The sequence below is a fragment of the Dama dama genome, chromosome 19 (assembly GCF_033118175.1).
Source record: "Dama dama isolate Ldn47 chromosome 19, ASM3311817v1, whole genome shotgun sequence".
Taxonomy (NCBI): Eukaryota; Metazoa; Chordata; class Mammalia; order Artiodactyla; family Cervidae; genus Dama; species Dama dama.
This window is the reverse complement of record NC_083699.1, coordinates 65,548,378-66,015,404: the sequence shown is the minus strand read 5'-3', so window position 1 is coordinate 66,015,404 and position 467,027 is coordinate 65,548,378. Positions and strand designations below refer to the sequence as shown.

The window sequence follows — 467,027 nt, the reverse complement described above, 5'->3', positions numbered from 1 at the left end:
GCATGTGGCCACGCTGCAGTGAAACGTCATTTACAAAAATAGGAGGCAAGCTGGACTTGGCTCCCAGGCTGTAGTTTGCCGACCACCAAGCTACACCCGTCAAAAGGTTCGTCTGTTCATTCATCGACTGTTTCATTCATTCGGGAACACACAGAGGGTGAGTGCCAAATGCCTGCCAGACACACTGACTGGACACAGTCCCTGCCCTCAGGACGTGTCATTAGCCTTCGTGGAAAGAGTCAAGGACCTGGAGTCAGGCAAACCTGGGCTGGAGCCCTGCTTTTGCCTCTGTCTGAACTTAAGGAAGTTATTCACACTCTCGGAGCCTTAGCTCACTTATCTATTGAGAGGATAGGGAGAAATGAACCTAGTTCATTTGTTGTGAGGATTAGAGCAGGACTTGTGGAGTTCCTGTGGAATAGGGATTGTTTCATCGATATTTTCATAGATAACTTGTATGAGGTGGAAAATTAAAAGTGGCTGACATGGGGCTGGGTATCCAGAGGGATTTACAGGAGGAAGTGCTGGATACCAGTTGGGGCAAGGGATGCAAGTGAGAAATCAGGGAAAGCTTCCTGGAAGAGGTGGTACTTGAGCTGAGCTATGAAATTGGAGAAGATCTGCTGGTACCATGATGGGAGGAGCTGGGGAGGAGAGGGCTCTGTTCGTCTCTGGGACATTCCCTCTGTCAGCAGAAACATCAGGAAATGCAGTACAGAGGGCACGCAGTTCTGAACCCCAGCCCGTGGCAGAAAGGTCATCTACGTCCCCTTTACCCAGATTTCCTGGAGGTGGGTTATGTTACTGCAGCTCTTCAGTTTTTCAAGCCTTATTTCAAACACCCTCAGAGACAGAAGTTTGGCCACTTTAAGCATCCAAAGCATTTATTTTTTACCATTCCATGTCAAACTTCTCCAAAGTTTTATACAAGGAAACCACCAGCTATACTGTTTCATTATTGTCAAAACAGAGGATCACCAAGGTCCTGTCTAGCCCTGCTGGTGTCCACATCTCTGCTCTGAACAGGCTCCCCAGGGTCTCTTTCTGTCTCTTTCCTGCCTCAGCCCCACTCTTTCTGTCTCCCTATCTCTCAGACTTTGTCTCACTCCATCTCTCCTGGCACTAACAGTTGAATTTCCTTGAGTCAAATGCCTGGAGGTGTGCTCACTACTGGACTGCCCGTCAGTCAGGTGTGCCATCCTGGGATGAGGGGTCCTGGTCTCCAGCCCCAGTGTGGACAGTAACGTGTGGCAAGGCTTTGGAAAACTCCCTTCTGTGCTTGGGGTTGGTTTTCCCATATGTAAAATGGAGTGAAACAGGAGGGAAGGGGGCAGAGCACAACCTTAAAAGAATGGCATAGCCCGAGGACTCAACATTCCATTTGATTAGAACCAAAGATGGGTCCAAGATGGCAGAAGATTTGACTTACAGTAGACCTTGAGCCTCAGTACACGCTCATTGTAACATATCCATAAGCTAAGTGATTGACTCGCCTATAGACACGAGGACATTTCTGAGGCCAGCCACCAAAGACCAAAAAGTGGGTGGTGGCCCGATTCCTGAAAATCCTCACCCCTCCCCCGAAATAGGTGGAATAATCCTCCCACTCAGTAGCCTATGAAGCTACCCAGCCCATGAAAACTGTGTCATATTTTGAACCACTCTTTCTCTGAGTCGGCACACGCCATGGAGTGTGTTTCTCTCTAAATAAATCTACTTCTTACCTATCACTTTGTCTCCCACTGAAATCTTTCTTCAATGAGGAAGAACCTGAGCTTCGTTAAATGCTGAAACCAGGTGTGCCATCTCAGCGAGAAGACAGTGTGGGTTCTGGCCTGGTTTGAGTCCTGGCCCATGGGTTTGAGTCCCAGTCTGTTAAACGGTTTCAGGAGCATTGGACCAGAGGTGCTCTAAGCCCATTCCAGCCCCAGCTTATCCCAGGGGAGGCAACTCCCAAGACACAAATGGCCCTTCATGAGGGTCCTGGGCCAGGATGGAGGGCCACGTTCCTCTCCTCTCCTCTGGAAAGCAGTTCTTGCCTTCAAGGCAGCCAGCCTGTGGCACAGCCTTTCACTGGCCCCAGCACCAGCTCACCCAGCAGAGCTGCCTGCAAAATCTAATTCATAATAAAAGTTTCCAGGGCCTTCCTGCAGCTGGTGTCAGCAGGTGTCATCTTCACAGTCTTTTGTCTTAATTTCACCTCTGGGATGTATCAGCCGGGCCAGAAGACCCTTCTGGAATACTGCCGCCCCAGGCACCAGGCCAGCGCTCCTGTCCCCACCGCTGCACGCACAGGCCTGCCTCCTGCTGAGCCACCAAAGTGAGGTCTGCTTTGCATCTCCCCCACCCCCCGTCCCCGTGTGACTCCCACCCTTGCTTCCCAGAGACACCGTGCAGCCTGGCTAACTCGGCGCCCTTCCCAAGGACCTAGGCTCCCAGAAGAGGCCAGAGGACCTGGGTTCTCCCATTTCACCACCTGACATGCTCACCTTGACCAAACTTTGGTCAGGCTCTGAACTGGGCCTCCACCCTGGGCTTCCCTGTCAGCCTGCTGAGTCCAGTTTTCACAACAATCCTCTAAGTCAGTTTTGAGAGACTCCGCACCCTTGACATTTTCTCCCCCTTGACATCTGATCAAATTCCTCATCCCCCCTCCCCCCATACCCTTGATATTTCATCATGTGTCCTGCCTTCGGCAAGAATCCTCTTAAGTGGCTTTAGCCAGATCCCCCTACCCTTGAGGTATCTCAGTAATTTTCTACATACCAACCTCCCAACCTGCTTTTCAACTATAAATCATCACATTAAACAATTCCTATTTAATGCGGAATTGAGCCCACTCTCTCCTCTCTTGGGCTTCCCTAGTGGCTCAGATGGTAGACTCTGCCTGCAATACAGCAGACCTGGGTTTGATCCCTGGGTTGGAAAGATCCCCTGGAGAAGGGAATGGCAGCCTACTCCAGTATTCTTGGAATTCCCCGGGGGCTCAGCTGATAAAGAATCCACCTGCAATTCGGGAGACCTGGGTTCAATCCCTGGGTTCAGAAGATCCCCTGGAGAAGGGAATGGCAGCCCACTCCAGTATTCTTGGGATTAAACAATTCCTGTTTAATTTGGAATTGAGCCCACTCTCTCCTCTCTTGGGATTCCCTGGGGGCTCAGCTGATAAAGACTCCACCTGCAGTGCAGGAGACCTGGGTTTGATCCCTGGGTTGGAAAGATCCCCTGGAGAAGGGCATGGCAGCCCACTCCAGTATTCTTGGGATTCCCTGGGGCCTCAGCTGATTTTAAAGAATTCACCTGCAGTGCGGGAGACCTGGGTTTGATCCCTGGGTTGGAAAGATCCCCTGGAGAAGGGCATGGCAGCCCACTCCAGTATTCTTGGGATTCCCTGGGGGCTCAGATGATAAAGAATCCATCTGCAATGCAGGAGACCTGGGTTTGATCCCTGGGTTGGAAAGATCCCCTGGAGAAGGGCATGGCAGCCCACTCCAGTATTTTTGCCTGAAGAACCCCATGCACAGAGGAGCCTGAGGGCCACAGTCCACGGGGTCGCAGAGTTGGTCACGACTGAGCGACTAACACTCGCCTGTGTGCCAAGCCCTTGCTGTGCCCCCAGGATGGAAAGGCAAACCTGCCCGCAGTCTGGCCTCTGGAGGGCGAAGGGCTTTCATCTCCTCTGCCAGCTCCAATGGCTGGTGCTGATTTCCTGGGACGCTGTGTTAAGAAGGGCTCTGAGGAAAGAGGGCCTCCCTGAGATGGGAGGAGGGAGCAGCATCTCGGCTGATGCTGGCTGGGCCTCGTTTAGCAAGATCTCCTCACGGAACAGTGATGTCACCCGACTCGGCACGTCCCATGCTTTATGACACTGAGTCCCCAGGGGACAATCATCCCCGATTTACGAAGGAGGAGCCGGGTCACTCGATCCAGAGAAGGTGGGGGGTCAGAGTTCAACAGGACTCTCATGCGGCCCTGGGAGAAGGTGGCCTCCTGGGGGTGCTCCCCAGCCCCGAGAGTGGCTCCCTGTCAGACCACCCTAACCCTCTCCGGCTCCTCTAGCTGCTCTCGCGGTGCAGGCGGCTCCCCATCTACCCTGACCTGACCCTGACCTGGCCCTTCCCTGGGGGCGGGCTCTCAATCCCCAGGTGCTGACTTGACATCCCAGGACCTCCTCCAAGTTGGGGTGGAGAAGGCTGGTACTTCCCCTTCCAAGGTGAGTTTCCCTTCCAAGGAACAGACCTGTCCCTGAGAAGCGGCAGCAATGCCCAGTGCCCCCTCAGTGAGTGGCATGTGGCCATGAGATTCTTCCCGCTGATGGTTCTGGTGATGCGAGAGCTGGGACAGAAAGGGTCTGCATCCCTGAATGCCAGCAAGGAGGCCGGCTGCCTCTGACAAGAGCCTCTGGGCTCTTGGGCAAGCAGGAAGTAAATTTTCACTAGGCAAAGTCACTGAAATGCTGGCATTTGTCACAGCATATAGCATTATCCCGAATCTGGCAAGGCACCAGCTGGGGGGACATTCGTGACTCTGCAGCACCCTTCCCTGGTCCCCACATGCTATGTGTACCCATATCATCAGCCTTGTCTCCAGACGAGCCTCAAGATCTAAGGAGGCACTTGAGGACACACAGAGCCAGTAGGTAGGTGGCCTGATCTTGAAGACATTGGTTGAGTCCAGATGTCTGACCCTGGAGATTTCTGGACGTCTGGTGACCAGCATGAACTGCTGACCCTGCTCCACACCCCCACCTGTGGGGGGGAACCAGCAGGGAGCCTCAGAAAAATGTAGCTGTGTCCCAGTCAGGCGGGCTTGGGGGCATTCACACCCAGTCTCGAGTCTCTCATGATCACTCATCTTCAGGTTCTAGTTTCCTGGTTGGTCAATGCACACGAGCAGGCAACTCACTAGTCAGTTGCCTCCCTGATTATCCCAGCTGCAGAGAGGGCACAGTCATGCATGCATTTACCTTCTCTGTGGAATAGTTTACTCTTCAAATTGGGCAAGGGATCTGCAGCTCATTTTGAAATTCATCAAAAAAAAAAAAAAAAAAAAATAAGATGGATAAACAGAGGATAAGTAAATATAGCAAAATGATAACAACTGCAGAATCTCCGTGGTGGGTGTATTTGTTTGCCAGGGCGGCCGTAGCAGAGTACCTGAGTGGCTGAAACAACAGATAATCACTTTTCACACTTTGGGAAGCTAGACAGCCAAGATGAAGGTGTCCGAAGGTTTGGTTTCTCCTGACGTTTCTCTCCTTGGCTTGCGGACGGCTACCTTGCCCTGTGTTCTCATGGGGCCTTCTTCCTCTTTTCAAACATCCCTGGTGTCTCTGTGTGCATCCAGATCTCCTCTTCTTAAAAGGACACCCATAAGTGTGGACCAGAGCCACCCACATGGCCTCGCTTAACCTTACTCACTCCTCTGAGTCACTCAGAGAATTGTAAAGTAACCTGAATCATTCCAAATACAGTCACGTGCTGAGGTGAGGGGGGCTGGGACTCCAACAGACACATCTCAGGGCAGGACGAGATGCAAGTCAGCCCATGAGAGTAGGCATCTTGGCGTTCCCTGGACAGTTCTTTCCACTTTTTTTGAATGTTGGGGATTTTCTACAATAAAATTTTTTAAATACAAGCAGACAACAGAGAACCAAGGACACCTCTACAGGGTTAGGAGTGGAGTGGGCCATCCAATGCCCTTGCTGGCAAACATCTGGGTGCTCAGGAGCCACACGTGGAGCTAGCTGGGCACCAGTGTCACCTGGAGGAGCCCCGAGTCACTCACCAGGAGACCTCGAGCAAGAAACTGGTCCTCGGGAAGGACATGAGATGACCATCCTCTTCTGCGCCCCACCCACATAAGGCTGCCCAACTTACAAGGACACAGGAAAGTCACCTCCTGGTGGTCACTGTTCTGTAGTAAGTCTTACACCAGAAGCCACGTCTGTGGTTGTGCAGAGGTTTGAGGAGACACACCTATCTCTCTTCCCATCCCCCACAAGGGGACTTCTCTGGATCTTATCTAGAGGGAGGCATCTGCTTTTTCTGAGTTCAAGCTCTAATTTGACCAAATGGCATGTGGTAAATAGAGAGGAAGGAGGAGGCAACGTTATTAGGAGGCAAAGGAACATCCAGAAACCTCCCCACGGCAGGCTGTGCCTTGGCTCTGAATTTGATTAGAGCGGCCAGGATAAATCAGCAAGTCCTATTCAATCTCCTGCTTTGTCTTGACAGGGAGGCCAAGTTTCTAGAGTGATTCGGGAGATCTGGCCACAGGTCACAGGCAAAACCCTCCAGTCACATTGGGCCCGAAGGCTGGATTGTTTGCAACTTGCCCTGACAAGTGGGACTCAGTGGAAAGACCCTAAGTTTCCACCAGCTATGTTTTCACCCCTTCATTCATCCATGGAGACATTTTAGCTCTATGGACATTTATGATTCAAAATCATGTGGCTCACACAGCCCTTTCCCTAGAACCCCCATCCCTCCTCCACCACTTCCAAGAATTGTTACCTGAGGGTCCCCCGCAGGTGGGGAGGAGGGAGCCAGGGACCCTGGGAGCCCCTGGCTGCCTGCTGGTTACCTGCCGGCAGAGGGAAAGTTTCTACCCATTGGTCTCATGAGTCACTGAAATCCCTGGATTCCAGAACATGGGGGACCTCGGCTTGACCTGCTTGAACTCAATCGAACGATAGAGTTTCTCAACTGAACAAGCTGGCAGAAAGAATCTTATAAGCAGCACTATGGTTACGTGGTTCTAGCATTCTGGAAATTCCCTGAGATCTCAATTCCCTTCTGTAATTTGTGTTTAACAGATTTTTTTTATTAAAGTTTTTTTCTTTTAATGTGCACCATTTTTTAAAGTCTTTATTGAGTTTGTTACCATATTGTTGTTTTTTTTTTTCTTTCTGTTTTTTGGCCTCAAGACATGTAGGATCTGGTCTCAGTTCCAATTGTTGACTTTCAATTAGTCTTCTGTGTACTTTTCCATGAATATTTTATGCACAGTGGAGGAAATAGGTATAGTGTTTCCCCCTCTTACTCAAAGAGTTACTTGTAAAATAATACTATATTTCTGATGCTATCTCAGTTTCTTTTTTTTTTTTCAGCTTTCTCAGTTTCTTCACAGTATTTCTAATAGTATATACCGTGCTACTGTGCTGTACAAAATGCATCCACATTCCTTTCTATGGCTTTGGAATAGTCCTTCATTTGGAAGAACCATAGTTTGTTCACCCCGCCCCATACTAATGTGCATTTGGGTGATTTGCAAACATTTTCTCATACAAACAATTATACAATGAAATAACCTTCTGGATTTCCCTGGTGGTCCAATGGATGAGACTGCCTGCCAATGCAAGGAACATGGGTTTGATCCCTGGTCTGGGAGGATTCCAGATGCCCTGGAGCAGCTAAGCTGGTGTGCCACAACAACTGACCCCAAGCTCTAGAGCTGCAACTACTGAAGCTGGTGTGCCTAGGGCCTGTGCTCTGCAAAAAGAGAAGCCATTGCCATGAGAAGCCCATGCACTGAAACTAGAGTAGCCTCTGCTTTACGTAAGAGAAAGCCCTTGTGCAACAATGAAGACCCAGCATGGCCAAAATAAATAAAATAAGTCTTCTGCATGCATCTTTGTATCATTGGTAAGCATGTCCATTTGATGAATTTCTAGAATAGAATTGCTGAGTCAAAGAGTGTGTGCATTTGTAGTTCTTACACACGATGCCTAATTCATCGCCACAAAGTCCTCGTCAAGTCACATTCCGTCCCACAAGCAGATAATGATGGTATCTGTTTCCACACACCTTCACCCACACACATGATGTCAGACCTTTGAACATCATCCATCTGACCAATGAAAAATGACACTTCGGTGTGATAATTAACATGTCTCTTAAACTGAATGGGGCTGGGGATACATTCACATGTTTTAGAGCCATTTGTATTTATTCCATTTTTCCATTAGCTTGGTGGCCTTCTGTTATAAATTTTTTGAATATATAAAAAAGTAGCACTTTATGGTACAACTTGCAAATATCTCCTCCAGATTGTTTTGGTCTTTTGATACTGTTTTTTGAATTGTTTTTCTCATACATAACTTTTTTCTTTTTATGTAGTATAATTGATTGCAGAAGCCTTTTTTATGGCTTCTGGGTCCTCCTCATTATAGGTCCTCCCCCAAATCTCCCAAGTTTTTGTCTAATAACTTTATGATTTCATATCTCATGTTATCAATCTTAATTCATTTGTGATTTATTCTGGTGTAAGATGTAAGTTTGTTTGCTTGCTTTCCCGGAGACATTTTATCTGTGACCTAATGCAGGAAACAAAAACCTTCTTTACTGAAGGTAGTCCACAGATGTCAGCTGTCACACCACCTGGGAACACGCACGGCTGGCCCAGGACTTGAACCCAGATCAGCTGTGTCCTTCCCTTCACTGCTCTGTTCATTCAAATGCCAACCACCTGTGTGCACCCCGGATCCCACCACGGTGACCCGCTTCACTTCCCATTGGTTACTTCACTTGTGTTACTTTAATGTCACAGACAGATTATGGGCTTCTCGTGTTAGTCTGTCTTGTGAATCTTCTTGTTCAGTATAGAACGGTTAACGGTTAACGGTTAAGTATACTGTTAAGTACACATGACGCACTACAGTTGTGTCCAACTCTTTGCAACCCCATGGGATCTCCAGGCCAGAACACTGGAGTGGGCAGCCTAGCCCTTCTCTAGGGGATCTTCCCAACCCAGGGATAGAACCCAGGTCTCCCATATTGCAGGCAGATTCTTTACCAACTGAGCCACAAGGGAAGCCTAAGAATACTGGAGTGAGTAGTCTATCCCTTCTCCAGCAGATCTTCCTGACCCAGGAATCGAACCAGCGTCTCCTGTATTGCAGGCAGCTTTACCAACTGAGCTATCAGGGAAGCCCACATATAGGAGGAGGTACAATAAAAAACTGGTTATTTGATTGATGGGAAGTGTATCAAAATCTGTATATATCAAGTAACAGTCATAATTTAATTTAGAGACAGATGCTATAATAATAATGATGACAATGATCTGAATCCATTCAAATGGATCTTCTTGCCTCATACAGGGAAAAAACAATAAGTGGCAGCAGATGGGTATTTGGCCCCAAAACTGAGCATCTTTGGTAAGTTAGCCCACATTTACTGGCATTCCATTTGAAATTTTTATGTTTAATAACCTGTCTCTGATTTCCCCTGAGGTCGCACGCTGGCAGGCCTGGTTGGTGACTTGGCATCACTGTCCATTTGGAAGGGGGCAAGACCGTCATTCCAGATGCTGTGTGGACAGAGGGCCGAGTTCTCCTGACTCAGATGAACTGGATACGGGAAGTGACTTGTCTACCAGCTAGGGACTACATGGGGTCACACAACTTCCCAAAGCGGGGGTCCCCTCGGGCCTGCTGTTTCCTGGGGGCCCCTAGAGTACTCACCCAGTCCAGGGAACTGAGAGCTTTCTTCTTCACAGCTCAGGGGGGTGCCTTTAGGTGGACTTTGCCCATCAGCTCAGGACTCAGCGGCTCAGGCCTCACCCTTGCTGTGAGCCTGTGTTTCCAGGTTGTGGCCTCCCATGTTTCTTCCTTTGATCCTCATGGCAACCCCTTGAATTATTCTCTGCTATGCCCCCTATTTCCAGGTGAGGGAAACTGAGGCTCTGACAGCCAAGGTCCTGTGGGGTTGAGCGTCTGAGCCCAGACCTCCGGTTCCATAGCCCACAGTCTTGTGATGGGCCCTGCTCAACCCAGGGTCTGCTGGAGACTGAAGGCTGAGACTGGACTCCAGTGCCCTGAGCAAATCCATCTTGCCACCAAATAAGAGCAGGTGGGAATAGGGCAGAAATGAAGCAACTCAGGAGGAGGCTAGTGGCCTGGATTCCAACTCTCTCGCTGCCATCTGGAATAACGGTTGCAACAAGTAACTGAGAGCTTAACTATGTTCCCCCTGGAGAAGGAAATGGCAACCCACTCCAGCATTCTTGTCTGGAAAATCCCATGGACGGAGGAGCCTGGCAGGCTACCGTTGATGGGGTTGCAGAGTTGGACACGACTGAGCAACTTTCACATACATACATACATAACTTACACACATACATAACTATGTTCCAGGTGCAGTGCAAAGCTCTGTACCTACTACACTGCCATCTGATGAGGCAGGTACTCTTCCCCCCGACCCCCATTTTTCAGTTACTGTTTACTGTGTGTTTGCTATGGGCTGGACACAGTGCTATGCACGTTCAGCATACTCTGTCATTGCTTCATTGTGATGGCTCTGAGAGATCCAAGTATCTTTTTTGTTGCTGCAGCACCACACAGCATGCGGGATATTAGTTCTCTGACCAGGGATTGAACCTGTGCCCCCTGCAATAGAAATGTGGAGCCCTAACCACTGAATCTCCAGGGAATTCCCAAGAGAAGGGAAATCAAATAAAGCAGAGATCACAGTGATAAGGCAGGAAGAGAATGCTTTGAAAAATGAACAAAATGAAAACTAGTCCCTGGACTACCAGAGAAGTCCCCCAAGTACATTTTTAACCCCTGTTTTACTCATGCGGACACTGAGGCTCAGAGATGTTTACCAACTTTCCCAAGGTCACAGAGCTGTTCTGAGTGGGGTTGAAATGGAAACACAGGTTCCTCCCACTCTGCTCAGTTCCTCTCCTCATTGTTTCACAATACAGCTGTGGTTCTCAATGAAGGGCAAAGTGGGGGAGGTATTTTGCCCCTCTCCCAGGCGACCTTCTGCAACACCTGGAGACATTTTTGTTATAATTGAGAAGGGTACTCTTGCCTTCTACAGGGCAGAAGCCAGAAACAGTGCTTATGTTAGTTCCCCAAGGTTGCCATGACAAATTGCCACAAAAAAATGGCTTAAGACCATAGAAATTTGTTGTCTCTAAATTTTGAAAGCTATTAGTCCAAAATCAAGGTGTTGCCAAGGCCAGACTCCTCCTGAAGGTTCTAGGGAAGATGCTTTCCTAGTGTCCAATGGCTCCCAGCAATCCTTGGCATTCCCTGCCCTTAGTTTTACCACTCCAGTCTCTTCCTCCATCTTCACGTGGCCTTCTTCCCTGGATCTGGTGTGGCCTCTCCTCTTTGTACAAGGACACCAGTCATTAGATTCAAGGTCAACCCTAAATCCAAGATGACTTCATCTCAAGATCCATAACTAATTGCATTTGCAAAGATCTGTGTTTCAAACAAAGTCACATTCTGAGGTTCCAGATGAATATGAATGTTCAGGGATGCTTTTCAGCCACCACACTGTTAAGTACCCTTCAAGGACAACCTCCCACAGCACATATTTATTTCAAAATATCACAGTGCTGAGGTTGGGAAATCCTGCTTCAGAGAGAGGCATTTCTTCTCTGGGAAGTAAGGAGAATGGTCTCTGCTAATCACAAAAAGGGTCTCAGAGCAGCTTCAAGGCCAGAGGCCAGAGGCAGTTACTCTTATTAATCCCATTATACAGAGGTGGAAAACTGAGACCTTCCCAAATCAAACAGGGACCACTTGGCCAAGATCATTCAGCTACTGGGGTCACGAAGCTGTCACTCCAGACCAGAGCTGTCTGAACACGGACCCCAAGGCTTTTCCTGCCACAAGAGAGCTCTCAGGTGCCAAAGTTCTGAAGAGAAACGTGGGCCAAGACCCCTTCTTTGTGGAGGAGCTAATTCTGTAAATCAGCAAGCGACTTGTGTGCCACATAGTCAGAGTAAGTCTGTGGCTTCAAGGATCCCTGGAATCTGGTCCATTCTCTCGTTTCACAGTTGAGGACACTGAGTCTCACGCAGAGCAGATGGCTGGTCCCACAGGACACGTGTCCCAGAGGCGGCAGCAGGTCAGAGAAAGAACCCGGGGTCCCCGAGTTCGACCTCAGGGTCTTGGCGCATCGCCGCAGCACCTCTCAGGTGAACTTGAGTGTAAACGGGGTGATGGCTAACTCTCCCCCCGCTGCCACCTTCTAGCTGGGCCTGGACAAGAGAAGCTGAGCTGCAGGCCCCAAGCTGGTCGGGCAGGTGCCCTGTGAGACAGAGGAGGTGAGGGCTGGGCAGTCAACTCCCATAATTAAAAAAAAGGAAAGGAAACCGGTTACTCAGATGCTCTGAGGAAAGCGCTCCCAGGACCTGCGTCTTCCCGACAGCCTCTGGGCCTCCTGGGGTTCACGTCACGAGTGGAGGCGGGGCCTGGAGGAGCACCACCCTTTACGTCACGGGTGGGGGCGGGGCGTGGGGGAGCACCACCCGGGCCCACGGCCTTTCGGCGGGACTCCCGTCACGGGCGGAGGAGGGGCTCCCATCACGGGCAGAGGAGGGGCTCCCATCACGGGCAGAGGCGGGGCGTGGGGGAGCGACACCCGACAGCCTCTGGGCCTCCTGGAGCTCCTGTCACGGACGGAGGTGGGGCGTGGGGGAGCGACACCCAGACCCAAGGCCTTCCCTCAAGATGGGCTCCCTTGGAACCTTCCCCCACCACACACACACATCCTGCACATTAACCTCGACAGCAGAGAACCTGGTTCCTCGACGACCACAGAGACTCTGGAGGCCTTTTGGTAACGGGGTCACCCTGTGAGGTCCACCCCAACACAGAGGATCTCAGAAAACCAGCCAGTTCTGTTTGGGCACAGAGGGCAGCCTGGTTTCAACTGTCAACGGTAAGGACGCACCTACAGGCCCCTCACAGAGGGGATGAGTTCAGCCCCGAGTCAGGGTAAGGTTAGAAAGCCCCAGTCTGGCAGGTAGGTCTCTACAGGTAGGACGGCCATCATCACCACATCCCCTGCCCTCTCAGTTCGCCGAGACCGGCATGCTAGGTCTGAGACCCGGAATGTCCTTCCTGGAGCATGTAGTCCCAGACAGAACTCCCAGCTGCAGCAGAAAAGCTCCAGGGCTTTCTCCAGGCTTCTCAGAAAGACACCAAGAAGGCCAGGTGAGCAGCGGCAGAATCCGTGGGGAAGCCCCGGAGGGAAGAGCCAGTCCCAGTCCCATTCCCAGTCCCTTTTCTTTCCTGTTTTCAGATCTCAGCTGGTTCGTGGTGCAAACCTCCCAGCAGCCATCAGGCCCCCCTTCAGCTGTCTCACCTCCCAGCACTCGCCTCCTGCTTGTACTTGTGCTAGTTGCCCTGGAGACCTAAGTGTGGGCTTGAATGGAGTCTAACACACCCAGTGGGGAGATGGAATAGGGCCAGGTGTATTTTTAAAGCTGGTCATCACCAGAAGAGCCTCCTTCCCTGGTCACTGGGTCCCTGCTTTAGGGACTGGTTCACATATGCAAAATGGCTAAACACTGAGCCTTTTGCATGGCCTTAACCCACTGGATAGTTTAAGCAGAAAGTTATTGTCTGTGTTGTATTTTCAACTTTTGACACCGTCATGACCTCCTGGCATGTGTAGAGTCACTGTGAGATTCTTGAAATAATGAGAGAAAGGCTGACACATCACACACTAGGTGCTTTTTAAAGTTCTTTGTGTTCATAATTAGCCCACTTAATCTTCACAACTGCTCTGTGAGTGAAATCCTACTCTGAGCCCCATTTTACAGTTAGGGACACTGAGGCACATAGAGGGCGATTGGTCTGCCCAACATCATGAAGCTAAGGAGGGAGACGCAAGATTTGAACCTAAGCAGCATGACACCAGACGCCCCACTCCTAATCAGTTGGCTCTTCTGCCTCTGCACCATTCTGCCCAGACAGTCCTGATTTAGCAATCTGGCCCTGTGCAACCTCAGGGAAGTGTCTGCACCTCTCTGAGTGGTAGTTCCCCTTTTGGTAACATGGGGTTACTAATGTCTTGTGAACTTGCAATCAGAAGTCAGGTATGTAAAGAGTCTAGCAGATAAGTAGAACTCTAGGCAAGTTAGCTTTATGAGTGTTAATGGGGCTCCCTTGGCAGCTGGACTCCAGTTCTGGTATCACAGCAGTGGGTGCTGAGCCATAACTGCTACTGTCCAGAGGGGTGGGCAGGCAGGCAACAGCACAAGGGCCATCAGGACCACGGCTGCTGCATTAATGTGTCCACGGCTGATGCTGTTGCTCCCTGCCAGAGCCCTTGGCAATCACCAGGCCTGCAGGCGTCCAGCTCCTGCCACAAGCCCCTGAGCCTATGATGGAGGGCTTCTCCAGCCATGGATGTCACCTGCAAAGCACATCCCCAAGAGCTGGTGGGTGAGCATCCAGTCCCCTGTCTCCCTGAGGGAGGTCTGAGCCTCAGCTGCCCCCAACCCAAGTCTGCTTATGACCTCCCCCAGCACCAACTGCCTTTCCTTTCCTGTCTGGATTCCCAGTGCCCTGCTGGGATCACCCCCCCAAACACACCACTTGCACCCAGATCTTTGTCTCAGGGTCAGCTCTAGAAGTGAAAGTGAAGTCGCTCAGTCGTGTCTGACTCTTTGCAACCCCCTGGACTGTAAGTCTCCTCTGTCCATGGGATTCTCCAGGCAAGAATACTGGAGTGGGTTGCCATTTCCTTCTCCAGGGGATCTTCCTGACCCAGGGATCAAACCTGGGCCTCCCGCACTGCAGGCAGACGCTTTACCCTCTGAGAGGGATCCAACTGTCGATAGTATCCATGTGCCTCTGATCCTGATGTCCTTAAAGAAAGTCCTCGGAAGACCCTTTACCCAGTGGAAAAGGCAACTGTGGGAGAAAAACCGATCACTGGCCCCCAAAGAGGTCTAGACTCTAATTCCTGGAACCTGTAAAGGTTACCTTATATGACAAAAGGAACTTTGCAGGTGGGATTAAACTAGGAAATTTAGGATAGGGAAACTACCTGAGCGGGCCATAAATGTAATCACAAGTGTCCTGATAAGAGAGAGGTCGAGGAAGACCCGCACAGAGGAGGGAGGCTGTGTGACCAGGGAGTGGCCAGAGGAAATGAATGCAGGAACACAGAGGCAAACGGGCAGCGGTCCTCAAAGCACGGCCCAGGGGCCAGCAGGATTAGCAGCACCTGGCATCTCATTAGAACTGCAAACCCACAGGCCCCACTCCCCCACATCAGAAAGTCCAGGGGTGGGCCCAGCAACCTGGCTTAACAACCCTTCCCGGTGACTCTGGTGCTGGCTGTAATGGTTAACCATGGCCAGACATTAGCATCACCCCGGGGGCACTCAACACTTTCCATGCCCGATCTTATACATTTTATATCCCAGAGAGTCTGTTGCAGCTGGTCTGTTTGGCCAGGACACTGGGTACCTGTAATGCTTCCCAGGTGAGTCTCATGTCTCTCCAGGAAAAACCAGTGCTGTAGTTTGAGAACCACTGATCCAGGACGTTAACTTTCAAACTGAGCTTTGCAGAGTTGGGAATTCTGGAAAAATGCCAAGACAGATAAAGATGGAGGGAGCAAAGTCCAAAACAGTGGGAGTAAGGAAGAAGGCAGCTCAGTCGTGAGACGGGAGTGTGTGGTGGGGACTCAAGAGCCAACAGTTGTTTCGGTACCAGGATGTGGGTCAGGACGGCCAGGCTGCCCTGGTTTCCAAGAGGTGTTTCGGTTTTTAAGAGACATCAGAAATACACTTTTAGGGGGCCTCCGGAGTTGGTGATGGACAGGGAGGCCTGGCGTGCTGCAGTCCATGGGGTCGCAAAGTGTCGGACACGACTGAGCGACTGAACTGAACTGGTGGCTTCAGTGGTAAAGAATCTCCTTCCTGCCAATGCAGGAGACATGGGTTCGATCCCTGATCCGGGAAGATCCCACATGCCATGGAGCAACTAAGTCTGTGTGCCACAACTATGGAGGCCACGTGCCGTGACCACTGAAGCTCTCGCACCCTAGAGCCTGTGCTCAGCAACAAGAGAAGCCACCGCGATGATAAACCCTCGCACTGAACTACAGAGAAGCCCTTTCTCTCCACAACCAGAGGAGAGCCCACATGCAGCAATGAGGACCCAACTCAGCTGAGAATATATAACAAAGTTACTTTTAAAAAATAATTTTTAAAAATTGTTAAATAACTTGATTTTTAAATGTTAGCAAACAAGGCAACTGAAAATTTTTTATCTCTCTCTTTTTTTTTTTTTTGGTACTGCAGCATAAAGGCGCTGGGTACAGCACCACGTGAAGACTGGCTGTGGTCCTTGGGCAGCTGGTTTGCGGCAGGGGTCTTTCATTCAGTCCTTGGGCTCAGGAGACTAGTCTTCTTAGGATGACAGCAGGAACTCCATGGGCAGAAAGTATTTTTCTGCTCACTGCTGCATCCCAGCTCCAGGTACAGAGTTGGGGGTTATTTAGTGTTTATTGAATGAATACATTTAAATTTATCATCTTGTAGCAATCCTGTGAGATCATTGTACCCACTTTACAGATGAGAAAATGGGGGCTCACACCACAATAATTATGTGAACGTCCAACAATCACATAGTATTCAAACTCAAGACCCCCCGCAGGAAGGACACCTGTGAAGAGCAAGTACACCGCAGCTGTGAAAAAGTCTGGCAAAAGAAGGGTCTGGGGGCACTTGGTACCAGTTACAAGAGCAATGAGAGTGAGCAGTAGTTACTATGTGCACCGCATTTCAGGAAGACTGGTCACCAGCCTACGTGGTGACTCATGGACGTCACAGGGATTTCTCTTCCTCCTGGGGCTGTGTTGTTTTTGTATAGTTGTGGGTCTGAGAGGACTTCCCAGGTGGCGCTAGTGGTAGAGGACCTGCGTGCCAACGCAGAAGACTTGAGAGGCGTGGGTTCCATCCCTGGGTCGGGAAGATCCCCTGGAGGAGGGCATGGCAACCCACTCTGGTATTCTTGCCTGGAGAATCTCACGGACAGAGGAGCCCAGTGGGCTGCAGTCCATGGGGTCACAAAGAGTCGGACACGACTGAAGTGACTTAGCATCCGTGCATGTGCGTGGGTCGGAGGGAAGCAGGCTTGGGTAGGGTGAGTGACAGTGTTGGGGCTTGACCCAGCTAACCTGGAGAGGAAGTCGTCATCTTTCACTCCCACTTCTCTCTGAGCTGAGAGGCATCTACTGCTTCATTAGGAGGCTTAGGGTGGGGTGAAGTGGGCAAGCTGGGACCCCTGGAGGGCCCTCTAATTTAAGAACCCTCTCTGATTATATTATCCAGAGGAAATATGGGGAGCTAAATCAGAGGAGATGGCTGAGAAGTACATTACAGAACATTAAACAACAGTCGACCAGCATCAGACACAAATAAATGGCCTGTAATCTACTGCCAAGAACACGATTGGTCCCGAGCGGTGGCCTGGCTGGCTTCCAGGCAGGGGAGTGCAGGGCTCGCCACCAGTCCTATAGGCCACGAACGCCTGCCCTGGTCCCGTCCCAGCACCCACAAGAGAAGACTGAGGCAGCCAGACATAGCTCACAAGTGTCCCCGTGACCTCACTCTTCAGGACTGGATGTGGGCCTTCTCCTCTCCATCTCATCCTGAACCCTGGACCCAAGCATCACCTGGTGAGCTCCTGCCTGCTTGAGAAATCCTGCGATGCAGAAGGGAAGCCATGTGTGTCTCTGGGCAGAGCCGCCTGGTTCACACGCTGGAGAGAATGTCTGTGAAATGCTGGTGCCCTGGCTCCAGGAAGCCTCATCCCCCACATGCCCTGGTTGACGCCCATCTGACCAAAGCACACTTTGGCTTAGAGCTCTGACTCCTCTTACAGCACAAAGGGGCTTGCCAGGGGACGGCAGTGGTAAAGAACCTTCCTGCCAATGCAGAAGATAGAAGAGACACGAGTTCGATCCCTGAGTCAGGGAAATCCCCTGGAGGAGGGCATGGCAACCCACTCCAGTGTTCTTGCCTGGAGAATTCCACGGACAGAGAAGCATGGCAGGGTACAGTCCATAGGTCGAAAAGAGATGGACATGACTGAAGTGCCTTAGCACACACACACAGGACACAAATATCTCTAAAGAAAGATAAACCTGTTCCCTGGCAAGTCATTCACACTTTAGTATGAAGTCATTGTGTCAATCCTTTGCTAAAAGCGCTGATGTCCTGAGGAGAAGGCAGGAAAGTATGGAGAATGCAGACCTGGAACTGGATTTTTGGAGGCTGGGGTATAGGACTTTAAAAGCTAGTATCACTGTTTATCCATGGCCATAGCAGATTTGGTCTATGTTGGTAAGAGCCCTGGAATTAGAGTCAGTGGGCAGGTTCCAGTCTCCAGCTCTCCCAACACCAGCTGTGCTGTCTTGGGTGGGTCACTTTACCTCTCTGAGCCTTCATTGCTCCTTCTGAAAAGCAGGAATGAGATCACACCCATCCCAGGTGCTGTGAGAGTTGCCGAGATTGAAGTGTGTGAGAGGCCTGTCCTATAAATATCACCATCCTTGGGTCTGTGCCACCACATTTGAGAAATCTACAATGATGGAGCCACGTCTGTGAATGGACCCTTGAGCTGAGTGAGTGCACGGACCACCATGATTCCAGCCTGGCCCGCCAGACCCAAGTCAGATCAGTTGACCCTTAGCTGATCCACAAACACATGAGCTTCAGCAGTAAACAACTGTTGCTCAGCCACTTGAGTGTTATGGTAGTTTATTGCCTGGCAAGGGTTGAAACAATACACCAAAAGTTAGGGCTTCTGACACTTTCTATTTTAGGGCCACGTTCAATAGAAATTAAATACATGACATGTCTCTGCCTTCTTAAGCAAAATAAAGCAAACACAATTTTGTCTTCACGAGGTCATTCACATTCATCACAGTGCCAACTAATCAATGAGCTACAAGTCGATGGTGCCTCTGCAGACAACATGCAGAACAGAGGCTCTAGAAATAATTCCAACCTGCTATCCTTATTGATCAAAGAATTATTCCCTTGGTCCCTTACCCTTCCTCTAGTGAACAGTTGTGTCAGCTGTCTCTGTTGTTTCTGTCCTCACTGTGTCTGTTTAAAGCAGCAGCCCCTGGTAGACCCTAGGCTATGGTGCTCAGCTAACTCACCACCCCCAAGAAGCCTGCTCTCCCAGCCTGTGGGGATGACGCCCTTCTAAGTGCTCACAGGCTTGCAGTGAGAGCCTGAGCTCATTTTCTGGGTATCTGACACGGGTGCTGCAGTGCTAGGATTGCTCTCATCAAGTTGTGGCTTCTTGGATGCCGTTTGCGCCCTTCCTGGGCCTCTCAGGGATCCAGCGGTGGGGCTGCTAGGCCCTGACCATCTGCTTCAGAGTGCTGTGCTGTGTCTGGGGCTGCTGGAGGCCAGTCTTTCCTGAGGAGAGTGAGGGAAAAGACCAGGCTTCCTCCATCTCGGCCTCTCTCTCGCCGGTCGGGCTCGTCTTGTGCCCTGCACGGCAGTGAGCACAGGGCCTGGCACACAGCAGGCACCCCCTGAGCTGCGGTGGGTGGAGTGAAAGGGCTTCCCAGTGGTGCCTCTCACTGTATGCACAGGGCCGGGCTTCTTCAGAAGTGTGAGCTTCTGGGTTCAGACTGTTTCACATCAGATTGCTGGAAAACTGTTTTCAGAATAAAGTTCTCCTGTGTTTAAGGAACAAGTTCCCATTTCAGGGCGTGAGTTTCTGAACTGTGCTATCTGGTGACCTGGCGACAGGGACAAGGCAGGGTGACTCCATGGGAGGGAGCAGTTTTTTTTTGCTCCGTTGAGCTGACACCTCGGTGACTCCCCCTAGAGCAATCCCCATCGCTTTACCAAATGTCCAAAGACCACCAGAAGATCTGGATTTAGCAGCTCATGATGAAGGGCTTCTGGACCGGTGGGCTGACTCTTCTTAGTTCCCAGTTCTTCACTCAACTAGGGGCTGACCCCCATGACTACATCGGGGGCCCTCTTGCCCCAGCTTCCAGTGGGGTTTGGCCCACGGGAGTCACTGCCAGTAGGTTGCAGGAGTGGGTTGGAGTGGTCTGGGGATGCTATCTGCTTTGGGTCCCTCTTTGACAAAGGCTCCTGCTCAGTAACTCCTCCTTCAACATCCCAACTCTGCCAGGATCCAGTTCCCCACCTCTCCCTCAAGCACAGGATGGGAAAGGCTCCCGGGGTGCTGGTTTCTCAGCCTGCCTTCTGGGCTCCCTGAACCCCGCCTGCACCTCTGAGAGTGGTCCCCTTGGTCCTCAGTTCCTTTCTCACCCACCGTTACCCTGACTGAACAGTCTGTACCAGGTCTCACCTAAGAGACATCTAAGCCATGCTGAGCCTCTCTTGAGGGCCAGGAGTTAAAAAAAAAGACGAAAAACACCCAAGGTTCTCTTCTCTCCAGCTTTCAGAACTCATTAGCCACTTTGGCTGCCTCTAAATTAAGTTGTGTGAAAGGATGGCAGACTCCAGTCTACAGATGAGAAAAGTTTTCACTCCCTCACTGACTCATCCAGTCACCAAATATTTATTGGACACTTCCCCGCTATTTTCTCGGGGGATTAGGAATAGTGAGGAAGACTGTGTAGTGCCTACCCACAGTTGCTCTCAGTCTAATGCCAACCACCTCCCAGAGACCAGAGAGCAACCCCCACCCCCACCCCCCACAACCCCAGATCAGGGCTGGAACCACAAGACTGAGTTTCCTAGAGTCCCGAGACTTCAGCAGATTCTCAAAGGAATCAAGCTAGGTTGAGAACCACCAAACAGACCAAAGTAACCATCGGGCTTCACTCCTGAGTTGGGGAGTAAAGACCTCCTCACTCCCAGAAGCCTGGCACTCTCTGCTTGATGGGGGGAAGGGGTGAAGACACACACCTGTGGCAGCCCGACCATCCACGTTTCCTGCCCCCCAACATTCTCCACCAGCTCCCGCCCCCTCCTCTAGCTCCCCCTGCATTTATAATTAGCCCCACACCCTTCTCTGAGCCCTTCCCTAGGGGCCCACAAACGTTGGCGGCTCCATATGTCAGCAGAGCGTTGTTATGAATGGATGGGGCTGGGCACTGGGAGGGAGCCATGCCCTGCCTCCCCGGAGCCTGCGTCCAGCAAAGCAAGGGACAGGGCGATTCCTGCCTCAACTCGGGTGTTTCTGAGATGCATTGGAGGGCTTGATGGAAACAGCTTTTGCTGCAGTCAAGGGTGACTGAGGTGAGCTGAGGGGGGCGGTGAGGGTGCAGGCTGCTAAGCCTGGGGTCTGTCTGCCCACCCCGCACACCCCCCAAGCCCTCAGGAAACTTCTGCGTTTCCTCAGAAAGGTTGACACAGGCCAGCCAGTAACCCAATACTTCCCCTGTCCGGGCTTGGGCAGGACAAGGCCACTAGCTTGGAGCCCTCAGGGGAGGTTGCCGGGCTAAGGGGCTCAGAGAGCCCCCTTGGCCACCCAGCACTTTGGGTGTCCACTCTGCAGCCCCGTCCCGCGCTCACCAAGAAGACCCCTTCAGGGAGAAAGTTCGACGGAAAAGGAGACAGTGCTGGAGAGATGGGAGACCTGGTCCCAAGGCTGCAGGGGCCCTGAGACCCCCAAGAGAACCAGCGGGGTGCCCCTCATGGGCAGGCTAGCCTGCAGCGCAGAGGGCCCCTGTGGGCCGAGCGCCCCCCGCCCCAGGGACGGGGTCAGGGGTGCATTGATGGCAACGTCTGGACTCACTTCCCTCACTTGCACGTCTGTCTCTGTGACGCTCCCCACAATTCTGACTAAAACGCCATCCTGCAGCAAGTGAAGCAGTCTGTCCAGGGTCCCGGGCTCTGAGCAGCTGCTGGGGACAAGCACCGAAGGGGCGTCCCCACAAGGACAGCCAGCCACGACCCCAGGCCACTCCCAGCCAGCCCCCCTCCAGCCCGAGACGCTGCGGCCAGGATGCCTCCCTCCCTGGCTGGGGACGACAGAGGGGAGAGGGGCGGTCGTGGTCCGGCTTTACCTGCTGAAATCGGGAGCACGCTGGTGAGGAAAGTGGGCTGGGACACGATGAAGTGGAAGAAAAGCTGAAGATAAATTCCCAGAGTCACTGGATGCAGGACAACCATGCTGGCTGCGGTGTGGAGAGTGTCAAGTTCTCAAGGCCGGGCTGCGGGGAGCCTGGCTTATCTCTGCTTTGTCTTCCTCTCGTGGTTGGCCTCTCTCTCTGCCTCTCTCTCCCTCTCTCTCTCTGCCTCTCTCTCTCTCTCCCCCGCTTTCCCTCCCCTCTCTCCTTTCCCCATGCCTTTACCAAGAAAGAATGCCAACCATTTCCCACTAAACCTCCTCCGTACTACACAGGGTTATATTTATCTTAACCCGGGATCAGATGCCCATGTTAAAATTAAGATATCTGAAATTTCTTTTCTGCAGACTGAGGAAAGAGGCCACTGAAGTGACTTTAAAAAAAAAAAAAAAAGGGCAGTGAATTCTCAAATGTCCCCTAGAAGCGGTCCTCAAGGGCAGACAGACTTCTTGATTGATCATCCACCAGTGCCTGCTCCCTCCCAACCAAGGTGTTCTGCAGATCCCAGAGTCAACTCAGACTCTCAGGATTTGAACTGAATTCCATGGAGACAAAGCCTTCTGCGGTCAGCCTGTGACACTTTGAGTCACTCGGGGACCAATGTTATGTTGACCCTGGATTTTTTTTGTTTAATCATCCAATAAAAAGTGGGGGGTGGTCGTAGTGGTGAGTTTATATTTTCCAAAACAGCTTTCTTTCTCCATTAAAAAGTGCTTATTTTCCCTCTACTATTCCTAACCTTTTTTTTTTTTTAAAGAATTTGTAACTTTTTATCTACGCAAAGCAATGAGCGAAAAATGAAGTCAGTGGATTATAATGCAAATGATTACTGATCATACTACATTAGGCAAATAACATCACTGACTTGACTTTTGGCTAGACAAAATTCTTCAAATAAAATGTCACATCTTTCAATAAATCCTCTCATGAGGTTATAGAGACTGTTAAAGAGATCTTTAGGTCTCTCTATATAAATAATTAAAATAATAATCCACAGAGATGTTCATTGTGCTTTAATCTACATAACATACTCCCAACCCCTCATGGGCATTAATTCATACCCTGAGCAAACCATAATACAAAAAGACACACACACAGCAATGTTCTTTGCAGCACTATTTACAATAGCCAACACATGGAAACAAACTAAATGTCCATTGACAGATGCATGTATAAAGTTGTGGTACAGATATACAACGGAATATTACTCAGTCATAAAGAGGAACAAAACTGGGTCACTTGTAGAGATGTGGAGAAACCTAGTCTGTCATACAGAGTGAAGCAAGTCAGAGAAAAGCAAATACCGTATATTAATGCATATATGTGGAATCTAGAAAAACGGTATGGATGAACCTATCTGCAAGGCAGGAATAGAGGCGCTGACGTAGGGAACACACACGTGGACCCAGAAGGGGAAGGGGGTGGCAGGACAAATTGAGAGAGTAGCATTGACATGTACACACTGCCAAGTGTAAGACAGACAGAGGGTGGGAAGCGGCCGTGCCACAGAGGGTGCTCAGCCTGGGGCCCTGTGCTGACCTGGGGGGGCTGAAGTGGGGTGGGAGGCTCAGGAGGGACGGGATGAGCTTTGCACAGAGCTGATTCACATTGAGGTGCAGCCAAAACTAGCATGACGTTGTACAGTGATTATACTCCAATAGAAAAAGAAAAACTAAAACAAATGGTGTGACTCCTGTCTCCGGGGTGCGGGAGCCGAGCTCCAGAAGAGCAGGACACGGAGAGGCGATGCCCTCAGCTCCAGGTCCAGGGGCTGGAGCTCTGCTGTGACTGGGGACAAACTGCCTGATGGCTCCGAGCCTCAGTTTTCTCCTTAACGACCTGTTGGAAAGGTTACATGAGGTAGCACGGGATGACTCATGCACGAATTAAAGATTATGTATAGAGACAACAGAAATGAAGCCTGCGGAGCCGCGGTGGACAGGCGGCTGAGCTGGCCACCCGCAGTCTCCCGCATCCCTGCGGATGCACAATGCTCTTCCCCACAGGAGGTGGGGGTCTGTTTCCCCTCCTGTCGAGTCTGGGCCGGCCTTGTGGCAAGCTCTGACCCCCAGAATGTGGCTGAACTGATGCTGCCATTTCTGGGCCTGGCCTCAACAGGCCTGGGAGCTTTGGCTTTTGCCTCTTCTTAGGAAATAGCTGCCACGTTCAAAAGTCTGGACTACTGACTAGACCACAAGGAGAGGGAAGCGGCTGAGACTGGCCATCTGGCCGTCTCGGACAAGGCCCTCAACAGGAGAGTGAGGTCAGTTTGGATCATCTAGCTTCATTCAGGTCCCCAGATGATGGTAGTCAACGAAGGGACCAGGTGAACCTGTAAAGAACTACACAGGTGAACCCAGCCCAGAAGACAGAGTCACGAGCAAGCAAGTTGCCTGTTGATTTGCCTTCAGTGTCCCGAAGCCACTGGGTTTTCAGATGATTTGTTACAGCAGCAATAGCTAACTAATACACGATTTAGGAGAAAACTATGAAGAATATACTCGAGTTACATTCAAAATTAACAATAGGACAGCTTAAAGAAAGGGGTACCCCATGTCGCTGTTCCCACAATATTTAGCAGAAGGAAGGATGATGATTTTTGGCCAAGTCCAGCCAGGAAATTCTCAGGCTTGTTTGCACAGCTCTGGAAGCCTCCAGCCCCAGCAATGGGCTTTGGGTGCCTTGCAGAAGGTGTAGGCTATGTGAGGGGAAGGTAATTTTTCAGTAACTTGATGCCAGAACCTGGACTTTCACCATCCAGTGCTGATTTCTCCTCTGAGAAGCCAGAGGGATTGCTCCTCTCAGCACCCAGATCTCACTATTGGCCTTGTAGTTGCCACAGATTCTGTTGCTACGTCCTGCCAGTGACAACTGGTGGTATAATGTCTGAACGGCTTCCATCCCACCATGTGTTGCTGTTTAATGTATGTGAATGTCCCTGAGGGGCTTCCCTGGTGGCGCAGTGCTAAAGGATCTGCCGGCCAAGGCAGGAGACGCGGGAGATGGGGGTTTGGTCCCTAGGTTGGGAAGGTCACCTGGAGTAGGAAATGGCAACCTGCCCCATTTCCTTGCCTGGAGAATCCCGCGGACAGTGATGCCTGGAGGGCTACCGTCCGTGGGATCTCAGAGAGTCAGACACGATGGAGTGACTGAGCGCGCACGCGCGTGCACACACACACACACACACACACACCATTGTCCCTAAAGATAGGGGACTGTTTCAGAGCTCGGTGCAACCCCCTCAGACCCTCCAGGACAGTTCCCGTGTCAGTTAATATGGTCCAATCACACCACTGTAAGATGAAAAGGAAGTAGGAAAAGGGATGTAACCTTACGCTCCAGCCATGCTGAGAGGCTGGAGCCTCCCAGCAGCCCTGCCTGCGCCCATGCAGCTGTGGACCAGGGCCTGGTCCAGGGAGAGCCGGGGCCAGGGTGGGCTGCGTGGACCGCGGCCTGCACGCAGGAGGCTGAACGTGCACTCAGGCCATGCAGGGGAAGTCACTGCTCATCTAAACATGCAACTGAGACCTCCACCCTCTGGGGAGGCCCCAGCACAGAGGCATTTATAGGCCCCCCAGTACTTATTAAATCATGTTTTGTAAATTTCCACTTCCCCTGGACCAGGTATTTTATGGGCCTGTTTCATATGAGGTTATCCTAACTGACTGAGGAAGAAATTATCATCTCTCTTGAAACTCTTCTGGAAGGGCTCTGAATCTTTCAGAATCTAATAACACAGGCTATTACATTTCTCTAGAAGGAAATGATCTGAGATTTGTGAAAGGCTGACACCAATAAAGCCAATCAAAGTTAGAGCCTTCCTTCCCAGGCCCTGGAGGTCGGGGTGCACGCTGAGGAGCAATGTGAGAGTACCCGTCACTTTAACGCTGAGCAGACACGTGCCATTTCACTCAGAGATTCCACAGAAATACTCTTGCCACTGCCTAGCAGTTCAGATGCAAGGATATTCATCATAGCCTCAGATGTGAAACAGACGTTCCCTCCATTCACTGAAACATTATACAGACATCACAAGGAATAAGGTTTGCTGATGTTCAGTCACTGTGCTGACTCTTGGTGACCCCAAGGACTGTAGTGTGCCAGGCATCCCTATCCTTCCCTATCTCCTAGAATCTGCTCAAACTCATGTCCATTAAGTCAGTGATCCTATCCCACCATCTCATCCTCTGTCATCCCCTTCTCGTCCTGCCCTCAATCTTTCCCAGCATCAGGGTCTTTTCCAGTGAGTTGGCTCTTTGCATCAGGCGGCCAAAATATTGGAGCTTCAGCTTTGGCATCAGTCCTTCCAATGAATATTCAGGGTTGATTTCTTTTAGGATGGACTGACTTGATCTCCCTGTTGTTCAAGGGTCTCTCAGAGTCTTCTCCAACACCACAATTTGAAAGCATCAATTATTTGGCACTCGGCCTTTATGGTCCAACTCTCACATCCACACATGACTACTTGAAAATCCGTAGCTTTGACTATATGGACCTTTGTCAGAAATGTGATGTCTCTGCTTTTTAATATGTGTCTAGATTGGTCACAGCTTTTCTTCCAAGGAGCAAACATCTTTTAATTTCATGGCTGCAGTCACTATCCACAGTGATTTTGGAGCCCAAGAAAAGAAAATCTATCACTGCTTCCACTTGTTCCCCTTCTATTTGCCATGAAGTAATTGGAAGGACTGATGCTAAAGCTGAAACTCCAGTACTTTGGCCACCTTATGCGAAGGGTTGACTCATTGGAAAAAGCCCTGATGCTGGGAGGGATTGGGGGCAGGAGGAGAAGGGGACGACAGAGGATGAGAGGGTTGGATGGCATCACCGACTCGATCGACATGGGTTTGAATAAACTCCGGGAGTTGGCGATGGACAAGGAGGCCTGGCGTGCTGTGATTCATGGGGTTGCAAAGAGTCGGACACGACTGAGTGACTGAGCTGACTGAACTGAATGGGATCAGATGCCAAGATCTTTTTTTCTGAATGTTGAGTTTTAAGCTAGTGTTTTCATTCTTTCACTCTCATCAAGAGGCCTTTTATGTTCCTCTTCACTTTCTGCCGTTAGAGTGGTATCAACTGCATTTCTGAGGTAGTTGATATTTCTCCCGGCAATCTTGATTCCAGTTTGTGAGTCATCCAGTCCAGCATTTTGCATGATGTGCTCTGCATATAAGTTAAATAATTAGGGTGTCAATACACAGCCTTGACACACTCCTTTCCCAATTTTGTACCAGTCCGTTGCTTCATGTCCAGTTCTCACCGTTGCTTCTTGGTCTGCATACAGGTTTCTCAGGAGACAGGTAAGGTGGTCTGCTATTCCCATCTCTTGAAGAATTTACCACAGTCTGTTGTGATCCACACAGTCAAAGGTTTTGGCATAGTCAATGAAGCAGAAGTAGATGTTTTTCTGGAATTCTCTTGCTTTCTCCATGATCCAACGAATGCTGGCAATTTGATCTCTGATTCCTCTGCCTTTTCTAAATCCAGATTATACATTTGGAAGTTCTCAGTTAACATACTGCTGAAGCCTAGCTTGAAGGATTTTGATCATTACCTTGCTAGCATGTAAAATGAGGGCAATTGTGGGGTAGCTGGAACATTCTTTGGCATTATCTCTGCAACAATGATTCTGGAAAACTGGTATTCGATATGCAAAACAAACAAAAATGAATCCTAACCCTTTCATTATGTGTGTGCATGCTGAGTCTCTTCAGCCATGTCCAACTCTTTGCAACCCCATGGACTGTGGTCTGCCAGGCTCCTCTGTCCACAGAATTCTCCAGGCAAGAATACTGGAGTGGGTGGCCATGCCCTCCTCCAGGGGATCTTCCTGACCCAGAGATCAAACCCAGGTCTCCTGTGTTGCAGGCGGATTCTTTACCCACTGAGCCACCTGGGAAGCCCAACCCTTGCATTGCCCCCTACAAAAAAATTATCTCAAAGCAAACTATAGATCTAAATGAAAGAGATAAAATCATTAAACTTTCAGAAGAAAATAAAAGAAAATCTTAGTGACCTTGGGTTAGGCCAAAACTTCTTTTTTTAAATTAAAAATATTTAATAAAATTCTATATATTTAAGGAATAACAACATGATTTTTTGGATATACATTGTGAAATAATTAGTCAAGCTGATTAACACATTCATTACCTCACATGTTTGTTTGCTTGTTTTTTCCTAATGAGAACACCTGAGAAGTACTCTCTTAGGGACTTGCCTGGTGGTTCAGTGATAAGATCCTGCCCTTCACTGCAGAGGGCACAGGTTCAGTGATCCCCTGGCTGGGGAACTGGGATCCTGAAGTCATGCAGTGTGGCCAAAAAAAGAAGTACTCTGTTAGAAAAATTTAAGTATACAATACAGTATTATTAGCTATAGTCACTATGCTAAACATTAGAACCCTAGAATTTATTTATCCTACAAACTAAAACTTTGTACCCTTTGATCAACATTTTTCCATTCACCTCCTCACCTCTAGTAACCATCCGTGCTTCTATGAAAAAAAAATGTTTCTTAAAAGGACAGAAAAAGCACAGACAATAAAAGAAAAAAAAATCTTCACTGGACTCATCAAAATTGTAAAACTTCTGCTCTTCAAAAGACAATGTTAAATTGAAAAGAGAAGCCAAAAACTAGACAAAAATACTTGCAAGACACATACAAGGGACTTATATTCAAAATACACAAATAACTTTTACAACTCAATTATAATGAAGCAACCCAACTAAAATAAAAGGGCAAAAGGTGTGAGTTTGAATGGATACTTTTCCAAAGAAGATAAATGAATGGCAAACAAGTACATGAAAATACAACATCATTAGTCATTCAATTCACTTCAGTTCAGTCACTTAGTCGTGTCCAACTCTTTGCGACCCCATGAACTGCAGCACGCCAGGCCTTCCTGTCCATCACCAACTCCCAGGGTCCACCCAAACCCATGTCTATTGAGTCGATGATGCCATCCAACCATCTCATCTTCTGTTGTCCCCTTCTCCTCCTGCCTTCAACCTTTCCCAGCATCAGGATCTTTTCAAATGAGTCAGCTCTTCGCATGAGGTGGCCAAAGTATTGGAGTTTCAGCTTCACCATCAGTCCTTCCAATGAACACTCAGGACTGATCTCCTTTAGGATGGACTGGTTGGATCTCCTTGCAGTCCAAGGGACTCTCAAGAGTCTTCTCCAGCACCACAGTTCAAAAGTGTCAATTCTTCGGCTCTCAGCCTTCTTTATAGTCCAACTCTCACATCCATACGTGACCACTGGTAAAACCATAGCCTCGACTAGATGGACCTTTGTTGGCAAAGTAATGTCTCTGCTTTTTAATATGCTGTCTAGGTTGGTCATAACTTTCCTTCCAAGGAGCAAGCATCTTTTAATTTCATGGCTGCAATCACAACCCGCAGTGATTTTGGAGCCCAGAAAAATAAAGTCAGCCACTGTTTCCCCATCTATTTGCCATGAAGTGATGGGACCAGATGCCATGATCTTAGTTATTAGGGAAACGTAAATGAAAACCATAGTGAGACACCACGACCTGTTACTAGAATGGCTAAAATGAAAGAAGACTGACAATTCCAAGTGTTGGTGAGGGTGTGGAGCAACTAGAACTCTCACAGTTGCTAGTGGGAATGCAAAATGGTACAACCACTTTGGAAAGCAGTTTGGCAGTCTCTCATGAAGCTAAATATATACTTATCACACTACCCAACCACTCTCCTTTTTGATACATGTCTAAAATAAATAAAACATATTTCCACCCAAAGAGTTGTATGTGCGTGTTCATAGCCACTTTATTTGTCATAGCTGAAAGCTAGAAACAACCGGAATGACTAGCTAAACTGCGTACAAGGCAGCAGTAGTCAGTAACGTGATGAGGGGTCAACATGAGGGCCACGGCTGAATCTCAGATGCATGATGCAAAGTGGGAGGAGCCAACACAAAACCCGAATCCTGTTTAATTCCGGGTACATGGCCTTCCGGAGAAGAGAAAACTCTAGGAATGGAGAACAGATCAGTGGCTTCCAGGGGTTACGTTGTGAGGAGGAAGTTAACGGCAAAGGCAAGTTTGGGTGATGATAATAAAGTTCTCTGTCTTGACTGGAATGTTGTCTCCTATGTCAAAACTCAGCAAATTCTTCTCCTAAAAACAATGAGTTTTACTGTATGTAAATCTTCCCTCAATAGGGGACTTCCCTGCGGTCCAGTGGTTAGGACTCTGCGCTTTCACTGAAGGGGGCTCTGGCTCAATACCTGGTTGGGGGACTAAGATTCTGCAAGCCAAGTGTGTGGCCAAGAAAAAATTTCCCTCAATAAACTTGACTTTATAATAAAAAATAAGAAGAAGAAAAAGATAGTTCCCATTTACACACTGACATGGAAACTTGTCCCTTGAATATTGTTGAGAAAAACTGGAAAGATGCAATGCATCTGACCAAACACGCGAGTCTATGTATTAATCTCTTATATGTGTGAAGAGAAAGGCAAAGAGGAAGGTCTAGAGTGTGCATTACATGCTTGGGGGTGGAAGAGTGTGGGCCAAGGGAAAACAGAGGGAAACCTTCCAGTTCAGTCGTATGTAGTTCAGTTCAGTTCAGTTGCTCAACTTTTCACGTGTCCGACTCTCTGGGAACCCATGGACTGCAGCACACAAGGCCTCCCTGTCCATCACCAATTCCTAGAGTTTACTCAAACTCATGCCCATCCAGTCGATGATGCCATCCAACCATCTCATCCTCTGTCATCCCCTTCTCCTCCTGCCTTCAATCTTGCCCAGCATCAGGATCTTTTCAAATGAGTCAGCTCTTCGCATCAGGTGGCCAAAGTGTTGGAGTTTCAGCTTCAGCATAAGTCCCTTCAATGAATATTCAGGACTGATTTCCTTTAGGATGGACTGGTTGGATCTCCTTGCAGTCCAAGGGACTCTCAGGAGTCTTTTCCAATACTACAATTGTATATAAATAACACCTTAATCTTCTTATACCTGTTATACCTTTTAAACCTTATATAAATGATATTTGTATTAGTGGATTTTTTACAGTGAGCATTCTTTCATCTGTAATTTAAAAATAAGAGGACTTTTAATCTGAAATCAAATTCTCAGCCACCTTAGGAGTACAGCAGAAGGAAGAAAGGGAAGAGGTGTGTCTTTCCTGCAGGTCCGAGGTCCAACAAGTCCCTGCTGACCTGCGGAGCAGGGCAGACAGACCGTTTATTGTTTGGTCCTGGCAGAGAAGAGAGCCATGAGCCTCCTCTTTCTGGCCCAGAATGGAGGCTGATTCAGTGACACTGAGCGCTGGCTACCTCCCCACAGCCGCTGACAGCTGCGTCAGCAGGAGGCAGACAAGATTGGGCAGCTGGGAGGCTGGAGAGAGCCCCTCCTCGCAGCTCTGATGGAGCCATCGTCGGGGCAGCGGAGAGCTGGGCTGGAAAGCTCCTGGTCGTCAGTCTAAGGGGCCCAGGCCATGAGCCTGCAGGGCAGGAGGGGGCTGTCCTTGCTGTCTGGAAGGAGATTTGCCCTGGGTCACCTGGAGTGCTGTCACAACAGCGACAATAATCTCACTCAACGCAGCTTTTCCAAAACTGGGCTGGAGGTGCACTCATTCTAACCCCACTTTGTAAAAAGCAGAGGGGTTTACATAAGTCAAGACACGTGGCCTCTTGTAGGTCCCTCTTGGTAGCATACCAAAGGCCCTGGGAAGTCCTGCAGAAAAGAAACCCATTTACTTTGCTATTTCTCCTAAAAAAGCATTTGGCACAAAATCTATTTTAATTTAATTCCTATTATTTAATCCCCCCTTTTCTTTTTTTCCCCAAGCTTTAAACTTTTTATTTTGTTTTGTAGTATAGCTGATGAACAATGTGGTGGTAGTTTGAGGCGAGCAGTGGAGAGACTCAGCCATATGTACACAGGTACCCAGCTCTCCCCCGAACTCTTGTTCTTTTTTGAAAAGTATTGATTTATTTCACTGCATCAGGTCTTAGTTGCTGCATGAGAGATCTTATTCCCTGACCAGGCACTGAACCCAGACCCACTGTGCTGGGAGAGTGGAGTGTTAGCCGCTGAACCACTAGAGAAGCCCCAACCCCCTTGTTTTCTTGCATTTTATACAGCAAACATGTCATTGGTTGGTAAATAAACAATTATTATGTAGGGCTTTACTTTCTAATAAGATGTTTTTTTAACAGTTTCTTCCCCCCATTTGCAGTGCACAAGGGAGGCAGCAGGACTAGACTTATAATAATTCCCATATTACAGGTGAGAAAATTGAGGCTTATGTGAGGCCCCAGGGATGGCAGCAGAGGTTCCAGCCATGTTCCAGCAGGCAGAGCCATCACTGACAAGAATGGACCTGACCCCTCGTGCCGCCTCGAGAGCCAGAAGCCAGCTGGTGCTCCGGGGCCTCAAGTTGGCCTGCTCCCCAAGGGAGTACCAGCCAACCTCGTCTCTACCTGACGCCAGGCTCAGACGTGCTGTGGGTCCAAGAGCCGCTCAGCTGTGAAGGGAGGAAGCCTCATCCTTGATAGGGAAACAGGGAAGTCACTGTTTTAAGACAAGAAGTCAGGGAGGGTTGGAGATGCTGGAGGAGGACCCCCAGTGATCTGTGACAACCGAGGATGGATGGTTCTTGAACTGATGGCCACAGGCTGGGAAAACATCCTGACTCCTGGGCAGAGCCAGCTTCCTGACCTTAGTTATTTCAAGAATCATAGAAATAAAGAGCACAAAACAATCGCTAAGCCACCAAAGTATCTCAGCATACTCAACCCCACCCTCACAGGTGGGGTGGTGTGAGTACCCCAGGTTTCCCAGAGGTGAACCCTAGAACATAGCTGACCTTCATTTCCTTCTTTCCTAGCCAGGCCAAACTATGTTCCCCGTTTACTGTTTGTACTTGCCACGTGTTCATTCTGTATTTGTTGGGAGAACGCGTTCATTCTGTATTTGTTGGGAGAACGCGTTCATTCTGTATTTGTTGGGAGAACCGTTCATTCTGTATTTATTGGGAGAACCGTTCATTCTGTATTTGTTGGGAGAACGCGTTCATTCTGTATTTGTTGGGAGAACGCGTTCATTCTGTATTTGTTGGGAGAACGCGTTCATTCTGTATTTGTTGGGAGAACGTTTCCCCCCACCACCACCACCCCATCGCCTCTGCCTACCTCTCCCTGCCACCCTGCCCCATCATCCCCACCATCCCACCTTGGATGCCAGGAGACTGCATGAGGCGAGGAGGACGCTGCCTCACAGTTTGAGCTGGCCCAGGGTAAACCCAAGACCTCTGTCTGGAAGCTTGGATCTAGTCTCCATGCAGCTGGAGGCAGAGGTCGCTGGCCACCCCGGAGCAGGACGACTCCTAACACGCTGCTGGGCCAGGGCCAATCAGGACTCTGCAGGGAGGGTGGGGGCAGGGCCCCAGCTCTGTGTCACTACCTCACGTCTATCCTGCCATGGGAAGGGGAATCTAGGCCAACACGAGCAGTACCAGCTGCTGAGGGACGTCCTAGAACCAGGCTTCTGGTGGCTCAGAGGGAAAAGCATCTGCCTGCAATGCAGGAGACCTGGGTTCAATCCCTGGGCCAGGAAGATCCCCTGGAGAAGGAAATGGCAACCCACTCCAGTATTCTTGCCTGGGAAATCCCATGGTTGGGGGAGCCTGGTAGGCTACAGTCTATGGGGTTGCAAAAAGTCGTACATGACTGAACAACTTCACTCTCAACCTCAGGGGAGAGGACACACAAGCTCAGCAGCCCTGGGCTGTGTTCAACGAGGCCCTGTGGCCCCTGCAACCAGGCGGTTCCCCATCCTGGCGGCTGTCTGGGAACAGACTGTACAAATTCAGGATGGGCGATATTTAATCCTCTCCTTAACATCTTAAAGTGCTTTAAAAACAGCCACAGCAAAAGGACTATATCTACAAGGCCCAAATATATATCTATGGAAGCTGGGTTAAGAGAACAGGTGATTTTTCTTTTTTAAGGACTACAGAGAGCAAAGAAAAAATACTTCTTGTGGTACAATGGATTATGTAATAACCGGTTTCCTTACATACAGAGTTTTGCAAACACACATATGTTCTTAGGAAATGGATGGACAAGGCTAAGTTGGAGAAGATGGAAATGAAAAAAAAAAAAAAAAGGAAGGTAAGAGAGAGATTCATTCATTCAGCTAGTCCCTGCTGTGTCCCATACAAAAATCTAAGAGTTGGGGGTTTAGTGCAAACTGAATGTATAAAACTCCTCCCCTTCAGGAAATCACTTTCTAGTGTGAAGCTGTCAAGACAGACAAGAAGCACAGTCCAGGCATGAACCAGACATTCGGGCTAATACAGATTGGAGAGAGAGAACTAATCAGGGTGGGCCTCCCCGAGGAGGTGACAGCCTGGCAGAGAGACCTGAGGGGACATGGTGTTTGTTTCAGGAGCAGAAAGGAGGCCCTGGTGGCTGCAGGAGAGTAAGCAGGGGTGTGTGAGGGAGAAAGCGTGGGGGGAGGCATGGTGTCAGGTCATCAGAGTCTGGCTTTGTTTTAAGACGGAAGCCAGTGGAGGGTTTGAAGAGAGGAGAGACAAGCTCTGACTCATGTGGTAATGGGAGCACCCTGGCGTAGAAACGGTAAGAAACGAACTCGGAAATGGATGTGGGGTGGGGGTGCAGGGGGCCCCTGAGGAGGGTCCAGAAGGTGGAGATGATGGGGGACGTGAATACCGGCCAGGCAGGACGTGTCTCTGAGCTGGAGCGGGGCTGACTGTTCTCTGAAGGCGGCTGCGCCAATGGACACCCGTCCACCGCCACCTACCTCCTCACCACGTGCTCTGGCCGTGCTCTGCCCAGCCCGGCGCCTCGCCCCTCTGGACCTCTCTGTCTTTCTCGTGAAACACTGGCCCTGAGACGGGCCTGGGCCCCAGGACCCTTTGCTGCGGTGCTCACACCTGGACACACCTCTCCTCAAGCAACAAGACATGAAGGAACGATGTGGGACTAAACTAGCTGGGTGCATGGCACTTGGGGTGAATTCTTGACCCCAAAAGATAACAGACCGAGAAGCACAGCTGCCACCTTTGAAGAGCGGGGTACCGTGCCTGCAGACAGCACCTAAAGGCTAACAGCCCCGCTCAGGGGCCTCTTCCTCCCCTCCCACCAGCTCTTTATAAAGTCAATAGGCCCGTCGTGCTGACGTCCCCGGGGTCACAAAGACTCAGACACGACTGAGCCACTGCACAACAGAAAGGAGAAGGAAATGGCAGCCCACTCCAGGATTCTTGCCTGGAGAATTCCATGGACAGAGGAGCCTGGCGGGCTGCTGTCCATGTGGTCACACAGAGTTGGACACGACTGAAGCGACTTAGCATGCATGCATGCATTGGAGAAGGACATGGCAACCCACTCCGGTATTCTTGCCTGGAGAATCCCAGGGATGGCGGAGCCTGGTGGGCTGCTATCCATGGGGTCGCACAGAGTTGGACACGACTGAGCCACTGCACAACAGAAAGAACTGACGAAGGGCAGATGTCTCACGGGCTGGGTGGGTGTCGGACAAAGTAGAGACTGGGCAGGACAGGAAAGTCTTTCCTCGGACTCTGCGGAAGTGCTGAGGGGGCCTGGAGGGGCTAGGACTGTGGGTCCAGGGTCAGAGGCCCCTGCCCTCCAGGCTCTTGGAATTTGGCAGGAGGTGGGCCAGAGCCAATGAGGAAGGTACGAGGTGAGATTTGACCCTAGTTCCCAGGGAGGGATTCTGGGGAGACTCTGAGGTCTTTCTGACTTCAGAGGATAAAAATGCCAGTCATCCAACACCTCCTACACTGGCCCACATGTGATTTCTTGACAGTCTCACCCACAGGAGGGAACGGTCGCTCTCTCTGTGTTACAGATGGAGAAACAAAGGCCAGGGAGGCAGCTGAGGCGACCACGCCAGGGTCACAGAACCAGAACGCAAATAGCCTGGAGCCGGCATTCTCCACACCTCCAGCCCCAGTGCAGACACCACCAGGAATGGGGAGGGGGCCCTCCCGGGCACGGGTGGGCATGGACATGGCCCGTTGGGGGCCGGCGGCAGGGCCTCATGGCCAGAGGGGCCTCGGAGGAGAGACAACGGGCCAAGGTGCTGGAGGAAGGCAGGGCCTGGGGGCCTGAGATACAGAAGCCTCTTCTCAGTGTGAAAGACGGGCCCTGAGGGAGGATCCCACCCCACCCATGCACAGGGCACTGCAGTTCCCACCGTGAGCCGCCAGCAGGGAACAGCAGCCTGGCCTTTCCCTCCTATCTCCGCCTGGCCCAGAATCCCGGCTCTCTCCTCCCGGCACAGCCTCCCCTCCCTTCACGTCCAAGTCCTCTCAGTTCTCCACGTTTCAATGTTCCCTCCTCCGTGAAGACTCCGCCAGGAACTTGCCCAGCATTTTTCTGATCTTCATTCTTGCACGTGGCAGCAATAGCACTGTGGTGTCAAGTCCAGTGGTAACTGGTGGGAATCCCAGCTCGGCCATGCACCAGCTGAGGTAACCATTGAGTCCTGCCCCAGGCCACGGAAGCGGAGCCCATAACCAAGGCCACCTCTGAAGCTGACTGAACCCCTCTGTAACCGTTGCCTGAAGCCCCTGATGATCACTAACAAGCTTCCTGACTCCCAGCTAGGCAAACACACCCACTCCAGTAAACACCCTATAGCGCCCCAGCCAACAGTCACTAATGCCAACCTTTGTTTTCTTTGTCTTGAGGCTATAAAAATTGACTACTAACCCATAAAGCTGTCGGTTTTCCCTGGTCTGTCAGGAGGTCAGCCCACTGCACTTGCAGTGCCCACGTTATCTCTGCTTTGTGCCTTTAATAAACTCACTCCCTTCTGAAATGCTCTGTCTGGAAATTCTTTTCCAACTGCTCTCAGAGTGCCTCAACAAAAACTCCCTGCAGTTCCATAGAGATAATGTCCCTTATGGGCTCTAAGGGTGTGTCAGCCATGAGCCCTGAGGTTCCCTGCACTAGGGACAGCTGACCTCTGGACTCACCTCTCCCCACCCTCTATACCTGACCAGGGGGCTACGTGCAAGTCTCAGCACCCACGTGGGAACCAGGAGCACTTTATTAATTGTGGTAAGAAAAAAACAAGACAGATTCTGGTGAAGGCTGAGCTGGGGAATATGGGTCAGACCTGGAAGCCACAGAAGGTTGCTGCTTCCTCCTCAAGGAATTGAGATCACCAGGCCTTCTCCCACCTTCTGCTTACCTCCCCTCCAGAGATAAGGATGAGGCCAGAGGGCTGGAGGCCAGACCTGGTGGGTGAGCCGCCCCTGGGATTCTCAGGAGGCCACAGAGCTGATCTTTAAGGCAGAGTAAGCCCATCCATGAGCTACATGGCCCTGTGAAGGTCCTAGGTTCTGACCCATGAGACTGAGAACTCATTTTTTTGAGAGAGCGTGGACATATGGCCTTAGACAGGGCAGCCCAGGGTGTAAGTGTGAGAAGAGGGGTCTCCTCTTCCACACTATGGATTCAATGTACTACTTCTAAATGCCTTAGACAAGGCCTTGCCATGCTGTAGGAGGCCATTTAAACTATTCAAAAAGAAAATGCTTATGTATATGTATGTGTGCTAAGGTAAATGGAACTCTAGTCTGTGCTTTTGATCTTGCGATACAGGTACATGTCTTATTTCTCTGAGTAGATTATTAATTCCTGGAGGACAAGGCTCTTGACTGGCCCATCTCTTTATCCTCCCAAGTGTCAAATATGATACTAGACCTTCATAAGTGTTACATGAATTAATGAATGGATTTCCATGGTTTATGTGAGACAGATAAACCACATGGCAATATACCCAAATCCCTAAGAGTAATTCAACCTGGGTCAAGATTCCCCTTGCAACGTCTCAGAGCAGACTTGACTCTTGCCAAGAGAAACATATGTTTGCAGCTGCAGAGGCCTCAGAGGCCTTAGCTCTAAACAAAATGACACAGGGAAGGTACCTTTCACACAGTCTGGCCTATAAATGTGAGGTTCCAGGTTCCCTGTGTAAAGTGGGGGGTTGGTGAGTGCCTTTCCCCCTACCTCCCCCAGGCTCTCTCCACCATGTCTGGACACCTCCCATAACAGGCATGCACCTGGCCTGGAACAAGACTACCAGTTCTGCCCCGCTCTGGCCTCTGTGCCTTAATGCCACGTCAACAACTCCTGAAAAATAGTCTTCAGAGGAAAAGATGCTCACATATCCTCAATTACAGTCTGTGATTCTCCACAAAGTGTCTGGAAAGTGCATTAGCGGAATACATTCATTTGCTAGGGCTGCCATAGCCAAGAGACCACAGATTAGGTGATTTAAACAACAAATGTATTTCCTCACAGTTCTGGAGGCGAGAAGTCCAAAATCAAGGTGTCCGCAGGTTTGGTTTCCTCTGAGGCCTCTCTCCTTGGCTTACAGGTGGCTGCATTCTAGCTGGGTCCTCACATGGCCTTTCTCTGTGCATGGACATCCCTGAGGTCTGTGTTCAAATTTCCTCTTCTTTCAAGGAGACCAGTCAGATTGCATTCAGTCAGTCGTCCGTTCAGTCACTCAGTCATGTCTGATTCTTTGCGACCCCATGGACTGCAGACACCAGGCCTCCCTGTCCATTGCCAATTCCTGGAGTTTACTCACTCATGTCCATCGAGTCAGTGATGCCATCCAACCATCTCATCCTCTGTCGTCCCCTTCTCTTCCTGCCTTCAATCTTTCCCAGCATTGGGATCTTTTCAAATGAATCATTTCTTTGCATCAGGTGGCCAAAGTATTGGAGTTTCAGCTTCAGTAGCAGTCCTTCCAATTAATATTCAGGACTGATTTCCTTTAGGATGGATTGGTTTGTACACCTTGCAGTCCAAGGGACCCTCAAGAGTCTTCTCCAAGTCTTCACCACAGTTCAAAAGCATCAATTCTTCAGCACTCAGCTTTCTTTATAGTCCAACTCTCACATCCATACATGACTTCTGGAAAAACCATAGCTTTGACTAGATGGACCTCTGTCGGCAAAATAACGTCTCTGCTTTTTAATATGCTGTCTAGGTTGGCCGTAACTTTTCTTCCAAGGAGCAATCGTCTTTTAATTTTATGGCTGCAGTCACCATCTACAGTGATTTTAGAGCCCCCAAAAATAAAGTCTGTCACTGTTTCCATCATTTCCCCATCTATTTGCCGTGAAGCAATGGGACCAGATGAAATGATCTTAGTTTTCTGAATGTGGAGTTTTAAGCCAAATTTTTCACTCTCCCCTTTCACTTTCGTCAAGAGGTTCTTTAGTTCTTCTTCACTTTCTGCCATAAGGGTGGTGTCATCTGCATATCTGAGGTTATTCATATTTCTCCCGGCAATCTTGATTTCAGCTTATGATTCCTCCAGCCCAGCATTTCTCATGATGTACTCTGCATATAAGTTAAATAAGCAGGGTGACAATATACAGCCTTGACGTACTCCTTTCCCTATTTGAAACCAGTCTGTTGGTCCATGTCCAGTTTAACTGTTGCTTCCTGACCTGCATACAGATTTCTCAGCAAGCAGGTCAAGTGGTATGGTATTCCCATCTCTTGAAGAATTTTCCAGTTTGCTGTGATCCACACAGTCAATGGCTGTGGCATAGTCAATAAAGCAGAAGTAGATGTTTTTCTGGAACTCTCTTGCTTTTTTGATGATGCAATGTATGTTGGCAATTTGATCTCTGGTTCCTCTGCCTTTTCTTAATCCAGCTTGAGCATCTGGGAATTCATGGTTCATGTACTGTTGAAGCCTGGCATTTAGAGTTTTGAGTATTACTTTGCTAGTGTGTGAGATGAGTGCAATTGTGCAGTAGTTTGAGCATTCTTTGGGATTGCCTTTCTTTGAGATTGGAATGAAAACTGACCTTTTCCAGTCCTGTGGCCACTGCTGAGTTTTCCCAATTTGCCGGCATATTGAGTGGAGCACTTTCACAGCATCATCTTTCAGGATTTGAAATAGCTCAACTGGAATTCCATCACTTACACTAGTTTTGTTTGTAGTGATGCTTCCTAAGGCCCATTTGACTTCACGTTCCAGGATGTCTGGCTCTAGATGAGTGATCACACCATCGTGATTATCTGGGTCATGAAGATCTTTTTTGTTTCCCCCCTCAGTCAGTCTCTCCCAGTCTTGTTTTTACTAACTGTATAGAGCTTCTCCATCTTTGGCTGTAAAGAATATAATCAATCCGATTTCAGTATTGACCATCCGGTGAAGCTTATGGAAGCTTCCATAAGCCTCTTATACGTCTCCATCAGAGGGCAGACAGAATGAAAACCACAATCACAGAAAAATAACCAATCTGATCAGATGAACCACAGCCTTGTCTAACTCAATGAAACTATGATCCATGCCGTGTAGGGCCACCCAAGATGGACGGGTCATGGTGGAGAGTTCTGACAAAACATGGTCCACTGGAGAAGGGAATGGCAAACCACATCAGTATTCTTGCCTTGAGAAACCCATGAACAGTATGAAAAGGCAAAATGATAGGATACTGAAAGAGGAACTCCCCAGGTGGGTAGGTGCCCAATATGCTCCTGGAGATCAGTGGAGAAATAGCTCCAGAAAGAATGAAGGGATAGAGCCAAAGCAAAAGCAGCACCCAGTTGTGGTGGTGACTGGTGATGGAAGTAAAGTTTGATGCTATAAAGAACAATATTGCATAGGAACCTGGAATGTTAGGTCCATGAATCAAGGTAAATTGGAAGTGGTCAAACAGGAGATGGCAAGAGTGAACATTGACAGTTTAAGAATCAGCAAACTAAAATGGACTAGAATGGGTGAATTTAACTCAGATGACCATTATATCTACTACTGTGGGCAAGAATCCCTTAGAAGAAATAGAGTAGCCATCATAGTCAACAAAAGAGTCCAAAATGCAGTACTTGGATGCAGTCTCAAAAACGACAGAATGATCTCTGTTTGTTTCCAAGGCAAACCATTCACTATCACAGTAACCCACGTCTATGCCCTAACCACTAATGCCAAAGAACCTGAAGTTTGAATGGAGGTATGAAGAGCTACAAGACCTTCTAGAATTAATACCCAAAAAAGATGTCCTTTTCATTATAGGGGACTGGAATGCAAAAGTAGGAAGTCAAGAAATACCTGGAATAACAGGCAAGTTTGGCCTTGGAGTACAGAATGAAGCAGGACAAAGTCTAATAGAGTTTTGCCAAAAGAATGCATTGGTCATAGCAAACACCCTCTTCCAACAACACAAGAGAAGGCTCTACACATGAACATCACTGGATAGTCAATATCGAAATCAGATTGATTATATTCTTTGCAGCCAAAGATGGAGAAGCTCTATACAGTCAGTAAAAACAAGACTGGGAGCTGACTGTGGCTCAGATCATGAATTCCTTATTGCCAAATTCTGACTTAAATTGAGGAAAGTAGGGGAATCCACTAGACCATTCAGGTATGACCTAAATCAAATCCTTTATAATTATACAATGGAAGTGACAAGTAGATTCAAAGGATTTGATCTTATAGACAGAGTGCCTGAAGAACTCGGAAGTTTGTGACTTGTACAGGAGGCAGGGATCAAGACCATTCCTAAGAAAAAGAAACCCAAAAAAGCAAAATAGCTGTGTGAGGAGGCCTTACAAATAGCTGTGAAAAGAAGAGAAGCTAAAGGCAAAGGAGAAAAGGAAAGATATATTCATCTGAATGCAGAGTTCCAAAGAATAGCAAAGAGAGATAAGAAAGCCTTCCTCTGTGATCAGTGCAAAGAAATATAGGGAAAAAATAGAATGGGAAAGACTAGAGATCTCTTCAAGAAAATTAGAGATACCAAGGGAACATTTCATGCAAAGATGGTCACAATAAAGGACAGAAATGGTATGGACCTAAGAGAAGCAGAAGATATTAAGAAGAGGTGGCAAGAATACACAGAAGAATTATACAAAAAAAAAAAAAAAAGGATTGTATGAGAGCCCCTCTTTAAAGGCCCTAACTTCAAATAGCATTACAATTTGAAGTACTGGGGTTAGAGCTTCAGGATACAAATTTGGGAGTGGATACAGTTCAGAACTGGATTCACTTCTGTTTCCTGGCTGTGTGGTTTTAGGCAAGTTGCTAAGCCTGTTGGAGCTTTTGCTTCCTCATTTGCAAACTGGGCTCCTGGGTTTTGTGATAACAAAAGGAATTACCATGTGGTGGGGGCCTGGTACACAGTGAGTGCTCAAGGGATGCTGGTTTCCCTCTCAGCCTATGTGTGGGAATGCCTAGAGTCTTATATATACAAGATACGTTGCTTATGGGCCTGGTGGGGTGTGAGGAAAGGACTGCTCATGGCTTCTTTTAGCCCTGCCCTACCCCAGGAAGAAAGAGGGCTGCTACAGAGCAGATGCATGAAAGATGTTTCTCTGACCACAGTGTGGTGCAGGACACAGAAAACAGATCAGGTGTCAAGCATATAAAAGATTGAGCTGGACTTTCTAAAGCCTGAAATGAGAGTTGGTTTATAGCTGAAACTGACAGCAAAAGCTATGATTCCTGTTTGAACTATTGTCTGAGATTTGTGAAAAAGCAATGTGATAGAGCTTGTTTAAGAACCTAAAACTTGCAATAAACTGGTTATTAGTACTTATTATTTCTTGTATCTTTGTTGTCTTATATCCCTTAATACCCCTCAAAGCACTCCAAAATTCAGATCTTTTAATTTTTCCTGCTATACAAGGGTCAATTCAAAGCATTCTCTTAGTTGAGTTTTCCCCTTTGAATAAAATCTTACATCTCACTTGATTTTACCAATTTTCCACAGACAATTCCAAACATTTTACAAAGAACATTTTTTTGAAAAGCATGTTTAAAAAAAAAAAAGACCATATATGACAAGCCTACAGCTAACATCATACTAAATGGTGAAAAGCTAAAAATTTCACTTTGCTATCTGGAACAAGACAAGCATTCCCACTCTTATCATTTATATTCAGTATAGTACTAGAAGTCCTAGCCAGAGGAATTAGGCAAGAAAAAGAAAACACATCTAAACTGGAAAAGAAGAAACAAATCTGTCTCTGCAGATGATATGATATTGCAAAGAGAACACCTTGAAGATTCCACAAACAAGCAATTAGAGTTAATAAACACATTCAGTAAAACTGCAAGATATAATATCCAACAGAAAAATCAGTTGCCTTTTTATATGCTAACAATGAACTATGTAAAAAAGAAATTAAGAAAAAAATTCAATTTTCAATAACATGAAATAAAATAAAATGCTTAGGAATAAATTTAACCAAGGAAATGAGAGATTTGTACACTAAAAATTATAAAACATTGATGAAAGAAACTGAAGAAGACATAAAAATGGAAAGAGATTCTGTGTTGATTGATTGGAAGAATTAATATTGTTAAAATTTCCATACAACCCAAGACCATCTAAAGATTCAATGCAATCCCTATCAAGATTCCAATGGCAGTTTTAAGAGGAGAAAAAACAATCCTGAAATTTATATGAAACCACAAAAGACCCCAATAACCAAAGCTATCTTGAGCAAGAAGAACAAAGCTGGAGGTATTTCATTTCTTGATTTCAAAATATATCACAAAGTTATATTAATCAAAATAGTAAGATACTGGTGTAAAAACAGACATATAGACCAATAAAATAAAATAGAGAACCTAGAAATAAGTCCATACACTTATGGTCAATTGATCTTCAACAAAAGCGCTAATAACAACAATGGGAAAAGGATGGTCTCATCAATAAATGTTTTTGGGAAAACTGGGTAACCACATGCAGAAAAAAAAAATTGAATCCTTATTGCACACTATATACACAACTCAACTCATGAATTAAAGTCTAAAACAGGATCTGAAACCAGAAAAATACTGGAAGGAAACATAAGGGGAAAGCTTCTTGACACTAGTATGTGCAAAGCTTTTTTGGATATGGCTGGAAAAAGCACAGGCAACAGAAACAAAGATAGTTGAATGACACTGTATTACACTAAGAAGCTTCAGTACAGCAAAGGAAATAAGAAACAGTGAAGAAACAACCTATAGAATGTGGAAAATATCTGTCAACCGTACACCTCATAGGGGATTAATATCCAAAATATACAAGGAATTCAAACCATCAAGCAAGAATACAAATGACCTGATTTTAAAAGGGCAAGAGGGACTTCCCTAGTGGTCCAGGGGTTAAGAATCTGCATCTGCTTTTCAATGCAGGGGACATGGGTTCAACCTCTGGTTGGGGAACTAAGATCCCACATGTTGCAGGACAGAAGCCCGCACACTGCAACTCGGGGGAGAGCCTGCATGCCACAACCCATGCAACTCTGGAGCCCTCACGGCGTAACTAGAGAAGTCCTTGGACCGTGACAAGAAAGCTTCGCCCTGCAACAAGATAAACCCACACACCACAACAAAGAATCAGGGCAGACAAAATTTTTTAAAAACTTTAAAAATAAAAATAAAGAGTAAGAACCTGAAAAGACATTCTTCCAAAGACACCCAAATGGTCAACAAGTATGAGGAAAAAGATGTTCAACATCATCATCATCAGAGAAATGAAATCAAATCGCAACGAGATTATCATACCACACCTGTCAGAATGACTGTTATCAAATTAATAAGAGAAACATTGGCAAGAAAAGAGAAACGCTGTGCACTGTTGGTGGGAATATAAATTGGTACAGTCATTATGGAAAAGAAAAACATTCAAATCACATCAGTACAAGAACCTGGAGGACATTATACTAAATGAAATAAAATAAGCCAGGCCCAGAAAGACAAATGCTACAGGACCTCACTTACACACGGGATCTAGAAAAGTCAACTGCACAGAGACAGAGGTAGAATGCTGGTTGCCAGGGGCTGGGGGGAAGGGGTGAGGGACGTGGGGAGATGTTGGCCAAAGGGAAGGAAGCTGCAGTTACACAGGATGAGTGAGTTCTGGAGACCGAATGTACAGCATGGTGACTAATATGAATAATACCGTATTTACATCATTTGAAATTTGCTAGGAGAGTAGATATGAAGTGTTCTCCCCTCGTATGGTAACTGTATAAAGAGGTGGATATGTTAGGTAATTTGTAGTTATCACTTCACAGTGTATACATGTATCAAAACGTCATATTGTAGATCTTAAATCCGTATCATTTTTATTTGTCAATTATGCCTCAATAAGGCGAAGGAGGAAAGCATGTTAAAGGCGCCACAACGCAAGGGCAGCCCATGCCTTTGTAACACGGGTTTCCCCAGCCTCGGGGTGTGACGTGCTCATAGTGAGTTCGGCGCTTCTGTGGGGAGTTCAGGCGCTCAGTGCCCGCCCAGACTCCCCATGCAGAAAGTACTATTCAAACAGCCCTAACCTGTTTGTCCACGGGGACTGCCCTCACACGGGGCCCTCCTGCTCGCCACGGCTCTCCCAGCTTCAAACAGCCCTAACCTGTTCGTCCACGGGGACTGCCCTCACACAGGGCCCTCCTGGTCGCCACGGCTCTCCCAGCTCCAGGCACAGGCTTTTTCAGTGCCGCAGTCCAGGCAGAGGCCCCGTCGTGTTCACTCATCAGTCTACGCCCACTGCTCCTCCGTCCGCCCCCGTGGGGTGGGCTGTGGGCTAAAGAGGGGGAAGCACATGGGGAGCCCCGTGATTCAAGATCCTGCTCTCCCGAGGGCCTGGCAGCGAGTGTGCGTGATGGGAGGGGTAGAGGGCGGGAGCCAGGCTTCCCATGCTGGGGAGGAGTGTTGCGGGGGTCTGGTCTCCGCCATCATCCGAAGGTCTGGCTGGGCGAGGAGGCTCTTTGGATACCTCACTTGCTGGCCGCATAGACTTCTTCACGGGGGTTCGTGTCTTCATGACGCACCAGCAGGCTTCCCCAAGAACGAGCCATCCAAGAGTGAGAATACGGAAAAGGCCCCAAGCCCTGGGAGCGCCACACGGCCACTGGAGCCAAGTCGCTGAGTCCAGGCCACACTCCGAAGCTTGCCCTCCTTGAAGGCAGGAGCGCCCGAGAAACTGCGGCCCTTTCCACAGTTTCCGTTGGCTCTTCCTGAGTCCAGCCTGTGGTTTCCAGCCTGCTCTTTCCTCCTCCCAAGGCGTCTTGGTTCCTCACGCATCCTTGCCAGCTCTCCATCCTTAATCTGCAGGGCGCACACAGCCGGTCCTTCTCTTGAACTCAGCACTCTTTCTCCACTGGTGTGACATCGTAGCCCAGAAGCAATTCACACCCAACACTGTCTTCCCTCTCCTGACATCCTGTGCTTTGGAAATGAGACACACCTCAACAGGACAGAAATGGGCCCAGTTTTCTCCCTTGGATGCCCAGAACGTGGGGCTTCCCTGGTGGCCCAGTGGTTAAGGCTTTGCCTTCAAAGCAGGGGGTGTGGATTCACTTCCTGGTCTGGGAGATAGATCCCTCATGCCTCAGGACCAAAAACCAGAAAATAGAAGCAATATAGTAACAACTTCAATAAAGACTCTAAAAAAAAAAAAAAAAAAAAAAAACACACACACACACACAAACAAAAACATTTCTTGAATTAGGAACTATACAAACTCAATGCAACTGATAAGTGGTAGCATCCAATATTCAAATGACTTGCTAAAGTAATTTTCCATTTTTATTCCTGCCCTATTTCAGTCAGTCTGGGAGATTCCTGGAAAGAGCATGTGCTAAATGCATTTCCATTTCCATTAGTAGCAGGCTCCATAAATAGCCAATCTGTTTCATTTTTCTATGGATCATTCTCAACTCCATTTACCCAAGCTGAGTCACGCTGTCAAAGAAAGCTGAAATGGTTTATATTCAAATAGCTAAAACTTGTTTGTCCTGGTATGCGATTATATACACATTTAGAGAAAGATGAAAGAAAGCAATACCAATATATACTATTTTTCTGTCAGTGACCTCTCTCTCTCCAGTCTCTAAGTCTCTCCAGGCTTAAAATGGAGCCTGGTATTTAAAAATTAATGAGTGTAAAGTGTTTATTACATAATGATTTATAGGCAGTGTCAATATATATTTAAAGACCTGAAAAGTAAAAGTGAGTAAAAGTCACTCAGTCCTTTCGACTCTTTGTGATCCCATGGACTGTAGCCTGCCAGGCTCCTCTGTCCATGGGATTCTCAAGGCAAGAATACTAGAGTGGGTTGCCTTTCCCTTCTCCAGGGGATCTTCCCAACCCAGGGATCGAACCTGGATCTCCTGCATTGCAGGTGGATTCTTACCATCTGAGCGACCAGGGAAGCCCATTTAGAGACCTACTGGGAAGCAGTTTTCCAAGGTAAGAGCCCAAAGCCAAGGTCTCTGGAGAGCCTGAGCTTTCCTATGTCTGAGGTCTTACGGACACCTCTCGCGTTCTGGTGTGTGTCTGCAGACAGGAGCATGAGGAGCAGCCTCAGGTGCTGACACTCAGATACACTGCCGGTGTGGTTATTGCTGAAGAGCTGGCTCTAGGCTCACGTAGCTGTCGCTCAGGGCCCGGAACCTTTACATCCTTATGCCCCCTCCCTCCTGCTCCGTTTTAGCCCCTTCACTCTCTGTCTCATGAGTCAAACCTCAGCCCAAAGTCTGGCAGCCCCATTAGCTGGTCCAGGGCACGGGGTGTGTCATGCATCTTAGAAGAGAAATCCAGAGGCTCACGTCTTCCACACACAGGGTCCGCAAAGTGAGCAGTGGGGATTTGATAAATGTCAAATTAAATAGGAACTATGTGATCTATTTCTTTTTACTTAATCATGATTGTTCTCCATACTTTGCCATTGACATTCTTTAGGAATCCTGAGGTTCCCCACTACCCAATTTTTTTTTGGATAATTAATTTTGCAGTATTTTGCAAAATTTTTTTGCAGGATATTTTGCAGGATAATTTTGAAAAAAAGTCTTCATTTAAAATCACAGGCCCATTTGTTCTCTTTCAACTCTTTTTTTTTTTTTTTCTTTTAAAATGGTCCCTTCAGGTTGGATGCATGAGACAATTGCTCGGGGCTGGTGCACTGGGATGACCCAGAGGGATGGGATGGGGAGGGAGGTGGGCGGGGGGTTCAGGATGGGGAAGATTCATGGCTGATTCATGTCAATGTATGGCAAAAACCACTACAATATTGTAAAGTAATTAGCCTCCAACTAATAAAAATAAATGAAAAAAAAAGGAGGGGAAAAAATTAAATAAAATGGTCCCTTCAAGATAAAACCATTCAATATGTGACCTTGGAAAAGTCCCTTGATTTCCCTGAGCCTGCTTCCTCATCTGTAATATGGGGATTACAGATAATCTGTAATATGGGAATAATGATAACGCCTTTCAAAAGATTGCTGTGAAGATGAAATAAATTATGTGTATGAAAGTTCTTGAGTTGTGTAAACTTGATTATCATTACCTCAAATTCAGACCAAAACGACACAGATAATCAACATTAATAGCTGCCTGGTACTTCCCTGGTGGTCCAGTTGTTAGGACTCTTATGCTTCCACTGCAGGGGCCCAGTTCCTCATTGGGGAACTACGATCCCATAAGCTTCAAGATCCAGCCAAAAAATAAAATAAATAAATAAATAGACATTAATAGCTGTCTAAAACAGAACATTCATATGAATGTGAGAGTTGGACTCTAAGGAAAGCTAAGCACCGAAGAATTGATGCTTTTGAACTGTGATGTTGGAAAAGACTCTGGAGAGTCCCTTGGACTGCAAGGAGATCAAACCAGTCCATCCTAAAAGAAATCAGTCCTGAATATTCACTGGAAGGACTGATGCTGAAGCTGAAACTACAATATTTTGGCCACCTGATGTGAAGAGCTGACTCATTGAAAAAGATCCTGATGCTGGGAAAGATTGAAGGCTGGAGGAGAAGGGGAGGACAGAGGATGAGATGGTTGGATGGCATCACCGACTCGATGGATATGAGTTTGAGTAACTCCGGGAAATGGCGGTGGACAGGGAAGCCTGGCGTGCTGCAGTCCCTGTGGTCGCAAAGAGTCGGACATGACTGAGCGACTGAACTTGAACTTAAAAACAGAACAGCCATCACTACTGGAGATTTCCTAGAAAAGTTGTACTAAATATTTAGATTTTAACTATCTGCTCTTCCACATCTTTTTTGCATCTTCCCAAAGCCCCCCATTCCTTCCATCAGTGGCATGCACTACCTCAGAGGATGGGAAGGTTTACCAGGTTTGGGGAGTCCCCAGCACAAGAGGCCTGAAACCCCCCCTCCCCCCAGAGTGTGGACCCCAGCGAGAAGCCACATCCAGCGTGGCACCTGGTGGTAGCAGCTGGGCCTGAGAGAGGCCTGGGCATCTCAGCACAGTGTGGCAACGTGGCCAGATACTCCCCGTGTCCCCAGAGGAACGCGGAAGGGACTGAGCAGATGATGGCACGCCAGAATGGCTGTGGCTGTTAGCAGAGGAGATGCTATCTGCAGGTTAGCAGGGCCTGAGGTTGAAACCTAAGGCAGATGAAGCCTAAGGAGGGGAATGCCGTGAGGAGAGAGAGGACAGTGGCGGTGGCTGGCCTCCAGAGATGCCCCCGAGAGCCACAGCTCCTGAAGGTCCCCCGCCTCTGCCATCCACTCCCACGCTGAATCTGGGTTGGCCTGCAGTTCGCAGAAGGCCAGAGAAATAACATGGTAACTGCCCCACGCCCACGTCTTCAGAAAGACTAGCAGCTTTCAGTCTCTGTGGGAGTCAGCCCCCGGGTGAGGAGCCCAGGTCCCCTGTTGGAGGGGCCCATGAGGGTCAGACACTCCTGGTGGACAGAGACCACCTGCAGGATGCCAGGGTGCTCTCCACCTGTCAGCTTATGACTGTCAGGGACGTTGCAGAGAAGGATTGCACCCCAGAGGAACCGTGTGGGGGCATCACCAAACAAGAGCAGAGTAGTTAGCAAAAGGTTTGGGGGAAGGATTGGGGCTGGTGGAATACAAATGAAGCTGAGTTTTTTGTTTGCTTTTAACTGAGAAACAAGTTTATTCAATTGAGGTCATCAAAGAAACTCAGTGTAGAGTGACGCTGTTGTTGTTTAGATGCTAAGTTGTGGACTACTCTTGGCGATCTCAGGCTCCTCTGTCCATGGGATTCTCCAGGCAGGAATACTGGAGTGGGTTGCCATTTCCTTCTCCAGGGGATCTTCCCGACTCAGGGATCGAACCCCACATCTCCTGCATCGCCAGGTGGGATTCTTTACCGCTGACCCACCAGGGAAGCCAAAGTGACATTGTGTGCGTGCTAAGTCGCTTCAGTCATGTCCAACTCTTTGCAATCCTATGGAATATAGCCCACCAGGCTCCTCTATCCATGGGATTCTCCAGGCAAGAATACTGGAGTGGGTTGCCGTGCCCTTCTCCAGGGGATCTTCCTGATCCAGTTATTGAACACTTATCTCTTATGTCTCCTGCATTGGCAGCAGGGTTCTTTACCACTAGTGCCACCTGGGAAGCCCCAAAGTGATGTTAAGAGTCAACAATTTTCTGTGCCAACTACTTGTCTATCGTTTTTTAAAATTAGATGTCATATTTCACAGGCCGTAAATTCACATACCATAAAATTCACCACGTTAGAGTATACAATTCAGTGATCAGAGTATTTTTAGAAAACTTTGTATTTGGTATTGGGGTACAGCCGAGTAACAACGTAACAATGGTGTGATACTTTCAGGTGAAAAGCAAGGGACTCAGCCATAATATACACGTATCCTTTCTCCTCCAAATGCCCCTCCCATCCCAGTGCTTATAGTACTGAATCAAAGTTTTGGTAGGCTCAGAGCAAAGCAGGCTCTGTGTAGATTCCACAACAGTTCATGACTGAAATGGCTCCCAAGGTTGTGTTTCCTCAGACACTACAGGGTTATGGCAGACGGAAAATGTCATGTCCAGAAACTTGGCACCTGAGGAGTTGCATCTGAGATTTGCCCAGCAGTAAACTAAGGCTGTTTCTCTGCGGCCAAGTGATTTAGCTCCTCTGGGCAAAATCACAGCGTGTCATTCTTACTGATGAAACTTTCTGATAGTCTATGATTTTAGAAAACAAAGCTACCCAGGAATTTTTTTAAAAAAGACTGTTTTTAGGCATTTTCACTTGCAGTGAGTCTCTGGATGGACTATTTCCTTCTGTCCATTTTGCATATTGTTTGATCCATTCTTATACTCCAGCCTGAAAAAAGAATGAGCAGATGTTGACATTCTTCAGTTCAGTTCGTTCAGTTCAGTTCAGTCGCCCAGTCGTATCCGACTCTTTGAGACCCCATGAACCGCATGCAGCACGCCAGGCCTCCCTATCTATCACCAACTCCTGGAGTTTATGTCAAACTCATGTCCATTGAGTCGGTGATGCCATCCAGCCATCTCATCCTCTGTCGTCCCTTTCTCTTCCCTCCTTCAATCTTTCCCAGCATCAGGGTCTTATCCAATGAGTCAATTCTTCCCATCAGGTGGCCAAAGTACTGGAGTTTCAGCTTCAGCATCAGTCCTTCCAATGAATATTCATGGCTGATTTCCTTTCAATTGACTGGTTGGATCTCCTTGCAGTCCAAGGGACTCTCAAAATTCTTCTCCAGCATCACAGTTCAAAAGCATCAATTCTTCAGTGATGGGCCTTCTTTATGGTCCAACTCTCACATCCATACACAACTACTGGAAAAACCATAGCTTTGACTAGATGGACCTTTGTCAGCAAAGTGATGTTTCTGTTTTAATAAGCTGTCTAGGTTTGTCATAGCTTTTCTTCCAAGGAGCAAGCATCTTTTAATTTCATGGTTGCAGTCACTGTCCATAGTGATTTTGGAAACCAAGAAAATAAAGTCTGTCACTGTTTCCACTTTTCCCCATCTATTTGCCATGAACTGATGGGACTGGATGCCATGATCTTAGTTTTTTGAATGTTGAGTTTGAAGCCAGATTTTACATTCTCCTCTTTTACCTTCATCAAGAAGCTCTTTAGTTCCTCTTCACTTCCTGCCAAAAGGGTGGTGTCATCTGCATATCTAAGATTATTGATATTTCTCTCAGAAATCTTGATTCCAGCTTGTGCTTCCTCCAGCCCAGCATTTCTCATGATATACTCTGCATATAAGTTAAATAAGCAGGGTTATAATATACAATCTTGATGAACTCCTCTCCCAACTGTGAACCACACTGTTGTTCCATGTTTGGTACTAGCTGTTGCTCCTTGTCCTGCATACAGGTTTCTCAGGAGGTAGGTAAGGTGGTCTGGTATTCCCATCTCTTGAAGAATTTTCCACAGTTTGTTGTGATCCACTCAGTCATTGTAGCACTATTTACAACATCCAAGACATGGAAGCAACTTAAACGTCCATTGACAAATGGAAGGATAAAGATGTAATACCTATACTATAGAATACTATTCAGTCATAAAAAGGAATGAAATAATTCCATTTGTAGCAACATGGACGGACCCAAGTGAAGGAAGTCAGAAAGAGAAAGACAAATATCTTATGATATCACTTTTATATGGAGTCTAAAATATGACACAAATAAACTTATTTATGAGACAGAAACAGACCCAAAGACATAGAAAACAAACATACAGATACCAAAGGGGAAAGGGAGTGGGGGTGGGATACATTAGGAGTTTGGGATTAGCAGATACAAGCTACCATATATTAAAAAACAACAAGGTCCTACTGTATAGCACAGGGAGTTATAGTCAATATCCTGTAATGAACCATAACAAAAAAAAAAAAAAAAAGAAAAAAAATCACTTTGCTAAACATCAGAAAGTATGCAAGGACAGGCATAATAAAGGACAGAAATGGTATGGACCTAAGAGAAGCAGAAGATATTAAGAAGAGGTGGCAAGGGCACACAGAAAAAATATATGAAAAAGATCTTAATGACCTGGATAACCATGATGGTGTGATCACTCACTGAGATCCAGACATCCTGGAATGTGAAGTCAAGTGGGCCTTAGGAAGCATCACTATGAACAAAGCTAGTGGAGGTGATGGAATTCCACCTGAGCTATTTCAAATCTTAAAAAGATGATGCTGTCAAAATGCTGCACTCAACATGCCAGCAAATTTGGAAAACTCAGCAGTGGCCACAGGACTGGAAAAGGCCGGTTTTCATTCCAAACCCAAAGAAGTGCAATGCCTAAGAATGTTCAAACTACCACACAATTGCACTCATCTCACACGCTAGCAAGGTCATGCTCAAAATTCTCCAAGCTAGGCTTCAACAGTATGTGAACCAAGAACTTCCAGATGTTCAAGCTGGATTTAGAAAAAGCAGAGGAACCAGAGATCAAATTGCCAACATCCACTGGGTCACTGAAAAGCCAAGAGAGTTACAGAAAAACATATACTTCTGCTTCGCTGACTGTGCTAAAGCCTTTGACTGTGTGGATCACAACAAACTGTGGAACATTCTTAAAGAGCTGGGAATACCAGACCACATTTTTAACTGCCTCCTGAACAATCTGTATGCAGGTCAAGAAGCAACAGTTAGAACTGGACATGGAACAACGGGCTGGTTCCAAATTGGGGAAAGATTATGTCAAGGCAGTATATTGTCACCCTGCTTATTTAACTTATACACAGAGTACATCATGAGAAATGCTGGGCTGGATGAAGCACAAGTTGGACACAAGATAGCCGGGAGAAATATCAATAACCTCAGATATGCAGACAACACCGCACTTATGGCAGAAAGTGAAGAGAAACTAAAGCGCCTCTTGATGAAAGTGAAAAAGGAGAGTGAAAAAGTTGGCTTAAAACTCAACATTCAAAAAACTAAGATCATGGCATCTGGTCCCATCATTTCACGGCAAATAGATGGGGAAACAGTGGCAACAGTGACAGACTTTATTTTCTTGGGCTCCAAAATCACTGTAGATGGTGACTGCAAGCCATGAAATTAAAAGACGCTTGCTTCTTGGAAGAAAAGTTATGACAAACCTGGGGAGCATATTAAAAAGCAGAGACATTATTTTGCCGACAAAGGTCCATATAGTCAAGGCTACGGTTTTTCCAGTAGTCATGTATGGATGTAAGAGTTGGACCATAAAGAAAGCTGAGCACTGAAGAATTGATGCTTTTGAACTGTGGTGTTGGAGAAGACTCTTGAGAGTCCCTTGGACTGCAAGGAGATCCAACCAGTCAATCTTAAAAGAAATCAATCCTGAATACTCATTGGAGGGACTGATGCTGAGGCTGAAACTGTAATACTTTGGCCCTTGATGAAAAAAGCCGACTCATTGGAAAAGACCCTGATGCTGGGAAAGATTGAAGGCAGGAGGAGAAGAGGACAACAGAGGATGAGATGGTTGGATGGCATCACTGTCTCAATGGACATGAGTTTGAGTAAACTCCAGGAGTTAGTGAAGGCCAGGGAGGCCTGGCGTGCTGCAGTCCATGGGGTCGCAAAGAGTTGGACACGCCTGAGCGACTGAACAACAACAACGACAGGAAAGTAACACAAAGCTGTAAAATACTTCAATTTAAAAAAAGTTAAGAAAAAATAAAAGCTCCCCAGGTGATGGCAGGATGCTGCGAAGGTTGAGAACTAGGGGTCAGTTTCAACCACTTTCCACAAATGAGTACATGGAGGTCAGTGCAAACAAACGGCTGCAACATGTGCATGAATTGGCTGCAGTCGATCTTCTCCGAAGCACTCTCACAGGATGGAGCTGGGGCATGGATAATGAATAATCTAAAAATAATTTCTGTGTGGTTTGGGAAAGCAGCACGTGACTTCCCAGCCGCCGACTGGCCTGGCTAATTCAGTTTGGCTCAAATGAATGCGCCTTTTCCTAGTTTTGCACGGACAGCCCAGGTCTGTGCTGAGGTGTGGAAGGAAGCAAGCGAGTCAAACGCTGGCCGAGGCCCAGCTTCCCAAGGGGGACAGACAAGCTGTCAGAGGCACGTGAGTCACTGCACGGTGTCAGGGACATTTCTTACCGCAGTGGGGGCAGGGCTCCATGTGGGTCTGGGGGCTGGAGGCAAAAGAGGGGGTGAAGGGAGACGGGCTACTTGTGATCAGAGCGCGCCCTTGAGCGCGGCTTCCTGCGAAGCGTTTCTGTAAACACACGTGCTCCAGGCAACTCTGAGTTAGGTGTTCCATTGCCTCCCCCCATTACAGAGATGTGGAAACTGAGGCTCAGAGGGGTGTAACCGGCAACGCAGAGGAGGATGCAAACTCACACTCTACCCAAGAGGACAGTCCCGGTCCAAAGCTGAAAAAAGAGCTGCTGAGAGACCTAGGACAGATCCTTAGATTTTTAGGTCTTACTGAACGAAGCACAGAGTCGGACACGACTGAAGTGACTTAGCAGCAGCAGCAGAACAAACTCTGGCCCCCTTATTATTCAGCTCAAACAGTCTGCAGTAGAGAGACCAACAGAGGCGGCCCGTGGCGGCGGCACAGACGGAGAGTCCCTGGAGGCTTCCCAAAACCTGCACGCAGCATCCGTGCTGCTCCCCTCCCGGGTCTGTGCCCGAAGCTTCCTGGCACTGCGCGGCGGCCAGGGTGCTCCCAGCCAGCCTTGCCGCCTCTCTCCTTCCCTGGGGTCTGGTCTGCATCGCATCTGACGGCCTTCCCAGCCTTCCCAGCCCCTCCTGTTTTCTGTCACACAGACGTTTCCGTAATCAGATTCTCACATGCTTAACGCCATCTCGGCATCTCTCCCCGCTGGGGCCCCGACCAGGCACACACAGGGGGAAGGAGGCAACCAAGGAGGTCGCCTCCTGCTGACTCACCTGGGGCCCTTGGCCTGAGATTCTGAAGGCACAGATGACAGAGGCAGGACGTTGCCTGCATCCCTGGCCCTGGTGCCGTGAAGGAGGGAAGTCGAGGTAGCGAGTAACTGACCAGCACTCCCACGAGTCTAAGTCGATTGCCAAGAGGTCAGTTTTTCTCTCTGGCGACCACAAGCACAAAATACTGGGATTCTTTCCCCATCTTGTTATGTCCTTTGGGGAAAATATTCAAGCCCTCCAGCCTCAGTAACGCCTGGTGGGGAGATTTCTTGCCATCTTTTGTTCCTCCTGAAGGAAGAAAAGAAGAAAGGACATCCTGATTCTAAACACCTAGGAGGAAAGTGGTCTGTGCCAACAGTCACCAGGATCATTTAGCATTGCTCTGGAAGTACTAGCCAGTGCCACCAGATGACAGAAAGGAAGAAGGGGTTTGAGGGAATTCACTAAGGTGTGGAAATGATACGCAAAATTTGCAAACAGCAGCCAAGTATAAATAGAGTGGAAGATAAGAACTTATTTACAATAGTGACAAAACAGATTAATGTCTGTATTCTTAGTCACTCAGTCCTGTCTGACTCTTTGCGACCCCACAGACTATAGCCTGCCAGGCTTCTCCATCCATGGGAATATCCCAGGCAAGATACTGGAGTGGGCTGCCATTTCCTTCTCCAGGAAATCTTCCTGACCTAGGAATCGAACCTGGGTCTCCTGCACTGCACACAGACTCTTTACCGATTGAGCTACGAGGACGTCTAGGAACCAGTTTAACAAATGTCGCATGGTGCCAATACTATGAGAACTTTAAACTCCACTGAGGGACAGAAAAAATAATAAATTCAAAGATACCTCATTCTTGAACAGAAATAATATTTTAAGATTCACTAATCCAAACATTCATTTCAGATTTAATATTTAAAAGAATATTTAATAAGTATCCATTTACTGCCACTCTGTATTAACTTCATTGGCTTATTTTCTGTAATTCTGATGCTTTGGCATCTGGGTCTTGCTGGCCCCAGCAAGAAGGGCCTGGGAGTCCCTGGGAGGGACTGCCCCTCCCAGGTTAATGAGTTCCCCGGGAGCAAACAACTCTTTTACATGTAAATCCATCCTGAGCCATCCCCACCTCCCTCTATCGCACTCTCCATTGGGCCTCACATTCCAGGCTTCCATCCCCATCCCTAATCACCACAGGGTCCAGATGCCCGGGGCACCCTGGAGCCCATGGATATTGTTCAAACTGGCCAAGCCTAACCCTGCTTACTCTGCCTCACCTCTTTCTTCCCAAGGAAGGGACAGGAAAGGCCTCCACCGTGCGCCCCCTGTTTCTCGGAGACCACCCTCACTGCCTCCCCGCCGCCTCTCCAAAACCGTGAGCAAGAACCCAGCTTTACCTGTTGGCCTTGCTGTCATCGGCATTTCTTCTATTAATGCACTGAATTTTAAAGTGGACCCCAGTGGAAATACGAGCCTTTTGTGCTACTAGACTTAACACAGAATAATTAAATAGAGGAAAGCCTGTGAACTCCGAAGAAGAATGACGTGGGCAGGGCGGAGGGGAGAGAGGACGCAGCTGGAGCGGGGGTGGGGGTGGGGGGGGTAGGCATGGAGCTGAGCTGTGCGAGGGAGTCGGGAGTGGGGCAATGGATCAGCCCACAGGACTCACGTGTGAAAGAAGTATGTATTTCCAGGAACTCTACTTTACTTTTGACCTCCATTTTGCCAAGGTAGGAATCTGGCCCAGTTCGTCCGGGTTCTAGTGGCCCATCCCCACCCCTACACGGCTCTAAGGATGGTTCAGCTCAGTTCAGTCGCTCAGTCGCGTCTGACTCTTTGCAACCCCATGGACTGCAGCTCGCCAGGCCTCCCTATCCATCACCAACTTCTGGAGTTTACTGAAACTCATGTCCATTGAGTTGGTGATGTCCTCCAACCATCTCAGCCTCCGTTGTCCCCTTCTCCTCCCGCCTTCAATCTTTCCCAGCATCAGGGTCTTTTCCAATGAGTCAGCTCTTACCAGGTGGCCAAAGTACTGGAGTTTCAGTTTCAACATCAGTCCTTCCAATGAACACCCAGGACTGGTCTCCTTTACAATGGACAAGATGGATCTCCTTGCAGTCCAAGGGACTCTCAAGAGTCTTCTCCCACACCACAGTTCAAAAGCATCAATTCTTCAGCACTCAGCTTTCTTTATAGTCCAACTCTCACATCCATACATGACTAGAAAAAACCATAGCTTGGACTGGATGGACCTTTGTCGGCAAAGTAACGTCTCTGCTTTTTAATATGCTGTCTAGGTTGGCCATAACTTTTCTTCCAAGGAGTAAGCGTCTTTTAATTTCATGGCTGCAGTCACCATCTGCAGTGATTTTGGAGCCCCCAAAATAAAGTCTGTCACTGTTTCCACTGTTTCTCCATCTATTTGCCATGAAGTGATGGGACTGGATGCCATGATCTTAGTTTTCTGAATGTTGAGTTTTAAGCAACTTTTTCACTCTCCTTTTTCACTTTCATCGAGAGGCTCTTTAGTTCTTCACTTTCTGCCATAAGGGTGGTGTCATCTGCATATCTGAGGTTATTCATATTTCTCTTGGCAATCTTGATTCCAGCTTGTGCTTCTTCCAGCCCAGCATTTCTCATTAGGTACTCTGCATATAAGTTAAATAAGCAGGATGACAATATACAGCCTTGATGGACTCCTTTCCCTAATTGGAACCAGTCTGTTGTTCCATATCCAACTCTAACTGTTGCTTCCTGACCTGCATACAAGTTTCTCAAGAGGCAGGTCAGGTGGTCTGGTATTCCCATCTCTTTCAGAATTTTCCACAGTTTATTGTGATCCACACAGTCAAAGGCTCTGTATAGTCAATAAAGCAGAAATAGATGTTTTTCTGGAACTCTCTTGCTTTTTTGATGATTCAATGGATGTTGATCTCTGGTTCCTCTGCCTTTTCTAAAACCAGCTTGAACATCTGGAAGTTCACGGTTCATGTACTATTGAAGCCTGGCTTTTAGAATTTTGAGCATTACTTTGCTAGCGTGTGAGATGAGTGCAATTGTGCAGTAGTTTGAGCATTCTTTGGCACTGCCTTTCTTTGGGATTGGAATGAAAACTGAACTTTTTCAGTCCTGTGGCCACTGCTGAGTTTTCCCAATTTGCTGGCATATTGAGTGGAGCATTTTCACAGCATCATCTTTCAGGATTTGAAATAGTTCAACTGGAACTCCATCACCTCCACTAGCTTTGTTCGTAGTGATGCTTTCTAACGCCCACTTGACTTCACATTCCAGGATGTCTGGCTCTAGTTGAGTGACCACACTATCGTGATTAACTGGGTCATGAAGATCTTTTTTGTACAGTTCTTCTGTGTATTCTTGCCACCTCTTCTTAATATCTTCTGCTTCTGTTAAGTCCATACCATTTCTGTCCTTTATTGAGCTCATCTTTGCATGAAATATTCCCTTGGTATCTCTAATTTTCTTGAAGAGATGTCTAAGATGGGAAAGAGTCTTTCCCATTCTGTTGTTTTCCTCTATTTCTCTGCACTAATCGCTGAGGAAGGCTTTCTTTTCCTTCCTTGCTAAGGGTGGTGGGGCTTGTCTAACCCAGGCCCCAGGGCTGATCTTTGATCCCCGATGGCTCACCCTATCCACACTGCACCCTCAGAGTTGTCTGCTGCAGCTTTTGTGACATAAACCCCTCCTGGGCCTCCACCCGTGCCAGAAAACACCTGAGCCGTCCGTGATGTATATATCGCTACATGACGCGTGGGACTAGATTCTTCATGGGGCAGCCCTCAGAGGAGCTTGCCAAAGACAGCAAGCGGATGCAGGCCCTGAGAGAGGAGGGTGGGTGGCATCTGGGTGCACAGGGACTCAGTCGAGGCGGGAAGGGAGATGGGGATTCATTTCACCACGAATAACATGAGCAGTGAAGGAGGTGCTGTAGGAGGGCTGGGAGAGCGGCCGGCTTCATGGAAGAGGAGACACCACGTGGCACATGGGGCAGCACACGGAGCCCTGGAGTGGAAATGGCACGGCAGAGCTCAGGCTGCGGCGATGCCGGGTCTGATTTCCTCAGCTCTCCCTGAGCCGTGAAGCATACGCTGGGACCAGAGAGTCAGGCTCAGGACAAACCCGCTAGCTATAGAGTAACCGCAGAGCCAGCTCCAGTGACACCTGGGAAGGAGACGGTGGATGATGCCGTCTCTGGGTATTTCCAGGCCTGAGTCAAAATTTAAAGTGTTCCCTTCAAACTTTGAAACTGGAGATCCAAGTGTTTCTAGCTGGGCCTTTTTTCTCTGCTCCCTAACTGCAGGGGTAACCACACAACTGGTCCACCCCGGGTTCACTGGCCAGCTAGCCAGCCTCGATCGCGAGAGTGCATGTGTGTGTACTCAGCCACTCAGCCTTGTCTGACTCTTGGAGACTCCATGGACAGTAGCCTGAGAGGCTCCTCTGTCCATGGAACTTTTCAGTCAAGAATACTGGAGTGGGTTGCCATCTCCTGCTATGAGGGATCTTTCCCACCCAGGGATCAAACCTGCATCTCTTGCGTCTCCGGCACTGGCAGGCAGATGCCTCACTGAGCAATCTGGGTTGACCCCATTATTCAGATTAGCAGCCAACAAATGCAACCGGGAAACACCAGATGATTCAAACTGCATCTGTATACATTTCACTTTCCACAGCAGTCCACACACTCTGTTTTATTAGGCTTTCTCCGTCATAATTCCCACCTGGAATTTAACTGGGTTCCAACTTTCTTAATACATTCTAGGAAACTTCATCATAGTCTCTTTTAAATCTACGTTTAGCCATGTACCACCTCTTCATGGCAATGCAGTACTTCCCTGTTGCCTAGAGAAATGTCTTAAAAACAGTATAGGAAATTGGCGCAGCCACTATGGAAAACAATATGGAGGTTCCGCAAAAAAACTAAAAATGGACTACAATACAATCCAGCAATTCCACTTCTGGGTATTTAGCCAAAGAAAATAAAAGCATTAATTCAAAAAGATACATGCACCCGTATGGTCACCACAGCATTATTTACAATAGCCAAGATACAGAAACAACCGCCATGTCCATTCATAGATGACTGGATAAAGAAGATGTGGTATTAATATAATGCTACTCACCCATTTAAAGAATGAGGTCTTGCCATTTGCAGCAACAAGGACTGACCTGGAGGATGGCATGCTAAGTGAAATAAGTCAAACAGAGAAAGACAAGAACATGATTTCACTTACATATGGAATCTAAAAACCAAAAAACAAATGAACAAACAGACCGGGAAGACCCAGAGGAATCGGGTGGAGAGGGAGGTAGGAGGGGGGATCGGGATGGGGAATACATGTAACTCCATGGCTGATTCTTGTCAATGTATGACAAAACCCACTGCAATGTTGTGAAGTAATTAGCCTCCAACTAATAAAAATAATTGAAAAAAAATATTTTTATTCATAGTTAAAAAAAAAAACAAAAAACAAGTGAACAAACAGAATACAACAGATTCACAGGTACAGAGAACCAACTGGTGGTTGCCAGAAGAAAGTGAGGTGAAGGACAGATAAAAGAGGGGACAAAGTTTAAAAGGTAAAAACTTCCAGCTGTTGGAGAGGGTGTGGAGAAAAGGGAACCCTCTTACACTGTTGGTGGGAATGCAAACTAGTGCAGCCATTATGGAGAACAGTGTGGAGATTCCTTAAAAAACTGGAAACAGAACTGCCATACGACTCAGCAATCCCACTGCTGGGCATACACACCAACGAAACCAGAATTGAAAGAGACACGTGTACCCCAGTGTTCATAGCAGCACTGTTTACAATAGCCAGGACATGGAAGCAACCTAGATGTCCATCGGCAGACGAATGGATAAGAAAGTTGTGGTATATATACACAATGGAATATTACTCAGACATTAAAAAGAATGCATAAGCATATAACATACACACAGGCAACATAATATTGGGACAGCTTTGCATGGTGAACAATAGTAATTGATGTTACCATGGTGACCATTTCATCACGTATAAAAATACTGAATCACTATATTATACATTTGAAACTAATACAATATTGTATGGTACTTATAATTAGAGGTAATAAAAGAGCAAATATATGTCTGGAAGCAATATTATTTTTATTTTCCTTTGAGGTTCAAAATTCTATTATTTCTTTGTAATAGATTTGAGACTCTTTTCTCTACGGAAAATACACTCCAGTCACATAATAAGCTGAGCTACTCCAAAGGTGCACACGTGAAATAACCATAGAAAATATCCACTGTTTCCAAACATGATGAATTCTCAGTCAACTATCATCCAGTGAGTAGGTGGCTGTTTAAGGAAGTAAAAACACACAGCCCTGTTTTCCAGAAAATGACCCATCTGTTTGGGAAATAAGACCACTTATTTGCAAAGTGAAACCACGCTGCTAAATAGGACACAATTCCAGCCAGTGTTCACCCGTTTTCTAAAGGGGCATCTTCCTAAAACACAATGGCATTTATTGAGAGTCTTCTATATGCCAGGCACTGGGCTTCTGGCTGATTCTTTGAACCCCTAGACAACCCCATGAAACATGAAAGGTTTGGGAAAGAATACTATCAATAGCAAAAGAGTCAGACATGACTTACTGACTGAAACAACAAAATTAGTAGAGGAACTAATCTGATAAATCATTTCTGAGCCTGAATTCTGAGCTTTCCTAAATCAAGGAAACAACCATGATCTTTCAAAATTCAGTTTTTATGAGGCACTGGGGTATTCAACATGCTAAGGTCACCTAAGAATGTTCCTTATGAAACTAGGGGATATGAAAATGTTTTACCAAGTAAACTTGGACTATCGATCAACAGATTCATTTCAGAGGGGCTTGATGAGTATCGCATCCTTCTAAGGAACGATCCCAATGAGGAAACCAATTTCAAGGTCCCATTTATAAAACAGGTAGTCAGTGGACAGTGCTCCTGGACTAATCTGGTCTTTATATGTTCAGACGGACCTCCGCTGATCAGCCTATTAACCTGCCAACTTTTTTCTCTCTTGAGATAATGACTAGAAAACGCACCCCTAAATGACATTGAGTATCCCAATTTATATGGTTCAGCTCACAAACATTCTTCAAGCCCTGCACCTTTTAGGGAAACCTTGTATTGCTCGTGGCCTCCAGAGGCCAGCATCCACGGGGAGCAGGGGACACCTGGCGAGATGAATGGGGCCACCCACTTTCTGCCCGCTTTCTGCAGCCCAGGCTCTGCAGTGTGCATCACAAAACTCCATAAGAGGACCTGCCGGGGCGCCGGGGGGCGGGGGGCGCTGATCTTGGGGGCTTGTCAGGTGAAACCACATCTCCCTGCAAGTGTCTCTTCAGCTCATACCTCCAAGCTGGAGGCCACCGCTTGGCGGAGGTCACTTAGGCCCCTAACAAGCCAACAGATGGATACAAGTCCGATGTGCATGACACAGTCAAACTAGCTGAACTGAGATATAAAGTCCTATACCCCAATTCATATATGACTGCAGATAATAAACAAGAACGACTCTGAAAATAAGTGATACTTCCCATTTCTAGTATTTTCTTAAAACAGTATCTGTTTCTGAGAATACAATTATATAATTATTTTCATTTTAAAATCTTATACAAGTAGGAAAAAAAATACGAAAAATAAAAGTTACTTAAATACCATCACCAAGATATACTAAAATTTTGGTTTACTTCATACCCTTTTTTCTCTATGTAGATTATCTGTGAATGAGTAAAGATGTATATATCCTGACCTGAACCCATCCATTTTTGTAGCTGTGATTGTGCTCAGTCACATCTGACTCTTTGGGACCCCATGGACCCCTAACAGGCTCCTCTGTCCATGGGATTTTCCAGGCAAGAATACTGGAGTGGGTTGCCATTTATTTCTCCATTAATAAACATTCTCTTCAACACAATTTTTATTTTATGATGTTGAAAAATCATAACTTATGTAACTGATGTCTTATTATTAAACCTTGGGGTTGTTCCTAAATAAAACCATGCTGAATGGGTTTACAAATAAATATTTGACCAAATATTTTATTATTTCTTTAAAATACATTCTTGAAATATGCCCACTGGGTCAAAAGGTATGGGGTATGAACATTTGATGATTGTGAATACAAACACTGCTGGAATTCCTCAGTGAAATTTGTACCAATTTCGGCACAGCACTCCCCTCTTCCCTTCACCCTCACCAAATGCTGAAAACTATAATTTAAAAAGTACTTTGCCAAGGAGCTGGGGTATCAAAGAGGTTTTTAAGTTTAACTTACATACTCATTTGTATTCATACTCATACTCTGATTGATCATTTGCTTTTTTCTATTAATTATACATTCATGCCCTTTGGCCATTTTTTGACTAGTACATTAACAGTTTTCTTATCTACAAGAGTTCTTTATATATTAAGGCTGTTGATTGTTGCTCTCAATGTGGTACACATACACTAAGGCTGATAATCTAAATATACCCTGAAATTATTAGTTTGGGTGTGATGTGACTTCTCCTTTGGTTTAAGTTCTTTACAGAAAAATAAAACACACACTCAACTTATAGTGTAGAACAAGGCCCATCAAACCCTGGGCAGACTAAGGTACAAAGTGCTCAGTGGACAAACCACAAGGCAGAACTAGTCCAGGTACTCCAACTCACTGAACATGCCTCTCGGTATACAGTTCTTGAAGCTTTTTTTGTCTGAAGAGTTTCTAAAAGATATGTGACACTAAGAATGGATTTATTTAAAAGAATATTTATGTGTAATTCAACAGTTAGGCAGTCACAATACAGTGTAATTAACCCTTTCTTCCATCTGTAAATGGTTCTGTGGTAGGATATACTGCTAACTTTTTATATTTTTAATCAATTCTTGCACTATAAAATGTCATTTAGAAATGTTTTATTTAATTTTTACATGACAATTTTAACATTATAGTAATTTCGTTGTGAAAAATAAAGTTCCATCTTATAGGAAAGAGTGACTCTTCAAGTCACTCATTGGCATCTTTATTTACAGATTAGACCGGGTCAGCCAGTGAAAATCCTAGAAAAAGAAAAGAACAAATATTCAGCCAAAAGAAATAACTATGTCAAACTATATCCTACTTTGCTTGCTCTAAAATCTCAAAGTCCCATTATAATGACACTAGCCACAGTGGGGGTAAATGAAGTTTGATCTCTGATCTAGAGCTTTCCCTAAAAAGGAGCTAACAATCCATTAGTGAATCTTCTGTCTCATCCTACAAAACAACCTAATATCATTTTCTGAATCTTGCCCCATTAATAATAATCAGGGTACACACAAAAAAACTATAGAATATGAAAGAAGCAGAAATACAGGCAAAAGAAGAGAGAAATTTACAAAACAGAAATATGTAGAAAACAAACTTAGGGTTTGTCATTGTTCAGTTGCTCAGTTGTGTCCAACTTTTCGACCCCATGAACTGCAGCACACCAGGCTTCCCTGTCCATCACCATCTCCCGGAGCTTGCTCACACTCACATCCATCGATGTGATGCCATCGAGTCAGTGATGCCATCCAACCATCTCATCCTCTGTCGTCCCCTTCTCCTCCCGCCTTCAATCTTTCCCAGCATCAGGGTCTTTTCCAGTGAATGAGCTCTTTGCATCAGGTGGCCAAAGTATTGGAGCTTCAGCTTCAGCATCAGTCTTTCCAATGAATATTCAGGGTTGATTTCCTTTAGCATGGACTGGTGTGATCTCCTTGCTGTCCAAGGGACTCTCAAGAGTCTTCTCTAGCACCACAGTTTGAAAGCATCAATTCTTTGGTTCTCAGCTTTCTTTAAGGTCCAACTCTCACATCTGCACATGACTACTGGAAAAACCATAGCTTTGACTAGATGGACCTTTGTCAACAAAGTTAATGTCTCTACTTTTTAATATGCTTTTTCATAGATTTTGTTCCAAGCAGCAAGAGTCTTTTAACTTAATAGCTGTAATAACTGTCCACAGTGATTTTGGAACCCAAGAAAATAAAGTCTGTCACCGTTTCCATTGTTTCCCATCTATTTGCCATGAAGTGATGGGACTGGATGCCATGATCTTAGTTTTTTGAATGCTGAATTTTAAGCCAGCTTTTTCACTCTCCTCTTCCAACTTCATCAAGAGGCTCTTTAGTTCCTGTTTCCTTTCTGTCATGAGGGTGGTGTCATCTGCATATCTGAGGTTATTGATATTTCTCCCAGCAATCTTGATTCCAGCTTGTGGTTCATCCAGCCCAGCATTTCGCATGATGTACTCTGCATATAAGTTGAGTAAGCAGGGTGACAGTATACAGCCTCGATGTACTCCTTTCCCAATTTGGAACCAGTATTCTGTTCTTCCATGTCCAATTCTAACTGTTGCTCCTTGACCTGCATACAGGTTTCTCAAGAGGCAGGTAAGCGCGTCTGGTATTCTCATCTCTTTAAGGATGTTTCACAGTTTGTTGTGATCCTATTGCTATGAACTTCTTAGACCTGCTTTTGCTGCACCCCATAAATTTTGATATATTGTATTTCCATTTTCATTTGTCTCAGACATTAAAAAAAATTTTCTTTTTATTTCTTCTTCGACCCCTTTGCTGCTCAGTAGCATGTTGTTTCAGCTCCACATTTTCTAGTTTTCTTTTGTAATTGATTTCAAGTTTTACACTATGGTGGCTGAAAAAGATATTTTGTATGACTTTATTCTTAAATTTATGAAGATTTGTTTTGTATCCTAACATATGCTCTATCCTGGAGAATCTTTCATGTGCACTTGAAAACAATGTGTATACTGCTGTTTTTGAAAGGAATGTTCTGAATATATATGTTATTGACTGGGGAGTTTTTGCAGAAACTAACGCCTGTGGCCAATGATTTTTCATGGAAGTGTATACTGAAATGTTTTTGAATGCGTCATTTAAGGTTGATGTTTCCTAACTGATTTTGTGTTTGGATAAGCTATCACTGATGTAAGTGGATGTTAAAGTTCCCGAATATTATTATATTGATGTCTCTTTCTCTTTAGGTCTGTAAATATTTGCTTTATATCCATGTTTATGTGTGTAGTTTCCTATGTTGTTTGCATATTTACAAATGTTATGTCTTTTTGTTGGATTGACTCCTTTATCATTAAATAATGCCCTTCTTTTTCTCTTATTACAGTCTTTGTTTTGAAGTCTATTTTATCTGATGTAAGTACAGCTACTCTAGCTTTCATCTGGTTTCTATCTGCATGAATTATTTTTTTCCATCTCTTTATTTTCAGTTTGTGTGTATTCTTATAACTGAGAGTCTCTTATAGGCAGCATATAGATGTGTCTTTTATCCATTCAGCCACTCTATTTATTTTTACTCAAGAACTTAATACATTAATATTTAAAGCAATTATTGATAGGTATGTACTTATTGCCATTTTGTTCTTTTCTGGCTGTTTTACAGTTCCCCTTTATTCCTTTTACAAAAGTCCTTCATATCAGTTTTATAAAAACAGAATTTCAGTACAGTTCTATATGTTTCATAGACTCCAAATAGTTAATTCACATTTCATTTACTACCAGGTACCCACTTTGCCCATTTATTTGTCCACTGCCTTGTTCAAAACAGAGAAAAATCTAAGAGCAGATTTATAAAGAACCAAGACAAAAACTACTTGAAAAAATATACAAAACATTGAAAACAACAGCTGATATGCAAGGTGTAAGCTTGAAGGCCAGGTATATAAGAGAAAGCAAAAGCAGCTGGACCAGGATCAAAAGACAAAGCTAAGTATGACAAGCAACTTATTCTGGAATGGAACAGGAACATACTATAAACTTCATCATTTATTTTACTGCTATAGTCTATACTGCAGTTTTGCTTTAGAGGCCAAAGTAACTAACTTTGAATATAGTTGCCCAAATTACCCTGTGATATAATCTCATGTCCTATTGAGCCTATCTCCACTCTCTGCCTTCCAGCCACTGTAGCCTCCTTTCAGCTCCCTGGACTTGCCACGCCCTGTCCTGCTAAAGAGCCTGCACACAGCGTTCTTCTCGCTTCTCTGCTGAGCATGTCCTACTTCCCTGCTTATCCTTCAGCTCTCAATTTAAGCATCACTTCTGAGAAGACTTCCTCGTGACTCCAGTATAAACTGAATTCCTTTGTGGGTTTTTTTTGTTTGTTTTCAAATTTATTTTATTGAAATATACTTAGTTGATTTACAGTGCTGTGTTAATTTTTGCTGAATAGCACAGTGATTCCATTATACCTGTATACAGATAACCTTTTTCATATTCTTTTCCATTATGACTTATAACAGAGTTTTGAACATAGGTCCCTGTGTTATACAGTAGGACTCTGTTGCCTACCCATTTTATATATAACAGTTTGCACCTGCTGATCCTAAACTCCCAATCCATCCCTTCCCTCTCGCCTTTCCCCGTGGCAACCACAAATCTGCTCTCTGTATCAGTCCGCTTCTGTTTCACAGGTAAGTTCATTTGTGACAAATTTTAGATCCCACCTACAGATGATCCCATACAGCATTTGTCTTTCCCTTTCTGACTGACTTCACTTCATATGATCATCTCTAGGTCCTCCCATGATGCTGCAAATGCATAACTTTGTTCCTTTTCACAGCTGAGTAATATTTCATTGTATACAGGTACTACATTTTTATCTGTTCATTTCTTGATGGACATTTAGGTTGCTTCCACGTCTTCATTATTCCAAATAATGCTGCAGTGAACACTGGGGTGCATGTATCTTTTCAAATTATGGTTTTCATCAGATATACGTCCAGGAGCAGGATTGCTGGATCATATGGCAACTCTATTTCTATGTTTCTGAGGAACTTCCATACTGTTTTCCACAGCGGCTGCACCACTTTACACCTCCATCAATAGTGTAGGAAGGTTCCCTTGCCTCCACAACTTCTTGGATTCCTTTGTTTTATGTTTATTCAGAACTGGGTTTCTTTCCTTCAGAGGAATTGCCTCACTCTACTGTGATACATTCTAGTTGAGAGGTGACGGACTGTACTTTCTGACTGGACAATAAACTCCACGAGGTGAGAACTGAGCCTAGCTTTGCTCACTAAGCTATTCTTAGCACCTGACATACCACATCTAATACCTATCTTAACAAATACTCATTGAACAAACAGATGACAGTAACAAACTCAGAAATGGTTTACACAGAACTCTGTAAATAAGAGGGTGTTCTATTTGGTAAATATTTTTGGGGGTGGGCTGAGAGATTCATTTCTGCTTTCTGCTTAGCAACTGCGTTTACCTGGGCTTTCCGAGTGGCCTGTGGCTCAATCATGATGTTGATGAGGGAGGGATTAGTTGTGTCTGCCAGGCTCTGCCTCAGGGATTTCTGGAGTTCTTCTGGTGTTTGTACAAAATACCCTTTGCCTCCAAATGCAGTCATGACAAGCTCATAATGTGAGTGGGGCAGAAGACACATTGGAAGGGCCCTGAAAGAGAAGGTCATAGTCAACAGAAAAGATTGTCTGAAATAATTTGTGGGAAAATTTCAGCTAAACTGAAAGGCATACTTTTCTGTAAACTGAGATGCCTGTACATTAAACTTTCCATACATTTTTTATTGTCTATGTGACAATGTCTAATGAACTTTCCATGATGATGGAAATTTTTTTATCTGTTCTGTCCAATATAGTAGCTACTAGTGACCTGCTGCTCTGAGCACTTTAAATGTGACTAGTTAAAAAGAGGAACTGAATTTTCAATTTAAACTTAAGCAGCCCATATGTGGCTAGTAGCTACCTTGCTGGACAATGTAAGCTATACCATCAACTATTATGAATCCCTCTTCTCATAAAAAAGAAGAAAAAAGGAATGATTACTACAAAACAGCAAATAACAACATAACAACAAAGTCAGCAAGGCTTAAGACACATACCCATGCCCTGATCCCAGATTCACACCTCTCATATCCCACAGCCAGCCACAGTACTGTCTCAGTGTGACTCTGGCATCAGATGACCAAGATTTAGCTAAGTGGTAAAAGGAAGGAAGACCTCTGTAGCATAAACAACATGTAAACGTCTATATTCCTATATTGTATAGTAGGAATAGTAGGACTAGGAGCATTTTGCAATAAGCTTTTTTGTTAACAAGGCTTAGACATCAAACTCAGTCACCTGAGACTTCAGTGGCTCCCTGACCATAAACTATTCATTGAAGTGCCAATCAAGGATGATTGTGCAAAAAGGAACCATGCAGACAGCTTCTGCCCTGTAGAGCAGCTGACTGTGAAAAGCAGCAATATTTACATCATGCAAGCACATTCCAGTACAGTACACTTTTTAAACAGAGATTAAACTAGATGAGAAAAGTAAATATATGCTGTTCTGGGTTACTTACACTGTAGTAGCATCTCCAAATTTTAACATTTCCTTCCAACTATCTGTATCAAAACCTTGATAAATTCCATTATTATTCACCACCAAAAGTACAATTGGCAAGTTGTACCTAAAATTGAAAGCAAAATATAAAGGAAATCATTTTCCACTCTAATGCAATTTCTTTTCATTGGATTAAAATTTTAACTTGAAAATGGGCAGTTTTCCATAAGTTTTTTTGTAGTATGAGGGTAAGACTAAAAATTAAGCATTTGTTATCCTAGTGAAAGTGAAAGTTGCTCAGTTGTGTCTGACTCTTTGCGACCCCATGGACTGTAGCCTGCCGGGCTCCTCTGTCCATGGGATTCTCCAGGCAAGAATACTGGAGTGGGCTGCCATACCCTTCTCCAGGGATCTTTCCAACCCGGGGATGGAACCCCAGTCTCCTGCACTGCAGGCAGACTCTTTACCCTCTGAGCTATCAGGGAAACCTTAATAAAGATTATCAAATTATTAACAGAAATATCATGTAGCAATAGAAAGAATGAAAGGTTAGTGGTTGGCAGACTGGTCCTACAACTATGCAGCTGTGAACCTCGGGCAAATCACCGAGTTTTTCTGAACCTTGGTTTTCACAGATCTAGGGGCTAACAAGAATGACACCTTCCATATTTAATCCCCGCTGAAGCACCTAGATTACTTCAACTGTTCCTCACAACTGTCCATTAAGGTAGGAACTAGTATGATTCCTCTTCCTGTTTTAGAGGAGACTGAAGTTTGGTTAAGAGACTTATTTTGGGTCTTGGCAGTACAGCCAGCATTTAAATAATCCAGGCCATCTGACCCAGAGGCTGTGGTCTTAACTACCAAGCTCTGCTATCTCCCCAAAGAAATCAAGATTTTCTCAGACCAGAATTTCCTTTCAGTGACATAAAAACTACTCCCCTGTTTTGCATTAGGCAAGTGGGTCTTGGGTATAATTTTTCACATTTCAGAGAAAGAAATGCCCGGATTCAGGATGCTTTTTTACCTGCAGATGGTTTCTACTTCCATGCCAGAAAATCCAAATGCACTGTCTCCTTCCACACAGATGACCCGCTGCCCTGGGTTTCTATCTTTAGCCACTATAGCAGCTGCAATGGCAAATCCCAAACCGACTCCCATTGTTCCAAAAGTACCAGCATCAAGTCTGTTGGGGAACAGAGCTAAAATGAAACTCTCTGGGCATATCACAGATGGTGTGGTTGGCACAAATCTAGTCATATCCACATGGCTCATGGAACAATAAAGAACAATAAAAACATTCTCCTTAGTATTAAGACTGTGAGAAACTAATTTGTTACGGATAAGCAGAATGAATGGGAAAAATCACCTATGATTGCTTGGAAGACTACAAATATATCCTCAGAACACAGAGTACACAAATTATCATATGACCTCAGGACACATCAAGCATTGCTGTTCAGTCGCTAAGTCGTGTTTGACCCCATGGACTGCAGAATGCCAGGTTCCTCTGTTCTCTGCTATTTTCTGGAGTTTGCTCAAATTCATGTCCATCGAGTCAGTGATGCCATCCAACCATCTTATTCTCTGCCAGTCCCTTCTCCTTTTGCCTTCAATCTTTCCCAGCAGCAATGTCTTTTCCAGTGAGTTGGTTCTTCACATCAGGGGGCCAAAGTATTGGAGCTTCAGCTTCAGCATCAGTCCTTCCAATGAATATGCAGGGTTGAATTCCCCAAAGATTGACTGGTTTGATCTCCTTGCAGTCCAAGGGACTCTCGGAGTCTTCTCCAGCACCACAATTTGAAAGCATCAATTTTTTAGCACTCAGCCTTCTTTATGGTCCAACTCTCATATCCACACATAACTACTGGAAAATTCATAGCTTTGACCATACACATCTTTGTTGACAAAGTGATGTCTCTGCTTTTAATACGCTATAGGTTTGTCACAGCTTTACTTCTAAGAAGCAAATGTTTTCTAAGTTGCCTCTTTAGTGCAACAGGCAGCTCGTCAGTCTCATGTGCTTGCTCTGATCCAAGCACAGAAATGCTCCAAAATCTCACCTAAAAATACATTTATTAAGTATGTCCTTATGGGCACACAGAATTCTCAAATGTTTTTATTAATTTGTTTTTTGTCATTTCTAATTTAACACATTATATAATTCATTATAATTCCTTTTTTGGAAGCCTTACCTGTGGCGAGGAAGGTAGTTTTGAAGCACAGTGCGTCCAATATCCATAGTATTTGCTCCTTCACTCACCACAAAACAGTCTCTGGGTAGTTGTTCTTGAACATGGTGGAATACTGTGTAATAGTTCATAGGCAGAGATGTTTTGGAAGCTAATTCCTAAAATATTAGAGGGAAATATAATCAAATTAGATTAGGACACAATGAGAAAAAAAAACATCAATAAGCTACTTTTGAACTGATTTGCAACAACTATTTAGGTTGGTGCAAAAGTAACTGTGGTTTTGTACTGCTGAACTTTGCTGTTTGATATTGGAATATATTCTTAAATAAATGTGGTTATGTTATACATCATTTTCATGTGCATTTCGCACTTTATGTGTTTTTGCTTATGACATTACTTGCTGTTTATTTTATATTTATTATAGACTAGGCAAATGATGTTAAGACAAAAAGCAAATCCAAGCGATTTTCTTATTCGAGTTCAAAATGGGTCATAAAGCAGCAGAGACAACTCGCAACATCAACACTTTTGGCCCAGGAGCTGCTAACAAATGTACACTGTGGTGGTGGTGCAGGAAGTTTTGCAAAGGAGACAAGAGCCTTGAAGATGAGAAGTACAGTAGCCAGCCATCAGAAGTTGACAGTGACGAACGGAGAGCAATCATCGAAGCTGACTGTAAGCTGATCTCTTACACGAGAAGTTCAACAGCTCAATGTCGACCACGCTACAGTCGTTTGGCATTTGAAGCAAATTGGAAAGGCGAAAAACCTCAGTAAGTGGGTGCCTTTTGAGATGACCAAAAACCAAAAAAATTGTCACTTTGAAGTGTTGTCCTTTCTTATTCTATGCAACAACAACGAACCATTTTTTGATTGGACTGTGATGTGAGACAAAAAGTAGATTTTACATGACAACCGGTGATGACCAGCTCAGTGGTTGGGCCCAGAAGAAGCTCCAAAACTCTTCCCAAAGCCAAACTTGCACCAAAAAAAGGTCATGGTCACTGTCTGGTGGTCTGCTGCCCATCTGATCCACTACAGCTCTCTGAATCCCAGTGAAACCATTACATCTGAGAAGTCGGCTCAGCAAACCGATGAGATGCACTGAGAACTGCAGCACCTGCACCTGGTACTGATCAACAGAACGGGCCTAATTCTCCTCCATGACAACGCCCGACCCATGTCACATAGCCCGTGTGTCCAAAGGTGAACAAATTGGGCTAGGAAGTGTTGCTTCACCCACCATGTTCACCTGACTTCCTGCCAACCGACTACCACATCTTCAAGCATCTTGACAACTTTTTGCAGGGAAAATGCTTCCATAACCAGCAGGAGGTAGAAAATGCTTCCCAAGAGTTCACTGAATCCCAAAGCATGGATTTTTATGCTACAGGCAAAAACAAACTTATTTCTTGTTGGCAAAAATGTATTAATTGTAACAGGTCCTATTTTGATTAATAAAGATGTATTCGAGCCTAGTTATAATGATTTAAAATTTATGGTCCGAAACCACAATTACTTTTTCACCAACCTAATGTAAGCTATGAAATTCCCAAATGGTCATCAGATGACCACTCTGAGAAGCTATCTTACTTGTATACAGTCCTAGGGAACAGGCCAAGCAAAACAGGTCCTAGTCCCAATTTGGAACACAATCAAATAAGCCAGGAAATATCCCTCTTCCTGAAGATCCACTATGCACAGTAGCATATTAAGGACCAAGATGTCCCATAGTAAAGACAGCTAAAAACACTGGGTTAAGCAAAACTAAACAGTCTTATTTGAGCACTTTCAGGAAAAGACTGCCTTAGAAAAAGTGAAAATTTTATTCTAGAAGATTTTCATCTAAAATATGGCCTTATATTAAAAATAAAAAATGAAGTTGGGGTTTTAGAAAATCTGAAAATCTAGTCCTTCCCTACACACAGCACTGGGAAGGAGCTATGCTTCACCCACTACTCTGGAGGGACTCTAAATGGAGAAGAAGACAGCAAGGTCAAGGTCCTTGTCTGGCCAAATGCCTTTAAGAGTATCAGCAGCAGAGCCCCATCTCGTCCCAGCACTGCTTCTTCACCTGGACCACTTTCATTTGCTGGAGATTGTACCCAAGATGGATGAGGGACCCTCCTATACTCCTGCACCAGAGAAGACAGGCAAGATCCTTCCATCTTAAACCAAGGTGATTCCTATAGAAAAGAAGGAATTAATCACAATCTCATTCAGGAAAAAGAAGTGTGACTGGCTCTTGATAGGAGAAACAGACACTGATTAAAATTCCAAAGAAAGAAAGAATCATGTATAATCAACTCTACTTGTTTGGAAAATGCAAATTTATTCCAAGACAATCGATATATTAGGGAACAATATGGGTATAGCTGGAATTTCATATTTGCTTATGCATGATTCTATCAGTTAGAAACAGTACACAAACAGAAAACTGCACTCAGCTGAACCAAGATGCAGAGGAATACATAGAACAGTGGGGGGAAAAAATCAGGAACCACCTTTCTCACAATCAAAGAGAAAACGCTGTCCATAAGTAAAGACTTTAAACAGAAACTGAAGAATCCTGCAGAAGTGGTACATTTTGGGGCTAACTTTGGATGGTTTGGTAATTTCATACGTTACTACAATTTCCAAAGCGTTTAGCTACCAGGTAAAGCCATGAGCAAAGATGAGGAAGTTGAGAAAGAATTTCCACCAGTGACACAAAAGTTTCAGTTGGAAAAGAAGGCTACAAATGGTCTCACTGACAGAACAGAATAGATCACAGCAGCATAACATACCGTAAGGTAACATAAAAGTGAGGGGATGATGTGTTAATTAACTAGATAGGGAGAATTCTTTCACAGTGTGTATGTATACCAAAGTACCATGATATACTTTACTTTATAATTTTATACCTTAATAAAATTGAAATTAAAAAAAAAGAAAAAGGTGGCTATACATTAGATCAAATTTTCAATTTTGATGAAACACTTATTTAAATGAATGCCTTAAAGAACTTACACCTTAAAGGCAGAAAAACATGCCCCAACATGCCCCAGGATTTAAGGTTCCAAAAGATCTCCTGTGATTTGGTACCAAGGTCAAACTGAGGATTAGGAGCCACAGCCATCCACATTGACTCTTACCGCTCTGTCCAGTGTCAGATCCCCGCTTTCCACCGCTTCGCAGTAACTCACAAGATGTAACCCTTTCAGTGCTCACTTTCACAAGAAACTCAGGTGCTGTATTTATTGTAATACATATACAAATGTGTGTGTATGTATATCTTATGCATGGTGATTTTAGAAATGCATATGTGTACATGCTATGACAGAACTAACAACCATGGACCTGCAGCATTCCTGAATATCAGTGGGTCCCATATTACCTTGGATAAAGCTTCATTGCTCTTCATTTTTTCTCTCAGAACTTTCCACCACTTGCTCTCAGGAGGATACTGCCATGGTGTTTTATCAAATTCTTCTAAAAGCTAAAAAAAGAAACTTTTTCTTTCCTTTTTGAAAATAAGCTTAAATCATATTAGCATAAAAGTCTCTTCTAAAGAAGACAATACAGCTACACTATCCTACACTTCACATCACTCATATTCTGTTTTTCCTCTTTGCAGTAAACAACTGATAGAAGATAAACAGGTACCACAGAAAAGCCTCTGCTTAGTTCAGTGACAACCTCTGCCAGAAGCTGGGATTCCATAAGACAAAACAGAAGTGATGCCCCAAGCACATATCACAGGCAGGGGCGTTCATAAGTCCTCCTCTGCATTTGACACCAGAAGCAAAATCAAAGAACCTGGGCAAGAAGGTTCAGAGCCCTAATACCTAGGGATCCCCATGACAGAGATCAAATGTTCCAGAGTGTTTTAATATGTGGTTGGGGGTCACAGCCTAATTTTGTGTAATGATGACTATGATACTAATTTAAATCCAAAGCTAAGTGATAAATGTGCTATATTTTATCTCCTATCACAGTGGAATGTATAAATTATATACAAATAATAAGAATCTGGATAAGTCACTGATAACAGCTTGAAGAGTAAAAATATCTTTATTGCCAAAAGAAGCACTAAGCTAGAATTTTTTCCAGTAGGTAAAGCCATTTCTTGGCTCTAAGTTCAGTTCCTCTGGAAGCTGTATTATAATCTTTCATATAGCTGGATCAGTTTGCCAACCAAATGCCTTTAAATTTTCACTCATTTCAAAAATGCTTAACGTACTCACATGATCTATATATAAGGAGTTGGATTTACCAAGTCCTACAGTTATATTTAAGAATAGCTTTCTATCATAAATTTTATTTTAGATATTAAAAGACCTGTTACCAAGTGAAACATTTTCAAGAACTGACTTGTGTTAAGACCAAGCCACATAAACTAGAATCTGGGCAAAAGCTCTCACCTGTTTAGTGACAGCATTTATGTCTCCAAGCAAGGTCACAGCAGGCCTTACATTATTCCCCAATTCTTCTGCACAGATATCAACCTAAAAAAGAGACAAGCTAAAGAATAAGCCATGTTTATTCTTAAAAATCATTCAAGAATCAAGACTGAATAAATGGACTGTGCATGTTACACATATGCATATGATTTAGATTCAATATTCAAGAAGTTCCTTAATAAAAGTAAAAATCCATAGAACTATATGAGTATCACGGCTAGTATAGAAACCTCACTAACTTCCCTCATTTTAAAATCTACTCTGCAGAACTTCAGTATTATTCCATTATACTCACAGGAATACATTTGAGTTGATCAATTATAGTGTTGAATAATAAGGTTATACTTAATTACACTAGAATTCATATTCAGAGCAGGAGCTCTCAAGTTTGAACATGTATCAGAACAACCTGGCAGGCTTGTTAAACCAGATCTGAAAGAGACACGTGCACCCCAATGTTAATCACAGCACTGTTTATAATTGCCAGGACATGGAAGCAACCTAGATGCCCATCAGCAGACGACTGGATAAGGAAGCTATGGTACATATACACTATGGAATATTACTCAGCCATTAAAAAGAATTCATTTGAATCAGTTCTAATGAGATGGATGAAACGGGAGCCCATTATACAGAGTGAAGTAAGCCAGAAAGATAAAGAACACTACAGCATACTAACACATATATATGGAATTTAGAAAGATGGTAATGATAACCCTATATGCAGAACAGAAAAAAAGACACAGATGTACAGAACAGACTTTTGGACTCTGTGGGAGAAGGCGAGGATTGGATGTTTCAAGAGAACAGCATCCAAACATGTATATTATCTATAGTGAAACAGATCACCAGCCCAGGTTGGATGCATGAGACAAGTGCTCAGGCCTGGTGCACTGGGAAGACTCAGAGGGATTGGGTAGAGAGGGAGGTGGGAGGGGGGACTGGTATGGGGAATACATGTAAATCCATGGCTGATTCATGTCAATGCATGACAAAACCCACTACAATATTGTAAAGTAATTAGCCTCCAATTAATAAAAATAAATGAAAAAAAAAAAGAATAGCATTGCAACAAATATACTATCAAAGGTGAAACAGATCACCAGCCCAGGTTGGATGCATGAGACAAGTGCTCAGGGCTGGTACACTGCGAAGACTCAGAGGGATGGGATGGAGAAGGAGGCAGGAGGTGGGGATCAGGATGGGGAACACATGTAAATCCATGGCTGATTCATGTCAATGTATGGCAAAAACCACTACAATACTGTAAAGTAATTAGCCTCCAACTAATAAAAATAAATGAAAAAATAAATAAATAAAAATAAATCAGAGACTGCAAGAATCCACCTCAGAGTTTCTTCTCTCAAGAGGTCGAGGGTGGGGCCCCAAAATGTGCATTTCTAACAGACTTCCCAGTGGTGCTGAGACTGCTGGTCCGGGAACCACAGTTTGAGAGCCACTCATTGGGAAAGGCTGGGAGAGACTGAGGGCAGGAGGAGAAGGGGGTGACAGAGGACGAGATGGTTGGGTGGCATCACCGACTCAATGCATATGAGTTTGAGCAGATTCCAGGAGATAGTGAAGGACAGGGAAGCCTGGCGTGCTGCAGTCCAATGGAGTCACAAAGAGTCAGACACGACTGAGCGGCTGAACAACAATCCAGGAAAAGCATGATTGTGCCCTATTTACTCAGAATTCTGCTCCATTTCTGGATGGCCATGGGTCAGTGAAGACAGCTTCCTGAGGAGTAGGAACTCACGATGGACTCTATTCTGTAATAAAGAGGTGGCAGCATCTTCCAGTACAACCCAGGTCTTGTTTGTCTGTGGCTTTAGTTTTCAACGGTCCCCAAGTTGACTTAGGAAGTAAAAGGTAAACAGGGAGAAGACAGCATTGTAGCAAGGTCTTTACTTTACACAATCTATGTAGGGCAAATAGGTTTGTACACACACTAGTACTGGTTTTTCTACCAGTAGGGAAACCGGTTTATAAAGAAGGTCATAAAGATACAAAAGCTTATTCCAAACATTGTTTAATGACATAGCTGCACCATTGTTTATAGAGGTTTCTAACCAAAGGGTGTTTGATAGTTTGGGAATCTAAAGAAACAACTCAATTCCTAATAGAGCTGAATGTTTTATTCTAATCTACCTCCTACTTGAAACTCTTTTGTCTACCTTGAAATATATCGGGACTCTGAAGAAGAGGTAAATTGTGCTTTTCAAACTATTTAAAACTTGATTTTGAAAGGTTTTCTGGTTAGAAGCAAAGTGAAACATTATGTTTCACAGGCTTGAAAAGGCACTTTGAAAGTGCCACTTGAAAAGGTACTTTGGTACCTGCAATTATGGTAGACAATTTAAAAAATTCTACCTAAGTAAAAAGAGAAACAGTTCTTTATAAAAGTCAAGAAGAAAGCAGAGCTGGTAATGCTGAGAGAACAATAAAGGACACATAGCTTTGACTTTACCTGGATAAACTTCACGTCTGGCTGATACCTTGGAGGCAGTCCAAAATGCAAAATCCAATTTAATCTGGCACCAAGTAACACAATTACATCAGCAAATTGCAAAGCCCTATTAAAAAGAAAAATCTGGTATAACAAAAAGTATATCTACATTCTTATTTGAATTATTCTAAAATTAATTTCTAAAGTATTTGGAAAAGTCTAAATAATTTGGAGTTTACCCTGCTCTTCAGAATGGGCTTAAATGGTAAATTTGATCTTTCAAACTGAAATAATTTATGAAGTCATCCTATTTAAATGGTAATCTAAAAGCTGACATAAGCAGAAAATACTACCATACTCTATAGCATTTATTACTTTTTCATCATTAGAAAAATTATACAAGTCTACTGTAGATAATCAAGAAAAAACAGGAAAGTATAAGGAAAAAGTCAAAATTACCCAATATTACTATCAACTTATAAACTATTATTAAGATCCTGGCATATTTTCATTAGTCTTTAATCTGTCTACAATGCGAGAGACCTGGGTTGGGAAGATCCCCTGGAGAAGGGAAAGGCTTCCTATTCCAATGTTCTGGCCTGGAGAATCCCATGGATTGTATAGTCCATGGGGTCACAAAGAGTCGGACATGACTGAGCTACTTTTACTTTCACTTTTTTTTCTACGCGTGTATATTTTTATACAGCTGAGCTTATATACTAAATACTGTCTCATGCACTTTTGCTTACATATGCTTTCCTTTCCTATTAAGTTATTCTTAAATACAAATTTTAAAAGCTACACATTTTGTTGGACACAAATTGATTTCTCCTCTTCTCAACTGCTGAACATTTTTTTTGTTATTAATAGTCTGGGTTGCATATCTTTATTTGACCACTTCGTATTGATTCCTAGAAGCAGGTATTTTTACGATGATTGATTCACTTTCCCAAACTGCTTTCAAAAAATATTACACCAAGTGTATTTGTAATACTTTTACATATTAATATCTTAATATTTTTGTCAATTTATTTTTGCTTTGATAGCCACTCTGATAGTAAACATAGCTATCAATTCTTGCTTTCCTTTTGTTTACCTCATACATCTTTGCTTGTTTTTACACTGTATCATTTTTAGATCTGTCTCTAATGATACATATAACCATCATTATTATTGATCCAATTGAAAGGTCTCTGCCTTTTTGCAGGATAATTTTTATTATCATAATTGCCGTAGGTTTTGTTCTTTCTACTTCTTGACTGTTTCCCTTTTTTCTTATTTCTTTTGCCCAAAGAGGATCTTTTGCTTTTGTCTTCTGTAGTGGTTTATGCCATTTTTCACAGAAATTCAGCTATTATTTTAACTATATGGTAAAAAAAAAAAAAAAAAACTATTCTTATATACTGCTTTGGTCCTGTGGTCCAATTTAACAAACACATAAAAACTGGAAATGGAGCGATAGATTTGCTTATAGATACTCCAAAACCCTTAAAATTGTTGATACATTTATAGCCCCTTACAATCTTTTTTACATTATTAATGTCATTAATATTACCTTCTTAAAATTCAACAAGAATGAAGATAAACTTCAGTTCAACCCAAGTTAAAGTGTATTTTAAGAAAACAGTGTAAAAAAAAAAAAGAAAACAGTGTAATAACTAATTTGGCTACTGTTCAATGTATGAGAGTTAGTCACTCAGTCATGTTGGACTCTGTGTGACCCCACGGACCCACCAGGCTCTGCTATGCATGGAATTTTCCAGGCAAGAATACTGAAATGGATTGCCATTTCCTTCTCTAGGGGATCTTCCCAACCCAGGGATCAAACCAGGGTCTCCTGCATTACAGGCAGATTCTTTACCATCTGAGAGACCAGGGAAGCCCATACAATGTATACTATTATGAAAAAAAAGAAAAGTTACGAGCCTATTAAAATAGCATTAAATGAGTAACATTAAAGGCTGAACAGCAAACATTACATTTTAAAAATCCTCAAAGCTAACTGAGTGTGTGCATGACAACATGAAAATTACCAAGTATAGCACAACGGTGAATTGTGGAGAGGGAAGAAGAAATGGATGGGATCAGGTAAGACACACAGGGACTACAAACAAATCTGTCATTTTTTGTTTCTCAGAAATAACCTTAAGCAACAACATAATATTAGATGAAGTGGAGTGGTGGTTACATAGTGTTCACTAAATTACTCTCTCAATTGTATATTTATAGTATTTCAAAATAAAGAAATTAAAAGAAAAAAAAAAAAAAAAAAACATGGTTTATCAGAAAATGTGTTTTGGCCATAAAATCAGGAAAAGGGACCCAGAATGCCTGAAAGCATGGAGGAGAAGCTCTGTGGTTTTCTTTTTCTCTGTGTCTCTCCCCCAGCTGTGCTCTGAGGGCAGCACAGTAGCACTGCAGTAAGTCTCTCCGTTTCCTTTCTTCAGCCACACTGCACAGCATGTGTAATCTTCCCTTATCAGGGGTTGAACCCGTGCCTCCTGCTTGGAAGTACAGTCTTAACCACTGGACCACAGTCCTAAGCAGCTAAATTCCCAAGAGAAACTTCGTTTTTCAGGCCAGAGGAACTGGGAAAAGAGGCCCCTGTGCTGTAGAAAGTATGGGGGCATGCCCCTTTTTTTACATCTTTTTTTTTCTGCCACTTTGCCTCAAAGGCAGAACCTGTTGTATGGTACTATAAGGTATCAGCAAGGGGAAGGAACAGTGATTCTGGGAAATGGGAGTAGGGTTTGGGCTGTGTCCTAATAGAGAAAGGAAATCCCTCGTTCTGGACAGGAACCAGCACGTTCTCATCCAGAACAGGGGCTGCGGCTCAGCCCTGGGCTGGGCACGAATGGCCAGAGTCAAAGGAGCACAGTAGAGGCCCTGGAGATTAACTGACCCTGGGACATGCCCACAGTGAGTGAGACAGGACCTGCAGTCTGGACCCAACCAAGCAAACTGCCTGTTAAACACACAAACAAAATCAACCTTCCACAGAGGATTTCTATACGATCTAGAATATCACAACATAATATTCAAAATTATAGGGTACAACAAAAAACTACTCAACATGCACACACAAAAGATAACCAATTTCAGAAGAAAATATAAGGAATAGATACCAATTGTACTGATGACACAGATGTTAGAATTAGTAAACGTACTTTGAATCAGCTATTATGACTATGTTCCATAAGGTAAACAAAAATACTTTTCAAATAAGTGGGAAGATAAAAATTCTCTGCAGGGAGGACTTTCCTGGCGGTCCCATGGTTAAGAACCTACCTGCCAATGCAGGAGACATGGGGTCACTCCCTGGTCTGGGAGGATTCCACAGGCCATGGAACTAAGCCGTGCCCCACAGCTAGTGAGCCCAAACACCTCACCTCCTAAAGCCTGCAAGCCACACTGCCTGTGCTCCACAAGAGAAGCCCACACACCACAACCAGACAGCCCTGGCTGGTTGCAGCTAGAGAAAGCCTGTGTGCAGCAACAAAGACCCAGAACAGACAAAAACAAATCAGTCAATGAATAAATAATTTTTTAAAGTTCTCAGCAGACAAAAAGGAAATATAAAAAAGAGAAAAGGATTAAAATGAAACAGTTATTCAGGGACCTCTGGGACAATATCAACAATATTTGTGTTACTCTGGAAAAAAAGATGGGTGCAGAAAAACATATTTGAAGAAATAATGGTCAAAACTTTTCAAATTTGGTGAAGACATCAATGTATAGACTTAAGAAGATTAGAAAATCTCAAACAAGATAAATTAAAAAAAAAAAAAACCGTATCCAAACACATCATAATTAAATTGCTGAGAACCAAAGATGATAAAATATTCTGAACACAGCCACAGAAAAACAAGATAATGTTACATATAGGGGATCAGAGATTCAAATGACTACAAATTTCTCATCTGAAATCATGAGGCTCAGAAGATAGAGAACAGTGTTAAAAGTGCTGAAAAGTCTAAAAAGAAATGGGTATGCTTAAAAATACATGATTCTTTCAGAACTTCTACTAGATTCATTCAAGTCACAAGCTAATTTAAATGAGTCTGAAATCTGCCAAGCTATTGTATTTAAAATCTGGAGTTGTCCCATACCTGGATCTGGCAGCAGCTACACAGTTTGGATGGTTGTCACGGATCACACCCTTTCCCATGGGGGTGGGCAGAAACGGCAACTTACACTGCTCCACCAACTTCCTGATGCTCTCCTCTGCATGGGCATAAGCGGCACCTACAACAAATCCAAATGTATTGGACAAGGCAGTTAAACTCCAGATACTTACAAGAGTTCATGTGAGACTGCTTTTAGAACTTGTCAAAGATTCTTCTGCTCAGGGCTTAAGCTCAAAACAAATGGCGACTTGTGGTTTTTTTATCTTTGGTATTTTAAAATGTTAAAGAAGGCAATAGTTCTAATTCCTCCCTCCCCCCAGCCAAGTAATAGTATCAATTATTCTGAAGTATGTCTACCCACAAACAAAAGTTGCACCTTGCACTCTTGCTGTTCTTAATTGTCGATTCTATGCTATGTTCCTCCTGAATTACTACCACTAACAATTACCTGAACACACACAGACTGGGAGGTACAGGCGGGAAAGCAAAGACTTTGCTCTGACAGGTAAAAGCAACCTCACACATTGCTCCCCACCACCAGCCAACCAGGACTGCACATCGTCTAGTCTACGTATGGCAATTCTAACAAGGGGCCTAAGTTTCTAAAGCTCTGTAGATCACTTTGTAAGTTCCATAATCCAGTGACTGCAATAGGACCAAACTCGAGGCAGTCACACCCTTTGTTTATTTACAGTTATGTGCCTGCAGGAATAACCATGTCTTACACCCTCAATAGCACTGGAAACAACTCACTGTTTGAATACAGAAATGATTTTGTTTCTCATGTTACCAAGGCCGTCATTTTAGCTATTTAACTTTATGCTCTTTCTCAGAGTTAGTAAATATCACTCCACATCCAGAATTTATAATTCTCTGCTGAATCCAAGCAAATAGTGTAGTACATTCAGATTCAATGTAATATTCACCCCTATAAAAAAACCTTACAATCTTTTCTCACCCATGCAGGATGAAAAATATTTCCTTTTTATTTTTCAAAACACTTCCTTGTATTCTCCTTCTTGCCTCAATATCTTGGTCCATTCGGTTCCCTCTTCCTGCACTGCCTGGGTTCTCTGTGTTCACTCTGTGACCAGTTACCCATGTCTTTTTCCACTGGGCAGTTACAGCATCATCTCTTCTGAATTGTTTTTCCACATCACCACACAAAAACGTTGTTGCTACTTCCCCTGAGAACCCACCTCAGTTCTCTACACACACCACACATACTGATGATCAGGTCTGTCTACCAGCTGTTGTTGCTGAGTTGTGTCCGACTCTTGTGACCCCATGGACTGTAACCCACTAGGCTCCTCTGTCATGGGATTCTCCAGGCAAGAATACTGGAGTGGGTTGCCATTTCCTTCTCCAGGGGACCTTCCCAACCCAGGGATCGAACATGCATTGCAGGCAGATTCTTTACTGTCTGAGACGTCAGGGAAGCAAATGATGGCGTCAAGCTCTAAACAGAATCGGCATTCTTTTGAAAGCCTAGCAAGATTTAGAGTTCCATTCAGTGCTACCTTTCCCAATGATGACAAGGGGCTGCTTGGCATCCCTAATAACAGATGCTGCCGTGGATACAGCAGAGGTTTCTGCCATGCTAATAGGAGGTGGCATACAGCACTCCACATACCTGGAAATAAAGAGCTCTGTTAATTAAAGCAGGCCAATTTTTAAACTTTTTTATTGTGAAAATATCAAATACAAAAAAAGGTAGGAAAAAAACAGTATAATAAACTGCATACACCCACCCTGTAGATGCCACTACTAATATTTTACATTTCTTCATGTGTACACACATAAACACACATACACATTTCTTCCTAAGCCATTTTAAAGTAGATTATATCACCAAGACTTAAGAACTAAAAGATAAAGACTTTTTCCTATATAACCATTATATCTATAAAATCTGGCAAATCAACATTTATTCCCTAAGATGACCTAATAGCCAAATAAGCAATTCATTTACAGGAAAACAGAGCTAATGACTTTACAATGAAGTAGTAGTTATTGTGGTTGAAATAATTAAAAAATATACTAATTTAATATTTAATACTATGTGCCATGTATTTTCATTTAATTTTCAAAATAATAAGATTAGGTATTATTGTTACATCCACTTCACTACTGTGGGGGGAAAAAACAACTCCTCAGAAAGTAGGTAACTTGCCCAGGGTCCCTGGATGGCATGGGGCAACTAGGCTGAAGTAGGTTGTTCTGTCTCCAAAGTCCATGCTTCCACTTTCCTTACTATATTACCACTCACTAAGTCCACATTTTAGTACCACAATACGCATTAGTAAAAGAAATATTAAAATGGTCATCGTTATTTCTAGACACCAAATCCTCAGTGTTTTATTTCATTTACCCTAATCAATAAACATCATACTGTACAAAACTTGGGCATATAATACCAAAAAAGGGCATTCAAGTCTTTACAAAATTTGTAAACCCAATAATCTTATTTTGATCTTCATGTTCAGGAATTAAAAGAAACTGACACCCTTTCTGTCTGACCGTCCCAATGGAAACCAGTACTTGGTATCCTGAGTGAACAGAAATGCCCGCTGTCTCTCAGGAGTCACTGGAGGATCACCTAGTCCCTGACAGCAGAAATGTGCTAAATGGTACTCAGGGTGATGCATTAACCCAAGTACCCAACCTTACCAGGGGCGACTTATTTACGTTTGTTGTACTTACTGTTCACTCAGCGTTTATTTACGGAATAAGGGGACTTGGCAAATCATAGTAATATCCGGTGTTGAAATATTTTTATATCACAGAGACAGATTAAAATTTTTTATGCTGAATTATAGTGATTTTTCAATAGTCACTCCATCTCTTGATTTACACCAACCATGAAGACTCTAAATAACCATACTACATGAGGATTAAATTTTTATGGTTACTGGAAGAATAATTTCAAATGAGGAGTTTGGGAAGCTCCAAGTATTTGACTTAGTAATTAAACCCCAAGATAATTCTTAAATAATACAATTTTAAATAAGAGAATTAATCCCTTTGGCCAGGATTCAGTTTAATCACCAAATCTGCAAAAGTTAAGACAAGTGAAAATTGTAACTTATAAGGTGCTAGGTAAATTCTTTTCAAAAGGTAAGCCTTATGGTAACACAATTGAGAAAGAACTCCAATTAACTATTACTCACTTTATAGAATTCACATTCACCTGGAGGTTCACGAAATCTGCAGGTATGTCGACATAGCAAGCACCTGGACGACCATAAAGACTGCTTCTCACTGCCTAAGTTCCATTACAAATAGAAGAAAATATTTTAAAAATCTCAATCCAGTGCTCGCTACGGCAGCACATATACTAAAAATCTCAATCCTCATTATCACATCCTACTCAAAGATAATTTAAAATTGTGAAATAAATACTATTTAAAATTTTCTCGACATCCTTAGTTGATGCGACATCCTTAGAAATAAAGCAATTTTAATTAAAATTGAAGTGTACTCTATTGATTGTATATTTTTGTTTCAAAGGAGAGAGATAAGAAAGTACTCACTTAGGGCTTTAAAATTCATTTTTCACTACACTTTAGTCCTAGAAATTGTCTACTAGGTTCTGCCTGCCAAGGTTTTGTAACATGTACTTTAACCTGCTTTCTAATCTTAATGATTTGCCAAAGATTTCAGAAGTTGTGATGCTGTAACATGTGTCAAATGGTTTCTATAACACATGGCTTTTGAAACAGCTTAAATGTAACATCACACAGTTTATTAATACACTGCTTAATCAACTAAGAGATGGTCTTACATGCATTAGTACTAATTTTCAAAAATAACCTTACAGAAGTACAAGAGAAAGGGCAATCAGGGTTTCATTATATCCTTCTTTTTACTTTTCCATAATTAAAAAAATTAAAAACTAAAGTATAGGAAAAAATTCTTCTAAAAAATTTATTTTATCTAGTTCTTTAATTAAGTTAAGGACGGTGAACATTAAAATGTACATAGCTATTTATCAATATCATTGTTAACTGCCTGATATATTCCAAATGTTTACTCTCTCTATTGAGAATAAAAGTAACACAGGTATAAGCAACTGAGAAAAACCAGTGGACCTGGAGAGCTTGTAATTAACTACTGTACCTTTTCGATAATAGACGGAATAGCTTCTATGCTACTTGGCCGGGCAGAGAACTTGCTATATAATCTACAAGCTTCAACCTATAGGTGAAAAGAAAATCACTTAAAACTCAGCACATGTATCATATTACTCTTCTGAAAGAAGAAGAAATGTTAAGTCACTATTTTCTATTATGTTTAGAGGCAAGATGGAGAAAAATGCATTATCTGGATTCTTTTTTTTTTTTTTTTTTATTAGTTGGAGGCTAATTACTTCACAACATTTCAGTGGGTTTTGTCATACATTGATATGAATCAGCCATAGATTTACATGTATTCCCCATCCCGATCCCCGCTCCCACCTCCCTCTCCACCCGATTCCTCTGGGTCTTCCCAGTGCACCAGGCCTGAGCACTTGTCTCATGCATCCCACCTGGGCTGGTGATCTGTTTCACCATAGATAGTATACATGCTGTTCTTTTGAAATATCCCACCCTCACATTCTCCCACAGAGTTCAAAAGTCTGTTCTGTATTTCTGTGTCTCTTTTTCTGTTTTGCATATAGGGTTATCATTACCATCTTTCTAAATTCCATATATATGTGTTAGTATGCTGTAATGTTCTTTATCTTTCTGGCTTACTTCACTCTGTATAAGGGGCTCCAGTTTCATCCATCTCATTAGGACTGATTCAAATGAATTCTTTTTAACGGCTGAGTAATATTCCATGGTGTATATGGATTGTTTCTTAAAAGCCTATGCAAAGTACAACCAACATCTGCCTTGGTACAATTCAGGAAGAAAATCAAAACAAGGCACCACTTTCATTTCTCAGACTCTGGCAAAGGTGAAAAAGTTAGGGAGTAACTGTCATAAGCTGAGGTTTATGAGAATGTAAATGGGGAGGGAAGTTGACAATGTCTCCTAAAAATGTAAGTAAGAATATCCTTGGACCCAGAAATTCTACATCCAGGGATACACAACTTTATCTGTTATATCTCATTATAATAATAATCTATTTTTACATTTCTGCCAGTTTTCCAGTTATATGTTTTTTGCCATGCTGTTTCGCATAAATTCAGTATTGCTAATTTTTCATTGTTTGGTATACTTTGAAGCATTATATAGAAACTGTTTCTCTTAATACTTTTTGATATAAAATCTATGGAACAGTTGGTAGTTTTAGCCCTGCAGGTGTGAGCAGGATTTTTCCTTTCAACTTTTCTCTTCCTCAAAGTCTGACAATCCCAAATCATTTTTATTCCTGCATTTTCTTGATTCTTTAAAGAACTTATTTTCAGAGTTTAAATTTCTGTCAAAAGGTTATCTTTCTTGGAAGATTGCTAAGTAGATTCTAAGCTTTCTTAACACTCACATTGAGAGCTTCCTGTAGTTGAGGAAAATTACCTTTAAGCTATCTCAGGTATTTCTGTGTTTACTTTGCAGATAGTTTTAATTTCTTCTCCATAAATCTTAATAGAGTATAATTATACTACAGAGGGAAGATCTTAGAGATGGGTACCTGAGGAAATTCCTGGAAGGCTCCCATTGTTTCCTGACTTCTTTCAGAGGAACCACCAATCACAATCAAGGGCCTGAAATTTTTTAAAAGAGAATTACAAGTGCCCAGTGAATAAAAAGCACTCAGTGAATGTTAAAAAAAGAAAAAGAATTACATTTTCTCTTAAAAACTGTCAATTTAAAAAGATTTAGGAAACATCTTGGTCTGAGAAAACGCTTCCTCGATTTCAGAAAAATCTGAAATTTATAGTAAATATTTATCCTCCATACCCCTCTCTCCCTTGCCTCTTCTGGATACTGATGCTAAACTAAACCTCTGGGTGTGATGATGTAAAATGAATTGTATTGCTGTTTCTATTATTCTTGAGATTAAGAGAAGGAAAAAATTTTTTTCACACTTTCCTAACTAAGTCTATTTGGAAATGGCAGAATGATGAGAAAAATTCCTCAGCAATAAAATTCTCAGGGAGAATAAAAGATAGCAAAGCTAAAGTTACTTAAAAACTGCCAGACACTGAAGTTGATAAGAAAGTGTAGGAAGAAAGAAAAGAAGGACCTGTAAGAAACACATGGCAAGAAAGAAAATAACTTCCTTAGGAAGGGAATTTAAACAGTGTATCAACTGAACAGATTATAGCCCCCTTGGGCTTCCCTGGTGGCTCAGTGGTAAAGAATCCTCCTGCCAATGCAGGAGACACAGGTTTGATCCCTGATCTAGGAAGATCCTACATGTCACGGAGCAGCTAAGCCTGTGTGCCACAACCACTGAGCCTGTGCTCTAGAGCCCAGGAGCCCCAACTATTGAGCAGATGTGCTGCAACTACTGAATCTGCATGCCCTGGAGCCTGTACTCTCCAACAAGAGAAGCCAACACAATAAGAAGCCCACCTGTTACTACTAGAGAGTAGCCCCTGGTCACCACAACTAGAGAGAAGCCCACATAGCAACAAAGACCCAACACAGCCAAAAATAAATAAATATAAATTAAATTATTAGAAAACAAAAAGACACAGCCCCCTTTAACATGATTGTACTGGTAAAGAATCAGAGGTTAAGAACCAGGCTTAAGGGCAAGAACAACTAATCTGTTTATAAAACCAACTCAATAAATATGATTTCAACTGTCCTGCTGGTTATGCAAGACAAGGTGAAAAATTAAATACATTCTTGCATACTGAGCTGGAATCTTTAATAAACAATTCTTCACTTAAAAAGACTTATACATACATTCACATACATATATAGATATGAAATATCCCCATATATTAAGTGTTTTTCTCTAGGTAAAAGAATTATCAATGTTTTTTTATTTTCTTCCTAACACTCTTCTTAATTTTTCACTAAGTCATTTCCTCAAGCATATGACTCCCCATCTTCCCACCACAGATCAGTGGTTCTCCACTGGATAAAATCATGTGTTGTTATTTTCAAGAAAATGTTTTCAGTAATAATAAACTAATTACCAACAGTTCATGTTTGCATTTGCCATACCGCCCAAACCATGGATGAGACCTGGGCCAGAAACAACAAGGCAAACTCCTGGCCTAAAAGCAAAACAGAATTAATTATATTAAAAGCAGGTCAAATGCACTACTTGATTCATACCACTTTAGGGTGAAATGTAATCTTCTTGGACTTCAAAGGAAGGATACATAGGTCTTTACTACAGCTATAAAACAATTATTAGATTATTTTTGAATTAGTTTTTTTAAAAAAGGATCATATCAGTCTTCCTGCAAGACATAAGGTATTTACCATCCTCACACTGTATTTCACTAAACTTTTCATATTTTGCTCCTACTAAATTTGGGCTAAATCAAGGTGATTGCATACAAAAGCAAATTTTTGACTACTGAACATACTTTTGTATGGAAAAAAAGTGTGTTTTTTTTAAATTTCTTAACAAATAAATATATAACGTAAATTGGTCTTTGACAGAAAGTAATTCTAAAATGCAGAGTTCTGCCCCAATTTTTTAAGTTGAACTTGAATGCTTTACCCTAGATGACCGTCTAACCTTAAAGCACTGAAGAAAACGATATCTCCATATAATTCAGCTTACCATTTTCAATTCATAAAGTAACTTCTTAGGAACCTCTATTTAAAACAGCCTTTAAATTGGTGCAGCCACTATGAAAAACAATGTGGAGGCTCCTCAAAAAACTAAAAATAGAACTATCATACAATCCAGCAATTCCACCCTGGGTATTTATCAAAAGAAAACAAAAACACTAATTCCAAAAGATACATGTACCTAGGTTAATGCAGCACTATTTATAATAGTCAATATACAGAAGCAACATCACTGTCCATCCATGGATGAATGGATAAAGAAGATATGGTGTGTATATATATATACACACACACACAGACACACACAATGAAATATTAGCAATAAAAAAGAATGAAATCTTTGTGGCAACATGGATAAACTTGGAGGATATTATGCTTAGTGAAATAAGTCAGAGAAAATCAAATACTATTATGATTTCACTTATATGCGGACTCTCAAAAACAAAACAATGAACAAACAAAACAGAAACAGACTCATAGACACAGAGAACAAACTGGTGGCTGCTAGGGGGAAAACAGGTAGAGAAATGGATAAAATAGGTCAAAGGGATTAAGAGGTACAAACTGCCAGCTATAAAATAAGTAAGTCATTGGGATGAAATATACAGCATAGGGAACACAGGCAATAACATACATTGTATGTAACAACTTTGTATGCTAACAGATGGGAACTGGTTTTACTGTGGTGACCATTTCATAATGTATAAAAATATAAAACCACTATGTTGGACACCTAAAACTAATTTAATACTATGTGTTAATTACAACTCAAGTTTAAAAAAGAAGCTGAAATAAAACAGACTTGAGCTTACCTGCCTGTCAGATATCCAACTGCAGAGGCAGCATAGCAAGCCTGCAAAGAAAAAAAACTGGGACTTAAGCATTTTGGAACTTTTATAGTATTAAATCATATTAAGTAATAAGTATTATACATGTATAAAGTATGTATGTAATAATTTACTCTCAATAAGGGGAAAATGGAATATTTTTCATTTTAACAAGTAATCTTCTATCTGTACATTTCAGATAATCACTTAATCACTGATATTTAGTTTTTCAAGGAATTTGTATCACCTAGTTTATTCATAATATCTTATAATTGCTTAAACATCTGCAGGATCAATAGGAATACCCTCTTTTTTATTCCTAACACTGATAATTTGTGCTTTTTATGTTTTATTCTTCATCAGTCTTGCTAGAGATTTACCAAATTTATTGATCTTTTCAAAGACACAATTTTTGGATTTGTGGCTTTTTCTCTACTGTTTGTTTTCTCCTCCATTGATTTCCACTCTTGTGTTTATCATTTTACTACTTTCAGTTTGGATTTACTTTGGCTTCCTTTTTCTAGCTTCTTAAAATGCATGCTCGGAGCACTGATTTTTTATCTTCTTTACTAAGAGATTCATTTAAAACTATTTCCTCTAAGAACTGCTTAGCTGTAGCTCACATGTTTGAGATCTCATTTTCTCATCATTATTCAATTCAAAATTTTTTCCATTTTATATTGGGATTTCTTCTTCACCCCACTGGTTAGTTAGGGTCCATGGTGACATCTCCATTTTCATCCCTGATACTGGTAATTTGTATTTTTTTCTCTTTTATTCTTAATCAATCTGCTGTGAAGTTTATTGATTTTAATTAATCTTTCCAAATATTTACAATGTATTGAATTTTCAAATGTTTAGGGATTTTCCATCTTCCTGTTATTAAATTCCAGTTTATTTCCACAAGGTCCAGTCACACATACTGTATATTTTCAATCCTTGCTTGGAGATTGATTGAAATTTCCTTTATGGCCTTCATATGGTTAGTTTTTATTTTTAAACTGCGCTTCAGCTCATTACAGAAAGAAGGGGAAGGTGCTAAACACAAGATAACCTGGGAAAATGCTAAATGCCCTTTATGAAGAAATGAGACAGGGTTGACAAAATCCTAACTTCCTTTCTTGGACTTCCAAATAAGCCTCTAAGAAGAGTGGCAATGTGAGGAGGTGGAATGAGCACTGGCCTGGGTCTTGGGACATCTCTGGAGTTCAATCACGTTTGTGATTTGTGAGGCCTGTCACCTTGCAGAGCCACCTACTACACAACCTGAGACGTGACCTTTCCCCATTCATGTTGCAGGTACTATCATGGGCAGGCCCCACGGATAAACTGGGGATACAGATGTGCGAATAAGAAATATGTATTTGTGACCCCCTGGAACTCACAGACTAATAGGGAAGTCAGACGAGGCAAATAATACACAGAAACAGACACATAACAATAGCTAGTTATAGGAATGAAGCACAGGTAAGTATCAGACCAAGTAAGTGTCCCTTCCGATTCTGACACTCTAAAGACTTGGCAGAGTTCCATACTGTGTAGGACTCCAGAGCCAGAGCACCTGGGTTCAAAACGTGACTCCGCCAGCTGTTTCCTTGAGCAAGTTTCTTCACTTCTCTGTGGGGGGCGGGGGCGTCTCTCTTTTATGAATTTTACTTTACATTTATTTATTTTTAACTGGAGCCTCACTGTTCTCATCTGCAGCGACGATTAACAATCGGTCTTGCCTCCCAGGAGCGTTGTGATTGATAAGCGTAAAGTATTAGAGGAGTGAGCGGTAAGCAGCGACTGTCTGCAATGAATTATCTGTCATCACTGTTACTCATCCCCGAGAACGCGCTGGGCTCTGAGTCCATACTTACTGCCTGCTCATTCCTCATCCCGATGTATCTGATGCCCACCTCCTGCGCAGCAAGAGCGATTTCGGTAACCGGGATGCCTACGATGCCGAACATGTAATTCACGTCCTGGGGGGCGGCCAAAAGCAGAGGAATGAGGCCGGCACCCCAGCCCGCCCTTCCGAGGCGTTAAAAAAATAAAACCTCCCGCAAACCTCCCTTCTGCCCACCTCCCCACTCCCGCCGCTTTCCCGTTTCCAAGACAACGCGGCGGCCCCGTCGGCCTCCGTAGGGCTCTCTGCAGCCGACAGGCCTCACACCTGGGTTTTCAGGGCCTGGGCGATGACTCGCGCCCCGGACACCTGCCCCTCGAGTCCGTCACTGCGCGCCGCCAGGTTACTTTCCGACATCTCCCACCGCAGCGGACAGCAGGCTAGCGCGGAGTCACCCTGTCAAGCCAGCCCCTGAGGACACCAACCGTGAGGCCGCACCTCTGAGGGAGGAGGGGAACCATAGGCACCTTTAAGGAGGGGAGAGGGGCGGGGCTGCAGCCAGCCCACTGGCGCTGAGGTGACGGGTTAACACGCTCTCTCCTGTCAGGGCCGGCCCTTCTCTCCGGCCCGCCCCTCACGGAACTCGGGGAGCGTCAGGAGGAGGCGGAGGCGTCCGCAGAGCGCGTGAGAGGTGGGCCGGCGGTGGGGTCTGGGGCCTCAGCCCACGACCTAGAGCCCTTTAGGGACGCGGGAGGGGCGGGTGGCGCCTGCGCAGAGCCTGGGCGGAAGCGGGGTCAGGAGCATGGCCGCGGCAGAAGCGGGCGTGGCGCGCGCTCGCGGCCCCGCCCCACAGCCTTTTCGGAACCCGGCAGGGCTAGCGGTGTCTGCGCAGAGCTGGGCGGAAGGTGGGCCGCGGCGGGGCCGTCGCAGAAGGGGGCGTGGCTCCGGGGGCTGCGCGCGGGTTTTGCTGGGACGTGAGCGGTGGGATGGCGCCGGATGTTGGTCGAGGCGGGCCTTTTTTTGTGTTGTGTGGTTTTGTTCCCGCGTCCCGTTGCATTCTAGGCTTTGATGTACACGCTTATTTGATGGTTACGTTCGTAACTTTGCAATCCGTGAAGATAAATGCCAACTAATTAAATCCGTAAGCGGATGTGTACTCTTTACTTTAGACGAGGACGCCGTATCTCCCAGGGAGAGCTGAAGTAACTTGCCCAGAGCCATTGGACCAGAAGTCTTGTGCTCCCTTCACCCTTCCGCCCTTTGGCCACAGGGGATAAGGGCCCCTTGAGCCTAGTTACTTTCTGACGGTTTTGTTTTTCTTTTCTGTAATCCTTGCTAATAACCCTTCACCCTGCCTTTACAGTGAAGTCAGGAAGTGGTGGGGAGAGTTGTGAGTCTTAAGAGTCAGCCTCTCATCGAAACCATCTCCTGCAGCTGAGAACCTTTTTGTGAAAAAAAAAAAAAAAAAAGTATTGATGTATTTATTGATTTCTAGTGTTAATTTCTGCTGTACAGCGAAGTGATTCGGTTCTGCCTCTACGTACACACTGCTTTTTCATACTCTTTTCTATCAAAGTTTATCACAAGAAGAGAACTTTTTAAAAGACAGTTTTGAGTGAAAATGTCCTTACAGTGTGTGGTTCATGATGCCAGGGCCTCAGGAGCATTAGATCACCTGCTTAGTAGCGAACAGAACTTCTCAGATCGTAAGGAAGAGTGGAACTTTAGGTTTTTGAGGATTTGAAGTTTTAAAGCAGTAAAACTAGTAATATGTGGGAAGGAAAGAAACCAGAGAAGCTTCCCAGGTGGCACTAGTGGTAAAGAACCACCTGCCCATGCAGGAGACAGAAGAGAGGGGTTTGACCCCTGGGTGGGGAAGATCCCCTGGAGGAGGGCAGGGCAATATACACTCCAGTACTCTTGCCTGGAGAATCCCCATGGACAGAGGAGCCTGAGGGGCTACAGCCCATGGGGTCGCAAAGAGTCGGACACAACTGAGTGACTTAAAACACGCAAAGAAACCGGAAGCGAGGAGAGTGGGTCCTGGTTAGTGAAATGAAAACCTTTGGAAATGAAAGAATTCCTAAACTCATTGAGCCCTTTGAAAAAGGTTTCTCCTTGCATTTCAAGTCCTAACTCCCACTCTAAGCAAAGGAATGAGAATGGCTGCCTCTTTGGGTATGGGGACCTAGCCTAAGGTAGCCCATCTAAGAGGAAGATTTCTTTAAAGTTTTAGAGTTCATCTAAAAAATAAATGCAAATCTTGCATTGTATTCCAGAATCTATCCATATTTTAATATAAAAGTGATCTTTTAAATTGAGGTAAACATACATTTAAATGTACAGATCTTAAATGAGTTTTGACACTTGTAGCCACCAAAATACAAATGATGTTTTAAAATACCCATGAAAGCTGGCATTCCAGAAGGATGCCGACTTTGAACACAAAATATTGTTTGTCTTTGAATAATCCTTGGCACAATGTTCCCTGCCCCTGTTTGAGAAGCATAGACCCTTCATCTCTCTGTCATGTGGGATTGTTTCTGTCAGTACCTATGTGACAGTTTCTACTCCCAAGCATCAGAATCGCTTGGAAAGCCTTTTATTTTTAATTTTATTTTTAAAAAATACTTATTTATTTTTGGCTGTGTCAGGTCTTAGTTGCGGCATGAAGTCTCCCTGTGGGCGTGTGGGCTTCTCTCTAGTTACAGCAGGAGGGCTCAGTAATTGTGGCTTGAAGGCTTAGTTGCCCAGCAGCATGTGGGATCTTGGGCTTCCCAGGTGGGGCTAGTGGTAAAGAACCTGACTGCCAATGAGGGAATGTAAGAGATCTGGGTTCGATCCCTGGGTCAGGAAGATCCCCTGGAGGAGGGCATGGCAACTCACTCCAGTATTCTTGCCTGGAGAATCCCATGGACAGAGGAGTCTGGTGGGCTATAGTCCACGGGGTCACGAAGAGTGAAGTGACATAGCACACAGTCAAGCATGTGGGATCTTAGTTGCCCAACCAGGAAGTATTCTTAATCACTGGACCACCAGGGAAGTTCCTGCAAAGTTTTTTAAATATACAGTTGCTTGGACCTACCCCACATCTTCTGAATCAGCATCTTAGGACAAATTAGGCACCTGTGTTTTTTTTAAAGCTGCTATCTAAATTTGATTTGCAGGCTGACTTGAGAAGCACCAGCTCTGTACTCATGCTGGATGCATGAGTTAATAATTAAATGTGTGCTTGCCTGTTATCAAATACTTAATTTGGATTTATGGGTTCAAGGCTAGGTTGACATTACTAGCACAGACTGTGTAGGTCTGTGCTATTACTTAATTTGGATTTATGGGTTCAAGGCTAGGTTGACATTAATAGCACAGACTGTGTAGGTCGTGGTCAGTCAGTTCATGAGGACTTGGGTTCACTGATGTCCCAAAAGAATCACTGACAGAATCACTCAGTATATAGTGTGAAAACTGAACTATGAATTGGAACAAATCCCCTGAATTCAGATTAATGCATTGTGCAAAAGGATAAATTCTCAACTCACTAGACCCTGCCCTGCAGCAGGGGGAGAAGTCGATGAGACTGTTGCAACATGGTTCACCTTTACACCTTTGAGTACAGGGCGTAAGGTTCCACGGTGAACTTGGGTCTGATGATTCAGCAGAAGTACTGAGAGTCTCCCTCCAAGATTTACAGGCCCTTGGAGCAACTGCCTTCAATCCAATGGCAGTGAGCAGATTCCAGGATTCTTTAGTAACTTATCCAAGGCCTGTATGCAGACACTGTAAGCATTAACCATGTTATTTATTATTTAAATTGGTGGTAGGCATGGAATTTTATTGAAATTTTGTTTGTTTTGCCTTGTTTATTGGTGGAAGGAGGCCAAAGGAGGAGTAAGTCTAGTTTGTTTGTTTTTTAAAAGAAAAGGCTGGAGTAATGATAACATGCTCTCCAAAGAGCAGGGTCAGTCATCAGAGTTTTCATACTAGTTACTCTATTTGTGAGTTCTAGACCTGAGATTCTACACTGCAGGTGGCTTCTTTATCACTGAGCCACCGGGGAAGCCCAGTAACTTCTTAGGCCCCAGAATTATGATATTGTGTCTTAATTTCAGTAAACTAACAAGGACACTGAAAATCCATGTGATTATTGGAAAGCATAACACTAACTGAACCTGTAAGAAATATTCTTGTAGGCATATTTTGTCAAAATGTGAAGTGTTTGGTTATTGCATGAAGAAATGAATTGGGATTATTTATGATGCATTATAGAATGGCTGAAAATAAAATAAAATTGACTGAAACAGAGGAGAAACTGAAACTGAGTATCTTAAATACAAACAAAAGCAACAACAACCCAAAAGGAAGTCTATGTAGAACACTATTTTTTAAACCAAACTTGAAAACTGTACAGCAAATGGTTCTTTGAAGAAAGCAGGTTAAATTAATTTTGTTTGCTTCTCATTAAGCTTATGAACTGTACCTAATCTCAAAAATAGGTCTGAAGTGAAGCCAGTGAGAAGCAACTTCATTATTGAACCAGCAGGGCCAGATTTAATGGCTGTTACTGGCAGGCAGGGACTGGGAGTTTCTCCCAGTTACTGTGTGACCTAGAGAATGGTTGGATCCCTGCCCTTGGTCTGCAGGCTCTTCACCTTTGCTTTGCTTTTTAATGCCAGTAAGACTCAGCAAGACCCAGAACTGGAGTGGAAGCACTCTGGGGCAGAAACTGAAGGAGCTTTGTTTTCATCCGCTGTGTGCTTTTTTTGTCTTGTTTTTTAAAGCAAATATGGGGTTTGACATCAGCAATTATTAGATCACTGATAAGGTGTCTATTTTGTGGAAAATACTCCAGAAATGGTGACAACTATAGGTCATGCTGTGAGGACATAAGTGATTTATTTCAAATGGCTTAGAAGTCATCATATAGAATGTCTCCATATGCTAGAACTCCACAGTTGGGCTAGGGGTTCAGCAGCCATCACCTGTGAAACGTGGTTATCAGTGTTTAAATGTTTTCTGTTTTCATTTGTTTCTTGTTTTACCACCAGCCTTCATTTGAGCCCCTTCTTTTCACTTTTTATATTGTATCATATTTTTTAAAACTTTTATTTCATTTGTTTGTTTGGCTATGCCAGGTCTTAGGTGTGCTACATGGGATCTTTGATCTTCCTGCAGCATGTGGGGTCTGGTTCCCTGACCAGGGATTGAACCCAGGCACTCTGCATTGGGAGCACAGAGTCTTAGCCCCTGGATCATCAGGGAAGTCCCTGTATGGTTTTGTTTTGCTTCTAATCTAGTCTGTGTCAGCTCCAGGGTAAACTCTGAATGATTCCCAGGGTTTGGAGTTGAACTGAGGTATAAGCCAGGGTGAGGGACATCTTCATGATGAGGAAGGCAAGCCCTTGAACTTTTTTCTGCATCATGACCTATGAGTTTCTGTTTGGAGCTTAGCTGTGATGTATTGTTTTATTCACTTTCTTTTTTATACATTTATAATTTATATTTTTTATTTTATATGTTTTATATATTTATATATACTTAATGTCATTTATGACATCTTTCAGACACTTGAATAAGAACAGAGATTAATAGACACCCAGGTACCCAGCCCTAGTTTAAGAAATGCATTATAAATAGAACAAAGCCCCCTGTGTTCCCTCCCCCATCACATCTCCTGCCCTGTGCCATAGAGGTAACCGCTACTTTGACTTCAGTGTTTATCATTCTCACATGTCCATTCTTTAGGTAATGGCATTTGGGTTGTTTTAAGCTTTTTGGTGTCATAAGCATTTTTCTCTGAATGTTCTTGCATGTCTTCTTGTCCATATGAGTGAACTTTTATGCGTATCTATCTAGCGGTGTTATCAGAAAGTAGGTTCTTGTCTCATTGCAGAATGAATTCAGAGATGAGATAGGGAGGTCATGAAAGCAAAATGAGGATTTATTTAAGGGAAAGGATGCTCTCAAGGCAAGAGCAGGCAGTCTCAGGTGAGTAACTGCACTGAGTTTCTTTGGCAGGCTGGTTCATAGAGTGTAGAAATGAAGGGGTAGAATATTCATTGGGGAGGCAGGGTTTTGGGGATTGTTGTATTCTCTGATTTTCTTCCTAGCTCCGCCTTCCCTGGGGAGGAGGCATTTCTGTCCTTCAGTTCTGCTCAGTTCAGTCGCTCAGTCGTGTCCGACTCTTTGCGACCCCATGAACCACAGCACGCCAGGCCTCCCTGTCCATCACCAACTCCTGGAGTTTACTCAAACTCATGTCCATCGAGTCGGTGATGCCATCCAGCCATCTCATCCTCTGTCATCCCCTTCTCCTCCTGCCCACAGTCCTTCTCAGCATCAGGGTCTTTTCCAATGAGTCAACTCTTTGCATGAGGTGGCCAAAGTATTGGAGTTTCAGCTTCAACATCAGTCCTTCCAATGAACACCCAGGACTGATCTCCTTTAGGATGGACTGGTTGGGTCTCCTTGCAGTCCAAGGGACTCTCAAGAGTCTTCTCCAACACAGTTCAAAAGCATCAATTCTTCAGTGCTCAGCTTTCTTTATAGTCCAACTCTCACATCCATACATGACCACTGGTAAAACCATAGCCTTGACTAGATGGACCTTTGTTGGCAAAGTAATGTCTCTGCTCTTTAATATGCTATCTAGGTTGGTCATAACTTTCCTTCCAAGGGTCAGTGTACTAGATTTCCTCAGGAGTGGTCAGAGGATCTTCCAGCAATTCCTGGCAGGGTTTTGTCCAGTGGTCCAAGGTTTCTAGGCAAGAGTGAAAGGGGAGAGAGCCGTTGAAGGTAGGCAGGAGGGTGGCTGGGTTAAGAACCTCACAAGGGAATATAGTGAGGCCTGGATTTTCCATTAGCACTGCTTGATAATCTGAGGATTCTTTGATCAGACATCCGTAAATGGCCTCTCCCATTTAGGAGTTGTTTCACTTGGTGGCTGGTAAAAATAGTTAGTTTGGCCCCAAACTAACTTTTAAAGCATCTTCTATCAGGACTGCAATAGCTGCAAGGTTTCGAAGGCAGGGAGAGATTTCTTCCCAATAAGGGAGGAGGACAGTCAGGGACCACTGGAAACCAATGGGAAAATATTTGTCCATTCCAGCAACAAAGTGCTCAGGTGAATTTTTTTGTAATTGTTTTTCCTGTAGCACCCCAAAATGGTACAGGTTTGGGAGAGGGCTCAGTGTAGGAGGTCAGGACAGAGTAGGTAGCCCCTGTGTCAAGCAAGAAATTCTCAGGCCTACCTGCCACATCCAGTTCCAGCCTTGGCTCCAGCCCCGTGATGGTTATCTGTGACAGGTTGAGCTGGCTGGGGTGGGCCACTTCAGTCCTGTTGAACCATCAACAGGGAAGGCTTGGCACTTGACCTTGAGGCTCTTGGGTCCTAAGGTCAGAGTGCTGCCCAATGTCCCAGTTGATGGCATTTGTAGCAAGCCGTTTTAGGAGACTTGTCACGGTTTGGACACTCTTTGGCCCAATGCCCCGCCTGTCTACAGATTAGGCATTTGCCTCGTGTCTTGTCCTTCAAGGACTCGGGGTTTGCCATAGGGCTTCCCTGGAAGGTGGCCAGCATCTGGGCATGCCTCGTCTCTTTCGTTTTCTCCCTCTCCTGGGCCTTGGCCTCCTTCTCCTGTTCTCTGTTATAAAAGGTATTGGTGGCTGTCTAGACCATCTCATCTAAAGAGGCAGCAGGGTCCTGCTGCTATAGCTGTTGTAACTTTATTCTGATATCTGATGCACATTTGGTCAGGAATTTGTCCTTTAAAATCACCTGTCCTTCATAAGAGTCGAAGTCCAGATTGGTAAACTTTTGGAGGGCCTCTTTTAGCCTTTCCAGCAAGGCAATGGGGTTCTTGTTGGGCTCCTGAGTCATTGCTGAGACTGGGCACTGTCCCACAAATAATAGGCTTCCTTCTATTTCCATGGGTGGACTTCCTTAGGGGTGAAGCTTATCCTACACAGTACTGTTGCAACCTGAGAGCCAGGCATCCCCGGGCTAGGGTGCAGATCCTCAGGCAGGCTGAGGCGTGACATCCTCCTGGAGATCGAATCCCCAGGCAGGTTGAGGCAGGTCGGCCTCCTGAGAATTGGGTCCCTGGGCAGGTCAAGGCGTGACGACCTCCTGGGACCCCTGGACTGGTGGAGCCCCGAGCAGGTTGAAGTGTGACAACCTTTTGAGGACCAGATCCATAAGCAGGTCAAGGCAGGTTGACCTCTTGGGACCCCCAGATTGGAGTTGGGCATCCCCAAGGTTTATAGCATGACCAGTGTGGGTAGGATTAAGGGGTTGTAATTTTGACTTATTGCCAGTTTGTTCACCACAGATGGGAATAGATAACCTGATGTAAAGCAATCCAAGCCTATGCCCTGAGACTGGGAAACAGTGAAACAGTCATAAGTCTTATCCTCTTACTGCTCTAAGGGATTGTAAGTCACTGATTTCTTCCCTAGTCCTCCGTAAGAGCAGGTTAGGGTGTCTCCCATGGTAAACATTTCGTTGTCATAGACCCACTTTAGATAACAACAGAAGTAATGACAAAGGAGTGGGTTATCTGGTCCTGTTAGGAGCATTAAGTGAAGTGAAGTCACGCAGTCGTGTCCGACTCTTTGCGACCCCATGGCCTGTAGCCCAACAGGCTCCTCTGTCCATGGGATTCTCCAGGCAAGAATACTGGAGTGCGTTGCCATTTCCTTCTCCAGGGGATCTTCCCAACCCAGGGATTGAACCCAGGTCTCCTGCATTGCAGGCAGACGCTTTAACCTCTGAGCCACCAGGGAAGCCCAGGGGCATTAAGAAAATTGTAATAATAGGCGGTGTGGAGCAATGTTGCCTACAAGGGGGCAGGGTCCTGGTTGTAGGAGTTAGTAAGTGGCTTAAGAACACATTGGTAAGAGGCAACAGAACAGATGTCCCATAAAAGCGGAGTGGAGATTTGATCCAGGGGTATGTTTGTAACTTTAGGAGAAGGGTGGTAAGGGTTTGGGCCCAAACGGCCTGCAGGGCTAACTCCCAAAGTGGCAAGCATTATCCCTGGAAGCCCAATTGCCTCTGAAGGGATGCCCGCTGATGGACTTCTAGCAGGCACTGTGTGCCTGTCTCCCACCCTATCAGGTTCACTGAGAGATGCTGGTGTTGCACATGTTGTAGGAAACGTGGAAGATGAAGGCCTGAGTATCTAGAGGGATTGGATATTATACAGTATTTCCCTCCCGAGAGCCTGCTATTTTCTGGTTGTCCCTCCAGAAGATTGTAGAGGCAACACTGTGGGCCCGGATGGGGCTGAGGAAAAGGAGGGAAGGGGGCACGGCACAACTTTTGAAAGAATGACATAGCCCAAGGGCATAACATAAGCCAATTAAAATCAATTGGGTCCAAGATGACAAGTCAAATTCAAGTAAACTTTAATCCCCTCTGGCATCTTCTTGTTTGGCTGGTCTGTCCTGGGGGGCGGGGAGCCCAGAGCTGCAACGGCTGGATCAGTCTGTGTACAGAGCAGGGAAATTCAGGAAGACGGTGTGTCCCCCACAGCAAATATTGATCCTGTTGGTCAGCCAAAGATTTTCCTATCCTTTGCTGCTTAAATTTGTGCCTTAATATTGTATATAATAAATGGATTTTTTAAAAAAGTCCCCAATCTGTAAGCTAAATGACACACCCAGAAGTGGCAGGACAGTTCCAAGGCACTGTCAAAAGAGGGATGATCCTCCCACTCATTAGCATATGAATCCACCCCGCTTGCAAAATCTAGCCAGGCCACATTCCAAGGTGGAAATATTTGCCCTCTACCTGACACCCTGAAGAGTACTTCTCTCTGAGTCCTAACACATCCACCTCTTACCTATCACTGTGTCTCTTGCTGAATTTTTGCAATGAGACATCAGAACCTGAGCTTCATTAGGTCCTGAAGCCAGGCATCATGGGTTTTGGATGGGTTCAAGTCCCGGGAGGGAGCTGAAGGACAGGAGGAAAAAGCAGTGGGGAAAACGTGCCAAGGAATCCCCTTCATAGCCTGCCGGAAAATCTGCCAAATACCTGACCTGTGCTCACAGTTTTCATTGGCCTGATTCTTGGCACAAAGAAAATTAAGGACAGAAGAACCCCCACCGGCTTGGGTAACAGCTACTGGGGCCCAGCAGATAGTGGAGCCTTTGGGACATACTGAGGAGTAACCTCTCCAGAGTCCCTCAATTGTGCCCACTCCCGCCCGCCTGTTTGCAGGGGGTTCAAGGAAACAAGAAACAAGAGATTGTAAAGGAATTAAGATTTTGTTAGGCGTATGTCCCTCCAGTCATTGGAGCGAGGACCTCCTGCCTTCACCGGAGGTCTTCTGGAATCTGAGACTGAGCTGCGCGAGCCTTCTGCTGAGTTCGTTTTTCACTGTCCTGGTTTCCAACACGATGGGCCTCTTTGGACTTCCCCTGCACTGGGTTTTCTTTGCGTTCTGTTTCCACCGTGGGAGCTTTCGCCGAGTTGGGCTCCTGCTGTGTTTGGCCTCCTCCTTGCGGGGACCGCGCCCAGGTTGTTTCAGCCAGGTTACATCCGAGTCACAGCACCATAGATGTCAGGGGAGTGTGTGATTTCCTCGGTTCTGTCTCGTCACAACAAAAATTTGAAGTGACGGACATTAAAGCCCTTGGACAGAACGTGTTACAACTCGTTGTTACAGCTCAGCTTTATTTAGAAAATAAAGGAAAATACATCCTCGAGGTGTGAGGGCATGCCGACCCAAAAGACGTGAAGAGAAGAGCGAGCGAGCGAGAGAGAGAGACCCCCGGCCCTTTGGCTCCTCTTTTTATATGTTTTTTTCGTCCCCCTGGACCTGCCCTATGTAAATTGGGCTAGCCAGGAGTGCTGTTTGTTCTACCTGAGGTCCTCATTCCGGTCCTCGGACCTTCCTTTGTTCTATTTTCGAGGGCTTTTCCCTTCCTTGTCTTTTAGCCACCACCATTCTGGACTCCTTTTTCCTATTCTAACTACCTAACACAGTTATGTATTTGGATTTATCCTTAGGTTTTCTTTTCTGAATTACCTGTTTATATCTTTTGTCCTGTTCTTTATTGTTTATCTTTTTCTTATTTATTTTATAGATTTTTTTAACATATTCTGGATACTTATTCTTTGTCTTTTAACTTTGTTTATAGTTCCTTGTGGATAAGGATATGGCAGCCCATTCCAGTATTCTTGCCTGGAGTCTCCCATGGACAGAGAAAGCAGGCTACATTCCATGGGTTTGCAAAGAGTCAGACAGGACTGAAGCAGCTTAGCACACAGCACACAGTTACTTTTGAGGTACAGAATTCTGTGGTTTTTTGGTGTGTGGTCACAACTGATAATTCTTCTTCTTTTTTCTTTTTTTGTTTTTGGCTGAGGTGCACTGCTTATGGGGTCTTAGTTCCCTAACGAGGGATTGAACCCACGTCCCCTGCAGTGGAAGTGTGACGTCCTAACCACTGGACCACCAGGGAATTCCCACAACTGACAATTCCTTTCCTTTATGTTTTATACTCTTTGTATCTTGCTTGAGAAAAACTTTCCCTAAACTGAAGTTGTAAGGAATGTTTTTCTGAATTTTCATTAAAAAGTTTAGGTTTTATATATATATAAATGTATTTATATATATATATGTTATAAATATTATATATATATAATATATATATGTATTTAAGCTTCATGGCCTACCTGAAATTGATATTTATATATAATGACAAGTACCAATTCAGTATTTTTTCCCCAAATGATATATAATATGTCTATATCAATTAAATTTGGCAGTATCAATAACCATTCTAAAACTCAGTGACTTAAAACAACCACCACTTATTTAATTTGTAATCCTGTGAGGCTGGGCTCAGCTGGGCTGTTTCATTATCTGTGGTCAGTTGCTAGTTAGTGAGGTCACTCCACCCCTGGAGGTTGACTGCATATCCCCAGGGGTGGCAGGCTTATCCTCACTGCACATGTGTCTTTCATCATTCAGGAAGCTTCCCTGGGCTGCTTTGTTTGGCAGCAGTTTGCCAAACAGGACAAATCCCACGGTGAAAGCCTTTGCATACCTATGTTTGCTAACATCCCATTAGCCAAAGTGCATTATAGGTGGAGCTAAGACTCTGAGTGCTATGGCATTAATGTTTCCTGAAAAGGAACATGAACACAGAGAGAAGAATTTCTAGCCATTTTGTAGTCAGTTTACTAAAATACCTGTTGTCCAAGCATCTTTGATAGTGTACTTCATTCTTTTCCCAGTGATCCATAAGGGTATTTATCAAGTTGCTATGTATGTGTGGCCTGTCTCTAGACTCTCTGGTCTTTTCCTACCCCAATGCCAGTGCTATCCTATGTTAATTTCTACATTTTTGAAATAAGCCTTTATGTTGGTAGGATAAGTTCTTCTACTTTGTTGTTTTGAAACCATCTCACCTATTGTAATTCGTTTCCTACCACTGCCGTAACAAACTTAATGGCTTAAAACAACATAAATTTATTATTTTAACAGTTCTGTAGTTAAGAGATCTGACACGGGGTTCACTGGGATAACATCAAGGCGTTGGCAGGACTGCATTCCCTTCTGGAGTCTCTAGGAGAGAATCCATGCCTTTCTCCTTCCAGCCGTGCGAGGCCTCTCACATTCTTGGCTCCATCTTCGAAGTGAGCAGTATCAGGTCAAGCGCTGCTCACTCTGGTTCTCCTGCTCCTCTGTTCCTAAGGGCCGTGTGACCATGCTGAGTTTACCTGGACAATCCAGGATGATTTCCCTATCTCAGAGTCAGTTTATCAGCAAGCTTAATTCCCCTTTTCCATAACATATTCACAAGTTCTAGGGAATGGGATGTGAACACCTCTGTGGGGCCATTTTCCTGCCACTAGGTTTATTCTTGGCCTTTTTCTCTTTTTTATAAATTATGAAATCAGTTTATCGAGTTCCATGAAATACTCTGAGATTCTAATTGGAATTACATTGTTCATAAATTAACTTGGATAGAACAGTATCTTTATATTGAGTCTGTTTTCTTTTTTGTTGTTGTTGTTCTTATATCTTTTATATTTTGTATTTTTTAACATTCCTAAATTATTTTTAAGTATTTTGTAAAGGTTCTATTCCATTTATAGTTATTATAAAGTATTAGCTATGTTCCCTCTGCTGTACAATAAATCCTTGTAACTTACTTTGTACATAATAGTTTGTACCACTTAATGCCCCCTCCTTCTTCACTCTCTCCACCGGTAACCACTACTTTGTTCTCTATCTCTGTGAGTCTGCTTCTTTTTTGTTACATTTGCTAATTTTTATATTTTTTAGATTGCACATATAAGGTATTTCATTCTTTTATATGGCTGAGTAGTATTCCTTTGTGTGTGTCTTCCCTATCCATTCATCTATTGCCTGATACTTACATTGGTTCCAAATCTTAGCCATTGTAAGTAGTGCTGCTGTAAACATTAGGTTGCACGTGTCCTTGTGAATTAGCATTTTATATATATATATACACACCCAGGAGTGCAATGGCTGGATCACTTGCTAGTTTTATTTTTATTTTTTGAGGAAGCTCCCTACTGTTTTCCTCAGGGGCTGCACCAATTGACATTCCTGCCAACAGTGTGCAAGGGCTCCTTTTCTCCACATTCTCACCAGCATTTGTTACTTGCATTCTTTTTGATGCTAGCCATTCTGATAGGTATGAGGTGATATCTTATTGTGGTTTTGATTTGCATTTTCCTGATGTTTAGTAATGTTGAACATCTTTTCAGGTGCCTGTTGACCACCTGCATTTTTCCTTTGCGAATACTTCTTCTTTTTCTTATCTTATTGCACTGGCTAAGACCTCCAGTACAGTATAGATAAGAAGCACTGATATGTGACATTTTGATTTCCTTTAATGTATTAATGTGGTAAATTGAGTTGATATGCTTTCTCGTGTTAAACGATTCATCATTCTTGTGATAAATCCTACTTGGTCATGATGATTTTCTTCTCAAACATTGCTTAACTAAGTTTGCTATTATTTTTATTTAGGCTTCCTGCATTTATGTTTAAGAATGAGAGTCAACCATTATTTTCCTTTCTTGAACTATCCTTATCTGGCTTGGGTATCAAAGTTATACTGTCCTTTTAAAAGTTTTAGAATAGTTTGTATACAATATGTATGTTTAAATATGTTTGTATAAAAAAGTTACAGTATGTATCTTTAGTTGGATGTTTGGGAGAATTCCACTGAAAAATATACCAGGATTGGTGCTTTTAGAGAGAGTCTTTGATAATTTAATTTTTTCTAGGGAAATTGGTCTGCTTCATTTTCCTATCCTTTTTGAACTTGGTTTTGGCAAGTTTTATTTTCCTAAAAAAATTTCCATTATTATCCAGATATCCTTTTAACATATATTTCTTCCAGAGCATCCAGTAATCAGTTGTAAAATCTTCGTTGTAATCACAAGTACATTTTCTTTTAGGTTTTTCATGTACATGTGTGTATTTGTTACTTTTCTCCTTGATCAATCTTGGTGGAGTCTTGTTTATTTCATTAGTCCTTTCAAAGAATCTGTTTTTATACCCAAGACTTCTTGGAGAAATGGCCAGTTCCAGCTCTGAGCCAGGAAATGTACACAATAAGTTTTAGTGTTAAATTACAAAGAAGGTATCAAAAACTATTAGATTGATGTCAAGAGGAATTGAGAGCTGACTCCAAAAGGCTACTGTGAGTCAAGGATGAGTTTCTATAATGATAATAATTGCAATGGAAAAAAACCATGAAATATGTTTAAATCCTTGAATTCATAATATTTTTAAAAAATTGGTCACCTTCAGATAATAAGTTACTTATCTTAAAAACTGATTTAAAAAAAAAAAAAAAAACTGATTTTAAAAAGAATGAGCAAGAGAATCTAGCACTTATCCTGTCTTTGCTGTATGAACTGTACCATTAGATAACCAAATAATAGATAAAATGTCTCTTTATAAAAGGCACTACAATTAATGAAGGAAAATGAAATGATAGAATACCAGCATTTTGCAATTCTAAATGAATAGAAAAAAGCTTTAAGGATTAATGGTTTGTTCTAAGATCATAAAAAGAGAGTCAGACACAAGTCTCATGTTGAAAGAACATACTACCATGCATAGTCATCCCAAAAGGATAGAACCTGAGTTCAATCCAGTCTCTGGATCCAGCTGTCATATTAAAGGATTATTGTCAGTTTATTTGCCATATTTTTAAAATCACCTCTTGGTTGGCAGTTTATCCTATATGTATTTTTTCAAGAAAGACTGATAAAAATAATATTCCCTGAGTTCTTGCATTGTCCAGTCTGTTATCTCTTATTTCTATACTTCAAACACAGTTTGGCATAGAAGAAAACTCTGGGTTTATATTTTCTTCTTCAAAAGGACTCTATGTAGGGTTTACTAGCATTGATGTTATTGTGGCAAAGTCTGAGGAGCGCCTGATTTTGTGCCCTTATAAATGCCCTTGATCATTTTATTTGGCTTTCCAAGTGATTCCCACTTTGTCTTTGAAGGTCAGGAATCTTACTAGATGATGTACTTTTATTGACATTCTGTCTCTTTCTTTCTTTCCTGAGTTTTGATGTGTCCTTTCAATAAGTAAGTTCTAATCTGCTTTTCCTTCTGGAAAGTTTTCTTCAATTACATCTTTAAATAATGTTCCTCTTCCATTATCTATTATTGTATCATTATGTATTATCTATGTGTAACAAATTACCACACATTTAGTAACTTAAAACACAGCGTATTTATTATCTCACAGTTTCAGTGGTCCAGGCGTCTGAGCAAGCTTAACTGCAGCCTTTGAGCAGGACCTCCCAAGGCTACAGTGAAGGTGTCAGCTGGGTTCATAGCCTCTTCCAAGGCTGAGTCCTCTTCCGAGCCCAACTGGTATTTAGAAGAATAATTCCCTTGCAGTGGTAGAACTCCTGGTAGCTTTCTTCTTCAAGGACAGGAGAAGAGAAAGTGTCTGACTTCAGGCAAGACACCAGTTTCTTTTTTAAAATCTTTTACCTGATTAGATCAGGCCCACTCAGGATAATCTCTTAAATAACTCAGAATTAGCTGATTTGAGATTTTAATTACATGTGAAATCCATTCACCTGTGTCACATTCTATTGACTGGAAGCAAAGCATAGTTTCTACCTGCATTCAAAGGCAGGGCATCTCCACCGCACATTATTTCCCTTTTCTTTTATGGATTTCCCAATTATGTGCATGTTGGCTCTCATTCACCAGCCCTCCCTATCTGTCATTTCCTCTAGACTCCTTTTCAATTCTACATTTCCATTCATGTTGTTCAGTTTCTCATTCCTGACCCCTTGTCACTTATATTATTTACAGCATTATCAGATTCATCTGTGCTGTTCTGTACTTGCTTTCTTTTTTTTTTTCAAAAATTTAAGTTCATTTTAAAAATTGAGATGTAATTGACATGTTAAATTATGTTAGTTTCAGGTGTACAACATCACGACTTGATATTTGTGTACATTACTAACGATCACCACAGTAAGTCTGGTTAACCTTGTCACTGCACAGAGTTAAAAATATTTTTTATCATGAGAACTTTTAAGATTTACTTTCTTAGCAACTTTCAGATATACAATACAGTATTATTAACTATAGTCACCATGCTGTACATTACATCCCCAGACTTATTTTGTAACTGGAAGTGTGCCTTAATTTATTTGATGGTTTTTTTTTCCTTCTTCTCTCTTAAGTTCTCCCAAATAACATTTCATTTCCCCACTCTGCATTTTCCTTCTCCGCCTCCTCTCTCTTCTCCTTTCTCTACCCCTCCACCCCCGCCCCGTCTCTCTTTTTTCTTCCTTTTAAAAATGATTTTGTGCTTGGTCTTTTTTTATGTTTTTGTCTTATAAACCAATTGTTTGGGGCTTTTTCACTTATGGCAAGATATTTGATCACAATGTTTTTGTGCTTTGTGGCAGCTTTCTAGTGAATAATCTTAGTTTGCTTTTCTTATAGGATCTTTTTTAAAGAACTTAATTACTTTATTTATTTATTTTGGCTGCATTGCATGACTTGTGGAATCTTAATGCCTCCACGAGGGATCAAACCTGGGCCCCTCAGCAGTGAAAGCGCAAAGTCCTAACCACTGGACCACTACAGAGGTCCCAGAGCCAGGGTTTCAGATCAGATATTTTAAAGCACAAAAGCCCACATTCTTTACTTCCATAGTATGCTGTCATTTCAACTGACTTTTTTCTTATTTAAATAACTTCCTAAGATAAAATCCCGGAAGTATACTGTTTGTGATTTATAATACAAATTGTCAAACTTTTTTCCCAATAAGAAATTACTATTTATTATCACTTTACTAGTTTGTCCAAATTTAGTATTTTAAAATAGTACAAGTTAATGTTTATTTTGTACTTAAGTTCAAAGTCTTTCAGAGTGTTCATTTATGATTTGTTTTCTTCTTTAAATCTGTTCTTGTTCCTTGCCTATTTGTGTTATCTTGATGTTTAATTTTGCATGTAAACTTTAAGTTATTGATCTGTTTCTTTTACTATTTTAACTATTTCAGATTTTAGACAGTTGTTTCGTCAAATCTCTGATAGCCTAATTATAATTTATTTTAGTTTTCCTAACATTTAATATTTAACTCCTGACTTTGAGTTTGTTTTTGTATATGGTGTAAGGTGTTTAAACTTATTTCCAAATTGTTATTTAAACTTATTTCCAAATTGTTATTCATCCCAATATCACTTATTCAGTCAAACTTTTCCTCTTGTTATTCTGAGTGTGGTGGTATAAAAAGAATGTAGGCATTTGGACAGAATTAGTTTGAATTAAATTCTGGTTCTAGATACTGGTCCCTCTCAAGTTTAGGAGTAGCCTCTTTCCCACAAAGAGCCAGACTATTTCCCGCTGCCTTGCCCTGAGGAATGCAGCACCAGCGAGCTTGGGGAACTTGGACCTTCATGCTGGGAAACCTGCAGCAGTCAGTTGGACGTCTGCCCTCTGTCAGTCTGGATGGCCCAGGGCAATGGGACTTGTGTTAGTAGCCAGGATGTAGCCATGGCTGAGCTGGGACCCTTGCCAGAGGGAAAAAGGCACACAAAAAATTCCCAGTCTATCCAAAGCAGAGCATGCTCAGCGCCTCCAGGAAAACAAAAGCGGAGATGGGAACTAGCTCTCTGCCACGCCGTGAGACGGTCACACTCACCCTGGACTGTGTGCTGCCCTCTGCCTGGTGCCGGGTCACCTACATCTCGCCACCACGCTTGTGCCGAGAGCATCCTCCACCAGCACTCAGGACTGACGGCATCTGGACCCACTCACCTGCTTTCCGCTGTTCCTCTCTCGGGGAGCTTAGCTGTGCCTCTGTACTTCGTGCACCCTCCACAGGAGAAGACGGCCTTTGGCAGGTTTTGCTCTAGCCTTTGTTTTACTTTAGCTTTTATTGTTGTTTCATTTACTCTTCCTACTGGCATTCATTCCCGGTGTTTCCGGACTATCCTATTAGGGATTGTTCTTTTGACTGGGGGACCGTGGTTTCCTGGCTGTATTACGCAGTCCGTTGTTCTCCACTGTCTGCATCCAGGGCATCCTCACCATCCTGTTGGCCCTGTGATGTGGGTGTCTCCCTCCCCAGCACGGGGGTGACAAGCCTTGATGTCCTGATTTTTGGCCTATCTTGTCCTTAGGGATATTGTGTCCACCATACAGTTAATTCACAAAGAACTGTTCCATTGTGCCCACTTCTGAGCACATCTTCCCTGAATGTTTGACCTGTGGTTCTAGAGCATCGTGCTTTCTGTCCGCTGGTTGTGTTTCTCCAGGTCCGGCCTTCAGGGCCTCATTCTCTACAAGCTGCTTCTTCTGACCACTCTGATTGAAAGAAGTCCAACACAGAAATGGAGGGGGAAACGGTTCTCAAGGGCTTTGAAAGACAGTTCTTTGCTGATACCATAGAGACTTATTTCAGAGACCTTGACAATAGTTCCAGAGGGCTGGGAAGGTGAAGCCCAGCCTGAAGTCATAGATGTCCCAGAAGAGCAGGGTCACTACAAGTGCCCCCACTGTTCCGCTGTCCCAAGACCAATGGAGAGTGAGGATGCACGGCTGCCCTGAGCTCTCCCTGCTCCCTTGGCCGAAGTCTATGAACCACAGTTTAAGACTTCTCAGCAATTCATTTTTGGTTCCCAAAGATGACAGATAAGTTTTTGAAAAGAAATCTGGTACATTTTTGCAGAATATAGCTGGAAGGTTTTTCAGATTATCTATTTATTTATGAATGTATACTATTTATAGATTTTTTAATTAAAAATTAAAATTTATTTAAATTTATAAATATATCATTTATTTTATTGTATTTCTATATATTTCTTTATTCATCTTATGAGATTACCAAATGGAGTATCTATCTATTACCCCTGTTTTATTCCTTTAAAATCAGGATCTTTATGACATGTGAAAATCAGCAACAATCTGGTTCTACTGTGATGTTCCTGTTGAAGCAAATACAAGCTCTGAATCCTTTAACTGACCTGGATCAGATTGTTTTAGGGACCTCCCCGCCTCCAATTTGATTGTTTACTTTGCTGCTTATTTTCAGTTATATGGTGGAAGCACTCTGAAATCTGCCCACATTCTCTCAGCCCTGTTGGAGAGGCACCTGAGAAATAAAGGTAATGGTTCTGGCTCACATTTTTCTTTGACATGAGTGGAAGAAAGAGACAGAATGGACCTGCCTTTACCCTCCAGCCCAGTGGTTCTCCAGGTGACCCAGGCTAGGCGCGTCACCACCACCATCACCCAGGAACTTGTTAGAAAAATGCATATTTTTGGGCCGTACCCCAGACCTGCTGAGTTAAAACTCCCAGGAACAGGGCCGTGGGAGCTTCATGTTCAGGCCCTGTTGGTGTCCCAGCATCAGGCCCATATTTGAGAACCCCTGCTCTGGTCTGACCACCTAGACGCTCTCGTGGGAGGGTGCTGTGAATTTCTGTCGAATTCTGCAGATGCATTGAAGACACTGCCGTGGTCTTTGAAGTTCTGATACATTACCCTTGTCTTGAATGTGCGCTGGGAGGCTGGACCGGGAGCCAGGAGAGCTGCTTTCCCTATTGTCACCATTAACTGGTCCTGGAGGACTCCCTCACCAGGAAAGTGGAATTTTACCATCTGCCTTTCTTGCTTTGTGTGACAGGAAGATAAAATGAAACAGTGGATGTTAAAATGGTTTGAAAATGTTAGCATGCAATGTGAAATGCGAGGCGGCGTCCGTATGAAAGAGTGCCTGTAGAGCTTTGCCTCGACCAGATTTCCCTGTGAACAGTCTTGTGCATCTGCAGGGGGCCGTGTTGCTTTGCACACCCACTCACAGCTGTTAGAAATCACAGCTAACTTAGCACCTGTGAATACAGAAGAGGCAAATAGGTCCTAGGAACATGACAGAGTTAAAAAAAAATAGCTTTCATGAGACCCCAATCTTGGAAAGTCAAATGCTTTCTAGTTTTTTCACTGTAAAGGGGGTAGGTGAAATGTTAGAAATGAAAGGGAGAAGGAAAGGAGGGGTAAGAATACCCGCTTACTTCTTAAGAAGGCCCCTGTCTCGTGGGATTCGCGTCGACGGTGGTACCCAGTTTGCCCACAGGGTGGCAGCCGCCTCACGGCTCCTCACGGCTCAGCCTCACGGACCCTCTTCTCCCTCTGCAGAACAGAGTGGGGGGAAAAGAGCCTCCTTCCATTCATTCAGCACCCGCGCGTTTCAGCGGGTAGTTTTGTCTTCAGTTATAGAGATAATATCCCATGTGAGAAAAAGAGAGGTGACCCTATTTCAGTTAAAGTGATCTGTGATTGCTCATTGGGTGTTCCATGAGAAATGACTGCAGTGGACAGAAAGGGGTCCCAGTCCAAGGCCTGGCCCGTGGGTCCCTCTCTTGTTTGGTGAGAACAGCTGGACTGTTTTTTTAGGAGAAATCATGACCTACCAGTTCAGCCTCAAAGTTTCTGGTAGTTTACTCACTGTCCCATATGCATTCAGCCTTGAACCCCAGCACCACCCTCAGTGGCCCCCTGAGTCATCGGAGTCTTGGTGGTGGAAGTTTGTGGGAAACTGCTTGAGCTACAACGCTGTGGGGCTTTACACAGCTCCAGGGCCCGTCAGGGGCCAGCTCGAGAAGGGGAGGCTTTCCGGATCACGAAGTTCTCCTTGGGGTTTCTTTAAATTCAGATTATATAAATTAGATGGAGATGGGCATTCTTTTTTTTTTTAATCGAAGGATAATTGCTTTACAGAATTTTGCTGTTTTCTGTCAAACCTCAACATGAACCAGCCATAGGCATTATTTCTTTAAAAAAATTTTTTTCTTTAATTTTCTATTGGAGTATAGCTGATTAGCAATGTTGTGATGGTTTCAGGAGGACAGCAAAGGGCCTGAGCCATACACATACATGTATCCCTTCTCCCCTAAACTCCCCTCCCAGCCAGGCTGCCACATAACATGGAGCAGAGTTCCCTGTGCTGGTCAGCAGGTCCTTGTCGGTTCTCCATTTAAAATACAGCAGCGTGTCCATGTCCATCCCAAACTCCGTAACTGTTCCTTCCCTCCATCCTCCCACCCCCATTTCCCTCAAGCATAAGTTCTCATAGTTTGTATGTTTCTGTTTTGTAAATAAATTCATTTATATCATTTCTTTTTAGATTTTGCTTATAAGGGATGTCATATTTCTCCTTTGTCTGACTTACGAGATGCTCATACTTACTTATGTAAATGGACTTAGGGAAATCACAAAATTCATGAGAATGGGTTTAAAACTAGAGCTTCACAGTGTTTTTCTTGGAGTCCTGTCGGATACATGTAGAATTGTATTCTGCTCGTTCCTAATGACTTAGCTGGTCCTGCTTTGTTCCACAGGATGTAACATTTCCTCTGCCAACTCTTCCCGCCTCTTTCCCAATAAGGGGGCTGTTATTCTCCCCGGCAAGTGGAAAGTGACAAGCTCTTTTATTAAAACAATAAGGACACCTATAAATAAAATTTTAAAGGTATATACCCGCCTCTGAAATTATCTTATTAAGAATACCTTCATAATAATCCTTTCATTTTATTGCAAAAGACACTACTGTAATAGCAAGGCTAGGAAGGAAACACAGCTAATTATCAAAGTGACTCATGTACCAAGGTGGAAAATCCAAGTTCCTTGTGTGTAAAAATATCTCATGATTGACATGTTCCCAAATTTCCACAAAATCAATTTCCACGTCATGATTTAAGGCTTTGATTGCTTTCCCTCGTGGATCGCAGGAACTTTCCCGAGCAGAATGAGCACCCGGGGAGCATGCTTCCTTATGAAATGAGAAGCAGAGGCTTCTGTAGGCAGTGGGCAGATGAGGATGCTGGCGTGAAGGAGTCCGTCCATCCCAGCAGCCGTTTGCTGTCGGGACTGTGAGCGCCCTGGCTCTCCCTGTGGGGGCGCCGGGGGGGTCACCGGGGAATTCTGAGCAGAGAAGCTGCTTTGAGCGGCTCAGGCTCTACTTGGATCTCCGTGGAGAAGGGGCCGAAGGAGGCGGGACCACTGGGGGCGCTGTCCATCGCTGCCCTCTGACTTCACTTTCCACCGCCTCCCAGCCCTCTGCTCTCCTGGCTGTTTCTTGAGCCACCCCCGAACCCCAACTTGGCCCTTTTAACCAAGCATCCCTCTGCCTGGAGCCTTCTCCCCCCGGGAGTCCGCAGCCCTCCTCTCGTACCTTCTTCAGATGCCAGGGTCCCGTTGAGCCCTTCCTGGTCTAAAACCTGCCCCCACCCCCACCCCTGGGCCTTCCTGCCCTCTCCCCTGTCTTTATCTTTCCTTCCTACTTATTGCCAACTGCAGCATGAAGTGCAGTCAGCAGGCATTAGCGACGGGATTAATGTCCCGATAAACTCGTCATCAGTTGCAAAGATCTGAGGGTAGAAAGTACATGTAACACGACCAGCTCACCTGGGCCCAAAGCACTCACGTTATGCAGGAGGACAGAACCCTCTAACCCCAGGCTTAGTTTATCACGAAGGGTGGAACGTCTCCTGGGGTTTCTGGAACACGGGGCTGGAAGGGAGAAACAGGACAGTGTGGGTGCAGACGGTTGTCGGAGCGCAGGTCGTTCAGCCTCGTGATCTTGCGGCCGAGTCTGCCCTGCGCGGGGTGAGAGAGGGGGTTGCCAGGCAGGCCCCCATTCTGAATCCCCAGCACAGTTTCCGCTGAAAGCATGCGGCTTTTGCGGCATGTAAAGTCACGAGTGAGGGACCCTCTGTGTAGATTGTGGCAGATACATGGCGGGGGCGGGGGGGGGGAGGGGTCCACTCGAAAGGGCTGGCACAGGCAGGCGTGAGGCGGACGTTGAAGGGAGTGCCTGCCGGCCGTGCCATCCCCCCGCCGGCTCACGGGCACCCGACGCCGTCAGTGACGCCGCCACGCCGGGCCCTTTCCGGAGTCTCGTCTCTCGTCAGATGCCTAGGATGGAAGGAGGCTCGTAGCTCGCTCTTCAGACGGAACACGGGCCTCCAGCCACCTCCGTGTTTAGGGTCCTGGCCCTGCCCAGCTCTGCAGGAGGGTCAGCTGCTGGACGGCCAGACACCTCCGGCCTCCCAGGGCCCAGTTATTCCCGGGGAGCCCCCCGCCCCTCAGCCACGGGCATGGCTCCCGAGCCAACTCCGAGCCACCTCGCATCCTGGCCGCGCCCCAGCCCTGCCTTTCAGAGCTCCTGCCGCATGAAGAATTCGGTGAAAATGTCCGCGATGGCACCACTCCACAGCAGGGACACACCATGGTGCCTATTTTTACTCGAATGACTCACTCTCTGCCGCCTCCTTAGGCTTCCTTCCTTTGGAGCGTGACTACCTGGCTGAATCTGCCTAACCGCTCATTCCTGACTGACCTCTCTTCACGCAGAAACGATGGCCACTCACAGCCCCTCTGCCAGGCTCCTTTTGTAAAGAATCTCAATTTATTTTCTCAAAATAGAAAGAAAGGTGATACCGTGCCGGCTCCACCAGTTCCTGGCTTTGCCGGCTCGCCGTCCCTGAGACGTAAGCAGAGGTTCTGCCTCCCCGCAGCAGGGGTGGGCAGCTCTTAGCTGCAAAAGGAGGGGCCTGCAAACAGCACCCTTGCTCCGGGGCCTCCTGACCGGCCCCGACCCGGCCCCATCACGGCCTCGTTTCCCTCCCTCTTAGGGAGACACCTGGGTTCGATCCCTGGGTCGTGAAGATCCCCTGAGAAGGGGACGGCTACCCACTCCAGTGTTCTGGCCTGGAGAATTCCATGGACACTCTAGTCCATTGGGTCACAAAGAGTCCGACACGACTGAACGACTTTCACTCACTCACTCAGGGAGCCCATGGCCTTACATTGTGAATATGACTTTGAAGATGAAAGCTCCCCCGCCCCGCCCCCCCCCCCCCCGCCCCCCCCCCCCCCCCCCCCCCCCCGCCCACCCCTGCCCAAACAACTCTCCATTATCATCATTCTGAAACTACAGCTGGAATGTTAAACAGATTTTTGAGACTTTAAAAATTATTCCTTGCTGGTCTTCAGAAACAAAACTCAAATAAGAACGCTTATCAATTGCACTTCTGTTTCTGCTGAAAAGCTCCTGACCGCCCGCTCAAAGGCCCCTTGTTCTGATCTCCCGGACACTGCTCACAGGGGCCCAGACGGCGGCAGTGCGCGCGGGGCCTGGCATTCGGGTGGACCCTTTATTTCCTGGGGAAGAAGGGGCAGTTTGCGAGGGGCCGGGACAGGGCAGGGAAGGCGTGCCGCCTGGCTGGAGAAGTCTCTGAGTTCATGGGGGTTCTGACGGAACACCCGGAGGAGCCCAGGGTCCACCGCTGAAAAAGTTGCGGTTGCTTTTGTTTTTGGAACTTTTGCAAGAAAAAGAAATGTGCGGTGCCTGGAGAGTCTGGTTTTGGAATGCAAGCACGGGGGCTCTGAGTCAGACCTGGGCGGGACGTCATTTTCTCGTTAAGGAGCAGAATATGGTTTCTCGATCCGTTTCTGCCGTCTTGGTGTTTAGCTGGATTCCTGGGTGGTTGGTCAGCCTGGGCACATCTCCACGGAGCACGGGGCCCGGCCTTGGCCCACCCGGCAAATCTGTGTGCCAGGGGAGGGGCTTTGGCTGCCAGGCCAGGTCGATTTTCAAGGCAGAACTATGTGTAAAAACGCCCAGTGACACATAACTATTAAAAAGTAAAATTCCTGTTCCTGGGGGGGAAAAGGCACACACAGAAGTGTCGTTGTAAGTGATACGATTTACTTCTGATCTCTTACAGCTGGGGCTAGAAAGCTGAGTTTCCTTTCCAGAAAATTCTAGTTTATTTTCTAGAAAGTTGCATTTTATTACTGCGGAAGGATTTTAATTTCCAAATGAGTATGCTTTTCTTTTTTTTTTTTTTTAAACCAGGAGTTTTGGAAATCCCAGAGACAGAGGTAGAAAAAGTCACGGTGTATGATGGCAATTCTCAAGTTGCCATCAAGGCAAGACTCCCTCAAGGGGTGGGGGGAGTCATTGTTTTAGCCCGTCTGCAAACTGACGTTTAAGTAGAAGTGGGCCATTTCTCTGCACCAAGTTAAAGACTGTTGTGCTGGCTAAGGGGAGGCTTATATATAAGCCTTTATATAAGTATATAAATATTCACTAGTAACCAAAGAAAGGCAGGGAGAGTTACGATGCATCAGGTTTTATGTCTAGGGTAGCCAAGATGTACTTTGAGCACCACGACCATCACAGCCGGCGTGGACGGTTGACCTGCAGTGTGTGTGCGTACGGAGGGCAGGCTGTGGGGTGCGGGGTATGTCACAGAATTATGTAAAACCATTAGAATAGTTATGATTGCCTGAATCTGAAGCGTGCAGCCAGAAGAGTCCTGCTGGGGAAGCAATTACAGCGAGCACTGGGTCTGTTTTGGAAATGTTCTGAACCAGAGGGTTAACACAGTGAGCTGTTTTATTAAAGGGCCCTCGCTCCGTGTTTGGGGAGAAACACACGCCCTTTTATTAGGAGCGTGAAGCAAACCCTTTGAGCTGCAGCGTCCCAGTGGGTATGTCTAGTTGCTGGGAATAATAAATCGCAGCTATGGAAGTCCCGGTCCTGGCAGGACTCTGGACTCAGCTGTCCTCTCCTCGCCCCTTCCCCTTCTAGACTGACCAGCGGCGCCATGTCCAGAGCCGGCCAGCAGCTGGCCCTTCTCCTGTGCGGCTGGTGCGTGGCTGCGGCTGTCCCGGGGGACCCGGCCGAGGAGGGCTGTCCGGCCGAGCCCTGCCAGGCCGCCCGCTACGTGGCCGCCGTGTACGAGCACCAGTCCTTCCTGAGTCCCGACCCGCTGGCCCTCACCAGCCGCAAGCAGGCCTTGGAGCTCATGCATCAGAACCTCGACGTCTACGAGCAGCAAGTGACGACTGCAGCCCGAAAGGCAAGGCGTGCTCAACAGGGCGGGCTGGCCCCGGGTCAGTGGTCCCCCACAGCCCTTCTGGGAAATCAGACCCAGAGCGCTAAGCTGAAGGAATCAAGTGGCTCAGTTCAGTTCAGTTGCTCAGTCGTGTCCGACTCTTTGTGACCCCATAGACTGCAGCACGCCAGGCCTCCCTGTCCATCACCAATACCCGGAGTCCACCCAAACCCATGTCCATTGAGTGAGTGTTGCCATCCAACCATCTCATCCTCTGTCATCCCCTTCTCCTCCCGCCTTCATTCTTTCCCAGCATCAGGGTCTTTTCCAATGAGTCAGTTCTTCACATCAGGTCGCCAAAGTATTGGAGCTTCAGCTTCAGCATCAGTCCTTCCAGTGAATATTCAGGACTGGGCCGCATCCGGTGGCTAGAGCCCCGTTACTCAGAGGGCGGTCTGCAGACCAGAAGCATCAGCCTGCCCGCCAGAGCCCGTGAGAAATGCAGAACGCGGGGCCCGTCCTAGACCTGCAGAGTCAGAATCTATTATTTTGCAAGATCCCCAGGTGATGCTTCCCCTCCAGCCAGGGTGGGAAGTGCCGAGCCAGGCCCCTGGTTCTCACACATGGGGCTGGTAAACCAACTGGGTATCTGGCGGCTCCCATGCCCACAGAGTGGGCCGGGGTGCAGGCAGGGGCCTTGGCTTTTTTTAAGGCGCCCCCGGTAGGAAGACGGTGCAGAAACACCACAAGGTGACCCGCCTGACAGCCGCTCCTGCTCTCAGAGGCTTTCAGAGTCTAACTGAAGCAGGGAGCCGCCCTGGAGCAGGTTTGCTGCCTCCCGACGACGCAGGGGGCTTATTGCTGGTCCCCGTGCCAGACCCCTAGCAGCCTGAGGGCCCAGTCCAGACAGAGCCGAGCCCAGTGGACAGAGTGGACCAGTGCCGCCTCTGCCCGGGAAGGAGGGGGTACCAACTGGAGGGAGGGCTGGGCGGGTAGGACCAGCCGGGCTGCTGAAGGACACCCCGCTCCCGGGGACAGGCGGGGAGCACCTGGGGGTGGAGCCCCGTGCCTGTGAGGTCTGGGGCAGACCACCTGCCGAAACAGCCCCCCGCCCCTGCACAGGGTGGCCAGCCCTGCCCGGCCAGGCACTGGCCCTCACTGCTTTCTGACATGTGGCCTGTAGCACAGGTACGTGGAACACACTAATGTTGGACGGGCGCCTAAAGGCCGCGTCCAGCTGCTTCTGATGGGTGACCCTGCTCCTCTGTTCCCAACCCGACGGCCAGCCCTGGACACCACCAGGGGCCCAGGGCTCACCATCCACTTGAGGACGGTGGGAACTCCTGGCAAAGAGCTTCCTTTCCATAAGCAACTGTCAGCCTCCCTGCCACTGCCGCCCATCGCCCTGTCCTCCAAAGCCCAGCAGGACAGACTGAACCCCCTCCCACCCATGCTGCCTTCCCCAGATCGCAGCCTGGCTGTCACAGCCGGGATCTCCCCTCAGGCCCATCGGGATCTGTCCCCAGGCCCATTGAGGATCACTCCCCAGGCCCACTGGGGATTTGTCCCAAGGCCCATCGGGGATCTGTCCCAAGGCCCATCGGGACCTCTCCCCAGGCCGATCGAGATCTCTCCCCAGGCCCATCGGGATCTCCCCCAGGCCCACTGGGGATCTGCTCCCAGGCCCATCCACAGCTCCTGGAGAGAGGCAGTCCCAGCCCTTCCCCCAAGGCTTCCTGGGTTACCTCATACCCTGCACTGCCCACAGCTCTGTCGAGGGCAGGACGGAGCAGACCTGTCACCATTCTCAGTCTAAGTGTTGTCCCCAGGCAAAAAGCTTTTCACAGTTACATCTCGCTGTGGGCTCGCCAGGCTCTTGCTGTCAGTCACAGCCCCCGAGCCCTTTTCGCACAGACACACACACTGCCACGACCATGCCATCCTTGTAAGGATAATTGATTTAACCTGATAGCAAAGCCTCCCATTTATGCCATTAAACTTCATCGTTCCAGCCTGTTGGGCTATTTGGGGATCTGTACGGCCATCCTGCGTATCAGTTACCATCACGTCATTCACACCTCCCGGACACACCTTGTTTGCGTCTGCCCTGACCCAGGCCATGCCCCAAGGCCCTCTCCTGACACAGATCCATTCTCTGCACGCAGGCATAGGCTTGCACGGTGCTGAAATGTCACCCCTTTCCCTACATCCTGTCCACAAAACCACGCTGAGACATTTGGCAGATGCCACACTGAAACCCAGAGTCCGTGACTGAAGTATTCCTGCCTTTTCATCACCTGCCCCCAAACGAAACATGTAAAGTGTTTTGTTAAGTGTATGCTTCCCTCATAGCTCAGTTGGTAAATCATCTGCCTGCAATGCAGGAGACCCGGGTTCGATTCCTGGGTCGGGAAGATCCCCTGGAGAAGGAAATGGCAACCCACTCCAATATTCTTGCCTGGAGAATCCCATGGACGGAGGAGCATGGTAGGCTACAGTCCATGGGGTCACAAAGAGTCAGACACAAATCACCACCACCACACTGGCTGCAGACATCATTCCAGCTCTACTTGTGGTCCAGGAGCAGAGATGAAGCTGTTGATCTGGTCATTTTTAGGGCTTACAGACATCTTAGTTCCTCTACGTGGTTATATGTGTTAAAGTCACCTCTAAGACAGGTTGATACCAAGCGTATGTCAATGTTTTGTATCAAAAATGCTATAAGGGCAGTGGTTCCTGCAGGCCAACTGAAAGAGTTCTCTCTTGACAGAGGCATTTACAGTGAAGAAAAGGAGTCATGCTTAAAGATATCAGGCTGGGAGTTCACCTGGGTTGGCACTCAGAATTCCTCAGGAGTTCTTGGGCTCACTGGTCTATCAGAAAACTGGTCAAGCCCTTTGTCAGGCATGCAAAGTGCTTCCTAGAAGGTATCAGACCCCGAGTTCTGCCTCCGCTCCAGTCTGAGTCCTCATTCCTGGCAGACGTGTAGTTAGGGAACGCAATTTAACATTAGTAGGTATACATAACTGTTGCTTTCCACAGGTAACCATTCAGTGCTTTCAAAGCTTTGTTTTTTAATAAGGGAAAACATTTGTCCAAGTATAATTTGCAAAAAGTTAGAAACGTGACTCTTACCCATTGAGAAGAATGGACATGTGTCAAAGCTTTTGTTTAACTCATTAATAAACCAAGGAACCAGTAAAGTGGTAAAGCTGGCTCAAAAGAGAATTCGAGGAAGAGATGTGAGTGTATCCATCAGTCAGATGAATGTTGAAATGAATCTGCCAATAGATTCAAAACTGGCTACTGCTGTCTTCCGCAGCACTGTGCAGTCGTGTCCGACTCTCTGCAACCCCACGGACTGTAGCCCACAGGCTGCTCTGTCCATGGGGATTCTCCAGGCAAGGATACTGGAGTGGGTTGCCATGCCCTTCTCCAGGGGATCTTCCCGACCCAGGGATTTAGCCCAGGTTTCCCGCATTGCAGGTGGATTCTTTAGTCCTACAGGGCAATAAAACATCATGTTGAGGGTGATGTTCTGTTAAATAGCAAAGGCAAACAATGGTACATTCACTAGATAAATGATCCTTGAATGTGCTTGTCAGCCAGTACACTGCTGTATCGTGGAAAGATATACAAAGAGTGGAGACTGACATTCTTCATCCTGTTTATTTCCAAGTTTGTGATAATTTTCCTTTCTAACGTGCAGTAAGATGACCAAATGCATATTCTGCTGGAGGGAATGAATTTTGCTGTGATCTTTCTGGAAGGCTATTTGGCAACGTATGTTAAGAATTTAAAATTGTTTCCTATGTTTGACACTCAGTATTTTCACTTATAAAGCTTTAGGATTATAAAGCTTTATTTATAAAGAAATAACCAGAGTTCCAATCAAAGGTTTGTGTACCGTGCTCATCCAGAAAGTGTTTTGAGTACCCTGTATGCAGATGGTCACCACAGTTGTCTCTTTATTACAAAAAGTTGGGAGCAATTCAAATGTCCAGTAACAGAGGATAAACTGTGGTGTCTTCTTAAAGATTATTGAGCGTCTAATACAAGTGATGTTTCTGAAGGTGTCTTTGTAGCTTTTGTTTTTTTAAATAATTTTGTTTATGTCTGACTGGGCTGACTGTCACTGCTGCACACAGCCTGTCTCTCACTGTGCTGAGCAGGCCCGACTCTTTGTTGCGGGTGTGCGGGCTTCTCCTCGGGGTGGCTCCTCTCGTTGCGGAGCGTGGGCTGTAGGCACTCACGTTTCAGTGAGCACTCGGAGCTTGCAGGCTCCAGAGAGCATGGGCTCACTCATCAGGGTGCTGGGTCTCAGCTGCTCTGCAGCACGGGAAATCGTCCCAGACCAGGGGATTGAACCCCTGCATTGGCAGGCGGATTCTTACCCACTGTGCCTCCAGGAAAGTCCCAGCATCTTTGTAGTCTTGATGTTCTGTAGTGAGAGCATCAAGACAGAAAACTGTATGTTTATTATTGTCTCAATTATACACACACACACACACACATAGGCAGAGGGGGGAAAAATGAAATCAGGATGTTAGCAATTCCTATCTTCATGATACAGGCTTATGAATTCTTCCTTTATAATTTCTGTTCCAAATGTTCTACAAGTAAACTTTCATGGGTTTTATATAGCCAGGAAAAAGTATAAGGGTGTGCAGCGCATTCTGGAAATCAGTGAGTCAGATCACTTGTTATTCTCGATGACCCGTGCCTGCCCGGCTGCCCTCCGCCACCGTCCGCTGTGGCTGAGGCTCCAGGCTTGGCACCTTCAGCCCAGTAAGCGGAGAGCGCCCCCCGCCAAGGGCCCGGCCCTGTCCGCTCGGGCTGTCTCAGGTGCCTGCCGGCCCCCTGTGCCACCCCACGTGTGAAGAGGTCTGTAAGGGGCCCAGGGCTCGGACCCTCAGACCAGGGGGGCCCCTCCTTGGCTGCACGTTACAGTCACCCGGGGCCCTGTACACACACTCTTGTCTCTGGACCCTACTGACAGCCCACAGAAGCAGGCTCTTGGGATGGTCCCCCAGGTCAGCCCCAAACAGCCAGTGTGTTTTCAGAAGCTCCCCTGTCTGACGGAGAAGCACAGTGAAGGCTGAGAAGCCCTGGACTGTTGGTAGCACGTCTGTTGAGCTAGGCATTCAGGGCCTGTCGTAGTTTCCACTCCAGCCCCCAAGGCACCGCCCCCAGCTCCTAAGCCCGCTCCCTCCAGCCAGGCTCACCAGTCCCCTCCAACCCCGACCAGCCCCAGGCACATCCCTGGTTCCGGGAGGACACTGTCTCGGTTCCCTCAGAGTCAGGCCACATGAGCACCCCCACCAAGGCTCCGGTCCCTGGCCCTCCGGTCCCTGGTTCTGAGCAGCTGCGGGAGGGCTGTCGGAGGATGCGGGCTGCTTCCTGGCACCTGCTAACAAGCTGTCCTCTGATGTTCTGACTTACAGGGTGCACAGATCATAGTGTTTCCAGAAGACGGCATCCACGGATTCAACTTTACAAGGACATCCATTTACCCGTTCTTGGACTTCATGCCGTCTCCCCACTCGGTCAGGTGGAACCCGTGCCTGGAGCCCCACCGCTTCAATGACACGGAGGTAAGTGAGGGACCTGGTCTCCCTCCTAAGGGGGCAGGAGGCGTATGGAGCTAGGCCAGGCCAGGGGCTAGGAGCCAGGACGTGCGGAGTGAGACCGACCGGAGCCCTTTGGTCCCGAAAACCAAGCCCAAGCTCCCGGTGCCCGCAGTTAGAGTATGTCTGCTACTGTGAGGCCGCTACTCACCTGTGGCTCATTCTGGTTTTCAGTCACCAAGGAATGCGTGAATATGTGCTAGAACACAGATCAAACAGAAGTTAAAAAAACGGGGCTTCCGCGTGGCTCAGTGGTCAAGGGTCCAGCTGCCAAGGCAGGAGACGCAGGCTCGTTCCCCGGTCTAGGATGACCCCACATGCAGCGGAGTGGCTCCGCCCGTGGGCCTGCGCTCTCGGGCCACTGCTCCCGAGCCTGCGCTCCAGAGCCCCGGGAACCGTGGCTACCGAAGGCCAAGCCCCCTCGAGCCCCCGCTTCCCAGCAGGAGAAGCCCTCGCCCACCACGGCCAGAGAGGCCTCGCAGGAACAAAGACCTGGCACAACCAAAAATCAATAAATAAAATTATTGTAAAAACTTAATAAAATGAAAGTCCACTTCAGCACCCCCCACCCCCCCATCCTACCCTGCATTCTAGAGAAAACCATAAATGATTGGATGTACCTCCAACTATTAATATACTCTTTTCCATGCATCCAGCAGATACTGACGTCATTTTTATTTTAAAAAAGTTTTTTCCTTGATGTACAGTTGATCTCCAGTGTGTTAGTTTCTGCTGTAGAGCAAAGTGGTTCATTTACACACACATTGTTCTTTATGTTCTTTCTCATTCCCGTTTATCACAGGTCATTGATTATGGTTCCCTGTGCTATATATATAGTAGGACCTCGTTTGTCTATTTTATAGATAGTAGTTTGCATTTGCTAACCTCAAACTCCCAATCCATCTCTCCCATAGCCCACACCCCACCTCCCTAGCAGTCGCAAGTCTGCTCTTTATATCTGTGAGTCTGTTTCTATGTCATAGATAAGTTCATTTGTGTCCTATTTTACATTCCACATGTAAGTGATCCCACGTGGTATTTGTCTCTTTCTGACTTACTTCACTTGGCATGATAATCTCTAGGTCTATCCGTGTCACTGCAGATGGCATTATTCATTCTTGTTTATGGCTGAGTAACATTCCATTGTGTATGTGCACCACGTCTTTTTATCCTTTCATCTGTGGATAGACATCTAGGTGGCTTCCATGTCTTGGCTATTGTGAGTAGTGCTGCTGTGAACAGGGGAGTGTGTATCTTTGTGGATTAGTCTTCTCCAGGTGCACGCCCAGGAGTGGGCTTGCTGGGTCATCTGGCTGGGCTGGGTCTTAGTTGCTGCACGCGGGAGCTTTCCTTGTAGCTCAGAGACTCTCTAGCTGCAGCTCGCGGGCTCAGGTGTCATGGCAAACCACTGGGCTCAGTTGCTCCATGGCATGTGGAATCCTAGTTCCGCAGCAGGGATCAAACCCGCATTCCCTGCCTTGCAAGGCGTATTCTTAACCACTGAACCACCAGGGAAATCCCTTTAGTTTTTTTGAGGAAGCTCCATGCTGTTTCCCACAGAGGCCATGCCAGTTTACATTCCCCCCCAACAGTGTCGGAGAGTTCTCCTTTCTCCATACCCTCTCCAGCACGTGTTGTTTGCAGACTTTTTAATGATGGACATTCTGACCGGAATGAGGCACTGCTTCATTGTAGTTTTGATTTGCATTTCTCTAATAACTAGCAGTGTTGAACATCTTTTCATGTGCCTGTTGGCCATCTGTTATGTGTCTTCTTTGGAGAAATGTCTATTTAGGTCTTCTGGCCATTTTTCAATTGGGTTTTTTTTGTTGTTCCGTTGTATGAGCTGTTTGTATATTTTGGAAATTGAACCATCGTCTGTCACATCATTTGCACTATTTTCTCCTGGTCCGTAGGTTGACTTTTTGTACTGTGTCCTTGGCTGTAGAAAAGCTGTTTGATTAGGTCCCACTTGTTTGATTTTGCTTTTTTCCCTCAGCTTGAGAGACTGACCTAAGACAGCATGGGTACAATTCAGGTCAGAAAATGTTTTGCCTGCATTCTCTTCTAGGAGTTTTATGGTGTCATGTCTTATATTTAAGTCTTTAAGCCATTTTGAGTTATCTTTGTGTATGGTGTGAAGGTCACTGATTTATTTACATGTGGCTGTCTAACTTTCCCTGTACCACTGCTTCCCGAAGAGACTGTCTTTCCTCTGCCGTATATTTTTGCCTCCCTTATTGAAGATAAATTGACCATAGATATGTGGGTTTATTTCTGGGCTCTCTCTTCTGTTCCACTGATTCATGTTTGTTTTTGTGCTAAGACCACACTGTTTTAATTACTGTAGCTTTGTAGTCTTGTCTAAAGTGTGGGAGGGTTATGCCTCCTGCTTTATTCTTTTTCTTCAGTATTGCTTTGACAATTCTGGGGCTTTTATGGTTCTCTATAAATTTTAGGGTTATTTGTCCAAGTTCTGTGAAAAATGTCATGCATAATTTGATGGGGATGACATTAAATCTGTAGATTGCTTTGGATAGTATGGCCATTTTAACAAAATTAATTCTTCCAATCTAAGAGCATGGAATATCTTTCCATTTCTTTAAATCATCTCCAGTTTTCTTTCATAATGTTTTATAATTCTCTGTATATGAGTCTTTCCTGACCTCCTCGGTCAGGTTTGTTCCTAAGTATTTCTATTTTATTGAAACAATTTTAAGAGTTTTTTTTTACATTCCCTTTTTGATAATTTATTTTCAGTGTAGAGAAATGCAACTGATCTCTGTATGTTAATCTTGTGTCCTGCTACCAGACTGAAGTCATTTATCAGTTCTAGTAGTTTTTGTGTGGGTCTTTAGGGGTTTTTTAAATATAGTATTGGGCTTCCCTGGTGGATCAGAGGTAAAAAATCTGCCTGCAGGGCAAGAGACCTAGGTTCAATTCCTGGGTCGGGAAGATCCCTGGGAGACGAGATGGCTACCCACTCCAGTATACAGTATCATGTCATCTGCATGTAATGACAGTTTTACCTCTTACCTTCCAATTATGATGCCTTTTTTTTTTCCTTGTCATTGCTGTGACTAGGACTTTCCAATACTATGTTGAATACAAGTGGTGAGAATGGGTATTCTTGTCTTGTTCCAGATTTTAGCAGGAAGGCTTTCAGCTTTTCACCATTGAGTGTTATATTGGCTGTGGGTTTGTCATGAGTAGCTTCTATTATGTTGAGATATGTTCCCTCTCTCTCTCATCTCTACTTTGGTGAGAGTTTTTTTTTTTCATGCATGGATGTTGTATTTTATCAAAAGCTCTTTCTGCATCTGTCAAGATGATCGTGTGGTTTTTGTCTCTGGTTGGTGTGATGTATCACATGTTGATTTGCGTACATTGAACCATCCTTATGACCCTGGGTTGTGACCCTAGGATGAATAGCCCAGTTGTGGTATATGATCTTTTTTATGTGTTGTTGGATTCAGTTTGCTAATATTTTGTTGAGAATTTTTCCATCTGTATTCATCAAAGATGTTGGCCTGTACTTTTCTTTTTTGGTAGCATCTTTGGTTTTAGTATCAGGGTGACGGTGGCTTCCTAGAATGTCTTTGGGAGTGGCCCCTCCTCTTCAGTCTTTCAGAATAACTTGAGGAGGATCAGTATGTTATTTTTTGTGTGTTTGGTAGAATTCCCCAGTGAAACTATCTGGTCCTGGACTTCTGTTTGTAGGAAGTTTATTTGTTTAAATTATAGATTCTATTTCACTTGTTGTGATTGGTCTGTTCAAATTATCTATTTCTTCTAGCTTCAGTTGTGGTGGGCTGTATGTTTCTAGAAACTTGTCCATTTCATCTACGTTGTCTAAATTGTTAGCATGTAATTGTTCATAGTATTTTCTCCCGGTCTTTTATATTTCTGTGGTAGCAGTTGTGATCTCTTCTTTTCCTTCTTTTGTTTATTTGGGGTCCTCTCTCTCTTTTTTTTTTTTTTCATTGAGCCTGGCTAGAGATAGGCTGATTTTGTTCAGCCTTTCAAAAGACCAGCTCTTGGTTTAATTGATTTTTTTTCTGTTGTTGTTTTAATCTTTATTTATTTCCTCTCTCATCTTTATTGTTTCCTTCCTTCTAAATGACTTTAGGGCATATATATAATTTTATTTATTATTTTTGGCAGTGCTGGGTCCCGTTGCTGTGGGTTTTCTCTAGCTGTCATGAACAGGGGCGCCTCTCCGATTGCAGTGCACAGGCTTCTCACTGCAGTGACTTCTCTTACTGGGAGCCTGGGCTCTAGGGTGCTCAGCCTTTAGCAGCTGCAGCACATGGCTCAGTAGCTGCCATTCCCGGGCTCTGGAGTGCGGCTTGAAAGTTGTGGCCCGCAGGCCCAGTTGCCGCACGGATGTGGGATCCTCTCTGAACCGGGGGTGGAACCGTATCTCCTGCCCTGGCAGGTGAGCTCCCCGTCGCTGAGCCCCCAGAGGAGCCTCTGACTTTACGTGTGGCTTGTTCTTTTTCTCATTCTTTTAGGTGATGGGTTAGATTGTTTATTTGAGCTTTTTCTTGTTTTTTGAGGAAGGCCTGTATCACTATGAACTTCCCTCTAAGGACTGCTTTTGCTGCATCCCATAGGTTTTGTATGGTTGTGTTTTCATTGTCATTTGCTTCAAGGTATTTTTAAAATTCTTCTTTGATTTCATAATTGACTGACCCTTTGGTTTTTGATAGCATGTTGTTTAGTCTCCATGTAACCATTTTTTTTTTTTTCTCATTTCTTTTTCTGTAGTTCAGTTCTAATTTCATGCCATTGTGGTCAGAAAAGATGCTTGAAATGATTTATGGCTTCTTACATTTCTTGAGGCTTACTTTGTGCCCTAGTAATGTAGTCAATTCTAGAGAATGTTCAATGTGCACTTGAAAAGAATGTGTTTTGTTTTTTTTTTAATGTAAGGACCTGAAAATATCAATTAAGTTTAACTGTTCTATTGTATCATTTAGGATCTCTGTGCCTTATTGATTTTCTGCCTGGAAGATCTGTCATTGATGTGAGTGAGGTGTTAGTATCCTACTACTGTTGTATTCCTGTCAATTTCTCGCTTTATGTCTGCACTTGTTTTATGTATTAAACATTTGGGTGATTCTATATTGGGTGCATACATATAGACAAGTGTAATAGCCTCTTCTTGTACTGATTGTTTTATCACTATATAGTGTCCTTCTTTATCTTTCTTTATGGTCCTTGTTTTAAAATCTATTTTGTCTGCTGTGAATATTGTGACCCTCATTTTCTTGTCATTTCCATATGCATAAAATATATTTTTCCATCCCCTCAGTTTGTTTTTTTTTTTTAACTTATCTTTATTTGGCTGTGCTGGGTCTTAGTTACAGCATGCAGGATATAGTTCCCTCACCAGGAATCGAACCTGGGGCCCCTGCATTGGGAGCGAGGAGTCTTAGCCACTGGACCACCAGGCAAGTCCCCACCTCCCCCACGTTCAGTCTGTATATGTCCTTCGTCCTAAAGTGAGTCTCTAGTAGGCAGCATATTATAAGCATTTTTTTTAAACCCAATCTGCCACTCTTTCTTTTGATTGGAGCATTTAGTCCATTGACATTTAAGATAATTATTGATAGATATGTATTCATTGCCATTGTAGACTTTGTTTTCTAGTTGACTTTTTAATTTCTTTTTTGTTCCTTTTTCTTCTTCTTTTTGTAATTTGATGATTTTCTTTTTGTATTATACTTATGTTCTCTTTTTGTTTTTCTGTGAATCTGTTGTATGTTTTTGATTTGTGGTCACCCTGTTTTTCAAGTATGTTAACTCCTTCCTACATCTACTTGCATTAGACTCATAGTCACATAGGCTGAAACACATTCAGAGGAAAAAAATCTACTTTTTCTTACTCTCTTCCTCAACATTTTATGATTTTCATGTCCTCTTTTACATCTTCATGTTTATTCTTTTGCTGTTCATTGCCTTCACAAAATTTTTGATTTTTTAAAAAAATCTGTATAATAGTTTACTGAAGTGATTTACTTTCCAGTTGTGATTTGCTCTTTTCCATAGATTCTTGCTTCTTTTCTATCTAGAGAAGACCTTTCAATATTTCCTTTAGGGTAGGTTTAGTATTGCTGTATTCTCTTAGTTTTTTGCTTGTCTGAGAAATTCTTTATCTCTCTTTCTATTCTAAATGATAATCCTCCTGGGTAGGCTATCCTGTGAAAAGTGAAAGTGAAAGTCGCTCAGTCATGTCTGACTCTTTGCGACCCCATGGACTGTAGCCCACCAGGCTTCTCCATCCATCGAATTTTCCAGGCCAGAATACTGGAGTGGGTAGCCTGTCCCTTGTCCAGGAGATCTTCCCAACCCAGGGATCGAACCCCGGTGTCCTGCATTGCAGGCAGACGCTTTACCCTCTGAGCCACCAGGGAAGCCCATTTCTGTAGAGAAATCAGCTGATAGCCTTAGGGTGTTCCCTTGTAATTAATTCTGTTTTTCTCTTGCTGCCTTAAGAATCCTCTGTCTAACTTTTGTCATTTTAATTATAGAATGTCTTGGTGTAGGTCTGTTTCAGTTCACCTTGTTTGGGACTCTCTCTGCTTCCTATATCTGGATATTTGTTTCTTTCTTTCGTTTTGGGAAGTTTTCAGCCATAATTTCTTCAAAGAAATCTTTGACCCATTTTGTCTTTCTTCCCCTTCTGGAATCTCTATTATGTTCAGATTGGCACCCTTTATCCTATCCTATGTACACATGTGTGCTAAGTCGCTTCAGGCGTGTCTGACTCTTTGCAATTCTGTGGGCTCTGGCTCTCCAGGCTCCTCTGTCCATAGGATTCTCCAGGCAGGAGTACTGGAGTGGGTTGCCATGCCCTTCTCCATGGAATCTTCTCAACCAGGGATCAAACTCATGGTTCTTGTGTCTCCTGCATTGCTCTTTACCACTAATGCCGCCTGGGAAGCCCATACTATCCCATAGTCTCTAACATTGCTTTCATTTTTTTTTTCTTTTTATTTGACTTTCTGTCTGCCCTTCTGATTGAGTGACTTCCATTATTCTATCTTCCAGGTATTTATTCATTCTTCTGCATTATTTAATCTGCTATTCATTGCCTTTAGCTCAGCTTTTGTCTGGGCAAGTGAGTTTTCTAATTTTTCTTGGCTTCTCTTTGTAGTTTCTAATTCCTTTTAATGGTAATCTGCATTTTTATCAATGGTTCTTCTTAATTCCTTCAGTATTTTCATTATCTCCTTCTTGAATCCAGTGTATATTTGACTGATGAGGTCTGTTTCATCGTTTGTTCTTTCAGGGGAGTTCTCTTGATCTTTGAATTGGGAGTGGTTCCTCTGCTGTGTTTCACTTATATTTCTCTTACTCTGTGAGTTTAGGAGAAACAGTGGTCTACTGTGGTCTTGGAGGTCTAGTCTAGCTTTATGTGCTGGCATTCCTGGGTACCCTGTGTGGGTTTAGTATTTTGGTGTGAAGGCTGTCTTTAGTATAGATGTCTGCTGCTCTTTCCTCGGTCTATATTGGTCATTATCCCCTGGATAGGAGGTGTTGTGGTGACCAGAGCCTGCGCTGGATGTGGAGCAGGGCCTCCTCTTTGCTCAGTGGTTGTCACTGCCCACTGGGGGCCAGATCTGCTCCCGCACTGTTGGAGCAGAAGCCCCCAGACCCGTTTCTGAGCTGGGGTGTGAGGGAGCTGGGGAGCTGAGGTGGGGTTGGAGCACTCCTGCTGGGAGAGGAGCCACTAAGTGTTCCTCCGCCAGCGCCGTGCTCCCCCGAGCTTGCTGTCAGACAAGCGTACAGAGCCTTTGGGTCTGGGCACTGCTCTCGGTCGCTTCTCAACCACGGGAACACGGGCAGCCTGCCCTGGTTCCCTCGGGGGGCGTTCTCACAAGGCCAGCGCAGCTTCGCTGAAGTTGGGCATCCCAAGCACAGTAGTCGCACCCCTGGATCTGCGGTGGTCCCCATGTGCACGTCCCCACAGCACACAGCTAACCCTAACCCTAACCCTAAGGCCGGACCTGTCTCAGGCCCGGGAGCTGCCCCCTGGGATGTCCCAGGGCGCTGAGCTTACAGAGTGGGCAGTGGTGGGGTGACCCCGCACAGTGGCGGGGAGGGCTCGATTCCTGCCTCTGCGCGCGGGCAGCCCACGGGTGCTCCCCCAGAGCTCGCAGAGGTAGTGCTGTCATCAGCACCCATGGAGAAAGAGGCCGCTGTGGTGGACCCACCCCTCTGTTCAGGCCGTGTGTGTTAACAGTGGGGTTTTGATGGCGGTGCAAGCCCGCCATGAGCGTGCCAAGACTGAGGCTCCCACAGCAGGCCCACTGTCGCCTTGCACGCTAGCTAACAAAGGCTCCTCACTTCTGTGGCCGGTCCAGGCTTCTTCCGCATACACCCCTGCCTACTCACCGTGCTCCAGACCCTCAGGCTGTCTGCGTGCAGCCCACCGCGGCCCTGCCCCTCGGGCTGTCCTCGGAAGCCTGAGTTTCAGCACCCAGCGCCGCTGCTGCCCTTGGCGCACGCGTGTCTCTGGCCCAGGGCGGCAGCTCGGACTGTCCCTGCAGGCCTCTCTGCCCTGTCTGCCGCGGGCTAGTGGCTGGACTCCCCTCTGAGCCCCTGCAGCTCCCTTCTGTCTTGGACTGAGCTCCCCACCGGTGAAGGGGCTTCCCAGGGCGGGGGAACCTTTCCTCTTTCTCAGCTACTTCTCAGGGGTGCAAGTCCCGTCCCAATTCCCACCCCCACCCCCGCTTTTTTTTCCTTTCGTCGTACCCAGTGTGTGGCAATTTCTGTTACGATTTTGGGTGTTTGAGATGGTCTGCCAGCATGCAGCGGGTATTCTGTGAGAATTATTGCAGATGGGGGTGTGTTCTGACATGTATGGGGGAGGAGGTGAACTGCACATCCCCCTGTTCTGCCACACTGATTGGAGCCCCACCCCCCTCCCCGGGATAAACACTTTTAAAATAATTTCTTAAAGAGCACTGTGTTTTTCCTTTAAAGGATTTTATTGCAACTTTGCATCCCCAGTAATAGCACATGAGTGTCTGTTTGCCCATCCTTTGGTCAGTGAGAGATAGAATAGTCTTTTTAATTTTTGCCAGTCTTATGGAGGTGAGAAATGAGACCTCATTATCATATTAATTTGTATGTCCTTATTGCTAAAGAGACTGAGAATCTCCTCAGGTGTTTGTTGGCCATTTGTATTTGTTCATCTGTAACCCACCAGTTCATATTCTCTGCATGCTTTCGGTGGTGGTTACTTTTTTTCTTATTGATTTATGATAGCTGTTTATATATTATGGACATAATACAGGTACTATTCTAAAATTATAAGAAGAAGGCATGGTTTAAAACTGCCTTTATTTACACTTTTATTTCCCCCTGTAGGTCCTCCAGCGCCTGAGTTGCATGGCTATGAAGGGAGAGATGTTCCTGGTGGCCAATCTTGGGACAAAGCAGCCTTGTCATAGCAGTGACCCAGGGTGCCCGAGTGATGGTAGATACCAGTTTAACACGAACGTTGTGTTCAGCAGTAATGGAACCCTGGTTGACCGCTACCGCAAACATAACCTCTATTTTGAGGCAGCATTCGATACCCCTCTAGAGGTGGATCACACAGTCTTCGACACCCCCTTCGCTGGCAAGTTCGGCGTCTTCACTTGCTTTGACATACTGTTCTTTGACCCTGCTGTCAGGCTCCTCAGAGACTCAGACGTGAAGCACGTTGTGTATCCGACTGCCTGGATGAACCAGCTCCCACTCTTGGCAGCCATTCAGATTCAGAGAGGTTTCGCCATTGCCTTTGGCATCAACTTTCTGGCTGCGAACATCCACCACCCATCTCTGGGGATGACAGGAAGTGGCATACACACCCCTCTGAAGTCCTTTTGGCACCACAACATGGAAAGCCCTGAAGGTCACCTCATAATTGCCGAGGTAGCCAGAAATCCACCGGGTCTCGTCAGTACGGGGAACGCCACAGAGAAAATGGACCCATCCCATAGGAAGTTCTTGGAACTCTTGGCAGGGGATCCCTACTCTGAGAGGGATGCCCAGGACGTCCATTGTGATGGAGCCCCCAAATCAACTACCAGCGCCTCTCCCACGTTTAACTCTGAGATGATGTATGACAACTTCACCCTGGTTCCTGTGTGGGGACGGGAAGGCCACCTCCGCGTCTGTGCAAATGGCCTGTGCTGCCATTTGCTTTACCAGAGGCCCACTGTGTCCCAGGAGCTGTATGCCCTGGGGGTCTTCGATGGTCTTCACACGGTGCATGGCACCTACTATGTCCAAGTCTGTGTGCTGGTCAAGTGTGGGGGTCTTGGCTTTGACACGTGTGGGCAGGAGATCACAGAGGCCACGGGGATGTTTGAGTTTCACCTGTGGGGCAACTTCAGTACTTCTTATATCTTTCCAATGCTTCTGACCTCAGGGATGACCCTGGAAACCCCGGACCAGCTGGGCTGGGAGAGTGATCATTATTTCCTGAAGAAGAGGGGACTGTCCTCTGGGCTGGTGACGGCAGCTCTCTATGGGCGGTTGTATGAGAAGGACTAGGGGGTGTGGAAACTGCCCCCCCACACACACACACTGGCACAGGCTGAAGCTCACAGCAGTGGGACCACCTCTTTGCCCCAGAGCCCATTTGGGAGGAGGTAGGGAGATGGTGCACTAGGGTCTTTCCCTCTTAGGTGGAAATTAGTGAGATATTTTCTGGTATTTTATACTCTTGTTTCTATTTTTCAAGCCATTTCTTCCTCCAGCAGATCTTTCATCACACAATTGTTTTTAAGAGCTCAAACAAAAATAAACGCCAGTTTAAATTTTACATGTCCACAAGACGGCTACTTTTGTGTGTTGTGTGTGTTTCTTCTTCTTGTTGATCAAGTGACACCCAGGATATACGGGTATTTCACAAGCCTCAAACATTATCGAGGGTAAGAACACCCAAAGCAAAAGCCGTCTTAGAATGGCTGCAGTGGGGACTTTTCCCTGCCTGTGGCCAGAATTCGGACCAATCACGCCAGAGCCACCAGTGGCCTCAGCAGTGTGGAGCCTGAGGCAGCTTTTAAAAGCAGGAGGAAGCTTTTCTCAAATTTGCCTTTCTGCCAGTGATCGGAATGTGTCAGGCAGGCCTCAGCACAACTGGGGAGAAAGAGGGCCGTGCCCCGGAGAGAGAGAGGCTGGAAAAAGTGCCAAAGAGAGGGCAGCAGCGGGAACAGATGAGTAATAGGATTCCTGGGCACAGCATGTCTCATCCAGGGATTCCAGGCACGTCGGTAAATCACACTGGCTCTGGGCAAGCGCCTTCTGGCTTCCCGGCTCTGAGGGATGGAGTGATGCTGTGAACTCAACCCCGGTTCACGGCAGGGCCTTCTCCTTGCAGACGGGTGGCCGGAGCAGCCTGGGGCTGGCGCATGCAGACTCTATCCACTCACCGGACAGGTGTCTTTGGAGAGCCCACCACAGACGGAGCAGGACCTCCCACGGAGTGAACTGCAGATGCAAGATCGTACTCAGTGAAGAGTCTTCAGGCCCCTGGTGTCACTATTCCTTGTGTCCAACATTTCCAAGTTGTTTTGACTCTATGCCTAGTATTATCTCAGATCACTTTTAAAGCAGAAAATGGATAGCTTTTTTTTTAAAGAAAATGGATAGTTAGCTGTCTATGATTTGCCTTTTCAATGTATAGCTAGTTTCATCTCCATTATAAATTAGGTGTTTTAAAGCAGTATGTGCATATATATATATATAATATATAATTGTTATTATAATTATGCAAAGTAAAAAATGAGAATCTTTCCCCGTCTCCCACCGTGTGGCCTTCTGGACCCTTTTCTGGCTCTCAGGCAGGATAATAAAGGGCACAGATCCAGGAGTCAGGCTGACGGTTGCTTCCTTGGCCTCCAGGTTTACGCTTCCCCACGCAGACCTCGCCTATTTATTTGACCCTTGTTGCACCCGTTTTCTTATTCATGGAATGTGTGTTGAATCATTCACATGGGAAAGAAGCGAAGACCCACTGACTCACTGCCTGCTTGCAAAGGCCTGGAATGAGTCAGGCTGGCCTTCAGGGAATTTGCAGACGCAAGTCAGGATTCCTAAGGAAACCCGGGAGGTCCCCCTGGAACGGAACGGGGACCTCTCCCACCAGATGCGGGTGCAGACCCGGGAGGGGTGAGCTGGCGGTGCCACGCGGCTCCGGATGTGGCCACGGCCGCCGCCCCAGGGAAGCAGAAATCATCTCAGAAATGCACATCTTGCTTCCTGCCAAGATGATTCAGATCAGCCCGAGAGAGAGAGACCAGAGGCGTGGTGCAGCTCCTTCAACAGTAGACATTTCTGAGGCACCTGCTAAATGCACCTTCTGCTCCCGTGAGCAGAGCACCGAGAACTTTCCCCGAGCTGCTATCTGCTGAGGATTCAGAACTAACTGCAAACAGCAGAAACCAGGGGGGACTTCCACAATGAAAAGTAGTTGCCAGATGGCAGAGCAGAGTGGAGGGTAGCGGAAACGAGCAGAATAAATCATGTTCAAGATAAAAAAGAAAAAAATGCACTCATGACTCATGCCCGTGACATGCTTTTCTCAGCTGCGATCCTGAAACTCAGGAAGCAAACGGTGATCTGGACCACAGCAGAGAGGCGGGACGCCCCGTGTACTTTTGGCGGAACCGGGCTTGGGGGAAGTGGCCGGTCCGTGCGGTTTCTGATGGAGGTGCAGCTGGGCCTGTCTGCCGTTTTCCTCCAAGAGGAAGTGAGAGGCAGCAATAAGCTGAAGAAGTCCCGTTCTTAGGGAAGGCAAAGCCACGGCCTGCTGGCAGCATGTCTGTCCCAGCGCCCGCTGCGGCATCTCAAGAGGGCCTGCCCACCGTCCCACTGAGAGAGCCCCACCTGGGCCCCACAGGCAGCCCACTCAGCACTCTCACCCCCAAAAGAGACGCTGTGCCCACAAGCAGTCATGCCCAACCTCCCATGGCAGTCACTAACACACTTCCTATCTCTGCAGATTTGCCCATTCTGAACATTTTCTTTAAATGGAATCGTACACTAGGTGGCCTTTTGCTCCTGCCTTCTTCCACCTGCTGTACTGTTTTCAAGGTTTATGCTTGTGTACCACGTCCAAATTCTTCCTTCCTATGGTTGAATAACATGTCACTGTATAGACACATCACATTTGTTTATCCATTCATAACTAAGTGGACTTCAGGTTGCTTCCACCTTTGGCTGCTATGAATATTCATGTACAAGTTTATATATGCGAACATGTGTTTTCAGCTCCTTGTGTATACACCTAGGAGAGTAATTGCTGGGTCATATGGTAGTCAGTGTTTAATTATTTGAGAAACTGTCAAGACTGTTTTGGAGAAGGACATGGCAACCCACTCCAGTATTCTTGCCTGGAGAATCCTAGGGACAGGGGAGCCTGGTGGGCTGCCGTCTACGCGATCACGCATAGTCGGACATGACTGAAGCAACTTAGCAGCAGCAGCAGCAGCAAGACTGTTTTCCAAAGGGACTACATCATTTTACAGCCCTGTTAGCAATGTTCAGTTCAGTTCAGTTCAGTCGCTCAGTCATGTCTGACTCTTTGCCACCCCATGGACTGCAGTACGCCAGGCCTCCCTGTCCATCACCAACTCCCGGAGTCCACCCAAACCCATGTCCATTGAGTCGGTGATGCCATCCAACCATCTCATCCTCTGTTGTCCCCTTCTCCTCCTGCCCCCAATCCCTCCCAGCATCAGGGTCTTTTCCAGTGAGTCAGTGCTTCGCATCAGGTGGCCAAAGTATTGGAGTTTCAGCTTCAGCATCAGTCCTTCCAATGAATATTCAGGACTGATTTCCTTTAGGATGGACTGGTTGGATCTCCTTGCAGTCCAAGGGACTCTTAAGAGTCTTCTCCAACACCACAGTTCAAAGGCATCAATTCTTCGGCACTCAGCTAGCTTTATAGTCCAACTCTCACATCCATACATGACTACTGGAAAAACCATAGCCTTGACTAGATGGACCTTTGTTGGCAAAGTAATGTCCCCGCTTTTTAATATGCTGTCTAGGTTGGTCATAGCTTTCCTTTCAAGGAGTAAGCATCTTTTAATTTCATGGCTGCAATCACCATCTGCAGTGATTTTGGAGCCCAAAAAATAGTCAGCCACTGTTTCCACTGTCTCCCCATCTATTTGCCATGAAGCAATGGGACCGGATGCCATGATCTTAAGTTTTCTGAATGTTGAGCTTTAAGGCAACTTTTTCACTCTCCTCTTAAGCATTCAATTATTTTTACATTCTTGCCAGTGCTCGATATTGTCTGTTAAAATCACAGCCATCTCAATGGCTATGGTTTCTCATTGTGGTTGTGATTTCATTTCTTTCGCGGCAAGTAATGATACGTACCTTTCTCTTCTTAATGAATAATGTTATGTATTGATTTGTGGCTGTGCCAGGTCTTCGATGTTGCCTGGGCTTTTCTCCAGTTGCGGTGTGTGAGCTTCTGTTGCAGGGCCCCTCTCGTTGCAGAGCCGGAGCTCTCTGCCCTCAGGAGCTGCAGCGCGGGGCTCAGTAGCTGCCATTCCAGGTGGCACACGGGCCCCATTGCTCTGCAGCCCATGGGATCCTCCCGGACCCGGGGTCCAATGTGTGTCTCCTGCCCCAGCAGGCGGACTCTTCACCACTGAGCCACCAGGGAAGCCCTGAACGTTTTTCCAAGTGTTTATCGGCCACTTATATATCTTCTTTGAAGAAATGATTAAAATTGTATGCCTCCATTCTGCCCCAGACTCCCCTCCCATCCAGGCTGCCACGTAACACTGGGCAGAGTTCCCTGTGCTATACAGAAGGTCCTGGTGATGGTCCGTTTTAAATTCAGCAGTGTCTATATGTCCACTCAGCATTCAAAAGACTAAAATCATGGCACCCATCCGGTCCCAACACTGAAGGGACCATGGTTTTAGTATGTCACTGTTTCCATTGTTTCCCCATCCATTTGCCATGAAGTGATGGGACCAGATGCCATGATCTTAGTTTTTTTAATGTTGAGTTTTAAGCCAAATTTTTCACTCTCCTCTTTCATTTTCATCAGGAGGCTCTTTAGCTTCTCTTCACTTTCTGCCATAAGGGTGGTGTCATTTGCATATCTGAGGTTATTGCTATTTCTCCTGGCAATCTTGATTCCAGCTTGTGCTTCATCCAGCCTGGCATTTTGCATGATGTACTCTGTATATAAGTTAAATAAGCAGGGTGACAACATACAGCCTTGACGTGCTCCTTTCCTAATTTGGAACCAGTCCATTGTTTCATGTCCGGTTCTAACTGTTGCTTGACCTGCACACAGATTTCTCAGAAGGTGGTCTGGTATTCCCATCTCCTTAAGAATTTTCCACAGTTTGTCGTGATCCACACAAAGGCTTTGGCATAGTCAATAAAGCAGAAGGAGATGTTTTTCTGGAACTCTCTTGGTTTTTCTATGGTCCAACAGATGTTGGCCGTTTGATCTCTGGTTCCTCTGCTTGAACATCTGGAAGTTCTCGGTTCACATACTGTTGGGGCCTAGTTTGGAGAATTTTGAGCATTACTTTACTAGCGTGTGAGATGAGTGCAATTGTGCGGTAGTTTGAGCATTCTTTGGCATTGCCTTTCTTTAGGATTGGAATGAAAACTGACCTTTTCCAGTCCTGTGGCCACTGCTGAGTTTTCCCAATTCGCTGACATATTGAGTGCAGCACTTTCACAGCATCATCTTTTAGGGTTTGAAATAACTCAGCTGGAATTCCATCACCTCCACTAGCTTTGTTCAGAGATATGCTTCCTAAGGCCCACTTGACTTCACATTCCAGGATGTCTGGCTCTAGGTGAGTGATCACACCATCGTGATTATCTGGATCGTGAAGATCTTTTTTGTACAGTTCTTCTGTGTATTCTTGCCACCTCTTCTTAATATCTTCTGCTTCTGTTTGGTCCATACCATTTCTGTCCTTTATTGTGCCCATCTTTGGATGAAATGTTCCCTTGGTATCTCTAATTTTCTTGAAGAGATCTGTGGTCTTTCCAGTTCTATTGTTTTCCTCTATTTCTTTGCATTGATCACTGAGGAAGCCTTTCTTATCTCTCCTGGCTATTCTTTGGAACTCTGCATTCAGATGGGTATATCTTTCCTTTTCTCCTTTCCCTTTCACTTCTCTTCTTTCCTTAGCTATTTGTAAGGCCTCCTCAGACAACCATTTTGCCTTTTTGCATTTCTTTTTCTTGGGGATGACCTTGATCCCTGTCTCCTGTACAATGTCATGAACCTCCGTTCATAGTTCATCAGGCACTCTGTCTGTCAGGTCTAATCCCTTAAATCTATTTCTCACTCCACTGTATAATCATAAGGGATTCGATTTTGGTTATACCTGAATGGTCTAGTGGTTTTTCCTACTTTCTTCATTTAAGTCTGAATTTTGGAATAAAGAGTTCATGATCTGAGCCACAGTCAGCTCCCAGTCTTGTTTTTGCTAACTGTATAGAGCTTCTCCATATTTGGCTGCAAAGAATATAATCAATCTGATTTCGGTGTTGACCATATGCTGATGTCCATGTGTGGAGTTGTCTCTTGCGTTGTTGGAAGAGGGTGTTTGCTGTGACCAGTGCGTTCTCTTGGCAAAACTCTGTTAGCCTTTGTCCTACTTCATTTTGTATTTCAAGGCCAAACTTGCCTGTTACTCCATATCTCTTGATACATACTTTTGCATTCTAGTCCCCTATGATGAAAAGGACATCTTTTTTTGGTGTTGGTTCTAGAAGGTCTTGTAGGTCTTCATAGAACCACTGAACTTCAACTTCTTTGTCATTAGTGGTTGGGGCATAGACTTGGATTACTGTGATATTGAATGGTTTGCCCTGGAAACAAGCAGAGATCATTCTGTTGTGTTTGAGACTGCACCCAAGTACTGCATTTTGGACTCTTTTGTTGACTATGATGGCTACTCTATTTCTTCTAATGGGTTCTTGCCCACAGAAGTAGATACAATGGTCATCTGAATTACATTCACCGATTCCAGTCCATTTTAGTTTACTGATTCCTAAAATGTCGATGTTCACTCTTGCCATCTCCTGTTTGACTACTTCCAATTTACCTTGGTTCATGGACCTAACATTCCAGGTTCCTGTGCAATATTGTTCTTTACAGCATCAGACTGTACTCCCATCACCAGTCACATCCACAACTGGTGTTGCTTTCATTTTGGCTCCATCCCTTCATTATTTCTGGAGTTATTTCTCCACTGATCTCCAGGAGCATATTGGGCACCTACCCACCTGGGGAGTTCCTCTTTCAGTGTCCTATCTTTTTGCCTTTTCATGCTGGTCATGGGGTTCTCAAGGCAAGAATACTGAAGTGGTTTGCCATTCCCTTCTCCAATGTACCACATATTGTCAGAACTCTCTGCCATGACCCGTCCATCTTGGGTGGCCCCACATGGCATGGCTCATAGTTTCACTGAGTTAGACAAGGCTGTGGTCCATGTGATCAGATTGGTTAATTTTCTGTGATTGTGATTTTCATTCTGTCTGCCCTCTAATGGAGAAGGATAAGAGGCTTATGGAAGCTTCCTGGTGGGAGTTATAGCCATAGGAAATATATTTCTTAAATAATGTCTCGGAAGTTGAAATTACTCCTTAGTCCATGTGCTGAAGTAGGGATGTTGTGTCGGCAAGTGTGGAACAACATGAATCTCAGGGTACATTTCCCTCTGAGCTCTTGGGCAACCATGTCTACTGTCAACGAGTAGTCATCTCAAAAGGAATCTTTTCTTCTGAGCAGTGGGTTTCAACAGTTGGCTTAAAATATTCAGTAAGCCATCTTATCAACAAATGTGCTGTCATCCAGACTTTCTTGTTCTATTTATGTAGGAAAGGCAGAGTAGATAACGTATTTTTAAAGGCCCCAGGATTTTCAGAATCTGAGTATTGGCTTCAATATTAGCTCCATTCAGTCAGTTAGTTCAGTCGCTCAGTCGTGTCCGACTCTTTGCGATTCCATGGACCACAGCACGCCAGGCTTCCCTGTCCATCACCAACTTCCGGAGTTTACTCTAATTCATGTCCATCGAGTCGGTGATGCCATCCAACCATGTCATCCTCTGTCGTCCCCTTCTCCTTCTGCCCTCAATCTTTTCCCAGCATCAGGGTCTTTTCAAATGAATCAGTTCTTCTCATCAGGTGGCCAAAGTATTGGAGCTTCAGCTTCAGGATCAAGTCCTTCAAATGAACACCCAGGACTGATTTCCTTTAGGATGGACTGGTTGGATGTTCTTGCAGTCCAAGGGACTCTCAAGGGTCTTTTCCAATACCACAGTTCAAAAGCATCAATTCTTTGGCACTCAGCTTTCTTTATAGTCCAATTCTCACATCCATACATGACTACTGGAAAAACCATAGCCTTGACTAGATGAACCTTTGTTGGCAAAGTAATGTCTCTGCTTTTTAATATGCTGTCTAGGTTGGTCATATCTTTTCTTCCATGGAGTAAGCGTCTTTTTATGTCATGGCTGCATTAGCCCCTAACATTAGAGTCAGCCTGTTTATGAAGCTTTAAAGCCAGGCATTGAGTTCTTCTCTCTAGCTATGAAAGTCCTAGGTGGCATCATCTTCCAACAGAAGGCAGTCCCAGCTACACTGAAAATCTGTCCGTTAGCATAGCTGACTACATCTTAGCTAGACTGTCCGGATAACCTGCTGCAGTTTCTATGTCTGCACATGCTTTGCCATGCACTTGGGAGTCTTAGAGACGGCTTCTTTCCTTAAAACCTCAGGAAGAAATCTCTGCTGGCTTCAGCTTTTTCTTCTGCAGCTTCCTCGCCTCTCTCAGCCTTCAGAGAACTGAAGAGAGCTAGGGACTTGCTCTGGATCAGGCTTTGCCTTAAGGAAATGTGGTGGCTCGTTTCGTCTTCTATCTGGACCACTCAGACTTTGTCTGTATCAGCAATAAGGCTCTTTTGCTTTTTTACCATTCATGTGTTCACTGGGGCAGCACTTTTCATTTCCTTTGAAAACTTTCCTTTTGCATTCATTTACAACTTGGCTGTTAGGTCAATGGACCCAGCTTTGGGGCCTGTCTGGGCTATTGTTATGCCCTCCTCACTGAGAGGAATCATTTCTAGCTTTAGATTTAAAGCAAGAGATGTGTGACTCTTCCTTTCACTTGAACACTTAGAGGCCATTTTAGGGCTAGTACCTGGTCTAATTTCAATATTGTTGTGTTTCCAGGAAGAGGGAGGCCCGAGGGAAAAAAGATGAGGAAATAAGTGGTGGACAGTCAGAACATACGCATATTAAATTTGCCATCTTAAATAGGCGTGGTTTGTGGCACCCCCAAATAATTACAATAGTAACATCAATGATCACTGATCACCGTAACAAATATCATAAGAATAAAATTATAAATTTTTGCAACAATTACCAAAATGTGACAGATACAAAGTGAGGATATGTTGTTAGAAATATGCTGCCTATACTATAGACTTACCCAATTCAGGGTTGCCACAAACCTTCAATTTGTAAAAAATGCAGTATCTGTGAAGTACAATAAAGCAGATCCCAATAAAACAAGGTCTGCCTGTATTATGCAAAATCTTTTCTCCTGTGAGCTCCTTTCCCCCTATTCCTTTGTGTTATTGTCACAAATTCACATTTTCATACATTATGTGCCCATCATCAGAGATTTATAATTATAGCTTTATATAGTTGACTTTTAAATGAGAAATAAAAATTCGCAAAAAATAGATTTTTACTGTTTTTAAAGTTTAGTTTGCTGTTATCATTACTGTTGCTCTTTATGTTTTCATTTTTCTTAATAACAAATAGGTAATAATAAATAGAACATCTTAATCTGTCCTTCATTTTTGAAAGACAGTTGTGCTGGATATAATGCTCTTGATGGACAGTATTTTTCTTTCAGCACCGTGACTACCACATCCCTGCCTTCTGACTCCATCAGCTCTGATGAGAAACCAACTGTTAATGTTATTAGTTAGGATTTCTTGTACATGATGGATTGCTTCTCTCTTTCGGCTTTCAAGATTCTTGTTTTGTCTTTAGACAGTTTGATTATAATGTGTGTAGGCTGGATCTCTTTGAGTTTCTATTCTTCTTGGGGTTCTTTGAGCTTTTTGAGTTTGTAGATTGGCATTTTTGAAATTAAGTTTCAGCCATTATTTCTTCAAATATTCTGCCTCCTTTTCTTTCTCTTCTCTTTCTGGGACTTTGCTTGTGTGCATGTTGCTATGTTTATTGGGATCTCACAGGTCTCTGAGGCTATGATCACTTTTCATTTTTCCCCCCTTTCTCCTCAAGACTAGGAATTGACCTATCTTCACATTCACTGATTCTTCTGTCTATTGAAATCTAACACTGAGTCCCTCTATTCAAGTTACTGTAATTTCCAAATACAGAACTTCCATCTACTTTTAAAAATATTATCTCTATTCTCTCTTTAGTGAGGTTTTTTTTTTTTTAAACTTTCTTTTAATTCTTTAGACATGGTTTTCTCTAGCTCCTTGAACATGTTTAAAATAAATGATTTAGCTTCTTTGTCAAGTAAACCCAATGTCTCAGCTTCTTCAAGGATCATTTCTATTGATTGTTTTTCCTGTGTAGGGGTATTACATTGTTTCTTGGCATATCTCAATCTTTTGTTGAAAATTGTGCTTTTAAAATAACATGGCAATTCTGCAAGTCAGATTCACCCCCTCCCCAGAGTTTGCTGCTTGTTACAGCTGTTAGGTGACTTTTCTGGACATGTTCTGTAGAGTCTGTGTTTTTGCCATTGTGGCCAGTGAAGTCTCTACTCATTTAGCTTAGCAGTCAGCTAATAATTGGACAGAGGTTTCCTTAAACATCTGGGACCAAAAGAATTCCCTGGTCTTTGCCAAAGGGCTGTGTATATAAGGGCACATCTTCAAAACGCAGCTTGGCAGTTGAAAATTGGCTTTCCCTTCCTGTTTGTGCAGAGTCTCAAAACTAGGCACAGGTAAGAATTTAGGGTAGCCTCGGTCTCATACAAGAAGGCACACAGGTTCACGTGTGTGTGTGGCATTCTAGATTTCTTTTCAAAACTCTTAAGGACATCCTTCCCGTAGCTTTTCTTTTTAAGCTTTTGGTTATCTGTTGATTGCCTCAGCTCTTATCCACCTCCGAAGGGAAGGGCAACATTAAAACTCTTGCCTGGCGCTGGGAAAACAGGAGAGCTACGTGTAAAAGAATGAAACTAGAACATTCTCTAACTCCATACACAAAAATAAGCTCAAAACGAATTAAAGACCTAAAGGATACTATAAAACTCCTAGAGGAAAGCAGGCAGGACACTCTGACATAAATCAGAGCAAGATCTTTTTGGATCTGTCACCTACAGCAATGGAATACAAACAAAAATAAATAAATGGGACCGACCGAATTAAAAAGTTTTTACACAGCAAAGGAAACTGTAAACAAAATGAAAAGACAATCTATGGATGGGGAGAAAATATCTGCAAACAATGTAACCAACAAGGGCTTACTTTCTAAAAGGTACAGCTCATGGAGCTCAATGTCAAAAACCAACCAACCTAATAAAAATGTGCACAAGATCTAAACAGATATTTTCCCAAAGAAGACATACAGATGATCAATGGGCACATGGAAAGATGCTCGGCATCACTAATTATTAGAGAAATGCAAATCAAAACTATAATGAGGTCATTACCTCATGCCAGCCAGAATGGTCATCATTAAAAAGTCTACAGATAATAAATGCTGGAGGGGGTGTGGAGGAAAGAGAACCGTCCTGCAGTGTCGGTGGGAATGTAAATTAATGTGGCCACTACAGAGAACAACATAGAGTTTCCTTAAAAAACTAAAAATAGAGCTACCATATGATCCTGCAATCCCACTCCTGGGCATATATCCAAAGAAAACCTTAATTTGAAAAGATACATGCACTCCAAAGTTCATTGCAGCACTATTTACAATTGCCAAGACATGGGAGCAACCTATGCAACCAAGACACGGAATCAAGACATGGAAGCAACCTATCCCTTGACCAATGAACGGATAAAGATGTGGGGTGTGTGTGTGTATACACATACATACATAGACATACATACAATGGAGTTTTTACTCAGCCATAAAAATGATGAAATGATGCCACTTGCAGCAACATCAACATGGATGGACCTAGAGATTATCATAGTAAGTGAAGTAAGCCAGACAAAGAAAGAAAAATATCATACGATATCACTTATTTGGAAACTAAAAAAAAAAAAACAAGATACAAATGAATTTACAAACAGAAAGAGACTCACAGATGTAGAAAAGAAGCTTATGGTTACCAAACGGAAGAGGGGAGGGAAGGGATCAATTAGGAGCTTGAGATGAACATATACACACTAGTAAACATAAAATAGATAACCAACAAGGAGCTACGGTATAGCACAGGAAACTATACTCAATATTTGATAATAACCTGTAAGAGAAAAGAATCTGAAAAAGGGTATCTATATATGTGTGTATGTGTAACTGGTCAATTTGCTATGTGCCTGAGACTAACACAATATTGTAAATCAAATGTATTTCAATTTTAAAAAATCCCCCCAAAACTCTTTCCTATAATTGTTTTCAACAAATATCTCTTCAGGAAAACAACTTTCACAGTGGGTCAACTTTGAGCTTGCTCAGCTACAGACAACATGGTAAGTGGGATCTTCCAGGAACCATCAGGCAGGCAAAATGATGAGAGTTCTCGGGAGTGAGGCTTTGAAAGGGCTCTCGTGTTGTTGTGCTCCTTCCCGTGCCTGCCTGGCTGCACCAGGAACGTGGGCTTGATTGTCCAGGCTCCCCCAGTGCTGGAATGAGAAATGCAACTACAGCAAGTTGTAACACCACGAAGGTCACCGATCTTATCGAGACTCAGTGGTCCTTGCTGTCTTCACTGACATCACTTGGCAAAAGCTTTTGGACCATCTGCAACGTCCTAGGTCCTACTCCTGTTCCTCACCTAACTGTAGGCAGCCAGTGGCATTTCTTCCCATGCCCCTAACACTTACAAGCACCTAGAATGAGGAGACAGACAAAGCCCTTCTTCAGATGCCCCCTTTCCTTGAACGCTCTTCGTTCACATTCTGTCATTTCATACCATGAATATCAGAACCCCAAGAAACTTTGCTGTCTAGCATACTGGATCCGACCATCTTTGTGGCAGGCACAATGAGGGTTCAAAGGCTACACAAGACCATGTCGAGTGCAAATTCCCTGTGAACGTGAAAATGCGTTGTTTCTACTAGGTCCGAGGCAATGTAACTCGCAGTACTCTGCTGTTACCAGAAGTGAACCACCTTTCATTTTTGGGTTGGGGGGGGGGGGTGGTCAACATTACCGTAAAGCCTGTTAGAGCTTAGTGCTCACCTAACCTCAATCATTGGGCCACGTGCATTTCTAGCTAAAGATTTAAGCAAGTTACATGCCATGGACTAGGAGTGGTGGAGCCAACAGGCATCGAAGAAACACGTCTCTTAATCCAGATCCTGTCTCTTTAAATGACAACTGATGCTTGGGTTAAGCTATGACATGCTTTGGGCTTCCCTGGTGGCTCAGATGGCATGGAATCTGCCTGCAATGCAGGAGACCGTGGTTCAATCCCTGGGTTGGGAGCATCCCCTGGAGAAGGGAATGGCTACCCACTCCAGTATTCTTGCCTGGAGAATGGACAGAGGAGCCTGGTGGGCTACAGTACATGGGGTCATGAAGAATAAGACATGATTCAGCAACTGATACTTTCACATGATTTGGGGTTAAACCTCAGGTTTGCTTTTGGGGATTAGCTTGCCATCTTTGTCTATCCTTTTCCTGCTTTTATTAATTTCTTACTTCAACATTCTTCCACTTTCTCAGCAAAATCTTATGGCATCTCACATCAAAATTTATATGATTCTTGAGTGCATAAATGGGGGTCTTTTAAATCAAGGATTTTCCCCAACTACCAAATACCACAAATCTTTCTCTGTGGAATAATCACCGCTGGCATCCCTCTTGCTTCTCCGACTAAAATGTATGCTTCTTGATGGCAGTAAGTTTATCCCTGGCACAGCTCCAGGCTTTAAGACAGTGCGTGCTGCGCAGTATGGACTCAAAAAATGTTTGCTGAAGGTCTTAAAATCGAAAATGCGATTTTTCTTTGAGAGAAGGGCAAGGAGGAAGAAATACTTTTAAGATCAAGTCACTGCCTTTTCAAATTAAGGAAGTGCCACACCTCAGCCTTATTTCAAACCTAATCAAGAAAGAAGGCAGGTAAGACTCATAGGCAGGCAAGAGGGGTACAACACCCTCAAGGAAACGAGAAATAACCCAGACGGAGGCAGGCAGAGAAACGGGGACTTACACAAGTGCTGGAGATGAGGTGAGGACACGATCTAGCTGGTAGAGAGCTGGAGTGAATGGTCGCAATCAGACACGGGAGGGGAATGGCACTACATTGAAATCGAACACCTACCCTATCAGTTCAACACTACCAGGGAAGAATTTCCAACTCCAAATTCATTTCTGCAGCCCCCTTTTATATCTGAACCCCCTACACCAGAAGGAGAACCACAAGAAGGGAAGGAGAAGGCAGAGAGCAAAGACTGCTAGGCACGTCCACGGATAAACCTACAACGACGACAAAACACTGTGGCTCATTGCTTCAGGACTAAAGTCATTATGAACTAAACTCAAATTCTTCTTCTCCAACAAGCAGCGCCAACTGGCTCGGCAGCAGCATACCAGCCACTGTGACGCAGAGGTGTGACCTGTGTGCGCGGAGGGCGGATTTGCCTTCTTGTGCTCGGGTCACAGGAACGCGGAGGAGGCACACGGAGTCCAGTTCACAACGTGGTCAGGTCCAGCCAGGCTCCAGCTCTAGCATCACCCAGCCAAGCCCGCCAGCCACCTGCAGAGGCAGAAGTGAGGATGTTAGCTTGACAAGACCTGAAGCAGCAACAGCAGCAGAAACACGAGCAGCTGTCATTCTGAGGCTCCAACGGGAGGACAGAGTCTGGTAAACGCTCTGCCTTCTCTGCACTACGCCCAGAGCCTAGTGCAGTTCTTGGGACACGGCAGGTGTTCAATAAATATCTGGCGCGGTTACCTGTGTTTCTTCTCAAACTCGTGACCTGGGATAATAAAACTGAAAGGAACTTACCTCGTTCAGTCGTCAAGCATATGGTCCAGTTTCAAAATGGCCAATTTCAACAAGGACTAGAAAGTGTTATCAGAGGTCATCAGGTGACCGAGCACCAAAGGTGGGAACGACTGCCTGGATGTGACTCTGGGCCTCATGAATTACTGGCCAAACCGGCTCAGGCAGAAGTCAGCTCACCTTTCTGCCTCATTCCTCCTGTGTTAAATGGTGCTATGAATAGGCGCCACCTCATAGGACAGTTGTGCAGATTAAGAGATGGATTTCAAGTACTTACAACCTTGCCTGGTACATGACAAACACTGTATATGCACTTTCTGTTACTATTATCAGCATTAAGACGATTTGGCCAAGTTATTCGAGTCTTCTTGGCCTGCTCCTCCCATCACTTATTTATATCTACTTGCTCTCACTTCCATCTAATCTCTGCGCATCATACATACTTCTGTAGGCTTACACACTAAGTGCTGACATCCGCTCCACCCACCTCCCTCCACCAAGTGTTTTAAGAGCGGCAGATTCTGTTCTCAGTCAGGCTCTCCTTTGCCCCTTCTCCACCTGCTCAAATCAGATTTGTTCCTCAGTGTTCTGCCCAAATACCACCTCTTCCAAGAAGTCTTCTGATCACCGTTCCCAGAGGGATCCTGTTGTAGTCTTCACTTGCTTCAGTTAGCAGTTCATCGATTACACTTTCACTTTCCACTTTTAGGTACCTACCCTTCCCACAGGGATCTTGTTGTAGTCTTGACTTGCTTCAGTTAGCAGCTCATCAATTACACTTTCACTTTCCACTTTTAGATATGTACCTTCCCATGATGAAACTATAAGCTCCAAGAGGACAAGACCCCAGTTTGGAGGCTCACTTTCTGCCCATTCCCATTCCCAAGCATGTAACAGGCAAGCAATAAGTATCTGTTGAATAACTGTATTTAAAATGTTTGTTTAGAAAGGTTCATCTAAATTCTAAAACAGCTTTATTGAAAATTCAATAAGTTGCTAAAGAAAGGTAAAAACCAGTTACAATTCAACACCAGTCATATATTTTAAGGGAAAAGAAGGTTGCACGTGAAAAAGAAAAGACACTTGATTTATTGCATTAAAAAACTTTATTTAAAAGGTCTCATTTAAGCCAAATTAAACCCCAAATTGACAGCTCCTGACCTAAACGGTATGGTTTGAGTTGTGTGTCTTGTTAAAGGAGGTTATTTGCTATTATCACCACTGCCCTAAAAGTAGTTCCAGAGCAGAAGCTGGTACTATAATACACATCAGATACCTCAGATGCCATCTTCCAAGCAGAAGTTAAAAAAGCAAACAGGTTTTTCTATTCTGTACAAGTATAAAAACCATTACAGAATAGGGCCTGAACGCCTTTGACGCACTAGGTTTAACTATAAAGGGTGCTGTGTCCCTTCATTCAAGGAGTCTGCTGATTTCCTCCAACAATACCAGTGGTGTTCCAACACTGTTCAGGACGATACTTTGCGATTTCCCCTCATCTGGTACTAACCAAAGGAAGCAGCTGATCAAGCCAGGGGACAGCCTATCACAAAATGAGATCATAAAGCAATGGAATAGTTCCCTAGTGGGCAAGTGATCGAAGACCCACTTCACAAGTATTTCTAGTCATGGCATCATGTACGTAAAATGATGCAAGCTCTGAATTCTGGTGCGTCTGAGGATAAATTAAGAACAGCTTGTTACTTTACAGCCACACCTTGAGTTTCATCAGAGGCAGTAAATCTAACAGTGTGTCTGAGTCCTTCTGGAAATCGCTTCAGCAGATGAATCCAACAGCCTGCAAAAGAGAAGAGGGCATGTGTCATCCTGCTGAGGTTCTCCATGTTCTCTTGGAGGACGGACCCGGGGCCCAAGGGCCTAAGTTCCTAGGAGGGAGGGAGGCTTCAGCTCCACCTAAGGACGACCTTTATAACAGCTGAAGCTGCTCAGCAACTGAGTGGGCTGCCTGGTGAGGTAGAGTCACTGCAAGTGTTCAAGGTGGAAGGGTCACACTGGTAGAAGGGGCTCCTGCATTTGTTAAGAGGCTGGACTGGATGAACCTCAGGTCTCTTTCAAATCTGAGACTCTAGGAAATTCCCTCAGGGAATTCAGAAGAGAATTCCTAAAAGGAAAGAGAAAGTACACATATGTATACTTTTAGAATCCTCTTTTTTCTTTTTTTTCCAAAAGGTACAAAAGAAAATGTAGTCTGCTGTCTTTAAAATGCATATACACCTTCCTACCACTAATAATTAGGAAGGGCCCATTATGACTTCTTTATATTATAAAGAAAAGATGGACAATTACATTTATAATTTCTGTAAATATTTTAGAAAAAATGCTTAAAATCTAGTAGTCAATGCCCTAGAAACTTTATAGATTTTTAAGTAATATGCACAGATACAAATACATTATGCATTAAATACAACTCACATCTGTGTTTTATTATACTCTAAAATATACAGGAATCTTGATGTATTGAAAGAGTGCAAGTAAATACAGTATTCAAGCAGTCACTATTTCTATTTACATGCTCATTAATTCTTCAAAAACCCACAAAATTATCAAATAGATCAAAATACTGTTCTGTGTTTTCACACTTTATATTCAGAAAAACCAGCTGATAATTTACAATGTCATAAAGTTTCCAGTTTCACGATACAAAAAGAATAAAATGAAATTGGGAATCACTTTGTGAAAATTTATGGAACTCTACCCCGACTTGGAAGACCCCCTACGTAAGTGAAATCATTTTCACTGGGAAGGTGACAGTTACAGTAAAAGCAGACCCATATAAATTGTCATTTAAAAGCCTAAACATCAGCCTTCCCCCCTCTTTGTTATTTGGAAGGCAGTCTTCCAATCTAGCATGTTATAAACACGCTACTTTAAATGTGAATAAGACCTAAAGGCTTTAGTATTTTAAACCTTGCCCAGTATAGAAATGCCTTCCAAGAGACCTGATGATGTTAACTTATGAGTAGCAAGGGAGTTTTTCTTTTTGATTCTTCACTAAACAGTGACAACAAAAATACCCTAGTCCACTGTGGAGGCACAGGGGAGACACAAAGGTGACCAAAGTGTACCACCCAAAGCAGTGAGGCTGAAACGCCACTCCCCAGGACTGGACCACTGGGCTGCAACAGGGTGAAAATCATCCACTTCCTGATTTTACGAAATTTCCTTCTTTGAGGAAATTCTTTACATTTTCAAACAAAAATAGTTCAGTTTTAAACCTAAACCATTCAAAACCCGGCAACCAACAGCCTGACCCCAATCTATTACAAGTCTACATCACAAATATTTTCACCCTGACTGCACCCAGTCAGCTGGTTTTCAATTCTATTATAAAAGTTGGAATTTTAAAATTTTTATGTAAAAGAAAAAAAATGTAAAAATACATCTGCTTTCTCTCATGGTTTAATACATATTAGAAGGCTTTCAGATGTTTTCTTTTAAAAAAAAAATCAACATTGAAAACCAAATCTCAGCTTCATTTTCAGAAATACTGAAGTTTGGTTTAGATAATGTCTAGTTTCACCCGCTCCAGTTTCCGCAAAGTGGTGCTCTGTTAAAACCCGAGTTATTTGGTCCTTTGGCAATTTGCTGTGCACATCATGCCTATTGTACCAAATTTTTATTGCCCTTAAATTTAGTTGTAGTTTTATTGATAAAACTGAAATCTAGTGTCCTTATCTCTTCTTTGACGATAGTGTTGCTTGTGTGAGCAGATCAGGGTGCAGTGTCCCAGATAATTCCAGGCACTGCAAACCCAAAGTCCACAATGACGAGGCTATGTGCCATCAAGTGTTCTCCTCTGGTCAAGTCTGCTTCAAGATTCCAGCAGTTCCTTTTGTAAAACGTGCCTGTAAAACTGTTCTTCCTAATGTCATCATACTTCTGTTTGCACTCTCTTAGGTTGCGTTTGTATGTGAGTAAGAAAGTGCCTTTTTCCTGAAAAAGCACAGTTTGAAGCATCAGTGTCAGAATGCCTCCCCAGGTCTCTGGCTCAGCCTGTCAGTAGGTCTCTGAATCGGAGTCATTGAGCTCATCCACATCGGTGTATAAGTACTCCTGCTCCCCACCGATGTTGTTGAAGCTACAGTAGGAGCTGGGTTCATTTCTCATGATGGGCAAGGCTTCAAAGCTGACAGTTTTCGAGGTGTTGGTGTAGCGGTTAATGGCATTGAATGTCAGGGATGATAAAGGGCTACTTGACGAGATAGGCATCATGGTGGCCAGAATGAGCGCGAGGCAGTCCGCCACGTCCTTGTTGGGGGCACAGGCCAAAGCTGGGGTATAGCCTGGAATTAAAGACAAGGTTAAAATCACTCATCCTGAGACTCACTTCACTAAAGAAAGGTAGTAAACCTACCCTGGTCTTCAACCTTAGACATATTTTAAATTACTTGGCTTATGTAATAAGCTGGCTTAATTAAAATGATTCAGAACTTTGTAATAAATAGTAAAAGAGGAAGGTCATAGAAACCTAGGGTGGGAGGAGATCTAACAGACTACAGAGGAAACCGAGGTCCCGGATGGATGGTTCCTCCACTATCTCATAACTTATCTGCATCCATCCAAGTTCCCAGATGGTATAAGGCTAGAATAAGGGGGAAAAAAGTCTGGTAAAACTTCATTCAGAATGCTGGGGGAGTTTTACCATTAATTTGAAGTTCTGTAAGGAAGGGATTACATGCTGAGAAGCCTAAATGTGCACTAATTTGTGAATGAGGCTGAGCTGGTGCTCAAAATATGCATGTTCAATGAAAACACATGGCCACCATTTAACTTCTTTTGGGGTCAGAGTCCATTGAGAAAAACATAAACAGGTTTAAAGCTCCTAAATCAAACAAATGTTTCCTTTGCATATGTTCCCTTCTTTAGCAGAAGACTGACTTTAACTCTAAATGCTGGGCTGGATGAATCACAAGCTGGAATCAAGATTGCGTGAGAAATACCAACAACCTCAGATATGCAGATGACACCAACCTAATGGCAGAAAGTGAAGAAGAACTAAAGAGTTTCTTGATGAGAGTGAAAGAGGAGAGTGAAAAAGCTGGTTTAAAACTCGACATTCAAAAAATTAAGATCATGGCCTCCAGTCCCATCACTTCACGGCAAATAGATGGGGGAAAAGTGGGAACAGTGACAGACTCTTTTCTTGGGCTCCAAAATCACTGAGAATGGTAACGGCAGCCATGAAAGTCAAAGACGTTTGTGCCTTGGAAGGAAAGCTATGACAAACCTAGACAGTGTATTGAAAAGCAGAGACATCATTTTGCTGACAAGGTCCATCTAGTCAAAGCTATGGTTTTTCCATGTCATGTACCATAAAGACAGTTGAACCATAAAGAAGGTTGAGTGCTGAAGAATTGATGCTTTCAAACTGTGGTGCTGGAGAAGACTCTTGAGAGCCCCTTGGACAGCAAGGACATCAAACCAGTCAATCCTAAAGGAAACCAGCTCTGAATATTCATTGGATGGGCTGATGCTAAAGTTGAAGCCCCAGTACTTTGGCTACCTGATGTGAAGAGCTGATTTGCTAGAAAAGACCCTGATGCTGAGAAAGACTGAAGACAAAAGTAGAAGGGGGTGGCAGAGGATGGACATGAATTTGCGCAAACTCTGGGAGACAGTGGTGGACAGAGGAGTCTACTGTGCTGCAGTCCATGAGGTCACAAAGTGTCCTAGCAACTGAACAATACCACCGCAACAAAGTATCCGTGCAACTAACTGGGAACACTTGGTTGGGTCAGGAAAGAAGACAGTGAAAACACAGAGTCTAATTAAATCGTCAACCTCTCTTGTTACTGGAACAATTTATAATTGGATCATTAATCTGAAGGTTAGAATTGATTACAAAATAAGATGGGTACTTATTATGACTTACTAACTTTGGACCCTGATTACGATCTCATATTGCAAAGTATGTAAGAAGACATTAGGTCACAGGCGACCTTCATTGTCATCTGTTTATTATCCTTTTCATATGCAAAAGCAATATAAAACCTTGAAAATGACCAACAAAGACTGTCTACTGGCTATTTGATTTACAGCCTCACAATGTGACCAAATATCCTATACAGGTTAGCAATTTAGGCTCTTCATTTTAATCTATATTGCTTCTTATTTCCAGAAATATAATTTGCTGACAGTGAAAGTTTCTTTTAAATTAGGTGAGACTGAACTTATCTTAGTGGGTGGTACCACTCACTTCTATGGATTTCATGATTATATTAAACTAACGATTCCCAAATTTCTACGTCCAACCTAGATCCTGCTGACTTTGGGCTCCAGATCCATATGTTGATGTTCAATTAGCCACCTGGAGTTGCCAGTGAGCTTTTCTCATGTTCCTAAGTGAACCCAGCTCTTCCTCCTACATTCTCATCTTAAACAATGGCCTCCCCTCCCCTGCCCATATCGCTCCATGCCAGACTGCAGGCCATGTCTTCCCTCCCCAGGCTCCGATGAATCCCAGGATTCATCGGAGCCTGGGGAGGGAAGAAACATCAATGTCCTTTCACCTCCAACATCTCTGCCGTATTTCTGCCCACTCCCTCCTCCCACCGTGACTGTGAACTTGTTACCTAGTCTAGACTTGCTCCCTTTCAGACTAGCTTTGTTCTCCCTGACACAAAGATCCTTTGCCACTTGACCTAAGAGACTCAGGTGTGGTCTAACTCAGTACTCACACTGCCCTGCGTTGTATCTCTATTAAATATGCCACTCTCTCAGCTTCGAGTTTTCTCCTGTGTTTTTACTTGTCCTTTGGATTCTGGCTCAGAAGGCACTTCGGGGGGATACCTTCCCTGATATCTCTTGCAGCATTCCAGGTTTATTCTAACTGAACTGCTTCACGGGCCTTGGGACAGCCTGCTTATTCTCACTGCCACTCAAGGCAGTGGGCTGACCTGGACCCTACCGTGCGTCTGCGGGACTCAGCACACTGCTCACTGCATCATCACCTACACACACCCGCTGAGCCTGATGTGGCCAGGGGCTCTTCTAACCATTCAGCACAGATCTGTGAGCACAGACTCCTGCCTCGTCTGTGAGAAGATACGCTCCGTGGAAAGAAGGAAAAGGAAGGAATACAGGAGGGTAAGAAGAACTGAGAATGCGATGGGGGTGATCAGCAGGCTGTGTTACAAGGGTAGTTGGGATGGGATTCACTGAATAGATGACATTTGAGCTAAGACTGGAAACAGGTGAAGGGTTCAGCCAAAGACTATTGGGGACAGAGTGTTCGAAGCTGCAAGAGAGATCATGATGCACGTACACCATCACGTACACGGTGTGAGGAGCTGGCGTGGCAGGACAGGACAAGGCGGGACGACGAGGAGACAAGCGGGAGTGGTAACAGAAAGAGCTGACAATCGGCCCCAAGAGATCATCTAAGGACCATCGGTAAACTGAGATTCGGTCGGCCCCGAGAGATCCTCTAAGGACCATCGGTAAACTGAGATGCGGATGAGCAGCAGCTCCCCACACGTTTCTCTAGCCTCAGTGCTGGCTTCTCACTGCGGTGCTTGCTCTCACTGTGGAGCAGGGGGCCTACAGCACTCAGGCCTCAGCAGCTGCAGCACATGGGCTCAGCAGTTGTGGCTCCCAGGCTCCAGAGCACAGGCTCAGCAGTTGTGGGCACATGGGCTTCATGGCGTGTGGGATCTTCTCAGACCAGGGATGGAACCTGTGTCTCCTGCACTGGCAGGCAGGTTCTTTACCACTGAGGCACAAGGGAAGCCCCTCCCACGTATTTTAAAAGGATCCTGGCCAAGGGTGGTGGTAGAGGGGGAAAAGTGGGCATATCTGAATATACTTTGGAGGCAGATCAATAGTACATGTTGGTGGACTGTGCCCTGGGTATGAGAGGCGTCAAGGAGCAATTGCAAGGATGGGAATGGTCATCAGCTGAGCCAAGGATGGCTGTGCAGAGAGCAGGCTTGGCAGGGGGAGAGAGGGTCAGCAGTCCAGTTCTGGACCTGTGCATCAGACATTCACAGGGTATGCTATCAGTCAGGCAGCTGGAGATGTAAATTCACACATTCTCAGCACAGATGCAGTGTTTGGGACCCCAGAACTGGATGAGGTCACCCAGAGAGTGAATGTAGGCAGTGTTGCTGTTCAGTCACTAAGCTGTGGCTGACTCTTTGTGACCCCATGGACAAGCAGCACACCAGGCTCCCCACTCCTTCACTATCTCCCTGAGCATACTCAAACTCGTGTCCATTCAGTCAGTGATGCCATCCAACCATCTCACCCTCTGTCGTCCCCTTCTCCTCCCACCTTCAATCTTTCCCAGCATCAGGGTCTTTTCCAATGAGTCATCTCTTTGCATCAGGTGGCCAAAGTATTGGAACTTCAGCTTCAGCATCAGTCCTTCCAATGAATATTCAGGGTTGATTTCCCTTAGGATTGACGGGTTTGATCTCCATGCTGTCCAAGGGACTCTCAAGAATCTTTTTCAGCACCACAGTTTGAAAGTATCAGTTCTTGGGTGTTCAACCTTCTTCATGGTCTGACTCTCACATCTGTACATGATTACTGGAAAAAAACCCATAGCTTTAACTATATAGACCTTTGTTGGCAAAGTAATGTCTCTGCTTTCTAATACATTCTCCAGGTATGTCATAGCTTTCTCCTTCCAAGGAGCAAGTGTCTTTTAACTTCATAGCTGCAGTCACCATCTGCAGTGATTTTGGAGCCCAAGCAAATAAAGTCTGTCACTGTTCCCACTTTTCCCCCATCTGTTTGCCATGATCTTAAGTTTTTTGAATGTTGAGTTTTAAGCCAGCTTTTTCACTCTCCTCTTTTGCCCTCATCAAGAGGCTCTTTAGTTCCTCTTCACTTTCTGCCAATAGAGTGGTATCATCTGTGTATCTGAAGTTGTTGATTTTTCTCCTGGCAATCTTGATTCCAGCTTGTGATTCATCCAGCCCAGCATTTTGCATGACATACTCAGCACAGAAGTTAAATAAGCAGGGTGACAATACACAGCCATGATGTACTCCTTTCGCAGTTTTGAACCAGTCTGTTGTTTCATGTCTGGTTCTAACTGTTGCTTCTTGACCATGCATACAGATTTCTCAGGAAACAGGTAAGGTGGTCTAATACTCCCATCTCTTTAAAAATTTTCCAGTCTGTTGTGAACCACACAGTCAAAGGCTTTAGTGTCATCAATGAAGCAGAAGTAGATGTGTAGAGAAAGCAAAAAGAATGAAGTACTGAACTTGAGAGCCCTCCAATAGTAACAAGTTGAGGAGAAGAGAGAGAAACTTAGTGAAAGAAACTGAAGATAGTACTGTAGGAGGAAAACTAAGAAAATGTGGAGTCCAGAAAGCCATGTAAAGAAAGTTTATGCAAAAAAAAAAAAAAGGGTATACCTGAAACTAACAGAATGTTGTATGTCACTTATACTTCAATAAAAAATCAGTAAAATAAAAAATATTCAGTTCTAGTAAATATAATTATTTAACAACAAAACAAGAAGTTACAAACCCTTATCCAGTTACTAATTCAAGGAACCAGATATTTGTGAATGAAGAACATCCCTTTAAGAAGGATACTATAATAAAAATCATATGCATTCTCTCTGACCCTCCCCCTTATCCTGCCATAAGTGATCTGCATCTACTGGTCCAGGGGACAGCGTGCTGCAAATGCAAAGTATGGAGACTACTTGGGGGAATATCAGACACTAGCTATGGCAGACTGCAACCTTCCCATCTGGTATTTCATATACATTTTAAATTCCACATTAAAAGCCTATTCCTAAGGAAGGAAGGAATAATCAGTTGTGTTGAATTCTGTATGTCAAGTCAAAGCAGAGTTGATTCCTAACACCGTGGAGGTCACTGGTGGTTTTGCTGAGAACAGTGCTGTAGTGTGGTGGGGTGAAGGTCTGACCAGAGGGCACTGAAGGGAGAAGAAAGAGGAGAACTGGAGACAGAGGGAGAAACGACTCCTGAGTAACTGTGCTGCAAAGGGGGACAGAGACATATGGCCACAGCAGGAGCAGTAGGAGTAATGAGAGGTGTGTTATGATGAGAGAAATGATGTTTTTTTGCAGAGAGATCCTACAAAAGCCATTATTATAGGACACAAAGCAAAGAGAAGCTACAGAGACCGCCTCAGGCAGGCAAAGAGGATAGGCCCCGGATGGGAAGACTAGATTCTGATAAAACCTGGCATTCAAGTAAGGGTCTTGATAAATGTTTGCTGAAAGAACAAATTCTTTGAATACTAAGAAAACAAAGGTGATATCACTAAACCAAAGTTAATAAATCCTAATTCTGATTTGGGCTTCCCAGCTGGTGCAGCTGGTAAAGAGAATTTGCCTGCCAATGCAGGAGACTCAGGTTCGATCCCTGGGTTGAGGAAGATCCCCTGGAGGAGGAAATGGCAACCCCTGGAAAATCCCATGGACAGAGGAACCTGGCGGGTTACAGTCCATGGGGTCGCAAAGAGTCGGACTCGACTGAGTGCCTGAGCAGGCAAACACAACTCTGATTTAAGAGATGCGTGAAACTCGGGAGCTCACCTGTTAGATGGACTTTCCCTGTTTCTCCTGCCCTCGTTCCTTTTGCCACAAAGTGTAAGCCCTCGTCAGTATTAACTCCAGCTCTCCTCTCTGACCAGTGAAAAGTCCCCAAGTCTCCTTTCCTTCATGTATGGATCACTGAAAGGCCAACGCCTCTAGCAGGTTAGGGAAAGAGGAAGCAGACACTACTCACCGTTCTCATCGACCGCAAGCACGCTTGCCCCTTTCCCCAAGAGTTCTTGAACCACCATTGTCAGCCCGTTTCGGGCAGCAACATGCAGAGGTCTGGAGAGAAAACAATATGTGTACACGTCCATGTGTGCAGGCCCACGCATGCGTGTGCTCACTCTCTACCCTGGTTGTTGAAGACCATTTACTCTAGTCCATGGAGGCCCACAGACGCAGACCGGAGGCCGCTGGTCCCGACGGCAGTGAGGAGGGGAGAGAGGCCCGGGAGAGCCAGGACTCGGAGCGCCTGTTAGCGCTGCACCCAGCACCAGCCAGCAGCAGCTCCCACCTCCTCCAGACCCTCGTGCCAGTTTCCTTCAAGACCAACGTTTAAAAAGATTTACTAACTAAACTGCATTCTTAAGTTGTGTTAAGAAATGTGGTTGGCAAACACATGTATTAAACAATAAAACTGTAAACTGCAACAGCACAAGTTCCAATAGGTTTTTAAAACAGTTTACAGGTTCCATGACTCATTCTGGACCCTTAAGGGATGAGACTGAGACCTGAATGGGAACCATTATTGTAAGATTCTTCTCTTTACTAAGTCTCAAAGCAGAACAGCAAATGAAAATGGTAAGGAATAATGGAAGACGCTGGGCCAGGATTTAGGCAGTCACCCAGAACTGGCAGCTCATATTAAAGACCTGATTATTTCTGAAATCTCTCTAGCTACAGACATGTATAAAACTTTTTGCCTCATTGGTTGTTAAGTGTATTATTTCAGTTGGTTGCCATAAAACACACAGAATAGTATTACTTTCCACCATAAAACTGGATTGACTGACAACCTATTATTTTCAAGAATAAGGGTTTCAATTAAAAAACTTTTTAAATAATGTCTTTTAATTATGATGATTTTAGAAATGAGTTTTGTCAATTTTAAGAACTGTTTTTTATTTTTTAATTGCTTCTGTGACAGACTGATTCCAATCACAAAAGAATTCCATTAATCATTTTTATAATTAAAGGTCACAAGGTTTACACTAGACACTGGAAGTACTCACGTTTGCAAAGCTGCATTGGTTGCATTGATGAGGTTTCTATCTGTTATCTTTTCCAGTATTAACAAGGCACTAGTTTCATGACCCTAAAATTATGACAAATAACTCTTAAAAACTTTGGCACCATCAAAGATAACTTTATACACTCAATACACCCCAATCTTCGTCCATATATCACCATTCATATACTATGCATTTTCTTGGCTAATGTCTTAAATATACGTCCAAACATGAATTGGTGTAATGGGGTTACAGGAGAGGATAAGAATATTTAAGATTAGAGAGATTAGAAAAAGACAATAAGTACATTTAAGCCTGTGGTCCAAAACTTACTTGGCTTACTGGAAATTTCATATACCATGATGTTTCATACATAAGTAATCTTTTTTCCCAAGAAATCTGATGCCAGTGATTCTTAGACAGGTTTGGTCCCTAGCTCTGTTCATTTTAGTTAAGTGGAAGAACCTTAAATGCCACTGTCGATATTAACAATCAAAAAATATTGTTAAGATGTGTACCTACCTTACTGCAAGCCAAATGGAGGGCGGTGTTTTTACTGTTATCTTGTAAAGTCAGATCTGCACTAGCACTGCTAACCAGCATCTCTGGGAGGAAAAATTGTATCAACTCTTTTGTATATGAACATACACCTCAGATTACTAATAACTCACTGCAGAGAAATGAAGACAGAAAGGAAAAATATCCCTCTGGCAAAAACATAAGTGCAAAAACACATTGCAATATAAAGGTCTATATTGTATTCTCGTGTGTGTGTGTGTGTTGTATAAGGAACAGACAAGAACAGCAACTGACATTCATTCTGTGAGTGCTTACTAAACTTCAGACTGTTTTAAGTACTCTAGATTTATAGTAACTTATTTACCTCTCAAAACAACCCTATGAAGTAGGTACTGTTATTTTTGTCACTGTACAGATGGAAAGACTGAGGCATGAGGCCACTCAGTTGGCAGATCTAGGACTCACATTCAGTCTGACTCCAGAGTCAGGTTTCTTGACCATCCTAACACTGCCTGCTAACATGAGGCCAACTGAAAATACTGTGGACCTAAAAGAAAACACGAATGTAGGCAGGTAAAAGGTTTTAAATCTCAGGAATGGTGAGATAACTAATGGAAAATTCAATGAACCAGAGTCAGATGGGAGCTATATTATACACAGGCAATATTTACACTTAGAACAATGAAAGCCTCCAGCGTTTCTTTACCAACTGTGTTTGTCTGTCCGTTTTCTGCAGCCATCATGAGGGGCGTCTTCCCAGAGGAGTCCGCGGAGTTCACATGAGCATTGTGGCTGAGCAGAAGCTGCAGACACTCCACGTGGTCTGTGAAGGCGGCTGCGTGGAGAGGAGTCCTGCCCACAGAGGAATGCAAGGACGGGGCTAAGTCTGTGCGTGTGTATTCTTCATTTATCACCAGCAGCTTTCAAGGATTTACATACCAGGCTATAAAACTATTGCCTGGATACAAATAGGCTTACTAATTCCTGCCACAAAAATTTGTATTTTTGATAACTATTATTTAGGTAAACTAATATAAATAAGGGTAAATTATGAAACTGCCAAAAAAAAAAAAATGACATCATTAAAGGAAACTTTGAAAGAAACAAATCCGGCCCCAAATACTGTCATCTATTACAACTGTTAGACTCTTTGTAATTAGAAATCTGTTAACTTTAAAGAGTCTTTAGGGGGACTCCCTGGTGGTCCAGTGGTTAAGCATCCACCTTGCAATGCAGACAACACGGGTTCGATTCCTGGTTCACGAACTAAGATCCCACCTGCCGCAGGGCCTGTGTGCTGAGACCCGACACAACCAAACACATAAAAGAAAGAATCTGCCTTGCAATGCAGGGGATGAGAGTTCGACCCCTGGTGGAGGAACTAAGATCCCACTGAGCCTGTGTGCCACAATTTCTGAGTCTACACACTGCAGCAGCTGCGTACAACTAGAGTCCTTGAGCCACAATGAAAAGTCCTGTGTGCCACGATTAAGACTCAACACAGCCAAATAAAAAAATAAACAACAACAGACAGTCTTCGGGTAACAAGCACGTGCTAAGTTGCTTCAGTCGTGTCCGACTTTGCAACTCTAGGGACTGTGGCCCACCAGGCTCCGCTATCCATGGGAGTCTCCAGGCAAGAATCCTGGAGTGGGTTGCTATATTTCCTGCTCCAGGGGATCTTCCTGACCCCGAGGTTGAACCTGAGTCTTTTCCATCTCCTGCACTGGCAGGCGGGTTCTTAATCATGTGTGCCACCGGGGAAGCCCAACAAGAATGTGTGTTTTTAACAAAGGGAAATCTTTTTCCCAGTTTCCCTGGTCAAGGTAGAAAAGCCTTTTATAATGAGAATATAATTAAGATTTTGTAACAACTTGTAAATATAAAACCAACCTGTAAGTAATAAAGGAGTTTCTTTAAACTCTCCCATATTAATCTAATAACTAATAAAATTTTCTACATGGTTGAATTCCTACCTTCCTTTTGAATCTGTGGCGTTCACAATGCTGGAGCCTAAGGTATCAATTAACATCTCAGCAGCACCCTCGTTGTCATTTATTCTGTGAAGGTAACAAGGTGATCACTCTCAAAGCGATGCTTTGTTTCTTAAATACTCAAATCAAATCCGATTCATTCTGCCTTTACTTACACAGCACAATGCAACGGACTGAAAGCATTTCCTTCCGTTTTCTGGAAAACATCTTGTTCTAAAAGGAGTTCTACACATGTCTCATGACCTAGATAAGTAAATGGGAACCAGATATTAAGATCCAAAGAAGATACTGAGGTGTCCATACATATCCACATATCTCAATAGATTAAAAAAAGGGCTTGAACACGGATTACAAGTAGTCAGTTCCTTGAAGCCAATAAACATCAGTTTTAGGCACTTTGAAATCCAAAGTACAACTTCAGCAGTTTATTATTGACAAGTATTTCTTTTGTGGGGGACAAAAATTAGTCTCCCTTTTTCCATGGTGACCAATTAGAGTTATTTGGGCATTATTTCTTGAAATGATCTATTTGCATATAATAGTGTAACTTTCAAAATAATATATATTTACGTAACATTGTTGTTTTAGTAGCTAAGTCATGTCTGACTCTTTGTGAGCCCATGGATTATAGCCCACCAGGCTTCTCTGTCGTGGGATTTTCCAAGCAACAACAATACTGGCGTGGGTTGCCCTTTCCTTCTCCAGGGGATCTTACCAATCCAGGGATTGAACCTGTGCTCCTGCATTGGCAGGCAGGTTCTTTACTAGTAAGCAACCAGGGAACTCCTACTTATGCAGACTGAAATATTTTCTGGTTATAGGAATGAGCTAATGGTATTATTTTACAGAAGTGTTTAGAGGAAAAAAAGTACATGTCCCTGTCCCCATTCCCAGTACTACTCTCTAGACCTATTGCCTTATAGTTCCAGAACATTTTGAGGCATATACAACTGCATGTACAGAAACACATACTTTTTCATTTTTATGCAACTGGGACATTCTGCAACTTGTTTTTTACTTAAAAAACTATATGTCTTTTCATAATAGTATATGTAGACATCCTATTGCTGACTGGGAGAACGTCACAGTATCAGAAAGTATCATAAATGATTTAATCTCTAATTACGGACTTCAAGGTGACTGCTAGTTTTCTTTGTGATATCATCATCAATGTTGTAAATGAAATATTTCAGGTCTTAAGAGAAAAGTATTTATTTCTTTTATATTTCCAAGAACAATTTTCTGGAAATTATATTGCTGGGTTAAAGGACAATTACTGAATACTAGTAAGTATCAGGTCCACAACTTTTCTTTTTCTAAACAGTTTTATCTGTTTATTCTTGGCTGTGCTGGGTCTTCACTGCTGGGCAGGCTTTTCTCTAGCTGCAGAGACCAGGGGCTACTCTCCAGTTGTGGTGTTAAGGCTTCTCACTGCAGTGGATTCTCTTGTTGCAGAGCACGGGCTTTAGGCAGCTCCAGGCTCTAGAGCACAGGCTCGGCAGTATTTTCCACTTGGGACTGAACCCGTGTCTCCTGCACTGGCAGGCGGATTCTTCACCACTGAGCCACCAGGGAAGTCCAGGCCCACAGTTTTTAGTAGCAACTTTAAAAACAAGGGAAAACCTAAACTTCAGATTTTCTTAAACCCAATTTTCAAAGCCAGGGTTTTCGTAAAAGTATCCCCCACTGCTGTATTAATGACGGAAAATTAAATGTTGCTTCTACCTTGTTAAGTCATTTGGGATCCGCATTAGGAATAAAGTAGATTCTTAAAGAGCCTCTTGATTTATTTCCATGGCTTAATATTTGGTTAACAAGGTGATGCTATATTTCTTTTCTAATTACCCTAGAATTCTCAAACAACAGTTCAACTTAATTGTTATACTGTAATTGTTTCTACCAGGAAAAGAAAGTATGTTTTAGGAAGTCTGTGGTTATATTCCATTACCTGTGAGTTCTTTCATTTAGTGGTTCTCAACTGGAGCAATTTTAGCCCTCAGAGAACATCTGGCCACATCTAGAGACATTTCTGTTTATGACATTGGAGATGGGGTAGGGAAGTGCTGTGGCATCTAGTGGGTAAAAGGCAGGGCTGCTGCTAAACCTCTTGCAGGCACAGGACAGTCACAACAAAGGATTAAACATTATCTGGCCCCAAATGTCAACAGTGCTGAGAAACCCTGCTTTAACTCTCCCTCTCCAAATGTTAACTCATGGCCAAGAAGTAGAGAAGGACAATGGTCCAGTATTGACTTGAGGGTTTCCTATTTTCCTGGGATAGCAGTTCTCGAAGTGTGGGGATAGCAGTTCTCAAGGTGTGGTCTGGGAGCTCCAGGGTAGTACTGGCAAACTATTCTTTTCTTAAAACAAGCCATCAGAGAGACCTGCTTCTCTATTTTTTTTTTTTTTAATACTTATTTTTCATAAAAATGCTATTTTTATCAACATGAATGGATTTATTACTATTTTAAAATGAATATCCTTAAATTTCTCAGTCCTAATTTACCACACAGTAAGTATGAATAGCTAGAAGCCACAAGCCCTGAATGGGAAGATGAGAGTCATTGCCTAAGCAGACTGTAGACAGCGAAAAGGGAGTCCTGCGGCCTGCAGGCATTGCTGCGTCATCTTAAGCTGAAAAACTTCACTTTGTGTCCTGGTTTATAGAAGAAGGAGGAAACTGGTCTCTTCATGTTTTAGAGGGATATTTTGAAGATGCTTACAAGCATCAAAAAAATTTGATACATTCTTAAAAGGAACACATGAGATCATGTAAATATTTTTAGTTCTGTGACTGAATGACTCCACAAACCAAAAATCTGAACGTTAAAGCTGAGTATGTATGTATAACCAGTTCTCTTCTAAAGTGTCGCCATTATTCCATTTTAAGAGGCTGTTTTCTGTTCTGCTGGAGTGCTTCCAATTTTCTTTTCAGCTGTACAATTACTAGTCAAAGTAAAACTATTTACATATTCTACTCTCAGAAGCCCAAAATTATAAAATAGCCTTTTGGCTGTAAATATGGTATTAATTTTACAATGCCTTTACATTCTCTGTACATAGAGGAAACATACATCTAATTCCTTCCAGCTCAATTCAGAATCATTACCAATTCTACTAGAGCCTGGAAATTAGACACATCTGTTATGATCTTTAAATGGGAACCCGGCATGTAGTTTGGGCAAAATTTTGTGTCTTGCACACAATGTGCTCAGAGAGTCTAAATTCAGCAGTGATAGAGTAGGGAACTCACTTAAAGAAAACCATGTTCTCCAGAAGGACCTGGTAGGAATGTTATAATAATAAACACCAACTCTCCAAAGGACAGTTATAGCAGTATTTTCACAACTAAATGCTCTACCTGAGGAAAAATACCTTACTGTATGATGTTTCTAAGAGCTAATTCTCACTGATTTAAAAAAAAAAAAAAGCAATAAAAGTCTGCTTCAAAATAGTTTTATCTCACTGATTTCTTAAATAAATTTCACATCTCTAGACGTCTTACTACTATTTGATTTTCCCTGTACTTATAAGATGTCAAATTACATTGTAATGCAAAGGAAGAGTTGAAATCCAAAGGTTTTTATAGTTTCAAACCTGCTCTGGCTAAAGATCTGGGATAGTAAAAAAAAATGAAACTGACTAAGCTTTTGAATTAGCAATATGTTTAACTATTCAAATTTTCCATGGTGCCATCAATATAGTGATGGTGTGATCACTCACCTAGAGCCAGACATCCTGGAATGCGAAGTCGTGGGCCTTAGGAAGCATCACTACAAACATTAGTGGAGGTGTTGGAATTCCAGCTGAGCTATTTCAAATCCTAAAGATGATGCTGCCAAAGTGCTGCACTCAATATGCCAGCAAATTTGGAAAACTCAGCAGTGGCCATAGGACTGGAAAAGGTCAGTTTTCATTCCAATCCCAGAGAAAGGCAAGGCCAAAGAATGCTCAAACTACCGCACAATTGCACTCCTCTCACACACTAGCAAAATAATGCTCAAAATTCTCTAAGTAAGGCTTCAACAGTACTTGAACCGAGAAATCCCAGATGTTCAAGATAGATTTAGAAAAGGCAGAGGAACTAGAGATCTTATTGCCAACATCTGCTGGATCACAGAAAAAGCAAGATAATTCCAGAAAAACATCTACTTCTGCTTCACTGACTATGCTTCAAGCCTTTGACTGTGTGTATTACAACAAACTGTGGAAAATTCTTAAAGAGACGGGAATACCGGACCACCTTACCTCCCTCCTGAGAAACCTGTATGCAGGTCAAGAAGCAACAGTTAGAACCAGACATGGAACAAAGGCCTGGTTCAAAATTGGGAAAAGGAGTCCGTCAAGGCTGTATATATTGTCACTCTGCTTATTTAACTTCTGTGCAGAATATATCACGTGAATTGCTGGGATGAAGCTTAAGCTGGAATCAAGATTGCCAAGAGAAATATCAATAACCTCAGATATGCAAATAATACCACCCTTATCACAGAAAGCAAAGAGGAACTAAAGAGCCTCTTGATGAAGGTAAAAGAGGAGACTGAAAAAGTTGGCTTAAAACTCAGTGTTCAAAAAAGGAAGATCATGGTATCTGCTACCATCGCTTCATGGCAAATAGATGGGGAAACAATGGAAACAGTGACAGACTTTATTTTGGGGGGCTCCAAAATTACTGCTGATGGTGACTGCAGCCATGAAATTAAAAGATGCTTGCTCTGTGGAAGAAAAGCTATGACAAACCTAGATAGCGTATTTAAAAGCAGAGACATTACGCTGCCGACAAAGGTCTGTCTAGTCAGAGCTATGGTTTTTCCAGTAGTCATGTATGGATGTGAGAGTTGGACCATAAAGGCGGCTGAGCGCCAAAGAACTGATGCTTTTGAACTGTGGTGTTGGAGAAGACTCTTGAGAGTCCCTTGGGCTGCAAAGAGATCAAACCAGTTAATCCTTAAAGAAATCAATCCTGAATATTCATTGGAAGGACTGATGCTGAAGTTGAAGCTCAAATACTTTGGCCACCTGATGCGAAGAGCTGACTTACTGGAAAAGACCCTGATGCTGGGAAAGATTGAAGGCAGGAGGAGAAAGGGATGACAGAGGACAAGATGGTAGGATGGCATCACTGAATCAATGGATTCAGTACCCAGAGCCAGCTCTGGGAGATGGTGATGGACAGGGAAGCCTGATGTGCTGCCATCCATGCGGTTGCAGAGTCAGACACGACTGAGCGGCTAAACAACAACAATCAATATTCAGAGTTGCAAAATGACCAAACGTGGTCAATCCTCAAGAAGAGAGCAATGCTTTCTCAGAACAAAAGAACAGAGCTCTCAATTCTGATACAAGGACTAATATGAAAATTAAAACAGTGTATCTAGAAAATGCTCATGAAAATTTTTGATTCCATTATTAATATAACTTTGCAAGATTCATATTTCTCTTCTTTTACTACAACTCAACAATTATTTCTCAAAATGGTTCCCAATAAAAGAATCACATGAAACAGTGTATTACAAAAAAACAGAAGCCTCCTCTGCGGCAAGGCAGTTAGCTGAGGTTTAGAACAGCCACTAATTTTTTTTACGCAAGTGGATCTTATACAAAGAGGTAATTTCTATTTTCTGTACATTTTGAGGGAAAGTTGTTAGAATTGTCAGCTAGTTTTGTAGATATGTTCTTACGACTAACAATAACCTGAATGCTACATTGAAATTTGAAACAACAAATAAAAAATCCCTTATATCTTTGATAATACCCTAAGTACACACTTGGACAGAATTGATGTTTTACACTATACATAATATAGTCAACTGTTACCAAAGATGAGCAAATCTCTCAACGTGCTGTTACTTAAATTATTTTAGTGACATTTCAAAAGCCAAACCCTGTTTTTCTATCCTTTAAAAATAGCTTTATATTTCTCTCTCTGACCTTTGGTGAGATTACCTGTAAAAGGACTAATGGTGACAATTACTCTCCCGGAAGCTAAAAGTAAGTCTGTTACAACCATGCAGCCAAGTTCACTTAACTGTGAAAGTGTCCAAAAGTTTCTAGTTCCTACTTCTATGATCTATTCTACTAGCACTTCACTCTCTTAAAATGTTGAACATACATGTTACTGTTGATATAAGGATCTTAACTTGCAGAGTGCTCAGGAAACACATTTCAGTCTAGAATATGATACACTCTCAGGGAAGTCAGAACGTGTTACAGTCGCCTGTCTCTCTGTGGCATACACACAGCAGGCAGGGGATGCGGGTCTGGGTCTCTGTACTTAACCGTTGTAGCAGGCCCAGTGAAGTGCTGTGTATCCGTGATTGTCCACCATGGCTGGATTTGCATCCATAGATGCTGCTGACTGCAGAAGGGCTCCAAGAACACCGATGTGTCCACAGGCAGCTGACAAGTGTATTGGTGTCCGGCCCCTGCTATCTCGAAATAAGCAGTTAGCACCATGTTGAAGTAATGCATCCACACACTCTTCATGGCCTGTGACTGCCTGAAAAGAAAATTCCTGCATGTCACTGAACACGCTGTGTTGGGCACTACATACCAATGATAGCTAATTAGGAATTTTAAAGTCTGTATTCCCCATGTCCTCCCACCAGTCAAGGCATTTATCATATTTTGAGTATTTTTATTGAAAGTGGCTTGAGAATTTAGTTAAAGCAGTAATTTTTTCAAACAAGAGTAATATGAAAACTAGGAAAAAGGGCCTTTCAATTGAATGAAAATATTTCAAAGGTGAAAAAGTTAAGACAAAAATGTGTAAGAAAGAAAAGAAAAAATGTATAAGACTATTCAAGATTTTAGGGTTTTAAAATTTTGTTTCAATATTATCTTTCTCCGGATTAAGTTGTGCTTTGTGGTTGCTTAAAATCAGAGTTCAGAAACTGAGACAGTGAAAGAAACAGTAAAGATGATTTGGTAAAAACTTCATGAAGAAAAATATAAACACAGCCTCGTTCAGTTTTAGGTAGAACGAAGTCATAAAAACCTTCAGAAAAGAAGGCTTCTGCTCACCCCTCTGTGCAGGGCCGTCCTTCCCCATCGGTCTCTGGCGTCGACGCTTGCGCCTTTGTTGAGCAGTGAGTACACACAGTCCGTGTGCCCGTTGAGCACAGACAGCATCAGAGGAGTCCTGGGCAACAACAGGAGCAGCCCCGTCACCACCGAGACCTCACCCGGAAAGCACGCTGGGCTGGTGGCTTTCGCAACAAGCCCTTCTTTCTGTGACTCAGCTTTAAAGCACACTTAAAAAGCTGCACTGGACGTCACTCAGTTACACACTATGCCAGACTTACCAAAACAGGGGCAAAAGTATGAAGACTGAAGATCTGTCTTAGATCCCAAAACTAATTAAAGAACAGGGAAAACTTACTGTCCATTTCCATCTTGAATATCTACTGCATTCTGTGGTTCGGCATTTCCTATTAGTAGCCGTAAGCATTCCGAATGACCATTTGTTGCTGTAAGGGATATTTAAAAATTTCAGCAATTATATATACATATAAAATGATGAAACAGAAAATGTTCATCGTAAACCACATTTTCTTGATATAATTTCAGAATATTCATCGAATTTAACAAGAAAGAAACTGCTCATGGGATTCCCCTCTCTGGGGGTGGCAGTGCACTTTGGAAGGGCAGCCTGCCTCCAGCCACGCGGTCACACCGCGATTAGACAGGTCAGTCACATTCTCCTTTCCCAATGGCTGGTTTCAAGCTCTGCCACTGAGACGTTCAGAGGTCTGAAGGGCATCTGGGAAATATTTTTATCCCTGATAGTGAAAGTTATCCTCCTTTCCTGATTTTAGATGTGATCCTTGTGGATGCTTCAAGGAAATTCTGTTTAGTCCCATCTTTTTTTTTTTTTTTCTTAAACTGATTCACTGACACTCAGTACATAGCAGCGGGCTACTGATGAGTGTTTGTATAGCATACTGGGGATGAGAAAAATACCTGACTGGGACTTCTTCACCTATATCAGTCTTGAATTCGTTATTTAAAATGAACACTGCTTGTAGTAATTCCTGTAGAGAGTGGTGACTCCTTATCTGTAGTGATACACAGAGTACCGAGTCATCACAGTGGCAGGGTTATGTGGCTTTCCATTTTCACAAGTCCACAACATCACAGAACACCCCATGAAGTAGGTCTCACACAGACACTTTGTAACTCCTGTCTGATTAAATGTTTAATGTAGTACCCTGGTACAGTAAGTAAAATATTTACCAGATGTTAAATGAAAGCACGTACCAATCCAAGATAATTTCCATCAAAATGAAGTAAAAACATATTGTACTTTTTGGTGTTTCTGATAAAGTACTTCAAAGTTAGACTATTATATAAATCCAATTTCTAAAGTAGATAATATTTTTTAAAAAGTGATTATAATCTTGCTGTTGTCTTTTCCCTGAGAGTAGAATCATTAGAATTTTTACAATCAAAGTCTTTAAAACAATTACCAGGAGTATAATATACAAGAAAGTGAAAAAGAAGAGAGTATTAGATGGAAAGTGGTAAATAAAATCATTCATAGTCTTTGGCATACCTGCTGCATGTATAGGTGTTCTCTTCAAAATATAATCTTTGACTAAGATTGAGGCTCCCTGATTAATGAGAACATCCACACATTCTACATGGCCCTTAAATGCTGCAAGGTCCAAGGGTGTTCTTCCACTACTATTTCTCACGTCAAGATCTAACAAAGACTGTACTAACACTTCCAGGGCTTGATGGTGACCATGATAGGCCTAGGAACAAACAAAAATAGAAATTAAAATAATACATATGTTTAGACTGACTTCTTAGAAACCCTAGAACATAAAGGAGTAAGCAAACTTGTCTTCACGTCATTGTATTTAAGATGATCCAAAACTTCTGTACTGGTAACTCAGAAAGTTAACTATAACTTTTCTAATAATCAATTAGTAGGCTGCAGTGTTAGGGATGAGTATTCCACAAATAATACAAGTTCAAATGACAGGCAATCTTTTCACAGGTATATAATGTCTGGTTTATGGCAGACACTCTGTAATGTGTGACGCGGGTTCTAAGGAAGATTTCACTCTGAATCTGTGATTCCAAAGCCCAGGTTCTTCATCAGAGTTCAGCGTCCCGCTTCACCGACAGAATGTTACTGCGCTTCGATCACAAGAGACAGTAGCAGCTGAAGTTCAGCTGGTTCTTGTGTCCTCTGGTTTCTCAAAGTAAAATGACCACCCTATCCTACAATGTGCTGTATCTCAAAAAAAATTTCTTTTCAAAAATATTTAAACTGTGCCCTGCTGGAATAACTGCCATGCGCTAGGCACTGTCCTCGTGTACAGCAGAGCAAGGAGATTTCACGATTTGTCTGAAACCCCCTCTTTACACAATCTGATAAAGGGGCTTTCCAAAGAACTCATTTCAAAACCAACATGTCAAGTGAACATCTATTACGCTTATTGGACTGGACGCTGAGCAGGACGTAAAGGCAACAAAGACACAGTTCTTGGTGGGGAAGCAATGTCTTCTCTGTTCACTCACGTCACCCCTTTTAGATAAGGAATGAGTGATTTTCTGATACTGTTCAGACCTGCAGCTTAGCATATACAGGCAAAACTGTAAATGATCCCATGTGAACTTTTCATTTAGAACTGAAAAATATAAAATCCTACCATGCTTGTGCTAAATATCACTTGCTTCTAAAAAGAGGTATTTAGCTAGAAAGAGGGCCCCACACTGTATCAAAGGGCTGTTAAGCTACTTCTTGTGGGAAATGTCAGAAAGGACCAGCAGGAGATAAAGCTGCTCTGGGCCTTACTGATCTCTTGAGATCACTGAGCTCAACTCTCTGTCTGAAGAGAGTTGAACAAACCTCTAGGCTTGTTCTTCAGTACCAGTTCAATAAAATTATGCCACTAAAAGAAGGGCAACTAGAAGCCAGGATGATGTGCACAGGGCTCTTGTCCTCATGATGTCTCTGACTGGGTTAGGACAAGGGACTGGGCTGTCTAGCATGTGCGAAGGCAGGACCAAGGCCGGTTTCCTTAGGCCTCAGGTCAGTGTGTTTTCACTGCAGCAAGTTGTCCCGGATTGGGAGTTTGGAAGTTAAAAAAAAATCACTTAGGTAATTTCTGAAAACCATCTTGGGACAGATAGAAAACGCCAAAGTGGTGGTATAACCACATTTCACTGAACCTGATTATAAAAATCACAAAACTGTTTCCATTTCAGCTTAAAAATACTATTTGGCACACTCCTGTTCATAATAGCACTATTCACAATAGCCATGGAGTAAAAGAACTAGTTAAAAGAACTAAACTTTTCAGATAATGTATTAAAAAAGTTGACAAAGTGCTTAGTCTGGCACCTAGTAAGTGTTTAAGAGATGAGGTGCTATTATTGTAAGAGTGACGATAACGATGCAGGAAGAACTGTCTACACCCTCTCAGACATCATTTCTTGCCACCCATAGTAAAATGGCTATTTTCTCCATGCTGGCTTTGCACTTCCAGATGACTTATTTACTATGCAGGTCTGGAAGAGTACATAGTATTTCCAAAGACCCAAAGGGCAAGGAAGCAAGGAGCTTCAGCACGTCTTCTTAGTTATTTAGACCATGGTAAGAAGTACTGCTGGGGAGAAAGGGGCAGAGAGATAAGGCAGAAAATTCAGTGTACATGTGTCAGTGTCAGAATATATGCCAGAAAAATATTAAGACAAGAAATAATAGTATTTGTGAGAAGAAACAAACAGGTCACTGAACTTTTAGTGACACACATTAAGTATAGACCCTTAAAACATTTTACTGCACTTGAAACCAAAGGTCTCACAACAGTGACCATACCCAATTCTCCTGACTCTCAAAGTCCCCCCACATCCCACAACATGCTATGTTTCAAAGATAATTCTTCTTTTAGCACAGAAGGAGTGAGATTGAGCCCTGCTTGAAATCCGTAAGGTAATTCATTCCTGTATATGACTTAACTGTCACACTCTCTCCTAACCTTCTCCTCTTAGTGATGGACATTAGTGAAGCTAGAAAATCATGAAATTAAATCCTATTGCATGAGCAACCAAAGGATCAGTGAAGACACACTTACCACCCCCAAAATCACAAAGTAAGCAAACTGTTGTAGAAATGCCACAGAAATTATTGTTCTTGTATGATCTGCTTAAGAATGCAGAAGCCATTCCACTAGAGTGGGTCATTTTAAAGTTCACATCTCAGGCATATTATCTCCTTAGAGCAGGTCTGGGGGAAATTAAACCCATCCCCCCCCCCTTTCTTTTTAAAGACAAACAAACAAAAGCACATTCAAGAATTCTCTGTTAAGCAAGTTCTTACAGCTTTAATTCTATGATCATCATTATCAGGACCCAAAGTTCTCGGTCCTAGTTTGAGTCAACACAAACAGGGATGAGATATTTTCAGTAAACCAGCCATCAAGTTGGCTGTGAAGGCAGTACTTACAGCCAAGTGTAAAGGGCTTATTGTTGCTCTATTGTCTGAATCATTCAGCATGTCTGTTCCCGATGTTTCCATTAACTGAGAAGGAAAAGAATTTTAAATGTCAGAAATGGCACTTTAAGACATACCACAGCAGGTATTCCTGGTCCCCCTCCCCCTAGTTCAAATCCATTTTTAGAGTATAAGTGGATACTTGAACATGAATTTAAAAATCCCAGAACATTATATTATGAAAACTAAACTCAGAAACCTTACAGAATGGATTATCCTGAAAATCTGGAACACACTCTAAGAGTTTTGAGGGAATGGCTATAAACTCTTGACTTGGAAAGAAATGCTATTTAATTGCCACCAAGTAAGAACCTCCTCCCTCTTCCTCCCTCATAAACATGATTTCTGTCACCATCTTTGTTCCCAGGAATGTGTCAGACAGGCTCCAGTTCGACTGAAAGCAAATACTTAAATACTCTGAATAGTAACGGGAAAACCGATTAATACTTACAACATCTAAAGGAGTTTCACTTGCAATCTGAAATAAAGTTTAAAATAAAAACATTGAGTTGAAGAAGCAGTCTATGTAGTAAAGAGATAATGCAAACTACTTGTCTCTATTTACCCATGGCTTTGTTAAATTCTCTTCTGAACTTGTGCTTTCTTTGCCTCCAAAAATTTATAGTCTTTTAAGTAAACAACTGTACAGCAGACCACAAATGTATATACATGGGTCTCAGATTTTAGTCTAGAAATACTATAGTAACCTAAGAAAATAGTATTTCTGAAGCAGGGTTCTAAATGCTATATTAAGTATGACAACCTCCTTTTTCTTTTTTATACCCACCCTCCTTGAATTTTACTCCCACTTTAAAGCAAGCAATGTTAATTTATAAATAAACTTAAATGAAGAAACCTGTGACATGAGGCATGTATCACACACTTGAGAATCATTTAACTTGCCTTTTGGTTTGGCTGAGTTGGGTGAATGGTGTATACACTCAGGAATGAGACCACATTTGAAATAAAAAGCTCCACTGCAGCAGATGAGTCTCCCCTTTCAGGACAGACTGCTAGTAGACTGGGCCTTTCAGAATCCCTAAATATACAGGGGAATCTTCTCACAGGGACATGTATTTCTCACATGTGACAAAGTTACAGTTTTTTAATGCCTTCCAGAAAACCTTTCAAGAGGCAGGGGCAGTGAACGCTAGGTGGGCATGGGGGTTTCTACGGGAAGGACACAAGGAGACCTCTCCAGAGATCTGATTTCTTTCTGTGCCCTTTTGCCGTGAAAGGGAAAAGGGAACGAAAGAAAGCTTAATGAGGCAAGTGTGAATTTAAGATGGACACGGATTCTAAAGATATTACAAGGTACTTATTTCTTGATTCATTTATTCTCATTGTCACTGCATTATTAGAACATAAACTCACACTGGTCCTTCCACAAGAACTCAGGATTCTTACCAGCTGAAGACACAGACGGTGACCATATGCAGCTGAATAATGAACGGCATTGTATCCTTGCTTGTCCCGGATCCCTGGATTTGCATCATTTCTTAGTAAGTATTCCAGGCACCTATTACAGTAAGATATATTCAAAATTCTAAATCCTGCATTTTAACCAACGACAAAGACAAACTCAAAACTGGCAATTTTTCTTACACTAGAATAATGTAAAAATCATAAACACATCTACACTACATAAATTTATCATTTAAATGACACTGACTGTAAGTGTCACAAAACTACAAATTAAACGTTCATAAGAGAATCTCCTTTATCCACAGCTTGTCCATCTAAGGCGCCAGTCAGCCTGCTCCGTGTTTGATAGGATTAGACTCCTAGTGGTGGGGAGCATCTAATCTATCTGGACCACACAGTAAGTATGATATCTCATTAGGAAGCTCAAGAAAGGATGTAAAAATATCTCCCAAAACCAAGATCGGAATTCACAGATCTCTTTAGAGATCTGAGCAGTGTGTGGACAACGCACAACTGGTATACAGGTAACAAGAAAGACCTTTCCACAGGAAATACACTTTATTCCTGTGCTATTAAACGATGAAGGAAGCAGTTTTAAAAGGACTTTATGATTCACAATTTGTTATAATTGTGATAAATGTTATTGTTACTACAGCCAATAAAAGAGTACTGTTAGAAATTAAAAGATTTATCTCTAGAGTTAGTTTGATACCATCCACCTTGGACAAATAGTTTATTCACCTTTATGGTAAAATGGCTTCTGTTTATTCATCTTACAGATGGAGGTACAAATTCAACTAAATAATCTAAACACCATTCATGTTTTTTATTAAGTCTGTTTTAAAAGCACAAACATTTCACTCAAGGGCATATCTTTCCATCTTTAATCAAGTTTTCTAGATGTGAATGACAAAACAGAAATAGTTCTCCTTACCAAGACTTGAATACAAGACAGATTCTATCAGTGGAACAAACTATTTTAAGATAACTTGCTGATACATGAGTAAGGGGGGAAAAAAAAGATTTACTTAAGGAAAGCAAAACAAGTAGGTTAGTTCATGCTTACTTTGTCAAGTAGGAGGGCAAGTCTCAAAGCACTACTTACCGTGACTAGTTGCAAGTATGCAGCATTAAATGGTCTGAAATAATTCAACCATAATACATGCAGAAGTTCCTATCAATCACAGTGTTAAATAGTTTACCTTCACATTATTAGATGATTTGTCTCCTACAGCAAAACAAAGACTAAAACTTGATTTACAACTATAAAATTACTTCTATTGTCATGACTTTCAAATTTTGCTAAGCAGTATGAATTTTCATAACTAGTTTGTAAGCATTATCTTTATTTTTTTAATTTTTATTTATTTATTTTCATTTATTTTTATTAGTTGGAGGCTAATTACTTTACAATATTGTAGTGGGTTTTGTCATGCATTGACATGAATCAGCCATGGATTTACATGTATTCCCCATCCCGATTCCCCTGCCCACCTCCCTCTCTACCCAATCCCTCTGTGTCTTCCCAGTGCACCAGGCCCGAGCACTTGTCTCATGCATCCAACCTGAGCTGGTGATCTGTTTCACCCTAGATAATATACATGTTTCGATGCTGTTCTCTCGAAACATCCCACCCTTGCCTTCTCCCACAGGGTCCAAAAGTCTGTTCTGTACATCTGTGTCTCTTTTTCTGTTTTGAATATAGGGTTATCATTACCATCTTTCTAAATTCCATATATATGTGTTAGTATACTGTATTGGTCTTTATCTTTCTGGCTTACTTCACTCTGTATAATGGGCTCCAGTTTCATCCATCTCATTAAAACTGATTCAAATGAATTCTTTTTAATGGCTGAGTAATATTCCATGGCGTACCACAGCCTCCATTCGTCTGCTGATGGGCATCTAGGTTGCTTCCATGTCCTGGCTAATATAAACAGTGCTGTGATTAACATTGGGGTGCACGTGTCTCTTTCAGATCTGGTTTCCTCAGTGTGTATACCCAGCAGTGGGACTGCTGGGTCATATGGCAGTTCTATTTCCAGTTTTTTAAGAAATCTCCACACTGTTCTCCATAGCGGCTGTACTAGTTTGCATTCCCACCAACAGTGTAAGAGGGTTTCCTTTTCTCCACACCCTCTCCAGCGTTTATTGCTTGTAGACTTTTGGATAGCAGCCATCCTGACTGGCGTGTAATGGTACCTCACTGTGGTTTTGATTTGCATTTCTCTGATGATGAGTGATATTGAGCATCTTTTCATGTGTTTGTTAGCCATCTGTATGTCTTCTTTGGAGAAATGTCTGTTTAGTTCTTTGGCCCATTTTTTGATTGGGTCATTTATTTTTAACAAGTGGTGCTGGGAAAACTGGTCAAGCACTTGTAAAAGAATGAAACTAGAACACTTTCTAACACCATACACAAAAATAAACTCAAAATGGATTAAAGATCTAAATGTAAGACCAGAAACTATAAAACTCCTAGAGGAGAACATAGCCAAAACACTCTCCAACATAAATCACAGCAGGATCCTCTATGACTCACCTCCCAGAATATTGGAAATAAAAGCAAAAATAAACAAATGGGATCTAATTAAACTTAAAAGCTTTTGCACAACAAAGGAAACTATAAGCAAGGTGAAAAGACAGCCCTCAGATTGGGAGAAAATAATAGCGAACGAAGCAACAGACAGAGGATTAATCTCAAAAATATACAAGCAACTCCTGCAGCTCAATTCCAGCATTATCTTTAACAAATGAAAAAATTACTGACATTCAGGAAAATTAAATCACTTGCTCCCAATCTTTTGGTTACAATATGGAAAAGCAAGGACTAGACCTTGTATCTTTTCTTCAAGTGTTCTTTCCTTGCTAGAAATGCTTCAGCACATGGGTTAATGAGTTAGTGACACTTTAACCCGGGTATTTATAAAATACTGAACCACAAAACTTCTTAATCTTGAAAATCTAGACCTCACTTTTGACTTGCAAATGAGAAGGCAAAGAGTTGATCCTCACTTTCTTTCTCACTGTAAGTTAACACATGCTCATTTTATAAAACTCAGAAAATTAAGAAAGAAAAATTTTCTATGAAACCCTCCTTCTCCTAAAATTAACTATATATGCAAAATCTGGAGGAATATTTATGGCTAAGTAATCCAAGTATCTAAGTAATACCAAGTATCTAAGTAATAAAAGCATATTCACTGTTGAATACTTTGTTTTCTTCATCTGTTAGACAAACTAAATATCTTCATCCCAATTAAGCATGTAATTTAAACAGGGGAGATGTTCAAACTATTTAAAGTTCTCCTATTCTTCCTCCACCACCATGAACTCCCACCACTTTTTCTGGCACAAGTTCAGACTGAATGCACCCCGCGTGCTCCCTGGCTGGTCAGAGCCGTGGGAAAGGAGCACTCACCCGAGGGCAGGGAATGTGGCACTGTCACCAGAGGCCTCAGAACGCTCCCTGACCATGGGGTGCACACAGCAGTCAATTCTTACGTGAAACAGATACTATGCAGCTTAAAGACTATGGCTCATCCTCAAAGGACGATTATGACATATCAGGTACTGTTTAAGCAATTTTGATACTCTTATCTCATATGACACTCTACCTCAATATGCTACAAGAGATCAGTGGAGAAATAACTCCAGAAAGAATGAAGGGATGGAGCCAAAGCAAGACCACCAGCCAGTTGTGGATGTGACTGGTGATAGAAGTAAAATCCAATGCTGTAAAGAGCAATATTGCATAGGAACCTGGAATGTTAGGTCCATGAATCAAAGCAAATGACAAGTGGTCGAACAAGAGATGGCAAAGGTGAACATCGACACTTTAGGAATCAGCGAACTAAGATGGACTGGAATGGATGAATTTAACTCAGATGACCATTATATCTACTACAATGGGCAAGAATCCCTTAGAAGAAATGGAGTAGCCATCGTAGTTAACAAAAGAGTCCGAAATGCAGTACTTGGGTGCAATCTCAGAAATGACAGAATGATCTCTGTTCGTTTCCAAGGCAAACCATTCAATATCACAATAATCCAAGTCTATGCCCCGACCAGTAATGCTGAAGAAGCTGAAGTGGAACGGTTCTATGAAGACCTATAAGACCTTTTAGAACTAATACCCAAAAAAGATGTCCTTTTCATTATAGGGGACTGGAATGCAAAAGTAGGAAGTCAAGAAACACCTGGAGTAACAGGAAAATTTGGCCTTGGAGTACAGAATGAAGCAGGGCAAAGGCTAATAAGAGTTCTGCCAAGAGAACGCACTGGTCATAGCAAACACCCTCTTCCAACAACACAAGAGAAGACTCTACACATGGACATCACCAGATGGTCAACACTGAAACTATAATGATTATACTTTTTGTAGCCAAAGATGGAGAAACTCTATACAGTCAGCAAAGACAAGACCAAGAGATGACTATGGCTCAGATCATGAACTCCTTATTGCCAAATTCAGACTTAAATTGAAGAAACCGGGGAAAACCACTAGACCATTCAGGTATGACCTAAATCAAATCCCTTATGACTATACAGTGGAGTGACAAACAGATTCAGGGATCAGATCAGATAGACAGAGTGCCTGAAGAACTATGGACAGAGGATCGTGACACTGTACGGGAGGCAGGGATCAAGAACATCTCCAAGAAAAAGAAATGCAAAAAGGCAAAATGGTTGTCTGAGGAGGCCTTGCAAATAGCTGTGAAAAGAAGAGAAGTGAAAGGTAAAGAAGAAAAGGATAGATATTCCCATTTCAATGCATAGTTCCAAAGAATGGCAAAGAGAGATAAGGAAGCCTTCCTCAGTGATCAATGCAAAGAAGTAGAGGAAAACAACCGAATGGGAAAGACTAGAGATCTCTTCAAGAAAATTAGAGATACCAATGGAACATTTTATGCAAAGATGGCACAATAAAGGACAGAAACGGTATGGACCTAACAGCAACAGGAGATATTAAGAAGAGGTGGCAAGAATACACAGACGAACTACACAAAAAAGATCCTTCATGACCCAAATAATCATGATGGTATGATCATTCACCTAGAGCCAGACATCTTGGAATGCGAAGTCAAGTAGGCCTTAGGAAGCATCACTACAAACAATGCTCATGGAGGTGATGGAACTCCAGTTGAACTAATTTGAATCCTAAAAGATGATGCTGCGAAAGTGCTACACTCAATATGCCAGCAAATTTGGAAAACTCAGCAGCGGTCAAAGGATTGGAAAAGGTCAGGTTTCATTCCAATCCCAAAGAAAGGCAATGCTAAAGAATGCTCGAACTACCACACAATTGCACTCATGTCACACTCTAGCAAAATTCTAGCTCAAGATTCTCCAAGCCAGGCTTCAACAGTATGTGAACCGTAAACTTCCAGATGGTCAAGGTGGATTTAGAAAAGGCAGAGGAACCAGAGATCAAATTTCCAACATCTATTGGCTCACCGAAAAAGCAACAGAGTTTCAGAAAAACATGTACTTCTTCTTTACTGAGTACACCAAAGCCTTTGACTGTGCGGATCACAATAAACTGTGGAAAATTCTTCAAGAGATGGGAATATCAGACCAGCTGACCTCCCTCTTGAGAAATCTGTATGCAGGTCAGGAAGCAATAGTTAGAACTGGATATGGAACAACAGTTGTTTTTGAACAGGGGAAAGAGTCCGTCAAGGCTCTATATCGTCATCCTGCTTATTTAACTTATATGCAGAGTACATCATGAGAAACACTGGGCTGGATGAAGCACAAGCTGTAATCAAGATTGCCGGAAGAAATATCAATAACCTCAGATTTGCAAATGACACCACCCTTATGGCAGAAAGTGAAGAAGAACTAAAGAGCCTCTTGATGAAAGTGAAAGAGGAGAGTGAAAAACTTGGCTTAAAGCTCAACATTCAGAAAACTAAGATCATGGCATCTGGTCCCATCACTTCATGGCAAATAGATGGAAAAACAGTGGAAATGCTAACAGACTTTATTTTCTTGGGCTCCAAAATCACTGTAGATGGTGACTGCAACCACGAAATTAAAAGATGCTTGCTTCGTGGAAGAAAAGTTATGACCAACCTAGACAGCATATTAAAAAGCAGAGACATTACTTTGCCAACAAAGGTCTTGTCTAGTCAAAGCTACGGTTTTTCCAGCAGTCATGTATGGATGTGAGTTGGACCATAAAGAAAGCTGAGCACCGAAGAATGGACGCTTTTGAACTGTGGTGTTGGACAAGACTATTGAGAGTCCCTTGGACTGCAAGGAGATCAAACCAGTCCATCCTAAAGGAAATCAGTCCTGAATATTCATTGGAAGGACTGATTTTGACGCTGGCCACCTGATGTGAAGAACTGGCTCATTTGAAAAGACCCCGAGGCTGGGAAAGATTAAGGCGAGAGGAGAAAGGGACGACAGAGGATGAGATGGTTTGATGGCATCACTGACTCAATGAACGTGAGTTTGAGTAGACTCCGGGAGCTGGTGATGGACAGGGAGGCCTGGCGTGCTGCAGTTCACGGGGTCACAGAAGTGGACGCGACTGAGAGACTGCAGTGAGCTGAACCTCATGTGGCCATGTGTTAGGTCAGACTGTTACTCCCAGTTCACAGATGAAATGCAGAGAGTTTAAGTAACCTAACCAAGGTCTCACAGCAATGACAGTACCAGTATCAAACCTAATGCTGTCCTACAAGCATAAACAAAACAGTTAAAAAGGCTGCTGAATGCAAAGTTGTATACAATAGTCATATGTATTTCTCTATTTCATAGCACAAGGGAACTTAAAGGTAAGATTTATTTTGGCAGTAAAAATATGAAATACTTAGAAATAAACCTAAGGATTACAAAAGTTCCAAGAAGAATGTATGATTCCACTTATATAAGGCTCAAAACAGACAAAAATACACAATGCTATTAGAAGTCAAAATATGATTTCATTTTTTTGAAAATCTATCTCCACTAAAGTGTATCTTAGTGAAATGTATCTATGTATTAATAAACACATGTATCTATAACCATCTGACAGTATGAGGGACATGAAACAATCTGCATAAATTTATGGAAATACTTGTGTTAGTGGTGCCTATCACAGAAGAAAAGGCGTGAGGAGGATTTCTTCCTTATATGTAATCAGAATAAGCAACCCCAGTCCCAGGTCCTCACCCTCGTGCTCATAGCCAGCCCTATTTTTGTTCAAATGGCAAAGAGAGTTTTGTTTATAAATACTGCATACATTTAATGTTTTTGTTTACCGAGTCAGGACTGCCTACAGTGACTGCAGGCATCAGGATGACAGGGACAACAAGTAGGGTGAGTGGAAACGATGTCATGTGTTTTCCCAATATCTACGGAAACTGAAGACAGAGGGACACACGGAGAGGATGTTAGTTATATGTTAGTTATAATAAGTTAGTATCTGTCACTGTGAAAACAGAGAGCCAACGGCAGCGTGTCAGAAATCCCACAGTGTATACAGCCTTCCCTGGGGAGGGTAACAGGACATCACCAACCAACCGTTAAAGAAGGAAGCCAGCAGACACACATTACTGAGTAACAGTATTTGAAGCCAAGGGGAATTAGTTTCTCCTTTTAGAAAACATTTCACTCTGGGTTTGGCAGCAGAATGAATTATTCCAGATTCTCTTATTATTACCTAACCTATTCCTAGGATTTATAGCCTTGGAGTCCAAAAAAATAAACCAACGCTTTAATTCTACTATGTAAGTCTCCAAAACGTGCTGAGAGAATGCCTCTGGTACTCTGTGGTTACTGTGGCGTAGAGCTACCAGAGGTCCCCAGGGAACAAGTCAGAGTTAGTAAATGATAGTGTCAGACAAGACCTCAGGGATTCTGATACTTTAAAAGTAAGAAAGAGGCTCCAAAAACAGTGCTAGATTCTTTAACACGCATGACCTCAGTTTTCCCCACAATTCTGAGAATGAAGGCTACTTCTTAGAATTGTGGGGAAAACTGAGGTCACACATGTTGAAGAGTCTAGCTTCTCTGGTAGCTCAGACGGTAAAGAATCTGACTGCAATGCAGGAGACCTGCATTTGATCCCTGGGTTGGGAAGATCCCTCGGAGAAGGGAATGGCAACCCACGCCAGTATTCTTGCCTGCAGAATTCCATGGAAAGAAGAGCCTGGAGGTCTATAGTCTATGGGGTCGCAAAGAGTTGGACACAATTCAGTGACTAACACTTTCACTTTTTCAGGCTTCATTCTAATTTTATAGATAAGTAAGTTTTTGCCTAACAATTACTTGCTTAGGCTCAAAAAGGATAATATGAAGACCTCAACACTTAAACTGGGTCTTTTGGATCAAGCTCATGTTCTTTTTAGTACATCAGGCTGCTTGTAGAGATACTGAGAATTAAGTGTCTAGGTAATAAATATCTCTAGCCTACTGCTCAAAACAGCTTATATTAGTTAAGAAAACTAACAATTTAATTCACTTCACTACTAAGTACAGTTCTAAAGAAAAAGTAGACTGGCTTAAAATAAAACCACAAATCTCCAACAGTATAGATGGAGCATTGTCATGTTTATGGTTTTGTGTAGGAATTCAGGTTTAACTGTCTAAGGGCCGGAGGACAACGGGATAATCTCTGTGTCTATGTGACCTCAGTGGAATTTATGTGCATCATGCTGGGCAATATCCAATAAGCAGTTGATGGGAACAGTGGTAAAGGACTACTGACCCTTTACCTTTATCCTTTAAATGATTATATCATTTAGAATGATATAATCATTTTAGCTATAATCTATTTTAGGAAAACCTATAAATCAAATCTTGAAATTACAAAGTTTATAAAATAGAGAATAATCTACTTACCTAAGTGTACCAAAATACTTTCTGATTTGCAAAATGTTTATCACAGATTTTCTTTAAAGCTATACTATCCAAAAACATAATTCAAATAATTTATAGCTTCTCTCGAAAACTATCTATGTTTAACTATTCTGATATACATGAAACTATATAAATGATATATTTCTTCAAAGAGAAAATACAGTCATTCTTCAGTATCCAAGGGGGATTGGTCCCAAGAATGCTTGTGTGAACCTTCAAGTCCCTTATAAAAAAACGAACATAAACCTACAATGAATATAGTCGGCTCCCCAAATCTGCAGATGCAAAACCAGCAGACACAATTCGCTGATAGCATATTTACTAGAGCTTTCAAGATTAGAATTATAACCACAAATCCAACATAACAAAAGGGATTTGCAATTACAGTCACAGAATTTATAATAAATTAATATTTGTGAATAATATCATTAAATTATGCTTTTTATAAGGAAACAGATCTCTGTTAAATGCAACTTTCTTGAAGTATACTTTATAAAACCTTTCCCTCAAAACCATTATTTTTATTTTCTACCCTTCACTGACTCAGACTCATGGGGAATACCACAGATACTGAAGATATCTTCTCTGTCTCTAAAGAGCTCATTTTCTTCCATGAAGGCAATATACATTAAGGTACTGACATCTGACCAACTTCAGGTGAATATTAATTATGAAAGAATTTATAAATCTCTCATTCATTTTTATTAAGTCATCCTTGGGCAACATTTACTCACTCACTGTCTACATAATTTACTTAATATTTAGTACCAACTATGTGTCCAATTCTGCTAGTTCAGTTACTCCCTATTTAAACACTAACTTGCAGGGATCCCTTGGGAATATGAACGCTCTACCTCTGAAGGATACTGGCATTCCAATCTCTGCCCTATCTTCTGACGGCACTGTCCGTCTACCTCTTGCCTCTCCCTTTCCCTATGATACACTCAACACTGCTGCCTCTGAGAAGTCAGGTGGAAGAAGCTTGGAAGTGACAGATACTAAGATTTGCTTTTGGAAGGGAGGACAAAAAGGGACCTTTTATCTTTCTTCTACCACCTCATTAGTTCATAAGGCAGGTTGCTGAGTAGCAGCAGGCAGTTATAACTATGATTAAGAATAACTATAAAAACAACTTCTTTTCCACACTAGACACTCAGGGAAAGAAATAATAAACAGTACAAAAAGAAAATACAAATTTGCTATAAAAGTCGCCATCTGTATGGAAGATGCTGGTCTATAGAAACAATAATCCTTCATTCTCACCACGTGGTACTCACTTGCCATCTGTGTCTGACGTCGCTGCATAGTGCAGGGGTGTGCATCCTCTTTCATCAAGGTCATTCACACTTGCTCCGGAGCCCACGAGAGCGAACAGGCACTGGTAGTTGCAGTTGGCAGCAGCATAATGCAGTGGAGATCTTTTTGCCCAAATTAATTAAAAAAAAAAAAAAGTCAGGGACACAGGCCAGGAAGTATGAGCGCAGTTGATCCACCCGGTTATAAACACTGTATTTATAGTAAGTTGGAGGTTGATTTTTGCCATACACTACTAAGTCTTTCAAAGGGCCAGACAGAAAGCTAGGAGGAGAAACCAAGATGCCTGACAGCCTCTAAGAAAACAAAATAAGACAGAAACACAGTTAAAAGGAAAAGAATGTAAAATAAGACAGAAACACAGTTAAAAGTATTTCATAGCTCAGACAGTAACAATTACAGTTTCCTGAGTGAATTATGGATACACTTCATATTCTGCTCCAAAACTTGTATTTTCCTTCCTCCCTAATACCATCAGCAATCTGAGAAGAGTTTTCATTTTAAGAAAGCTTCCCCTATACTAATACAAATGTTTCACGGTACAGAGGTAGCAGCTTCTGTTACGTCTCGATAGAGGAATAAATGGTAAGAAAAATACAGAAGTATTAAAAAGAATGCTGTTATATCAACTGTAAGGGAGAGCTGCACAGTAATATCAGATTTCTCAAGCAAAAAATGCATAGTTTTGAAGATTTTTCATCACTTTGAAGAGCTAGGGTACTGTGTTAATTACTAGAGACAGAATATTTGTAGATTACTTCTTTCCAGTTACTGACATGAAAAAGAATGCTATTAAATTTAGGAGTTTCTGTATTTAGATTACAAAACTATAATGATTCATGACTTTTCATTTAAAAAAAGAGGAAGAAAGAAAGAAAACAGAAGAGTGAAGGTAAATTTAGTCCAGAGTCTTCATGGCATATTGTTTTCTAAAATATTTACCTTGTAAAATGACAGTGAAGCATTATTTTACTTTATTGGATAAAGTATAATATAGTAATAGTAGTTTTGAAAATGCAATTACTCCTGAATTATTTTCAAGCCTGTAAACTCAGAAGCTCTATCTGTAGCATACAATGCTTCATGTACTACAAACTAACTAATATAAACTGGATTAAAGTCTGCTTACACCTGCATGCCCTAGAGCCTGTGCTCCACAATGAGCCACTGCAACAAGACGCTCGCTCACTGCAACTAGAGAAGAGCCCCCGCTCACCACAACTAGATAAGAGCCTACACAGCAATGAAGATCCAGCGCAGCCAAACACATAAAATAAATAATTTTTAAAAGAAAAAAAAAAAGCACGCTTACAAAAATAAATTAGCTATAAAAATACTGCACACCAAAGACAGTGATTTTTGATTTCCTGGGTCACTGGCTCCTTCAGTCAGAAGGCTTATGAGAATACTCTGTTCCTCAAAGGAATGACGTGGTCAGACAGTTGGTTTCACTTTTCTTTCACACACTTCTGATTCCCTACCACATGTGATTCTATTGACCTCTGCACTATACCATTCCAGGCACTGATACATATCCACACATTTCCTTCCAACACATACCCTCTCTTATTGTATACTCTGATATATCTCGCAAACTGTTGACACACATTTTGCTCATATTGCCACCTTTCTTTCTCTTTTACTGAGGTTAACACTGGTTTGTAACACTGCACAAGTTGCATGCGTCCAACATTAGACTTATGTACACACTGTAACACGCTCACCTCTGTTTTTCAAACTGCCTCCCACCCTCTCCTATATGGTTCTAACAGACACTGGGTTGATTCCCACTCTAAAGTAACTTAGCAGACCCCGGCGGCTTTAATCACTGCAGTCACAGATGCAAGCAACAGTGAGGTCTGGGGCTGAACAGTGAGGATGCAGCCTGGCTGAGTGACACACAGGGACTCTGCTCTGCATTCACATTAGTAACCTGCTTCCTCCCTCCTTCTGTGCTCTGGAACCAAAACTAGGCCACAGAGTCTCTAATAAAGAATGACTTGAGGGAATGGAGAACTACCACTGCTCTTGTAAGTTTTTGTTTAGGGAGCACAGGTACCACGTGGTTTTAAATATTCACAGCTATAAAGGAAGAGGGGGGAATGACATCATAAAAGGTATGTAGTGCTTATAAAGTAAAGCTGTGGCTGGTAGGCTGGGGCTATGGCAGGGGCCCAGTTGGAAGAAGGCTGTGGGTAAGAATGAATATTCAGAAGTTATCTACCTATTGGAGTTTTTCAACAAATCATGATCACAACATAAAAGATGTGAAATTTTTTAGTTAACTCACAGAAGCCAAATAACAAGATTAAGAAAGTCATTAAGGACTTCCCTCGTGGCTCAGACAGTAAAAAATCCGCCTGCAATGCAGGAGACATGGGCTCGAGCCTCGGGTCAGGAAGATTCCCTGGAAAAGGGAATGGCAACCCTCACCAGTATTCTTGTCCGGGAAATCCCATGGACAGAGAAGCCTGGCAGCCTACAGTCCATGCAGCTGCAGAGTCGGACATGACTGAGTGACTAACACATAGAAGCCAAATTATAATATTAAGAAAGTCATTAAGTAAATAACATTAAGCAGGAGCTACAGAGGAACTGTACCACAGCTCACCTTCCAAACTTGTCTTTTTTGTTGAAGTCTGCACCAGTATTCAGCAGAAGGTTTAGGCACTCCAAATTACTACCAAGGAAAAATACAATGAGAAGATGCAACTGTCAATAATTTTATGATGCAATGGTTAGGTTTAAGTAAGTATAAAAGTACATTTTCAAATGAGGGCAGAGTGAATAAAATACTATAATTTATATTTTACAAAACAACAACAGAAAAACATGCCATGATCAGCTATCTTTTTCTTAAAAAAAGTAAAAATTTTGTTAACATACCCTCCAGCTGCAGCTGCATGTAGACAGGTCCTGCCAAAATCATCTGGGGTATCTATATCAAATCCTATAAGAATGAATACATCTTACATAATACTATATGCATGTTACTTTATATTAAAGCATTACATTAACAATTAAAAAATCACACCCCATCATACACAAAACTATGACTTACAAATAGGTACAAATTAATTTATAACAGATTAGTAATGTATTTTTTTTTAATTACCACTAAAAGCCTGGGGTTTTTAAAAAACATGCTAGAGTACTTGTTTAAAAGTCATAGGATACAATGGGATATTATTCAGCAATAGAAAGAAATGAAGTACTACTGATACATACTTATAACACTGGATGACCCTTCAGAACATTTCTAAGTGAAAAAAAAAAATCAGTCAAAAAACCACGTTAGGTGATTCCACCTCTACAACCTATCTAGGATAGGTAAATTTAGAGATAGAAAGTAGATTATTGATTACTAAGGGCTGGGGGAGGGAAGAAATGGGGAACTGATGCCAAATGAAATTTATCTGGGTGCAGGCGGTAGCGAAAATGTTCTAAAACCCAGTGTAGTCATGGTCATGTATCTCTGAGAATATACTAAATTGTAAGATACACGAACATTTTGTGGGGGGTGCAGTGTCCCACACTGCACTGCATGTGGGATCTCAGTTCCCACATGAGCACAGAAACTGCACCCCCTGCCTTGACAAGTGTGGAGTCTTAACCACTGGACTGCCAGGGAAGCCCCATGAATGGTTTCTTGGTAAAACTTTTTCTTTTGCTACCCGTGGATTACTACTAACACTGAGAAGAGAGTTTTATAATTCTCTTTCATAGATAAATGGCTATGTGGCACGCATACACTTAAACACTCAAAACACAATCACCTCACTTAAAAGGTATCACTGAGGGCTTCCCTGGTGGCTCAGTGGTAAAGAACGCACCTGCAGATGCAGAAGACGCAGGTTCGATCCCTGATCCAGGGAGATCCCACACGCCGCAGTGCAACTGAGCCCGTGCACCAAGGCTGTGCAGCCTGCTCCCTGGAGCCCGGGAGCCCTGACTCCTGAAGCCGGCACGCCTAGAGCCCGAGCTCTGCACCGACAGGCCAGTGCAATGGGAAGCTCGTCAGCACAACTACAGAGCAGCCCCTGCTCTCCCCAACTAGGAAAGAGCCCTCACCGCAGCAACGACCCAACAAAGCCAAGGGGAGGAAAAAAGGTATCGTTAAGAAAAACTCAGAAGGGTCTGTCTCACAATATGCTAATTTTTCCCAGAAACTTTCCCATAATTCTTTCAGCACTCATAAGTATTAATAATATATAAAATCTGTTCAACTTTTATAACATGCTAATAGAATATCATTTAAAGTAAAATCTTATATATTTAGTACTTCTATGCATTTTAATAAAGATATTTATAGTAATATTTATATTAACAGAAAGCTACTGATCCTGTTTTGTTTCAAACTATGTGGCATTTTAAAACAGTAATTAAATATGGTATGAATTTCAGACCTAGAAGATACTGTGAACTGGTCGCTGGCTCTCAAAAAGGAACCATGCAAAAGATATTTTGCTTCCAGACATAAAGGGACTACTTCAGAAATATTCCACATGCCATTCCCCAACTAAGAGAGAGGAAGAAATCACTAGAAGAATAAAACCTTTCCCAGAGTTGAAGAGAATATCAAATCTTAAAGGGCCCAACATCTTCTAAGAGGGGTTAATAAATGATCCATACTTGGACGTATTTGTATATAATTTTGCAAAAGCAAGATGGAGGGGAGTTTGGGGGAAGCATAAAAGAGGATAATTTGTCTGTGAAGGTTCCACTCACCAGAAGAAAGAAGTTTCCTACAGCAATCTGAAAAACCACTTAAGGCTGCCAAATGGAGGGGGAACATTCCATGTATGCCACGTCTAAAGCAAAGAGAACAGTATCTTCACCACAATGCGAGAAAAAGGCAATCACTTAAGTAAAAAGAAACTACTTAACCTCTCCAGCAACTCTCCTCTTAGAGTAGGGTTTTTCGAGCTCAGACTACTGTCCCTGTGGACTTCCTGTGGGTCTGTGTGTGTTGGGGAGACAGCAGGACATCCCCAGTGCCCCTGGGCTTGACCCACACTGGATGACATTAGCTCTCTCCCCAAATCAGGACAACCAAAAATGACTCCAGACATTTGTCTCAGGAGCAAAAATCATCCCACCTGCTTTGCCATCAAGGATCATTACCACAAGGCAAAATGTTTTGCTTAAGACTGTTCACTGCAGTAATTTTTCCCAGCAGTAAAAAACCAGAAGTTGTGTTTGTAAATGAGGAGAATGAATAAACTGTGAAATCTTTACACAAGAATTAAATTTTAGAAAACAAATCAACTAGAGTTACTTACAGAGATGAGGAAAGAAAAAAAAGCCCCAATTTATATTTACATGGCTAAATCAACAACTGCGTGTGAAAAAAAAAGTTTCATGAAGCATACAGTAGCATACCATTTTTAGAAAGCTTAAAAGAAAATTTAAAACATATTTATGAACATATAAAAGTATAATAAAAATTTAAAAATACACATAAGAATGATAAGCATCAATTTAAGTAGGGTGTGTATTTCTGCAGAGCATGCAAGAGAATCCATCTTTCAAACAAAGTTTTACACGGAAACTTTAACATATTAGTCATAATCCATAAACAATTGGGATAAAAAGCATAAAAAGACCCAACGAAGTCATATTAAACATTCTATTACATCATCAACACAAAGAGGAAAAAGCTCACGCAAGAGAGAACCACACTGAGAAAAGCCGCGCACTCCCTGGCAAGCCATCAACGCCTGGCACGCACTTACTTGGCGGTGTCGGCCCCACTCGTGATGAGGGTGTTGATGAGCAGCTCGTGGCCATACCTCGCCGCTATGTGCAGAGGAGTGTTGCCATTCTTATCTTCACAGTCGATTACAGCTCCTGCAGCAAAGGAGGAATAAAATCCATAGATTTCATCCACAGCACAGTTACTGGGTCAGGCACTGGGACTACAGATTTTATACTTAAAGCAAGTTTGTGAACTGAGCATAAGATTCTAATAGATTTAAAAATCAGAAGACAGTCTGCAATGCCTCATGAATTATTTGATCATGAGTTTATTCCTACCCTTTCCTTGCCAAATGAGAACAGCTATTGTCTTAAGTATCAATACTACTTACAAACAGTTCTTTGGAACATGGCTTGTGAAACACTGCCTTAAAGTAATGTACCCAAAAGTTCTTTTTATTTAGAAGTTTAGCTTGCCTAGTACTAATTCAAATACAAAATAATACAAGTTTAGAAAAGAAATGAAAATGCTAAAAACAGTTCAAAATATTCAAAAAGGGAAAGAGAAACCCAACTGAGTTTTGTCAATATATAATACAAACTGCAGTGGAAAGGCAGTTATTTTTCTATTTAGCATGTTTTTTAAAAGCCAGTACTAACTGCTAGTGATATTATATAAATAATCTAAGTGAAACAATACAGAAATAAATGAAAAATGACTATAAAAGATACATGTACATGGCATATAAAATTCTTCATTATCTGATTTTCATGAGATATGATATCAAATGTCAAAAATATGTATACTGCTATGACAATTCCTCAATACCATTCACTATGTGGATGCTTTTACTACACTTTAGAAAAAAAACAAACAGAAATACTTTTTACCACTCTGGATAATGGTTTGTGATCTGGAGAATCTACCATGGAGGGCAGTCATGTGCAGTGGAGTTTTTCCATCTTTGCTCTGAAATAGACACAAAGAAGATTTAAAATTCTGGTTATATTCGTAACACGTAATTGTTCATTTTATTTTGAATATCCTCTTGCAACTTTATTTTGTATGACTATTACTCAAGTGTTAGGTTTAATAAATGTCTATGGCAGTAAAACAGCTATCTGAAATTATGAACTAATGTTTTAGAATGTATACCATAAAGCACAAACACACAATGCCTACAGTTTATAGACGGTCCCGAGTGGTAGGTGTGTTATAATCTTAATATCACTCCTATTTCACAGGTGGGGGAACTGAAGAACAAGGATACTAATGATTTGACCAAGGTCACATCATTGGAAGTGGTACAGCCAGGATTTGCTGCCCAAGGTTCAAAATTTTCACATTGCTACAATTCTTTTGTCCTAAAAGAAATGCTGAATCCTTCCCTGACCAAGGGAAAGTGAATGTCAGAATTAACTTCAGCCACTATAATTCACTTTAAAACTTTATACACTATTTAGTTTATAATTACATGTCATCAACATTGTTAACTATTTTCTCAAATTACTAAAGATAATAAACCAGACTGGTCGTGCATGTGTATTCAACATAGAAATTCTGAAATTTCAGAGGAATTCCACATATGAAGAAAAACAATGCCTGAATTACGTGATATCTTTTACTGTGAGTTAGGTAAAGTCTTTTCTTCCCTCAATTATTTTGTTAATCAAAACATACATGTGATAATCACAAAGGAAGAAGTATTTGGGGTACTCTGGTTATCTAACCAAAATTTAAAGTATAGGGTGGGGGTGAGAAAAGGTATAATAGCTATCTGGCTTGACAACTGGATATGTTGCATGAAATTGTTATTTATTTATTTTTTTTTTACTTTCAACACACATACTATAGAGTTTCTATCCTCTAGAGTAACTGATTACAGAATACCACTTGAAGAATGGAGGGAAAAAAGGCAGTAAGTGACATCGTCAGTGTGGCTGGGTTCATGATAAGCAAGGTTATGAAAAACCAGACCTATATTGCTCTTTTTATAAAAACATTCACTTACATCTAAATAGTATTTTGTAGGACAATCAATTTAAAAACTTACAAATTGAATAATTACGAACCTAAATTTACATTCCAAATGTAAGTCATCCACAATTTGATCAGGTTAGAAACATTAAAATAGAGGATGAAATGGGAGGAAAAGATGAAGGAGAAAGGTGACTTGATAAGGAGGACTTGAGGGTCAGCAAGTATGATTTTCTTTCTTATAAGGCAAATAGCCTGGAAAATCCCATGGACGGAAGAGCCTAGTAGGCTACAGTTCATGCGGTCGCAAAGAGTTGGACACGACTGAGCAACTTCACTTTCACTTTTCACTTCCAAATAACCATTTGACAAATATAGGAAACACTGGTGTCAGGAATGAAGATATATTCTTGAATGAAAACACATTCTTATTACTCGAAAACTCACTACTATCAACAGTTTTTATATAATGTCAGGGTTGGACGGTACCCAGAAATCAACAACCTGGAGGGAGTGTTTCAGTAAGCTTGGTGCTAAGGTAACTAGACAGCTGCACATCAGCAGGAAGTCAGACATCCTCAGACAAGACCAAAGCAACTTTTATGAAATCAGTTTTAAATCAATGTCATGACCTGTTGTCTTCAAATCTACTTCACCACCACATCTTAACTGCTTTGCTAAAATATTCCCTTGTCATGTGTAAAATCCACCATTGAATTTTCTAAATCATTAAGGAAGTAACGTCAAATAGCACCATTGATAAGAGCCAAGTAACCCCCTTGTAGAAATAATTCTCATCTCTACATTTCAAAAGAAAACACAGACTTAAAAATAACCACAGGTAGTCAGCTACGTAGGCAATGACACATGAACCAAATAATCAATTATCTTCAAACTATAGTAACCGCTTGTCTAAATGGCACTGTATAAAATAAACAGAAAGCTTAATTTTTACTGAGCAACTGATAAACTAAAAAATGCGTAACAGTTAATGATGTAAGTAAGTCTCTCTTACTCCAAGATACTTAATATTTAACAAAGATAATTTTAACTATAGTCATTTTATCATAAACAAATCTAGACTAAAAATATCTGATGAGATCTTTTCATTTGAAAAATGGTAGATAATTTCAAATTTTTTTATTTTGAAATACTCTTCACTAAAAAAATATTACTAGGCTTTTGAGGAAACAAGTAATGAACTTTCCACTCCTGTAAGAATTTTTTTTCTGAGCACTGATTATCCAAACAGCAGGAATTCTTCAAATCAAAATAGGCAGTTCAAATTTGTTATTAGGAAATTTTTAGAAGTTATTTAAATTATTAAAAATAAAACTTCAGTAGGTGATCTGAGAACTGAAAGCTGTAAACGTCTTTTCTTAAAAGAGACACTCATACCAGATTAGTTTTTTTTTAAAAAATACATCATGCTCTTTGCTTCCATGGTTTGGTACGTGTAACTTCTGTCCTTTAGCTGGCAGGGGCAACTTAGAGCCATGACCTAAATACAGACGGGCCTGCTGCCACTACAGCTGTCAGCGTGGGTCAGCGGCATTGTTAAAGGAGGTTTCCAAGTCAGAGGTGAGAAAACAGACTCCTTTCCCGACCCTCTGAAAGACACCAGCTCATCACACCTACAAAGGGAGCTGGAATTTTATGTAACTAAGCTCTGAAAACATTCCAAGCTTAAATGTTTTACTAATCCTAAACGGTTCTATTTTTTTTTTATGGTTCCTTTTTTTCATACCACAAGCCATACCACAAGGTTTGGCAAGTGTTCAAAGAATGAATTAATAAATTAATACAGACACAATCAGTGAAAGTAACTTGGAAAATATAAATGACCACTACACATTATAAAGTAGTTATGTTCAAAATTGTGGTTACATGTGCATTTCCAAAGACTTATGCAGTAAAAGTACATTTATTGTGGCTCCAGAGCTTTTATGTATTTCTAAAACTCAAATGCTCACTCTTCGAAGCGACTGACCAAAAATCAACTATTCCTTGTATGTAAAACACAGATATTCATCTTTTAACTTTTCTAACATTGTGAAAAATTTCAAAACAGGAAAGTTGAAATAATATTACTGTGAACACCCATATGCATACCACCTAGAGTCTACTGCTAACATTTTACTATATGAACATTATCATACATTAGTCTCTCTCCACTCAACCCATGCTATTGATTTTTTTTTTTCTTTTTAACCAAGCTGTGTGGTATACAGAACAAGGGATGAAACCCATGCCAGCTCAGAATGTTAACCACTGGACTGCCAGGGAAGTCCCTAAATGATACTTTTCAAAATTAGCTACAGATAATGCTACTTATTACCTCTAAAACACTTTGGTATGTGTATCATTAACTAAGGTTCAATATTAGCTTGGTTTGTAACCTTCTAAGGGAATATTTACATGCAATGAGGCCTATGAAATCTTAAATGTACCACTTGATGAGTTTTGACTAATTTTTATTCATATAACCCAAAGCTGTCAAAATACAGGACATTACCACCATACCAGAAAGTTCCCCCATGCCTTTTTATTAATCCCTCCTCCCAGTGACAATAACTGTCCTGTTTTGTACCCACAACTATAGATAGTCTGGCACCCCATTACTATTTTGTCTGTTCTAAAATCTTATATAGGTGGGAACAGTGAACAAATTCTTGTGTAACACTTTTACTCAGCATAGTACTTTGAAGTCTTATCTGTGTATGTACCAGTAACTCATTCCTTTTTATTGCTACATGGTGTGTGCTACCAACAGTATTAATACAGTGCAACCCGAAATACTAGAAGGGATTCTGATTTGACTTCCTACCTTCATATTGACATCGGCCCCATTGCCTACTAGAAGCTCTAAACACAATGCTCCGTGTGTAGATGCAGCAGCAAAGTGCAAAGGAGTAAACCCTTTTTCATTCTTTTGATTTACATTAGCACCAGAATCTATCAGTTCATTCACGACAACATCCTGTCCATTGTAGCAGGCTACGTGAAGAGGTGTATTTCCATAGGCGTTTGGTTCATTCATCTATTGGAAGACAAAAATGTCAATGTTAATGCAGTCTTCCTAATTATTAGTGTTGTGAGCTACCTTAACAACATTATGATTGAAATCAAATTATTAAAGTGAGAAACAGGGAAAAATAATACAGATAAGACTCATAATTTTAAACTTATTTTAAAAAAATGAACATAACTACAGCATTCTGGTGTCAAATAGATTTTGTACCATCAGGAAATATAATTCATATATACAATGTCTATTTCAAGATAAAACTGAATGATTCCAAGAGATATTTTAGGAAAATAAAAACATATTTTAAAAAGCATTCTACATAATACACAATTATAGAATTAACTCTAAGAGTCATGAAAAATGAACACAAACTGAAAATTGACATATATTGAAAAACACACATATTTTCTCCTGGTTCGTTTACAGTGACCAAAGATGAAAGTTGGTTTTTAGTAGACAGCAAGATTTTTTAAAAATGAGTAATATCCTTTCCTATTTATTTAACTCATTTTTTCAACAAACTTAGGCTCTAGATATTTTCCAGCCTATATACTGATATACTGATATGTTACCAAAACGAATATGCTCTAAACAATATAATCAATACTGAGAAATAATTCATGTAATCTTTCTATTCCTTAAAAAATATATTGGATTAATATTTTCAAGTTTACACAGCTTTCCTGTAATGAAGAATTTTACCTTTGCCCCCGTGCTCTGGGAGGTAACCCATGGCACGCCTGATAGACACGTCCTTATCTAGGCTGGGAGCTGGCCACCCTGCCCCGAGAGTAGGGTTAGCACAGTGGGTGGTCTTTGGGGGCGGCGGGGTGGGGGGTGGGGTGGGGCAGGGCCACAAAGAACAGCCATGTGATTTGGGGGAAGGGCTTTGGATCGCTTGGTCTCTGTGGACTGAAATCAATCACATGAGCAATTTTGATCAACCATGCCTATGTAGTGGAATCGCAACAAAACTGATAACAAAGCTCAGGCTGGCAATACTGCGTGCATGCACCACACTCTGATGCTGGGAGATCAGAGTCCTAACTAACTGCAGGGAGAGGCCAGCGGGAGCTTTGTGTTTAGAACACTTGCGCGTCTCTTCTTTTGGCTGATCTTAATTTGTAATTTTCTGCGTAATAAATCATAACTGTGAGTATAAGAGTGCTCAGTGAGTTTCTGGAGTCCTTCTAGTGAATCATCAAAGCTGAAGGTAGTTCTGTGCCCTCTAACCTTGTGGTTGGGCCCAACTTATCACAACTTTAACATTTTTCTTTCTCAGATCTCCAGTAACAGAAATTAGAGGAACTGAAAAAGCCACATATAACTTTAGTCAAATCATCTAGATTTCATCACCAAAAGCTGGCAACCTAGAATAGATTCTCCCTTGGAGCTCCCAGAACTTTGAGAGATTACGCTTACTGCCTTCAGTCACCCACTTCATGGCCATTTGTTATGGCAGCTTTTAGAAGCTGAGTCATGCAATCAGAGGCCGTGGGTCACTAAGTGGCTCCAAGTCTGACCACTTTTTTGGAAGAACGCTCTCACCAGAGTTTATTTTGCTGCCAATAAAATATGCTTTAAAAATTGTCCCAGAACGGACTTCAAACAGTGACCAGAAGTAGGCTGTCTCATTTATCTAGATCAAGGGTCTCTTGGGCATTATAATCTCTGTGCTGAAACAGAGCTATAGAAGTGCTGAGTTGAAAAAAAAACTTTTCATCTGTTTGCACTCTACAAGATTCTACCTGTGTTTGGCTTTCTGATCCCCATCTTTCAAAAATTATGTGCTTCACATAGTCCTTAAATTAGTAAATAGTTCAACCAGATCACCAACTATCTTTCTGTCTTTCCAGCTGATCTAAACTACCTCCCTTTCTCTTGGTTGTTTTAAATCAATGGCTCAGGGGTAAAGAATCTGCCTGCCAATGCAGGAGACATGGGTTCAATCCCTGGATTGGGATGATCTCCTGGAGAAGGAAATAGCAACCCACTTCAGTAATCCTGGGAAATCCCATGGACAGAGGACCCTGGTGTTCTACAATCTATTGGGTCGTGAAAGAGTCAGACACGACTTAGCAACTAAACAACAACAAATAATCTGTGTTTTAAAGAACCAGATGAGTTTGTCAGACCTGTACCTAAAATAAGAGTAAATCTGCTAACTGAAAGTTGCTCAGTTGTGTCCAACTCTTTGCAACACCATGGACTATATATATAGTCCATGGAATTCTCCAGGCCAGAATACTGGAGTGGGTAACCATTCCCTTCTCCAGGGGATCTTCCCAACACAGGGGTTGAAGCCAGGTCTCCTGCACTGTAGGCAGGTTCTGTACCAGCTGAGCCACAGGGAAGCCCTGAATCTACTAAGGGTGGGGTGTAACATGCATGTGCCTCAAGGATGGACTGTGGGAGCTCCAGGTAGTCTTAGCTACCCCAGTTCTATTATCAAATATATTCAGATGAAGCAAGCAACCCCTCCCTAACCAATTTACAGATTCATATAGTAAGGAACACTTGCAGCTGACGGGCCAGAAGCCTCTAGTTTCCCTGCCTACTTCTGACCAATACACTGTAATATGAACAGTTATAGTCATTTAAAGGAAATGTTAGACAAACTGGGCAAATATTACTGACAATAACCAAGCCACTTAGGAAAATAATCCAAGTATGTCTGATCTGCTGGTTTCCACAGTTGAAATGAAGCTACAGGGGGCTAGAATGTGATGGAAAAGGGAAACTTCTGTCAATCATTCATCTTTGGAAAGTATTCTACCTCTTAACACATTTGACTAACTTCATGTCTTGGTCAGACATCAGCAGACTGTATATTACATAAAGGAGTATAAACACAACACTATTAAAAGACAAAAATGTTACTGTAAGAAAACATCTTTTAAATTTGAAAAAACTTCCACCGACAATGAAATCACAAACACACAAAACGCTCCATTCTTCATCCTGCTTAGTACACCTACATCAACCCCAAGATCGAGAAGGTACTTGACCACGCTGATCATCCCGCTGGAGGCTGCTGCGTGGAGAGGCGTGTAAGACTTCTTGTCCTTGCATGTCACCTCAGCTCCGTGTGCCACAAGTAACTTCACTACTTCAATGTGACCTGAAAATGTGTTTATGAAGAAAAAAACAAGCAGAGAACATATGGAAAATATGAAATACAATACGATCCTGAATATTTTTAAAGACAGGTAAAAATACATGACAAAGCTCAACAAGTCACCACTTAATCATACTATAACCAGAGAGTGGGCACAAGGAAAAAATAAGAACTCAGGATAATTTTGACAAATGTTGACAGATGACACAAAGAGCTGAAAATAATACATTTAATTTTCTTATCCGATGATGATCCTGCAATCCTCCTTTTACCTAGATCATGTTTCCAAGGTTGTTTTTAATACACTCTCAAGTTACTAAGCTAGCTTTTTATGTCTAATAAGAGACATTAGTTTATGTTTGCATGCTTTAGTGGAATCTTCTATTCAGAAATCTGGGAGTGAATTTGGCATATTTCTTAAAAATGTCAAGTCTTTGGAACACTAAGCTAAAAACTTCTCTCTCACTATTTCCAGCTGTCCTTAACAACCTTAGTTTGTTACTCACCCATGCTGATTCCCAAATCTCAGTGGTCTAAACCATTTTAGCGTTTTCTCATTAGCATTATGATAGCTTGTCAAGAGGGCTCTGCTCAGTCACTTAAGGATCCAGACACATGGAGCTGACACAGTCTTGAAGGCAGCTGGTCACTGTGCCAAGAAAGGGGACTACAGAGCTTCACACCATCAATCAAATGCTCTGGTCCAGAGGCCATGCTGCTTTCATTAGTCAGAACTAGTCTCAGGCTCCCCGCAACCATGCAAGGAGGCCAGGAAGGAGGACCTGTATCTGAAAGGTGAGAGAACCACTAGTCTCCTTTCCTCTCCTCACATCTTATCAGACTAGGTTATACAGTGCTTTCTCCTCCTCCCCAAAGCTTTCCCACCACTGTGCCTTTGTTCATGAAACTGATTTCTTCATTGTACAGAATGTTCTGCTTGGATGTTTTTTTCTAATCACTGCTATTAATCCATGAAGAAGGCCATGTCAGTTCCTATCTTCCCTAGAAGTCTTATAAATAAGCCTTCTTATAAGTCTTCCAGTTCCCTAGAATTACATGGCCAAAAGCACCCACTACCTGCAAATACGATCTAATAAGCATATAATACCTTGTGATGTTTCTTATACTTGAATCATTATTTAACTAACACTTTAATTACTTTTATGTATTAGGTTCCCAAATACAGATCTTTAAAGGAAAATGTCATAGGTTCTTAATGTTCTCCTTCACGGTATACTTCAAACAAAACAGACACCCAATAAACATTTGTTGCATTAAACAAGTTGTTCATGATGTCATTTTTAATACCCCTTTATAGGAAAGGAGTATATAAAGTTAGTAACTATGAGATTTTCAAACACAGCACCCCACTCTCCTGAAAAAAGGATACTATAGGATGTATAAAGAATCAAGTATATTTGGTTGTTAATATATGTAAATTATCAATTAAAGTGTATACTTTCAGATACTTTTTCCCATCTTAATATGAAAAATATCTACTATATTTTTAGGAAAGGAAAAATCAAAAGAATATCTATTAAATCATTAGATGTCAAAGTAAATGTGACTATCATATAAGAGCAGTAGCTGGTACAGAGATCTCTCAAGACAGACATGTTACTTCTCTGACCTACGGCTCTAGAAAAAACTACTACTTGGGTTTGTCATAATGTATTAAAAATCAGGACCTATAATACCTGGGAGGGTCACACATGAATGGAGCTTATTTAAACCAGTTAAATGCATATTATTCACTAACAGGCCAAAGAGAAACAAATTCTGATTTTTAAGACTAGAAGGCCCATAACACAAACATACTGGAAAAACTGTTCAAAATTAATATATCACTCTAAGTAAATGACGCAGATCATATTAACTGTGTAGATTCCAGGAAGTGTGAACTTTTCCTGATGTTGATAAAAAACCTATTTTTAAAAGGTGCCATGCGTAAGCAAATTTACTATCTTAAAACTGACAAATATTTATTTAAGCACATTTCTGAAATATGCATAAATTTCTTTAATGGACCACTGAAAACATTAAGAAGAGGTCTTTCCATAGCCAGTTTGGTGTGACTTATTTAAAAGAAAAAAGGCAAGAGAGTTCTAGAGTGAAATAAATATATTGTTCTAGCTAGGCAGACACTAGCCAGAATATGTATGTGTTTTCCTTATCAATATATAAAATGATGGTACCCAAGGGGACTAAATTTCATTCAATTTATCTGAGTGTATTTTCAGAAGATAGCATTCAGTAGATAAGCACGGCATACTTAATTCTGTAATCAGTAACAACATTCTTTAAAAATAATTATATCCAAGCAATGTAAGCTTGATAAATATAATCATTATCCTTCAGGAATTTGGAAAATTCTCTGTATTTTTCTTTTGTTCATGAATGTATAAATAAAACAAGCTATGTTTGTTTCTTTTTTTTTTCTTTCAATTTTACAGGAGTACAGTTGGTTTAAAATGTGTCAGTTTCTACTACACACCAAAGTGAATTAGCTACACACATACATATACCCACTCTTTTTTAGACCCCTCCCCGCACAGGTCATCACAGAATACTGAGTGGGGTTCCCTGTGCTATACAGCAGGTCTGCTTATTTTTATGGAAAGAAAAGGGGCAGAAAAAAAAAATCAAAACCAAACACCATTTCATATCAACTCCAATTATGAACTGCTTTTAGAAGAAATAATGTAATGAATTGCTTACTAAGGTAATTAACCTTTATTTAGTACCCTCTATCTCAGAGTCATCACAGCAAGGTGACTGGATTTTGTTAAAAACACTGTGCAACAGAAAAGATGAGTGAGTAAACGGGATCTTAATGAAGGTCCATAGTAGGAGCAAATACAGGGGAGGGAGGGGAAAATGATCGATTCATCTGGGGTGAAAATGGAACTGAGAACTCAAGAGTATTTAGTCACAGCATAAGGGTGAGAGGTAGAGCCTAAAGAGAAAAGCAGTCTCAGCCAGGAGACAGCAGGCAAAGAAGGAAATAAACTACAAGAATACATGGGATTCTAATGTTTCCTGGGCTAATACTGACAGAGTCTCTAGAAGTGACAGTGATCTGGACTTCAGGCCTGTCTAATAGACTAGGTAATAAATAGCTCCGTACTTTCATATATTTAGCTCCTTTTAATTCTGAACACCTAAAACAACTGAACAGCTTTTGAAATTGGGTGTAAATACTCTTCTTTCTCCAAGCTTAAAGAAAGGAAGAGACAAGGAAAGAAACAATATTAACCTCTGAATGTTTACGCTCAAAAATTAAATGGACTGTGAGGCACAAAAAATACAGAATATCTTCTACAATCCGCAATCAGCCTAAAAAAAATGACATTTAGCAGATCAAGGAAAACAAAGCCATCCAAGGACCCTGAGATACACACACACCCAATTAGAGACAACCCACAAAATTCTGTGGCCTTTAACTTTATGAAAACTGTTGTTTAGCCAAGCCTAACTCTTTAAAGATAAAAAGCCTAATGCTCTCTGCTTAATGTGTGAAAGTTTTACTATAAGTTACATAGTTTCAAATCAGAATAGTTGTTCCTAAACTGTCTTCAAGAATAAGCTATGCTAGAGTATTCAGAAAAACCCTCAAGACTTTAATAGAGAAAATCTATAGGCTGTGAGGAGACAGCAGGAGGACACCGCAGGAGACTTGCTTCTGGATGTTTTACCTTCAATTAACAGAAGAAAACTGCCCATGACATAACTAGAGGCACAAACCTTTGGTGTGAGAGAAACACCAACAACCCCAGAGTTACTTCCATGATAGGCAAAGGATCTTCCTGGACTTGGGGTTATTGACAAATTACTTTGAGTTCATTTGGTTCCTTACATTTTTCTATTTTATAATTTTATACAGTAATTTTAAATCAATAATCTTCCATCAATCTTCTAGTTTTAAGAGAGAGCTAAGAAAAGACAAAAGTGAATGCAGGAAGTAATGGGAATGGCTGCAAAAAGAGGAGTTCCTTAACTCTACTTTAAGATGTCTCCATCCACGGCTTCCTTCCTGAGGCAGAGCCAAGCCCTGCAGGACCTGCAAAGTTAGGGGCACGTTGAGGTTCACTTCAGCCTGCGTGGTTTCGGCACCCACAAGCCAGCATCTTTTCTGTTCTTTCGTAAGTATCCGAGGAAGGCTGACGCGTCTCTTCCCTGGCTGTCCAAGTCACCTCAAGAACCCATTAATGCTTGGCAGTGCTCTGCTCATGGAGTGGCACAGGTCTTAAGCAGTCTGCCCCAGGACCATTTCCCCATGAACTCTGTTTCAGACAGCAGATTTTGGAGATCCTAAGACTTCTCAAGAATTCCTCCCCCTCCCGCCTGCCCCTTTCTGGCTGTGTGGCACAGTTTATGGGACCCTAGTTCCCCGATCTGGGACTGAAAATATGCTCTTGGCAGTGAAAACGCAGTCCTAAGCACTGGACCACCACGGAATTCTTCCTCAAGAATGTTAAAAGCAGAAAAGCTGGTATCTGCACCTCAGTCTCTTTCTGTGCAATTACTGTGGCAGAAATCAAACATGATACACCCTACTTAATCCAGTGCTTGGCCCAGTAGGTTTTAAAAAAAAATTATTTGTTTATTTTGGCTGCGCTAGGTCTTCATTGCTTGCTCAGGCTTTTTTCTAGTTGCGGTGAGCAGGGGCAACTCTCGAGCTGCGGTGCCTGGGCTTCCCACTGTGGCAGCTTCTCTTGCTGCTGAGCACGGGCTCCAGGAGTCATAGCGTGCGGGCTCGGGAGCTGTGGTGCACAGGCTTAGTTGCCCTGCAAGCACGTGGGATCTTCCTGGACCAGGGCTGGAATCTACGTCCCCTGCACTGGCAGGCAGGCAGGCGCTTATCCACTGCACCACCAGGGAAGTCCAGTAACAGGCTTTCTAATACATCTTCACAACTTCTACCTTAATATCCCCATACAAAGATGTGATCAGGATGGCTATAAGAATGAGCTTTCAGTAAACACCAATCTAAACTCTGTACCCCAGGCTTCTATCTAGGATGTCTCTCCCTTCAAAGGTAAACAGAATTAATTTTAAACAGCTTTCAAGAGAACTGGGGAGAAGGCAATGGCAACCCACTCCAGTACTCTTGCCTGGAAAATCCCATGGATGGAGGAGCCTGGTAGGCTGCAGTCCATGGGGTCGCTAAGAGTCGGACACAACTGAACGACTTCACTGTCATTTTTCACTTTCATGCATTGGAGAAGGAAATGGCAACCCACTCGCAGTGTTCTTGCCTCGAGAATCCCAGGGACGGGGGAGCCTGGTGGGCTGCCGTCTATGGGGTTGCACAGAGTCGGACACGACTGACACTGGCAGCAGCGGCGGCAAGAGAACTGGACCCAAGGTACCCCTGTCCTTGCCAGCCTCCCCCACCACAAAGCTGGTTTCACTTGGGCAGCAAACTGAGATATAACTTCCCACTATCCTAAAAGACATACTATACAAATGCAAGAATGACAATGTCCAACTTTTCCTTAACACTTAATATCAAAAAATAAATAAAAAAAAATACATACCCATATATGCTGCCCAGTGGATAGCACGTCTATCTTTCTTGTCAAAAGCGTTAATATTGGCACCTCTAGACAAGAGTAATTTGACCATCTGGAATGAAAATAAACATAATTTCATCAAAATTGAGAAGGAGAACTGTTTATGAATATCTATCATGAAGACTCATCTCAAATCTCTCTGGCACTGAATTTCTGCACTTGCAGAAACACTAGATTATATACTGAATGCTTTAACATAATTTAATAAACAACAGGACAAAATACAACAAAAGGTTTTACTGTGGTTGTTATTGAAGTCAGGCATCAATATCTTTTAAAGATGCCACTCTGTGTCCTTTTATTTTATGAACAACTAAGCACAAATCTGGGAAGTATAAAGGGAGAGTATTTAACAATATGTTTTATTCCTTTTTTTATAGCTCAAATATTATTTAAATTCAAAGTGCTTTCTGATTCCAGAAATGTCTTAAATTTAATTCAAACACAAATGAAGTGTCCATAATATGATTAGACCTGAAGGCCACTGCAGTCTACTTATCTCAAAACGTACCAAGAGTAGTTATTTCCATTATATCTAAACATATTTACAATACTTTCCCTGCTGGAAAGGGCATTGCAGATGTCAAAAAGGGACTCATCTAGTGACCAGAACTGCAGTGGAGGCAAAAACTCTTTATGTGGCAAAAACCGGGAAGAAGAGTGAAAACAGCACTGCAGCAACTGGTTCTCAGCCAGTGAACCCTGGGAATGTCACTTTACTTCTCCTTTTTAAATCAAGGTATAGTTGATTTACAATGCTTCAGGTAGACAGCAAAGTGATTCAGTTAAATATACACATATATATTTTTCAAACTCTTCTCCATTATAGGTTATTATAAGATATTAAATGTAGTTCCCTCTGCTGCACAGCAGAACCATTTATATTTACTTGAGTTTCTGCGTCTGCAAAAAAAATGAAGGACTGGACAAGCTGGCCTCAAAAGGTCTTCTAACCGAGTCTCGTTCTTTCCTACGTCTTCCACGTACATACGTGAGCCCCACTCTCTGCTATAACACACCTAACATTAGTCAATGCTTGTTGTATAATATAACTACTATTTTTTAAACTATTTTCTTTTGATGGCCTCTCATTAATGAAATTTTGACAAATGTTCAAAATAAACTGTAAGAAAATGTTTTCTACATTCTAAACTCCCTCTGCAACCATCTTTCTGGGAGAACAATGAAACTGCGCTGACTCCCTAGATATTTTTTCCTTCAATGACAGAAAAAACTTTTCACATTGTTTTACAAGTTAGTAGCGTTGGTTGGGGCTGTATCTAATAAATTTCTAAATGTGAGAAAGGCAGATCATGAATTATGATGAAATAAAGTCTGAGGGTTTGAAGAAGGTAAACGTAAATAAAAAGGAGCGAGACAGCCAAGTTCATTAATAACAGGGGTGGGGGCGCAGAGAGAATCACTGAGGGAGGAGCACACCTACCTCCCCATGGCCACTGAAAGCTGCATGATGCAGTGCAGTTCTTCCTGCCCGATCGGACACGTTTACATTACTCAGAAGAGGAACTAAGGCTTCTGCGCACTTGACAGCTTTGTTAGCGGCCGCTATGTGTAACGGGGTTTGCCAGTTTTTGTCTCGAGCATTAACATCTGCAGAATGCTTCAACAGTACCTGAACTGCTTCCTGAAACACACGAAGATATAAGTTACATAAGACAAATGACTTAACAGCTTTAGAAATTGTACATGCAAGATGGAAAAACAGTTTCTTGAGGAAATAAAAAGTTTGGTAGAACCTGCTATAAACAAGCCAGAAAACAAAATACCTTGAACTAAAGGCAGTACTCAGAGCCATGCAAGATACAACTGAGGCACAGCCATCAATCTCCATCAAAATGTACAAGAAGAAATACTGACGAATATTCTTCAAAAACATTCATCACTACTCTTGCTTTTCTCGATGGTGAGATACAATTAATTTATAATTTCAAAGCTTTAAAAATTACATTTATCACTTTGCCATTAAATACAAAAAAATTTAAAACATACGATTTCTCAAGGTATTACACACGCTGTATTTTACAAAATGAAAAATCACTAGGATCTAGTTCATTACAGTGAGAGAGTAAGCGAGGCAGGGAGGGAAGAAAGGAAGTCTTTGCTGTGATTCTACCTTGTGGGAAAGTTGGTGTTAACAAGGCCAACTAACGGTTTACTATTCAAAGTGACTGGTCTCCCAGAACACAAGGAAAATGTCACAACACATCCATAAACTGGACTCAAGGCCAAATCAAAAGTAATCCAGTAAGCCATCAGTATTAAGCAATATAATCAGAACTAAACATAGCAAAAATCTCCTTGCAGGAACAATCCTATTTTTGGCAGGGGAGCAACAAACTATATACAAAATGAAAAAGACCAGAAGCAAATTATCTCAGTTCTGTCATTTACAAGGTATAACTATTCAAGTCTAGTAAAACTGACCCCTGGTCTTCTTATCAGTAAAGGGGGTAGCACCTGCCCACCACTCCTTTCAAGACTGCTATCAAGCAAAAAAAGCTAACATACACGGTGTTCAAAAGATTAGAATAACTATAACCATGCAACATAGCAAGGAACACCAAACAAAATACTATTATTCATGATTCACATATAGCCTTTGAAATAAAAAGTAATCAGGACGGTCTGAAATCTGGGAAACGGCAAAAGGCTGGAGAGATGCCCATCAATCAATCAATCTGCCAAGTAGTTAATCAAGGGCATACAGAGGCCTGCCCTGTGACCTCGCAATTCCACTCCAACTATTCTACCCAAGAGAAAATTTGAAAGATCCATCTGAAAATGTCATAGCAATCTTTTGTTTACTCATAAGTCAAAAAAGAAATGTAAATGTCCACCTATAGGAAAATAGATAAAACTGTTGCATATACATACAGGGAAACACTACTTCGCAATAAAAAGAAATGAACCACCAATGTACACAACAAAAAGGACAAATTGCAAAAGAAGTCAAGATGTAAGAGTACACATTGTATTATTCCATTCTTACAAAATTCTAGAACAGGCAAAATTACTCCATGGTGAGAGAAATTAGAACAGTGTTCACCTCTGGGGACAAGCGGGACTGACTGAAAAGGGCCATGAAGGCACCGGCTGGAGTGACGGAATCGTCAAAATCTAGACTCGGAAAAACGCTGCATAGGTGTACACATCTGCCAAAACTCAAGACTACACACTTAAAGTCTGTGCATTTTACTGTAACTCATATTTCAATTTAAAAAAGGGAACACAGGGAAAACATACATATAGAGGAATATGTACTCAGAATCATGGAGAAGAGGGTACAAGCACTGTCAGGACTCTCTATAACACTCTCATGGGAGATGATTAAAAGCAACGTGAATAATTTATAATTGGGTAAATTGGGCAAATACAGCATACTATAGATGATAGGTTTGCCTTAATTACTTCCAACTAAAATGCACAATGCATACCTGTAAGCTTCTGAAAAGTGTGTGGAATATTTATGTTCCATCAGCACAATCAAAGCTATACTTCTGTTTCACAGAAAAGCAAGAATAAACCCAGTTTACGGTTGATGGTGGGTAAGATGGCACCCACCACAATGGCTCAGACTCTAGAATCAGGACAGACTAGTCTGAATCCTGAGTCCACTGCCAGGGACTTAACGGTGTACCCCCATGTTCACACAGTGAAGTCCTGCCTCCCCCCACCAAAGTGTATTTAGGAGGGAAAGGAAGATGAGACGGTAAGGGAGAGGCCCTAAACTGATAGACTGACTGCATTCTAAGGCCAGGAAGAGAGCCTCCCCTCTCCCCCTGCCTCACCAAACATGAGGACGCAGCGAGAAGGCAGACATCGCAGGCCAGGAAGAGAGGCCTCGTTGAAACTGACCCCGCTGAACCTTCCTGTGGAACGGTTAGCCTCCAGAGTGTGAGAAAATACATTTCTGTTGTTTAAGCCACCCAGCCTGTGGTATTCTGTTATGGCAGGTGAGCTAATATTGACACCATTTACAACTCAGAACAATATAGGCCAGTGTCTTATCACAACAGCAGTGACCTTTGACAATTTAGAGAAAACTGGCTTCCCTGATGGCTCGGATGGTAAAGAATCTGCCTGCAATGCACGAGACCCTAGGGTTCGATCTCTGGGTTAGGAAGATCCCCTGGAGAAGGGAATGGGAACCTACTCCAGTATTCTTGCCTGGACAACTCCATGGACAGAGGAGCCTGGTGGGTTACATAGTCCATGGGGGTCACAAGAGTGGGACACGACTTAGCGACTAAACTACCACCAGAGGTACATATGTGTACATATGTGTAAGAAATGCTGCAGGTGGCCTTGACTTCAAACAAACAAGTTATACCCTAGAACACTGATTTAAATATGATTATGAAATATGGGGATGGGGTGATAACAAAAGTTTAAATAATATCCGAAGAGTATTTACTCATAGCTTGGGGTCAGGCACAGCGAAAAGAAGGGCTGACACATTTGCAAATAAATACAATGTTTGGGTGAACCAGTAATACTTCACATGGTGATCTATTTTAAACTCAGTTATCTTGACAGAACTAAAATGATAATTCTTGGGGTCATATTAAAAAACAATAAACACATATCCTTCAGAGGATCCAGTGTGATGTGGCTTTTTTAAAATAAATAAATAAACACACACACACAGCCCTAACATTCAGAAATCGATCTATTCAGAATACCCCTCATTTACAGAGAGCTGAATTGTATATGACACTTGAAGAAGGACAGTCACAAACCAGTGGTGGAGAAAAGATGAGGCAGCCAGGCAATAGGAGGTATGTCATGGAGGGGGAGTTGGAATGGGGGGTACTTCACTGGAAGCAGTGTTTCTCAACCCAAGTTCAGCGAGGAAATTAACCCTTAAGACATCCACTGTCCATGAAGAGTTAACTTCTATGAAAGACTAAAATTAATTTTAGGTTGAAAAGCTTAAACTTATTAGGATTAGCTTTCTAACCCACAGCTTGCCCTTAAGTTCAAGCTACATACATAATTTAAAAAAAACAGCAGTTAGGTCTCTGCAATCTGCCTCTAACGTTAATTATTTTAAGAAGTTCTAGCCTGTTATCTCTACAGATATACAAAGTGTTCTTCCTGATAATTTAATCTGGCAAAACTCCACTAAATTTAAGTCACATTCCCAAGAGTCATGCCAAAAAAATAGGTAAATATGATTAACTTACCAAAAAGTTGCAATGATGGTAATGCTTATCTTCCTTAATTGCCTTTATCGAAAGAAACTTCTTTACAAGAGGGCTAACGACAATCTCAATAGTATTACCATGAATTTCAGAGTTCAAAGTATCTTGGTGAATATGTCTTAGTTTCCAGAATTCCCAGATTTGCCTAAGATTACCCAGCTAGAATGTGGCAGGTGACACCTGAAGCCAGTTTCCCCCAGTCCAGCCCCGCAGTTCATCAGTTGCAGCCACCAAGGACACTGTTCCCTCTCCTCCTCCCAACTCAAAGGCCAAAGGCCAACAGACTGCCTCTGTCACACCACAGCATTCACAGTTCTTTCCAGTCACTCTGTCCTCCACTCCTCTTCACTTGCCCAGCGCTTGTTTTGTGTTCAAGACGTAGTTCTCGATTAGTACAGAGAATGAACAGACTTAAGAAGGACCTGGTCCCATGATGGGCAGAAGGAGCAGAAGCGACTCTCTCCATTTTTCACAATCTCAGCAACTGAAGAAAATGCTACTTTACACCGTCACACACCCTTTTATATTTTAAATTATTTTAAAAAATGTTTTCAACCAGAATCAAATATATTAAGATGGGTAAAAGGTGTGCTCTGGGCACAATGCATTCGTAAAACACACCCCATCCATTTTAGAAAGGCAGTAAAATGACAGAAAAAAAGAGGGTCCAGGTATTTATTATCATCTTTGCTACCCAACAGCTGACTGGTTTCTGGCAAGTTGTTAACTACACAGTTTCTTCGAAATATTTTTATTCTTCAAGGATTTTATGAGGGCTAGAAGATATGACAAATATAAAAACGAATTCTCACAAAATGTCAGTTATCTTGAAGATCAAACAAAGCACAGGATTATTAATAAGGAATTGTTCTTCTTCATAAGACACTTAACATATTTTAAGATTATATTTAGAACTGGCAACACAGGAGAACTAGTAATGTTTCCAAAATGAATTTTACAGTTTACCTAAACAATATTTCATTTATCCATTATACACTGCAGAGATTACTTCCTGATCACAACCAGCAGAACCTCTGAAACAAGTCTATCAGGCTATTGTGAACCAGTCAGCAAAGAAAAGCCCTGATGAGGGATTTCTAAGATAGAAAAATAACTGCTGTCCTGTAGGAAGTGCAAAAGGAGAGTTTTCTATTCTCTGCCACTTCAGACTCTCCAAGAGGTCTTCGTCACAAAAGGAAAATGGAACAATTAACTTGGTTTGTACAAATTGCAAAGTAAAGTGACCAGTCTAGGTAGTTTCAGTTGCTTGTTCCTTTTTTGAAAATACAGGATCTGCACATGGGCTCACAGGCAGGCCTACTTAAAGATTTTACACACAATATATTTACTAAGAGAAATTTCATACCTCACTACAAGACGCAACTGCTCTGTGTAAAGGTGTCAACCATTTGCTGTCTTTGGCATTAACTCTAGCTCCTGCAACAAGAAGAAAAAAATTAATTGAAATATTTTGCATAAAATAATTTAAAATAAATAACTAGTTACATACAGTCCAAACTGGATAGATAACAATTGAAAATGTAGAAGTTCATTTTTTACTTTCTGCTAATAAATTATCCTTAAATTACAAAACAAAACCTTTTTAACTGATATCCAGGAAGGTATTAGCTCTTTTTATTAAAAATCAAAGAAATATTTTATATGTAGGCTAGAAAAGCCACCTTTATACAGAGCATATCCAAAGTGAAAATCAGACCCTACTGCAGAGTGTGTTAAAAGCCTGATACTTAAATAAATAAATAAGAATACTCAGACATAAAATACAGATCATAACAAAGTCTTCATTATATTTCTTTATTAATATACATTTATAAATATATAATTATATAAAATTATAAATGTATATTTATATACATTATTATGTATATTATATACATTATACATATATATAATTTATATAATTATATAAATATAAAATATTTACAAATGTATAATTTATAAATATATAAAATATAAACATAAAATATTCCTTATATTCTTTACTAATATAAATATAAAACATACAACCATTCAATACAAAGTCTTCATTTCTTTACTAATGAAGTGTATCATGTTATAATACAATACAGTAATATCGAAATAGTTCTCCAGTGATTATTTAAAATGCTCTAATACTATAGTTATTTTATAAATGGATACAATGACTTTAAACTTAGGGGAAAAAAATTAAGAAATAAATGAACCAACCCACATGTCTTTCCAGGTTATACCTGAAGTTCTGAAGAAGTAATCATTAAAACAAATCAACTATGTATTTTTTGCTTAAAAATTATTTTGCTTAAAAATTATTAAGTCAACAGACACAAATTTTCTTTAATAGAATGGAAATACCATCGAGTAAGACAGTAAGTGTATTACATATGTGGGGAGGAAGATTTATCACCTACGTAAAACCTGCTGACTTGGTGCTTAAATGCCTCCAAAGCAGAAGCAGCACAGCAAGGGATCACTCTAAGCAGAGACAGCCTTGGCTCTCAGGAGTGCAGAGGAACTAGCGAACAGGTCCAGCACGACAAGCAATCCTAGATTTACATCTAGAATCATAACTAGCTAGTGAGAAGAGGCTTTAGGTACCTTGTCCAACCCCCAAACTTTCCAGATGATGAAACGCTGGTACAAGGAAGCGGCTCAATGCCATCGACTGCAGCAGAACCTAGGATAGAACTCAGACATCCTAAGGTTCTAACGTTTACATTCTATGTTTTGAGTGTGAGATTCTAGGTAACAATCAAGTGCAGTGACTCTAAGTTACAGACTGAATAACCTCTAGCTATAGGTCCCTAACTAGTTGAGTATGAGCTTCTAGGTAATAATCAAGTGCAGTGACTCCAAGTTACAGCCCTAACGAGTTTTGTGATCCCTCTGAACCTACATTTTCATCTATAAGACAGATCTCCTAATACCCTGTTACAGAGATTAACAAGGGGAGTTCCCTGGCGGCCCAGTGATTGGCACTCTGTGCTTCCACTGCAGAGGGCACGGTTCCAGGCCTGGTTGGGGCACTAAGATCTCACATGCCGTGTGGTGCAGCAAAAAAGTAAATAAACTGACATATAACCACTGTATCTAGTACACACAGGGCACAAATACAGTAGAGGTAGATTTTTACAAGTCTGAATGTGAAAGAAAATGAATGAAAAGCAGGTGTAGGAAGTCATCCACAAATGCAGCAGCTGAAGCTGAACTCTGTGTGGGCAGGGCCAACCAGCAGGACACTTAAAAGAATCCTGAACCAGCAGGAGAGCTTTCAAGACTGCTTAAGGCTGTGGGAGAAAGAAGGGGAGTCAGCAAAATAAAACAGCCAGAGACAGTGGTATATCCATGAAATAAACATCTGAGCAACTACCAGCCAGGTTCTTTGGAGGCCAAAATGGTGAAAACAGACTTTCCTGACAGCAATAAAGCCAGCGTTTGCTTTGGGTAAGAACACAACACCCGAAGGCGGAGCCCTAGCCAGTGAAGGGGCGCCTTCCTTCTCCCCATCCACCGCTTGGTTCTCTATAATCCCCGCACCTCTTTCTATGACTTTATATTTAAGTGCACAGGAGACGGGCAGGTCCTGGCATTTTAGGCCTGAAGGGTAGTGACACAGACACTCAGAAGACACAAATATCCTGGAAAGACAGAGGCAGAGAATTTCTAGAGGCCTGAAAATGTATGAGTCTCCACAAATGGGAAGGGTCCTAAGTCTGACTCAAGGTATTAACTGACAAAGAAACAGAAAGTGGCTGTCACAAAAAATGAGGATGACCTCTATGTGCTGATAAAGATCTGAGAAACAAAAAGTGAAAACAGCAATAAGAACTGTATAAATAATGTTCTTTGCTTTTACATAGAAAAAGGAAGATTTAAATATCTATATTTACATAAGGAAAGCCTGGAGGAAAGCTAAGCCATCAAAAACAGATAGGTGGCTGCAGATCTGTCTGTATGGGTGGTGGGGACGCTGAGAACTGGATGATGTGAGGCAAACTAGGGTGCAAAAGCAGCTGCCCTAAGCTATGTACCTTTAAAGGTGAGTCCATTTTAATTTGGAAATGAAACAGAAATACTACATATTTAGAAAGTGAAATGTACTGATGACAGAATAAAAAACACTCCAAGAATTTGACTTCAAGTACAAACAAAAAGTTGCAAAGTAGGAAAAGGTAAAAATAGTCTTTCTTTTGGAAATGGGTTATCAGATAGACAAGTGAACAAAGAAAATCTAACTTTTACGGTGCCTTTGGCAGCCCAAAGTAAAAAATCCTGCTGGCTTCATTCTTCCATTTTAAGTTACAATAATTAATTTTATCAAAAACATGAGTGATTGTAACAAATAATCCACTAGTGGCTTAATGAGGATACATCATGCTGCCATTAGCAATTAGTAGACAACCTGATAAAAAATTCGGCTTGCTCTTTTTGAAGACTCTAAAGATACTTCAGGGAAGATCAACACAATGGCATTTTAGACATCTGATCATATCCTTTCTCAAAAGACATTTATATTCCATTAAATCATATTTCTTTTAATAACACTGATTAGATATTTTAATCCCTTGCAAATTATAAGGTCAAGTATATGAGAAATGGTTGGGCTACCTCTAAGGGCACAGTACAACAAATTCCCCTGCCCACATGGGTTAATTAGCACGCACTTTATGTATTAACAGACAAACAAGGCAACGTGCATTGTAAGAGCAGCAGCTGGGTGCCCAGTGAAACATGGCTTAAGAGTAATAAACATGGCAGGGCACATCAGACGTCCAGGCTACCAGAGCTCATCTCCTGTGAGCTCTCTGAAGGTAACCAGATGTCTGTTCCACACACAGAGTGCCCAAATTAGTTACATATTCATATAGCAAATTACAAAGTAATTCCAGTAATGGAAAAGACATTTCCAAAGGAAAGCAACTAATCCAACAGCTGAAGACTAGCCACAGAGAAGATGAAGACAGGCAAAAGAGAAGCAGAGAGGAGGGAGAGGGAGCAGGAAAACAGGAGAAGGGGTGAAGGGGGGGTGGAGGAGAGGGAAGGATGGGGAGGGAGAGGGGAGGAGGGGGGAGGGGGAGGGGAAGAGGGGAGAGGAGGAGAGGGAGGGAGAGGAGGAGAGAGGGGACTGAAGGAGGGAGGCGGGAAGGGGGGAGGGGGAAGGGAGGGAAAGAGAAGGAAATCCTATCCACTTATAACACAGAACAGTCTTCCTACAGAGCAATGAAACCAAGGCTAACAGCTCTGGGGGCTCCGTCACAGGCTCTCTACCTGGCAGAGTACATAGTATCTGTGATGTAAAAGGATGACCGTAAGTCATTAAGAAAACATTCCTTTCTTTACTACTTCCCAATCACTAACATAGAACAGAACAGAACACAGCAGCACCGTCTCAATAGCTGAAATCAGGCTACTGGGAGGCCATGTGGTAGGAGGCAAGGCTCAGAAACAAGACCAGACAGCAATCTGAGGAGGCATCTTCAACGACCACTGCAAACCGACACCCACAGAAAGCCTCCTGAGCACCAGGAGCATACCTCCCTAAACCCAAGGTTATGCTCAACTGCGTAAATCAAAGATGGTCTTTACTAGAATCCCCTTTTTCCTAGTAGATCAGCTGAGCTTTCCTTTAAGAAAAATAAGCAGCCAGAACCTACACCACATAAAATATCTGAATTTGGATTTACCATTTCAGAGTAGAGATGTGATTAGATTTATGTTAAAAGCAGAAAGAAAACAAGACAGCAAAAATCAACTGCAGGGTCATGCAAACAGGTTGCCTGTATCCACTTGGTAGCACAGTTATATTAGACAGAAAAACCCACATAATCTTCCTTTCACCAATCTTTCCTTTTACTAATTCATATATATAAAATACACTCGAAAACAACAGCTTTTTAAAGATACTTAAGGTAAGAGTCCTTTCAGAATTAGATAAATGTCTACTTTATTTGGAGATAAAACAGAAATTAATTTTAAAAAATAAAAAATCTGGTTCACCTATATCAGTCTATCACAGGCTCTTGTCAGCAGTGCAGCCAAAGAGAGGTCTGCACAGATGAGGAGCCAGGCAGGTTGGTGGTTGGAGGGGCCCAGGAGGAAGACCTGTGATCTAATAATGGCTCTGTAATCAGCAGGCTGTGACCCGGGGCTGCGCCCCATTACCCCTGGAGCTTCATGTTGTGAAAAGTAATCTCCCTGTGTGTGTGTGTGTGTGTGTATACATGTGCATGTACACGCACGCACACGTCTCTGTCTCTCTCAAGGGAGGCTAGGCCCCAGGTTAAAACAACATAGGGAGCACCTGTTTCTGCAAAGTGAGTTCTATGAACTCAGGCATTCAAATCACCAGTGTCCCAGCTGACTCTAGGTCTCTCAGGGCTTCTCTGCAAGAAGACCAATTCATATGCTCTCTCCCTGATCTGTTCACTCACTAAGACCTGCCAAAATTGCTCAGTCTTGTCTGACTCCTTGCGATCATATGGACTAGAGCCTGCCAGGGTCCTCTGTCCATGGAATTTTCCAGGCAAGAATACTGGAATGGGTAAAATAAGGGCTATGGCAAATGATCTCTACGATTCATTTCCAGAGATGATATTCTATTCTACTTTGAAATATTCATAATAAATTATTTCATGCTTATTAAATACCCTACCCTACTTTAATAAGGAAGTATCATTACAATCAAAGTCAGGGATCTTCAAATTCAGCCCACAGGTTGCCAGCCACCTATTTTGTAAACAGTTTTACCACCTTACAGGAGTCCAGATAAGTAGCTGCCACTGTCTGGATGGCCCCTCACATGAAGTTATCAACCTCTGATCCAGGCAAAGAACTTGAGAGTTGATACTATTAAAGTTACTTTGCTTTTCCTACATGTCTGTAATAATTACAGTCTCACTAATATTTTCTAAAACTCCTGTTTGCAGAGCATAGTTTTCTTCTTTGCTCCTAAGCCACAGAGGAGTCAGTCCATATCCAGTGAGCTGGGCCAGGAACCAAGTATTTTAGCACTCTTCCCAAACTGGAAATAATGCTTTCCTTTGGCTGACTACCAAAGCTAGGGTCAAAGCTTCAGATTCTGTTTTGAGGTTGGGAGTAGAATGAGCAAAAATCAAGTAAATTTCCACTTTCCCACCTGTGATGCTGGACCATCACCACCCCACCACCCCAAGCTGGTGCACTTCACCATTTAAGAGGGCGTTATTGACACTAGGGGGCTTCCCTGATAGCTCAGTTGGTAAAGAATTTGCCGGCAAAGCAGAAGACCCTGATTCCTGGGTCAGGAAACCTGCTAGAAAAGAGATAGGCTACCCACTCCAGTATTCTTGGGCTTCCCTGGTGACTCAGCTGGTAAAGACTCCCCCTGCAATGTAGGAGACCTGGGTTCAATCCCTGAGTTGGAAAGAATACCCTGGAGAAGGGAATAGCTACCCACTCCAGTATTCTGGCCTGGAGAATTCCATGGACTGTACAGTCCAAGAGGTCAGACATAACCCAACGACTTTAAAGAAAATAAAGTCTGAAAAAAAAATAAAAAAAGTAAAAAAAAAAAAAGAAAATAAAGTCTGTCACTGTTCCCATTGTTTCCCCATCTATTTGCTGTAAAGTGATGGTGAAGTGATGGGGCCAGATGCCATGACCTTCCTGTTTTGAAAGTTGAGTCTTAAGCCAGCTTTTTCACTCTCTCACCTTCATCAAGAGGCTCTTTACCTCCTCTTTGCTTTCTGCCACTAGGGTGGTGTCATCTGCACATCTGAGGTTATCGGTATTTCTCCCCACATTCTTGATTCAAGCTTTAGCTTCAACCAGCATGGCATTTCACACAATGTACTTTGCATAGAAGTTAAACGGGGTGAAAATATACAGCATTGATGGACTCCTTTTCCAATTCTGAACCAGTCCTTTGTTCCATATCCGGTTCTAACTGTTGCTTCTTTACCTGCATACATGTTTCTCAGGAGGCAGGTAAAGTGGTCTGTTATTCCCATCTTTTAAGAATTTTTCACAGTTTGTTGTGATCCACATGATCAAAGGCTTTAGAATACTCAGTGAAGCAGAAGTAGATGTTTTTCTGGAATTCTCTTGCTTTTTTTGATGATCCAATGTATGTTGGCAATTTGATATCTGGTTTCTTCTACCTTTTCTAAATCCAGCTTGAACATCTGGGAGTTCTTAGTTCATGTACTATTGAAGTCTAGCTTGGAGGATTTTGAGCATTATTCTGCTAGTGTGTGAGATGAGTGCAATTGTGCAGTAGTTGAGCATTCTTTGGCACTGCCTTTCTTTGGGACTGGAACGGAAACTTCACTTCCCAGTCCTGTGGCCCCTGCTGAGCTTCCCCAACGTGCTCGCACACTGAGTGCAGCACTTTCACAGCATCGTCTTTCAGGAACTGAAATGGCTCAGCTGGAATCCCATCACCTCCGCTAGCTGTGTTCACAGTGATGGTTCCTAAGGCCCACCTGACTTCACACTCCAGGATGTCTGGCTCTAGCTGAGTGATCACACCATGGTGGCTATCCAAGTCATGAAGATCTTTTTTGTACAGTTCTTCTGTGTATTCTTGCCACCTCTTCTTAATACCTTCCGCTTCTGTCAGGTCCATACCTTTTCTCTCCTTTATGGCGTCCATCTTTGCATGAGATATTCCCTAGGTATCTCTAGTTTTCTTGAAGAGATCTCTTTTCCCATTCTATTGTTTTCCTCTATTTCTTCACACTGTTTTCTTAGGAGGCTTTCTTATCTCTCCTTGCTTTTCTCTGGAACTCTACATTCAGAGGTGTATATCTTTCCTTTTCTCCTTTGCCTTTCACTTCTCTTTTCTCAGCTATTTGTAAGGCCTCTTCAGACAACCATTTTGCATTTATTTTTCTCGGGGACGGTTTCAAAAATACAAGCACTAAATGAATAGCTCCCAAGAAAATATCTATAGTAGGAGACCAGAAAATTAAGTTCTTAAAACAGAAGTTCTTCAACAAGTCACTGCCTACACAAATTCTACTAAATGCTAAGTAGATGGGGTGGGTAGGGTGTAGAGAAGGGGAAGAGTCGTTCAGATTGTAGCAGAGTTAAGAATATAAATGCCGTAGTCACATAGCCTGGGTTTGAAAGCTGGCTCTAGCTTTTATTAGCAATATAATTTTCAGCCAGTTATTGCATCTCTAAATGCTTTCAGTTCAGTTCAGTTGCTCAGTCATGTCCAACTCTTTGCGATCCCATGGACTGCAGCACGCCAGGCTTCCCTGTCCATCAGCAACTCCCAGAGCTTGCTTACACTCGTTCATCGAGTCGGTGATGCCATCCAACCATCTCATCCTCTGTCATCCCCTTCTCCTGCTGCCTTCAATCCTTCCCATTGTCAGGGTCTTTTCAAATGAGTCAGTTCTTTGCATCAGGTGGTCAAAGTATTGGAGTTTCAGCTTCAGCATCAATCCTTACAATGAACATTCAGGAATGATTTCCTTTAGGATGGACTGGTTGGATCTCCTCACAGTCCAAGGGACTCTCAAGAGTCTTCTCCAACACCACAGTTCAAAAGCATCAATTCTTCGACACTCAAAACTCTTTATGGTCCAACTCTCACATCCATACATGACTACTGGAAAAACCATAACTTTGACTACACAGACCTTGTTGGCAAAGTAATGTCTTTGCCTTTTAATACGCTGTCTAGGTTGGTAATAGCTTTTCTTCCAAGGAGCAAGCATCTTTTAATTTCATGGCTGCAATCACCATCTGCAGTAATTTTGGAGCTCAAGGAAATATTTAAGTCTGTCACTGTTTCCACTGTTTCCCCATCTATTTGCCATGAAGTGATGGGACCAAATGCCATTATCTTAGTTTTCTGAATGTTGAGCTTTAAGCCAACTTTTTCACTCTCCTCTTTCACTTTTATCAAAAGGCCCTTTAGTTCCTGTTCCTTTTCTGCCATAAGGGTGGTATCATCTGCATATCTGAAGTTATTGATATTTCTCCCGGCAATCTTGATTCCAGCTTGTGCTCATCCAGCCTAGCGTTTCTCATGATGTACTCTGCATATAAGTTAAATAAGCAGGGTGACAATACACAGCCTTGACATACTCCTTTCCCAATTTGGAACCAGTCTTTTGTCCCATGTCTGGTTCTAACTGTTGCTAAATGCTTTAGTTTCATTTATTGATAATAATAAGAGATAAGAGCGGTATAATGAGATCATACATGAAAAAGCTAAATTTAACATAGTCCTTGAGAGTACACTCTCTGCTTCCTATTACTTCACCCCAATCAATAATAATCATAAAATTAATTCTACTAGCCTCTAGTGTTAATATAGATTCTACAGATGAATATACTTGTTTGATTACATATAACATGTCAAAAGTTATACCCCTCATTCACAAATCTTGAAGATGCATCATGTATAAATATTTGATTTCTAGTGAATTTATTCTGGACTGCAGGTTAAAGGGAGTAAGTAGTTTTACTCAGAAAAAGCAAAACAAACCTAACTGGCCAAAATATAAAAGAAAAGGGGAGGAAACACCACCTTCAATAGAAGAAAACAGTTACAATCACAGACAAAAGTATGAAGAATTTCTACCAAATACAGTGAAATATGTACCAAAATGAAGGGTGTCAGGTGAAGCTTCTTCAATTCTTGGGACAGCTACAAAGTCGTCTAAATCATACTGATGTGCATGCCCTTCTGCCCCATTCTCTCCACTGTCTGTGTCCCAGAATCCCTATCTAACACCCTTTCAGATGATCTAGAGGTCATCCACAGGAGAATCTCCCTTCATAACACAGAAGAACAAGCTAAGGACACTGCATGAGAGACCAAGCAAGCACCCTCATTATTTTTGACAGAGCTGCTGGAAATGGAGGGTAAGAATCAATCACCATCGATCACAGCCTAAGTAAGACTCTATGATGCGAGTTGCTGCCAGTCACCCCAACTATCTGTAGTACATCAAGAATAAGGGAAACTATGCTACCAGGACTAACAGAAAACACATTCCGTCTGAGAGCTAGGTAAAGAAACACACACAAGTGACACTCACTTTTCCCCCTCCTTACTCTGTTCTTTACTAACAGATGCTCTGGGAAAACATATTCCTCAGTGATATATAACAGAGGTCCAATGGTGAGGACTCTGTGCTTTCGTGTCGAGGGCTCAGGTTCAATCCCTGGTCAGGCCAAACCCCACCAACCAAAAATCTTAAAGGATTCAGCATGGGACTAGAACAAAAATATACAAAGGCAGAGAAAACGGAGCAAAAGATAGTTAATAGGTAAATACATTTGAAAGTAATCCCAGGAAGGGAGAGGAAGAATTTGTGAATCACCTGTTACACACAGGGGCTTCCCAGGTGATGACAGTAGTAAAGGACCTGCCCCCCAATGCAGGAGACACTAGAGACATGCGTTCGATCCCTGGGTTGGGAAGATCCCCTGCAGGAGAGCATGGCAACCCACTTCAGTATTAATGCCTGGAGAAGCCCATGGACAGAGAACCTGGCAGGTTACAGTCCATAGGGTTGCAAAGAGTCAGACAGCACTGAAGCGACTTAGCATGCACACTTTATACATAACTTCAGAGTGCTTTATACACTTCAGAGAAATTAAGCTCTGAACAGACAGCTCAAAGAAGAGCTCCAAGAAAGAGGTAAGACAATGCAAAAAGATGAGAGCTGGCAGACCAAGATCAAGAAAAGGATAAAAGCAATTAAAGATGAAAGCCTAGATACAACAAAAAGCAAAACAGATATGTCTTAAAACATAGTCAAGAATCTGAAGCCACAGCTAGAACGAACCCTCAAAAACCCAGGTCAGGCTCTGTTCCTCCACTGGTTTTCCACATCACTTTAAGGGCCAAAGCAAGTCTTTAATTGGAATCCTCCCATCTCTGCTTTATTCCCTACTGCTTTTTTCACTTGCCTTCATACATGTACACTTTGTGGTATCTGTTCGTGCTAATCTCTTAATTTCCACCAAGTAACTGCACCATACACAAGGCTCTCTTCCTTATTTGCTTCAGTTATCTCCTTGTATGTCCCTGAATTCTTTCCTGATAATCCAATACAAATAGCAACTGATCCCCACCCAAAATACTATTCCTTTACCTTATCCATAGCAATTATCATCACATGACAAACTATACATATTAACTTGCAATTATGTCCTCCATTAAAACATAAACTCTATAAAGGCTAGGACTTCATGTACATTATTTAGGGTTCTACCCACAGCACTTAGAATAGTACCTGCTATGTAGCTATGCTTATTAAGTATTAGTTGAATGAATGAATAGGTAAAATGAAATAACCTAAAACTAAATGTAAAAATGGGCTTCCCAGATGGCACAGTGGTAAAGAATTCCCCTGCCAACACAGAGACACAAGAGATGAGGGTTTGATCCCTGGGTTGGGAAGATCCTCCAGAGTAGGAGATGGCAACCCACTCCAGCACTCTTGCCTGGAAAATTCCATGGACAGAGGAGCCTGGTGGGCTACAGTCCAACAGGGGTTGCAAAGAGTTGGACACAAGTGAACAATTTAGCTTGCACACATGCAAACGTAAAGACAAAATTATACTCAGAGAAAAGCTGATAAAGACAGATAAAGGATATCTATTTTAGTAGCAAAACACACAATAAAAAAATTTACTGACAGAAAAACACATGGAAATAAAATATCCAAAGACGCAATGGAAGATATAAATGAAATGAAAATCTGAATTTCAGGACTAAGTGTAACTTAGGACAAAGACTCAGCAGATTTAGCCTAGGAAAGTTAGCATGAATTTCAGTAATAGAGAACTGAATCCTACAGGCATCCAGGCAGAAGAGAATGGACTATGGTGGTGCAAAGTGTGATGGGGGGATGGAATGTAAACAAAAAGAGCTTGATCCATGACTTTCATTCAACACTAGAAGACAGTGGAATAACATATATAACACTGAAAAGGAAAAGCATAAATTGAGAATTTTATAACTAGCTAATCTACCAATCAGCTAAATAAAAAAGGCAATGGTTCAAAATAAATAAGATACCAGGGAATACGATGTCCGTGAGTTCTTTGACAGAACATATAAAAACGAAAATTACTTGATGATGCTGTTCAACCAAGATACATCAAAATTTAAAACTTGGGAATAGAGAAGCTATGAACAAGGACACTGTATGTGCTGAGATAAAACAGTGGGAATTATGATTACAAAATAGAATGAAAAGTCATAATTCTTGACAATGAAAACACAAGAGTGAAAAGAAACAAATTAGAAAACATTATTTCCTAATTTTTCATCATGAGTACTCATGCGACCCCATGGACTGTAGCCCACCAGGCTCCTCTGTCCATGGATTTTTTTCAGGAAAGAATACTGGAGTGGGTTGCCATTTCCTCCTCCAGAGAATCTTCCCAACCCAGGGATCCAGTCTGTGTCTCTTGCTTAGCAGGTGGATTCTTCACCACTGAGTCACCTGGGAAGCCTGAATTTTTCATGATAGTAAATCAGAAAACAACCAAAACCTGCAACACAAACATTGGAGTCCATGTCTCTAAGGGATGATCAACTTCTTCATATTCTTCACTTTTCATTTGAGAGAAGTATTTTAGGAACAAATAACCTTACTATGCATACCAAAGTAGCTTTTATAACATGAAATTATAGGAATTTACTTTATTATGTGTTCTTATGGAATTGTACCATGACTTTTGTAAAATACATGAGCTAAATGGGGATTATTCCACATTGCTTAATTTTTTTTTTCAGATTACATCAGTTACAGTGAACCTAATTACGACTGCAATATGTCATTGGTAATTAACATGAAGGGCAATAAGAGTCTACCCTAAAGTAGAGTAACAATTTTCATTACCAATTACAAACAAATTAGCCTAATCTGGTTGTCTACTTTCCCCTTAGTGTATTTAATATTGTTCTTTATCTAAGAAATTGATAGGGCCAAACACCTAGTTTCAATTCTATTTTATAATGTATTTTAAAAACTCATTCCGTACAATTATAAGGCTGTTTTGAAATTAGGGATATGTAAATCAGTGCATTGAAAACAAATTTAAGTGGAACTCATGAAGCACCACCAGAGAATCTTGAGTCTACATACACTGTTTGAAGACCACCATTCTGGGTGATAGTTATTTGTCCTTCAGTTTTATCATAACCGACACAGAACATGATTTTAAAGCACAGAATAAAATGATCTGACATATAGAAATGATTACCACAATAAGGGTCACCTTACACAGTGACATTTCTTTTTTTCTTGTGATGAGAACTTTGAAGGTTGCATCCTCAGAACTATCTTAAAATCACCTTGTAACTAGAAGTTTATATCACTTGACCACTTTTACTCATTTCTTCTACCTTATACAGTCTATCTCTGGCAACAACCAATCTATTCTGTTTCTATCAATTTGATTTTTATAGATTCCACATATAAGTGAGATCATGAATTATTTGTCTTTTCCTATCTGACTTGTTTCATTTAGCATAATGCCCTCAAGGCCCATCTATATTGCTGCAAATGGCAGGGTTTGCTTCTTTTTTATGGCCAAATAATATTTCATCATGTGTATTACTACCTCATCTGCATTTATCCTAGGTTGTTTCCATGGTTTTGCTATTATAAATAATGCTGCAACGAACATACAAGTGTGTGTATATGTCTTTGAGATGATGACTTTGTTTCCTTCGGATATACACACAGAAGTGGCTTTGCTGGATATACTGTCATAGAAATGACAGTTCTATTTTTAATTTTTTGAGGAACCTTCATAGTGTTTTCCATCATAGTTCTACCAATTTACTTTCTGGCCAACAAGGGTTTTCCTTTTCTCCATATCCTTACCAATACTTGTTTGTGTTTTTTTTTAAAGGAAGCCATTTAAAAAGTGTGAGGAGGTATCTCATTGTAGTTTTGCTTTGCACTTCCTTGATGATTAGTGATGTTGAGCACTATTTCATGTACCTATTAGTCATATCTCTTTCGTCTTTGGAAAAATGTGTCTTCAGTTCCTCTGCTTGACTTTTAACCAGATTGGTTTGTCTGCTTTTTGCTATTGAATTGTATGATCTCTTTGGTGGCTCAGACGGTAAAGCATCTGCCTACAATGCGGGAGACCCAGGTTTGATCCCTGGGTCGGGAAGATCATCTGGAGAAGGAAATGGCAGCCCACTCCAGTACTCCTGCCTGGAAAATCCCATGGACAGAGGAGCGTGGTAGGCTGCTACAGTCCATGGGGTCACAGAGAGTCGGACATGACTGAGTGACTTCACTTTACATATTTTAGATATTAATCCTTTATTATAGGACTTGCAAATTGTGTGTGTGTGTTCAGTTGCTCAGTGGTATCCAACTCTTTGCGACCCCATGGACTGTCCATGGGATTTTCCTGACAAGAATACTGGAGTGAGTTGTGATTGGCAAATTACTTTCACCCACTCTGTAGGTTGCCTTTTCATCTTGTTGGTTTCCTTTGCCTATGCAGAAACTTTGTAGTTTGATGTAGTCTCACTTGTAACATCTGCTTTGGTTTCCTTTGTTTCTGGTGTCAAATCTAAAATATCATCACCAAGACTGACGCCAAGGATCAGTCTTACCATCTATGTATTCTTCTACGAGTATGAGTTCTATAAGTATGATTCTTATGCTCAAGTCTTTAACCCATTTTAAGTTGATTTTTGTGTACAGTGTAAGACAGTTGTCCAGTTTTCCCAAAACCATTTACTGAAGAGATGGTCCTTTCCCCATTAATTTTCCTTGCCTCTTTTGTCATAAATTAACTGACCATGATATGCACGAGTTTATTTTTGGGCTCTCTTTTTGTTCCACTGATCAATGTGCCTCCTTTTATGCCAATACTATGCTGTTTTGATTACTACAGCTCTGATCCTCTTAAAACTACACAAGGCATTACCAAAGAACTCAGTGCTGACCGTTTTATGGTTATTCGACACGTGAAGCAAACTGGAAAGGTGAGAAAGCTCGATAAACGGGTGCCTCATGCGCTGACCAAAAATAAAAAAAATAGTCATTTTGAAGTGTCGTCTTCTCTCACTCTATGCAACAATCAGCCATCTCTCGATCAGATTGTGATGTGCAACAAAAAGTGGATTTTAAACGATGAAAACCAGTGTTCATAGTTGGACCGAGAAGCTCCAAAGCACTTCCCAAAGCCAAATTTGCACCAAAAAAGGTCATGGTCACTGTTTGGTTGTCTGTTGCCCATCCACTACAGCTTTCTGAATCCTGACAAAACCTGCAAAGTCTGCTCAACAAATCAATGAGATGCACTGGAAACTGAAACGCCTGCATTCTTTTCCACAACAATGCCTGACCGCCTGTTGCACAACCAACACTTCACCAGTTGAACTGGGCTAAAAAGTCCTGCCACATCTGCCACATTCACCTGACACCTCCTGCCAACTGACCACCACTTCCTGAAGCATCTCAACAACTTTTTTCAGGGAAAACACTTCCACGACCAGCTGGAGGCAGAAAATGCTTTCCAAGAGTTTGTCAAATCCCGAAGCACAGATTTTTATGCTATAGGAATACACAAACTTATTTCTCATTGGCAAAAATGTGCTGATTATAATGGTTCATATTTTGATTAATAAAGATATGTTTGAGCCTAGTTATACTGATTTAAAATTCATGGTCTGAAACCACAATTACGTTTGCATCAACCTAATATAACTCTATACACTCATACAACTTGTTATAAAAACCACAGTAAAAAAATTTATTAATTTATAATGGCAAAAATTCTGTTCAGGCTACTATTTAGCAGGATTTTCACTCAGAATTTCTATTCAGTGCTCCTTCTCCCAAATATCAAAGGAATGATACTATCTCTCCAACTGCTTTATGCATATCTCTGTGCAATCTGAAAATACAAGCTGAATTTGAACATAAGCATCCTTTCTCAATAAATAACAGATTATTATAGAATAATCTTGGTACTACAAAAATATTTCCAAGCTCTCTTTGATTGCCCATTTTAGGTTTGCAAGAAGTCTGAGCACCATAGAAGCTATTTTATAGGAGACTGTTTTACCATTTCTTCATTTTATAAGGTTTTGAACAGTTTAGAAGAAAGTTAAAAATAAAGTACAATTTCCTAAAATAAATTTTACAGGCCCTCAAAAAGAATTAGATACACACTATTTAAAGACATAAATCTTGCTGCCATCATTTTCAAAATATACCTACTATCATATAATTTCTTATCCCTCCAATGCTATTCTAGCTCCAAGCTACCATCACTTCCTCCTTGGAGAACTGTAATCATCTTCTAGTAATTCTGTGGTCAATGAGGCCTTGTATGACTACTTCGTGTAACACCCAACCCTATATAATGCTTATCCCACTCCATTATAGCTGTTCCTCATCATTCGCAGGGAACTGGTTGGAAGACTTCCTGTGGATATCAAAATTCACAGATGCTCAAAGTTCTTATATAAAATGTCACAGTATCTGCATATTCTTCTGAATATTTAAAATTCTCTCTAGATTACTTATAATACCTAATACACTATATAAATAGCAGTAAATAGAATACAATGATATGTAAATAGCTACCAATGAATGGCAAATTCAAATTTTCCCTCTGGAACACTCTGGAATATTTTCAATCTATTTTTGACCTGTGGTTGGTTCAATACATGAATACACAACTCATGAATACAGAGGGCTGACTGCATTCTGATCTATTTTTTTCATTTTTCCATAGCATTTATCTCCTTATTCTACATACTGTAAAATTTACTTGTATTTGTAGCCTGTTTTTCTTTAGAGTTATATGCTCCACAAAGGAGGTGACTTGTTTTCCAATGTACTCTAAGTACCAGAAGAGTACATTACTTCTGGAATAAACAAATAAGTTTCAGGTTGTCTAACAAATATGAAGAAATAGTGAGGTTTAATAAATATTAATGACAAAAATATACATGATGTGCTCTTACACAGAGCTGACCATACCAGATAAAATAAGCAATTCAATGATTTCTGCATCTCCAAGATAGGCAGCAGCATGCAGTGGAGTTCTCTTTTCATTGTCCTGTGATAAGAAGGAAAGGTGGAAGATAAATTTTAATATAAAGTTAATTTTAATATACTTTAAATGAAGAAAAACCCACTATAAACTATAGCTTACTACTTCCACAACTCTAGTATGCAAGTCCCATTAACAGAGTATTTCTTTGCTAGGAAAAGAAAAGCCTAAAAAATATATCTTGGCCTTAAAATAATAGTATAAAATACAGCAAAGAATAAAAGATAAATCTAAGATGACAAAGCAATAGGTTCTTAGACTTTCTTTGAGTAAAGATGACTATATTACTTATATTTACAGGAAAATTTCCTTTACTTCATACTACTTGCCCACCTTCCCCAAATTATATTTCCACAATTTGACACAGTTTATAAAACAAACCCTAACAAACCAAAAAGGTTGCTTATCAAAATGTTTCCATAAAACTACAGTGGCAAAAGTAGAAAATATCCCTGGGGATCTGAAATTATCTCTTAAAATAATCTTAAGGTTTTTCTTAAAGTTCCTGCCAATTTCGGTTCTGGCTCTAAAAAATATTCCTACCCTATACACAGTCTTCCAAACCTTCCTCTAGAAATGGAAGCTGCGTCTAAGTGCACGGCTGTGTGTACTTCTTGCCTCAAGGAATAATGTCCTGCAGTGTGAGAAGCAAGGTCTTAATGTCACACTTAGAGACTCAGTTCAAAGTATACCTCATCTAAAGTTACAACAGTGTTGCTGAAGTCATGGCATCTGAGAAAGCTATTCATTTACAAATATTTATTCTGAAATTTACAACCAAATTTTTAGATACTGGTTTTTGAGCCAGATTATTAAGTTTTTTTCCATTACCCATTTCCCTCTTTGTCCAGAGGAATGAAGTTTTCCCTGGTTATTGACCCACCCAGCAAGAGAACAGACTCCTAGCATGCCTTGAAGCGTTGTTACCTAGTGTGGACCGATCATGTGCGAGAGGAATGAACGGTACAGCTTCGACACCTTCAGCCTAGAAGACAAACTACTCCAGAGCCAAGACCAACACTTCCCACCTCCCTCACTGGACAGCATGCGTGAACTCTGCCCGCTTTGACCACGCAGGGGTAGGCTAATATCCGACAAGACTTAAGGAAAACATACTGAATGATCTTGTAGAATGATCCTGTAGAACAAAGCTGCCCCCAAAACACACAGTTCAACCACTGACTTCTGGACGATTAAGAGAAATAAAATTATTACATAGGTATCGTGGACATCCCTGGTGGTTCAGGGGTTGGAAGTCTGCCTGCCAGTGCAGGGGACATGGGTTTGATCCCTGATCTGGGAAGATTCCACATGCCAAGGGGCACCTAAGCCTGTGTGCCACAACTCCTGAGCCTGTGCTCCACAATAAGAGAAGTCACAGCAATGCAGAAGCCCATGCACCGCAGTTAAAAGAGTGCAGCTAGAGAAAACCCACGCGGCAGCAACAAAGACCCAGTACGGCCACAAATAAGTAAGCAAATAAATAAATAAAAATTATAAAATGGGTATTTTGGGGGGTCTCTTGTGTTATGATAGATAATATTGCAACTTTCAAGACTTAAAAAATGAAAAATTTCACATCACAATAATTTCCCAGTTTGGCAATACTCCAATTATACTAAGAAAAGATTGTTAGGCCAATGGGAATAAACTAGGGGAAAAAACTGGGGTTAAAAATATTCACAGGCAGTTCTAAAAAGGTTTAGATGTATTTATATAAAATTATTAGAAAATGTGTATAATACATAATTATAACTTGCTCCATATACATTTCTTTATATAATGTTAATATATTTGTGTCCTTAAAATAGTAATAGGTAAGAAAGAAAAAGGAGATTGATATAGGGGTTGCTACTGTTTTTTATAATAAGCTAAGAGGTCTTATCTGTCTAAAGCCCAGTTAATTTCCACAAGATCATATTTTTTATCCCAATACATACCCCATTAAACAAATGGTTTGCATAGAAATTATCAGACAAATAGTCATTGAGAAAGCTAACACAGAACCACTAAAATATAAGGCTTTATTCAAAGCTGAGTCCTAAACTTAGTCACTTTAATAAAAGGATCCTTGGCTGAAGGCTTTTCAGTGTTAATCACTAACACATCAAACTTCCCTATGGTATTTCGTGGTCAGTGGTTTAGTCGATAAGTCGTGTACAACTCTCGCAACTTCATGGACTATAATCTGCCAGACTCCTCTGTCCATGGGGATTCTCCAGGCAAGAATACTGGAGTGATCTGCCATTTCCTTCTCTACCCTATGGTATTTAAATATGACTAAACCCACTCAAACTGAGGAAAACATCTCCTCCACAGGATAAACCACATACACAGCACTCACAGCACACACACACACTCACATTTATGAGTGAGAGATGTCTGGAATTCTATGACTCAATGCCTTGAATCCTATTAAAGTATTTTATGACTATGAACGTTTTTTCCCTTTGATCTGTAGAGAGGAAAAACTAAGGAACAAATTGATTAATTTTAAAAGAAAAAATTTTACCTATCATATTTAGCTGCAATTAAATACTGAAAATGATACAATAAAACACTTAAGTTCTTTTTAATAAAATTTATTAGAATGAAAAAACTACTATACTCTTACACACACTGAATTTCACTTCAAGGATTTTTTCTTTTTTTAGATAAAGATATTCCTGCTAAGTGCTGCTGCTGCTGCTAAGTCGCTTCAGTCGTGTCCGACTCTGTGCGACCCCATAGACAGCAGCCCACCAGGCTCCCCCGTCCCTGGGATTCTCCAGGCAAGAATATTGGAGTGGGTTGCCATTTCCTTCTCCAAAAGATACTGCTATGTGTGAGAAAAACTTTAAGTATATTTACTGACCATCAGTTCAGTCAGTTCAGCTCCATAGTTGGAAGCAAAATGCTGAAAACAACTTAAATGCCCATCAACAAGGAAATGGTTATTAAAAATTTATGAAACACAAGCAGTTCCTAACCAACCTTCATTTAACTGACTCACGTTAGTCCACGTTCTATTTCCTGAGTGAAACTAACGGTGACGTTGGCACAGCATGTGTTTTGAGTATCAGACCATCACAACCAAGACCCTGCATGCTCATTCCTATCATTGGGTGTATGAGTACCAAGGGTAAGATAGGTTTGCTAACACAACTGCTTGCACCAACTGGACCTGCAATCATACATGTGATTTATTTATTTATTATTTAAACTGATGAAACAGGAGTGAAGAAAAAGCAAATTGTTTGTATGATTACTAGGTGAAATACCATATAAAGACTCAATACAGGCAAGCTAAAAAAAGTACTGTTGAACTGGGTGCAGCCAAGACAACTGATACACTAAAGCAGTTAACATATACAGAGCTTGATTCTTCGGTATGTCAATTCTTACATCACCTAAAGAAACCCAAAATGGGAATTAGAGCTAATACCCTGGGGCAATGGTCTGTGCAAAGAAAGGAACACTGAACTCCTGTTAGTGGACTCCACGTTGTCAACCAAAAGCCTTGCCCCAATTTTTTAAAAACTGGCTGGAATATTACACATTATTACAGTAAAATGATTAAAGATCATTTAAAATGCTTCCTTCTGTCAGACTTTGATTAGCGTATCAACTACCAGTTATGAACATTTTTAGATGAGAGTCTTGGAGCCGTATATCCATGGAATGAAATACTATATCCAATTCCGAAGTGTAGGGGGTTTTCCCCACACATCCACACAACGCTCCAACACCAGCTAGCTGTCCTACAACTCAACACAATTCTGACACTACCTGCCAGGGGACAGCATCAGATGCCACAGGTTAAGAACTCAGTCCTACAAGAGGGGGTCCCCGCCCCACCACAGAGGTCAACAGCAAGTTCAGGTTGTTATCAGACCTCTGACTGGCTACAAATCCAGGTTCCCCTGACCTCCTTGGGTGTGATTAATTGCTGGAGCAGCTGACAGGACTTAGAAAAGCAGTTTATTAACTAATACCAGTTTATTACACAAGATACTGGAGGACAGGAATTAAAACAGTCAGATGAAGAGAAACACAGGACAAGATCCTAAACAAAGGATCTTCCGTCCTCAGAGTCTGGGGCCTGGCCCAGTGGCACATGTAAGCATTTCTGGTTCACCAGCCTGGAAACTCTCTGAACCCCTCACCTTGTGGGTTTTTATGAGCTCCCACTGACTGCTGGCAACTGAACTCAATTTCCAGCCCTTCTTTCCTCAGAGATTAGAGGGTGAGACTAAAAGTTCCAATCATGTGGTTGGCTCCATAGGCAAGGACCCTACACTTAGAGCCTTTCCAAAAGTCATCTCATTAACATAAGGCACCACGGCTTTCCTCCTAGGAAATGTCAAGGTTTTTTCTGTGCTAGAAATAGAGACTAAGACTAAATATATATATTTCCTATTATAAACCATAATATCACACTATGTTTTCAATTTAAAATAACAAGCAGACCCCAATGCTAAGACTCCAATGTTCCTTACCAATGGAACATCTCTAAAGCAAAGTGTTAAATGAAAAATGCAGCCTAGCAACAATTGTGTTAAAGGTTCTACACACTCCTAGACTCTTCTAGACTTGAATATGCATAAAACATCCTGCAAGGATACTCAAGGATATCCTGTATATTTAAGACACAGTGATTGCCTCTAGATGAAGAACACTGACCCACTAGAGTCTGAAGGGTGAGAGAGTTATTCCACACCATCCGTGGCCTTTGGTACTGTCTGGAGTTACTACCATGTACATGTTTCAAAAAGTAAAATAAAAAATTAAAAATAACATTTCAATCAGCTGAAAAGCATTTCAATAACTTCCCATACCAGGCATTTTCACAAGTCCAAGTGCCCATTAAAAAAAATGTTTCTTCATAATCAGTTTTTAAAGAAACCATACCTCCATGTTGTATTTCAAACAAATTTAACTAGAATTATTAAATACACAAAACAGACTCAAATAAAAAATTTCACTCATTTGATCACAAAGCTTTTTGATTATATCCACTGAGGTAAACATGTTTTTCTTATAGTTCTCATGTGGTGCTCTGGAAAGATATTTTGTGCATGTGATCAGGACTACAAAAATTATTTACCCTCCCCCAATAAAAGCAAAACAAAAAATAGTTTTAGCTCTTATAAGTGATTATCCTGAAGATGAAAAAGGACAGATATTAATGGAGAATAGTGACTGCTAACCACTTTGAGCTGACAGTGTAAGTTGCTCAGCTGTGACTCTCTGCAGCGCCATGAACTGCAGCCTGGCAAGCTCCTCTGCCCATGGGATTCTCCAGGCAAGAGTACTGGAGTGAGCTGCCATTCCCTTCTGCAGGGGATCGTCCCGACCCAGGGATGGAGCCCAGGTCCCCCACACTGCAGGCTGAGTCTTTAGCGTCTCAGCCACCAGGGAAGCCCCAGAGGCAAATGCTGGGCTGGTGCACCACACACCAGTGACTGGACATTGAGGAAGCTCCTTTGTGCTGGTACAACAGGTCTCCACATTGAACCTGTGGGTGGTTATACAAATCTACACATGTGACAAAATGTCCCAGAATTATATACGAAGACATTACTACTACCCCGCCTCTCCTCCCCCAAATGAGTGCATGCAAAAACTGGTGAAACCCAAGAAAGGTGTGTTGTCTAATTTAGTTGTACTGTGCCAGTATCAACTTCCTGCTTTGGGGGTTTCCCTCGTGGTCCAGTGGTTAAGACTCCATGCTTCCAATGAAGGGAGCCCGGGTACGATCCTTGGTTGGGGAACTGAGATCCCACATGCTGCAGTGCAGCAAAAAAAAAAAACCACAAAACTTCCTGCTTCTGATAATGTACTCTAAGTAACAGGAGTAGGAGGTATCTGGTAGATGGAAACACAAAACCCTCTCTGTACCATTTTTTAAAATTCTGGAGTGTCCATAAATAATTTCTCCAAAATAAGGTTTTTAAAAAGTGTTCAGAAACATCCTGAATTATACTTTAGTTTTTATGCTGTATTATGGTGAACTCTGAAATGCTCACCCAAACACAGGCAAGCAAGGTTAAACAACTTGTGAGAAAGAAGGGAATCCATGGTGCATCCAAGCACAGGCCAGGAAAAGAGTGAGATCCACTAGGAAGTGCCTTATGTCAAACCTGGGAACTCAAACTACACCTCTACATTCTCAACATTTTCTGTGGAAATTTTAACTTAAAGCAGAGTTTGGGACCTGGTTGGAATAGGAGGAAAGGTTTGTGTGAGTACTCAGTTGTATCCAACTCTTTGCGACCCCATGGACTATATAAAAATAGGTATGTGAAAGACAGAAATGATAAACAGAGAGACAGAACATCTGTATAAGGAGAAACAGAGTCTAAGAATTCACCTACTGAATGGAGTCAACCACATCCCCCACAGCAATGACTCAAGGCCGTGACTCTGCCCTGCTCCAGGTGCTCAAGCTTTCATGTATGTCAGCTGTGACCAGGAGGAACAGTAACCCTAGCATCACAGAGCTTGCTTTCCATGCTAGGACCGCTCTAAGCACTTTGCCGCAACAGGTTAAGGAAATGCATACAGAATAGGAAATCAAGTCACAGAAAAGTTTAAAGAATTTACTCATCTGAAACTGGCAGAATCAGGACAGAAGCACCGGCAGTTGGGCTCCAGGGTACATGCTGTTAACTTATTTGACCCAATGGACCCTAGCCCGCCAGGCTCCTCTGGCCACAGCATTTCCCAGGCAAGAATACTGGAGTGGGTTTGCCATGCCTTTCTCAAGGGATCTTCCCGACCAAGGGATCGAACCTGCATCTCTTACATCTCCTGCATTGATAGGAGATTTACCACTAGCACCACCTGAGAATCTCAATTTACTATACAGACTCTATAAGGCTCCATTCTATATTGAACCACTGTTTGTTTAAAACTAATCACTCTCCCTCAAAACCTGTGGCCTGACTTCACTTTTTATCAATTTCTTATCATAATTTTCTAAGTAGTTTTCTTTTCTCTGTTTTCCATTTACTTTCCTCTAATGGTCACTTTCTTGGTTGCCACTTACCATTTTTACTTTTCTTTTATTTCTACTACTATCAGTCTGAAACTTTCCTGTTGAATATCTGGGTATCATCTTTCAAGGCTCAGCTTCTGGTCCATATAACTCAGCTGGAATTACCTAGGAATGAGTCATACCTACTCTTTGTCTTCACCTCTTCATAAAGTAAGTTATGATGGCTGGTTGTCCTCAAGATCCTGCACTCAGAGAAGCCTTGTGGTTAATCTCTGCCTTGGGGATATCGTTCCATAGGGTGCTGGTGGATGTCTGAGATGCTTCAAATAAGAGAACCCTAGTTTTCTTCAGTATGGAAGTGACACTGTACACTTAAGAACCATCTGGAAAAATCCTCAGACTGCGTTGTTAGTTTTTATTTTTACGTGACAGCAGATCAAAGTTGGAAGGCAATTTCACATTCACTAAATCATAAGCTCAATCACCTTTAGTGGCACCAATCATCTCCACTCTCCCTCCTTAACCTGATGTTTGAAAGCACTAACTTATCGCTAAAACCAGTTGTTGTTAAGCCGCTCGGTCATCTCCAACTCTCTGCGACCCTGTGGACTGCAGTATGCCAGGCTTCCATCCTTCACCAGCTCCCGGAGCTTGCTCAAACTCACATCCATCGAGTTGGTGATGCCATCCAACCATCTCATCCTGTCGTCCCCTTCTCCTCCCGCCTTCAATCTTCCCCAGCATCAGGGTCTTGTCCAATGAGTCAGCTCTTCGCATCAGGTGGCCAAAGTACTGGAGCTTCAGCTTCAGAATCAGTCCTTCCAATGAATATTCAGGATTGATTTCCTTCAGGGTTGACTGGTTTGATGTCTTTGCAGTCCAAGGAACCCTCAAGAGTTTTCTCTAGCACCACAGTTCAAAAGCATCAATTCTTTAGCACTCAGCCTTCTTCATGGTCCAACTCTCACATCCGTATGTGACTACTGGAAAAACCACAGCTTTGACTATACGGACCTTTGTCAGCAAAGTAATGTGTCTGGTTTTTAACACTGTATTGAAACCAGTTAATCTCTACTAAGAGAATGAACAGTGGCACATTTTCATCTTTCACCTTTGTTTCCTTTACCAAGAATGCACTTTCCCTGCCCAAATCTTTCCTACTCTTTATGGCCCAGCTCAGTCTTCAAGACCATGTCAATTCACTGGGATCGCTCTACCCCAGGCTTCTATTATGACATTATCATTTGTACTATTCAGGTGGCATTCTTGTTATTGCTCAACTCTGGTTTATGTCATGGTTTCATAATTAGGTAATAAGTATCTGGAGGAAGCAAACTATCTAATTTTATACCCACACAGCACCTGGCTCAAAGTTACATGCCACACATGCACTAGAGAGGTTTAAACAAAGTGAAACATTAATGAAGATTCACCATGAATCAAGGACACACTAATGTGATGCAGCGTGTGAGAGGCCTGTGTGTTGATCTGGGGGTCCCAGAACACAGTGTGCTCTAGGAGAGCTTCTAACAGACAACTACCCAGATCTCTGGGAACACACAACTATAAACATGAGTTAAAAACTAGTTCTATAATGTTTGTTATGATTCTTTTCCAAGGAATACTTGGAGAACCTCTGTGGAACCTTTAAGTTTCAGATTACAACATGAAAAATCATCTGCATTTAGCAGAACGATATAACTTTAAGTAAAAAGTATTTTCAACTGTAAATAGTCTGTGTTTCTCTCACTATCCTTAAGAGCTACAATTTATTGAACACATACCTTAGATGGCATTACTGGGTGCAAGGGAAAGAAATCTAAATTGAATCTGTTTAGGTAAAATGAATCTATCAGAAGGATGCCAGAATACCTCATGGAGCTGAGCAGCAAACAAACTACAGTTTTGGTAAGGAAGGCACGCAGCAAGGCCACAAGGGAACACGAAACATTCAGGACTCTTGTCTTTTTCTGTTTTTTTCAGCATCAGCTTCTTTTCTTTGCCTTTACCAACACCACCTTCCCTCTCATTAGGAAACAAAACCAATACAGATCCTGGGATTTACTTTTAAAAATTCAGCAGCCCCAAGAGAAGTCTTTAATTTTAAACCTCAGAACAGTACTCTGATAGACTCCACTTTGGTATGTTGCTTACCTGTATACCAACAGAGTGCAGTAACCATGTGGGACAACAAGCTTCTCAGAAAAGGAGTGCAACCTGTGGATCTTTATTTTGTGGCAGGCACTGCATAAGGCATTTCACATATCTGCTTTACTTTGCAAAATGACTGTATGGTTTAGCATGCATTATTCTTAAGAGATGAGAAAACTGTTTCTAAACCCAGGCTCTTCACCCAAACACTGTTAACAACGGACCAATTAAAAGTATTTATCAAAGTTTGGCAAGCTGTGGCTTCTCCCGGGAATTGTGAAAAAAGCAAAACCGCTACAAATACACTGCTTAGCTCTTTGGGCTGGAGGTGGAACTTCCCCACACTTGGGGACAGTGAAATCTCGCTTATTCCTTCTATGCACAGAGCAGAACTATCATTAGCCTGTAAACGATGTCCCTCTAACATTCTCTTTCTATATTCACACAAGGAGGAAAAGGAATGGCTAAGGAATAATTGGGCAGGCTACTTCTCCTTCCATTTTTTTAGAAAAGTGCGCTAGCCAGAAATCCAGGATTGCCTATACATTTGACCCTTGGACAGCATGGGTTTGAACTGCGTGGGTCCATATATAAGCCAGTTTTTTTCAATAAATATATTAGGAAAAATTCTGGAGATCTATGACAATTTGGAAAACTTACAAGTGAACTATGTAGTCTACATATACTGAAAAAACTAAGAAAAAGTTAGGCATATCATGAAGGCATAAAATACATGTAGATACTAGTCTATCCTTGCTTAGGCATAAAGTGCGTGATATTTAATATATTTAATGTTAGTTTTCTTACTGTTTTATAACTTTGCTTTCAAAGGATTATATTACTATATGGTATCCCCTCCTCCTCCTCCTCCTCCCTCATCTTGTAATTGGAGAAACTGCATTACCAGCCTATCAATAACATAACTAAGTGGTTTTTGTACAGGCTAGGCTTCTGAGAAACAACTGATTACACCAGGCTACCACAGAGCAATCATATTGTTGCTGCTTCAATATCACTGCATGAATTGTTGTACTTATAAATAAACATGAGTTTCTTTTTCATATTTTCTTTTTTGATGTTTAGTGTTAGCAATACATATAACAACTAGTGATTTGTATCATTATAAGACAATATTGATGGTGGTGGTGAGAGAGATGATTCATCTTATAAACAGATGATGTAAACTTACAGTACTGATAAATACAGTCAAGTATTGTAAATGTATTTTCTCTTCCTATAATTTGTTTAATAATATTCCTTTTTTCTAGTTCACTCTAAGAATATAGTGCGTGCATGGTCAGTCATGTCTGACTCTTCGTGACCCCTACTCTCAGTAGCCCTCTGTCCTTGGGATTTTCCAGGCAAGAATAGTAGAATGGATTGCCATTTCCTCCTCCAGGGGATCTTCCTGACCCAGGGATCAAACCTACATCTCTTGAGTCTCTTGCATTAATAGGTGGATTCTTTAACACTGAGCCACCTGGGAAGCCCATAGAATACAAATAACATACCTTATCTGTGTTAATCAACTGTTTATGTTATTGGCAAGGCATCTAGTCAACAGTAAGCTATTAGTATTAAGTTTTAGGTGAGTCAAAAATCATACATGAATTTTCAGCTACACCTGCTGGGTGCAGAGTAGGGGTGGGTGCCCTTTATTCCCATGCTGTTCAAGGATCAACTGCAGTTAAGTACCAGGGATAGTACCTAGGTATGAATGTCTATACTTCCACACTTCTGAAAACACTTAACAAGAAAGTGTATATCCAACAGTTCACCAATGATACATAGTAAGTCAGCTATATTAAAAATAAATAATATAATGACCTAGTTGTGCTGGTTAAACTAAAACACAAAACCAAAAACAATTCATCTCAAATAATGTACCTTAAACACAGCAACAGATGCTTTACAAATCCTAATCTCAGTACAACGAATGCAAGCCAAACTTTAAAAACTTCAGAGCAATAAAATGGATGCTCAATAAATATCTGCTGGCTTGAATTTATCAAACTCACAGGCAAATCTCCCAAGACAGATAAAAATTAAAGTCAATGAGTAGCATAAAGCAAAACCTAAAGGAACTTGAAATGTTTAGCTTTTGACAGTAACAATCATTCTGGATAACAGAGACAAGGAGATTTTACCTGACCCTCAATCACCCTTGTAAAAGGTTACAGTTATAAAAATATTCTAGGGAAGTTGGGGAAGGGGGAAAAGAAGGCAAAGAAGAGGGTGAAAGTTATTCTCTTGGTTTAATGTGTTATTAAGGAGATTTTGAAAATAGCACCATCTTTTAGGACAGAAAATGTTTACAGTTCTTTAATTGTAACCTCTTATTTTTCAAGTACAGAAAAGCACCAATTAAAAATGGTTTTAAAATAAAAAGATCTCCTCTCAGAAGGGTAGGGACAACACTGGTTCAATCAGCAGCTCAATGACATCAATGAGGTCTCTCTTAGAAATCCTATCTGTCCACTTTGCTGCCAACCACAACTATATGTTCCAACCACAGTGTAAAGGCTCATCTCAAGCTAGTTCACCCCAGACAACATCCAGCAACCATCCAGTAGCAGAAGCCATCTACTCCCTATGTGTCTACTGTAATTAATTACTTAATGAAATTTCAAAAGCAGTTTTAGGTTTTAAACACATCAATACATGACAATCACTCAAAGTCAGAACCTTAGGGTTCACTCTTGATGCTGCAAATTCTATGGGTTTGGACAAATATTTAATGAAACTTATGTATCTATCATTATGGTATCAGAGCATTTTCATTGCCCTAGAAATCCCATGTGCCCTGCCTATTCATTCCCACCCCCTATCAACCCCTCATGTTTATACTGTCTCCACAGTTTTAACTTTTCCAGAAAGTCATACAGTTGGAATCATATAGTATGGAGCCTTTCAGACTGGTTTCTTCCACTAAGTATAGCATGCATTTAAGGTTTCTTCATGTCTTTTCATGGCTTGATAGCTCATTTGTTTTTAGTGCTGAATAATAATCTATTATTTATCCATTTACCTATTGAAGGACATCTTTGTTGTCGTTGCTGTTGAGTCGCTCAGTAGTGTCCGACTCTGCGATTCCATGAACTGCAGCACGCCAGGATTCCCTGTCCTTTACCACCTCCCAGAGTATGCTCAAGCTCATGTCCATTGGGTTGGTGATGCCATCTAACCATCCTGTCCTCTGTCGCCCCTTCTCCTCCTGCCTTCAATCTTTCCCAGCATCAGGGTCTTGTACAATGAGTTGGCTCTTCACATCAGGTGCCCAAAGTACTAGAGTTTCAGCTTTGGCACCAGTCCTTCCAATGAATATTCAGGACTGATTTCCTTTAGGATTGACTGGTTTGATCTCCTTGCTGTCCAAGGGACTCTGAAGAGTCCTCTCCAACAGCACAGTTTAAAAGCATCAATTCTTTGGCCTTCAGCCTTCTTTATGGTCCAACTCTCACATCTGTACATCACTACTGGAAAAACCATAGCTTTGAATATATGTACCTTTGTCGGCAAAGTAGTGTCTCTGCTTTCTAATACAATGAGTTTGTCACAGCTTTTTTCCCAAGGAACAAGTGTCTTTTAATTTCATGACTGCAGTCACTGTCAGCAGTGATTTTGGAGCCCAAGAAATTAAAGCCTGTCACTATTTCTGTTATTTCCCCATCTATTTGCCTTGAAGTGATGGGACTGGATGTCTTGATCCTGATTTTTGAATGCTGAGTTTTAAGCCAGCCTTTTCACTCTCCTCTCACCCTCGTCAAGAGGCTCTTTAGTTCTCTTCACTTCCTGTCAAAACGGTAGTGTCATCTGCATAGCTGAGGTTATTGATATTTCTCCAGCAATTCTCATTCCAGTCTGTGCTTCATCCAGCCTGCTTGGTTGCTTCCAAGTTTTACATCTTCCTTTTCAATTTGTATACCATTTAGTTCCTTTCCCTTGTTATTTCCACATTAGCTGGAACTTTCAGGATGATGCTGAAAAGAAGTTGTCAAAGGGAACACTCTTGTCTTACACCCAATCTTAGTGGGAAAGGTTTGAGTTTCTCACCATGAGCTGTAGATTTTTTTGTCGACATGCTTTATCAAGTTGAGGTAGTTCCCCCATTATTCCTAAGCTTAAGGAAAGACTTTATCATGAAGGTGTTGGATTTTGTCAAACACTTTTTCTGCACTATAGATACGATTTTGTGATTTTTTTAGCCTGTTGATATGACAGTTTACATGAATTAACTTTCAAAGGTTGAACCAGACTTGCATAGCTGGCATAAATCCCAACTGACCATGTTGTAGAATTCTTCTTACACATCGTTGTATTTGATTCGTTAACACTTTGTTGAGAAACTTTCACATCTATGTTCATGAAAGATACTGGTCTGTAGTTTTCTTTTCCTATACTGTTTTTGTCTCATTTTCATATTAGGGTAATGCCAGCCTCAAAGCCTGGAAAATCCCATGGACGGAGGGGCCTGGTGGGCTGCAGTCCATGGAGTTGCTAGCAGTCGGACACGACTGAGTGACTTCACTTTCATGCGTTGAGAAGGAAATGGCAACCCACTCCAGTATTCTTGCCTGGAGAATCCCAGGGACAGGGGAGCCTGGTGGGCTGCCGTCTATGGGGTCGCACAGAGTCGGACACGACTGAAGTGATTTAGCAGCAGCAGCATCAACCTCAAAGAATGAGTTAGAAAACATTCCCTCTGCTTCTAGCCTTTGAAAGAGACTGTAGAGAACTGATATAATTTCTTAAGTGTTTGGCAGAATTCATCAGTGAATCTGTCTGGGCCTGGTGCTGTTTTAGAAGGTTATTAATTATTGACTCAATTTCTTAATAGATATAGCCTATTTGGACTGTCTGTTTCTTGTGAGACTCTTAGCAAAAGAATTTTTTAAAGGAACTGTCTATTTTATCTAGGTTGCCCAATTTCCAGGCATGGAGTTGTTTGCGCTACTCCTTTATAATCCTTTTCAGGTCCACAGGCCCCACAGTGACAGCCCTTCTTTCATTTCCGATAACAGTAATCTGTGCCTCCTCTCCTTTTTTCTTAGCTGGTGGAGGCTTATCTATTTTGTCAATCTTTTTAAAGAACTAGCTTTTGGTTTCACTGAAAACAGAAAATCAATAGAGACAAATCAATTTAATTGACTTTTGCTCTAATTCTATTTCTTCTGCTTTTTTTGGATTTAACTTGCTCTTCCTTTCCTAGTTTCCTAAAAGCTTAGATTACTAATCTTCTCTTCTAATATATACATTCAATGGTGTACGTTTCCAGAAAAAGCAATGCTTTCACTGCATCCTCCAAATTTTGATAAACTGTGCTTTCATTTTCAGTACAAAATCTTTTATATTTCACTTGAGATTTATTCCATGGCACATTGTTATTTAGAAGTTTGTTACTTTAATCTGCATGTATTTGGGATTTTCCAGTTAACTTTGTTAGTGACTTCTAGTTTAATTCCATTTTGTTCTGAGAGCAGACGTTACATAATTTCTATTCTTTTGAATTTGTTAAAGTGTGTTTTATGGCCTAGAATGTGCTCTATCATGGTAAATATTTCATGTGAACTTAGAATGTATACTCTGAAGCTGTTGGATGAAGCAGTCTACAGACGTCAACTATGTCCAGCTGTTTGATAGCGCTATTGATTATGTCCTTACTCATTTTTTACTACTTGATCTATTTCTGATAGAGGAGTGTTGGAGTCTCCATCTCTAACAGTTGATTCATCTATTTTCCCCTGCAGTTCAATCAGTTTTTCTCTCACATAGTTTGATACTCTGTTCTTAGGTGCATACATATTAAGGATTGTTATGTCTTCCCAAAGAAGGGACCCTTTGATCCCTATATAAGACCCTTCTTTATCCCTGATAACTTCCCCTGCTTTGAAGTATATTGTGTCTGAAATTTATATGGCTACTCCTGCTTTGTCCTTTTTTTTAAAATTGAAATATAGTGATTTACCATGTTCTGTTAATTTCTGCTGCACATCAAAGTAAATTCAATTATATATATATATATATATATATATATATGAAGTGCAGTGTTAGTCACTCAGCTGTGTCCAACTCTTTGTGACCCCATGGACTATAGCCCGCCAGGCTCTTTTGTCCTTGGGATTCTTCAGTCTATGGGGTTGCACAGAGTCGGACATGACTAAAGCGACTTAGCAGCAGCAGCAGCACATATATATATATATATATATATATATATATATATATATATACACACACACACACACACACACACACATACGTATATATTACACACACACACACACACATATACACACACATTCTTTTCAGTTATTATTCTACATTGTGGTGTATCTCAGGACACTGAGCATAGCTCCCTGTGCTATGCAGGAGGACCTTGCTGTTCATCCATTCTATATAATAGTTTGCATCTGTTAACCCCAGACTTCCAGTCTGTCCCTCTTCCATTCACTCTCCTCCCTGACAAACACAAGTCTGTTTCTCTATGCCTGTGAGTCTGTTTATGTTTCGTGGATATGTTAATTTATGTCATGTTTCAGATTCCATATATAAGTGGTATCATATGGTATTTGTCTGACTTACTTCACTTATTATCATCATATCCAGATCCAACCATGTTGCTGTAAATGGCATTATTTCATTCTTTTTTATGGCTGAGTGGTATTCAATTGCATATTTGAGCCATATTTTCTTTATTCATTTATATGTTGATGAACAACAGGTTGTGTCCATGTCTTGGTTACTGTGACTAATGCTGCTATGAACATAGGGGTGCATGTATCTTTATGAGTTGTAGTTTTGTCTGGGTATATGCCCAGAAGTGGGATTGCTGGATCATATGAGGTTAACTGTTTTTAGTTTTTTGAGGTACCGGCATAATGTTTCCACAGTGGCTGTACCAACTTACATTCCCATACTTCTGCTTTCTTTTGATTAGGGTTAGCATGATTTTTTTTTCTTCATCCATTATTTGTATGTGTCTTTCTGTTTAAAGTGGGTTTCCTATACACAACATATTGCTGTTCTTCAATCCTCAGTCATGTCAAACTCTTTGCGACCCCACAGACTGCAGCATGCCAGGCTTCCCTGTCCTTCACTATCTCCCAGAGTTTGCTCAAACTCATGTCTGATGAATTGGTGAGGGCATCCAACCATCTCATCCTCTGTAGCCCCCTTCTCCTCCTGCCTTCAATCCTTCCCAGCATCAGGGTCTTTTCGAATGAGTTGGATCTTCGCATCAGGTGGCCAAAGTATTGGAGCTTCATCTATAGCATCAGTCCTTTCAATGAATATTCAGGGTTGATTTCCTTTAGGATTGAATGGTTTGATCTCCTTGCTATCCAAGGAACTCTCAAGAGCCTTCTCCAGTACCAGAGTTTGAAAGCAACTTTCAACTGGCTCATTTAGAGCACTGACTACTGATACACTTGGATTAATAGTTACTATATTCATTACACTTTTCTATTTGTTTCCCTCATTCTTTATTCCTATTTTTATCTTCAACTCTCTTTCTGCCTTTTGCAGTTTTACTTCAGCATAAATTTAATAAAAATCCATTTTCTCTACATTCTTAGCCTACAGTTGCACTTTAAAAAAATTTTCATGGTTGGACTACAGATTACTGTACACATTTACAGCTGATCTATCTACTTTCATAGATACTGTCAGTTTTTTTAGAAACAAAATAACCCTGATTCTTCAGTCCTGTCCCTTATTATCACTGTCACCCACACAAAATCAGACCTCTGACCATCAGAAGAAGGGGGAAAATTAATGACTACTAAGTAAGAAGCCAAAGTTTCCGCTACTTTGAGTTTGCAAGACAATGTGGTATGAGGAAAATATCAGAAGATGCAAGACACCTATTAGAGAAGAAAGTCAAAGCAATTTTATTACAACCCACTGAAAAGAAAAATGTAATGAAAGAAAAAAGAATCATTAGCTGTATTATAAGCTAAAATCTGATGAAGCATCCCCCGTCACCCCTAAAATCACTGTGAAATCACCCAGGCTTAAGTGATATATTATAATTCACAGAGCAAACAGAATAGTTTACAGAGCTGTCACCACTGTGGACAAAAATAGCCTCAGAGATCATCTAGTTCAATTGCTTTATTTTACAAATGAGAAAAACAGGGTTCAGAGAAGCTGAACCTTGGAAGGGCACACAGGCTAGAATCTGGTTTGTCTGACTTAGAAGCCAAGATTCCTCTCGCTATTACATTTTGGATCTCTTTACCTTCTTACAGTTTAATAAGTTAACAGCACCAATGTGGGAGCTAGCATTCTTTATATTCATGTGTTTAGCAGTCTTTATATTCATGTGTTTAGCTGTAAATATCTGCACATATTTGGATTTTAAAAAATAATATATTTTAAAAATCAAAGCAGTGGACTTCCCTGGTGGTACGGTAGGAAAGAATCTGCCTGTGAAGGCAGGGTACATGGGCTTGACCCCTGGTCCAGGAAGATTCCACATGACAGGGAGCAACTTAAGCCCGTGGGCCACAAGTACTGAAGCGTGAACACTTAGAGCCTGTGCTCTGAAACAAGAGAAGCCACCGCAATGAGAAGCTCATGCGCCACAACCAAGAGTAGCCCCTGCTCACCACAAGTGGAGAAAAGCCCAAATGGCAACGAAGACCCAGCGAGCCAAAAATAAATAAATATATAATTTTTTAAAGCAGTAACAAAGGACTCATCACTATCCCATAACTGTAGAAATATGGCCCCACTTTAGAAAAAATTTCCATGTAGCATGACAACCTTAACCTTCTTTTTAGAGCCCTCTATCTGTGGTAATTACAATTATGAAGTGAAACTCACAGTACAGAGTCCAGGAATAAGAGACGTTTTCAGTTCTTAGAAAACAATCACACGAAAGAGGAGACTCAATCCTAAGATTATTTAAACACAAAATATCACATTGCCTACTAGAAAATACATGTAACTGAAAGTTACATTAACATTTATTAAAATTTATTGAATTAACGTTTATTAAGACATTCATTAAAATTATTAACAGTTTTTATGGTTAGTAAACAAGGAAGGGGCTCTCCTGGCGGCTCAGTTGGTAGAAAACCCGCCTGCAATGCGGGAGACCTGGATTCGACCCCTCAGTTGGGAAGATCCCCTGGAGAAGGGGATGGCTACCCACTCCAGCATCCTGGCCTGGAGAATTTCACGGACTGTATAGTCCATGGCACGGCAAAGAGTCAGACACGACTGAGCGACTTTCACTTTCAAACATGGAAGCTACACACAACAATTCATATTTCTTGGTGAAGCTTATTTTGAACAGTTTCCATTTATAAACAAATACTTTAGATAAGGCTACTCAAATATGCCCTCACTTAACCATAAATATAAATCTTCAGCACAAGATAACATTTTATATTATCAGCAGCTTGAGAAAAAGAAATCTAGTCACAAATATATGCATATGTCCTAAGGTCATGATATTTAACTATTAAATCACATATATTCTCAATTAATAGATAATCTAATTATGCTCCACCAGCAAATTACATGTATTATATATAACCTTAAACATTAATTTAGAACAGGGCTAAAAAAATCAAGTAAGAATCAGATTTCACAACTACTATGGGGGTGGTATCTTCATCCTGATTTGAAATATACCAGTTAAAATCATTAGATACACTAGAAAGATTTGATCTTATCTCTAAAATCCTATGCTTGAACTCTAACACAGTGAGTAAATACAAATATGGCTTTCTGTGGTAGGTAGGAATCAATGTGGTTCTGTAAATATATTACACACAGAAACCTCTTTCGGGTGTGGGAAACAAAATGATCAACTTTATTAAATGGGTTTATGAAAATGTACTTTAGTCAAGTTTATGCAGCAGCATTTTACTTTTTAAGTGATTTTATGTTATTCTTTAAGTGATTTATATAATTAATATTTTTTTCCATTCAGCAGCTGAACCAAAAGGAAGACTTCCCCCAGTTACATAACAAGAGTTGTCAATACCTTTAAAGAAATTATCCTTGTATTCAGTAAGATTTTCAGCATAAATTATCTGTATTTAGTACAACATCAATTTGGGACAATATAAAAAAATTAACATTTGTGTCACTGGAGTCCTAGAAGGAGAGGAGAAAGAAACTAAGAAAAGAAAAAAATTCTGAAGAAATAACAGTTGGAGATTTTGCAATTTTTGGTAAAGACATACATTTATACATTCAATACGTTTAGTGAACAACAAATAGGATAAATGGAAAGAAAACCATGCCGAGACACATCATTATCAAACTGTTAGACCCAATGATAAAGAAAAATTGTTTTTCTCAGGCTGCTTTTAAAGACAAGTTACATATAAAAGAAATACTCAAATACTTGGATTTCTTATCAGAAACCAGGGAGGCCAGAACGCTGAAAAAAAAAAACAAAAACATAAAAAACCTGTCAAACAAGAATTCTGTATGACATGAAAGTGTCCTTTAGAAATGAAGGCAAAATAAAAACATTCTCAGATAAAAGAGAACTAAAGGAAATTAATTCCCAGCTGACTTGCTCTATAAGAAATGCTAAATGAAGTTTTTTTCAGGCTGAAGGGAAATGCTACCAGAAGGGAAACAGATCTTCAAATATGAAGGAAGCAGGATTTATTGAAAGCAAAAATTTTAATGTTATCTGGGAAGGAATTCAGTGTACTACATATATTACATGGCAAATCTAACACACAGAGTGGAGAGTAAGGACTTTTGGATTTTTTTAAACTTTAAGTGGTAAAATTGACTGTGAAAAGATATATATTTACATTACAATCCCTAGAACAACTACTAAGAAAATAATAAAGATATGGTCAAAATGCCATTAGGTATGCAAAAATAGTATATCCAAATAATCCAAAAGAAGAAAAGAGGGAACAAAGGAGCAAAAATTAAAAGGGATGGACAAAATTAACAGAATCCAGCCATATCAATAAATATATTAAATGTAATGATCTGAATACAATAGGGTCAATTCATGAAAAAACAAAACAAAAACAAAAAGCCATTGACAACATTAATGTATTTATACCTAATAACAGCTTCAAAGTACATGGAAGTGAAACTGATTTTATCAGGAAGGGAAAGACAGATAATCCACAATTAGAGAAAAACTTTAGCATGTCTCTCCCAGTATCAAAAAGGACAGGCACCAAAAAGAACAAGTAAATAGAAAAATTAGCAAAGATACAGATGACCTAAACAATGCTATTAATCAATTAAACCCAGTATTTTCAGAATGTTACAGAACATTCTACCTAAGAACAAAAGAATATACATTATTTTTAACTGCACTTAACACATTCAGCAATGTAGATCATATTCTGGGCCAAAAACCGTAACTTAACACAATAAAATAAAATGAAATCATACAAAGGATGTACTCTGGCCATGACAGAACTAAACCAGAAATCAGGAACAGAAAGACATTTGGAAAATCCACAAGTATTTGAAAATGAAAGTATATTCTCTAATAGTAAAGCATATTGAATAAAAGAAGAAAACTAATTCTAAATGTCCCATGTAAAGAGGAAATCTCAAAGGACACTAGAAAGTATTTTGAATTGAATGAAAATGAAAATATATCAAAATTGTGATATGGAAATTAAAGCAGTATTCAGAGGACAATTTAAATATTAAATGTTTCTTGCACAAAAGAAGTTCTCACAACCTATGGTTACCAAAAGGGTAAACGGAAGGAGGGACACATCAGGAGTCTGGGGTGAGCAGGTCCACGTTACCATACATAAAACAGGTAACTAACGAGGACCCACTACAGAGCACAGAGTACTACACTCAAGACTCTGTAATAACCTGTTACAGTTAAATCTGAAAAAGAATAAAATAACCACAAACAAGCTGAAGAATAGAAATTAATGAAGGTGCAAACAGAAAAATAGAGAAATTTAATGAATCCTAAAGCTGCTTCTTTGAAAAAAATCATTAAAACTGATAATCCTCTAACAAGAGTTACAAAAGAAGACAGAAGCTTGCATCAGGAGTCAAAGAGGGGATTATCAGTACCTTAAGACATCAAAAAGATCAAAGGAATATTATGAAAAATTTTATGCACAAAAATCCCACAATTTGGGAGCACCCTTGGTGGCTCAGTGGTAAAGAATCCACCTGCTAATGCAGGAGACGAGGGTTCGACCCCTGAGTGGGGACGCCCCCACATGTCACGGAGCAAGGAAGCTCGTGTGCCACAGCTGCTGACCTGCGCTCTAGAGCCTGAGAGCCACAACGCTGAAGCCCATGCACCCAGAGCCCGGCTGGCAGTAAGAGAAGCCACAGCAATGAGAAGGCCGTGGGCTGAAAGGGGGCGCTCCCCAAGTACAGAAAAGCCCACACAGCAACAGACACCTAGTACAGCCAATAATAAAGAAGTAAACTTTAAAAAAAAAAAAAATCCCACAATCTGAATAAAAGAACCACTTCCTAAGAGACATACAAATTACTCAAAGGAAAACAAATAAACAAAAAAAACAGTAACCCAAATAGTCTTACATTTATTTTAAAGAGTGGAATTCATAGGTAAAAACACATCCTAAGAAAGAAAACTTGAAACACAGACAGTTTCAATGGCAAATTCTACTAAACATTTAAGGAAGAAATGACACAAACTTGAACATCATCTAGTAAGCAGAAGAGGAGGGAACGCTTTCCAATTTATGAAGCCAATATGTTATTATCCTGATACTCAAAACAGGCAAAGATATTACAAGAAAACTACAGATTAATACCACTTATCAACATAGACCTAAGTACCCTCAACTAAAAATACAGCAGACTGAATCCTGCAGTGCGTTAGAGGAATACTACGTCACAAACAAGCGGGGTTTATTTTGGGATCACATGTCTCATTCAAACAGAACCAACATAATTCAACATATTTTAGACTAAATAAGAAAAAAAAAATCATGATTATCACATTTTTTAAAAAGTATTTTTTCATGATTTAAAAAAACCCTCAGCACACTAGGAATAAAAAGGAACTTCTATAACTTGATGAAGAGTATTGATGAAAATTACAGCTAATATCCTATTTAATGGTAAAAGACTGAAAGCTTTCCTTCTAAGATCAGGAAAAAGGCAAGTCTGTCTACTTTCATCACTTCTATTCATTCTCATACTGAAGTTCTAGTTTGCAAAATAAGTCAAGGAAAATAAATAAAAGGCATACAGATTAGGAAAGAAGAAATTAAACTGTCTCTATTCACAGATGGGAGTATTATCTATAGAGAAAATCCCAAGGAATCTTTAAAAAAAAAATCCTAGAATGAGTTTAGAAAAATTGCTGAATGCAAAGTTAACACACAAAAAGCAACTGTATTTCTAAATACCAGCAATTAACAACTACAAGTAAAAAATATTTTTAAAAAACTGTACATTTACAATATGAAAGAAGGAAAGAAAAAGAAAATACAAATGCTTAGATATGAATCTGACAAAAATTTTGCAAGATTTGTATGCTGAAAACTACAAAACATGAAAGAAATACAGACAACCTAAATAGAGAAAGAAACCACACTCGTAGACTGGAAGACTAATTATTGCTAACATATTAATTTGATCTATTGATCAATATTCAATGCAAGCTTAATCAAAATCCCAGCAGGACTTATAGTAGATATAACCACCTCAAATTTATGAGGAAAGGCAAAGACGTTAAAATAGTCAAAGCAATTTTGATAGAACAGAACATAGCTGGGAGCCTCACACTGTGTGATTTCAAGGATTACTACAAAGCTGCAATAATCAAGGCACTATGGTATCAAAAGGGAGAGCCATAAGCAGAATAAAGAGTTCAGAAATCAATTCACATGAACATTATCAACTGATTTTTGGCAAAAGTACAAAATCAATTGAATGGATATATAATCTTTTCAACAAATGCTTCTGGATATTTGTGTGCCAAAAACATTAACATCAATCTATACTTAATACCTAACACAAATATTAATTCAAAAACATCATAGACCTAACTGCCATATCCAATATTTTAAAACTTCTAGGAAAAAAGACATGAGAAAACATGTAGGTTAGGCAAAGAGTTCTTGGATATGAAAACAAAAGCACAGTCCATGACACCGATATATTAAACTTGATCAAAATGAAAAACTTTTGTTTAAAGGAAGATATCAGTTAAGAGGATAAAAGACAAGACATTCACTGGCAGAAAACATCTGTAGATCACACATCTGACAGAGAACCTGTATTTGCAATATACAAAGTACTTTCAAAATTCAAAAATAAGAAAAGAGTCCAACAAAATAGGGGTAATTAAATTGTGTTGGGACAATGTAGTATCCATTTGGAAAAGAAAAAAATCCACTAACTTAAGTTACATGCCTAATTTAACTACAAGTGAATCATAAAGCTAAATTTAAAGAGTATAATGATAAAGCTATCAGAAACAAATATGTTACCTTTGTGACTTAGGTTAAGGAAAGACTTCTTGAGTAAACAAAAACTCAAAATCATTAACAATAACGGAAAATGCTGAAAAACTTGACTACATTAAAATTAAGACCTCATGTTCAATGACACAATAAAGAATGAAAAGGCACACTGGAATGGGAGATGGTATCTGTAAAACACATGGTTCATGAAGGGTTCATATCCAGAATATATAAAGGACTACCACAGATTAGTAAGGAAAGAGAGAAGTAAAAAGAACAGCGAAGTGTTTAACAGGCACTTTATCTATGTGTGTGTGCTCCTCTGTCCATGGGATTTCCCAGGCAGGAATACCGCAGAGGGTTGCCATTTCCTTCTCCAGGCCATCTTCCTGAGCCAGGGATTGAATCTGCATCCCCTGCATAATAGGCAGGTGGGTTCTTTACCACTGAGCCACCTGGGAAGCCCCAAGAGGCTATACAAATGTCTAATGAACATATAAAAAGGTACCTGACACTAGTACTAAAAAAAAAACCCTCTCCAACTTTGTAAATAATAAGATACTACCACATACCACAGAATGGCTAAATAAGGAAGTATGGCAAAAACCAAGAACATGGTTCAACGATGTGGACCAACAAGAATTCTCACACAGTGCTGATGGGAATGTAGACTGTTTAAGAATATGGCATTCTCTACTGAGGTGAATATATGCATAGCCTTAAATATCAGGAATTCTACACCTACATATATAACCTTATAGAAATGCATGGTTATGGGCAACAGAAGACAAGCTTATGAAAGCTGCATTGTTTACAAAAGGCAAAAACTGGAAGTAACCCAACTATCCCCCAACAGGAGAATACGGATCAACTGTGGGGCAAGCACTCAGTGGGAGATATGAACAATCTTTAGCAACAAGAACACAGGCAAACTTTTATCTATTTTTTTTTTACAGGCAAACTTTTAAAATGAGACAGTTTCTGCAAAAGAACCCAGATCCAGAAGAATACATGTTGTATGACTCATTTAATTAAACATGTAAAATTAAATTATATTGCTTAGGAAAGAATAATTAGGTGGCAAAATTATAAAAGAACACTAAGAAAGAGACTATAATAAAAGTCAGGCTACTGGTTACACTGTGGTGTGGGAGGAAATAGTTCTAATCACAAAGGGGGCACAAAGGGCCCTTGTGAGGTGCCAGCATGTTCTGTTTCTTGATCTGGGTAGAGGTTACATTTAAATGACTCATCATATTCTCTACTTATTTACATGTTTTAAGTGAGCTATATTTCATAATTTTAAAAAGATAAAAAGGAGGAGAAAAATTCAGATATGAGTGCTTCAACATTCTTTCAAAATATCAATTAAAACACATTTGAACTAAGATGAAACGTACATCAAAAAATTGGCAGAAGACACAGACTCTGAAATGATATTTCAGCTTAAGAAAAGTAGCTTCCTTTGTTGGTTTGTCAAGTTTCATTCTCCTGAACTAATGTTTGAAATGAAAATGAAAGTCACCTGAGTATTGGAAAAGAAAGCTACTCACCCTTACACCCATGCCTTTCCCCCAACTATCATTTGGATCTACAAGGGAATTAAGAATAAAAATAGAAATTTTATTACCAGAAATTTGCGCAAGGCCATCTGAAAAAACTCAAATAAACGAATTAATGTAATACAGTTTCTATGTAAACAAAATCCCCAAATCCTCACTGTACATATCTATCTTCCAAACTAATGATAAAAACTTGACATACATTATTTTGTAACTGTTTTCTTATATACAAAGACAAATATAGTCTAAAATGAATAAATATTTTTTGAGCTTGTACAAGAGAACATGCTTCATTATCACTTGGGTAAGAAATATTCAAATCACTGAGTCTCTAGAAAAACTGAGGGAAAAAATGATACATTAATAAAATATTTATGTAATTTACATGTTTTCCTCAAAAAGTAATTATACTAAGATATGAAAAAATATCTCAAGGTTTTATCATTGTAATTTAATGAAAATGTGTATTTGTTTAATTGACTCAAATCACTTTCTAAATATTCTAAATATTCTAAAATTATCAGCTAAAATATTTCATTTGTGAACATGATTTGGGATGGGATGTGACATCAGAAGTTTCCTACCCCAAATCTGACTCTGGCTAGTACAGGTTCTTCGGTTTATACAACATTACCAATGTATTAGGCAGCTAGACTTGTTTTTGTGTGCTGTTCTGGCAGCATGACCTGAATGAAAACTGAACCCCATATTATCAAAAAATGGTTTTATCACACAGTTCTTGGCTTTATTAGGCAGTTCTTAACAGAGAATAACATCCCTGAATCCCCTCTTCACCTGTGGCCTTTCTATTGTTTCCTGTGCTGCTTTTAAGCTTTGCTCAGCAATCCTGCAAACTTTATTTTTATTTACTGATTATGAGTTAGACTTGTCATTCAACAGTAAAGTTTGGCTTTTGAGGATTGTCAGGGAAATGCAAATGCTAAAAACTTAATTAAATGCCTTCCTTAAGAACCAACGTCCATTCCTCAGCATTGAGGGAACAGCGGATTAAGTACCTTTGGCAGAGAACAAGGTAGAACAAGTCCACCTCCAGCCGTCCCTTTTAAAGTCAGTATTCTTGACAGACCTTTAGCAGAATGGTGCATACGATAAGATTATTTTTCATAAGAGCCTTTGCTTGCCTGCATTTCAAGTGCATGTATTTTTTGGTTTTGGTCCCAACCCCCTTTTTTTTTTAAAGAATTCACCCTTCCTATGTTAAAGTGATTTGAATTGTCTAAGCAAGAACTGACGGAAATACAAGAACTAAAGAGTGTCTTGATGATAATCAAAGAGGAGAGTAAAAGAGGAAAGTGAAAAAGCTTGCTTAAAACTCAACACTCAAAAAACAAAGATCATGGCATCTGATCCCATCACTTCATGACAAATAGAAGGTGAAAAAATGGAAACAGTGACAGATTTTATTTTCTTGGGCTCCAAAATCACTGCAGGTGGTGACTGCAGCCATGAAATTAAAAGACGCTTGCTCCTTGGAAGAAAAGCTATGAACAACCTAGACAGCATATTAAAAAGCAGAGACATTACTTTGCTGACAAAGGTCCATCTAGTCAAAGCTATGGTTTTTCCAGTAGTCATGTATGGATGTGAGAGTTGGATCATAAAGAAAGCATCAGAAAACTGATGCTTTTGAACTGTGGTGTTGGAGAAGACTCTTGAGAGTCCCTTGGACTGCAAGGATTTCAAACCAGTCAATCCTAAAGGAAATCAGTCCTTAATCTTCATCGGAAGGACTGATGCTGAAGCTGAAACTCCAATACTTTGGCCACCTGATGCAAAGAACTGACTCAACTGAAAAGACCCTGATGCTGGGAAAAACTGAAGGTGGGAGAAGGGGATGACAGGATGAGATGGTTGGATGGAATCACTGACTCGAAGGGCATGAGTCTGAGCAAGCGCCAGGACTTGGTGATGGACAGGTATGCCTGGTGTGCTGCAGTCCATGGGGTCACAAAGAGTCGGACATGACTGAGCATCTGAACAGAACTGAACTTATAGTAAGTCCTTTGTATACATGGATCATAAATACTTGAGAAAAAAAATTTCAGAAAGTTCCCCAAATCAAAATTTGAATTTGTCCCAGGCCAGCAGCTATATATAGCATTTACATTGTATTTACAACTATTTACATAGTATTTATGCTGTATTAGATATTATAAGTCATCTAGAGATGATTTAAAGTATATGGGAGGATGGGAGGATATGTATGGGTTATACAAAAGTATATTTTTGTATATATGGGTATACTGTTTCATACAAGTGTCTTGTTGAGCATCCACAGATTTTGGCTATCTGGCAGATGAGATAGGGTAACAGTGGGGAGTTCCTAGAACCAATACTCCACCGATGAGGGATGGCTATATGGGTCTAAATACAGATAATTCAAATAGGGTGTCTATCTCCAGAGAGTTACTGAACATGACACAACTGAATTAAGATGAGAGTTACAAAGAAGTTCGAAGTAATATAGCCATCTAATTAGGGTGATATAATACCACCTAGGGGACCAGGAAAGGTGCTCCATAAAAAGAGATACTTAAATCTTGTATTAATTTTGTTTAGCTGTGTAAGAAATGCCCATAAGTACAGCAGCTTAAAGCAGTAATCATCTGTTAGTTAGAGTTCTGTAGGGTAGAAGTCCAGGTATGGTGTTGGCTGGGTTCTCTGCTCAGGGTAGCTCGTAAAGCTGGAACCAAGGTGTCAGTGGGCTGTGCTCACAAAAGGAAGCCCAACTAAGGAAGAATTCCCTTCCAAGGCTCATGCAGGCAAAATCTGGTTCCTGTGGTTGTGAGACTGAAGTTCCAATATTCCTTTCTGACGATCAACTGGAAGGTTCCTTCCTTTTGCTCCCATAGACAATTGTTGACCTGTGGCCCCTCCATCTTCAAAATCAACAGCAGATAATCTGCCTCATATTCCATTCCTTACTCCCTGTGTTTCTGACTCTAGATTGAGGTTTAAACAGCTCATGTCATCAGGTCAGGCCCCCCCAGCTATTCTCACTTTTGGAAAGTGAACTGTGCTAGATGTCATAAACTCACAGGAGTGCCATCCTATCATATTTACAGTACAGGGGATTCTACAGGATATGTACACCAGGAAGTGAGGACTTTGTGGACCACTGGAAGAGCTCTGACTGCCATAAGCTGCAACTTGTAGAATGAAGAGAAATGGAAGACGAGATGAAGAGAGCTGGAAGCAATGTGGGCACAACTGATACCCAGAGTCAAGAAAGAGCATTAACGACATGGGGAAAAGTATGTATGACTGGTCTCCCCAGTGCCCAGCATAGTTAATAGCACGTTTTTGTTAAGAGAATGAACCAATATACCAAATTATATCAAGTTAGACTATCAAATATTTACTAAGGGCTTACATACTTACAGCTACAAGAGAAAAACTAAGAAATTTGTTCTAATCTAAGTCACTGGGCAGAAACAGGGGTGACAAGCCAGGGGGGACAACACAGACAGAAAACAGAACTGGACATTAAGAAAATGAGGCTCTTAAGCTATCTCTGCTAAATGGAAGTGACCACATCAAATAAACTCCAGGGGTCTCAGCTGAATGGCATAACTACTATACCTCCAAAATCCCTTTCCAGTGCTATCTATCTTACACAATGGAAGGCTTGATCCTTGCCCTGGAGCAAATTCTATTTAAGAAGTTTTGAATCCAGTTTTAATTCATGTTGTAATCTACATATTGCTCTATTAGTAATAATATTAAAACAACAAGTCCACAGAGCATCCTAATCACGGAATTGACTCTCCTCAGGTGTATGCATTTAGCAGCAATCAGATATTCCTAGGCTAAGGCTTACTTGCTTTTCATAAAAAAATAAAATAAAATAAAAACACCAAAATTCCATATCAATAAGAGTAAGAGGAAGCAAAGGTGATGCCATCTATGAATGGGCAATTTTAATTATCAGATACAACACAATTGTTTTGAAAACTAATGTAGAGAATTTCTTTTTCAAAAAGATTGCTGGACTATAATAGAAAATTGCCATTTCACAAAATATGTTAGGTGCAACTGTGAAAACATTCATTGGAATGTTAGCTGTTTCAATCAATAAAATGCTTCTTAATGGCTTTTATAAAGTTAAGTATATTTTTAATAGGCATATTTCCCTGAGCTGAAGAGACAGAGCTGGCAGTCTGGGGGAGAAAACCAGGATAAGAGTTCTCAGGGCGGAGTGTCAGAGTGGAGAGATGATACAAAGAGAGAAGCCTAGAGACCTGCAGAATATCCCTTTGTGCTAAGAACTGAGCAGCACATGTGCAAGGGAGTTTTCACGAGTGGAGACTTGTGAAAAGAACCACCCAAAATGATTAAAGCTGTGCTTTTCAATCTTTTCTTCTTTATCACTTGAACCCAAGAGACTTTTCAGACTACGCTTTCCTAATTGCCTTGAGGAAATTTTAATGACTGTGTACCTAATTTATGTTCTTTGGCTCTTGGGAGGGCCACGAATCATTGTAATATGAAAGATTTTTCACATACACACATGCATCCCAACAAAAAACACAATTTGGAGGTGATAAGGAAGTGGCAACCCACTCCAGTATTCTTGCTTAACCCCACGGACAGTGGAGGCTGGCGGGCTACAGTCCATGGGGTCAGAGTTGGACACGACGAGGTGACTTAGACAGCACTGCATATCACCACCAACGAATGCATGAATCAGAGGTAACAGTACTCAGTTCACACACAGGGAACTGTGCACTGTTCCTACCAGCTAGGCTGGAAAAGCCTACCACTCCCAGAGCCTTGGGTAAAGTACTCAGGAAAAATTATCTCAGGAGTGGGAAATAATTATCCTGTTTTGAAATTAAACATTTATAGTAGGAACAAAATGCATAAGATATGGACAAATCTGAAAAAAAAAAATGTAAAAGCGGAATTTAAAAATTTTCTGAGGGAAATTAAAAATGACCTAGAGAAATATATAACTTGCTCAAAGGTAAGGAGACTCAGTACTGCTAAAATTTTAATTTTTGCCAAGCTGATCTATAGATTAACAAAAGCCTGATTTCTTTCTTCCTCAAGAAACTGACAAGCTGATTCTAAAATTCACATAGAAATGCAATGGACCTAGACTAGCCAAAATAATTTTGAAGGAGAAAAAAGTTGGTAATTTCAAGACATATAATTCTTCTATCAGTTATAACTCTTCAAACAGTGTGGTATTGGTGTTTAGATAGACAAATACATCAATAGAACATAACAGAGTCCATAACTAGATTCACACATATAGGTACAATTGACTTTTGATAAAAATGCAAAGGCAATTCAGTGAAGAAAGCATAGAATTTTCAAGATTTTTTGGGGGAGGAGGGAATCCATGCTGTGTGGTTCCCGATGAGGGACTGAATGAACCTAGGCCATGTCAGTGAAAGTCCAGAATCCAAAACCACTAGGCCGCTAGCGAACTCCCATTTTCAACAAATATGTTAACAACTGGATATATCCATATATTAAAAAATGAACTTTGACGTATACCCTGTATCACATGCAACTCAGACTATAGATCTAAAAGTAAAATTTATCTACTTCTGCTTCACTGACTACACTAAAGACTCTGACTGTGTGGATCACAACAAACCGTGGAAAATGCTTACAGAGATGAGAATACCAGACCACCTTACCTGTCTCCTGAGAAACGTGTACGCAGGTCAAGAAGCAACAGTTACAAGCAGACACAGAACAACTGACTGGTTCAAAACTGGGAAAGGAGTACAACAAGACTGTATATTTTCACTCTGCTTATTTAACTTATATGTAGAGTACATCACACAAAATGCTGGGCTGGATGAAGCACCAACTGGAATCAAGATTGCTGGGAAAAATATCAATAACCTCAAATATGCACACGATACCACTCTCACGGCAGAAAGTGAAGAGGAACTCAAGAGCCTCTTGATGAGAGTGAAAGAGGAGATGAAAAAGCTGGCTTAAAACTCAACACTCAAAAACGAAGATCATGGCATCCAGTCCCATCACTTCATGGCAAACAGTAGGTGAAAAAATGGCAACAGTGACATTTTATTTTCTTGGGCTCCAAAATCACTGCAGATGGTGACTGCAGCCATGAAATTAAAAATGTTTGCTCCTTGGAAGGAAAGCTATGACAAAACTAGACAGCATATGAAAAAGCAAACACATTCCTTTGCCAACAAAGGTTCATAAAGTCAAGCTATGGTTTTTCCAATAGTCATGTACAGATGTTTGAGAGCTGGCCCATAAAGAAGGCTGAACGCTGAAGAATTGATGCTTTCAAACTCTGGTGCTGGAGTAGACTCTTGAGAGTCCCTTGGACTGCAAGGAGATCAACCTAGGCAATCTTAAAGGAAATCAACCCTGAATATTCATTGGAAGGACTGATGTTGAAGCTGGGGATCCAATACTCTGGTCACCTGATGCGAAGAGCTGACTCACTGGAAAAGACTTTTTGACACTAGGAAATGACTGAAGGCAAAAGGAGAAGGGGGAGACAGAGGATAAGATGGCTAGCTAGCATCACCTACTCAGTGGACAGGAACTTAAGCAAACTCTGGGAGACAGTGAAGGACAGAGGAACCTGGCATGCTACAGTTCATGGGATCACAAAGAGCCGGACAAGACTTGGTGAATGAACAACAAAACTTTTAGAAGATAGGAGAAAATCTATGTGATACTGAGATATAGATTTTTTTCGACATATCACCAAAACCAAAATCCATAAAAGAATAAATTGATAAACTGGATATCATCAAAATTTTAAACCTCTGTTCTCTAAAAACACTCATAAGAGTGAAAATAAAGCCAGAGATTGAGGATTTGTGTTCAGAACATATAAAGAGCTCTCAAAACTCAAGAGCAAGAAACTATCTAGTAAGAAAGAATATTACCAAAAACATTTGAAAAGACATTTCCCAAAGGATATAAAGACTCCCTAGGAGCAATGAAAAGATGCTCAACATCACCAGTTATCTCAGAAACATAAATCAAAGCTACAGTGAGATACTATCTATTAGAATGTTTAAGATGAGAAAACACTAATCATACCAAACACTGGTAGGATGTGGAAAAAATTGGAATTCTCAGGTCCTGTTGGTGGGAACGTATAATGGTAGAACCAGTTTGGAAACAGTTGGCAGTTTCTTAAAAAGTGAAACATACACCTACCATATGGTCCGACCATTCTGCCACCAGATATTTACCCAAGAGAAAGGAAAGCATATGTTCATACAAAGACTTGTAGACATACCTTCAAAGCAGCTTTATTTGTAACAAATAAAAAAAAATCCCTCAAACTCTATCAACAGGTGAGTGGATAAACAAATTGTGTATATCAATACAACTCAATGCTATTCGGCAACAGAAAGTAATGAACTATTAGCATATGCCTCAAGATGGATGAATCTCAGAATAGTTATGCTGAGTTAGAAGAGCTAGATAAAAGAAGGACCTACCATATAAAGCTCTGGAAAATTCAAGTTAATCTATAGTGACACAAAGTAGATCAGAGGTCAGGGGCAAATAGAATCTTTTGAGAATGATGGAAATGTTAACTATCTTGACTGTGGTGATGGTTTCACAGGCGTACACACATATCAAAACTTATAAAACTGTACACTTCAAATATATGTAACTTACTGCATGTCAATAATATCTCAATAAAATTTAAAAATACACTGAGGCACTAATTGAGACTTAGCAATTAGCAAGTTCAGCTCAGTTTGAAATTCAGGACACAATCTATGACATTTTTGTTATATAATACAATTATCATTATTTATCTACCGCCAATTTACATAAACACGTCCATTAAAATAGATTCAAATAAAGAACTTATAGGACATTTAGTCTATTTGGGAAGCTGATAATATATTTATAATAACTCATAATAAACTCCAACATTATACAAGTTTCGTTAGCACGCTCGCACCGTCTGCGTCAGCCAGTATATCTGTCTATGAAGGGTGTGTGCATGTGTGCTCAGTCGTGTCCGACTCTGCAGCCCCATGAACTGTAGCCCACGAGGCTTCTCTGCCCATGGGACTTTCTAGCCAAGAATACTGGAGTGGGTTGTCATTTCCTCCTCCAGATGATCTTCCTGACCCAGGGACTGAACCCACATCTCCTGCACTGCAGGCAGATTCTTTACCACTTAGTCATCAGGGAAGCCCCATCTATGGAGTATGTATCTCCCTAAATAAACCTTTCACTTAAAAAAAAAAATTAATTAAATAAAAATTCTGCTTGCTCATCAGAATTTTTTTTTACTTGGTGAATTTATCTTATTACCAATCAGCAAGACTAAAAATAACTCAAATGTCCTCTAAGAGGAGGACTGATTAAATAAATTCTTATAAACACATAAGTGCAGAACTATGTGAATATAAGGAATAAGGAAGCTCTCTCCAGGCTAGTATGGACGAATTCTCCAAATACACTGGGGATTAAAAAAAAAAGGAAAAATGGAGAAACATGTATGTTAAATAAAAAAGTTAGTGGAATATAGAGGTAAGTCACCATAAGTTTCTAGCTGCGAAAACAGCTGGTTTCATTGGACAAAACCTCCTTTGTTTTAGGACTATCATAATAAGACATTCACAGACAACGACATGGAACACATGCTCATTTATGGATCCTGGAGGAAAGCTGAACACTGGTAAAGAAAATGTGAAAGTCTGAGGTTGAAACCTAGAAGCACTAGCAAGAAGAGAGGAGAGGTGCACTAGTCAGGGATGGAGAAACTACAGGGCGAGCCTCTCCAGGGAGGATGCCAAGCTGGTTCTGTCTCCAGTCCTTCCCTGCTTTACCCCACGCTCAGTGGAAGCCAGCTGGGAACCGTGTGGGCACACGTGAGATGCGGCTGGGGGTCTGTGGCTCCGGTACTAACTACTGTTAAGAGCTGCAAACGACTAGGCACACAAGCATGTTGTGGGGACAGAGAGCACACACGATAACCTCCAGTAACTGAGAGAGGGGGCTGTGAACACGAACAGCCTGGTGGGCTGACAGCCAGCAGAGGCAACGGGTGCTCACCAGAAAGACGTACTAAAGATCAGGGCACTTCTGGGCAATTTCTAGGAAAGGCTAGAGAACACTGAAGAATGCGGGTGGGTGGAGTTCAGCAACTGTGTAAACTCTTGCTCACTGCTTTGTGTGAACTGCCAGCAATCTTATTACAACAACACTGAAGACAAATGATCGGCCTGTGTGACGTACATACACACATGTAGGTACATGTATGTATTTGCCGAACAACTTCACCTGATAGAGTAAAAGCAACATCATTTCCACGATCCCAGAAAGTATTTTTGAAAGCTTAACAGATGTCAGTATTTTTAAGACTACTTTGGCAAAATCAATCCCAAAAAATTTTCAATAAAAAAGTACATCTAAATTTAGAAACCAATATGCAAAATATACAAGGTAGCATTTTCAAAATTATCAAGCTTATAAGCAAGATCTACTGACTAGTTCTTAAATCAACTCTTCTGAGTTTAGAAAGGGTCACAGTCACAGAATTCATAATCTAAGACTTCCTCTGATTTAAACACTAAAAGCACTGTTGGCTGGATTTTAACTACCCCTGGTTTGAAACGACTTTGAATGACATTTTTATCTAGCCAAAAACTATGGCACTAAGGGAGGCTTGTTTATTCACTCATTTGCAATGCTAAAATCTAACAGTATTTGATTATGAAATTTAGGATCACATTTGTATACAGAATGATGACATAACTTTTAGGGGAAAAAATCCATTTTTTAAACCATCATTGTTTTATGGCACTATTTGGCAAAAGAAACAAATATCTCCAATTTACTTTTTAATTTCCCCAGGTTCTGTCAAATCTACATAGGTCCAAATTCCAGTTCTGCTAAATACTTCCTGAGTTTTTGTTTGGTCACCTATTGCTGGGATGGAAATGTCAACCTACCAACTTGACAAGATTATTGTGTGAGTTACAGCAAGTAACCATAAAAAGGTTTAGGCACATCACTGCCTCTGAATTACAAACTCTATATTTAACACGAATTTATATCACTGTGGATAGAAAAAACAATTCCTGCTTGTGGAAAATTTTCTAATAAGGCCATACCTTTTCTCTGAAATGTGTAATTAATATTTCAAATTATTTGGGCTCCATAATATGGCATTAAATTCTGCTAATACTAGGGAAAGGTATTATTATTATTGCCATATAAATCTGAAAACACAAATGAAAACTTCTGGACAAAAGCAGGAGATCATTCATCTGGAATTTTTAGAGCCTCACAAATTTGGGGTGTTTAAAAAACCATGAAGGCCATTAATGCAAACCTACACATTTTACAACAAAAGAAAAGTGAGTCCTAAAGAGTAAAATGGATTTGTGGCTCAGCTGGTAAAGACTCTGCCTGCAATGTGGGAGACCTGGGTTCGATTCCTGGGTTGGGACGATCCCCTAGAGAAGAGGAAAGGCCACACACTCCAATATTCTGGCCTGGAGAATTCCATGGACTGTATAGTTCACGAGGTCACAAAGAGTCAGACACGACTGAGAGACTTTCACTTTCACAATAAGGTTAAGAAGACAGAAGCACTTAGGCCTTTCAAATTACATTCCTGTTCAAATGATCATCCTGTAAACTGTTCTTTACATTGCTGCTGTTCAGTCACTCAGTCTTATTCAACTCTTTGCGACCCCGTGGGCGGCAGCACACCAGGCTTCCCTGTCCTTCACTGTCTCCCAGTTTGCTCAAACTTACAGCCATTGAGTCAATATGCCATCCAACTGTCTCATCCCCTGTCACCCCTTTCTCCTTCTACCCTCAATCTTTCCAGCATCAAGGTCTTTTCCAATGCATCAGCTCTTTGCATCAGCTGGCCTGGCCAGAGTACTGAAGCTTCAGCTTCAGCATAAGTCCTTCCAGTGAATATATTCAGGGTTGATTTCCTTTAGGATGGACTGGTTGGATCTACTTGCTGTCCAAGGGACTCTCAAGAGTCTCCTCCAGCACCACAGTTCAAAAGCATCAATTCTTCAGTGCTCAGCCTTCTTTATGGTCCAACTCTCACATATGTACATCACTAATGGAAGAACCATAGCTTGACTATACCGACCTTTGTCAGCAAAGTGATGACTCTGCTTTTTAATATGCTGTCTAGGTTTGCCACAGTTTTTCTTCCAAGCAGTAAGCGTCTTTTAATTACATGGCTGCAGTCACCTTCCGCAGTGATTTTAGAGCCCAAGAAAATAAAATGTGTCACTGTTTCCGTTGTTTCCTCATCTATTTGCCATGAAGGGATGGGACCAGATGCAATGATCTGCATTTTTTGAATGCTGAGTTTTAAGTCCGCTTTTCACTCTTCTCTTTCACTTTCTTCAAGAGGCTCTTTACTTTCTCTTCACTTTCTGTCTTAAGGGTACTGTCATCTGCCTATCTGAGGTTACTGGTATTTCTCCTGGTGATCTTGATTCCAGCTTGCATTTCATCCAGCCCCACACTTTGCATATAATGAGTAGGGTGACAATATACAGCCTTCATGTACTCTTTTCTGAATTTTAAACCAGTTCATTGTTCCATGACCAGTTCTAACTGTTGTTTCTTGACCTGCATACAGATTTCACAGGAGGCAGGCAAGGTGGTCTGGTATTTCCCTCTTTTAAGAAACTTTTCCACAGTTTGTTGCGATGCACACAGTCAAAGGCTTTGGCATAGCCAATGAAACAGATGTTTTTCTGGAATTCTCTTGCTTTTTCTATGATCCAGTGGATGTCGGCAATTTGATCTCTGGTTCCCTTGCCTTTTCTAAAACCAGCTGGTACATCTGGAAGTTTTTTTTTCACATACTGCTGAAACCTAGCTTGAAGGATTTTGAGCATTACCTTGCCAGCATGTGAGATAAGTGCAACTGTGTGGTAGTTTGAACATTCTTTGGCATTGCCCTTCTTTGGGATTGGAATGAAAACTGACCTTTTCCAGTTCTGTGGCCACTGCCGAGTTTTCCAAATTTGCTGGCATATTGAGTGCAGCACTTTCACAGCATCATCTTTTAGGACTGGAAATGGCTCAGCTGGAATTCCATCACCTCTACTAGCTTTGTTCGTAGATAAGCTTCCTAAGGCCCACTAGACTTCACACTCCAAGATGTTTGGCTCTAGGCAAGTGATCACACCATGTTGGTTATCCAGGTCATTAAGATCTGTTTTGTACAGTGCTTCTGTGTATTCTTGCCACCTCTTCTTAATATTTTCTGCTTCTGTTAGGTCCATACTGCTTTTGTCCTTTAGTGTACCCAATCTTTGCATGAAATGTTCCCTTGGTATCTTAAATTTTCTTGAAGAGTTCTCTAGTCTTTGCCTTTCTATTGTTTTCCTCTTTCTTTGCATTGTTCACTGCAGAACGTTCACTGAAGAAGAGACGCAAAAGGCAACATAGGCAAGGAAAGATACACCTATCTCAATGCAGAGTTCCAAAGAACAGCAAAGAGAGATAAGAAAGCCTTCTTAAATTCTTTACATTATGGATATTAACCTGCCTTTGAATTTTTTTTAACTGTTTCACCTATTTGGCAGACAGTGCTTCTTCCACATCTGAGTGACCTATTTTTCTAAAAGTTTGCTATTTCAACTGTTTTTAGGCAATCAAAAATCTTCTACTAGGTTACCTATCCAAACAACTCTTTCCCTTTATTCCTTCCTGAAAAGGCTGATTCCCTTCAGATAGAATTCAATAAATCCCTGATGATGAGCTTCCGTTATGCCACAGGACGAACCTGGTGATTAACAATGACTTATCTAAGCAAAAAGCTAATCCCATTCTACCTCTGCTGGTGGACCAGTCTACAGTGGGCTTGTAACCAAGGAATCTCGGGGAGTTTTGTAGGGATTCTGAAAAAGATCTTTTGCTTGATTAAAGAAGAAAAAAAGGAAATTTACAGAGAGTTTCCTTTCCAGTTTCTCTGGTTGTTTGTCTTGAGTGCAGGATGCAGCAGTTATCTCTTTACCAGGAAGAGAAAGCCAAGAGTCTCACAGAGAAACTCACCCAGGGCCATGATATTACTGTCTTAACCAATGCCCAAACACCCTGTTCTGGATTAAATTCCTGTATAAACAACAAACCTATATTTACTCAGATAGTCAACCACTTGTGGGCCAAAGTCTCCAAAAAGAAAACTCCCATATTTTCTAGTGAAATCATCTCAGGTACCTTCTACAATAGAAGACTTCCTTTCAGACCAAATTATATAAATAATATTTTATATCAGTTTTTTAAAAATCAATTAGATACATTACTAAGAAAGATGCTATTTAGTGGTCCACAGTATTCAGTACTTCAGGATATGACTCAAGAAGCTAACCTAAATTAATAACAATGTTTATTTAACAGTATAGAGACAAATCTGAACTCTTATACCCACTCTAAGTACAAAAACAAGTTTAAAAGATGTAAGTTTCAAAAAGATGTCATTCTCAAATACTCATTTGAATAAATTATTTTAGAAAACACTACTGTTGCACTGACATAAAGCTTAAAAATATTTTATTACCTATCTAGAATGAGTAGGTTTTATATTATAGAACAGTGTAAGTTTTATTACAAACATACACACTCGCCTCTTAAAATCCTATGCAATTCCTTATCATGGAGGATAAAAATAAGGGGAAAAAATTGCCATCCTAAGTTAGAAGAATGGCCAAAGACTTAACAAATATGATGATGACAATACTGTCAACTAGCAAGAGTCACAGGAGAAAAGGAACCATAAAAAAATTGTCAAAACCCCATGGACCATTAAAGACAAAGTCCCCCTCAAGAAGGGTCTACTGATTTGAAACACTAACCAAGCTTTTAGTTCTAAGCGTGGTTCTATGTTTCAGACAAGAAATCAAGCTAGCAGATGTTAAGAAACAAAATTTTAAAAGTAAGCAAAGAAAGGAATCTATAAGGAGAAAAGCAGAGACTAAAAGTCATAAAAGTTAAGAGGTCACATACTAGTTACAGCCACAGAACAGTTTCTAAGGACTTCACAGTGGAATAAACTGATTCTCAAAAACAATCTTTTGAGCATAAAACTTTTCAAATTTAAGATAATTTGATTATTATAACAGAAAAGCAGTTGGCTATAACGAGGCTTTATAGAGATATTAACCATGGTTAGTAGGATTATAGACCAAACTTCCTCAACAAGATGAGATTTGTTAGTTCTTAAACAGAACTAGTTTTTAAACAAACAAAAAATAGTATGTTAAATAGAACAGAATGCCTTTTTCTCCTTCTCCTAAGTCTATACCCCTACAATTATTTTGTCTTGAGTATACTCTCCAGGACACCCCAATTATATAAAGTAACCAGCACTTCATTTACAATAAATCCTGAATGAGGTAAATGTTTCCAATAAATATAAACTTAAACACAATGTTTAAAGGAAAAATGTAATGACAGCATTTTGGTTACATTTTAGAATGTGAGGATGAATCATTTTAGCTAAAGATTCAAATTTACTCAGTTAACTCAACCTTTAAATATAAGATACTTCTTATATCTACTTAACATCAAGTGGTCACGATAGCACTGTCCAAAAGAACAGGGGAAAGATGAGAGCTGGAGATGAGCTGGCAGAACACGGCTTTCTTAGAACTGGCCAATCAATTCCAGGTCATCTGTTTTGCTGTTGCTATAGGGACCTTATGAATCACGACTTCTCCCTACTCTCCATCATTTAGAGAACTGAACCACATAAGAAAAAGATACTGAAAACATTAACTTCCAGTAAAAATATACAGTAAAAAATTGACTGTATTACAGTTAATTATATATTTTCACCCACCTCAGCTTAGTAAATTAAAAAGTTTCGCCACTGGATAAACATACACAGAATTATCTACATACCCACTCTTTCCAAAACTGTCCCTCACGTCAGTCCTGAATATTAAATCCACTGTATCTTTAAAAGTCTGAAGAACTTTCAAACAATGTTTTTATTTACTGTGATACCCAAACAGATGCATCTTTGTGTATAATGTTTACCATGATTACTTACAGAAAGCAAATTTGACCTCAGAACCAAGTTAGATATATTATAAATTTAAGACATGTCTCTTATTTTAAGTTCACAAAAAAGAATCCTCATCTGAATATTTAACAGTGAAGTGTCATGATGTCTATAACTTACTTTCAAATGGGATTCAGAAAAAGAAAGGAATAAATAAATGTGTAGTATAAATATAACTTGTGTAATTATTGGAGAGAAAGCAAATATGGCAAATGTTATCAATGCTGGAGGTTATGTGGGTATTCAAAGAAGTTTTTCAACTTTTCTGTGAAAAATTTCAAAGTAAAAGGTGGGGGGAACAAAAATCCTTCACTGACTCCTAGTTGTCCTAGGTTTTAGTAATTACCCTGAATATACACGTCCAGTCCTTTCCTTTTTGCCTCAAGACCTTTCTACTTTGCTTAAAAAAACTTACAGAATTGTGTTATGTCTTTTAACAAAAATCATCAACTCTAGCAAAGTACGCTTCAAGGCTGGTATCAGTGAAACTGTTTTACCTGAAAGTTAACATCTTCTTTCTTAAATATTAGTGCTCGAACTTCATCAGGATCTCCATTAAATATAGCTTGCACCAGTGAGGGCTAAAATACAAGAGAGTAACAAAAACATTAATCACACCACATGGATGATTCTAAAGCTATTTCCACATAACTTTCAAATCTAAAATTTTTCTTCCCTATCACAACAATAATCACTTGGCTTTTGACATGAACCAAGTTTCATGAAGTCAAATCATATGAAAGTACAAGATTGCTCCTTGGAAAAAAGAGTAGGCCTAATTGAAAAAAAAAAAAAATCAATTCCTTATGACCAAAATTAGGTAGTATAATAAGCATAATTAGATTTTACATGAGTGGAAACCTTTTGTTTATACAGATGGTAAAAAGAAAGTATCTTCCAAATAAATACAAGTGAGACATCTCAACACATCCTTGCAGGACACAACTCGTCAAACCAGCAGTGTGACAAGGAGCCCAGAGGAAGGCCTCCGTGAACAGCTCCGTCTCGGGTGCCCGATTAACTCGCATGAGTTAGCATTACATGTGTAAAGATAAAAATCCAAAGGAAACCTGACAGTTGATGAAAATCACTGCTATTCAAAGACAAAAAATTACTGTAAATTGAGTAACATGAAGAGGCAGACACATGCATGTCTAAATATAACAAGTTCTTAATCAACGATGTAGCCTCGCTGATAAGGTATCACATTATACTCTAACAAAAAGTTAAATGACAAAGTTTTAAACATAAAATTAAAGATGAAGTCTGATTCTTTTTCTGTAACAGCCCTGCATGTAAATATACAAAATTCACTACAGAGAAGGCTGTGCCTCCGTGTTGCTGGCAACAGTCAACTTTGCTAAAACATACAGTTCCTCATACTTGCTACATCAGTTTCTAAAACCACAAAGTAAAAACTGAAATATGGGTGCTGTAGCCTACTATCCTCAAATTATTTTTTAAACTCATTTTAAGAGATTAAGAGATAAAGTCTGAAATGTTATCTAAACATCTGAAAAAGTGAAAATAGGAAATGTGTGTATTTATACACAAGTAATATTGCATCATACTCACACACCTATATTGCTTTCACTTGGGTTTTTAATGAAACTAGTGGAAATTAACTTGCATTTATTCTTAAAAAATAAAATTTACCCTGCTAGTTCAGTAAAAGATAGTAAACATATAAACTCTCGTATCTTACCAATACATTTCCCGAAGGTGGAGAATGTAGGGATTTATTTTCCTGTGGCAATTTAGAAATGAATGCAGGAGACTCATCTTCTACCTCCTCCAAAACAACAATACACACTCGACTCATTCGTTCTTTTAAAAAACTGAATTCTAAGCTATGTGATAAAAGTCACAGTTGGAAGAGCACAAGTAGTTTTTCCTCCTCTTCTGTACAGCACTCAGAATCATTCTTTGAAAAGCACAACTGGTTTTTTTTTTTTAAAGTTAATAAGTACTATCAGAAAAACTAAAGCTTAAAATTATAACTACATAACTTCCTTAAAAAAATAAAATAAAATCCCAAATTCTATTATTTTCTGTCTGGTTACTGTAAAACTTAAAAGAAATTTCACATCAACATGTCAAGAACTAAAACTGAGTCCGGAACAAGTTCATTTAAAAATATTTTTCTGCTACCAAAATAGTCATATTACTATTCTGTTTTACAGAAATTCACTTGCATAAAAAGATCACTGTTTGGGTGATAGCACCACACACAACAGAATAAGACGAGAAACAAGTGCTGAGACAGATGATCACAGCTATACCCACTCCTGCCTGCAAGGTCATAGTTACCAGCAGCTGGCTTGCTTATCACTGAAAATAAAATATGAAATCTCACTATTCGGTTTCCACTTCTAACTTGTCTTCACTTCTTCAGCTTCGCTGGTTTAATACAGATACTATCCAGAAAAAAGAAAAAAAAATGCAGCTAGAGCTCTCAAAATGTTGCTCAGAGGTTGACAATTCTTTCTGTGTTTGAGAAAGAAAAAAAAAAAAAAAAACACTCTGCATTAATAGCAAAGCTGCAGTACATTTACATGCAATGAGTCAGACCACAAGAGACAATAGGACTCTTGGTACTAGAATACAGCTTGATTAATCCAGATATTCCATATAAGAAAAGAAACAGTTAGCTTAATTCCCATCGACAGCACAGGAAAGGCAGAGTGTTCATTCTTCCTCCATCAGGCAGTGGTCTGTGGCTGCTCCAGCAAAAGGGCACAGGCACCAAGCAGAAATGGTGTTAGCGGAGAATCCTAATGGAACAGGCAGGCTGCGAAGGAATTAGAAGGCATTTGAGCTCAAATTACGGCTTCAGGCTTTTCATTTTTAAAAAAGAGAGGGAGAGAACTCCAGTAGTTTATCATTCCAGTGTTTTCTTTGATCTCCACATGAATGCAGCTTCCATCAAAGAGTCTTCATTCAGAGGAAAAAACAGCAGACTGTGCATCTTCTCTGAGCCAACTACTTTATTCAATCATCTGCCTCTGTGCCAATATAGTTTCCTTCCACTGTGAAAACCGCTACAGTCTTCCTTTCCAGTCGATTTCAGATGCTTTCCTGTTCCTCATATGATCTTGCAAACCGCCAGTGACACCTCCAAATGAGTAGTAGGTCCTTAAAAAACAGAGAACCTCAGGATCGGCCCCACAGAAGCACTCCAACTGAGCAACAGTCTGAAGAGCAAGGACTGCAGAACCGCAGGATGAAATGCCTAGTAATGCTCACATGTTACACTTACCAGAGAGCTGAGCTACTGCTCCGGATGTAACTTCCTCTAGCAGGAGAAAAAAATAGTGCGTTTGGACAGCCTTCACAATTAGAAGGTTCATGCCAGTTCTGTGACTAATCCAGATCAAACCAAAAAATTCTATAACTGAAAAATGAGTGCGCTTTTAACATTTTCCACTAAAAGCCACAAGGAAATCTGGTGTACTGCCTCTGCTGACTAACACTGGTTTTAGCAAGTAAACAATTCCAAACAGTTTAACTGCTTTCATATGTTACAATATAGCAAATGTTTAACCCTATAGTGACAGCTGCAGTGAGAATGTCTGCAGTGAACCCATAAAAGAGAACTAGAGATGGAGGAGTATTTTATAAGACTATAAATACCATACACCCAAGGTTTTCTTCCTATTTTCTCAAGACCATTTTTAATCTACTAGATGTATGTTATTTTCAAGAATGTAAAGTTTAAACAAAAGAAATTTAAGATTCACTAACAATTTCTGAGTTGTTAAATTTAGTCAACCAAATCATATTTTGAAAGAGAAAAATGAAAATTCCATATTGGAGAAATTCTAATTGTAAAATTCTACTAATCACTTGAATTTCACAAAAGAAACAATACTGTCTTCCCATCTGGATGTGCAACAAAGCCTTAAAATCGGTTAAACAGCTACATAAATCTATTGTTTCAAGTCCTTGGTAGTGAATTATCTACATGTCAAAAAGGTAAAGGGTTAACACAAAGTAAAGAATCTTCTGCCTCCCTATAAAAGTAATTATCCTGAAGCTACGAATAAGTGTCAAAAACAACCAATTTATAGTTGGTTTTCTCTGTTTCCTCCCCGTTTCCTGGTTTACTCAAGGATAGGGTTATTTTCCCACAGAAAAATGACAAAGAAAATACTATGATTTCTCCTCAATCTTTGTTCTTTCATCTGTCAACCAGCATTTTTATTAATAAACATAATAGCTATTCTTGAACATTTGTGATGTGCTAGATGTTACATTCTCATTTAATATTCACATTGGCCTTGCTACATTCCCATATGTAGAGAGAAAAAAAAGGCTTAGAAATTATTATATCCATAGTTGGCAAATTAGTAAAGTTGTACCTAATTGCAAACACATGCTCTTTCTAATCTACTCTGCTTCCACTGACTGTACACATACACTCTCATCTAAGAGTTATGCAATCTATAATACCAGACTACGAATGTGATATTAGAAGACAAATAATCTAAATGATTGTGAAAAGTTTAGGTAACAAAGGAACATACTATTTACGGCAATAATAGTCCCAAACAAGTTATTTTTAAATAGGTACTTCAGGGCTAGTGTTACCTCACACACTTAAGTCAGTTGACTTATCACAACATTAAAAAAAAAAAAAAGAAAAAAATCCAGCATAATATAAACAAGAAAGCCAGAATTTAACAACAAACTCCATTATCAATTTATGAAAAAACCTATAACCCTAACATAACTGTATTAAAATACTAAAATGTGCTAAAATTTCACTTAGTTATTTTAAAAAATATAAATGATTTTAAGTCAAATTAAAGACATGCAAGTATTCTGACATGCATGAAACCACTATAGTAACAATATACTGTCACTGTCAGGGGGCTTCGCCCCCCAAACAAAATCTCTTTTTATATGGACAATTTTAGCTTGGTAAAGTCTCCAGTATATAAGTTCACCTACTTAGACCTAGGCAGGTACACCCTGTTTTCTTGCTCTAGGTCAAATTCCATACTTTGGTTTTTCCCAAATGGAAAGCAAACTCCCTGAAGGCAGGGGCTATGTTACATACATATTGTTTCCTCCAATATCTTCCATCTGTAAATAATTTCACTGAAATAAATTCTATTATGTCATAAGACTCTGGAATAGAGTGGCAAAAATAGAAAAGACAAATGGGGGTAGGATTCACGTATTTTAACCAGTAAACATGGTGGTATTAAAGTGCAACACAATGAATTTTATGCCTCTAGTGGGAGAGCAACTTAAACGTGTAAGTTGACAGTATATAAAACAATGATGGTGAATCACAGTTAAAACTATGGGCTCAGCAGTCAGCCTACCTGGAGCTCAGATTCCAAAGACAAAGCTGTGTCTTTGAGCAAGCTGCTTTAGTCCTTGAGTCTAAGACTTAGACTTCTAAGAATAATAATCTCCAGAGATTTTTACCTTGGAGACACACTGTAACAGAACAGTGATTGGGAAGATAGGCTCTGTAACCAAACTAATCTAATCTGGCTTCCTACTAAGAAACATAACTGTGTGACCTTGAGCAAGTTACTTAACATTTCTGTGAATCATTTCAGTATCTGTTAAAGAGCTGAACAGAATCTATTCATGGTGTTATTAAGAGCAAAGTTTAAAATGAAGATAATAGTATTATTACAGATACTTAGGATAGGTAAAAGATATTTCTTGTGAAACCCTGGATACTGACAACCTTCCCTTACTAGGGAGGTGATTCCCTTCGGGGGTCAGAGATTCCACCGTTACTAAGTTTCCACCCTTTTCAGGCCTCTAGAGACTGCTAGAAACTTCTCTTTACACTCCAGTAACCAGACTAGTGCTTACCAAGTGTTATTGAGGGAGAGAGCAATAAACTTAGGGAAGAGGTTTTTGTATTCCTCCACATTCACTGTATTTCACAGCCTAGGGAAAGAGCAAGAATAAAAAGTATTGGCCCATAATACAGTAAGTTATTAAAAAAATACTGAAATGTTATGTTAACAGTGCCATACAGCACTGTCTCACATCTCCTACTGAATATGACAGGCCCCCTAATTTCAAGGAATTCACATCTTAAAGGAAAAGGACACAGGTAAGTGAGTACTGAAAAAACTGCAGTGGTTTAGTCGCTAAGTCCTGTCCCAACATTTAGCGACCCCATGGACTACCCCAACTAGGCTCCTCTGTCTGTACTGAACAACAATACTGGAGTGAGTTGCCATTTCCTTTTCCAGGACATCTTCCTGATTCAGGGATCGAACCCAAGTCTCCTGTATTGGCATGAGGATTCTTTATCACTGAGCCACCAAGGGAATCCACTGAAGAAATTAGGAATGGAGAAAAAAATTATGATGAAAAATTGACAATAACTATGCAAATTTAACTCAACACTGGGTTTTCTGCTATTTTCAGTTGAACAATGCAAGAAAATGTATTTTTTTTTTCTTGAGGCATTTAATTTTTAGGCCATATCAGATTAACTTTTTAATAGGCCAACAATTTCAATGACAACTTCATAATCCTTCCATTCTTTAGATTAAAACGTATCCTCTCAAAAGCTTACTCCTACTTTTCACACAGAGTCAATTCATGGAAAAGCTGGCTCAAAATTCTCATTTTACTGATAAAAGTTTAACACCTTGGAAGATTATTTTTAGGTTCCCCATTTTGTTACAACAGAATTTTTCTTGACACAAATGATTTTTCTTTTCTAAACAGCCAACCCAAAGCTCATCTTATCTCTTACAAATTCATAAACTCCAGACTGATTATTACAGAGTAAAATATTTTATTGAGGGTATGCTAAATGATTACTCTGCACCAAACTAGTCTGAGTATTAAAAAATAAAAGCTTGTGGTAAAAAATGGTGGGTTCAAACTATGTTTCAGAAACACTTCTCACAGTTCAAGGATCCTGAACAATCCTCTTGAGTTACATGCCTCCCCAGTCCATATACTTAGGAAAAAGTCTTGTGAACAGGTTTAAGAAGGAAGCAGGGTTGGGGGGGGGGGGGGGTGAGGTGCAGAGAATCAAGAAACAGTTGCTCTCTAGGCTACTGGTCAGATTTCCATGTGATTAGCACAGCCACTGCAAAAATGGCACTATATATTTTTTTAATGATGAATTCAAAATCTCTGAAAGAGATCAAATTTAATTCTCCATGTGTAATGTATTTACCAACTAGGAAAAGGTCAGTTTTCATTCCAATATCAAAGAAAGGCAATGCCAAAGAATTGCCAAAGGCAATACCACACAATTGCACTCATCTCACACGCTAGTAAAGTAATGCTCAAAATTCTCCAAGCCAGGCTTGAAATTCCAGATGTTCAAGCTGGTTTTAGAAAAGGCAAAGGAACCAGAGATCAAATTGCCAACATCTGCTGGATCATTGAAAAAGCAAGAGAGTTCCAGAAAAACATCTATTTCTGCTTTATTGACTATGCCAAAGCCTTTGATTCTGTGGATCACAATAAACTGTGGAAAATTCTGAAGGAGATGGGAATACCAGACAACCTGACCTGCCTCTTGAGAAACCTGTATGCAGGTCAGGAAGTAACAGTTAGAACTGGACATGGAACAACAGACTGGTTCCAAATAGGAAAAGGAGTACGTCAAGGCTGTATATTGTCACCCTGCTTATTTAACTTATATGCAGAGTAGATCATGAGAAACACTGGGCTGGAAGAATCACAAGCTGGAATTAAGACTGCCAGGAAAAATATCAATAACCTCAGATATGCAGATGACACCACCCTTATGGCAGAAAGTGAAGAGGAACTAAAGAGCCTCTTGATGAAAGTGAAAGAGGAGAGTGAAAAAGTTGGCTTAAAGCTCAACATTCAGAAAACCAAAATCATGGCATCTGGTCCCATCACTTCATGGCAAATAGATGGGGAAACAGTGGAAACAGTGTCAGACTTTATTTTTTTGGGCTCCAAAATCACTGCAGATGGTGACTGCAGCCATGAAATTAAAAGATGCTTACTCCTTGGAAGGAAAGTTATGACCAACCTAGACAGCGAATTAAAAAGCAGAGACATTACTTTGTCAACAAACATCTATCTAGTCAAGGCTATGGTTTTTTCCAGTAGTTATGTATGGATGTGAGAGTTGGACAATAAAGCAAGCTGAGTGCCGAAGAACTGATGTTTTTAAACAGTGGTGTTGGAGAAGACTCTTGAGAATCCCTTGGACTGCAAGGAGATCCAACCAGTCCATCCTAAAGGAGATCAGTCCTGGGTGTTCATTGGAAGGACTGATGCTGAAGCTGAAACTCCAATACTTTGGCCACCTGATGTGAAGTGCTGACTCATTTGAAAAGACCCTGATGCTAGGAAACACTGAGGGCAGGAGGAGAAGGGGACGACAGAGGATGAGATGGTTGGATGGCATCACCGACTCAATGGACATGGGTTTGGGTGAACTCCAGAGTTGGTGATGGACAGGGAGGCCTGGCGTGCTGTGGTTCATGGGGTTGCAAAGAGCTGGACATGACTGAGTGACTGAACTGAACCAATTTTCTAATGTTTACCCAATCATACTTCTAAAATAGCCAATGTTATCTGAAGACCTCAAGTGGTTTCAACTTACCAGTACTGTATAATGATAAATAATAAACTATTAACCCTTTCTTCATTAATATTACTATATACTTCATAGTGCTAACACATTTAGTTCAGTTGCTCAGTTGTGTCCAACTCTTTGCGACCCCATGGACTGTAGCCCACCAGGCTTCCCTGTCCATCACCAACTCCTGGAGCTTGCTCAAGCTCATGTCCATCAAGTCGGTGATGTCATCCAATCATCTCATCCTCTCTCGTTCCCTTTTTCTCCTACCTTCAATCTTTCCCAGAATCAGGGTCTTTTCCAATGTGTTCTTTGCAAAGACCTATATTTTGCACCCATTTTTGCCATTTTCCATTAAACTAGAACATACAAGTTTTCACACAACAAAGACGATACTTTCCAGTTTCCCTTTAGTGAGCAGCCACAGGACAAACTTCCAACCAGTATTTTAAGTAGAGGTGTCATGTGGCTTCCAGAAAACTTTCTAGAAGAACAAATGGCATATCCATCCTGTTTCCTGGAACATGAAAGATTGGCCACCATCTTAAACCAAATAAGGACCAGAGTCTAGCGTAGTAGCTGAAGGGGCTCTGGGTCCCTGAGGACTCCGTGGGACAGAACTGCCATGAAAGTCCGAGACTGCCTACTTTCTGAAAAGTAGAAGTGTTAGTCGCTCAGTCATATCCCACTCTTTGCAACCCCATGGACTGTAGTCCACCAGGCTCCTCTTTCCACAGAATTCTCCAGGCAAGAACACTGGAGTGGGTATCCAGTTCTTCTCCAGGGAATCTCCCTGATGCGGGATCACATCTGGGTGCTCTGCACTGCAGACAGATTCTTCACTGCCTGAGCCACCAGGCAAGTCCACTTGCTTCCTGACTTTTGTGTTAGAGAGAAGTAGTTCTGCCTTGTTTTGAGTCACTATGATTCTCAGTCTCTTTTCACACGGAGCTGAACCTAACTCCAAAAGAGAATCTTGTTCTTTCTTTAATCATCAATCAGTGAGCACATACCCATCCAGCCCTGTTCTTCTACCATTCACACTCTAGTACATGTTATAGCCACTTAAATTTTCAATAGATGAAATGCATTATAAACATTAGCCACAACAAATTTAATAGAAACAATCACTTATATACAATAACTTATAAACCCAAGCCACAAAAAATTGAACAGAAATAATAACTGACCAGAAAACAGCTTGAAGAACAACCCACTATATTACACTGTATAAGCAAAGGAAAATCAACAGAGGGAAAACAAAACAAGTATTTATCACACATATTCTTGTTGAATCCTCCACTACCATTGGTGGGTACTATTTTACAATTTATATATTGAATATACAATTGTATATACAATTTATATGTTGTAAATGGAGGCTCAATAACATCCAGTCAGTCAATGACTCACCCATTCATCTGTATTTATTCATCATCTACTATGTGCTGGGCTTTTTTCTGCTAGGTCGAGAAAACAAAATTATGAATAAAAAGTCAATCTGTGTTCTGATGAAGCTTACCCACAAATAAATATTACAAAACTAGAAACTATGACAAACTGTAGAAGGAAAACAATTTTGGAGAGGAAAGATCTAAAGGAGGTCCATGTGGTTGGGGCAGCGATCATGAGGGACAAGGGCAGATGCAGCTGGAGAAACAGCAAACTCAGCTTACCCAGGGCTTTGTAAACCAAGTTATAAAGTCTGTATTTTTTAAAAAATAATTTTATTTGTTTGCTCAGGCTTTTCTCCAGTTGCAGAGTATGGACTGCAGGAAGCTTGAGCTTCAGAAGCTGAGGCACAAGGGCTCAGCAGGTGCGGCTCCCAGGCCCCAGGGCACAGGCTCAATAGCTGTGGCACACCGGCTCAGGGGCTCAGAGGCATGTGGGATCTTCCCAGATCGGGATCAAGTCACGCCTCCTGCATTAGCAGGTGGATTCTTTCTATCACACTTAGCAGGTGGACTCTTTATCAAACTTTACAACTAAAGTTTGTGGTTCTGATTAAGTGACTGGAAAGTTATTAAAACTTTTACAGCAAGGTTTGCTTTAAAAAGATCATCATGGTTTGCTTGAAAAAGATTAAATGGCTTCAGTGTAGAGAATGGACTGAAGCAGAAGAAAGGAAGCCAAAGGCCCAGTTAGGAGACCCCTGCAGTAATCCAGAAGATGAGTGATCTGATCTAGGGTGCTGGGCATGTGAATGGAGAGACAGATACATTTTAGAAATGGGACTTACTGGCCATGCTAACAAACTGGATGCAAGAAGTAGGGATAAGGTGGTTTTTGACTTAGGAAACTGGTGCTTACTAGAGTTCAAGCAATTTGGGTCTTCTTCAGTTTCTAAATTTATAAAATGGGGACTATGATTTGTTTTATCTTATCCATGGTTCCTTCAAGCTCTCAGTTGGTTTCAAATGTTAATCCAAAGTCTCTATCTTAGTATACACCTTCATGATTTGAAAACGAAGTGTTAATAATCCCAAAGCTGCCTAATTCTAGGTAGGTATAAAAACATTCCTAGAGAATGCTAAGATTATAATCTAAAAATCTTTTGGCAAGAATACTTTATTCCTAATGCATTCACCAAAATAACAATACCAAATAATTCAACAAATACCTAAATATTAATATTTCCACCCCACTATGTATACCACACCAAAGGATCACAAAATGTCATATATCATCGTCACCTTCAAAGACCTCAAACCACCTAGTGATTTTTTGGATATGACACCAAAAACACAGGCAACAAAAGCAAATTAAACAAGTGGGACTGCATCAAACTAAGAAGCTATGAGACAGCAAAGGACACCACCAACAAATTGAAACGACAACCTATGTAATGGGAGAAAATATTTGCAATCCATATATCTGATAAGGGATTAATATGCAAGATATATAAGGAACTCATACAACTCAACAGCAAAACAAACAAAAAAAAACCAACAAAAAAACAAAAAACAAATAACCTGATTTTCAAAATGGGCAAAAAAACCTATGTAGGTTTTTTCTCTCTTTTTTTAAAGGAGGTATGTTTCTAAAGAAAACATACACATGACCAATGGGTACATGGTATTGTCATGTACATGACATAAGGTGCTCAACATCACTAATCACTAGGGTTTTGCCAAGCGAAACCAAAATGAGATTTCATTTCACACCGTTAGGACAGCTAGTACCATAAAGATAAGACAACAAGGGCTGGTAAGAACATGGGGAAAAGGAAACCCGTGTACACTGTTGGTGGGAATGTAGACTGCTATAGCTAGTATGAAAACCAGAGGGAGGTTCCTGAAAAAATTAAATATAAAACTACCACAAGATCCCACGATCTCACTTCTAGGTATACATTCAAAAGTTGAACAAACTGGGCTACGAAGTTTGCCTCATCTGCCACATTCACCTGACCTCTCGCCAACTAACCACCACTTCTTCCAGCATCTCAACAACTTTTTGCAGGGAAAATGCTTACACAGCCAGCAGGAGACATGTAATTCTTTCCAAGAGCTGGTTGAATCCTAAGGCATCGATTTTTAAGCTAAAGGAAAAAAAAATCATTGACAAAAATGTGTTGATTGTAGTGGTTCTTATTTTGATTAATAAAGGTGTACTTGAACCTGGTTATGATGATTTAAATTCACAGTCTGAAACAGCAATTACTTTTTTACCAACCTAAATAAATTTCATTGTTGATAATTTTTCCTCCTTTAATTTACCAGAAAGGTGCCTTCTGAAAGAAACCAACAGTCTTCTAGCTAGAACATTTAATATCAAAACTCATTCTTCATCATATTTTGGAGAAAAATGTTGAAACACTAAAACTATTTATAATGCAAGAACAGCAGTCAGCTACCCAACATGTAGATAAGTGCCACCTACTAGAAATATAAAGTGAGCCACATAGGTAAATTAAAATTTTCAAGTAAACACATTCTAAAATGGTGAGGCAGGTATTATAAAATTAATTATAATAATACTCTGTGTTATCAAATATATCCAAAATACTGCATTAACTTGTAGTCAATATAGTTATCAGATACTTTACTATTAAAACTGTCTTCAAAATTTCCTGTAGAGTTTAGAGTTAAAGCCTATCTCAATGAAAAGAGTAAATTATCACTGGAAATAACTGCTCTCTATTCAGATCACATAAGTTTACAATACATGTGCTCAAGTTGTTCCAAGCATACTTAAAAGTTTTCCAATAACTAAGACAATTAAACACAATAAGAATATAGTTCCTCACTTACAATAGCCAGCCATTTGGCTGGTGACGATCACGTACAACACTGACTTAAATCTATAAGAACCAACTTCAGTATGCTATCTACATTACTGTCTGAAGGAAAAGAACATAGTTTAGATTTTTATGGCAGTTCAGAGTCAGTAATACTAATATGCACTGTTCTACAGTAAAATAAACACCTCAGGAGATAACTGCCTTAGCTGATATTTCCTAAATATTTCTGTCTTAATTTGAATGGCTCACCAGTTCTTTCTTTGTCTCTTCTCTCAAACCATAAAAACATCTAATTTTATCACGGTACAAATCTTGGCTTGAAGGCAATAACATACTTTGTTATGAAACAAACTACATGAACTTTACAGGTGCCATTTTCTTTATTCAGAGGCCTCTTCACATACATTACTATTCCACATAGAGTTCATAAGTGTAACTTCACAAAAACTGGCTAGTCATCAGTCGGCACAGTATTTCTTCAGGTACCTTCTTTGTGGCAAAACGCTGTCCACTGGAGACGGGAATGGCAAATCACTTCAATATTTTTGCCTTGAGAATCCCGTGAAAAGTATGAAAACACAAAAAGATAGGACACTGAAACATTAACTCCCCAGGTCAGTGGGTGCCCGATATCCTACTGCAGAAGAGTGGAGAAATAGCTCAGAGGGAATGAAGAGGCTGAACTGCAGTGAAAACAACACCCAACTGTGGATGTGACTGGTGATGGAACTAAAGTTTGATTGCGTAAAGAACAATATTGCATAGGAACCAGGAATGTTAGGTCCATGAAAGCTGGGTCCATGCAATGTTAGGTAAATTGGAAGTGGTCAAACAGGAGATGGCAAGAGTAAACACTGACATTTTAGGAATCAGTGAACTAAAATGGATCAGAATGGGCAAATTTCATTCAGATGACCATTAAATCTACTACTGTGGGCAAGAATCCCTTAGAAGAAATAGAGTAGCCCTCATATGCAACAAAGGAGTTCAAAGCGCAGTACTTGGGTGTAATTTCAAAAACGACAGAATGGTCTCTGTTCGTTTCCAAGGCAAACCATTCAACTTCACAGTAATCTTAGTCTATGCCCCAACCACTAATGCCAAAGAAGCTGAAGTTGAACAGTTCTATGAAGACCTACTCTAGAACTAACACTCAAAAAAAAAAAAAAAAAAAAAAAAAAAATGTCCTTTTCTTCATAAGGGGACTGGAATGCAAAAGTAGGAAGTCAAGAGATACCTGGAATAACAGGCAAGTTTGGCCTTGGAGTACAAAATGAAGCAGATAAAAGGCTAACAGAATATTGCCAAGAGAACGCACTGGTCATAGCAAACACAAGAGACGACTCTACACATGGACATCACCAGATGGTCAATATGGAAACCAGACTGATTACATTACTTGCAGCTGAAAATGGAGAAACTCTACAGAGTCAGCAAAAACAAGACCAAGAGCTGACTGTGGCTTATCATGAACTTCTTATTGCCAAATTTAGACTTAAATTGAAAAAAGTAGGGAAAAACACTAGACCATTCAGGTATTACCTAAATCAAATCCCTTATGATTATTCAGTGGAAGTGCCAAATAGATTCAAGGGATTAGATCTGATAAACAGAGTGCCCGAAGAACTATGCATGGAGCTTGGTGACACTGTACAGGAGGCAGGGATCAAGACCATCCCCAAGAAAAAAAAAGGCAAAATAGTTGTCTGAGGAGGCCTTACAAATAGCTGAGAAAAGAAGAGAAGCAAAAGACAAAGGAGACAAGGAAAGATACATCCATTTGAATGCAGAAGAGCAAGGAGGGATAAGAAAGGCTTCTTCAGTGATCAATGCAAAAGAAATAGAGAAAAACAATAGAATGGGAAAGACTAGAGAGCTCTTCAAGAAAATCAGAGATACCAAGGGAGTATTTCATGCAAAGATGGGCACAATAAAGGAAAGAAATGGTATGGACCTAAGAGAAGCAGACAATATTAAGAAGAGGTGGCAAGAATACACAGAGAAACTATACAAAAAAGATCTTTACGACCAAGATAATCAAGATGGCATGACCACTCACCTAGAACCAGATATCCTGGAATGCAAAGTCAAGTGAGCCTGAGGAAGCATCACTACAAACAAAGCTAGTGGAGGTGATGGAATTCCAGTTGAGCCATTTCAAATCCTGAAAGATGATGCTGTGGAAGTGATGCATGCAATATGCCAGCAAATCTGGAAAACTCAATAGTGGCCACAGGACTGGAAAAGGTCAGTTTTCATTCCAATCCCAAAGAATGCTCAAATCACTGCACAATTGCATTAATGTCACACACTAGCAAAGTAATGCTCAAAATTCTCCAAGAAAGGCTTCAACAGTATATGAACCATGAACTTCCAGATGTTCAAACTGGCTTTAGAAAAGGCAGAGGAACCAGAGATCAAATTGCTAGCATCTGTTGGGTCATCCAAAAAGCAAGAGTTCCAGAAAAACATCTATTTCTGCTTTATTGACTATGCCAAAGCCTTTGAGTGGATCACCACAACAGTGGGAAATTCTTCAAGAGGTGGGAATACCGGACCACCTGATCTGCCTCCTGAGAAATCTGTATGCAGGTCAGGAAGCAACAGTTAGAACTGAACATGGAACAACAGGCTGGTTCCAAGTTGGGAAAGGAGTCCGTCAAGGCTGTATACTGTCACCCTGCTTATTTTAACTTATGTGCAGAGTACATCACGCGAAATGGATGAAGCACATGCTGGAATCAAGATTGCTGGGAGAAATATAAATAACCTCAGATATGCAGATGACACCACCGTTATGGCAGAAAGCAAAGAACTACTAAAGAGCCTCTTAATGAAAGTGAAAGAGAAGAGCGAAAAAGTTTGTTTAAAACTCAACATTCAGAAAACTAAGATCATGGCATCCAGTCCCATTCACTTCATGGCAAATAGATAGGGAAATAATGGAAAGAGTGACAGACTATTTTTCGGGGATCCAAAATCACTGCAGATAGTGACTGCAGCCATGAAATTAAAAGACGCTTGCTCCTTGGAAGGAAAGCTATGACCAACCTAGACAGCGTATTAAAAAGCAGAGACATTACTTTGCCAACAAAGGACCATCTAGTCAAAGCTATGGTTTTTGCAGTAGTCATGTATGGATATGAGAGCTGGACCATAAAAACGCTGAGTGCTGAAGAATTGATGCTTTTGAACTGTGGTGTTGGAGCAGACTCTTGAGAGTCCCATGGACTGCAAGGAAATCAAACCAGTCAGTCCTAAAGAATATCAGTCCTGAATATTCATTAGAAGGACTGATGCTGAAGCTGAAACTCCAATACTTTGGCCACCTGATGCGAAGAACTGACTCATTGGAAAAGATCCTGATGCTGGAAAAGATTGAAAGCAAGAGGAGAAGGGGACAACAGAGGATGAAATGGTTGGATGGCATCACCGACTCAATGGACATGAGTTTGAGCAGACTCTGGGAGTTGGTGATGGACAGGGAGGCCTGGTGTGCTGCAGTCAGGGTCACAGAGTCAGACATGACTGAGCAACTGAACTGAACTGAAGGGAGAAAGTAGAAATATTACTGTATTTAAGTAGCATTTTTTAAAAATAATAATGTTGGATTATTTCCTTCATAATTTTGATTACCTCAACCAGTAGTTTAAAATTAAGCAAAAGTCTTATCATTCAGACTGGATTGAAGGTCAGACTGAATTAAAGATTTTTACATTATATTATTTGGAAAAATATCCTATTATTTCTCTTATTTGTGCAAGATTTGGCTGGAATATGTTAACGAGCAGCATGTCTCGCGTATGACTTATGTTTACCAGATTCATGATAAACACATCCTCTAAAATATAATTAACATTATTTGCACAATTAATAATCTTTCAGCAACTGTGCCAAAGACAACTTTGTTGTTCAGTTGCTCGTCATGTCCGACTCTTTGTGGCCCCACGGACTGCAGCATGCCAGGCTTCCCTGTCCTTTGCCATCTCCCAGAGTTTGCTCAAACTCATGTCATATCATCTCATCCTCTGTCGAGAATATGGATCAGAAATACTGGGCCTAAAAACAACTGAGGCCCAATATTTCAAAGAAGAAGAGTATAAAATTTTTACATTAAATAGTCTGAATTTCTGCCTTTCTCAAGAAAAGACCGAAGAAAACTTATCTGCAATTCATTTTGGTTTCTACGATGTGGTGACACCGGAGTAAATGCAGTGCTAAGTTACTGTACTTTACAGTCTGAAGGAAGAAGAAATCCCAGTTTAAAAAGAAGTTGCTATGGTTACCCAATGTTTGCCTTTATAAGCAATAATTACGTGAGCCATTCAGGGATTTCCCACTAGTGTAGGAGACTCAGTAGCTGAAGTATACACTAGTCACTTCACACACAAATTGGGGCTGCATGCACCACTTCCATTTCAAAGCAGCTATCAGTGGGAAATGCTAAAGATGATTCACATCTTTCTAAACCATACAAGGGTGGAGACAAAAACACTAAAAGGAACTATTTTAAAATCCAAGTGATGACTCAGACAGTTTTCGACATTTTTCATATTCCTTCGTTTCCTTTAGTAAAGAGTGCTATCTAGAATTGCATAAAGCAGCTTGAATTGTTGAAAAGAGGAAAGGGCGTTTCTAATGTGTTTCAGTCATGGATTTTTTTTTTTTTTTTCATAAATAGACATTCATGCTCTTGATAAACCTGTAAAAAGTCATGCTTATAACTTAGTATTACTTCAGAATAAGTGTCTTTTTTTTTTTTTTAAGAATAAGTGTCAATTATTTTAGATGTAGTCAATTTTTAACTTCTTAAGTGAGAAGAAGGGCGTTCCTGTCAGAATTGATGACTAGCTCATTCTTGAATAACTGGTAGTTAAATGTACTGTCAGTTATTATATTTATAGAAGCTTTTTATCTGTCTTGTTCACAATTAGAACACTCATTAATGCAAGAATATTTATGAAACTGTGACCGCCATACAGTTGTAATGTTATCTTAAAATTATGCAGCCCATTACATCTTAATGGGCGTTCCACAAAGTATCTAGTTTTCTGCACAAGAGACTATTAAATATGCTTGTTCTTTAATATTGGGGCTATTCTAAAATAAAACAGCATCTTACACCAAACTAAACTATAGACTCTTATCACCACAACCAAAGAGAAGTCAAAGAAGGGGGCTACAGGGTCAATCACTTGGTTCCTCAATGTTATCACATAGGACACCTCGGCTCCTCCCAGTTTTTATGCCAGACTCAGCATGGACCTTAATTCCCTTCACAGCCACAAAATAATACATTGTTGTCCAGCAGGAGGGGGAGTTTTCTTCTCTGTCTCCTTTTTTAGGTACAAAGATATTCCCTGATATGGGACCAGACCTGACTCACTAGTAGGCAGAACAGGACTGCCAAGATTAGCTTACACGATTAGGGGTTTCTCCAAGTCGTGTGGGGTACAGGCGGGCAAACACACAAAACTGGGGGCCTGTAGAGAAGTAAGTGGGTAACAGTCGGTGAGGAGGCAACTAACAGCATGCTATTTACGATATAGAAAATTAAATTTTGGCATTTTATTTCAATAGTTTAGTTTTCTTCCCTTTATGAGATGCTTTGAGAGTTCTGTAAATTTATTTTTAAAGGGGGAAAATAACATTTATCAATAATTTATCTTGAGAAAGATTAAAGGTGATCATTTTATAAATGCTATTGAGAAAAGAGAATAGTATACTTTAGAGTATAGAACTGTAGAATTATACTTTACTTCTGACCAATTAAAATGAAAGTTTTATATAAAAAATGTTTCCTGTTACTCTTACTTTTCTCCTCTAGGAAAAGTAAGTCTAACTACTAGACACACGTCAAACTGCACCTAGAATAAGACAACCAGAAAACATTCAAAAAGGGCAGCCAGGATGCTAATGGATCTAAGAACCATGTCCTAGTGTCAGCGAAGCTGAGGGGTTTCATCTGAAAAGGAGTCACGGAGAATATGACAGCTTTAATCTTTGTGAAGAGTTTACACATCTCTGTCATTGAGAAGAGACACCAAATTGCACAGGTCTTGAAATAAAAACTAGCATCAGTGAATAATAACAAGCAGGAAGATAAAATCTGGTTCAATATAAGACTGTACTTTTTTTTTTAATCTAGCATTTTATCTGAAAATGGAAGAGGCTGTCTGCTCACATGGGGCAGGGATGAGCATCCCAGGTCACCCGAACACCTTCTGATGATGGTTCTAGGCACTTAATCTGTACTTAATTTGTAACAGCATGCCTGCAAAATACACTCCATTTCACAGATGAATTCTGAGCTAGACAAGTTAAAACTGGAAATCATACAGCTAAGAAGTGGAGAACACTGGATTCTTACCCAGGCCCATCTGTCTCCAAGGCCTGGCTCTTCCCACACATCACACACCTAAGAAAAGTTACATCCGCAGCTGAGGAAGCAAATGGGATTCCTCTGTTAGTGAGAACTGAGTGTCATCTGACTAAAGTCCCTTTGAAACCGAGATGCCAGAAACGACCAGAACCCCTCCCTTCCACGCGCACCAGCACTTCACACCCGTTCTCGTGTGAGTCCCTCACAGCAAAGACACAGGCTGAGGGAGCCGGGGAGGCTTTCTCTCTTGGTATTCTACTCCGAGAAGAGGACAACAAAGTTAGATTCCTTCAACGTCCTTCTGGTTTACCCCTAAGATACCTATTTTCCACTTTTTCCCCTCTTATCTTTCATGCACTTAGTAGTCATCCACTAAACACCTCTTACACGCCAGGTACCAAACCTCAATGACTTCACCATCTGAAAGGAAGAACCTGTAGGCACAAAGGTGGAAAGGGTACACTTTTTTTTCAAAAATATTTCCATCTCCTTGGCAGATTTTCCTTTATCAATTCCAAATCCTTTCTTCTATCACTTTGGTTTATTCCTCACTGCAGTCTCTTCCTTCTGCTTAGCCTACAGAAAACTCTGGCTCCCTAACAAGCTGCCACTTTTCACTTGTTTTTCCCTACTGCAACCAGACTCCGTCCCCAACCACTGCTCCAGTGATACTGCTCCAAGGTCACCAATGATAACCAATTGCTAAATCTTTATTTTTCTCAACTTATTGTACAATACTGGACACCAGTAATACTTATTAAACTCTCTTCTGGCTACTTCTGTAAGACGTTCATCCATTTTTTAAACCTCTTAAGTACCTTTCATGTGGCTTTCCCCCCTCTAGACTTAAATACCGGTTTTCCTTTTGGCCCACTTGGCTTCCTCCTGGTCCTCAATCTCTTCTTGGACAATCTCATCTACTTCTATGAGTCATCAGTTATGTGAGACTTCCAAGACTTTATTTCTAGTTCTAAGCTCCAAGGACAACTTCCAAATGCTCGATGGGCCCTTTTACCTTCATATTCTGTATTATTTCATACTTAGCATGTCAAAATTCAACTTACCATCTCCAGTCCACTCCCTCAAAGGGTTCTTTTCTGAAACTCCCAGGTGGGTTAGCAGCACTGACACTGCCATATACACAGCAGTCCAGAACACAAAAAGAATTACCTGAAAGACCTTCCTTACTTATCCCCCACTTTCAGTTAGTTGCCAAGTTCTAAGCATTCTACATAAAATCTCCCTGAACTCTCTTCACCCACAGGGACCTAGCTCAGACCCACTTCTGTCCTCTCAAAACCCACCTCCTAACTGGTCTCTCAGCTCTTGGCTCTCCATTCTCCAGTTCTATCCATCCTCATAGCAGACAAGTCCTTTCACAAGAATCTCTTGCTTTAGGGAGTGCATCTGATCCAAAGATAAACAAAAGACCCAGGACTGCTTAGAGTACCGCCTATTCCTCAGTTTAACTCAAGGATGAACACACAATCAAAGCCAGACAGGAATTTCCTCAAGATTTTAGTTTCCTGCCAAGGATATGAGGGAAAACACCCTTCTTCTTTTGGGATTGTAATGAAATATCAGCTAAACTGCCTTACAGGAGACAAGAGGACAGAGCTTTAAAAGGCAAGGGATGTGGGAACTCCACACTGTGGCCAAGTCCTGGAACTAGCTCTGTCTGACCATGCCTACTGTCTGGCTAATCAGTTTTCTTTTGCATTTAAGCCACTTTCAGTTGGGATTTCTGACATTTGTAACCAACAGTCCTGATTAACAATTTTCTATACCACTAGTCACTTCTCTAAATTACAACGTTACTTGCCTGCTTTTATTTAGTGAAATAAATTTTACTAAAACACATCACTGAAGATACCCACCACCATCGTAACTTGTAACAATTCCACTATATCACATCATTTCATGCGGCTGGGCCACCATATACTGTGTTCCCTCTGCCTAGAATGCTCCCTTTCTACCCAATTAGCCACAAAATATACACTAAGGTTGCATAAAATAAGGCTGGAAAATTAGGCAGGGGCCAAACCAGAAAGGGCCTTATATGCCACACTGACATATATACATTTTAACTGCAGAAAGGTGGGGAGACTACTAAAAAATTTTAAGTCCAAAAAAATGACATAATCGGATTTGCATGTTAGAAGCCTCACTGTGGATGTAACATGGAGGACAATTTAAAAATGAAGTGATACTAAAGGCAAAGAAAACAATAGTAGGCTGCTGCAATAGTCTAAGCCAGGGGCCACAGGAATGGAAAGAGGAATAAACTAGGACATTTCTGGGGAAATAAATTTTGCCAACTGCTGTCAAATAGCATTGATAAATCTTTCGAAGTATTTAAACTAGCATTTCTAGTTGCAAGAATGTAGACATTGGGAAGATCTCCTGGAGGAGGGCATGGCAACCCGCTCCAGTATTCTTGCCTGGAGAATCCCATGGACAGAGGAGCCTGGAGGGCTACAGCCCACAGCGCAGCGCAGAGTTGGACACAGCTGAAGCGACTGAGCAGGGGACACAGCACAGACATAAGCAAGTAATGTGAAGCCCATAAAAATGGACATATCGGGAATCTACCGAAGGATCACTGATAACAAAACATTAACAACAACCTAAGTGTTAAACAAATAAAAGTGATTTAAAATTTAGATGATATCATACAGTGAAACTGAATGGTATTTAGAAGTTGAATTTTTCTTCTGTAATTAAATTTATTTTTAATTGAAGAATAATTGCTTTATAGTATTGTGCTGGTTTCTGCCAAACATCAATATGAATCAGCCATAGGTATACCTATGCCCCTGCCCTCTTGACCCTCCTTCCCCCCTCCTGCCCCATCCCACCCCTCTAGGTTGTTACACAGCCCCGTCTGAGTTCCCTGGGTCACACGGCAAATTCCACTGTCTATCTATTATACATATAGTAATGTCTGTTTCGATGTTACTCTCTCCATACATCCCACCCGCCCCTTCCTTCACTCTGTACAGGCTACAGGCTCATCCACCTAATTAGAACTGACTCAAATGTGTTTCTTTTTATGGCTGAGTAGTATTCCACTGTATATATGTACCACAACTTCTTTATCCATGCATCTGTTGATGGGCATCTTGGTTGCCTGGGTCCTAGCTATTGCAAACAGTGCTGCAATAAAATTGGGGTACATGTGTCTTTTTCAGTTTTGGGTTCTTCAAGTATACGCCTAGTAGTGGAACTGCTGGGTCATATGACGGTTTTATTCCTAGTTTTTTAAGGAATCTCCATAGCGGCTCTATCAATTTACATTGCCACCAACAGTGCAAAAAGGTTCCCTTTTCTCCACACCCTATACAGCATTCATTGTTCATAGATTTTTTTTTGGATGGCCATTATGACTGGTGTGAGGTGATTCTCATTGTAGTTTTGATTTGCATTTCTCTAATAATGTGCGATGTTGAGCATCTTTTCATGTTTATTAGTCATCTATATGTCTTCTCTGGACAAATGTCTTAGAAACTGAATTCTTTAAAGCATGAGACAATACTCATAAAAATGTGCAACACATCACTATACACAATATGAGTCTAATTATATTAATGAAGATCAGAAGAACTCCTGATTTGGTTTTTAAAATATTTTTTTAATTTTTTGAAAAAGGACAATCAGTTCAGTCACTCAGTCGTGTCCGACTCTTTGCAACCCTATGGACCGCAGCACACCAGGCCTCCCTGTCCATTACCAACTCCCAGAGCTTGCTCAAACTCAAGTGCATCGAGTCAGTGATGCCATCCAACCATCTCATCCTCTGTCATCCCCTTCTCTTCCTGCCTTCAATCTTTCCCCGCATCAGGGTCTATTCCAGTGAGTCAGTTCTTCACATCAGGTCGCCAAAGTACTGGAGTTTCAGCTTCAGCATCAGTCCTTCCAATGAACATTAAGGACTGATTGATCTCTTTTAGGATGGACTGGTTGGATCTCCTTGCAGTCCAAGGGACTCTCAAGAGTCTTCTCCAACACCACAGTTTGAAAGCATCAATTCTTCAGCACTCAGCTTTCTTTCTGGTCCAACTCTCACATCCATACATGACTACAGGAAAAACCATAGCTTTGACTAGATGGACCTTTGTTCGCAAAGTAATGTCTCTGCTTTTTAATATGCTGTCTAGGTTGTTCATAGCTTTTCTTCCAAGGAGCAAGCATCTTTTAATTTCATGGCTGCAGTCACCATCCACAGTGACTTTGGAACCCAAGAAAACAAAGTCTGTCACTGTTTTCATTGTTGAGTGGTAGGATTATTGATAATTTGATCTTTCCTTCAAATATTCATATATTTAATTTTTTCTGAGTAACATTATTCCTTAGTCATGATTTGCTAAACTCAGTGACTAAAGAAAAATAAGTCCTAGAGGGGTTAAATGACAAAAATTCATGTCAGTAAGAGTTAGGACCAACACCTGAACGTGGTTAGAAGGCTCTCTGTTAAGCAGCAGACTCATGAAGGCACAGCCACGTACTTGCACCTCCAGAGAACCTGCAACAGCGGACCACTGGACACAGACCAAGGCTGTTGAGGCCTGAAGCTTGCCTCTAAATCCAACCTCAAAAGCATCAAATCACTAGTGAAAAGGAGACTATAAGACTTGTTTTTATAACTTTACTTCTATATATAAAAAACTTGTCAAAGAACGATAAAGGAAATAGCAATGACAAACTAGACTGGAAAAAGAAGGCATCAAGGAAAAGTGTTTGGAGGCACTGATGTTTTATTGTCTGTACTTACTTTGCTTTTTAAAACACAGGAATGCTTTTAACATGAGACTATTATTTCCTTCAAGTGAGACTTCCACAATCTTACTACAATCCCAAATAAACTCTACAGACCCAATTATTCAACTTATTCAAGTAAAATAATTATCAAAAAGTCCTTTGATAACCTTTGATTCTCAAAAAAATCTGAATATAATATTTATGAAATAAAAGGCTTCAATGAAAGAAGCTTGGATGGCTACTGGATAGTAGAAAAAGACAAAATGATCAAGGACAATTTTCAAAGTCTGAGCTATCTGAATTTTTTTAACATTACAAATTAAGAACTGTGTTTTATTTAGATGTCATTTAAATTACAGGATCACCTAGAAAATCGACATCTAAGATGGCAGACTGAAGATTATGTTAAAAAATCTAGTCAGTAGAGCTCTTAACCAGTTCATACACTTATATCTGTTTTTTAAAAAAACTAAACTGCATATCAGATCACAAATGATGGTTTTGTTTCACAAGCTTTAACTTGCCGATCCACGTGAGCAACTATGTGCTGTGCTCAGGTGCGTCCAACTCTGCGACCCCACGGACTGCAGCCCGCCAGGCTCCTCTGTCCATGGATTTCTCAGGCAAGAATACTGCAGTGGGTTGCCATTCCCTTCTCCAAGGATCTTCCCAACCTAGGGATCGAACCCGTGGCTCCTGCATTGGCAGGCAGATTCTTTACCATCTGCACCACCAGGGAAGCCATAAGCAGCCATACCACTATCTTAATTTTACCGCTCTTTATGAGGAATTTTAAAATGGTTCCTCATGTAAATTCAGAAAATTTGCAGAAACCAATGCAAAAGCACCATCCAGTGGTAGAAAATGAAAACTGCAACTTATACAGGGATCACATTTTTGTGATTCTACACTGTCCCCAGTACACATTACCAGGAAACAAAAAGATAAATGGGCTAAATGATACTGATGGTGTCTGCTATTTGTTACCATTTTCCTAAACAAATCTTATTCTTACTATCTTAAGTTTGACATTTTTCCTTTTTCTGACTTGCCCACCCGTTACCCAAAAGTTTGACTAAATTAAGGAGGAGTATTTCAAGACTTCCCTGGGCTTTTACTGAGCCAGAGGTTAGAAAAATTTATAAAAAACAGAAATAAGGTATGTGAGGGATGAATTTCCAATGAAATTTTACTCAGCAAGGGCCACTCCGGGAACAAATGAGAGGCATCCTATGTTTCACTTTTGTTTTTTAAGTGATAATCTAAAAAGCCAGGTAAAGATTCACAATTGGTTAATTCCTTCAGAATTCAGAATTCTTAAAGAGAATATGAATAATTAATGTCATCAAAATTATTTCAAGTTGACGAATACAACATAATAATGCTTGCCAACAATCTGCTCCCCATCTACCAGGGTACAGATGGATACAATTTTTCAGCTTCCATTAAGACCTCTCGATCACCCTCTTCTAAAAACTAAATAAATAAATAAATAAATAAAGTTTAACAAAGAATTAATAACAACAACAACAACCACAAAAAATACCCAAAAGCTAGTTAAGGCAGATTTGTTTTTGAAACAATGTTGCATTAAGCCTACTTAATATCAAATGGTATTACCATTTGGATCATTAACTATCAAGAAGTACAGCAGGCTGCAGCTTGGTGATGTAAAGCCAGTAACTGGGCTTCAGTTTCTTCCTTTCTACAGTCTCTCAGAAATATGCTTGAATTTCAAATAAGCAGCGTGCCAAACCAATGATCGATAGCAAACCAGCTTACACTGTGTGCACTAGAGCCTTCAGTCTGACACCTGGAGACTTCTAAGCTCTCTGCACTAACAGCAAGGGTGTCTCGCGCATGTGAGGCTGCCCAGGGATGGCTGAGTGGCTGACTTATCTACAGGGTGCATCACAAACACGGAACACAAAGGAAAAAGCGCTAGGAGCAGGAAGACACACCAGTCAGACAAAAGAAGGAAGAACACTTCCAGTACAGCATTAAGTGTTTCAGGATAAAACAAAACGAACTGCAGCATCATCATGTTTAATATTCTCTTTCCCAAACTCCAACAGCAAAAGCTTACTAGATTCTTAAGCCCCCTGCACTGAAAATCGATTTGCTATACTAGTTTTCCACAAATACAGGGACCACCACACTTATAAACAAAACACCTACAACACATGATTTGGGCTGACACCAAGTATTTATTCATATACACTCATATATAAAAGAAAAATTTAAGGTAGGAGGCATAAATAGCAACAAACTAACAAATTACAAGAGCTGCCTCTATTACTGCAGAGAGACTAGGGGAGAACTACCTACCATAACAGGAATTCCCACACTATGTCCTCTGGTGGAAGCAGTAGTGGTATTGTTTCAATTCCAATACCAGGCCTGTAGCAGAAAACAAAGATCAAAAGCAAGGATATGCTGACTCTAGAAATGAAGGGCTACATTATAAAGTAACTAGTACTTTGAACTGTTAGATAATATTAAAAAAATCTTAAGTAGTTCAGAACTTAGTTTTACCCTTCTATCAAGAAAGAAAATTATTTTTAATAAAAGAGGGAAAGAAAATTATTAATCAGTGTAACGAGACAGGAGTCTTTTAAAGGTTTCCTTTACATGTGAACCAATTCTTGCTGGATTCTCTGAAGAGACTCAAAATGTGGGGTTAGATTCTTAGGATCCTAGTGACAGGATAGTCTCATTAAATAAAGAAATTTAAAACTGTCCAATGTATTTAACATTTCTCAAATAATTTCATGGGGACATCTTAATCTAAGAAACTGTCTATAAGGTATAAAATACTCAATCTACATGTTTTCTGAATATTGAAAATATGTTCATTTTAAAAATACATCAACTTAAGAAATAACAATAATATTAACAAGGATAAATACTGATAATTGTTTTCTATATACGTACTAAAAATCTGTGATAATATACAGGCTAGGAACTTGCCTCTCTCCATCTTCTTCCACTTAACAATGTGAACATTACCCATGTTCTTGAATATTCCTCTATAACACCTTGAATAACTATATAACATTACATTCAAAAGTAATACCTTATTGTATTTAACGAATTTCCTAAGATTGAACATTTGGGTTACTCTTCTTCTTTTACTCATACATAATAATTTTTCCAGGTTCATATCTCAACAGTTATTTACAGTGAAATGGCTTGTTTTCAAATAAATAAAATTAGGCCTAAAATATTCTGGACCCTTAATTCTCAGGTGCAATGACTTAGAAAGACCAAATGTTGGTATTTAATTCTCTGTATATAAGTATTCTGTCAACCGTATTTATTATTAGTCTGAATCATCCGTGTTTATCATTGTTGTCATAGTGATTATTGCTAATGTTCTAATATGCCTTTCCAGCATGTTATGTTAGAAGGAGACAGAAACCATCCACCTGGCAGGAAAACGTTAGCTACAGTTCTAAACAGATCAACATTTGTTATGTCTCCTCTAGTCAAAAATCTTTATGAACAAATTAACTGTGTCAAAAAATATTCAAGGAGCAGTACTTTCACTATTGTGCTGGAGAAGACTCTTAAGAGTCCCGTGGACTGCAAGATCAAACCAATCAATCCTAAAGGAAATCAACCCTGTAAATTCATTAGAAGTACTGGTGCTGAAGCTGAAGCTCCAGTATTTTGGTCACCTGATGGGAAGAGATGACTCACTGGAAAAGACCGTGATGCTGGGAAAGACTGAAGGCAAAAGGAGAAGAGGGTGGCAGAGGATAAGATGGTTAGATAGTATTATCAACTCAACGGACATGAATTTGAGCAAGTTCTGGGAGACAGTGAAGGACAGGGAAGCCTGGTGTGCTGCAGTCCATGGGGTTGCAGAGAGTAGGACACAGCTTAGCAATCAAACAACCATATTATATTAATGTAACAGACAGTAATATTATTAACTTGCCATTTGGTGACAGCAAACACAAAAGGAAGTACTTTTCCTGAATACTATTTTCTATTGTATTATTACCAATTCAATTCCCAGAATCTCAAATTTTAAACAAGAATTTCAAATGAAAGATGGTGCTTTACAGGTTTTAATAGTTATGTTTGAATCTTTTTGTGTTGACAGTCAAGCTCAAAACAGTATTATAAGTGAATCTGTGATTAATATTAAGAGCCTTCTGTTACTATAGCACTTAAAAATACAATTTAATTGCCTCACAAACTATGGGAATCTTTTGATGCTTATCAAGCAACAAGTAATTGCAATCACTTTCATTTGTACTAACTAATATTTATATATCTCATGTAAAAATTACATTTTTTACTCTAACTAAATCCAGTTAGCTTCCTATCATCATACTCATCCAAATAATCACTTGTTAATAACTTCACATGTGCTAAGTACAAGGAGAAATTATTTCTGGCTTCATGAAGTTTACACAAAATCTCTCATATATTTCTTCTCCAAGACATGTGAAATGAGGTAGCAAAAGGCCAGCTTGAGAGTCTAAATCATATACAAATACACATGTGTGACTGTGTTAAGTCGCCTCAGGCATGTCCGACTCTTTGCAACCCCATGGACCACAGCATGTCAGGCTCCTGTGTCCATGGGATTCTCTAGGAAAGAATACTGGAGTGGGTTGCCATTTCCTCCTCCAGGGAATCTCCCCAACCCTGGGATCAAGCCCACGGTTCCTACGTCCGTCTCCTGCATCGGCAAGCAGGTTCTTTACCAGGAGAGCTACCGGGGAAACCCACAAATACACATAAAATAAGAAAATACTGTCTCCCCCTCCCTCTACATATATTTTAATAGTACACAAAAAAATTACAGTAAGGAAATGCAACATAGTTTTACATTTTGTATTACAATTCCCTTAATGGTTTCCTCTTCTAAAATATCAAATTATATCCAAAATGTACAGCACTCTTAATTTACTACTCTATGGACTCAACTCACAAGATGCTAAGTGATTGAAATAATTCAGTTCAGTTCAGTCGCTCAGTCATGTCCAACTCTTTGCAACCCCATGAATCACAGCACGCCAGGCCTCCCTGTCCATCAGAAACTCCTGGAGTTTACTCAAACTCATGTCCATCGAGTCGGTGATACCATCCAACCATCTCATCCTCTGTCGTCCCCTTCTCCTCCTGCCCCCAATCCCTCCCAGCATCAGGGTCTTTTCCAACGAGTCAACTCTTCGCATGAGGTGGCCAAAGTATTGGAGTTTCAGCTTCAGCATCAGTCCTTCCAATGAACACCCAGGACTGATCTCCTTTAGGATGGACTGGTTGGATCTCCTTGCAGTCCAAGGGACTCTCAAGAGTCTTTTCCAACACCACAGTTCAAAAGCATCAATTTTTCGGCACTCAGCTTTCTTCACAGTCCAACTCTCACATCCATACATGATCACTGGAAAAACCATAGCCTTGACCAGACGGACCTTTGTTGGCAAAGTAATGTCTCTGCTTTTTAATATGCTATCTAGGTTGGTCATAACAAATGAAAAATGTATGGAGAGCATCTTTTCACATAAAATTCTCACACAGCGAAGTATATCACACCTTGCATTAACTGATTTGGAGAAATCACTGCCGAAGTGTCTTACGATCCAAGACACAGAAGCACGATGCTGGAATCATGAGTGGACTCACATGAAGGCCTCATAAGGACACAGGAACCACAGTTTCATTCCCCCACCCTCACAGCACAGCAGCTCCTCCAAGGCGGGGCCGTACCCTGCTCATATGAGTATGCCCCAGCTCTTTGGCTCTGCATACAATAGCCATGACCAATTTGCTATGTATGGACATTTATCTCTCATACGGACAATTGAGTCTTGTCAGCAGAAGAGAAATTCCTTTTTTTTATTTTTCTGTTTTTGTCCCAAGCAGATGCAAGATTTTACAGGTTAAAAATGAATACTGGCGATTTCATATGGGCTAACCAATTATTCACAACAAGTTCCTTGAGGGTAGGCACCATTTCTTATGCCCCTCAAAATGCTCACCTTCTAGTAAGGGCAAGAGATAAGTAAAAAGTAAACTACACAGCAGTGCAGTAAGTGCTTTGATAGTTCAAACTTCTCTGTGAGTGTGTGTGCATGTGTGTGTGTGAAACATACATACATATTCCTAATGAATTAGGAATCACGAGACATACTAGTCAATGAAAGGTATCAGGAAAAATGGAAACCAACTGAAAAATAAAATAGGACTCCACTGCTACGTGATCACTATATTGAGCTGTACATATTTATAGAAATGTAAAAGTACTGGGGAACTACTGACTGATTTATCTCTGAGAGGGGAAGCAAGTCAGGGATGCCTGCTCTCACCACTCCTATTCAATTTATCAAAAAGAACTCCTAGCCACTATGACAGGATTATAAGAAGAAATAAAGGGCAAACAGTTCAAAAAGAAAGGAATAAAACTGTCTGTATTAGCAGACAAACTTAACTTGTCTATGCAGAAAATCCCATGAACATATCAAAAAAGTTTCCAGAACTAAGGAGTAATTGTAGTAAAGTCATAGAATACAATTATATTTCTGCATACTACAAATTAACTAGAAACTTAAAATAAACTTTAAGCAGTACCATTTATAACAGCACCTCAAACTTAAAGTACTAAGGTATAATTTAACAAGATATGTACAAAATCTGTATGCTAAAACTATAAAATACTGATGAAAGTGAAAGTCGCTCAGTCATGTCTGACTCTTTGGACCCCATGGACTATACAGTCCACGGAATTCTCCAGGCCAGAATACTGGAGTGGATAGCCTTTCCCTTCTCCAGGGGATCTTCCCAACCCAGGGATCAAACCCAGGTCTCCTGCATTGCAGGCAGATTCTTGACCAGCTGAGCCACAAGGGATAGAGGAAACCAAGTAAGTGAAGATATCACATTTGTATACAGGAAGACTCATCATTATTAAGGTGTCACTTTTTCCTTGTTTAATCTATAATTCAATCCAATCCCAACCAAAGTCCCAGTAGTATTTGTAGAAATAAATAAGCAGATTCAAAAATTTATATGTAAAGACAATGGATCTAGAAGAGCCAAAACTATTTTTAAGAAGAATGAAACTGCAATCATATAGATCTAATGTGATGGAATGGAAATGTCCAGAAATATATCCATACAATACATGGTCAACTGACTTTTGACAAAAGTGCAAAATGCAGTTCAACAGGAAAAAAAAAAAAAAAAAGTCTTTCCAACAAATGGTCTTGAATAACCAGATAATTCATTTGCCAAAACAACAACAGCAAAACCTTAGACTTCTATCTAATACTACATATAATTAACTTACAGTGCATCATAGAACTAAATGTACAATCTGAAATTATAAAGTTTTTTAAAAGAAAACAGAGGAGGAAATCTTTGTGATGATGATGAAAGCAAAGATTTCTTAGAAATGATATAAAAAATACAGCCCATAAATAAAAATGATTAAAATTCATCAAAACAAAGAATCTCTGCTCTTTGAAAGATACCATTAAAAGAATGAAAACACAGGCCACAGACTTGCAAATTAGATATATAATAAACAAATTATATCCAAAATAAATGAAGAACTTCTATAACTCAATTTTTTAAATGTAAACATTTTGACACTTCACCAAAGAAGATATATAGACATTAATAATTAGAGAACTGCGAAATAAAAACATGAAATCCTATTACACACCTACTAAAATGACTTTTCTGTGTGTGTATAAAACTGATAATACCAAATGCATTATGCTAAGTGAAAGGCTATATACTGAATGATTCTATTTCTTATGACCTTCTGCAAAAGCTAAAACCTTAAGGACAGAAAGGCTTCCCTGTTGGCTTGGTGGTAAAGAATATGCCTGTCAATGCAGGAGATACGTGTTCGATCCCTGGGTCAGGAAGATTCCCTGGAGAAGGAAACAGCAATTTCCTTCTTGCCTGGGAAACTCTTCTGGTAGTCAAGTACTCTGGCTTGGGAAATTCCATGGACAGAGGAGCCTGGTAGGCTACAGTCCATTGGTTGCAAGAGAGTCGGACATGACTTAGCAAATAAACAACAAAGTTGCTAGGAGCTGGGGACCTAGGGAAGGGACGAACACAAAGAGGCAAAAAGGCATTTTTAGCGGTGATGGACTTGTTCTATATCTTGACTGCAATGGTCATTACATGACTATGCATTTGTAGAAACTCACGAAATTGTATACTAGAAGGGTAAATTTTACTATAAATTCAACCTTAGTAAAAAATAGAAAAAACCATAAAAATACTAAAGTCACAAAACAGTTTTAAAAAGTAATCTCATAACAGGAGAAGACACAAAAATTTAGAAGACATAAAAATTTGTAAATTTAAAGTTAAAATTATTACATTTCTGCATTTAAAAATGTAACCAAAAAGGTGAAATAAATGACAAACATTGGCAGGGGGTGGTGGGGGTGGTGGGGAGAAACCACTATTAAAATAGGCAAAAAATAGGAACAATTCATAGGAAAGGAAACATAAATGTCTCAAACATACAAAGAGATGCTCAACCTCATAGAAGAAAATAAAATTAAATTATATGGCTATATCATTGTTAATCTCTCAAACTGGCAAAGATCAAGAAGCCTAAAATGATTGAGGTCCTACAGTGAAAAAAGTATTAATATAATCTCTGTAGGAAAGTGATTTATTAATAGCTAGCAAAACTCTGAACACATTCTAAACTGATATGGAAATACATTTCTAGGACGTTTTTAAGCGAAAAGAACAAGTTACACTGGGGTCTATAAAGTGTGATACCTTGTATGTAAGCGAGTGCCAACTGAAGACTGTTTTTAAGGACCGAGTCACTGCAGTCATCGACCTTTAACACACATTTAACACAATCCGAAAGGAGCTCAGGGCAGAGATGGGGGCAGGGGGTGGGGAGACACTCTGTGCTCTGGGAAAAACTGGAAGAACAGGCCTTCATATGGTTAGGTCGTTTAGGAGAAAACTCTCTGAACCCAAGCTCTTGCATCTCCCCACACACAGAAAAGCACTAAATCCATTAACTAAGACACCCGCTCCTCATGGGCAGCAGCGCCTCCTACCAAGATGTGTGTCTGACTGCACACACCCACTTGGCCAAAGCCACAAACACGCAGACCTCTCCCCTCACCTCCTTGGAACAGTTTCTCAGAGCTCTCTGGGAAGGAGTCTCCCAGTCTGAATAAACCTGACTCACAGTTTCTGCATTGTGAGTTTTTAACTCAATGAGAAAAAGATGTATCTGTATTTGCTTTTCTCTGCATACAGAAACACTAAAGATACATGGGAAGCAAACATGGCTATTCATTTAAAATGAGCTGTACAAGTTTAACATATGAGACACAAAATGGGAGAAAGTCTTCTCAAGTGTAGCTCTACCTGATTTTGATGATTATATCACATGAAGGTAGGAAAAAGAGGAGAGAGAGGAACTTGCTCCACAGCTGACATATTTGCACATGAGCAAAGTGATACATGTATGTGTTACACTGAAAATAAAAAAGAATTTGGTCTTTCTTTGTCCTGGGCACCTGAGAGCATGGGTGCCCTTGGAATTTCCCAAGTGATATTAAGTGTCTTTGTTATTCATGGGGAGCTCCAAGGACCATGCACTGGTTTATGCTAATAAAGTGATTCTAGGCAGGTCCCTAGATTGTTCCAGACTGGGGCTGATCAGGCTGAAGGAATACTGTGTGATAAAAGCACTGAGGATGTGTGTGAGTCACATGATATTAGCTTGACCTCCTGAACTCCAGGGAGAGGATGAGACTAGAGACTGAATTCAATCATGTAGCCAATGATTCAACCCATCATACCTATAAACTGAATAATCTTGACACTGAGCTATCAATATGCTAGAAGGGTGATCTGAGACAGGCTGGGACCTGGGACCCTTTGCTGCAATGCTTATACTTGGACAAACATCTCCTCAGGCAACAGAATACAAAGAAAACTATAAGGGACTAGAGTAACTGCATGCATGCACAGTTGGGGCAAATTATGAACAAAAAGACCAGAAAATCCAATTGCCACTTCGGAGATGTTCATATAAAAAAAGCAGGGTAGCATGCGTGATGCCTGTACATGGCACCACCAAAGAGGGGGGCAGACCACCTACATCACCTCTCTGTTCCTACCTACCCATCTGCCCCTACTGTTTGTGTCCAGTCGCTAAGTCCTGTCCACCTCTTTGCAACCTCAGGGGCCGCAGCACGCCAGACTCCCCGAGAGTTTGCTCAAATTCACGTCCATTGAATCAGTGTTGCTATCTAACGATCTCATCCTCAGCTGCACGCTTCTCCTTTTGCCTTCAATCTTTTCCAGGATCAGGCTCTCTTCCAATGAGTTGGATCTTGCCATCAAGTGGCTTCGGCTTCATCGTTAGTCCTGCCAATGAATACTCAAGGTTGATTTCTTTTAGGATTCACTAGTTTGCTCCCCTTGCAGTTCAAAGGACTCTCAAAGAGTCTTCTCCAGCACCACCATTCAAAAACATCAGTTTTTTGGTGCTCAGCCCTCTTTATGGTCCAACTCTCATATCTGTACATTACTGGAAAAACCACAGCTTTTGTCGGCAAAGCAATGTCTCTGCTTTTTAATAAGCTGCCCAGGTTTGTCATAGCTTTCCTTCCAAGGAGCAAGAATCTTTGAATTTCATGGCTACAGTCACTATCCGCAGTGATTTTGGAGCCCAAGAAAATAAAGTTTTACTGTTTCCACTTTTTCCCCTTCTATTTTGCCAGGAAGTGATGGGACTAGATGCCATGATCTTAGTTTTTTGAATGTTGAGTTTAAGCCAGCCTTTTCACTCTCCTCTTTCACCCTTGTCAAGAGGCTCTTTAGTTCCTCTTCACTTTCTGCCATTAGGGTGGTACCATGTGCATATCTGAAAAGTGAAAGTGTCAGTTACTTCAATCATGTTTGACTCTTTGCAACCCAGGACTGTGGCCCACCATGCTCCTCTGTCCATAGGATTTCCCAGGCAAGAATACTGGAGTGAGTTGGGATTGAACCTGGGTCTCTTGCATTGCAGGCAAATTTATTACCATCTGAGCAACTGAGCTTGTTGATGTATCTTCCAGCAATCTTGATTCCATCTTGTGATTCATCCAGTCCAACATTTCACATGATGTACTCTGCACAGACATTAAATAAGCAGAGTGACAATATAGAGTCTTGTCGTATGTACTCCTTTCCCAATTGTGAACCAGTCAGTTGTTCCATGTCTGCTGGAAACTGTTGCTTCTCAACCTGCATACAGGTTTCTCAGGGGACATGTAAGCTGGTCTGGTATTCCCGTCTCTTTAAGGATTTTCCAGTTTGCTGTGATCCAACAGCCAAAGGCTTTAGAGTAATCAATGAAGCAGAAGTAGATGTTTTTCTGGAATCCCCTTGCTTTCTGCATGATCCAATGAATGTTGGCAATTTGATCTCTGGTTCCTCCGCCTTTTCTAAATCCAGCTTAAACATCTGGAAGTTCTCGGTTCACATATTGCTGAAGCCCAGCTTGCAAGGATTTTGAGCATTACTTTGCAACATGTGAGATGAGTAGAATCGTGCTGAACATTCTTTGGCATTGCCTTTCTTTGAGACTGGAATGAAAACTGACCTTTTCCAGTCCTGTGGCCACTGCTGAGTTTTCCAAATTTGCTGGCATATTGAGTGCAGCACTTTCGCAGCACCATCTTTTAGGATTGGAAATAGCTCAGCTGGAGTTCCATAACCTCTACTAGATTTGCTTGTAGTGATGCTTCCTAAGGCCCACTTGACTTCACACTCCAAAATGTCTGGCTCTAGGTGAGTGACCATTCATTGTGGTTATCTCAGGTCATTAAGACCTTTCGTGTACAGTTCTTCTGTGTATTCTTGCCACCTCTTCTTAATATCGTCTGCTTCTGTTAGATCTTCACTGTTTCTATCCTTTATTGTGCCCATCCTTGCATGAAACGTTCCCTTGATATGTCCAATTTTATTGAAAAGATTTCTACTCTTTCCCATTTTGTTTTCCTCTATTTTTTTTTTTTTTTCTTTTTTTTGCATTGTTCATTGAAGAAGGTCCAATCTCTCCTTGCTATTCTCTGGAACTCTGCATTCAGTTGGGTATAATCTTTCCCTCTCTCCCTTGTCTTTTGCTTCTCGTCTTTCCTTAGCCATTGGTAAGGCATCCTCAGACAACCACACTGCCTTCTTGCATTTCTTTTTCTTGTGGATGATTTTGGTCACTGCTTCCTGTACAGTGTTACAAGCCTCCTTCCACAGTTCTTCAGGTTCTGTGTCTACCAAATCTAATCCCTTGAATCTATGTGCCACTTCCACTGTATAATCAATCATAAGGGATTTGATTTAGGTCATAACTGAATGGCCTAGTGGTTTTTCCCTACTTTCTTCAATTTAATTCTGAATTTTGCAATAAGGAGCTCATGATCTGAGCCACAGTCAGCTCCAGGTCTTGTTTCTGCTGACAGTGTAGAGCTTCTCTGTCTTTGGCTGCAAAGAATACAATCAATCTGATTTTGGTATTGACCATCTGGTGATGTCCACATGTAGAGTCATCCTTGTGTTGTTGGGAGAGGGGGTTTGCTGACCAGTATGTTCTTTTGACGAAACTGTTAGCCTTCTCTCTGCTTCATTGTTTACTCCAAGGCCAAACTTGCCTGCTACTCTAGGTGTGTCTTGACTTCCTACTTTTGCATTCCAATCCCCTATGATGGGGCTTCCCAGGTGGCGCTAGTGGTAAACAACCTGACTGCCAACGCAGGAGACGTAAGAGATGAGGGTTCTATCCCGGGTCAGGAAGATCCCCTGGAGGGCAAGGCAACCCACTCGAGTTGGACACAACTGAAGCGACTTAGCACAAACACCCCTATGATGAAAAGGACATCTTTCTTGGTGTTAGCTCTAGAAGGTCTTGTAGGTCATGTCTGGCTCCTTGCGGCCCTATGGACTGTAGCCCGCCAGGCTCTTCTGTCCATGGGATTTCCCAGACAAAAATACTGGAGTTGGTTGCCATTTCCTTCTCTAGGGGATCTTCACAACCCAGGGATTGAACTCATGTCTCCTCGTCTCCTGCACTGCCAAGTGGATTCTCTACCACTGCATCACCTGGGAAGCCCGAGGGCAGTCTTGCTGAGACCAAACTCTTAACCAGTGACATCTTCAGAACTGCACTGTGGCAGGCGGGTGTTCATTGCAGCCTTGTTTGCATTAGCAAAAGAACAACCTAGATATCAACAGGGAACTGGCGATACGTAGTAAGAAAATTGGCCTTCCCTGGTGGCCCAGACAGTAAAGAATCCACCTGCAATGCTGGAGACCCGAGTTTGATCCCTGGGTTGGGAAGATACCTGGGAGAAGGCAATCGTTACCCACTCCAGTATTCTGGACAGGATAATCCCATAGACAGAGGAGTTTGGCAGGCTACAGTCCATAGAATCGCAGAGTTGGACACTGCTGAAGCGACTGAGCGTGCACGCATGCAACAAGAAAATACTAAGCAGCCATGAGTATTAATAATAAAACTCTTTAAGTATTGATAGGGAATGAACTCAAGACCCTGGAGGCAGAGAGAAGAGATAAGATGTACCACAGTGTGTGATACACTATCTACCATGTAAAGGGCAGCAGTAACAGGTATTTGTTTATACAATAAAATCTCTAGGAATAAACAAGAAAATAATATTGGTTGGCTATAGTAAGAGGAAATAGACAACTTAGGGGTGAGTAGATTGAACAAGAAAATATTTTTACATTATATTCTATTTCTTTAAAATGATGAACCATACAACTGCCTGATAAAATTAAATTTTAAAAGCTTCACAGATGAATCAGATGCATACCAATGGCAAGAATTACTTAGAACAATATTTTGTTTGATACTGGAAATGCAATCTATCCTTTGAAGTAAAATTCAGATTATTTAAATATCTAAACGGCAGAACGATAAATCAACTTGATGTTATATGATGCAACCATTAAAAGTCATAATTAGGAAGATTATGTAGCAACTAGGTGAAGTGTGACACTAAAATGAGATGAAGCTGGGTGTCAACATAAATTAAATATAAAAGTCCCATAATTAATGTGTTATTGACAAAACATTTTTAATGAAATAAACAGAGCTGCCATGATATATATAGCATGTAGTGCAATGTATTTATTTAAATGAAAAGGTTGTAAAACTGCATATTCCCTCTGTTTAGAATTATGCATCACTCACTCATTCCAACAGTTCCTGAGCTGTCACTGTGTGCTAAGCGCTGATAACAAAGAGCACGGTACTGTTCTGAAGGAGTCACAGTCTAGTAAAGGGGACAAGCGCACACAATGCACTTACGACAGAAGGACACATACTGAAAACCAAGACAGCCCAGGCCTAAAGGGGGCAGGAAAAAATGCTTGTTATGTACTGAATTAATGACATACATTATACAGTCACACAGATGGTGCAACTAACCCAATCGTGAGAAGCAGGAGAACTGAGTGTGTGCACGCATGTGTCAGGTATCACTTCTGCCAGAATGACTTGGACTGTAAACAAGATGACCAAATAAAGGTAAAAAGGCATTTATAATAAAGAGGGCAGCGTGCAAAAATAGAAAGCAACATACTACAGGTAGAAACATAAATTAATGTATCCTCTGTGGAGGGCAACTAGCAAAATTATACATGTATATCCCACTGGAAAAAACTACCAAACTATATCAGCTGGGAGAAAAATGTACACAACAATCTAGTAAGCCTTTTTTTTTTTTTTTTAAGTAAGCCATCTTGTGCATTAAAAGTGAGGAAAACAAGAACAGATATGCATCGACGTGGCTTGTCTACTGTAAAATCTGCATCACTGATACCCACTTCTATAGTTTCCTCTGCCTCATAGGCAGAAGTCTGGAAGTACATTTCCCAGAACGTTTTCCTCAAATGATTCAAAGATAGCATTTCTCTGCCAATGAGGGTGATAACATGATTTTAAGAAGAGAAGGAGGAGCTATTATTGTCTGAAGGCAACTATAAGTAAACACATGGGCAGGCAACAAGCATGAGATCCGAAAGGGCCACTGCACAACAGTCATCTGTTTTTTTCCAGACTCAATATTGTACAATGTCAATTTTCTAAATTAAACCCATAATTTCAATGGAATAATTGTTAAATTCAAGTTTCCATGGCAATTTGAAACTTATAATGTACACAGAAAAAAAATCAAAGGGCAAGGAAGAGTCCATTTTGAAGAAAAGTGTGAACTTCTCAGCATATACAAAAATAAAATTCCAGATGGGTCAAAAAACTAAGTAGGCAAAGAAACTGCAAATTTTTAAAACAAACAGGCTATTTTTAAAGACCTTGACCACTTCTTAGACAAGGAAGGGAAAAAACTAGAAAAGATTGGGAAGTCTGATTACACTACAATTTAAAATGTTCATAAATAAAGTGAAAAGACTTGTAACACACTGAGATGTATATGACAAAACCAACAACAAAAAAACATAGCATGTATGCACACACACAAACTGTCTCAAAACTGCACTGTAAGGAGGATGAAAGCAACAGGCAACTCACCCAGAAGCTCCAACTGGTCAAAGCACATGAACATATATTCTACATCAGTACAATCTGGGAAATACAAATTAAAACAAGACACTACTTCACACCTATCAGATCGTAAAAGCTGAAATCAAATGAAAACAATTACCAACAGGTTTGAGAGTAAAGAGGCAACACAGCTGGTACAACCACTTTGGAGAAAAGTAAAATTACATTGTAAAAGTGAATGTGTATATATGTTATGACCCAGAGAGACTACTTCTACATGTCAACCTCAGAGAAACGTGTGCATGTACACGAAGAGACACGTCAGGATATCAACTACAGTACTATTTGTAATCGCTCAACACTAGAAACTACCTAAGTGCAGCATGTTAGGGGAATAAACTGCATTTATTTGTATGAGATATATAGCAATGTAACAAATGTGCTATGATGAATAAAATTTAAAAACAATGTTGCAAAAGATATCATTTCAAAGTTTAGAAAACACAAAAATGATAGCACATATGGTTTACAGTATTATTTATGGATGTATAAACACAGTGTCAGTGCAAAAAAACTGAAAGACGCAAGCCAACTTTCAAGGCTGGGGAGGCTGGGAACGGGGCGCTAGTTGTGTGTAACTGTTTTACTCCTTTCTAAGAGACAGCACAAACAGGGCAAAGCACTGATACCTGTTTACTCCGGGTAACGGGTGAGGAGGTTTCTATTAAATTTTATTTCATCCTCTGTGTCTGAAAATCTCAATCTGATTTTAAAATATTTTCCAAGATAGATCCTTCTGCTTCACTTCAGCACAGAAGACAAACTGAAACGGGCAAGCCTGGGGAAAGGGTGCACCGATCCCAGCAGGAGGCAGAGCAGCATAAAGACGCGTACACACGTGGCCAGGGGGAGAGATCTGCTGCTTCCACACGCTGGTCAGGACTACAGAGCTCTCCACACTCACGCGAGCCTTGGATACCTGTCAGCTATTCCCTTTTAGGCTCTCCTGTATGGCTGAAACATTTGTGCATATGTGATAATTCAAAAAACCAAAGGTCCTCCAATGTCAGCTTGATTTGGGGGCTGTCATAAAATTCAAGTTCAATTATATCACCTTCTAGATAGTGAACTTCGACTGCCTTTCCACAGAACCACTTAGCAAAAATCAAAGCTTGAGGAGCCATAAACTCTACACTACTATTATTAAATCTGATTCACAGTATTATCATCACGTCTGTATTACTAGCACAATGTCAAAGACACATCCCTGTCAATCTGCACCAAAACTTTTCACTTTCACTATTTGTGTATCACATAAAAGATGACAGCTTATAAAGTAAATCTAAAACTCATCATCTGTAATCATCACCTGTAAATAATTCTACAGACATAGGCCTCAAGAGTCATTAAGATCAGATCCCAACAGAATTATTGGCAAAGACACTGAAAATTCCAAAAAGACACATAAGAACACCTAGATAATGAGTCAGCCCCCACTGATGTCTTACTTCAAAAGTACAGTTTGAAACTAAGAGCATGCTTTGATCAACACTACTATTTCAGATAACCTCATCAGAGTGTGTATGCATGCACGTTCACACATTCATGACAGTGACACGGTGACCCAAACGGCCCAGCTCCAGTGAAGAAGAATGCATGCCCAGAGGTCCCCCAGGTCATCACTCCTATCACAAACCACTGCAGCAGGACCCTAGGACCCTTATGAAAAGTACTGTTATCAGACAACTCCCAAAAAACATGCTAAGCCCTGGAAACCATCGTGTGTCATTTTTCTTGTTTAAATATTGAGGTAATGCAACTTTTAAAACTGAACGCTAGTTTCTTTCATGGCTGTCTGCATATCAGCATGACCTGCTAAGAGAGACAGGACGGGAGATGCACTCTTTCCCTTTCACACAGCTGTTTCTCAGCTTATAACACCAAGGTCATATCACCCTTCAGGCACTCCACAGGGGTATTCTTATTACTCTTTCAAAAAGGAAAAATAATTTGTTTCTGTTAACTCAGAAGTAGACCAAAATGCCCCTGTCTTTTCAGACTCATTTTTAGAGGCAAAGATAGAAGTGCTGTAACTTGGGCTGTTTGATGCAGCACTATGCAGTGGTGTGACCGAGGTACCCTCCTGGGCACTGGGACCACGACACAGTTCACTTGGCCATTACTACTGACCTGTCATCGTTTCTGTGTTTCTTCTCCTTTTAGTCCTTTATTGAATCACTTTCTTCTTTTGTTCCTTCTCTGAACCTTTGTCCTGCCTCTTTTATTAGATGAAGTCAGATGCAACTAGCTCTGATCTTTGACCGACACACATGAACTACAGCACGCTCTCTAGCGATTACATGAAATGATGTTCTAGAGTTAGACCTGTTACCTTGAATAAAGTCACTTAAATTCTCTGAGTCTAAACCTCCCTGACTTTAATAAGAATAACGCTGCTTACCTTAAACTCAAAAAAGTACTCCGGGTTCTTCAGTGACGCAGTGAACGTAAGCCACGTGCCCATTTTCCTCCTCCTTCCCTCCATCCACCCCCGGAGCAGCCGTCCTGTCTCTGGTCTTTACAGACCCATATAGGAGACAATGTGACATGAAAGTCGCTCAGTCGTGTCCGACTCTTTGCGACCCCATGGACCATATAGTCCATGGAACTCTCCAGCCAGAATACTGAGTGGGTAGCCTTGCCCTTCTTCAGGGGATCTTCCCAACCCAGGGATCAAACCCAGGTCTCCTGCACTGCAGGTGGATTCTTTACCAGCTGAGCCACAAGGGAAGCCCTCATATAGGAGAGGAGGGGAAAAAAAATCTGTATCACATCAGGGTGCCTCAGACAGTAACTAAGAAGGAGACAGAAAGGGGGTACAAAGAAGGGGTCAGAGCTCCAAACACTACTCTGCCTTTGTCATAAGATACTGGTACATGCCACAGGCCAATTCTGTAAAATGGATCCAATGGTTTTTAAAAAACGAATTCTGAAAAATCACCCGAGTTGACAGTCCCATCTTCCCTCAGTACAAATATATACACACAAAAACTGTACCTTTCCAAGCCAATGGAGTGACTGTCTTCTTTAGGGATTCGTTTCTTCCCTGTCAGGGGGTTTGCCCAGCCTATATCTCCTCTCTCAAAAATGACCAGTACCATTCAAAGCCCATCACTTCAAGCTTCTGCCAAAAAAAGGGGAATTAAGTGAATGAAATACTGGAGCAGGATGGGGGAGGCAGTCTCACATAGGAAAGGGTAGACTAGCCAAATCGCAGCAACGGCAGGAGTGGAGCTGAGCACCAGGAGCCCCTGGAACCAGGCACTCACAGTTAGCATCACTCCTGTCAAAGCGGATCGCTTCCTTCAAGGAGTGGCAAACACAGGCAGAGCTTACATGCTGCATCCGACCACACCCACATCCACAGAGGGGTGAGTCTCCTTTCTGGTTTCACCTTAAAACATCCAGGGAACTCTGACTGGCCCATGTAAAGCAAGGCAGGCAAGTGACGAAGCAGTGAGGCCTCTGGGAAGCCCCAACAGAACCACGCGGTAAGGCACCGAGACGGACAGACAGAACCCCAAAATAAGAGGGTGCTGCCCCCAGGAGACAAAACACGGAAGGCAGGCAATGAAGGGTACTACTGCAGTGAGAAAGCAGACAGAGCAGCTTCTGGAGTTGAAGAGACCTTGGTTATAATCTACTTGATCAGATAATCAGAATAAACCTTGGGCAAGCCATATATCATCTCTGAATCAGTCTCCTTGTGTATAAAATGAGATTAAAGTAAGATTTAGAAAAAAAAATCATAAAGTTACCCAGAATTCTAGTACCTAATAGGCATAAAGACAGAAATGTTTTATTAAATCACTAATTCATTACATTTCACTTTTTTCACCAGTAAAGTTAGAAATAATCACATAAATGTTTGAATACTTGATTGTTTCTGAAAGTTAACATGTAACAGGCCTTTTCCGTCATTCAAAGTCATAGAATTTCAAGGGAATAAATGCAATGCTTGATTATTTCCAGGAAGTATACCACACCACCTCTAAACTGGCAGCTTGCTTTCACTGAGCTTAAGTCACCTCCTGTAGCTTTCATCCACCAGCCATTAGTGTGACATATGGTGAAAGTCCACTCCTGCTCTCCGATGGCAGGCATCCAAATACGAGGCAGCCACGATGCCTCCCACCCCCCTGCCCAGGTTAGTTTCCCAGCTACACATTCCTATTTGCCTCAGCCATCCACACCACACGATTTCAAATGTACCTCCCATCTGAGAATGCACCTACAGCCAGAAATGTGGTAATTTCAGGCGAGGAGTAAGACAGGATCGAGGCCCCCGTGTCATCTCCGTGCACCAACCAGACACTTCTTTGCGTCACATGTACTGATGAAGCTGGCAAGCTGCACCCCTCAGCCTTTTTCATCAAGGATTAGTTTTGGGAAGAAAGGACAGGATTTTCCACTCCTCTCTGTTCATTTTCCCTTTGTCGGATTCAGCGGATCACATTCGTCTATCAAGCTCAAACCTCTTGGGTCCTTTAACCTGTCAACCAAAGTCCTCACTATCTCAGAGTCAACACTGATGTGCAGTAACATTTCTGGGTCTCCTCCTTCCAAATTATGGAAGGATTATACTTCCCTACCCCACAAAAAACCCCGCTGGGTGTGGTCACAAAACCTGCCTTGATCAGTTAACTGTGAGCTGAAATGATGGATGGAGCCTCTGGAGGCTGATGTGCCATCCATCATGTTCTGTCTCCTGTACCACGAGTAAAATCAATATTCCAAAAGGCAGAAAACTCCAGAGGTTCCTCTGTGAGGACAACCCAAAGCAGAGAACCCTGCTACCTGAGAACAGACACGCGATATAAGCAACAAATAAATCTCCTCTCCTTGTCAGTCACCGAGATTTGAAAACTATCGCTACAGCAAAACCTAACCCATTCCACCCATCACACCACCCCTCCTGTATCTGCACCAGCTGCGAATGTGCTGAGTGATCTGTATACCTCATGCAACTCACTGAAGACAGGAGGCTGCCCCCACAAAAAGAGAAGTTAGACTGTTTTAAGTTTGTTCTTAATGAATTCAGGCTAATTCTTAATGTTAAGTACTTCACCTCCCCTGGAAACAAGTAATTCTTTTAAATAATCTACTCTAGAATCTCACCTGAGGGCCACATCAAACTCCATAATCTTGCTTCTTTCCCTTTCTAAAAAGTGGGTAAACCTTTTCTGTCTGAAATCATCAGGTGACACTCTCCTGAACCCCACCAGACCTGAAAACATAAAAAGCTATTTAAAAATTTCATTTTTCAAGTTCTTACAATCCAAAGATACAATTAATTTAAGTCAAGAACAAATAGTTGCTATCTTTAGTCATCTCTCTGGACTTCATTTCCCTCATTCTGTTAACCTCTCGCCGCTCTGCTCTAACCCAAAGACTGACCTTTTCTGAGCATGGCCAGTCAGAGGAATCTTATTTTTCAGATGTAATATTCATGTCTTCCTACATTCAGCTAGTCCCACTATCCTGTACTATTCATAAGCTCATTACTTAAAATGTATTCAACATTTACCAAATATTTACTATGTATTAGGCAACAGCTTGGTCTGGGACATATCTGTCTTCAAAGAATTTATAGTTAAAAATGTCAACTGAACACAACAGAAGTGGGTAAGAGCAACACCACAAGGAATTTTGAATGCCTTACTTAGGTAGTGTAATACAGTGCCTAGGAACATAAACTTTGAAAGCAGACAGTCCCGGGCTCAATTTCCTCACCTGTAAGACAGAGATAATTAACAGCAAAGAACTGTTCAAAGAATTAAATCAGACAACACAAGTAAGGGGCTTAGCTATATTTAATGCTAATGTTACCCTGAAGCGAAAGGCAGAGGAGAAAAGCAAAGAAATACCCATCTGAATGCAGAGTTCCAAAGAATATCAAGGAGCGATGAGAAAGGCTTCCTCAGTGATCAGTGCAAATAGAGGAAAACAACAGAATGGGAAAGACTAGAGATCTCTTCAAGAAAACTAGAGATACCAAGGGAACATTTCATGCAAAGACAGGCACAATAAAGGACAGGAAAGGTACGGATCTAACAGAAGCAAAAGATATTAAGAAAAGGTGGCAAAAATACACAGAAAAACTATACAAAAAAAGATCTTCACGCCCAGATAATCACGATGGTGTGATCACACACCTAGAGGCAGATATCCTGGAACGCAAAGTCAAGTGGGCCTTAGGAAGCACCTCCACCAAAGCTAGTGGAGGTGATGGAATTCCAGTTGAGCTATTTCAAATCCTGAGAGACAATGCTGTGAAAGTGCCGCACTAAATATGCCAGCAAATTTGGAAAACTCAGCAGTGGCCACAGGACTGGAAAAAGGTCAGTTTTCATTCCAATCCCAAAGAAAGGCAATGCCAAAGAATGCTCAAATTACCACACAATTGCACTCATCTCACACGCTAACAAAGTAATGCTCAAAATTCTCCAAGCCAGGCTTCAACAGTATGTGAACCAAGAACTTTCAGATGTACAAGCTGGATTTAGAAAAGGCGGAGGAACCAAATATCAAATTGCCAACATCCGTTGGATCACCGAAAAAGCAAGCGAGTTCCAGAAAAACATCTATTTCTGCTTTATTGACTATGTCAAAGCCTTTGACTGTGTGGATCACAACAGACTGTGGAAAATTCTTCAAGAGATGGGAATGTCAGACCACCTAACCTGCCTCCTGAGGAATCTGTATGCAGGTCAGAAAACAACAGTTAGAACCAGACATGAAAAAACAGACTGGTTACAAATCAAGAAAGGAGTCCGTCAAGGTTGTATATATATCTTGAGAAATGCCGGGCTGGATGAAACACAAGCTGGAATCAAGATTGCCAGGAGAAACATCAATAACCTCAGATATGCAGATACCACCACCATTATGTCAAAAAGCAAAGAGGACCTGAAGAGCCTCTTGATGAAAGTGAAAGAGAAGAGTGAAAAAGCTGACATAAAACTCAACATTCAGAAAACTAAGATCATGGCATCCAGTCCCATCACTTCATGGCAAATAGATGAGGAAACAATGGAAACAGTGAGAGACTTTATTTTGGGGGGTTCTAAAATCACTGCAGATGGTGACTGCAGCCATGAAATTAAAAGACGTTTGCTCCTTGGAGGAAACCTAGACAGCATATTAAAAAGCAGAGACATTACTTTGCCAACAAAGGTCCATCTAGTCAAAGCTATGGTTTTTCCAGTAGTCATGTACAGATGTGAGTGCTGGACCATAAAGAAAGCTGAGCGCCGAAGAGCTGATGTTTTTGAACTGTGGTGTTGGAGAAGACTCTTGAGAGTCCCTTGGACTGCAAGGAGATCCAAACAGTCCATCCTAAAGGAGATCAGTCCTGAATATTCATTGGAAGGACTAATGCTGAAGCTGAAACTCCAATACTTGAGCCACTTGATGCAAAGAACTGACTCATTTAAAAAGGCCCTGATGCTGGGAAAGATTGAAGGCGGGAGGAGAAGGGGACGACAGCGGATGAGATGGTTGGATGGCATCACTGACTCAATGGACATGAGTGTGAGTAAACTCTGGGAGTTGGTGATGGACAGGGAGGCCTGGCGTGCTGCAGTCCATGGGGTCGCACAGAGTCAGACACAACTGAGCGACTGAACTGAACTGAATGGTTAATAATTGAAAAAACTGACACACTGATATGACTAATCACACTCATATTTTAGAGTATTACGCTTTGGACCCAGTAGCAAGAATAGACTAAAGAGTAAGTCTAAAGTCCAGGTGAGGTGTGTGAATGCATGCTCTGTTGTGTCGGACTTTGCAACCCCACAGACTACAGCCTACTATGCTATGTCCATGGGATTTGAAGAGGGTTAAAAGGCTGTTGCAGTAATCGACAGTGCAGTTAGAGAGAAAGAACAAGAGAAAACTCAGCAAGATTTTTGGCTGATAATAACTATCATCAGCCAAGACTATCATTTAGTCTTGGCTCTGATAATAACTATGTAATCTTGCACAAGGCCTCGGTTCTCTCATTAATAGATCTGACCTATACAATCAAAGTTTATTTCCAGAGTACTACCTGTTTTTACTTCCCTCTAAAAATTTCCCTCGTGGCTCAGATAGTAAAGAATCTGCCTGCAATGTGGAGACCCAGGTTCGATCCCTGAGTCAGGAAGATCTCCTGGAGAAGGGCATGGCAACCCACTCCAGTCTTCTTGCCTAGAAAATTCCATGGACAGAGGAACCTAGTGGGCTATAGTGCATGGGGTCACAAGAGACACAAAACACTTTCACCTGTTTTTCCAACTTTTATAGTTTATATATCTGTAATGTCAGTAACAGGCATCTCTTATACAAGTATCTGTAGCAAAAACCAAAAAACTCTAAAACATAATTAAATGCTAACAATTGCCTTCAAAAGAAAGCAGAAAAAACAGAAAGCATGCACCATGTCAAGAGCTAGAAGAAAATTGTATCTGTGATTAGACTTTTTCAGAAAGGGAAAAGAAAAAAACACCAAAAAACCACCTATTATAAATCTAGAAACTGTGAGTTAGATTTTCTTTGTATGCAGACTGTCTCTATCACTTAAATTTCCCAATTCAAGGAATACCATGAAAAACTTTTAAGATAAGCTTTCCACAGTGAAGCTTCAGAAATTTCCAAATTTCCAAATCATCTAATACCATTCTTCCATCTATTAATATTAAAACTAATAGACAAGAAAAAGAAAAGACATCCAAACTGGAAAGGAAGAAATAAAAATATCCTTGTTCACAGACAACATAATCTTACATGTAGAAAACCCTAAAAAGTCCACAAACAAAAATGAATATTAGTTCATAATATTCATTAGTTCATAATAAATGAATTCAAAGTTGCAGGATACAAAATCAACACACAAAAATCAGGTTTTTTTTTTTAATATAGTTAACAAGAAACAGAAAAGGAAATTAAGAAGACAATTCCATTTACAGTAGCATAAAGAATAAAATACCTGGGAATAAACTCAACCAAGGAGGCAAAAGACTTGTACACTGAAAATTATAAAACACTGCTGAAAGAAATTTAAAAAGACAAACAAATGGAAAGATATGGAAGACTTAATAATATTAAAACATTCATACTACATAGGGTAATCTACAGATTCAATATAACTCATATCAAAATCCCAATGGCTTTTTACAGATTAAAAATTCACCCTAAAATTCATATGGAATTCTGAATAACCAAAACAATCTTTCGGGAAAAGAAACTTGGAGATTTCACATTTCTTGATTTCAAACTACAAAGTTACAGAAATCAAAACTGTGTGGAACTCATGTAAAGACAGACACATAGACCAGTGCAAAAGAACCAAGCCCAGAAACAAAGCCTTGCGTACACACGGTTCACAGACCTCAACAAGGGCACCAAGGTCATTCAGCGGGAGAAAGGACAGTCTTTTCAACAAATGGTGTTGGAAAAACTGGACATCCATGTGCAAAAAATGAAGTTGGACCCTTACCATATACCATATACAAAAATCAGCTCAAAATGGACTAAAGACCTAAATGCAAAAGCTGAAATTTATAAAACTCTCAGAAGAAAATGGGGAAAGCTTCATGGCACTGAATTTGGCAAGGACTTCTTGGATATGACCAAATCACCAGCAACAACAACAAAGAGATAAAGTGAACTTTATCAAAATTAAAAGCTTTTGTGCATAAAAAGGCAACCTACAGAATGGGAGAAAGTACTTCCAAATCATGATGAGGGATTAATATCCAGAACATATAAAGGACTACAAAACAGTAACAAATGAAAACAACTCAATTAAAAGATGACTATTTCCCCAAAGATATACAAATGGCAATACACAAATGAAAAGATACTCAATATCATTAATCACTGGGAAAATACAAATCAAAACCACAAAATACCACTTAACAAATATCAGAATGGCTATTATAAAGAAAACAGAAAATAACAAATGTAGGTGCAGTGCATAGAAATTAAAACTCCTACGCACTTCCATGAGAATGGAAAATAGTACAGCCAATGGTAGAACACAATTACAATATGCCATTTCCTCAAAAAATTAAACACAGAATTACCATATGATCCAAAGACTTCACTTCTGGTGATATATCCAGAAGAAATGAATGTAGTGACTCAAACAGGTATGTATATACCAACGTTCATAGCATCATTACTCACAAGAGCCTAAAGGACATTTCAATCCAACTGTCCATGGATGGATTAACAAAATTTTGTAATGTGGCATATACATACAATGGAATGTTAGTCAACCTTAAAAAAAATATATTGACACATGCTTCAACATGGATGAGCCTTGAAGACATTATGCTAAGTGAAATAAGTCAATTGCAAAAGGATAAATATTGTATGATACACTTAAACAAAGCAGAACGGTGTTTGTCAGAGGTTGGGGGGTGAAGGGTACAGGAAGTTAATGTATAATGGATAGAGTTTCACTGTGAAGATAAAAAAAGTCATAGAGATGGTTGGTGGTGATGGTTGTACAACAATGTGAATGTATTTAATGTCACTTAATTGCACATCTTAAGATGATTAAAGTGATAATTATGTTCATTTTACAACAAAAAACAAATAGAAAAATAATTTTTTGCTTTTATATAAATGAAGTTTAGACTAATTTGTATTTTTTGTTTAATTCATTTTAGAATGAGAATTTTTTAACATCAGAGGTAAAATAATATTCTGATGAATTCTATCACACACACAAGAAATATTTATTATGACCAATGCCCCTAAATATCTCCTGTCATTGTTCAGATAGCAGAGGGATATGTTCAAATCATTTGATCTAAATAAAAAGGAAAATAGGGACTTCCTTGGCAGTCCAGTGGTTCGAACTCTGCATTTCCACTGCGGAGTGCATGGGTTTGATCCCTGATCAGGGAATTAAGATCCCACAAGTCACGTTGTACAATGAAAAAAAAAAAGGAAAATAATATAATAAGAAAAAAATTAACATGAAATTTAAAAAGATAACTGTATCTACTTAAATGTTTCCAAAAAAAATTGGTAATCAGGAAAAAAAAAATCTTTCAAGGCAAGGTGTTAAAGACAGAAGTTCCTCACATTAAACTAGTGAAAAACATCCAAGTATATAAGTATCAATGCTAAATATTATTTGTATTCGAACTTGAGAAAAAACAAACTGTGGTCTTTTTTAATAATTTAGTTCCTAACCCCCACTATGAAATGACTGTGGGTTACTTCAAAACGTTCCAAGCCTCCTAGGGATTAAAATGGTATACATAAAAACTACATTTACAAAATCAGCTTACCCAAGATACTAATATCCAGGAGGAAAGACCAAGGCCTTTAAGTTTTTAACTCAACTCTTGACATGTTTTCCTCCCTGGTTTCTTCTGGATCTTCCACAGCTTTGCCCAGCACACAACACTTATTTATTGACCCACAGATACTGTGTTTATGTCACAGGCCAAACAACTTTTACAAAGGCTTGATCAAGACTAGGACTCCAAATCAGGGTAATGCTAATGAATTTTATATAGATAAGAAAATATCTGCAGAAAGTCTCTTTTCCTCTAAATCACTTTCACTATGGTTCTCCTAAATGCTGCCTTAAACATAGTAATGCAGTAGCAATTCACTCAAACCTACAGTTTATTTTCAGTGTTTAAGGAAACAGGAAGCCTATCATTTCTTTATGATTAGATAAAGCTCTAATCAATAATTTAAATGCTCCTACCATATTTCTTTTTTTATGGGTATGCAGTCTCTTACAAAGGTGCTTGCTAAATGTATTCATAATTTCTCTGTAAGATTCTCATAACATTTTTTCCACAATCATTTGTCCGATGTAACCTTTACAAAATAGTTTACCATTTCCTGTGATTCTTTTCGTCATTCTTTCAGATACAATTCTCCACTTACCTAATCTACAAATAATGCTTTTGTAGTTCTATGAAGTCAAAATTTAATTTTCAAAAATGTTGCTATATATTTTATACATTAAAAACGTACTCAAATCAAGATAAAAAGCCAAAACTTTACATCAAAGCCCAAGGAATTAAACCTTCTTGTCTATGGAAGCCTAACCCAGCCAGAGACAGAAATATAGGTTTAAAAGTATCTGAGGGACCAATATCAGGATACTATCTGTTCAAAAAAATTTTGGTCTCAAGACCCCTTCACACCTTAAATTACTGAAGACTCCAAAGAGTTTTATTTATTGGGGGGGGGGGCACAGGTATTTATGATGATATCTAATTATTCAAAATGAAAAACTGTTTATGTAGTTTCAAAATTTTAAGCTTCACGCTTCTTCACCCGTAGATTTCATCTCCAAAAACCACTTTTCTCTGCTCACCTATAAAAAGAAACTCCTCATCTGTTAAAGTTTTACCATGAGACTGCAGCAGTTCAGTCACATCTTGAGACTCCACTTCTAATTCTAGTTCTCTTGCTGTTTCCACCACATCTGCAGTTGTTTCCTCCACTAAAGTCTTGAACCCCCTCAAAGTCTCCATGAGGGTTGGAATTAACTTCTTCCAAACTCCTATTTATGTTAATGTTTTGACTTCTTTCCATGAATCATGAATGTTCTTAATGTCATCTAGAATAGTGAATCCTTTCCAGAAGATTTTCAATTTACTTTGCCTAGAGGCATCAGAGGAATCCTTACCTATGTCAGCTACAGCTTAACAAAATGTATTTCTTAAAAAATAAAACTTGAGGGTTTCCCTGGCAGCTCGGTGATAAAGAATCCACCTGCCAATGCAGGAGACACAGGTTCGATCCCTGGTCTGGGAAGATCCTACATGCCATGGAGCAACTAAGTCTGTGCTCCACCACTGCTGATCCCGTGCGCTGGAGCCGGGGAGCCACAACTGCCAACGCCACGTGCCGAGAGCCCGGGCCCCACAGGGCGGCCACTGCAACGAGGAGCCCGCACCACAGACAGACAGTGGCCCCCGCTCACCACAATGAGAAGCCTGCGCCACAGACAGACGGCAGCCCCCGCTCACCCCAACTGGAGAAAAGTCTGCCGAGCAATGAAGACCCAGCGCAGCAAAAAAATAAATACATAACTTGAAGTTAAAACTACTCCTTGAGCTATAGAATGGATGTTGTGTTAACAAGTTTGACAACAACCAAACGTGAATCTGTGTGTACACTTCCCTAAGCTCTTGGATGACCAGCTGCACTGTCATCCTGAAAGGAATCTTTTCTTCTGAGTAAAAGGTCTCAACAGCAGGCTTAAAATACTCATTAAGCCAAGTTTTAAAATCCAGACTTTGCTGTTCCATTTATGGAAGACAGGCAGCATAGACATAGTGTAATTCTTAAGGCCCCCAGGATTTTCAGGATCAGAGCATTGGTTTCAACTTAGTTACTAGCTGCATTAGCCTCGAACAACAAACAGCCAGCCTGTCCTTTGAAGCCAAGCACCAACTTTTCACTTTCAGTTACGAAAGTCCTAGATGGCATCTTCTTCCAACAGAATGCTGCTCATCTAAGTCAGAAATCTACTATTTAGTGTAGCCACTTTTATTATCTTAGCTAAATCTTCTGGATAATTTGTTGCAGCTTCTATATGAGCACTCATGGCTTCACCTTGCAGTTTTAGGTTTTAGAGATGGCTTCCTGCCTTAAACCTCATGAACCAACTCCGCAAGCTTCAAACTTTTCTTCTGCAGCTTCCTCGCCTCTCTCAGCCTTAACCAAATTGAACAGAATTAGGGTCTTGCTCTTGACTAGGCTTTGGTTTAAGGAAATGTGGTGGCTGGCTGGATCTATCCAGATAACTAAAACATTCTCTGTATCAAGACGAACAAACCACTATAAATAAAATAAATAGGCTACAAGGATACATTACACAACACAGAGATTATAACCATACTTTACACAACTATAAGCTGTGCTAAGTCGCTCAGTCGTGTCCCACTCTTTGTGACCCCATGGACTGTAGCCCGCCAGGCTCCTCTGTCCATGGGGCTCTCCAGGCAAGAGGACTGGAGTGGGTTGCCATGCCCTCCTCCAGGGGATCTTCCCGACCCAGGGATCGAGCCCAGGTCTCCCACTTTCCAGGAGCCCCCAGGGAAAAGCCCCAATAATAACTATAAAATGGAGTAGAAACCTGAAAAACTGTGAATCACGAATGAAGCCCATGTTCCCAAGAGCCTGTACCACCTGAAACTTACATAATATTATCAGTTACACAATTAAAAAAATTTTTCTCCATATCAGCAATAAGGCTGTTTCACTTTCTTTATCTTTCGTGTGTTCACTGCAGCAGTACTCTTAATTTCCTTTAAGAACTGCTCCTTTGCATTCGTTCAAAACTCGGCTAACTGTTTGGTTCAAAGGGTTTAGTTTTTGGCCTATCTGGGCTGGTAACATGCCTTCCTCACTAGGCTTCATCATTTCTAACTTCTGACTTAAAGTGACAGATGTATAACTCTTCATTTCAACAGGTACTTAGAGACCATATATAGGGTTATTTATGAACTGGCCAAATTTCAACATCGCTGTGCCTCAGGGAATAAGGGGGCCCAAGGGGAGAGAGAGAGAGAGATGTCAAAACACACGTTTATGGATTAGGATTAAGTCTGCCACCTGACATGGGGCATAGTTCATGGTGCCGAAAAACAACTACAGTAATAACATCAAAGACCACCGATGACAGATCACCATCACAAATAATGAAAAAGCTTGAAATATTTCAAGAATTATCAAAACATGACTCAGAGACACCAAATGATGTTGGAAAAATGGCACCAACAGACTTATCTGACACAGGGTTACCACAAATCTTCAAGTTGTAAAAAACAGAGTGTGAAGCAAAGAAAAGGACAATAAAACAAGGCTTGCCTGTACACACATACAGGTTTCCCTACATGAGACGTTCAGTTTTGCCAAGGGTTACACACACGCGTGTGCGCGTGCACACACACACACACACACAGGCTCCATGGATTATAAGTGCCAAACTCACAGTAACTACTACTGCTTTCTCCAAGTGACTTGTTTAAAGCAGGCTTTCTCAACCTCTGCAATAATGACACTGTAGAGCAGGTGATTCTTTGCTGAGGGTGGATGTCCTGTTCACCGTACAATGTTTCAGCTTCACTCCTGGACTCTATCCAATAGATGCCGGGAACATCCTTCCCCTTCCCCAGTTATGACAATCAAAAATGTCACTGGAGAGCTACCACCTCACACCAGTCAGAACAGCCATCATCAAACGAACAATAAATGCTGGAGAAGGTGTGTAGAAAAGGGAACCCTCTTGCACTGCTGGTGGGAATGTAAACTGATACAGCCACTATGGAAGACGGTATGGAGATTCCTTAAAAAATGAGGAATAAAACCGCCATACGACCCAGCAATCCCACTACTAAGCATATACCCTGAGGAAACCAGAATTGAAAAAAGACGCATGTACCCCAATGTTTACTGCAGCACTATTTACAATAGCTAGAACATGGAAGCAACTTACATGTCCATCAACAGGTGAATGGATAAAGAAGCTGTGGTACATATACACAATGGAATATTACTCAGCCATAAAAAGGAATGTGTTTGAGTCAGTTCTAATGAGGTGGATGAACCTAGAATCTGTTACACAGAGTAAAGTAAGTCAGAAAGAGAAAAATGATATTGTATACTAATGCATATATATGGAATCTGGAAAGATGGCACTGATGGATTTACTTTCAGGGCAGCAGTGGAGAAACAGACACAGAGAACAGACCTACAGACACGGAGAGCGGGAGGAGAGGGGTTGATGTGTGGGGAGAGCCACATGGAAACTTCATTACCACCTGTAAATAGACAGCCAGAGGGAATTCGCTGTATGACTCAGGGGCTCTGTGGGGCGGGATGGGGAGGGAGACGGGAGGGAGGTTCAAACGGGAGGGGGCATGGCTGATTCTTGTTGAGGTTTCACAGAAAACCACAAACTCTGTAGAGCAATTATCCTTCAGTTAAAAAAAAAAAAAAGTGGCCACAAACAAACAAAATTGTCATTGGAGAAATCCTATCCCCCACCGAGAACCACTATTTTGGAGAAAATTCATCTAGGAAGCCTGACCTCACCTTTTGTTGTTATTGTTGTTTAAAAAAGAGGAAGGGGGCAATAAATTCTCTTCTAGCTCTTTCTTCTCACCACTCCTAAATTTAATTATTTGATGGTGGAAAGCAACTGTCCATTCTGAGTCCACACACATGTATGTGTGTATCTTCTGTACCGTGAGCACATTACTGCATAAGGAGAAGACAGGCCAGTTTTTCTCAACCGTGGGAGTGCATATCAAAATAACCTTTTCAAAAAAAAGAAAAACATATATATATATATATATATACACACACACACACACACACACACACACACACACACACACACACACACACACACACCCCAGGGTCCTGTCTCAGATACACCTTTACTCATCCAGAAATATATGAATGTCCACTCTATGCAAAATATTACTGTAGGTGATGGGGATACAGCAGTAATAACAGACCTGGTCCTGGCCCTCTTAGAATTCACATTCCAAAAGAGAGAGATAGACCACAAATATAGTCAGATAAAGAGTATTATTTCAGATAGAACTACAGGGAAATAAAAGTTTATGGGACCATTTTTTGCATTCTCACCAATAATATTCAGTAGATAATATCAAAGTACTGAATGAATTTCTTGTTAAGAGTTTGGTATTGGGCAAAACTGTGGCCTTTACTCTCCGGGAAATTATAAACTCAAGACTAAATAGTTACATTCTCTCATAGTTTCAATTCTAACTTCCATGAGTTCAATGAAAACACTACATTAAACCCTTGAAAATGGTAAAGTTTAACGATTTTATAAATGGGGGGAGGGGGAAGTTCCTGCACTTCTAAAGGCAACTGTAGGCTGTAAGAGGGAGTAGTCCAGAAACAAGGCTGTCTCCAGCAGAAGTTATTCAAAGGAAAAAACATCTGCTGACAAGCTGACAATCAAGGATTGTTCACAACAAATCTGGCAAGAGTGAGGAAGAGGACTTTTTTCTCTTTCATTTTATACTTCTGTGAAAAACTGGTACCAAAAACCTGAAATAAGTAAGTTTTCTGTTCTTCAATTTTTCCTAAGAAGCAAAACAAAACAAATCACACACACCCCTCCCCCACCCGCCAAAATGAAAAAACAACAAAAAACTCTTGCATATCCTTCCTATGGTTAAAAAACAGTTGTGAGTGTGGAGAAAAGGGAGCCCTCCTACACTGTTGGTGGGAATGTAAATTGGTACAGCCACTATGGAGAACACTATGGAAGGTCCCTAAAAAACTAATAAAGCTAGTGCTGCCATATGATCCAGGAATCCCTCTCCTGGGCATATTATCTGGAGAAAACTATAAATCAAAAAGGTACATGCACTCCTAAGTTCATAGCAGCACTACTTACAATAGCCAAGACATGGAAGCAACTCAAATGTTAATCAACAGATGAAGAGATAAAGAAGATATGAAATATTACTCAGCCATAAAAATGAATGAAATAATGCCATCTATAGCAACCTGGATGGATCCAGATATTATCAGACTAAGCAGTCAGAAAAACAAACACCATATGATATTACTTACATGTACATGTAGAATCTAAAATATGACACAAATGAACTTATTTATGAAACAGAAGGGCTTCCCAGGTGGTTCAGTGGTAAAGAATCTGCTTGCCAAGCAGGAAATGTGGGTTCAATGCCTGAGTTGGGAAGATCCCCTGGAGAAAGAAATGGCAACCCACTCCAGTGCTCTTGCCTGGGAAATCCCATGGACAGAGGAGTCTGGCGGGATACAGTCCACGGGGCCACAAAGAGTCGAACACAACTTAGTGACTAAGCAACGACAACACTGAAACAGAAAGAGTCAGAGACACAGAAAATAAACTTATGGATGCCAGCTATCTTATATACGTATATATAAAGCAGACAGACAACAGGGAACAATATCCTGTAATAAAACACAATAGAAAAGAATATGAAAAAGAAAGTATATTTAGGCATAACTTAATTTGCTGTACAGCAGAAATTGACATTGTAAATCAAGTTGACTTCAATAAAATAAATTAAAAAAAAAGAAAACAAATCTATGGCTACCAAAGGAGAAAGAAGATGGCAGAGGATATATTAAGAGTTTCGTATTAACACACACACATTATTGTACATAAAATAAACAAGAAGGTCCTACTGCATAGCACAGGGAACTACACTCAATATCCTATAATAAGCTATAATGGAAAAATATGAAAAGAATATATGTGTGTGTGTATACATACATGCACAAATATGTATCACTTTGCTATATATACCAGAAAGTAACACATTGTAAGTCAACTACACGTCAAAAATAAATAAATAAATGTTGTGAGTATCAAATAAGAAATAGATCAAACACTTCTCTGTCATATCAAAACTACTTAAAAGATACCACTTAAATACACTCAGCCTTTAGGAATCAGGAAAAAAGGTCAGATGCCAGAAAATGTTAATCTAATGTTTCAATACACACTCCATTCCATACACACAAACAGCAGCAACCTGTTCACCCTCTAACAGTGATTCTCAAATGGATGTTTCACAAACTTCACAGACAGCTCCCGTGGATCCTATTCCACAAGTGTGTAACTCATGAATTTGTAAGTATTTCATGCCTGCAAGGAAGGAGCTACATTTAATAGCTTTTAATCACTCAAAGAAACAAAGAAGGAATTGCAGAGAAAAAGGCAGATTCATCTTCCTCTTAAGAGCCTGAGGTTTGTCCCTGCCACCTCTAAAACATTCAGAACAAGCTCTGTACTTTCCTCAAAGCTCTAACGTGAGGCAAGAACTCTATAAAATAAAATCTTCCAATGGCTGCTCCCCAGTTTCAAATTCCACTGTTGAGAACACGAGATAATCCAGGAATTGGCCCTTACATACTATGATAATGATGACCCAAAGAACAGAGCAGGAAATGGAGCTGTTCTGGAGTATTATTAGTATTAAACTTGAAGTAGGCTGTGATAAACTCAGATGCACAGTGTAATCCCTAAACACTAAGAAAAATATAGTTCTTAAAAATCAAACATTTTAAATGGTAAAAAGAAAATACAAAAGGTAACAAAAGAGGAACAGAGGAACAAAAAAGACATGACATATATAAAAAATGAAAAGTAAATGGGAGATGCAAATCCATTTCAAAAATAGCATTAAGTAGGAAAGGATTAAAAAACACTCCATTAAAAAGGCAGATGGCTAGACTAGATTTTAAAAAGTAATGCCCACCTATACGCCACCTACAAGAGAAACTTACAAACAGGTTGACAGGATGGAAAAAACATACAACATGCAAACAACTATCAGAGAACTGAAGTAGCTCTATTAATATCTGACAAAATATGACTACATAAAAAAGTTACTTGAGATAAAAAGATATTTTATAATATTAAAAGTACCAATGCAATAGAAGATATTAATGAATATAAACATATGCACCTAAAAAGCAGGCCCAAAATAGGGGAAGCAAGAAAATGAGAGAAATGAAAGGAAAAATAGGCAATGAGTAACAGCAACAGACTTCAATACCCTACCCTCTTAAACGTATAGAACAAGTAAACAGGAAATTAGTAAGAATAACCTGAACAATACTGCTAACTAATGTGATCTACGTGACACATACTCAAGACTCCACCCAGCAACAGAATTCACATTCTTCTCAAGTATGCATGGAGTAAACTCCAGGACAGACTGTATGACAGACAATAAAGTCAAAGTGTTAGTTACTCAGCCGTGTTCAACTCTCTGCAACCCCATGGACTGTAGCCCATCAGGCTCCTCTGTCCATGGGAATTTCCCAGGCAAGGGTACTGGAGTGAGTTGCCATTTTCTTCTCCAGGGGATCTTTCAGTCCCAGGGATAGAACCCAGGTCTCCTGCATTGCAGGTAGATTCTTTACTATCTAAGCCCAGACAATATAACAAGTCTCAAATTTAAAAGAACTGAAATGAGACAAAGAATATTAATAATATTCCCCAATCACAATGCAATTAAATTAGAAAACAAACAAAAAATTGGGGAAATCCACCTGGTGGCTCAGATGGTAAGGCATCTGCCTATAATGTGGGAGACCCGGGTTCAATCCCTGAGTTGGGAAGATCTCTTGGAGAAGAAAATGGCAACCCACTCCAGTATTCTCGCCTAGAAAATCCCATGGATGGAGGATCCTGGTAGGCTACAGTCCATGGGGTCTCAAAGGGTTGGTTGGACAAATGTTTGGATACTAAACAAGACATTTATAAAGAACACTTGGGTCAAACACAAAATCATGAGGGAATTTAGTTAGAATGTATTTTCAACTAACTGGAAACAGAATCAAAACATAGGATAGTAAACACAGAAGTATTTAAACGGAACTTTAAAGCTGTACACACCAATATGAGAAAAGGAAAAAAGTATGCTTTTTTCTGATTGCTTAAGATGGAAACCAACTAAACCCAGAGCAAGCAGAAGAAAAGAAATTATAAATCTAAGAAGGAAAATCAGTATGATGGAAAAGGGAAAAAACAGAAAAAAAATCAATAAAATCAAAAGTTTGTTCTCTGAAAAGACCAATAAAATTAACAAATCTATAGCTAGACTGACCAAGGAAAAAAAAAAAAAGAAGACAAATTATCCAGGAATGAAAAGGTGTACATCACTGACTTTGGAGAAATTAAAAGGATTATGAGGGAATATTTTAACAATGTCAAGCCAACAAGTTAGATATTATAGATAAAATGAAAAAAATTCCCTCAAAGACACAAACCAACAAAAACTGACTCAAGAGGAAACAGAAAGTCTAAACAGACCTATAGCAAGTGAAGAAACAGAATCAGTAACTTAAAATTTGACTACCACAAACAGAAGGTCTGGCCCATATAGCTTCACTGGTGAATTCTACCAAACATTTAATCCTTCACAAACTCTTCTAAAAGAGAGCAGAGAACACTTCACAGTTCATTCTATGAGGCCAGCATCACCCTTATACCAAAGAAAAAGATATCACAAGAGAAAGAGAAACAAAATATTAGCAAGCTAAACCCAGCAGCACACGAAAGGAGTTATATGTGTTTGGTTGTTCTTAAAACATTAAACATAACATTATCATGAATACAGTGTATTAAAAAGCAGAGACAACCCTTTGCTGACAAAGCTCCGATAGTCATAGCTATGTATTTTCCAGTAGTCAAGTATGGATGTGAGAACTGGACTATAAAGAAGGCTGAGCGCTGAAGAATTGATGCTATCAAATTGTGGTGCTGAACTCTTGAGAGTCCCTTGGAGAGCAAGGAAATAAAGCCAGCCAATCCTAAAGGAAATCAACCCTGAATAGATTGGAAGGACTGATAATGAAGCTGAAGCGCCAATAATTTGGCCCCCAGGTGCGAAGAGCCAACTCACTGGAAAAGACCCTGATGCTCGGAAAGACTGAAGGCAAAAGAAGAGGGAGGCAGAGGATCAGATGGTTAGATAGCATCACCAACTCAACAGACGTGAATCTGAGCAAACTCAGGGAGATAGTGAAGGACAGGGGAGACTGGTGTGCTGCAGTCCATGGGGTTTTATTTACTTTTTTTTGTCCATGGGGTTTTAAAGAGGCAGACACCACTTAGTGACCAAACAACAATCATGTAATTCAGCAACTTGACTCATATGAATCTTCTCAAGAGAAATTAAAACACACATCTACACACATTGAAGGTTTGTGGCAACCCTGCACTGTAAAATGATGGTTCACATTTTTTAGCAATAAAGTATTTTTAAATTAAGATATATATATTGTTTTTTCAGGCATAATGCTGTTGCACACTTAATACATTACAGCATGGTATAAACGTAACTTATACATGCACTGGGAAACCAACCAGTTGTGTGACTTGTTTTTTTGATATACTAGCTTTACTGCAGTGGTCTGGAGTCAAACCTGCAATATCTCCAAGATGTACCTACAAATTGTTTTTGTTGTTTTTTGTTTAGTCACCAGGTCATGTCCAACTCTCTTGCGACCCCATAGACTGTAGCCTGCCAAGCTCCTCTGTCCATGGGATTTCCCAGGCAAGGATACTGGAATGGGTTGCCATTTCCTTCTCCAGGGGATATTCCTGATCCAGGGGTTGAACCCACATCTCCTGCATTGGCAGGCAGATTCTTTACCAGTGAGTCACCAAGCAAGCTCCATACTTGCAAATTATAGCGGTTGCCTAAGGCTGAGAGGGCTTCCCACATGGCTCAGGGCTAAAGAACTACCTGTCAATGCAGGAGACGCAAGAGACAGGAGCTTGATCCCTGGGTCAGAAAGATCCCCTGGAGAAAGAAATGGCAATCCACTCCAGTATTCTTGCTGGAAAAATCCCATGGACAGAGGAGCCTGGCAGGCTAAAAAGTCCATGGGGGTCACAAAGACTCAGACATGACTGAGCACCCACACAGCGCAAAGGCTGAGAGAGGAGAGGAGGCCAGGAGAAACGCAGGTAACTGCTCGCTGGCACAAGGTTTCTTTCTGAGGTGATAAAAATGCTCCAAAATTAGACTGATAGTTGCAAAACCCAGTGAATTTACTAAAAAACAAACAAAACAACACACTGAACTATTAATTATTTAATAGGTAGATTTTCTGAATTAGATCTCAAAAAGATATTAAAAACAAACTCCAGCTTTAGTCTGTTGGCCCAAGATCATACAGTCAGAAAGCGGCAGAGCTAAGTTCCAAACTCGTCTTTTAATATAGTAGCAGTTGCCATTTACCAAGTGCCAACTATGTGCCAGGGTTTTACACACTCTCATTTAATTCAATAATTCTGGGAGGAAGACACAACTACCTTTCATTTCTAGGTGAGGAAACACAAACTTAAGTGAAATAACTTGCCCCAAGTCACAGAGCAGATAAATTAATGAGCTAGAAGTGTATGTTCCAGCATTCCAGACAGTCAGTTAAGACATCATACTTGTTCTCCATATCCATGAATGACATCTATTATTATTTACTTAGCATTTAAGTGATTTGCTCCTCTTGCCTGAGAAAGCCACGGGAAAGAATGAAGCTATAACCTGAGAGGGTAAAACCGAGGCTACAGACAGGAGTAGAAAAGGTAGCAGATGAGAACTTAAGACTGACATACTGGCACCCAGGGGAGGAACTGCACATGAAGTGCCCACTGAGAGACAAGGCCTGCTGAGAAGGGGGCACAGCCTGACGGACAGACTGCAAGAGGCAGCAGACCAAGATGAACGGGATGAGACTGAGGCATAAGTCAGGAGTTGAGCCCGAGGTGCCAAAGGACTCAGAAAGGAGACTGAGGTAGAAAACCAGAGACGAAAGCTGACCAGGCATGACTAGAACAAAAGGGTGCAATGGAAGAGCCGGGAGACCCTCAGAGACGCCATAGGAAAAGCTGTCCCATGATTCAGAAAACACAACCCTAGCGAGTACTGCTCAAGTCAGCAGGTCAAGTTTCTCAAGAGGTCTGTGTATGGCCAAATTGAACCTAGCCAACTAGGTGAAGTAGGTCCTAACACAGCAAAGCACAGGTGTGGGTGAAGAAACAGGATACCCGATGATGAAAGACATTATGGTCAGAGAAAAGGAATCCCAAGCTCAAAACTGAGGCTTCTAGGTGCTGAGGAAACTAGGTGAAGGGGAGGGAGTTTTTTTTTTTATAAATAGAACCTGGAATCTTAGTAGGTGGAACATTGCTAGTAAGGAAAGAAAACACATCGAAGTTAATTAAGCAGTATCTCAAAAGCAATAATTCAGTAGCCAAAACACAGGAGGTTCTAAACCAGTAATGCACCAGGACATTCAAAACAATCCAGATATTACTGATCATCTCTAAAAGTTAAACAATCGGAGAGCGCGGCGCGAACGTCACGCCAGCGAGCGGCCCGTGCGCCTCTTCGTGCCCTCGCGCGCCAGGGACCCGCGGTCCACAGCATGTCCTCCTCGGGCACAGCTGCGGAGGGAGAGGCAGCCCCCGCCCAGCCCGCGTCCGAAAAAGAGCCCGACATGCCCGGCCCGAGAGAGGAAAGTGAAGAGGAGGACGAGGACGACGAGGAGGAGGAGGAGGAAGAAGAGAAAGAAAAGAGCCTCATTGTGGAAGGCAAGAGGGAGAAGAAGAAAGTAGAGAGGTTGATGATGCAAGTCTCTTCCTTACAAAGAGAGCCGTTTACAATCGCACAAGGAAAAGGGCAGAAACTTTGTGAAAGTGAAAGGATACATTTCTTTTTGAGTAAGAAGAAAACAGATGAACTTAGAAATCTCCATAAACTGCTTTACAACAGACCAGGAACAGTGTCCTCATTAAAGAAGAATGTGGGTCAGTTCAGTGGCTTTCCATTTGAAAAAGGAAGTATCCAATATAAAAAGAAGGAAGAAATGTTGAAAAAATTTAGAAATGCCATGTTAAAGAGCATCTGCGAGGTTCTTGACTTGGAGAGATCGGGTGTAAATAGTGAACTGGTGAAAAGGATCTTGAATTTTTTAATGCATCCCAAGCCTTCTGGCAAACCGTTGCCAAAATCTAAGAAAAGTTCTAGCAAAGGCAACAAAAAGGAACGGAACAGTTCTGGGATGGCCAGGAAAGCTAAGCGAACCAAATGTCCTGAAATCCTGTCAGATGAATCTAGCAGTGATGAAGAGGAAAAGAAAAACAAAGAAGAGTACTCAGAGGATGAAGATAAAGAGAGTGAAGAGGAGACTTTAGAAATGATTCTTAGACATAAAGCAAATTTGAGCAATTTTTTTAATCAAGTTCAAAATGGGTTGTAAAGCAGCAGAGACAACTCAAAATCAGCAACACGTTTGGGCCAGGAACTGCCTATGAAAGTACAGTGCAGTGGTGGTTCAAGAAGTTTTGCAAAGGAGAGCAGAGCCTTGAAGATGAGGAGCGTAGTGGCCAATCATCAGAAGTTGACAATGACCAGTTGAGAGCCATCATCAAAACTGATGCTCTTAAAACTACACGAGAAGTTGCTGCAGAACTCGTTGACCATGCTGTGGTCATTAGGCATTTGAAGCAAATTGGAAAGGTGGAAGAGGTTGATAAGTGGGTGCCTTGTGATCTGACCAAAAATAAAGTTTTTCTTTTGAAGTGTTGTCCTTTCTTATTCTATACAACAACAATGAGCCGTTTCTCGATTGGATTGTGATGTGCAACAAACAGTTGATTTTACACAACTGGTAATGACCAGCTCAGTGGCTGGACCGAAAAGAAGCTCCAAAGCACTTCCCAGAGCCATACTTGCACCAGAAAAAGGTCATGGTCACTGTTGGGTGGTCCCATTTGAGCCACTACAGCTTTCTGAATCCTGGCGAAATCATATCTGAGAAGTATGCTCAGCAAATCAGTGAGATGCACCAAAAACTGCAACGCCTGCAGCCAGCAGTGGTCAACAGAAAGGGCCTAATTCTTTTCCATGACAACACGCGACTGCATGTCACACTTAACTAACACTTCAAAAGTTGAAAGTATTGGGCTACAAAGTTTTGCCGCATCCACCATATTCACCTGACCTCTTGCCGACTGACTACAACTACTTCAAGCATCTCGACAACTTTTTGCAGGGAAGACGCTTCCACAACCAGCAGGAGACAGAAAGTGCTTTCCAGGAACTCGTCGAATCCCACAGCACGGATTTTTTTACGCTGCAAGAATAAAGAAACTTATTTCTTGTTAGCAAAAATGTGTTGATTTTAATGGTTCATATTTTGATTAATAAATATGTGTTTGAGCCTAAAAAAAAAAAAAGTTAAACAATCGAGTCAGTACATCTAAATTTAAGTGAAGATGATTTACAGAAATGCAGCTTTATGATAAAAGATAAAGTGAAGGATGATTTGTTTCATTAAGGGACTATTTAAAATAAGTTTCTTTAAAATAGCAAGGTCACTCACTGTTAAATAAGTGGTTTAACCATATACACAAATTTCCAGAGCATTTCTACAGTACACCTATACAGTGTTTCATTTAGAACTCTTAACCAGTTTCTGAGTTGGGAAAGACTCCTTTTAGGTTCCCTCTCTGACCCGCTACAGTATCAGCTGAGAATGTCTGCAGGCTACAGTCCCCCAGTCTCCTCAACTGAGGTCTCTGGATTCCAGACATCTCTGTTCGAATCATTTAACCAACAGACATGCTGGTTTTTAACTTACCTGCCTATACCTTGGATTAGGCTACTTACTGGCTCTACACGAGTAATTCCACACTTGCTATTCCAATTTGCTCAACTGGCTTCAACCCCACTGCCCACCCTTCAGGCAGCAGTTTGCTCCTACATCCCTTAACAGCCAGCCTGCTAACTCTGAAGTCCAACTAACTCCATTTCTTCAGGACGTGACTGTGCCTTCCCTTGTTGTCTGAAGTTCTCCCAGAGACTCTCTTCTCATTCCTGGCGTGACCCAGTCTGACACCCTGGAACTACACACGGCCTAGCACACAAGCTTTCGAAAAGGGGGGAACCACCCACCACTCAGAGAACTAACAGAGAAGCTCTTGTTTACCATCTACATACATACACACCACATACGTATATAAAATCTTTAAAAGCTGTTTGAATGATCTGATTTTACCCTAATTAATCTACACTAATAAAAACATAATACTAAAGTAGGTCCTTTCTGACTTTCATCCTTCCTAATCCGAGAGTTTCCTCAAACGAAAAAGAGGAGGAAATGCAATCAATAAGTTATTTCTTAAAAAACAAACAAAAAAAAAACTTTAGTTAACTGCAGGAAAAGTTTCACGATTTAATCTGCATCAACACTAAGATTTGCAGTTCTCCTAAATAAAATATTTGATCCTTTTTTGGTGGCAAAGATTAAGGAAAAACATGTTCAAATGAAATATCCCCATATAACACCAATTCACCAAAAATATACTTGTAGTTTTTGCTCCTCTAAAAGGATATTTTACTCAGGCTATGTATGGCTCTTGTCCACCACCAATGATAGAAAACAATATTACAAGAGGAACATGAGTAAACAAAATCTCATTAAAATACACTTTAAGGATCCCCAACTCCACAATTGGGTTCAGTTAGCCATTTGTCCCTTTGATGGTCTCAAAGCACAAGTAGCATAACTGTTCTTATCTAATTCCAGATTTTCCCATACCAGAAAACAGGGCCCCTGTTTTATACATAGACATATCTCCATTTTCAAGGACCAGAAAGTAGCAGGCATACAGAAGTTTGTTATCTAATAATATAACCAGAATGTTAATTATAATGATTTCCATGAAAATAATTACAAGGAAAACAGCATATATAATATATGTATATATACATATATATATACACACACACATATATGGTGGTCTGGAAGTTAACAACTGAAGACTAACCCATCAAATTATTGTTGCTGTTATTTTAGTTGCTAAGTCATATCACTCTTCGGCGACCCCAAGGACTGCAGCCCACCAGGTTCCTCTGTCAATGGAATTTCCCAGGCAAGAATTCTGGAATGGGTTGCCATTTCCTTCTCCAGGGGATCTTCCTGACCCAGAGATAGAACCCACATCTCCTGCACTGGCAGGCAGATTCTTTACCACTGAGCCGCCAGGAAAGCCCAACCTACCAGATACATGAATTTAAAAATACAAATAATACAAACCAGGGCAACTGCTTCTAAATTATAACTTGGATAATAATCTAAGGAGTTATATCAATTAAAGTTACAGTGTGTGTTTTAATAAATAAATCCCCAAACTGTGGCATAATATGCGTGCTTAGTCGCTCAGTCACGTCAGACTCTCTGCAACCCCATGGACTGCAGTCCACCAGGCACCTCTGTCCATGGGGATTATCCAGGCAAGAATACTGGAGTGGGTTGCCACGCCCTCCTCCGGGGGATCTTCCTGACCTGGGGATTGAACCCAGGTCTCTGCACTGCAGATGGATTCTTTACCGTCTGATCCAGATGGCCTAACATAATAGTTAATTTTTATTTCACGTCTTTAGAGTTTACCAGGTTAAGTTCAGTTCAGTTCAGTTCACTCAGTCATGTCTGACTCTTTGTGACCCCATGAACCGCAGCACGCCAGGCCTCCCTGTCCATCACCAACTGCCGGGGTCAACCCAAACCCATGTCCATTCAGTTGGTGATGCCATCCAATCATCTCATCCTCTGTCATCTCCTTCTCCTCCTGCCCTCAATCCCTCCCAGCATCAGGGTCTTTTCCAATGAGTCAGCACTTCACATCAGGTGGCCAAAGTATTGGAGTTTCGGCTTCAACATCAGTCCTTCCAATGAACACCCAGGACTGATCTCCTTTAGGATGGACTGGTTGGATCTCCTTGCAGTCCAAGGGACTCTCAAGAGTCTTCTCCAACACCACAGTTCAAAAGCATCAATTCTCCAGCGCTCAGCCTTCTTTATAGTCCAACTCTCACATCCATACATAACTACTGGAAAAACCATAGCCTTGACTAGACGGACCTTTGTTGGCAAAGTAATGTCTCTGCTTTTTAATATGCTGTCTAGGTTGGTCATAACTTTCCTTCCGAGGAGTAAGCGTCTTTTAATTTCATGGCTGTAATCACCATCTGCAGTAATTCTGGAGCCCCAAAAAATAAAGTCAGCCACCGTTTCCACTGTTTCCCCATCTATTTGCCATGAAGTGACAAGACCAGATCTTAGTTCTCTGAATGTTGAGCTTTAAGCCAACTTTTTCACTCTCCTCTTTCACTTTCATCAAGAGGCTCTTTAGTTCTTCTTCACTTTCTGCCATAAGGGTGGTGCCATCTACATATCTAAGTTACTGATATTTTTCCCGGCAATCTTGATTCCAGCTTGTGTTTCTTCCAGCCCAGCATTTCTCATGATGTACTCTGCATATAAGCTAAATAATATATCAAGAATTCTTATCTAATGAACATTAACCAAGGAGGCAGACAAAGATGGCGCCTACACACACACACACAAATCCCAGAGTGAAAGCTATTATCCTTTAGTATTACTGCAAACAAAATTTAATTCAATATGAAACAAACTCAGAAAATGGAAACAAAAACATCCAATCCAAATTATAAATATGTACACAGAGGCAGTAAAACAGCATAAAAGTATATACTTCTTTTAAAAATTCTTAAACATATTATAAAAGTTTATGACCAAATGATTCATGCTACTACATGGATGAACCATAAAAATACTATGTTAAGTGACAGAAGTCAGACATAAAAGGACACATGCTGTATGATTCCAGTTATATGAAATATAGACAAATTTATAGAGACAGAAAGTGATTACTGACTGCTAGGGGTTAGGAGGAGGGGAAAACAAAGAGTGACTGCTAACAGCTTTTTGGAGTGATGAAATGTTCTAGAATTAGGTTATGGCTGTACAATCCTGTGAATAAAAAACTACTGAACACTTTAAAGGATGAATTTCATGGTATGCAAATTATATCTCAATTTTTTTAATATTTATGACCACTTTCACTATTTTATCTCAAAGAAAACTGTTTCTTAATAGGAATCTTATTGTATAATAGTTTTCTTCTTCAAGCTGATCTACACTAGAGGTTATAAACTGGTCCTCTCAGTTCACTTCATCACTCAGTTGTGACAGACTTTTTACGACCCCATGAACTGCAGCACACCAGGGTTCCTTGTGCTTCACCAACTCCCGGAGCTTGCTGAAACTCATGTCCAGCAGTCGGTGATACCATCCAACCATCTCATCCTCTGTCGTCCCCTTCTCATCCTGCCTTCAATCCTTCCCAGCATCAGGGTCTTTTCAAATGAGTTGGTTCTTTGCATCCCTTTGTAGGTGGCCAAAATATCGAAGCTTCAGCATCAGTCCTTCCAATGAATATTCAGGACTGATTACCTTTAGGATTGATAGGTTTGATTTTGCAGTCCAAGGGACTCTCAAGAGTCTTCTCCAACACCACAGATCAAAAACATCACTTCTTCAGCGCTCAGCTTTCTTTATGGTCCAAACTCTCACATCCATACATGACTACCAGAAAAACCATAGCTTTGACTGGACGAACCTTTGTTGCAAAGTAATGTCTCTGCTTTCTAATATGCTGCCTAGTCTGGTCATAGCTTTTCTTCCAAGGAGCAAGCATCTTTAAGTTTCATGGTTGCAGTCACCACTGCAGTGATTTGGGAGCCCAAGAAAATAAAGCCACTCACTGTTTCCATTGTTTCCCCATCTGTTTGCCATGAAGTGATGGAACTGGATGCCATCATCTTTGTTTTTTGAATATTGAGTTTTAAGCCAGGTTTTTCAGTCCTTTCACTTTCATCAACAGGCTCTTTAATTTCTCTTTGCTTTCTGCCATAAGGATGGTGTCATCTCCATAACTGAGGTTACTGATATTTCTCCCGGCAATCTTGATTGCAGCTTGTGTGTCATCCAGCCCAGCATATAGCATGATTTACTCTGTATATAAGTTCTGCATGTAAGTTAAATAAGCAGGGTGACAATATACAGCCTTGACGTACTCCTTTCCCAATTTGGAACCAGTCTGTTGTTCCATGTCCAGTTCTAACTGTTGCTTCCTGACCTGCATAGAGATTGCTCAGCAGGCAGGTCAGGTGGTGTGGTAATCCCATCTCTTGAAGAATTTTCCAGTTTGTTGTGATCCACACAGTCAAAGGCTTTGGTATGGTCAATAAAGCAGAAGTAGATGTTTTTCTGGAACTCTCTTGCTTTTTCTATGATCTGAGCAATGTTGGCAATCTGATCTCTGGTTTCTCTGCCGTTGAACAGCTTGAACATCTGGAAGTTCTTGGTTCACATACTGTTGAAGTCTGGCTTGGAGACCTTTGAGCATTATTTTGTTAGCATGTGAAATGAGTGCAATTGTGCGGTAGTTTGAACATTCTTTGGCATTGCCTTTCTTTGGGATTGGAATGAAAACTGACCTTTTCCAATCCTGTGGCCACTGCTAAGTTTTCCAAATTTGCTGGCATATTGAATGCAGCACTTTAACAGCATCATCTTTTAGGACTTGAAATAGCTTGGGTGGAATTCCATCACCTCTACTAACTTTGTTCGTAGAGATGCTTCCTAAGGCCCACTTGACTTTGCATTCCAGAATGTCTGGCTCTAAGCAAGTGATCATACCATTGTGGTTATCTGGGACAAGATCTTTTTTGTATAGTTCTGCGTATTCTTGCCACCTTTTCTTAATATCGTCTGCTTCTTTTAGGTCCATACCTTTTCTGTCCTTTATTGTGCTCATCTTTGCATGAAATGTTCCCTTGGTATCTCTAATTTTCTTGAAGAGATCTCTAGTCTTTCCCATTCTATTGTTTTCCTCTATTTCTTTGCACTGATCACAGAGAAGGCATTCTTCTCTCTCCTTGCTATTCTCTGGAACTCTGCATTCCCTACTAACCCCCTTTTACAACCACAGCTTTAAGATTTCCTCAGTGGTAACTACCAACTTGCCAACATTTATAAATAGAAATTTTTCATAAGAATCTGTATTTCTGGCTTCCTACAAAAAAACTGGAGTTTTCAACATACTAGGCACACCTGCCCGGCAACAATGGACTGGAGCTGATTAGCTGCTAACATACCTGTTATCTGCTATGATCTCCATCATTCCCTAATGTCTCCTAGATACTGAAGCCAAGTATCAGCTGCCATTCAGCTCCCTGTTTGTGAGTTTTTATCCCTTATCCAAACAAAGACCATCTACCTTTCTTATTAACATATACTATGAATCACTGCTGATAAAATAGAACCCTGTAATTGGCCTAAGGGTACAAATTTCCAGCTATAAGATGAGAAAGTTCTGGAGATCTAGTGAACAGCGCTGTGAGTATAATTTACAATGCTCTGTTGTATATACACAATTGAAAGTTGCTATAAGACATACACCTTAAATACTGAAAGTTGTTACAAGACATAGATCTTAAATATTATTTACACACAAAATGATAATTATATGAAGGGACAGATGTGACTGTAGCCATGAAATTAAAAGATGCTTGCTCCTTGGGAGGAAAGCTATGACAAACTTAGCGTATTAAAAAGCAGAGACATCACTTTGCTGACAAAGGTCCAGATAGTCAAAGGTATGGTTTTTCCAGTAGTTATGTATGGATGTGAGAGTTGGACCATAAAGAAGGCTGAGCATGGAAGAATGGATGCTTTCGAATTATGGTGGTGAATGCTTTCGAATTTGTGGTGCTGAAAAAGACTCTTGAGAGTCCCTTAGATTGCAAGGAGATCTAACCAGTCAGTCCTAAAGGAAATCAACCCTGAATATTCATTGAAAGGATTAATGCCAAAGCCAAAGCTTCGATACTTTGGCCACCAGATGCAAAGAGCTGATTCACTGGAAAAGACCCTGATGCTGGGAAAGATTGAAGGCAAAAGGAGAAGTGGGTGGCAGAGGATGAGATGGTTAAGACAGCATCACCAACTGAGTGGATGCAAGTCTGAGCAAACTCCAGAAGATAGTGAAGGACAAAGGAGCCTGGCATACTGCAGTCTGTGGGGTTGCAAAGAGTGAGACACAACTTAGCAACTGAACAACAACATGGAAGTGTTGACTAACTTACCGTAGTAACCCATTTCACAATATATTCATGTATCAGGGCAGTGTTGTACACCTCAAAGTCACATATGTTATGTATGAATAATATCTCAATAAAGTTGGAAAATGTACAAAAAAGATCTTCACGACCCAGATAATCACGATGGTATGACCACTCACACTCACCTAGAGCCAGACATCCTGGAATGTGAAGTCAAGTGGACCCTAGGAAGCATCACTAAGAACAAAGCTAGTGGAGGTGATGGAATTCCAGTTGAGCTATTTCAAATTCTAAAAGAAGATGCTGTGAAAGTGCTGCACTCAATAAGTCAGCAAATTTGGAAAACTCAGCAGTGGCCACAGGATTGGAAAAGGTCAGTTTTCATTCCAATCCCAAAGAAAGGAAATGCCAAAGAATGCTCAAACTACCACACAATTGCACCCATCTCACACGCTAGCAAAGTAATGCTCAAAATTCTCCAAGCTAGGCTTCAGTAATACGTGAACCGTGAACAATACATGAACCGTGAACTTCCAGATGTTCAAGCTGGTTTTAGAAAAGGCAGAGGAACCAGAGATCAAATTGCCAACATCTGCTGGATCATCAAAAAAGCAAGAGAGTTCCAGAAAAACATCTATTTCTGCTTTACTGACTATGCCAAAGCCTTTGACTGTGTGGATCACAACAAACTGTGGAAAATTCTGAAAGAGATGGGCATACCAGACCACCTGACCTGCCTCTTGAGAAACCTGTATGCAGGTCAGGAAGCAACAGTTAGAACTGGACATGGAACAACAGACTGGTTCCAAATAGGAAAAGGAGTACGTCAAGACTGTATATTGTCACCCTGCTTATTTAACTTATATGCAGAGTAGATCATGAGAAACACTGGGCTGGAAGAATCACAAGCTGGAATTAAGACTGCAAGGAAAAATATCAATAACCTCAGATATGCAGATGACACCACGCTTATGGCAGAAAGCGAAGAAGAACTAAAGAGCCTCTTGATGAAAGTGAAAGAGAGTGAAAAAACTGGCTTAAAGCTCAACATTCAGAAAACTAAGATCAAGGCCTTTGGTCCCATCACTTCATGGCAAACAGATGGGGAAACAGTGGAAACGGTGGCTGACTTTATTTTTGGGGGCTCAAAAATCACTGCAGATTTTGACTGCAGCCATGAGATTAAAAGATGCTTACTACTCGGAAGGAAAGTTATGACCAACCTAGACAGCATATTAAAAAGCAGAGACATTACTTTGCCAACAAAGGTCCGTCTAGTCAAGGCTATGGTTTTTCCAGTAGTTATGTATGGATGTCAGAGTTGGACTATAAAGAAAGCTGAGCGCAGAAGAATTGATGCTTTGGAACTGTGGTGTTGGAGAAGACTCTTGAGAGTCCCCTGGACTGCAAGGAGATCCAACCAGTCCATCCTAAAGGAGATCAGTCCTGGGTGTTCACTGGAAGGACCGATGTTGAAGCGGAAACTCCAATATTTTGGCCACCTGATGCAGAGTTGACTCATTGGAAAAGACCCTGATGCTGGGAGGGATTGAGGGCAGGAGGAGAAGGGGACAACAGAGGATGAGATGGTTGGATGGCATCACCAACAGGATGGATATGGCTTTGGGTTGACTCTGGCAGTTGGTGATGGATAAGGAGGCCTGGGGTGCTGCGGTTCATCGGGTCGGAAAGAGTCGGACACGACTGAGCGACTGAACTGAACTGAAAAGTTGGAAAATTAATAAATTTTAAATGCAACCATGCAAGGAGAAAAAAACTTGACAGTGACACCTGTTGAATAAAATCCTGCAACTGTTACAGATTCATGCTGTATAAACACATCAAAGTGGGAAAAAAGTCAAGAGAAAAAATTTATGTTTCCACTCCTACAAACAGCAGACATTCCTTTTATTTCATTTACAGTTATTTCACATACTAATAAAAAATAATACAATAATAACTTCTTACCCCCATACTGGGGTTGGCACAAAATGAGGGAGAGCTGTCTCATTCACTGACTGGAGAGGAAAGCAAATTACTGTGTTTATTCATGGATTCTACATTTAAATCAACTAGAACCCCCCTGATGCTTATGTATACAAAGAAAAATAACCCCTACCCATGTTTAGTTTCTATGTAACAGACTGTATTAACAATGGAAAAAAGCAAAATACAGTGTAAATATGGAAATAGCAGAGAAAAGCTCAAATGAAAATGAAGACTGAGTAAAATGCTGTCAAACACCTTCCAGCTATAAAATTCTGTGTACTTAAACAGATCTCCTTTCCTCCAAGTAAAATAATTCATCTAACTGAATGGTCTGTTCGTAAATGGAAAAGGTTAAAATGGTATTTTTGGGCTTCCCTGGGGGCTCAGTTGTTAAGAATTCACCTGCCAATGCAGGAGACAGGGGTTCAATCTCTGATCCGGGAAGATCAAAATGCCGAGGATCAACTAGGCCTGTGGGCCACAATTACTGAGCCTGCGCTCTCAAGTTTGGGAGCTGCAATTACTGAAGCCTGCGGGCCCTAGAGTCTGTGCTCCACAGCAAGAGTTACCACTGCAATGAAAAGTCTGTGCACCACAAATAGAGAGTATCAGGGTGGTCAAGAATTTGCAAGCCAATGCAGGGGACTCAAGATGGGGTTAGACTCCTGGGTGGGAAAGATCCTTGGGAGAAGGAAATGGCAATTCACTCAGGTATTCTTGCCTGAAAAATTCCATGGACAGAGGAAGCTGGTGGGCTACAGTACATGTGGGTTGCAAAGAGTTGGACACAACTAAGCATGCACCCGCTCACCTAAAGCCAGTGCGGCAACGAAGACAACCGGCACAGCCAAAAATAAATAAAATTATTTTTTAAAAATATATTTGCATTCCACTTCACTTTTACCATCACTTTCAATAGCTAATAAAATATCAACATACAAGATGACTTCTAAAAGTGGTTAACCCCTTTAAACCAGGCAAAAACAAACTCACTTGTCGAAGTCTTCCAAAAGACAGACCAAATGAGCCAACTACTAGTAGTTTAGAGGTAAACCCTAATGCTCTTTCCCCCATCTGAGCCATGCCACTTCATTAACTTGCCCAAATATCAAGTTTACAGGTGACATTTTACATATCATCCTTAGTTCAGTTCAGTCACTCAGTCATGTCCGACCCTTTGCGACCCCATGGACTGCAGCACGCCAGGCCTCCCAGTCCATCACCAACTCCCGGAGCTAGCTCAAACTCACATCCATCTCAAACTCACGTCCATTGAGTCGGTGATATCATCCAACCATCTCATCCTCTGTCTTCCCCTTCTCCTCCCGCCTTCAATCTTTTCCAGCATCAGGGTCTGTTCAAATGAAAAATCTTTATCATCCTTACCATGGAGTACTCATGGATATTATCTAAAACTGGAGTAGCATCACAAATGCTTCATAACTGCAATTCCTAAATACACAAAAACAGAAGTGCACCTGGTTTTTATGTGCAACTGAAAATACAACCGTTTCTGTAAAATGAGGTGCTCTCTTTACTAAAAGTTCACAAATTTCTAATGCACACAATGATCCAAATAACTTTCTTCAAAAGTGTAGGACCAGAAACAAAAACTGTTATCTCAACTATAAGTTATGGAAACACAAGGCGCCATTGGATCGGTAAAGATTAGTGGAGTATCTAGATTTCACACCATTAAAAGCATAACGTGAATTAACTGTACAGTAATTAGGAGGAATTGGTTTATGCTTTACCTGTTATTCTTTAATAGTGCTGCCCCATAGAACTTTGTGATGATATAGATGCTCCACATCCGTGCTGTGCAACACCAGTCAAGTGCCACACAGGGTATGGGACACTTGAAATGTGGCTAGCAGGAATGAAGAACTGAATTTATTTTATTTAAAATCAAAGTTAATTTAAATTTGTTGCTACATGGGCTACTGGCTATCATATTGGACAATGCGGTTCAACAATTTGAAATACAATGTATAAACTTGACTAAACGCTAAAGTTTTTTAAAGTATCAAGTCCTGACGACCTTAACACCGACTAAAACCTTCCTGATACCAAATGATACATACACAAGTTCAACCATCGGCCTCCACAGAAAAGTCACTAATGACATGACACTACTTAGATTCAAATTTTTAAGGTACAATATTTGCTAAGAGACAATATTGAAAAATACATCTCAAGTTTTCCCCCACCGTTTCTCAAAAGGGGAATTCACTTCTGAAACAGTTTCCCAATGCATCCAACTACCTTCCCTTTAAACCTGCTCAATACCTTCTGTTCAGAAAAACAAATGGCAAAAAAACAAATCTCAGCACGAATAAGTCTACAGCGATTCGGTGTATTTCACACGTTCATTTCCCTTTTCTTTCAGAGGAGATTTCAAATGTTTGCATTGCCTAGAGTCTTGCTACCCATCGTTCAACGTTTTAAGGTAGACAAATCATTCCGATATCGTGGCTATTTCGTCCCTAGACACAAAAGTATCTCCCCCATCAAAGAGTGTCACGACTCTTTCCCGCACTTCAGGTGTTCGTGAACCCGCTCTTCCTGAGTCAAGAAAAGTAACCAAGATGGTGCACAAAACGTCAGAAGAAAACGAGTCTGGGAACTTGCACGCTGAATAACTTAGTCCTTGAGCGAAAAAAAAAAAAAAAAATCAACCTCCTTTGACCCGGAGAGGCGGCCTCCAACTTACCCGGCGACGCCAACACGCGAGCAAGGTCGTGACCCACGGTCCCGGCCGCGGGCGGCGCCCGGGCCGGGCGGCGGGAAGCCACCTGTTAGGCCCCGGCCTCACTCACCTGGAGGAGCGAAGGCGCGGATCCGGACGCGGGCGCCCGGCGCGAGCGCGGACCCGCCCCTCAGGCGGCGGCGGCGGCGGCGGTCGGAGGCGGCGGCACGTGGGCTCCCCCGGGCCGGGCGGCTCTGACAGGCGGGCCTCCGCGACCCCCGGGGCGTCCCCGCCGGCCTCGCGCCGCCCAGCCCAGCGGGCGCCCCGCGGCCCGCCCGGCCGGCGCCCCCGCCCCGCAGCCTTTCCCTCACACGCCCGGGGCCCGCAGCTCCTCGCCTACCTGGTCGCGGAGTTTGAGGAACGCCATGGCGGTCGCCGCCGCCCGGCCGGCGCTGCCGCCTCAGGAGCCTCTCCAGCGCCCGGAGCCGGCAGGTCGGCGGCCGTGCGCTGAGGAGTCCGCGGGCAGGGGGGCGGCGCCGCCTCCCCGCCTCCAGCCGCCGCCGCCGCCGCCGAGAGGTGAGGAACCGGAGGGACCCGCCTCCTCCGCGAGGACTCCCCGCCCTCTTGCTTCCTTTCTTCCTCTCCCCCGTCCGCCGCCTCCGCAGCCGCCGCCGCCTCACGCCCTCTTCTCCCGACACAGCCGAGCGGCCCCCGCGGCCCCGCCGCTCCAGCTCGCGGCCGCCGCGGCATCCAAACTCCACTCCACAATATTACCACCACCGCCCGCCGCGATTGGCGGCCGCGCGGGGGAGAGGCCAGAGTAAGCCGGGCGCCCATTGGCCACGCCGCCGCGCTCGCCCGGGGCCCCGCCTCCCGGACGGGGCGGGGCCGGGCAGGAAGCGGCGAGGGTGGGCGCGGAGCCGCGAGCGCCGGGCGGGGGGCGGGTGTGAGAGAGCCGCGCGGAGCCGGGGGAGGGGCGGCCAGGTGCCCGGGGCGCGCGCCCGGGGGCGCGGGGGGCGGAGCCCGGCCTGGGGCGCGGGTCCCGGCTCCCTCAGTGACTGCCCCCGGGCTCGCGCGTGAGGGGAGCCGGGCAGACGCCCGCCCCCTCACAAAGCCTGAGGAGGCGGCGGGGACGGGGTGAGGGGCCGGAAAGGGCGTGAGGGGTGGAGGGGCCCCCGGGTACTGCCGCCTTCCCGGGAGCGGCGAGGGCACGGGGGCCAAGCCGGCTCTCAGGTCTTTGCGTCTGGGCTTCCTCTGGGTGCACAACCCGAGGGAGCGAGCTGAGAGGTGGTCCCCGGGAGGCGGCTGTCCCTCCTCGGGAGCCCGCGCAGGAGGGCAGAGGCCGGAGGGAAGGGGCCGAGGGAACAGGCCGAGTCTGATACGTCGAAGGAGAAGGAGCTCTCTTCTCTCCGACCCCCGGCCCTCCGCACCTGAGGAGGTTAGAAAAGGGGGCGTTCGGGGATGGCTGCCCTCCCGGGGGGCGCAGCACCCGTGGGCGGGGGAGGGAACGACGCCGCCGGCCTTCTGGGCGGAACGGCAGCATCTCTGCAGCCACGCTGGCTCTGGTCGCCCGAGTCTTTCTCTACCTCACAGTTCCAATCCGAAGCAAGGCGATGATGGTTCTCTCCCCCCAAAGCATCCTGCCTGGCTTGCATTTTTTTTTTTTTTTTCCGCCCTCTTCTTTCTCATCTGAAGGGTTTTGCCTCCCACTCGAGAGAAATCAATTAAAAAAAAAAAAAAGGAAAGATGTGCTGGATGCATCCTTGGATGGAGGAGGAGAGGAATGACTCCCTCACCCTGCCACACACGCCCCCACGCCACCCCACAGCTCTGAAACGGCTTTTCTTTCTTCGGCAGTCGCACTCTGTTGCCATTCCAGGCTTGTGTGGGAGAAGACTGCTGTGCGCCTGTGTCTGTCCGCCCGGGCGACTCCAGCCTTCGGTTAATGAAAGGTACAGATGGTTAGAACACAAATGTGTGACGTCAGGCTTGGTTTTTGAAAGTTCTCGGTTCCCTGCATCAATTGTGTCTCTTGGGACGGACTTATTTAGAGGATCGATTTTGGTCTAATGGCAATCAGGAGAAAAGGGAACCTATGCCAGGAATGTCAGTGTCTTGTTACAGAAAGCTTCTTTTAGCTCCATAAAAAACGGAAAATACCAGAGTGCAAAACGAAAAGCGCCGCTGGTGAATAGCCTGATCTTTCCAGTATTCTTTGACACACCAAAGCTTCGATTCTATACAAACAATTTCTTATCTAATGACATTTCTCATCATAAATTATATTTCCTACTTAAAATGGAGGGATTTGCACAACTGCGAGGTAACATGATGAAACCAAACAGCTCTTGCTTTGCATCCTCAGTACCTCTCCCCCTTCATCAACTCCTGCACATTAAATAGGGATACCGTTTGCCACCCAGTCTCTCCTTTCAGTTCAGTGAAGGTGAAGGAGTTAATATTGTGAAAACACTTGAGTTCTCCGAAACAGAGATGCTGTGGTAATATTACTGGAGTACTTTTGATCACAAGATGCCTTTATAAACAGTTACCCATGTGCTGTGTCCACTACAGAGTTCTTTGTCCAGGAGTGTTAAGAATTTACTCTCATTCACACACAAGCCTATTAAGACCTGTGGCTGTCTAGCCAAGAATTAATACATCACCCTCTCCCAGCAACCCACTCCCAATAATCTGTCTTCTAAGTTTAAGTTCTAGAATTTAAAAGCACAACAGGAACTTGATTAGGAGCAAGGCAAAGATTCACTTTTGGGAAAACAAATGCATTTGGAAGGTGAACATAAATCATGGGTCAAAAATGCATTTTAATAGATTTTAGGTTTGAGCTAATGAAACTTTTCAGGGCTCTTCTGAAGTTTTCTAATTAATAATAGTTAATGAAAGTATTTTATAAGTCACCATCCCTGACAGCCTTGCAAATAGAAGGATCCAAACTCTCCTTATAGATAATGTTTAATATCCAGGTCAGGTCTAACCCTCCTCCACCCTAACCACCATTTAATTTGTGTCTTAATTTCACCATTTGTAAAAACTAAGCATAACATTATCTGGCCTTCACATCTCATACAATCAAATAAGATAATGATATGAAAGGCTGTGGGAACTCTGCAGAACCATTCAAATTTAATGTTATTGTAGCAACTACATTTCCATTATCAGGACAAAGAGTAACAGTCATTCTGAAAAATAGGAATAAGAAATTATGTAATTTAGCAATAGGATTAAATAAGGGTTATATTCAAATTCTGACAGTAATTTTTATATCTTTATTATAAGGTTATTCCAGCCTATATATATAAATATATATACCTTTAATATAGTATATATACCTTCAATAGTATCTATACTATATTGAAGGTATATACTATATATAGTATATAATATATACTATATTATATATATAATATAATATATAGTATATATATAGTATATAATATATATAGGATTGAAGTATTGAAGGTATAATATATACTATATATATTGAAGGTATAAATATATACCTTCAATAGTATCTATACTATTGAAAAGTCTTCTGTAATCAAAGCTGATGAGGCCAAGAGCTGGAATGGTATCAGTAACCTCTCTCCAACTCGTGTTTCCCCATCCTTTTCTAGCTGTCACTTTCATTCTCCTTTACTGCAGCCAGCCTCTGAACTCACATCTTAAGTACTCTGCAGTCATAAAGGAAACCTCAAATTTTAAAAGTATCAAGAAATAACTAATAAGTTAGGCTAGACTCCTGTGCCTATGCTTCAGCCAGTTACTACAACAAGCAGGATCTGAGAATTGATGATAGCTTCCGTACAGTTGTTGTTCAGTTGCTCAGTTGTGACCAACTCTTTGCAACCCCATGGATTGCAGCACACCAGGCTTCCCTGTCCTTCACAGTCTCCTGGAGTTTGCTCAAATTCATGTTCATTGAGTCGGTAATGCCACCTAACCATCTCATCCTCTGTCATCCCCTTCTCCTCCTGCCTTCAATCTTTCCCAGCATAAGGATCTTTTCCAGTGAGTTGGCTCTTCCTGTCAGGTGGCCAAAGTATTGGAGCTTCAGCTTCAGCATCAGTCCTTCCAATGAATATTCAGGACTGATCTCCTTTAGTATTGGCTGGTTGGATCTCCTTGCAGCCCAAGGGACTCTTAAGAGTTTTCTCCAACACCACAGTTCAAAAGCATCATTTCTTTGGTGCTCAGCCTTGTTTATTTTATGGTCCAACTCTGACATCTATACATGACCATTGGAAAAACCATAGCTTTGACTGTGTGGACCTTTCTTGGCAAAGTAACTTCTCTTTTTTAATATGCTGTCTAAATTTGTCATAGCTTTTCTTCCAAGAAGCACGTGTCTCCTAATTTCATGGCTGCAGTCACGGTTTGGAGCCCAAGAAAATCAAGTCTGTCACTGTTTCCAATGTTTCCCCATCTATTTGCCATGAAGTGATGGGACCAGATGCCATGATTTTAGGTTTTTGAATGTTGAGTTTTAAGCCAGCTTTTTCAATATCCTCTTTCACTTTCATCTAGAGGCTCTTTAGTTCCTCTTCGCTTTCTGTGGTATCATCTGCATATCTGAGGTTATTGATATTTCTCCAGGAAATCTTGGTTCCAGTTTGCGTTTCATTCAGCCCGGCATTTCACATGATGTAATCTGCATATAAGTTAAATAAGCAAGGTAACAATATACAGCCTTAATGGACTCCTTTCCCAATTTGGAACCAGTCTGTTGTTCCATGTCCAGTTCTAACTGTTGCTTCTTGACCTGCATACAGATTTCTCAGGAGGCATGTAAGATAGTCTGATATTCCCATCTCTTTAAGGATTTCCACAGTTTGTTGTGATCCACACAATGAAAGGCTTTGGCATAGTCAATGAAGTAGAGGTAGATGGTTTTCTGGAACTCTCTTGCTTTGTCGATGATCCAGTGGATGTTGGCAATTTGATCTCCGGTTCCTCTGCCTTTTCTAAATCCAGCTTGTACATCTGGAAGTTCACGGTTCACATACTGTTGAAGCCTGGCTTGGAGAATTTTGAGCATTACTTTGCTAGTGTGTGAGATGAGTGCAATTGTCTGGTAGTTTGAACATTCTTTGGCATTGCCTTTCTTTGGGATTGGAATGAAAGCTGACCTTTTCCAATCCTATGGCCACTGCTGAGTTTTCCAAATTTGCTGGCATATTGAGTGCAGCACTTTCACAGCATTGTCTTTCAGGATTTGAAATAGCTCAACTGGAATTCCATCATCTCTACTGGCTTTGTTCGTAGTGATGCTTGCTAAGTCCCACCTGACTTCACATTCCAGGATGTCTGGCTCTAGGTGAGTGATCACACCATCATGGTTATCTGGGTTGTGAAGATCTTGTTTGTATAGTTCTTCTGTGTATTCTTGCCACCTTTTCTTACTATCTTCTGCCTCTGTTAGGTCCATGCCATTTCTGTCTTTTATTGTGTCCATCTTTGCATGAAATGTTCCCTTTGTATCTCTAATTTTCTTGAAGAGATCTCTAGTCTTCCCATTGTATTCTCTCTTTCTCTCTCTCTCTTTAGTCGCTCAGTCGTGTCCGACACTTGCGACCCCATGGATTGTAGCCCGCCAGGCTCCTCTGTCCATGGAATCCTCCAGGCAAGAATACTGGAGTGGGTTGCCATTTCCTTCTCCAGGGGATCTTCCTGACTCAGGAATCGAACTGAGCTCTCCTGCATGGCAGGCAGATTCTTTACTGACTGAGCTATGAGGGAAGCCCCTCCCATTCTATTGTTTTCCTCTATTTCTTTGCATTGATCACTGAGGAAGGCTTTCTCTCCTTGCTATTCTTTGGAACTCCACCTTCAGATGGGTATATCTTCCCTTTTCTCCTTTGCATTTAGCTTCTTTTCTTTTCTCAGCTATTTGTAAGGCCTCCTCAGACAGCCATTTTGCCTTTTTGCATTTCTTTTTCTTGGGGATGGTCTTGATCACTGCCTCTTTTACAGTGCTACAAACTTCTATCCATAGTTTTTCAGGCACTCTTGTCTACCAGATCTAATCCCTTGAATCCATTTGTCACCTTCACTGAATAAGGGATTTGATTTAGGTCATACCTGAAAGGTCTAGTGGTTTTCCCTACTTTCTTAAATTTAAGTCTGAATTTGGCAATAAGGAGTTCATGATCTGTGCCACAGTCAGCTCCTAGTCTTGTTTATACTGACTGTATAGAGCTTCTCCATCTTTGGCTGCAAAGAATATGAACAATCTGATTTCAGTATTGACCATCTGGTGGCGTCCATGTGTAGAGTTGTCTCTTTTGTTCTTGGAGGGGGGTGTTTGCTATGACCAGTATGTTCTCTTGGCAAAACTGTTAGCCTGTACCCTGCTTCATTTTGTACTCCAAGGCCAAACTTGTCTGTGTTTGACTTCCTACTTTTGCATTCCGGTCCTCTATGATGAAAAGGACATCTTTTTTGAGTTTTAGTTCTAGAAGGTCTTGTAAGTCTTTATAGAACTGTTCAATTTCAGCTTCTTCAGCATTACTGGTCAGGGCATAGACTTGGATTGCTGTAGTATTGAATGGTTTGCCTTGGAAACAAACAGATGATTCTGTCATTTTTGAGATTGCACCCAAGTACTGCATTTCAGACTCTTTTGTTGACTGTGAGGGCTACTCCATTTCTTCTACTGGATTATTTCCCACAGTAGTAGATGTAATGGTCATCTAAATTAAATTCACTCATTCTGTTCCATTTTTGTTCACTGATTCCTAATATGTCATTGTTCACTCTTGGTCACCTATTTGACCACTTCCAATTTGCATTTATTCTTGAACCTAACATTCTGGGTTCATATGCAGTATTGTTCTTTATAGCATCAGACTTTACTTCCATTACCAGTCAAATCCACAACTGGGCATTGTTTCTGCTTTGGCTTAAACTCTTCCTTCCTCCTGGAGCTAGTTCTCCACTCTTCTGCAGTAGCATATTGGGCACCTACCAGCCTAGGGAGTTTATCTTTCAGTGTCATATCTTTTTGCATTTTCATATTGTTTATGGGATTCTCAAGGCAAGAATGCTGAAGTGGTTTGCCGTTCCCTTCTCCAGTGGACCACATCCAGAAGTCATGTCTAAAATGATGGAAGGAAAGATATCATATAGATGTGACCACCTGGGTAATGGCTGTGAGCCAGGCAACCACACCCAAGTTTACTTGCTGTGCTATAGTGTGGTGGGTATTTACCAGCACTTTACATGGCTTATGTCCTTTAAATTTTTCAGTAACCTTTTAGGGTTAGGAAACTGGGGCCCAAAGATAGGGTGTGCCCTTAGCAGGGCCTGGATATACAAGGACCTGGAAAGCCAAAAGCTTCCTAGTTTATGTTGTAGGAGATAGACAACTACTGATAACTTTTGAGCAGATAATCCTTATATTATAAAAGGATTTTTATGATGAACCTGAAATATATGGAAAATGCATAAAAGAAACTGCCAAAGCAGCAAAGGTATGTTCAGGGACCTGGAGCATAGAATCAGAAGACCTCATATACATATGAAAGAGTTTCTGGAGATGGGGAAATAAAGCATGAAGGAGAAGCAGCCTCCATAGCAATAATCTGTGAGAATTTGTCAGACTTAACGAGAAATGAATTATCAGATCAAAGGAAGATGCTTAGGCTCAAGTGGCATAATTTTTTTTTTTAATTGAGACCCATACATAATAGTGAAATTAGAGAATACCAAAGACTTGGGTCTTTCTTACCAAGTAAGAAATGTGCAATGATACCACTGAGAAAAGTGAACTTATTTAAAAGGAATGACAGCCATCCTGTTAGCAAATTTATTAGCAACAATTGGCTACAGAAAACATTGAAAGTGTCTTCAGTGTATTGAGAGTCCATTACTGAGTAGCTAGAACTCTATTCCTAGCTAAACCATCTTTCTCAAGAGGAAGAACAGAATAAACACATTTTTAAAATTTAGGACTCACAGATGGTCATTGAAAAAAATACAAAAGAATACACTCCAACATGAAAAAAGCTGAACCCAAAAGGAATAAGTAAGTGAGTGGGAGAAGGAAGAATAAACAAATAAATCAGCTAATATCTTGGTTAATCTAAATCAACAGTATTTTTTTAAAAGACTAGTATTTGAGAATTTTAAAACCCTGTGAAATTAAGTTATTAGCCCTTCAAAATGTGGTGAAAAAAGTTAGTCGCACTGTGCCACTGTCTGACTCTTTGCGATCCCATGTGCTATAACCAGCCTGGCTCCTTTGTACATGGAATTCTCCAAGCAGGAACACTGGAGTGGGCTGCCATTCCCTTCTCCAGGAGATCTTCCCAACCCAGGGATTGAACCTGGGTCTCCTGTGCTGCAAGCAGATTCTTTACCAACTGAGCCACTAGAGAAGCCAAAATGTGGTAGATGATGGCAGAAAGGACTTCTGAGTTAAACATGACTTTTTTTTATTCAGAAGGAGTAAAGTAGTCTTAAATTTTAGACTTTGAGAAGCTACTACATTAGTAAAAGTTTTTTGTTTCAAACAATGAGATCCAAGCAAGAATTTCTTAAATTGACCTTCAGCAGCTCCGACTCACTGGGAGAGCTGAAAAAACAAGCTTGGGCTGAGCTTCTAGAAAAAGTGCTCTAAATCATGTAATAGGGCTGGTGTGATAAAGATATTGCTGCTGTTCCCAACAAGCACCAAATGCTAGGAGCTCAATTTCTCTTCATCTGCTGCCATCAGCATCAATGCCAGATCTGTGTCAGAAACTTAGTCTTGCAGTCACTGCCACCTCCACAAGCTGGATGTTGGCCTCTTCCTACACCAGGACAATGGGAGCCACATGCAGAGCTTATATCCTTACATCCTCCCATTTCCACTGGTGCTTCTGGTTAGCAGGTCCAGTGTCATAGGCCTGCATCCTAGCTGCAAGGGAGGCAGGGAATTTGAGTTCTCAATTTTATACTGGGGAATAGGTATCTATAACCAGGGAATCATCCCAAATATAAAAGGCTATTTAAAAGGTTATGGCAGCCTTGAATATGACAGGATCCACTAGTGATATACTTACTAAACCTAGAAGGAGATTCACCAAAATAAGAGAAATAGAATGTGTACCTTCTAAACCTATAGAGAGAGGAAAATAAAATGACCTAGAGAAAAGTCCAGGTTAGCAGACAAGAAAGAAAAAAAAGCAAACTAAAATTAATGATAAATAGGAAACTCCAATTATATTGTAGAAAAAGGTCCAAGTATATTATTAATCACAAAAAATATATATGGTTTAGGCCTGTCTTTTAAAAAGTAACAACACCAAAAAGAAAAAGTCGCTCAGTCATGTCTGACTCTGCGATCCCATGGACTATAGCTCACCAGGCTCCTCTGTCCATGGGATTTTCCAGACAGGAATACTAAAGTGGGTTGCTATTCCCTTCTCCAGAGGATCTTCCCAACCTAGGAATCAAACCCAGGTCTTCTGCATTGCAGGCAGTTTCTTTACTGTCTGTGCCAATTGGATTGCCAAAAGCAACAACAACACAACAAATCATTCAGACTGGATTTTTAAATAAAGAAACCCAACTATATGCTGTTTGCAAGATACATGGTTAGAACATAGAAGTTTGAGGAAAGGCAATTAAAGAAACCTATATACCAAGAAAGTACTAACCAAAAAATTGTTCTTCTAATAACATTAATACCAGTTATAATTTAAGCAAGAGGGTTAATTGAGATAAAGAGGTGATGTATAGGAATCATAAAAGGAACTACCCCCCATGATATATTCATAAACTCATGTGCACTTAACCACATAAAGCAAAATTTAATGGGACTTCATAGAGAAATTGGCAGATGTACCATTTAAAAACTAACAATCAGGCAAAGCATTAAAATATCATAAAATCAATAAGCTTCATACCATGTGAGATAACATAATCTACAGGAAAAAAATAGTTCATGCTACTGCTCCAAGACACTAAATATTGCCATTTTACATGTAGACTTTACCAACATACAGGAAAAAAAAGGCCTTTTGTTTGTTATGTTTCACAAAGAAACTGAGAACCAAGTATAACCAAGATTAGTGATGACCAAGTCCTTGCTCAGTCATCTTGTCTTCCAAACCAACCTTGGACCTGTCCAGTTCTTTGACAAGGGCAATTATTTCAACAACAGGGCCCTGGGAGCCATTTCATTGCATCAAAAGCTCTTCTGAGGGGGTCTCTGCTTAACTGCCTTAATTATCTCTCTGCTGGTAATTGCTCCACTATGATTGAAATACATGGAAAATGCATATAATAGACTGCCTGAGGTAAAAATATACAGTTGTATACAGTTCAGTCACTCAGTCATGTCCGGCTCTTTGCGACCCCATGGACTGCAGCACACCAGGCCTCCCTGTCCAACACCAACTCCTGGAGCCCACAGAGTTTGATATAAACTCTTAAAAACCAAGCAAGCAAATATCTGGACCAAAAAAAAAAAATGTTTTAACTCTCAAAGGAAATATTTGTTGTTGTTTAGTCACTTCGTCATATCTGACTCTTTTGTGACCCCATGAACTGTAGCCTGCCAGGCTCTTCTGTCCATTGGATTTCCCAGGCAAGAATACTGGAGTGTGTTTCCATTTCTTCTCCAGGGGATCTTCCTGACCCAGGGATCAAGCCTGCATCTCCTGCATTGTCAGGGGATTTCTTTACCACTGAGCCACCAGGGAAGACCTTAGAGGAAAGTAGACTGAAACATTAAATAAAATTTGAGTGACAGAAATATGAATCCTTTCTTCTATTTTTCTGTATTGTGCATATTTTATTTGATCAGAATTGTTTGAGTAGTTTACAGATATATTGGCGCTTCATGATTTCATTACTTCATTGGAGTAAAAAAGGCATGAGATGTAGAAAATGGCAACAGAAAGTGTGACTGCATCAATAAGCACATTAAATGCGATTGGACTGAACACACTACTGAAAAGGCAGATTTTATCAGGGTAAATAAAAAAGCAAGATCTGACTCTGTGTCAAAGGTCAGCAAGAGACACACTGAAATTCAAAAATATAAGTAGATATAAAGTAAAGGATGGAAAAGATACAACGTGTAAGAAACAGACACAAGAGAATGTAATGGGTACAGCCACAACAGAAAACAGTATGGAGGTTCCTTAGAAAGCTGAAGAGAGAATTACAGTATGATCAGCAAACCCACTCCTGCGCATATAATCAGACAAAATGGTAATTCAAAAAGATACATGCACCCCTATGTTCATAGAAGCACTCTTCACAATAGCCAAGACATGGAAGCAATCTAAATGTCCATTGAGAGATGAGTGGATAAAGAAGATGTGATACATATATACAATGGAATACTACTCAGGCATAAAAAAGAACAAATAATGCCATCTGCAGTAACATGGATAGACCTAGAGAGTCAGAAAGAGACAAATACCATGTGATATCACTTATATGTGGAATCTAATATATAACACAAATGAACCTATTTACAGAACGAAAACAGACTCATAGACATGAAAAACTGACTTATGGTTGCTAAGAGGAGGGTTTTGGAGGATGGTTGGAGTGGGAGGGTGAGTTTAGCTAGGTAAGCTATTATTTATGGAATGGATAAACAATATGATCTGACTGAATACATTTTGATAAAAGGTTGAAATATCTAGAAGATGTAGCAATTGTAAATATATATACATCTAAGAACCAACTCCCAAAATGTATGAAACAAAACCCAGCAGAACTGAAAGGAGAAATAGACAATCAATAACAGAAATTTCAACAACCTACTTTAAATAATTGATAGTACAACTTTAGAAGATTTTAACAACACTATAAACCAACTTGTATTAACTAGTATTTATAGAACACTCTACTCAATAATCACAACATACACATTTTTTTTTTTCAAGTGCACATGGAACATTATAGGATAGACCATATACTGGAGTCCAAAATAAGTTCCAATAAAGTAAAGAATATTGAACTTATACAAAGCATATCCTCTGATCACAATGAAATTAGAGATCCATAACAAATGAATCTGAGAAAACACCGCAAATTTGGAAGCAACACCCTGCTAGAAAACCAATGAGTTAAAGAAGAAATTGCAAGGGAAATTGAATAAGTTGGACTAAATGAAAACAAAAACACAACATATCAAAAGTTATGGGATGGATCTATAACAGTCCTTAGAGTGAAGTATATAGTTTTAGATTCCTATATCAGAAAAGAAAAAAAGTCTTAAAAATCTAAACTTCCCCCTAAAAAAACTAGAAAACAAAGAGCAAAAGAAACCCAAAGCAAGGAGAAGGAGTGAAATGATAACTGTTATAAAAGAAAAACAACAGACAAAAAAATTTTAATTTGGTCCTTCAAAAAGATCAACAAAATTGGCAAATCCTTAACTAGACTGACTAAGGAAACAAGAGAAAAGGCACTAATTATCAACATCAGGAATAACAAAGGGTATTGCTACCAACCCTACAGAAATTAAAAGTATTACAAGGGCATATTATCTGGAAAACGAAATGGCAACTCACTCTAGTATTCTTACCTGGGAAATCCCATGGACAGAGGAGCCTAGAGAGCTACAGTTCATGGGGTCACAAAAGAGTCAGACCTGACTGAGCAATTAAGCAAGGGAATATTATTGACAACTTGACACCAACAAATTAAAAAACTTGGATTAAGTGAACAAATTTCTAGAAGTACACAAAACCAACTCAAGAAATAGAATATTTGACTAAACATACAGGTAAAAAATTTTAATTGCTTTTGAATGTGGTGCTGGAGAAGACTTTTGAAGTCCCTTGGACAGCAAGGAGGTCAAACCAGTCAATCCTAAGGGAAATCCGACCTGACTATTCATTGGAAGGGTTGATGCTGAAGTTCCAATACTTTGCCCACCTGATGCGAAGAGCCAACTCACTGGAAAAGACCCTGATGCTGGGAAAGATTGAGGCAGGAGGAGTAGGGGGAAACAGAGGATGAGATGGTTGGATGGCATCACCGACCCAGTGGACATGGGTTTAAGTGAACTTTGAGAGATAGTGAAGGATAAGAAGGACTGGCATGCTGCAGTCCTTGGGGTTACAGAATCAGACAAGACTAATCAACTGAACAAAAACAGAAATATATTGAATTAGTGATTTAAAATCTCACAAAGAGAATCTCTCCCCTAGATGGCTTTACCAATGAATTTTATCAAATGTTTAAAGAAGGAATAGTACTCAGTTCAGTTCAGTTCAGTTCAGTCGCTCAGTCGTGTCCGACTCTTTGCGACCCCATGAATCACAGCACGCCAGGCCTCCCTGTCCATCACCAACTCCCAGAGTTTACTCTAGCCTTTCATAAACTCTTTCAGAAGACAAAAAAGAGAACACTTTCCAATTTATGAGGCCAGTGTTACTCCCAATACCATAGCCAGACAAAGACATCACAAGAAGAAAAAAAAAAGCTACAGAACAATTCTTCATGGACAAATGTTTAAAAATTCTTAACAAAATATCAAATCAAGTAAATCAAGTTCATTAAAATATATATATGTATGTATAATACATAAAAATTATATATATAATATATAATTCCATATATATATATATGGTTTCCCTAATGGCTCAGTGGGTAAAGAATCCACCTGCAATTCAGGAGACACAGGAGATGCAGGTTCGATCCCTGAGTCAGGAAGATCCCTTGGAGGAGGAAATGGCAACCCACTGTAGTATTCTTGCCTGGAAAATCCTATGGACAGGGAAGCCTGGTGGGCTACAGTCCAAAGGGTCCCAAACAGTCAGACATGACTGAGCGACTAAGCACGATATATCTATATTCATTCACCCAGTTGTGTCCAGCTCTTAGCAACCCTGTGGACCATGAACCACCCAAGATGGGTGGAGTCATGGATGGGTCATGGTGGAGAGTTCTGACAAAAATGTGGTCCCCTGGAGAAGGGAATGGCAAACCACTTCAGTATTCTTGCCTTGAGAACCCCATGAACAATATGAAAATGCAAAAAGATAGGACACTGAAAGATAAACTCCCCAGGCCAGTAGGTGCCCAATATGCTACTGCAGAAGAGTGGAGAAATAGCTCCAGAAGGAATGAAGAGGCTAAGTCAAAGCAGAAACAATGCCAATTGTGGATGTGACTGGTGATGGAAGTAAAGTTCAATGCTGTAAAGAACAGTATTGCATAGGAACCCAGAATATTAGGTCCATGAATCAAGACAAATTGTATGTGGTCAAACAGGAGATGGCAAGAGTGAACATTGACATTTTAGGAATCAGTGAACAAAAATGAACTGGAATCGGTGAATTTAGTTCAGATGACCATTATATCTACTATTGTGGGCAAGAATCCATTAGAAGAAATGGAGTAGCCCTCATAGTCAACAAAACAGTCTGAAATGCAGTACTTGGGTGCAATCTCAAAAATGACAGAATGATGTTTGTTTCCAAGGCAAACGTTCAATATTACAGTATTCCAAGTCTGTGCCCCAACCAGCAATGCTGAAGAAGCTGAACAGTTCTATGAAGACCTACAAGACATTCTAGAACTAACACTCAAGAAAGATGTCCTTTTCATCATAGGGGACTGGAATGCAAAAGTAGGAAGAGATACCAGGAGTAACAGGCAAATTTGGCCTTGGAGTACAGAATGAAGCAGGGCAAAGGCTAACAGTTTTGGCAAGAGAACGCACTGGTCATAGCAAACACCCTCTTCCAACAACACAAGAGAAGACTCTACACATGGACATCACCAGATGGCCAACACCAAAATCAGATTGATTATATTCTTTGCAGCCAAAGATGAAGAAGCTCTATACAGTCAGCAAAAACAAGACCGGGAGCTGGCTGTGGCTCAGATCATGAACTCCTTATTGCCAAATACAGACTTAAATTTAAGAAACTAGGGAAAACCACTAGACCTTTCAGGTCTAACCTAAATCAAATCCCTTACGATTATTCAATGGAAGAGACAAATAGATTCAAGGGATTAGATCTGATAGACAGATGCCTGAAGAACTATGTACAGTGGTTCATGACATTATACAGGAGGCAGTGATCAAGACCATTCCCAAGAAAAAGAAATGCAAAAAGGCAAAATGGTTGTCTGAGGAGGACTTACAAATAGCTGAGAAAATAAGAGAGGCAAAAGGCAAAGGAGAAAAGGAAAGATAAACACATTTGAATGCAGAGTTCCAAAGAATAGCAAAGAGAGATAAGAAAGCCTTCCTCGGTGATCAGTGCAAAGAAATAGAGAAAAACAATAGAATGGGAAAGACTAGAGATCTCTTCAGGAAAATTAGAGATACAAGGAAATATTTCATGCAAAGATGGACACAATAAAGGATAGAAATGCTATTGACCTAACAGAAGCAGGAGATATTTCCCAGCATCAGGGACTTTTCCAATGAGTCGTCTGTTCACATCAGATGACAGAAATACTGAGCTGCTGCTTCAGCATCAGTCCTTCCAGTGAATATTCAGGCTTGATCTCCCTTAAGATTGACTGGTTTGATCTCCTTGCTGTCCAGGGGACTTTTAGGAGTCTTCTCCAGCACCTCAGTTAGAAGGCATCAATTCCTTGGCGTTCTACCTTCTTTACTGCCTAGCTCTCACAACCATACATGACCACTGGGAAGACCGTAGCCTTGACTGTACAGACCTTTGTCAGCAGAGAAATGTCTCTGCTTTTCAACACACTGTCTAGGTTTGTCATTGCTTTCCTGCCAAGAAGCAATCATCCTCTGATGTCATGGCTGCAGTCACTAGCCACAATGATTTTGGAGCCCAAGAAAAGGAAATCTGTCACTACCTCCACCTTTTCCCCTTCTATTTGCCATGTAGTAATGGGGCTGGATGCCATGATCTTAGTTTTTTTATTATTTAGTCTTAAGCTGGCTCTTTCACTCTCCTCCTCCACCCTCAACAATAGCCTCTTCAAATCCTCTTCGCTTTCTGTCATTAGAGTGGTATCATCTGCATATCTGAGGTTATTGATGTTTGTCCCCCTGTCTTGATTCCAGCTTATAACTCATCCAGTCTGGGGTTCCTCATGATGTGCTCAGCATATAGATTAAACAAACAGCGTGACAGCAGACAGCCCTGCCATACTCATTTCTTGATCTCAAACCAATCAATTGTTCCATACAGAGTTCTAACTGTTGCTTCTAGACCCGCATACAGGTTTCTCAGGAGACAGGTAAGATGGTCTGATATTCCCATCTCTCTAAGAGCTTTCCACAGTTTGTCATGATCTCACTCAAAAGCTTTACCATAGTCGATGAAACAGAAGTAGATGTCTTTCTGAGATTCCCTTACTTTCTCTATCATCTAGCAAATGTTGGCAATTTGAGCTCTAGTTCCTGTTACTTTTCTGAACCTAACTTGGATATCTGGAAGTTCTTCATTCACATAATGCTGAAGCCTAGCATGCAAGATTTTAAGCATGACCTTACTAGTATGGGAGATGAGTGCAATTGTCCGATGGTTAGCACATTCTTTGGTACTACCCTTCTTGGGAATTGGGATGAGGATTGACCTTTTCCAGTCCTGTGGCCACTGCTGGGTCTTCCAGATTTGCTGACATAATGAATGCAAAACCTTGATGGCATCATCCTTTAGGGATTTGAATAGTTCTGCTGGAATTTCATCGCATCCACTAGCTTTATTAGCAACAGTGCTTTCTAAGGCCCACTTGACTTCGCACTCCAGAATATTTGGCTCTGGGTGACTAACCACACCATTGGAGCAATCCAGTTCGTTACAGTCTTTTTTTATCCAGTCCTTCCTTGTATTCTCTCCATCTCTTCTTGATCTCTTCGGCATCAACTAGGTCTCTACCGTATTTATCCTTTATTGTGCCCATCTTTGGGCAGAATGCTCCCTTGATGTTTCCAATTTTCCTGAAGAGATCTCTGGTATTTCCCCCTTTGTCGTTTTCTTCTCATATTAAACACTTCATTGAAGAAGGCCTTCTTATTTCTTCTAGCTATTCCTTGAAACTCTTTAGTTGAATTCCCTCTCTCCCTTGCTTTTTGCTTCTCTTTGCTCTTCCATTATTCATAAAACCTCCTCAGATAACCACTTTGCCTTCTTGCTTTTCTTTTCCCTTGGTATGGTTTTGTTCACCACCCCCTGTACAAGTATTACAGGCATCTGTCCATAGTTCTTTAGGCACACTGTTATCTAGATCTAGTCCCTTGAATCTATTCATTACCCCTACTATGAATTCATACAGGATTTGATTTAAGTCATACCTGGCTAGCCTAGTGTTTTTCCCAGATCTCTTTAGTTTAAGCCTGAATTTTGCTATAAGAAGCTGATGATCTGGGCCACAGTCGGCTCCAGGTCTTGTTTTTGCTGAGTGTATACAACTTCTCCATCTTCAGCTACAAAGAATATAATCTATCTGATTTTGGTATTGACCATTTAGTGATGTCCATGTGTAAAATTGTCTCTTGTGTTGTTGAAAAATAGTATTTGCTATGACTAGTGCATTCTCTTGGCAGAATTCAGTTAGCCTTTGCCCTGCTTCATTTTGTTAGCCAAGGCCAGACTTGCCTGTTACTCCAGAGATATCTTGATTTCCTGCTTTTGCATTCCAATCCTGGATGATGAATAGAACATCTCTTTTTTGGTGTTAGTTCTAGGAGGTCTTCTAGGTCTTCATAGAATTGATCAAGTTCAGTTTCTTCAGCATCGGTTGTAGGGTCCTAGACTCGGATTACTGTAATGTTGAATGGCTTGCCTTGGAAATGAACCAAGATCATTCTGTCCTTTTTGAGGTTGTACCCAAGTCCTGTATTTCAGACTGTTGGTTATGAGGGCTACTCCATTTCTTCTAAGGGATTCTTGCCTGCAGTAGTAGATGTAATGGTTTTCTGAATTAAATTCACCCATTCCCATCCGTTTTCGTTTGCTGATTCCTATGATGTCAGTGTTTATTCTTACGTGAACTCTCCTCTGCTCTTCCCCAGTAGCATACTGGATACCTTTAGACCTGGGGGACTCGTCTTTGAGTGTGTTATCTTTTTCACCTGTTATGTAGTTCACAGTGTTCTCACGGCAAGTATACTGGGGTGACGTGCCATTCCCTCCTGCAATGGATCACGTTTCATCAGAACTCTCTGCTATGACCCATCCATCTTGGGTGGCCCTGCAGAGCAGGGCCTCAGTGATCCACAAAGGGGATATATACCATGACCAAGTTGGATTTACTTCAGGAATACAAGGTTAGTTTAACATCTGGAAATATCAAATTACCAAATAGTTTAACATCTGAAAATATCAAATTATTTTGATAATGTCAAATAGAGTTTAACATCAACAATAAAATATACTTTATATATATATATATATACATACACACACACACACATACACACACACACCATGAGTCAGTTGGACTTATTTCAGGAATGCAGTTAGTTTAACATCTGAAAATCAATTAATGTAATATACTGTATTAATAGAATACAGGACAAAAATCACATGCACATGCACTACAAGTAAGGAAATATGAACTCAGTGGACCTGAATCTTTTCTATGGGACAGTAAACATGCCTGTGAGCTTTCTTGATGGGTCAACAGTAAAGAATCTGCCTGCAATGCAGGAGACCCAGGTTCTATCCCTGGGTCAAGAAGATCCCCTGGAGGAGGCCATGGCAACTCACTCCAGTATTTCTTCCTGGAGGATCCCATGGACAGAGGACCCTGACAGGCTACAGTCCACAAGGTCTCAGAGAGTAGGTCATGGCTGAAGTGACTGAGCACGCACGCACAAACATGCCTGTCCTTTGCTCCAGAGAGGGACTTTACCTTTATTACAGTGACCAGGAAGCTTCCCTGATGCTGGTTCCAAAGGAAGACACTGTTCCTATCCCCAAAGCTTTCCACTCTACAAAACATCCTTAATAAGATAGTCTGGAACAAAGGCAATGTGAGACACACGGAAAATGGTCTAAACAGAAAATGTAGCCATAATTAAGAGCACAGATACTTCATCCATCTTGCAGCATGGAGGTTGGGAGAGTAGAGAAGATGAGATAATTGGACAAGATGTTGTTAGCTCTCTTTTTAGTTTTTTTTCTTCACAGTGTCTCAGTAGATGAGAGTATCAGATAAGAGGGAGGACTGGGCATAGGGAGTCTGGAAGACTGAGAGGGGGTAGACAAAGGAAATACAGTTACTGGGTACTGCCCAGGGCCCTCCTGTAATTGATGGTCATAAATTTAAATAAAGTCACAGTTATGACTGTTTTAACCAGATTTGTTCCATTTCTAAAATCATGGCATCCAGTCTCATCACTTCATGGGAAATAGATGGGGAAACAGTGAGAGACTTTATTTTTGGGGGGGTTCCAAAATCACTGCAGGTGGTGATTGCAGCCATGAAATTAAAAGACACTTACTCCTTGAAAGGAAAGTTATGACCAACCTAGACAACATATTAAAAAGCAGAGACATTACTTTGTCAGCAAAGGTCCATCTAGTCAAGGCTATGGTTTTTCCAGTAGTCATGTATGGATGTGAGAGTTGGACTATAAAGAAAGCTGAGCACCAAAGAATGGATGCTTTTGAACTGTGATGTTGGAGAAGACTCTTGAGAGTCCCTTGGACTGCAAGGAGATTCAACCAGTCCATCCTAAAGGAGATCAGTCCTGAGTGTTGATTGGAAGGACTGATGCTGAAGCTGAAACTCCGATACTTTGGCCACCTGATGCAAAGAGCTGACTCATTTAAAAAGACCCTAATGCTGGGAAAGATTGAAGGCAGGAGGAGAAGGGGATGACAGAGGATGAGATGGTTGGATGGCATCACCGACTCAATGAACATGGGTTTGGGTAGACTCTGGGAGTTGGTGATGGACAGGGAGGCCTGGTGTGCTGCTGTTCATGGTGTCGCAAAGAGTCAGACACGACTGAGTGACTGAACTAAACTGAACTGTTCCACTTCTTGGGTGTAAGAACAAAGTAGGCAGAGGACTGGTGTTAACCAGGATTGTAGTTTTTCTGGGCAAGCTTGATAGACAAAAAGTAGATGCACCCAGAGAAGAGAAGACAGTGGTGGCCCAGGGAGTGGAGGCTGAATGAAGAAGAGAGTGAGGAAAGGAAGGACAGTGGAAAAAGAATGGGGCTAAAGGACCAGAGCTGCTGATGTGGCTGGACGGTGTTTGGAGTGCAGGTATTAGAATACGTGAACTAGGAGACAGGAGGTGGCGGTCAAGTAATGAAGTGCTTAAAGTCGAGGTTTCAGTTCAGTTCAACCGCTCAGTTGTGTCCGACGCTTTGCGAACCCATGAATCACAGCACGCCAGGCCTCCCTGTCCGTCACAAACTCCTGGTGTTTACTCAAACTCATGTCCATAGAGTCGGTGATGCCATCCAGCCATCTCATCCTCTGTTGTCCCCTTCTCCTCCTGCCCCCAATCCCTCCCAGCATCAGGGTCTTTTCCAATGAGTCAATTCTTCGCATGAGGTGGCCAAAGTATTGGAGTTTCAGCTTCCGCATCAGTCCTTCCAGTGAACACCCAGGACTGATCTCCTTTAGGATGGACTGGTTGGATCTCCTTGCAGTCCAAGGGACTCTCAAGAGTCTTCTCCAACATCACAGTTCAAAAGCATCCATTCTTTGGCACTCAGCTTTCTTCACAGTCCAACTCTCACATCCATACATGACCACTGGAAAAACCATAGCCTTGACTAGACAGACCTTTGTTGGCAAAGTAATGTCTCTGCTTTTTAATATGCTGTCTAGGTTGGTCATAACTTTCCTTCCAAGGAGTAAGCATCTTTTAATTTCATGGCTGCAATCACCATCTGCAGTGATTTTGGAGCCCAAAAAAATAAAGTCTGACACTACTTTCACGGTTTCCCCATCTATTTCCCATGAAGTGATGGGACCAGATGCCATGATCTTAGTTTCCTGAATGTTGAGCTTTAAGCCATTTTTTCACTCTCCTCTTTCACTTTCATCAAGAGGCTTTTTAGTTCCTCTTCACTTTGTGCCATAAGGTGGTGTCCTCTGCATATCTGAGGTTATCGATATTTCTCCTGGCAATCTTGATTCCAGCTTGTACTTCTTCTAGCCCAGCGTTTCTCATGATGTACTCTGCATATAAGTTAAATAAGCAGGGTGACAATATACAGCCTTGACATACTCCTTTTCCTATTTGGAACCAGTCTGTTGTTCCATGTCCAGTTCTAACTGTTGCTTCCTGACCTGCATATAGGTTTCTCAAGAGGTGGGTCAGGTGGCCTGGTATTCCCATCTCTTTCAGAATTTTCCACAGTTTATTGTAATCCACACAGTCAAAGGCTTTGGCATAGTCAATAATAGATGATTTTCTGGAACTCTTTTGCTTTTTCGATGATCCAGCAGATGTTGGCAATTTGATCTCTGGTTCCTCTGCCTTTTCTAAAACCAGCTTGAACATGTGGAAGTTCACAGTTCATGTATTTTTGAAGCCTGGCTTGGAGAATTTTGAGCATTACTTTTCTAGTGTGTGAGATGAGTGCAATTGTGCGGTAGTTTGAGCATTCTTTGGCATTTCCTTTCTTTGGGATTGGAATGAAAGCTGACCTTTTCCAGTCCTGTGGCCACTGCTGAGTTTTCCAAATTTGCTGGCATATTGAGTGCAGCACTTTCACAGCATCATCTTTCAGGATTTGAAATAGCTCAACTGGGATTCCATCACCTCCACTAGCTTTGTTTGTAGTGATGCTTCCTAAGGCCCACCTCAGTTCACATTCCAGGATGTCTGGCTCTAGGTGAGTGATCACACATTCATGGTTATCTGGGTCATGAAGATCTTTTTTGTACAGTCCTTCTGTGTATTCTTGCCACCTCTTCTTAATATCTACTTCTTCTGTCAGGTCCATACCATTTCTGTCCTTTATCAAACCCATCTTTGCATGAAATGTTCCCTTGGTATCTCTAATTTTCTTGAAGAGATCTCTAGTCTTTCCCATTCTGTTGTTTTCCTCTATTTCTTTGCATTGATCGCTGAAGAAGGCTTTCTGATCTTTCCTTGCTATTCTTTGGAACTCTGCATTCAAATGGGAATATCTTTCCTTTTCTCCTTTGCTTTTTGCTTCTCTTCTTTTCACAGCTATTTGTAAGGCCTCCTTAGACAGCCATATTTGCCTTTTTGCATTTCTTTTCCATGGGGATGGTCTTGATCCCTGTCTCCTGTACAATGTCATGAACCTCCATCCATAGTTCATCAGGCTCTCTGCCTATCAGATCTAGTCCCTTAAATCTATTTCTCACTTCCACTGTATAGTCATAAGGGATTTGATTTAGGTCATACATGAATGGTCTAGTGGTTTTCTCTACTTTATTCAATTTAAGTCTGAATTTGGCAATATCCTTATTCAGATCAGTTTAGATCAGTTCATGATCTGAACCCCAGTCAGCTCCTGGTCTTGCTTTTGCTGACTATGTAGACCTTCTTCATCTCTGGCTGCAAAGAATATAATCAATCTGATTTCAGTGTTGACCATCTGGTGATGTCCATGTGTAGAGTCTTCTCTTGTGTTGTTGGAAGAGGGTGTTTGCTATGACCAGTGTGTTCTCCTAGCAAAACTCTGTTAGCCTTTGCCCTGCTTCATTCCATACTCCAAGGCCAAATTTGCCTGTTACTCCAGGTGTTTCTTGACTTCCTCCTTTTGCATTCCAGTCCCCTATAATGAAAAGGACGTCTTTTTTGGGTGTTAGTTCTAAAAGGAAAGTTGAGGTTTACAGCTATGCAAACATGGGAATGGGTAGCTGAGGGTGGAGGAAAAGATCACTGGAGTAGAGGTGTTCAGGAAACTGAGTGACCAGAGTGTCAGATGGATCATTTATGAGCTTGTCGGAGTCACCAAGAGAAGCTGGAGTCTGGTGGAGAGAAAGACAGGCAGGTGCTAAACTGTTCAAGGAATGATGGGGGAGGGGTAACCGGGAAGTTACTAAGGATTAGGACAGGGAGGGTGGCAGCTGCTCTGGACTGGTGGCAGACTATTCCTTCATTCAGTAAGTATTTCTTTGTATATGACTAACTAACATTGTGGGAGAGAAACTATTTCACTGTTCTCAAGAAGTGTATGAGCTAACACAATGATAATGCATACACCTATAAGAAGCTAAACAACAGGGCAAGCGTTGCAGTATGTGGAAGTAGAAAGAACAGTGACTCAAGGCTCTGGAGATTGGAGCTCTAGTTCCAGCCCTGCCAATAATGAGCTGTGAAAGTGAAAGTGTTTGTCACTCAGTCATGTCCGACTCTTTGTGACCTCGTGAACTGTAGCCCGCCAGGCTCCTCTGTCCATACAATTCTCCAGACAAGAATACTGGAGTGGGTAGCCATTCCCTTCTCCAGGGGATCTTTCTGATCCAGGGATCGAATCGGGGTCTCCTGTATTGCAGGCAGATTCTTTATTGTCTGAGTCACCAGGGAAGCCCAATTAGCTGTGAACAGGTGTCAATCACGTGAGCTCAACCTGGCCTTGGTTTCTACACTTGGATATGGATTAAATTATTCCCAAGAGACCTCAGGGTCTAACATTCTGTGATATAAAGTAATACATCTACCCTAAGGAAGTTAGAGGAATAAGCGTGATTGTTTAGATGTCACAGGAAGAGGAAATAGAAACATGAAGAATTTGCCCGGCAGCAGGCTAAATCAGGTTCATTGTTTGTTAGTCCGTTTGGAGTGCAGAAGGGGCTTCCTGGATGGCTCAGCGGGTAAAGAATCCACCTGCAGTGCAGGAGACACAGAAGATTCAGATTCAGTTCCTGGATCGGGAAGATCCCTTGGAGGAAGCAATGGCCACCCACTCCAGTATTCTTGCCCAGAAAATCCAGTGGACAGAGGAGCCTGGGGGCTGCAGTCCATGGGGTCACAAAGAGTCAGACACGACTGAGGGGCTAAGGGCGCGCACACACACACACACACACACACACACACACACACACGGTGCAGAGAAGGTACCCTCATCCCCACTTTTTTCCCTCCACTTACACAGAGCTGTGTTTTTCTTCCCATTATGTCTATTCGGTTCTGGCTAGGTCATGATTGCTTATGTCAAAGACCAAAGAAAATACCATTAGAACCCATCACTGGAACATCTACATTTCACACAACCCTGAAGGGATACATTTTTATAGGAAGCAAAGAGGTATGTTGCCCTCTAGGAACTGTATGTCACTTTAGGGTGATTAGGCTGACATGCATTTCCCTGATGGAAAACGTAATGAACGGGTTCGATAACCCTTGACATCAGGATAACGTTGAGGCGGGATCGGAGGTCAAGGTTTAGAAGGATATAACTGAGGTGAGGGGGATAGAAACAGCTTTTCTTCTGAAACAGATTCTTCCTTTATAACTTCAGTGTGACTCCTATATTTTTTAATGCATGTAAGCACATTCACTCATACAGTTAACAGATGTTCATTGAGATCCAGTTGTATGCTAGGCCCCATTGTAAGGGCGAGAAGTATTGTAGAGAGCAAAATAGCTAAGAGCCCTGTCCTTTCTCGCTTTGCCAGTATATACTGAATGGGGGAGAGGGACATAAGAGGAAAATGAATAAGGTATTTTTCAGGGAATGATCAATATTGTGAAGCCTGTAAGCCTATGTTCATGCCTTGCTGCTGCTGCTGCTGCTGCTAAGTCACTTCAGTCGTGTCCGACTCTGTGTGACCCCACAGATGGAAGCCCACCAGGCTCCCCCGTCCCTGGGGATTCTCCAGGCAAGAACACTGGAGTGGGATGCCATTTCCTTCTCCAATGCATGAAAGTGAAATGTGAAAGTGAAGTCGTTCAGTCGTGTCCAACTCTTAGCGACCCCATGGACTGCAGCCCACCAGGCTCCTCCATCCATGGGTGCTTCCAGGCAAGAGTACTGGAGTGGGGTGCCATTGCCTTCTCCTCATGCCTTGCTAGGTTCTGGTAACTGGAGCAAAAGGGTACAATGACGAATAAAAGCCTCTTCCCCTAGTTAGTGAATTTTAACCATGGGCTCCTTTAGCTGGGGTTGTCTGGAAAGTGAGACCTCAAAAATGAATTTTCAGTCACGCAGAGATGGAGGGGAAAGAGCAATGTTCCAAGGAGGCAGCATGTTCAAGACATATAAAGAAGCCTACTGTGGCTGGAATTTTGCAAGGACAGGAGAGTGTAACAGAAGGTGAGGCTGAAGCCTGAGTCAGGGGCTTAGAATAATCCGGGCCTTGTAAGTCAGATCAGAGGGTGAAAGTTTGACTCCTTATTTCTTTACTGTGGTAAGCTATTGGAGGGTTTTAAGGAGGGACATTCTGTGACCTTACTTTTCATTTTAGAAGTTTACTCTGGCAGTTGTATATGGAGTAGACCCAGGGATGTGTGAGGGGAAGCGGGAGCTCTGTTAGAAGCTGAGAGGTTATGGAGGCTGTGTGCGCGGGAGGAGTGTGGAGAAGTTGAATTTGAGATCTGTTCTGAAGGCAGGACAACAGGGCAAGCTGATTGATGGCATATGGGGTGTTACAAAGAGAGGAGTTGAAAGACAAAAGCCCCTGCACTGGATGCGTAGAGTCCTAACCACTGGACCCCACCACCATGCTCTTGGAGCCTGAAACTGTGTTCTTGAATAAGCACAGATAGAATGAATGAATACCGTAGCTGTTGATAGGGTTAGGGTCTAGGCCTAGGTCAAGTGCCCTGCCTCAAAAGAAGGCTTTCTCCCTTTTACCTGACAGATGTTATCTCCACGTGGGGCCCGCTGGGATTTTACCACTATCCACACTGAACTGCAGCGTAAAATGGTGTTTCACTTTTCACTGCCCTAAATGGACCCTTTCCACAGAGTCAGCTGATGCTGAAGTAGGCCAGAACAGGACATGTGTCTGTGGTCTGTATAAAGCATATAATCCTGTTACGATCTGTGGTAAATTGTCTGCAAAGATGGCTGGGACGTCCCTGGTAGTCCAGTGGGTAAGAATCTGCTTTGCAATGCAAAGGAAGCAGGTTTGATCCCTGGTCAGGGAACTAAGATCCCACATGCTGGGGAGCATCTAAGCCCACGAGCCACAACTGGAGAGACTGTGCGCCACGATGAAAGGTCCTACACGACACAACAAAGTTCCTGCGTGCTACAACTGAGATCCAACCCAGCCAAATCAGTTCATTCGAAAAACAGTTTTCTTTCTTCTCTGTGCATATGTTGCCCTGCCCAACAACAGACAGCATTTGTTCCCCTTCCCCTTGAATCTGGTGGCCTTGAGACATGCTCAATAGAAGTCAAAATAACATCCTATCACTTTGGGCCCTGGGACTTAAGAGCCCTTGCAACTTCCAGTTTTAATGCCTTGGGATCTAGACACCAGGTTTAAGAAGCTTGTAATGCTGATTGATGTGAAACCACATGGAGAAAGAGAAGCCCAGCCAACGTCCAGCCATCCCAGCCTCTGCAACTGAGGTGTGAAACATGAATCAAGCCATCTTGGATTCTCCAGCCCAGCCAAGCTGTCCCAGCCAACCAAATGCAGCAGACAAAGGAACCCCACTCAAATTGCACAATCATGAGAAATAATAAATGGGACTGTTTTAGGCCACTGCTTTTGGGAGTTATTTGTTATTTAGCAACAGATAGCTAAACTAGAATCTGTTCCAGGATCCATTTTATGGTACAACTTCTAGAAACACATTGTATTTAAAAGCAGAGTGCCTTCAATTTCTCGAAAAACTACAGATGCAATTATCTCTTGTCTCAGCTGTGTCCCTTCTAGGAATCAGTTCCAAAGATATCCTAGCAAAAACACAAAGAGATATATTTGCTATTAATTTCAGCACTATTTGCAATAGCATCAAACTTCAAACACCTCAAATATCTATCAGTAGGGGACTGGATGAATAAGCTATGTAGCATCCACATGATGGAGTACTAGGCAACTGTCAAAAAGGACACTGAACCACCTCTGAAGTACTGTGCAGAAATGTGCCTGTGGTATGTTATGCTACTGTTTAATTATTTTTTTAATGGAAGGGTAAAATATAACATTTTCCAAATAAATTATTGCCTATAAGGGGAGAGAGGAGATAGGGTAAATGATACCACAGGAATATAATCTGCAAACTCCAGATTGTGGGAAACATTATGAAATAGCCAACCCAGTTTCTTCAATAACTGAAGATTTTTTTAAAGGGTGATAGAATGGGAACCTGGTGATTAAAAAGAGGAACTTAAGAGCATATGAACCAATTATAATTTATGAACCTATTTGTATTCTGATTTGAATAATTAAACTAAAAGTTTATGGAACAATGGGAAAATGAAAACATGGGTTGAATATTCAACAATAAGAATTTGTTATGTAAGTGTGATAATGAAAGTGTGGTTATCTTCTTAAAAGAGTCATCATATATTTGAGATACACATCGATATTTTGTATAGTTGAAATCATGTGACACTGGGAGTCACTTCAAAAGAATTACATGGATTGGTTAGGTGAGTGAAATTATACATTAAACCAAATTGGTTATGAGTTGAAAATTAGTGAATCTGGACAGTTGGTTCATGAATGTTCATTATGTTGTCATCTTTACTTTTGTGTATATTTGAAATTTTCCAAAATAGAAAGTTAAGAAAAAGAAGGGCCCTGAGCCCCGGTGTTTTAAGGGTGCTGAATCCATTCTCTTCATAATAGCACAGCTTACACCCATCATCCCCAAGTCACAGCACCTACATCAAATGGAAATCATGTCTGTGAACCATGATGGGTATTTAGAACTGTAAGTGATTGACACCATGTCAGTAATTTTAAAGTTACAATGAATTGAAACATGTGTATTATCTAAGGTGAAACAGATCACCAGCCCAGGTTGGATGCATGAGACAAGTGCTCGGGCCTGGTGCACTGGGAAGTCCCAGAGGGATCGGGTAGAGAGGGAGGTGGGAGGGGGGATCGGGATGGGGAATACATGTAAATCCATGGCTGATTCATGTCAATGTATGACAAAAACCACTACAATATTGTAAAGTAATTAGCCTCCAACTAATAAAAATAAATGAAAAATAAATAAATAAAAAAATAAAGTTACAATGAATTCTCAGGCGGTCCAGGTGTGTTTGTTTTTTTTTAAGAATTTCCTGTGCAACAGGGACCTACTATATAGGACAGGGAACTATAGTCAATGTTTTGTAATAACCTATAAGGGAAAAGAATCTGAAAAAGTGGTGTGTATATATTCACATATGTGAATAACTTTGCGGTACACCTGAAACTAGCATGACATTTTAAATCAACTACAGTAAACAATTTTTAATTTAATTAGAAAAAGAATTTCCTGTGTCATGTCATTTCTTACACTTAGGAGAAGGTTTAACATGTAAACAGCCCCCTTCTTCTCTTCCAGACACGTGTCTCTCATTCACTCAGTCATTCGGCGCTCCTTGGCCGAGTGACTGTGTGAGAGGCTCTGGTGCTGGGGGCAGGGCGCTGCCACCCAAAAGGCTGTCAGCATATGTGCCCAGTGCTTACTGCACCGTGGGACAGAAGAGGGCTGTGACGGAGGTCTGGGCAAGCACAGAGGAAGACCCTGGGTGCTCTCGTAGGAGTGGGGGAGGAGTTCCAAAGAGGTGGTGTCTGGGGCATGGTTCTGGAGAAGAATGGGCTTCCCTGGTGGCTCAGCTGGTAAAGAATCCGCCTGCAATGAGGGAGACCTGGGTTCGACCCCTGGGTTGGGAAGATCCCCTGGAGAAGGGAAAGGCTACCCACTCCAGTATTCTGATCTGGGGTCGCAAAGAGTTGGACACGACTGAGCGACTTTCACGTCGCTTCACTGGAGAAGAATAACTAAGAATTGGAATTAGCTTCTTTTGGAGGCAAGATGTAACCTGAAACTTTCCACTTTACAAAATTCTTTTACTTTCAAATACCAAAGTGTCCTCATCTCCTTCCTCCAATTAAATAAATGACATTGGTTGGCCAAAAGATCTGTCCAGGATCCAAATGAACTTTTTGGTCAGCCCAATATGTACCAGTCTTCCTCAAAGTGTGGTCCCTGGACCAGCAGCATTGCCATCCATTGGGAACTTTGAGCTGTGCAAACTTTGAGCCCCATCACAGACCTACTGAGTCTGAGAACCATAGATTCACTTCCATAAATGCAGCTTGAAGAAGAAGAAAGAAACCTGTCCTTTTGTCCAAGTTTTTAAAAATACATGATTATAGGGGAAATTTTGAGTGAATCCAAGATGGGAAAATAATTTAGCGTGGCTGAGAGCTTGCCCAAGCAGTGCTTGTGGAGTCCCTAGTGTTCTACAGAGAGAGCCCTGAGTGCCGGGCTGGGCAGCCGCTGTCAGCCCCCCAGGAGCAGCTGCACACTCGGGAGGTCAGGGACTCCAGGGGACCAGATTGCCAGTTTCCTCCTCTGAGATAACAGTCCTGAGGCCCAATGCTAGACTAGAAGATTATTCTCTGAGAGGGAGAGTTTGTAGGTACAATGAGTAATAAAATTGTGTGATAAATTTTTTGTGAAAACGTGTAGAAACGTTTTACTTTTTTCACATGACTACTAGAAAATGTTAAATAGCCTGTGGAGCTCTCCCTTATGGCTTGCATAATATTCCTCTTAGCACACGTGATATGTAAGGTGTATATGAAATGGAGGGTAGACAGGATACAAAATTTGACAGCAGGAGAGTGGCTGTCCGGAACCACAAATGATCATTTCTTATTCATGTGTCATTTGTGTTGGTATCATGAAGATAGCTTGATGATACCAGCCATAAAAATCCTGCAGCAAACATCTTTTATATCCATACTCAAAAGCAGTTTTTAAATTCTAGAAAATGGACTTCTCATTGGAAGATAATGCATCGATCTGTAAAAACTAGAACATACAGCAATATGTACCAAAATAGCCACCCTACTCCTCCCCCTTGACTGCTTCAGACATCGGTCATTAATCAGGACATTTTTTCCCCTTCCAATCTCAAACACAGTGTCAATGTCTGTATCAACTGAGTGGTCTGAGGAGCTCTGCAGCTGGTGAGAGGTGCAGCCATGGTACAAAGTTAGGTCAAGCTGACTCCAAAGACTGAATTTCTTCTTTATGCCATACAGAGTCCCACTTCATAACTGGTGCACACTTGTATTTCTAGTTAAAGTCAATAAATCAATGTCTTATAAATTTGGTTGGTTGGCACAAGTCCACCCCTGAGAGATCAAATACCTTTTGATGTGCTGGCAACTAAGAGCCAGGTTCTAGACCAGGAATGGCCAGTACAGAGCATGTATCCTCTCTTCTCTCTTTTCCCTGAAGTCTGACAGACCTTGCCCATCAACTGCAGCACTAGACAATAGCCTCAAAGTCCTCTTCAACGCTGTGCTCCATGAAGCTACTGTTTTTTACTTTTTGGCTACAACATTTGGGATCTTATTTCCCTGACCAGGGATCAAACCCACGCCCCCTGCATTGGAAGCTCAGTCTTAACCACTGACCACCAGGGAAGTCCTGCTGTGTCTGGTTTAGAACCCACCAGGTAGTTTTGGCAGAGAAGGCAATGGCACCCCACTCCAGTATCCTTGCCTGGAAAATCCCGTGGACAGAGGAGCCTGTGGGCTGCAGTCCATGGGGTGGGGAAGAGTTGGCCACGACTGAGCAACTTCACTTTCACTTTTCACCTTCATGCTTTGGAGAAGGAAATGGCAACCCACTCCAGTGTTCTTGCCTGGAGAATCCCAGGGACGGCGGAGCCTGGTGGGCTGCCGGCTATGGGGGTCACACAGAGTCGGACACGACTGAAGCGACTTAGCAGCAGCAGCAGGTAGTTTTGGAATGGAATTTACAACAATGATAGTAACAGTTGTTACTGTATCAGGATTATTCTGATATTATCTAATGTATTATATATCTGAAATATATCTAATATATTTCTATATTCAGAATGTTGACATTGCTGCTATTCAAGAAAGTATACCAAGATCTCACATCCCATGTGGTGCAGCCAATAAAAAGAAAGGAAGAAAGTGTACACAGCTAGAAGGCAAATTTATAAATGTAAATACAGGGTGTGGCCAAAAGGTGGTGTTCCAAAAGAAGTACACTGTAAAAATTTCACGTTAAAGGAACTCTCAAGGATATTTGACTGAAAGTGCAAAGGATAAAATATTGAAAGCTGATCTAAAGTTAGAAAGGGTGTGACATTTGCTAAGGCATAGGAAAGATGCCTTGAAGGGGAGCACTATTCAAACTACTTGATGCAGTTTTTGCGAAGAGATAAAACATTTTATCAGTGTTTCTGTTTTAAATAACAATCTATTCAATGTTAGTTTTGCCATTTTTTAAAAACTTTTATTTTATTGAAGTATAATTGATTTACAATGTTGTGTCAATTTCTGCTGTGCAGCAAAGTGATTCAGTTTTATATACACTCTTTCTTATATTCTTTTCCATCATGGTTTATTACTGTATATTGAATAGTTCCTTGCATTATACAGTAGGACCTTGTTATTTGTCCATTCTGTGTAAAATATTGGGTTGGCCTAAGTGTTCATTCAAGTTTTTCCATAAGGTTTTACATAAGATGAACGTTTTGGCCAGCTCAATAAAGTAGCATCTGCTAATCCCAAACTCCCAATCCTTCCCTCCCCCACCCCTCCTCCCCTCTATATCTGTGAGTCATATCTGTTTCGTAAGATATATTAATTTGTTTTATATTTTAGATTATCCATATAAGTGATATCATGTGGTGTTTATCTTTCTCTTTCTGACTTGCTTTACTGAGCATGATCATCTCCAGGTCCATCCATGCAGCTGCAAATGGCATTATTTCATTCTTCTTTATGACTGAGTAATATTCTATTGTGTCTACTCATTTGTTGATGGACATTTAGGTGTTGTACCTAAATGGACATTTAGGAGATGTCTTGGCTGTTGTAAATAGTGCTGCTATGAACATAAAGGTGATGTGAATTTTCTTATTTATTTTTTAAAAATTTTCAAAATTAAATTTAACATTTTTATTTTATTCTATTCTTAAAATTTTTATTATTTTAGCATGTGTATTTTTGAATTGTAGTTTTGTTTGGATATAAGCCCACTCCCAGTCCACACCTCCTTTCCCCCCACCTTGCCCTCCATGGGGGATTTCAGGATCATATGGCAACTCTATTTTTAGTGTTTTTGAGGAAACTCCATACTGTTTTGCATAATGGCTGCACCAATTTACATTCCCATCAAAAGTGTAATAGGGTTTCCTTTTCTCCACACCCTCCCCAGCACTTGTTATTTGTAGACATTTTAATGTCTGACCCGGGTGAGGTGCTACCTCATTGTAGCTTTGATATGTATTTCTCTAATATTTACCAACATTGAGCATCTTTTCATGAGCTATTGGCCATCTGTCTTCTTTGAAGAAATGTCTATATAGGTATTCTGCCCATTTTTTAATGGTGTTGTTTGTTTTTTTGTTGTTGGTTGTATGAGCTGTTTGTACATTTTATAAATTCAGCCCTTGTCAGTTGCATCATTTGCAATATTTTTTCCCAGTCCGTAAGTTGTCTTTAATTTGTTTATGGTTCCCTTTGCCATGCAAAAGCTTTTAAAAGTTTAATTAGGTCTCATTTATTTATTTTTGCTTTTTTTTTCCCCTATTGCCTTGGGAGACTGACCTAGGAAAACATTGGTATGAGTTATGTCGGAAAATGTTTTGCTTATGTTCTCTTCTAGAAGTTTTATGTTGTCATGTCTTATATTTAAGTCTATAAGCTGTCTTGAGTTTGTTTTTGTGAATGGGTTCTAACTTCATTGATTTACAGTGTTGCTGTTTTTAAACTATTCCTGTCCATCTACAAATGAAAGTAAAAGGTTTTAATATTTTGGCAAAAAAATTTAATGAAACAACTGTCGTTTGTCCTATTGATTATTAAGATTACTTTGCTCTGTTTCAGCTTGCATGGTCATTTTTATGCTCCTGAACTACCATGCAATGTGAGGACTGCCTGTATGTTGATAAAACAAGAAGAAATTCAAAATCATAGAATCGTGCTGCTAATGCTTTGGCAATGTAAGTGTATTTTAAAGTCTAATTGGAGTTAGAAAAAAGATAAAGATGCAGTAATATTGTAGTCACATCTGCCAGTGCAAGCCTATAACTCACATAGCTATTTCAGAGGTGTGTGATGTATCTGAGACACAGGTGACCTGGATAGTCCTTGCCAAAAGGGTGGGAATATGGAAAGGAAAAGATGGGGAGCAAGCGTGAATCACTGTGTAATGTCTCATCCCCAGAAAACATGGTGGTCCACGTCAAGCCATCTTTACATTTGCTTTCTAAGGAATGAGTCTGCACCAATTAATTACAAGGCCACTGGCTGCAAAATCTCAGGGCTCCAGCTCCTCTTGCTGGGCATTTCTGCCTTCTACTTGCACACTGGCTCTGTTTCAGGCTGACGGCAAGTCAGGACAGCTGTCCCAGGCACCACATCATCACAGAGGCAGAGAGAGGATGTCTCTTCCAGCGTCTCCTTCTCAGGAGTGAGGAGAAGCCGTCCAGCCTATTGGGCAGAACTGGACCACACAGCTGCTGTGTCAGTCAGGGTTCAGTTGGACAATGAAGGCCATTCTCTGCATTCTGGATAGAAAAGCTTGATACAGAGTTAGGGGCGCACATGACTGCTGGGAGAGCTGGGAACTATCCTTGATGATCAGGGAGTTTGAGCCTGCGTGATCTTAGCCTGAAGCACCACCTGAGTGTGTGATTCCTCAAGTCTGTGCCAGGAAGCTGCTGACAATCTCTCACCTGCTCACATGCATAAAGCAGCCAACCCTAGAGGATTGACACCATCCTTTTGCCCCGAATTCCTCTTGTGAGCAATCCTCTGGAACAGGCAGAGACAGTGACTCCAGGGAAGCTGCTTCCTAGACTTAGAAGGGAATGTGATGGCCACTGGCCGCAGACCATCCAGCATACCCGTCCCTGCACCAGCCCCAGCACGAGGGAATGGTCCCTGAGATTGGCTTAGGAAGGCAGGATTTCCCTTTGATCCCGGGAGTAGGGAAAAGTCACTCTCCGCTGTGTCACATGGGGGAGGCTAGACACCCATCCCCCTCCCGAACCAGTGCTCGACTAAAAAGGAAACCGGGAGGAAAAAGCTGTTGGTGAGACAACCAGCCAGGCCTGTTACATGCTGTTCACACCATAATTGTAATTTTCTTTGCAAATAAGCATATTTATTACCAAAGTAGCTAGCTATATATTTTAAAGAAATGTGCTCTGTAACATTCACCACCTTACCTGTTATTACCCACATGGTACACTTTCTTGCAAGTCGCTCAAATCCTGTGCTAAATGGTAAAATTATAGCCAGCTGATTGGTAATTTATAGTATTACTGCATTCAGTAAAAAGTTAAAGCTCCTCTTAGAAAATTCCTCCATTAGCTTTTCTTCTCCAGATCACCAGCCAGATTTATTTGTCTGCTGCTGCTTTATATGCCTTGCCAGCACCCTGAGCACATCCTTGATTTAATGAACTTATTTGTGTGGCTGAAATTTACAAGATTGGCCATGCCCCTTCCTGTGCGCCTCTTCCTGATCAACATTTGGCTGTTTTTTTTTTTAACATCCCAGTTAATGCCATCCCAGTTTCCTCAGAGACTGTGGGACCAGTTTTCCCCTGGGAGAAGGAAAGTGGATGGCTGTGAGTCTATCTCGGGGCCCGAGGGAAAAAAAAATGCACGTGGCAAGGATGCTGATTTTCTTACCAGGGCTCTTTACAGTAAATCCTTGCCATCAGTAAGCCCAGAAAACGAACCTTTTCGGTAGAGGAATCAGGAAAGTTATATATGTGCAGGTGCTAGGGAGTGGTTTCTGTTCTAGAAGGGCCTCAGCGTTTCCTCCCACGGGCCTCCTTGGGTATGCAAGCTGCATATGTATTTATAACTCTGCAATGAAAAAGTGAACTTTATTAGCAGAGATAACTGTCATAATTCAAGCAACTGCACTCTGTATAGCAACCGGAGACTCTAGGCAGCAGGATAATGTATGTTCTGTCAAACCGTGTGTAAGTATAGGCGCCTTATGAGTCACTAACTGGGCATGAACAAGGAAGAGGAAGCACTCCTGTGGGGGGCCCTGGGGGGCCTGCAGACTGTGTCCAAATGCTTCTTCCAGAGAGCTGGTTTGGCCTCGAGGTCAGTGAAGTCATCGTGAATTTTTGCATCCTAGTAGCAGCCTGCTCCAGTATTCTTGCCTGGCCTGGAAAATTCCACCGCCTGGGCAGCCCGGTGGGCTACCGTCCGCGGGGTCACAGGGAGTTGGCAAGACTGAGCACACACGCGGCAGTCTTCCATAAATGTTTGTGGAGGGAATGAACGGATGAAGTGTTGACCTAAGGACACGCCGTGGCTCCTGAACTGTCCTCTGTGTGTGTGTGCACTCCTCCCCTTCCTAGCCAAACGTTTATTCTAAATCAGCGGAGCCACAGCTGTGCCATTGAAGAGCCTCACTCGCAAACACAGCCAGCCAAGCGAGGAGGCTCTAAGCCAGCGACTCTCCATCTAGGCTGCACATGAGCCTCACTTGGCAATGTTTGGAGATCCCAGTGCTCACACTCGAACCTTAGACCAGCCGAAATCAGAACTCTCCAGAGCTGAGACCGAGGCATCGGAACCCGGCCAGTGAGAACCGTGGCTCCAGGAGGGCGTGGAGGCTGCTCTGGCTCAGGGGCTGGGGGACCCAGAAGACACCCCTCAGCCAAAACCTTTCTAAGTTTAGCTCAGCTTCCAATATTTTATCCTTTGCCCTTGCAGTCAGATATCCTTAAGAGGTCCTTTACTGTGAAACGCTTGTAGTGCTGCTTTCCCTGGAGGCTCATGGTGCAGACAGGAAGGAAGGACTTACGATGGGAATTAGCAATTTGTAAGGGGCACACGGAATACTTGAAACAACAAAACGATGCCCAAGTCAGTGCCCCACTCTCCAGCCTCCAGGTCGCGGGCATGTGAGCACTTGGGGCTCTTCCTACTACCTGGTGACTACAGTTCCTGATCACAGCTCCTCCCCACCACCACAGATCTCCCTGGGGACCTCCTAACTCTCTTGGGGAAGGCTGGGGAAAGGTAGATCGGGGTTGTTTTGGTTTGTAGCCTGTTTTGGTTTGTAGGCCTCTTCAGAGTGGGGGACGGCTGAGCCGTGACTCAGGGGAAATTCTAAGTTGCTACAAGCTACAGCAAGCGTGTGTCAGTGGGAGGTGAGAACGACAAATAGAGGGCTGAAAACCGTGCCAGGAACCTGCCTGGTGGATAATCAAAACTTGCCTATAAATAATAATGGAACGATGAACATGTTGGTGAAGTTATTTCTAAAGCAGTGCATAGGCAAAATGAGCGCTTCTCATGAGCAAAACCTCACCCTGTTCCAGAAGGCCAAGGAAAAATCCAGAATGCCTATCTGCTGGTGGTGCCTATATGAACAATTTTTCCAGACATCTGAAAGCTACCCTCATTTGATGCCAAGAAACCTGAACTTTTAATTGTGTAAGGGGACTTTTTCTCAAAGGGATTATCTTCTCCCGAGAGGAGATGAACAGAGTGCATAGTCATTTACTGGCTTGGGATCCGGGAAGCAGAACCCAGAGTTCTCTACAATCACCCTTTTCACGTGGTCTCATGCTGGGGCCCAGGAGTGGAGCATGGAACCCAGGCTGAAGGCCATCAGAGTGGCTCATTTCCCCTGGGTGCCGGCCAGGGACTCTAGTGCACGGGCTTTATGACAATTATTCTCCTTGTTTTGAGCCCTTTCTGGCTTCCAAACACTCAGGTATGTTTTGAATAGATACAATGACTGCAAATCTGGTCTTTGTATAAATACAGAATACTGAGATGAATGTACTGTTATTTTTTTTAACGTTCTTAACATTTACTTTGGTTTTTTTAACATCTTCTGTTCCTATCGCATGACTTAAGCATACACAATGGAGAAACAGCTCAAGAAAGGGATCTAAAATAATCCATACCCAACTTCAGGCTCATTTCTCAAACTATTTTGTGCACAGTCTTATTCTGCCTCGGGACCCTAGCCATGACAGCATTGACGTTATTGTTGCATAGCTAAAGTAAAATAAAGCATCATACCATTTATCCCACAATCAGCTTTTATGAGACTTGCATTGTCATAGACCTTTAAGGGGGAAAAAAAATGTGTGTTGTGGAAAATTTTGTACAAAACTCTGTGTACCTGACTCAATTTTGAAGCTCCCCCAGGCCTCATGGTTTAGAATTGTGGGTGAAATTAAACCCACTGATGGATTAAGTGCCTACACTTGGTTCATTGCCGAGTTAGTGAAGGGAGGTGGGATGCTGTCAGAAGCCGTCACATCAGGATGTGACAAGGAGGGAAGAAGCTGCCACTCACTCCCGGCGGCAGAGATGTGCCATGTGGGGAACACGCCAGCCCTGGCAGCCTCACTGGGCCCTGTTTTCAGGGCCCCATTATATTACCAGACTGACACATGCACTTCACAATTACAGTTTTGTGTCATTCAGAAAAGTCTACAATTATGGCCACATGGCTTTTTTTTTCTCCCAAGGCAGGAAAGTGCTTAATCCATTTCAGAAAACCTTACATCAAAGAATGGTTAGGTCTAGACATTTAAAATGACAAATTTGAATTATCTGGTAAGACCACTAATCTAGGTTTCCCAATTCCAACTAATAGGATAGAAAATTAAAAAGAGTCCCAGCTTTTATTTCCAGTTGTGTTATTAACTAGCTATGTGGTCTGGGAGCCTGGTTTTCATACCTTTAAACTGGAAAGGCCTAGATTTACACTGTCTAGTATAGTGCTACATACAATTATTTAAATTTAAGTTAATTAAAAATAAATAAGATGAAAAATTCAGTTCCCTTTGGGACTTCCCTGGTGGTCCAGTGGTGAAGACTCTGTGCTTCCAATGCAGAGGGCCCAGGTTCGATCCCTAGTCAAGAAACTAGATCCCACATGCCACAACTAAAGATTCCACAGGTTACAACTAAGACCCAGTGCAACCAAATAAATAAAACGTTAAAAAAAAGATTGAGTACCCCAGACACATTAAAAGTGTACCATACTAGACAGTGTAAATCTAGGCCTTTCAGTTTCAGTTCAGTTCAGTCACTCAGTCGTGTCTGACTCTTTGAAACCCAATGGACTGCAGCACGCCAGGCCTCCCTGTCCATCACCAACTCCCATAGTTTACTCAAACTCATGTCCATCAAGTCAGTGATGCCATCCAACCATCTCATCCTCTGTCGTCCCCTTTTCCTCCTGCCTTCAATCTTTCCCAGCATCAGGGTCTTTTCAAATCAGTCAGCTCTTCACATGAGGTGGTCAAAATATTGGAGTTTCAGCTTCAGCATCAGTCCTTCCAGTGAATATTCAGAACTGATCTCCTTTAGCATGGACCAGTGTGATCTCCTTGCAGTCTAAGGGACTTTCTAGTTTAAAGGTATGAAAACCGAGCTCCCAGACCACATAGCTAGTTAATAGCACAACTGGAAATAAAAGCTGGGACTCCTCTTTAGTTTTCTTTCCTATTACATGAGTTGGGTGGCCATCATATTGGAGAGTGCAGATATAGAACATTTCCATCGTCACTGAAAATTCTACTGGTCTGCCCTGCTTTAGATCCTGAAAGTAAATTATGTTTCATATCTTGTGCCCCTGCCTGTTGATGGATAATGATTAATGGAAAATGTCCCAGGCTATCTGCTGAGGTTGTGAGCCATCCTGGCTCTCTCTGAGAACTGCTCCCTGGTCCACAGGACTGGGCACAGCATAGACGCTTTGAAAGCTGTCACTTCGGTTACTCAGACCCTCTCTCTTGGGAATTTGGTGCTAAGATTCAGATATAATCTCTAAACATGAGTACATTGAGTCTGAGTACAAGATCTCAAGCAGCTAGAAATGCAGAGAAAGCCTGACTGCAGACAGAAAACAGGGAAGCATGCAAAAACCCAGAGATCAAGGACTTTCAAGTTCCTGGTTGCTCAGGCCCAGCTGCATTCTTGCACTTGAGTTTGGGGAGGTATCTTTGTATAAAATTTCTCCGTATTTGGCTCCAGTTTGGCTCAAGTTGATTTCCATTACCTGTAACTGAAGAATCTACTATCTAAATCAAGAGTTGTTTCTGAGAATTGAGAAGAACTCTAAAGCTCTATTCAGACACAGCAGAAGAATGTAGTGATTGATTGACGATGTCTGCTATGGGTACGGATTGGGGAAGCGGAAGCATCTGTGCTAAATATTTGCCAACTCTGATTAGCTAATTTCTGGAAAGCTCTTCAGCTCTCAAATTCTTTTTGTTTCTCTGGTGAATACTTATGGATTTTTCTTCTGATAACGCTGGATGAACAGAATATTTTTGCTTCACACCCTAATGTTTACTATTAACTATTTCCATTGGTGAAATAAAGTTTAATGACACTTTAAAACCTTAGAGAAATAATAAATTGGAGCTATTAAGCATCAATGTCTCCAAGCTTTACATAAAATGTGAGCTCTAAATCCAATAAAATGTTAGCAAACTTTTATTGGATTTAGAAAAACATCTGCTTCATTGACTATGCTAAAGCCTTAGACTGTGTGGATCACAACAAATTGTGGAACATTCTTAAAGAGATGGGAATACCAGACCACCTTACCTGCCTCGTGAGAAACCTATATTCAGGTCAACAAGCAACAGTTAGAACCAGACATGGAACAACAGACTGGTTCAAAATTGGGAAAGGAGTACGTCAAGGTTGTGTATTGTCACCCTGCTTATTTAACTTATGCGAGTACATCATGTGAAATGCTGGATGAAACACATGCTGGAATCAAGATTGCTAGGAGAAATACCAATAACCTCAGGTACACAGATGACACCACCCTTATGGCAGAAAGCAAAGAACAACTAAAGAGCCTCTTGATGAAAGTGAAAGAGAGAGTGAAAAAGTTGGTTTAAAACTCAACATTATAAGGAAGTAAAAATAAATTAAATTTCTTTGGAAAAAAAAAAAAAACTCAACATTAAAAAAACTAAGATCATGGCATCCAGTCCCATCACTTCATGACAAATAGATGGGGAAACAATGGAAACAGTGAAAGATTTTATTTTGGGGGGCTCCAAAATCACAGCAGATGATGACTGCAGCCATGAAATTAAAAGACACTTGCTCCCTGGAAGAAAAGCTAAGGCAAACCTAGACAAACAAGAAGCTATTAGAAAGCTTTAAAAAGGTTTGTGTATTAAAAAGCAGAGACATTACTTTGCCAACAAAGGTCTGTATAGTGAAAGCTATGGCTTTTCTAGTAGTCATGTATGGATGTGAGAATTGAACCATAAAGAAGGCTGAGCACTGAAGAATTGATGCTTTCAAACTGTGTTATTGGAGGAGACTCTTGACAGTCCCCTAAGGAGATCAAACCAGCCAATCCTAGAGGAAATAAATGCTGATGATTCATTGGAAGGACTGATGCTGAAGCTGAAGCTCCAACACTTTGGCCACCTGATTAGAAGAGCCAGCTCATTGGAAAAGACCCTGATGATGGGAAAGATTGAAGGCAGGAGGAGAAGGGAACAACAGAGGATGAGGTGGTTGGATGGCTTCATCAACTCAATAGACATGAGTCTGAGCAAGCTCCAGGAGATAGTGAGGGACAGGGAAGTGGGCATGCAGCTGTCCATGGGGTCGCAAAGAGTCAGACACAACTGAGTGACTGAACTGATTGAATTTTTTAGCAATGCCAGTCAAATTCCCTAAAACTTGTATCTTATGTTTTTTTTTTTAAGTCACACTATGAAGCCACCATCACTCTGATACCAAAACCAGACAAAGACGCTACCAAAAAGGAAATTACAGGCCAATGTCTTTGATGAATTTAGATCTGAAAGTTCTCAACAAAGTATTAGCAAACTGAATCCAACAACATATAAAAAAGATCATACACCACAATCAAGTAGGATTCATTCCAGGGTCATAAGGATGGTTCAACATATGTAAATTAATCAATATGATACACCGTATTAACAAAAGACAAAAACCACAAGATCATCTCAATAGATGCAGAGAAAGCATCTGGTAAAATTCAGCAGCCTTTCATGATAAAAGTCTCTTACCAAAGTGGATATAGAGGGGCCATATCTCAGCATAATATGGGACAAACCCACAGCCAATATAATATTCAATGGTGAAAAGCTGAAAGCCTTCATGCTAAAATCTGGAACAATCTAAGGATACTCACTCTCATCACTTCTATTCAACATAGTATTGGAAGACCTCGCTGCAGCCATCACACAAGAAAAGGAAATAAAAGGTATCCAAATTGGAAGAAAAGAGGTAAAATTGTCATTAGATGGAGATGGCATTATGCTGTAAATATAAAACTTTAAAGATGCCACACAAAAACTTCTAGAACTGGTAAGCAAATTCATCTAGGTAGCAGGATATAAGATTAACATACAGAAATGAGTTGCATTTCTTTATACTAACAATGAAATATCAGAAAGAGAATGTAAACAAACAATCCCTTTTAAAATTGCAGCAATAAATAAATAAATAAATAAATAAAATAATTAGGAATAAACCTCACCAAGGAGGTGAAAGACTTATATGCTGAAAACTACAAAACATTACTAAAGCAAACTGAAGATGATTCAAAGAAATGGAAAGATATCCTATGCTCTTGGACTGCAATAATTAATATCATTAAAATGACCATACTACCCAAAGCAGTCAACAGATTTAATGTGATCCCTATCAAATTACCCATGACATTTTTCATAGAATTAGGATAAATAATCCTAACGTTTATATATTATAAAACAATTTTTAAAAAACCAGAACTGCCAAAGCAATCCTTTGGAAAAAGAACAAAGCAGAAGGCATAACCCTCTCAGACTTTAGACAATAATGCAAAGCTACAGTAATCAAAACAGTACGGTCTTGGCACAAACACAGACATATAGATCAATGGAACAAAACAGCGAGCCCAGAAATAAACCCACACAACTATGAACAATTAATCTTCAACAAAGGAGACAAGAGTATACAATGGAGAAAAGACAATCTCTTCAGCACGTGGTGTTGGGAAAGTTGAACAGCAACATGTAAACCAATGAAGTTAGAACACAACCTCACACCATACTCAAAAAGAAACTCAAAACAGCTTAAAGACTTAAATATAAGACATGACAACATAAAACTCCTAGAAGGGGACATAGGCAAAACATTCTCTGATACAGATCGTACCAATGTTTTCTTTTGTTGAATGTGAAGGCTACTCCATTCCTTCTAAGGGATTCTTGCCCACAGTAGTAGATATAATGGTCATTTGAATTAAATTCGCCCATTCCTGTCCATTTTAGTTCACTGATTCCTAAAATGTCGATGTTCACTCTTGCCATTTCGTGTTTGACCGCACCCAATTTATCTCGATTCAGGGACCTTGCATTCCAGGCTCCTATTCAATATTGTTCTTTATAACCTTAAACTTTACTTTTTTTTTTTTTTCCGCTCAGTCATGTCCGACTCTTTGCGACCCCGCGGACTGTAGTCTACCAGGCTCCTCCATTCATGGGATTCTTCAGGCAAGAATACTGGAGTGGGTTGCCATTTCCTTCTGCATTGAACTTTACTTTCAGTGCTAGATACAACCAAAACTGAGCACATCATTTCCACTCTGGCTCATCCTCTTCCTTCTTTCTGTAGCTATTTCTCCACTCTTCCCCAGTTGTATTTTGGACACGTTCCTACCTAGGGGGAGTTCATCTTTCAGTGTCATATTTCTTGCCTTTCATACTGTTCCTGGGGCTTTCAAAGCAAGAATACTGAAGTGATTTGCCATTCTTTCTCCAGTGGGCCATGTTTTGTCAGGCCCTAACTAGCAGGGACATGCCCTTCAGCCACTCACTGTAGCTGGATGACATGCCTGGTGCCCTGGTTGTCCCACTGCTGATCCTCTTTGAGCATGTAAACCTTCACTGGCCATCGGATGTTGGTTGACCTGTGGCTGGGGGTCGAGGCAAAGGCCTGGCCTGACTGGCTGGGAAGGGGGTCCAAGGAAGGCTGGAGCCAGTATTGGAGGTGCCCAAGAGTGGAGGGCACCCTGGCCTCACTGCTGCTGCTGGCCACCCTGGAGCTGACCTGCCACCCAGGAGTTGACAACAAACTGTAGACTGTTCTTGAAGAGATGGGAATACCAGGCCACATTACCTGCCCCCTGAGAAAGCTGTATGCAGGACAAGAAGCCACAGTTAGAGCCAGACATGGAACAACAGACTGGTTCAAAATTGGGAAGGGAGTACATCAAGGCTGTATATTGTCACCCTGCTTACTTAACTTATATGCAGAGTTCAGTTCAGTCACTCAGTCATGTCCGACTCTTTGCAACCCTATGGACTGCAGCATGCCAGGCCTCCCTGTCCATCACCAACTCCCATAGCTTACTCAAACTCATGTCCATTGAGTCTGTGATGCCATCCAACCATCTCATCCTTTGTCATCTCCTTTTCCTCCTGCCTTCAATCTTTCCCAGCACTAGGATCTTTTTAAATGAGTCAGCTCTTTGCATCAGGTGGCCAAAGTATTGGTGTTTCAGCTTTAGCATCAGTCCTTCCAATGAATATTCAGGACTAATTTCCTTTAGGATGGACTGTTTGGACCTCCTTGCAGCCCTAGGGACTCTCAAGAGTCTTCTCCAACACCACAGTTCAAAAGCATCAATTCTTTGGTGCTCAGCTTTCTTTATAGTCCAACTCTCACATCCATACATGACTACTGGAAAAACCATAGCCTTGACTAGATGAACCTTTGTTGGCAAAGTAATGTCTCATATGCAGAGTACATCATATGAAATCCTGGGTTGGGTGACTCACAAAGGGATCAGACTGCCAGGAGAAATATCAATAACCTCAGATATACAGATGGTACCACTTTAATGGCAGAAAGTGAAGAGGAACTAAAGAGCCTCTTGATGAAGGTGAAAGAGGAGAATGAAAAAGCTGGCTTAAAACTCCACATTCAAAAAATGAAGATCATGGCCTCCAGTCCTATCACTTCATGGCAAATAGATGAGGAAAAAGTGGAAACTGTCAAATTTCATATTCTTGGGCTCCAAAATCAATGGGGATGGTGACTATAGCCACAAAATTAAAAGATACTTGCTCCTTAGAAGAAAAGCTATGACAAACCTGGACAGCATATTAAAAAGCAGAGACCTCAGTTTGCCAACAAAGGCAAGTATAGTCAAAGCTATGGTTTTTCCAGTAGCCATGTATGGATGTAAGAGTTGGACCATAATGAAGTCTGAGTGCCAAAGAATTGATGCTTTCAAACTGTTATGTTGGAGAAGACTCTTGAGAGTTCCTTGGACTGCAGGGAGATCAAACCAGTTGATCCTAAAGGAAATCAACCCTGAACATTCATTGGAAGGACTGATGCTGAAGCAATACTGATGACAATACTTTGGCCACCTGATGAGAAGAGCTAATTCATTGGAAAAGACCCTGATGCTGGGGAAGACTGAGGGCAAGAGGAGAAGGGGACTACAGAGGATGAGATGGTTGGATGACATCACTGACTCAATGGGCATGAGTTTGAACAAGCTCAGGGAGATAGTGAAGGGCAGAGAGGCCTGCCTTGCTGCGGTCCCTGAAGCTGCAGAGTCAGACATGACTTAGCAACTAAATAGCAACAACAATGTTTTCTTAGGCCAGTCTCCCAAGGCAATAGAAATAAAAGCAAAAATAAACAAATGAGACCTAATCACACTTATGAGCTTTTCTATTGCAAAGAAATCCATAACAAAGAAAAATGACAGCCTTACAGAATGGGGGAAAATATTTGCAAATGATGCAACTGACAAGGGCTGAATTTACAAAATATTCAAACAGCTCATACAACCAATAACAAAAAAACACACAAGCCAATCAAAAAATGGGTAGAATACCTAAATATATATTTCTGCAAAGAAGGCATACAGATGGCCAATAGGCACATGAAAAGATGTTCAACATTGCTAATTATGAGAGAAATGCAAATCAAAACTACAATGAGCTCCTACCTCACACTGGTCAGTATGACCATTATTAAGAAGTCTACAAATAACAAATGCTGGTGAGAGCATAGAGAATATGGAACCTTCCTACACTGTTGATGGGAATGTAAATTGGTGCAGCCATTATGGAAAACAGTTTGAAGACTCCTCAAAAAACTAAAAGTGGACTTGCCATATGATCCACCAGTCTCATTTCTGGGCATATATTTTGAGAAAACTATAATTTAAAAAGTTTCATGTAGCCCAATCTGCCAATAGGGGCACCATTTACAATAGCCATGACATGGAAGCAACCTAAATGGCCATTGACAGATGAATGAATGAATAAATAGGATGTGGTGTATATATGTATATATTACTCGGCCATTAAAAAAAAAATGAGGTAATGCCATTTGAGAGAACGTGTATGGGCCTAGAGATTATCATACTGAATGAGATAAGTCATAGCATATGATATCACTTATATGTGGAACCTAAAATATGACATAAATCTTCCCTGAGGAGTGTATCTGGACCAGTAATCTTATGTTCTCTCCTCAATTTGTTGTGGGCTTCCCCGATAGGTCAGTTGGTCAAGAATCTGCTTGCAATGCAGGAGAACTGGCTTCGATCCCTGGGTTGGGAAGATCCCCTGGAGAAAGGAAAGGCTACCCACTCCAATATTCTGGCCTGGAGAATTCCATGGATGGTGTAGTCCATGGGGTCACAAAGAGTCAGACATGACTGAGTGACTTTCACTTTCAATTTGTTGTGTGATTTCTAGACTGTTTTTCTGGAGAGTTTCATCGCTGGTCACCATAAATTCAGGAGAACCAGCCAGTAACCATTCCTTGCCCTCCACCCAGGTACAAATGAAACAGTTCTTTTATTTGTTTTATATATTGGGCTTCCCAAGAACATTGTCTTAGGTCAAGTTTCCTGGAAGCAGAACCTGAAACAGTTTTAGATGCATATAGTTTATTGAGGAATTCCCTGGAAAGAAGCCTATAAGGGAGTAAGGGAAGCGGGACATGACCTCAGGTAACTTCGAGCCTTGGCCTGATCCACAGGCACTCTAAAATGTAAGTTGCACTACAGAGTTGCTCTGCCTTGAAACTAGGGGACCAGGGTTTATGGCCCTGCATCCATCAGTCATTGGCTGCTTGGGGTGAGAATTGGGGGTGATGCATCTCAAAATTGTCTGGGTGGTACAGCTCATCCAATAGCAATTGTCCAAAGAGGGTATCCAGAGAAGGTCATAGGCAGATGCTTTTATCGACAGGACTTGCAGCAGGCAGGAAGTACTGCCTAGTGGAGAAGGTTGGACAGGACATTAGCCTATGAAGACCTAAGTAGAGAAGACCAGGCCAGGACCAGAGCCAATACCAAATACCATCTGGTATTTTGGCCTCAAGCATCAATGTGGAATCACAGTGAGCAGGGCTGGACCCTGAGAAGCCAGAGGGGCTCCCATGCAAAGAGGCTTGGGGTCTAGAATCCTAATAGTTCGGGCATTCTCACTGGCCCTTTCTTCCTGGGTCGACAAGCAATCTCAGCTTTCTGCATCACACTTTTGGATGATTAAGAAAAGTGAGAAAAAGGAAAAGCAAAGAGACCAAATCCACTCAAAGATATAAACCCTGATACTGTGGCTTAGTGTGAAGCAAAGCCCTGTTCTTCCTTCACTCTCCTAAGGCAGATTTAGTTAAGTGCTTATGCTGGGCCCAGCACCGAGTGCGTCTGTGAAGGCAAATACCAAGGAGCAGTTCCAAGGCCATTTTGAGCAATGGCAACGTGACTAAAAATAAGTGCTGCTGTAGGGTATTTGGTGTCCTCAAGCAAGGACAGGCCAAGAGAGGTGGGACTTGCGAAGAGTCTGGGTCAGTGGGGAGCGCTGAGAAGTATAGCAATAGCCCCCAGTGAGCCTGCCAGGGACTCCGAGGAAAGAGCTGAGGTCCATGTGGGGCATTAACCAAGTGCCAGTGTCTGAGGAAGCAAGTTAAGGTCAGTGTTCAGAAGCCTGGGCCAAGGAGAGGCAGTCGGCACAGGGGCATGGCAGGGCTAGGCGCTGGGTGAAGGAAGATGACGATAACATATTTAGCACCTACTACTTGCCAAGCACTTTGGATACGTTTAATCCTCACAATAACCTTGCAGGACAGGCATGGGTTGGCCAAAAAGTTCATTTGGATTTTTCCATAAGACGTTATTGGGAAAACCCAGACGAACTTTTAGGCCAAGCCAATGTGAGGTTCAGAAAGATGAAAACAGTGCTTCTCAAATTTCAACGAGCATAAGAATCACCTGGGATTGTGCTAAAATACAGACTCTGGTTCAGTGCGTCTGGGGTGGACTCAAGGTTCTGCATTTCTAAGCAGCTCCAGGTAACGCTGATCCTGCTGGCCCACCACCCATCCTTTGAGTTTCATCACCACAAAGTCCATGCCTTTATTATTATGAAGGGAAGGGAAGGAATGAATGGCAGGAAAACAAAAGCATTCTAGTTTGAGAGGCTAGTCTTCCAAACAGAGTCATGGCCATGGACTCTGGACTGTGGCTGTCTGCCCTCCTGGGTGTGGGCAGGAGTGGGCAGGGAGGTGTGCTGACCTGAAGAGGGGAGTGGCCTACTCTGGATGCTTGGAGGGGGGTTCCTGACAGTTCTTGGAGGTGACTTACTCATTTCAGTGCATCTGATCCGGTGTCCTGTAGTCACTGCTCATGGCTGGTTTAATGGTCAGTTAATTTGGATAAAATAATATGGTAGAAATTACTTTTCAGGAGCAACTTTCAAGTTGCTAGCCTCAGAAGGAAACAGAATCCACTTCTCAGAAGTTCTCTTGATCTTCTTTGAAAAAATGGTTTCTTCTTTATCTAAGACCTTCTCGTGGGCCTTATTATGAAATTTCCTCCTCTGTATCATTCTGAATATTGGTACAAAAGCTTTTTGAAACATTACTTAGGGCCTTCTGCTAGTTTTTAAGTTGTGATAATTATCGTTATGTATTTTTTAAAAGACCTTGCATTTGTATGATGTGCTACAGTTTTTAGAATGCTTTGACATTTTCTTCCTTATCTCCACACAGGAGATCACTGACCCAGGATGTCACTATTGTTTTCCCAGTTTATGGAGAAATGAATGGAGGCACAGAAAGGTGAAGTAAGCCATTAAGGTCCTGTGGCTACATAAGGGTAGAGACACTAACATGTTTTGAATATTTGCTGCTGTCAGGCACTGATCTAAACCTTGTATGTAGTAGGTCACTTAGTTCTTGCTCTAACTCCAGTATTTCCCCCATTTTACAGATGAGAACAACTGAGGCCTCAAGGTATTACCTATTTATTCAAGGTTACATGGCTAGCAAGAGGAAGAACCAGGGTCAGAAATGAGGCATTGGGGCTTCTAACTTCTACACCAGAAAGGACCTATTGCAATGTTTGGGGCCATGGCAGAAGCAAAGCACGTGAGTGAGGGACTCTCCACCCCTGTCCTAGAGTAAACGGCGGCCTGGCCAGCCACAGGGAAGACCTTTAGAGGCTTGGAAACATTACTCTCAAACAGGAGGAGGGATTTGCCAGGCTACCCAAATGGGTAGATGGTAAATAAAGCCTCTTAAAATCATCTGTGGAGCCCAGCCAGCTCCACGTCTGGAGGGTATCTGAGGCTGACACTTCAATTCAGGGCCAGCTGCCAAAGCAACCCACCCCAGTCGGCCCCTCGCTAGGTCTTTTGACTCCCCCTTACTCAGCCCACGTGCATCAGAAGGTACAACGAAAAGACTTTAATGAAGGAATTGCTTGTCGAGGGATGAATCGGGTCAAGGGAACAGGTGAAGGCTTAAGGCACCCGGACGCCAGCAGGAAGCTGTCCCCACCCTTCTAGGCTCGGAAGGGGCAGGGGAAGGGAGGCTGAGAAGAGGCTGTGAGCGGCAGGCGTGGAGGGACTGTGGTGTGAGGGAGCAGCGAGGAAGAGAGAGGGGAAGAGCCGCTGTTCCCGCTCTCCTCCCGCCCTGCGGTTTCCCGTCAGCGCCTCTCATGGCTGGGTCTGCTCAGAAGCCAGCTGGCCAGGGAGCCGGCTGATGCGGTGCCCTGGGATCAGCCTCCTGAGCGCAGAGCGGGCCGGAGGAGGCGGGGAGCGTGTGCAGGAGAGGAGGGCCGGACACGGAGGCACCGGCGCGGATCTCTAGCTGGTTCTCCCGCCCCCGCCCACCCCGCCTTCCAGTCCACCCGCCGGGCTGCATTCTCCGATCCTGCGTTCATGTCCTTGGCTGAGTTTTCTGACCCAAAGGACTTTTTCCAAAGAGGCTTCCCTGCTATGAGGAATACGGAAGACTGGCCAATGGCAGGGTCCCGGGATGTCTGAGATGCCAACCGTCTGGGTGTGTGAGCTGGCTTTCCAGAATGTGCGTGGCTCTGGTGTGGAGCCGGCCGGGAACCACGCTGGGTGACGGAACCTGAGAAGTTACAGACTGAGGGGGCAGTGGACGCCGGATGCGGTCTCGTGGCTGCAGGGCCTCCTTAGGAGCAGTGGGCTGTGGGCTCCGCACCCCAGACCCCTGGGTGCGAACGGCTCGTGAAGCCCCTGAGGTTGTGAGAACAGACTCGGGGGCCACACGGCTTGAATCCAAATCTAGACGCCGGCACTCTCTGGCTGGCTGACCTTGGGCAAGTTCGTCCTCTGACCTCATTTTCCTCATCTACAAAATGGGGAGAATAATGGTACCCACCTGTGAGGGTTGTTGTGAGAATTAGTGGGGTTAATCCACAAAGTGGATTTTAGAATCCCATATACAGTAATCACCATTTAAAACTAAATAACCATGAAGGGCTAGTGTCCAATCAAATACGAATTTTTACCAAAAATTGGTGGAAATACTTAAAAGTAAAAGGAGGCATAGGTAGGCAGTAGGAACTCAACATATAAAAGGGTTTGGGGAATGTATCTCTCCGCACGTATTTTGTATTTCAGTCTCACCAGGAATCAAACTGCTGTGGTGAAACTTCATGTCACTAAGTTGGGTGAATCTTTATTGAGGACCTGCTCTCTCTCTCCTAGGGAGATTGTCACCTGATTTAATGCCCCACCCAATTCCCATCGAAAGCTCTTCCCGAAGAGAACTGACTTCACTTAGCGTTTGACGAAATATTTGAGGTGTTTTAAAAAGTCAGCTTAATAAGATTTCCGAACATCTTATTTTCTCCATTGACAAAATTAGGAAACAACAGTCCTTCGTGACAGGCTTGTTCTGAAGAACAAAGTGTCTGGTGCATGATGCTCATTAAACACGAGCTCTCGGTATCATATTTTGTGATTTTACTGTTGAAAAATGTGACAGGGTTATACAAGAAAATATACTCTGTGTTTTGGCTACTTTGAGGAATTGAATTCTTTGTTTGGATAATTAAACTATAAGACCTCCAATAAATGTGAGATTCGTGTATATAAAGTAATATTATAGATGGAGATACAAAGTTCTATTATGAAATTATCTTTTATCAAAAACAATATCTTCATCTGATCAAGCATCTAGACCTAGTTACAAAGCTACCAAAAGTACAGAGGACAGAAGAATATGTTAAATGACATCATGGGGATGCAATGAACGAAATCCAGACAGTGTGTGTAGTGGACTGAATTGAGTGCCCTCCTTCCCTTCTCCCTCTGTTATCATATATTGAAGCCCTAAAGCCCAATGTGGCTGCATTTGAAGGCAGGACCATAAGGAGGTAATTTAGGCTAAATAAGATCATAAGAGTGGGGCCCTAATCCAATAGGACTGGTGTCCTTATAAGAGGAAAAGACCCCAGTGGTCTCCCCCTTCCTTTTGGCGTGCATGCACAGAGGAAAGGCCATCTGATGACCCACAACAAGGTAGCTGTCCACAAGTCTGGAAGAGTTCTCACCAGAAGCCAACCCTGCTGGCAACATGATCTGAGACTTCTGGTCCCCAGGACCATGGAAAAATAAATCTCTGTTGTGTAAGCCACCCAGTCTGGAATACTTTGTTATGGCAGCCCACGCAGATTAATATGGTAGAAAACTCAACCAGACAAGCAACCTGTTTTTTTCAATGAATGATTTCAACAAGGAGAGAGAGAGAAAGAGAGGGAGGGAAAGAGAGAGAGAGAGAGAGAAAGGGCACGTACTACATGGAGCTGGATTCTCAAATTCAAGAGATTTAAAAGACACCAATCAGGACTTCCCTGGTAGTCCAGTGGCCAAGACTCCACACTCCCAATGCAGGGGTCCCAGGTTCGATCCCTGGTCAGGGAACTAGATCCCACATGCCACAATGAAGAGTTCTCATGTCACAATTAAAACCTGGGCAATATTCCCATGCCCCCCAGCCCCCGCAAAAGACACCAGTCATTTGCCTGGTCCTTCTTTGGATATGGTTTTCAAACAAACTGGAAAAAAGAAAAAGAGATAAATTAAGCTCCATTATCTCTCAGATTTCATCATCTCCCTGTATATGAGGTATTAATATCATTTTGTAAATGAGGATACAGGTGCTTGTTGAAGCTAAGCAATTTTGCCTAAGATCATTGTAGAAAATAAACATGTAAAGTGCTTAGAATAGTATCAAGAGTCTAGGAAGCACTCTGTATATTTTATTTGCTAGCAAAAAAAAAAAAAAAGGAGGAAGGAGAGGAGGAAAAAGATAATTATATTATTTATGACATTTATGAGACAACTGGAAATTTGAACACTGGATGTTTTATGATATTAAGGAATTTTTATTGTTTGACGTCTGATGAAATTATTCAGGTTTGGGCTTTTAGTTTTAAAAAAAAGAGTATATATCCAGATACATGCTGAAATATTTACAGATGAGTTGATATCTAGGATTTATTTCAAAATAATATGCAGGGTAGCAGGTGGTAAAATGGGGCTTCGCCAGTGGCTCAGTGGTAAAAAAAAATCCTCCTGTAATGCAGGAGATGCAGGAGATGTGAATTTGATCCTTGGATCGGGAAGATCCCCTGGAGGAGGGCGTGGTAACCCACTCCAGCATTCTTGCCTGGAGAATCCCATGAACAGAGGAGCCTGGAGGGCTACAGTCCATATGGTCGCAAAGAGTCTGACATAACTGAAGTGAATGAGCACATAGGTGGTAAAATAAAAGAAACAAGACCGGCTATAAGTCATTAATTGTTAAAGTTGCTTCTGGATTTGTATAGTTGCATTATACTGTTCTATTTTGTATGTATGTTTGAAATTGTCAAGAACTCAGATACTTTTTAATCTATAACCTACATATCTTTATACTTCTGCATCTTCACCCTCCCCTTTGCAAGCAAGCAAGCAATTAAGAAAGAAAAAAAGAAAAGATAAAACAGCATTACCAGTGCTGTTTCACCAGGTATTACCAGTGACCAGGGAAAAAATCAGTCATGGCAGGCTGTATCCTTCCTCAAAAAACAGGATTTTTTTGTAAAATTCCTGTAAAAAAAAAAAATGTTTAATGATTTCAAAAGGAGAATTTTTATAGAATAGGAAGAGAGGAAAGAAAAAAATGGCCAGAAAACTCAGCCATGGTTTTATGTGAAACTGCCACTCCTTCCAGACAAAACCACCTGCAAGGGAAAATCCCTTGTCAATCTCCGTTGTCATCCCGGATCACTTCCAGGAGCTGCCACCAGTGGATTCCTCCAGGAAGATGCGGTAATATTTGTTATGTTCTCAATCACCACCCGTGTTCTGGGACCTATGGGACAGGCAGAATCGGTGGGATGTTGTGTCCAGTGTGTGCTTGTACCTGGCAGATAAAAACAGCAAGTAAGACCTGCATATGTACAAACGGAATCAGTTCCCACAATGGTTCTCGCTGTGTGCTTCGCATTCTGCGGGCTTTGTATGCGGTGCGGTTGTGGTTTTACTCCTATCCTCAAGGAACCCACAATCTAGTAGGATGGTGTGATGAATACACCCAGAATTAATGACTGAGCCAGTAGATTAGGACTTTCGAGCTTACCAAGTGTTTTCACAGGTACAGTTTCATTTGATCCTTATAACAGATCCTGGAAGCAGCACAGAGTGACTTTAGCAAAGCAAATTCCAAACTTGGAGCTACAAAGTGAGTTGTGATAAACTAGAAGGAAATCTCCCTGACTTTTTTTTTGAAGTATAGTTGATTTATAATGTTGTGTTAATTTATGGTGGACAGCAAAGTGATTCAGATATATACATAGACACACACACACACACACGTGTGTGTGTGTGTGTGTGTGTGTGTATGTGCTCTGTCATGTCTGACTCTGTGACCCTAAGGACTGTCTCTGTCTATGGCTCCTCCATCTATGGAATTTTCCAGGCAAGAATACTGGAGTGGGTTGCCATTTCCTTCTCCAGGGGATTTTCCTAACTCAGGGATCGAACCAGCATCTCTTGCAACTTCTGTATTGGCAGGTGGATTCTTTACCACGGTGCCACTTGGAAAGCCCGTATGTGTATATAAGAAGTGCTATCTGTTAATCCCAAGGCCTTTATTTATCCCTCCTCCCCACTTTTCCCCTTTGTTGACCAGAAGTTGGTTTTCTATGTCTGTGGGTCTGTTTCTGTTTCATAGATAAGTTCATTCGTATCACTTTTATAGATTCCACATATAAGAGATGTCGTATAATATTTCTTCTCTGTCTGACTTACTTCATTTGATAGGATAATCTCTAGGTTCGTCCACGTTGCTGTAAATGGTGATATTTCATTCTTTTTATGGCTAAATACTATTCCATTGTATATATACCACATCTCCCTGACTTATAATCATTCATTGGATGCTAAGAGAATATGGGCGTTATCTGAGGCAGGCAAGAGAGGGTTATGACTGTATTTAGAAGAGCTTAAATTCAACCAAGTTACGTGACATAATATGAAAAAGTTGCTTATAAAATATGTTTTTTAACTGACCCCCTTTAATATGTACTGTTTTCCCTATGAGATGTACTGATCTCAAGAAAGATTTCTGGCTGGCGGTCTGGTCTCTTATATGCCTACTGGTTATATTATAGGCTTTTCTAGAGTCAGTTAGTTGAGCTTGTTTCCAAACCTGTTTGTGCCAGTTGTGCTATTTTGTAATTACGCAGTTCAATTAAAATATATGTTAACCCATGAAATAATGAGTAAAAAAAATAATGGGTCATTGTTTTTATGAAAATGAATTTGGGTGCTATGGAAGAACTTAACAAAAGTTTTTATTAAAATAAAGTTGTGTCTCCATTGCTGCCCTGCAAATAGGTTCATCAGTACCATCTTTCTAGATTCCATGTATATGTGTTAATATACAATATTTGTCTTTCTCTTTCTGACCGACTTCACTCTGTATAATAGGCTCTAGGTTCATCCACCTCATTAGGACTGATTCAAATGCATTCTTTCTATAGCTGAGTAATATTCCAATGTATATATGTATCACAATTTCTGTGTCCATTCATCTGTTGATGGACATGTTGATGTATGGCAGAAACCAACACGATATTGTAAAGCAACTATCCTCCAATTAAAAAATATAAAGTTGCTATTGAATAACACATAAAGGGAAAACTGTGATGAAAATTATAAAAATCTCAAATTACTTTGTAGCTGTCTTTATGTCGTTGCTCTACTTTAAAGAAACTTAAACTAGAATTTATAGATGATGCCTTATGAGTAGACTTTACACAAAGGAAAGGAGGTCAGTTTTAAAGAAAAGGTATTTTTCCTATATCAAAAAATTGGCACACAAAGAAAGGCGCTTTTAAATGTTTTAGAATAAATGCTACATGCATTCTTTTTTATGATTTTCTCATTTTTTCAATGAACTTTTAAAACATATTTTCCCAACAGCATTTCTCAGTTTGGTTAGGTAAGAGGGCTTGTACTGAGCTACGTCTGCACGGAGCCTAAATAAAGAAGAGTCAAGGAGAATAAAAGTTGATGGCGTTCTCCAAGGCTGTCTGCTTGAGAAAGGAGCAGACGCAGATAACTGTCTCTATGGCCTCTTGCCGAGTGGAGGGCATGGGTGGTTGAGTTCATCTAGACTGATGTCATTGGCCACTGGGACTGTTTAACATCCCCCTTGTTCTGATTTCTTCTTCACCAAGAGATTCTCTGTTTACAATCTGGCCATTGATGTGCATTTCCTCCTGGAAGTGAAAGTGCTGATGACAGAGTTGAGTCCTGATTCCTGAAGCTGTTAATGTTTTTCATCATAAATTAGAGAATTATTACAATGATGTTTAACTTCTAGAAGACAATATCTACTGCCTCTTCTGATCCATCTTGTGAAAACTTACCTTGAAGAGGGTGGAAGTCATCCAACAGTGTCAATATGTCTGCCAATTTTAGAAATATCGACCACAGATTCAAAGTGTTTCCATAACCTGCATGATCCAAATGAAACTGCTAGTTTGTGATCCATGCTTCAGAAGCCATGATGCAGAAGAAGGAGACATTCCTTTTGTGGTTGTTGTTTTGCTATCCAGCTTAGAGTCTGAGTCTCTTTGAATCAGCAAATGTGTTTATTTGCCATGGATTGAGGACCTACTATGCATAAGAAACTGTTCCAGGTGACTTACATACATTCAAATCGTCCTCATAATCTAGCAGACTTTGCATTTTACCCATGAAGAAGCAGATAGTCAGAGAGGTTAGTTGTCATACCCAAGCACACATGCTACAGCTGATACTCGAGGTCAGGCTTCTCTTGCTTCAGCATTCTTCTTCACTAAAAATATCACATTATTAAATTTATCAATGTCCCCCCTTTCTGTGATTAAAAATTTTCTGTCATGCTAACTGGAAATCATTTTTTTTTCGCTTCATTTGGTAAACAATTATCACAAGTTAAGAATTCCAGGAGAAACACTTCATATTGTCAGGAGACATTCTGAAAGAAGACAAGGTCAGCCCCATGGCCAAATAAATGGGGCAACCTCAGTGGCGCTTGTGTGATTCCCCGAAATGCAGAGGTGCTAACACCAGGCTACACAGCAGGCAGCTGCTCCAAGGAGAGTTAAACTTGGGACGTTTCCACAGTCAACACAACGAAAATGATTATTAGTTGCTTACATTGTGTCAGGAACTGTGCTAAGCATTTGGAATGCATTTAACTCTTACAGAAAACCTATGAAGAAATTGAGGTTCAGAGATACGAGGTAACTCACTCAAGGTAACATAACTAGGAAAGCGAAGAGACCAGATTCAAGTTCAGGTTTAGTTTGGCTCCAAAGTCCATGTGTTACTATGTTGAGAGTCTATCTTCCAGTTACAATAAACTTTTATTGAATGAACGTTTTGTGCCTGGCACTCTGATCATGATGTTGTTGTTGTTACTGTTTTTGAGTCACTCAGTCATGTCCAACTCTTTGCAACTCTTTGGACTGCAGCATGCCAGGCTTCCCTGTCCTTCACCATCTCCTAGAGCTTGCTCAAACTCGTGCCCATTGAGCTGGTGATGCCATCCAACCCCATCTAATCCTCTGTCATCCCCTTCTCTTCCCACCTTCAATCTTTCCCCGTAGCAGGGCCTTGATGATATATGCACATAGTTTTACAAAACTTAATTTCTCTTTTGCATTCATTTGTTTGGGTGGCATAAGGCAGGCAGTTTATGCTACATGGCCTGGTCCCTCTTAGAAGATGTCCAAATAATTTATTTTTGACAATCTAGCTACAGTGATGCTAAAGAAATAAATTAAGGGTTACCATGATGATGATCATTACAGTTTACTAAGGGCTAACTCTGTGGCAGGTATCTTACTAAGCACATTATGTGGAATATCCTATTTGATTATTGTTGTTGTTCAGTCACCAAGTTGTGTCCTACTCTTTGTGACCCAGTGAACTGCAGCACACTAGGCTTCCCTGTCATTGACCATCTCCTGGAGTTGGCTCAGGCTCATGTGCACTGAGTCGGTCATGCCGTCCAACCATCTCATGCTTTGCTGTCCCCTGTCCTCCTGCCTTCAATCTCTCCCAGCATCAGGGTCTTTTCCAATGAGTTGGTCCTCCCCATCAGGTAGCCAAAGTATGAAACTTCAGCTTCAGCATCAGTCTTTCCTATGAATATTCAGCGTTGATTTCCTTTAGGATTGACTGGTTTGATCTCCTTGCCATCCAAGGGACTCTCAAGAGTCTTTCTAGCACCACAATTCAAAAGCATCAGTTAATTCTTTGGTGTTCAGCCTTCTTTATGGTACAGCTCTCACATCCATACATGACTACTGGAAAAACCATAGGTTGACTAGACGGATCTTTGTCGGCAAAGTGATATCTTTGCTTTTTAATACACTGTCTAGGTTTGTCATAGCTTTTCTTCCAAGGAGCAAGCATCTTTTAATTTCATGGCTGCAGTCACTGTCTTCTGTGATTTTGGAGACCAAGAAAATAAAGTCTCTCACTGTTTCCACTTTTTCCACATCTATTTGTCATGAAGTGATGGGACTGGATGTCATGATCTTAGTTTTTTAATATTGCATTTTAGCCAGCATTTTCACTTTCCTCTTTCACCTTCATCAAAAGGCTCTTTAGTTCCTCTTCACTTTCTGCCATTAAAGTGGTATTGTCTGCATATCTGAGGTTGTTGATATTTCTCCAAGAACTCTTGATTCCAGCTTGTGATTCATCCCAGCTTGGCATTCTGCATGATGTACTCTGCATGTAAGTTAAGTAAGCAGGGTGACAATATACAAGTCTTTATGTACTCCTTTCCCAATTTGTAACCAGTCCGTTGTTCCATGTCCAGTTCTAACTGTTGCTTCTTGACCTGCATACAGGTTTCTCAGGAGGCAGACAAGGTGGTTTGGAAAATTCTGTTTTCAAGAATTTTCCACAATTTATTGTGATCCATACAGTCAAAGGCATTAGCGTAGTCAATGAAGCAGAAGTAGATGTTTTTCTGGAATTCTCTTTTTCTATGATTCAACAAATGTTGGCAATTTGATCTCTGGTTCCTCTGCCTTTTCTAAATCCAGCTTGTACATCTGGAAGTTCTTGGTTCACGTACTGTTGAAGCCCAGCTTGAAGGGTTTTGAGCATTACCTTGCTAGCATGTGAAACAAGCACAATTGTACATTAGTTTGAACATTCTTTGGCATTGCCCTTCTTTATGATTGGAATAAAAACTGACCTTTTCCAGTCCTGTGGCCACTTCTGAGTTTTCCAAATTTGTTGGCATATTGAGTGCAGCACTTTCACAGCATCATTTTTTAGGATTTGAAATAGCTCAACTGGAATTCCATCACCTCCACTAGCTTTGTTCATAGTAATGCTTCCTAAGGCCAACTTGACTTTACACTCCAGGATGTCTGGCTCTAGTGACCACACCATCATAGTTATCCAGGTCATTAAGATGGTTTTTGTACAATTTTTCTGTGTATTCTTGCCATCTCTTTTTAATCTCTTCTGCTTCTGTTAGGTCCTTACCATTTCTGTCATGTATTGCGCCCATTTTGCATGAAGTGTTCCCTTGGTATCTCTGATTTTCTTGACGAGATCTCTAGTCTTTCCCATTCTTTTGATTTTGGTGTTCTCACAGGAGAAGAAGAGCAAATGTCTTTTACTCCTAACTATACTCCTATTTGATTGCTTTGCACCAATGCTATGATGAAGGTACAGAGTAACCAAATATCTCCAAGAATCCTTAGATAAGGTAAAGATAAAGGCACGACTTCCCTACACTGATTGAGGCACAGTTGGAAGGAAGCTATAGAAGAGAGGGATTTTGAGAAATGAAACCCATGGAAGATAATCAAGTCCAGAAGACGTCCCATGCATGAGTGGAAACTTCATCTACAAGAGAGCTGGCATTGCAGATTGTTGGAGAAAGTGTAGACCATTCAATAGTTGGTGTAAGGAAAATAACTGGATCCCTACCTCACACCACACACAGCAACCAGTTAAGTATGCAAAGGAAAGCTTCAAAACTTATAGCAGAAAACATAGAGAATATCGATCTGATCTCAATGTAGGAAAGAATTTTCTAAACAAGAACAAAAAGTGCAAGTCATGAAGGAAAGTATTGTCAAATTCAGTGCCATTAAAATTAAAAAATTCTGTTTATCAAAAGGGGCAAGATGAATGTGAAAGAAAGCTACGGTCTGCGAAAAGAAACATGCAGAACATATAACCAACAAATGAATTTATCCAGAAAAAATTATTTAATTGTTAATTATTTAATTATTTAATATTTTAAATATACACATTGTATGTATAAAACACAAATACGCACTTGATAGCAAACATATGTATAACACACATATCTTAGAAATTAATTTTCAAAAAGACAAAAGCTAGCTGAAAAAAAAGAAAAGGCACAGAAAGTCATTTGACAGAAGAGAACGCATAATGCCCGATAAACACATGTAAACACTCTCAATCTCATTTATAATTAGGAATGTGGGAATTAAGCCTGAAAGAGATACCATTTTACAGTCCCCAAATTGATTAAGCATTTTAGAACATGTTGGTGAGGCAACTGTGAAATATCTATACACAAATTATATCCTTATATACTATTGATGGGAATATAAATTATTCCAACCATTTTGAAAATAATCTGGCATTATCTAGTAAAGTTGAACACACACATAAAATGTTCAGTTACCTAGCAATCCCAGAGATGTGTAAACACACCACAGACACACTTACCCCCAGATCAACTCTAATGTGTGTACAACGTGAGACATGTACAAAAATGTTCATGGTAGCATCTTCTTTGTAGTCACAAAACAATAAGCGACAATATACCAAAAGAAGAATGAACCATTTCTTCCACACTTAGATAATACCTTACCATAATGAAAAGGAATGAACTTTAGCTACATGTATCAGCATGAATTGCTGGCTTTAAGTTGGCTTGTGAACTGTGGCTTTAAGTTGGCTTAAAGCTCAACATTCAGAAAACTAAGATCATGGCATCTGGTCCCATCACTTCATGGCAAACAGAGGGGAAACAGTGGCTGACTTTATTTCTTGGGGCTCCAAAATCACTGCAGATGGTGATTGCAGTCATGAAATTAAAAAACGCTTACTCCTTGGAAGGAAAGTTATGATCAACCTAGACAGCATATTCAAAGCAGAGACATTACTTTGTCAACAAAGGTCCATCTAGTCAAGGCTATGGTTTTGCCATCCATGTTTGGATGTGAGAGCTGGACTATAAAGAAAGCTGAATGCTGAAGAATTGATGCTTTTGAACTGTGGTGTTGGAGAAGACTCTTGAGAGTCCCTTGGACTGCAAGGAGATCCAACCAGTCCATCCTAAAGGAGATCAGTCCTGGGTGTTCATTAGAAGGACTGATGCTGAAGCTGAAACTCCAATACTTTGGTCACCTCATGTGAAGAGTTGACTCGTTGGGAAAGACCCTGATGCTGGGAGGGGTTGAGGGCAGGAGGAGAAGGGGACGACAGAGGATGAGATAGTTGGATGGCATCACCAACTCAATGGACATGAGTTTGGGTGGACTCCGGGAGTTTGTGATGGACAGGGAGGCCTGGCGTGCTGCGAGTCATGGGATCACAAAAAGTCAGACATGACTGAGCGACTGAACTGAACTGATCAACATGAATGCATCTTTCAAAACAAATGCCAAGTGAAAAAACTCACCTTGTAGAAGAATATATGCAATATGATAACATTTATGGAAAGTGCAGAAACAGGCAAAACTGAACTGTAGGTTGCAAAGGCATATATGGAAATCTATTTTTTTTCTGAGTGATGGAATCATATACACAGACTTTAGAGTTGTGCTTACTTTGGGAGAAGGAAGGTTAGGAGAATGGCATGAAGGTGGGGTGCAAAGGGGACTTCAACAGAACTGGTAACATCTCTTTCACGAACAGAGTGGTAAATCCATAAGAGTTCATATTATTAGTAGTAGTAATACCTTACACATATTTTTTTCATTATACATTTTTGAAAGTATGTAATAAGGTGGAATGGAGATAAAAGATGAGAAGATGGCTGGAATTGTTGGCTGTATATTTAATAACCGAAAGAAGTACTATCTCTCGGAGATACCAACCCAATATTCTCTTTTATCTTTTCCATCAACCTTCTCCATCCCTCTTACCTCCTCCTGCCAAAACAGAAAACAAAAACCAAACAAACAAATGAATAACCCATAATTTAAGTGGAATCGGTTATTTAAAAAGCAAACCAAATAAAAAACTGGTTGGTAAAATGAAGATACCTCCTAAAGTCTGAAGGATGTTCTGCCATGACATTTGGTCTTCAAACATTGTTTTATTCTGTAAACTTAAAAAGAATTGAAAAGACTATGTGCAACGCATAAGTTTTCTGTTTACATCTAAAACGTAAGTTTAAAAAGAAGGCAGTTTCTTATTATAAATACTGATATTTTGAAATAAACTTTATATAATTTAAAACATGTCTCCAGGGACTTCCCCTGTGGTCCAGTGGCTAAGACTCCACACTCCCAAAGCAGGGGTCCCAGGTTCAATCCCTGCTCAGGGAACTAGATCCCACATGCCGCAAAGAAGATTGAAGATCCTGCATGCTGCAACTAAGGCCCAGAACACCAAATAAATAAATACAAATATTTTAAAATTACTCTATAAAAAATGTTTCCAGTGAAACCCATGTGTAATCATCCATTAAAAATATACAGGAACAAGCTTTTCTTAAAATATTGGCATTTAAAGCAAGACTGTTATATAATTTTAAAAAAGTTTCCAATGGAATCTACAGACCATAGTGATTTGATATCATTTGTCTGTTCAGAAATATTTGAATGAGCTCTTCTAAATGTTGCCTCATTCTTTCCTCTCTTTGATTCATATTTTCATTCCTTTATCATGTAGAACTTTACCCCATGAAACATACTTTGCGTCATATTTTTCTACAACAAAAAATATGTATATAAACTCAGATCTCATAAGTCCCTAAGGGTTAAAACATTTCGCTGGATTGAGTCATACAATGGTGAATGGTAAACAATGGATAAAAACACAAATATATGTTTTGGTAGTTATTATTATTAAACACAATTTTTATTGGAAATGGATCTCTTTGTGATTGGATCAATTTTTTCTTTTCTTTGTTCTACTTCCTAAAAACAACTAAGTAATCGTTCTATGTTGACTGTTACTGCTAAAATGAAATATGATTCAGTAATGTTAGACAGTTCTCTGCGAAGAATAATTTGTGGTCTTAAGATCTGCAATTCAGAATGCACAGATTCTGGTAAAATCATTAACAGTGTTCTGAGGAAGAGAGTCAGGAGCTTATAAAGGCAAAAGTCACAAGGTTGTTAGTTGTCTGGCAGGAATTAAATTGAATTTGATGCAGGAAAATAAATATTTATCCATAAAGGATAGTCTGTCATAAGTTATTTGTTTTTTTGTCATGAGTTATCTTAGGGTAAGGGTCCAACAAGTAGCTTGAGTTTCTGGAACACTGGGCAGGTGTTCTGGAGGCCTGCAATAAGAAAATAAGTGGTCAAAGTTCAGATTTTATCAGGACTAAGACCTGCATAAGGCCCACTTCCTCAGTGGCCTCCCAGCTCCATTTTAGAGAGCTGTCTTAGCAATACGAACTCCAGTTTGGCTTTCCCTTCGCAGAATCAATACTCACCTTATTTTTTCTCTTTTTCAATAGAACGCTGAGAACTTTTGTTCAAATTTAAGCAGTGGGGTTGGAAGTTTTGCTATAGAGATGTCATTAAATTCTTTAAATTCTTTTTGAATAAATGCTAAAAATCACTTAGTGATTTTTTCCCTCAAAATTATCTAAAAATAACTATAAGCGAATAATTCACATCTCCTTCAGCTTTGTTGAGAGCAATGAATCAACACCATTTGACTTGCGAAAATATTTGTAACCAGTTATTAGAGTTAGTCACTTTCTCAACAGTAACACCAATATTTCAGACTGTTGCTTTGCTTGGGAATCGGTGGGTTTCTGCTCCCTGAGGCAATGCACTGTAAGCTTTGAGATGGAGGAGAGGAGGGAAGAGAAGCAGGAAGAAGTCTGTTGTGAAGAGGAGCACACAGCTTTGATCTCACTTTCTTAGATTTTAGGAAACAGTGAAAATAGGCTTTGAGGATATAGAAATCGATTCCTTTAAGACCACTGAAGACTCTACAAGGAGAGTTCTCCAGACTCTCCAACGTGGACAGGCAAGTCTGTGGACAGGGAAGTTGACATTGCTGGGAGCTTGCTAGAAGAGCATCATCTCTACCCCATTCTGAACCAAAAGAAACAGAAACTGCACTTAACAGAAATCTCATGGTTTTATCATTAACACACCGAAGTTTGCGAAGCACTGGTAGACCGTTACTATTCCCCTGTCCCCCAACCCTCAGTTCAGGCATTGGCTCTTGTGTGGCTTCCTTCAAAGTGTGGGTAATCATTTAAACCCCTCTCCAGCATCTGCGGCTCATGATTCTGACTTCAGTTCTCCCAGACGTCCCTGGTTCAGTTTCCAGCTGCCTCTGAGACTGACTGAGCTGGGCTTCTTGACTGCAGACAATTTAAAGGCTGCTTATGAAAAAGCAGATGGTCCCTAAGGGCCCCCGGTAATAAGTGGCAGCTGATGGCGCTCACTTCCTGCTCACTAATGACCAGATTTGGGAAAGACATCCGTTTTCTTCCCTGAGTGTCACTCAGACCAGCGATTTTGAATTACGGGATGTTAAGACTGGCAAGGCTTGCCTGTGTCACAGAAAGGCTTCCTCTTATCATCCTGTGAACACCGTGACCTTGTCATTAGGAGAGCTACAAATAGAACAGCTTTTTCTTTTCTTTTTTTTTAAGGAAAAGAAAAGCCTATTCAAATAGAGAGTCAAAAGCTATTGGCTCCAGCAAGAAGAAAATGGCTGTGATTGTATCTTTGAAATGTTTTTGCCTTTCCCTGTAGTATTTCTGCTGCGTTGACAGTTGTGCCGTCCAAGCTGGGCCTGGCTCTCCACCCGGCCCGGGGCTCTGCGCTCAGTTCTCATATGTGTGGGATCCCAGACCTGTAAACATGGGGGCCTGGTGCCAAGGCCTCCTTCTTGGGTGCAAACACCCAAGTGTCAGACGAGCAGCCCATGGGAGGAAGCATTTCCCTGGCATCGTTCTCGTTTTGCTCCCACAGCAGGAAAGCCTGCTTTATGCTGGATGGAGCAAGGACAGTTCAGAGTTCAAACCCCGCTCCACCGCACACTGGCTGGGTGACGTGGGCAAGTGACCTAAACTCTCTGAACTGCTGAGTCTCTATCTCGAAAATGCCATGGTTTTCAGAAGAATTAAATGAGACTCGGAATACAAGTAGGAAAGTGGATGCTCTGTAAAAGTGATTTTTCTCCTCCTCTCAAAACAAATGGACAGTGCTTCTTAAATCCATTGCTTCATAAAGTCATGGACTCTTCGGCTGGGCCAATTCTTAAAAATTTATGATTTGCACTCCCTGGTAGCTCAGCTGGTAAAGAATCTGCCTGCAATGCAGGAGACCCCGGTTCAATTCCTGGGTCGGGAAGATCCACTGGAGAAGGAATAGGCTACCCACTCCAGTATTCTTGGGCTTCCCTCGTGACTCAGCTGGTAAAGAATCTGCCCACAATGCAGGAGACCTGGGTTCGATCTCTGGGTTGGGAAGATCTCCTGGAGAAGGGGAAGGCTACCCACTTTAGTATTCTGGTCTGGAGAATTCCATGGGCTACAGTCCATGGGGTCACAAAGAGTCAGACATGATTGAGCAACTTTCACTTTCTTACTTTTTTTCACCTGAAGAAACTGGAGGGGAAAATAATCTGGATGAGCCAAGATGCAGATTTTACAAAGGAACTAACTGTGCTAATGATTACTTAAGATGACGGTGGCCAAGAAGGGACACGTTCCTCTACAGCTGACTGGTCACAGATCCATGCTACAGGTGGGCGTCCCTGGTAGCTCAGCTGGTAAAGAGTCCGCCTGCAAGGCAGGAGACTCTGGTTTGATTCCTGGGTTGGGAAGATCTGCTGGAGAAGCGATAGGCTCCTCACTCCAATATTCTTGGGTTTCTCTGGTGGCTCAGCTGGTAAAGAATCTGCCCGCAATGCAGGAGGCCTGGGGTTGATCCCTGGGTTGGAAAGATCCCCTGGAGAAAGGAAAGGCTACTGACTCCAGACTCCAGTATTCTGGCCTGGAGGATTCCACGGACTGTATAGTCCATGGGGTCACAAAGAGTCGGACATGACTGAGCGACTTTCACATCCACTTTTTATGCTACAGGTAACGAGAACCAAGTCAGAACAGGAACAGACAAGAAGAGAGAGGAGACAGGACAGCAGGAGCCCAGCCCTGAGAGTCCTTCAGTGTATTTGCTGCTTTGAACAGCATTTCAAATACTGAAAGTAGGTGTTAATATCAGTGCTTCTCAAAGCTCCATCCCCAATTGGCAGCTTCATCATCACCTGGGAACGTGTTAGAAATGCAAATTCTCAGGCCCTGGAGTCAGAAACCCTGGCAGTGGGCCCAACAATCAGTGTTTTAGCAAGCCAGACATAGGCTAGGGGCTAGAAATTACTAGTTTACATGATTAGCACCTTAACCATCTTTTCTAAAGCAAAGTAAAACGACATCATAAATGTCCTAGCATTTGAAATTGCTCACCTCCTTGACACCTGCTGTGAAAATTCCCAGATATTATTGTCTGCTGATTCTTGCACAGTCACCAGATATAACTTCCTCCACTGCCTTGGGTGGGATTTGTTTAATCAGGAAGCAGTTAAAAAACAAAGAGAGAGAGAGAATGATTTTGAAAATTAAGCAAATGAATCTGATCTCTTTTCTGTTCTCTAGAAATACTTTTTCCTCTGGTATGACAGTATATTTGTAACTTTCTTGCAAATTACACCAACCACCCCATTTTCATTTCCCCACCTTAACAATCCCAGCTCTAGAAGCAGTCACAATGAGGCCCTGTGTGGTCTGGAACGTGGCAACATCTGCAATGACGTGGTGACCTGCAGGCAGAAACTCTGGACCCTCCAAGAGCCATCATCACTCGGTCCCACCTTCTGCTTATTCTGAATTTTCTGTGTGGTGGTTAGAAGTCATGGAGAAAGCCACAAGTTAAAATCTGTAGCATATTCAGCCTCTTATTCATGTCCTCTTATCACTGGCTGGATATGTGTCTGCCTCAACCCCCCAGCTGGGGGCTCCTCAAGGGGAAATGTCACCCACTTAATCCCATCTACAGGGCAGGCGTGAAACAGACTTTTATGAACACGGCCGAAACAGACGCCCAGGGAGATCGGGAGGCTTGCCCAAGCCTGGAGACCCTTCTGAGCGCCCATGGCGCTTCCACCGCCTCTGTTTATTCTGTGGGGGTTTATTACTTATTTCATCACCACGTGGCATTCTCTAGAGACTCTGTAAATGATTGACTGCAGTCACTTCCCCCTACCCCCATCTGCAGAGACCAGGCTTTGTAAATATAAAGGCAGCCAGCGAGTCACAGCTAAAAGCTTTCTAATGAGGACAACTCCAACATGTTATTTTCAACATTCGACTCCCAAGTTTGAATAATTCATGGGGGAAGGAAAAAAAAAAATCTGTTGAGCTAGAAGTGACTGGGCTATTTTAATGAAAGCTGAGATTCGGAATATTTTAGAAATGGAAAGTCTCTGAGGGGAGCAAAGGCAGGAAGGGACTGCCTGGCACCCAGCAACCTGGGGAGCCCAGGTCTCCTCTGCCCCGCAAGCTCGCTGGCCAAGGATTCGCAGCGGTCCGAGGTCTGTCCCAAAGCTGCACTCAGACCTGAAGATGCCCATGCCCAGCGCTTGGCCTCGAGCCCCGCAGCCCGCCACCTGACACCAAAGGTCAGGTCCAAGGGCCTTCTCCCTGTCACTGCGGGCCACTGAAGACCCAGGGAGCTCAGGTTTCCTCCTCTGTCTTCAGTCCAGCCCAGTTGTCTCATAGGCTGCACATTAAACCCCCCTGGGGAGCTTTTGAAAAATTGGATGACCAGGACCGGACCCAGACCAATTACATCAGCCTCTGGGGTGGGGGTGGGGCTGGAGCCTCAATCTTTTTAAAGCCCCCCCACCCACCCCAGCTGATTCCAACCTGAAGTGGAATTTGAGAAACACAGGAGGGCAGCCCTCTCTCTCGTCTCAAATTCTCTTGAAGGCCAGCACACTTCTCTTCTTCCTCCTGTTTTCTTTTGCCAATTCTTGGGCTTGAATACTGTAAGCACAGTTTATATGATGGGTACTGCCACTCATAATGAAGCCGCTTAAGACATTGGCACAAAAGATCCCTGGGTGGGAACATCCCCTGGAAAGGAAATGGCAACCCACTCCAGTCTTCCTGCCTGCAGAATCCCATGGACAGAGGAGCCTGGTGGGCTACAGTCCATGGGGTCACAGAGAGTCAGACACGACTGGGTGCACACACACACACGGCCCTGCAGTCGTCTCCCGCCTCTGTCTCTGAGCTGGTTGTTTCTCCTCCGGGTGGCCCTCCTCCAGGCCCCCACCAGGTCTCCACGGGGCCTCACTGGCCCCTGGCAGGACGACGGGCAGCCATTGCTGCACTTTGGTCGGGAGCCCGTCTCCTCCTGGGATCCCGGCCCCATCCCCAGGGCAGGAGCGCAAGCCCCAGGGCGGCTGCCCTGCCTGCGGTGGTGGGTCCCAGAGGGAACAATCCTTGCAGCAGCTCTTCTGTTCTTGCTGGCTAAGCGTGTGGGCGTGCAGCAGGCATTTGCTGGGGAACGTCGGCAAAAAATAAAACTTTTCAAGCTTCAATCCTGTAGACAGATTGAGAGGCCTCCCAACAGTTCAGAATTGCCGAATCTGGATCCGTCCGCCCACTTCCCCCCCAGGAAGTGGTAGGTTGAGTTCGATGTGTTTGCATTTGACAGTGGCCTAGCTTATAGGGCTTGACATCATAACGAAGATGTTTTACGATGAGTAAGTCAACAGGTGGTTTTTGGACCTCACTGCATGCGGAGCACCGTGCTAGGCCCTGACAAAACCTAGGGTGAGGCCACCTCTGCTCAAGGTACCTTATGGCCCGTGGCCATGGGGAGGAATTGAGGCTCCGGGGCGGCAACAGTTGGTCTGAAGGTCAAGAAGAGCAGAGGGCTAACACTCAGCCCCAGACTCACAGGGATGAGGAAGCGAGAAAGAGCCATAAAGCGGGGAGAGCGGGGAGGGGCAAGCTGACAAGTGTGTGTTTAACTTCCCAGGATTTCAAGTCCTGCAGCTATTTGCCTAACCCATGCTCACCAACCATATTGCAGCCTCCACACTGTTTTAATCTTGCCCTTCTGACCTCCAAGCACATTTGCAGCCCGCAGAGAGCTTGGCAAACACTGTCCCAAGCCAGCTGCAGCCTCCCCCCAAGCTTCTCTCTTCCTCTGCTGCTGTGTCTCTCTCCCTAGCTGACTCCCACACGCCATCTCCCTTGCCATCTCTTAGATACAGAACTTGTTTTTTTTCATGGCTAAGTAGAGAAATCCAAGCTCTCAGCCTTTTCTCAAAGCAATAATGAACGTAACTGGTAGAAATAATCAATACAAAACAAGACTGACAACGTCTAACACTACATACAGGGGGAGAAGAATGGCTTGACTGAAAATTACCTGAAGAGTCAAACCTTGATGAAATGTGGGCCTGCAAATCCGGGAAAGGCTGGGTTTGGTAGAAATACTGGCCACAAAGGGAAAGTCACAAAGACAGATGTTATAATTGGTAAAACTTGGCCTGGACAAAAACCAGCTGGTGAATCAAATTTCATTATAAAATTTAAACAGGAAAAGAATCGATGCCAATGAAGATAATTCCAATAAACTTTAATAAAAAATGGTAAAACTGGAAACTAATTGTGCTGTAGGGGAAACTAATGAGTGTATTTCATTACTTAATGACACTTGTTCTGGAAGTTACTTTCTTGGTAGAAATCTATCAATGTAGGCATAATTCTGATTAAAACATGGAAAGGCCAAACTTCCATTGGCATTTAAATAACAATCAGTAACTATCAGGCATCCCCAGAAACAGCAAAGTGGGAGCTAAATTGCCACTCCAGGGTGGGGCCTGGGAATCTGTATTTCAAAAAGAATGTTTCAACAAGTCATCTGTTAAAAAATGTATTGGGGGGTGGTGACTAGAGAAGTTTGAACATGGAAGGATATTAAAAGTACTAGGAAATTGTTTCTGTTATTTTTAGGAATAATGGTGTTAGGATCACGTTTCTTAAACATGGACAGAATTGTCTTTCTTCCAAAATTCCTTATGTTGAAGCCCTAACGCCTAATGTGACTGTATTTGGAGACAGGGCCCTTAAAGATCAAATCAAGGTTAAATGAGGTCATAAGGGTGGGGTCCTGGTCCCACAGGACTGTAGTCTTTATGAAGAGGAGGAGACATCGTGAGTGCACGCATAGAGAAGGGGCCATGTGAGGATGCAGAAAAGCCGAGAGGAAAGGCCTCAGGAGCAACCAAACCTGCCAGGACCTTGATCTGAGATGTCCAGCCTCCAGAATTCTGAGAAAACAAATTTCCGTTGTTGAGGCCACTGAGGTTATAGCATTTTGTTTTGGCAGCGCTGGCAAACCAAGACAGGTCTTTACATAGTAGAGATCCCTACTGAATTATGTATGAGTGGAGCAGTATGATGTCTGAGATCTGCTTTAAATTACTCCAGAAATAAAAATAGAGAGTTGGTGGGGGGATAGATGAAACAAGACTGGCTAAAAATGGACAATTCCCAGAACTGAGTAACAGGTACACAGAGGTTTATCATACTCTCCTCTTCTACTGTAGAGCATGTTTAAAAATAAATAAGTTTAAAAAATCAACTTGGATCATTGTAAGGTGATTTTGATGCACATCCAAGTAGACAGTTATTGAAAGGGGCTCTCATTAACCTGTGTTCTAACCTGGGTTGGTATGACCTGGAATAAATGTGTCACTAACATTTATCTATAAATAAAGTTTTAACTAAATATAATAAGGCAGTAGGGAAAGGAATCAAAATGCCAACTGCAGGCAGTGGAACTGTGGGCGAGGGAAATCAGGCAGAGAAGAGGGAATCAACATTTATTGAGTACCTGATGAATACTGGGTGCTTTGTAGCTATTAACTTTGGATGCTCACATTGGTTTTAAATTTTAAAATCTTTTTTTAAAGCTGTAATATGAAGAAACTAAGGCCCAGAGAGGATGAGTGAATTCATAAGATCACATACTACGGAGTGACTGACTCGGCTGGGATTTGAATCCTATCTGTCTGCCTCCAAAGTGTGCATCTTTTTCCCTAGCTGTTACCTTGAAAAAGGAAGTGGCACTCCACTCCAGTACTCTTGCCTGGAAAATCCCATGGATGGAGGAGCCTGGTGGGCTACAGTCCATGGGGTCGCTAAGAGTCAGACACAACTGAGCGGCTCGACTTTCACTTTACCTTCTCCTTGGTTATTGCCAAGTGCCAGATCACAAAGGGCAGAGAAATTTTGACGAAGATGAGGTCATGAAGAGATAGGCCCAGGACAGACTAACCGAGGAATTGAGCTCGGAGGTAGGTCCTAGAGGTGGGGAGAAGGGCATCCCTGGATTGAGGAGGGACGGCAAGAGGAGGAACCTGGTAGCTCACGGAGAAGGAGAGGCCTCCGCGGCTCCTGGGGAGAGAGGCTGAGAGCAGGATGGGGGCATGGTCAGTGGGCCTGCAAGGGACGCTGTCCCAGGGCTGGGACCCGGACAAGACTGGTGAGATGAGCAGATATTAGAATAAGGAGGGAAGATGAAGCCTCCATTGACAGGTGAGGGAAGTCAGGAGGAGGTTGTTTCAGGTGGGGAGAGGAGAAAGGGGTTGATTCAGGTTAGACATGCAGAATTGGGGATGATGGCGGAACACCCGAGCGAAGAAGGCCTGATGGCAGTTGGGGTGACAGAATGTTGCATTTCACAAATCATCTGACCTGCTTCTTCATTCAAGAAATGTGAATCCTGGGAACTTCCCTAGTGGCCCAGTGGTTGAGAATCTGCCTTCCAATGCAGGATACACAGGTCCGATTCCTGGTTGCTGCACTAAGATCCCACATGTCTTCGGCAACCAGCCCATGTGCTGCAAATACGTGCATCACAACGAGAAGCCCTTAAGCCAAAACGAATAGACCCCACGTGCCGCAACTAAGACCCAATGTGGCTAAATGAGTAAACAATTTTTTTTTTAAAAGAAGAAATGAGAATCTAGGAAGTAACCAGGGAGTGCCCTGGGATACACAGAAGATTTTGGCTCCTTAATCTAGCTTACATCACGCTACAGAATGTAACCGTACGTTCTTTGCTGTATGTTCCAGCAGAGTACTGGGGATTCAGCAGTCCTGGAGGGAGGGAGATGCCTTTTGGCTGGTCTTCCTGCTTCCCCCCTGGTATCCCCTCCAATTATTTTTTTCTCAGGCAGTAGCCATTAGAGTTGCTCTGTTACCTGGAATAGTCTGTGCAAATGGGATAAATGTAAAAGGAACTTTCTGGATGCTGGTGGAATGCACACCCTGTGCAGTTATGTAAGACGCAGGCCTGGGAAAGCGATCCTATAAAAAGGATCCATCCCTCCTCTCCTGCCTGAACACCCGAGCCACACCCTAGCCTGAGAACCTGTGCGCAGGCGCGGCCCTCTCCCTAGAAAGCTCTTCTGATGTTTTTTGTGTGTGTGGTGGGGGGGGGGGTGCTTTATTATTTGTTTCTTTTTAACATAGTAGGCATTTTAACTTAAAAAAAATTGACCACCTGCTCTCATTGGAATAGAAACTCCACAAGGGCAGGGCTCAGGGTCCTGTCTGTTTACGGCTATAAAAACAGCGCCTGGCACACAGCGGGCACTCAATGAGTGAATTACAGCGTAACAGAGTGACAGGTTAAAATAAAGACGTGGACAAATTGCTGGGGAATTTAAAAGGGGCACCAATCCCACCTCCCTGAGAGTGTCAGGGCAAGTTTCCCCAAGAGGTGACCATAGAGCTGGGACTTGAAAGAGAGGTAAGTGGGTCAAGGCAGATGTGGCTGGTTGAAATAATGACCCCCAAAGATATCCAGGTCCTGATTCCTGGAGACTGTGAATGTTACTGCATAGGATAGAAATGACTTACAGATGTGATTAAGTGGTATCTTGAGACGGGACTCCTGCGTCTCCTGCATTGCAGGCGGATTGTTTATCGCTAAGCCCCCCGGGGAAAGCCCTGTTAAGGCCGAAACTGGCCAGAGCTTTCATTTGGCTCTGAAGCTTGACCATTGGCATAGAATGATGTGTTTCATGGCCCTAGGTCTGGAGTCAAAAAGAACTGGGTTTAAGTTCAGACTCTGCTCCTTACAGGCAACTTGGCCTCTTTGTCTACCCTAGTTTGCTCAGTAGTAAAATGGGGATGAAATGACAATCTACCTTATGAGGTTGTGAAAAAGCATGATACCTGACACGTAGCAAATGCTCACTAAATGGTAAATGTTATTATGGATGTTAGATGTCATTTGAATATCTCTTCAAAAAGCACTACGTGATGATATGTGCCTTCTTCAGAGGAGAAAGATAGTCTGTCCCTTAATACATGTCCCTCAGTAGTCCCCATTGAGTTGCTAGTGGATATGGACTTTGGCCTTTTTGAATTGAATGTGTGTTAAGCGTAGATATGAGGTGTGGACGTTCATTCAGGACATGTGGAAGGTGTAATCAAGGTATCCCCCAGGGCTTATTCCTGCCTACTTAGAAAAAGAAAGAATTTGCTTTCCATTTCCCAAACAGCAGGCCACCATAATAAGAAGGGATTGATTTTCTCAGCATTCCATTAGCTCGAGTCTTTAAAGAGAGCACACGCACTCCAGTGGTAAGAGGGGTTGCGTCATCCAGGAGCGGAACGGGCCCTGGAGAAGAATCTGACTGGAGTCGCAGCTTTCAAAGGGAATAATCCCACTCCTCTCCACATTCACCATGTATGTTTTCTTAAAAAGATTCTTTCAAGTCTGGCAGTTGAGACCCAAATTTCCGATCCAGACACCCGTTTCATAACCAGCTCAGCTGCTGACCCAGTTAAATAATAATGAGTGATTTTCATAAATCTAAACTTTCCCTCAGAAGAACCCAGCAGAAGAGGCTGCAGGGTGGTGCTTGGGGGTAAGTCATCAGCAGTGGTGTCAAAACCCCTTTTGATTGATGGTATTAAACATCAGCTGTCTGCACACTGTCAAACCACTGGTGGGAGAGAAAAGGAAATCTAGTCAAGCCTCTGGTGGTTTTGTCCACCTGGAATTTACACAAGTGAGTGTTATAAACTGGGAGAAGGAAATCCTGCTTTCTGCAGAATTCAGTGATATCCCCCCCCACCCTCTCCCCCACCTCCATCCTCTGTTGAAAAAAGGCTGCTTCCTGGAGGGCTTTGTGGGAAATATAACCCCTTGGCAAATGTAAAACAACAGACAGGGCAGGGGTGTTGGGCAGGGGGTTTGAGGGGAGGGGTGCCCTGATTTGTAGAAATTGCTTATTTCTGTTGTGTAAATACTTTCACAAGGTCTATTTCAAGCCACCAACTTGACATCACTGCATGTGGTCTTTTGAAGAAATGGACACACCACTTCACAGGGTTCCCATAATTCAGATACCATAGATGCAAATGAACTCAAGAGCATAGATAATAGTGAAATGTAGCAAAATAATTGGAAATTTTGAGTATTTTAAAAATATATATATTTAGATATAAATTTATATAATTTGATTTTTTAATTGAAGTATAGTTGATTTAATTTAATTGAACTATATAGTTGGGCTTCCCTGATAGCTCAGTTGGTAAAGAATCTGCCTGCAATGCAGGAGACCCCGGTTCGATTCCTGGGTCAGGAAGATCCACTGGAGAAGGAATAGGCTTCCCCACTCCAGTATTCTTGGGCTTCCCTGGTGGCTCAGCTGGTAAAGAATCCACCTGCAGTGTGAGAAATCTGGGTTTAATCCCTGGGCTGGGAAGATCCGCCGGAGAAGGGAAAGGCTACCTACTCCAGTATCCTGATCTAGAGAATTCCATGGACTGTATAGTCAACAGGGTCACAAAGATTTGGACACAACTGAGCGACTTTTACACTTTCACACATAGTTGATTTACAATGTTGTGTTAGTTTCAGGTGTACAACAAAGTGATTCAGTTTTATGTATGTATCAGTCAATTCAGTTCAGTTCAGTCACTCAGTTGTGTCTGACTCTTTGCGACCCCATGAACTGCAGCACACCAGGCCTCAATGTCCATCACCAACTCCTGGAGTCCACCCAAACCCATGTCCATCGAGTCGGTGATGCCATCCAACCATCTCATCCTCTGTCGTCTCCTTCTCCTCCTGCCCTCAATCTTTCCCAGCATCAGGGTCTTTTCCAATGAGTATGCTTTTCCATCATTATGGTTTATTACAGGATATTGAATATAGTTCCCTGTACTAAACAGTAGGTCCTTGTTGTTTATCTATTTTATATATATAGTAGTGTGTATCTGTAAATCCCAAACTTCTATTCTATACCTTCCTACCCCAGTAATTTGATTTTTAATTATGGCTCTGTTTAACAGAATTCCTGAAATTATAGCAATTACTAGTTCATATGAGCCAATACAAGTGGCTCCAGCTCACCCCTGACTTGTGGCACTTGAAAAGAAAAGAACACACACTCCTTGGGGACCAGGGATGAAGGCCTGTCAACTTCTCTCAGGTCCAGCCCTATGCCTAACCTCTCACTGACTCACTCCTTGTTTCAGATTTTTCATTTATTTATTTTTGGTTGCACGGAGTCTGCTGCTGCCCGTGGGCTGTGTCTGGTTTGGGTGAGCAGGGCTCCTCTTCCTTGAGGTGCTCGGGCTCCTCACTGCGGCGGCCCCCCTCACTGCGGAGCACAGGCTCTAGGGTGCTCAGTAGCTGCGGCCCATGGGCTTAGTTGCCTCACGGCACGTGGAATCGTCTCGGTCCAGGGATCAAATCAGCGTCCCCTGAATTGGCAGGTGGATTCTTAGCCCCTGGACCACCAGGGGAGACCCTCATCCACTTTTTGTTTATTAGACAAACATCTATTGAGCAGATGCTGGGCCCTGCAAATCCTGACGGGACCAAGAGAAGCTCAACATGGACAAGGGAGCTGACTCCAGGGGAGTGTGATGAGAAGTGGGCAGAGATGCAAACAGGCAAAGTGCCCGTCTGCTGGACTGAAGCCCGGGAGGCTGCCGGTTTGACCTCTGAGGCTTTCTGCCACAGTGGATCTTTCCCCTTCTGGATACACTCTCATCCCTCGGCTCCAGAACACGGCTCTCTCCTGCTTCTCCTCCTGCTTGCTAGCGGCTCTTCCTTAGTCTGATTTGCCGGCTTCTCGTTACCTCCACAACCTCCAAATGTCATAGCATCCCAGATCCCAGTCCTTGGACCCCTTCTCTTCCCTACCTCCCCTCCTCAGTGGTGATTTATCCAGGGTCGTGCCTGCCGATCACCCATTTCCAGCTTTGACCCCGCCTCTAAACTCCAGTCTCCTTTATCCAATTGCCTACTTGAAAACCCTACTGGATGGCTAGTAGATAAGTCAACTCACCACACTGAACCTCTGACCTTCTGTCCTCTAAAACTGGTTTCTCCTTCATCCCCCCATCCCAGGAAATACAACTCTAGCCTTCTGGTTGTTCAGAGGCTCAAAACCTATAAGGTATTCTTGAGTTCTCTCTTTTTTTCATCCCCCAGATCCAATCAATTGGCCAAGATTGTGGACTCTACCTTCAGAACACTCCACATGCAACCACGTCTTAGCTCCTCCCCTGTCTTCTCTATGGACTTAGCCATCATCTCCTCTCACCTGGATATTGCAATAGCCTCCTAGTAAGTCTCCCAGCTTTCACTATTGTTCATCCCCATCCCATCACCTGCAATCTAATCTCAACATAGCAGCCAGAGCAATCCTGTTGAAAAAACTTTAAAGCTAATTTCATTTACCTCATAGAAATTTCATGCATATTACAGTGTTTGGCATATGGCAATCATTCAATTTTTTATTAACTATTACTATTGCATTTAAAATTCACAGGCTATTTATTCCGCCATGTGATATCATGATTTCTAATACAGACATACCATGGAGATATTGTAGATTCAGTTCCAGACACTGCAGTAAAGCAAATATTGCAATAAAGTGAGTCACACAAATTTTTTTTTGTTTCCCAGTGCATATATGAATTTTCTTAACACTATACTGTAGAGTATTAAGTGTGCAACAGCATTATCTCTAAAAAAATGTACATGCCTTAATTTAAAAGTATTTTATTGCTGAAAAATGCAAACCATCATCCAAGCTTTCAGAGAGTTGTAATCTTTTTGCTGGTGGAGGATCTGGCCTCAGTGGCTGTTAACTGATCAGGACAGTGCTTGCTGAAGGCTGGAGTGGCTGTGACCACTTGTTTAATTGGCCAGCCTGTTGTTTAATTTCTTAGACAACAATTAAACAACAATAAAATTTTCCACATCAGCTGACTTTTCCTTTCATGAATGATTTCTCTGTAGCATGAAATGCTGTTTGATAGCATTGTACCTGTGTATTTAGAGAACTTCTTTCAAAATTGGAGTCGCTCTTCTCAAACCCTGCCACTGCTTTATCAACTAAGTTATGTATTACTCTAAACCCATTGTTGTGATTTCAACAAGCTTCACGGCATCTTTATCAGGAGTAGATTTCATCTCAAGAATCCACTTTCTCTGCTTATCAATAAGAAGCAACTCCTCATCCATTCAGATTTAATCATGAGACTGCAGCAATTCAGTCACATCTTCAGGCCCCACTTCTAATGCTAGCTGTCTTGCTGTTTCTACCACATCTGCAGTTGTTTCTCCCACTGAAACCTTTAACTCTTCAAAGTCTTCCAAGAGGGCTGGAATCAACTTCTTCCAAACTTCTGTTAATGTTAGTATTTTGACCTAGTCCCATGAATCATGAGTGTTCTTCATGGTATCTAGAATGGTGAATCATTTCCAGAAAGTTTTCAGTTGACTTTGCCCAGATCCTTCAGAGGGATCACTCTTTATGGTAGCTATAGCTTTATGAAACGTATTTCTTAAATAATAAGGCTTGAAAGTCAAAATTACTTCTTGGTTCATGGGCTGCAGAATGGATATTGTGTTGGCAAGTGTGGAAACAGCTTGAATCTCATGGTATTTCTCCCTCAAAGCCAATGGGTAACCAGATGCAGTTGGCAATGAACAGTCATGTTTTGAAAGGAATCTTTTCCTCTGATCATTAGATCTCAGCAATGGAGTTAAAATATTCAGTAAATCATGTTGTAAATAGATGTGCTGTCATCCCAGCTTTGTTGTTCCATTTGCAGAGAACAGAGTAAATTTAGCATAAAGCCTTAATAAAGGCCCCAGGATTTTAGGAATGGTAAATGAGCATTGGCTTCAACTTCAAATCACCAGCCACTTTAGCCTCTAACAAGAAAGTCAGCCTGTTCTTTGAAGCTTTGAAGCCAGGCATTGACTTCTTCTCTCTAGCTATGAAAGTCCTAGGAGGCATCTTCATCCAGTAGAAGGCCATTTCATTTACATTGAAAGTATTCTGTTTAGTGTAGCTGGTGGCATCTTCACTAGATCTTCTTGATAACTTGCTGCAGCTTCTACTTCAGCACTTGTTACTTCACTTTGCACGTTTATGTTACAGACAGAGCTTCTTTCCTTAAATCTCATTAACCAACTTCTGCTAACTTCAAACTTTGATCTTCTCTTCTGCAGCTTCCTTGCCTCTCTCGGCCTTCCCAGAATTGAAGAGAGTTGGGGTCCTGCTCTAGATCAGGGAATTGGTGGAATTTCCTGATTGATGTCTCTGGAATCTTAAGGGAATTGGTGGCTTAAGGGATTTGATCTTCTATTTAGACCACTCAAACTTTCTCCGTATCAGTAATAGGCTGTTTTGCTTTCTTATCACTGGTTCACTGGAACAGCACTTTTCATTTCCTTCAAGAGCTTCCTTTGCATTCATTCACATCTTGGCTAACTGTTTGGCACAGCAGACCTAGCTGGTGGCCTACCTGGGCTGTTGACATGCCTTCCTCACTGAACTTAATCATTTCCAGCTTTTGATTCAGAGAGCTGTGTGACTCTTCCTTTCACTTGAACACTTAGAGTCACTGTAAGACTATTAATTGGCCTCATTTCAATCTTATTGTGTTTCAGGGAACCAAGAGGCCTGAAGAGAGTGAGGGAGAGCAGTCAGAACACGCTCATCATTTATGGATCAAGTTCATTACCTGATAAGGGCATGCGTTGTGATGCCCGACAACAATGACAACGATAACATCAGAGATAGCTGATCACCAATATGATAATAATGAAAAACTTTGAAATATCACCAGAATTGCCAAAATATGACACAGAAACACCAAGTGAGCAAACGCTATTGGAAAAATGGAGCCAGTAGATTTGCTCCGGGCAGGGTTGCCACAGACTTTCAATTTTTAAAAAAACAAACAAAAAAAAAAATACAAAACAAACAAAAAAAAAAACACTGTCTGTGAAGCATAAAGAAAGCACAGGTATGCCTTTATCAAATTTTGTTGGTTCTCAAAGATGAATGGTTGTGCTTTGAAGAGATACACCCACAGATGCAGGCAGCAAGGTGGATCTTTAGTTTCAGAGCAGAGCCAATGCTGAGCTGCAATACCTAAAGTGCCTTCAGAAGAGCTATTTTAATAGCTGAGACTAATTTAGTTGTTTTGAGAAAAATTTCTAATTTAGTAACATGAAGAAGAAAATCTCCTTGTCTTCTTTTCCTTAGCAAGCATATATTCAATGTCTGCACCCATCTCTGTGTGCATTTTCTAAAAATTAAGATATAATTTCAGCTCAGTCAGTCACTCAGTCGTGTCCAACTTTTTGTGACCCCATGGACTGCAGCACACCAGGCCTCCCTGTCCATCACCAACTCCTGGAGTTTACTCAAACTCATGTCCATAGAGTCGGTGATGCCATCCAACCATCTCATCCTCTGTCATCCCCTTCTCCTCCTGCCTTTAATCTTTCCCAGCATCAGAGTCTTTTCCATTGAGTCAGTTCTTCGCATCAGGTGGCCAAAGTATTGGAGCTTCAACATCAGCCCTTCCAATGACTATGCAGGACTGATTTCCTTTAGGATTGACTGGCTTGATCTCCTTGCAGTCCAAGGGACTTTCAAGAGTCTTCTCCAATACCATGGGGCAGAAGCATCAGTTCTTCAGCACTCAGCTTTCTTTATAGGTACTATAATACCTATAGATATTTATTGGAGAAGGAAATGGCAACCCACTTCAGTATTCTTGCCTAGAAAATCCTGTGGACAGAGGAGCCTGGTGGGCTGCTGTCCATAGGGTCGCACAGAGTCAGACACGACTGAAGCGACTTAGCATGCATGCATGCATAGATATTTATTATAGATATTTACATAGGTTATATAATATTATATATCTATATAGATATAGATATTTATATAGTTAAATTATAGGATATAATTTACTTATGGTGAAATTCCCCATTTTTAGCATACAGTTCTATAATTTTTGAGAAATGCATAAAATCGAGTAATTACTACTACAACTTGATTGATAGAGGTTACATTTCTCTTGAGTAATATAGGGATTTCTGGGCATACTGTGTCGTGGAAAAGCTTATATTTTAGAATGTTTTTAACTAAATGCAGAATACTTGCTCTCTAATCCCTGGTTAACAGTGACATAAAAGGTAAAGTCACTCTGTGCCTTGGAGGAGCTTCTGTGTTTCCGTCAATAGGAAGAGCGATCTGTAAATGAGCAAAGTCATCATTTGGTCAAATGATTCAATTCAAAATAATTTTCCAAGTACTTAAAAATAGTTTGTTGGCTTGCCTTCTTAAGGATAATACACTTTTCCCTTATTTACATATTGATTTGCCTAACAAGCACTTTCCCCCGGTTAGAGTGAAGTCCAACAGGATGGGGTGATCTCCTTGCCACACTCTTAAGGTCCCTTTGTCAGGAGCAATTCCTGCCCAGGGTCTTAATCCAGGCTAGAGTGTTCCCTGCTCATTGTATTTCTATTATTAAAAAAAAACAGGATGGTTCTTTGTGGATGCAGTGAATACACTGACTTAACAATAATAATGGAAAAAGACATGAACACCGATGTTCAACATCCTGGTATAAATATAACCTTCTCTTTGACTAACATGGTCTTCTACAAGCAAAGTTTTTACTGTTATTATGCAGGGTCCTCAACCTTGGATGCATATAATAATCATAGAGTAGCTTTAAAAGTAAATAAACAAAAATGTCTCCAGGACTCATTCCTGAACAATTGATTTAAAATCTCAGACACGGGACTTCCTGGGTGGTCCAGTGGTTAAGACTGTGCTTCCACTGCAGGGGCATGGGCGTGACCCCTGGTTCAGGAACTGAGATCTCGTGTGCTATGTGACATGGCCAAAAAAATAAAATAAATAAAGTCTCAGAGATGGAGACCCAGGAATTAGGATGTTTAAAACTCCTTCAGGAAATCTAGTTTGCCACCAAGATTGAGAACCACTGGCCCAGCTGTGCAGAAAACTTCCTGCTTAGCTTTGAGGGTCTTTTGTTGGAAGGGTAGGCAAATCTGGAGGCAACCTGCTGTATGGGGAAAGTGCCAGACCAGGGGTTATAGGATCTGTGTTAGTTCCAGCTCTCATTACAACTAGGTGGGTGAACTAGGCCTTTCTGGGCATCAGTTTCAGGACCAGATCAAGGGTGAAGCAAGCTAGGTGTTAGGGCACAACATTTAAGGAGGCTTGCTCGGGGCTGAGTGTACTTACCCCATACTTAGAATACATGCCTCCTTAAATTCTGCAGCCCTCCTCTCTACTTTGCCTTAGTCTAGTCTTGGGCCTGCTCTCTCCTCACCTGTAAAATGATTAGCTGAGCTTGACTGTTTACTATCTGTCTCAGTGCCAGTATTTCATGTCCCCAACCTAACACTTGGCCAAGGTAGGACTAGTCAAAAAAAAAAAAAAAAAAAAAGACTTCTGTAATTATCTGGTTGAATTTGGTCAATAGCCAAGCTGAATAATTCAGACCAAAAAATATTCCTTATTTCTGCAACAGAAGGATGGATTTTCTTTATTCTGTGCTTCATTTCAGGAAAGTTGTATGAACAATGCTCAGTCACCTTATACCTTAACTGTGTCAATCCTCGTCCCACTGGCTTGAGGACTTTGAGTTTTAGCCACAGATGGCTATGTCTTCACCTGCACAATCTAAAAGTTCTCAAAATGTGTGTTGGTTGGGGAGAGGGGTATTAAGGCCTACAACTAGTTATACACCCTGGGTAGGGGGTAATGTTTTTTTTGTTTTAAATTTCAAAGAACTTGAAAGGAGAGCTTGGGTCAGCGGCATGCTGTGTTGGTCCCCACAGATTGGTGAGAGACAGTTGTCATATTTTCAGGAATTTGGTGAATCTGGTGAACTGAGCCTTCTTAAACAATGCAAAGAAATAGAGGAAAACAATAGAATGGGAAAGACTAGAGATCCCTCTTCAAAGTAACACCTAAGAGGGAACATTTCCTGCAAAGATGGGCACAATAAAGGACAGAATTGGTAAGTTCTTAACAGAAGCAGAAGAGATTAAGAAGAGGTGACAAGAATACACAGAAGAATTGTACAAAAAAGGTCTCAATGTCCCAGATAACTTCAATAGTGTTGTCACAAACCTGGAGCCAGACATCCTGGAATATGAAGTCAAGTGGGCCTTAGAAAGCATCACTAAGATCAAAGCTAGTGGAGGTGATGGAATTCCGGCTGATATATTTCAAATGCTAAAAGATGCATTCAATATGCCAGGAAATTTGGAAAACTCAGCAGTGGCCACAGGATTGGAAAAGGTCAGTTTTCATTTCAATCCCAAAGAAGGGCAATGTCAAAGAACATTCAAATTACTGCACAATTGCACTCATTTCACATGTTAGCAAGGTAATACTCAAAATCCTTCAAGCTAGGCTTCAACAGTATGTGAACTGAGAACTTCCAGGTGTTCAAGCTGGATTTAGAAAAGGCAGAGGAACCAGAGATCAAATTGCCAACATCCACTGGATCATAAAAAAGAAGAAAATTCCGGAAAAACATGTACTTCTGTTTCATTGACTATGCTAACACCTTTGACTGTATGCATCACAATAAATTGTTTTGTCCAGACCACCTTATCTGCCTCCTGAGAAACCTGTATGCAGGTCAAGAAGCAACAGTTAGAACTGGACATGGAACAACAGATTGGTTCCAAATTGGGAAAGGAGTATGTAAAGACTTGTATATTGTCACCCTGCTTATTTAACTTACATGAAGAGTACATCATGCAGAATGCCAGGCTGAATGAATCACAAGCTGGAATCAAGATTGCTGGGAGAAATATCAACAACCTCCGATATGCAGATGATACCACTTTAATGGCAGAAAGTGAAGAGGAGCTAAAGAGGCTTTTGATGACGGTGAAAGAGGAAAGTGAAAAAAGCTGGCTTAAAACACAACATTCAAAAAACTAAGATCATGGCAGCCAGTCCTATCACTTCATGGCAAATACTTGGGGAAAAAAAGGAAACAGTGACAGACTATTTTTGGGGGCTCTAAAATCACTGCAGATGGTGACTGCAGCCATGAAATTAAAAGACACTTGCTTCTTAGAAGAAAAGCTTTGACCAACCTAGATAGCCTATTAAAAAGCAGAGATATTATGTTCCTGACAAAGGTCCATATAGTCAAAGTTATGGTTTTTCCAGTAGTCAAGGTTGTGAGAGTTGGACCATAAAGAAGGTGGAGCACCAAAGTACTGATGCTTTTGAACAGTGGTGCTGAAAAGACTCTTGAGAGTCCCTTGGACTGCAAGGAGAAAAAAAAAACCAGTCAATCCTAAAGGAAATCAACCCTGAATATTCATTGGAAGGACTGATACTAAAGCTGAAGCTCCAATACTTTGGCCACTTGATACGAAGAACTGACTCACTGTTAAAGACCCTGAGGCTGGGAAAGATTGAAGGCAGGAGGAAAAGGAGACAACAGAGGATGAGATGGTTGGATGGCATCACCGACTCAATGGACATGAGTTTGAGCAAGCTCCAGGAGATAGTGAAGGAAAAGAAAGCCTGGCATGCTGTAGTCCATGGGGTCATAAAGAATCAGACACGACCTAGTGACTGAGCAACAACAAATTATTAAAAATCAAATTATATACACTCAATTAAATAAATTATATTCAAAAACAGTTTTAACAAAAGCTCAAAATTATTCACTCCCCAGTTATTCTACTACATTTTATGGTACAAATACCAAATAATTTTGTGCTATTGATACATCTCTTCCCAACTCTGCATTCAGAGCTGGAAATCAGCTGCAGTGGCATTACTTCATTCTTTATTATCATACTATGTGAAGTAAGTCATAGAAAGACAAATATCATATAATATTATTCATATGGGGAATCTAAAATATGACACAAAGGGACTGTTCTGTGAGACATGAACAGACTCACAGACACAGAGAACAGACTTGTGGTTGCCATGGGGACGGGATGGGGAGGGATGGCTGGGGAGCCGAGGGTTAGCAGGTGCAAACTATTACATATAGGAAGGGTGCGAGATCAAGCCTACTGTATGGCACAGGAGACCATCTTCAACTAAAAAGGTGATAACTACGGAACTTGTGAATGAGACTCGCCCTGTAATAAAGCAACTTCATGCAGTGGAGGGAGCTCTTCATGGACTCGTTCTCCTAAAACTTTGAGAGTATCATCTCGGTCCCTCAATATCCTCAATCTATTAAGCAGGCAAAGATATAATACTTGCTCTGTTAACTCATAAGTTTACTGTGACAACAAAACCTCATCTTAACTCTAAAAAATTATTCTGACGTTTATGATTTGTGGTTTAATGAAAGGCTTAAAATGAATACCTTATACAGTAGAAACACAAGGCCTTGTGACAAAGTATCGTGCAGTCTCAAGAGAACAGGTAACAGATATTAAGGCATATTTTTCTATTTCCTTGACCTCAGGGTCTGGCTGGATGTGAGGAGTGATGGGACAAAGTTTCAGTGCTCATCTATGGAATCTGAGCCCTTTGTGGGGAAAACTTGATACCTTGAAGTAACTTTTAAAGTGGTACGTTTTGGTTATGCTGGAATATTTGAATGAATAAATTAACTCATGGCTATAATTAAAGGATATTAATAACTCAGAATTTTATGTTAATATTATTCATTTGTCAGCATGTTTTCCACATACACACAAAAATGTGTGAACAAAACGTAAAGGGATTTATTTAGCACGAAATCCTGTGATCTGTTTGCCGGGGCAACGTGCTAAGTTCCACCTTCCTCTCTCCCCAGTTCTCCCTCTTGTTCTGCAGCTGTGAACTCAGTGTGGGGTGTCCCCTCCTAATTATTGCCCCCCGGTGGCCCTTAGACCGAAGTCGGGATGGTCTGAACCCCCTGCTGTGGACCGCAGAGCCTCGGGGAGGGGCAGTCATGGCAAGGAGTATCCGAATCCTTGTCAGTGCCCAAAGCTTTGTCTGTGAAGCACAGGATGACTTTTTCAGATGCATTTGAACACTGTTGTTGTGACCCAAACCCGGTCTCATAATGAAGTCTTCCTGAACCCTTGGTGCCTTTTGGTCCCCGGGGCCTCGGCATGGGGGCATCCGTTCTCCTCTCGCCAAGGGTGCCTACTTGAGGGCCTCACCCGAGGCTGAGCACCAGCTCAACTCTCTTCCACGGGCCACCTGTCCTACTCTGGGGCTGAGCCCGCCCTGAGAAGGAGCAGCACCGTCTCCGAATGGTCCGTCCAAGAAGGCCTCTCTTACCTTAGCTCCATAAAGGCACGTGGGTACAGAAGGGACTCTGCGGGCAGTACATATGTTCTCAATCCACAGATTCTGATAAACAGCAGAGGAGGACAGGTGTCCAGTTATTTCTGCCATCAGAATGGAGGTCTTTATGTCCAAAAGGACTGGAAAACCTCGGGTGGAAAACCTGTGTGGACCATTTCCAATTTTCTGCAGAGGGGTGTGTGGTCAAATCCTGTCAATCTTGTCCCTGTTAGGGGGTGAGCTTTGTAACTTCATTCTGTTTTTAAATTAATTTTTCTCACAGTATAGTTGTTTTACAATGTTGTGTTAGTTCCTGCTGTTCAGTAAAGTGAATCAGCTTTATGTTTACATATATCCCCCCACCCCCGGCCTCTTTTTTTTTTTTTTTTGGTGGCCGGCATCCCTTGTAGCTCAATCGGTAAAGAATCCGCCTGCAATGCAGGAGACCCGGGTTCGATTCCTGGCTTGGGAAGATCCCCTGGAGAAGGGAATGGCAACCCAATCCCAGGCAAGAGGAGCCTGGAGGGCTATAGTCTATGGGGTCGCAAGAGTTGGACACAACCTAGCCACTAAACCATCACCACCACCATCTCTTTTTTTTTGTTGTTGTTCTTTTTTTTTTTCCAGGCTCCTCTGTCCATGGGATTTCCCAGGCAAGAATACTGGAGTGGGTTGCCGTTTCCTTCTCTTTTTTGGGATTTGCTTCCCACTTAGACCACACAGAGCACTGAGTGTAACTTCATTTTTATAGATACACAGTCACAGGCGCAACACACACATGTATACATCACACCCCTGCTTCTGAGACGCAGGCTATGTCCGCTTTCCTTGCTCAACAGACCTACCTCTGTCTCTAATCCCCAGGGCCTCCGACAGTGTAGCCTTTACTCCCCTCATGCATTCCCACTGTTCTCCACTGGTGCAGCCTCCCTTCTCACTCCAAATGCATTCCGAGTTAACCTGGGATGGAGAGACACACTTCGCTCCCGTACTGCCTACCCTCTGGGTCTCAGCTTATCAGCTCTTTGATACGTGTGTTCTTCTTTCTTTGCTGGTGGGGCTCCATCTCCAGGAAGGTTTTCAGTTTCTCTGGAGAGAGAGCTCTCCTAGTGATTTCTGTCTTTCGTTCCCACATCGCACTCTGCGCAGCTCTTTCTCGGCAGTGGGAGCCCAGTAAGTCAGTGACCCATCTGAACTGACATCAGAGGAAGGATCAAGGCAGCTCAAAAGAAGGTCTAATGTCACAGGGGTCATTGGATGATGGCTTCCAAGGAGCCCCCTTCCCCTGAAAGGGGAGGGAGGCAGCTGGCTGACCACGTGATGATGCGATGGGCACAGGGCAGCCTGGTACCTCAGAGGCCCTCAATAGCTGTTTTGTTGGAAGAATGGCTCAACTGTACTTCTAAGTCAATTTGAGCTCAAAGCAGGAAGGGATTCACAGACTGCCCAGCACTGCCACAGAACTGAGTCTTTTGAAAGCACTAAGAAAATTCTGAGTGTAACCTTGGTGGGGGAATAAAAATGGAGATTAATGATTAGCAATTAAAAACTGCAGTCTCTGATTTTTTTTTTTACAACATTTCGTCTATTTTTCTATCTGAAAAGAGTGTATTTACCAGCTCCTTTAAAAGAAAGCAATTAAAAACCACTTCACTGCTGGTAGATCCTTTCCAAGATTTTACCTATTTTTTCTGTTTGAAGAAAGTATATTTTTCAGCTTCTATTATTTGCCTCTGATGAAACACTGGGGCAGTTTTGGTTCTTGAGTTATTTTTTTTTGCCATGTAATTAAGCTGATTAGTTTCCCATATGGAGTGGAAACAATTGGTTTCACGTATGCTGGTGTACCGTCACCCACAGAGCTGTAATTATTTACATGTTTCTCATTTCCTTGTGGAAATTTTTAGACTTTGTTAGATAAAGATCTAGCAGACTTGAACTCTGTGAACATTCGGGCCTTTGGTTACCAGACGCGGCCGTATCCGGTTCAGATCCCCAGGCTGAAGTGGGTATTCTACAGTTCTGTACAGAGCAAACTTTGAAGATGTCGACTCAGCGTCCATTTCCTCTTGCCTCATTCTGGAAGCACCCTTGTTTTTTTTGCTCAAAGATACTCTACCCCCCCACCCCCCACCTGCCCGAGGTTTACAGAAGCTAACTCCGCCTGTAGTTGCACGTGGGCTTGATTGGTCCCTGAGTAATCCTGCCCCCCTGCCCCAGAGATTAGTTTCAGAATCTAAATCTTAAATAATCAGCATGTGGCATTCCTCAGGCCAAGGAGATTGGTTTAGAAGTGGTCATGTGACAAAATCCTGACCAATGAGGTGAAATGGAAGGTTTGGTAGGAGTTTCTGGTCAGGAGGGTTTCTGCGGAGCTGCTGGATTAGATGATTCTTCTAATAGACGTTATTGTGTCCAGGCTGCAAGGTCAGGATGTGCACCAGTCACCTTGCTGTCAGCCTGAGTGTGCAGTCAACCCACAAAAGAAGAAGGGAACAACGAAATCATAGAGAGGCAGATTGGGGGACTTGTGGAGCCAGACCTGATGGCTACCCAGCATCTGGACTTTTTCAGCTACATGAACACATCAATCTCCTTTAGGGTATAAGCTGATTGAAAAGCAATTTTCTTTTACTTGCATCCAAAAGCATCACTACAAATGTAGATAATTTTACCAAAGAAATGTGAATTGAAAAATGAGAACTCAGTCTTATGGAAAAGAAACATAAATGTATATGTGCATCTAGAAAATAAAATACAGAGCAGGCTTGGATACAGTATTGTCTTCCCTCTTCTATTTCCCAAATGAAGAAATAAGTTCAGAGAGTTTTGACAAAGCTTTAAGTGGCATAGCCAGAATAAATAGAAAAATCCTAGATATCAACCAAAAGCTACACTTGCACAAACTCTTTCAGAGAAGCTCTATGGGTGACTTAGTACCAGGGCCACCTTCACCTAAGTTTAGGAGCAATTTCAAGGCCCCCTGCTCTTTTGCTATAGTTCTTGTAAAATACTTGAATAGAAAAGAGTTCTGTGTGTCTTCTGATTTTCTACATAATGCTCTGTCTTGATAACCTTGCCATTTTTCTTTAAATGGCTTGGCATTTCTTTTTGAGGAAAGGGTGAGGAGGCTAAATCCTCCACTTCCCTGGACATGAGTGTGGGGTCGGATACACATAGCGTCATCAAATTCTTTCTGAATCTCATTCTCTATCCTCAAGCAATTTGTCAAGATATTCTCCTAAATATAGAGAGTTCTCCTGCCAAGAATTCTGGTGACAGTTGTCAGGCAATAAAATTGCAATCTTCTGACTGTGAATGAATGAATGAATGAATGGTCTCTCCACTGATGACATCAAATTGCATAGATTCACTGGCAGCCTTTTGAAGAATCTGATGCAGTCTTGTTTTAAAGTACTAATACTTTTACCTTTTGAAAAGATTCCAAACTTTCTGAAGTTTAATAATCGGAATGGAATATTTTTTAAAATTTCTTCAATATTGAACAATGGGTATTGTATCATTATTTACCATGTAAGCATTATTATGGCACATTTCAAAGCACTGGTAATATGGCCATAAGAGAATTATTCTTGCTTAATTATTTAATCCTGAGATCTCTATTAAAAAATATTGACTCATATTTCCATTAGCAGGTAGGATTTCAGAGGATAAAACATTCATTGAAGCTTAGGATATTTTAAGGAGATTTCAGCAGTGAGACAGGAGTTGGCCAGGTAGGATTCAGAAAGGAGAGAGAAAGCAGAAAGGTCTTATCTCTGCGAATGATGTGGACAAATGTGTCGTAATGGGAATGCATTAAAACATATGTCAGGGAACAATGACTCAACCAGTGTGGCTGGAGCAGAAAATAATGGGGAATCCTTTTTAAAAGATAATGTTTAGAAGATCTTAAAACCTAAACAAAGCATTACGGGTTTTCCTCCTGTAGGAACATGGGAGCCTCATTTTAGAGCAGGAGGGATGAGGACTGCAGGCTTTTTTTTAGGAAGGTGGGTCTGCTGGCAGAGCACATGACCCTGGAGGCTGGAGCCCATTTCAGGTGAAATGAAGTGGTCCATGCGCATGTGGAACAGATGACTGACAGCTGGTAGAGATGATGAGCCAGCGTGGGATGATGAAGGTGCTACTGCTCTGGAGACCAACTGGATAAGGCAGTCCAGACTGAGAGGGCATCAGAAATGATGCTGGGGACTTCCCAGGCAGTCCTGTGCTTCCCCTGCAGGGGGCATGGGTTCAGTCCCTGGTTGGGGAACTAGTATCCCATATGCCAAGCAGCAGAGCCAAATAAATAAATAAGCTGTGTTCGTCATTCAGTTGCTAAGTCATGTCCGACCCTGCAGACCCATGGACTGCAGCACACCAGGCTCCTCTGTCCTTCACTATTTCCCAGAGTTTGCTCAAATTCATGTCCATCGAGTTGGTGATGCTCCATAGCCCTCTCACCCTCTGCCACCCTCTTCTCCTTTTGCCTTCAGTCTTTCCCCACACTGGGATCTTCTCCAGTGAGTTGACCCTTAGCATCAGGTTGTCAAAGTATTGGAGCTTCAGCTCTTAAAAAAAAAAAAGTTAAAAAAAATATGACTCTCAGGGTTGCAACCTCCATGGTGGATAGATGGACGAAACTACCATTGGTAAAGTTGAGAAATGAAGAAAAAGGAGTCACCTATTAGATGGGAAAAGGAATTTCCCCCAACAGATGGAGTTTGAGGCAACAGGACATTGAGGTAGGTAGTCTGGGCAGTTGGAAAGATGCAATCAGCTGACAGAACAGTCAGGGCTGGAAATAAGGATCTGGGAGCCGTCTCCCCCTCGACAGCTCTTCCTCCTTCCTTCTGAGTAGAATCCCACCTGTGTTTGGGTAGCCAGGGCCCAGATAGAGAGGAAAAATCATGATCGGCCTGAGTCCAGCTACGATACCTCACTTGCCTCTGATTGGTCCAGCGGTGAGCCATGTGACCCAACTCTAGCCAGTGAGATCCATGGATTTCTGGGAAGGATTTTTCTCCATGAGGAGAAGGTCTGTTCTGCATTCATCTCCTTCCTTGCTGTCAGGAACCTGCCAGGAGAGAATGGAAACCAATACAGCAGCACCTTGAAGGGCGTGGCTGACACTCCGAGGGGGACAGAGCAGAAAGACAGTCAGAACTTTGGGCGCTGCTGTCCTTGTTGATCTGCTGAACAAAGTCTGGATTTGCCAACATCTAGACTTCTTGTGACACTTAGGTTTATTAAATGTCTCTGTGAGTTAGCATTTTATTATTTTCACCTGAAGATGTTGTAGTTGATGTGGGTGCAATTATAAATGCCCCTGAGGGTGGATTGACCTGTGAGGAAAGGAGTAAGAATAAGACAAAACCTGGAGAGAGATACCCGTATTTAAGAGGTAGAAGCTTTTCACGATATAAACTTTAAGGTTTTATATAAATAAGTGACATAGAAAACTCTTTTTAATCATAAACACACGCACACACTCCTACAAGCTCCCTCCTGTGAACCACATTTTCCACAGAGCATATGTTTCAAATGAAAGGTCAAAAAGGAGATTAATGTCAGCCTGGAGTCCCAGGATTGGTGATTATTTCTCTAACATGTTGTGCTTCTTGTTGCTAAAACAGAGTCCCTCCAAACGAAGCTGCTTGCTCAGTGAGTGCCTTATTCCTCTTTCTCCAGGCCTCGGCCCCTCCCTGTGATGGGTGAGGAACTCTGCTTATTCCTGGGGACAGTGGCCTGCCACCAGAAAGGCCATAGCCTGGAGCAAGGGTTGACTCACAGGGTAGTGAGGAAACGGCCTGGATCTTTGACCAGGGTAAGCAGTGTCTGATTCCACCTGCGGGGAGGAGGGAGAGGTTATGACAAAGAAAGCAATAACTATTTCACTGAGCAATTAAGTCCATTATTTTCCTTGAAAAAGCATTCTCTTAAGCTGTTAAGGAGAATTTAGCTCCCATCTTGACAGAATGTACTAATGACTGCTAATGGAGACATTCTTTTAATAAGTGAAGAGGCACAAGAAAATTGCCAGATATTAAACAGAGTCCCGTACGTCATCTGAGTCTATAATGGCCCTATCAAGTGACCCAAGCGAAAGAAATGTGACTCTACAGGGGTTAAAGGAGTTTATCTTTCCTTAGTGCAATATAAATTCACTACTGGGAAGAACAGTAATTCATTGGTCTATCCAGCAAATGTTTAAAAGGGGGTCATATCTCAAGTTAAATGATGCATTTCCTTTTGGTAGAAGGAAAATATGAAATAGAACCTCTGTACATTGTGGATTTATGTAAATAGCCTCTTACTGGCAAATTTCTACTGGGTCTCTGAGCCTTGGGATTTTCAGCTAAGAAGTTAAAGGGACTGTGTAACACGTTGTTAATTTTATTTGTTCTTTTTTCCAATATTTCCCAGAGTTTTTTAATTGGTTGGTTTGGTTTGGTCATTTTAAACTCTATCCTTAGAAATGTTTCTCAAGATTCAAGTAATTCCTAGCACTCCAATCTTGGGGGACACTTCTTAAAATTTATAAAGAATTCCAACAAATTAAGAGGAAAAAGACAATCCCAAAGAAAAATGGATAAAAGAAATGTAGCAGAAACTCAAGAAGAAATGGACAAGAACCATATAAAAAGATGAATGACCTGTATTTTAGTTTCCTGCAAGGTGATGTTTTCAATACAATAACCATGCCTCAAAGCTTCATCCTTCCTTGGTATTGTGTGTGGCAATGTTTATTTCATGCTGTAATAATATTTCACTGGGTGAGTTTTCCACAATTCCATTCTCCCTACAATACATGGAGTGTGAATCTATGTTTATAAAGCTCAAAAACTGCTCAAAAAGATAAAAGGGATTACAAAAAAAAATAGATATTTGATGGCACTATTAAAAACAAAGTAATGATATGAACAAATTTTCACATTTTTTCCTCGCAAGTGGAGCAGATTGACACTGGAGATAAGATAGGAGAGTATTAGTTATCTGTGGCTGCACCCCAAAACTTAGCAGCTTGACACAAAACTCGTGATTCTCTGGGTCTATATCCCACTAGAACCAGCTGGCTTTCTCGGGGGGCTGCAATCGCTGGGCTGGGCTGCAGGGTTAAGATGGCCCCACTCTCAGGCCGGGCACCTCAGGCCTTTGGCATATGGCTTCTCCTGCAGGCCGTCTCTTTCCATGTGGCCTTTCTCTCCAGGAAGATGGCCTGGGGTTGTTGACAAGGAGAAAGGACCCATATAATACTGGTGTAATGAAAACTTGGCGGTAAGTAAAATCTATTACCTAACGCAGGAGTGCCCTGTGTTAAATCCTTTTTGGAAATACTGCACATGGCGTGCCTTAGACACTCACAAGGCAAACAATAAGCTTGCTAAAGGCACTAAGACAGGACTTCCCTGGTGGTCCAGTGGCCAAGACTCCACACTCCCAATGAAGGGGGCCTGGGTTTGATCCCTGGTCAAGGAACTGGACTCCATATGCTGCAACTGGAGATCCTGCAGGCTGCAACTAAAAAAGATCCCACACGCTGCAACGAAGATCAAAGATTCTGTGTATTTCACCTAAGACCCAGTGCAGCCTAAATATATAAATAAATACTTAAAAAAAATAAAGGCTCTGAGGGGTCCTGCAAGGAGCGAAACAGAAAGGTCTTTTTTCAGTGTAAGAAGCTGGTGAGAAACAGCAGAGGCTGTCTGTCTTCTCTTTCCTCGGGGTGGATAGAGGGAGGGGTGGCTTAGAGAGAGCTAGAAGGCTTGGGCCTCCTTATGAGAACACCATCACCCTCCGAGGACGACTGCACATGCGAGGCCACAGGAAGCGGATCCCTGCAGAGGTCAGCAGTGCGTCTCTGCCCCTCCCACTGCCCTGCCCTGCTCTTGACCTAGCTCACCTCCCTGATTTCTGCCTCTCGTTTGCTTCAACCCGTGACCTGTTTTGATCAATTATCCTGACCTGATCTTGTGCACCTTCAGTTTGTCCCTGATGCCCAGTGACCACAAGCTTCTTGGACTTTGTTTTATATCTTTTTCCCCTTGATTTGAAAGTTAATCCATGCTGATTTTAACAGATTCAAATAATACCCCAAAGTGATTGCCTCCCCTTGTCTGTTCCACTTCCACAGTCCCAACTGCCTGCTTCCTTCCAAATGACTTTTTCTGTTTATATAACATGTGTGTGCACATACTTGAATGAAATGGGCATCAGTATATACTCTCCCTTCCCCTCTAATGTATTATGTACATCTTTCCAAGTTGGTGCATACAGACCGTCGCAACTCCCTCTGAAAGCTGCAGTTCCAAAGTATGGAAGCTGCTTTATTTACTCGGCTGTCTCCCTCTTGATCAACACAGACGTTGCTCCTTGCTTCCTGCCACTGTAACCGACGTGGCAGTGATCTGCCTCCCGTGTGAGACTTGGCGCATTCATGCTCGTGTTCTGACAACTTTCCAGAAGTGGTGGTGCTGGATCTTAGGGCTTGCCTGGCCCCCCGTCTCGTTGTCCTCCTGACCCTGATATCCTAGAGACCTCTACGATCACCGGCCTGCCTGCTCAGGTCATCCTGGGGTTCACCCAGTGCTGGGCCTCTCTGCTGGCTCCTCCCCGGACAGCAGTCCCTTATCTCCTTCTCGATGAAGCTTTGCCCCGGCAGAGCAAGCAGCGCACGTCACTCGAGCACTTACTGCACTGCGTTATCATTATTTTTCTACTGGTCTAATTACCCCAGTAGATCAGAATTTCTGAAAGCATCATTGCGACTAAACACAAGTTCATGTGCCTGACACACAGTGAGGCCAAACAAACTGAAATATCAAACACTGGAGTTTGGAGCAGAGAAATGTTTATTGCAGGGCCGAGCAAGGAGAATGGGTAGATTGCCCTTGCAAACCCAAACTCCTCAAAGGGCTTCAGCGAAGCATTTTTAAAAGCCAGGTGAGGGAGGGCCATCCCAGGGCCTGCAATCAGCTCATGCACAGCTCTCTGATTGGCTGATGGTGTGGTAACAGGGCTGTTGGGTTAACGTTATCAATCTTGAGGCATCAGTAGGTCTGAGGGCTACATGCTCATGATCATCAAGCAGTTTCTTGATCATCAAGCTTAATTTCTTCCATCTGGTGGTGGCTTTTAGCACCTGGAAAACTCAGGATATATGCGTGAGATACTATTATCTGGGTACTTCAGAGAAGAGTTATAGCAGAGGAGAGGAGAGGAGTCTGTCCTAGGAATGCCCCATAGGGTCCTCTGGGTTATGTCATCAGGCATAGGCTTAGCGCTCAGTGAGTGAATTCATTAACAAATTTATCTGAATTCACACTGTGTGTTAACACTGGCACCGTGTACATACAGCTATGAACAAAACCAAACTCCCTGCTCTTGAGTGGGTGGAGACACACAATTTAACATTGTAAATAATTGGCCAGATGGCAGACTCCTCACCCCAGTCAGCTTGGGCTTCCCAGGTGGTGCTAGTGGTCAAGAACCTGTCTGTCAATGCAGGAGATATAAGAGATGTGGGTTCAATCCCTGGGTTGGGAAGATCCTGTGGAGGAGGGCATGGCAACCCACTCCAGTATTCTTAGAGAATTCCATGGACAGGGATGCCCAGTGGGCTACAGTTCATAGGGTTGCAAGGAGTTGGACAGACTGAGGTGACTTGGCACGCAGGCACGAACCACAGAAAGGGGTACGCCCTTGGGCACAATGGCTCTCCTCAGCGATTGCCATCCCCAAAGGGGTCACCACCGAGGGCTTCGGGCAGCACTCTTGGCAGCTGAGGGGGTGAGGCTTTCGTTCCTGAAGGAGCTTTTCTCAGTGAGTCAAGGTGGCCTGACCCGACAGGGAGCACACAGATTAGTTGGCGGCTGGCGGCCAGTAAGCCGTGGTTCTAAGCCTTGTTGCTCTGGAAAGAAAGTCAGGAAAGCTGCTGAGAAGATTTCCTGGCTCTGTTTGCTTGCAGGGTCCTTTCCCTTCCCTGGCTCCGCTCAAGGCACTCACAGCTGCAGGCTGGATGTCTCCAGCTCCCCGTGGTTGGTTCTGACCAGGTCTGGTCAATAGGAGCCACTCAGTCAGTTCAATCGCTCAGTCATGTCTGACTCTTTGCGACCCCGTGGACTGCAGCACGCCGGGTCTCCCTGCCCATCACCAACTCCCGGAGCTTACTCAAACTCATGTCCATTGAGTCGGTGATGCCATCCATCCATCTGTCATCCCCTTCTCCTCCTGCCTTCAATCTTTCCCAGCATCAGGGTATTTTCTAATGAGTCAACTCTTCACATGAGGTGGCCAAAGTATTGGAGTTTCAGCTTCAGCATCAGTCCTTCCAATGAACACCCAGGACTGATTTCCTTTAGGATGGACTGTTTGGACCTCCTTGCAGTCCAAGGGACTCTCAAGAGTTTTCTCCAACATCACATTTCAAAAGCATCAATTCTTCTGCGCTCAGCTTTCTTTATAGTCCAACTCTCACATCCATACATGACCACTGGAAAAACCATAGCTTTGACTATATGGACCTTTTCGGTAAAGTAACGTCTTTGCTTTTTCATATGCTGTCTAGGTTGGTCACAGCTTTTATTCCAAGGAGCAAGCGTCTTTTAATGTCCCGGCTGCAGTCACTAGTCAGACATTATAAACAGAAGGAAGGGCAAGGCCCTGTGTTCGTTCCCTGCAGAACCCCCGTTAGGAGACTGGCTCCAGCACCCCTTTTCAGACCGTGGGTGGGTCCAGCCTCCATCCGGGATCCTCCGCCCCAGGCTCTGGCGATTCTAAGGTGGAGACGTAAGAGGCTCAGGTCCCCTTCAGGGAGGGACCCGCAGCCCAGCGGCAGGGACGCAGCGGGCAGCCCGCCTCCGGCCATCAGCCCCTACAGGGTCAGCCCTGTTGGTGGTCACGGCCTTCCCGACCAGCCCACATCCTGGGACCAAGCGGCTGGGTATTAAGCACCCAGCCATTCTGACGCAATGCCGGACACTCTAGTGGGCAACACTCCAGACCTGGCGGAGGTTTTGTCTGGGCTGCGTCACAGGACGGTTTCTTCCTCCGCCATCCTGTTACTCCTTTCCCTCCCCGTGGCTGACTTCTGGTAAACACCGTGAACTCGGAACTATGCCTAAGTGTGTGCTTCCTGAGAAACCAGCCTGGGCACACTTCTTCCTCTGTCCTGGCTCAAAGGCGGGCGGCTTCCTGTGGGGTTCCTCTCCCCCCGCCCCTTTCAAGCACTCAGATTATGCACTGCCCGTGTAACCAGTTCACTGCATCATCTGTTTAAATACTGCAATCATCCTTAGTCACTGCCTGACAGAACGTTTTATATCTCAATTTGCGTTTATATTCAGATGCAACTGAACGACTCACAGTTTCGCTTTTCCCCTTTCAGGCCGCCCCTCCTAAGCAACTGCGTTATGGATGGGCCCCCTAACTCACACAAAAGTATCATAAAACATTGGGGAGACTTGTAACACTGCCCTTTAAAGGAGAGAGCTGACCGTGGAGACACCCCTGCAGCAGGTAAAACCAGCGAGCAGCCCATGGGTTGAGGTCCCCCACTGTCACCCAGATGGGTGGCCAGCGCTGCTGCCTGCTGTCCCCTGCTCTCCGCAGTCCCTGTGATTCCCGCTGAGGCTGGACACACGGGGCACAGTCCTGACAGCACTGGGCTGCCGCTTCTCTGCCTGGACTCCCCCCTGCCTCAGCCCTCTGGGCTTGGCCTATCTGTGGGCCTCACTTCCCCCAGGGCAGGGCTGGGCCGGGGGTGAGGAGACGCAGGAGCCTGGGGTACAGAGGCAGCAGGCTTCCTTTGGAGGTTGGCTGTGCCGGCTGAGAGCTCGCTTTGCAGGAGGCAGATGCTAAGCAGGCCCGAGGGCAGGTGTGGACGCGAAGCGCCGTGCCCGCCAGGGTCCACGCAGGAGACAGAAATCACGGCGGCTTGCTTTTGCAAGAGAGATGATGTAGGCGGAAGGCTTGTTGATGAGGTTAACTGCAGAGGCCCCGGAGAACTCGAAAGGGTCGCGGAGGCAGCATCTGGGAGGCAGCCGCCTGTTAGGCTGGGGGTGCTTGAGAAATAAGAAAGAGACTGAAATTATGCCAATTTAGAAACTCGACGACGGGTTCCAGCAGCTGGGATTCCAGTCTCTTAGGAGAGGGTGCTCCTGCCTCTGCGGGGCCCCACGAAGCTGACTCTGCTAGGGGTCAGGGTCGAGGAAACGGCAAACTGCATTCAGCGCCTTGGCCGGGAAGGCGAAGGAGCAGCCCCGCCGCCCCCAGCCCTGCGGCGCCCTCTGCCGCCCCCTGTGGGCCGGGCCCGGCACCGCGCCGCCGACACAGCCGGGCTCCCTTCTGAGGAGCTGCCTCCAGCATCACACAGCTGAGGTCGGAATGGGAGCCTTGGAGTCAAGAGACACAGCGCCTTGAATAAGGGGCATCCCTTCCTCAAGAGCCTTTACTGAGGATTCTCGGACAGAAGTGGCCTGGAACTTGGCCAAGAACGTAAATCAAAGGGAAAGGCCAGACAATTCCGGGGCCCCAGGGGCGATTGGGTATTCAGTTTGCAAACAGAAATCAGGGTTATGATAGCAGGATTTCAAGGCTGTTCAGTGACATGCAGGAGCGTTTCTAGCGCTCCCGAGAACCTGGCAATGTGGGTGCAGTAAACCGCCAGTTTTCAGGTCGGTCTTCCTTCCCAGCCCCCACCCGCCATCACTGCACCCTGGAGCCTCTTGGGCTGTTGGGGGGTCTGCACTGTGGAGTGGTTACGCCTTCAGCTATCAGTGAAGTACCACGCAAGTGCAGGCCCAGGGAGTGACTGTATTCTTTTACCTGTTGCTGCAAATTACCTCAGAGTTGAGCAGTGCCAAACAACACACATTTATTATTTTATTGTTGTTTGCTCTTGTTGTTTAGTAACCCACATTTATTATTTTGTGTTGTTTGTTCTTGTTCAGTAACCCACATTTAATATTTTATTGTTTGCTTTTGTTGTTTAGTTGCTAAGTCTTGTGTGACTCTTTGCGACCCCACGATCTACAGCCCACTAGGCTCCTCTTTCCATAGGATTCTCCAGGCAAGAATACTGGAGTGGGTTACCATTTCCTTCTTCTTCAGGGTTTCTTCCCAACTCAGGGATTGAACCCTCATCTCCTGCATTGCAGCTTCTTTAGCACTGAGCCACCAGGGAAACAGATACTATTAATGAATTTTTGTTACTAAAAATTATTATCTCAGTGCCTGTGGTCAGGATGCCTTTGGCTTGGAGCTTTTCACAAGATTGTATGAAATTTCCACCCTATGTCTGCATCTCAAGGCTCACCTGGGGGCGGATCCTTTCCCAAGTTCACTCCCCTGCTGTTGCCAAGTCTCAGGGTCCCAGTAGCTGTTGGCCAGAGGCCTCCACAAGGTCCCTGCTGTGTGGGCCTCTCCGCAGGGCATCTCATGACGTGGCAACTGGATTTTCCAGAACAAGAGAGGGTGAGAGATGGCTAGAAGGGCAGAAGGCACAGGCATATTCCACCCAGTCTCAGAAGTGACACCCCATCCCTTCTGTCAGAAGCAAGTCAGGAGACCCAGGGTACGCATGAACCCAGAAAGTGGAGAGTTACTGGGAGCCATGTACGGGGGCCTTCTCACCATGACTCAGCCTGTAGCTGCCCTGAATTTCTCAGAGCAGCAGATATCCATCCTACAGGTCAACACAGGTTGGGTCTCCTGTTCTAATCAAATTACAAAGTTAATAACAAAGTGAATTTAACAAAACTAATTTAAGGCATATAAAATGATATACATAAGTATCATGGCACCATATGGTAATTAGGCATCCAAGGTAGAAGGCATCCAATGTAATTTGTGGTATTTCAACACAGCCAAACCCATTTAACTTTTCTTGTTAGCTTAGGTTGCCAGTATCTATCATCAGCCTCCATGTTCATAAGTTTTCCCCAATACCACCTACCACTTAATTGTTGCCCCACGTGTGAACTCTGACACTCACATAAATGCAGTTACAGTGATCCTGGATCTCACTCTGCAATAGCTGGATGCTTTGTCTCGGCCTCCTCTTCCCAGTGTTTTCTATTTCTCTCTGTTCCCCAGATGAAAGCTGCTGAGTGGCCTGGGCTTGGGTGGCAAAAACTGGATGTGGAGGCTATGAACTGGATTTCTCTAGGGAGGTGCTGGCAAAGTAGGGGGCCTGGTGCTGACAGCTTATGCTCTCCAGAGCTTCAGAAGGGGCTGCTTGAATTGTTAAAGCAGTTGTCCCTCTATTTCCCCTCTTCACTTGTATGTTGCTTGGGGTGATTTGAACAGGGAATAAAGTCTTTAAGCTGTGGACAGCCACAAAGAAGTAAACATGCACATGGGGGGAAAAGAATATATCAGTATTGAATGAGCTTCCATGATTTGGGACCTCTCTTGTATTGCTGGGGAAGAACGACAGGAGGAGGATGGGCCAGAAGAGGAGGAAACAGGAAGAAAACAGCAGGGGTAGGGGTGGGCTGGGACACTAGGTGGAGGGACTGGTGAGCTGCAGACCTACCAGGAAGGGTTGCCAGATTAAATGCAGGACATCCAGTTACATTAGAATTTCAGTGAAAATAAAAAAAAAATTAGTATAAGTATATCCCATGCAACACTTGGGATATACTTATACTAAAAATTATTTTTCTGAAATTTAAGTTCAACTGAGAATTCTGTACTTTAATTTGCTAAATCTAGCAACGTTGTTTCTTTCCCTTTGTGATGGCTACTATCCTGGCATTAATCCTTCCCTCTCTGGCTGCTCTCAGACCTGCCCACAGACCCCCAGCTCCAGGAAGCTTCAGGGGCAGCAGACAGGGACATAACGCCCTCCTCTGAGGTCCCTCTGCCCCTCTCTCCCCGATGACTCGGTAGCACTTGCCCCAATTTCCATCTCCTGGAGCGCTGTGCCTCAAAGTCAGCTGCCACAATATGAGTGTGTGTACAGCATGACCCACAGATGTGAAGACTCCAGGGGGACTCTGGGTGTGGGTTTAAATGTGGGTAAAATATTTCTTGCTGAGCAGTTCACGCTTAAAGGAATTTAGTGTGCCCCTTGGTTGAGTAGCCTGGGAGGGTAGTTGGAGATCTACCACTGCAGTGCTTCTCCCAAAATTGCTCTTTCAGGTTTTACAGTAACATGGATGCTATTTTGGTGGCCAAGTTTTTGATGAACAAAGCAGTAAAACCACAAGAAGCAGTTACATTTTCGTCATGGAAGAGGAAAGCAAAATTAGGATCTCTGAGGTTTCTAATAAACCAGAAAAGAACCCGGTTGTGTTAAATGCTAATCTCCTCTTCTAATTGTCTGTCTGTCCATCCTGATGTCTAACGGAAGGGCAGGTACCAGTATTGTGCACTCCTGGGGGGAAGCTACTCTTCCTTGCCTGTTGTCCAAACAATGGAAATTTCCTGGATTCCTTGCTGCAGTCTTCAAAGTTAATGGACATATGCTGACTTTTTAAAAGCTTGCTGTTACCAGGAACAAAAAGAAACACAAGAGAAAAATGCTTACCTTCAGATTCTCCAAGGTAGGCAAAAAATTCTTCCCAAAGAGATGAACAACAGTGACACAAGTGCTCCCCTGATCTTCATGAATCTGGATCCTGGCTCTCACTCAGCAGGCTCCTAGGTCCTGGGCAGGATTCAGAGACAGGAGGGCAGAAGGAACAAGATGGGATCTGGTCCTCAGAAGTGGGGTCCAGTATCGTATCAGATGGGTCTTCCTGCCTGGCTGACCCCCCCCCTTCCCACTCTTTTCTGCTCCCACAGCAGCGTCTCATTTTCCGAATACTCAGGACGCTTCTCCCCCTGCACCTGTACCCTTGCTGTCTTCTCCTCCCAGCGGCCTCCATTCCATTCCTCTATCCATTAACACTCAACGTGGAGAATGCCTCCTCCAGGCAGCTCCTCACCCTGACTGTCGCAGGTTATGTTAGGTTTCCTTCCAGTGTGTTCCTCTGCCCGCTCTATCACTGCATGAATCACAGTGTACAATATGTGCTGATTTTCATCTCGGTCTCCCCCGTGGTGCCACTGTGAGCCAGACTGTGTCATTTGTCTTTGGACAACCGTGTTCAGCACAGTGCCCGTTCCATATCAGGACGGCTGGACGAACAAAGACTCTGAAATGCTTGGTAATGAGTTTTAGGGTGTCAGCTGGAGCTCCTCAAGTCAGTCATGCCCACCCAGAATTGTGACAATTGTGATATGGGTCTGTGCACTACTTTTAACATTTCCAAATGCCAATTGGATATCATACAGTAACCCAGGTTAAGAAACACCCGCTGACTAAAGGTTTACTTGCATTGTATCCAGCTGGAGTTCTGTCAGTCCTCTCTGATGTCCTTAGTTTTTTCATGAGGAACAGAAGACATAATTGTCCTTTTATCACGCCAGTGCAATTTTTTGAGTGAGGAGGAGTAAGTAAAATCACCAGGTAATTTGCACATGATGAAAATAAAATCTTTTTTTGTGTGATAGAAAGGTGAGGTGCCAATTTTCTGTCATTGCTTCTTCACGTAGTCGTTCAGGTTTCCTGAGCCTCTGTTACACAAAGGGCAGTGTTTCAGGGCCCAGATGTAGCAGTGAATGAGAGACACAAGACTGTCCTTTTGAAATTGACCTCCTGTGGGTGAGAGATAGATAATAATAATTAAAAAACACACAAGAAAATATCTGGTAATGGTGAGTGCTACTCAGAGAACAAAATCAAAGGGCTGTACTGGACAGAATCCTAATGTGAAAAGATACATGCAGCTCTATGGTCATAGCGACACTATCCACAATAGTTAAGATGCAGAAGCAACGTAAGTGTCCATCAGCAGCTGAATGGGTAAAGAAGATGTGGTATATCTATACAATGGAACATTAATCAGCCATAAAAAAGAACAAAATAACGTGACTTGCAGCAATATGGATGGACCTCGGGATGATCACACTAACTGAGGTAAGCCAGGCAAAGACACACATCATATGAGATCACTTATATGTGAAATTTAAAATATGAAACAAATGAGTTTATTTATGAAACATACAAACATAGAGAATAGATTTGTGGTTGCCAAGGAGGGGTAGTGGGGAAAGGATGGTTTGGGAGTTTGGGATTAGCAGATGAAAACTATTATATAGAGAATGGATAAACAACTTCTCTTAAGTTCTCTACAAGAAAATTGGATAAAGTCCTACTGTATAGTACAGGGAACCATAGTCAATATCCTGTGATGAACCATAATGGAAAAGGAAAAAAAATATCAGTGGAATGTTATTAGAGTGACTCTGTAGCAGGGAGAGTGAGGGGCTTATATTTAAGCTGACACCTAATGACAAAAATATTAGAATAAAGAGCAACATCAAGAAGACAAAATCAAGCAAAGGGCCCCGAAGCATGAACAGATGCAGCGTTTGTATTGTTCTTGTGTGTTTATCATCTGTCTCCTCCACTGAGCTGCAGTCTCCATGACAGGAGGGACCGTGTCTGCTTTATTTACCAACATGTCGTAGGCCCAGTGGCCAGCAATGCACCTGCCTGGCACAAAGCATGTCTCATTACACATTACTGAATACTGAGTGAGCCCCCCTGCCCCCGCGCTTCCCACCTAAGACCAGCACTGTTCCTGCAGGTGTGGGCCAAGGGGCCTCAGCCTGGGAGGATGGAGTGAGGTAGAAGCTGGTTCCCTTATAGCATCTGGCAGTGAGAGAGGCCTGGGGACTCAGGGTCCAGGTGAGCGAGCCTCATCTCAGACACGGCTATCAAGGCTTCATGTTCTGGCTGCTTATCTGTTGTGTTTATGGGAATCTGAGCTCAGTCTTGGCTGAATTCATTCTTATCACTCAGTCACACGTTAATTTCTAGGCAAAAGGAAGCTGCTAATTAACAGTTCAAATCCCCCCAAAGCTGTAGGCCAAGTTACATGTGTGAAAAAAATCCCTGGCTGCCGTCTTTAGTATATGGACGATAGAGGCTAACTGGCATGCTGATCTGGGCCAGCCAGGCATTTAACTCAGTCAGAACAACCACCACAGCAGCTACAAAAATCCCGTTGCTGCTGTTGGTTCTAGGGACCCATATTCCACCAGTTGCTTTTCATCTTTTTGCTTGATTTTTTTTCTCTTCAAGAAAATTGCAGATACCAAGGGAACATTTCATGCAAGGATGGGCACAATAAAGGACAGAAGTGGTGAGAACCAAACAGAGGCAAGAGATTAACAAGAGGTGGCAAGAATAGACAGAAGAACTGTACAAAAAAGGGTCTTAATGATCTGGATAACCACGAGGGTGTGGTCACTCACCTAGAGCCAGACATCCTGGAGTGTAAAGTCAAGTGAGCCTAAGGAAGCATTACTACAAACAAAACTAGTGGAGGTGATGGAATTCCAGCCAAGCTATTTCAAATCCTAAAAGATGATGCTGTAAAAGTGCTGCCCACAATATGTCAGTAAATCTGGAAAACTCAGCAGTGGCCACAGGACTGGAAAAGGTCAGTTTTCATTCCAGTCCCAAGAAGGGCAAGGCCAAAGATTGTTCAAACTACCACACAATTGCAGTCATTTTGCATGCTAGTAAAATTATGCGGACTATATAGACTGTATAGAGTTTCTCCATCTTTGGCTCCAAAGAATTTGCTGGCATATTGAGTGCAGCACTTTCACAGCATCATCTTTCAGGATTTGAAATAGCTCAACTGGAATTCCATCACATCCACTAGCTTTGTTCATAGTGATGCTTTCTAAGGCCCACCTGACTTCACATTCCAGGATGTCTGGCTCTAGGTGAGTGATCACACCATTGTGACTATCTGGGTCGTAAAGATCTTTTTTGTACAGTTCTGTGTATTCTTGCCACCTCTTCTTAATACCTTCTGCTTCTGTGAGGTCCATACAATTTCTGTCCTTTATCGAACCTATCTTTGCATGAAATGTTCCCTTGGTATCTCTGATTTTCTTGAAGAGATCTCTAGTCTTTCCCATTCTGTTGTTTTCCTCTATTTCTTTTTTTTGTTGTTGTTGTTGTATTTCAATTTTTATTTATTTATTTATTTATTTTTTTATTAGTTGGAGGCTAATTACTTCACAACATTTCAGTGGGTTTTGTCATACATTGATATGAATCAGCCATGGATCCTCTATTTCTTTGCATTGATCGCTGAGGAAGGCTTTTTTATCTCTCCTGGCTATTCTTTGGAACTCTGCATTCAAATGGGTATATCTTTCCTTTTCTCCTTTGCTTTTCGCTTCTCTTCTTTTCACAGCTATTTGTAAGGCCTTCTCAGACAACCATTTTGCCTTTTTGCATTTCTTTTCCATGGGGATGGTCTTGATCCCTGTCTCCTGTACAATGTCATGAATCTCTGTCCATAGTTCATCAGGCTCTCTGTCTATCATATCTAGTCCCTTAAATCTATTTCTCACTTCCACTGTATAGTCGTAAGGGATTTAATTTAGGTCATACCTGAATCATCTAGTGGTTTTCCCTACTTTCTTCAGTTTAAGTCTGAATTTGGCAATAAGGAGTTCATGATCTGAGCCACAGTCTTGTTTTTGCTGACAACAAAGGTCTGTCTGGTCAAGGCTATGGTTTTTCCAGTGGTCATGTATGGATGTGAGAGTTGGACTATAAAGAAAACTGAGCACTGAAGAACGGATGCTTTTGAACTGTGGTGTTGGAGAAGACTTTTGAGAGTCCCTTGGACTGCAAGGAGATCCAACCAGTCCATCCTAAAGATCAGTCCTGGGTGTTCATTGGAAGGACTGATGCTGAAGCTGAAACTCCAATACTTTGGCCACCTCATGTGAAGAGTTGACTCATTAGAAAATACCCTGATGCTGGGAGGGATTGGGGGCAGGAGGAGAAGGGGATGATAGAGGATGAGATGGCTGGATGGCATCACTGACTTGATGGGCATGAGTTTGAGTAAACTCTGGGAGTTGGTGATGGTCAGGGAGGCCTGGCGTGCTGCGATTCATGTGGTTGCAAAGACTGAATGACTGAACTGAACTGAACTGAAAATTATTCTCAAAATCCTCCAAGCTAGACTTCAGCAGTATGTGAACCAAGAACTTCCAGATGTTCAAGCTTGGTTTAGAAAAGGAAGATGAACCAGAGATCAAATTGCTAACAGTCATTGGATCATAGAGAAAGCAAGGGAATTCCAGAAAAAAAAACACCTGCTTCATTGACTATACTATGGCCTTGACTGTGTGGATCACAACAAACTGTGGGATATTGTTTAAGAGATAGGAATATCAGACCACTTTATCTGTCTCCTGAGAAACCTGTATGCAGGTCAAGAAGCAGCAAATAGAAGCTTACATGAAACAACTGACTGGTTCAAAATTAGAAAAGGAGTATGACAAGGCTGTATATTGTCACCCTGCTTAACTAACTTATGTGCACAGTGCATGCCTGCATGCTGTCACTTCAGTCATGTCTGACTCTTTGTGACCCCATGAACTGTAGCCTGCCAGGCTCCTCTGTCCATGGGGATTCTCCAGGAAAGAATATAGAAGTGGGTTGCCATGCCCTCCTCCAGAAATGCAGAGTACATCATCTGATATGTCAGGCTGGATGAATCACAAGCTGGAATCCAAATAGCCAGGAGAAGTATCAACAGTCTCAGATATGCAGATGATACCACTCTAATAGCAGAAAGTGAAGAGGAACCAACAGCTTCTTGATGAAGGTGAAAGAGGGAAGTGAAAAAGTTGGCTTAAAACCCAATGTTAAAAAAACTAAGATCATAGCATCTGGTCCCATTGCTTCATGGCAAATAGAAGGGGAAAAGTGGAAGCAGTGATAGATTTTGTTGTCTTGGGTTCCAGAATCACTGTGGATGGTGACTGCAGCCTTCAAATTAGAAGATGCTTGCTTCTTGGAAGGAAAGCTATGACAAACCTAGACAGCATATTAAAAAGCAGAGACATCATTTTGCCAATAAATGTCCAGCTACTCAAAGCTATGGTTTTTCCAGAAGTCATGTATGGATGTGAGAGTTGAACCATAAAAAGGCTGAGTGCTGAATTGATGCTTTCAAATTGTGGTTCTGGAGAAGACTTTTGAGAGTTCCTTGGACAGCAAGGAGATCAAACTGGTCAATCCTAAAGGATATCAACCCTGAATTTTCATTGGCTGGATTGATGATGAAACTGAAGCTCCAATACTTTGGCCACCTGATGGGAAGAGTGGACTCATTGGAAAAGACACTGATGCTGGGAAAGATTGAAGGCAGGAGGAAAAGAAGGCAGCAGAGGATGAGGTGATTAGATAGCATCGCTGAGTCAATGGACATGAATTGGAACAAACTCTGGGTGATAGTGAAGGACAGGGAAGCCTGGCGTGCTGCAGTCCATGGGGTCACAAAGAATCAAACATGACTTAGTGACTGAAGAACAACAACAATTTGCTGGTTCGTGCCTGAGATATTTAAGGTCTTTGAAGACTCTGGGCCTATTTCACTCTGTATCAAGTATCTTAAATCCTAACCAATCTTACATTAGGTATAATGTATTTTGCTATTGTTCCAAAACATTTGAAAGGATTTTTGTTTCAGCTAGCTAATGCTGGATAACAAAACTTAGTGGCTTAAAACAACAATGCATTGTCTTTCATGGCGTGGTTCTTCTCCACGTAGGGTTAGTTGCAACGGTGGGCAATTGCAATCATCTGAAGCACTGACTGGGAACTCAGCTGAGGTTAAAATGTCCGGGATCCCTGGGCATCTGGGTCTGTTGGCACTTGACTGGGCGCCCAGTTGGACGGTCACCTGCGGCACCTGGCTCTTCTCCATGCAGGCTTCTCTAGATGGCCACTCAGCATGGTGGTGAGTTCTAGCAGGACTGTTCCAAGAGTAAGCCTTCCAAGAGGGAGGAGGCAGAAGCTGTCAGACCAATTAAGATCTAGTTTTGGAATTGGCATAACATTGCTTTCTCTGTATTCTGCCAGTCAAAGCAGTGACAGACTTTGTTGTTCACTTGCTCAGTCATGTCCGTCTCTTTGCCTAGCCCACGGTTAATGTGGGAGAGAACTACGCAAGGACATAAACATCGGGACATGTGAGGTCATCAAAATGACAGTCTCCAACAAGTTTTAAAATAATTAGTATTTTGGTTCTTCAAAAAAATCAAACACAGGGATACTAGCAATTCCACTTCTGCATCTATATACAAGAGATTTGAAAGTAGTGATTTGATTGGTATATCCATGTGCATGGTGGCATTATTCATAGTAGCTAAAAGGTGGAAACAATCCAGATGTCCACTGATGGATGAATAGACAAACAAAATGTGGTCCATACATACAATGGAATATATTATTCAGTCTAAAAAAGGAAGGACAACTCCTCCAGCTCAATTCCAGAAAAATAAAAGACCCAATCAAAAAATGGGCCAAAGAACTAAACAGACATTTCTCCAAAGAAGACATACAGATGGCTAACAAACACATGAAAAGATGCTCAACATCACTCATTATCAGAGAAATGCAAATCAAAACCACAATGAGGTACCATTTCACGCCAGTCAGAATGGCTGCTATCCAAAAGTCTACAAACAATAAATGCTGCAGAGGGTGTGGAGAAAAGGGAACCCTCTTACACTGTTGGTGGGAATGCAAACTAGTGCAGCCACTATGGAGAACAGTGTGGAGATTCCTCAAAAAACTGGAAATAGAACTGCCATATGACCCAGCAATCCCACTCCTGGGCATACACACCAAGGAAACCAGAATTGAAAGAGACATGTGTACCCCAGTGTTCATCGCAGCACTGTTTATAATTGCCAGGACATGGAAGCAACATAGATGTCCATCAGCAGATGAGTGAATAAGAAAGCTGTGGTACATATACACCATGTATATATTCCATGGTATATACACCATGGAATATTACTCAGCTATTAAAAAGAATACATTTGAATAAGTTCTAATGAGGTGGATGAAACTGGAGCCTATTATACAGAGTGAAGTAAGCCAGAAAGAAAAACATCAACACAGTATACTAACGCATATATGTGGAATTTAGAAAGATGGTAACAATAACCCTGTATGTGAGACAGCAAAAGAGACACAGACATATAGAACAGTCTTTTGGACTCTGTGGGAGAGGGCGAGGGTGGGATGATTTGGGAGATTGGCATTGAAACATGTATATTATCATATGTGAAACGAATCACCAGTCCAGGTTCGATGCATGGGACAGGGTTCTCAGGGCTGGTGCACTGGGATGACCCAGAGGGATGGGATGGGGAGGGAGGTGGGAGGGGCGTTCAGGATGGGGAACACATGTACACCTATGGCGGATTCATGTCAATGTATGGCAAAACCACTACAATATTGTAAAGTAATTGGCCTCCAATTAAAATGAATAAATTTATAAAAAATAAATAAAAGAGAGAGAGGAAAAAAAGAAATGATAAAAAAGGAAGGAAATTCTGATCCATGCTATAACACGGATGAATCTGAAGACATTATGCTAAATGAAATAAGCCATTCACAAGTGGACAAATAGTGTATGATTCCACTTATGTGAGGTACCTAGGGTAGTCAAATTCATAGAGATAGAAAGTAGAATAGCACTTCCCAGAGACTGAAGAGAGGAAGGGATGGGAGTGATTGTTTAATGGGTACCAAGTTTTTCAGTTTGGGAAGATGAAAAGATTCTGGAGATGGGGAGTGATGATGGTTGCAAAATAATGTAAATGTACTTATTGAATATACTACTGAACTGTGTATTTGAACCTGGTTAAAATGCTAAACTTTATGTTATGTATGGCTTACCACAATAAAATGTAATTTTGAGTTTTGTAAAAATAAAACATTCATCTTACATTTTTGGTATCTGTTATAGCTGTGTAAGAATTGAATTGAGCTGCAGTTAACTACTTCTTTGCTGTTCAAAGTAGTTTGCCTGGACTGGGAACATAGGCATCACTTGGGCGCCGGTGAGAATGCAGAATCTCAGGCTCGAGCCCAGATTTATAGAATCAGAATCTGTATGCAGACAAGATCCTCAGATTTTGGGGATCTTATTAATGTTTGAGAAACACTGAATTACTTGACCCATGTTAAGTCTTGTAGATATTCAGTTAAACATGTACTGATTTTGAGAATATAATTTTCTGTTTTGAATTTTGGAGTCATTATATGTTTTTATAAACCCTCAAAAGTTTTCATGGGACTTGAAGACACTCCCAGGTGGTAGCCACTGTGCCTAGAAAGCCTTGGGGATGAATTTATAAATCCTACATGTAGTCATATCCCTTTTGGCTCTAATCCCTCTCTCCCTCCTCATCTGTGAGTCTTCAGGCCATCTACCTGGCTCTTATAGGAGCTCATCCCTGAGATCCAGCTGGGATGACACCTCCAGCTCTCAGGCCACCATCCGTGGCCGAGGGACCCCAGGCCCCCAGGCAGGTTTCAGGCATATCACATCCCAGGCCTGGTTTGGGAGATAAAATCGACCTCCTCTCTTCTAATTACTACTCCATAAACTTTCCTACTGAAGAGGTAACCTCAATTTAGCCTCATTTTTTTGTCTTTTGTTTTTTTTTTTTTTTTACTATTGACTACTCACGTAGTTGTGTAGAATGACTACAATATTCTTGTAGAAAAGTACACACACAAATTTACAACTCAATACATTTTCATTCACTAAACATTCTCCTATAACCATGGCTTCCTTCCTCCAGGGGATCTTCCCAACCCAGGTCTCCTGCTCTGCAGGCAGATTCTTTACCGTCTGAGTCACCAGGGAAGCCAGTTTTGATCCCTGGGTTGGGAAGATCCGCTGGAGGAGGGATGGGCTTCCCACTCCAGTGTTCTTGCCTGGAGAATCCCCATGGACAAAGGAGTCTGGCAGATTACAGTCCATGGGGTCGCAAATGAATGAGCGAATGAACATAGCACATGCATTCTCCCATAACCAACCCACAGATCAAGGAATAGAACATGACCAACACCCAGGAAACCGTTCTATTCTAACTAATGCTTCTTCTCCCCCAAAGTTAACCACTGTTTGGACTAATAGCATTGTTTAGTTTTTACTGATTTTTATTCCTTATATATGGGCTTCCACTTAGAAGAGGAACTCAGCCCCTGAGGTGGCTCTGTGGTAAAGAATCTGCCTGACAATGAAGGAGATGCAGGAGACCTGGGTTTGATCCCTGGGTCAGGAAGATCCCCTGGAGGAGGGCATGGCAACCCAGTCTAGTGTTCTTGCCTGGAGAATCCTGTGGACAGAGGAGCCTGGTGGGCTACAGTCCATGGGGTTGCAGAGAATCGGACAGGACTGAGCGACTAGACACATTCCTTATATAAAGAGAATGTTACAGAATATTTTCTTTCGTTTATTTCTCTCACTCAAATTGCCCTTCTGAGATTCATCCGTAGTGTTGTGTGTAATTATAATTCATGTTCTCACTGCTGTGCAGTGGTCCACTGTGTGAATTCACCACAATTTAAAAAATCATGATACTGTTGATGGGCATTTGGGCAGAGTCCAGTTTGCAGCTATTATAATAGGGCAGCTAAGCACATCTTAATACTTTTCCAGGGGGAAACATACATACACCATGCTTCTGAGGGAATTACTGGGGAGTGGAATTGCTGGGTCATTGGGTATGTCTTTGTTTAGCTCTGGTGATAATCAGTTTCCCAAACTGTTAACCCTATTCTTCATCTACAAAGAATCGTCCTGCCCTCATTCTATCGCTTCTTAGAGTTGTGACAAATCTCAAACATGACATTCTCTGTCAACTGCAAGATTTATAAATTTCTACCAAAACATCAGTGCTAACATTTCTAAATAAATAAATGCATCCATGAAATTCCCAGCAGCGGCAGAGGGAAAATGCAAAGAATCTAGATGACAGTTCTAATGCCAAGATGCAAAGCCAGTTTCCTTTGTTGCGGAGAGGGCTGGAAGCCTTTCTGCAAAAGCTGCTGCCAATCAAGCTTGCCGATCTTTGCAGGGCTAATTAACAGCACTTGGGCAAGCTAGGGGGACGGGCGGGCCTGCACGGTGATGCCAATGGGGCCATCCCAGGGCTTATGGCTAATTATAAACACAAAGAGCACTTAAAGGCTATGATTTGAAGAAGAAGAAGGAAAAAAAAAAAAAAACACCCTGAACAAAACCAAGAAAACCTCTCTGGAATTCTAATGCCAGCATGCTTGTGATTGCATCGCTTGGGGGCAGGGGTGAAAGTAAAAATCTCCTACTGTGGACTTAATCACACAGCACCCTATGTCAGGCAGCCACCCTCCCAAACATGCCCAGGGGAAGGGCTTCCTTTGTGTCAGGCAGGAGCAGGGGGAGGTGTCCATTTCATTTCCAGGGGCGTCTTGGCCCCAGCTTGATAGCCCTGTTTACACCAAGCATGGAGGTGCAGACGGGCGCAATCCAGAGTCCTGTGGGGTAGGTGCGGTGGGGTTATCTGTGCAAGCTTTGATCCCCATTAGCTACAGACCACAAATAATCCATAAGGTTTGCAAATCAGGTCCCAGTGAAGAGCACTTATTAGCAACTCGTGTAACCAAGCAGGGAGAAGCTGTGAGTGTTTGCCAAGGAAGAAAGCAATTCTTACATACCTCATTGCAGAAGCTTGTCTGATTAGGCAAAAACCCTGGGCTGCTGGGAGGGAAAATGAAGCTGGAACTGAAGGCAGCTTTCATGCCCACAGGTCATCCGGAAGAGTGTCCACACAGTTCAGGCGTGTGCTGTGACTGGATGTGAAACAGAGGAATCAGATATGAACACGTTTCCCCGGTGTTCCCATCCCTTGGGGCGCCACCTGACTCAGGCCCTAATGAGCTCTGCATGTACCCCCTTGGCTCTCCCCGAGCCTCTGAGCAGCTACCAGGACAATCTAGGGCCCCAAAAACTGGTAGGAAAAAAGCTAGGCTGCAGGGAGGGGGCAAAAGAAAAAGAACTTTTACTTTAAAGGATGGTGGAAAGCTGTTTGCACGAATACTCTTGCATACTCTTGAGCAGGAGATGTTATTTGATCCTCGGATCCTTTTGGCAATCCAGTGAAGCCTCTGGACTCCTTTGCACAATAGATTTTGAAATGTGTAAGTGAAAGTGAAAGGCGCTCAATCAAGTCTGGCTCTTTAGGACTCCATGGACTATACAGCCCAGAACACTGGAGTGGGTAAAACATAGTAAATTAAGAGTTTGGGATTAGCAGGTGCAAACAACTATATAAAAGAAAATACGTATATATTGTATAGCACAGGGAACTATATTCAATATCCTATAATAAACCATAATTGAAAAAATATGAAAAATAATATATATAATGTATATACAAATGAATCACTTTGACATACACCAGAAACTAACACAACATTGTCAATCATCTATATTTCAAAATAAATAAATGAATTAATTAAAAAATGTAGTGTTATATTAAGTCTAGCTATCAAAATATTTAAAATATAATATGGTACCAAAAGTGCTTCTTTACTAACACATGAGATAGTGAAATCTAGTAGCAGATCCACTGACTACAATAGTTTTAAAGCAATGATGAGCATAAGCAATATTTTAAGATATCTACCATGTAGCTGTAATATAGCATAAAAATACCTGTGATTTCACTTCGTGATAGTCACAGGTGTTACTAACATCCCTATAGTGTGTAATTTACACACAAAATGAAGGAAATGTGAAATTTCAGTTACAGTTTACTAAAGATAAAGATGTACCTTTTCCCATCCAACTTTACAAACTTTCTGAATTCTGAAGAACCTCAATGGCATAAATTGAATTTTAAAAGATACATTCAAGATCACTAATGTCTGTTTCCCTTGCTTCAAAAGACCTAACAACAACAATTTAAAATAATTCTTGGGAAAAATATATTCCTATGGACATTGACATTATAGAAAGACTGGTGCAGTTACTGCCCTCTCTGAATGTCCAGCCTTCCAGCACAGAGACCAATGCTGAGCCCCTGATAATGCACTGCTCCTTCAGGAGACCAACTGACCACTTGATGGCAACTTGTCCTCACAATAATAGACCCTATGCTGGGTGTGGGTCTGCCTTTCATACCAGCAGAGCCTCATAGAGCACCATTTTCCAGGGGCGTCTTTTTTTTTAAGTCATTGGTATTGTGTTTTCTACATAATATTATCCATTAATGCCATCAAGAGCTATGGAGGCACAACATATCTTAAAATGAATCCATAAGAAATCCCAAAACCTTTGGCACTGGGCTCTATTAGGCTGAATTGACCATTAGCTACAGCCAGCCTTCTTGGGTGGAAAGGACGGTCTGCCACCCCAATTCTCCTTCAGTAAGAAACTCTTATGTCCTCAGCTGATAGAAATGTTGCTGGCAGACAGCCCTTACCTGTTACTCCCCTTTGGGCATTGCCTTGTTTGAAGAGGGCCACCTCACCCAAAATTGTGTCTCCTTCTAAAAGCTGGCTGACACAGGGGTGGAAGGCCTTGGCCTCTGCCCCAACTTGGAGCTAATCAAGAAGATTTTCTCAGCTTTAGAACTCCCTCTGGGTTGAACTGAGGCCTTCACAGCCCAGTTTTTCTCTCTGCCCAGTTCTGCTCCCTTCTATAGGTCTGACCCAAGGCTTTTCCTAATAAACCTTCGCATGATTATCTCCATGTCAGAGTCTGCTTCCCGGTGAACCTGACTGATAACACTTTAGGTTCATGCTTGGCTCGTAATCGACAGATTCTTTCACCTGGAACTTTACTCCAAAGGGTGGTCACTGCTTTTCTATTACTTTGACATTTTCTTGATGCTGACAGCCATCAATCTGCGAGTTTTGAAGCTGGTACTTTGGATCTTCACACATAGAGGCAATGACAATTGTGATGACTGCAAACTGGCCACTGTGACTGTGAGAGGCCATTGGCTGTGATGCGCGTCCCATTCCAGAGATATTAAATATGAAGAAAGTTTTCCTCTAGCAAGGTTGCCTTCCCATGTTCCTGAGTCTCTTTTAGGTTTAAAAGTCTCAGATGAGCCCGTGGCTTTGGCCTTCACTGCACAGCCTTGTCCGGCTTGGCCTTTGGTGGTGGCCTCCTTTCTTGGTGACCCAGGGTGGCAGTTAGTCCGTTTGCTTGCCCTGGCCTGTGCCCGAGGGTCCCTGGGAGCCTCGGGCCTCCCCGCAGTTCTGGCAGTTCTCCTGACGCCTGGCTGTGACTTTGGAGCATCCAGCCTTTGGCAGTCGAACGCAGGTCTCTGCACCCCTCGCCACAGTGAACTCTCCTGCCAGCCTTCTCTGCTGTCACTGGAGTTCCCCCAGGGTCCCTGCTTGGTCCAGGTGAGCCCCGCCACCATTTCTACTCCCTGGGGGCAACCCCACACTGGCACAGAATGCTGGGAGAGTTCCTGCCTCCTAGCCTCCAGGGAAGAAGCGGGGCTTTGCAGACCCTCAGACCTAACTCTTGCCTTTCCTTTCGCAGTGTTCCATTACTAAGGAGGGACAGCACTAGAGCCTCCATTCAGAAATACTCACCTGTACTCACTTTCTTACCCATCTCTAATCCTTCTGCTTCCTACCTCATACACTTATCTCTTCAAGTACAGAAAACTGTTTTCTGTAATGTCTCGTGTCTTCTCAAGTGTCGGGTCCACAGAGGAAAGCAATAGAATGGGAAAGGCTAGAGATCGTTTCAAGAAAATTAGAGACACCAAGGGAACATTTCATGCAAAGATGGGCACAATAAAGGACAGAAATGGTATGGACCTAACAGAAGCAGAAGGTATTAAGAAGAGGTGGCAAAAATACACAGAAGGACTGTACAAAAAAGATCTTCATGACCCAGATAACCATGATAGTGTGATCACTCACCTAGAGCCAGACATCCTGGAATGCAAAGTCAAGTGGGCCTTAGGAAGCATTACTACGAACAAAGCTGGTGGAGGTGATGGAATTCCAGTTGAGCTGTTTCAAATCCTAAAAGATGATGCTGTGAAAGTGCTGCACTCAATATGACAGCAAATTTGGAAAACTCAGCAGTGGCCACAGGACTGGAAGAGGTCAATTTTCATTCCAGTCCCAAAGAAAGGCAATGCCAAAGAATCTTCAAAGTACCGCACAATTGTACTCATCTCACATGCTAGCAAGTAATGCTCAAAATTCTCCAAGCCAGTCTTCAGTAGTACATGAAGTATGAACTTCCAGATGTACAAGTTGGTTTTAGAAAAGGCAGAGGAACCAGAGATCAAATTGCCAACATCCGTTGAATCATCGAAAAAGCAAGGGAATTCCAGAAAAACATCTACTTCTGCTTTATTGATTATGACAAAGCCTTTGACTATGTGGATCACAACAAACTGTGAAAAATTCTTCAAGCTCTGGGAATACCAGGCCACCTTACCTACCTCCTCAGAAATCTGTATGCAAGTCAAGAAGCAACAGTTAAACTGGAAGTGGAGTAACAGACTGGTTCCAAACAGGGAAAGAAGTACATCAAGGTTGTATATTGTCACCCTGCTTATTTAACTTATATGCAGAGTATATCATGTGAAATACCAGGCTGGATGAAACACAAGCTGGAATCAAGATTGCCAGGAGAAATATCAATAACCTCAGACACGCAGATGACACCAACCTTATGGCAGAAAGCGAAGAACTAAACAGCCTCTTGATAAAAGTGAAAGAGGAGAGTGAAAAAGTTGGCTTAAAGCTCAACATTCAGAAAACTAATATCATGGTGTCTGGTCCCATCACTTCATGGCAAATAGATGGGGAAACAGTGGAAACAGTGACAAATTTTATTTTTTGGGGCTCCAAACTCACTGCAGATGTGACTACAGCCATGAAATTAAAAGATGCTTGCTCCTTGGAAGAAAAGCGATGACCAACCTAGACAGCATATTAAAAAGCAGAGACATTACTTTGCCAACAAAGGTCCGTCAAGTCAAAGCTATGGTTTTTCAAGTAGTCATGTATGGATGTGAGAGTTGGACTATAAAAAACTGAGCACTGAAGAATTGATGCTTTTGAACTGTGGTGTTGGAGAAGACTCTTGAGAGTCCCTTGGACTGCAAGGAGATCCAACTAGTCCATCCTAAAGATCAGTCCTGGGTGTTCATTGGAAGGACTGATGTTGAAGCTGAAACTCCAATACTTAGGCCACCTGATGTGAAGAGCTGACTCATTGGAAAAGACCCTGATGCTGGAAAAGATTGAAGGCAAGAGGAGAAGGGGACGACAGAGGATGAGATAGCTGGATGGCATCACTGACTCGATGGACATGATTTGGAGCAAGCTCCGGGAGTTGGTGATGGACAGGGAAGCCTGGCATGCTGCAGTTCATGGGGTTGCAAAGAGTTGGACACGACTGAACTGAGCTGAACTGAGGGTCCACAGCATAAATCTCTTTAGTAAGCTAGTCCTCCAGAATTGGCTCTTCATATTTAAGCCCTACTTTCTGGAATTCTGAGCAACCTAACTTCCTTTCTTCCCTTTCCTCCTCCTCCTCTTCTTCCTTCTCCTTCTTCAGAAAGCTTCACAAAGCCCAATCCTTGCAATAAAAAAAAAGAAAAACCTACTTTGCTGTGAGTTAAAAATTCCATTTGGCAATTTAGTGGACTTACTTGAATTAGGTTGTATCAAAATATTTTCCCAACTACAGATATGTGTCACACTTTGTTCCCTGCAGAGAATCTATTCTCTATTCTAAGCCCATGTAACATTTGCTAAGAGTGATCAGCTATTAGGCCACAAGAAAAATTTTAACATATTCCAAGCAGAAGAAATCACGCAGGCTATAATCTTGGACAAAATACAGAGAAAGTATGTGTGAGTGCCAAAACCTTAAAAAGAAAGAAAAAAACTCCATCACACTCCTACATAACTTTTAGATCAAAGAGAAAACAAAACTGTAATTACAGATTATTTAGAAAACAATGATAACAAGAACATTACATAAGTGAGAAGGTCAAGGTTGTGCACATAGAACAATTAGGAGCTTTAACATCTTTTATAATTAAACAAGTAAAAAAAGAACATAAATAAACTGTTCAAGTAGAAGGTAAGAAGAGAGCCAAGAAAATATGACTAAGAAAAGTAGGAAGAGGGAATTGATCAAGATTAAAACAGAATAGCTTTTAGAAAAGAGAAGTAAGGTAAGTCAGAGATATTTGCTTAAAATACAAGAAAAATAGAAAAAACTGTTGCAAAGCTAATCAAGAAAAAAAGAGGAAAAAATAAAAAGTATAGAATGAGGAAAGAAATATAACCATAGATAAAGAACAGCTTCACAGGTTTTATATGTAGATTATTATGTTGAATTCAGAGCTAAGAGTTGTAAAGTCTGGGTAAAATGAATGATTTTCTAATAACACATAAAATATCAAAATTTATCAAGGATAAAAAAGGTAAAAATATGCTCACAACCATAGAAGAAATTTTAAAACTTTTCAAAATGCTCCCAAGATGTGCCTAGATTTTATAAGCTAATTCCATTAGAACTCCATGGAGCACATAGCTACCATGGGATTTAGACTATTCCAGAGCACTGAAAAAGATGGAAAGTAATTCACTTAATTTTACTAGACTAGCATAATCTTTTTTTGTTGTTCATTCATATATATATATTAAACTTTTTTACTTTTTATTGGGGCATATTCAATTAACAAACAATGCTGTGATAGTTTCAGCTGAAGAATGAAGGGAATCAGCCACAAAATACATGGATCCATTCTCCCCAGACTACCTTCCCATCCAGGCCACGACATAACCTTGAGTAGAGTTCCATGGACTCTACAGCAGGTCCTTGTCGGTTATTCATTATAAATATACCAGTGTGTACATGACTAACATAATCTTGGTATAAAAACCTGTAGCAGAAATCTACTGCCATCTCAGATATAAATATAGTCCCAAGAATTGTAAAAAGTAAAGCACAATATTCCCTCAGAAGAACAGTATAATGCGTCAAGTTTTTTCCTAAGAATGCAGAAGTAGCTCAATAATGAAAAAAATCACAGACATTTTTGGGGGAGGGGGTAAGCTGGCACCATTTTTTGGAAGGGTAACTTGGTAGAATCTATTAAATTTAGACATGCATCTAGTCTGTGGCTTAGCAATACCGTTTATAGTTATCTGTGTCCTAGAGAAACACTTTCATACAGGCACAAGGATGTCTGCAAGAATATTTACTGTAGCAGAGTTTCTTTATAAAAAAAGAGAGAGAGAGAGAGAAACAATATCAGTAAGGGAATGACTAAATCACAGTGTTTAAGAAATACGTGTTGGGAGAAAGCGGGAATAACTAGGAATTTGGGATTAACATATACATATTCCTATAAATAAAATAGGTAAACAACAAGGACCTACTGCATAGCACAGGTAACTATACTTAATATTTTATAATAATCTATAATGGAAAAGAATCTGAAAAAGAATATATATTTATATGGACTTCCCTGGTGGTCCACTGGTTAAGACTTTGCCTTCCAATGTGGTGTGTGTGGTTTTGATCTCTGGTGGGGGAACTAAGATTCCACATGCTCTGTGGCCAAAAACACCAAAATATAAAACAAAAACAAATATTGTAACAAATTCAATAAGGACTATTAAAATGGTCCACATCAAAATATATACATATAATTGAATCACTTTGCTATATACCTGAACCTGACATAATATTGTATATCAACTGTATTTCAACAAAAATAATGAAGAATGTGTTACAGTATATGTACTGAAAAAAAAAACTTTGACACATTAAAAAACAAAACAAAAACAAAAAATCTCTGGGTTAATCATATTATAGAAAAGATTCCATTCATATTAAAAACAAAACTATATACTTATTTATCTACATGTGTATTTGTAAATTAATATAAAGATCTTTTTATAGAAAATATCCAGGTTATAATTTTGTGGATAAAATGGGGTCAGTGGAGATAGCAATAGGGACCAAAATATGGGACTTTTGTATCTTCTGTATATTTCTATACCATTAAACATTTTTACAATGAAAATAAACATTTTTACAATCAAATCTTACTAACCTGAAATAATAAAAGAATCCTATAAAATGTTAATATAATTCATCTCATCAATAGCCAAAAGAGAAAAGCTATCTTTTTCGTATTCTACTTATTCCTTAAAAAAACATGGTAAATAAGGGAAAGAGGAAAACTTTTTAAACAAACAGGATCAATAATATCTTTCTTAAACTGACAGTCATCATCATACTTAACAGTGAAAGATTTAATTATTACTTAGCAAAGTCAAGAATAAAACTCAGGGCTCCAATCAAGATGGTGGAGTAGAAGAACATGGAACTCACCTCTCACAAACACATCAAAAATACATCTACAAATGGAACTGTCCTCAAAGGACACCTACTGAATACAAAGACCTCAAATTCCTGGAAGGATGAGAAAAATCTCTACATAGCCATGTCGGGTGAAAGAAAAAAAAGGAGGAAGCAGGACAGGACTTGTACCCCTGAGAGAGAGTTGGAAAAATGTCAATTTCTCACGCTCTGGAAAGCTCCCTCAACCAGTGGGGTGATAAGCAGGGACAGAAAGGGAGCTTCAGAGGCTCAGAGGAAAACGCAGCAACTGGTTTGTTGAGGCAGAGCGGAGAGAGCCCTGCCCAGGCGATCTGGTCC

The 467,027-nt window shown here is 41.9% G+C and overlaps 5 protein-coding genes, 1 long non-coding RNA gene and 1 other non-coding gene across 20 annotated transcripts in view; 3 read left to right on the top strand and 4 right to left on the bottom strand.

Annotated features, from left to right (window-relative positions):
- Nucleotides 1-21,955, bottom strand: part of COLQ (collagen like tail subunit of asymmetric acetylcholinesterase) — a 62,178-nt gene extending 40,223 nt beyond the window's left edge. For both annotated transcript variants that reach the window (XM_061167959.1, XM_061167958.1), the window contains exon 1: nucleotides 21,783-21,955. In XM_061167959.1, the coding sequence (XP_061023942.1) occupies nucleotides 21,783-21,888 (106 nt within the window). In that variant the 5' untranslated portion in view covers nucleotides 21,889-21,955. The remainder of the gene's footprint in view (nucleotides 1-21,782) is intronic.
- A 42,476-nt stretch (nucleotides 21,956-64,431) lies between these two features.
- On the bottom strand, nucleotides 64,432-94,108 carry HACL1 (2-hydroxyacyl-CoA lyase 1). 3 transcript variants are annotated; one of them, XM_061167277.1, is made up of 17 exons: nucleotides 93,969-94,108; nucleotides 93,473-93,577; nucleotides 91,596-91,636; nucleotides 90,174-90,254; nucleotides 88,712-88,784; nucleotides 87,215-87,292; nucleotides 86,266-86,360; nucleotides 84,616-84,728; nucleotides 83,078-83,213; nucleotides 78,990-79,095; nucleotides 76,481-76,564; nucleotides 75,454-75,555; nucleotides 72,079-72,233; nucleotides 70,911-71,069; nucleotides 69,903-70,010; nucleotides 68,806-68,992; nucleotides 64,432-64,592 (listed from the first exon to the last, which is right to left on the bottom strand). In XM_061167277.1, the coding sequence occupies exons 2-17, from the start codon at nucleotides 93,563-93,565 to the stop codon at nucleotides 64,560-64,562; spliced, it is 1,644 nt and encodes a 547-aa protein (XP_061023260.1). In that variant the 5' UTR covers nucleotides 93,566-93,577; nucleotides 93,969-94,108; the 3' UTR covers nucleotides 64,432-64,559. The 3 variants fall into 3 exon arrangements, with proteins under 3 accessions (XP_061023260.1, XP_061023258.1, XP_061023259.1); XM_061167275.1 differs by lacking the exon at nucleotides 93,969-94,108 and adding an exon at nucleotides 93,769-93,908; XM_061167276.1 differs by lacking the exons at nucleotides 90,174-90,254; nucleotides 93,969-94,108 and adding an exon at nucleotides 93,769-93,908.
- On the top strand, nucleotides 93,788-136,285 carry BTD (biotinidase). Of its 7 annotated transcripts, none has more exons than XM_061167280.1 (5): nucleotides 93,998-94,132; nucleotides 113,023-113,095; nucleotides 119,587-119,857; nucleotides 125,278-125,427; nucleotides 134,842-136,285. In XM_061167280.1, the coding sequence occupies exons 3-5, from the start codon at nucleotides 119,603-119,605 to the stop codon at nucleotides 136,012-136,014; spliced, it is 1,578 nt and encodes a 525-aa protein (XP_061023263.1). In that variant the 5' UTR covers nucleotides 93,998-94,132; nucleotides 113,023-113,095; nucleotides 119,587-119,602; the 3' UTR covers nucleotides 136,015-136,285. The 7 variants fall into 7 exon arrangements, with proteins under 7 accessions (XP_061023265.1, XP_061023262.1, XP_061023263.1 ...); XM_061167284.1 differs by lacking the exon at nucleotides 93,998-94,132 and adding an exon at nucleotides 94,296-94,346; XM_061167281.1 differs by lacking the exon at nucleotides 93,998-94,132 and adding an exon at nucleotides 97,130-97,220.
- Nucleotides 136,286-148,132: 11,847 nt separating this feature from the next.
- Nucleotides 148,133-151,297, bottom strand: LOC133073978 (uncharacterized). The gene is made up of 3 exons (XR_009697070.1): nucleotides 151,244-151,297; nucleotides 150,226-150,391; nucleotides 148,133-148,313 (listed from the first exon to the last, which is right to left on the bottom strand). It is a non-coding gene; the product is annotated as an uncharacterized LOC133073978 (long non-coding RNA).
- A 1,766-nt stretch (nucleotides 151,298-153,063) lies between these two features.
- ANKRD28 (ankyrin repeat domain 28) lies at nucleotides 153,064-348,134 on the bottom strand. 5 transcript variants are annotated; one of them, XM_061167274.1, is made up of 29 exons: nucleotides 273,232-274,100; nucleotides 271,373-271,456; nucleotides 255,809-255,846; nucleotides 230,636-230,714; nucleotides 214,021-214,091; nucleotides 208,874-209,074; nucleotides 207,394-207,481; nucleotides 201,714-201,856; nucleotides 198,535-198,747; nucleotides 194,621-194,699; nucleotides 193,768-193,882; nucleotides 192,761-192,843; nucleotides 190,919-190,982; nucleotides 190,644-190,712; nucleotides 187,996-188,136; nucleotides 177,848-177,959; nucleotides 176,892-176,918; nucleotides 176,393-176,467; nucleotides 173,486-173,687; nucleotides 172,313-172,400; nucleotides 171,955-172,072; nucleotides 171,211-171,445; nucleotides 165,087-165,174; nucleotides 164,914-164,997; nucleotides 163,644-163,789; nucleotides 162,941-163,023; nucleotides 162,422-162,504; nucleotides 161,380-161,471; nucleotides 153,064-154,944 (listed from the first exon to the last, which is right to left on the bottom strand). In XM_061167274.1, the coding sequence occupies exons 3-29, from the start codon at nucleotides 255,818-255,820 to the stop codon at nucleotides 154,658-154,660; spliced, it is 3,078 nt and encodes a 1,025-aa protein (XP_061023257.1). In that variant the 5' UTR covers nucleotides 255,821-255,846; nucleotides 271,373-271,456; nucleotides 273,232-274,100; the 3' UTR covers nucleotides 153,064-154,657. The 5 variants fall into 5 exon arrangements, with proteins under 5 accessions (XP_061023257.1, XP_061023255.1, XP_061023254.1 ...); XM_061167272.1 differs by lacking the exon at nucleotides 273,232-274,100 and adding an exon at nucleotides 272,581-272,597; XM_061167271.1 differs by lacking the exons at nucleotides 255,809-255,846; nucleotides 273,232-274,100 and adding an exon at nucleotides 348,014-348,134.
- LOC133073589 (protein DEK-like) lies at nucleotides 334,356-335,217 on the top strand. Its single transcript, XM_061167268.1, has one exon. The coding sequence runs from the start codon at nucleotides 334,369-334,371 to the stop codon at nucleotides 335,200-335,202; it is 834 nt and encodes a 277-aa protein (XP_061023251.1). The 5' UTR covers nucleotides 334,356-334,368; the 3' UTR covers nucleotides 335,203-335,217.
- Nucleotides 348,135-385,490: 37,356 nt separating the features above from the next.
- TRNAG-UCC (transfer RNA glycine (anticodon UCC)) lies at nucleotides 385,491-385,563 on the top strand. Its single transcript has one exon. It is a non-coding gene; the product is annotated as a tRNA-Gly (tRNA).
- Nucleotides 385,564-467,027: the final 81,464 nt, after the last annotated feature.

What these genes read in the sequence shown, in the direction of transcription:
- HACL1 (XM_061167275.1), bottom strand. Translation starts at nt 93,858, where the DNA reads ATGTCGGAAAGTAACCTGGCGGCGCGCAGTGACGGACTCGAGGGGCAG. An exon ending in GGATGAGGAATGAGCAGGCA is followed by an intron (nt 91,637 to 93,472) that starts GTAAGTATGGAC and finishes TTTTCTTTGCAG; the next exon opens with GCTTGCTATGCTGCCTCTGC. An exon ending in CCTTGTCATCATTGGGAAAG is followed by an intron (nt 83,214 to 84,615) that starts GTAGCACTGAAT and finishes GATTTGTTGTAG; the next exon opens with GTGCCGCTTATGCCCATGCA.
- BTD (XM_061167278.1), top strand. An exon ending in TGACGACTGCAGCCCGAAAG is followed by an intron (nt 119,858 to 125,277) that starts GCAAGGCGTGCT and finishes TCTGACTTACAG; the next exon opens with GGTGCACAGATCATAGTGTT. An exon ending in ACCGCTTCAATGACACGGAG is followed by an intron (nt 125,428 to 134,841) that starts GTAAGTGAGGGA and finishes TTCCCCCTGTAG; the next exon opens with GTCCTCCAGCGCCTGAGTTG.
- ANKRD28 (XM_061167269.1), bottom strand. Translation starts at nt 272,697, where the DNA reads ATGAGTCGAGTGTGTATTGTTGTTTTGGAGGAGGTAGAAGATGAGTCT. An exon ending in AAAAAAGACAAGTTTGGAAG is followed by an intron (nt 188,137 to 190,643) that starts GTGAGCTGTGGT and finishes TTGGGCAAAAAG; the next exon opens with ATCTCCACTGCATTATGCTG. An exon ending in GGACGGCCCTGCACAGAGGG is followed by an intron (nt 171,446 to 171,954) that starts GTGAGCAGAAGC and finishes AGTGACATGCAG; the next exon opens with GAATTTTCTTTTCAGGCAGT.
- LOC133073589 (XM_061167268.1), top strand. Translation starts at nt 334,369, where the DNA reads ATGTCCTCCTCGGGCACAGCTGCGGAGGGAGAGGCAGCCCCCGCCCAG.